This window comes from Acipenser ruthenus, chromosome 2 (genome assembly GCF_902713425.1).
Source record: "Acipenser ruthenus chromosome 2, fAciRut3.2 maternal haplotype, whole genome shotgun sequence".
Lineage (NCBI taxonomy): Eukaryota > Metazoa > Chordata > Actinopteri > Acipenseriformes > Acipenseridae > Acipenser > Acipenser ruthenus.
Genome location: NC_081190.1, coordinates 49,759,222 through 50,200,381, shown reverse-complemented (window position 1 = coordinate 50,200,381; position 441,160 = coordinate 49,759,222). Strand labels below are relative to the sequence as shown.

General features: G+C 40.4%; 1 protein-coding gene across 7 annotated transcripts; it reads left to right on the top strand.

Moving 5' to 3' along the window:
• Nucleotides 1-96,638: 96,638 nt before the first annotated feature.
• Nucleotides 96,639-439,483, top strand: LOC117408649 (bone morphogenetic protein receptor type-1B). Of its 7 annotated transcripts, XM_058996763.1 has the most exons (16): nucleotides 96,640-97,041; nucleotides 155,639-155,705; nucleotides 224,945-225,035; nucleotides 245,334-245,394; nucleotides 257,147-257,229; nucleotides 347,294-347,468; nucleotides 392,060-392,219; nucleotides 401,423-401,525; nucleotides 401,988-402,090; nucleotides 411,950-412,046; nucleotides 413,039-413,177; nucleotides 414,443-414,635; nucleotides 430,916-431,213; nucleotides 431,623-431,798; nucleotides 432,075-432,205; nucleotides 432,662-439,483. In XM_058996763.1, the coding sequence occupies exons 6-16, from the start codon at nucleotides 347,396-347,398 to the stop codon at nucleotides 432,785-432,787; spliced, it is 1,599 nt and encodes a 532-aa protein (XP_058852746.1). In that variant the 5' UTR covers nucleotides 96,640-97,041; nucleotides 155,639-155,705; nucleotides 224,945-225,035; nucleotides 245,334-245,394; nucleotides 257,147-257,229; nucleotides 347,294-347,395; the 3' UTR covers nucleotides 432,788-439,483. The 7 variants fall into 7 exon arrangements, with proteins under 7 accessions (XP_033869724.1, XP_058852746.1, XP_033869723.1 ...); XM_034013833.3 differs by lacking the exon at nucleotides 245,334-245,394 and having other exon boundaries at nucleotides 96,639-97,041; nucleotides 432,081-432,205; XM_034013832.3 differs by lacking the exon at nucleotides 245,334-245,394.
• The last annotated feature ends 1,677 nt before the right edge of the window (nucleotides 439,484-441,160 follow it).

Genomic DNA, 441,160 nt, shown 5'->3' with positions numbered 1-441,160 from the left:
TTAAAATTGAAATAAATAAATACAAAATAACATGGTTACAGCTGCTGGGCTCAACAGACTGAGGTCTCTTTAGGTAGATTGTTTCAGTCTGCCACAGTATATTACTTCCGTCTGTTTAGGCTAACGGCAGACATTCCTCAGTTGTTCCAACTGTGGGTTTGCCAGAAGCTATACTGTATACTGCTTCTTGTGGTAACGCAGGGCAAGGTTACCGCACAAGTACCGTACTGACCCAGTGCAAGTCACCGCACATGTACCATACCCAAGGTACTGTAGCACCAAGGCTGTTCAGTTTACTGTTCAATTTTCTGGGCAGTTTTCAGTACTGTATACTGCCCTGTGACATTCTGTACATCGGTGCTGCTGCTGAGCAGACTGAGGTGGCAGTTGGGTTCTTTTTCCACAGTATTGTGCATTATCGCCCTGTTACATTCTGTACAGCGGTGTTGCTACTGAACAGCCTGAGGCAGTACTTTAATAGTACATTACTGTGCAGCAGTGCTTGGGTAGACTGAGGCAACAGGTTTTCACTGCGTTGCTGTTGCATCATACCGATTTCCTGTGACATATGCAAGGTCAGTCTCCCAGTGGAGGATAAGCACGACCGGTGCTCTTCCTGCCTAGGGCCAGAGCATTCAAGACAGGCACTCGCTGACCGCAGCTTCTGCAAGTTTTGTGCAACTTTTTCTAAGTGCACGCTAGAAATGTGTGTCTCTCAGTTCTGAAGAGATGTCCATTCCTCTTGGGCAGGGCCCTTCCCCATCGCCTGCTAAAGACGTGTCTGTGTCCTCTGCAGATGGCTCCGTGCCATGCCAGATTAGGAAAACTGCCCGAGGCAAGAGCCCACATAAGAAGCTGTCCTTACAGTCTCCTTCACCTTCCTCTGCCTCCCCTTCTCCTTCTCCGCCTCGTCCTCCTCCGAAAAAGAGGTGCTTGCTGAGCTGGCGCATGAGCGCATTGCTCTGCCTGCCCCCGTTCCCTTTAAACAACATAGGGCTTTAAGTACAGACTGGCACCACGAGGATATGCTGTCCATCACCACCTCTGATGAGGTTCCCCTCTGAGGAGGTAGACAGCCCATTGCAAGTCCATGTATCCCTGTTGGCAGAGCTGTTGCAGATGGGACAAGGAAACAGTCCATCTTTGACGATGGGACTGTTATATCTACTCTGCCCCTCCCCCCCCAGTGCACCCTGATTTTCTTTTTGAAGTCCAATCGTCATGGGATGACCCTGCTATAGCTCTGGCTGTTTCCAGGTCGATGGGCTCATTATATAGCCTGCGGTGGATGAGATGCTGCAGCACTCTCACCGTGCACGGGAGTCCACTAAGGAACTGGTGCGTCTGCTTCCCCAAGCGGCCACCCCAGATGCACAAACCAGCGGCAAACTGGTGCCCAAGGCCCCAGCAGCCTCAGAGACCGGCACAGGTTTTCATAACCAGTCTGCAGCTGCGCACCATTGCAACTTTAACAAGTCCAGCCGCAGAAGCAAGACCTCAGACTAAGTCACAAGCCCGGCAGCGGCTCTAGGGCCTTGCTGCCACAAGCCCAGGGTTCCTTTTCAGGGAACCACCTGGAGTATTGGTGTCAGTTCACCATGGACACCTGGGTGCTTTCTACTGTACAGACCGGCTATTCTCTCCAATTCAAGCATGGTCACCCTCCCTTTTGGGGCGTGACTACGACTTTAGTCACAGACCCACGAGATGCTGCAGTACTGTCTTGGTAGGTGACAGCTCTGCTACAAAACTGAGCTATTTGCATGGTACAACCCCTCCACTTGATGGTTCGTTATGGCACTTCACACACAGGTTGTGAATCCGGGAGAAATTCAGGTGTGTGGAGATACATCTCTTTGCTACCCAGGAGTCCATCCATTATCCCCACTGGTATTCCCTAATGGAGAGTGGTCACCCTCAACATAAACGCACTGGCCCACAGATGGCCCAAGACTCTGCTCTATGCTTTTCCACCGTTACCACTGCTTACACTGTGCTTGGAGAAGATCAGGCAAGACTGAGATTGGGTGCTCTTAGTAGCCCCGAAGTGGCCCAGGAGGACCAGGTTCTTGTAACTGGCACAGCTCCGATACGGTCAGCAGTGGGAGTTGCCGACCCGTCGCAACCTGCTGAGTCAACAGTTCTGAAGCGCTTGGTCTTGCCCCTGAGTGGAGACATTTGAGTCACCTCGGGTTATCTGACAGCATGTCACAAAGACAGCCGGAGTGGGTGGCGTCAGACCAGATCCAGGAAATAAAACGACAGAGACTTGGGGTTTTGGTGAAGCTGAGCGCGTGATCGCGCTCAGCATTTAATAATTAATTGACAGAACAGAAAATAAAAGGTTTGAACACAAAACAGGACACGGCACTTACGCCAAAATAAACAGATAAACAAAACGAACAGACACTGACACACAGGGACGAACACTAAACAAACACGTACCACGTAGCAATTCGCTTACTTTTTACTTTATCTCCTCACTCTCTCCCGTTCCTTCGCCCTGAACACACAACCCCGAGTGAAAGAAACGTGCATCTATATATACTGTTGTGCTGGGATTCAATTACTAATTAATTATTCACTTGAATCCCAGCACGTGAATTAATTCTGTGCAACCCCGTGCTCACATACTACTTTAAATGCACGTGAAGTGATAGTGCAATCCCGTGCCTAAATATAAATATACAATTTAAAATCACACGTGAAACACAGACCCGTTTATATCCCGTGTACCAATCTCTATACACCAACATTAACACACGCAACATACACCATATAACACACACATGCACACAGGGGCGGGGCACATTGCCACACAGGGTCATTGTCACCCTTAAGAACACCAGGGCAACGTATACCCACTCCCAATATGGCTACAAATGGGTTGTCTTCCTGACGTGGTGTCAGTCGTGTGCACTGGACCCCATGACTTGCCCCATGGCAGATATATACTACAATTCTTTCAGGACCTGTTTTGTAACGACTCTCCCTTAGCACAAAACTAATCCCTACGGAGGGATTACCTCCCTGTATCAAATATACCCAGATTATTAACAAAGGGGAAGGGCGAAGCGACAAGGACGCGAGATCCTAATAAATACACTATAGAAACAAGGGATAACCTCAAACATTTATTGGCTAAAATAACTGATACTGTTAAACAAAACAAATAGAAAAGATAAGTTCCGAGCAGAAAAAAACAAAACGTAAACAAGCCAGCAAAATATCCACTGCGAGACAAAGTAACAAAATAAAACAAAAACAGAACAGTCCTGCAACAAAAACAAAAAAACAATCTCACCAAACTCCTGGGTACCCGCTTGCTTGAAGGTCCTCTCAGAAGGCGATGACAAGTAATCCACAAAAAAATGAACATGAACTTGAAAAAACAAAACCGTCAGCAACGTGGTGCATACAAGCCGGCTCCAGGCTTTAGCGATCGTAGGCAGCAGAAGCGAATGACACAGGCTAAACAGCCTGAAACTGGCTAAAACAAAACAACTTCCAACAGGAACGACAGTCGAAGTAAACAGAATCGCTGTACCGTGGCAGTCCTCCCCGGGCAAAAGAACGCTGCAGTCTTTTCAAAACACGGAATAGAGTCACTAAACAGGAACTTAAGGAGGCGGCAGGAACTCACAAGGCAAGTAAGTAGCTCCCCCCTATGGCGTAACAAAGGTACTATAGTTTTAGGCAAGTATAAATCTTTCCATTAACAGCGCTGCCGCTTCCAGCGAATAAGAACCTCGAAATGTATTTGGAACCTGGCCAGGCTTCCGTGCTGCCCAATTAAGGCACAACACATGGTAAGCTTATTGCACCATGTAGAACCGAACATTTTAATTTAGGTGGCAGTGCCACATAGTCGTCCCCCCCCCCCAGCAGAGTAACTAGGGTAATACCCCAAAATATGGCTTTAGATTTACCACATTTATAGTTTCGACCTTCTCAGGACGATCCACCCACTTCAATTTGTAATTAACTGGTCCCAGCTTTTTTATTACTGAGGCTGGTCCAGACCATTTTGGGGCTAATTTAGCTGAGAAAAAAGCAGATGCATCAGAAATTGGGTGACTCCTCACCCAAACTAAGTCTCCTTCGCTAAATATCACACATCTTCTCTGGGCATTATAATTTTTACCCTGACGGCCTAGAGCTTCCTTCACACGCTCTCTAAGCAGCTTGGCAATACCAGCCTGTCTCTCAAGCACAGGGTAACTGGACTCTCCAGGTGAAGGAGATTTGGACTAAACGATCAAGAGGACCTTTGAGAACCCTTCCTAACATTAGCTCAGCAGGAGTAAAGCCGGTGGTCTCCTGTTTTGCTGAATTTATGGCAAATCTAAATTCGGGCAACCATTGATCCCACAACTGCTGATTTTGACCCACACCCCATTAAGCTATCCTTGGCTTCAGAGTTCTGTTGACTCTCTCCGTAAGATTAGACTGAGGCTGATAACTTGTAGTAAGTTTTCGTGTAACACCCCTCTTTTTGCAAACCTCAATTAGAACACCACTGGTAAATTGAGCCCCCCTGTCAGACACCAGGTACTTTGGTGTCCTCCAGCGCGTGAAAATCTCCTGAGTTAAAAGCTGTACGATGCGATGATTCTTTCAATCACGCAGTGGGAATACCTCCACCCACTTGGTGTAATAATCCACAATCACCACCAAGCATGTATTATCTTTCTTACTGCGTGGGAAAGGCCCCATCAAGTCAATTCCTAGCATGTGACCTGGCTCTTCCACGGTCGTGGACTGTAAAAACCCTGCAGGTTTCTGATTTGATGGCTTGTATATTTGACAAGCTATACACTCCTTAACATGCTTTGTAATATCTCGCCTAATTGTAGGCCACCATGCTACCTCCAAAACACGAAGCAGAGTCTTCTACCTGGCATTCTACCCAGATGCCCACTCAATGGGTTGTCATGATAGTATTGTAGAAATATTGTAATTAATGACTCGGGAACAACCACTTGGTAGCGCTGACCCTCACCTGCCAGTAGGGTAGAGACATTCTCCTATACAATACCCCCTGTTCAACCACAAACCCTATACGGTCAGATCGCTGACCGTCCATTTTCTTCTTCAATTCTTGAAGGTTCAGATCTTGAGCCTGAGCCTCTGCGATCGCACTCATTTCAGAGGGCATATCAAGAACGGCAAACTGCTTTTTTTCCTCTGAAAAAACGGCACGTCCTGCCTTTTCTATCTGAGGAGATCGAGACAGGACATCTGGCACTATATTTAAACTTCCCTTTCGATATATAACTCGAAAAGTATACGGTTGGAGACGCACAGCCCAATGAGTTAGGCAGGATGTCACTTTGGGAGAGTTAAAAACCCAAGTTAAAGCAGCATGATCTGTCACAACGTCAAATTCCACCCCTTCCAGGTAATGCTTCCATTTCTCAATGGCCCAGATAACCGCCAAGCATTCCTTCTCGGATGTGGAATAGTTAGATTCAGGTTTTGTTAAAACATCAGATGCATAAGCAACAACCCACTCATTTTCTGAGCACCCCTGAGCCAGAACAGCTCCTAATCCCACATCACTGGCATCAGTATACACCCGGAACAGTTTCATTAAATCAGGGTGGGACAACACAGGAACTCTCTGCAAGGCTTCCTTTAATTGTTCAAAGCTGTCTTGCTCAGCTTTCGACCACACCCAGCTCACTCCTTTCTTTTTCAGCTGATTCAGTGGAGTAGCTATATCAGCAAATCGCGGAATAAACTTGTGATACCACCCGGCCAACCCCAGAAACCTTTGCAGCCCCCTGAGATTGGTCGGTGCTGGGTACTCCTTTATTGCCTCAACTTTCTCTGGATCTACGGACACCCCATTTCCTGATACTGTATGACCCAGGAACCTAAGTGAAGGTTGAAAGAAATGACATTTGGCTAAATTGAGGGTGAGATTGGCTTGATCCAGGGCCTGAAATACAGACGCCAAATCTCTCACATGCTGCTCTTTAGTGGGAGAGTACACAATTATATCATCTATGTATACAAAGCAACTGTTACCCTTCAGGTTTACCAGCACTTGTTCCATCAGACGTTGGAACGACGCTGCAGCATTCTTCAAACCGAAAGGCATCACCTTAAACTGATACAGACCGAAAGGAGTAATAAAAGCTGTTTTTGGTTTACTTTGATCATGCATAGCCACCTGCCAGTAACCAGAACGCAAATAAATCTAAGGAACTAAAAACTGAAGCTCCCTCTAACGATTCCAAGATGTCATGAACTCTGGGCATGGGATATGCATCAAGGTCAGTTTTCTTATTTACCCCCCGGTAATCAACACAGAACCTAAATGACCCATCCTTTTTTTCAGTCAAAACCACAGGTGCGGCCCAGGCTGAAGCGGACGGTTCTACAATGCCATCCTGTAGCATTTGCTCAAGATGTTGCTTTATAATAGTTTTTTTGTGTTCCGATACTCGATAAGCTCGGACACGCACTGGAATCTCATCGGTAGTAAGTATCACATGGTGGATTAAGTCTGTCTTTCCCAAATGGGAAGTACAAACTGACGGCCACTGCAGCATCAGTGGTTCCAACAACCTTTGCCCTTCAATCGTAACATTCAATTCTGATATCGGTCTCTCTCTTAACCCCAGATCTATCTCTTTCCTCACCACCTTAGTGGGAACTGCCACAAAAAGCTGTGCCATTAGCTGCCACTCTGCACCCCACACATTCTCACGAGAAAATGGAAAAAATGAATATCCCTCAGGCTTCTTTACTCCATACACCTGCTTCCCCAAGTCAAGCAATGTAGATGTTTTGACTAGGAAATCAAGCCCTAAAACTAAAGGCTGAGCTGAATGAGCATCATCCATTATGTAGGTGTCTACAGACCAAAACCATCACAAAAGATTTCTCTGTACTTGGAGATAAACGATCCTTTGATTGACAAAGCTGTAACCAAAGATTATTCTTCATTAAAGTGTAGGTACATCCAGTGTCAATGAATGCTAAACCTTCCCACCCCCGCACAGATAGCTTCAAAGCCAACAATGAAAGATGGCCATTACCAGTGGGTGCTAATTGAGGAGTGCTTGCATTGTGTATGACATACATATCAGCTGCTATTCTAACTGATCATTTCACTGGCTTCTTTGCCCCTCTCTCAGTCTTTGCATTTACTTTCCCCCAATACTCTTTCTGAGAGGACCAATCCCTTTCTACCATGGCCCCAACTCTAACCAAATCTGCCACAGACGACACCGATCCCCTAATAAAACTTGCTAGCTTCGGGTCTGCATTGCCCAAAATTCTATCTGCTATTTCAGCCTCTGTCATACCCGGACGCCACTTAAGACAAAGAGCTTGGTAATCGTATGCAAAATCTCTCAATAAAAGCAGTTTTGAAAAGTGCCCATGTTGGAATTTTATGGTGTTCTGCAATCCACCAACTCTTTGCAGAACCCTTTAACACTGTTGACAGTGTAGCTAAGATTTCTGATTCAGTCATAGTTACTACCGACAAGAAATCCTGGCAGGCATCTATACAACTCAATACATCAGTGGAACCTTCACCCTCTCCAAAGACTGGAAAACTTAGTTTAATAGGTGGTTTATATATGCACGGGGTCTAACACTTTCAGTCACCATAGGTCTCAGTGACAAAGCTTCCAAAGAGCTATTAGACACATCAGCCATATCAGGCTGATAAGAACGTGGAATAAAAGATACTTTCGGAGTGCTTGTGCTGTTCCGCATATCCCTTAATTCTGCCTGCCATTTCACCTCCCTTCGCTCAGAACACCTGACCGGGCTCCCGAGTGGCGCATCCAGTAAAGGCGCTCCGCGCAGGATGTGCCCTATAGCCTGGAGATCGCAGGTTCGAATCCAGGCTATGTCACAGCTGACCGTGACCGGGAGTTCCTAGGGGGCGGCGCACAATTGGCTGAGCGCTGCCCGGGTAGGGAGGGCTTAGGTCGGCAGGGGAATCCACGGCTCACCGCGCATCAGCGACCCCTGTGGCCGATAGGGCGCCTGTGGCTCTGCAGCGGAGCCGCCAGATCTGTGTTGTCCTCCGGAACTATAGGTCTGGTGGCATTGCTGTGTATCTGCAGTGCGAAAAATGACGGCTTGGCAGGAGCACGTTTCGGAGGACGCGTGTTCCAGCCTCCATTTCCCGAGTCGGCGTGGGGGTTGTGAGCGGTGAGCCGGGGATACAGATAATAATTGGGCATGCTAAATTGGGGTGAAAATCGGGGTAAAACAATTGGCGACGACTAAATTTAAAAAAAAAAAAAAAAAAAAAACACCTGACCACTAATCTAGCATTTTAGCCACAGAACTCTCCGTACTTTCAAATTTGTTATCAATAAATGTTCTGAACAGTTCCTCTCGATTGATACTGCTCTGAGATGCCATGGACATTTCATGTTCCAGTTTCTCTATACGTGCAGTAATTTGCTCCATCCTACTGAAAATAAAACCAAAATCGGGAACATAACTATCATCAGCTATTCCCTGAGCAGCCGCGGGGGATTCACCGATATATAACTCTTCCAACTTTGAAGTTAACTCAGCTAGCGGCTGTCTACGTGTGACACCTGGACCAGCATTAAAGTTTGCAAAATCCATACTATCCTGTACATATTCGTGATCTTCACCTTCTGCCATATTGAAAATCCATTAATTCAGCCTAAATAAATAACTAACGCTTCCTGTATGGGCCACCAAACTGTAACGACTCTCCCTTAGCACAAAACTAATCCCTACGGAGGGATTACCTCCCTGTATCAAATATACCCAAATTATTAACAAAGGGGAAGGGCGAAGCGACAAGGACGCGAGATCCCAGTAAATACACTATAGGAACAAGGGATAACCTCAAACATTTATTGGCTAAAATAATTGATACTGTTAAACAAAACAAATAGAAAAGATAAGTTCCGAGCAGAAAAAAACAAAACGTAAACAAGCCAGCAAAATATCCACTGCGAGAACAAAGTAACAAAATAAAACAAAAACAGAACAGTCCCGCAACAAAAACAAAAAAACAATCTCACCAAACTCCTGGGTACCCGCTTGCTTGAAGGTCCTCTCAGAAGGCGATGACAAGTAATCCACAAAAAAATGAACATGAACTTGAAAAAACAAAACCGTCAGCAATGTGGTGCATACAAGCCGGCTCCAGGCTTTAGCGATCGTAGGCAGCAGAGGCAAACGACACAGGCTAAACAGCCTGAAACCGGCACAAAGCACTTGCTAAAACAAAACAACTTCCAACAGGAACGACAGTCGAAGTAAACAGAATCGCTGTACCGTGGCAGTCCTCCCCGGGCAAAAGAACGCTGCAGTCTTTTCAAAACACGGAATAGAGTCACTAAACAGGAACTTAAGGAGGCGGCAGGAACTCACAAGGCAAGTAAGTAGCTCCCCCCTATGGCGTAACAAAGGTACTATAGTTTTAGGCAAGTATAAATCTTTCCATTAACAGCGCTGCCGCTTCCAGCGAATAAGAACCTCGAAATGTATTTGGAACCTGGCCAGGCTTCCGTGCTGCCCAATTAAGGCACAACACATGGTACGCTTATTGCACCATGTAGAACCGAACATTTTAATTTAGGTGGCAGTGCCACGGTTTGATGAAGGGAAATCTCCCTACCCACTTTAATTTTCAAAGGTTAGTAAATTATAACTTGTGTTAATCAAGAAATCGGTATGTAGCATTGATTTTGGCATTTTCAAGTGGTCGTTATGCCTATTTCGTTATTAAATATTTGTGCTAATGTGATTTCCGAAATTGTTGATTTACGAAATAATGTTAATATCTTAACGAGCAGTACTTCTTGCAACTATTTATTTTGTTTGTGTGGGAATTTAAAAGCAAATCAGTGTTAGTTGTCATAGTTTATCAGGAGTTAATTTGCACTTGGTAAAAGATGGTTTTAATTAACGAAAGAGTATATAACTCACCTTGAAACAGACATTTTCAACAGACCGTACCTGCAATGCCAATGATACAGAGAGAGAGTATACAGGACCAGGTTTAATTCAATATTTGTAGTTATGAAAATATTTTAGCCTTTCCTTTTTATAATGTTTTTTAAATACAGCTAATGTTAAGAGTTGGAATGAGGCCTCTAGTAGCCATTGGGAGAGATTTGGAAATGGAAAAGGTCCTCGCTCTGACTGCCACAGCTAAGACTGCCCTTGGACTTGTGGCCCTTGGACAGCTGGTGCTTAGAACCGCTGGCGTTCTAAGACACAGTTTGCCAATTTATACTGTCCTGCAGGTCTAGATCTGGTCCAGTTTCTTCCTTCTGACTGCAAACAGCACAACACAATCCAAGCAGGTTGGTCGCTAGAACAACTTATTAGCCAAAGGATAAACAACGTTAATTTGAACACTACAGCCAGCTAAGAGACACACCCAAACAGCTGACTTGATAATCGCTGACCAGTTTACACGCTACCTAAATTCACTTCAATTAACCACAGCTCTGAACACTTTAGAAAATGAATTCCTTCAACCAGCTAATGTTGTTACATCAGCAAACAAGCATTCAATTGTACTTACCTGTACTATTGTGAAGGGTTGGGGTAGTTATAGATTGTGATAGACAGGTGGCAAGATGCAAAACACCAGACACGGAGAGATTGTAATACGATTTCAACAGTACGGTGTCTGTATATTTAATTATTTTCCACAGTTTATAGCCTTCCAATAAGGCAGCAGATTATATTTCTTTTTAAATGAAAAGAAAATAAAACAAAATGAAAATAATCTTTAACTTGTTTAAGTAACCAAAAACAAACAATCCTTGGCAGTCTGGTGGTTCAGGTTCAGAAAAGGGTTGTTTTACCGAGTTCGGGTACTCATTCAGTCCAATAGTCCAATCCACTACTCGAGGTCCAATTCCGTTCCAAAGTTGTAGCCAAGTAACCCTTTTTTTGTTTGTTGGTTTCTTTGTCCTTCTTTCTCTCGCTCACTCGCTGACTGCTGTCCTCCAAGTCATTTTCTCCTCCACTGCACGCAGACAGTTTGTCGGTCAGAGCGTATTTTATACAGGTGCGTTGATCCGTGGCACCTGTCTCTTGTTGAACTCGTTAGTGCTGAATACCAAATGACAGGAAAGGGGAAGATACATAGTGGCCATCAATTATCCTACCCCGTGCCATATTACATTACCAAATCGCTATTTTCTTCCATCTAACTGCGAACAGCAAAACACAATCCAAGCAGGTCGGTCGCTAGAAACAACTGATTAGCCAAAGTTTATTAAAGTTAGGCCTATGTGTGCATGTGGCAAGATACCCGCCCCTTTTATTATTTATGTATGATTATTATTATTATTATTATTATTATTATTATTATTATTATTATTATTATTATTATTATTATGTGTTTGTATGCGGACGGACAAAAGATGTCTGTCATTGTTATTTATTGTTTTAGACCGGCGAAAAAGCCGGTTCTCAAAATATAGCTGGCGTGGATGAGGTTGAATTCCCCATCCTAAGTAGCTTGTGGGAATGTGGCTGGAGCCTTAAAGTAATTGTTTAATAGGTAATTAAGGCTCCAGCCACAGTATAAAAGACCCACTCCGGGCTCAGAGCGGCGGAGAGAGTTACGGAAAGTAAGAGCGAATGCTACTATCCAGTGAACAAGGTACTCGTTTGCATAACATAAATATAGTGTGTGTTATTTTACTTTGGCCCGTGTGCCCTTTTGTTTATTTTTGTGTTTTGTTTAAACTGTTTGTTTATTAATTGTTTAATAAAAAGCTGAGCGCTACTGCGTTCAGTTCGTACATTCTATTGTTTTGGTTTCATTTCCTGGTCTGACGGCACCACCCACACGCACCACTCAAGCCATCCTTTCACAGTGCAAAAGTATGTATACCGAGCATCAAAAGAAACTTATCACTATTATAACACATTTATTTTCGAAAAAAATAAGGTATATAAATGATGGACATTGACAAAATGTTTTTGATTTCTTTTTAATCACTCGATCATTCATCCTTGACCATGACACGCTTGAGTGACTATGACTGAAGCATCTGCACTTAATCACCTAATTAGTGAGAGGGTTGATTGGACACTGGATATGGAGCGATTTCAGCCATTGAATTGCAAACTTGAATAAAAGCAATAAAGAAAATCACAGAAAAAAAAGTAATAGGCCACATCTATCAAGAGACCAGCGCCTTCGTGCAATCAGCTGTCATGGGTGCCCACAGCCAGCAATTTCAAACCTGACGAGACGGTATAACCAGACACACTCTGTCAATGACAGGACACAAACTTCCCAAGATCGACAGATCATTTTGCAGCATCTTAGTGATGTCAATTGTTAATCAGCACAATAAAAATTCACTGCACCTGCTCTTAAACAGAGTTTGTCATTTTTCGATCACATCTAGTGAGTTTTATCCAAATATAAGTGATAAGTTTCTTTTGATGCTCAAATATGAGTCACTCAATCAATCAATCAATCTTTATTTTATATAGCGCCTTTCATAGTGGACCGCCATCACAAAGCGCTTTACAAAATAAGAACATAAGAACATAAGAAAGTTTACAAACGAGAGGAGGCCATTCAGCCCATCTTGCTCGTTTGGTTGTTAGTAGCTTATTGATCCCAGAATCTCATCAAGCAGCTTCTTGAAGGATCCCAGGGTGTCAGCTTCAACAACATTACTGGGGAGTTGGTTCCAGACCCTCACAATTCTCTGCGTAAAAAAGTGCCTCCTATTTTCTGTTTTGAATGCCCCTTTATCTAATCTCCATTTGTGACCCCTGGTCCTTGTTTCTTTTTTCAGGTCAAAGAAGTCCCCTGGGTCGACATTGTCTATACCTTTTAGGATTTTGAATGTTTGAATCAGATCGCCGCATAGTCTTCTTTGTTCAAGACTCAATAGATTCAATTCTTTTAGCCTGTCTGCATATGACATGCCTTTTAAACCAGGGATAATTCTGGTCGCTCTTCTTTGCACTCTTTCTAGAGCACCAATATCCTTTTTGTAATGAGGTGACCAGAACTGAACACAATATTCTAGGTGAGGTCTTACTAATGCATTGTAAAGTTTTAACATTACTTCCCTTGATTGAAATTCAACACTTCTCACAATATATCCGAGCATCTTGTTGGCCTTTTTATAGCTTCCCCACATTGTCTAGATGAAGACATTTCTGAGTCAACATAAACTCCTAGGTCTTTTTCATAGTTCCCTTCTACAATTTCAGTATCTCCCATATGATATTTATAATGCACATTTTTACTGCCTGTATGCAGTACTTTACACTTTTCTCTATTAAATGTCATTTGCCATGTGTCTGCCCAGTTCTGAATGCTGTCTAGATCATTTTGAATGACCTTTGCTGCTGCAACAGTGTTTGCTACTCCTCCTATTTTTGTGTCGTCTGCAAATTTAACAACTTTGCTTACTATACCAGAATCTAAATCCTTAATGTAGATTAGGAATAGCAGAGGACCTAAAACTGATCCCTGTGGTACACCACTGGTTATGTCGCTCCATTTTGAGGTTTCTCCTCTAATCAGTCCTTTTTGTTTTCTACATGTTAACCACGCCCTAATCCATGTGCATGCATTTCCTTGAATCCCTACTGCGTTCAGTTTGAGAATTAATCTTTTATGCAGGACTTTGTCAAAAGCTTTCTGGAAATCTAAATTAACCATGTTGTATGCTTCGCAATTATCCATTGTCGATGTTGCATCCTCAAAAAAACCAAGCAGGTTAGTTAGACACGATCTCCCTTTCCGAAAACCATGCTGACTGTCTCCCAGGATACTGTTACCATATAGGTTATTTTCCATTTTGGATCTTATTATAGTTTCCATAAGTTTACATATAATAGAAGTCAGGCTTATTGGTCTGTAGTTACCTGGTTCGGTTTTGTCTTCCTTTTTGTGGATCGTTATTACGTTTGCAAGTCTCCAATCTGTTGGTACAACCCATCTGAAGAGACTGTTGCATGATCTTGGTTAGCGGTTTGTAAATAACTTTAATTTCTTTGAGTACTATTGGGAGGATCTCATCCAGCCCAGGGGATTTGTTTATTTTAAAAGCTCCTAGTCCCTTTAACACTTCTGCCTCTGTTATGCTAAAGTTATTTAAAACTGAATAGGAACAGGAATAGGAACATGTGGGGCATGTTGTCTGTATCCTGCTTTGTTAAAACTTGTGAAAAGTAATCATTTATATTTGCTATTTTTTTTTCGTCGTCTATGATTTTGCCATTTGTATCTCTTAGACCTGGAACCTCCTCTTTGAATGTTCTCTTGCTGTTATAATGTTTGAAAAACATTTTGGAATTGGTTTTAGCCCCTTTAGCAATGTTCATTTCTATCTCTCTCTTGGCCTTTCTAACTTCCTTTTTGACTTGCGTTTGCAGTTCCAAGTACTCTTTCTGTGTACTTTGTTTTTGGTCCCTTTTAAATGCTCTGTAAAGTGCCTTTTTTTCACTGAATATTTTTTTTTAATTGATCTATTAAACCAGTTTGGCCATTTTCTTTTAGATATAGATGTGTCTACTTTAAGGATGTAATTGTTGTGCACCTCTAGTACTATATTTTTAAAAAAACAGCCATCCTTTTTCTGTGGATGTTTTCTCTATTTTACTCCAATCTACATCTGTAGATTGGAGTAAAATACCCCTAGAGTCTGCGAGAGCGGGGGCGGAAGATGACTCAACGTTGGACAACACGGTTAACGACTTAGGAACGGAAACGGATATGAGTATGGAGAGTACTTCACAAAAGACTAGTTCAAGATCTGCAGTTAGCAAAGACATGGAACTCCAGGTTTGTGTCTGCGGCTGGTCAGGGGTTTGAAGATTCATCAAGGGAGAATGAAATGCTTGAGGGAGAAGGGACAAGGGCAAACCACAGTTCGCAGGATATCAGCACCCCTGTCATAGACGTGAGGAGGACTTGCATGGACACAGTTAGTGATGAACCTAATGATCCTTGTGAACCCGGTCAGACAAACCAGCATAAGAGAGAAAAGAACCTCAACGGGCACAAGCCTGGAGTTAAATGGCCAAGAGCTTGTGAGAAAACTGCATGGGACACAGTAAACACAGATCTCTGCTTTGCATTGGAAAGATTAAGTGGAACAGTTGAAAAGAAGCTGGATAAATTTGGGGACATCATCTACGCATATGGAAGTGAGAGGTTTGGAGTTGAAAAAAGGAAGGAAAAAGTACAAACTATTCCTGGAAAGTCTAGACGGCAGCAGGAGATTGAACGCTTAGTTAGAGAAAGGAGACAGCTGAGGAACCAATGGAGAAGAGCAGAACAAAGTCAGAAGGAGGGACTCAATCTCTTACAAAGGGTCATAAAAGATAAGCTTGCAACATTGCGCAGAGCTGAGCGCCTACGGAAACGCTACAAAAAGAAGGAGCGTGCGAGAGCTAACTTTTATAAAGACCCATTCAAATTTGTAAAGAAGTTATTCACCAGTGAGAAGAATGGCACACTAAAAGCATCTAAGGTTGAGCTGGAGAGATATTTGGAGGAAACACATACAGATTCAAAAAGGCAGGAGCCTATGTCAATTCCGTCAGACATCCCACCTATCAATCCACCAGAATACCAAATGGAGGACTGTGCACCTAAGTGGAAAGAAATAGAGCAAGCTGTGAAAAAAGCCAGGGCTTCATCATCTCCAGGGCCTAATGGAGTTCCGTACAGAGTGTACAAGAGTGCTTCAGGAGTTCTACGAATTCTGTAGAAATTGATGAAAGTGGAAAAACAGGTTGTACCAAGAGCATGGCGCCGAGCAGGTGGAGTCTTTATACCTAAAGAAAAAGATTCTACAAGCATCAGTCAGTTTCATCCTATTTCCCTATTAAACGTAGAAGGCAAGATTTTCTTCAGCATTATTGCTCAGAGATTGTCAACTTACCTATTAAAGAACTGCTTCATTGACACTGCAATACAAAAAGCGGGCATTCCAGGTTTCCCAGGATGCTTAGAACACATCAATGTGATCTGGCAACAAATTCAATCAGCTAAAAAGGAGAGGAAGGAGCTCCATGTGACATTCCTGGATTTGGTTAATGCATATGGTTCAGTGCCACATGAACTTTGGGCAGCATTTGATTTTTTCAGTGTACCGATGACAATAACAAATTTAGTGAAAGCCTACTTTGGAGATTTGCAATTTAGTTTTTCAACTTCAGAATTCAGCACTACATGGCAATGCCTAGAGGTTGGAATAATGGCAGGATGCACCATTTCTCCACTGGCTTTTACCATGGCAATGGAAGTAATCATTAGGGCATCAAAATGGGTAGTAGGAGGAGAGCGCTTGGCTTCTAGAATGAGACTACCACCAATTCGAGCATAAATGGATGACATGACAACCATGACTACAACAGTAGCCTGCACTAATCGGTTATTGGGCAAATTAACCAATAACATTGAATGGGCACGAATGCAATTCAAGCCCACTAAATCAAGGAGCATCTCTATAATTAAAGGCAAAGTAGTAGATAAAACATTCATTAATGGTGAGGCAATACCAACAGTGTCTGAGAAGCCAGTGAAGAGTCTTGGGAGATGGTACGACGGGGAACTAAAGGACACAGTTTGTGTGGGAGAAGTTAGACAACAAGCAGTGGAAGGGTTGAAGAGTATAGACAGCTGTGCTCTACCAGGCAAACTAAAACTCTGGTGCTTTCAGTTTGGTCTACTGCCGAGGGTGCTGTGGCCACTGACTGTGTATGAGGTTTCTTTGACAACAGTAGAGAAGCTGGAAGCTTTAATCAGTTCATACATCAGGAAATGGTTGGGAGTTCCACGCTGCCTCAGCAGAGTGGGACTTTATGGTAAAGGAATACTGCAGCTACCAGTCTCCGCTCTAACCGAGGAGTTTAAGTGCGCCAAGGTCAGACTGGAAATGACATTAGTAGAGTCACGTGACAAATGCGTAAGGGAGGCAGCACCTGTGTTGAAAACTGGAAGAAAGTGGGCGGCAAAGAAAGCTGTGGAAGATGCAAAGGCTGCCCTTCGAATTAGTGATATCATGGGGCAAGTTCAGCATGGAAGAGGGGGTCTTGGTCTCAGTTCAGCTCCTCCTACATGGCACAAGGCAGCCCCAGCTCAAAGGAGGAAGCTGGTAGTCAACGAGATGCAAAAGCAGGAGGAGAGGATGAGGTGTATAAAGGCCATTTCCCAGGCCAAGCAGGGAGAATGGATGAGATGGGAGAGTGTGGAACAACGCAAGATTGGCTGGCAAGACCTATGGTCAATGGAACAGAGCAGGATCAGTTTCCTCATCAGGTCAACATATGATGTTCTCCCATCACCACAGAACCTAAACCTCTGGGTAGGAGAGGATCCCTCATGTCCTTTGTGTTCATCACCTGCAACATTAAGGCACATTTTGACAGGATGTAAGGTGGCTCTTAGCCAAGGACGGTTTACTTGGCGCCATGACCAGGTGCTGCGATGTTTGGCCTTAGCATTGGAAGACAAGCGTAACATGACCAATAAGTTGCCACCTGTTCCATCAAAACATTACACACAAAAGACAACATTCCTCCGCCCAGGAGAGCAACCACCAAGAAAAGGTGTTAAAACCAATCCTCGCCCAGGACTGCTAGAGACTGGAAAATGCTGGCAGATGTTGGTCAACGGCTTATTTTTCCACCTGAGATTGCCACCACTAACCTTCGACCAGATATTGTCTTGTGGTCTGGATCAGCACGCCTTGGTCACCTGGTAGAGTTAACAGTGCCATGGGAGTATGCTGTAGATGAGGCGTATGAGAGGAAGAAACTGTGGTATGCTCAACTAGCCACTGAAGCGGAACAGCGAGGATGGAGAGTCCGGGTTTACCCAGTGGAAGTGGGTTGTCGAGGATTTGTGGCACACTCTACAACCCGGTTTCTCAGAGGCGTCGGATTCAGTGGCCAAGAGTTGCGTCGCACAGTGAAGAACTTATCTGAAGCTGCAGAGAGGAGCAGCAACTGGCTGTGGTTGAGACGGAAAGATTCTGGCTGGGGATCTCAAGCACAATAGAAAGAAAGAAACGCTGATGTACAGGTAAGTAAGCTGGGCTGAGTTGAGTGGGGGACGGAGGGGGTGATGCTGGGACGCCAGAATCACCGTTGAGCCCTCTTGAGGTGTCGTGGGCTAGTCGACGAAACACTGAGGATGGAAGGTGCCCACTTGAAGACCCCAGAGATGTACCCTACTTAGCTCAATCCAGACGGTTGTCATGTTGATGCGCTGGGGAGGCCGCACTGTGGTTGATCCCCGGAGCCAGCATCGCAGCCGTTGTGTGTGCTGATGTGCCAGGGAGGCAAAATAAAGCTGATCCCTGGAGCCAGCATTACACTTCAGCCATTAACACCAGACAGAAGGATATCTACATCATCATATGGAAGGAAACGTAAATGGATGGAGACACATATGGATCACATTAGTTTACTGTAAAGCTACGTCTTAGTTGGTGCTTATCTTGGCGAGAGCCGAGTTCAAATCAGCATGAAGTTTTAACATCTACTCTCGTGTAATGGAAATCATGTTAGTCTCTGTTTCATACCTTCATAATTTGCTTTTCTAAAATTGTAAACCTTAGCTTTAGTCATTACTTTTGGGGTTTTAAAAATCACTTCAAATGAGACCATGTTGTGCTCTGAGTTTACCAATGGTTCTCTGACCTGTTTTAGTTATTCTGTCTTCGTTATTTGATAAGACTAAATCAAGGCATGCCTCCCCTCTAGTCGGTGCCTTGACAAATTGCGCTAGAAAGCAGTCATTTGTCATTTCCACCATTTCAATTTTGTCCGTTGTGCTCCCCACCGGGTTTTCCCATTTTATATGGGGGAAGTTGAAATCCCCCATTAGTATGGTTTCTCCTTTGCTACACACATTTCTAATGTCATTGTATCACAGATTATTTTGCTTGGCGTCTGAATTTGGCAGTCTAGAGCACGCTCCTATTATTATGCCCTTTGAATTTTTGTCCATTATTCTGACCCATATTGATTCTGCATTGTTTTCTTTGTCCTGATTTAACACCTGGACTTCAAGACTATTTCTTATGTATTACGCTACCCCTCCGCCTCTTCTGTCCTGCTTGTTTTTCCTATTCAGTGTATACCCACTAATATTATATTCGTCTCCATCACTCTCAGACAACCAAGTTTCTGTAACACCTATCACATCGTAGTTACTTGTTAGTGCAGTAGCTTCAAGTTCTAACATTTTGTTTCTGAGACTTCTAGCATTTAGATAAATACATTTAATGTCTGTCTTACCTGAGGTTTTGCCCTTGTTTTGATGTGGTCTTCCTTCTGTTTTTTTTGTTTTCTCCCCCTTCCTCTCTAGTTTAAATGCTTCTGAACCTCTTCAAGGATCCTTTCTCCGAGTAGATTGGTTCCCTTTTTGTTTAAGTGCAGTCCGTCCCACCTGTATAGATAGTCCTTGTTGTAGAATGTGCTCCAATGTTCAAGAAGGATGAAGCCTCCCTGTGTGCACCACAATTTCAGCCATGCATTTTGATTTTGCATTTCCAGCTGTTCATATGCTCCATATCTCTGTATTTTCTCTTTAGCACATCTGCCAGCATTGCAAGTCCTTCACTTACGACGGCTTGGGTACTGTATCCCATTAGGTAATGGTTACATTTCTATTTCAGGGAACCAGGGTTATGATAATTGGAAATCAAGGTGGTGTAAATATCACACTTACCCCAGGTTGACTTTGTTTAGTATCTTTTATAGGTTACTGGAGAAGACCTGAAATTAATCAAATTATAATACCCAAAATAACAATACAAATCAAACCTCAGGATCCATTTAAACAGGTGTTTAGAAAGTATATGACAGTAAACAATACTTGAAAAGGTAGATTTGTGGTTTACTATTATTTTGTGGTTAACAACTGAAAAACATCAAGATTCTGTTGAGATTCCTCTGCTTAACAGAAACATTGTGGGAAAGAGTTAGTGTCAATTATGTATAGCTGCATTGCACGCAATTGAATGTATACAAAAAATCACCCACAAAAACCCAGCTCTTAGAAACCAGCAACACGAATTACAGAAGATCCAATAATAACACTGTGTAACAATTTTTTTTTGTTGTTGTTCCTGGGTAGTAAGTGTTATTTCCTAATTGCTTATGCCTCAAAAGTATAGAAAATGGCTATTATTCCCCACAAACTTTGCTTTTGTGACCAGGACAGTGATATTTTGAAATTTACCTATTTTCCAGAACATTCCAGATAGATTCAGTGCTGAGTAAACTTGGAGTAACTTCTAGAACTTTCTAGAACTTTCCAGTAATATAAATAGTAGTATAAATACAGGGGCCTTAAGCCCACCAGTTCAGTTTAGTTCCAGCTGCCTAAGTGGATACATATCTGCATTTTTCTGAGATGGCATCAAGAGGCTGCAAGCATCCGGCAGACGCATTTTGCTATGTCTGCGGCCAATTTGGAAGCATCTGCTAAGATGTGTGAGGCCTACAAGGCATATTTCGGCATGCCTGTCGGGGATCAAGACAAACCCTGGGCACCTAATTTCACCTGCGAGCACTGCAAAAAAACTCTGGAAGGTAAGATGGACAATTGTTGCTCGGAATTTTATGTTATAAAATTTGTTAAAATTTTTAAAATTGTAAAAGTTTTTAATTTTAAAATGTTTTACAATTTTCAATGTTATTGAAAAAATATATCATATATGAAAAATGTTGCGAGAATCTCTTACACATTAGTCATGGGTGAAATAAATGTATTTTTGTAGGATGGTACAGAGGGGAAAAGAGAGCCATGAAGTTCGCTATCCCAAGAATTTGGCGGGAACCCACTGACCACTCAAGCAACTGCTACTTCTGCATGGTGGACCCTTCCAAACGTCGGACTGGCAAGAATGCACCTGCTATCACGTATCTGGACCTTCCTTCATCCATCGCCCCGGTGCCACACTGCCATGAGCTCCCCGTACCCACTCCTCCGGAGAAAGAGCAGCCGTCTTTAGAAGAGAGCAGCAAGTCAGAGAGCGAGGAAGACGTTGTAGATCCAGATGACAATTTCAGAGGTGGAGCTGAGGAGAGAAACCCATACTACCCCAACCAAAAAGACTACTCACTTCTAAATCTTTTGTAGTCATTTTTGTATTACTTTAGTATAAATACATGTTAATTTGGATTCATATGTTGTTTTTTTCTGACTTCATGTGAACGAAAAGACACAAATTCGCCCGTTTTCTCATTGGAAATAGGTAAATTTCAAAATATCACTGTCCTGGTCACAAAAGCAAAGTTTGTGGGGAATAATAGCCATTTTCTATACTTTTGAGGCATAAGCAATTAGGAAATAACACTTACTACCCAGGAACAAAAATTGTGTTACATAGTGTATAATTCTTCACCAATTTTAAGCAGTGACCAAAGGGAATAAACAGCCATGATCTGCTTAAAATAGTGAAGAATTATTCTTGGATTTTCCGTAATCCACTGTATTGGTTTGTAAGAGCAGGTGACCATTTCCTATCATTTCTTTAGTACAAACGAGTTCCTTCTGCAAGGTATTCAATATTTACTTAAAGGGGTTGTATCTAACAAAATTACATAAATCTCGCTCTGTAAATACATACAAATGTTTAGTTGAAAGAAATGTATTTTAAATCATGATAACTGAAAATATAGATGCCTGTTACTGTTTCACTTCCTAAATCGTTTTACCTCAGCAATTAGTCAGTCAATAAGGGAATCAGTTGGTTGATTAATGACAGAAAGAAGGTATTGAGGGGTGGGGACAATTTCACAATTCATGTGAAATGACTAAGGAATTGTAGCACTACCTGACTTAAACAGAGATTTTTACCGGAGGAAACCAAACTCCACTCATAAACTCCAATTACCTGATCCAACAGAGGCGCGATTCTGTTGATCACTATGAACCCGGATAACAACTTTTCACTTCCTCATATGGCTGTGCATGATCATGTGTCTAGCTTCTTCTAGGACTGTGTGAGGTAGCACTCTTTTTTGTTTGTCTTTACCTGGGGGTAGTCTGTAATGGCTGCTCTCAAAACTTTTTTCTAATATTGTCGGTTGCGAAGGGGGTCAAGACACTCCTTCCCCAGCCTTGACTAGGAAAATGAAGTATGCCTTTGGCTTATTGGAGACAGTGATAAATTGTCTGCTAGAGAAATCGTTGGAAGAAAATTATTGAAAGAATCGTTAAATATGACGCCAAGAAAAGTGTTTCCGTTTATCTATTTGCCTGGGACCAGAGAATTTGACGTTAGTTTCCGAAACACATACCAGCTCAAGTGTCTCTGGAGGACATACCAGGTAAAAACAACCCGAATGTCACACAATCAGAGTTCAGGACAATCACTGTGCAGTTTAGGAACGAGAGTGTCGATATTAATGATATTATATTCTGTAATATTATTATAGTAACTGAACTTAAAATTTGTTTGCATGTCTTGTATTTAATATTTATTTATTGTAACTTTTATTCTTTTTATATTTAAAAACTATAATACTTTATTTACTTAAAGATGCAGAAATAATTATCGAATAATTATGGTTTTATCGAATCTCTTTTTAGGTTCTTATGTGTTTTTATTGACACACAATATTGTGTTATGTGGTTGATTTTAATTGAGGCCAATGACTAAAGACTATGCCTTTAAAGAGATAGCTAATATAAAAAGATTGTTGTAGGGTTTTAAATGCATCGACTCCTGGTTTTACTTTTGAGAGGGATGGTTATTTTAGCAAGATAGATCATTTGTATATTAATAGTTCTATAGATTTTAAAGAATTTTGCTGTCCCATTTTCTGACCATTGTGCGATCAACTGTAAAATCCTATGCAACAAGCAAAAACATGGTAAAGGAATTTGTGACAATTTTAGAATATGTTTTAACGATTAGATTGGCACTAGTTTTTTTATATATATATAAGAGACCCAGGCTGAATTTAAAGAATGAAACCAATACAAATGCTCAGAAATTCAGTAGTTACAAATTGACGAGAAAATGTATGTGTACATACAACGGTTACAAGATGCTAAAGTCTCTGGTGAAAAAAATTATTAATGGAGGTATACTATAAAATACTAGACGGTATTCAAGTTTTAAACAACTAGATGCAGATTTATATAATAAAGATTAACTTGCAACTGATTCTTACAAAGACCTTTTTAAAGAAATGAAATCTGACCCAAAATAAATTAAAACATTTTTAGAATGTTTAAATATTAAACACTTGGATAAGAAAAAAAAACACAGGTTTTGACTAAGCCACATCGAACATGAGGAAGTGGTGGGTGCCATTAAAATGGCAAAGAACAATACTTTTATCAATGATTTATTGATACTGTAAGCCCACTTCTAGTTTTTAATGAGTATTTTAAACAGTGTTGTCTTTTTATGAAGCAATGATTATTCTTTTATTTAAGAAAAGCAAACAAGGAAGATATTGTCAATTGGCATCCCATTTCTTTGTTCTGCTCAACCTTTACAAAAATTCTGACAAAAAGATTGAGTTTGGTTTTAGAGTTTATTTACTGTTTTTGAATTGTGTGGTTTGCCAACAGTTTTTATCAATTGGATTCAACTTTAATACAGATGGTCTTTTAGCAAATGATGTATTAATGGTTTTACTGGAAATACTTTTTGTGTACAGTCAAGAGAGAGACAGAGACAGCTGCCCACTACATACTGTATTATACTCTTTCTATAGATCTTCTTTTGAGAGCAGTGAAGGGAACGCTAATATAGAAAGACTTAGTTTTGATGCTTTTAAAAATGGCTCCAAGCTAACTGTTTGTGCAGATAATATGACTTTGTTTTTAAAAGATGAACGCTCAATAAAGAGTTTTAAATGTTATAGTATCTTTCCATGCTGTCTCCAATTCTAAAATCAATTGGGATAAATCAGTTGCTCTCTGGATGTGGGAAGAGGAGCACAAATTTGATCTCACCATGTGGCAAAGTGGTTTGTAGTGCACAGGTGTAGAGGTGGTGCAGTGCTTAATAACAACAATTCCAATTGTGAAAACAAAGCTTTATTTGTTGCTTTAAATAATAAGACTAATTATACACAGCGATGTATAAAGCCAGTCAAAACCACGTGGTTCAGTCCCGAAATAATAATAACACACAATATACACAGACATGGTCACAAATCCCAACAGTGAGTGCTCCTTTTGTAAGTGGTGATTTATACAGTAACAGTAAAACAGTAGTGCAGTGCAGTCCAGGGTTGATGCTGGCTGATAGCGACAGCTCCCAGATTTAGTCTTCTATGAATGATAAGGATGACAATTAATAGACAGACATTGTAAGGTGGTTTTTCAATTAGGTAAGGTAGTGTGTGATTAGTACCTGGTGAGTGTGGTTAAATTAAATAGAGGAGGCCTGCGCCGAGACTATGTTGGAATAGATCCGAAACTAGCAGCGCTCTGGAAGATGCCATCTACTAGTCAGGTCTGTACCCCCCCCCCCACTGATTCCACTCCCACGGTGCCTATTTGTCTCGCCTGTCCTGCTATGACTGTCTCTCACATCCCTGTTCTGTCCTCTCGCTCTCGTCCTCTGCCCTCTCTCCGCCGCTGCTCCTCCAACCCCTCTAACCACATCCCTCTGCCTCTACCCTCCTCTCACCCTCTCCCCCCTCACACTCTCTCTGGTGCACTCTGGAACTGTCACTCTTTTGCTAACAAAGCTGATTTAATCTCTGCCTTTGCCTCCCACCTCTCTTTCGATTTCCTTGCTCTCACTGAAACCTAGCTGTCCCCTGATAACACTCTAACTCCTGCTACCCTGTCCTCTCTCTACGTCCTGTCCCATACACCGCGTCTCACTGGACTGAGAGGTGGGACTGGTCTTCTCCTCTCTTCCGCCTTACTCTTTTCTGTCCCCTCCCACCTCTCCTCTCTCTGTGTTAACACCTTTGAATTTCATGCTGTCCAACTAACCTCACCCTATCAACTCCTGCTAATTGTACTGTACCGTCCCCCTGGACCTCTCGCTCACTTTCTCGATGAACTCGACTATCTACTCTCTCCTCCCTCCCCTCTCTGTCTACCCCAACTGTCCTGTTAGGTGATTTCAATATCCATCTCTCCAACCTCAGCCACTCTGCCGGATTCCTCCCTTTCCTTCACTCCGACTTCTGTCTCTCTCCACCCCCCCATTCCCACAAAGCTGGCCGTCAACTGGACCTCACCTTCTCCAGGGCCTGCTGCCCCTCCACCCTCTCTGTCACCCCCCTGGACCTCTCTGATCACTATTTCATCTATTTTTCTGTCTCTCCCCTCTCTCCCTGCTCCTCCTACCCCCTCTGTCACCTCTCGCCGTAACCTCCGCTCTCTCTCCCCCTCTGTCCTTGCCTCCACTGCTCTCTCTCCTCTGCGCTTCACTCAGCAAGAATCATGCTGCGATCTGCTGAAAAGAAATGGAAGAGAACCAAACTACCTGCTGCCCTAGACCTCTACAACACTCTCCTCTCCTCCTTCTCCTCTACTCTGCTAAATGTACTTATTTCCAATCTGTAATCCAAGCCTCCACTAACAACCCACGTAAACTATTCTCTACCTTCTCCTCCCTCCTAAACCCTCCCCCCTCCTCCTCCCTCCTTTATCTCCTCTGATGACTTTGCCTCTTTCTTCTCTTCTAAAATCTCAGATATCCGCAAACTCTTTAACACCTCTCCCTCCCCCGCACCCCCTCCTGCTCCAATGCCTACACCCACTGCATCCCCTACTAACTCACCCTCCTTCTCCACCTTCTCGCCCCTCTCAGACTCTGACCTCTCCTCCCTGCTACAGGGTCACAACCACCACATGTGCCCTGGACCCCCTCCCCACTCATCTCTTTCAAGCTGCTGCTCCTGCTCTACTCCCCTTCATCTCCTCCCTCCTCAACACCTCTCTACTCTCTGGTCTCTTTCCCTCTGCCCTCAAACAAGCCTCTATCACCTCTCTCCTCAAAAAACCTACCCTTGACCCCATCTCCCTCCAGAGCTACCGTCCTGTCTCCCTCCTGCCCTTACTCTCCAAAACCCTCGAGCGGGCTGTACACTGGCAGCTCTCTGCTTTCCTGTCCAACCACTCTCTGCTCGACCCTCTACAATCTAGCTTCCGCTCTGCTCACTCCACTGAAACCGCCCTCCTGTCTTTCACTAACTCACTAAAGTCTGCCCGAGCCAGCCAGCTCTTGGTCCAGGCCCTGGTACTCTCCCGCCTAGACTACTGCAACTCCCTCCTGGCTGGCCTCCCTGCGTCCGCCACCCGTCCGTTCCAGCTCATCCAGAACTCCGCTGCTCGCCGGGTGTTCTCTCTGCCTCGCTTCTCCCACGCAACTCCACTGCTCCACTCACTCAACTGGCTCCCGATCACCGCTTGCATCCAGTTCAAGACTCTTGTACACGCCTACAGATGCCTTGACCAGACTGCACCCAGCTACCTCCAGACCCTCATCTCTCCCTACACCCCCACTCGACCTCTCCGCTTCTCCTGCACTAGAAGACTGGCTGTACCTCCTCTACGCTTCCCTGCCTCCAGAGCCCACTCCTCCTCCGCCCTCGCCCCGCAGTAGTGGAATGACCTTCCTACAGATGTCAGGACTGCCCAGTCCCTGACCACCTTCCGGCGCCTCCTCAAGACTCACCTCTTCAGACAGCACCTGTAGAACTCCTCTTTTCCCTCTGGACACTTTATCACTCTTCCTTAATGCGCTTTACTTGCTCTTATCTGCTCCCGATTTTACTGCATTTAATCCTGTACTTTAGAGTACTGTAATCTGTCACAAGTGTTATTTAATCTGTAGTATTTTGTATTTAATTATATCCTGATGTAACTATCTGCTGTCTGCTCCGTTATTGAATCGTGTTTTGTCATAGTTGTACTTGCTAGAACCGAAGTCATTGTATTTTATCTTGCTCTTAATTGTATTAATACTTGTACTGTGATTCTTGAAATGTATTTTTGTTTACGACTGTAAGTCGCCCTGGATAAGGGCATCTGCTAAGAAATAAATAATAATAATAATAATAATACAACACGACAAAAACTCACGGTTACTTTCGGCTTTTACTGTCCTTTTACAGGTCTTTCACAACCGTAACAAAGTAACAGATCGCTCGGTCACATTCCCTAATATACCTTCAATCACGCCCCCTTTGGTAGCGAGTGCAATCATGTCTCCTCCAATTCATGACTGACACATCACCTACCGCATTAAGGCGCTGACTTCTAGTATTGTGGCTTCGCTCCCTTTTTGGATGGCCGACTGACCCTGGAATAAGCTGCCAAACCATAACTTTTCCTGTTATACTGCGCCCTCACAGGTCAGGAGGGAGATTGTTGACTAGGATTCATTCACTCTGTCACATATCCCACCGCTCAGTGTGGAGGAAAGGAACACTCGGCTGAATCTACTTTCCCCATTACACCCCCCTCCCTTGAAAACTAATCCGCATTTTGGTGATCTTTCCCTGCACGGTTTGTCATGAAATACATGAAGGGTTGCAATGCCAGATACCACCGAGTTATCCAGGCATTGCTATCCTTCATCATGCTTAACCACTTCAGTAGGAGTGACGAGATTGAATGAATGTCCCAATAGGTAACAGCTTAAGGTCTGAGTGGCCCATTCAATGGCCAGGCATTCCTTTTCAATGACAGAGTAGTTACACTCCCGAGGGAGCATTTTTTTACTTATGTAGAGTAGACCAACATCCGAAGCATCGGTCTGGAGGATGATTTCCTTATCAAAATGTGATAAGGGTAGGGGCTTGTTTTTGCTTAATGATATCAAATGCCCGTTGACATTCTCCTGTCCTTTTAATTGAATTTGGTGCGCTCTTTTTAGTGAGGTTCACTAGAAGGTTGACCACTGTGGCATACGCGGGGATAAATTGTTGGTAATAACCGCCAACCCCAAGAGAGACCTCACCTGGGACTTGGTTTTCGGGATTCCCACGTCCGTCAAAGCTTGGACTTTGGTGGTGACGGGTTTCACCTGCCCAGGTCCCTTAATAAATCCCAAATATTGCTTCTACTTTGGCAAATGCACATTTACCCAAGTTGGCTGTCAGCCAGGCTACCCTCAGAGACTGCAGGACGGCCATGAGCCTAGCCAGATGGAGCTGTAGATAACCACATCATCAATATACGCTGCTGCATATTCACAATGTGGGCGTAAGACCTGGTCCATTAGTCTCTGAAAGGCAGCAGGCACTCCATGTAGCCCAAATGGCATGGTTGTGAAATGAAACAGACCATCAGGGGTAGAAAATGCAGTTTTCTCATGTGATCTGCGGGTTAAGGGGATCGCCAGTATCCCCTCGTCAGGTCCAAAGTCGAGATGAACCTTGCCATTCCCAGTCTATCAAGAAGCTTGTCGACCTGAGGCATGGGGTAGGCATCGAACTTGGCAGTAGCGTTTATCTTACGGAAATCAATGCAGAAGCAGTTGGTGCCCTTTTTGGTGACTATCACAATTGGTCTGCACCACTCGCTCTTGGAAGGCTCAATCACCACAAGTTCGAGCATCGCCCACACCTAACGCCACTTCATTGACTTTCCGGGATCCGGTAGGGTCTCTCTCGAACCGTGGTACCTGGGGGAGTGATAATGTCATATTCAACAAGGTTAGTCCTACTGGGTAAGTCAGAAAAAAAACATCCTTGAACTCCTCAAGTAACTTACGCAGATCACTCTGCTGATCTGGAGGTAACTATTCCCCCATCGGAATGTTCTGTGTGCTAGGGGCCTCTATTCAGGGTCCAAAATCATCCTCTAACTTTCATAATTCACTTTCCCTATAGCCCGAATCACCTCATATGGCCTTTGGACTCGCAAATTTGGACTTGCTTGTACTCCATGTGGAAGATTAGCAGCTGGGTTGTTAATGGGTCCGATTAATCTGTTAATCAGAGCAGCCTTAGTATGTATTAACATATATTTTGGTTAATATTTTGAATGTTAATACATGTTTGAATGCTTTGAATATATCTTGAATTCTTAGTCTTATGGAATATAATAATGCTTTAGTGTTTGAATATATCATATGGCAAATTTTGTAGAATTACTTAAAGGTTACAAATTTTTGAATGTTAATTAAGCACTGGTTTAAATAAGTTCTATTAAGTCAATGTGGAATATTGTTTAAAATGTTAAAATAAGTTATATATGTTACACTCATAGTAAGGATTCAGTCAATCACCAAAAAAAATAACCATTTTGCGATATGAGCATTTACAAATGTTCAAAGAACGAAATGAAAGGTTATTTCGGCCTTTGAGCAAATTATTTTGATCAAATTGCGAAATGTTAAATCCCAAACAAGCAAAGAACGAAGCACAAAAGAAGAGACAGCATCTTCGGTCTTTGAGTAAAGCGATATAAACAAGCATGGAGGTGGTAATATCCTTCTATGGGGCTGTTTTTCCTCTAATGGCACAGGAAATTTTGTTCCAATACATGGTAATACACAGGGCAGCAGTGTGGAGTAGTGGTTAGGGCTCTGGACACTTGACCGGAGGGTCGTGGGTTCAATCCCAAGTGGGGGACGCTGCTGCTGTACCCTTGAGCAAGGTACTTTACCTAGATTGCTCCAGTAAAAACTCAATTGTATAAATGAGTAATTGTATGTAAAAAAAAATGTATAAAAATAAAATAATGTAATTGTATGTAAAAATAATGTGATATCTTGTAACAATTGCAAGTTGCCCTGGATAAGGGCGCCTACTAAGAAATAAATAATAATAATAATAATCAAAGTGAGAAATGTAAAACCAAATACCAAACAAGCAAAGAACGAAGCACAAAAGAAGAGACAGTTTTTTCGATCTTCGGGCTGCTGGAGGATCTCTGGAGTGCCTTTACAGTTGGAAATGAATTTCAGTTGTTCAATAGTTCATTCCTAATCTGGATGAAGTACCCAAAGAAAACAAACGTTCACTTCATACAGCAGCAGCTGCTGATTCTGGGGTTGTGCAAGGTTTCATTTTGGTCAAACAAAGAAGTGCTTCTGTGTGTGTGAGGGCATTCAGTGCAATTCTAAATGCCACAGCAGCAAGCCTTGCAAAAACAAACACAGTATTTTGTATGTTTCTAAATCTAAACTGTGATTTTTTTAAAAAATGAGCTCTCATTATGGTTTCTTTATATGTATCTAATTTGATTGAACTACTTTAATTTTACCTGACAATCAAATGAGACTCAGTTGCCCAGTGGAGCTCTCAAAATGGTTTCTTTTGAAAATGTTATCTCAAATAAAAACCTTAAAGAAGGGTTTCTTGCTGTCAAGCAGTCTCCGTCTTTATTCCACAGGTGCAGCACCGTCTGGTGCTGTTTTCGAAAAAGTGGTAGTCCTATGATTTATGAGAATATTAAATGTTTAAGAAGCATACTTTCTTTCTTTCTCTTTTTTTCTTTTGCTTAAAAAATGTGATTAGACAAACGTGGATTGATGTTTGATTTTGCAGTTTAAATACTGTGTATACAGTATAATATGAATAAAACAATACATTGTTAATTGTGTCAGTTTTTTCCTCTAAAACTGTATTTTTTAAATAACAAGGCGAGAACATTACAAACGTTATTTCAAACTCGCTTGGAGTTTAATGTTTGAGGTCAAAGACCGAAGAAGCTGTCTCTTCTTTTGTGCTTCATTCTTTGCTTGTTTAGTATTTTACATTTCGCAATTTGATTATATTGCTTTACTCAAAGACCGAAGAAGCTGTCTCTTCTTTTGTGCTTCGTTCTTTGCTTGTTTAGTATTTTACATTTCGCAATTTGATTATATTGCTTTACTCAAAGACCGAAGAAGCTGTCTCTTCTTTTGTGTTTAGTTCTTTGCTTGGTTGATATTTTCCATTTCCCAATTTAATCAAAATAATTTGCTCAAAGATCAAAATAACATTCATTTTGTTCTTTGATCATTTGTAAATGCTCAAGTTGCGAAATGGTAATTTTTTTCGGTGATTGACTGAATCCTAATTATGAGTGTAACATATACACAAACATACAAATATATTGAAGTAATTAAAATGTTGGTATTTTAATTGAATGTATTTACATTAACTGGTAAAAGGTAGATAATATTTTCTTTTAAGATACTATAATTATAAGATACTATATTTAATGTAGATACTATAATTAATTTAGATACTAACATCTGTGTTTAACTTAATTACCCTAGATAATCAATATTATGTTATAAATGTGCCTCCCAGAAATTAAATAATGCAAACAAATATACTGCTGGTATGCCAAACGTATATCCCAAAATAGCAAGGTAATTAGTATTGGGTATTGAAAATCTGTTTGATTTGACTGTGGCTGGATTTACCAAAAGTACCGATAGCAGGTTATTTAGGTTGTAAATAACAATGTCTCATGTATATACTTTTGAGTTGAGACGGAAACAGAATCCTTAGCAGAAAGGAGCCAAAACCACCTATTAAAATGTGGTGCGGTACTCTCCGCGGTAAAACTGAAGTCAAGAGATGTGCTGTTTTGTCAAACTGCCCTACATCTTCTGCACGCTAGAGGCCGTTATCTGAAGCTTATGAGCTTACACTGAGTTAGTAATTTGTATACTGTACAATTGTGATTCTTTTGCTGAAGAAATGACTAATAATAAAAAAAAAAAAAATGTTAAAATGGGAATGCACACCAAAAGTAAGCGGAGCAAATAAATAAATAAATATCCTGCTTCTCATCTGATGTTTGTTTTTATGTGTGAATTTATGCAACCTACTGTAGTTGCAAATACATGTTCATCATTTGTTTTCACTTACGGTGCAGCTGTGTGCACGTTTAACCCTTTTGCTCTGGCCTACAATTACTGCATGGTAGTACTGTGTTCGTTCTACTGTGTTATGTTGTGAACCATAGTTTTAAAACTTAGTGACAGCAAATGCTTATCATAAAAGTTTACTGGTTCTTAAAATGAAGGGCCATATAAGAACGATAAATACTGTAACTGATTAGAAGGCCTTCTTTGTTGTTCTCCAAGTTGCTGCAGTTACATTGTAGGTGCTATAACGAGTTACTGTAAATAATACTGTTTTAGCAGATATATTTAATTAACTAAACATTTATTTAAATGTTTTTGGAATTAGAAGTATAAATGCAAAACTGTGACTTCTTTTGTGAATGTGCTGTGAAAAAAATCCCCTAAAGTCCGCCAAATTTAATACCAGCCAAAATGTCCTGTTATACGTTATATATTAACTTAAAACAAATCTTTATGCTGACACCTCCAGGCATGTCAAAGTTTGTAGATGGCGCTGTGCATCTGACTGGTGCCTATTAAGCTTGCATATTTTTGGATGAAGCCCGCTGCCATCTGGTAATGTATGTTGTTTATCAGCTTACTATGTAGTAAGCATTGGTCACAATCGGTAAACTGTAATTTGCAGTGTTAAGTTCTTATTATGATGGATCGGTAGCTGCTTTGTGCAAAACAAAAAAAAAACCAGTAGTGACATACAGAGAAGCCGCAGGCATGTTGGATTTTCTTTTAACCAGTATATGTACGTGTGTGTGTGTGTGTGTGCGCGCGTTTGAGAACCGCTGGACTAGACAATTAACACAAACTAGATCATGGTGCCACATTGACAAGTTATGATACTTACAGGAGAACAGTAAATTCTCATTAATACGAATTTCAAGGGATCAGCAACAAATTTTGCATTATACCACTAATTTGTATTATCATAAGTTGCCAAATGTATACTGTCAGTTTTTATTTAAGTTAGTCAGTGGTGCAGTGCTAAATTGTGCACAATTACAAACCACCTGCACATTAATAGAATAGGTGTTTCCTATTCGTATACAGATGCTCAGAATGAGCTGGAGGCGTTAGCGACACATGTATGCAACCTATTGCGCCCAACACGTTGGCAAAACCGGAAATGTCACAGAAATTTGTTTTCAAGGCTTATAAGTACACCCTGCTTTTAGGGAAAAATAGGTATTTGGGTGTTCACCTCAAAAATGCATTGATCACAACTGGCAATGCACGAGAAAAAGCAGACTGGGAGCTGTGCTAGCAACAGCTGCCACAGTCCCCTGAAAGAACCATTGCATTTGTTTAGTACATTTTACCCTAGACTTCCAACTCGCTTGCAACTGGTTTGTGACTATTGCGGCAGACACAACACTGTAAGGATTTTTGCCTATGAATTTCCCTGACCTTGTAGCTCTTTAGCTTAGCACGTGGCCCGACATACACCCACGTTGGAGTGACTGGCTTTTCATAACTCAACTCAGAGTGCTGCTGTGACCTCGGGACAGATAACACTTTTGTGTTCGCATAAATTGTTTCTACTTAATAAGCTGTTTTGAGCCGATATACAAACCATTATCAAACCAATTGAAACTGGTTCTAAAACCATTTACTTTTGTTAAAAGTGACATGCTAGAACTTATGAAAAAGGGACCCCCAACCCTTTTATTTTTTCTAGTGATTGAAGTATCCCTTTGTTTTAAACTGGCCGAAGCATTTCAGAGCATGGTAGATTGCTGAAAATCAGGATTATTTAAGTGAAGGTGTTAGTTTTGATAACCACGAAGGAGTAGATTGCGATTCTCCATCCCCTTTTATGCTATCAAGCATTACCCCTTGGTAAACGAGTACAGCTGTCTCTACAATCTATAACTAAAACATTGTCAATTTAAAAAAAACAAGTTAGAAAAACGCAACAGCCGTTTAAAGTGGTGATATCAAACACAAAAGCCCAAGTTAGGAGAAGCAATTGGGGCAACCTGGTCAAACATCAAGCAAATAGGCACAATTGGAAAGGCCCAACATTCACACAATTGTTGCTTCTAACTTGGCTTCTTTTTTTTTATCGCTCCACTTTACATTGAAATGCTCATTCCCTTATCAGCTGGGTTTAACCAGAATAAAGATGCTAAGACATATGTGCCAAGGAAAGTGCTCAACACAGGCTGAAGTGTTCTTGGTTATCCTTACAAGCACTACTACAGAGAGAAAGACAGGGAATGGGAGAGGCGTCATCACAGGCGCAGACAAATATGCTTTGGGAAGACACACGGACAACATGCAGGTAAGGCACAGGTAGATGAGGCCACACATGGACAGACATTTAGCCCATACATACAAGAATACGTGAAAGAGAATGAAGCAGTATATTTCCAACAATGAAGATGATGAACAAGACCAATAATGGCAACGAGTGCAAGGGATAATGAGAATGCAAGGTAAGTGTATGGGAAGTGACAGTTGATGGGGCAGGCATTGCAGATCCAGGGCTGGGGTGTTGGAGCCTTTTTTTTGGTTGTGCATTGTCAATGTTTTTTGTTGCTAATGTGACTTTTGAGTTGATAAGGGAATGGTAACAATGCCCTTGAAGTTGTACAAAGAGCATTTCAATGTAAAGTGGAGCGATCAAAAAAAGAAGCCACTAGAAGCAACAATTGTGTGAATGTTGGGCCACAGCACCTTTCCAATTGTGCCAATTTGCTTGATGCTTGACAAGGTTGCCCCAATTGCTTCTCCTAACTTGGGCTTTTGTGTTTGATATCACCACTTTAAACAGCTGTTGCGTTTTTCTAACTTGTTTTTTTAAATTGACAATGTTTTTGTCATAGATATCACTTCTTTTTTTACTTCAACAAATAATGAATAAAGCGAGGGAAAGATATTCAAGAATGTGTATGGTAAATAGACAGACAAGACAAGAGAGTAATAAGTAGAGTAATATAAGAGAAATGAGAAAAGATTTGAAAGTAAAATAATGGTAGAAGGGACTTTTGGACAGTATTGAAAGTGTAAACATTGTATTCTTTTAGTTGCAAATGTACATCAGTCCATCCATCAGTTTCCGGCCCGCACCTTTGAGCATGGTTTTATTTTTCTTAAGTATATGTTCGGCCATGAATTTTGGACAAAAGAGGTGATAAATACAGATGCAGTCACTTTACAGTATTTTCCATCATGCCTGTGCATGGTAACCACTCATTTTCCAGTTTCAAACCACAATTAGGCACTTTTATGTTTTGCAGACTTGAGAATTGCATTAAAAAAAAAAAAAAAAAAGCTTTCATTTTTCTTTTATATTCAATGTGATTGACGTGGCACTTTTATTATGGATTTTATATTATACACTGCAATAACAGTTCTGCTTGACAGAACAGGTGATTTATTTGCACTGTGCAGAACCTTATCTTCCCATTGGTGCTTGAGCCCTGGAGCGCTCACAGAATCACTGCCTGTGCACCTATTATTTATTTCTTAGCAGATGCCCTTATCCAGGGCGACTTACAATTGTTACAAGATATTACATTATTTTTTTTACATATAATTACCCATTTATACAGTTGGATTTTTACTGGAGCAATCTAGGTAAAGTGCCTACTTTCTGATGTTCAATGTCCTTTGTCTTCAAAACACAATATACACCACGTTAAATACAACTCAAATGATCATTTCTTTCCATAACGCGCTATACGCCAGGCTTCTAATTTAGAAAAATACAACATAACCACTGAGCCAATCGGAGTACAGTATCGCAGTCGTGTGACCCTATTGGCAGTGCCCAGGTGGTATAGTAGCGTATTTAATCTTGTAAATTGTGATTTTATGATTAAATGATGAATAATTAAAAAAAAATGCAACAAAGTCAATTTTCTAACGGGGTGTAGCAATGGTGAATAAGCATTCACAAATAATGCTTAGAAAACTGTCACTTGATCGGAACTGTGAAACCTCCCTTCATCTCCCTTGCAATGCCAACCCCACTTAATGGTGTTTTACATTTGTGTTCTACCTCTGTGCAGGATGCAAAGTTTATCGTTTTAATTTAATGAAACGCGTTGCATCTTTAGATAAACAAACAATTACCATAATGAACACTATCGTAGTATGTTGCCTAAAACATAATAACACAATATTCATAATAAAGTTGAGTTCTTATCCTAAACAGTAACACCTTTAAAGCTTGGGACTCGCTGTCTGTAGATTGGTGTTGTTTACATTATCGTCAGCATATTTTAAGTGATTGAAAAGCTGAAATTATTTTTTTTAAAAACGCACTTTTATTATACCAATACAGTATAACAAATGAGGAACTACAATTTATCAGAGATTTAGACAAGGAAGCTACATGCCCCTCTTGTGTACAATTCCATTCTATGGTATCTACCAAACAGGAAACTAGATATTTTCAAACAGGAAATAGAGCATTTCTAGAATCCAGCAGAACCATCAGGTTTTCAGCAAAAGCTGGTCAGTCATGTTTGAAGCTTAAAAAGGATGTCTCTTCAAGGATGTCATGTTGCAAGTTCAAACCACTGTATTTTTTTTTCTGCGATATGTGCTGTTTTAAAACATAAATCAATTGTTTAATATAAATGGTGTGGATATCAAACTGTTTGCATTCCCTGGTTTATTTTGACGTTGACCAACATGTGGAATCACATGATTGGTAGATGTCCAGTTATTTAGATTTTCTGTTTGAAAAGTTGCTACACACCCTTAAAAAGTAGACGGAAGAGGAAGAAGGAGAATAACAATGTTATTTTATTGTGTATAAGAGGTAGTTACGTTTTTTTTCACATTTGATGTAAGAAAGTTTCAGACTTTTGATACTGGTACAGATGGTAATTCTAAGTGATTTAGTTGTGCTGCTGCAACATGGTGAAAACAGCAAAACTCTTTGAGCTGTATAGAGACTCTGTAGTTTCAAACAAGTTTTTCTAACTTGTACGAGGAACTACCATTCCTCTCAATGACTAATAGGCTACCGGTATACTATAGGCTATATATATACAACATAAAACCAATGTCACCTTACAATAATTGATTTTGAGTTTCAGTGTTTTAAAATAAAATATCAAACAGAACGAAATTTCAATGTACCATTTGTAATTCAGTAATATGAGAGAATTGGTCAGGGGTCTGAATACTTTTGCAAGGCACTGTATATATATGTATATATATATATTTTTTTTTATATAAATTTAGTCGTTGCCAATTATTTTTATTATTTTCTCCCAATTTAGAATGGCCAATTATTTTTTAAGCTCAGCTCACCGCTACCACCCCTGCGCTGACTCGGGAGGGCGAAGACTAACACACACTATCCTCCAAAGCGTGTGCCGTCAGACGACCACTTTTTTTCACACTGCGGACTCACCATGCAGGCGCCCGACCAGACTACAGGGGTCGCTGGTGGGTGGTGAGCCGAGGACACCCTGGCCGACCTAACCCTCCCTCCCCCCGGGTGACGCTCGGCCAATTGAGCGCCGCCCCCTGGAAGCTCCCGTCCTCGGTCGACAAAGGAATAGCCTGGACTCGAACTCGCGACGTCCAGACTATAGAGCGCATCCTGCACTCCACGTGGAGCGCCTTTACTGGATGCGCCACTCGGGAGCCCCGGCTATATATTTTTTAATATGATTATTATTATTATTATTTTTTTTAAATACATGGGTAGGCCTATACAAATATAAATTGTTCTGGATAAAAACATCAACCAAATCAATTGATGACATGTATTTCCTGGCTTGCCATTTGTTAATTTATGTAAGTTTAAAAATTAAATACATTTCAACAGCTACCCAGAGGCGCAGTGGGTTGTAAGTTCGAACCTAAGGATTATTTTTTTTTGTGCGGTAAGTGCTGTTTCAAAACATAAATAAATAGCTTAGTGTAACTGGTATAGTGTAACTGGTATGGCTATAAAAGTGCTTGCGTTCCCTGGTACTGCTGATTTTAAGGCAGAATTTTGTGAGGCAGACTCCGACACATTCAGCTTGTTTGATGTGGAACACGAACAGCTTTTAGCACAGCGATTTGGGGATGCTGTTTGTGCATTGTGGTGATTTTGTTTAGACAAAAATTTTCAAGCAGCCCATCATAAGTAATAAACTATAATATTATGGGTCAAATATATGAAAATATCTCGCTATACAGTACAGACCATCGTAAATCGAGGCTACATTTATTGTATTTTGCCAGTATTGCATGTACAGTTGTAATTTAGAATACAGTGAATTAGCAGTAAAGGTGCACTCCACTTATAACAGACTCCAAGGAACCATGGAAATCAGTACTTTATAAACGAAGTACGTAGTAAACACAATTCGAAATGCTGTATGTAACTGCGAACTTAAGTACCTTAAATATAAACAATACAAGAAAGCTTAACTGCCAATGAACGGGAGCTTATTATTTATACAAAACACGCCCCTCTGGGCCGTACATTTTACGAATTTATATCGTTGCTTCATGTAATTAAAAATGTATACGTTATACGATTTAAACTGGGGGGGAGAAAACAAAAAGAAAGGGGGGAGAAAACAAAAAAACAGAAGGGAGACCACATCAAAACAAGGGCAACAACTCAGGTAAGAAAAGCCATTAAATGTATTTATCTAAATGCTAGAAGTCTCAGAAACAAAATGTTAGAACTTGAAGCTACTGCACTAACAAGTAACTTCTATGTGATAGGTGTTACAGAAACGTGGTTGTCTGAGAGTGATGGAGACGAATACAATATTAGTGGGTACACACTGTATAGGAAAGACAGGCAGGACAGAAGAGGCGGAGGGGTAGCGCTATACATAAGAAATAGTCTTGAAGCCCAGGTGTCAAATATGGACAAAGAAAACTCAATAGTCAATATAGGTCAGAATAATGGACAGAAATTCAAAGGGCATAATAATAGGAGCATGCTATAGAGAAAAAATAATCTGTTATACAATGACATTAGAAATGTGTGTAGCAAAGGAGAAGCCATACTAATGGGGGATTTCATCTTCCCCAATATAAAATGGGAAAACTCGTGGGGAGCTGTGGCAAAGTGCCCCGCCCCTGTGTGCATTTGTGTGTTCTATGTTGTATGTATGCGTGCGTATGTTAATGTTGGTGTATAGATTGGTACACGGGATATAAACAGGTCTGTGTTTCACGTGTGTTTAAATTGTATATTTGTATTTAGGCACGGGATTGCACATCACGCACGTGCATTTAAAATATAATATGCGAGCACGGGGTTGCACAGAATTAATTCACGTGCTGGGATTCAAGTGAATAATTAATTAGTAATTGAATCCCAGCACAACAGTATATATAGATGCACATTTTCATTCAGTCGGGGTTGGGTGTTCGGAAGAGGAGAACGGGTGAGAGAGAGAGGAGTAATTAAGATCGTAAAAGTAAAGAGAAGTGTTTTGTTTGTACTCACCGTGTTTGTTTGTCTCTCCGTGCACCGTTTGTTTAGTGTTAATCCGTTTTGTCTGTCTGTTTATTTTGGCTATAGTGCCGTGTCCTGTTTTTGTGCTGTTTGAAACCTTTTATTTTGTTAATAAACGCTGAGTGCAGCCATTGCACTCAGCTCATCACAACCACTGTCTCTGTATTCCTTCCTGCTTCTGGTCTGACGCCACCCACTCTGGCCGTCTTTGTGACACGTGGTGTCATCGTGAGATAGCCGCGCCTCCAAGCGTCAGACCAGGAGGGGTCTGGATTAAAAAAAAAAAAAAAAAAAAAGTCAATGGCAGAAGACGCCATCAAACTGCGGGGCTGGTTCCTAGAGAATGCTGGGCTGGAGGCCCAGTCTCTGCCCATAGTCGTCCGGGCCCTGTGGATGATGGACAGTGAGAGATGGGAGGCATATCAGGAGGAACACACCCCAAACACCTTGGAGGAAGGTGTGGAGTTTGTCCTCAGCTACCTGGAGGCAACCATAAACGGAACAGCAGCCCAGGTAGCAGGACCACCAGCAGGGGAGTACCTGCTGTCCCCATCTCCACCAGCAGAGGGTGAATGCCTGCTGGTTTTGCCTTCACAGCCCAAGCAGGAGGCAGAGACGGATAAAGAGGTGAAAGACAGGGAGGAGGAGTGCCGCCTAAGGGCCAGGCATCCACGGCGATGTAACAAGCCATCGCCGGGGTGCCTCCTCTGCGACCAGGATCACCTGTTCGCCCACTGTCCCTTCCGCAGTTATGGGGAGGAGCCTGAGCGTCCACAGCCCAAATGGGAGGAGCCTGAGCGTCCACAGCCCAAATGGGAGGAGCCTGAGCATCCACAGCCCAAATGGGAGGAGCCTGAGCGTCCACAGCCCAAGCGGAAGGAGCCCGAATGTCCTACGCCTGAGTGGGAGGAGCCCGAACGTCCTACGCCTGAGTGGGAGGAGCCCGAACGTCCTACGCCTGAGTGGGAGGAGCCCGAACGTCCTACGCCTGAGTGGGGGGAGCCCGAACGTCCACAGCCCAAAAGGGAGGAGTCGGGGCGTCCACAGCCCAACAGGGAGGAGTCGGGGCGTCCACAGCCCAACAGGGAGGAGTCGGGGCGTCCACAGCCCAACAGGGAGGAGTCGGGGCGTCCACAGCCCAACAGGGAGGAGTCGGGGCGTCCACAGCCCAACAGGGAGGAGTCGGGGCATCCACAGCCCAAAAGGGAGGAGTCGGTGCGTCCACAGCCCAAAGGGAGGCAAGTCGGGGCTTCCACAGCCCTGGGACCCAAGCCACCAGCAGAGGGAAAATGCCTGCTGGTTCAGCCCCAAGAGCCGGAAGGGGAGGGGTTACAGGCTCAACCCCCTGAAAAATTTTTGGGGGGAGAAGGGCAGGATGCTGGTGTCCCCCAGCAGCCTCTAGCTATGCTGCTGAAGGCAGCACGGCGCGCACATGCCCAGCCGCCACAGCAGAGGGAGCCAGCACCGCCACAGCCTCCCTCTGAGTGGCCAGCATCAGCCCCATCGCCTCTGCCTCCACCACCGCCAGGAGCAGAGGAGCCGGAGCTTCCTCTGCCTCCACCACCGCCAGGAGCAGAGGAGCCGGAGCTGCCTCTGCCTCCACCACCGCCAGGAGCAGAGGAGCCGGAGCTGCCTCTGCCTCCACCACCGCCAGGAGCAGAGGAGCCGGAGCTGCCTCTGCCTCCACCACCGCCAGGAGCAGAGGAGCCGGAGCTGCCTCTGCCTCCACCACCGCCAGGAGCAGAGGAGCCGGAGCTGCCTCTGCCTCCGCCACCGCCCGGAGCAGAGGAGCAGGAGCTGCCCGTACCTCCGCAGGGAGTACGGTGGCCGGAGCCCCAGAAAGGGGAGCTGCCGGCCACGAAGAAGGGGGAGGAGGTCTGGAGACCACTTTCCCCAGCAGCAGTTTCGCTGCAGGAGTTCTTGTGGCCGGAGCCCCACAGGAGGGAGCTGCCGGCTACGAAGAAGGGGGAGGTCGGGGGACCACCCGCCCCGCAGCTTTTTCGCTGCAGGACGGGACCAGCATGCTGTCAGCCGTGCCACTACCGGCAGGGGAGCTGACAGCATTGCCAGCCATGGGCCTACTGAAGCCTCCCTTCCCAGCCCGAGACTTTGTCCTGGACTGCTGGATTTTTAAGGGGGGAGGTGGCCGTTGAGGCCATGTGTGCTGCGCACAAGGGGGGGTATATGTGGCAAAGTGCCCCGCCCCTGTGTGCATTTGTGTGTTCTATGTTGTATGTATGCGTGCGTATGTTAATGTTGGTGTATAGATTGGTACACGGGATATAAACAGGTCTGTGTTTCACGTGTGTTTAAATTGTATATTTGTATTTAGGCACGGGATTGCACATCACGCACGTGCATTTAAAATATAATATGCGAGCACGGGGTTGCACAGAATTAATTCACGTGCTGGGATTCAAGTGAATAATTAATTAGTAATTGAATCCCAGCACAACAGTATATATAGATGCACATTTTCATTCAGTCGGGGTTGGGTGTTCGGAAGAGGAGAACGGGTGAGAGAGAGAGGAGTAATTAAGATCGTAAAAGTAAAGAGAAGTGTTTTGTTTGTACTCACCGTGTTTGTTTGTCTCTCCGTGCACCGTTTGTTTAGTGTTAATCCGTTTTGTCTGTCTGTTTATTTTGGCTATAGTGCCGTGTCCTGTTTTTGTGCTGTTTGAAACCTTTTATTTTGTTAATAAACGCTGAGTGCAGCCATTGCACTCAGCTCATCACAACCACTGTCTCTGTATTCCTTCCTGCTTCTGGTCTGACGCCACCCACTCTGGCCGTCTTTGTGACACGAGCACGACGGACGAAATTGAAATGGTGGAAATGACAAATGACTGCTTCCTAACGCAATTTGTCAAGGCACCGACTAGAGGGGAGGCATGCCTTGATTTAGTCTTTTCAAATAACGAAGACAGAATAACTAAAACAGAGGTCAGAGAGCCATTGGCAAACTCAGACGACAACGTGATCTCATTTGAAGTAATTTTTAAAACCCAAAAAGTAATGACTAAAGCTAAGGTTTACAATTTTAGAAAAGCAAACTATGAAGAGACTACTAGAAGTAGATTGGAGTAAAATAGAGTAAAATAGAGAAAACATCCACAGAAAAGGATGGCTGTTTTTTAAAAATATAGTACTAGAGGCGCAAAACAATTACATCCCAAAAGTAGACAAATCTAAATCTAAAACAAAATGGCCAAAATGGTTTAATAGATCAATTAAAAAAGATATTCAGTGAAAAAAGGCACTTTACAGAGTGTTTAAAAGGGACCAAAAACAAAGTACACAGAAAGAGTATTTGGAACTGCAAACGCAAGCCAAAATGTTTTTCCAATATTATAACAGCAAGAGAACATTCAGAGGAGGTTAAATGTCTAAGAGACACAAATGGCAAAATCATAGACGAAGAAAAAAAATAGCAAATATATCCTCCCAATAGTACTCAAAGAAATGAAAGAAGTTATTTACAAACCTCTAACCAAGATCATGCAACAGTCTCTTGACACAGGGGTTGTACCGACAGACTGGAAAATTGCAAACGTAATACCGATCCACAAAAAGGGAGACAAAACAGAACCAGGTAACTACAGACCAATAAGCCTGACTTCTATTATATGTAAACTTATGGAAACTATAATAAGATCTAAAATGGAAAATTACCTATATGGTAACAATATCCTGGAAGACCGTCAGCATGGTTTTCGGAAAGGGAGATCGTGTCTAACTAACCTGCTTGATTTTTTTGAGGATGCAATATCGACAATGGATAATTGCAAAGAATACGACATGGTTTATTTAGATTTCCAGAAAGCTTTTGACAAAATCCCACATAAAAAATTAATTTTCAAACTGAACGCAGTAGGGATTCAAGGAAATGCATGCACATGGATTAGGGAGTGGTTAACATGTAGAAAACAGAAAGTACTGATTAGAGGAGAAACCTCAAAATGGAGCGACGTAACCAGTGGTGTACCACAGGGATCAGTATTAGGTCCTCTGCTATTCCTAATCTACATTAATGATTTAGATTCTGGTATAGTAAGCAAACTTGTTAAATTTGCAGATGACACAAAAATAGGAGGAGTAGCAAACACTGTTGCAGCAGCAAAGGTCATTCAAAATAATCTAGACAGCATTCAGAACTGGGCACACACATGGCAAATTACATTTAATAGAGAAAAGTGTAAAGTACTGGACACAGGCAATAAGAATGTGCATTATAAATATCATATGGGAGATACTGAAATTGAAGAAGGAATCTATGAAAAAGACCTAGGAGTTTATGTTGACTCGGAAATGTCTTCATCTAGAGCAATGTGGGGAAGCTTATAAAAAAGGCCAACAAGATGCTCGGATATATTGTGAAAAGTGTTGAATTTAAATCAAGGGAGGTAATGTTAAAACTTAACAATGCATTAGTAAGACCTCACCTAGAATATTATGTTCAGTTCTGGTCACCTCGTTACAAAAAGGATATTGCTGCTCTAGAAAGAGTGCAAAGAAGAGCAACCAGAATTATCCTGGGTTTAAAAGGCATGTCGAATGCAGACAGGCTAAAAGAATTGAATCTATTCAGTCTTGAACAAAGAAGACTATGCGGTAATCTGATTGAAGCATTCAAAATCCTAAAAGGTATTGACAATGTCGACCCAGGGGACTTTTTTGACCTGAAAAAAGAAACAAGGACCAGGGGTCACAAATGGAGATTAGATAAAGGGGCATTCAGAACAGAAAATAGGAGGCACATTTTTACACAGAGAATTGTGAGGGTCTGGAACCAGCTCCCCAGTAATGTTGTTGAAGCTGACACCCTGGGATCCTTCAAGAAGCTGCTTGATGAAATTCTGGGATCAATAAGTTACTAATAACCAAACGAACAAGATGGGCTGAATGGTCTCCTCTCGTTTGTAAACTTTCTTATGTTCTCATAAGTACTTTTTCCAAACTGGTAGAAAAAGAGATTGAATGTGTTAATGGCCTCTCTTGGAAAGACAGGCCATTAAGGATCTACAAGAAAATAAGACGATTGTTGTTAAATCTGCTGATAAAGGTGACTCCAGTATTATTCAAAATGCAAATGATTATGTCACTGAAGTGCTTAGACAGTTAAACAATAAAGATTATTATGAGCCCCTGTCCGCAAATCCAATTCACACGTCTCAAACAGGAGAGAGATGATATTTTGGATCGAGCCAAGGCTAGTAACTTGATAACACAAAATCAATATGATTTTCTTAAGATAGAATATCCAATAACACCAGTATTCTATACATTGCCAAAAATACATAAGAACCCCTTGAAACCACCAGGAAGGTCAGTAGTTTCAGACAATGATTCAATTTCTGAACCTTTAAGTCAATTCAATTATTTCATTAAAGAAATCTCTCAGATACAAGAAACTAAATTATTAGTCCAATACACTGTTCCTGCTGAATCTTTTTTGGTAACACTTGACGTGGAAAGCCTATATTGCAATATGCCACACAAAGAGGTATTAGAGGCTCTGTCATATTTTCTCCTAAAAAACAGTGATTTACCATTTCAATTTTTGTTGGGACTAACTGCATTCGTATTAAGATCAAAGTATTTTATGTTTAACAATACGTTTTACTTACAAACTCAGGGCACAGCAATAGGGTTGTCTTTTGCACCCAAATACACAAATTTATGGGGCTACTAGGGAAACTTGTTCATTAATGATAGGGCATCTTTCTTTGCAAAACATATTGTGTTGGAAACAATATATTGATGGTATTCTTATAATATGGACTGACTCTGAAGCTGATTTCATTTTATTTAGCGAATACATTAATACTAACAATTTGTAATTTGTAAATTGTATCAGGGAGGGTGGTTTAACTTGAATAGAGTAGTTTGCATTTGGATTGGTCTCCACACAGCTCCTGTAGTTGTGTGATCCCATTAAGTGTGAAACTATTGTCTCCAGAGCAGTTAGCAGCTAGTTCCCTTGCTAAGTGAAGGGAGTTATTTAAGGGTGGGCATCTAGTAATTAGTTCAGTCTACAGGTAACCAGGGACAGAGGCAGATAGATAAGTTCCTGCTTCAAGTAATTTTAACTAACTACATTTGGTGACATTGTAAGGTGGTGTTTGAATTGGCTGAGTTAGTGTGTGATTAGTACCAGGTGAGTGACTAAATTGATTAGCAGTTGATTTTGCTATTTGATTGGTTTCCACACAGTTTAGTTGGTTCTTTTACCAAGCAGGTGTAACATTTAATCAAGCAGCTTATTTCGGCGCCAGCAAGAAGCGCCAGCAAACTGAAGAGCTTCAACAAAAGAGCCGGGAGTCTAGCTGTGGGAGTCTAGCAAGGGGAGGCCTGCACTGAGACGCTGTTCGACTAGATCTGAACCTAATGGGGCTCTAGAAGAAGCTATCTACTAGTCAGGTCTGTACCCTCCACCCCACTGCTCCTACTGTGCCTTTTGTCCTGCCTGTCCTGCTATGACTGCCTCTCACATCCCTGTTCTGTCCTCCCATCCTCGTCCTCTGCCCTCCATCCGCTGCTGCTCCTCCAACCCCTCTAACCTCATTTCTCTGCCTCTCCCCCCCTCCCGCACACTCTCTGGTGCACTCTGGAACTGTCACTCTTCTGCTAACAAGCTGATTTCATCTCTGCCTTTGCCTCCCACCTCTCGCTCGATTTCCTTGCTCTCACTGAAACCTGGCTGTCCCCTGATAACACTGTTACTCCTGCTGCCCTGTCCTCTCTCTACGTCCTGTCCCATACGTCCTGTCCCACTTTGAATTTCATGCAGTCCAACTAACCTCTCCCTGTCAACTCCTGCTCATTGTTCTGTACTGCCCCCCTGGGCCTCTCACTCACTTTCTGGATGAACTCGACTATCTACTCTCCTCCCTCCCCTCTCTGTCTACCCCGACTGTCCTGTTGGGTGACTTCAACATCCATCTCTCCAACCCCAGCCACTCTGCTGGATTCCTCCCTCTCCTTCACTCCTTCGACTTCTGTCTCTCTCCATCCCCTCCTACCCACAAAGCTGGTCGTCAACTGGACCTCACCTTCTCCAGGGCCTGCTGCCCCTCCACCCTCTCTGTCACCCCCCTGGACCTCTCTGATCACTATTTCATCTCTTTTTCTCTGTCTCTCCCCTCTCTCCCTGCTCCTCCTACCACCACTGTCACCTCTCGCCGTAACCTCCGATCTCTCTCCCCCTCTGTCCTTGCCTCCACTGCTCTCTCTCACCTCCCTCCTATCGACTCCTTTTCACAACTCTCTGTAGACTCTGCTACCTCCACCCACTTCTCCTCACTCACCTCCTCCCTCGACTCCCTCTGTCCCCTCACCTCCCGACCTGCTCGCCCCTCCCCTCCCTATCCCTGGCTCTCTTCTGCGCTCCGCTCGGCAAGAATCACACTGCGATCTGCTGAAAAGAAATGGAAGAGAACCAAACTCCCTGCTGCCCTAGACCTTTACCGCACTCTCCTCTCCTCCTTCTCCTCTACTCTCTCCTCTGCTAAATGTACTTATTTCCAATCTGTAATCCAAGCCTCCACTAACAACCCACATAAGCTATTCTCTACCTTCTCCTCCCTCCTAAACCCTCCCCCCTCCTCCTCTATCTCCCCTGATGACTTTGCCTCCTTCTTCTCTTCTAAAATCTCAGATATCCGCAAACTCTTTAACACCTCTCCCTCCCCCGCACCCCCTCCTGCTCCAACCCCTACACCCACTACATCCCGTACTAACTCGCCCTCCTTCTCCACCTTCTTGCCCCTCTCAGACTCTGACCTCTCCTCCCTGCTCCAGGGTCACAAACCCACCACGTGTGCCTTGGACCCCCTCCCCACACCTCTTTCAAGCCGCTGCTCCTGCTCTACTCCCCTTCATCTCCTCCCTCCTCAACACCTCTCTACTTTCTGGTATCTTTCCCTCTGCCTTCAAAAAAGCCTCTATCACTCCCCTCCTCAAAGAACCTACCCTCAACCCCACCTCCCTCCAGAGCTACCGTCCTGTCTCCCTCCTACCCTTCCTCTCCAAAACCCTCGAGCGGACTGTACATCGCCAGCTCTCTGCTTTCCTGTCCAACCACTCTCTGCTTGACCCTCTCCAATCTGGCTTCCGCTCTGCTCACTCCACTGAAACCGCCCTCCTGTCTGTCACCAACTCACTTAAGTGTGCCCAAGCTGCCTCTCTCTCCTCTGTCCTAATTCTCCTCGACCTCTCTGCTGCCTTTGACACTGTTGATCACTCTATTCTACTATCATCTCTTGCTGACCTGGGGATCTCTGGCACTGCTCTGGCCTGGTTCTCCTCCTACCTCTCCAACTGCACTTACCAGGTAACCTGGCGTGGAGCAACCTCCACACCTCACCCTCTCTTAACTGGAGTCCCCCAAGGGTCAGTCTTAGGTCCTCTCCTGTTCTCTCTCTACACCCGCTCCCGGGCCCCCTCATCGCATCCTATGGTTTCTCATACCATTTCTATGCTGATGATGCTCAGATTTTCCTCTCCTTCCCCACCTCTGACTCCACCATCTCCTCCCGTATCTCTACCTGTCTGTCTGCTATTTTCTCCTGAATGCACTCGCATCACCTCAAACTCAACCTCTCTAAATCTGACCTCCTTTTCTTTTCCTCCTCCTCCCCCTCCTCTGATCTCTCTATCTCTGTTCCTCTGGAATCTACCACACTCTCTTCCTCAGCTAAGAACCTCAGAGTCACCCTGGACCCCTGCCTCTCTTATTTCCAGCACATCTCCACTCTGGCACACACTTGCCGATTCTTCCTGAGCAACATCCGAAGAATCCGACCCTTCTTCACCAACTACGCTACCCAGCTCCTGGTCCAGGCCCTGGTACTCTCCCGCCTAGACTACTGCAACTCCCTCCTGGCTGGCCTCCCTGCGTCTGCCACCCGTCCGTTCCAGCTCATCCAGAACTCTGCTGCCCGCCTGGTGTTCTCTCTGCCTCGCTTCGTCCACGCTACTCCACTACTCCGCTCACTCTACTGGCTCCCGATCACCGCTCGCATCCAGTTCAAGACTCTTGTACTAGCCTACAGACTAACCAGACTGCACCCAGCTACCTCCAGACCCTCATCTCTCCCTACACCCCCACTTGACCTCTCCGCTCTGCCTGCACTAGAAGACTGGCTCTACCTCCGCTACGCTCCCCTGCCTCCACAGCCCGCTCCTTCTCCACCCTTGCTCCGCAGTGGTGGAATGACCTTCCTACAGATGTCAGGAGTGCCCAGTCCCTGACCACATTCCGGCGCCTCCTTAAGACTCACCTCTTCAAACAGCACCTGTAGAACTCCTCTGTTTGTATCCTGGGACACTATCACCCTTCATTTAAATGTGCTTTATTTTGCTCTTATCTGCCCCTATTTTACTGCATTTAATTCTGTACTTCAGAATACTGTAATCTGCCAAGTGTTTAACCTGTAGTATTTTGTATTTAATCATATCCTGATGTAACTATCACTATTTAATCATATCCTGATGTAACTATCACTATTATCTGCTGTATTATTGAATTTTGGTTTGTCACACTTGTACTTTGCTTGAACAAAAGTTATTGTATTTCTTGCTCTTATTGTATTACTTGTATTGTAACACTTGAAATGTATTTGCTTACGATTGTAAGTCGCCCTGGATAAGGGCATCTGTAAGAACTAAATAATAATAATAACTAACAATCTGAATTTAAAGTTTACAATGGAATATAGTAAATCGGAAATACATTTTTTAGATATATCTGTTTTGATTGGTAGCAATGGCACGTTGGACACTTCTATCTTTCGAAAAGCAACCGATAGAAATAGGATTCTGCATGCGAAAAGTTATCACCCTAAACATATGATTTCCAATATAACATATTGGCAATTTTTACACTTAAAATGCATTTGTAGTGATACAGTAGATTATAAAATAAAAGCTTTGGACATGCAGAACCGTTTTCTATCTAGAGGATATAACAGCATAACATTAAAAACGTCCGATAATAGAGTGGAAAAATTGAAACAATTGATCTAATAGAATCAATCAAGAATGTCCAGTCTAATGATGTTTGTCATGGAATATAATCATATTTCCAATTAGGTTAAAAAATGTTTTTGAAAAATTGGACAATATTGCAATGTGATCCTCAGCTTAGTTCACTGGTTACTATTCCACCAAGATTTGATTTTAAAAGAGGCAAAAATATTAAAGATTCAGTAGTTAGTTCTATGTATAAATCGCCTTCTAGTGGTAATTGGCTAACGACTACCACACACGGAAATGATCGTTGTGGCAAATGCATACGCTGCTCTAACACTCAAAACACGAAGAATTTTAACCATCCACAAACAGGTAAAAAATACAAAATTCAGGGATTGATTAATTGTAACACAATTCATGTCATTTATATGCTAAAATGCTCTTGTGGCTTAGCATATATTGGTCAAACAAAAAGGAATCTTAAAATTTGAATAGCGGAACATAAGGCAGCTATTCATAATAATAATATAGGTTATGCAATTGCCAGACATTACCAAAAGATTGAAGCATGGTTCAGCATCCAGTTTGAAATGTATTGGTTTGGAAAAAGTTTCTGTGCCAGAAAGAGGGGGGGCATATAGTAAGATTATAATTGAGAAGGGAGGCATTCTGGATATTTACTTTAAAAACAATGGAGCCACACAGTCTCAATGAAAACTTAGACCTCAGTTCATATTTGTAATTATTTTCATTAATATAGGAAATCTATTCAGTATTAAAGACATTTATGATCACGTTTAATATCTATAAGTATTAACGGAATTTATGATAATTTTTTGAAAAGTTCTAATAAAGGATCTCATGTGCAGCTTTATTTTATTCATTATTAATTCCAATCTGGTTAAAGTCTTGTGGAGAGATTTGAGAACGATATAATTAAGGTGGCTCTTTTATAATTAGATTAAGCTTTATTACTGGCTAGAAATTCATACCTTATGCCCTATATCATTATTTTTAAAATCTTTACTAATCATGTTGTGATGTATTGGATCTAATAGTATTGAGAGTATCCTTTTGTAATTAATAAAGTTTTACCTAATTTGTAAATTCAAGTACACTAGTAATCAATCTAAATCTCTAATTGAATTTTATTACATATGAAAATTAGGTATGTCAACAGAGTGCTCCAAATAATAATAAGGTTTGAAAGGGGTCCACACTCTGGGAGAACAATCCGGGGGAACAATGGAGGGCACCGGCACTGGATTCCCCTCTCCTTTGTGCTTCCTAGAACAAAATGTCAGAGTTGGTAATATGGTAGATATGTAGAAAGAGTGATTGTATTAAAAAGACTGCTATGGGGTCCACGCTAGGGGAAGCAGTGTGGAGTAGTGGTTAGGGCTATGGACTCTTGACCGGAGGGTCGTGGGTTCAATCCCAGGTGGCGGACACTGCTGCTGTACCCTTGAGCAAGGTACTTTACCTAGATTGCCCCAGTAAAAACCCAACTGTATAAATGAGTAATTGTATGTAAAAATAATGTCATATCTTGTAACAATTGTAAGTCGCCCTGGATAAGGGCATGTGCTAAGAAATAAATAATAATAAAATAATAAAAGTTGTAACAATCTTACAGAGTTAGTACAGAGTTGCGTACTAGCTAGTATGGTACTATCTCATCCCCAGCTGCATACTAAGTTAGTACCAATTGCAACGAAAAAACAAGCAGAACAAAGTTGGAGACTAGCTGATCCCCAGCTTTAGTACGGGTCTAAGGATCAAGCATTGTTGTTGTTACCAAACAGGAACTGAAGGGGGCTCTGAATCATTATTTTATTCATTCATTATCAGAACCACTTTATCCTTTTACAGGGAGCCAGACACGGTGCAAGGCGGGATGGCTCTGAATCAGAACATTTGAAATATTTGTAACAGTAATGTATGTATTTTACGATATTATGAGCTAATAATCATTTTTACAATGTTACAAATAGGCCGACATTTATACATATATTAATTTGTCTCTAACATATATTTATATGTGTGCACGTAATAATTATTTTTTTTTATTTAAGATATATATATGCATGGTAAAATATCAGGGCACACAGACTGCCTATAAAATATTCAACCAAATGCAATGCCATGAAATAAACTAGCAAAGCTAGTATGATTTTGAATTCTGTTTTTGATTACAACATTAGCTTTATACATGACACAGACAGTTGCAGCTCGTGCGGTGGGGCCCAGGCTGTTTTAAAGAGAGTTCCTAATATTCGCTCCCTTTAAAATGTTTTGGACGGTCGGGTGCCAAATAAAATAGTGAAGAACTGATTAGGCCTTGTAAATTGTAAGATTAGATGATCTTACTTCACCTACGTTTCCAAACTATGTGTTGTCAACGCTAATTATAGATACTGAGAAAAGCATCTTTTGATAATTAGAGAAATTGCTGGTGCTTATTTATTTGCTTTCTGTGCATTAGGCAGTTTATTCAAGTGTTGCTAACGTGGATTAAATTTACAGACAGCAAATAATGTAATCTATGAAGAAAGAAATGTCACACTTAGGTGACACTCAGGAAATCCCTTTAAAACAGCCCAGGCCCCACCGCATGAGCCATCACTCGATACAGAGACATGCGAGACACGTCAGATACTATCGTGAGGGAAGACTTTGGAAAATCGTTTAATTTGTACGACATTCATGTGTATGCTATACAAGTTAACGTTATGCACTGTCATATATAGCATTTGTTTCAATTCATCTGATGATAATTCCAAATGCATATCTTTGGATTTTTACCGTTAGAGGTAGGTTGCTAGGCCTCTACAGTTATATTGATGGCCCCCACTTTCTGACATTGTTTACTAATGGGCAAAGACATACATGACTCCTACAGTTATGTCAATGTACTTTTGTTTTGTACGTTATATATATATATATATATATATATATATATATATATATATATATATATATATATATATATATAACATAAAAAATACAAAGCAAATACTACATCAATAGCCGTCTTTATATTTTAGACTTGTGCAAAGTTGTAAGGTACTCTACAGATAGGAAGCAGTGTTAATAAATTCCTTAAATAAAAGCTCTGTCTAATGTGTATACTACTAGTAATGGTGTTTATAATAATAACAGTATTCTTACGGGAGGGAACTTTAAATGTAAATAAAATATATACTTATATGTACAACTCAAAAAAAGGTTAACTTAAGCTCTCATATCACAAATCCCTATTTATGGTAATTTCTCAACTGAAAAGTAAATGTTTCAGGAGTGATTGGAGTGTGTTCCTTCTACCTCACTCTGCATGTCTTCTGCAGCACCTATTTTAAGTACCAATATACTTTAGTAATGTTATATTTGAACTGTAGACCTAATAGGGTGGCCAAGTCGTCCTGCAGAGATGCAGTCATGCAGGTTTTCTAGGTCTCTCTAAATCATACATCACTGGACATCTTGAATCCTACTAGGGAAAGTAAGCCTAGTAATTTAGTCAAGTAATTTAGACTTGTGATAAAAGGTAAAACAGAAGACAATGTACTTCTCCAGCACCAGCCTTGGCCACCCTTGTAATATTTCATGTAATATAGAATTGCATTAAATTTTACCTTGTGTGTCCACTCCAACACTGTCACTGTCAATAGCAACCTTCCAATTCTGCGAGGAGATTTGGTACTATTGACAGTATTTGTGTGTGAATTTGGGGCAGAGTTCGTACAAGCATACCTGCTGAAAGCTGCGTGCGTTGCTGTGTGACAGCATTGCGTGCGTCTACTTTTAGTCTCTTCCATAAATTCTTTATATTGGCCAAAGTACTCGATCGTCTATCTGGGTACCTAGCGTTAAACCTGAGAAATAGCGATTCCCAGGCAGTGGTGCACCTCAGTATTGTTGTGGAGTCCTTCCTCCCATCCTCCACTGTTTCCACAACATATTTTATTCACTCTATGAAGTAGAGTTTTTGCTCCAGTGTATAATTTTGAACACGACGGGCCATGGTTACAGTCATATGGATGTACTGAGAAATGATGCTTTTAAAGGCTATACATGTAACAATGCATTATCATCAGCTGTGCACACATAATTTATATCACCTGCAATGCTTTCACACATTTAATTTTGAAGTGTGAATTGATCAATAATAACCAATAAAGGTTTTAGTTATTCTCTAACACAACATTATATTAATAAATCCAGTACAATGTAATGTTTTTCAAAACTTTATTTATAGCTTTTGAAATTACTGGTGTGAACAATACAAACCCCCCTGCCTTCTCTAAACAATGACCCAAGTAACAAAATCCGAACCCTTCCCTTCCACAGTGTTCCCAGCCATCCCACCCTTAACATAAACAAAGCAACAAAAAAGGGGAACTGAGGCAGAGAACAGTGATTTAAAACAGGTGTTCTCATTGTTTTCTTTTACAAAGGCACCACTTTAATGCACCACATTGACAGTTACTCAAAATCTGTGATGATGTTGAGCCACTACGAGAGAGTAACATATGTACGAAGAGTACAACCAGCCCAAATGATATCCAGGCATTATCGTTCCTTATGTGATCCTTTCACAGTTTACAATGAACAGGAGTTTAAAATGAGGTTCAGGCTTTCAAAAGAACAGTGTCAGAAGATTAATTGAGATCCTGGAACCTCGACTACGATCCAAGGGACGAGGGGGGCACCTCTTGCACCCCACAATCCAGGTTTTGTTAACGCTCCGTTTTTTTGCCACTGGATCTTTTTATCGTTGTGATGGCGATATCATACAAGTACATGAGAGCACCGTTTGCCGTACTGTTTATAAAGTCACTGCAATCATTGCATCCTTATACACTTCATATATAACTATGCCAAATGAAGAGGAGCAGTGGGACATCTGCACAGCCTTTTTTTTAGCAAAGCAGGAATCCTGGGAGTTGTTGGTTCCATTGACTGTACACACATCCCCATTCGCTTTCATGTGCAAAGAAAGGATCCAGTGTACATCAATAGACGTGGGTATAGTTCCATCAACTGTCAGATGGTGTGTGGCCACGACCTACGAATGTGGTAGCAAGATGGGCTGGCAGCACACATGATGTTAGATGCTAGAAACACTCGTTTGAAATCAAGTTTGGAGGAAGGCTTATATTGAGGAGTCCTCTTGCGTGACCACAGTTATCTTTTACAAAGGTAAATTCTGACTCCTGTGCACAATCCCTCAATATATAACAGGGGTAAGAGTAAGAGTGCAGTAAGAGCCAGCAGCATTATTATTATTATTATTTGTTTATTTAGCAGACGCCTTTATCCAAGGCGACTTACAGGGACTAGGGTGTGTGAACTATGCATCAGCTGTAGAGTCACTTACAACAACGTCTCACCCAAAAGACGGAGCACAAGGAGGTTAAGTGACTTGCTCAGGGTCACACAATGAGTCAGTGGCTGAGGTGGGATTTGAATCGGGGACCTCCTGGTTACAAGCCCTTTTCTTTAACCACTGGACCACACAGCCTCCTTGTGGCCTCCATTGTGGCCTGTGCAGTCCTCCACAACCTTGCTATCGACTGGGATGAACCACCTGTTCCACAATAAAATTAATTGAGTCTTGGAAAACTTGAGTAGTGTGGATCAATAAGAAAAACCGCAAGGTGTGCGACCAAGTTCTCTCTCAAGTCCTCAATCGTAAGGATAAAGGTTTGTTGGAACATTCCCGGCTGGTTGGCATAAATTGAGAGAGACAATCAAATTCTTTATAGACATTACTTTATATTGGTCAGCACCTTTGTGAAGATTTAAACATTGCAGTGCACGAAAGGTTTGATAGATAGATAGATAGATAGATAGATAGATAGATACAGACATGCTCAAATTTGTTGGTACCCCTCCACAAAAAACGAAGAATGCACAATTTTCTCTGAAATAACTTGAAACTGACAAAAGTAATTGGCATCCACCATTGTTTATTCCATATTTAATAGAAATCAGACTTTGCTTTTGATTTTTTATTCAACATAATATTGTAAATAATAAAACAAATGAAAATGGCATGAACAAAAATGATGGGACCGCTAACCTAATATTTTGTTGCACAACCTTTAAAGGCAATCACTGCAATCAAACGTTTTCTGTAGCTCTCAATGAGACTTCTGCATCTGTTAACAGGTAGTTTGGCCCACTCTTCCTGAGCAAACTGCTCCAGCTGTCTCAGGTTTGATGGGTGCCTTCTCCAGACTGCAAGTTTCAGCTCTTTCCATAGATGTTCGATAGGATTCAGATCAGGACTCATAGAAGGCCACTTCAGAATAGTCCAATGTTTTGTTCTTATCCATTCTTGGGTGCTTTTAGCTGTGTGTTTTGGGTCATTATCCTGTTGGAGGACCCATGACCTGCGACTGAGACAGAGCTTTCTGACACTGGGCAGTACGTTTCGCTCCAGAATGCCTTGATAGTCTTGAGATTTCATTGTGCCCTGCACAGATTCAAGGCACTCTGTGCCAGGCGCAGCAAAGCAGCCCCAAAACATAACCGAGCCTCCTCCATGTTTCACTGTAGGTATGGTGTTCTTTTCTTTGAAAGCTTCATTTTTTCGTCTGTGAACATACAGCTGATGTGACTTGCCAAAAAGCTCCAGTTTTGACTCATCTGTCCAAAGGACATTCTCCCAGAAGGACTGTGGCATGTCAATATGCATTTTAGCAAATTCCAGTCTGGCTTTTTTATGTTCTTCTGTCAAAAGTGGAGTCCTCCTGGGTCTTCTTCCATGGAGCCCACTTTCGCTCAAAAAGCGACGGATGGTGCGTTCAGAAACTGACGTACCTTCACCTTGGAGTTCAGCTTGTATCTCTTTGGCAGTTATCCTTGGTTCTTTTTCTGCCATTCGCACTATCCTTCTGTTCAATCCGGGGTCGATTTTCCTCTTGTGGCCGCGCCCAGGGAGGTTGGCTACAGTTCCATGGACCTTAAACTTCTTAATAATATTTGCAACTGTTGTCACAGGAACATCACACTGCTTGGAGATGGTCTTGTATCCTTTACCTTTACCATGCTTGTCTATTATTTTCTTTCTGATCTCCTCAGACAACTCTCTCCTTTGCTTTCTCTGGTCCATGTTCAGTGTGGTGCACACAATGATACCAAACAGCACAGTGACTACTTTTCTCCATTTAAATAGGCTGAATGACTGATTACAAGATTGGAGACATGTGTGATACTAATTAAAGAAACTAATTAGTTTGAAATATCACTATAATCCAATTATTTATTATCTTTTCTAAGGGGTACCAACAAATGTGTCCAGGCCATTTTAGAATATCTTTGTAGAATAAGCAATAATTCATCTCTTTTCACAGCTTCTTTGCTTTATTCTATGACATACCAAAGGCATGCAAGTATACATGATAAAATAGCTTTTAATTTCATCACTTTTCAGGAGAAATGAAGCATTATTTCAATGAGCTGTAAGGGTACCAACAAATTTGAGCACATCTGTAGATAGATAGATAGATAGATAGATAGATAGATAGATAGATAGACAGATAGATAGATATTAGGGCTATCACGCGATTATAATTTTTGATCAGTTAATTTTTGGGCATTAGTTGATTGATCGGTAGATTCATCCCTGCACATTTTTAATAAGGTAATGATCTTATAGTGTCTGTCCTACACTTTTTAGGAACATGAAACATGTAAACATCGGTTAAAACAACTCTCCTACCCATGTTCCACAATATAAACTAGTAAAAATCGGTATACATAAACAACTTGAACAGTAATGTAATATTAACAGTACTAACATCAATAAAACAAAACGTTAGGTTACTTACCGTAACCCTGGTTCCCTGAAAGAGAAGACGACCACCAAACATTATGTATGGGATATTCCTGCCCTTGAGGTAGGTAATGCTGAGCTCTCTATATCAGAGCTGCCGAAGGCCCTTTCCTGGTATGACACACTCGGTGGTTGGTGGTCGTCTTCTCTTTCAGGGAACCAGGGTTACGGCAGGTAACCTAACGTTCCCTTTCAAGTCGAAGACGACCACCAAACATTATGTATGGGATAACGTATACCAGAGCCGTCGCAAGGGAGAAGGAACGGCAGCCTATGAGGGACACACAAACACTGCCTAACCCAGAGGTTAGCAGTGTGAACTTACACCCTCAAGGACACTTGTGCCTACAGAAGGCAAGACAGGGTCTACCACATTAATACGGTAGAACCTGGAGAAGTAAGCGGCGTAGCCCAGCTAGCCACAGTACATTGTCAGACATCGAGGCACCTTTGAAAGGGCCCAAGATATAGCCAACCCTCTAGTTGAGTGTGCGGCTACCCTACCAGGTGGGGCAAGCCAGCACCATTACACACAGTCGAGACTGTGTCCACAATCCAGTGTGACAGATGCTGCTTAGAGGGGCTGTCCTAGGGTCCATGTTCCGTGACAGAGAAAGAGCTGGTCAGATTGACGCAGCGCTCTTGTCCTAAGCATGTAACATCTCAATGCCCGCACTGGGCAGAGAAAATTAAATCTCTCATCCTCCGTTGAAGCAATGGAGGTGGATGAGAAGACTCCAGTTCCACAGACTGGTTAATGTGGAAAGCTGTAATCACCTTGGGGAGGAAAGCGGGGTTGGTGCGCAGCGACACTCAGATTCTATCCTCCCACACGGGCATGCAGGAGCTGTGCACAGACAGCACCTGCAGCTCACTGATCTGCTTTACGAAGGTGTTAACTAAGAGGAAGGCTGTCTTCATAGACAGGTACTTCCGCCCAGCGGAGTGTAAGGGCTCAAACGGGCCTTCATGAGAGCCTCTAGTACAATATTAAGGCTCCATTCGGGGAGAACAGTCCTCCAAGGAGGGCGTATTCACTGTGCGCCTTTAACCACTTCAACTCCAGATGTAAAAATGAAACCCCTTCCCAGGTACCAGATTTTGAAAATAATAATAATAATGTTTTCAAACCTGTAATTGGTATAAAATGTTAACATATGATAAATAAAACACAAATAAATGACTTAAACTGTGTTTTTCATTAACCCTTTTATGCTGCTGTGTACTTGTGGCAGGCTGGCTCGCAGTGGTGAGGTGTGGTGACGTCACGGACCAGGAAGTAACTGAATCAAAACAGTGGATGGGCGGGTGAAGCTGAATGCTACTGCACTCAGCGTATTTAAGAAATAAATAAACAAAACAAAAGATTTAAACAATCAACAAAACAAAGGGCACGAGGGCCAAACGAATCAGACAGACAAACAAGTAAGTGTCGTACTGGCTAATCCAGCACGTTTTAGCAATTGTTAAATTCTGTCTTCTCTCTATCTCCCCGTACCTCCTCTCTGTACACCCAACCCCGCAGCATGGACAGCTGCCGGTTCTTATACTCTGGCCGAGGGGTTAACTGGCTGTTATTTATCTTATTACCCCTCGGCCACAGTCTGCAGTTAAATAATCATGTCAGCTAGTTAAATAATCAGTAGCTGATCAGTCATGCATCCTCACGGGGTTTTTAGATTATAAATATATAAAAAACAATAACAAAAGACGCAGCGCTTTTATCCGCGCAGCAAACAAAAATACAAATAATAATAAATAGGGGCGGGACACTCCGCCACAGTATTACATACCCATATTCAATATAGAGATAAAAACGTTTTTTTGTTTTTTTTTTTAACAATGAAAACAAAAACACTGCTAATAACGATAATAATCAGTAAACAGTAATTATCAAATAAAAATCAAACAACATCAAAACGTGTGCCAGTATTGACTTGCTCTGTGCCATTTATTGAAATGTTCAATACAACAGAACCCAGAATTGCCTTCGCAACCACTGCACATTTTTCTTGCGTGTTTTCTTTTGTTTTCATTTTCGTAGCAGATCCTGTACCTTTTTTACATTGTCTGCTTCGCTTGTGTAGGAGGGATAGTCACAAATGCGTGTACACAGCTGCTTTGGGCAGGCATTGCGATGGATCTGGCTGCCGCATTGTCTGTACCTAGTACTGTGTTTTGATAGTATTTCGTCACAGCACTGCCATTTCAAAACAAACAACTTCCCGTTTGCAGCGGGCTTACCTGTAAAGTAACTGCATGCTCTTCTGTTTGTACTGTTCTTGGCTCCACATCCTCTTCATTATAATCGCTTGAGTGATAAGTTAGCATCACTGTCGCTGGTATCGAAATCCACCGAACTAACTTCACTCCCGTTGCTCATTATAGAAAGACCACATACGTTGCCATGTTTAGCTTTCGCTAAAAACTATATAAACTATAACTAAACAAGTAAAACTAATAATAAATAAAACAATAATAATTTAAAACACTATATATATATATATATATATATATACTTGTAAAAGCTGAATGGCTTCCTGTAATATATCTCAGCCTTCTAAACGCCCACAGCTACAGACTGGAATTGCTACATGACACGCAATTGGATAAAAATGTCACCTGACCCTCCCCCAACTTTCACTGCACATTCCACAGTACTAGCACTGCTTTAGAGAATGAAACATGAAACACTAGACTGAGAAACCGATCACAGAATAGAATGGAAAACTTGACGTACGCAGGTACGGCATGGTACTGTAAGTGGGTTTTCAATTGACGTATGTGCGTACGTCATGGTGTTGAAGTGGTTAAGGAAATGCGTAGTCAAAAATGTACACCCAGAGACAAAGAATCTATGGGGGCATGGCAAGCAGAGATAGCTGCTGAATACACCTTCAAGGTGGAAGGTGATCTTCCAGCATCAAGCAGTTCTTGCAGGAACTGCAATATGACTGGCCTAGGGCAAGTGATGGGGTCATGGTTTCTAGCCAGACACCAAGATTGAAAATATTTCCACTTATAGGTATACAAAAAACCTAGTGGAGACCACCCTAGCGCTCTGCATGGTACCCACAACTGCGTCGGATAGCCCTAGGGCTAGCCAGTGGTCCCTTACAGGGGCCAGACCCATAGCTGGAACCTGCCTGACTCCAGGTGCCAAAGAGAGCCTTTCGTCTGACTGAGGAGATCCAAACGAAGTGGAATCTCCCAGGGCTGGCTATGCAACAGCTGGCACAGGGTCGAAAACCACATTCTCTTGGCCACTTTGAGAACTGACGCTTTCTCTAACCTGACTTTTCCTAGAAAAGCCGGGAGCAGCGGTATAGGCGGGAAAGAGTACAAAAAACGCTTTGGACCACTCGTGGGCTGCTCTCAGTTCCCATGCATTATGTCCAGCGATCTGACTAGGGTCCACGAACTGTTCCACCTGCCCAGACCGGGCCCCCAACCAGAGTTGGGTGCGTCTGTCATCACCGATTAACAGTTGTGTATCACTCCTATGCTTGCGCCTTCGCTCAGATGAGATGCTTGCCTCTACCAGTGTAGGGCTTCCCTGCATAGGCGAGACACAGTCAGCTGACGGTGTCTGTCGCGCTTGGGGTGCAGCCTAAGGCACTGAGCCACACTTGGATCGGGCGCTTGTGGAGTAACCCTAGTTGGGTGGGTGATGAAGCCAAGGCCATCAGACCCAATAGTTTTTAACACAACACCAATTATATTGTGAACCCTTGTTGAACAGGGCCAGACAGTTGCAAATGGCAGTCACTTTGTCGTCCGACAGATAGGCTTGCACTGTGTGGGCCACTGCTCCTTCCTGCGACTGGGCAGATCAACCAGTCGTTTAGCTAATACATCACCCTGATCACTTGCATCCATGCACTTTGAAACGTGTGGGGGGCTAAGGAGAGGTTGAACCACAGCACAGAAAACTCAGGACGCTCTCCTGTAAGGCGAAGCAGAGATACTTCCTGTGCGCTGGAAGAATATCAACGTGGAATCCGGGTTCTTTCAGTCCAGTGTGATAAACCATTCACCCGGCTGGACAGCCTGGCGAGTACGGCAGATGCCAGCGCGTAACATCCGGGGCAACCACCGGTGCAGGCGGGGTCAGCTCCAGGGCCGGCGTTATTGGCTGAGCTAGGGCCACAGCAAGGGCTTGAGCCTGCTGCCTGGCCAGGCCCAGCGCCGCGTACAGCTGAGCCGTGTACTGAAACACTCAGGCACCAAGGGTGCAGACACACCGAGGACACTCAGTGAGGTAGAATACAGTACTGGTGCACCGAAGCATCGGGGCACCGAGTGCAGGTGTTATTCACATGCTGTGGTGCTAAGCCCTGAGGCATGGAGCATCTAAACACCGAGGGTGCCGACTGAGAGGCGCCCAGCCTTAACCGCGTGAAGTCAACACAACTTGGGGTAGCGCATAGTATACACCGGGGTGGATACCCAGACTCTACTGGCTGCGGTAGGCAACCAGGAGAGCAGTACAGGGGAGCACACGGTGCTGCACCATGGTGCAGAGCGGCGATAACCTGGTTCTGGACCGCGTGCAGTCACACAACGTGGCAGCGCATAGCGTATGCCAGGGTGGAGCACAAGCTCAAGGAGCTGAGACCTGTTATTTCTTTTTAACTGCAAAGGCAGTAATAGGAACATACAGGCTTATACCCAGCCATTCGGCTGTGGGAGAAACACATTTACCATGCCAGGCGGGTGACCAAGCACAACGAGTAGGCGGGCTGAAACAACAGCAGGACACAGCACAGCTGGGTTCCCTTGGAAGAATTAGCTTATTATTTATTTCTAACTGCAGGGCAGTAAAGAAACAAATGTGCACACACACCACAGCAAGCTGTGTGGGTAAAAATATCAGTCACCACGGCAACGCGGTTAACTGATTTTGTTTTGTTTTTCCAGCCCACCGAGAATGTGTGCTGAAACAAGCCGGCGTAAGCATCTCAACAGCGGGGCTCTGCATAGCTGGGTCCCGATGGAGGAATCACGCTTGTATCGTTTTTTTTATTATTTTTAAAAACGCAAGGCAGTTAAATAAACCACACATACATGCACACAACAGCAAGTTGTGAGGGTAATAAAGCAGACACCACGGCAACACAGATGAACTGAATATTTTAAGCGCACCGAGAGGGTGGGCTGAGGCAGTCCAACAGAGTCAACTCCACAGCGGGGCACGGCAGAGCCGGGGTCTGGTGGAAGAACACGGGTCTCTTTCTTTTAAACTGCAATATTATTATTATTTTATTTCTTAGCAGATGCCCTTATCCAAGGTGACTTAATAGCAGAGGAAAACAGAAAACAGCGATCGCTGTAAGGCTTTCAGCATACTGCAATCGCAAAGCGATGTAGGCTGTTACGCAGAAAAAAGGAGTAAACGCAGCGTAGTAACTGGACAGGGGTATCTAGCCTGGACTACGTGCAGTCACACGACCGGGGCAGCGCGTAGCTTACCGCGGATTGGAGCACCTTCTACATTCAGAAGGCAACGAGGCACCCCATGCATCGAGCATCCGAGGGCGCTATGCACCCTGATGCAGGGGCGGACTGGGACCAAAAATCGGCCCGGGAAGTTCGGATCCACCGGCCTACATTTATGTAAAAATCAACATACCGAAATAATAATGAAGTCAGCGCACGCAGCACGCCGTCATGATGAAGGATCGGTAAAAAAAAAAAAAATAGATTTAATTTTTAGGGTAAAACTTCTTTCTAAATTGTAGGCTATAGTTACTACCAGGTTTTCAACCATATTAGGGGTGATTTAGGTATGGCTAAGTATAGGCTATGACAGTTGCATTGCCATGGCTTCATGATCTAGAAGTCACAAATAATATCCTATTAAAAATATCATAGATTTTTCCGTCTACGAAATATTTTTCTACTCATTATTCTTTGTCTCCGCATGTCTCTCTGTCTGCCACCGCTTTGCGGTCAGTGAATGCAACATTACATCAGAGCTAAATTCTTTCGCCAATTTGTCCAGTTTACGCACCACGGATTATTTCATTGATAGCTCTGCTCTATGCAATTACAATTTTCTGTTACAGTAATCGGTGGTCTAAAATCTAATTGCATATCAGATTAGTGATAAAGTGACTAACGTTACAAATATTGGTGTAGCCGTTTTATAAAAGCAATAAGGTAGGAGAGGCTGTGATATATTGTGTATAAAGTCACAGGCAGGGCGTTATTAGGTACGAGGCGCAGCTGAGTCTTTTAATCTATTTTAATGCAACCATAAACTCTACTGCTTGTACCTGCTGTGCTCGACCCTGCCACAGCGTCATCTTCTTCAGTGGGCTCCCTAGGCTGAGTCAGCTGATACTGGCATCCTGGCGTCCCTCGCTCTCCCTACTACCAGTCGGCCTGCGGAACATGTCCGTTATTTTTGTGCACTTTGCAGCATCTGCCACGAGAGACCGTTGTCGTTTGTCTCTTTTCTGCCCCACTTTTTCTTTTTCTCTCCATTTTCTACACTGACACTCATCCACTATCAATACAAGAGGTTCAAACAAAAGACGAAATCTGGCTGACCAATCCCATTCCAAGAAAATCCGGGCAAGTCCAATCAGGGAGTGGCCACTCCTCGCCCCCCCTTAGATATTGTGATATTGGATCTACCCAAGAGATGACTGGTGTGGTGATGTGTGCGCGCGCGAGAGCGAGACCGCCACGTAAATAACAGCGTCATTCTCAGCATGTAATGGGAAGAAAAATCAAAATAATAATTATAAATCAAACATAGACCAGCGGCCCACGCAGGTCCAAACAGACCGGCCCACCGGGGATTTTCCCGCACTTCCCGATGGCCAGTCCGCGCCTGCCCTGATGTACTAAGCACCTGCCTACCGAGCACCATACGCCCTGTGGGTATGATGCGTTGCAGGCCGTACAGGGAAGGGACACCGATATGGTGCTGACTTTGTGCATTAGCACTTAGGCACTGCTCGCACTACGTTGAACACTGGTAAGTGTTAACATAGTGTGTCCACTCACTAGCGTTACAGCAAGGTATTAACACTGCGCACTGTGTGCCAGGTACCGTGGGCACGTAGTGCACCGCATACTGTGCAGGTATGAGCACTAGTGTAGAACCAGTTTACGTATGCACCGTGCACTATGTACACTGCATGCAACATGTATGCTGAGCCCCGTGCGCACCGAGTATCCTGTTTTCACAGATACTGTACAGCACCGTGAGCTATATGCTAGGTTGAGCAGTGCATACGCAATAACTCATGCGTCCCAAGCGCACTGTGTACTGCATTCGAGATGCTAGGCAGGGAGTCCTGAGACAAGACATCTGGCTTGTGCATAGCACTAAGCACTGCTTTCACTGCGTTTGACCCACAGGTACTAACACAGTGTAAAATTCGCTAGCGCTACAGCTAAGGCTATTAACACCGCTTACCCTGCGCTGGGTACAGTGGGCACAAGCGCACCGTGTACTACGCAGCGTATGGGCACTAGTGCACAACCAACTACGCCTGCACCGTGTACTATGTACATCGCGTGCAGCGCTTGAGCTGAGCTCCGTGTGTACTGGTATTACCGTGCAGCACCACAAGCTATGCGCTAGTAGAGCAGTACTTACACAACAAGCGCTTGCCTCGAGCATTCCAAACGCCTTGCACAGTGGGTACCGTACACTGCGTGAACTGTGTACCGTGCGCACTGTGCGTAACTGCACTAGAAAGGCAGGGGTACTAGCACCTGAACACTACGTGCGCTGTGAATACCGAGCACTGCGTACACTGCGTACTGGGGCATTACGTACACCACGTACCGTGTTACGCTATCGTGTACTACGCTGGGGTGTTGGAAAATACACAGCCTGCGTTGCGCACTTGCGCACCGAGATAGAATCACGGGCTATGCGTGCGCCGCGGTACCGCAGCACTGGAGAGGCCGCTACGCAAAGTGCGTATCCTAACCACGTGGTCAACACACACACCTGGTCAGCGCGGAGCGTGTACCACGGGGGGACAGAGGCCGAAGCCACGGTGGGTGATGTTTTATTCAGACAAAAATATCACAATTTCTAATGAGAAAGAAGTAAAGGAGAGAGAGAGAGAGTACACCGAATGCACACGAACCGACTCATCGTAGCGGTCAGGTTCGGCCGGCGGCTCCACTCGACAACGGGGATACGGCAGTACCTAGCCCCAAGGAGGAGAGCGCGGCTGGGTCACTCGACAGCAGGGATACGGCCAGGCCTGGCCCCGAGGAGGATACTGTGTTACTCTCAAGAAGAAAAGACAACTCATTCGCGGATGACTGCACAGACAGTCGCTCACATACGACAGACAGGTAAAAAAGAGCGGGCTACCACCAGTCGGGGAGGCCGCTGAAAGACAGAAAGATAAAAGAACTCAGTCTTTTTTCAAGAGTCGTTGATTCCAGGAAAGCGGCAAACCAGCTTTCAGCATGAATGCTAGGGAAATACAACTGACCCGAATCGACTCCAGGGCTATTTCTTATCACTCAGCTAAACAAAGAGGTCTTACCTTACCATCTTGAGAAGGAAAAGGGAGATCTTCCTGTGAGTGATGGTTTTATACCCTCGGTGGGCAGGACCGAGTGCGTCATCCCAGGAAGGGGCCTTCGGCAGCTCTGATATAGAAAGCTCAGCATTACCTACCTCAAGGGTAGGAATATCCCATTTCTTCGACTTGAAAGGGAACGTTATAGTCACAGCTTGTGACACTAGTAAAAGACATTTACCCGCCTGAAACCATGCCAGGCCAAATGAAGGAATCGTGAAAAATAAATGCTGCACTGCACAGTGAACTCCGTTGAAATTAACTGTACATCCAACTTTAACATAGAAACATCAACACAGTTTTAAAATGAATAAAGTCTGCTTTGATTGTAGTAAAGCTGACATATTTTTCCAAGCTGGTGTAGCCAGGCAACCAGAGGGAAACATGCATGTTGTAGTTCTGTCAGAACTTCAAAAGCGCATCACGTTCTGGCTGTCCCTTAGAACTGCAGTGCTCTCTGACAATCGTGTCAGATAGCGTAACGACATGAAGCCTAAGACTGCCGTGTACTTGTGTATTTATGTTTTTGTCTTTTAAATATAACAAGTATGTGCCTCACTTTCCCTCATTAATTCCTCCCTAAGGTATTCTCCGTTATGTTTTGTCTTTAATTTAGTTCAATTCATATTTTTTTAATTATATGTATAGTTAAGGTACAGGTGGCCATCGGGTTATTAGCGGCTGCTAGATGAGTGGGTTTATATTAATTTGTGTTGAAGTAATTAGTTAAATTGTAATTTTGTGTTTGTATGATTATTATTTACACTGTATCACTATTATTTATTTTACATTCTCTCTGACATTCGTGTCAGACAGCGTAACAACATGAAGCTGACAGCACTGATGTACTAAGCCTGCCGTGTACTTGTATATTTATGTTTTTGTCTTTTAAATATAACAGGTGGAACTAAATAAAATAGAGCTGGTTTATTGGACTCGAACAACCTGGTCTGGGTTCATTAATTGAAACAAACAAACACAAAAAAGAAACACACAACGCAAACTACACAATGTGTGATGCATCCTATAACATCTGGAACATATGTGCAAATCTCCCTGACTCCTGTCATGACTTACATTCCACTGTGTTTAATCATTTCAGAAACCCAATACACCAGATGGCATATTAGTAGGTCAGTATTGTAAGACTAACTAGATAATTTTATATATTATGAAAATTTGTTAGCCATTTCTATTCATGTGGTTATGAATGAGATTTATTCACTTGTTTTGACCATTTGTAACATTACGGAACATTTGTTGTATTGCTAAAATGATACCATTATTTGCACCCAGTGTAATGTTACTACTAATCAATGCAACTGTAGCCTATCTGAACTCTGGATATGTACATTATATGACAGCTGACCTCTACTGTAGATTTTATTTGAGCTACACAAATAAAAACCTAAGATTAAATCATTAAAATAATGAAATCTTGGTATAGAAAACGGCACACTAGATATTACAGTAAAGTTTTCTTAGGTGATTGTGGATTTGCAACACGTCTTTAACACCTGTGTCTTATCCACACAAGAACGAAGAACAGGTGTACAAGGACACACAGATCTACTAGGAATGTGATCGGGCAGACCTTTGGTTTACTAAAAAGTAGGTTTAGGTGCCTCGACAGATCAAGTGTGGTTCAATGCAACCCCCAAGCCGTGGATCTTCATACCGTGTTGTATCCAGGAGGAAGACGCGCCTCATCTTGAATCATTGGAGCCTCTTCAGAATATTCCTCCCGGAGAAGCTGTCAGTGCCAGGGCTGTCAGGCAACAGATCATTGACATGGACTTTGCCTAAATGTATTTGTAATGTTGTCAGACTCCCCCCTTTATGTACAATGTACACATTCACCTTCACATGTTTGTATGCATATAAATGTTCTTATAATACTGTAAGTGTTTGGCGGCTACTTCTAATCATGTTGAGTTTATTTATCGCAGAGGCGAGCAAAGAGAACTAGACAAAATGCATGATTAGAGGAATTCACCTAACAATTCATTATAAACAATTTGTGTATTGGGTTAGGGAGTTCTAGCGTAATTTTAAAAGCTTAATAAATATATAACGAAGTGTGACATACATGGTATACACGTATAATAACTAACAACTACAAACACAAATGGCACTTCAAACATATTTATTTATAGCCTTCAATCAGCATACTAAAATACATGCAAAAGTAGACAACATAAGAAAATAAATTCCAACCAAACCTACACAGGTGGTTTTTTGGATTCGGTATTCGATTCGGTATTCGGCCAAATCCCAAAAACTTGGATTCGGTGCATCCCTAATTGCAGGTGAGATTCATTTTGTTTAGGAATAAAAAAAAACATTGACTCATATTTTAAATGATGTATTTACCATTTAATCATGTGATGTGATTTCATGGTTTGTCTTTTCATTAAAAATAAAAAAAAATGTGACTAAGGTCGTCTCAACTGCCTCTCGTTTAAGTGGGACAGCCGCTTATTCTGGATATTTTTCCTTCTCCCGAGGTATCCCGATAAAGCGGCGCTGACTGTAGTTTCCATAACAGCGGATTATGCTTCCATTCGTTTTTCTTGATCTGGTTAATATGCATTTTGATTAACAAGTTCCCCTTATTTAGTTGTTGAGACAGGAAGCGATGTACATTACCTGCAGCAATTAAACTTTTTAACGAGAAATGCGTTTATTAACAATCTCATCGACTCAATTTCAAAGCATTAACGGATTGATTTTATTAACAAATTTTGTTTGAAAATCACTTGCTACTAAAGCTGTCATTACTATACCGTGAGCTCGATACAGTAACACTGGTTTTTGAAAATCACCCCCAATATATCCTGTTATTTCTTACAGTAAAAGTTTTACTGGTTTAACATTTATTTCTTTTAAATACTGTACAAATAAATGTAACAATTGATAGATTGGAATCATTGTAGTGATTTAATTTGAGTGAATTCTATAATTCAAATTTAAGATAAACATATGACAATGTTAATATTGTTCTTATTTATGTAATTATTATTTCATCAATGTGCGTTGGTAGATAGGCCGCACAATTACTAATAACTATTGAAGCATTAGTGCAAGTGGAAATTTGCTTTAAAGTTTTAAAAATAACATGTACTGTATTTTTATACTGAATAAACTTAACCTCCAGATGCAAAAATGAATGTGCACGCCAGGTACCAGATTTTATAAATTATTTTAATTAGTACTTTTACCCCTGAAATTGGTATAAAATAATATTTGGAAAAAAGTCAATACATTTGTAACCCTTTAGTCTCCTGTGTACTATATAGTCATATTCAATAAAGAAAAACAAGCACAAACATTTTATCTTTTTTTACATTTTATTTTTGTATGAACAACAAAAAACAAACTATACAAAATGTATACACAGTAAAATAAACGTTTTATATACATCACAGAAATATTAAAGTTTTTTATGTAAAGTATGTACAAAATTACGCACACAATATATAAAAGGAAAAAAAAACCCATCATATTTGTAAACAATAAAACAGATATGTAATTTTTATTAACAAAAAAACACAGAGTTATTGTGAAATAGTTTTTGTATGGTTAGCGATTCATTGAAGTGATCGAGGCAGCAGAACCCGGGATTATCTTTTTGGATTTTTTTGTCAGGGCAGACCCTGCACCTTTTCTGTGGTCTCAGCTTACCTTGTGTTGGAGGGATTGGAACAAAGCAGTGTACAGCACTACTTGGCGCAGGCATTGCAAAGTGATCTGCTTGCCTTAGAACGTTACTTCACAGCCTCATATGTGCTGTACTTATTTTGTCACAGCACTGTAAAATATACTCCAAGTAGGGCATCTTACTCCTCCCCACACAAAGCTGGTCCAGCACTTGACTGTTCAATGTCATTCGTGAAATTAAGTGGAAGTCAGTGTTTTGAACCAGTGAGTTTTCCTGCATATGACTCTAAATGAAACTTACAGCAAAGTGAATCTGATATTTTGATTGAGTAGGTCTTGAGTTATAAATTCCCTTTCAATTCGAAGACGACCACCGACGATACTTTTGGGATATTGCCTGCCTTTGGTAGGTATTTCTGAGCATTTTATATCAAAGCTGCCGATAGACCCATCTGCGGAGTGAAAAAGTATCGTCGGTGGTCTTTCAGGGAACCAGGTTTCATCCGTAACCTAACGCTATAATACCTGGAGGTAAACCTTTGTGGCAAATCTAGAATGGCATTGTTCACATCAGAATGCTAATTATGATAAGAATAGATTCAAAGAAATAGGCAGACAGAAGGTAGGACAAATGATGTTGTTCTTGTTGTCACTACTGGGGGCTAACTTTATCCCCCGATGCCAGTTATGAAATGCTTCATTACAACGTTTCAAGAGCAAGTTTGGGTTCATGTATTAAACGGAGGACCTTTTTTGTAGATGTTGCTTCTTTGTAAGGATTTTGTACAATATGAAATGTTTGTGAATTGTCTTATTGGAGTCCATGAAGTTATATTAATGAATGCAGGGTTATAATAGAGTTTGGGTTTTTTACATTTATTGGACTTAAAACTTTAATTATGATGGTCACTACCAGTATTTGTAACACCTATGGATGTACATTCTGTGCTGGCAGTATGAAGGAGCATTTTACATTCTTGGTTTCCTGTAAGTTCTTATTGCTCGGTCTACTTCAGGCAGAATAAAGTGCTTATTGATTCTATGCAGGGTTTCCTGCCTTTGCTCTCGCTGTCTGGTGCCTTGGAGAAGCCACATTATCTTGATCTCGCTGTAATAGGATTCAAATTAACTTAAAACAGCAACCACAAAAAAATGTACAGGTGTTGGAGAGGATTTTAAAATCAATATAATGTTTTTGAAAGATAAAAGACCTTCAGTTTTCTTTTGTTATATAGCTGTTTCATTTTTACTTGTGTGAGATTGCAGCGAATACACAGTTTTTGTATGTTTTCTTGTACAGATATTTGTTTCTATATATCCTTTTCAAATAGAAAGGCTACAAAAGCGGGAAAAAATATACATTAAAAAACTAATATTCATCCACAGCTGCAATTCCACAATTAGAGTAATCAGCAACATGAACAGCTGATTGCATGACCTACTGTATATCCACCAGTTCCACTGTATTTTCATATACCAAAGACTGACAATTAGGGTGCCTCCTATACCCCTAGATTATGACACTCAATAGCCAGTGCTAAATAAGTTCCTTGGCAAGTTTCATCACAATTGGCCAAACGGCTCTCTCAATATATTAAAAACTCTAAACACAGATAGACAGTATACCCTGAGATTATGATACATTACATAACTAGTGCTAAAGAGATCCTTAGCAATTAAGTAAGGCCCCAAGATTATAATACATTGTAATACCTTACCTTGCAAGTTTGGACAATTGTTCAACTGTTTTTATCTATTCAAGAAATTGATTGTTTGATATATATTTAGCCCCAGCTTTCATTAAAAAAAAGCCTTTATTTACTGGTACTATAAATGTTTGTATTATTATTATTATTATTGTGGTATTGGTTTGACCAATTTCTTTTATAAATTCTGACAATTAGAATATCTTATACCCCTTTATGATGGCTCAGAACTGGCACTGATGTGGCATTTTGGTCTGTGTGAATTGCCTATACCATCACAGAGCTGTCGTATTTGATGGCGTCTCTGAAGCACCTTGTGAGGTAGTTCAGAGACGGCACTGAACCATCTTAACTTCTGTGTGAAAGGCTATACTGGCACTGAAGCACTATAGTGGGCGTGGATTGAAAGTCAACATCCCACGTGACTGCATGTATATCGGATGTGTTGGGTATCTTTGTCTTTGATGTTACACGCTTTCATTCTTTTCAAATACAATGGCTGATCAAGAATGAGGTAGTAATTGGAGTTTGGAATAAGTTAAGGAATTGTTAACTTTACGGGCTGACGAGGAGGTGAATCCACAAATAGAATGTGAAAGCGGATCAATGAATAAAATGAAATACAATACGTTTTCTAGTAAAACTTATATTTTTAATACCAAACATAGTTGTACTCGGGGCGCTGCCACCACAGAGGCCAAGTGGGCCATGGCTCTGTGTGATTGAGCAACCCCCCCCCCCCCCTGGTTTTTCATATGGGGGGGGGGCAGTATAGGGTTTGTGCCCCCCTACTTTTACAATTATTTACAATGATCAACAGAAACAAAAGAATCCAAAACAAAATAAAACTGACTCAGCTATTTACAACAATGGTCCCAGGAACACTGCCCTGACTAGTGGAAAGGCTGCCCCTTTTGTACACCTTAGCTCCGGCCCCTACCCGATTACCTGGGATTGGAACCAGGTGTACATCATTCCTCTCCACCTGCCTCCTAGCAAGCCAGCGCCTATGGAGTATTAACCCCGTAGTTGCCAAAGCCTGATGGATGAACAAGTTCCTCCTATTCCTCCTGCTGGTGGCAAGTGAGCTTTTCAGTGCAGGGATTTCATTAACCCTGTCACATGGCTATATTTGTAAACTTTTGTAACAATTTGTTCTTAGTATTTATATTGCAAGCAATATTATCTTTCTAACAATATTGTAACATATTGCCACCTGTCTTCATATAACCAAGACAGAACTATATGGGTTTCTTTGTGAATAAATAGTGTAGCAAAGGATGTGCCAGACCTATACAATTTTTTAAGTATACAGTCAGAAGATAAATTCATACATCTCCATGTACTAATAGGTCATACTATATGAATAAGGACACAGAACACCAGTTTTTTTTTATTATTATTTATTGTAAAAAAAAACAGAAGCCAATTGAAGTATGTTCCTAGAATGGATGAAAAACAAAACCATGTACTTAAACAAAGTATGCATGTATGCATACAGAAAGTACATTCATTTCAATGTGTCATCTTAGAAAAAGTCAATTGAGATGACTCAACATATATATATATATATATATATATATATATATATATATATATATATATATATATATATATATATATATATGTGTGTATATATATGTATATAGTATCGGTTTTCTGAAATATGTACCATTTACAGTGTACTTGGAAAATTCCACACTTGACCCCTTAATAAAGGCGATCATGTGACAAAACAGGAACACAAATTAAGCAGCATACCAGGTGATTGCTTCTATTTACATGCAGGTTTTAATCAAATACTAACAAACTTCAGCTTTAACCATGTAAACTCAAGAGTGCAAAGGTAATATAAATCAATAAAAATGCACAGACAAACACATTGTCATATCACGTCACGATACGTAACTGTAGCGCCTCCCAATTATAGGGGGACTACCAGGCCTAAATCACGGAAGAAAACGTGGTTTGTACCCTGACGTTTATTATTTTACAGGGTGTGCGTTGTCTTGCATTAACATACGTCTGTAGTTGGGTTCGAGGCACAAAGCGAAGCGGAGTGCCTTCAACTAACAAAGCCGTATGTTAATGCAACACAACGCACAAGCCCTGTCGTGTGTTATCCCACTTTTAAAACAAACAGGTGCTGTAAGGGGATACAGTGCAGGAGATGTGTTTAAGTCTGGCGCCAATGATGTTCAGGGAGCAAGTATTGTTTACCCACTGCTGTTTTCACTTTGGCAAAGAAATGCCTTTTAACACTGAGTATATTTCAGTCTCAGAAGAAGTTTTCCAGTTAATGCAAACTTTTTTTTGTGTTGCACAATTATTAAAAACCGAGGTAGCCGAAACGGTTAGCTTTTATTGTATTTAGTTCTGAGGGAGAGGTGTCTTGTACTCTCTGTTTCTGTTTTTTTTCTCTTTTTTTGTAGGTGGTCCTGGTATTGAACTGTCACTGTCTTCATCCTCCAAGAAAGCATGAATGCTGCAGTCAGCAAATAAATTGAAATTTATTTGGGGGAAGTCTGACGTTTTTTGTTGATGTGGATAAAAAAAAATGGCTACAGGTTCAATTTTAAAATTCTTGGCACAATTATATCTGTTGATAATGAGGCTTAGTTGCTGGGACTTGTTTTTACACATCATAGTACTGTAATAATGCAATGGCTTAGAACATGCAGTAACCAATCAAGACACATACATTTCTGAACCCATTTTATAAAGTGCTATATAGTTCTAATGACCCAGATACAATTTTCTTTAGATCAGTTAACAAACTTCTAGCCCCCTTGTAGCATTAAAAATGTCCATGCAACCCCTATGCCTTGTGTTATTGCAGAATAGTTAGTATTGATAAGTAAAACATGCATTGCAAGGCAATATCAACAAAACTAAGATATTGCCACTGGTAATTTTTAATTCGCAAGATTTTTTACAGTCAATAGAAAAAAAAATACATTATTAATTTAATGGGAGGGGTGATCTTGCATGGATGAACACGGAAAAGGTATGAATGCTTTTAGAGCTGTATTTTTGTTGCACAGAAATTCAAAAGTAAGCAAGAGGTTGGTGAGAAAATATGAGCTTCAATGTCTCGTCACAAGAAAGGTCCATTAATTCTTCTTCCGTTGTAAGTGGTAAATTAGCAATTGCAGTACTCTCGAAACTGAACCTGAAGGCTGTCCAGGTGGCTGATGATAACCGGTTGTAAGGCACTCTCATTCAAAAAGTTATTTAGTAAAAAAAAAAGCTATTGGAGTTTGAGAGGGGTGCTAATGATGAGAGCTATGGTGGCAGGACCAGAGCTATGTTTGTTAATGGGGTTCATGTTTTTTGTGGTCAGTGTTATTATGAATTCACATTGTTCTGAGATCTCAATGGCCACTTTATTTGGGACTAGGGATCATTCTAAGTTACCATCTACTTTGATTAATTCTGAAATAAGATGGATACATACAGCTAAGGTTATAACTATGATACATGTTTTCATTGGTAGTGCATAAACAACTTAATGGCTTCCTGATTACTAATAATATGTTTGAAAAGTTTCAGTCTGGGTTTTGTTCAAATCACAGTACAGAAACTGCCCTGGTAAGAGTAACAAATGACTTATTAATGAGTGCAGATTCAAATGCTATATCCATTCTTGTTCTTTTGGACCTTAGTGCTGCGTTTGATACTGTGGATCATTCCATCTTAATTGATCGTCTTAAGGGATGGGTGGGCCTAGATGGTAAAGTACTAAACTGGTTTAGATCCTACCTTACAAACAGACAGTTCTTTGTTTCACTGGGGGAGTCTGTGTCAGGTTTAGCAAATATTACCTGTGGTGTCCCTCAGGGTTCGATTCTTGGTCCGATATTATTCTCTTTATACATGTTACCTCTAGGCCAGATTATTCATAAACATGCTGTAAATTTCCACTGCTATGCTGATGATACACAGTTATACATCTCTGTGAAACCTGGTGACATTAGCACAACATCAGCCTTTTTTGAGTGTATCACTGACATCAAAACTTGGATGTCCTTAAACTTTCTGCAATTAAACTCTGATAAGACAGAAGTGTTGGTAGTAGGCTCTCAGCAACAAATTGATTTATCAAGAATACATTTGGGGGACTTGACTCCTAATTTGAAGTCTGAAGTGAGAAATTTGGGTGTTATTTTTTATTCTACTTTAAGTTTCGAGTCACATATTAAAATGATTACAAAAGTATGTTTTTATCTTCTAAGAAACATTGCCAAAATTAGATCATTTCTGTCTTTATCTGATGCTGAAAAAGTAATCCATGCTTTTATTTCATGTAGACTGGACTACTGTAATGCTCTTTTTTCTGGACTTACTAGCCAAGCTTTATTAAGGCTGCAGCTTGTGCAAAATGCAGCTGCAAGGGTCCTTACCAAAACCAAAAGGAGAGCACATATAACTCCCGTACTTGCTTCTCTGCACTGGCTTCCAGTGAAATATCGAATTGATTTTAAAATTCTATTGCTTACATTTAAAGCACTAAATGGAATGGCACCAGATTACCTCTCAGAGTTGTTGTCTCTTTATCAGTCTCGGCGTGCATTGAGGTCGACTAATAGTGGCCTCCTCTGTATTCCGAGGGTGAGGCTCAGGAGGAAAGGAGAGGTTGCTTTTTGTGTTCGTGCTCCTCAGCTGTGGAACTCTCTCCCCTACAGCAGCTACTTTTAAATCTAGGCTTAAGACCTATTTTTATAATTTAGCTTTTTGATTTTATATATTGTTTTAAATTGTGTCTTATCTCTTTTTGCGATATATGATGTTTTTTTTTTTTTTTTTTTTAACTGTAACTGTTTAACTTATTCATCAATTTATGCCGTTTTATTAACTTGGATTTTAATCTTTGTGTTCTGTTACCTTCTTTTTTGTTTTTTTGTGCAGCGCCTTGAATCTTGTGGTATATTATTATTATTATTATTGGTCAAATATATGGAACATGGTAATATTGAATACATTTTATTTCTGATATTTATTAATGTGTCATGATGTTCCATCCCAATTATGGGTAGTTTCATGGAATGTTAAAGGGTTTAAGAATCCTGTTAAAAGGGATAAAATATTAACTTCATTATCTAGGTACTACTGTGATATAGCCCTTATTCAAGAGTCACATCTTACAGAAAATTAGATTCTCAAACTCAAGAGGAGGTGGGTGGGTCACGCTTATCATTCATTGTATACATCTAAAGCTGGAGGAGTTCTAATAATTAATACAAGATTACATTTTGATTTATTGGATACCATTCAATATACAAAGGGAAGATTCTTGGCCATTAAAATTTAAATTGGAGGTCGAGCAGTCTGAGTAGTGCGTTAAAGTCTCAGTAGCCCCACTTTTGACAAAGCAAGAATTGTAATTATTTGTACTTAATGTTTTAAAATCATAACCACCTGAGAAAAAAATGCCAGTGCATCAAGCCGTCAAACAGCCCATGGACAGCGCCTGTGGTTACAGTCTCAAAAAAGAATGGAGAGTGGCTGTTTTGAACGAGGTCATCTGTAACATCTCTTACCCCCTGCCCCACATCTCCTTGGAGAAATGGCATCTAGCTGTCTACGTGAGCACATATAGTCTGCTTTCGTATAGTATTACTATTTTACTCTCACAGGTACACTGACAGGCTGAAAATCAGAATGGCTCAAAGAAGACACATGACCACTCAAGAAGCAATTGATATGCTTACCGCTTTGCCCGAAAATGATTCTGATGCAGGGAATGTGAGTGATGACGACAGCGATGAGGGCTCCCCATGCACAGAAGAGGTTGTGTCAGAAGCAGCAGTCCTGGGGAATCCTCTGCAGTGCCTGTATCGTCTCCTGCAGCAGCTGCAGGTGTGCCAGCCATGCCATCCGCTTCACCCGCAGCAGTACCAAGGTAAGCGACGCCAGCTGCATCGCAACACGAACAGGCATTCAGGAGACTGGGAAGGATGGCACTATTTGGGAAATTATAAATCCCTGTGTTGACGCTGTGGGAAGACAGGCTGCACAAAATGGTTTGATTGAAACCTCAGGTCCCACATCGTACGCAAAATGTAACATCAATAGCACTCAGTGCTTTTCATTTATTGATCGATATACAAATGCTAAACCACATTCAACGCTGTACTGTAGCAAAGGCACATAGGATACAAAATGATGATTGGCAAAAGAGTTGAAGAAAAAAAAAACAGCCTGGTTGGAACAGTGAACAAAGCAAGAAGAAAGCTTCAACCATCTGTGCAAAACTTGCTCCAGTACAATTTTGAAAAACAATGACTGTGCTACGCTAACTGTTTACAAGTGCAAGCTGAGAAAGAATGTAATTATTCTCAGTTCCCTTCATATGTCAGTTGCCATCGGGACTGTTGACAAGAAAAAAACAGAGACTGTGGATTTCTACAATGGCACAAAGTACGGAGCGGAAGGTTTAAACCAGATGGCACGTCAGTACTCAGTGAAAGCCGGTTCTCGCCGGTGGCCAGTTGCTGTATTTAATGTACTGGACCTGGCAGCCATCAATTCCTTCATTTTGTACAAGGAATGCACTGGGGAAAATATCAGTAGGAGAGATTTCATCTTGAAGCTAGCCACAATGCTTCGGCAGAAACATTTCAATCAGAAAACTACAAAGCAGCAGGCAAATGCAGTTCAACCTGGATTCAGTGCTGCACCCAGTGACACACCCAAGAGAAAACAATGCCAGGTAGCTAGATGCAATAAAAATACAATTTCTGATATCTGTGCCCAATGTGAAACAGCAACTATGTGGTAAATGCACAGGAAAAGTTGAGAAGCGTTTCATCTGTGTGGATTGTGCTGCTTACCGTGCCCTGAAAGCACATTCACATTACATAATGGGGATTGAGTTATTTTCTCTTTTTATATTACTTTAAAAAAAAAATCATTTTTACAGTTTTGTATCTACATATACCTGTTTACACACTAGTTTCTTTTGAAATGTGTATTTTATTATAGTTTTTCATTTTTTGAAGTAGTGCTTTATATGTGATAAGTTAGAAAATAAACCCTTTTATATTTAATTGTTTAAATACAGTGTTTCGGCTGTGCAGATGTTTGATATGATGTGCTTGAATAAAACTGTCCGATAGTTTGTCTTTCATTTTAATATTGAGGCTGTTTAAAATGTAACCGTCATAATGACCGCCTACGGTGGTTCTAGTTATGAGTATAACCGCGGCGGTTCTAGTGTTAAAATGATGCCCTTCTTGAGGTGGCACAACCAGGCTATCAATGTGATTTAACCCTTAGAATGTGGGCTAATATTCAACAAGTGGGTATGTGTGCATATTTCATGGCATAGCCTACGAATGCCTGCTTGTGCCACTCTACAATCTATTTTATTTTGATGAGAAATGCCCAAACTTTAAAATTATGCAGTAACCAGGCTATCAATGTAATTTAACCCTTACAATGTTAGTTAGTAGTTAATAAAAGTGGGGGTATATTTCATGGCATAGCCTATTGATGCCAGACTATCACTGTGATTTCACCCTTAGAATGTGAGCTAATATCCAATAAGTAACTGTGCGAATAGGTAACTAACCCTAACCCTAAATTCAGCTTCGAATCGGGAATAGGTAACTAACTTCAGCCTGTTTAACTCAGCAAGGGTGAGTAGCAATGCAGACGAAACGTGATTTTATGGCATTGCGTGCATGTGTGTTTTAAATCCACGATAACAATAAGCTAATTTGATTGTCATAAAATACGTGTAATACATATATTAACAAAAATAATTCATATGGCTTCAATATTGATATATAGACTATATTATCTTAAAAAAAGAAGAAAAGAAGATAGATAATTTCAACTCAACTGTATTGAGAAGAGGTCATACAAATTCTTGTTCAATTTTAACTAATATAACTGCACATAAAAAAAAATCGCACGATAAATGTATGATTAGTCAACATAATGTATTAATTAATTTGATTTTAATATTTGTACCATGAAAAAGAATATATAAAGTTACTGGTGTTTAAAAATGTACCTTACCACCCTTTGTAAATAGGGTGGTAAGATAAAGTTAACCACTATGATTAAATGATAATAGATAATAAAAAAGAATACAGTCTATTATAGTAATTATTTTAACGTTGTCATTAAAACGTGTTATTATTAAAACCATCTGATTTATGTCTGTACTGTACATTAGCTAAATATTTTCCATGTAAAACATAGCTTTCAATAAAGTTTTGACAACCTTTTTTAAAGTTTAAAACCGTTTGCTATATTTTACAAGTTAATGGTAAGAAATTTAAAACAAAGATGGCGATATGCAGTGTGTTCAATGATTAAAGTTCACAGATAAAAAAATGCCAACTGGCATGAACCCTCCTTTTAATTTTAGAAATGTGTGCATCCACAGTAAAGGCAATATGCACTTTTTTCAGTCTACCAATTTCCTGTGACACCAGTGTAGTGTTATAAAGTGGTACATCGTCACAATGTGATACGCGTACCAAAACTTGACCCATGTAATGTTAGAAAGTGGTACGCTGTGAGATTTTGGTACAGGTGCAATCAATTGCGATGGGATGTGTTTTCCTATTGTCAAAGAGGCACATTTACCATTAATTAGACATAATTTTTTTGAAAACTTAAACTGGAAACAGACAATCAATTTCTCTAAAAAGAAAAAACAATTCATGATGAACAAGACAAACTGAGTAGTCCACCGCAAAGTTGCAGAAGTAAAAGAATGTGCACAAATCAATGTATTGCATATGATCAATATTCACATACTATTTTCTTAATGGTGGAAAAATATGATAAATTAAATTAAAGATGAAAAATACCAAAAACAGCATGAAGTACCAGATTTGAACGGGCACTTCGATGTTTTCTAAGCGGAAGTTGTTTAGAAGTTGTTAAGGCATGTGCGAGCAAGCGCAGTGTGCTGCGTACCACTTTTTATCCGCATACCTGAAAATTGAGAGGAACGGTAGTACCTCGTACAAGTTAGAAAAACTTGTTTGAATACAGCTCAAAGAGTTTTGCTGTTTTCACCATGTTGCAGCGGCAAAACTAAATCACTTAGAATTACCATCTGTACCAGCACCAAAAGTCTGAAACTTTCTTACATCAAATGTGAAAAAAAAATGTAAAAACCTATTATACACAATGAGATATAAGTCGTCAAACTAAGGTAAAATTGTTGTTGTTGTTGTTGTTCGTCCATTTACTTTTTAAGAGTGTGTAGCGACTTTTCAAACAGAAAAGCTAAATAACTGGACATCTACCAATCATGTGATTCCACATGTTGGTCAACGTCAAGATAAACCAGGGAACGCAAGCAGTTTGATATCCACACCATTTATATTAAACTAATTATTTATGTTTTAAAACAGCACATATCGCAGGAAAAAAAAATATATGTATATATCGTGGTTTGAACTTGCAACATGACATTTGTGAAGAGCACACGACCTTAGCCTGCCGCACCACTGCACCGTTGTTGAAATGCGTTCATTTTTTAAGCTTACATCCAAGCCTGACCAGCTTTCGCTGAAAACCTGAAGGTGCTGCTGGATTCTAGAAATTTTCGATTTCCTGTATGAAAATTTCTGGTTTCTTGTTTGTTTGGTAGATACTGTAGAATGGAATTGCACACAAGAGTGGCGTGTAGCTTCCTTGTCTAAATCTCTGATCTCTGATAAATTGTAGTTCCTCGTTTAATTAAAAATAAATAAAGGAATAATTTATTTGTTAGAAATAAATAAATGATTTAAACAAATGCATAGTGGAATAAATACATTTAGAAATAAATATTTTTAAATAAATAAATGTAGAAATTAATACATGTTTATATTATAAATGTATAAATAAATTAATAAATAGCAAGCTAGAAAACTACGTCATATTAATTGATTTGGCTGATGCGTTTATCCACAGCAATTGACATTTATATATATATTTCAAATTGCCTAAAATTAATAGCGCATCAAATTGGCAACAAGGGAAAGACCTTGTGACAGCCTGGAGAGACAGCTGACAGGAGGAAAGAGACCCCATTGGGGCTGGTAAGGGTTAGCTACCCTTGTCGGCAGTATCCAGCTCTGTGTTTACAGGATGCTGGAGACACCCGCCCAAGGCTTCTAAGAAATTAAAGAGAAAAATACCCCTAGAGTCTGCGAGAGCGGGGGCGGAAGATGACTCAACGTTGGACAACACGGTTAACGACTTAGGAACGGAAACGGATATGAGTATGGAGAGTACTTCACAAAAAGACTAGTTCAAGATCTGCAGTTAACAAAGACATGGAACTCCAGGTTTGTGTCTGCGGCTGGAGCAAGGCGACAACGGTCAGGGGTTTGAAGATTCATCAAGGGAGAATGAAATGCTTGAGGGAGAAGGGACAAGGGCCTTGCATTGATCAGTACTTCTTACGAAGTCAGTCAAGTCAGTCAAATGAAATCCAGTGACAGGAAGCAAACCACAGTTCGCAGGATATCAGCACCCCTGTCATAGATGTGAGGAGGACTTGCATGGACACAGTTAGTGATGAACCTAATGATCCTTGTGAACCCGGTCAGACAAACCAGCATAAGAGAGAAAAGAACCTCAACGGGCACAAGCCTGGAGTTAAATGGCCAAGAGCTTGTGAGAAAACTGCATGGGACACAGTAAACACAGATCTCTGCGTTGCATTGGAAAGATTAAGTGGAACAGTTGAAAAGAAGCTGGATAAATTTGGGGACATCATCTACGCATATGGAAGTGAGAGGTTTGGAGTTGAAAAAAGGAAAGAAAAAGTACAAACTATTCCTGGAAAGTCTAGACGGCAGCAGGAGATTGAACGCTTAGTTAGAGAAAGGAGACAGCTGAGGAACCAATGGAGAAGAGCAGAACAAAGTCAGAAGGAGGGACTCAATCTCTTACAAAGGGTCATAAAAGATAAGCTTGCAACATTGCGCAGAGCTGAGCGCCTACGGAAACGCTACAAAAAGAAGGAGCGTGCGAGAGCTAACTTTTATAAAGACCCATTCAAATTTGTAAAGAAGTTATTCACCAGTGAGAAGAATGGCACACTAAAAGCATCTAAGGTTGAGCTAGAGAGATATTTGGAGGAAACACATACAGATTCAAAAAGGCAGGAGCCTATGTCAATTCCGTCAGACATCCCACCTATCAATCCGCCAGAATACCAAATGGAGGACTGTGCACCTAAGTGGAAAGAAATAGAGCAAGCTGTGAAAAAAGCCAGGGCTTCATCATCTCCAGGGCCTAATGGAGTTCCGTACAGAGTGTACAAGAGTGCTTCAGGAGTTCTACGAATTCTGTGGAAATTGATGAAAGTGGCATGGGAAAAACATGTTGTACCAAGAGCATGGCGCCGAGCAGGTGGAGTCTTTATACCTAAAGAAAAAGATTCTACAAGCATCAGTCAGTTTCGTCCCATTTCCCTATTAAACGTAGAAGGCAAGATTTTCTTCAGCATTATTGCTCAGAGATTGTCAGCTTACCTATTAAAGAACTGCTTCATTGACACTTCAATACAAAAAGCGGGCATTCCAGGTTTCCCAGGTTGCTTAGAACACATCAATGTGATCTGGCAACAAATTCAATCAGCTAAAAAGGAGAGGAAGGAGCTCCATGTGACATTCCTGGATTTGGCTAATGCATATGGTTCAGTGCCACATGAACTACTTTGGGCAGCATTTGATTTTTTCAGTGTACCGATGACAATAACAAATTTAGTGAAAGCCTATTTTGGAGATTTGCAATTCAGTTTTTCAACTTCAGAATTCAGCACTACATGGCAATGCCTAGAGGTTGGAATAATGGCAGGATGCACCATTTCTCCACTGGCTTTTACCATGGCAATGGAAGTAATCATTAGGGCATCAAAATGGGTAGTAGGAGGAGAGCGCTTGGCTTCTGGAATGCGACTACCACCAATTCGAGCATAAATGGATGACATGACAACCATGACTACAACAGTAGCCTGCACTAATCGGTTATTGGGCAAATTAACCAATAACATTGAATGGGCACGAATGCAATTCAAGCCCACTAAATCAAGGAGCATCTCTATAATTAAAGGCAAAGTAGTAGATAAAACATTCTTCATTAATGGTGAGGCAATACCAACAGTGTCTGAGAAGCCAGTGAAGAGTCTTGGGAGATGGTACGACGGGGATCTAAAGGACACAGTTCGTGTGGGAGAAGTTAGACAACAAGCAGTGGAAGGGTTTTTGAGCACCAGTCTAATAAAGTACTGCACATCATTTCATTTGTGTCCCCCACAGCCATACCTGTTACGCACTGTGCTACCATTGGTTTGCAAAATTTTGACTTCATAAGTGTGGGCTTGCATAATCTTGTGCTACTGGTTGAAGCAAAACAGATATTTTAAGCTTATAGTTACAGGATTGTGCTGTTTATTTAATGGTAGTAAAGTGCAACGGAAGCAGATAAGTGTGGTTGAAGCTTCAAAATGAGCAAAATCCTTCTCCAGAATATCAGAGGGAAAAAATCAGTAAAAGCACCGAACCAACTGTTAAGAAAATACTGTACTGAATCTTTCTTTTAATGGCAATGAAAATTGCCATTGGTTTATTTGCAGGACGTTCTGAACACAGCGCAGTCTCACCGAGTGGGTAAATCGATCGAGAGAGAGAGAGAGAGACTTTTTAACACTCCTTTATTAACAATTTTTTTTTTTTTTTTTTTTTTTTACAAATTTACAATATTTATTTTGCTGACTCCAGGGATCAGCCCAAGCTTCCCCAGCACATCAAAACTAAAGACAAAAATAAAAACACACAATCACAGATTTGTAATACTTTTAAAAAAACAGAATTAGCTCATTTTCTTCATTGACTTCACAAAGAGCACTATCTACACACCACAACAACTTCTCCAGATTGTTCATTATCTTAAAAAAACTGTATTCCAGTTTTATCCAAGTAACCAGCAACAAACTAAAAATACTGAGCAGACTTATATTTTCATTCCCAGCCACTTTTCTCTTCCTACTCTTTAATATTGATAGTTTAGCCTGCCCAAGAATAAAATTTGCCACCTGACACCTAAAACTCATATTTCTCCTATACTGCACTCCAATAATAAAAACCTCTTCACTAAAACACAAAGATAACCTTTGGAATAAAAAGTCAGCTGTCTAAAAAGAGGTTTCAATCAGGTGCAAGACATAAAAGCATGGAACACAGTTTCCCTCTCACCACAAAAAGGACAGCAGTCTGAAGTGTCAGGATTAATGATAGAAATGAATGAATTGACGGCAATGAAGGTGTGTATAATACCCCACTGTAAGTCTCCCGATCTCTTTGGGATCGGGGGTTTGTACAGAGCTCTCCATGCCGGCCGCACCTCCTCCCCCACCCCCAGGTGCTCTCTCCATGGTGTGTCTGGCACCCCCTGCAGGGCCGGGGCGTGCCTTACCCTCACACATGCACTGTACAGACTTTTCTTCTCTGCCACAGAGAAAGAAAAACTGCCAAGCCTAGCAGGGTCCAACAACGCTCCTGGTCTAGTCGGAGTGCCCATTTTCGGGGACACTATTATCAAGGGGAAAGGTTCCTCTATCTCACTGACACTCAGCTCCTCCTCGTCCAGCCTCTGCTCAGCCTGAGCTGGCAATGCTGATCGGAGCTGCTCCATGAACACCCCAGCCACTCTTATTGAGCGCAGCCCCAGCCTCACTGCTACCTCTTCCGGGCTGCTCCATCCCCTGGGCCCCTCAGATCTCTCAGCTTCATCACTCCTGCCCTCACCAGCCTGGAGACAAAACTCTGTGAATCCATCACCTCCAGTTTTAGTGTTGGATTACCTAACAGGGGCTCCTCTAGACACCAATGCCTACTGTCTACCTCCACAGTCCTCTCTACCTTAAACAATCCCCATGCTTTCAGCATGCTACAGTAGACCTGTGGGAGCTGGGACATATCCAGTCCTTTCTCAATATCAATTAAGAGAATGTGTTTGTCGTAGCCAAGCCCCCCCCACACTCCGCAAAAAAGCAAAGGCCCATGGCCTCCAGCTCAGTGGTTCTGGAGAAAACACAAGTTTCTGCAAAGCCTGCAGCCTAAACGCTGCCACTCTGCTGGCCATTGTATCTGCCCCCTCTTCCCGGGACAGATACAATACCCCCTGCCGAAGCCAGTGCAGCCCGTCCCAAAAGAACTTCAGTAACTCACTCTGAATTTCCTTTAACAGTAATTCTGGAGGCTCCACACAGGCCACATGGTGCCACAGCATTATCAATACTCTCCCCCTATAGGAAAGCTGAGGGAGCAGCCAGCACCACTTTTGCAGCCTTTTTTTTTAACTTTCTCCACCACCCCCTCCCAATTCTGCAGATTAGCGGCTCTGTCTTTTCCTACAAAAACACCAAGGACCTTCACTGTGCCGGGCCTCCACTGCAAGCCCCCCGGCATTACAGGAAGCACCTGTCCCTGCCAGCGGCCCAGAAGAGTGCCACTGCTCTTTTCCCAGTTTATACGGGCAGAAGATGCCCTCTGGAATGCCTTCTGACACCGGCACAGCTCCTGCACATCACACTGCCCCGTGACAAAGATGGTAATGTCATCAGCATAAGCTGTTACTCTCACTGGTTTCATGGTGCACTGAGGAACCACCACTCCAGTTAATACAGTATGCAGTCTGTGCACTAGAGGCTCCATAGCTAGAGAATACAACATCCCTGATAGGGGACACCCCTGGCGTACCCCTCTGCACACTGGAAAGGGAGAGCTCAAAACCCCATTTACCTTCAGTACACTAAAGATGTTGCTATAACAGAGCGCAATATAAGATTTAAAAACAGGATCAAATCCAAAAGCTCCTTGGGTTTTCTGGAGATATCCATGATCTACTCGATCAAAGGCTTTCTCCTGATCCAGCGATATCATCTCAGCATCAAACCCAAACAACTTGGAGGCCTTCATTATATCTCTAACAAGAAACACATTATCATGTATTGACCTATTTGGTATACAATATGTCTGGTCCTGGTGCACTATTTGCCCCATCACCTTCTTTAGTCTGTTGGCCACTACTTTTGTAGTATATAGCAATACTAACTTGCCTCCAGTTTTTTATACAACAAAGGTCCCCCTTCTTGGGCAGCAGAGTCAACACAGCTCTCTGGCATCTCAGAGGCAGCTGCCCTTCTCTGATGCTCTCCTCTAGCACCTGCCAGAGATCCTCTCCCAACTTCCCCCAAAAAGCTTTAAAAAACTCCACCGGCAACCCCTCAATACCAGGAGCCTTCTCAATATGTAGCCCCCCAAGGGCAGTAAACAGTTCCTCCAGGCTGAAAGAAGCCTCAAGATCTCTCTGGCTCTCCTGGGGGACCTGTGGCAGTCCCTGGAAAAGCTGCTGTTCCTCCCCATCCTGGTAAACAGTTTCTGCAGTGTAAAGCTGCTTGTAAAAATCACTAGCACAGCGCCCAATTGCTGCCGGCTGCTGCAGTTCTCCTCCGGAGTCTGTTTTTAAACAAATGATCTGCTTCCTCTCTGCTGCACTTTTTTCTAAACCAAAGTAGTACTGTGATGGGGCATCAGTTTCATTGATGTGCTGAAAATGAGAACGTACCAGCGCCCCCTGCACCCTCAGGTCTAGCCGCTCCTGTAACATTTTCTTTTTTAGACTGAGCTGCTCAATTAACATTGTGCTCTGCTGAGATTCCAAACTCTCAACTAACCCCATAATATCATCCTCCAGCTGCTTCTTTACCTCACTCGGCTCAAAGCAACATCCTTAGTATAATTTTAGCAAAACTGTTTTATTGGGATTTTAACCACATCCCACCATTGCCGCCACGTAGGAAAAATAGCCCTTCTCCTTTCCACTTTTCCCCCAAAAATTAAAACAACTCATAAAATGAGCATCCTTCAAAAGTCCAATATTAAAATGCCAAAAAGGACTGTGCGTTCTAGAATCAGGAAATACCATTTTAACCAACATAATGCTGTGGTCTGACAGCCCATTTGGTATTATTTTACAGTTTTCAATAAAAATTTATCTGATCTTTACACACATACACCCGGTCCAACCTGGCACCCGATACTATAGTGTCACCGGCTCTCACCCAAGTATACTGCCTATCTCGAACTTTTTTATTCCTCCACACATCCACCAAATCAAAACTATTTAAAACAGCAGAAAGCTCCCGAGCAGACTGGGGACTATGTTTATCAATCCTTGCTTTAACTTTTACCATTCTCCCCACTACCATCTCCTGATATGAGAGAACATCAGTCGCACATTTCTCTGAGAACAAAACTGCCACTCCCGCACTAAAGTTTGTACTGTGACTAAAAACACCCTCGCCTTTCCACTCTTGTTTTCACTCACACTCATTATCTAAGTCACTGTGTGTTTAATGGATAAACGACACATCTATTTTCTTTTCTTTTAGGCATTCTAACACACAGGCCCTTTTATGTGCACTCCTAGCCCCATTAACATTAGTAGTGTTAATGGGGCTAGTGTTATTTCCTAATTGCTTATGCCTCAAAAGTATAGAAAATGGCTATTATTTCCCACAAACTTTGCTTTTGTGACCAGGACAGTGATATTTTGAAATTTACCTATTTTCCAGAACATTCCAGATAGATTCAGTGCTGAGTGAACTTGGAGTAACTTCTAGAACTTTCTAGAACTTTCCAGTAATATAAATAGTAGTATAAATACAGGGGCCTTAAGCCCACCAGTTCAGTTTAGTTCCAGCTGCCTAAGTGGATACATATCTGCATTTTTCTGAGATGGCATCAAGGTCATAGGAGACTTCAAAATGGTGGCATTCCTGATGGGTCTCCAAGGCGGTTTTACCAAGTTTCCCTGCTATCTTTGCCTTTGGGACAGCAGGGACACCAAGGCGCACTACCACAGGCGGGACTGGCCACAGCGGGCCGAGTTCTCTGTGGGGAGGAACAACGTCAAGTGGGAGCCACTGGTGGACCCCCGGAAGGTGCTGATGCCACCACTGCACATCAAATTGGGCCTTATGAAACAATTTGTCAGAGCTCTAGATAAGGAGTCGGCAGCCTTCAAGTACCTTCAAGACTTCTTCCCTAAGCTCTCTGAGGCAAAGGTCAAAGCCGGTGTCTTCGTTGGACCACAGATAAAGAAGATCCTGGAGTGCAATGAATTCCCCAAGAAGCTCACTAGTAAGGAGAAAGCGGCTTGGAACCGCTTTGTCACAGTGCTTCGGGGCTTCCTGGGCAATCACAAGGCCGAAAACTATGTGGAGCTGATTGAGACTCTGGTGAAGAACTATGGCACAATGGGCTGTAGGATGTCCCTCAAAGTCCATATCCTTGATGCTCATCTTGATAAATTCAAGGAGAACATGGGAGCGTACTCGGAGGAGCAAGGCAAGCGCTTTGACCAGGATATACTGGACTTTGAACGCCGCTACCAAGGACAGTATAACAAGAACATGATGGGAGACTACATTTGGGGGCTGATTCGTGAAAGCGATTTACAGTATAATCGTAAATCTCGAAAAACTACTCGCTTCTAAATCTTTTGTAGTCATTTTTGTATTACTTTAGTATAAATACATGTTAATTTGGATTCATATGTTGTTTTTTTCTGACTTTATGTGAACAAAAAGACACAAATTCACCCGTTTTCTCACTGGAAATAGGTAAATTTCAAAATATCACTGTCCTGGTCACAAAAGCAAAGTTTGTGGGGAATAATAGCCATTTTCTATACTTTTGAGGCATAAGCAATTAGGAAATAACACTTACTACCCAGGAACAAAAATTGTGTTACATAGTGCTATCCATAAATTATAATGAAAAGAGATAGAGCCCAATACACAAGAAAAATAACCGTGACAACAAATATAAAAACAAAAAGTGTTACATCCATTTTTAAAATTTTTTTATTTCTTATTTATAAACTGTTTACGTACTTTCGTTGCAATTTTTTTAAAATCGATAACGCTGTTGTTTGTTCAACTGGCACACAGCCGTGTCATAAACTATCGACTTCACTGTGCTTACAAATAGCTCCAAGTCTGGAAAGTAGTCCCCTACTCTCACCCCTCTTTTTCCCTTTGTAGCGTCCAAATATTCTGCTGTTTTAACTGGATCATATCTACCCTGCCCTGACTGACTACTCGGCTCTGATAGATAGGAGGAATCCGAAACATGCCCCTCCCTCTCCCTCTCCTCCCCGAGCTCTCTTGATCCACTACCGCCATTATGTTTAACCGAGCCCGACGAGCTGCCCTTTCCCCTGACCCGCTCTGCACAGCCTCCTCCAACAGTCTCTTTGCTACATTTTACTTTTTTTCCTCCCCCTGCTTCACCTTCTTTTCCCTTGGAACCTTAAAATCACTCTCATTGTTCTCATTACTATTCTCCTCTAAATTAATATTTACATTACTGATTTCACTTACTTCAGCTTCTTGCGCCCAGCTCCGTTTCTCCTTCTACCTCAGTCCCCACACCTCTACCTGCACCTGCTGCAGCGCCCGGCTCCGTTTCTCCTTCTACCTCAGTCTCCACCTCCCTACCTCTGCCCGCTGCATCGCCGCCCCCTCCCCGCTCCTCTCCTCCACCAGCCGCAGCTAAACCTGCAGCCGCCTCCCGTGGTGCAAGCCCTTCATCCCCGCTGTTGTTAGTAGCAGCTTCCTCTCTCTCCTGACCCTCATTATCTCTATCAGGACACATTCTCCTCATGTGCACCACTTTACCACAAACAAAACATTTCATGTCCTCAGAAGTGACAAATACATTATAACCACTGCCATCAATATTAAATTTCAAAACAGTGTTTATCACCATATTCGGTTAATTCAATATAATTTATACTTGCCTCCAAAAAGAGATAACATGTTTTGTTTCCGGCGCTTTAAATCCAAGGTTTAAACGGTTTATCAGCGACATTAATTTGCCATATCGCAGCAACTCTTTCTCCAGAATCACATTCCTCATAAACGGAGGAACATTGGATATGGTGATCCTGCTTACAGGTGAAGCAAGCGGCAGAACGGAGATGAAGGTGTCATTAATAACAACCTCCTCTTCTACCACTCTATTCACGAGCATTTCATTTATTAAAAAAAAGAACTACTGCCCGATTCATGAGAGACGCAGACTTCACATTTTTACACCCTACTACCTTCCCCACCGCAAGGACACATTCTTCCACAGATACGTATTGCTCTGTAACTATCTTTACCCCGTGCCTACAAGACAAAGATTCAAAAGAAAATGGGGGGGGGGGGTCCCCTTCCCCCTCCCCCGTTTTGGGCCATAATGGCCCTAAAAAGGACACCAAGATAGAACAATAAACCGTTTAAAACTATTTAAATTCAGTGCAATCCGTAAATAAAACAGTCTATAAATAATAAATAAACAAATTCCCCTGTACCTCACCCGTAGCTCACTCAAAACTCCCGCACTCCCAGCATGCAACACGAGAGAGAGACAGAGACTTGACTTTTGAGATACTTTAATTAATCATTAAAAAGAAATCCATTAATCCATAATACAATACAATTCAAAACAATAAAACATTCTAAAACACCATTTTAACTATAAAAATAAAATTAGACTAAGAAATCCAATAAAACTTTTTTTCACTGGATTCATAGAAAAAATAAAATGTTGAGCTCCCCCCCTGGAGTCACTGAGCAAACAGAGTCTCCCACACCCCACTGCTCCTGGAAGCCTACCCGATTCCTGACCATTTTAAAATCAAAGTTAACCCTTTGCGGTCCATTTATTCAACGCGTCAAGTCCAATTTATTTTCACATGCGCAGTTTATTTTAGACGCGCTGTTTAAAAGTATTTTTTACACAGTAAAACAGGTTTAAAAGGCACTGCATATCAACAGGACACTCAGTACTGCATCTCCAGCCCCGCCCCTTGTTCGCTGTATTTTTCACATACCTCTTCATAGTCGTGCATACCGATAAATCAACTCCTGATCACTCGTTTTATCACCAAACTCCTCAAAAATGCCATCCAAGTCATTATTTTATTACTATAACATCTCAAAAAGCTCTGAAAATGTCTGTGATATTCTTGTTTGTTTATGTCCGTGTTATCTGTGGTGCCAGGGATATGTGTATTGCTCAGATCCGCCCCTTTTTTTCGGCTTCTCTTGGCTCCTATTGGTCTCACTCAGCCATTGAATGGTTTTCTCGGCTTTTTCAGGAGAAAAAACGACTAGAGACCTGTGTTTTACATCTTTTTGATGATGTCGGACAGGGTCCAACATTGGACTGGAAAGGGAAAATTGTATTGTCAGACCTGGTCCGACATAAGACCGCAAAGGGTTAAAATCAACCAGGACCCTACTGACCAGCAGCACCCAAAATAACCTCACCAGGTCAGTCAGCCCTGTCCCCAACAATTGATTTTTCCTTAATTTCAAAATGGTCAGTTTGGCCTGTCCAATTATAACATTAATTAAAAGGCTCCTGCTTCTTGTTCTGACACTGTAGGGCAGGGGTTCCCAAACTATGGTCTGCGGCCCAAAGGTGGGCCACAACACAGTCCCAGGTGGGCTGCGGGAGCAATGGCATTCTATGTATTTTTTTCTATTTATAGGGAAAAGCAGGTGCCAGCGGCAGCTGTAACTGTAGAAAAAATAAAGTGTAGCAAGGGAGTATTGGCTGACTGTCAATCAAAGCAGAAATTCACAAATCAGAGCTAACAGATTGCCTACCTGTAGGAGGGATGTAGAGCGAGAGCTCTGCCAATACGGCAGCGTTAAGGGCATGTGATCGCTCTACTGGCAGATGTAAAAAGTGTGTTCAGTATTGATAAAATTACAATATGTTGAATCCGCTACCAAAGAATACGTTTTGCAAAGTATAAAGAACAAAAACGTTAGCTACATGAGTTTGGATGCATTTGTATCGTGGGCTCAGTTTTGAGTTTTTTTTTTCTTTTGTAGAAATGTTTTCATACTAACTTTTGTACTTGATAACATTCATTTAAAAATTCAATTGATGCCTATGGTGAATATGTTTTTGTGACTAGTTAGCTATTAACATTTAAAATATTGAGTAATTTGATGTATGTTTCAATATTAACTAAATCAAGTTATTAATCAAACTGATAAATCTTGTTACCGGTAATTGATTTATTAAAATGTTTGGATATACTGCTATTTTACTGATTACTGGCTCGTTCACAGCCGTCTTAAAATAACGCAAGAATATGTTTTGTTGGAAAATATTAATAAAAAAAACAAAGTTTTCTGACTGATTCAAATTTCACTGCAGATGGATTTATTTTCATAAGTTTTCTTTGGTTAAGTGTGGGGGGGGGGGATGTTGCAAGCCAACTGAATGTGATTTTGCAAGTTGTAATTGGTTGTACTGTGTGCATTTGCCTTTTTTGTGCATGACAGTTCAGCGTGAGAGGTAATGCAGTGTTCAGAAATTTTGATTTAAGAGTTATGTTTCTGTGCACGTTGTACTGGTTTTACTCAAAAGTGATTCCTGTTCAGGTATTTATGAATGGGAATAATAAGAGACATGCACGTCTTTCTTTGATGACCAAGAAAAATAACTGCATTTCTAAGATTTTCAATTATACAAAGGTACCTAATTTAAAAGTTTGATAAAAACATCTGTTTAGTTTTTGCAGTGTATTTTATTTACTAAAATTACAGTGTTTCAAAAATTATTTTCACTCAGTGCATATTCTATGTGATTTCCATCTTTCACAATATTTATTCAAATGAATAAAGGATAGTTTAGATTCAGTTTATTTATATTGTTACAGGTTTAAACATATAAAATGTTTTTAATTTGACATTTTCCCAAGGAGTGCTAATAGTGGGTCACAGTGCCTAATGCAGCTGAACAGGTGGGCCTCAGGTAAAAAAAAGTTTGGGAACCCCTGCTGTAGGGGACCCCGAAACTAAACAACTCTTTCCCGAATGCCTACCCCAAAGACAGCAGGAGATCCTGCAGCAGATTGAAGAGCGGTTCCAGCCTTTCACAATCATTAATCAAGATTGTCTCCTCCTGCTCACAGAAACAGCACTCACTACTGATACTGGGGTCAACTCTGTAAAGAAACATAAGAACATAAGAAGAAAAGAAAGTTTAGAAACGAGAGGAGGCCATTCAGCCCATCTTGCTCATTTGGTTGTTAGTAGCTTATTGATCCCAGAATCTCATCAAGCAGCTTCTTGAAGGGTCCCAGGGTGTCAGCTTCAACAACATTACTGGGGAGTTGGTTCTAGACCCTCCCAATTCTCTGTGTAAAAAGTGCCTCCTATTTCTGTTCTGAATGCCCCTTTATCTAATCTCCATTTGTGACCCCTGGTCCTTGTTTCTTTTTTCAGGTCAAAAAACTCCCCTGGGTCGACATTGTCAATACCTTTTAGGATTTTGAATGCTTGAATCAGATCACCACGTAGTCTTCTTTGTTCAAGACTGAATAGATTCAATTCTTTTAGCCTGTCTGCATACAACATTCCTTTTAAACCCGGGATAATTCTGGTTGCTCTTCTTTGCACTCTTTCTAGAGCAGCAATATCATTTTTGTAACGAGGTGACCAGAACTGAACACAATATTCTAGGTGAGGTCTTACTAATGCATTGTTAAGTTTTAACATTACTTCCCTGATTTAAATTCAACACTTCTCACAATATATCCGAGCATCTTGTTGGCCTTTTTTATAGCTTCCCCATATTGTCTAGATGAAGACATTTCCGAGTCAACATAAACTCCTAGGTCTTTTTCATAGATTCCTTCTTCAATTTCAGTATCTCCCATATGATATTTATAATGCACATTTTTTGTTGCCTGCGTGCAATACTTTACACTTTTCTCTATTAAATGTAATTTGCCATGTGTCTGCCCAGTTCTGAATGCTGTCTACATCATTTTGAATGACCTTTGCTGTTTGCCACTCCTATTTTTGTGTCATCTGCAAATTTAACAAGTTTGCTTACTATACCAGAATCTAAATCATTAATGTAGATTAGGAATAGCAGAGGACCTAATACTGATCCCTGTGGTACACCACTGGTTACCTCGCTCCATTTTGAGGTTTCTCCTCTAATCAGTACTTTCTGTTTTCTACATGTTAACGACTCCCTAATCCACGTGCATGCATTTCCTTGAATCCCTACTGCGTTCAGTTTGAGGATTAATCTTTTATGCAGGACTTTGTCAAAAGCTTTCTGGAAATCTAAATAAACCATGTTGTATGCTTTGCAATTATCCATTATCGATGTTGCATCCTCAAAGAAATCAAGCAAGTTAGTTAGACACGATCTCCCTTTCTTAAAACCATGCTGACTGTCTCCCAGGATACTGTTACCATATAGGTCATTTTCCATTTTGGATCTTATCATAGTTTCATTTTAAGTTTCATCCATTTATTCAAACAGCACAGTAAAAAAGTTAAAAAAAACTTTTCTGATGACAAATGATATATGTCTTCCTATTAATAATTTAATAGGAAGACATATATAAAAATGATTTTATATAGCACCTTTCAGAAATCACAAAAGCACTTCACAAAAAAATACAATCAGCAATAAAACAGCACTACAAGAATAAAACAAGAATAAAAACAAATAAAATTGCACACAAAACTAAAACAGTTAAAAAGCTGTGTTAAATATGTTTTTTAAAAGAGATTTAGTAAATGAAAGCAGTTAATTAGCCTATTAATTTAGTTATACATTCTCCAAAATATTATTAAGTAAAACTGAGATGCATGCTTAGATAGGCTAAATATCAGTAATACAATGTTTGAGATGATTAAAGTAACACAACGGGATGATTGTTAATGATTTTGACTTTTTGTAGTCTAATAATTAATTTTACTGTTTCTTAACCTTGTTAACTTCGCCTTGAGGCGTTCTGCTGCATAAATACAATCAATTAATAATAAGAATAACAACAGCAACAACAATACTAGTAGTAATAATAACAATGCAACCTTAGTGTATATGAATATGGTGTCATAATTGCTATCTTAGATAGATACAAAAAGACCACAAAAAGTGGTCATTACGCTTCCCTTTCATTTGGCTCATGTCCAATCTGCCCTCAGTAAAACTAACAGCATTTTTTCCATTCTCCGTTTTGTTTTGTTTTTTAATATTGTCTACTCTAAAGATTATCCATTTCTTTCTTACGTCCACGGCTGTAGGCCTACCGCTTCAACACAAAAAGCATTCACTTCACTTCATTTTTTTTTTTTTTTACTCGTCAGTTAAAGTTCATGGAGGCCTTCTTGCTTACACATTTTATAATGGCTACTTGAAGGCTACCTATCATTAAAAGTCACTTGCCGAATTAATGAATAGTTTCTAATGTAAGACATTCTTTTCAGGAATGTGGAGTCAGGACTGTGAGGAGCGACAACCAACCTAACCAGCACAACCACCCTGTGTCCACCCACCCTGTGTCCACCTCTGACTCTGAGTAGCTCCAGTGAAAAGTTCCTGTCCTGAGCACCTGCAGCTCCCTGCCACAGAGATTGCGGTTGCCTTGCATTGTTATTAAATGTCATTCTTTACTGTGGTATTGATTGTTGTTTGGGAACATAATTGTTGTTTGGGAACATAACTGCACTTCATTTATCTTAACATTTTGGTTTCCTTTTTTAATTTGTTATTGTTAAAAGAAAATAAATGTATAGCAGCTAACATTAATGCTACACTACATTAATTTGAATTTGTTGTAATTATTTTCATATTCTGATAAGGTGTCCACAACTTAATTCTACAACTTAGTGGCAACATTTACAACGTAGTGGCTACATTACTCAAACAATACAAAATAACGCTGCTGCAATGTTGAATTCCAACGTTGCCATAACCATAATGCAACTTAGACACAACGTTGGTACAACGTTTTCACAAGGTTCTTACAAGGTTATTCTAAATTATTCAAGCCATACTAAAATAACGCTGCTGCAATGTTGAATTCCAACGTTGCCATAATCAAAACGCAACTTCTTCATAACGTTGCTAAAACGTAAAATTGTCAGCTGGGAAGGTAACATTTATAATTTACATGAGTACTCTCACGCTTCCCCACGGTTCAACATAAAGTCCAGAGCCCCATATTCGTCAGGCTCAACTGCCCCGCCGTTACAATACGTTGGCGGTACTATTAGCATTACACGTTAACTGCATTTTCTGAATTCTGCTGCTGTTCCAGTATTGACCGCGTTAAGTGCACATTTATACAAGTTTCATTTGTATCTTATATTAAAATGAATAATACGTTACCTAATCATGAACACATAATTGACTATTTATTATTATTATTATTATTATTATTATTATTATTATTATTATTATTATTATTATTATCTTCTTTCTGTTTTGGCACACCGTGTAAGATAAATGTTTATACGCCATACTTAGGGGGTAAGTATTACATTAATTGTAGTGATTGTGAGAGTACTTATTACAAATTGAACCATTATAACAGATTTGTGAGCTAGTTTTTCCACTAGTTTAACTCTATTTCAAATAGGTTTCTAAATACATTTGATTGTTGTTGTGGTTTATTTGGCAGTCACTAGTTGCTGTTCTGTCTTGATGTCAGTGCGCTCATTTTCAGAAAGGGAAACGGTGATGCAATTTGATTGCAGTTTTCTAATGTGTGTGGAGGTGCTGTGAAACTCAGGAAAGAACAAAAATGCAGCTCTGTGATACTATAGGCTGAAACAATTTACTGCATGTTGATGCAGAGTTTTGCGGACCGAAACATTTCTGGGAGCGCTCCTGCATCGTTTAGCGTTACTTAAATGTAAAACTTTGATACAGACGCTACTACATTCTGAAGCAACTATTTACCCACGGGATTTACAATAAAATGATCGTATGATCGTATCTAATGGCCACATAATCTAAAATGTAAAATCATTGCACCAGTGAAGTCACTAGTGGGAGCTGCAGAGTGAGAGAAGCAAGTCAGAGACGAAGAGAGAAAGCGAGAGGCAAAAGTCAGACGTGGAACTACTTCAAGCTTTTAACAGGGTTGTAGAAAGCAGCATCCAGAGGCACAAACAACTATCGCAAAAAGAAAACCCGTAAATTTACAAGGACCATAACCCTCTTTGGGGAAGGTAGGTAGCCACAAAAGTATCTTAGAAGCCTAAATGTTTTGGGGAAGAGTGTGAGCTTGTTGGTAGGAATTTGATTCAGGGGAGCTATGCTTCAGAGAGTCGAGAAGTGCTGCAGTGCTAACCAGGGCTTTTTTCTATCTCTAGACTGTAAACATGTTTATTTGTAAGATACCGTGCTATTAAATATGAAGATAATAATGTACCGATGTAGTACCGGTACATACTGTAGAAATGCACAGTACTTGATCATTCATTATGGTAAGCAATATGCATCGGGATGTATTTCCCTCTTAAACACATTTTAAAACTGGCAATAAAGGCACTAAAAGAACATACCTGTGTTGGACTGCAAAAACAAACCGCATTTAACTAAGCGAAATACAAATGTTGTTAAGGACCTTTCCCTTAGTGTCCTGTTTAAATTGAATTAGATATATGTTGTTTTTTGCGTAAGGAATTTTGAGATCCCTTAAAACAATTTAATAACAACAATAACAACAATAGTAATCACACTATTCCTAAAAATGCATCCACCGAGCTCTAACAAACTACACACATACGGATTTTGAAGCAGAAAGTTGAAAGGCTCAAGTGTGTATTTCAAAAGTAAAAACTTGCAGGGCATTTGTTAAGAGTTATTTTTCTTTGTAACGTTTTAGGTGTGCACCTTGTCGTCCACGTTTCTGAACAGTTGCTAACAATCAAAGGTGCAATTCTGTGTATTGAAGTAATGCGTTGTAACTATGTTACTCTTATGTATTGCCAAAGTCACATTAGAGGGTTATCCCAAATAGTAGGTTTTACAATAAAATCATAATACACATTTTCTTATTTATTATTATTATTTTTTTTTATTGTATTAAATAACAACAAATACATTGTAAAACCACATCTAGGTACAAAACACTACCAGTGACATTAAAGATGCAGTGTCACACAGCCATGTTCAATTTTACACTCAAATATAATTCCTTGGTATCTGTACTGCCGTTTATCAGACTGTAGACCTGGTGGATTATTTGGCTTGTTAGCATTCCCCAAAGTATATAAGTCATAGCTGTAGGGAAGCAAGCTATCTGCTCCTTGAAACCTGGTTGCCATAATCAAATCACCTTTACTTTGCTAGTAGTGTACCACAATGGCTTGGTCTCTAATACATCTTCAACGTTTGCTTTTGTTACACAGAACAACCATAAATTTTTAAACCATACAGCAATTTATCCTTTTAAAAACCATTCAGACTGATTCAGAGTGAGTCAAATAATAAGTTGTCCACTTGCTTAGTTTGGTGATTATAAAAATATGTCAGCAAGCCTTCAAATTGGTTTGTTTACGGAAGATAATGGTTATAATTGGTCCAGTATGGCTTCAACTTGAAATGGTATTAAGTAAATAAGTGTGTTTGTAGGGTATAAAGAATGTGTGACCTTTTTTATGATTTATTTATTTACTGTGAACAATGGTTGTTTCTTTAGCTAGGTATACTTTGTAGATATAGATTAAATAATTCAAAAGCCTAACCGCTGAACCTCCTGACAAACTGTATGATGAATCACACCCTTAATTCATGGCAGTTCAGTGATAATGGGGATTTCTACCCCAGTAAGGAACTTTAGGCATTGTTAAAGTTTTGCTTTTGAAATGTCAGCAAAATAAGTTGTATTGTCACTTGAAGAAACGCAAAGATATGATGTTACACAAATCACAAACTCATGTATGAATATTTTTTCATTCTTAATTACACCAGTTGTAACTACAGTAGGGTTTTCAAGTTGGATTATGCATTGGGTTTCATGTGTAATATGTTAACCAAATAATGCATACAGCCTGCCTAGAAACTAACAACATTGTGTCCTTAGGACTAGTACCTTTTGTAAACTTACTAGTCCTTATGTGAAGTTCCTGAGTGGGGATAAACAGCTGCTGTTGGGGTCCCTAAAATATTAGGCTTACATTTTATTTTCCTAAAAAATACACTTATAAATTTTAGATTTTTTTTATTGTATTAAAAAAAAAATCAGATACAATAAACATTAATGCTCATCAGGGCCGGATTAACCTATACTCAAATTCCGCTATAGCGTAGGGCCCCCAGCAGAATTGGGGCCCCCATGAGGTCGCCGTTTGGGACATTTTACAAAAACTGCATGTGGGCGGATGGGCCCACACACACAGGAAGAGAGGCACACAGAGCATGCTTTTGGTTAATTTTGTTCTTTTATGACGGCTATGCATTTCTTTCTCAGTTACAGCATAGATTGGCTGGATTTTCGATGTTGTGTTTTTAGGTAATGTTGCAAAGTGGCGAGTGGATACAGGTGAGTGTAGTGCAGGTACAAATCACACAGACATCCAGAGCCTTAAGGCAAAACACCTGTAAATAATAATGCTGGAAGTGATTACAGTGGCGTGTATCACTTCGGTTTTCTAAAAACCCACGGGTTTGACCCGCAACCAAAAAGTCCAGTTTTTAACCCACACAAAACATAAAGACACAGACACAGTTCCTACGGTGTGTGATTTAAGTGCTTGTGGTGAAAAGACAGTTCTCAGTGGAAAGTGAAGTGCTGGTGTCCGGGTTTAATGCTGGCCTGCGGCTGCAGCTCCGGATTGTGTTAGTAATCTTTTAGACAAACAAACAACGTTTACAAGACAGACTAACAGAACACTCACGGTTACTACATGCAGGGACTCCTTTTAGGTTCTTTCCTAACCATTCACAAAAGGAACAGATCATGTCCGCTATGACCCCTATTTATATCCTCGCTCATGACCCCTAGGTTAACAAGCGCATCCACTCCTCCAATCCTCAGATGCCACACCGTTTACCGTCTAGGTCATTGAGTTTGGATACCGTAGCTGCGCCCCTTTCCTGAATGACCAACTTCCACCGATTCTATGGAATAAATTGTTGTGCCATTTAGTTAAGGGTACTCTGGTATATTTAAAACCGTGCTCAGTTCTTCTCAGTGCTGTCAAAGAGCGGGCTGGAAATGTCCGCTCCGCGCTCCGCTCCAGCAACTACCGCGTGCTACTCCCCCGCTCCATATACAGCTGGCTTTTTAGCTTTAAAATCACAGAGGTGTTTATGGTGTGTAGTAATTGTTATGCTTCTGATGTGCCTTGTTTGGCAGTCTTGCCTTCATCAGTTTCACACAGTTATAATGACTACCTGATTTTTCATGTGCTATAAAAATCGACTTTATCTTAGCCCTTTGCGGTCCTATGTCAGACCTGGTCCGACATTGCAATTATTCCTATCTGGTCGAGTTTCGGACCCTGTCCGACATCAACAAAAAAACGCAAAAAACGGGTTTCTAGTCGTTTTTTCTCCGTAAAAAGCTGAGAAAACCATTCAATGGCCGAGTGGGAGTGGCAGGAGCCGAGACAAGCCGATTTAAAAAAAAAAAAAAAGGTGTATCTCATGAATGGGATGCCATTGGCATCCCATATGGGCGGTCATAAGAAAACAAGCTGGATGGTACTGTATCAGCACACAGAGACTATCACAGACATTTGCAGAGCTTTTTTGAGATGTTACAGTAATAAAATAATGACTTGGATTACATTATTGAGGAGTTTGGTGATAAAATGAGTGATCAGGAGATGATTGATCGGTATGTAAGACTATTATTATTATTATTATTATTATTATTATTATTATTATTATTTATTTCTTAGCATATGTGAAAGCGATAGCGAACGAAAGGGTGGGGCGGGGCTGGAGATGCCTAGTGAGTGCTTTGTTGATATGCAGGGCCTTTTGTGAAAATAAATTGTGAAAATAAATTGGACCTGACGCGCACTTAACTACAGGGTTAAAGCTGTAGTTTTTAATGCACATGCTTGTTAATGTTTATTTAGGTATTCTATGATTATGTTTGATTTTCTTAATACGTTTGTATTTAGTTATGATTAAAAAATGTTATTTTTCTATAACCACCTATGTAGTTGGTTCAGTCAAGAGGAGGGGTTTGCCTGCCTGCACAGATATAGGGTGCGTTCACGACACTTTTTTGCTGACTAGATTGCAGACACGAGTCTGCGTGTAACGCCACGGTCTGTGCAGATGGAGCGTGGACAGCTTTGGTAGATGAACAACAGTTCTGAGCAGAACCAAAATGGAGGTGGTGTTGAGAGAAATTCTAATCGCAGAAGTGGTGGATGCAATCGAAGTTCCCTTTGTGCTCCACCAGCTTCACAATTTACAGCATGATCAGAAAATGTATAGTAGAAACAGTCCCTGCTATAAAGAGATAATATAAACGTATGTTTTGTGATGTTTTGTCACACTTGTACTTTGCTTGAACAAAAGTTATTGTATTTCTTGCTCTTATTGTATTACTAGTATTGTAACACTTAATGTATTTGCTTACGATTGTAAGTCACCCTGGATAAGGGCGTCTGCTAAGAAATAAATAATAATAATAATAATAATAATAATAATAATAATAATATAACTGGCAGGATTCCCCCCGCCCTCTCACAAAGGGGTTGTTAGAAAGTACTGTATTTTGATCTGGGACAAAAATAGTTCAAATACTTGCACATATGGTCATATATCTCACTTCAACTACCTGTTATTAAAGCTGATTTATTCTCCTTAATTCAATGTAGGTTATTCCCTGTCCCTGATAGCCTTTCATCAATACCCAATTACACCTGCTGAAAATAACAGAGCGGTTTTAGGTTCATTTCAACCGTTTAGCTTTTTTTTTTTTTTTTTACATGTTTAAACCTTTAGAATAAATATTTGAAAAGTATAATAACTGTGTGGAAAAAGAGTCAAATCATTTATAAGATAATTATTGACATGACTCGACGGCGATTCACGCCCCCCTGACTAGGTGGCAGTAACACATGCAGTGAGGATTGTATCTGGTTGCCTACACACTTCTTTGTCAGCCAACGCTCATCTATTGTTTTGATTCGCAGCTGCTCCAGTGCAGCACCTCTTGAGAAACTGCGTGGCTGTGCAGACTTTTAAGCCCGTGGATGCGTGACCTGCTGATGTCTTTTCCGGCTGAGTTCACGCAGACGATGAATTTGGACAGGATTTCTTCAAAATCTCTGCAGAATCTGCGCAGACTTAGCAAAGTCTGCGTATCGTGAACGCAGCCATATACTGGCAGTTTGGGTCAGTCTGGGACTGCTTTCCTTTTGTTTAGACCTGGGGATAGTTTGGAGCCCAGTAATAACCCTGGTGTTAGAGCTGAGTGTAGCACCTGCTTTAGGTGAATTCTATTTGAATGTAAATTTTTTTTTTTTGTTTGCGCCTTGTTCTTTTCTAAAAAAAAAGTTTGTTTTTTGTACAGTTCTGCTTTTTCAAAAAATACATAATTTATACTGTTTTGATGTTTAAAAAGTACATTTTGTTTATACTGAAGTTCATAGTTAAACCACGGCGAGGAATAAATAATAGTGTAAGTACAGACAAAATTAAATGAAGGGCTGCTTCATTTGCATATCTCAAAATAATGCAAAATTCGGCATGACAAGGGGAGATGAAGGGAGGTTTCAGTTCTGAGTGACTGTTTTGCAAGCGTCTTGCGCCTTTCAGGAACTGAGATGCCAGAAAATGGCAACCTGGTGATAACCCGTCAATGCGTACATGGCAAGCCGATATGGCGGCTAAATACACTTTAAGTGTAGAGGGAAATTTCCCCTCATCTAGCAGCTTCTGCAGAAACTGTAATATCACTGCCATAGGGCAGGAGACCTGTGCTTCAGTGCCCTCGGTGCCTCGGCGCTCCAAAGTTTAAACGCCCTTGGTGCTCGGCACCCCGCTGTGGTTACATGACATAACAGCGAGTCCAAAACCGCGCCGATATCACCGCAAAGGACATTACAGCACCGACCATTACAGCGACTGCCCATAACAGCGCTACGACATCACCGCGCCGAACTACAATTCCCAGAAGACTCTGTGAAGTTCACAAAAGCATCACTTACCAGGAACTCGGACACACGGTTCACCACAGATTTTCTGATTGCAGAAGACTATAGTTTTTTTTTTCACTATTCCCATACAGCTCCATCAAAACTAGACTGGTAAATACGATAAGTAAAACATCCGTGCAATAAAAGCGTGTTTCCACGAGCATTTTTTATGTAGTTGGGCTGCTGTGGCAAAGTGCCCCGCCCCTGTGTGCATTTGTGTGATCTGTGTTGTATGTTGCGTGCGTGTGTGTGTTAATGTTGGTGTATAGATTGGTACACGGGATATAAACGGGTCTGTGTTTCACGTATATTTAAAGTGTAGATTTGTATTTAGGCACGAGGAGAGCACAAATCACTTCACGTGCTGGTTAAATGTAATATGTGAGCACGGGGTTGCACAGAATTAATTCACGTGCTGGGATTCAAGTGAATAATTAATTAGTAATTGAATCCCAGCACAACAGTATAAATAGGCACATTTTTAGTCACTCGTGGTTGGTGTTCGGTGAGTGGAGAACGGGAGAGAGAGGAGAAACTAAAAAGTGAAAGAAAGAAAGAACGTAAATATTGCTTTACTCACCATGTTTGTTCGTCTCTGTCTGTGCACTGTGTATTCCGTTTTTGTTTGTCTCTTTATTTTGGCGCAAGTGCCGTGTCCAGTGTTTTTGTGTTTCAAACCTTTTATTTTCTGTGCTGTTTTATTAAATGCTGAGCGAAACCATTCGCTCAGCTCCACCAAACTCCAAGTCTCTGTCTGTTTGTGTTCCTGTTTCTGGTCTGACGCCACCCACTCCGGCCGTCTTTGTGACACGTGGTGTCATCGTGGGATAACAGCGCCTCCAAGCGTCAGACCAGGAGAGGGGGTTTTGTGTTAAAAAAAAAACAAAAACAAAAAAAAAAAAAAAACACAGGACTGGTTTCAAAAAAAAAAAAGTGAAAATGGAAGGCTGGAGAGACGGCTGCCGGGACCTGGAGGACCTCCTCGGGGGCCTCGAGGACCAAGGCTGGTGCATGGCCTGTGGAGTCTACGGACACACGGTGGCGATCTGCCCCTTCCAAGGTGAGGAGGAGGAGGAACCGGCCCAGGAGAGGAAGGTGGGGAGGAGGAGTAAGAAGAGAAGGGGGAAAGGAAAGCTGCAGCAGCAACAGCAACCACAACACCAGCTGGAGGAACAGCAGCCCGGGTGTTACTGCTGTGCTGAGCCTGGGCATTCCAGCACCAACTGCCCCTGGTACCCCCTCGGACAGCTACCCCAACGATGCCCCATCTGCAGAGGTGAGCACTTCGTGGCCCACTGCCCTGTCCATCAGGAGAGGGAGGAGCAGGGGTCGCCTCAGTCTCCACGACCAGCAGGGGGGGGTAGACTGCTGCTCCCACCGCCCCAACCACAACTGCAACAGCGGCCAGAGGAGCCAGAGAACCTGTTCCCCTGGTGCACCTGGTGCGGAGAGGTGGATCACCGCTGGAGGGACTGCTCCGAGGTGCCACCGAGCTGGTGCGGGCGATGTGAGGAAGGGGGACATGACTGGTCAGGATGCCCCTATGCCAGCTCGCCAGTGCCCAAGCGGAAGGAGCCTGAACGTCCTACGCCTGAGTGGGAGGAGCCCGAACATCCTACGCCTGAGTGGGAGGAGCCCGAACGTCCTACGCCTGAGTGGGAGGAGCCCGAACGTCCTACGCCTGAGTGGGAGGAGCCCGAACGTCCTACGCCTGAGTGGGGGGAGCCCGAACGTCCACAGCCCAAGAGGGGGGAGTCGGTGCGTCCACAGCCCAAAAGGGAGGAGACGGTGCGTCCACAGCCCAAAAGGGAGGAGTCGGTGCGTCCACAGCCCAAAAGGGAGGAGTCGGTGCGTCCACAGCCCAAAAGGGAGGAGTCGGTGCGTCCACAGCCCAAAGGGAGGCAAGTCGGGGCTTCCACAGCTCTGGGACCCAAGCCACCAGCAGAGGGAAAATGCCTGCTGGTTCAGCCCCAAGAGCCGGAAGGGGAGGAGTTACAGGCCCAACCCCCTGGAAATTTTTGGGGGGGAGAGGGGCAGGAGGCTGGTGTCCCCCAGCAGCCTCTATTCATGCTGCTGAAGGCAGCACGGCGCGCACCAGCCCAGCCGCCACAGCGGAGGGAGCCAGCACCGCCAGGAGCAGAGGAGCAGGAGCTGCCTCTGCCTCCACCACTTCCAGGAGCAGAGGAGCAGGAGCTGCCTCTGCCTCCACCACCTCCAGGAGCAGAGGAGCAGGAGCTGCCTCTGCCTCCACCACCACCAGGAGCAGAGGAGCAGGAGCTGCCTCTGCCTCCGCCACCTCCACCGCTTCCTCCACTAGGAGCAGAGGAGCAGGAGCTGCCTCTGCCTCCACCACCGCCAGGAGCAGAGGAGCAGGAGCTGCCTCTGCCTCCACCACTTCCAGGAGCAGAGGAGCAGGAGCTGCCTCTGCCTCCACCACCTCCAGGAGCAGAGGAGCAGGAGCTGCCTCTGCCTCCACCACCTCCAGGAGCAGAGGAGCAGGAGCTGCCTCTGCCTCCACCACCTCCAGGAGCAGAGGAGCTGGAGCTGCCTCTGCCTCCACCACCGCCAGGAGCAGAGGAGCTGGAGCTGCCTCTGCCTCCACCACCTCCAGGAGCAGAGGAGCTGGAGCTGCCTCTGCCTCCACCACCGCCAGGAGCAGAGGAGCTGGAGCTGCCTCTGCCTCCGCCACCGCCCGGAGCAGAGGAGCAGGAGCTGCCTCTGCTGCCCGTACCTCCGCAGGGAGTACGGTGGCCGGAGCCCCAGAAAGGGGAGCTGCCGGCCACGAAGAAGGGGGACGAGGTCTGGAGACCACTTTCCCCAGCAGCAGTTTCGCTGCAGGAGTTCTTGTGGCCGGAGCCCCACAGGAGGGAGCTGCCGGCTACGAAGAAGGGGGAGGTCGGGGGACCACCTGCCCCCGCAGCTTTTTCGCTGCAGGATGGGACCAACAGGCTGTCAGCCGTGCCACTACTGGCAGGGGTGCTGACAGCATTGCCAGCCAAGGGCCCACTGAAGCCTCCCTTCCCAGCCCGAGACTTTGTTCTGGACTGCTGGGTTTTTAAGGGGGGAGGTGGCCGTTGAGGCCATGTGTGCTGCGCACAAGGGGGGGTATATGTGGCAAAGTGCCCCGCCCCTGTGTGCATTTGTGTGATCTGTGTTGTATGTTGCGTGCGTGTGTGTGTTAATGTTGGTGTATAGATTGGTACACGGGATATAAACGGGTCTGTGTTTCACGTATATTTAAAGTGTAGATTTGTATTTAGGCACGAGGAGAGCACAAATCACTTCACGTGCTGGTTAAATGTAATATGTGAGCACGGGGTTGCACAGAATTAATTCACGTGCTGGGATTCAAGTGAATAATTAATTAGTAATTGAATCCCAGCACAACAGTATAAATAGGCACATTTTTAGTCACTCGTGGTTGGTGTTCGGTGAGTGGAGAACGGGAGAGAGAGGAGAAACTAAAAAGTGAAAGAAAGAAAGAACGTAAATATTGCTTTACTCACCGTGTTTGTTCGTCTCTGTCTGTGCACTGTGTATTCCGTTTTTGTTTGTCTCTTTATTTTGGCGCAAGTGCCGTGTCCAGTGTTTTTGTGTTTCAAACCTTTTATTTTCTGTGCTGTTTTATTAAATGCTGAGCGAAACCATTCGCTCAGCTCCACCAAACTCCAAGTCTCTGTCTGTTTGTGTTCCTGTTTCTGGTCTGACGCCACCCACTCCGGCCGTCTTTGTGACAGCTGCATATCGATTTTTTTTCTGTTTACTCCTCCACAGGACATCCGGGATTGGGGACTGATACAAGGACATGACTATATTGTTGTCCTTGCTTCTCTGCCCTGTCATATCCGTACTGAACCCACTGTTTTCTTTCTAGCATGATGCTTTTATCCAGAGCGAGTTCACTTTTGTTGTTTGAAATTAAAATGTTGTAATCAGATAATTCCCCTTTATGTACTTACTTGGCACGTAGTTTTATTATTATTATTATTATTATTATTATTATTATTATTATTATTATTATTATTATTATTATTATTATAGTACTACTGCTAATCAGGGTCTGTACACTATTTCTAATAAAAGGGTCTATTAAAAAACCCTTACAAATACATCACAGAGATATTTACATCCGCTAATATTTAATTGTCAAAGGCTTGATCCAACTCTTCCAGTGACAGCATGAGACTTGCAGCTCTTCACCATTCCCCTGTATCAGAGTTCCGAGCAGAAGCTTTTTTTTATTATTATTATTATTTAATTGTGCATTCATATCTTTATTTGAGTGAGTCTTCCACCCTCAAGGTCTCAGCATATATTGCAATTGGCCAGTAACCACAGTTGTTTGTCAGAAGTATCCCAATGTATGCTTCTGTTACACACATTAAATGGTGATTTCTTGTTTCTTTGAAAATATATTTATTCAGGGATACAAGAGCACAACACAAACAAAGCAGTACATAACTGTAACAAGCTGAACTGACAGTTTTTTGTTTTGGATCTTTTTTTTTTTTATATTAGAAAACAGAAGAATAGGGCAATTTTAGAAATGTACCATCTACATATATTTACCATAAATAATAGGAGTGTTTATAGGAAAGTACTATATACATGTATTCAACATTAATTTTAGGGTGTTACACTTCCATAATTTTGGGTTTGTAAACTTTGGACGACCCTGTATACGCACACACACACTGTATCTATTCTCTATCAGCTTACAGGATTACATTTTTAGGTGCCCTGCCAAACGGGCAAACAAACATTTCTACGTATTGTGGCGGCAGCAGACAAAAGAAACACACCAAAGGCAGTTTTGGGGCCAAAATAGTGGTAACAATAACCACTGTTTATTTCTTCCTTGAGAAATGGGCGCTCTGAGAAATGGGATGGGGGGCTGCTAGTAAACATAGAGAAAACGATAGGTTGCGGATGCAACCCTGGTTCCCTGAAAGAGAAAATAACCATCAAGTATGGGACATTGCCATCAGGCAGTAGGGATCGGCTGAGCTTTATGTCAAAGCTGCCGTGTAAGCCCGCCCCCCTGGAAGCTTACTATACGCAACGCGAGGAGAGTTACTTCCTCTTTTGCCCTTCAGGCCGTGAAGGCCTCCAGAGTGACCTCGCGGCTTGATGGTTATTTTCTCTTTCAGGGAACCGGGGTTGCATCCGCAACCTATCGTTCCCTTTCAAGTCGAAAATAACCATCAAGTATGGGAACAGTGTACCCAATCTGTCGCGAGGTCGGATTCTCGGCAGTAGGACAGACTTACGTCATAACGCAACCGCGCAGGCAATGCATCATGCATATGCGGAGCTGCGCCTCAGCGTCTATGCTCGCAATGACACCTGTCCTAAGGTGGAATAGTCAGACCATATTGTCAACCACTCTATATGTCCGCAACCTGAGGCATCATAGAGTGTAACACAGATGCTCCAAATGACGGAGCAGAGGATTCCAGTACATTCAACCGGTAGAACCTCGTAAAAGTATGCGGTGTAACCCAACTGGCCGCAGCGCTAATGTCAGACACCGGCACTCCTCTAAAGAGGGCCCAGGATGTTGCCATACCCCTAGTGGAATGTGCCTTCAACTGCCCTGGTGGCGGAAGGCCCATAGAATCATATGCTAACTTAATAGCATCCACTATCCAATGGGAAAGGCGTTGCTTAGACAACGGCTGACCCAAAGTCTTAGAACCATGGCATATGAACAGCTGTTCTGTTTGCCTCACAGTCCTTGTGCGGTCAATATAACACCTCAATGCCCGCACAGGGCAGAGCATGTGTAACCGCTCTTCCTCTGGGGAAGAAAAAGGAGGAGGATGGAACGCCATCAACTCGACTGGTTGGTTCATATGAAACGGGGATATGACCTTGGGTAAAAAGGCCGGATTTGGATGCATGGAGACCTTAGAACCGTCTCCTGCAAAACGAGTACATGACAAATGCACCGAAAGTGCATGCAACTCGCCCACGCGTTTTGCTGATACCACTGATAGCAAAAATGCAGTTTTTATAGACACAAGCTTCATATCAACACTGTGGAGAGGCTCGAACGGTGCCTTGGTAAGGGCTTCTAAAACCACATCAAGGCTCCATGACGGTAAACTGGTCGTCCTTGGAGGCCGCAAGCGTCTTGCGCCTTTCAGGAACTGAGATGCCAGAAAATGGCAACCTGGTGATAACCCGTTAATGCGTACATGGCAAGCCGATATGGCGGCTAAATACACTTTAAGTGTAGAGGGAAATTTCCCCTCATCTAGCAGCTTCTGCAGAAACTGTAATATCACTGCCATAGGGCAGGAGACCTGGTCATGGCCCTCAGCCAGACACCAACTTTGAAACAATTGCCACTTATACGCATACTGCGACCTAGTAGAGGGCGTTCTCGCACTCTGAATGGTCGATATAACCGCCGTCGAAAGCCCTAAGGCTGACAGGCGCACCCGCTCAGGGGCCAAGCCCATAACTGCATGAGTTTGGGGTTTGGGTGCCATAGCCCTCCTTGGGCTTGGGACAACAGGTCCGCTTGCAGAGGGAGCTCCCTCGGGCGACCGTGCAACAACTGCACCAGACTCGGGAACCATATTCTCCGAGGCCACCGAGGAGCGATCAGAATCACTGTCGCTTGCTCTACCCTGACCTTCTCCAAGAAGGCGGGGAGCATCGGAATCGGTGGAACTGCATACAGGAGCCCTGGCGGCCATTCATGAGCCAGTGCATCGACTCCTAGGGGGCTGTCGAGGTCCTTCACCGAGAACCATAGGGGACAGTGCGTGGTCTCTCGCGAAGCGAAGAGATCGACTTGCACTGTGCCGAACCATTCCCAAATGCGCTCTACCACCCGAGGGTAAAGACGCCATTCGCCTGCAAGAGGACCTCCTCTGGACAGGAGATCCGCTGCGTAATTGACTCTGCCCGGTAAGTGAACCGCACGCAGAGAGGCTAAACGCGGTTGTGCCCAAAGCAACAGCCGTGTTACTGATGTAACTTTAAAAAGAGGATGGTGAGTAAGTAGATTCAAGAAACTGCACAGAGTCCTTTTCTTCAGTCAGTTGTTAGGTTTATTGAAATATGCAGGGAGTCTGGTCCCAGGTACAGGACACAGAATACTCGTTCTTACAATTGTTGCATGACATTAAATACCCTTCTGCATAGGTGTCTCTCTCCTCCTCTTTCTCTGACACTTAACCAATAGAAAAGGTACAACTCATTATCCTGTTAACATATATTTCATTTAGTGTGAGTGTGAGTGTGTGTGTGTGTGTGTAGTCCAGTGTGACGACCTCTGAACTCAGTGCATTCCTCAAACCCCTGGTGCCCCAAAAAGGTCCATACATCTGGTCTTTGTCATCTTCTCTCCGTTTTGCCTTAGACCCTTCAAGTCCTAGTGGTATTATCTCTTACTCTCCCTGTGAACCTCTTGGTCCAACAGCAGTCCCTGGGAGCCTTTTAGCCCCTTTATGCTTTGTATTCCTAAAAGTCTTAGAGCCTAGCCCCTCCTGGTCCACAGCACCAATATCTTGTTAGCTTGCAGTCAATGTTGGACAAGAAGCTTGTAGACACAAGGTCTCTTATCAATTGTTAGCAGTACATGCAATTTGAACCAAACAGTCTGCTATCTGCAATATTAGTTTCTTTTCAGAAAAGAACACCAGTATAGCTCTGCCAGTCCACATGCGTAGCAAACTGCTAATCAATTCTCGATCCATGTTTTCCAACAGTTACCATCTGGTGAAGGCGAGGGGACCGTAGGCCGCCCTGGCGGTTGATATACGCCACTACCGTGGTGTTGTCTAACACGTGCTTGCCTAGAAGCTCTGACAAGAAGTGCCAAAGGGTGAGGTCCACCGCTCTGAGTTCCAGAGCATTGATGTGGGCTGACCTCCAGGGTCCTGACCACACTCCACGTGCCCCTGTCCCGTTCCAGACTGCTCCCCAACCCTGGTTGGAAGCGTCAGTTGTGATGACTTCCCTTCGGAAGATGGGACCCAAGTGTACGCCCTGGCGGATGTTCGAAGGAACTTTCCACCAGCGTAGTGCTTCCCAGCAGGTTCGGGATACCTCAACCTGTGGTGCTTGTCTCTCCGCGGATGCAACGCGAAGGCATTGAACCAGGCCTGTAGTGGTCTCTGGTGTAGTAAGCCCAAGGGAAGGGCTTGTGAGGCGGCAGCCATCAACCCCAGCATGCGCTGACACAGCTCCATGCTGACTGTTTCTCTCAACCTGAATAAAGAGAGACATCATTCCAACGAGGCAACTCTTTGTGTCGACAGGGTCACTTCCATAGACACTGAGTCTAGATGCAGACCCAAGAATTCGGTCTGTTGGCTCGGCACGAGGTGGCTCTTCTCTGAATTCACCTTCAGACCTAGCCGCTGGAGATGGTCTGTAACCATTACTGTGTGCTGTGCCAACTGCTCTTTTGACTGCGCGCAGATGAGCCAGTCGTCCAGATAGTTCAGCAGTCGGATGCCTTGAGCCCACAAGGGAGCTAAAATGGCATCCATACACTTCGAAAAGGTTCGAGGAGCTAGAGACAGGCCGAATGGCAGGACACAAAACTCGTAGACCCGGCTCTGAAATGCGAATCGTAGATACTTCCTGTGACCCAGACAGATGGGAACGTTAAAGTACGCATCTGTGAGGTTCACGGTGGTAAACCAGTCGCCCTGCCGGACAGACTGGACAATGTGCCTGTGCGTAAGCATCTTGAACGACAACACCTGTAGGTATTTGTTCAGTACTCGCAGATCTAAAATAGGACGGAGCCCGCCGTCCTTTTTGGGCACTAGGAAGTACTTGGAGTAGAACCCCTGGTCGGTCAGAGCAAGGTCTACTAGTTGAATGGCACGCTTCCTGAGCAATGCCTGTATTTCCACATTCAGAGCTGAGGACTGAGCCAAGTCCTTCACTGCAGTTACCACCACTCCCCTGAAGGGGGGAGGTTTTAACCGGAACTGAAGGGTGTACCCGGTGAATATAGTTTTGTGCACCCAGATGTCGTTGGTGTATTGTTGCCAGAACAGGAACTGTGGAACAGTGTAGGGGTGGGTTAACAGCTGCCTGGGTTTCTCAGGGCTGCTTAGGCTACGCTTGCTCACGAGGGGCCTGGCCAGAGCCACGACGGCGCGGTCTGCCACCTCCTCTAGGGCGCCACCCTCCGCGCTGCGGTCTTGCAAACGCGGGTTGGCTGCGTGCTGATACGGATGAGCGCCGCCTGGTAGACCGTCAGGAGGCTGGCCACGTTAGACAGCCTAACTGCCTCTGTAGCCACAGCATACCCCTTTTTCAGGTGGGCCTTCGTAATCCTACACTGCCTGTTAGGGCAGGAGGGGTCCTTAGTCAACCCCGATAATGTTGGCGCCTTTACCAACGCGGCGAACGCAGCGCCCACAGGTGGGAAGGACGCTAACCCAGCTTCGCTCGCCCCGTGCATGGTGAAGGCCGAAGCCTTGTGAGAAGTTGCAGGGGCGGAGGCCAGGGCTCCCCAGGTGGACTGCACCTCCTTAATAAAATCGGGGAATGCCGGTAGCATCCTGGACTGAATGGGCTGGGCTGACGGCGACTCAAATAGAGAGCGTCGTTTTGGCTCTAACACAGGCCAGTCCACGCCTAAGTGACGGGCTGCCCTCTCCACCACTGACCACATAGGGTCATTAGTATCCAGCACTTCAGGGTCATCCTGCCCAGAGTGATGGGATGCCACCTCAGGCTCCGTGCCCTCTTCAAATAGGGGCTCTACGTCGGACGCGTCCCTTGAGACAGCATCGACATCCCACTCTACCTGGGGTTGGCCGTGAGGCACTGGTGGAGGAACCACCGGCTGACTAGCGATGGGCCCGGTTGTTAGGAAGGACTGCAGGAACGTTCCCGAGCACGCCTAGCTAGGGACCTCTGACCAGCTGTAAGCTGGGAGGATGGGCTCCTGGGGAGCTGCGATGTCACCGGCGGTGTCAAAACAGATGACGGCGGGGCCGAGATGGTATGGGACGACCCCGAGGATGGGGAACGACCCCCAACCGCCTTCCTTGCTCTCTGGCGAAGTGGCTCCCACTTGACGTTGTTCCTCCCCACAGAGAACGGCCCGCTGTGGCCAGTCCCGCCTGTGTTAGTGCGCCTTGGTGTCCCTGCTGTCCCAAAGGCAAAGATAGCAGGGAAACTTGGTAAAACCGCCTTGGAGACCCATCAGGAATGCCACCATTTTGAAGTCTCCTATGACCTTGATGCCATCTCAGAAAAATGCAGATATGTATCCACTTAAGCAGCTGGAACTAAACTGAACTGGTGGGCTTAAGGCCCCTGTATTTATACTACTATTTATATTACTGGAAAGTTCTAGAAAGTTCTAGAAGTTACTCCAAGTTTACTCAGCACTGAATCTATCTGGAATGTTCTGGAAAATAGGTAAATTTCAAAATATCACTGTCCTGGTCACAAAAGCAAAGTTTGTGGGGAATAATAGCCATTTTCTATACTTTTGAGGCATAAGCAATTAGGAAATAACACTTACTACCCAGGAACCAAAAAAAAAAAAAAATTGTTACACGGTGTAATAATCAACAGAGGAAAGACGGAGAGACCACAAAGAAACGCGATGCCGAAGCAAAGCGTGAAGGAAATATATAATGTAAAAACAATATATAATCCTAAAACAATAATAATAATAATAATAATAATAAATAATAATTACTCCGAAGAGTATAGCTGAAATAAACTTGGAGAAGGGGATAAACCAGCTTCTCAAGTCTAAGCTTATTGAGTACAATCAGTTAACAGCTCTAAGTCCTACCGCTACTGAGGCTGAAGGCAAAAGAGGAAGTGACTCTCCGCGCGTTGCGTATAGTAAGCTTCCAGGGGGGCGGGCTTACACGGCAGCTTGCGCGGAGGGCTATCGGCAGCTTTGACATAAAGCTCAGCCAATCCCTACTGCCTGACGGCAATGTCCCATACTTGATGGTTATTTTCGACTTGAAAGGGAACATATGCACATCCAAAGACTTTTAAGGTGCAGGGTACAAAGATTTTAAAGTTAAACAAACATAGTACCCGCACACTTATATATTATGCTCCAAAGTTTTCATATTTTTTATTATACCCAAGATCAACGTTTCGATCTGCAAGAGATCTTCATCAAACCTGGTATGCAACTGCTTTACAATTGTGCAATACGAGTCTCCCTGACACTGCTAGGTCATATTAAAACCTGCATACTGAGGGGGCGGGGGAGTTCCTGGTAAGTGACGCATTTGTGAACTGCGCAGAGTCTTCTGGGAATTGAATTGTAGTTCGGCGCGGTGATGTCGTTGCGCTGTTATGGGCAGTCACTGTAATGGTCAGCGCTGTAATGTCCGTCGCGGTGATGTCGTAGTGCTGTTATGGGCAGTCACTGTAATGGTCGGCGCTGTAATGTCCGGCGTGGTGATGTCGTAGCGCTGTTATGGGCAGTCGCTGTAATGGTCGCACGGTGATGTCGTGATATGCCTTCTGTACTTCGGCACCCTCGGGGCCTCGGTGCACTTGCGCCCTTCGGTGCCTCGATGCCTCAGAGCCTTGCTGCCTTGACACTCTGGCATTGGGCGCACTAGGTGATCGGTGCCCTTGGTGCTTTCAGTGCCCTCAGGGCCTCAGAGCCCCAGCACCCCCATTTCTGGACGCTCTCAGTGCTTGGGACTTGCCAGCTTTACCGGTGTGGCTTCTCCAGCTAGCTCGACTGAGCCGTCTGCAGTGCTGGGAGCCCCGTTCTCCCCCATCCTCCATTTATCCCAGAGTTCCTCGCAGAGCATTCCCTGTGCTCAGGCTCCAGCGCCTCATGCTTGCAGCCGCTCTAGGTCTCCTGCACGGAGTGCTAAGCGAGTGAGACAGTAAAAGTATCTCTGACTTGAAGGACCAAATGGCTCAAATCCTGGAGTATTTGGCCAGGCAGCAGGCCCAACCCCCAGTGGTCGCCCGGGACATTTTAGAGCCTCCTGGGAAGGTAACTCCTTTCCTCAGGATAAGGAGGGAGGAGATGTCGAGGAGCTAACCTTTGAGTCAGGTCCCAGTTCTGAGACAACCTAGGATGCTGGGCTTTCCCCTGTTCCAAGCTGAATCCCGGTGCTCATGGAGCGAACTATCAAGTACCTCCAAGTACCTTGGATGGCAGCGCCTGAACTGCGCCAGTCTGTCTCCAGGGCACAGGCTTCATTGCCCCACCTTCAGCCTTTCCCGACGTACGGTCCACTTGGAACCACCCAGCCTCGGTGCCGAGTGGTGAAATGGGCAACCCCACTTATTTCTTTAGTAGGCGCAGGGGAGCTGGGCTTGGCGGAATTCCCATCTGTGGACTCAACCATCGCGGCCCTGGTGCGCGCCCCTCCATTAGGGGGTTTATCTAAGGACCCAGCATGCCCTAATGGTCACTGCAGGGTAAAAGAGGCCCATTTAAAAAAGGCGGAAGCGCAAGTCACCTAGCCAACACGACAGGCCCCCTTACAGCTTACCTGGATGGCATACTGCAGTCGGCGCCCCTCCCTGAACCGGTGGCTTCGGAGCTGCACCTAGTATCAGGCACATTGCTCCAAATTTCCGGCTTCCAAGGGCAGGCCCTGGTCCGTAGCCTGGCAAGCCTCATAATAGCTCGTAGGCAGCTTTGGCTGCCCCAAGCAAGAGTCCCTGATGGACAAATCGGCCTTGCTGGACGTGCTGATATCTCCCGGCCATACCATCGGGCCAGCCGTGGAGAAGATACTACAACACTCCCACCAGGGACGTGAGGCGTCTCGGCAGGTAGCCTCGATGTTCCCTTCCCGTGCTCCGGTGTGGGATAGAACGAGACGATGGCATCCACCAGTGGCATGCACGGTAACTCGGACGGTCCCAATCCCCACTGCCCCACATGGTGACCTGAGGCATCGCCTCAGGCTTCCGCAGCATCTAACAGCTGGGCCTACCCACAAGGACTGGGGATCGCCGGACGTGGGGACCCAACACAACAGCGCTTCCGGAGGCAGTCTCACATGTTGGGAAGCCCTGCACTGGTGGAGGCAAGCCTCTCACCTGTGCAAAGGTGTAAGGATGTGGGTGATCCACATCTGTCAGGTGGTGATAACAGACGCATCCAACTTAGGTTGGGGAGCAGTTGGGCCGGCAGAGGAGTCTGCGGGTTCTGGTCGGGCAGTTGGACATCCCTGCATATAAATGCGTTGGAACTGCGAACGGTTGACCTTGCTGTCCAGCATTTTCTCCTGGACAACCACCAGGGAGGACTTCGGTCCCTGGGGTTACATCGTATAACCTTCTGACTACTGACTTGGGCACAATGGTACCTGCAATCCCTCCGGGCTGTTCATCTTCCCGGGGTTGTAAATTGGGCGGCGGACCTCCTCTCGAGGGAGGGTCCTCACCCATCAGAATGGCAGCTCCACTCTCAGGTGGTGGAAAGCATTTGGGAGCATTTTGGCAAGGCCCGATTCGATCTCCGCTATGACGGAAACAACTCACTGCACCCTATGATTCTCCCTCCACTGCGATGGCTCAGGAGAATCTGTTTTTTGACTCTCTGACAGCTATTACAAAACCAGCCCTGGGAGATCCTGCTACGCCTGGATCTCCTCAGTAAGGCAAGAGGCACCCCAATTATGGGTTTGGCCCCTGAACGGGACCGTCTGTCCACCTTAGGGCTGTCAGACACTGTCGTAGGTACACTGCAAAACACTATGGCCTCCTCCACAAGGTTGTACACCTACAAATTTAGGTATTTTCAAGATTGGTGTCTGACCCGGGGTCATGACCCTATCTCTTGCCCTATAGCAACTATTCTGCAATTCCTGCAAGAACTGCTGGAAGCGGGTATCCCCCTCTTCGCTGAAAGTGTACCTGGCAGCCATATCTACATGCCATGTCCCCATTGACTCAGTGTCCCCAAGCGCCCATTTCCTGGCGACCCGTTTTCTGAAGGGCACTCGGCGGTTACGTCCACCTAGAATGGACGTCCTCCCCAAGTGGAGTCTTGATGTTTTTCTGGAGGCTCTCACTAAGGCCCCATTTGAGCCTATACATTCCATAGAGTTGAAATACCTCTCTATGAGGGCAGCCTTTTTTGTTAGCCATCACCTCTGCAACGCGGGTCAGTGAGCTACAGGCCCTGTCTGTACACAGCTCTTGTATGTGTGTCTGGTACGACGGAAACAGGTTATCGTTACGTACCAACCCTGCATTCCTCCCGAAGGTAGTTACGGCTTTCCACTTAAATCACTCGGTGTAACTAGAGACTTTCCATCCACCTCCTTTTTCTTCAGGGGAGGATCAAAGATTAAACTCCCTCTGCCTGGTTCAGACATTGAGATGTTATGTTGACAGGATGAGAGCTCTGCATCAGTCTGACCAGCTCTTCATCTGTCATGGTGTAAGGACCCTGGTTTAGGCTCTCTCAAAGCAGCGGCTGTTATGTTGACAGGATGAGAGCTCTGCATCAGTCTGACCAGCTCTTCATCTGTCATGGTGTAAGGACTCACCTGGGCGGGTGGCCGGGCAATCAACCACTGTCCGACATATGTACTGCGGCTAGCTGGGCTACCCTGCATACTTTCACCAGATTCCACCGACTTAACGCCATCATTAGGCACAATGGTCCTTGAGGTTGCACGCTCGCATCGCTAACCATGGTTTTGCGGTCTCGAGGCATCCCTCGTCTGCTCCCTCGCAACGGCTTTGGTATACTTTTCCCAAAAGTATTGTTGGTGGTCGTCTTTGAATTGAAAGGGAATGTTAGGTAACAGATGTAACCCTGGTTCCCTGAAAGAGAAGACTACCACCAACCTGCGAAGTCACATCGGTCGCCTTCGTGGGTTCGATGCAAAAGAGGAAGTGAGCTCTGTGGAGTGACTATTTGTTCCCTCGGGAGGCGGGACCGAGGACGTCACTCCCTGGAGGGGCCTATCGGCAGCTCTGACATAAAATGCTCAGTGAATACCTGACCTGCGGCAGGTATATCCAAAAAGTATTGTTCGTGGTTGTCTTCTCTTTCAGGGAACCAGAGTTACATCGGTAACCTAATGTAACTATGCTTGTAATGTATTCTGTTTAAATGCCTTCAGATACAGTAGTGAAAAGGACAGCTATGTTTTTGAGGTGTCAGCCTATTTATATCTCTCAATACATGTATATGTATATACATATACATTTTCTGTTATTGTGTGGTACATAAAACGAATAGTAACGAGAAGCAAACACAAATTCTCTGCTCACCAGGCTGCAGTGTCTACAGATGGGGGTCCCTCCACAACCCAGCCATTGATGTCCACCGTCTTCAACGGGAGAGTTTCCCCTAATTATATATATATATATATATATATATATATATATATATATATATATATAACCCTCTAAACCCCAGCACGCCTGTCAGCACTCATCCTGTAAATCACTGGAATTTCCACAAGCGCCTGTGTTTTTTTTCAGGTGGTGCAATAATAATTGTTGCATCAGTATACTTAAATCACTGTTCCATATACTCAGAAGGGATTCACTTATGACTGGAAGTGGAAATGACGTATGTTCATATTTGAACTTTTGAAGCTATCTGTGTTTACCAAAACAAAGATGGATGCGCCTAAGAAACAAAGGTTTTTTTTCTGTGTAGACTGCCGCTGAGGTGGTTTCAGAAATTCATTCTGATGAAGAAAGCGATCCCAAATCATTCTTGTCTGCTTCAGACATGGATTTAGATGAAGTAGTAAGTATTCAAGTAAGTAAATATCTATAACAAAAACATTGTCAATGTAAAAAAACAAGTTAGAAAAATGCAACAGCCATTTAAAGTGGTGATATCAAAGCCCAAGTTAGGAGAAGCAATTGGGGCAACCTTGTCAAGCATCAAGCAAATAGGCACAATTGGAAAGGTGCTGGGGCCCAACATTCACACAATTGTTGCTTCTAACTTGGGCCGATGGTACTCTTCAACTGCAGTTTGACATGCGTAAATGCAGGTGGGGTCAAAGTTGATAAGGTGGATACCACTTAAGGAAGTAACTCTGGAAAGTGCAACGAAACTTTGTCCATAGCACAAAATTGAGTTACCAAGATCTATCATAACTGTTTTTAGTGTCATACCCTGACATTTGTGAATGGTGATTGCATGAGCACTAATGACTGGCAACTGCTCTCGAACAATGTAGACTATCCATGATTTCAAACTTTGAGCGTGAACGTTGAAAGGTATGGGTGACTCCATTGTTAAATTTGATGGTTATGGTTTTGACCATACTTGTGTTTTCCAGATAGTAGGAAACAGCTTGAAGCTTCCCTATTGCCCTATTGATGAGACCAATGGCAATGTCAATGTTCTTGCGAATTTGCTTAATACAAATGCAAATGTGATACATTTACTACCAAACTAAATACAAATGCAAATATGTGACAAATGCTAAATGGACTTCAAATACTTTCCCATACAACAAATTTATTTATTAACATGAATTTGGCAGAGGCCTTTATCCAAAGTGACATACAAGGAAAACAGTTTATATAATAACAATAACACAGTAATCACATAGTTCATAATAATTAACAGGTATGTACCAATATAGGAAGCAAGTTACATAAAACAGTGTTTCCCAATCTTGGTCCTGAGGACCCAGTGTTTGCTGATTTTTGTTCCAACTGAGCTTTAAATTACTGAATTGAACCCTCAATTGGATGAATAATTTGTCTAATCAGAGCATTTGAATTATTTGTAGCTCTTAATGGCTGGCTGCACAGGCCTCAATTAGCACTAATCTGGGACTACCTAATGTTAACTCAGGTAAGGTAGTCCAAGATTAGTGCTGATCAGGGTTTGTGAAAGCAGCCAAAAGAGTTGGATATTTCAAGTTATTAAATTATTTCTAACATTGCATTAAGTCACTAATTGTTAGTTCAACTGGGGGATCAATTTAATAATTGAGAACTCAGTTGGTACACAAACAGCAGACACAGTGGGTCCGCAGGACCAGGTTTGTGAAAAACTGACATAAATTATGAGATATATGTATATTTTTATATATATACTGTATATATGTGCATTGCACAATTATTCTTTTTACTTGTTTTGATTGTTATGTTTAATAAACATGAAGTTCTCAAAAGTGTCCTTTAGTTTGCATCTTTCAGGTTGATCAACTTTACCAGCAATACTGAAAAGTCTCTCTACTTTATTATGAGCATTATTATTGAAAAGTTTTTATATGCATTTGAAATTGAAACATTTTTTAAGCTTTCCCATGATTTTAAATTCAAATGCAAATTTTTATATTTCAGAATATACAAAGACCAAGTCAAATGCAAATAGTTCAGCAGATTGCACAGTCCGACAATGGACCGCAATGAACACATAACGTTTAACAATTATTTAGAATAGCGCACTTATATATATATATATATATATATATATATATATATATATATATATATATATATATATATATATATATATAATATATATATATTTTTTTTTTACTATGCACACATGCCATTTACATACAGATGTTTCACACGTCTGTGGTTTTAACGTGTAAATGTATGAAAAGCAGACAGAAGTAGCCATAAAACAGTCGAATTTAATGTCACTTCTGTTAATGTCACACTCTGCTTATTATCATCAAATTGAAATGTCCCGGCCTGAATATAATGCATGCTGTGATGTTTTGTGTTTTTAAAATGTATAAATGATCAATGCATTGCTGAGTTTGTTGCGCTCTTGTATCAGGTGGTGTCTGGAATAATCCAAATGCAATTAAAACAGCGGGAGGCGTGAAAGAAATATATTTATAACTTCTCTTATGCAATTATTTCAATAGCGATTAATAAAATCAGTCATAACAGTGCGTCTCATGTGCCTTATAGAAAAGTGAAAGAGCAGCACGGCGCACCGGCATGGTGTGCTGTAATGGAATCAGAGATGAAAAGTTCTGCTCGGAGAGAATAGTAGTGAGTAGCTGTGCGAGCCCAGCGACCCGGGAATCTTTTTTAAGGCGAGCATTTATTCCTCTATGTATTTGTTTAAATAATTTATTTATTTCTACCAAATAAATTATTCCTTTATTTTTAATTAAACGAGGAACTACAATTTATCAGAGATCAGAGATTTAGATAAGGAAGCTACATGCCACTCTTGTTTACAATTCCATTCTATGGTATCTACCAAAAAAACAGGAAACTGGATATTTTCAAACAGGAAATAGAGCATTTCTAGAATCAAGCAGAATCTTAAGGTTTTCAGCGAAAGCTGGTCAGGCGTGGATGTAAGCTTAAAAAATTAACATATTTCAACAGCAGCCCAGTGGCGCAGTGGGCTAAAGCCGTGTGCTCTTCAAGGAGGTCATGTTGCAAGTTCAAACAATGGTAATTTTTATGTTATTTTATTTTTTTTGTGCGATATGTGCTGTTTTAAAACATAAATACATTGTTTAATATAAATGGAGTGGATATCAAACTGCTTGCGTTCCCCGGTTTATTTTGACGTTGACCAACATGTGGAATCACATGATTGGTAGATGTCCAGTTATTTAGCTTTTCTGTTTGAAAAGTCGCTACACACTCTTAAAAAGTAAACGGAAGAAGAAGGAGGAAGAAGAACAATTTTACCTTAGTTTGACGACTTATATCTCATTGTGTATAAGAGGTTTTTACTTTTTTTTCACATTTGATGTAAGAAAGTTTCAGACTTTTAGTACTGGTACAGATGGTAATTCTAAGTGATTTAGTTTTGCCGCTGCAACATGGTGAAAACAGCAAAACTCTTTGAGCTGTATAGAGACGCTCGGTAGTTTCAAACAAGTTTTCTAACTTGTACGAGGAACTACTGTTCCTCTCAATCACTGGTATATGAAACTTATATCCCAAAAGAAAACTGAACGATGCGCTGTTTATAAGTAATTGAATCATATGGTAAAAGCATAACAAATTATATATATATATATATATATATATATATATATATATATATATATATATATATATATAGAGAGAGAGACAGAGAGAGAGAGAGAGAGAGATACAACAAAATATATGTTTTGTTGTATAGAAAAATGTTTTTATGCGTGAGCTCTGTTTTGTATGTATATTTTGGTGTAAATTCAATTTCAATAAAAAAGACATAATAAGCTGCTTTCTGTTTTACATAATAAAGAATAGTAGTTATGTTATGTCTGAGCCTTGATATTTTTTTGTGTATTCAATAGTTCTTATATTGCTGGTGATTGCAGAGTTCTGCACAGTTTCTGTGTGTTGTGCTTCACAGGATTGTCCTTTGGAGTCAGACTGTGATGCATCATATCATCCCAGTCAATCAGAAAATGAGAGGGAGAGTGAAAATGACTGGGACAGTGACAGTGAAAGTTCAGATGAGGGGCTAACATCATCACTAGGTCCTCAGGTCCGACGGAAGACTGAGGCAAAGTTGTATGTGACGACCAGTAAAAGGTAGAAAACAACATGCAGGAGAAAAAGCCCAACCATCCATCACAATGGAAAGCTGATGTTTCCAGACCCATGGTGTACCCTTATCGTGCTCAGTCAGGTCCAAAGACCAGTGTAGTCACAGAGTTGGAGCTGTTTTTAGAAATGGTTGGGGGTAGTTTTTTCATTGATCTTGCACAAAATACAAATCTGTATGCTGCATACAAAAAGCCACCACAGATACCAGATCCAACTGACCTTTTGCTACATCAGATCCTTCCTGGTGTGAGACAGGTGAATCTGAAATAAGAGCATTTATTGGCATAAATATCTTGATGGGCATTCACCGCTTACCAGCTTACACCGATTACTGGAGCTCAGACCCTGCCCTCTGGGTGCCATATGTTGCCAGTAGAATGAGCAACTATGCAAGTATATGCACTGCAATGATCCAACCACTCCTAATCATGACGATGAAACTTACAAAGTTCACCTGTTGCTCCAAGTCCTGATGAGGCAATGATTAAATTTGATGGCAGGTTACAATGGAAGCAATACATGCCAAAGAAACCTGTGGAGTGGGGGATTAATATTTGGTGCTTGTGTGACTCTCTTACAGTCTACACAGGCCGTGGGCAGCAGGAAGGTGAAAATGCAGGTCTGGGACAAGCTTACAGTGTGGTCATGCAGCTTTAAAAATATATATTTTGTCACACCATCATATCTATGCAGACAACTTTTTCTCTTCTGTCACACTTGCAAGAGATTTGCAACAGACAGCATTTTCTCAAACAAATCCAGAAAGGGAAGCTGCATCAAGGGGAAAGTATAAAGTGGACCAATGATGATGGCATCACTGTGTGCAGATAACGGGACAAGAGAGATGTGTATCTCATTGCCACCAATAGTGATGGAGCTGATGCTGAAAAACCCCGAACCAGGTTCAGACCAGATGACAGGATTTCAGTTCCCCCAATGGTCCTTGATTATAATGTAAAGATGGGTAGTGTGGATCATCTCGATCAGTTTCAAAGCTACTATAACGTAGGTTGCACTGGTCGCAAGTGGTGGAAGTATGCATTCTGGGGGATGCTGAACATAGCAATAATAATAATAGCCTACATCATCTGGGCTCTTTTGAGAAGACCTCTGCCAAGGAACCACCGTCGGTGGTCTTTGAAGGCTTTCAAACTTGCCCTGTTTCACAAGTTAACAGATGACCATTGTGGAAAGAAGCGATCGACACCTAGTGCTTCAGAAAATAAAGTGAAGGCAGGTCAGGACACAGCCTTGTCAAGTTTGCAGGTAGAAAGAAGGGCTGTGTTGCATGCATCCGGAATGGCCACAGAGCATAGATGTGTGCAGACAAGATTTGGTTGCCCTACATGCAGCATACACTTCTGCAAAATGGGACCTTGCCCCCCCCCCCCCCGAGAAAACCATTCAATGGCCAAGTGAGACCGATAGGAGCCGAGAGAAGCCGAAAAAAAGCAGTTACTTTGAAGGGTTTGTATTACAGTGAATAAAATGTCCACAGATATAGGTAGATGTGATGGGGAAGCTGGGGCTATACTTTTGATGATTCCACGCAGTGTCAGACGGACTGCCGGAATAGACAGCAAGATAGGGGAAGAAACTGCCAATAAGCAATAGTGATACTGGATCCCAATGATGTATGATTTGGACAGCAGTGTGGAGTAGTGGTTAGGGCTCTGGACTCTTGACCGGAGGGTTGTGGGTTCAATCCCCAGTGGGGGACACTGCTGTTGTACCCTTGAGCAAGGTACTTTACCTAGATTGCTCCAGTAAAAACCCAACTGTATAAATGGGTAATTGTATGTAAAATAATGTGATATCTGTATAATGTGATATCAACAATTGTAAGTCGCCCTGGATAAGGGCGTCTGCTAAGAAATAAATAATAATAATAATAATATGATTTATTGTGCCTGGAGCCAGACGGAGAGACTCCCTTGCGTGTGTGATGTGGTAGGCAGCTGCTATGATGGGATATTACTCCAGGACTGCTGTAGTCTTGAGATGCATGGATAGGTTTTGAATTTCCGGAGGTCAGCTGCTGGAGAATCACTCCATACCCATTAAACCCCCGAATCCTAGAAATGAGGCATTTGTGAAAAGGGAAATATCGTGGGGGACTGAGATGTAGTCTTCATAGAATAGTGAAAGCCCGTTCCAGTTTTGAATTAATAATTCCCAAATTTTTATGTCTTTCCTGGATTCAGCGGAAATGTTTATCTGAGCCTCCAGGCTTGATGCTGTAGAAGAGAGCGAGGAGACGTGAAATGAAGGTTCTACCCTGGAGCGTGATGTGAATTGCATAATTTGAGTGGCCCAGCAAGGACAGCAGGTCACGTTTTCTGATAGAGGTTGTGATTTGAAATTGATTGATGAGGTAAAGTGCCTTCCATAAGTATTCACCCCCACTGGACTTTTCCTCATTTTGTAGTGTTACAACCTGGAATTAAAATGGATTTAATTGGGATTTTTACCATTTGATTTACACAACATACTTAACAGGTGCAAAATATTTTTTATTGTGACACGAAAGTTAATTAAACAAAAAAAAGACATTTGTTGATTGCATAACATCCAGCTCCTTCTCCACCCTCGCTCCGCAGTGGTGGAATGACCTACCTACAGATGTCAGGACCGCCCAGTCCCTGACCACATTCCGGCGCCTCCGTAAGACTCACCTCTTCAGACAGCACCTGTAGAACTCCTCTGGGAACTCCTCTTGGACACTATCACCCTTCCTTAATTGCGCTTTATTTGTTCTTATCTGCCCCCTATTTTACTGCATTTAATCCTGTACTTCAGAGTACTGTAATCTGCCAAGTGTTTAATCTGTAGTATTTTGTAGTTAATCATATCTTGATGTAGCTATCACTGTCACTGTTATCTGCTGTAGTATTGAATTGTATTTTGTCACACTTGTACTTGCTTGAACCAAAGTCATTGTATTTATCTTGCTCTTATTGTATTACTTGTACTGTAACACTTGAAATGTATTTGCTTACGATTGTAAGTCGCCCTGGATAAGGGCGTCTGCTAAGAAATAAATAATAATAATAATAATTATTCACCCCCCGGAGTCAATACTTGGTAGAAGCACCTTTGACAGCAATTACAGCTGTGAGTTGTTTTGGGTAAGTCTCTACCAGCTTTGCACAACTGGATCCTGCAATTTTTGCCCATTCTTCTTGGCATAATTGCGCAAAGCTCTGTCAAGTTGGATGGAGACCGTTGGTGAACAGCAATTTTCACGTCTTGCCACAGATTCTCAATCGGATTTAGGTCTGGGCCATTCTAAGACATTCAGGTACTTGTTTTTAAACCACTCCAGTGTAGCTTTGGCTGTGTTTTTAGGGTCATTGTCCTGCTGGAAGGTGAACCTCCGCCCCAGTCCCAGGTCCTTTGCAGACTGAAACAGGTTTTCCTCTAGAATTTCCCTGTATTTGGCTCCATCCATCTTGCCCTCAATCCTGACCAGTTTCCCAGTCCCTGCCAATGAAAAGCATCCCCATAACATGATGCTGCCACCACAATGCTTCACCGTGGGGATGGTGTTCTCAGGGTGATGAGCAGTGTTGGCTTTGCGCCACACATAGCGTTTTGCGCTAAGGCCAAAAAGTTCAATTTTGGTCTCATCAGACCAGAGAACATTTTTCCACATGTTTGCTGTGTCTCCCACATGCCATTTGGCAAAATCCAAACGGGATTTGATATGTTTTTTTTTCAGCAATGGCTTTCTTCTCGCGACTCTTCCATAAAGCCCAGCTTTGTGGAGCGTCCAGGTTATAGTTGTCCCATGGACGGTTTCTCCCATCTCAGCTGTGGATCTCTCCAGCTCCTTCAGAGTTACCATTGGCCTCTTGGTTGCTTCTCTGACTAATGCCCTCCTTACCTGGTCACTGAGTTTTGGTGGACGGCCTTCTCTATGCAGAGTCGCGGTTGTGCCATATTCTTTCAATTTTTTAATAATGGATTTAACAGTGCTCCGGGGGATGTTCAAAGTTTGAGATTTTTTTTTATAACCCAACCCTGATTGGTGCTTCTCCAGAACTTTATCCTGGACTTGTTTTGATAGCTCCTTGGTCTTCATGATGCTTTTTGTTTAGATATGCTCTCTAACAAACTCTGGGGCCTTCCAGAAACAGTTGTATTTAATCTGAGATCATGTGACACTTTAATTGCACACAGGTGGAGTCCATTCAACTAATTATGTGACTTCTGAAGGCAGTTGGTTGCACCAGAGCTTATTTAGGGGTGTCACAGCAAAGGGGGTGAATACTTATGCAATCAAGACTTTTCAGTTTTTTATTTGTAAATAATTTTGAAAAATATGTAGATTTTTTTCCCCACTTCGACATTATGGACTATTTTGTGTAGATCAGTGACAAAAAATCCTAATTAAATCCATTTTAATTCCAGGTTGTAACTCTACAAAATGTGGAAAAGTCCAAGGGGGGTGAATACTTATGCAAGGCACTGTATCAAATATGGCCGAGTTTAGCGGGAGGGAGGCAAGCTTCGAAGTTAATTGTGTCCAGGGTGACGCCCAAGAACACCAGAGCGTGTACTGGACTGATGGCTTTCTCCTCTGAGAGGGGGACACCGAGTGTAGAGGATAGTGTTTTGAGCTTTGTGATTGCTTCTGCTGGGGGGTCCGAGGAAGGGGAGATCAGGAGAAAGTCGTCGAGTAGGTGAAGGAAAAATGGGAGTGTGGCAATGTGCCCCGCCCCTGTGTGCATTTGTGTGTTATGTGTTGTATGTTGCGTGCGTGTGTTAATGTTGGTGTATAGAGATTGGTACACGGGATATAAACGGGTCTGTGTTTCACGTATATTTAAAAAGTGTAGATTTGTATTTAGGCACGAGGAGAGCACAAATCACTTCACGTGCTGGTTAAATGTAATATGTGAGCACGGGGTTGCACAGAATTAATTCACGTGCTGGGATTCAAGTGAATAATTAATTAGTAATTGAATCCCAGCACAACAGTATATATAGAGACACGTAGCATGCAGTCGGGGTTAGGTGTTCGGTGAGTGGAGAACGGGAGAGAGAGAAGGAGAAAGTAAAAGAAAGCAAAAGCAAAAGCGTAAAGATAAGTGTTTTCACTCACCGTGTTTGTTCGTCCCTGTTTGTTAGTGTCTGTCCGTTTTGTTTGTCTTTTTATTTTGGCGTGTAGTGCCGTGTCCCGTGTTTTTGTGTTTGAAACCTTTTATTTTCTGTTTATTAAATGCTGAGCGCGATCACGCGCCCAGCTTATACCAAACCACATCTCTCTGTTTATTTATTTCCTGCATCTGGTCTGACGCCACCCACTCTGGCCGTCTTTGTGACAGGGAGTTACCAGCAAAGGGCTTTGGAAAGCGAGTTGAATATCTTAGGGCTGCTGCGGCAGCCAAAAGTGAGTTGAGTGGCGAAATAAAAGTTTCCATCCCAGCAGATTGATTGATTAATCTGATGGTATCTGCAGTCTTTATGTACTGCAAGGAAAAGTGGTTGTGAGGTGTGAGTGAATTTATGCTGCTTGTAGAGCGGGCTCACGGTGCAGAGAGATCAATAATAAGGTGCTTCTTCTCTGACATTTTCCAGGTGTCAATGCCGATGGGGTTAATCCTGAAAACAGGGAAGGTGGGCTATGAATATTCCTGCCATGAACCCTTTATGTGTCTCAGATTATTATTATTATTATTATTATTATTATTATTATTATTATTATACATTTTTATTATTATTAATAATAATTTCTTAGCAGACACTCTTATCCAGGGCGACTTACAATTGTTACAAGATATCACATTATTTTTTACATACAATTATGTATTTTAGATACAATTACCCATTTATACAGAGAGTGCTGACTGATTGAGGGTCTGAGGTTGCTGAGTGTAAGTTATTGCAAATGTGCAATGATACAGGGATTCTTGACACACCAGTAGAAAATCCATGCTGCAGACCGTTGATGAGGAAGGTTGTGAAAAGCTGGTCTGGGTGATGTTCGAGGGCTTCAATCAGAGCTAGAATGATTATTGGTGTGGAAACTGAGCAGATTTGAACATCATTTTTTAGGGACGACTAGGCAGACTGATTGAGAGTGGGCATTGCCACAGAAGTTGCATATATGAAGATTCCTGCAGAACTTGGATGAGCAGACAGAGGAGTTGAAATTGTTACAGATTGACTTGGAACTGGCAAATTTGATGTTACGACCGTATTTATCTGTGTTCTGGAAGAAGAAGGTGGCGCTGATGCATGGCCTGTATGAAGAGCTGCAAATGGAACCTCTATCCTGCCCCTGAAGCGGGGCTGAGTGGAAGGGGCTGTTCTTTGCGAGGTTGATGTTAAGGCAGTCTTAGAAAGTAGAATGCGCTGTAGAAGAGCAGACTGCGTATGCGTTTGCCCTTAACCCCCCCTGAAGACTCTACAGATTTGTATCGGAGGCAGCCCAGTTGATGATGATGTTGTCTGACGCTAATATGGAAGCTGCTTTTGCCGCAAAAGCTTTATGGTATTCATAAAACATCGTGCCTCTGTATTTGACTGTTAGATCTGTAATGTAAAATAGATAGTAATCCAGCTCCAAGTGGTGATGAGGGTAGGCAGTGCATAATATGTCCCGGTACACAGAGAAAGCCAGCACAAATTCCCCCAGGGTAAGATTTTTGAGCAGCCGCGGGTCGCTAGACACATAGCGTTTTGCGCTAAGGCCAAAAAGTTCAATTTTGGTCTCATCAGACCAGAGAACATTTTTCCACATGTTTGCTGTGTCTCCCACATGCCATTTGGCAAAATCCAAACGGGATTTGATATGTTTTTTTTTCAGCAATGGCTTTCTTCTCGCGACTCTTCCATAAAGCCCAGCTTTGTGGAGCGTCCAGGTTATAGTTGTCCCATGGACGGTTTCTCCCATCTCAGCTGTGGATCTCTCCAGCTCCTTCAGAGTTACCATTGGCCTCTTGGTTGCTTCTCTGACTAATGCCCTCCTTACCTGGCCCCTGAAGACTCTACAGATTTGTATCGGAGGCAGCCCAGTTGATGATGATGTTGTCTGACGCTAATATGGAAGCTGCTTTTGCCGCAAAAGCTTTATGGTATTCATAAAACATCGTGCCTCTGTATTTGACTGTTAGATCTGTAATGTAAAATAGATAGTAATCCAGCTCCAAGTGGTGATGAGGGTAGGCAGTGCATAATATGTCCCGGTACACAGAGAAAGCCAGCACAAATTCCCCCAGGGTAAGATTTTTGAGCAGCCGCGGGTCGCTAGACTTGAGTGTGACAGTGAGGTCCCTACAGTTGACTGTACGGTGATCTAGACATTCAGAATTAGCAATGAGAACTGAAACTAGATATGTGTCCTTGCCTTCAATGATCTGATGCCAGAGTGTGATTTCTGACAACAGGAGCTTGCTGTGAACCATTGAGGGTGACTGATACCAGGTTGTAGGTGGGGACGTCGGCTGCGGGGACCGGAGCTGGACCGGAAGAGACAGCGGCCAGGGCCGAAATGGCGAATGCTGGGCCTGGATGAATTGTGATTGTTGCAGTTGGAAGCAGTCCGTTTGTCCAGATCATTGAGACATATATTTATTGAAGCAATTGAAACCACGATTTGGGTGAATGAGGGACTTCATGTCCTCGAAAATGTTGTTATGAAGCTGAAGGATGGGATTTGTTCCGGCTGCATCTTCAGGGTTAGGGTTAGGGTTAGGGTGGGTTTGCCGAAGCGTGCCTGCGTGAAGATATGAAGGTACAGTAAATATTTTTTAAGTCGAGCAAAGAATGGGTCTGGCGTATGCAAAAAAAGCAAAACACTTGACAAGGGAGACAGGCGTGACTAGGCTTTTAATGTGAAGTAATGATTGACAGGAACCGAAAATTATAAGAGCCTTAGCTCCCGCCCCCTGAACCTCACTTAAGGTTTACATGTATTTTGAAAACCAAAAAAAAAAGGAAGACAAAAGTGCAAAAAAATTAAAAGCAGCCCAAGTGAGGAGGATGGCCAAGCCTCTCAAGCAAGGCTACGAAAAATGTTTTCAGCAGCCTGGAGGGGGAGAGTGAATACTTACAAAATAAAAAAGTTATCTTAAGGCTTTGTCTGACATGCCTGGCACTTGCAGCATCTGCAACCTCCAACACTGGGGCTTCAAGTTCATCTGCTTCAATCAAACCCTGTAATCTTTCCTCTGTATGTTCAACATCCATTACGGAGAGCTATGTTGTAAAACACAACCAGCCAGGATGATATTGCTCACCTTCTGAGGAGTTCCGCCACAGACATCCAAACATCGGAATTGCATTTTGAGGATTCCAAATGTTCGCTCAATTACAGTAAAAGGTACGTTACCTCTGTTAAGCAGAGGTCATGGGGTTAAGCAGCGGTGTCAGTAGCCACCACTTCTGTGGATACCTGTTATCCACTATCAACCAGCCTCTTAGACTGTCATCCCGCTGAAACACAGCTGACACCTGCGAATTAGCGAGGATAAACAAGTCATGAACGGAGCAATGATAGTTTGCATACACATTTGTGATGTAGTTGTTGGCATCACAGATCACACACTACTTACACGCTGACAGAATAGGTCTCCTTACGATTTATGTAGAGGTGCCTATTCTGTGTTGTTGCACGTAGCTGCACATGTGTGCAATCGATGGCTCCCAGGACACTAGGAAACCCATACTTCCCAAGAACACATAAGAACATAAGAAGAACATAAGAAAGTTTACAAACGAGAGGAGGCCATTCAGCCCATCTTGCTCGTTTGGTTGTTAGTAGCTTATTGATCCCAGAATCTCATCAAGCAGCTTCTTGAAGGATCCCAGGGTGTCAGCTTCAACAACATTACTGGGGAGTTGGTTCCAGACCCTCACAATTCTCTGTGTAAAAAAGTGCCTCCTATTTTCTGTTCTGAATGCCCCTTTATCTAATCTCCATTTGTGACCCCTGGTCCTTTTTTCTTTTTTCAGGTCAAAGAAGTCCCCTGGGTCGACATTGTCTATACCTTTTAGGATTTTTAATGTTTGAATCGTCGCGTAGTCTTCTTTGTTCAAGACTGAATAGATTCAATTCTTTTAGCCTGTCTGCATACGACATGCCTTTTAAACCCAGGATAAGTCTGGTTGCTCTTCTTTGCACTCTTTCTAGAGCAGCAATATCCTTTTTGTAACGAGGTGACCAGAACTGAACACAATATTCTAGATGAGGTCTTACTAATACATTATAAAGTTTTAACATTACTTCCCTTGATTTAAATTCAACACTTCTCGCAATATATCCAAGCATCTTGTTGGCCTTTTTTATAGCTTCCCCACATTGTCTAGATGAAGAGATTTCTGAGTCAACATAAACTCCTAGGTCTTTTTTATAGTTCCCTTCTTCAATTTCAGTATCTGAACATTTCCATTGAAAGTGCAGATTTTCTTTATTTTTGATTCGTTATACTTCTTGTAATTCTTGGTTTCTTCATTAAATTTTAAAGTAAAATATTACTGCTCATTTTTATCATGACACAACACAAATGAGCCTGCCTTTAATCACGCAGACCATTCTTCACAAGATCCTGCGACAGTATCAGATGACAGTGCTGTTTTTTCTGTTCTTTTTTTCTTAAATCATCCTTTGTTATCTGGGGAAGTGACAGGAGGTATCCATACCAGATTAACGCTACCACTTCACAGTGGCGAGAAAGACGTTTACATTATGGAATACCCAGTCACTTTTTAAATTGACTTTGCAGTTTATGGCTGGACAGTGTGGAGAACTACTGGGCCTGTGTTAAGAAACAATTTAAAACAATGCAGGGCACAGAAGAAGAGATGATAGCACCACAAATTTATGTGGGGAAAAGGCACGGCAGGAATTCTTGAGATGCTTTTATAAATTCTCTGCATCACAGATCACACAGCTGTGCAGGCGTGACAGGAGATGCAGGCGGTGCAGGAGATGCAGGTGCGACCGAAGGAGGAGTACAGACATACAGTAGACCAGGGGCAGCAGCAACAAAACATCCATTTAACCACAAAAGGCTCTTTTAAGAGCCACCCAATTTTTTTAAAAAGCTGAAGTTTAAAATATTTTTTTTTATACTATGCATTTTCAGAATGGGATAGGGAAACGCTGTAGTTCTGGCAGAGTTCAGGGAGAAGGGGCAGAGCGATCAGAATGACGAGTTTTGAATTGATTTGAATAGTTTTGCTTTTTTTTCACTACTTGAATGTCCGATTCAGACTCATTCAAAATATCACGTACAGTTCGGTCAACATTTACATAAATCTGGTTAGTTATTTTTATTGCAATAAAATGGCTGCATTTTTTTTTTCAAAATTCTAGTGGCGTATGGATATCTACCAGTGATTTGCCCCTTTTAGAAAAGTGCCGACCCACAGTAATATGCTGTAATATCAACACCCTCATGTGCTCTGTTTTGACCAATCAGGATAGAGTATTTAAAAGACCCATTTTACAAGCCGCTCCAATGAAGAATAAAGTTTTCTCACACACGAACCTTAGTTTTTATTGTGCTTTACACAATGGGAATATACCTTTTTTATATTGGTGTAAACCAGTGGTGGTCAATACACCAAACACTCTGATCCATTTTGGTGGATCTCAATGGGCTCTGCGATCCACCAGTAAGCTGTGACCAACAATTATTAGCAGGATTTAATATAATAGTGTCAAATACGTAAGATAGCAATAATAAAACAAAACAACAACAAAAACAAACAAACGCACAATCAAAGCATTTTTAATGTTAAGCATAGGTAGTTTTAAAACAGAAACCAGCATTTTTCATCTTGAAACCTGGTGTAGGCAGGGCTCTATGCTAACTTTTTTTTAGGCATGTGTGCCTAAGTTAAAAAAAGTAGACGCGCACTGATAAATTTAGGGGCACACAAAAAATAAAATACAAATTTGCTCAAATTTATTGTTGCATATCTACAAATCTTTTTTCCTTTCCTTTCTTACATAACACTTGTGCATTTCAATACTTTTGCATCAACAAAATTATAATGGACAATTTTGTTTCCAACTTAAATGATTTTTAACTGCCTGGTAGCATCTTCCTCAGAATGTGCTGCTTGCCTGTTTATGGTAGCGGGTTGGTCTGGCTGACATTTCTAGATGTATGCCTGTGGTGGGGTGCCCTGCCCCTGTGCATATTTTGTGTTTTATGTTGTATGTGGTGTGTTATTGTTGGTGTGTATATATTGGTGCACGGTGTATAAATTGGGGTATGTAGCATGAGTGATTTAAAATATCTAGTTGTATTTAGGCACAGGGATTGCACAATCACTTGCAGATAAAGTGTTATTAGGATGTGAACACGGGGAGTGTACAAATTAGTTCACGTGCTGTGATTCAAGTGAGTGATTAATTAGCAATTGAATTCCAGCACAGATGTATATATAGATGCATGGATCACTCACTCGGGGTTGGGTGTACAGTGAGGAGGTATGGGAGTAGAGAGAGGAGATAAATTATAATAACAATTGCTACTCGTGCTGGAGGACCAAATATTTTCACGTTTGAACTTCTGTTTTTTTTTTAACATTGTCAAACTTAAGCCAGGGAAAATCTTTAGCCACTGTTGGTTGAACTATATGTTATTTTGTTACTACAACTGTGAACACGCTGTAACTAACATAGCCCTTCTCAAAGTTCCCTGTTCGCTTTCATCTTCTGACATACCTTCATTGCTCATTTCTTGTAAAGACCCCAGCATATCTGAATTTTGTTCATCGTGGTTTTCTTTTGAAACCTCTCCAGTCACATGAAAATAATTTGTTATTTTCTTCATCTTGGTTTGACAAGTTTTCAAACTGTCTGGAAACGAGTAGCCATCGCATTGATAAATCAGTGAAATTGGTGGGGTATAGGATTTGTAGTTTTTGATGTGTGATTAATAGTGGGCAGTGGACACCAATAAACTACATTCCCAGAGTACATCCTCATATGCAGAAATTGTCAGGATATTTTCATCTGTAGTACTGGATGACACAGAAGGCTCTTCCCATCAGCCATAACAAAAACTGTTGTATGCTTATATGTTAGTGCTTGTTCTGATTTGTCCCGAGATCCACCAAAAATCTTTTGCGATCCACCCATGGATCATGATCCACGTATTGGTCACCACTGGTGTGTAAACAGTCCTTTTTCATTACAAATTGTACCTCCACCACTCACAAAATTCTACTGATGCTGACATATAATCCATAATAGCATGTCTCTACTCAAATCTGTACTATCAAAAAGACTTTTAGCAAACAAAAACGACAGAGAAGTTTTGGTATTTTGTTACTTATTTAATAGGTGATTCTTGCGCATATCCATATACCTTTGCTCCAAGTATCATCAGTCTCATGGTACCCCATGACCGTATTTAGTACTCCATGTCTGTATCTTCTCATGAAATCCCATGGGAACCCCAGAGTACCCCATTCCCAGACTATACTTTCCCTTGAAATCCAATGGGACATTTCCATAAGTGAACTAATACAATTCTGTTTAAACCCTTACATGTATATTTCTGATCACTTCATCACTCCAATATGGTTGTGCATGATTCTGTGTTTTGCTTAAGGTACAATTATTTTGAGACAGATATTTTTATAATGGCTATTATGCCTATGTATGAAAAGGCTTGAGTATTAGCACAATCACAGTGGTGAAAATGAGAGATAACACTACTTTAAAGTGTTTTTAAATGCTGAATTTTATTGAAGTGTGTGGAAGGGTGGTGGTCAATTCACTGGCACACAGGAGACAGAATTTTATTTGTAACGCCGGTCAGGCTCACTGTTTTATTTTATCCCGCAGAGGGTGCTGTTGTCCGTGGCCTGAATACCAACAACGGTAATCAGGTCCACGGGAATACCAACACAGGTAAACAGTTCACAAATGCGGTTGCACTCACAGGTGCTGTGAAAATAATAATAATGACAAAAGGTGAAAGAAAAAGGGAAACTAAAACACAGTAATAAAACTACAAAATAAAGGTGCTGCACTCTGCAGCTTCACCCCGACCGTCGCTACCCGCATGGCCTGTCCTACGCTCACTGGTTCCCTCAGTAACTAGGCGGATACTCTCCGGGGTTCTGCCCAAGTCTTTCCCCCGCTACTAAAAATAATCTTATTTTTTATTTTTATTTTGGTCCTCTCCGGCTGTGCAAATATCACTGATATGATTTTTTCCCACAGATTCTCACGGTTTTCAATTGTAAAAATAAACACGAACAATTCCCAGGAAATTCTGAAAAAAAAAAGAAAATGAAGAACCTACAGTAGTTATTGACAAACAGAATCTAGTAAACCTTAACGGGATCTGTTATTTAACTAAAATGTTGTTATACTCGCTCTATAAATATACATTCGTTACAGGGCCCCCAGACGATTTTCTTTTTGCCTCAGGAGCCAGCTCTTAGGCCAAAAATATTGGTTGCCAAATCGAATTGTTGAGTGCCACTTTAGGAGTACATTAGTTGTTGCCATATTCAACTGCTTGAAATAGAAGAACAACTTGTTATGACACTAAAGTGATAGTACAACAGTAGTATTTCTGCAGAATGTTCAATCGATGCAGCTGATGACTGCAATGGACTGGCTACTGGTGTCTGGGTAAGTGTACACTTACTAATTTCAAACCCAAGTGTTTCTATGCTTTCTGCTTTCACTGTTCTTCAGATCGTCAGTTTGAGAAATAAACTCCCTCTTCCCTGCAACAGCCGACCCTGCTTTAGTAGAAAACTCATGGTACATTTACTGTTTATCATTATCATCTTGAATTGTCATGCCTGTATTTGTAGCTGAAGCTCATCCTCTATGTAGGGAAGTTGCTGCGCAAAATAAATCGTTGTCAAACTCCTGACGGTAAACAATAACCAAATCTATTATATCTGGGATAGATGTGTCTGCTAAAGATGCTACAGATGAAAAAAACTTTATTTAGACACCCTACAATTTGACTGGCAAAACTGTTTTTTGCATTGCATTATAATTATTTCTTTATTTTAAGTTTGCAGAGCATTTTGTTAATGGCACGTGTGCGACACACAACCCTTAGTGCATTTTTATTTTTGTTTTGTTTTTTGTTGTTCTTGTTTTAAGTTTATTGTATGCAACTGTTCTTTCTAAGCATTTTTATATACAACAGTACTCACACACATTTTCTTACAATCACTCCTATTGCATTAAACTGGGGTTACCATATTCTGCTGTGTTGACAGCATCACTGGACTTCAGGCATTTTTATTTTATCATATTATTTTCGACCTTCTCACACTTCAGTTTGAAATAGGTGTGTGGCAGGGCAAAAGTCCTGCTTGTTTGAATAGTGTATGTGGGAATGGTGTGGACTTTCCCCAATTAGGTAACTGAGTGCTAATTGGGGAGCGGCCGTCTATATAAAAAGGAGGAGTTTGTGCTGTGATTTTGTACTGTTTTGCAACTTGACAGTGAAGGCTAATGCCCAGTCTACAAGCGTGTTGTTCTTTTGTTTGAACCTTTTATTTTGGGCCTCGTGCCGTGTTATGTTTGTTCCTGTTTTTGTTTAATAAAGTGTGCAACAGTGCTTTAAAACTGCAGCTTTCTGTCTCAGGGTCTAATTCCTGCTGGTAACCAGCCTGGGCCATGACGCTACCCTGTCACAAGGTGATACACTGGCTTTTTAAATTTACAGACCAATGTCTGTAAATTTATAGGCGGTCCGTTACTCTGCAAAAGTGCTGCAGCTTGTGTTGCTGAAATATATAGGTCAGCAATCCTGGGTTCCTGTTCCTACAGGATAATGCCTGTCTCTCCCCACACAGCCACACACCTTGCATATCCTCCAGTAGTACTCTTGAAATGTATCCGTGAAAGGGACAGCATCTTGTCACTGGCTTCTCAGACGCATGTGCATGTTTGCAGGAGCGAGTCAGACGCTTGTCTGGAACTTACTACCTGCTATGTTTGGTTGCTGAGAAAAACAGCTGGAGATTGGCCAGTGATGGATCCCTAACCAGCAGGTGTGCGTGGAATGCCAAACTATAAAAGGAACCACTGACACACCCCCAGCCTGCTGAGAGCCAGAGAAAAAAGCTTGTTCATGCTGTGAAGCAGGACAGACCTTTGTTTTGCTGTAAGCTAAATCTAAATCTAAAAACATTCTTCACGTCTTACCACTGGGTATAGAACCGGGGTCAGTGTTTAATCATTTTTCTGTAGGGACAAGGACTAGCTTCGGCATTTTTAGATCCCAACTAACGTATGGGAGTTGTGTCAGCAGGGCCTGCTTTATAGTAGGAGCAGCACATTGCTGAATTCATGACACCTTTTGTTTTTATTTTATTTTTCACCATGTTTATTTTGGCTAATACATTTGTTGGTAGCAGCCCATGGCTTTTCCTGTGTGCTGCCAGAAATAAATTATCTGTGTCTGATGTCTCAATGTTACTTCCTGTGACTTCCCATCTTTCAGCGGTTGCACCCACGCCCATATCACAGTCTCTTATTGAGCATCTGTTGGATAAACTAAGGAGACATGTGAGAGCCTTGATGAACTGGCTCCTGCACTGTAAGTGGAGTGGGCTGTTATTTCTCTTCTTCAAACCCAGAAACTCATTAGCAGCATGCAACACTGCTGTACCGCAGTAGTTGGTGTCCATTATGGCCATAGCCGGTACTGAACAATTGTGTTGCTGTAGAAGTTATAAGGGACATTTTAGTAAATTGTGAACAATGTGTGCCAATAGGGACAGTTATCAGAAGTGCTGAGTACTAGTTGATACGAGTTATATTCATTAAATAAATAATTGTCAACTCCAGGTTAGGATCATTAAAATGCCTTAATTTTTTATTTGAAGAATACTTGTTCCATACAAGGTTTGGATTCTTGAAGGTTTTTCTCCAGTACAGTGATACTGTTTCATGATTGGTTAAATCGAATTCCAAACAGATTCATATTAACTAGGCCTGACTGTTTTGTATTTGTTTGTTGATATGGGTTTTAATCTATGATTAATCACAACTGTGGGCCTTGATCGATTATACCCAATATTTTACAATGCTACCTTTACAATTCTACAATGAACTTTAACTTTAGAAAACGTGTTATCAATATTTATACATGAAATATATGGGCTCTTAAAGAAACATCAATAATTACTTATAACATGGATTATTAAGCCCAATATTTAATACTTTACATTCTTAACATTAAAATTAATTTGCCACAAGTTTTCCCAGTTATAGAGATAGTCCAAATCCCTTTTGAATTAGCTGGGCTGCGGTTTCAGAGTCCACTACTCCCCCAAGTTTGGTATCATCTGCAAATTTAACAATCTTGCAATGTGTATCTTGGCCCAACTCATTTACATAAATGAGGAACAGTAAGGGCACTTTCACGCCCAGTTTGTTTGACCCATGTGTTTGGAATGTGAAACCAAACATAATCTGGTTCTCTTGGAAACGAACCGCTCCAAACAGCGAAGCAAATTGTGGAATTGATGTACTTCAGCAAGCACCAAGGAAAGTGTCTTGCCACTGTTGCACATACACAATGCAGGGCTTGTCAAAAACACACACACACACAATATAAGAACACCATAATATTACATGTACACAACAGCACATCATGTTGGGCATGATGAAAAATGTTTTTCTAGAGAGAACTTCCACAATAGTAATCATCAAAAGAGCTGAGGCCGTTTGGAAAAGTGCAATGTGAAACCAATAGAAAAGTTTGAAGCAGCAAGTGAACCAAACACATTAGAATTTACTCTAAAAGAAACTCAAGTTCGGTTGAATCTTTCGGGTGTGAAACAAACCAAAGCAAACCTGAAAAAAATAAGTTTGTTTGCAAGTGAACCACAATTTGAATCACTTGCAACATGTAACATCCTCAAATATGTCAAGTAGGCCAGTTAAGCATGACCTCCCTCTTCTGAACCCATGCTCGCTATCCTCTATAATATTGTTGCTGTATAAATAGTCTTCAAGCTTACCTCTTAATATTGATTCCATCATTTTACATGTTACGGGTTAAACTAAAAGGTCTATAATTACCTGGGTTTGTCTTATCCCCATTTTATAAATAATGGCACAACATTTGCAATCTTCCAGTCTACTAGCCAGTGGTCTACATATTTCTACCCTTGTTTCCTAACGCACCCTTGGATAAATCTCATCTGGGCCTGGTGATTTGTTATTTTTTTTTAGCTCTGTAGCTTATATAATACCTCGACTTCACTGTGAAAACATTTAAAACATATTTGTTTAATAAATATATTAATAGATATGTTTCAGTCCTCATAAACCTAGTTATCATATTCATCCCTTAATACCATAACCTCCTCTTTCACAGTTCTTTTACTTTTATAATACTGGAAGAATTTTGTAGGATTATGTTTAGCATCACTGGCAATATTTCTTGATCTCTTTTGGCATTCCTAATATCCATTTTTACCTCTTTAAGCATACACCTATATTCTTCCCAATTTTGTGCTTTTCCATCTTTCCTGTAAGTCATATACAGACATCTTTTTTCCTACATTTAGTTTTTATTGATCTGTTTAACCATATTGGTGACTGCTTGTTAAACTTTGTCTTTTTCATTTTAGGTATATACTTGTCCTGCTCGTCTTGTATTATGCTTTAAATCTGTTCCATTGAACTTCAACTGTCATGTCCTCTAATTCCCCTGCCCAGTCTATTTTTCAGTTCCTGTCTCATCCCTTCAAAGTTAGCCTCTCTGAAATTATACACTTTAGTTTGTGCAGCTTTGCCTGGAATCCCAGGTCATTTCAAATTTAACCATGCTTTGATCACTTGATCCAAATGGTTCTACAACTTCTATATTACATAGCATGTCCTGGTTGTTTGTGAACCATCTGTTTTTGCCTTCACTTCAGCTCTTAATTTTTTATGACAAAACTCTATTAATGGGATCAATATTGCCAGTTTTCAGTTTTGGAACATATGTGCACAGATCTAAACCAACTAAGTTTTCATAACTGCCATAAATATTTACAGCTGCCCAGCAGAAACATTGCTCGCACTACTGTAGTGATCACAGAGGAAGATGCTGGGTCATGTGAAAGCACAGGGGAACACTTTCCTTATTGACTTCCATAGAGCCAGTGCAGTTTTAAATACTTCCACATGGCATGTGGAAATTGCTGCTGTTCGTGTGCAGCTCCAGAGAACCTCTATGATGTGGTTTGTTCACGCTTTAAACTTTAGAATGGGATAGCTTATTTGTTCATTGTTTTATTTCATAGGAGTGTTCCCTTTTAATACATTTGTTAGTGTAATTTGTTAACGTATTTCTAAAACGTGGATGCCAGGGTGGTGGAAACGAGCCTCAGACCACTGCCAGAACATATCTTCCTAACAGCCAATATTTTTTAAATAACTTTTAATTACTACATTGGCACTAAAAAACAGATTACTAGGATATATGGATGCACCCTGTGTGTGTGTCTCTCTGTTTCAAACTTACATTTTTACATGTACATCCCGTGAATATACTAACCAATTCAGCCTCGTAGATTTTGTGTAAATTAAGTTGTGATTTACAGTACACACTATCCTGCTGTTCTTAGCAATCCCACTGAGTCATTTACCATTGGAAGTAAATAATTACTATTTGGGGTACCACTCTTCTTAAAGAATAGATTGCTCATTAAAATATTTTGCATGGATTTCATGATTAGATGAGTATCTACTAAGGGAGGGATATCAAGATATTTAGTGAGCAAGTTATGAAATGGTTAACAAATGCCCCACCCTAGACATTTTTTTCATCTGCAATCTCCAATATTCGAGGGTGGTGTGAAATAAAAACAAAATAAATCATATTTGTGATGTAAAAATGTACTAAATATAATATATGTTTGGCTTTAACTGATTAATTCACCATTCTTTGTGTGTAACTTAGTTCTGTTTTTAAAAGATAGAATAAAAAGGTTTATATCAAACAAGAAACTATTGCTTCCCTGAGAACAAACGTACTCTTAATGTGCAATTACACCGTGTAACAATTATTTTTTTTTTTTTGGTTCCTGGGTAGTAAGTGTTATTTCCTAATTGCTTATGCCTCAAAAGTATAGAAAATGGCTATTATTCCCCACAAACTTTGCTTTTGTGACCAGGACAGTGATATTTTGAAATTTACCTATTTTCCAGAACATTCCAGATAGAATAATAGCCATTTTCTATACTTTTGAGGCATAAGCAATTAGGAAATAACACTTACTACCCAGGAACAAAAATTGTGTTACATAGTGTTATTAAAGTACCGTATTACTTTGAATTACCACCACCCTTGAATAAACGTCGCTCTCAATAATGAAATATGTACATTTTTTTCCCTACCCCAGCTCAAATAAATGCAGCACTTATTAAAGACACACATACAAAACACAGTATGGCAAAACTTACAAATAGAAACAAAATGAATTGAATAAACTTGAATAAAATGTATTTAAAAAAATACAATTACACACTGGAGTATACCGGTATCTTACTGTAAATGGAACCCAAACAAAAAAAGAATACCGTCGGTACACAGCACTATGTATTGATACTGGTGGAGGAGTAAATACTGCAGCACTAAAATAAATACATTGAGTATATATATATATATATATATATATATATATATATATATATATATATATATATATATATATATAGATAGTTAGATAGATAGATAGATATAGGAATTAACAAGAAAAATAATACATTTTAGTTGTAATGCAGGAGCTGTATGATTATTTAAGTTTCTTAAATGCATTTCTGTTTTGGTTGTATGCACGGTATTTTGGTTAATAAGAGACACTGCAGAATCCTGATCCAGACAGGATGTTCAGAGAGAGGGGTGTGTGGTGTTTCGCAGTGTCAATGGGAAGCAGAAGCTTGTGTAGCTCTTTCTGTGGCGTTGCTGTTTAGGGGATAGCCACAGGATCAACTCATCTTCCTCACTGAAGCCCTGCCTGGATCAGGAGACTGTGTGTTTAGTTGTCTTGCTGTTTGAAGAGAAAGAAACATACCGTATATTAAAGAGCTCAGCCCTGTATCTCGTAAAAACTGCTGTAAGAAAAGAAAGGGAAAATAAACCTACCTCCTCTGTGTTAAATTTCCATTTCTCACTTGTCCCTTAAATAAGCGCCGCCCTTGAATAAGCGCCATAGATGTTTTTAGCAATTTAAAATAAACACTGCGGTGTTAATTCGGTAATAATATAAAAGGCAATCATTTGCCTAGGAGAACAGCACATACTGCACTTGATGAATGTGCCTGATTTATTGAGAAATCCATTAGAGTTTGAAAATCCCACATGTTGGGATGTGGACACCATGTGTGGAATTCCGGCAACATGGAACCTGTGACAGGCAGAAAAATACACCAGGAATCCATGTGGCATAAAGTTATGAATAGTTCTTCTGTGCCTAAAGAAGTGAGATATGTCACAGACTTTTACATTTCATGATATTTTTTATACTGTTAAATTTTGATAGGATATTTAAATGCAAAATGTATCCTAATTATCAAAAAAAAAATGTAGGGCTTTCCCATGAATTTTTAGTAGTATAAAATCTGGTAGAATTTTAAGCAGTTTTCTACCTCTTGGGTGGGCGCCTTTTTCTGTTTTTTTTTTTTTTAAACTTGTAGTACTTCACCTGGAGTGCAAGGTTGTCATGAGGGTTTTTAAAGCTTTTGATATAGTATGTGCATCAAAGCACTACCTAAATCACTTCTAAACCCAAGAGACGATGTTAAAGGTCTTGAGCTCTGGGATTTCAGCAGTGTTTATGACACTTGAAAAGACCCTTGCACCAATGCTCTCATATTTAACACCTAGACTGTGTACAAGAACATAGGGAAGTGTTTTAATTTATCATTATTTTTTCAAATATCACATTACATTTACTTAATCAATCACTTCAGCTCCAGGGCGTACGCAGGTATGTCAAAAACAGAGCACCTGCTGAACCACGCCGTACCTGCGAATGTCAAGGTTTGCCGTCTATGCTATGGGGTTTCTTTCAGTCAATGTGCATACCGCATAGTTCTGGAATTTTTGTTTTGCAGTAGGGGGTGTTGGGGGTGACATTTTTATTCAATCACATTTTGCGCGAACATCCCCTTCATCTATGAGTGTATTGACAAGAGTGGAAGATTCAGCTGCAAACCATCTGCGATCTAAAGGTGTATTTATAGTATGTACTTTTATTTTGATAGTTTATTTGCAGTATTGCTTCCATTGCGTTTAGGATGTAATATTAAACAATCATCATATCTTATTGAGTCTTGTGTTTTGTTGATCCTTGGATTATCAAATTAGAAATATAAAAAATACATCAGTGATCATAACCCTCTAAAAAAAGGCTTTCCCCTTAAGAATTTGTCTGCTTTTATAGCAGTTAATAAGTGCAGGAAATGTAATTTGAAGACTACTTTTATATATATATATATATATATATATATATATATATATATATATATATATATATATATATATATATATATATAGTATACAGTGCCTTGCATAAGTATTCACCCCCCTTAGACATTTCCACATTTTGTAGTGTTACAACCTGGAATTAAAATGGATTTATTAGGATTTTTTGTCACTGATCTACACAAAATAGTCCATAATGTCGAAGTGGGGAAAAAAATCTACACATTTTTCAAAATTATTTACAAATAAAAAACTAAAAAGTCTTGATTGCATAAGTATTCACCCCCTTTGCTGTGACACCCCTAAATAAGCTCTGGTGCAACCAATTGCCTTCACAAGTCACATAATTATTTGAATGGAGTCCACCTGTGTGCAATTAAAGTGTCACATGATCTCAGATTAAATACAACTGTTTCTGGAAGGCCCCAGAGTTTGTTAGAGAGCATATCTAAACAAACAGCATCATGAAGACCAAGGAGCTATCAAAACAAGTCTGGGATAAAGTTCTGGAAAAGCACCAATCAGGGTTGGGTTATAAAAAAAAATCCCAAACTTTGAACATCCCCCGGAGCACTGTTAAATCCATTATTAAAAAATGGAAAGAATATGGCACAACCGCGACTCTGCCTAGAGAAGGCCGTCCACCAAAACTCAGTGACAGGTAAGGAGGGCATTAGTCTGAGAAGCAACCAAGAGGCCAATGGTAACTCTGAAGGAGCTGGAGAGATCCACAGCTGAGATGGGAGAAACCGTCCATGGGACAACTATAACCCGGATGCTCCACAAAGCTGGGCTTTATGGAAGAGTGGTGAGAAGAAAGCCATTGCTGAAAAAAAACATATCAAATCCCGTTTGGATTTTGCCAAAAGGCATGTTGGAGACACAGCAAACATGTGGAAAAATGTTCTCTGGTCTGATGAGACCAAAATTGAACTTTTTGGCCTTAGTGCAAAACGTTATGTGTGGCGCAAAGCCAAAACTGCTCATCACCCTGAGAACACCGTCCCCACGGTGAAGCTTGGTGGTGGCAGCATCATGTTATGGGGATGCTTTTCATCAGCAGGGACTGGGAAACTGGTCAGGATTGAGGGCAAGATGGATGGAGCCAAATACAGGGAAATCCTAGAGGAAAACCTGTTTCAGTCTGCAAGAGACCTGGGACTGGGGCGGAGGTTCACCTTCCAGCAGGACAATGACCCTAAACACACAGCCAAAGCTACACTGGAGTGGTTTAAAAACAAGAACCTGAATGTCTTAGAATGGCCCAGTCAAAGCCCAGACCTCAATCCGATTGAGAATCTGTGGCAAGACTTGAAAATTGCTGTTCACCAACGGTCCCCATCCAACTTGACAGAGCTTGAGCAATTTTGCCAAGAAGAATGGGCAAAAATTGACTAGCCCAAAAAGACTCACAGCTGTAATTGCTGCAAAAGGTGTTTCTACCAAGTATTGACTCAGGGGGGTGAATACTTATGCAACCAAAAAATGTATTTTTTTTTGTTTAATTAACTTTTGTGTCACAATAAAAAATATTTTGCACTTTCAAAGTGTTAAGTATGTTGTGTAAATCAAATGGTTAAAATCCCAATTAAATCCATTTTAATTCCAGGTTGTAACACTACAAAATGTGGAAAAGTCCAAGGGGGGTGAATACTTATGCAAGGCACTGTATGTGTATATATATATATATATATATATATATATATATATATATATATATATATATATATATATATATATATATAATATACAGACGTGCTCAAATTTGTTGGTACCCTTACAGCTCATTGAAATAATGCTTCATTCCTCCTGAAAAGTGATGAAATTAAAAGCTATTTTATCATGTATACTTGCATGCCTTTGGTATGTCATAGAATAAAGCAAAGAAGCTGTGAAAAGAGATGAATTATTGCTTATTCTACAAAGATATTCTAAAATGGCCTGGACACATTTGTTGGTACCCCTTAGAAAAGATAATAAATTATTGGATTATAGTGATATTTCAAGCTAATTAGTTTCTTTAATTAGTATCACACATGTCTCCAATCTTGTAATCAGTCATTCAGCCTATTTAAATGGAGAAAAGTAGTCACTGTGCTGTTTGGTATCATTGTGTGCACCACACTGAACATGGACCAGAGAAAGCAAAGGAGAGAGTTGTCTGAGGAGATCAGAAAGAAAATAATAGACAAGCATGGTAAAGGTAAAGGCTACAAGACCATCTCCAAGCAGCTTGATGTTCCTGTGACAACAGTTGCAAATATTATTAAGAAGTTTAAAGTCCATGGAACTGTAGCCAACCTCCCTGGGCACAGCCGCAAGAGGAAAATCGACCCCAGATTGAACAGAAGGATAGTGCGAATGGTAGAAAAAGAACCAAGGATAACTGCCAAAGAGATACAAGCTGAACTCTAAGGTGAAGGTACGTCAGTTTCTGATCGCACCATCCGTCGCTTTTTGAGCGAAAGTGGGCTCCATGGAAGAAGACCCAGGAGGACTCCACTTTTGAAAATAAAACATAAAAAAGCCAGACTTTAATTTGCTAAAATGCATATTGACAAGCCACAATCCTTCTGGGAGAATGTCCTTTGGACAGATGAGTCAAAACTGGAGCTTTTTGGCAAGTCACATCAGCTGTATGTTCACAGACAAAATAATGAAGCTTTCAAAGAAAAGAACACCATACCTACAGTGAAACATGGAGGAGGCTCAGTTATGTTTTGGGGCTGCTTTGCTGCGCCTGGCACAGGGTGCCTTGAATCTGTGCAGGGCACAATGAAATCTCAAGACTATCAAGGCATTCTGGAGCGAAACGTACTGCCCAGTGTCAGAAAGCTCTGTCTCAGTCGCAGGTCATGGGTCCTCCAACAGGATAATGACCCAAAACACACATCTAAAAGCACCCAAGAATGGATAAGAACAAAACATTGGACTATTCTGAAGTGGCCTTCTATGAGTCCTGATCTGAATCCTATCGAACATCTATGGAAAGAGCTGAAACTTGCAGTCTGGAGAAGGCACCCATCAAACCTGAGACAGCTGGAGCAGTTTGCTCAGGAAGAGTGGGCCAAACTACCTGTTAACAGGTGCAGAAGTCTCACTGAGAGCTACAGAAAACGTTTGATTGCAGTGATTGCCTCTAAAGGTTGTGCAACAAAATATTAGGTTAGCGGTCCCATCATTTTTGTCCATGCCATTTTCATTTGTTTTATTATTTACAATATTATGTTGAATAAAAAATCAAAAGCAAAGTCTGATTTCTATTAAATATGGAATAAACAATGGTGGATGCCAATTACTTTTGTCAGTTTCAAGTTATTTCAGAGAAAATTGTGTATTCTTCGTTTTTTGTGGAGGAGTACCAACAAATTTGAGCACGTCTGTATATATATACACACACTCATACACAAATACATATTGGAAAAGTAGTACTTAAGTTAACATGTAGGATTTTTGTAATGCTCTTTTTGTTAATCTTCCTGCTCACTCTTTACATCGATTACAGATGGTGCAAAATGCAGCAGCAAGGGTTCTTACCGGTACCAAGCGGACAGAACACATTACTCCCATCCTCAAGCATTTGCATTGGCTTCCAATCCAGTCCCATGTTTCCTTTAAAATATTGCTGTTGACCTACAAGGCTTTGTATGGTCAGGGTCCTATTTATATAATGGACCGTCTTAGCCCTTACATCCCTGGGAGGCAGCTTAGATCCTCTAACTCAATGCATGGTTCCAAAGCATGTTATGCTTGGAGGGTGTAGTTTTAGCTGTGTTGCTCCTTTTCTTTGGAACTCACTGCCAACCTTTATTAGGGAATCCACAACAGTAGCCAAATTTAAAAAATCCCTTAAGACACACTTATTTTCCACAGTTTTTTCTTAAACTCTTTCTTTACTGCAGTCTGCAATGATTTTTATAATATATTGTACTTTTATGATTGATTTTATTTTTATATTTACCTATTTTATTCATTTGTATATTTATAGATTTTTTTTAATAATGAATTAAAGTTGTTATTATTATTATTATTATTATTATTATTATTATTATTATTATTATTATTATTATTATTATTATTATTATTATTATCTGTATATATTTTTTTGTCTTTTAATTATTTTCAGTAATGTCTCTGATATTTTCAAAAATGATTTTGTTTGTGCAAAGAAGCTAAAGCATGCACAGGCAGTTCTGGAAATGATTCAAGAGTTTCTTGTTTTAATAGCTGTTCGCCAAGCTGTTTTTTACAACACAGAATGTGGGTTTGGCAATGACATATTTGAGAACAATTGTTTTAAAGAACTCTGTAATGGGCAACTCTTGATCCAAAAAGTGCATTTTGATAATGCTATGTGGAGAAGGCCAGCTTGTATCTAAGACACCAGAGTTTCAATGGCAGCTGGCCACAGGGTATATAAACTTTACAGAACCAAAAGAGAGAGAGAAATTAACAAAGTCTTTAACAACACATGGTCAGTTTTGTAACTTCAGTGGGTATTTTTCTCTTTTCTGAAAAAAATATACTAATTACTTTGTGAATTTCAGCTGTTGTTTATATAGCATGTCTAGGCACTAATAGATGGGAATGAGCATTCAAGTACTGCTAACAGTAGCTTTTTAAGATACATTGATAGAAAGATAATGGGGTAGCTGTACTAAGATGGGCCAGTCGCAGCACAAACATACCGCAGTTTGCATTTTCGTTAAGACAATTCGCAAAGTGCACATTTTGTTGTATGCACTAAGAAAAAATATGTTAATGAATAGAGCCTCAATATACTAATTTAAATAGAATTTGCGTCATCTTAGTGAGAGCTCTAGATAGAGTTGGGTGACATTTTTTCAAATAGTGGCAGTTGAGTTGTGGTTTGCTGCAGCAGAAGGGTGCCTGAAGGGTAACGTCTATACATACAAGGATGCAAGAATCAAAATAACATTGTTTTTGTTAAATGTAAACATCATCTGTACAATGCATTCTGTTCTGTCTTCATTTTACCTATTTTAACACAGTTATATATGTAAACAATTAAAGGCAGTTTAATTCCATCAGATTCTATAGTTGGGCCCCAACCTTCACCCCCAAAAAGCTTTTCATAATCATATAGTTGCCCCTCGCTAAACCGGACATGTTTGTCCAACATAAGGAGGTGTCAGGTTTAAAAACAATACAATAACATCGCACACACATACATTTACAGTTCTCATGTATTTAAAAATATAAATCATTGCGCTAATATAACAGTACACATTACATTATGTAAAAATATAAATATGTACATCTTTAGTACATCTCATTACAATATTTTTGATTCCTCATTTGTACTATCTCCGTTTTTGTGAATTTCTGCAGTAACGCCCAGAATTACATACTCATTTAAGGCTAAAGCGCAAATAAGAACTGCGGCTGCAAAGCATTCATTAAAATGGTGCTAACAGTGTTGCGTTTACTTAATACATTTCACGCTACGCTTCCTTCTGGTTTGTATGTGGTTTGCAACGATTGTGACAGATGCAACACTTTAGTACATCTACCCCAATGAATTGAATTTATGTAATTTTTTTTTATCAGTTAGCCTTGGCCTCTTCACGAGTAAGGTAGAAGAGGTCAGGCTAACGAGTAAAAATAAACTCAGCTGGGTCATGGGATATTTCATTTATACAACACTTCTATTGAGTTGCTGTATGTTTGATTTATTTCCTTTTTTTTCATTTTTGTGTCCTTCGACAGTCTACATCTGTAGTATAATCAGCAACGCTATCCAGTGTTATACATGTCAATATAGTCACTGCATTTTGATAGATTTTTCATTCAGCTCAGATCTCTGCCCATTTCGCTTTGTGTCAATGCTCATTGGCTGGCTCAACAAGAAAATACTTGTGCTATGGAATAATATTATTTTCTTTAGTGCTGGAAAAAAATATCTTAATATTTGATTGAACATTGCTCCATATGAATTATGTCTGTGTCATGGTTGATAAAATTAGAAATACATATCACACTGTGCCTTGCACTGATTTACCACCTTGACAGAATTTGTGTGACAGTTTCTAAAACTGCAAGTGAAAAAACAACTCTGTCTGATGCGTGTGATTAACTATACAGTATAAAAAAACAGGATCGGGGGATACAGATGTTATTCACTCAAAAATGCTTCACGCTTTTCAAACACAGGCCCAACTTGCAAGGTAAATGTTGCATATAGTCATAAACATTTTGTTGTGACCCAATTTATGTTATGAGGAAGGTAATAAACAAAAGGTAAGCTTTTTTTTTCTCTGTACAACACCCCCCCACCCCACCCCACCCGTTCCACATTTATTTTATTTAAAGGGTTTATTTAATTAGATTTGACAGTTTTCACTTGCGTGTACAGCTAAAAAAAAAAAAAAAAAAAGAAAAAAAGGCATAAGTAAACCTCAGTAATTACTACTTTATGAAAGTGTCTGTTGCCACTTTGTTTATTGTGAAGAAATGGCAGGGATTTTTTAAAAAAAACGTGATGTCTAGCTTTTGTACTGCCTGAAATACACCCCCCAAAAAAACATAACTACTGTGTGACATCCTTTGCTTTACAGTTAATTCAGTAGGGTAAAGTAAAGCCTTCACAACCTATTCTTATTTGATATTTTTTAATACAGTTTTTCAGATAATTTTATGATATAAAATAATTGCAAATTGTTATACTTGTGTTATATTTAGCTGGGAATTGTGCAGCATGTGAATGGAAACTGAAAGTAAAAAGCAGAGATGACAAGTAAACTCAATTTACATCTGCTATAAACCTGGATGGCCATGATTAGGCAAGTAAAATTGGAATGTTTCTGTAATATCATTCTAAAGTCTTACTGAGTTGTTGTAAACACCCTTTTTAATGCAATGCATGTTTAATTAATGGTATGGTTCTCTTGATGCGTGATATCCAAAATACTTATTAGCATAGGCCCTCCTTAATTACCATAAAATGACACCCACTGGTATGGCACTTGTTTGTTATAACCCATATCAAAATAAAAAGGACAGGGTCAAGTGGGTTTTTTCAGGAAGATAGCCAATGGGCCTCATTTACGAAAGGGCACTAAATTTAGAGTTGGCTCGCATGTAAAATAGTGATGTGCGCGATAAATCAAAATCTACTCCCCCATTTACTAACAGAGAATGCGTTAATTTATGTGCACAGTATTTGGCTCATTTACATGCCATAAGGCATGCTAAATTTACTGCGAGCAATAATGTGCACGATAATGTCTGAGACTACACGTGACCACAATCATATAAAGAGCCCAACAGTCCAGGCGTATCTTTTGGTCAGTAGCTTACTGTGAAAGGTGGAGGTGGCTTACATTGACCGAAAATGAGCGATCAACAGACACAGCACTCGGCAGGGGACAGGCAGAGGCAATGTAAAGTGAAACTGCACTGCTTACCTTTTAATTTTAACATGTATTCCTTGTCTGATGTAAAAAAAAGAAAAAAAAAGTAATGACATATCCTCCGTTCTCTTCCTTGTCGGCCTTGCCACCCTGCAGAGGCTCCATGGTTCGGTGTGACAGTGTTATGGGAGTACAATCAATAGCACCCATCACATTGGGGAAGCCAGCAACCTGCTAGAAGCCCACTTTCACATCCTGTGAACCTCTGTGTGGGAAATTTAATATAATTCCCTGTGAGCTCAGGAGGGCTTTTTTTTGTTGTTGTAAATTGCAGGTTATTAAATAGGTTGCAGTTAAAGCTGAATGACATAGTTTAAAGCAGGGATGTCCGGTAGTTTAAATAACTTGCTTTGACTGTATCGATTTGGAATTCTTCTTTAAAACAACCTGCCTCTTTAATGTAACATGTGTATTCAACATGTGTAATCTGCATTGTATGACTGACATTCCCATTAAGCCAATCACAGCTAACAGAGGTAGTAAAATAGCCAATCAAATGGCACACAGGATCCGTTTCCTCATGCACACGTGTAACAGGACAGCACACATAATTTTGATTCGGACAGCAAAGCGAAGGCTTGTTTAAACTATTTGTTTTACTTTGTGTAAAATTTAAAATCAGAAGCCAAAAAGTAGTTGGAGATGAAAGGCACTATACAAATACAATAAATAAATACAATAAATAAATAAATAAATGTCACAGAAACGAAAAGTGGAGGCGGAACACAGAAGATTCCAAAATTGTTAGGTTCACTGAACAATTTTGACGGCAAGGCAATATGTCTGATTTGCAGTGCAAGGGTTACAGTTATGAAAGATTATAACATACAACGCCACTATGACACGCTACACAAAGCAACGTAGTTGGAGTTTACTGGAAATGAAAGAAGCTACGGAGTCTCAACCAAAGGGTTTTCTGAAAATGAGAAGAAAAAATGAAATGGTTAAAACAGCTGATGTAGTATGAACTGAAAAAAACAGTTTGTAGCACGGTTACTGAGCGTATTACCAAAATGGTAGACAACATTAACTTTAATGTTATTGAAGAGCTTTTCAGTTTAAGCATAAACAACACAACCACAGGAAATGACTTTTTTAACTTCAATAAGCCATGGGAAGTGCAGAAATACATTGGGAGAAACTAACTGGGATTACAGCAGAGGGTACACCACATATGACTGGGCAAAAGAGTGGATTGACTAGCAGAGTGCTGGAAAACATTAAACAAAGAGATGCATAAGTACCAATTTTCTTACACTGGATTCTGCATCAACAGACATTACGCGGAAAAGTTACAGAATTAGAACATGTAATGAGCATTGTTATCAAGTGTGTGAAAAAAGAAGTGCCAAGTGTCCGGACAGAAGTCATGAAAAGGTGCATTCATAGTGGTACTGGTTACTAAATTGCATTTTCACAGCTTGCAGTATCTTTTTTTTCAGTGCTGTTAAAAACTTTACATTTTGGAATATAATTAAATATTGAGACTTAGCATTATATACTGACTTTTTTTTTTTTACTGTTTGAGATTTCCATTGAAAGTAAAGTATTATTATTATTATTATTATTATTATTATTATTATTATTATTATTAATAATAATAATAATAATAATAATAATAATAATAATAATAATATATTACATTTGTGATATTTAGATTTTTTGTCAGTGTTCTAGAAAGCTGCTTCTAGTTATATCTGCCTTTTTTGTACTATAAAATACATTATTATTATTATTTTATTTCTTAGCAGACGCTAAGAATTGCGTAATATGTTGATTTATTGATTGAAACCGTGCCTGCGTACTTATTGACTAACTTTGTTTTTGTTTTTTTTAATGGTGCAGCCCACCAGGTGAACAGTCTTAAATGGCCCTTGCTGCCAGATGAGTTTGACACCCCTGACCTTTATAATTTCTGGACTTTTTCCATTCAAACACATTTTCATAACCAAGTAATTCAGCAAGGTGTATTTATTTTGTGTTAAATGATTAATTGATTCGCAAACTGAATGAGTCAAACAAATCGAGTCAGTAAAAAGAATCTAACTGCACATCACTAGTTTTAAGCCCAGAAATAGAGGTTTAAATAGTGCTCCTATCAGTGGTTAAAGCCATACCCACTAATAAATTATCACTTTAATGCACGCACTAAAATTAACACCCTTTAGTAAATATCATGTGAATACAGCTCATCTCATTATTCTGAGCTGGATGCTCATTTAAATACATCAGCATGCATTACCATAAAAATCACATATTCATTCTGACTACCATAGTGTGAAGCACTAAATTTAGTGCACACCATAATATGCCAAGTGTCGCACGCGATAATGAATAAAATTGCAATAGTAAATACGGAAATCATTAACATGCACACTAATTGCAATTATCGTGCACCATAAAGTTTAACACCCTTTCGTAAATGAGGCCCGAAGTGTATTGATATGGTTACACAAAATATAGAATGAAGAAAAATGAAAGAAAACAGCTAAAATAATACAAAAGTATAGTTGAACTATGCAGCACTCCTCTTATTCACCTGCCCCCTCCCCCATTCATTGCCATTTCTGATGCACAAAGTAGAAATGATCAGTTTAACCCTGAGGTCTGTATTAAAGTTTGGGATCAGCTGATCCCAAACTTTGTACCCTGTATTTTTTGTTGCAATTGTTACTAAGATAGTACAGAGCTGGAGGTGATCCACAGATAGTACCAGGGATCCTAGTTTTAAATTATATTCTCTGAAAAAAAATAATCTGTGTTATTCCGCAAATAGTATTCTTATTAGTTTATCTGTGGCAGGCATTCAACCTTGACCTCTGTAAACCAGAAGTTGTTTTATTGAACAAGTATGTTTACTTAAATCAAAAGCAAAATTGCTTGTTGATGATTATATGGGGCAGCAGTGTGGAGTAGTGGTTAGGGCTCTGGACTCTTGACCGGAGGGTTGTGGGTTCAATCCCTGGTAGGGGACACTGCTGCTGTACCCTTGAGCAAGGTACTTTACCTAGATTGCTCCAGTAAAAATCCAACTGTATAAATGGGTAATTGTATGTAAAAATAATGTGATATCTTGTAACAACTGTAAGTCGCCCTGGATAAGGGCGTCTGCTAAGAAATAAATAATAATAATAATAATTATTTGGTTATCGAACAAACAAAAAAAGCCTCAAGCGTAAAACAAAACATTATCAGACAACATAGAAAATCTGTGTTTTCCCACGTTGTTCCACAGCAAACGGATGCCTAGGATCCCTAGTAATAACTAGTACTTACAGAACTAAGGTCTAAATTATATGGTTCATTGCAATTGACCCATCAACACTACGTATGTGTATCAGCTGCAAGTTGGCAGTGAAGCCAGAGGTGCTGAAGGTTAATAATGTTCTCATTTTCAATGGTGATATGAGAAGAAAAGGGCACCTTGCAACACTTTTGTGTAATTTTGTGCTCTCTGAAGATGCCATTTATCGGTTGCTGTTAATTTTCCAGGTAGTTTAACTGCTGCGGAGTTCTAGTAATTTGTTTAATGATCTTTGCTCTCCTCTTTTGTTACTATTTCAAGCTGCGATCCTTGTGTGCATTAGCCCAGAAGGTCTTTAAATCACTGAAAGATGGAGAAGCCCAATTTCCTGTTATTAGAGGAATCCTGTTCCTTTGGTCCTGAAAGTAGATCATAACAATAGTACCTTTCATCACAACAGTGGCCTCAAGAATTCTAATTTCCTCCATTAAAACAATTAAATACTAAATATAGTTTGGTTGGATAAAAGTCATCTGCTATACAAAAGGAATTAATTATATTTGAAGGCACATGGAGGTAACTTGCTCTAAAGGGAATTCTGTTCTGTCCTGTCCTGAATACAAAAAACTTCCCTAACAATACTTCACATTAATCAGACTAGGAAAGTAACAACAGTGGTGAACTAGAATTAGTAAAAGGTTGAAATGTGGTTGAAGTGATTCCTGCTGGGTTTTTTACTTACTTGTGAATGTAGTGCTCTGCAATGTGCTGGTAAGAGCCATGAGAGCTTCCATTCACAACTCTGCAAGTGAACACACAGAGCAATCCTTGCTCTGTTTCAAGCAGACATGGAGAATTGTGACATGATGTGTAGATTAATGTCTGCCCGGGCACTTAAACTATCCGATTGTACTGGGACCTGAGTATTCTCACCTCCTGAGATGAAAGACATGAGAAGCTAGTTACCATATCCCCATCTTGACATATAAATAATATTGAATCAGTTTTAAGTAAAAAAAAAAAAAAAAAAAAAGTATTCTTAAGCTGCCTATTTTTTGGTTTCAAATTACCTTCTTTTTCTGTTGTAGGAAAAGGAAGATTGATCAATTTCTAAAAGCAGAGATGAAGTCAAAATCTGCTATTTTCAACAATAAGGTAAGAATGTGTTTAAACTTTGCAGCATACATCTTTAATAATAAACCTACAGTGATGGGAAGAAAATTGTCATAATTCTACAAAAAATGAGAAGCCCAGCTGCATGGTGCAAGGTGAGTCATACAGCACAGGTTTGCAAAGTAGGCTGGTCTTTACTGGGGACTCTGAAGGGAGCGTTGGAATGGGTCTGGCGCGCCTTACACTAAATTAGTTTATTAGAAAAAAAAAAGACACGTTTGTGTTAATATGATTCGCTCACAGTTAGCAATAGACAGTTTAAACTCCCACACAATAACCTGACAATCAAAATGTCCCCTAATCACCAGTACAGCAAACAAAACAAACATGCATGTATGCAGTTAAAAATCTTTGCTCAGATCCGCCCCTTTTTTTCGGCTCCTATCGGCCATTGAATGGTTTTCTCGGCTTTTTCCAGAGAAAAAACGACTAGAGACCTGTGCTTTACATCTTTTTGATGATGTCGGACAGGGTCCAACATTGGACCGGAAAGGGAAAATTGTAATCTCTGACCTGGTCCGACATAGGACTGCAAAGGGTTAAAACCTCAGCAACAACACCTTTAACAAGAACAAGTTCCACTAAACAATGATAAGGGGAGTAGTGCAAATCCATTTTCAGTTACATTTTCACTGCTCCCCTGATCAGCTGGTGTTGAACTTTGTGAAATTAATTTTACTACCTCATTAGATTCTCCCTGGCAACAGTGATACATCAGAGACGCCTGTTGGTTTGTTTTAACTACAGTATTATTATTATTATTATTATTATTATTATTATTATTTATTTCTTAGCAGACGCCCTTATCCAGGGCGACTTACAATTTTATTATTTTATTTTTTACATACAGTTACCCATTTATACCGTTGGGTTTTTATTGGAGCAATCTAGGTAAAGTACCTTGCTCAAGGGTACAGCAGCAGTGTCCCTTACCAGGGATTGAACCCACGACCCTCCGGTCAAGAGTCCAGAGCCCTAACCACTACTCCACACTGCTGCCCAGAACATCTTGAGAATCGCTCATTCAGTTGTGATGAAAGTTGGTATGGGCATTCAATAGTAAAAGTGCTTGGGGGTATTAAAATCTTTGTCATTGTGACCTACTTTGGCCTCTGATTAGCTGGGCTAATGAAAGCTACAGAACCATTGCCCAAATTTGATTAACCTTTGCATGAACACTTGTTACAAGAAGTTGAAGAAGTTCCATATGCTCATGTCAATACTTTTTTACTCAACTGACACCGTTGGGAACTGCTTGCCCCAATTTAATTAATCTTAGATTGACTGTTATTACAACAATTTATTCCACATACTTTGAATGTAGCCCACGGTCATAAACTTTTTCCCAGTTTTGACACCTGATAGGCTGACCTATTGAAGGCTATATCTTGGAAACTGCTTGCCTGAATTTGATTAAACTTTTCTACATGGTTTGGATGCAGGTCATGGTGAGCTACTTATTAATTATACCAATACCTGCAATGTGTTATTTACATCCTTGACAGGGATACCTGGCCATTATTGCTTAGTTGAATTTTTCATTGTGTTGCTAAAGATTTCAAAACTATTTTCACTGCTTCTCTTGTCATTGTTAAAGTTGTTGTCGCTAGTGCGACACCAAAGATTTGTATCACAGTACAGTACCAATTCTGGTATCACAATACTTGATATTATCACAATATTATCCTCTAAAGGTCCCCTAGAAAAGAAATCCATGTAGTAAACAAAGAGAAGAGAGTGAAAACTGCAAACATTCTCCTGTTTATTGTACCGTTTTAACACATAAATCAAAGAGCCTGCAGTTCATCTAACACAACTGTTATAACAACAATTTAAAGTAAAAGGAAAGAGAGGGTGCAGTCTGCATCAGATTGTTATCATTACAGTTTTAAGTGGTAGACAAGCCTCTGTTCATTCTTAAATAGACAGCAGTTGGCACACGGTTAAGTGAAGTAAGCTGCAGTTTGCAGCTAGGTGATTTTATTCTGTAATAACTTTTTTTCAGAATGCCCTTGATGCATAAACACAAAAAAAAATAACAAAATTAGGTGAAACACAAGTTGATCAGGGGCGGCTTGTCGACGCAGAGTATTATATGTAATATGCAACAATAAATATATAGCTTTTACACAGAGGCAGCCGTCCGATTTAAATTCTCCACACCAACACCGATGTACACTCGGAGGAGGCTGACACGCTCTTGTCTGCTCAGTAGTTATGATTAGCACGTCTATTAGCCATTCATATTCTTCCATTTCTTCAGATGGCTTGCATTGAACACTGATAAAAATAGCCAAGGGTGGCATGCCTCCCCTCCTTTTTTGCCTGTTTTAGCCAATCACCAGATGTGTTCCTTCCCAAATTGATGACTTAGTACTTCCCAAATTGATGCTAGTACTGACGAGAGTGAAAGGAATGTAGCAAATGTCTATAGAGCAGATAGAATACATTTAATGCAGCTGAGTAATGTACCTTGCTCCAGAACTTCCTATTTATAAAATAGACATGTTTCATTTGTACAGACTGGTATATAATTATACTTGGGGGGATAATAAACAGACAAAAGACTCATTCCTGCTCCAGTCATGTGCAGCCATCTCGGTGCTGTGGGTGGGCAAGTGGTTTTCAATGGAGCAGGTGTCAGATTGGACTGGAGCTGGAAAACTTCTTTATGCTGTAGCTGTAGAGCAGCGGTTCTCAACTAATATTACAATAATTATTCAAAATAATTCTGCACATAATACATTTACTAACTTTTTTATGTTTTTATTTTTATTTTGAATAAACACACAGTACGGCATTTGGTTTGCAATTCCTGGTCTTTTGTATTTTTGTTAAAGAAAATACAAAGCCTCAACAAAGTAGCAACCACAGACTACCATAGAAGAAGCTGCTTCGTTACAATTGGTATTAGAAGTTTGAAAAGAACCATGGAGGAAATCCTAAAAACCATGTTGCAGGCTACAGCGATGCAGCAACAAACCACCGTAGCGTTGCAAGAGAATAATAGAATTATTACATAACAAGTGGCACAGGATCGGCAAGAGTGGAGAAGTGTTCCAGCTGAGCACCACTGTAAAGACTCCAAAACCAGCACCGGAGGGCGGTCAAACTTTTGGCGAGCTGGGGTCATGCCTGCAGTGAGAGCTTAACGTTATAATTCCTGGAGGTTTGTGGAAGCTTGAGGTAAATAGTGCTGCCCGGGTAGTGGAATTAATGGTGTTGGAGGGGCTTGCCTCATAACTTGAAGAAGTGGGTGGCGCAGGGTGACCCTCAAACTGCCAACAAACTTATTGGATTAGTTGAGAGGCAGTTAACGGCACTGGACACCACTTCCCCAACATCGACCCGTGAACCCGAACTCTCGGAACACCAACAAAGCCAGTAAGATTTTGGGCAAGGGGGCACTGAAGAGCAGTTTGGAACCGTGAAGGGACCTTCAGATGGGGAGAATGAGAAACATGATATTCGGGGTAACCAAAAATATTGAAATCAAGTCATACAGGGCCCTATTTAGCAAATATGCGCGCAACCGTTTCCGTTAACTCACATCAAATAGCGAGTCATGCATCCAGCCAATTAAAGCACAGTAGGGGGAGTAAGGTTACAACCAATAAGGATTCAACATTCCCTTTAAGAGCACCTGTGCATCTGCGATAGAGAACGGAAGGCATTTTGAGACAAAAGTGCAAATAAATAAAAAATATCCAGCAGCCCAAGTGAGGGGGGTGACCAAGCACCTCAAGCAAGGCTATCTTCTTCCCTCAAACCCTGAAATCTCCTCTGTAAGTTCAACATCACATCCATTGCAGAGAGCTATGTTATGTAAAACACAAGATGCCTGTATGATATTGCTAACCTTCTGAGGAATGTACTGTAGTGTTCCCCCAGAGACATCCGAACATCGGAATTGCATTTTGAGGATTCCAAATGTTCGCACATTTAAAGGTAGTTATACCTCTGTTCGGCAGGGGTCATGGGGTTCAGCAGCAGTGTCAATAGCCACCTCTTAAGTGGATACCATTGTCCCCTATCAACCAGCCTCTCAGACTATCATCCTGCTGAAACGTAGCTGCCATCTGTGAATTAGCGAGGATAAACGAGTCATGAGCGGAGCCAGGATAGTTTGCATACACATTTGTTGGCATCACACAGTACTTGCATGTTGACCGAATAGGCCCCGTTATGATTTATATAGAGGTGCCTATTCTGTGTTGGTGCATGTAGCTGCACATGTGTGCAATTGATGGCTCCAGGACACCAGGAAATCCATACCTCCCAAGAAAACACTGCTTTGTATTTTGTTGCAGCTCATGAGAGACAGGGAAATGGATGAATTATCCTGCCTGCTTTACTAAAGCTGAAGTTACATCTCGCACTGCACATGATAGCAGAGTGGAACGAGCCAGTGGCATACAATGTTAGTGCAGCGGAATCCCTTCGCATGTGCTCTCCGCATGTCTCCTTCCGGGTCACCCTGAAGCAGTTGGCAGATGTCAGTGATTGTTTGTCTGTTGAGGCGAAATTGCTGCATACATCGTGTGTCAGACAGGCTCAGAAAAGACTTCTAAATATTTGGGGACGTCTCCTCCTCCTCCTCTCTCTTTGTCTGGCCACATAGAAATCCAGTGCCACTCCATATTTCTTTTATTTCTCTTTTTTCTCTCTCTCTCTTTTCTTTGCCTGCTTCCCTGGTAGTTTCAACGTTATCTATAGTTGACCATGTAACCTGCGCACAGTTTAGACCTGGTTTTCCGTCAATTGAAACGCTGGTTTGCTAAATCGCTATATTTGTATGTAAATGAGGACACTCCCCTAAAGTTCAGCCCATGTCTCGTGCTAACGCTGACTTGTTGGGTGGGTGCTAAAACATGGTTGCTAAATCACATAGGTGGGCAAAGTCTGTTTGCCAACACATGCGCCTGATTTTGGTGCAACTGTCAGTGTTTTGCGATTGCCTAGGGCAGGGGTGGGCAAGATACGGCCCACGGGCCGGATCCGGCCCATCTAACATTTCTGTCCGGCCCGCCATGACTCCCGACAATTGAGGAAACTACTAGACTCTTCCTCCATTAAAACTAACATAATGATCGTCGTCTGTTATCGCTAATACTTAAAATGGTTATTTAAACACTGTTGAAGCAGCAGCAAGCGGAGGACTTTATGGTAATACACCTTTACTTTGTCAGCGTACACTGTACATCTAGAGCTGCGAGGGAAAATGGAATAATAGTTTTTGCACGAATTATTTTATTACCTGGCACTGGAGTGGAGGGGTAGAATTTAAAAATGAGTATATCAAAGAAGAGGAAAGTAGACGCCGAATGCTGAGTATTTAACAAAGAGTGGACCTCAAAATACTTTTTTTACTGATGTGGCAGGGAAAGCTGTGTGTTTACATTGCAAAGAATGTGTGGCAGTATTCAAAGAATACAACTTAAACCGGCATTTCGAGAGCAAACATGCTTCCAAATATAAGAACATGTCTGCCGAAGAGAAAGTTAGAAAAGCACGAGATAGTTTCTCGAATGAAAAAAGAGCAAAGTTTTTTCACGAAACTATCCGCGGCACAAGACGGAATTACAAGAACGAGCTACATGATTGCACACAAAATTGCCAAAAACAGCAAACCATTCTCTGAGGCAGAATTTATCAAGGAGTGTTTGGTTGACTGCGATATTGTGCCCAGACAAGAAAAAGCAGTTTGAAAACGTTTCATTGTCAAGGCGAACTGTGGTGAGGCGTGTAGAAGAAATCTCGGAGAACCTGGACCAACAGTTGAAAGGTAAAGGTAAATTATTTTTCATATTTCGCTCTGGCACTCGACGAAAGTTGTGACGTTAAAGACACAGCCCAGTTGTTGATTTTCATTCGAGGCATTACCACAAATTTTGAGTTCACAGAAGAACTGGCATCAATGCAATCAATGAAAAATACGACGACTGGAAAAGATATACTGGAGGCAGTAAATAACAGCGTCTCAAAATTGGGATTGGAGTGGAATAAATTGGTGAGTGTGACCACTGATGGAAGCCCTAATCTGACAGGAAAACATGTTGGATTGTTGAAAAGAATACAAGACCAAGTGACAGAAACAAATCCAGAGCAGAGAATATTTTTTCTACATTGCATTATTCACCAAGAGGTCCTCTGCAAAAGTGTTCTGAAACTAAGCAATGTCATGGATATAGTCACAAAACTGGTCAGCTTTATTAGAGCAAGATCATTAAACCACAGGCAATTTGTCTCTCTGCTGGAGGAGTCTGAGTCGAAGCTCAAGGATGTTCTGTACCACACAAATGTTAGATGGCTTAGTTTGGGGAAAGTTCTGAAAAGAGTGTAGGATTGAGAGCAGAGATTGATTTCTTTTTGAAAATGAAAGAAAAAGATGTGGATTTCCCTCAACTGAACAATGTGAACGGGCTCTCTGATTTCACATTTGCCATTGATGTTACGGGTCTCATGAATGAACTGAATTTGAAACTGCAAGGAAGGGGGCTTTTTGCTCATGACGTGTATTCCCATGTCAAGTCTTTTATGACAAAGTTGCTCCTTTTCTCCCATCAGATTGGTAACAAGCAGTTCACACACTTCACTTTGCAACGGATTACAATATCTGACCAGAACCTGCAAAGATACATGTCGTTACTGCTCGCTTTGCATGCTGAATTTTCTCGCCACTTCAAGGATTTTAGAATGATAGAAAATGACATGGCTTGATCTCCTCCCCTTTCACATATGATGTGGACAACGCTCCAAGTGATTTCCAGCTTCAGCTTATTGACTTGCAGTGTGATGCATTGCTTGCAGAGCAATTCAAATCAGCGCTACTTCCGAGGTTATCGGAAGTGGCGTTGATAAGGAAAGCGGGTTTAATGGCTGACATAAAAACATGAAAACCAAGTATTTGGGGTTCCCACTGGGCCATGGTTTAATAAAGCCACACAGCAGTAAAATTGAGACCTATGTCCTGTAGTCACCCAGTGCATAAAAAACAGGTCAGATCATTTTTAGGGTTACTGGGATATTACCACAGCAGGGGGGTATATTTATAGAGAGCCACGCAAGTTTCTGAAAACTGAATTGCAGACGTGTTTACGTCCCATCCCTATCACTTCTGATTGGCTAGCTGTGGAAGAAACTGATCTTCTATTTGGTACAAAGAAACCCAGAAATGGCTTCCTAAGAGACTCTGGCAATGCACTGACTAATCTTTTAAACTTAAGGTATTATTTATGTGTTTTGTAAATTAGCAAAGAAGTGATACTGATGCTTTCTTAATACATGAACCTGACAATTAAATGTAAATGCAGCAATCTAAAAAAATTAAAAAATAAATAAAAAATATAGTTGCTAAGGTATTACCGGATTAGAAAAAATTGTTGTGTAATTTATAACACTTAGTGGTCAAGCGTGTACTTGTTGGGATGTTTAAAAAAAAAAAAAGTGGTTTCCTGGCAAAAAAATGAATGATTGTGTTTCTTTCAATTTTAGTGTTGCTAACCTATTTTTTTTAGATTTAAACACTTTAGTTTTTTTTTTTTTTTTTACTAGATTTGAACAGAAGCGATATTAGTTATTTATTGGACATGCACAATCCATCAATTTCTGAAACAATTAAAACATGAGATTGACAAATATGTTTATAGTGATATAAATGAAATGCTTATATATGAGATTATCTGTACAATATCTCATTATTATTTTAAAATAAAATACAGACTGTAAATCTCATGACAATGTGTTTATGTATTAATTCATGTATGTATTTATTTTTCAGTAAGAGTAGTGCAGAGAATGTTGCCCTCCCAAAAAAAAGCCATCAGGGTATGAAACCAGGATCACCCTGCTGCAGCAGTGTTTCAGTTAGCTATCATAGCCTATTTCATGTTTTATGCTACTATCATGTATCATGTATTATGCAGTTTCCACTGTATTTAATGTATTATGCTTTCTTTTACTGTATAGCATGTAGGATGCATTTCACCGTATTTAAATTATGGATTTTCTTGTTGTTACTGCATCTTGTAAAGCAATTTGTGATGGTGGTCCACTATGAAATGCACTATATAAAATAAAGATTGATTGATTGATCATGGGACAAGATAAATAGCTATAAAATGTGGTACACTGAAGAATATAATAGAAAAAACTAAAGAAAAAAACATATTTTGTCTTTGCAGAATTTGATGGCGCCTACTGTAAATATTGTGTGCATTTTGGGAGAAAAACAGTATAAAATGGAAAGAAACTTGACAGGTTATTCACACGTTCTTTATAAATCTGGGGTTCAGCAGTTACAAAACTGAAAGAACGTCGAGAAAAATCAGAATTCCACAAACAGGCAGTAATAGTTGGCAATGATTTTGTATCTGCGTTGCAACAAACTAAAACACCTGTATATCAGGAGTTGGATTCAGCTTATAAAAGTGGAAAAAATAGGCAGAAGCTATTTTTATATTTTAGTTGTACCGTCAGCAGAAGCTGAAAAGGCTTTTATGGACTTAAAAATAGCAACATGTTCAGTCCCTGTACTAGTAAGTCCAGATTTTAACAAACCTTTTATTTTACAAACAGATGCCTCAGAAGTAGGTTTGGGGGCAGTTTTGTCTCAATTTCGGGAGGGGAAAGACCCAATTTTATCTTTAAGCAGGAAGCTGCTTCCCAGGGAAAGACACTATGCCACAATAGAAAAAGAGTGTCTTCCAGTGAAGTGGGGAAGAAAATGTACCCTTGTAACCCCCTTACAATGGTTGCACCAACAAAAAGATAGAAACGTGAGAATTACAAGGTGGTTTCTTGCCCTACAGCCATATTGTTTTGAGGTGAAATATAGAAAGGGCAAGGATCACATAAATGCTGATTTTCTGTCTACGTTCCCACAAATAGCGGAGAGTTTGTATGCCCGACCCCACAGGATTGTGCAAAGGAGGAGGGTATGTGATGGAGTATATGTTCTTAACCAGAATTTACAGGTTTTATGTTTTAGTTAGGAACATATACTTCATCCTAGTTAAGGTGGCTAACTTAATCAGTTTACATAATGGGTTAATTGTTTAACTGATAGGGTAATTTTTTTTTTAGGATAATTGATCGTTCTTTAAAAGCCTAACAATTACAACTGTATGGGTGGGGGCGAGAGAGGAGTACATATAGAAAAGAAACGAAGGAGAGAAAACAAATAGAAAGTGTGGTTTCGTTTGGGGAAAACATGAGCATCCTGTCTCCATTTAGTTGTATTAGTTAGGACTTTGTTTTGTTTATTTTGTTTTGTGTTAAAAAAAGCACACGCTACAACGTTTGGTTTGCAATTCCTGGTCATTTGCATTTTCGTTGAAGATGAAGTCTCAACTAAGTAGCAACCGAAGATAACCATGAGGAGGCTACTTTGTTACAATATATATAATAACTTTTTATACAAATCACATAGACCACAATCACTGCTACTGCACTGCTCTTAAAGGGGGTGCTTATGAGTTGCCTGGCCTTTTTACCCCCTTACTATTCGTGAAAACTCTCTCCAAAATCACCAAACTCCGGGGACTGCACAATAAAATGCAAAGGCATTTGTGTTAGCACTTACCATATTTCATCATCAATATTGGCCCCTGGATATTCAAGCCCTCACTATTTGGGAGAAAAATATAAATTTTTTTCCACTGCCCCTTGTCATGCTATAATATTTGTTTTTTTCTAAATAATAAAGCATTGAAAAAATTGTTTTGTTTCCGAGTAGAAAAAAGCAAGATGATTGGAACCAAATAATCTCAGTTTCCATATTAAACTGTTTAGGAAAATAATAGCTGCTGCCAGGCACTGAACAGCCAAGAATGGGATTTGAAAGATCTTCTTGATAATTAGTTTTAGTTTTAAATCAATTATACAGTTGAATTTAGTTCCCAGTTTATTAGTTGTTTCTCCATGGAAATATCCCTCTGCATCTCAGTCGGTTATCAAACTGCAGACACTGGGAATGATCAAAGACAGCCATTAACTTGTTCTTATTCCAGCTGCTTTAGAGCCACATCTAAGGCTCCTGATTTTCCATTTTTGGGAATGGCAAATTCCGTTTTCCAAAATGACCAATTCCGTTTTTACCAATTTATTAAGAATTAACAATGTCATTTGAACATAAGTATCATTTTTATATAAAAAATCTATTGAATTCATTTTTTTTAAATTTAAGTCCCTGAGATACTGTAGTTTTCAGGAACAGTCTTTCTTAAAACAGTCCACTAGTAACAATGTACTGTAGGTCAGTCAACAAATAAAGGTGTTTTGAAAAAACTGCTTATTGCTGGCATTACAATATACAGACTAGTCGAAAGCGAGGGGCTATTACAAAAATATACAATTTTCATAAAATTATAAATTAAATACAATGTTCAGGACACACTTATCTCTCCCATCTGTAGTTTCATCTGCAACAACGCAGGCTGGTTTATGCTGTACTTGCTGTAAAACTGCTTGCATGTGTTTCTTGTATACCCTGGACAGACAGAGTTGCCTGAGTTAGAGCAGGGCTCTTCAACTAGCTTTTTAAATACAAGGGGGCCAGATTGGAAAAAAGTTAGGAGTAGGCGGGCCAGAGTATTTTACTCTGCACATTTTTAAGCAATAATAAATATTATATACAGTGCCTTGCGAAAGTATTCGGCCCCCTTGAACTTTGCGACCTTTTGCCACATTTCAGGCTTCAAACATAAAGATATGAAACTGTAATTTTTTGTGAAGAATCAACAACAAGTGGGACACAATCATGAAGTGGAACGAAATTTATTGGATATTTCAAACTTTTTTAACAAATAAAAAACTGAAAAATTGGGCGTGCAAAATTATTCAGCCCCCTTAAGTTAATACTTTGTAGCGCCACCTTTTGCTGCGATTACAGCTGTAAGTCGCTTGGGGTATGTCTCTATCAGTTTTGCCCATTCCTCCTTGCAAAACAGCTCGAGCTCAGTGAGGTTGGATGGAGAGCATTTGTGAACAGCAGTTTTCAGTTCTTTCCACAGATTCTCGATTGGATTCAGGTCTGGACTTTGACTTGGCCATTCTAACACCTGGATATGTTTATTTGTGAACCATTCCATTGTAGATTTTGCTTTATGTTTTGGATCATTGTCTTGTTGGAAGACAAATCTCTGTCCCAGTCTCAGGTCTTTTGCAGTCTCCATCAGGTTTTCTTCCAGAATGGTCCTGTATTTGGCTCCATCCATCTTCCCATCAATTTTAACCATCTTCCCTGTCCCTGCTGAAGAAAAGCAGGCCCAAACCATGATGCTGCCACCACCATGTTTGACAGTGGGGATGGTGTGTTCAGGGTGATGAGCTGTGTTGCTTTTACGCCAAACATAACGTTTTGCATTGTTGCCAAAAAGTTCGATTTTGGTTTCATCTGACCAGAGCACCTTCTTCCACATGTTTGGTGTGTCTCCCAGGTGGCTTGTGGCAAACTGTAAACAACACTTTTTATGGATATCTTTAAGAAATGGCTTTCTTCTTGCCACTCTTCCATAAAGGCCAGATTTGTGCAGTATACGACTGATTGTTGTCCTATGGACAGAGTCTCCCACCTCAGCTGTAGATCTCTGCAGTTCATCCAGAGTGATCATGGGCCTCTTGGCTGCATCTCTGATCAGTCTTCTCCTTGTATGAGCTGAAAGTTTAGAGGGACGGCCAGGTCTTGGTAGATTTGCAGTGGTCTGATACTCCTTCCATTTCAATATTATCGCTTGCACAGTGCTCCTTGGGATGTTTAAAGCTTGGGAAATCTTTTTGTATCCAAATCCGGCTTTAAACTTCTCCACAACAGTATCTCGGACCTGCCTGGTGTGTTCCTTGTTCTTCATGATGCTCTCTGCGCTTTAAATGGACCTCTGAGACTATCACAGTGCAGGTGCATTTATACAGAGACTTGATTACACACAGGTGGATTCTATTTATCATCATTAGTCATTTAGGTCAACATTGGATCATTCAGAGATCCTCACTGAACTTCTGGAGAGAGTTTGCTGCACTGAAAGTAAAGGGGCTGAATAATTTTGCACGCCCAATTTTTCAGTTTTTTATTTGTTAAAAAAGTTTGAAATATCCAATAAATTTCGTTCCACTTCATGATTGTGTCCCACTTGTTGTTGATTCTTCACAAAAAATTACAGTTTCATATCTTTATGTTTGAAGCCTGAAATGTGGCAAAAGGTCGCAAAGTTCAAGGGGGCCGAATACTTTCGCAAGGCACTGTAACTCAATGTTCATATATTGAACAAGACTTACACAGTTTACCATATGAATAGTACTTTAATGATAGAACAGTGTGAGAATTTAACAGAGTATCATTACAAACAGATCAGCGCTTCTACTTTTGAGCTTCTAACTACTGTACCCTCTGGATACCTATTTCCAAAAGCTCCTTGTTTGGTTTCAAAATGCCTTTTCATATTGTATTCCTTAACTATTAACACACGTTCATTGCACAATAAACACAATGGCTTTGCATTCGGTACAGTTGGTAAAATAAATAAGTATTTATTGGGCCACTCGTTGAATCTACAGTTTTCACCATTTACTGTTCTTACTACAGTAGCTAGAGTAGAGAGAGCCATGTTATAGCAACACAAGTAAAAAAACTAAAAATCACTCTGAGTATGTATTATTATTAAGGAGTTAATGATAAAAGTTAGGACCCATGACCTGCAACTGAGACAGAGCTTTCTGACACTGGGCAGTACGTTTCGCTCCAGAATGCCTTGATAGTCTTGAGATTTCATTGTGCCCTGCACAGATTCAAGGCACCTTGTGCCAGGCGCAGCAAAGCAGCCCCAAAACATAACCGAGCCTCCTCCATGTTTCACTGTAGGTATGGTGTTCTTTTCTTTGAAAGCTTCATTTTTTCGTCTGTGAACATAGAGCTGATGTGACTTGCCAAAAAGCTCCAGTTTTGACTCATCTGTCCAAAGGACATTCTCCCAGAAGGATTGTGGCTTGTCAATATGCATTTTAGCAAATTCCAGTCTGGCTTTTTTATGTTTTATTTTCAAAAGTGGAGTCCTCCTGGGTCTTCTTCCATGGAGCCCACTTTCGCTCAAAAAGCGACGGATGGTGCGATCAGAAACTGACGTACCTTCACCTTGGAGTTCAGCTTGTATCTCTTTGGCAGTTATCCTTGGTTCTTTTTCTACCATTCGCACTATCCTTCTGTTCAATCTGGGGTCGATTTTCCTCTTGCGGCTGTGCCCAGGGAGGTTGGCTACAGTTCCATGGACTTTAAACTTCTTAATAATATTTGCAACTGTTGTCACAGGAACATCAAGCTGCTTGGAGATGGTCTTGTAGCCTTTACCTTTACCATGCTTGTCTATTATTTTCTTTCTGATCTCCTCAGACAACTCTCTCCTTTGCTTTCTCTGGTCCATGTTCAGTGTGGTGCACACAATGATACCAAACAGCACAGTGACTACTGGTTTTTTTCAGGTACTTTTCACTTTTCTGTATATACAACTCCAAAATTATTCCACAGAACAGAACTCAACGCACACAGCACACAGGCAGCACCACAGCAGGGACAGACAGTCCATCAGCGTAACGCCCACAAAACCACCTGTTTTCTCAATATCCAATGATCCAAATAAACATACACAAACGTTTTATACAAGTGTCATCGCTGGGCTTCTGGGTAGTGTAGTTTTCAAAGCAATCCATTATTTTTTATAGGAGAATAACAGCGTTTTTTTTTTTTAAATGTGCAGTTGCAAAGCAGAATTCCGTTCCCAAAATGCCAATTCTGTTCCCAATGCCTAATTCCGCGATCGTGGAAAATCAGTAGCCCTACACATCCTTACAGCTAGCATTGTATTGCTGTTTTTCTGTTTTGCTGTTTTTGTCTTAATTAAGCATGAGGCTTTGCAAACTGCAGCTAAGCTATTGGCTATAAATGTTGTAGAAAATTAAAGAATTAGTACATAAGGTATTTTACCTGGTTTGAAGTGACCAAAGACCTTTATATCTCCAGCAAAACCATCATGCCAGTTGAGCTGAAAAGCTGACTAGCAATAAGAATTAAACCATTCACCAGGAACATGTTTGTTATTTTCTTGAAAATTGGTCAAATCCTGTTCATTCCTTGAGCAGTCCGATGATGTGATCTTCTGAGAAACTATATTATTAATTATTTGCCATAAGTAAGGCATTTTTTCATGGTTATCGCAGATTTCACGATTTCTCTGAAATTACCCATTGCTGTGTAATATGTAGTTCCCTGTGAAAATTTGCATTTCTGAAACAGCAGTGTAAATATACATATTTTGTATCACTTAAAAATAAATACAGCAAACGTTTGCCTTATTGATGCATAATCTGTTACACTGCATTTAGGAACCTGGCAGCTGGTTTAGGTTGCTTTCGTTATATGATTGAACACACTGCGTAGAGCTGCATGATTTCTTCAACGAAAATGTCTTCAACGAAAAAGACACCAGATGTATCAAAGATCTGAAATATTTTTACTAAAAATCACTCTGTCCAGTATAAGAAGGGGACATTTCACATGTTGGCTGTTATTTTTACATTTATTTATGTTTTTATTTAAAAAAAAAAGTGGACATTAAAAAATAAATATTCTACAATATTTTAAGTATTTTAAACATTTAGAAACATTTCTTGTATAATAACTCTATAGAGACAATGGCATGGTTTCCATGAAGTTTACAAACTCCATATTCTCTCTCCATTGTTGTGAGACTGTGATCCAGCAGCACATAGACAAAGGCCGGGTTTCCATGCAGTTTAGAAACTCCAGATTCTCTGCATTGTTGCAAGAATGTGATGTAGCAGCACATATCACACACATTCCTCACGCTGTAGGAATTGCGCGGCTAAAGCATGGTATGGCTAAAAAGGGTGGTAAATTGTCTTCTCACGCTAAAAAGCTGCGCAAATTGACCAAAAGCTTTTTTTTGCTTGGAAACATGTCCGAAAGCCGTGAAATTTGTGAAGTAATCTTGTGCACTTTCTACTATAACTAAAGACCATATTTGTTAACATTAGAGCCATTGGAAGTAGCCCTGGCAAGCTTCTTTGACCAAGTAGGAAAAATAAGCAAACAGTACGAGGGTTTCAGGCCTCTTCATTCAGTCTTTTTTTCTTTTTATGTGACACCATTTATTCAGAGTTTTCAAATTATTGCAATTTAACTCATAAAATGATATTACTTTATAGGGGTGGGTATTGGAACTGAGGATCTGTATTGCAATATATTGCAATACTGAAGACAATATTGTGATATGTATTGTGATACATATTGGAATTCAATGCTGAATGATGCTGATGTTGACTTTATTGCTACCAAAATGAGAACTGAGCAGTTATTAATCAAATTTGTATGCATATTGAAATTCTACATGTTTCAAAAATACTGAATTAGCTGTTTAAAATTATCTAAAAACATTGATTTTAAATGTAATATTTTATTATAGTTTCTTTATTTTCATTTTATATTCATTTTTTTTCTGAACTCAACATGTATGAATAAATGCCAGAGCCATTGTAAGTTAACACTTGTTTAGCAGTCTGCAATTCAGGTTTCACTTCAGCCTTGACTTTGTTGTACATCTGTGGTATTATAACCTCAGAGAATTGTTTCCTCCTGGGTACTTGGTATTGTGGGACCAGGATGTAGACCAAGCCTCTGAAGTCTGCAGAATCAACCATTTTGTATGGCCTGATAATTTTCCCCGTGCTGAATTAGCTGGATAATTCGCCCCGTGAATGTTTCGTGTTTTATTTGTTTGATGTGCTAACTGTTTGTCATTTGTCATAAGCACTAGCCAGGAGCTGTCGCTACAAGCCATCACTAAACCCAGACTGCATTACACCACTGTTTCACGAACTGTTTGTCTTTCACCAGACCTGCACAAGAGCACTCACTATCGGGAGAAGTGATCGTGTCTGTTGTGTGTCTTATTGTTTCGGGACTGAAACCCTTGTTTTGCACGGAGTGATACACATGGCTGTGTAGAGCCCGTGCTTATTATTTAAGTGTTGTTGACACGCAACCCAGCCACATAAAGGAGCTGTTTTATTGAACTTCCACTGTCTTGTGTATGTTATTTCTGAGCACTGCACCACCTACACCTACGCATGGCAAGCCACTTTGCCACAATCTGTCATAGTGCTCTTTCCAATTCCGAAATCTTGTGCTAATTTTTCCCTGGTAACCCCCTTTTCCAGCAGTGAAAGTATCTCTATCTTTTTTTTCAATCGTAGGCACAACTCTCTTTTGAAATAGAAAAAAAAAATACTTGTAAATCTTGCAAATGCAAATACAAATACAAATGTGTGCACCTCAGTCTCATTTAAATACAAATGCAAATGAAACTGAGACTTCACAAAATCGAATTCATTTGATAGATTGTTCAGATGTATTTGTCAAAATATAAGATATAACGGGAAATTTTGGCTGGTATTAAATTTGGCAGATTTGCTAGCTTGGTAGATTTTGACGGTTTTTGAATTGGTGTTTTTCACTTAGCACATTCACAAAAAAAATGCCACAGTTTTGTATTTCTACTTTTAATTTAAAAAATATTCAAATACATGTTTACTTAATGAAATGTGTCTTCTAATACAGTATATCATTTATACTTTTTTCAGGTCCAAAAAGTCCCCTGGGTCGACATTGTCAATACCTTTTAGGATTCTGAATGCTCAAATCAGATCACCGCGTAGTCTTCTTTGTTCAAGACTGAATAGATTCAATTCTTTTAGCCTGTCTGCATACAACATTCCTTTTAAACCCGGGATAATTCTGGTTGCTCTTCTTTGCACTCTTTCTAGAGCAGCAATATCCTTTTTGTAATGAGGTGACCAGAACTGAACACAATATTCTAGGTGTAGTCTTACTAATGCATTGTAAAGTTTTAACATTACTTCCCTTGATTTAAATTCAACACTTCTCACAATATATCCGAGCATCTTGTTGGCCTTTTTTTTATAGCTTCCCCACATTGTCTAGATGAAGACATTTCTGAGTCAACATAAACTTCTAGGTCTTTTTCATAGATTCCTTCTTCAATTTCAGTATCTCCCATATGATATTTATAATGCACATTTTTGTTGCCTGCGTGCAGTATTTTACACTTTTCTCTATTAAATGTAATTTGCCATGTGCCTGCCCAGTTCTGAATGCTGTCTAGATCATTTTGAATGACTTTTGCTGCTGCAACAGTGTTTGCCACTCCTCCTATTTTTGTGTCGTCTGCAAATTTAACAAGTTTGCTTACTATACCAGAATCTAAATTATTAATGTAGATTAGGAATAGCAGAGGCTCTAATACTGATCCCTGTGGTACACCACTGGTTACCTCGCTCCATTTTGAGGTTTCTCCTCTAATCAGTACTTTCTGTTTTCTACATGTTAACCACTCCAATCCATGTGCATGCATTTCCTTGAATCCCTACTGCGTTCAGTTTGAGAATTACTCTTTTATGCGGGACTTTGTCAAAAGCTTTCTGGAAATCTAAATAAATCATGTCGTATGCTTTGCAATTATCCATTGTCGACTGTTGCATCCTCAAAAAAATCAAGCAGATTAGTTAGACACGATCTCCCTTTCCTAAAACCATGCTGACTGTCTCCCAGGATATTGTTCCCATATAGGTAATTTTCCATTTTGGATTTTATTATAGTTTACATAAGTTTACATATAATAGAAGTCAGGCTTATTGGTCTATAGTTACCTGGTTTGGTTTTGTCTCCCTTTTTGTGGATCGGTATTACGTTTGCAATTTTCCAGTCTGTCGGTACAACCCCTGTGTCAAGGGACTGTTGCATGATCTTGGTTAGCGGTTTGTAAATATCGTCTACTATTGGGAGGATCTCATCCGGCCCAGGGGATTTGTTTATTTTAAGAGCTCTAAGTCCATTTAACACCTCTGTTATGCTAAAGTTATTTAAAACTGGATAGGAACAGGTCGACATGTGGGGCATGTTGTCTGTGTCCTCCTTTGTAAAAACCTGTGAAAAGTAGTCATTTAATATGTTTGCTATTTTTTTTCTTCGTCTATGATATTGCCATTTCTGTCTCTTAAGACATTTAACCTCCTCTTTGAATGTTCTCTTGCTGTTATAATATTGGAAAAACATTTTGGAATTGGTTTTAGCCCCCATAGCAATATTGATTTCTATTGATTTCTCTCTTTTGGCCTTTCTAACTTCCTTTTTGACTTGTGTTTGCAGTTCCAAGTACTCTTTCTGTGTGCTTTGTTTTTGGTCCCTTTTAAACGCTCTGTAAAGTGTCTTTTTTCGCAGAATATTTTTTTTAATTGATCTATTAAACCATTTTGGCCATTTTGTTTTAGATTTAGATTTGTCTACTTTTGGGATGTAATTGTTTTGCGCCTCTAGTACTACATTTTTAAAAAACAGCCACCCTTTTTCTATGGATGTTTTCTCTATTTTACTCCAATCTACTTCTGTTAGTCTCTGTTTCATACCTTCATAGTTTGCTTTTCTAAAATTATAAACCTTAGCTTTATTCATTGCTTTTGGGGTTTTTAAAAACACTTCAAATGAGACCATGTTGTGGTCTGAGTTTGCCAATGGCTCTGACCTCTGTTTTAGTTATTCTGTCTTCGTTATTTGAAAAGACTAAATCAAGGCATGCCTCCCCTCTAGTCGAATTGTGTTAAGAAGCATTGTCATTTGTCATTTCCACCATTTCAATTTCGTCTGTCATGCTCCCCACTGGGTTTTCCCATTTTATATGGGGGAAGTTGAAATCCCCCATTAGTATGGCTTCTCCTTTTCTACACGCATTTTTAATGTAATTGTATAACAGATTATTTTGCTCGGCGTCTGAATTTGGCGGTCTAATAGCATGCTCCTATTATTATGCCCTTTGAAATTTTGACCATTATTCTGACCCATATTGATTTGGCGTTGTTTTCTTTGTCCAGATTTAACACCTGGGCTTCAAGACTATTTCTTATGTATAGTGCTACTCCTCCACCTCTTCTGTCCTGCCTGTCAATCAGTTGATAGATTATTCAAATGAATTTGCCAAATGTATTTGATTGTATTTGAAATTGATCAGATTTTATGTTTTTTTCCACATTTTGTATGTGATATTTAAGCAAATTGCTGTAATAGTTTTTCTATTTACGCTTATTTTTGTGCACTACAACCTGTTGCTAGTTACGTCCTACTGCGGCCTTGTGCCCCGTGTGAAGCCAGTGGCTCAAGTTGCTCCTTCCCAGCGACCCAGCAACATAAGTCAGCTGACTTTGTGCTCTCCCCCCACGCTGGAGCTCATTTTCGTTCTCTTTTTTGCTAATTAGCACCATACGAGACATTTTATATTATTTATGTAATTGTTAAATTACTCTTGTTGAGAAAAATGTGTTATTTCTGTTTTTTACAGATACAATGCACAGGCCTGTCTGCAACGTGGTGCTCAGCACACGTGCAGCAAGAGCAGCATTGCGCAGGACTGAGATACTCGCTTCAGCTTGTTGTTGCTTGCAATTACAGCCACAGTATCGCATTGCTGTTTTGGTGACCAGTAGGGCTGCTACGATTAAATCGAAAATCAATTTTTCAATCAATTCCATTCCTCATTATATACATCGATATAAATACTGGATAATCAATTAATAATTACATTTTTGAAACACACAGTTAATAACATTATTTAAGTTTATCAACGAAACTGCACCGAACGCCCTGTCTTGCTATTTACAATATTTCTGCCAAAGATAAGCAGTGGGTGTGCTCTTCTTTTCCTGCTAGTGATAACTAGCATCTGATTTGTTCCATCCTACCAGCGAATCACTTTTGAAAATGCTTTGTAAGTACGTGTCCTCTGTGTATTCATTATAAACAAAAAGCGCATCACCTTGGATCCAGAGCAGGACAACAGACTTGTATTCCTGGCAAACAACCTGTAAATAAATTGTGCACATTAAAGAAAACTACAGAGAGACGTAATGTTTTCAAACAAATTAATCGAAAGCTAAGTTTTTTTTAAACTTACATAATTCGATTGTATGTTTCATTGCAGAATTAATCGCTGAATTATTTAATACTTTAAGCATTTTTTTCCCGGAGGTTTTGAGTATGTTTTGTGAGTCCGTACGTGGCCTTGCGGTGATGTGGGCGGTACAATCATCGATATTTATTCGAACAATTATATTTTGTGTGCCCAATAATCGATTGCTATTTTGAGGCCTAACTGGCAGTCCTAGTGACCAGCTATTTTAGCATCAACATTGCGAAGGCTATTAGTTCATACTGACTGAGTGGTTTTGCCAGTGGCTTTTACAGGTGGGCATCCCTGTACGTTGCCACCCGCGATGACTGCGACCCGGTGAACCTGTACCGAGGTCACCGACCGCTACCGAACCCGTCCCGCTTGGGCCTTATATAAGCAGATTGAGGCAACAGCTGTACAACTCTATAATGTACATTGCATTGCTTGCTCCTTGCATCACGCCCGGGTTCAGGTTTAGCATCACCATTACGAAGGCTGTAAGTCATTCTAACAAGCAGACTTCCCTCAGTCTTGTGTGAATACTGACTAAGTGGTTTTGTCAGTGGCTTGTACAGTTAACTGCAAACAGATGGACCCATCCCTTACTCCTGCACAGAACTCTTCCCCATCACCCTCTATTAGAGGGATGGCTACATCCTCAGCCCATGGCTCTGTGCCAACGGAGACTGGATGATGTACCTGAGAAAGTAGCCCACGCAGTGAACCGTCTTCACGATCTTTCTCATCTTCCTCTGCTTCTCCTTCTCCCCCAAGGAAAAAGAAGAAGAGTCACTGTTTCAAGTGATCGGTGGACTCGGAGCAGATGGAAAAGCTCTGGGCAGCTGCAGTTAGGTTCTCCCTGTCAGCAGAGCTACTGATAAAAAGGGCCACTGCAATTTTGCAAATGCCCTGGCCTACAGAAGGCAAAGCAAGGCAGTCCATATTCAATGATGTGCCTACCATCTCTCCCGTGAAGTCCAGTCTTCCTGGGATCACGCTGCAACAGCTGTTTTCAGGTTGATGGATGCCCTATATAGGGTACATGATGCCGAGAAGCTAGGCCTGGCCCAATTTCTGCCATGTTCTAGGCGCCTAATTTAATGCTCCTGTCCAAGGACGCTACCTGCCCCAACAAGCAGTGCAGGGTCTCTGAGGTGATCCTCAAGCGCACCTATTTAGCCAGTGAGTTCACCGCAAGGCTGGGCAATTATAATAGCATCCTGGTAGCCTACGAGTGCTATTTGCTGAGGTGTCTTTCTGAGAACCACAGTTGGATGAGCTGCACCTTGTTAACAAGAACGCTCCATGTGTCTAAACTCATTGGGCAGGCTGTGGGTAGGAACCTGGTTGTGCTGGTAGCTGAACGTAGGCAGCTTTGGCTTTCCCAGACATGCGTGCCTGACAAGGACAAGGCACCGCTGTTAGACGCCCGATTACACTAGGGCATATGTTTGGTCCCACTTTGGACGTTTGGATGGGATGCTGCAGTGCTCTCACCGCACGTGGGAATCCACAAAGGAGCTGGTTCGCCTGCTTCCCAAGCGACCATCTCCAGGGAGTAAACCAGCGGCAAACTGATGCCCTAGGGCCCAGCAGCCGCAAAGACTGGCACAGCAGGCTGCGCACGCTACCAGCAGTGATGTTCAAAACCGACCCATGGCTGCTCGCCGTGAAGGCTTTAATGGGTTCTGCTGCCCTGCACAGAGACAGAAGCTGCAGGTCAAGCTACAGGCTAAGCAGCAGCCCTAGGGATTTGCTGCCAGAGGCCCAGGGCCCCTTCTTAGGGAGCCATCTGGACTATACACCACAGTAATCTGGGTGCTTACTACCGTTAAGACCAGCTACTCACTGTAGTTCAAGCAAGGGCCCCCTTTTGGAGCGTGACTACAACATCAGTCACTGACCCACAAGACGCCGCTGTGGTGTCTCAGGAGGTAGCAGCTCTGCTGCAAAATGGACTATTCGCATGATAGACCCCCTCCAGTTGGAGGAAAGGTTCTACTCCAGGTACTTCCTAGTGCCCAAGCGGGATGGTGGGCTCAGACCGATCCTCGACCTAAGACAGGTCAAACTATCTGAACCGAAGGAGGTTCAAAATGTTGACAATGCAACATCTGTAGCAGTCAATTAGGCCAGGCGACTGGTTCACCACAGTGGACCTCAAGGACACCTATTTCCACATGACCATAAAACCACTGCACAGGAAGTACCCATGGTTTGCCTTTCAGGGAACAGTGTACAAGTTCCGTGTCTTGCCATTTGGCCTCTCACTAGCTTCCCATGCCTTCTTGAAATGCATGGAAGCTATCCTGGTCTCATTGAGACACAAAGGCATCAGAGTGCTCAATTATCTGGACGATTTGCACCCAGCCTCCAGCACAGACAGAGGCCCACACGGAATGTGTCACTGGCAACCTTCAATGGTTGGGTTACGGTGAATTATGTGAAGAGCCAGCTGACACCTTCCCAGACAGCTTGTCTGGGAGTGTGATTGGACTTCGAGTCCATGCTGGGCACTCTGTCGGACGGCAGTGCAGAGAATAGCCGCATGCTTGGAGCTCTTTCAGCTCAACAGAGCACTAACGGTAGTGGCACACCAGAAACTTCTGGGCCTGATGGCAGCAGCTTCCCCGACCCTCCCATTGAGTCTCCTGCACATGCACCCTTTGCAGGCCTGGCTCAACAGCAGGGTCTTCCAGCCCACGTTGAACCGCGACCGCCTATTGGCAGTGTCCCACATCTGTCTAAGGACACTCTCTTTGTAGAAACAGCCGGCCCATCTATGCCTAGGCGTCACCACAAGGGAGGTTGTCATCACGGACACATCCAGCCTGGGCTGGAGCACTGTGGGGAATGGCCGGGGCGTGCAAGGTGTGTGGAACCCCCCATGGAAGGGTCTCCGCATCAATGTTTTACAGCTGCAGGCAGTTTGCCTGGCCTTGCAGAATATTTTACACAAGGTTCAAGGGAGACATGCTTATATGCACAGACAGCACATCAGTGGTGGCCTACATCAACCACCAGGGCGGCTTGCTGTGGGCGCACGAGTTCATCTGCCCGGGGTGACGAACTGGGTGGCAGACTTCCTTCACCCCGAGGTGGTAAGCCTCATCTAGGAGAGGTTCGGGAGAGCAAAGATAAACCTCTTTGCCTCCCAGGAATCAACTCACTGTCCCCTCTGGTTCTCAATAATAGATGGCTAGGAACTGCCTTGGCACACCAGTGGCTAAGACGTCTGTTATATGCCTTCCCACCGCTCGCCGTGCTCCCGCTGTGTCTGGAGAAAAGATTTAAATTTTGCACTTTCTGCAAATTCGGGTCGATTTAAGAAAGCATGATGTGCTTAGGTCCTATTTCGGGAAGTTAACAACTCATAGTTCAGGGTAGTGTTAACTACTTATTATAATGAATGTGGAGTAAATTAGACTTGCCTAAAACAACCCCTACTGCAGTGCTATAAAGTATAAAGACATTTAAATTGGGCTGATAAGTTCTTTATTATAACATTTCTAGTGATTTTCACATTTCAAACACTTTTAGTTGCATTGTCCTTCAACCATTGTTTAAGTCTATGTATGATGGTGACCTTGGAAAAGAAGGGTTGTTAATATCAGACAAATTCTAAATATATTTTTGAAAATGTAGGATTAAGCACCCAAAAAGAAACATGACTTTTGAATTAAATTTTGAACTTGCTTCCTGTCTCTGACTTTAGTTTAAAAATATGTATAATATTGAGACAAAGTAGGGGGGGGGGGGTGTGTGCAGAACAGAGGCTCTGCACATGGGTGCACATATGTGTGGGTGTGTTTGTGATGGACATTGTGATAAATTATGTGATTGTTTGAATGGAAAAGTGTGGAGAGTGGTGAGTGTTGGAGTGTGCTGAGAGAGAAAGTAAAAAGTGAGTAAGTGTAGAACACCGGGATAGCTGTGCTTTGGTGTTGTATGTGTTGTATTGTGTGCTGTTTTGTTTTGTGTGTTTTGAAGAGTTTGTAGTTTTTTGTTTAAAACTTTTAATTTGTTCCAGTGTGTTGTTTGTTTTGTGTAAATAAAAGTGTGCCAAGGCACTTAACTACAGTACTGTCTCGGGGTTAGTGCTATTTTTTCTGTTAGCCTGCCTTGATTGCCTGTCATGTTACCACAGATATGCATAACATGATTTCTTACAGTACCCTACTAGCATGTATCGTTGATTGGATAGTATGTGTATGTGTGATTCTAATGTTTAGTTACAGTATATTTGTTAGATGACTGAATAGCTTATATATTACACAGTAGTATAGGCTATTATATGCATGTAGTATATATATATATATATATATATATATATATATATAAAAAAATAGTCACCTCCAAAATTATTGGCACCCTTGATAAAGATGAGCAAAAAAGACTGTATAAAATAAATAATACCAGTAGTGAACCATATAGTAATTTTCCAACATGTGGAATATATTTGACTTTATTAATGATTCAATGGAATCAACCAAAATTACACATTCCTCAAATTAAAAATTTATTTCCAAAAAAAATGAAGTGTCGTTTTCAGTACTTTGTGCACCCTCCCCTTGCAAGGATAACGGCACTGAGTCTTTTTCTATAATGTTTAATGAGATTGGAGAACACACTGGGAGGGATCTTAGACCATTCCTCCATATAGAATCTTTCCAGACCCTTGATATCCTTCGGTCTGCGCTTATGGACTGCCCTCTTCAATTGAAAACACAGGTTTTCAATGGGGTTCAAGTCCGGAGACTGAGATGGCCATTGCAAAATGTTGATTTTGTGGTCAATTAACCATTTCTTTGTGGATTTTGATGTGTGCTCGGGGTCACTGTCTTGCTGGAAGATCCACTTACAGCCAAGTTTCAGCCTCCTGGCAGAGGCAACCAGATTTTTGGCTAAAATGTCCTGGTACTGGGTATTCATGATGCCGTTGACCTTAACAAGGGCCCCAGGACCAGTGGAAGCAAAACAGCCCAAAAACATCAAAGATCCGCCACCATATTTTACAGTAGGTATGAAGTTCTTTTCTGCACACGCATCCTTCTTTCGACACCAAACCCACCTGGTGTGCATGCCCAAAGAGCTCTATTTTCATCTTATCTGACCACAGCACCCGGTTCCAATCGAAGTGCCAATGCATTTAGCAAACTCCAGGCGCTTACGTTTGTTGGTTGCTCTCAATAAAGGCTTTTTTCTAGCAACCCTTCCAAATAGCCTATTGGCATGGAAGTGGCGTCTAATTGTAGATTTGGAGACTTGGTGACCCCAAGATGCAACCAAGTTCTGTAATTCTCCAAATGTGGCCCTTGGATTTCCCTTTGCCTCCCGAACCTTCTGCCTCACTGTGCGTTGGGGCAAGATACACTTGCGTTCTCTACCAGGCAAGTTTACCACTGTTCCAGTAGTTTTGAACTTCTTAATTATTGCCCTAATAGTGGTAAGTGGTATATTTAGTTTTTAGCTATTGTTTAGTACCCATTGCCTGATTTATGAAGGTCAACAACCATTTGTCTCTTTTCATTTGTGAGTTCTTTTCCTTTCCCCATGGTGATGGATGAGAAATGGATTTCATATGTGTGTTACCTCATTTTTATACCCTAGTGAAACAGGAAGCCATGGAAGGCCACAATACAGTTCCTTAAGACTGAGATGAACTTAAAATAGTAGAATGTTAACGCAGATTTAATTTTGTTTGATTTTATTTATAAGAATCTTTAGGGGTGCCAGTAATTCCGACACCTATCTTTTTGAGAAAACATTTTATTACTTGTTAATAAAAAACATTTTCTCTGAGCAATTGTATTAGAATAAAAGAATATGGTTTTCCCATATATTTGAGCATAAAATATAGCTCATTACCTGTGTTGTTTATTTTATACAGCCTTTTTTGCTCATCTTTATTAAGGGTGCCAATAATTCTGGAGGTGACTGTGTGTGTGTGTGTGTGTATTATTATTATTATTATTATTATTATTATTATTATTATTATTATTATTATTATTATTATTATATTGTTATTATTATTATTTTCAATGTTAGAAAACCTTAATTTTCTTTAAACTTACATTTCAGCAATGACTTACCCCAGTTCTTGTAGTAACAGCAATCAAATAGCCTACACTTACTTAAATTGGCAGTTGAAAAAATCCATATTTCATCAAACCAACTGAGATTTGGGCAAGTCTTCTTAGTCCAGTTGTCTGTCTTGTTCAGGCACAAAGCAAATAACCATCAGGTGTATAGCCCTGCTAACATTTTTATTCAAATGCAAATGTGTTGTATGTTTGGAGAATGGGTAATGTGTACCTGGTAGAGGATTTCATATGGGCCCATACTTAGCAACAAAAATAAGGGCACAGAACAAATGTTCTAAATTGAAAAAAAAAGTTTAATTGTATAGCACCAGCAATTAAAATGATTGTATTCAGTTTACTTTTGAATGTGCATTTGCCCTTGAACTTGTTGCTAAATAGATACAATAGAGTGATGTCTCCCTACAGTATAAGTGGAAGAAGTATGTTGTTGCCCATTGTCTGGTGCCTGCATTGGCTAGGTTTATTTGTTGTGCTGCAAATGTTTTGTTTTCCACAGCAACATTACAAAGTGGTTATTTTATAGCCACATGCACTGTATTATCAGTACTTTCTTGGTAAATGTTTCTGTTGAACAGTAATATATTTACATCATATTAACTTTTTTTTTTTTTTTTTTACCAGGTTCACATGTAGTCTTTAAAATGTGCATAGGGTAGTCGCAAACTTTTATTGTTTTTCCATTATCATTCCTTAAGTATGATTTCAGACCTTGTAAAAGCAGTTCTGTGGTTCACGCTTTCCCCCCTTTTCTTAGCAGACACCCTTATCTAGGGCGACTTACAATTGTTACAAAATATCACAATACAAAGTATCACATTGCAAAATATAAGATAAATGGAGCAAACTATCTGTCTGGGCTAGTGAAAACCATATTGTTTGCTGGCACTGGGCACTGACTGCCAGCATTGCTTCAACAACAGTGGTTTTCTGGATTCCTAAATGGAAAAAATACCTGCTGTGAAAATAAATAAATAAACATGTTAACTTTTCTCCTCATCTTTACCAGGTATTTGATAAAAGTTTTTAAGAAATACCATATGCAGACTGCAATTCATTGATCAAAATTCAACACAGCGCAATTTGTTGCTTTATTGAGCAGGATAATCAGGTATTTTCCCCTTGAAAGCCTTACTAATTCAGTACAGCCCAAAAAACACTTGCAAGTTCCCCTAAAATGGTTTTTGTGGTTAGTTGTGTTATTTTTTGTTGGGCCTACTGGAATGCACAGGACCATCTGCTAGTATGATAGAAAGAAAGCATTTAAAAAAAGAAAGACAGGACTGTTTTTACTCCCTGACTGTGAACATATGTGTCTGCTACTGCTCTCAAGAAATGTTTCCCATCTTCTAGCTTGCTCTCCTGAGACTGTTCCTTAAAACTTGTGGAAACCTGAGAAGTAGCCTCCCCGCCTGTGACTGAAACAGATGGTTACTGTTTTAAATGCCCCTGGTTTCTGTCCCCCACTTCTCCACTCCCCACACCCCTCTGTCCAGGTTCTAGTTAATCAGCATTTCAGAATGCATGACTGTATCTGGAAAAGGAGTGTGAAATTGATTGGAGCACTCCTGAGCAATGTTTAATCACAGGCAGATGGATTCATTTTTCCAGCCGAGAGCGAAAGGCTCTTACATTTTTGTAGGTTATCCGAACTCTGAAAGGAGCTGTTCTGTGCGATGAGTGACTGTGGTTTGCTTCGCTACTATAATGAATAGGATCTTTCCTTTGCTGCCAAACCCACAGCCACATGTGGTCAGTGATTGTTCTTAATTGTACCAGCTCTTGGCATACATCAGATAAAAAATGAAACAATTATTGCTATAGTTATGTAAACTGAGGCCTGTGGTGTAGACAATGGGGGAGTTTAAGTTTTTTTATTGCTTGTCTAATAAAACAAACAAACAAACAAAGACGTACGAGGATATACCAGATTAAACCAATAAAATGCTTACAAACAATTGAAACATTTATAATAAGCATGTTTTTATAATATTTGTTTTAACAATAGGATACTGTCCTGTAAAGCACTCATTTGTAAGTAAACAAATTCCAAATGTTTCTGGTGATAATTTAGCATTTAGTAAATACAGGCAGCACTCGCATATCCAACCATATACAATTTTGACTTCAGTGACGGTTAAACGAGTGTGACGCATCTCTGATTATTTCATCTGATTTGATGTGTATGTAGATGAGAACGTTGTAACCTGCCTCCTACCACCCAAACAACCTGTTGCCCTACACACACGCACACACACACACACACACGCACGCGCACACACACACACACACACACACATTTTGTACTGAAACAAAAAATATGACTTGGGTTTGAGGAACTGTACTGTTGCCATTTTATTTCTTATTTTTTTCTTATATCTGTCATATCACAAGAGATGGCTCATGATGATCCTAGATCATTCATGGAAGATTTGATTCCGCATGGGCAAGGATCAGTATTAGGTCCTCTGCTATTCCTAATCTACATTAATGATTTAGATTCTGGTATAGTAAGTAAACTTGTTAAATTTGCAGATGACACAAAAATAGGAGGAGTGGCAAACACTGTTGCAGCAGCAAAGGTCATTCAAAATGATCTAGACAGCATTCAGAACTGGGCAGACACATGGCAAATGACATTTAATAGAGAAAAGTGTAAAGTATTGCACGCAGGCAATAAAAATGTGCATTATAAATATCATATGGGAGATACTGAAATTGAAGAAGGAATCTATGAAAAAGACCTAGGAGTTTATGTTGACTCAGAAATGTCTTCATCTAGACAATGTGGGGAAGCTATAAAAAAAGGCCAACAAGATGCTCGGATATACAGTGAAAAGTGTTGAATTTAAATCAAGGGAAGTAATGTTAAAACTTTGCAATGCATTAGTAAGACCTCACCTAGAATATTGTGTTCAGTTCTGGTCACCTCATTACAAAAAGGATATTGCTGCTCTAGAAAGAGTGCAAAGAAGAGCAATCAGAATTATCCTGGGTTTAAAAGGCATGTCAAATGCAGACAGGCTAAAAGAATTGAATCTATTCAGTCTTGAACAAAGAAGACTATGCGGTAATCTGATTCAAACATTCAGAATCCTACCCTGGTATCCTTCAAGAAGCTGCTTGAGGAGATTCTGGGATCATAAGAACATAAGAAAGTTTAGAAACGAGAGGAGGCCATTCAGCCCATCTTGCTCGTTTGGTTGTTAGTAGCTTACTGATCCCAGAATCTCATCAAGCAGCTTCTTGAAGGATCCCAGGGTGTCAGTTTCAACAACATTACTGGGGAGTTGGTTCCAGACACTCACAATTCTCTGTGTAAAAAAGTGCCTCCTATTTTCTGTTCTGAATGCCCCTTTATCTAATCTCCATTTGTGACCCCTGGTCCTTGTTTCTTTTTTCAGGCCAAAGAAGTCCCCTGGGTCGACATTGTCTATACCTTTTAGGATTTTGAATGTTTGAATCAGATCGCCGCATAGTCTTCTTTGTTCAAGACTGAATAGATTCAATTCTTTTAGCCTGTCTGCATACAACATTCCTTTTAAACCCGGGATAATTCTGGTTGCTCTTCTTTGCACTCTTTCTAGAGCAGCAATATCCTTTTTGTAACGAGGTGACCAGAACTGAACACAATATTCTAGGTGAGGTCTTACTAATGCATTGTAAAGTTTTAACATTACTTCCCTTGATTTAAATTCAACACTTCTCACAATATATCCAAGCATGTTGTTGGCCTTTTTTTATAGCTTCCCCACATTGTCTAGATGAAGACATTTCTGAGTCAACATAAACTCCTAGGTCTTTTTCATAGTTCCCTTCTTCAATTTAAGTATCTCCCATATGATATTTATAATGCACATTTTTATTGCCTGCGTGCAATACTTTACACTTTTCTCTATTAAATTTCATTTGCCCATGTGTCTGCCCAGTTCTGAATGCTGTCTAGATCATTTTGAATGACCTTTGCTGCTGCAACAGTGTTTGCCACTCCTCCTATTTTTGTGTCGTCTGCAAATTTAACAAGTTTGATTACTATACCAGAATCTAAATCATTAATGTAGATTAGGAATAGGATCAATAAGCTACTAACAACCAAACGAGCAAGATGGGCTGAATGGCCTCCTCTTGTTTGTAAACTTTCTTATGTTCTTATGTTCTTAAATGAGGGCGTTAGCTTATGTGCCAGCAGCTGAATCTACCTTTAGGTAATGTAAACAAATTGGAAAATTAACAAGGTCTGGTTTCTTATAAAGTAGACTACATAGAATGGAAATGTATAGAATAATGTAGTGAGAAATCACCCTTAAATCGTTTTTCAGTAGCTTTAGTAGCTTTCATATTTTGTGTGGGCTTTTCAAATCATTGTTCAATTTAAGGATTACATAGTTGACAACAAATTAACCAATTATTAAATTCAAGTAAACCAGAGAATTAGTTAGACCAGAATACCAATATGTATTTTTAATGGATGATTTAATGAATAAATGTTAATAAAGACAAGGTGATAGTTGCCCTGACTACTGTAATTTACATTTACACAAAATTAGGTAAAAAGAGCTTTTTCATATTGCTGTATATTACATAATTCAAATTCATATCAGTTTTTTTTTTTACTTCTTTATTAAAATCTCCCAAGCCAAAAGATCAGGGTTGGTAGAAGCTCTGGCGCAGGCTTCATTGATCATGGATGCTGCTTCTCTTGTATTTCTATTTAAGGTGTTTTATGTTAGCCCTGCTAAGAGACCACTGGTTGTTTCTATTTATAACAATAACAATGGATAATGGTAATAGAATCCTTAATCATTTTGTTGAAGCAAGATCAGAAGACACACAAGAGAACTGTTATAGATCTCTGAAGGCAAAAAGCTTAACTCTTTAACTCATGCTCCACAGTTTATGAGTATGAAAATCTCATCATCAAAATTAAATAGAAGTGTTAAGATGCAGAAGCAGTTAAACTATTAACTATAGTTTTAAGGAAATAATTTACACAAACCCATTTAAAAAAAAAAAAAATATATATATATATATATATATATATATATATATATATATATATATATATATACCTGGCTCTTTCTAATATATATATATATATATATATATATATATATATATATATATATATATATATATATATATATATATATATAATATTGCCATTATTAATTTATTAGCAGACGCCATTATCCAATATATATTTTTAAAGCAGTAGAAAGTCTGTACGTGATTGTTAAAAGGAGACTAACTACGAACCATTGCCGCTGTAAAAACTCCTTTTAATTAGATGAAGTGAAATTTGCGTTGGGTTACCGAGAGAACATATACTGTACACATAGATGATTCTTTTCAAAAGAACTTAATGGTGTTTACCATTGAGGAAGTGTGTTTTTCAAAGGAGAGTAAGTTGTGAGGTTACATAATAGTTTTCTGTGTAAATGTATACTATGTCAGAAGTGGTTACGTAAAGTATTTTTACTTTCAAGTACATTTCTCAAATAGCTGTACTCTTTCAAGTAACTACACAATTATTTTTCAAAACTCACTGAAGACTATTAACACGTAATTGAGTCGTGCAAATCAACACCATTTCATATAAAGGTGTAAACAATTACAGAATATATAAAGGTGATTTTCAACTATTAAAAATCAGATTTCTTTGTTTCAATAAAGCATTGCTTTATTATGTGACTGCAGCGAAGAAGAAAACAAAAAGTGTTTACAACACTACCAGTTTGACACAGAAACAATTGTTTACATTTTGGAGCTTCATGATATACTGGTATCTAGTGTGATTATTATATGTACCAATAAGTGTTTAAAATACTACTAAGCTGTTCAATGATTATTTCAATATATTTAATTGTGAAAATTCATGCTCATTTTGGTATAATCCATTTTACAGATATATGACTTTTGTTTTGTTTACAAAGTCTTTGTTAAATGTTTTTTGAACCTATCCAACTAATGTGGTTTGTATATATACACTGGAAACTGGAATGCTATATACATTCTAATTGTATTTTTATGATCTATTTGCAAGCTTTTATGCATAATTAAATTATTAAAAGTATAAACTGCAGCAAAAAAATTAAATGTAATATCTCACTTTTCAGGGGTACAACAATAAGAACATGAATTACAATTAAATTACCAGCACTAACATCATGTCAGACAAATGTTGCACTAGGGGATGATGAGTCTGAACATTTTCTAATTTCACATTGTTGTATGTCTTTAAAGCATTGACAAAGTAAATATATTTATTGATTCAGATACAGCTGTGATATACCTGTACTGTAATTCACTTAAGCAATAGAACCCATAGAGGAGGCCTTTATCGTCTGGTAAGGCCAACCTCAAAAAATAAAGAAAACATTTACAGTTTTTCTTTTTTTTTGTGATTTTATGCAGCACTCATTTTTGTTGCTATTGAATACAAACGTTTTCCTCATTATTCTGTAAGTAATACAGTTTGCTCAGAATTCCATCTGAGGTCTCGTAGCTATCACTCGCCCGGGCTTTATCCCAGCAGTGAATGCTTCTTGGGTATTTCCAATTGCCAAATAATAAAAAAAACTTCTACTTACATGGAGCTGTTCTTCAGTTCAGGTACCTCGTACACAAAAACAAACATGGTTTGTGAACTGTTTGTAAAACATGTAAAGAATAAAAGTACAGCTAACTTTTTTTTTTTTGGATTTGAGTGCATGCTTGTGTATTTGTGTAAGTTTCAGTATTAAGCTACTTTTAGGTCGTAACATTTATTAGCAAAATAAAAAAAAAAAAGTTTTAGTAATTATAAATATATAGTTATCTGCAGTATGTTCAGTAACTTGTTCACAGTGTATGTTCATAAAGTCAAAGTCTCCTTCTCCTGGCTTTAAAGAAGAGATGCGACGTGTCTGTGTTGTTACAGTGATTTGCTGAAATAACGTTGCTGAAAGTAATCAGACTGCATACAGTTGTTTTATGTCAACTCGTCTTGCAAACTGGGGACTAGTTGCTATTGTGGTTACTGTATTGTCTCTGACAGCAAACACTATTCTCGATTTTTTTATTATTTTTTATTTTTTTACTTTATTTGCCATACAGTACTAAATTTAAATAGATAGATAGGACAGCGAGAAAGCAGAATAGTCTACATTGACAAGGTAAAATACATGAATACTGTATTTACATACGGTTGATTTTGAACAGTGATTAAACATAGTTTGAAAGATAACATTCAAGGTCCTTTATCAGAGATTTAAGCCCTCAGGTTTAAGGAAACAATAAAAGAAACCAAGTTAGAAGCAACAATTGTGTGAATGTTGGGCCCCAGCACCTTTCCAATTGTGCCTATTTGCTTGATGCTTGACCAGGTTGCCCCAATTGCTTCTCCTAACTTGGGCTTTTGTGTTTGATATCACCACTTTAAACGGCTGTTGCATTTTTCTAACTTGTTTTTTTTTACAATGTTTTTGTTATAGATATCACTTCTTTTTTTACTTCATCAAATAATGAATACAGCGAGGGAAAGATTCGAGAATGTGTATGGTAAATAGACAGACAGACAGACAGACATTAAAAGAGAGTAATAAGTAGAGTAATATAAGAGAAATGAGAAAAGATTTGAAAGTAAAATAATGGTAGAAGGGACTTTTGGACAGTATTGAAAGTGTAAACATTTTATTCTTTCAGTTGCAAATGTACATCCATGAGTGGTGAAAACAATATGTTTATTTTGGTAGGTATTAATATATTGATATTTACGTAGGTACAAAACTACAATGTTATGAATGGTTAAAAAGGTACATATGCATGTCAGTGCTACAGGGTAGTATACTAACACATTTCAATGCTGAAAAAAAACATTATTCTCCTTGTTATAGAGGTGTTATGAACTTAGGCCAACGTAAGGCATTTGTAAAGCATTCGATCTCTTCATAAAAGGCCATATCCATGTCCTTTGTCTTTCTTTGCCATGGTTTGACTTCAATGAGTGCATCATTTGCATGCACCCATTTTCCAGTAGCACCCACAGCAAGAAGACACACACATACACAAAGAACACACTGTCCAGTGGCCACGCCCCCCTGCTCGCGCCACAGTTCTGACTGAGGTCTCAGCTGTCAGTCTCACGCGCAGGAACACCCAGAGTGTGAGCGTAGCAGAGCGAGCCAATTGTATAGGGAGCGGGGGAGCGGAGCGTTGTAGTTCCTTAAGCGGACGTTTCGGGCCCGCACCTTTGAGCACGGTTTTATTTTTCTTAAATATATGTTCGGCCATGGATTTTGGACAAGAGTTATAGAAAAAGAGGTGACAAATACAGATGCAGTCACTTTACAGTATTTTCCATCATGCCTGTCCATGGTAACCACTCATTTTCCAGTTTCAAACCACAATTAGGCACTTTTATGTTTTGCAGACTTGAGAGTTGCATTTTTTTTTAAAAAAAAGCTTTTATTTTTCTTTTATATTCAATGTAATTCATGTGGCACTTTATTAATTATGATATATATATATATATATATATATATGCTTGATGTATCTACTATAGTTACTAATGAGAGCAAAACAAATACAAAAGAAAAACAAGGGAACCGCAGATCTTTTCAAGAAAGCTGGGAGACTTTGTATAAATGGATTTTATATTTTTAAACGTTGCAATAACAGTTCTGCTTGTGAAGCATCCACACTATAATTTGACAAAACAGGTGATTTATTTGCACTATGCAGAACCTTATTTTCCCATTGGTGCTTGAGCCCTGGAGCACCCACGGAAACACCGCCTGTGCACCTAATATCAGTGATTATTTATCTATATATATATAATATATATTCCCGATTGTGGAGCTGCATTTGTGCCATATAAAAATGTGAGAAACGTCATCCGTGTGTGTGTTTGTGTGTGTCCATCTGTCTGCGGTCATACAGTTCTATGGTCATGCACCATACAGTGCTGTGAACATAGTTTCTATTTTCTGCACACTTAAGGATAGTTCATACACTAGTACAGGGTGGTCTGTCAGCCCCGTCGACTCACTCATATGTGTTTGTGGGTTGCTTTGAGCACCCTATGAGATATTCGGATACAAATATGCCCTGTATAAAGCTAATTTGATACAGATCATATGCAAAGTTTGAAATGTACGCATTTTTTCAGTTCCAAACAATAATAATGAGAAAGTGTCTTTGAATTCAATTAGATAACTTCCTTAAACCACGGTAATTTTTTTTCCTGCGATATGTGCTGTTTTAAAACATAAATAAATTGTTTAATATAAATGTTGTGGATATCAAACTGCTTGCGTTCCCTGGTTTATCTTGACGTTGACCAACATGTGGAATCACATGATTGGTAGATGTCCAGTTATTTAGATTTTCTGTTTGAAAAGTCGCTACACACTCTTAAAAAGTTAACGCAAGAGGAAGAAGAAGGAGAATAAGAATTTTACCTTAGTTTGACGACTTATATCTTATTGCGTATAAGAGGTATTTACGTTTTTTTTTTTTTACACTTTTGATGTAAGAAAGTATAGAGACTCTTGGTAGTTACAAACAAGTTTTTCTAACTTGTACGAGGTACTACCAATTATTGTTCCTCTCAATTATTATTATTATTATTATGATGATGATTTATTTGTATATATGACGACCCCTCCACTAGAAGCCGTATGTTTTGTTATTGTTTTACAGCGTGGATGGGAAGCCCCATCCACATTAAAAAAAGCCTTGTGAAGGTGACCATCTCCCGAGATAATTAATTGTTTAATTGTTGCTAATCGGGAGATGGTCACCTGCATAAAAGCCTGCAGCTCTCTGCAATCTGTGTGGGTGTTCGGAAGTGGAGAATGAGAGCGAGAGAGGAGTGTAAGAATTAAAAATAAAAATATAGGAACAGTGAAGGCGATTGCCCAGTCTGACCTATATGGTTTTTGGTGTTCATGATTTGTTAGTTTTTTTTACTTTTTTTTATTTTGCTCTGTGAGCAGTGTTTTCTGTTAAAACCTTTTATTTTATTTGTGTTTGTTATTTAAATAAACGGTGCACGCCACATCTTTTGCCCTGTAGTACTATGTTTGTTCTTGTTCCTGCATCCGGCCTGACATAACCACTCAGCCATCCCTATCACAAGGCGACAGAGCACTGCTGCAAAAACAGGCTATTTGCACGGTACACCCTCTCCACATGAAGGAAGGGTTCTACTCCAGATACTTCCTGATGCCCAAGCAGGAATGTGGCCTCAGGCCAATCCTCGACCACAGACAGGTCAACCTATATCTCAGTCGACGGAGGTTCAAAATTGTGACCATGCTGTTGCCGTCAATCAGGCCAGATGACTGGTTCACCATGGTGGACCTCAAGGACATGTATTTTCACATCCCCATAAGACCAGGGCACAGGAAGTACCTGCGGATCGCTTTTCAAGGAACAACCTACGAGTTCCGTATCTTGCAATTTGGCCTCTCTCTAGCTCCCTGTGTCTTTTCAAAGCGCATGGAAGCTATCCTGGCCCCACTGAGACTCGGAGGCTTTGGAGTGCTCAGTTACCTGGACAACTGGCTCATTTGTGCCCCGTCTCCAGCACAGGCAGAGGCCCACACAGAGCTTGTCACTGGCCACCTTCATTAGTTGGGCCTGTCGGTGAATCGCACAAAGAGCCAGCTCACAGCTTTGCTCACTGTGGGCAGTACACCTGCCTGGGGTGATAAACTGGGCGGCGAGTTCCAAGTTCTAAAGGGGAGTTCCCAGCGCCTCAGAGTGCAGGCTTCACCCTGAGGTGGGAGAGGTTCAGGAGAGTAGGGATAGATCTCTTTGCCTCCCAGGAATCAACCTGTCCCCTTGGTTCTCCATAACAGGAGTCGGGGACCTGCTGTCAACAGATGACTTGGCACACCAGTGGCCGTGGCAACTGTTATATGCCTTCCCACTGCTCGCAATGCTACTGCTGTTTTTGGTGAAAATCAGACAGGACCGGGCTAGGGTGCTATTAGCAGTCCCTTATTTTCAGCCCCGATACAGCTCCTGAGCAGCCAACCGTGGAGACTGCCTAAGCGCCACAACCTGCTCATTCAGGCACGGGGTACCTTATGGCATCCCGACCCATCGAGCATACAGCTCTGGGTTTGTCCCCTGAACGGATGCATTTTAGCAATATGAGTCTGTCTAATAGGGTCATTGACACCCTGCAAAATGCCAGAGCAGCGTCCACGTCTTCCCAGTACGGGTACGTCTTTCAGACGTGGTGCTTCGGGGTTTCGACCCCTCGACCTGGCCCAGGGCAGTTATACTACAAGTTTTGCAGGACCTGTTTGACGAGGGGAAATGCCCCTCTATGTTAAAGGTCTATCTGGCAGCTATTTCAGCTTGCCATGGCAAGATTTACTCGGTCTCCCCAGGAGCTAATTTCCTGGTGGGACAATTTTTAAAAGGATCTTGGCGGCTTCGGCCACCTATGAAAGATATTGTTCCTCACTGGAGGCTTAACATGGTGCTTGATACATTCATGAAGCCTCCATTCGATCCCTTGCATTCAGCTGAGCTGAAATTTGTATCGCTCAAAGCGTCTTTCTTGCTTGCAATCACATCCGCTAAGCAGGTGAGTGAGATGCAGGCATTCTCAATTGCAAAAGCCTGCTTAATTTTTGCAGAAGCCAGGACAAGGCAATCCGAAAAAAATTTTGTCTGTTATGGGGCGAAGTCCCATGGTCAAGCCCTGTCTACAGAGGCTATCCAAATGGATAACTTTTTGGCAACTTCATGGGCTTTATTCCAGGGTGCATCTGTCACAGACATTTGCAATGCAGCGGTGTGGGCTACTCCCCATACCTTTACGAGGTTCTACAGACTGAATGTTGTGGATCCGCAAAACCTCGGTTTTGGAACTAGAGTATTAAGGGCAGCTCCAGAGTCGACCCTTACAACATAGACATAGAGGTCTTTCAGAGATCTGCTCCCTGTTGCCCTAGACCTTTACCGCACTCTCCTATCCTCCTTCTCCCCTACTCTCTCCTCTGGTAAATGTACTTATTTCCAATCTGTAACCCAAGCCTCCACTAACAACCCACGTAAACTATTCTCTACCTTCTCATCCCTCCTAAACCCTCCCCCCTCCTCCTCCCTTCTCTATCTCCCCTGATGACTTTGCCTCCTTCTTCTCTTCTAAAATCTCAGATATCCGCAAACTCTTTAACACCTCTTCCTCCCCCGCATCCCCTCCTGCTCCAACCCCTACACCCACTACATCCCCTACTAACTCACCCTCCTCCACCTTCTCGCCCCTCTCAGACTCTGACCTCTCCTCCCTGCTCCAGGGTCACAAACCCACCACATGTGCCCTGGACCTCCTCCCCACTCACCTCTTTCAAGCTGCTGCTCCTGCTCTACTTCCCTTCTTCTCCTCCCTTCTCAACACCGCTCTCCTTTCTGGTCTCTTTCCCTCTGCCTTCAAAAAAGCCTCTATCACTCTCCTCCTCAAAAAACCTACTCTTGATCCCACCTCCCTCCAGAGCTACCATCCTGTCTCCCTCCTACCCTTCCTCTCCAATACCCTCGAGCGGACTGTATACCGCCAGCTCTCTGCTTTCCTGTCCAACCACTCTCTGCTCGACTCTCTCCAATCTGGCTTCCGCTCTGCTCACTCCACTGAAACCGCCCTCCTGTCTGTCACCAACTCACTAAAATCTGCCCGAGCTGCCTCTCTCTCCTCTGTCCTAATTCTCCTCGACCTCTCTGCTGCCTTTGACACTGTTGATCACTCTATTCTACTATTATCTCTCACTGACCTGGGGATCTCTGGCACTGCTCTGGCCTGGTTCTCCTCCTACCTCTCCAACCACACTTACCAGGTAACCTGGCGTGGAGCAACCTCCACACCTCACCCTCTCTTAACAGGAGTCCCCCAAGGGTCAGTCTTGGGTCCTCTCCTGTTCTCTCTCTACACCCGCTCCCTGGGCCCCCTCATCGCATGGTTTCTCATACCATTTCTATGCTGATGATGCTCAGATTTTCCTCTCCTTCCCCACCTCTGACTCCACCATCCCCTTCCGTATCTCTACTTGTCTGTCTGCTATTTTCTCCTGGATGCACTCTCATAACCTCAAACTCAACCTCTCTAAATCTGACCTCCTTTTCTTTCCCTCCTCCTCCCCCTCCTCTGATCTCTCTATCTCTGTTCCTCTGGAATCTACCACACTCTCTCCCTCTTCCTCCGCTAAGAACCTCAGAGTCACCCTGGACCCCTGCCTCTCTTATTCCCAGCACATCTCCACTCTGGCACACACTTGCCGATTCTTCCTGAGCAACATCCGAAGAATCCGACCCTTCCTCACCAACTACGCCACCCAGCTCCTGGTCCAGGCCTTGGTACTCTCCCGCCTAGACTACTGCAACTCCCTCCTGGCTGGCCTCCCTGCGTCCGCCACCTGTCCGCTCCAGCTCATCCAGAACTCCGCTGACCTCCTGGTGTTCTCTCTGCCTCGCTTCTCCCATGCAACTCCACTACTCTGCTCGCTCCACTGGCTCCCGATCACCGCTCGCATTCAGTTCAAGACTCTTGTACTAGCCTACAGATGCCTTGACCAGACTGCATCCAGCTACCTCCAGACCCTCATCTCTCCCTACACCCCCACTCGACCTGGAGGCTCTACCTCCTCTACGCTCCCCTGCCTCCAGAGTCCGCTCCTTCTCCACCCTCGCTCCGCAGTGGTGGAATGACCTTCCTACAGATGTCAGGACTGCCCAGTCCCTGACCACATTCCAGCGCCTCCTTAAGACTCACCTCTTCAGACAGCACCTGTAGAACTCCTCTGTTTTTCACCTGTAACACTTATCATCCTTCCTTAAATGCGCTTTACTTGCTCTTATCTGCCCCCTATTTTACTGCATTTAATCCTGTACTTCAGAGTACTGTAATCTGCCAAGTGTTTAATCTGTAGTATTTTGTATTTAATCATATCCTGATGTAACTATCACTGACACTGTTATCTGCTGTATTATTGAATTGTATTTTGTCACACTTGTACTTGCTTGAACCAAAGTCATTGTATTTATCTTGCTCTTAATTGTATTATTACTTGTACTGTGATACTTGAAATGTATTTGCTTACGATTGTAAGTCGCCCTGGATAAGGGCGTCTGCTAAGAAATAAATAATAATAATAATAATAATAATTAGTTACAGGTAGTCTAATACATTAGGTTAAGAAGCCTGTTGACATTCTCTTATAATGTCACTCTGAAAACAAAACAGTGTGCAATCAGAAGACTTTTGCTTTAACTGTTAACACCTGCTATTAATACATTTATTTTTTGTAAAGTGTTTCCATGTTAAAATGTGAATCGCAGAGATTGGCAAACACTGTTTTGTCACACACCACAGTATTGACCATCTGAAATCATGTGTGCTGTATATTAACATTTAAAACTAATTTATTGATTATTATTAATTTATTTAAACAACTTCAGAGAGCCCCTGAAAAATAAAATAGGCTGTAAGGTTTTCAACATGGGATGAAGGGAGGGGGTCTAGACTTCTGAAAACAACCTGCCAATTATAATCCTTAAAACCTCTGTGGAAACAGAGCTGGAATGAAAACATAGTTTTGAATTTGGAAACCTGTAAGCCCTCCAGGAATAACATTCCATCACAAGCCTCCTGCCCCAGATTTAGAAAGACACCACAGTGTGTGGAGGACAGTGTGTGGACTGGGGCTTGGAGACCTGCTTCAGTGAGTGCTTTCTTTTTAACAAAATGACGATTGACGTCAGTGCACTGCACCATGGATTTTCACACTTCAGCTTTTCAAAGAATTACTGTAGGAAAATGTAACTGCGGCGGTCACAGCTATGAATTGAGTTGACTGTAACGTTTTTTTTTATAGGTTAAACTGTATTTACAGTCACAACCTTAAAGGGAGAAAGTATGTTTTCCCTTTCCCTCAGTGCAACTTTACAGACTGCCAGTCCAGTGGGAGGTCTGAGAAATGGAAATATTCTCTGTTTATGACGTGTATTCACTTACCTCGTGTCTAGAACTACAAAATAGAACACATTTAAGAATAGACACTGCATTGAAAGGCTTTTAGGCACTTTATTACCACTTCCAGTTGAACAGAATGCTTGTGAACACAATTGCTGATTGGAATGTTTCCTGCAATACGACCCCTAAGATACCACAGTATCTCTAATAACAAGGCTGGAGTAAAGTAAGACTAAATGTGAGACTTGGAAAATTGTGGGATCTTAATGGTTACTGTATGCTTCTGGATAATGGCAAGGCTTAGCTAATGCTGAGTGTCCTAAATCATGTTTTTCATCCATCAAAAATTACACTCATTTTCAGAAAGGAAAAATCGATGTCAATTGGGGTATACTGTACTATTTTATATATAATCTGCAACCTTAAATTTGAGGATTGTTTCACAGGTTGTATGTCATTAACATGGTACATAGTAATAATTTTCTGTTTTGTTTAGCAAGGAATTTTTGATAGATTAGTATATGAGAGGAAAGTGTTTTACAAGAGGCGCACATTATACAAGAGATGAAACCTGACAGCATAGTTATACTGGTCATACACAGGGTGCATATTCCAAAGATTACAGTTCACAGTCAGGGTATGAACTCTGGAGCTGCTGGTTTTACTCCACATAACCTCAGTCTGAACACATTTCCTTTGTGCTTTATAAGGGTTTTGTACTCTTCTTTAAAATACAATTATGCTATTAATGTTATTTGCCCGTAGAAGCTGTGATTGTTGTATAATGTTGGAGCCTGTCTCATAACTAGATTTGCCATTTAGGCTCTGACAGTTCATTTTTCCCTGACAGTCTGTGGGCATCACTGAAGTAATTGTCTATGTCATTGTCTACTCATAGCAGACATGTCATGTCTCAGTCATTTTAGGAACTTTTTTGGAGTCAATTTTAGCAGTCTCACTCCTGAAACAAAGGAAATGACAATGCATTTAAATGTGGTGTTCCCTAATCTCACTCGTGTTTTTCAAATCTCATTTATTTGGATGTGGGCAGCAGTTTGGAGTAGTGGTTAGGGCTCTGGACTCCTGACCGGAGGGTTGTGGGCTCAATCCCCAGTGGGGGACACTGCTGTACTTTACCTAGATTGCTCCAGTAAAAACCCAGCTGTATAAATGGGTAATTGTATGTAAAATAATGTGATATCTGTATAATGTATATAAAATAATGTGAATCTGTATAATGTGAAATAATGTAAAATGTGATATCTTGTAACAATTGTAAGTCGCCCTGGATAAGGGCGTCTGCTAAGAAATAAATAATAATAATAATAATGTTCTGACCTTGGCATCGCTGTCATAGCATCATAAGCCACACAGAGACACTTTTTACATTATTATTATTATTATTATTATTATTATTATTATTATTATTATTATTATTTGGGGTTTATTTCACAGTTTCATTTAATCACTAATGCCAGCAGCTGCACTGTAACTTTGCTTGTTTTGCATTTTCTTCTTAACTAATATAGCCAGACCCTCTGGAATAGATTAAACCTTGGATTGGTTTCAGTAGCTGGGAATAACTTTTTCGAATTGTTTTGACAGCCCATAAACAAAGAGCATGATTAGCTGTATGATAGCTTTACGTAAGCCCTGGTTTATTTACAGTATGCCTGTTGTGATGTGGGTGATCAGAGGCATCACAAGCTTGGAAAATATTTCATCATACCCAAGGGGACACAACACAAATTGTTTACTCTGTGTAGTTCTTAATTCACCTAGGCCCTTTGTATTTATAGCCATTCCCAATTTTAAATACAATAACACTATAAATAAAATAATGTACTTTGGACATGATCTCAGTCCCAGTACTGTACCTATCAGGAATGGAAAAAAAGTTGTAACCTTGATATCAGGCTTGTGGGTCAGCAGAAGGTAACTGGATTGGTTAGGCCATAATCTTTGTTTTAGGGCAGGTTGGCTGAACAGCAGAGATAATAAAGATAACATTTGTACAGAAAGCCAGAAAGACAAATTACATACTGACTAACCTGCAGGATTAAGAGAAAGCTGAAAAATAGTAAGATACAGTATAGTTCCCTTTCAAGTACAAAATGTAACCATTACCGGATGCCTGTACATTGCTACCTGTGGTGACTGCGAACTGGTGGACCCGTACCGTACTGGTACCGAGGTCACCAAACCCGCTCCGTTCACAACCCGGTATCATACCAGTACCGAAACAGGCCGAGGTTATCTCAACGGCCGGTTGCTATATATAAACAGATTAAGGCAGCACCTGTACATCTATATACTGTTCACTGTATTGCTTGCTTCTTGCGTCATGTCTGGGTTTTACCCCTGCGAGACATGCCGTCTGGGTTTTAACCCTGCGAGACATGCAAGGCCAATTTGCTAACTGAGGACAGACACGCCACATGCTCTTCCTGCCTGGGGCCAGAGAGGAGTGCCAAGGAGGTACTGGCTAACTGCAGGTTCTGTAAGTTTTGTGCACCTTTCTCTAGGGGCAAGCTTGAGAAACATCTCTCCACACAGCTCTACAGAGCGATCTGTGTCCCTTACTCCTGCACAGCGCTCTTCCCCATCACCCTCTCTTAGAAAGGTGGCTGCATCCTCAGCCCATGGCTCTGTGCCAAGGGAGAGCGGACGACGCACCTGGGAAAGTAGCTCACGCATGAAACAGTCTTCGTGGTCTTCCTCTTCTTCCTCTGCTTCTCCTTCTCCTCCCCTGAGGAAGAAGAAGAAAAGTCACTGTTCCAAGCAATCGACGGACTCCGAGCAGATGGAAAAGCTCTGGGCAGCTTTTTCCCACCAAGGAACGGTTCTCACAGAATTACTGTGTGAACATTCGGCGCCACCTACCCCGCCTGTCCCCTTGGAGACCCAGGGGGCTACGATCGCAGATTGGCCACAGGAGCACATATTGCCACCTCTGAGGAGGGGAGCGAACAGTTCCCATTGGATGATGTGTAATCTAATTGTACTTTCCCAGGCAGTTAAGCTCTCCCTGTCAGCAGAGCTTCTACCGCTGATCAAGTGGGCCACTGTAATCTTGCAAGTGCCCTTCCTACAGAAGGCGAAACAAATCAGTTGATTTTTGAGGACAAGCTTACTGCCTCTCCCATATCCCCCCCATTTCACCAGGATTTTCTTTTTGAGATCCAGTTGTCTTGGGGTCATCCAGCTACAGCTCCTGCTGTTCCCCAGTCGATGGACACCCTATATAGGGTGCATGATGTGGAGAAGCTAGGCCTGGAGATGCTGCAGCACTCTCACTAAACCGCAAGCCATGCAGCAGCCCTAGGAGTTTGCTACCACAGGCCCAGAGCCCCTTTTCAGGGGGCCATCTGGAGCATTGGTGTCAGTACACCACAAACATCTGGGTGCTTGCTACCATTCAAACTGGCTACTCTCTGCAGTTCAACCACGGCCTCCATTTGAGCCCATGCATTCAGCTCAGCTGAAATATTTATTACTTAAAGCGGCTTTCTTGCTGGCTAGCACCTCTGCAAAGGTGCATTTAATGTCAACCAATCTGTGGAATTGGAGGCTTTCCATCCACCTCCTTTCCAGTCTGACAGGGAGTGACAGCTCCATACGCCCTGCTCAGTGCGGGCTCTGGCGTACTATGTTGACAGGTTGAAAAGTTGGAGGCAGTCAGAACAATTTTGTCTGCTATGGAGATAAATCCCATGGTCAAGCTCTGTCTAAGCAGAGGCTGCCCAAATAAATATCAGACACAGTTATGACTGCCTATGAGCTGGCCAACTTGCCCTCTCCAAAAAAACTCACTGCCCATTCCACCAGAGGCATGGCAACTTTGTGGGCTTTATTCCAGTGTGCATCTGTCAAGGACATATGCAATGCTGCGTTGTTGGCTACTCCTCATACCTTTACTTGGTTATACAGACTGAATGTTGTGGATCCTCAAAACCCTGGCTTTGGAACAAGAGTGTTATTGGTGGATTCCCTGTTGACCCTTACAACACAGGCATAGAGGTTCTCCTTCAATTTTTTAGCCCTAGCTACTTGTTACCGGGGTTCCGTATGGTAATGCACAAGGCAGCCTCTCGGCTTAGCCTTGTAGCTTTCCAGTCATTCTGCAATCTTGCCCTTGCGATGGCTTTAGTACACTCACCTATACGGTAATGGTTATATTTCATACTTGAAAGGGAACGTTAGGTTTTTATCATAATCCTGGTTCCTTGAAATAGAAATGTAACTGTAACAGTGCCAGGAGCCCTGTACATGAAAAGGGGGCAGGGCAAAGCCCTGCCATAAAGGTATTTGTTTAGTTTAGTTTAGTTGTTTATTTTTAGAATGGGGTACCCCTCCACCCCAGGGTAATTTATTATTTTGTATTTGTTTTGTTATTATTATTATTATGATTTATTATTTATAAATGTGACGACGAAGAGCCGTATGTTTGGTATTGCTTTGCAGCATGGATGGGAAGCCCCATCCACAATAAAAAACCTTGTGCAGAAGGTGGCCATCTCCCTATTAATTAATTGTTTAATTTATTGCTAATTGGGAGATGATCACCTGCATAAAAGCCTGCAGCTCTCTGCACTCATGGTGGGTTGTTCGGAGGAGAGAACAGAGCGAGAGGAATTTAAAAATAAAACTAAATATAGGAACAGTGAAGGCGATTGCCCAGCCTGACCTATATGGTTTTTGTGTTCGAGATTTGTTTTATTTAAAACCTTTATTTTGCTCTATGAGCAGTGTTTTTTTGTTTGAATATTTTATTTATTTATTTTTGTTCTTTAAAAATAAACGGCACAATAAACGGCACAAAATAAATGGTCTTTTGCCCTGCAGTACTGAGTTTTTTTTTCGTTCCTGCATCTGGCCTGACGTCACCACTCAGCCATCCCTGTCACAGTAACCATTACCCTTCAAGGTGCAGGAGGCCTGTAAATAAAATGGCGCTGATCCCTATGCAACAGTCGTTGATATCTCCTGGGGGCGGAGACAGCGCCTGACGCAAGCGAAGCTCTTAAAGGAGCAGCTTTGAGCAGATCTGGGCTATTATGGCAGCAGTGTTAGGGCTCTGGACTCTTGACCGGAGGGTTGTGGGTTCAGTCCCAGATGGGGGACTTTACCTAGATTGCTCCAGTAAAAACCTAACTGTATAAATGGGTAATTGTATGTTAAAATAATGTGATATCTTGTAACAATTGTAAGTCGCCCTGGATAAGGGCATCTGCTAAGAAATAAATAATAATAAAATAATAATAATATCTCTATTCAGTAATGGTTACCTTTCTATTTCAGGGAACCAGGGTTATGATAATAACCTAACGGTTTATATAATGCAAGTACATGGGTTGCATCTTCATTTTGATTAGTTATTTAACCCTTGTGACCTGTGACACAAAATGACAGCCATATTATGACCATGTTATTTTTTTAGATTGTGGATAATAAAGACCTAAGATTTGAGATTTTGATTTATACTTGGTACAAACTGTATTCTGTGATATCATGGTTGATCGTAGGTATCATACAAGAACAATAAGCTTAACCCTTTTGGGGCAGTAACTTTACTAAGCTGCTGCCACTGCACTCCCTCTACATCTCCGAGACCATTTGAAGTATTGTTATATAAACACTATATGACAATTCATTTTTGTATTACTAACTAGTACACAGCTGTATTATGCGATTTTCTCCATTTATGCCATAGTAAAAAAAAAAAAAAAACTTTAGCTAGTTTTTGTGTTTGCTGCATCAGTGAAAATCATGTGTCACATGTGAGTATTTCCAATATGTTTTGCAGACAATATTTAAGGTACTGGGAACTAATGGTCTTCAGAACTCCGAAACAGACTCTATTATATTTGTAATATAAATTGAGGAATTCACTTTACTGTTTTACTATAGAGCTAGTCTGAGACAGGGTCTATGATCCGGGTATACATTCTTCACAGAATTTACTTTAATTAGCAGTGGAATGTGAACCAGAGGCTGACCCAATAACTAGTAATACCTTGTAATTGTTTACAGGAGGCCTGTCAGATAGATGTCTTTAGATCCTTCTTTGGGGTCCAGTTAATTGAAATGATGTTGCTTGTTGGAGCGTTTGACATGCAAGACCATGACCCCTGTATCAAAGGACCTTTTCATCCATTTCCCAAGGGACAGGCTTTTCTGTGGCACCTCAGAAAAATGGCTGGATGTCACAGACAATGGAAGCTCCTCCTTGTCCAGTTTCTTTAATTTTTGCTAATACTGTGTATTGCTATTAAAGATTAAGAAACAGACCTAAGTATTTTACAGGATTGTGTATACCTAAAAAGGCAACAAATATAACCTGTTTAACAATTTAAAAGCTGGTGAAATCATTCACTAAAAACTATGCTGGTAACAATATTTTCATAAACCAATGGAGCTAAATCAAGTCTATTTTGGTGCTATCACTTTGCTTTAACTAAAAAATAACACCCTTAAGTCAAAATTAAAACAAATCTCCTTTCTTGCACACTGTGAGAGAGACTTCCACTCAACCAGTAATATTTCTCATGCATTTTGTAATACTGCAAACATAAACTGGACTTTCCCATGTGTCTATCAAACCCCAAATCATTAGATATCTAAAGCATCCATCATTCATTATTGCAATCCAAAGAAGAGAGATTGGCAATAATCGTTTTTCTGTCGATGATCATGTTTCTAACAGCCAACCAAATCTAAAAAAATAAATAAATAATAAGCACTACTGTTACAAAGATGTTTTGTTCCTCTCTTGCCCTGTAAATAATCCAAATACACAATGAGATTCTGGAGGGTGTTAAATAAAGTTCCACATAATTTATTTTGGGTAGGGAAAAATCAGCCTTCCCTTTATTGTGGAAGAGAGATATGTGGTATAGCTTTATTTTTTAAAAGAATCGATAACTTAATTATTGATAATTTCTAGTTGGCATAACCAGACAGATTAAAGTATTGTGCAATTTTTCTTCAAACTGAAATATTTCTGTTTCCTATTCTTTGCTCTAGTTGAAAATTTAATGTACTTGTAATGCATGTATTAGAACTTAATTAATCGAGCACTCTTCCTGTTCACCTCAGTTTCACCTTTCAACAAGAGGAAATGTAAAATATTTGGTCATCTTCCATTTTGCATTTATATAAAAATAAAATTGATTAGAAGAAATGTAACTTACACCAGCATGTCTTTGGTGTCAATAAGGAGGAGGATAAAGCTAATCATAATAACTTGTTCCTTCCTGATTTCCTTTTAGCAATCTGATTGTTTCCTATTTTTAGTATGGCTCCGGGTATATAGGCATTTGTCAGCCGCAAATTCTATTTGATTTTGATTCTAACTCTCTCTGTAAAGCAGCTGCATCACATTTCCTGTCTGACTAAAATAAATCAAAGTGTAAAATAATAAATGGCATTGTTCTGAATCATACACCCCAGCAAATATGTTATGGGCCACAATACTGTGAGTCCTGTATACATTTAGTTGAATTAGCCTGATACACACTAATTCATACCTCAGAATAGAAGAGGTTGTTGATGACTTATGGATTTGAAACCAGCATCAAGAAAAAATTGAAAATATTCCAATCTGCCAATCTCTAAAGAAGGGTGTATGGTGAAGCTGTGCTGTGCCTGTTGTTTGTGTGAGATCTAACTTGTGGCTAGTGTTGAATGATGAAGGTCCATTAGAAAAGTGTTTTGATAGTCATGATGATTACATTTGTAACAGGGATTTGTTTGTTAATTAGAATAAATATTCAAAAGAATACCAATAATAGTAGATCACGTGACCTTATCACTGGCATGGCTGCTTTCCATTAGAGCTCCTGCTACTACAATTTTCATTTATAATTGAACAGTTTAAGCTCCTTATATTATTTTTTGATTATTTTATATATACAAATTGCCTACTCACCAATTTAGAATGGCTACTACACGCAAGGGACCCGTTGCTTCCCCTCAATCCACACCGGAAGGAAAGCGTATGAAGAAGTCACTGGGCACTGATGATTGGGACGTCCGCTTGGCAGAGGTTACATACACTTTCCGTGGATCAGTTCAGGAAGCGATTGACACGGCTTTGTAACCTGTGATTCAAAATGTAACCAAAACAGCTACTATCCTCAGCGCTCTTAAATAGGAGGTTGTTGATATTGCTTCCTCTATAAAACAGCTAACTGCCAGGCAGGATATTACCAGAGCTGATGTTCGCCAACAGAAAGATGAGATTAATCAATGCAATGCTTGTATTGATGCTATGCAAGATAAAATGGAGACCTCTCCTTTTATGTGGGTATTGCTGTTTGATGAGTGCTGAGTCAGTGGTCTTTCTTTATGTTGCATATCCTTGCTTTCTGAGTGCTACATCTTTTATTAGTTCAGTCTCCCTGATCTTTATTTGTATCTTTCATCATGGCTAATGTTATCATTAATTCCTGAAAATTACGGGGTCAATCATCCTGTAAAGAGAGCACAGTGCTTAGATTAACTCTTAAGAAATAAGGTTGATATCGCATGATTGCAGGAAACTCATTTGCTTTCAACTGATATTGCACGTTTTCAAAATAAACATTACAAGGTAATTAATTGTGCGTTCCTCTGTTCAGAATAATCATAGGGGTGTCATTATTCTTGCAAAGAGACAGCTAAACCTTAAAATTAATCTCCAGGGTAATGATTTGGAGGGGAGATTCTGCTATGTGACTACACTGTTGAATAACGTAGAGGTCTGTATTGCTGTTCTCTGTGCACCAAATATTTCACTATGTAACGCAATTTTTGTTCCTGGGTAGTAGGTGTTATTTCCTAATTGCTTATGCCTCAAAAGTATAGAAAATGGCTATTATTCCCCACAAACTTTGCTTTTGTGACCAGGAGTGATATTTTGAAATTTACCTATTTCCAATGAGAAAACGGGCGAATTTGTGTCTTTTTGTTCACATAAAGTCAGAAAAAAACAACATATGAATCCAAATTAACATGTATTTATACTAAAGTAATAGAAAAATGACTACAAAAGATTTAGAAGTGAGTAGTTTTTCGAGATTTACGATTATACTGTAAATCACTTTCACGAATCAGCCCCCAAATGTAGTCTCCCATCATGTTCTCGTTATACTGTCCTTCATTGACAGCTCATCCAGGAGCCTCAAAGCCGTGCTGCTCCATAATGGTAACAAGTACCCGTCTCTTCCCCTGGCTCACTCGGTGCACCTCAAAGAGGATTACAACAGCATCAAGACCTTGCTGGACGCCTTGAAGTATGATGAGTACGACTGGGACCCCCGGAAGGTGCTGATGCCACCACTGCACATCAAATTGGGCCTTATGAAACAATTTGTCAGAGCTCTAGATAAGGAGTCGGCAGCCTTCAAGTACCTTCAAGACTTCTTCCCTAAGCTGTCTGAGGCAAAGGTCAAAGCCGGTGTCTTCGTTGGACCACAGATAAAGAAGATCCTGGAGTGCAATGAATTCCCCAAGAAGCTCACTAGTAAGGAGAAAGCGGCTTGGAACAGCTTTGTCGCAGTGGTTCGGGGCTTCCTGGGCAATCACAAGGCCGAAAACTATGTGGAGCTGGTTGAGACTCTGGTGAAGAACTACGGCACAACATGATGGGAGACTACATTTGGGGGCTGATTCGTGAAAGTAATTTACAGTATAATCGTAAATCTCGAAAAACTACTCACTTCTAAATCTCTTGTAGTCATTTTTGTATTACTTTAGTATAAATACATGTTAATTTGGATTCATATGTTGTTTTTTTCTGACTTTATGTGAACGAAAAGACACAAATTCGCCCGTTTTCTCATTGGAAATAGGTAAATTTCAAAATATCACTGTCCTGGTCACAAAAGCAAAGTTTGTGGAGCCAATAGCCATTTTTTATACTTTTGAGGCATAAGCAATTAGGAAATAACACTTACTACCCAGGAACCAAAAAAAAAAAAAAATTGTTACACAGTGTTTTCGATGTACAGTTTTTAGATCACATGAAACATACATTGGCTTCATTGGGGAATATCCCTGTTATATTGGCAGGAGATTTCAATCAGCTGTTTAACCCAGTGTTAGACACATATCACTCTTCAGCCACACATTCTCCTAAAACTACTCAATTATTAAACAAATGTATTAAAGATCTGTCGATTTTGTGACCCCTGGCTGATTCATTACCCCACTACACGTAATAGGACGTATCTTTTGGGCAGATATGAAACATAGCAGAATCAATGCTATTCTAGTGTCCTGTAATATTTTGTGGTTTGTGAAGTCCACAGAGATCCAAAATATATTAATAGTGTATATTTGAAGTTGTACGATCTCATGCTTCCCATTTGAACAAATCCAGACTACAGCAGATTACTAGCCTAGAGCAGGATGTTAGACACGTTGAAGCTTAATTTTTGTAACTACAAGATGGACCTCCTACGTGCTTTGAAAGCCAGACATAAAAAGCTGTCTAGAAATAAAGCAGAATTTCTTTTGCATAAATCTAGACAGCTTTTTTATGAACATGCTGAACACCCAAGTAGATTATTGGCTTTGCGCTTAAAACAAGCAGAACAATTTACCTCTATGGATGCAGTCAAAGATACAATGGGAAGGGTGGTTACCTGCCCAGAGCAAGTAAACAAGGTCTTAAAGATATTTTACTCTCAACTTTACACGTCTGAGGCAACAGTAGACATTAATGCTATTGATGATTTTTTGAACACCCTAGAATTACACCAGCTATCTCCTCATCAAGCTTCAATGCTAGACACTGTCGTTACAGGAGCTGGAGGAGGCTGTACGTGCAATGAAGAATGGTCGTGCCCCAGGATTGCCGCCAGAACTTCTGTTATTACTATGGAAACAGATTGGCCCCCTTCTCCTAAAGTCAATTAACTATTCCTTGAAAAAGGGGAAAGATCCTTTATAATGTTGTCTGCTGTCTATCTTGAATGCAGACATAAGACATCAGACAGGGTTTATGAAAGGCTGATTTGCTTCAGATAATTTGCATAGTTTACTTCATGTTATAGATCAGGCTAAGGGATCACCCTCACCCTCTGCTGTTCTGTCATTAGATGCTGAAAAAGCTTTTGACAGAGTGGAATAGGATTATTTGTGGGCTGTATTTGCAGCATTTTGGCTTGGGTCCCCCTTTATCGATATGATTCATATGCTGTATAGTACTCCAGCTGCTTGTGTATTAACTGGATCCGTGATGTCTGCTCAGTTTCCTCTGACAAGAGGAACCAGACAGGGCTGTCCTCTCAGTCCTCTCCTGTTTGCCATCTTGTGATTTCTCGTGAATTATATCTTTATACATGATATGTTTTTAACCATCCACATAATTGTAAAATATGTGAGAAACAGTGTACCTATTGAATAACATTTCACATCAGATTAGTTTAACAGGAAAATCAGCGTTATTTCTTCTTCGTTAGAAGTGACAGTTCTGAGCCCTAACCATTGGTGCAGACTTTCCCAGACCACCTGCTCTCGCACAAAGTGACAAAACCAGAAATGCTTCAGATTGTGTCAGGGTCCACTTTGTCATTTCCACATTCAATAATCTGTGTGTGTGTTTTATTTTTGTATTCAATATTATAGTAGTGTGTTGTTAGTCTGCCTACCAAGACTCAAAAATGACTTGTGAATCACTATGTACAGTACATGCAGCGTGATTGTAATGTGATTCAAGCAGGATTCCTGAGTTACATTGCAGGAATGGTCTGTGAAAGTAGCCTGAAGCTTGAGTGAAGGACGCGTTGAGATCGAGTGTCGTCGGGCATTGAGGGGGGCGTTGCGAGCTAAATGCTTGTACAGCACTGCTCTTTACACAGTGTCACTTCAGCAGTGATTTTTCTTTCTCTTCCTCTTTTTAAAACCATTGCATACATATATGCTCCAGTTCAAAATCAATAAACTCAACCTAATTGACTTAATATTATAGAAAGAAATGTATCTTGAACGTTTAGCATAATAATGCGTGTTGCTAAATAAATAATTTTTGTTATTGTCACAGATAAAAAAAGGGTTGTTCACTGATAATTTTAAAAAAAGAAATATTTCACATAGAACACATCGCACCATAAACCCTTTAACCACGTATACTTGGCACAATAAAATCCCAGTTTGTCTGAATAAGAATCATCAATGTAGTTAATATAAGGAGGCTGTGTAGTCTCTGTAAGTCGCCTTGGATAAAGGTGTCTGCTAAATAAACAAATAATAATAATAATATGTGCAAGCTTACAGTAACACTAATAGAGGCCAATTGTATTTTGAATAACCCTACTGACATAAAAGGCTGGTATTGTAGCTGCTGTTTCATAAACACATTCAAAATACCACAGCAGCACAAACAAACACATTTTTTTTTTACCGCTGTAGTAATTGATCTGTTCATCCACTATGACAAAATTCACAGACCACTTCTTAAAAATGCATTGAAAACAATACTGTTCTGTCCTCAACCTCCTTTAATCTGGCAATGTGTAAAAGTGTCGGAGGGAAGAGAAAAGCCACACTACACCCCAGTATACACACTGAAAATGCCATGAAATGCAGAACGCAAAATAATAATGATAAAGTTGGGGCTGAATTTGCCAAATTCAAGGCCTGTGTCCTAATCTAATTTGTAAGTCACGTCCCCATTGGAACGTATTGTAGCGCTGGGTCAAATTAGACTGAGAAGTGTGTTCTGTACTGAACTGCCAGGGGGGGGTTGTGATTATCACTGTTATATTATTGCTGTCTGTGTATGAGCTGCTGTCTGTTGCTTTCTTTTGAGTGTGTCTCTGCCTGCCCTTGTTGTGTGTGTGCACCACCCCCTGCGGGCTCGCTGTGCTGTGTGAGTGGTGAAAAGTTATGCAAATCACCTACTATAGCCCGACCAATGAGCAGTGAGGATAAGCTTATATTAAGCGCAGTCTGAGCCAAAGATATATCCTGGTAGCATCTTCATTTCCACCGCTAAGAACCTACTACACGCTTGCGCTACAGTATTCTAATAGCAATAGCTCTTATATTTTCGTTGAGTGTAGATCTCACACTTCTCACAGAATGTAAATGATAAAGAATCCTAAACGTTTAAAACCACAACAGGTTATATATATAAAAGTTAATATTAAGTTCCCTTTCAATTCGAAGATGACCACCAACCAATACTTTTGGGATATGCCTGCCTTAGGTATGTATTCGCTGAGCATTTTATGTAAGAGCTGCCAATTTGCCTCTCACCTCCGATAAGGTACGCTTCTGTGTCACTAACCACAGTGTAAAGAGCTCTTCTGAGTCGACTGCAATTCCCTTGCAATTGTGCTGATAGCCGGCTTGCCGCTGTCATTGAATCAGCGGATCTTTTTCCTTCTTCGTCTTTTCTTGGCTGTCCGTTGTATGAGTGTGACTGTCTGTGCAGTATTGGTGTGTGCGTGTGTTGTCTTTCAACCTATACCTCCAGGGAGAACACAGTTCCTCCGCCAGGGCACGACTTGCCGCCCCGTCGTTGAGTGACTGACGGTTGTCGTTCGCGCAGCTTGGGCAAAAATAAATAAATAAATAAATAAATAAATAATCAGCCATATGTTGCTCCATTGGGCTGTACTTTAGCCTGCCCGCTATTGAGTAGACCTTGTTGGCTGCCTCGGCCCACCCACCTCATTACTTTGAGCCTTCAAAAAAAAAAAAAAAAGCATGTTCTCCCTTTTTGCTCTGTTCTTTTTCAAATTAACTGAGCTCTTGCCCAACGTGGCTTTGGCTTGTGTGTCTCCCCTGGTGCATGCTGCATGCTGACCAGGTGGCTGACTACACACGGTTAGGGTAGGCACCGCTGCATTAGCTGCCCCTGGTGCTTTGGTACCCCAGTGCACGCTCAGCCCTTGGTACTTCTGTGCCTCGATGCACACAAGGCGCTTTGGTGCCTCGCAGCGCATAGCACTTTGTGCGCATGGCGTTCGGTGCCTCGGTGTGCATACCGCCTCGGTGCTTGGAATACACAGTGCACTCGCTGAACGCGGTGCTCGGAGCACGCACTGTGCAGGGTACTCAGTGTACACAATAATCAGTACACAAGACATTCGGCACGCTCGGTGCGCACAGTTCTCGGTGCACTCGGCACCCATGGTGCTTGGGTATCTCGGTACAAACAGTGCTTAGGTGCTCTCGTGCTTACACTAAGTGCAAGACGGTGTGCAGTGCCAGGGTTATACCCCAGCTGGAATGTCTTGGTCCATGCTTGCACGTCCTGCAGGGCGAACATTACCCAGGAGGATGGGCATACATTATGTGTGCTGTGCTTGGGTGTCCAGCACGCCACTTCAGCTCTAGGGAATGTTCTGCGACATCTGTGCGGCTTTCTAGTCCCGGGTGCTTCTCAGAAAGCTTAACAGTGCCACGGGGACTGAAGGTTCTTCTCCTATGACTGAGCCGTCTGAGGCCCTAGGAGCCCCAGTTTCCCTCCTCCTCCAACTGTCCCAGAGCCCCTCTTCAGGCACCAAGCTCTCGCAGCGCTCTCCATCTCCACAGTTGGTGAAGCGGGTCAAACGCTCAAGACAGACGAGGGACATTATGGACGTGAAGGCACAGATGTCCCAGTACCTGTCCCTGTCTCCGCCAAGGGAGTTCAGAATGAGGTGGAATCGTCTGCACGGATGGCAGAGGAGGAGGACGCGCTCTCTATAGGCCCCCTGCCTGCCCGAACCCGCATTGCAGGGTCATGCAGACGCATTTGAAGCGGGCTTACGCAGCTGAAGCACAGGTGACTCGCCTGGCGAATACAGCGAGCATCCTGGCCATATGTTTGGATGGTAAACTACAGGAAGCCCCGCTCCCTGAGCCGGTGGCTTCTGAATTACACCTCCTTTCAGGCACGCTGCTCCAGATCTCCTCCTTTTAGGCACGCTGCTCCAGATCTCCGGCCTTCACGGGCAAGCCCTGAGCCAGAGCCTGGCAAGTCTGGTGGTGGCTCGCAGACAGCTGTGGCTGTTACAGTTGAGGGTCCCCGACGCAGATAAAATGGCGTTGTTGGATGCGCCGATATCCCCGGGGCATACTTTTGGGCAAGCAGTAGAGGAAATCCTGCAGCGCTCTCACCGAGAACGCAAGGCGTCTCGGCAAGTTGCTGTGCTGCTCCCTCCTCGTGCTCCGGTGTGGGGCAGGTTGAGCCGCTGGCAATCTCCACAGGCACGCACAATAACCCGAATGGTCCCAATTCCCACGGCTCGGCTGGGTGACCTGAAGCACCGCCTGCAGGCCACTGCAACAGCAGGCAACCGGACCCTTCTACAAGGAAGAGGGAACGCAGGGCGTGGTGCTCCCACACAGCAGCGCTCCAAAAGACGTCGCCCTAGGCAGCCACCTCAGCGTGCTCCGCCCCGGCTTCAGCAGCCCCAGCAGGGGCCCTGAAGGCTTGTGTCCTCAGGCCCACCCATTTACGCAACATCATCTGCAATACTGCCGCAATTGCACCTCGGATTCCTGGGTGCTCGCCACCATGCATACTGGTTATGCGCGGGACTTCCTCCCTTTCGAGGGATCACGGTTACATCCGTGAACGACCCTCTCCAGGCTTAGGCACTCAGGCAAGAAGTAGAATAACTGCTTCTCAAACAAGCCGTCTGTCTCGTAGAACGCATCTCTCAAGAAGAGGGGTTCTACTCAAGATACTTTCTCTCGCCTCATCCTAGACCTGAGAGACATCAACAGGCTCTTGAGGGAGAGGAGGTTCCAGATGGTCACGCATCACCACATCCTCCAATCTGTCCAGCCGGGTGATTGGTTTACAACAGTGGACTTGAAGGACGTGTATTTTCACGTTCCTGTCCGTCCAGCACACAGGAAATACCTCCGCTTCGCCTTTCAGGGGAGCGTATTCAAGTTTTCTGTGCTGCCTTTCGGCCTCTCCTTAGCCCCCCGCACCTTTTCGAAGTGCGTGGATGCAATCCTAGCTCTCTTGCAGCTGCAAGGGATCAGGGTGTTGAACTACCTGGACAACTGGTTGATCTGTTCCCAGTCGCAGAAAGGAGCAGTGGCCCACACGGCGACAGTGACAAACCATCTTGTGAGACTGGGTCTCACTCTCAACAAGGCCAAGAGTAGAAGCTATTCAAAATTGTCTGGTCCTGTTTCAACAAGGGTCCACATTGCAGCTACTGTTGTGTCAAAAACTATTGGGTCTGATGTCTGCAGCCTCATCAGCTATCCAACTGGGGTTACTGTGTATGCACCCATTTAAGCGTGGCTCAATGCCTTTCGCCTACACCCCAAGCGAGACAGGCACCGTCGGAAGCCCTACGCTGGTAGAGACCAACATCCCACCTGCGCGAAAGTGTAATGATGGGAGTGATACACAGCTGTCAAGTCGTGACGACAAATGTATCCAACCTGGGCAGGCAGAGGAGTCAGCGGCTCCTGGACAGGCTGCTGGACATCCCTGCATATAAATACTCAGGAGCTCTGAGCAGTGTACCTTGTGCTCCAGCATTTCCTTCCTGTGCTCCAAAACAGACATCTTGTGCGCACTGACAACATGTCAGTAGTGGTGTACGTGACCCACCAAGGTGGGCTTCGGTACCTGGGGTTACACCACATAGCCTTTCGGCTACTGATCTGGGTACAGGAACATTTATTGTCCCTCCGGGCTGTTTACCTTCCCGGAGTGGTGAATTGGGCGGCGGATCTCCTCTCGAGGGAGGGTCCTTACCCATCAGAATGGCGAATGCAGCGCATTTGGGTTCGCTTTGGGGAAGCCCAGGTCGATCTCTTTGCCTCGTTGTGGAGGTCCACTAGGCGTCGACACCCTAGCCAACGAGTGGCCCAAAGTGCTTGTATATGCTTTCCCCCCGATACCGCTGATCCCTGCCTTTCTGGAAAAGGTCAGGAGAGAGAAAGCGACAGTTCTCCTGGTGGCCCCCAGATGGCCTAGGAGAATCTGGTTTTCAAACCTTTGCCAGATCTCCTAAGTCAGCCGCAAGGCACCCTCTGGCTAGTCTAGACTAGACGTGGTCCTAGAGGTTCTCACTAAGGCCCTGTTTGAGCCTATACATTCCATAGAGCTGAAATATCTCTCTATGAAGACAGCCTTTTTATTGGCCATCACCTCCGCTAACCGGATCAGTGAGCTGCAGGCTTTGTCTGTGCACAGTTCCTGTATGCGCATCTGGGATAATGGAAACAGGCTATCGTTACACAGGAACGCTGCATTCCTATCCAAGGTGATTATGGCTTTCCACTTGAGCCAGTCAGTGGAATTAGAGGCTTTCCGTCCTCCTCCCTCTCTTCGTTTGCTATGGTGAAGGGACCCTAGGGCAAGCCCTCTCGAAACAGCGACTGGCCCACTGGATTGTGGACAGCATCGACTACTTATAATGAGGCCGGCCTACCCCCACCGGGGAGGGTGGTACGTGCATTCTACTAGAGGGGTGGCCATGTCATGGGCGCTCTTTCGAGGGGCATCATTGACTGACATTTGTACTGCAGCTAGTTTGGCTACTCCGCATACATTCACCAGCTTCTGCCGAATCAATGTGGTAGATCCCTCTACGCCTTCATTAGGCAGAATGGTCCTTGAGGGTGCACGCGTGCAACACCAACACTAGTTGGCGGTAGCGAGGCATCCCTTTATGCTGTCCGCTCATGCTCCCTCACGACGGCTCCGGTATACTTTCCCAAAAGTATTGGTTTGTGGTTGTCTTTGAATTGAATTGAAAGGGAACGTTAGGTTACTTACCGTAACCCTGGTTCCCTGAAAGAGAAGACAACCACCAAACCTTGCGAGGTCGCATCACTCACATTTGCAGGTTCGATCCAAAAGAGGAAGTGAAGTCCACGGAGGGGCCTATAGGCAGCTCTGACATAAAATGCTCAGCGAATACCTACCTAAGGCAGGCATATCCCAAAAGTATTGGTTGGTGATCGCCTTCTCTTTCAGGGAACCAGGGTTATGGTAAGCAACCTAACGTTTTCTTCTGTATGTTTTCTTCTGTATTTAGATTTAATGACTCATAATATGTTTCAATTAGTTACCTCTGGTCAAGTTGAGAGTGTATGTGACAGATTGGCTTGCTTTGTTCGCAGGCCTGACACAGCAAGAGTGTGCAAGAAATATGCTCAATTTGATTAGAGGCAGCCACTGAACACTAAAAACACACAGTACAGTACAGGTACAGTTTTAACATCGTACTGTAGCCTACTTCCTACTGGACCAATCCAAGCAGAAAAGCTGTAACAATATTTTAGAAAAGAGCAGAAAAAACGTAATGTTTATTTCACATGGTTAAATGTTTAAATATATTTAGTACCGTACTAAAGAAATACATCGTCAGACTACAGAGACCACATGTCGCTAGAGTAACAACTCCAGTTGTTAAACAGTAGCTTTGAACAAAACAAAGTTTTATTTAAGTTTGTAAGCTTGTATATGAGTTTGGATTTGCAAGTGGTAGTTTTGGATTTTAAAAACAACTTACAATTTTAGCAAAATATGGCTTTTTTTGCCAGTTTTTTTTTTCTAAAACAATGGTTGTATGTATTTGTAAAGTATGTTTAAAAAAAGGTTTTTGTGGCTTTGTAGACCTACCCGCGTTGTATTAAAGTCATTTTCACTCCCTTAGCTTAGTTTCATCCCTGCTGCGGTAGTTTGGTTACTACTGTTTGTTTCAAACTACTTTCATATGCAAATGTATGAACCTCATTATAATATCGAAGTTAAGCGCTTACCCTTGCTGTATTATAATTTTTTCCTGATTTACGACTTCAGTTTGTGGCTGTTATTTTACGCATGCCTCTCGCTGGCGTAGATTCAACTAGCTGTTCGTATGTGAAAAAAAACTGGCTTTTAGTTCAAATAAAGCACTTTAAAATATATAAATAAACCAAAAAGAAAATATTTATTAATAGTATATATTAAATAACAATGGCAATAAATACATTTTTTTTGGTTTCTTTTATATTTTGAGGTGCTTTATTTTAAACTTCACTATTGAGTTATCTGCGATGGACTGGCGTCCCGTCCAGGGTGTAGTCTCACCTTGCACCCTGTGTATGCCGGGTTAGGCTCCAGCTCACCGCGACCCTGTAAAGGATTAAGCGGTTAATGATAATGGATGGATGGATGGATATTGAGTTATGTAAAGCACCCATCCCAGCCCACACACCCTATGTTGCCTACAAAACTAATGACAATGAATGATGTTATTGCAGCTCAAATCAAACTCGCTAATGGTATGCTATGCTATTACTACAACCCGGCACTGGCAATCCTGACAGAGAGAATACGTCGACCAAGATTATTCAGAGCCAGAAATGTTTCTGAAGATCTGTCAGATGCTGAGTTTAAATTAAAATTCCGGTTAGATAAGCAATCAGTACACAAACTGTGTGCTTTAATACAACCTGATGTGACCAACCATACTAAACGCAGTTCAGCATTAACAACTGAGATGAAACTATTAGCGGCATTATCATTTAATGCAACCTGGTCCTTTCAAAGAACGTCTTCTGATTTAATAGGAATAAATCAGAGCACTATGTCACAGTCTTTACATTAAGTTACAGCACCTGGATTTCAACACCACAAATAATTCTGAATGCCTCAGACAAACTAGTACATTTGCAGGATCTCCAGATGTTATAGGTGCTATTGACTGTACACACGTTGCGATTAAAGCACCCCCTGGAGACAGCTTTGCTTTTATAAATAGAAAGAACTTTCAGAGTGTAAACCTTCAGGTTACATGTGATGCTCAAGGAATAATAACTAATGTGGTTGCAAAATACCCTGGATCCTGTCACAATGCCTTCATAGCAAGGCAATCTGGATTATGGCAGTATATGGAGAATGCAGATGCTGCCTCTGGATTAATTTTAGGTGTATATTTTAATATCATTCTGAGTTAAATACAGTTCTGAGTTGTTACTATTATAATATTTTTTTTGTTCTATTGTAGGTGACAAGTCCTTAAATTGCTGCAAATCTAGTCCCTTTTCTGCCTAAGAAACTGCATCCTCTCTTTGATTTACACTTTCCATCTTGCTCTCTTTCTATGCTATCCTCTAGTGTCCAATCTGCAAACCAGGCCCTTCCTGTTTGAAAACATTACATATCTCAATATTTCTATGTATTAAATGGTTACTTCATAGAATCTATTTTTTTCAAAATATTGAATTTCTTACCATTTAATATGGCATGGTATTTGTTCTGTATATTTTTTTTCTATTGCAGTTTCTGCTTGGATCATTAGTGTGCCATGATTAATAGATACTAGGATTTTTTTTTTCAGTCAGTTTCTACCATTAAACTATTACTATTAAAGGTGATGAAATGTGTTAAATATCCTCTTTTGATTGTTTGCAATAAATGAAGCCCACTAATCCGCTTTTCTGAGTTTTGTTTAGAAGCTGCCCTGATTGCAGAAACAGCAATTTCCCTCTCAGGTAGTTATTAAGTATGGTAAATAGTAATCCACTTAGGCAAAGCCTTTACGTTTCTCTGAATAGTTGTATTTCCAAATTCCCCCTTTAACATGCTTTAAGCTGACGGGCATCGTATAAAATGGAAAGGAACTTTGACAATCTAAATTAGATACATTTTACCAAGGCTAATTTCTTTGCTGATCTTGGCTGGAGATTATTTTTTTGAGTCAACAGTATAGGCTGAGACACGGATCAATGTGTAATAAGATTACATTGTATTCCTGTTCTGATCAAATCAAATGTTGTCACTTATTTACTTACGAAAGGAATACTTTAATCTTCCTTAATAAAAGCATAAGCATTAGCCTATTTAAAATGTGCAGATACGTTTTCTGATTGTCAGGAGATGCTTTCTCATTATCATTGATTGGTACTGAAAAAACGTAGCATTGGTTGATAATGAAAAACTGCATAGACAAGGCAGGAAATGTCATCATACAATTAACACATTTTTAACTGACTCCTTTCTGTTTCAAGTGATACCTTAAAGGAAATAAATCTATTTGGAGAAACTTAAAGTGATCCCCAGTAATTTCAGCCCTGATATTTGCCTCTTTTGCTGAAGGACAAACATATGTTTTTATCAATGTGTTGTTTTTTTCTATTAAACTAATAGCTGTGATAAAGTAAAATACTTATAAAATACCTTATATAGCTGTGAAACCTATGCAACAGGTAGCATTCATCTTAAATATGAGTACTCCATTGTCTCTATTTTTTTCTTAAACTGCAGGATAAAATATACTTCTTCTATAATTCATTTTACACAGAAATAAAAATAAGGGGTCACCAAATTAAAAAGAGCCGTATTCTGCCTCTAAGGCAGCTTATTTGCATATTTTTTAAAGAAAGGTAAAATGAAATGAGGACGTGGTTCTTTTTTTGTAATTGTTTTAAACTATTTGTATTTGTATCATATACAGTAGGCCTACTCAGCTATCAATGTAAATACATTTTTTTAAGAAATTAAATGGGCACCAGGAGACCTGAAACTATTGTATTTCATTATTGCTAAAAACAACATAACATGTGTACTTAAAGAAATAAAAAATGTTCTGAAACTGAAAATCTGTAAAATATTTTTACAATATGAATTTCACAAATGTGAAACTAACTAGTTCAAAAATTATTTTGTATTATTCACGAACATACGTTTCTCAGAGGGTACCTGTGGTGAACTGAAAGTGAATATAGACTTATTTCAATAGAAAATATGTTTCCAAATACTTTTGTCATGTTTTACAGCCCCTCCTATTATTGTGAAGTCTTCAAACCACGACAAGCTCCAGTGCACTGCGTTGTAAACATGGCACAGTGATGTCACATGACAGCGTTGATTTCTGCAATTGTCGCCTATAGCTACACATGCAAAGTCGTTTGCATGCAGATATACAAATATCATGGATGAAGAGAATAATTCCAACACAATACAAATGGTACCTGTATGAGCTGTTATTGTAGTCTAGACTACAGTAGTATAACCTCTTCACGCTGTGAGAGTGATGATTCAGACTAGGATAGCCACCAATTCATTTTAGTAGCAGTCAGTGGATAAACCCACCCACAATTCTCTGATTGGTTGCAAATATGAACGTTGACTGTTCAGTAATTCTCCAGATTTGAACGGCGCTGTATAGCCACTTTTAATGCTACTGGTCGTTCAACCTTCCCTTTAGTCACATCAAGTGTCATTGTACTGTAATACAATAATGGGCAGCAGTGTAGAGTAGTGATTGGGGCTCTGGACTCTTGACTGGAGGGTTGTGGGTTCAATCACTGGTGGGGGACACTGCTGCTGTACCCTTGAGCAAGGTACTTTACCTAGATTGCTCCAGTAAAAACCCAACTATATAAATGGGAAATTGTATGTAAAAATAATGTGTAAAAAAATAATGTAATTGATGTAAAAATAATGTGATATCTTGTAACAATTGTAAGTCGCCCTGGATAAGGGCATCTGCTAAGAAATAAATAATAATAATAATAATCTGTAAATGACATTTGCAATGCAGTGGTGTGGGCCCCATACTTTTACTAGGTTCTACAGACTTAGGTCGTAGATCCACCAAACCATGGTTTTGGAACTAGATTATTAAGGGTGGCTTCCGGGTCAACCCTTACAAATAGACATAGAGGTGAGTTTTTCCCTCAATTTTCTAGCCTTAGCTACTTGTACTGTGGTTCCTAATGGTAGCGTGCAAGGTGGCCTTTGGCTTAGTAAATAAAAATGTGTTGTTATAAAGAAAACAGAATATTAAAGAACGAATGGGACTGCAGGAAATACTACTGTAACAGGGGGGGAGACTATCTGGCGCATGCGTGGTACTGCAGGAAGGGGGCAGCAGCTTCGTAGATCCACCTGTCAGTCATGGCAGTGACATGGAGAGGTGGGGGAGAGGGTGTGTTGGCTTTCCCTCTCTTTCCCTCTATCTGAGTGGCTGAGAGGCGGGCCTTGGGGGATTGCTTGGCCCATAAGTACTGCGCTTGGTTATGCATTCGGGTAGCCGTGATTGGGAATACACAGAGACACTGGCTGCGAAGGCCAGTATAAACATAGACCAGGCAGGAACGCCAGTGGTTGGAGCGAGCGACCAAAATAGGCAAGCACGGCTGAGGAAGACAGCCAGCCTACAGAAAGAAAATTATATAGAAAATAAATTGTTACGTATCCGAGGGAATATGTCTGAGTAGAAGGTTAACCTTGGCCACCCCAGAGTATAGTGCATAACAGCATAGGACGGAGACCCGAGCTGACCGGCTTAGCGGCAGTGGGGGCACTGCGTAAGCATCACCTTTATTTTGTAGTTTTATTACTGTGTTTCATTTTCCCTTTTCTTTCGCCTTTTGTAATTTATTATTTCAGAGCAGCCGTGAGTGCGCCAGCTTTTAACTGTTTACAAGTATTGGTATTTCTGTGGTCCTGTTTACCGTTGCCGGTACTCAGGCAACGGACAACAGCGCCCTCTGCGGGCTAAAAGAAAGTATCTAAAATAATAAAACTGGGCACCAGTGCGGTGTTTTCGAATAAAACTTCTGTCTCCCGTGTGTGTCAGTGAATTGCCCACCACCCTTCCACAACTACCCATATATAATATTGAAAAATTGCCAAATTAAGAAAGAAAAGGAAGTAAAATATAACTGTGTTTTTTCTTCCAAGTTTGATATTGAATATAACCATTACAAAACAGTAATACTGTATATTGAAACAGAATCAGATTTAAAAAAAAAAAAACTATGGGGAAAAAAGCGAATGTATTGTGTACAGAATGAAACCAAAGTTACCTTTATTGTTAAACAACTCTCTTCCCTCTCCGCTTTACCGGACGGCCCTCTGTTCTTGTGCTCTGTGTTCATTCCACACAATTGCTGTCTATAATGCTGCAGTTCCGTCATTGACCACAATAAGAATGTCGCGTGAAGGCAGCGTGAGAGTAGGGTGAAATGTGCAGAAGAGAAGCGTGAAGACTGATTGAAAGCTGCAGGAAAACAAAGTGGTGGCGATGTGAGCTTGAGTGAATCATGTTACAATCACGCTGCATGTACTGTGTGAGCCAAGAACGACTGAATCACTTGTCAGTTCTCCACTTTCAAAAGAACCTTACCGAACAGCAACAAAATGTTTTTGCTCTTTAAGCGGTAAGTTGTCTATGCACTAATCAATAATTACTTCTATCTTTGTATAAGCACAAATGTACAATTAAGTTGACTAGTATATATGCTTTATTATGCACCCATTTTGTTTCTCCTGGCTTGCTGGCTTAATTATTTTGGTGTAGTTCAGCTGTATGTCCTGTCCATATCACATACATAATAAAAATAGGGTATGAAATGGTAGTGTTTATAACATGTTTTTTTCAAATATCCTTATAGTTTGGGAAGCGATTAAATTTATAATCCAAATTACAAAACATGACTGAAAGTCATGCTGTGTATATGCAGTCAATCATTATAATGTAATTGATGCTTATTTTCATTATTTATTGAGTTCATTCTTGCGATAATTGAGATTCATTACTGTGTACCTTATTGTATTTTGAGTTATTCTGTCTATGTTGCTACTTCAAAAATGACTCTATCTGAGTTATAGTTTATACTCTATCAGACTGTGAGTGACTTGAATCTTCTGGCTCTTTCAGAAATTAAAACTAGTTTAATGTAAACGCACAGTGTTTGTGTTCACAGCCAGCGGCCAGAGCAGCAACACAGAGCTTTCGCTTTCATGGGTCTATCCACTTTGTTGTATATTTTCCATATTCAATGGGGCTTCGTTATTTATCCTCGATACACCATTGTATAGTACAAACAATGTGCCATAGAAAAGCTATATATACACACAAAAATAAGATATTGTGCATAAGGTAGATGTTTATCCACCAGATATTGGGTTTACTGAAAATGTTACATTTTGTTGTTTAAAAACAAGGCTTTAAAAAAAAATATATATATAATATATATATATATATATATAGAGAGAGAGAGAGAGAGAGAGAGAGAGAGAATTCTGCCCCCTGACCCTTGGGCACCACCAAAAATTGTACAAACCCGGCGCTGCTGGCCCCTACAATAAAGGAGTTCTCGCCGACACAACTATAATGTTTGTTGGGATCTAAATATATCAAAGCTAGTCAGTCCTTGTCCCTACAGAAAAATTATTAAGCACTGACCGTTGTTTCACATGTGGTGGTAAATAGGTTGTTTTGCTTACCACAAATGTTTACAATGACTTTTTGGAACCAGAACTGAAATTATTTATCTACAATTGTGATGTTTAAAGCATGGTACACCAAAATGGCCATTACGATTATTTTCAGCAAATATTTTAATTCAAAACTGTTATTTAGAATGGTATTACTAGTGTAGGGATTTGCTGGATGCAACATTGATTGTCATAATACAACACCCATGGTTATCATTAATCATTCATATTTTTGTTTGAAAAGATTGAATGATATATCAATACAGTTCAGAACTGTGGTTCTGTGTAGCAGGTCCAACAATTCTGGGGTTTTAAAAGCTTGTTATATAACATTGCAACAACAAACAAACTATTTTAGTACTTAAAGTAATTGTAGCTAACATGATAATTACATAAACCTTAGCTGTTGTGCATTAGCTGCATAGGCCACACATACATTTTAATTTTAAAACATTATATCTGGTACTACTTTAGGTTAAAGTAAGCTCTCCATTTCTATGCCTTATTTTTGGGTTGTCTGTTTGTAGTTGCACGCCCTAGGTCATTTCACCTCAGCAGTGTATTCTGGGTCAAAACATGTTACTGGTTAAAAGCATGTCATTCAGTAGAGGAAGCAGCTGATTGGTTATTGACAGGAAAGAAGCCAGTGAAGGGGTGGGGACAATTTCACTCTCCAGGTGAAATGGCCCAGGAAGTACAGAGTTTCCTTTAACCAAGTGTAGTACCAAACATGACCTTTTAAAATTAACTTACAAGTTTGCTATAAGATGCTCTTTCAAATCTGCACATTGAACATGCATTTGTGCCAGAGACATTTTATGGAACTATATTAGCTACAGTTACTTTAATACAGGGCTAATGAATTATTTTATATGAAGGGCCAAAATTCTTGGTTACAACAAGGTTATTGCTTTTGAGACCCTTATTGTGAAACGTCAGTAAATTTGTATCTTGAATATGGTACCTACTGTGAACACTCTATCAAAGTCTACAACAACAAAATTAATGAATATAGTGTCTTTCATGCCATGGCACCTCAAAGTGTTGCTTGAAAGGTGCTATATAAAACGTTATAAAATGGGTGTTTTAAATACTCTATCCTGATTTTGTCAAAACAGGTCACATGGGGGTATTGATATTACAGCATATCACCATGGGTTGGCACTTTTTTTCAAAAACGGGCAAATCACTGGCAGATATCCATACGCCACTAGAATTTAAAAACAAAAACGGCAGACATATTGGAATTTATTGCAATAAACATGACCGATGAGATTTATGTAAATGTTGAACTTTTGGAAAACCGAAGCGTACATGAGATAGTGAATGAATCTGAATCGACACCAATGATTAATTAAAGTAGTGAAAAAAAGCAAAAGTAAAATAAATTCAGAACTCGCCATTCTGATCGCTCTGCTCCTTCTCCATGAACTACGGAGTTTCCCTATCCCATTTTGAAAATAAATAGTTTAAAGAATACCACTTAAACTTTCAGCTTTTCACAAAAGATTTGGGTCCCTCTTAAAAGAGACTTTGGGGTTAAAAGATGTTTTGTTGCCGTTGCTCCCGGTCTGTCTGTTCTTCAGTCTGCCTGCCTGCTGCCCTGGACCCACCCCCTGCGCAGCTGTGTGATCTGATGCTGAACATTTATAAATTCATCTCGACAATTCCTGCCATATCTTTTAAATGTGTCCAGGTACGATGGTATTATGTCTTCTGCTGTGCCCTGCATTGTTTAAATTGTTTCTTAACACTGGCCCAGTAGTTCTCCACGTTGTCAAGCTGTAAATTGCAAAGTCAGTTTGATAAGTAACTGGGTATTCTATGCAAATAATGTCTTTCTCACCACTGTGAAGCTGTAGCACAAATCTGGTATGGATGCCTCCTGTTACTACCCCAGATAACAAAGGATGATTAAAAAAAACGCACTCTCACCTGATACTATTGCAGGTCTTGTGAGGAAGGGTCTGTGATTTAAAGGCAGACTCATTTGTGCTGTGTCATGATGAAAATGGACAGTAATATTTTACTTTAAAATGTAATGAATAAACCAAGAATTACAAGAAGTGTAACGAATCAAACCTGCACTTTCAATGGGAATGTTCAATTCAACATCTGAAATTATATTTTAAATAATGCATTTTTGGTTTTATTTTTTTATGTTTGAAGGAACTATTTTTTCTAAGTTCAGGCAGAGGTGGAAGGATATTTAATAAAAATGACTTTTTTTTAATTAAAACATGTTTTTACGGTTTATTTTTGTAATGTTGTTTGATCCATTTTATAAGAGCAATAAGGCACTTCAGGGTGTGGGATATACGCTAATATCCACACGCCCCGGGCGGTTAAAGACACTCGGCTTCGCCTCGTGACTTATAACGCACATGGGGCGTGTGGATATTAGAGTATATCCCACACCTATTGTGCCTTATTGCTTATGTCTGCCATATCTGTTGTCTTGCACATGTGACTGAAAATAACTTTTGGGAGATTAAGCTTTTATAAATCACATTATATGTGTCACCGAGATCATTTACATCATAAACATTAGCCAAATATGTGGACTACATGTTGCAAGACCAATTTTTTTCCCCATCCCTTGTATCATATCTATTCATCTTCCACAACTGCATTCTAATCTAACGAAATAAAAAAAAAAATTGATGGCTGTAAATAAATCTCTGGATGATTGCCCAGTAACATGCAGGGCATTATAAAACATAGAACTGGAAAAAAAATGTGCATTGTACAAATTGGTTGTTTAATTGGTAATTGAATCATTTCTAGGTTTAGTGTGGCTTTTACTAGCACTGACAGCATGCTATGTGCAGACTGGCACACACCATAAAAGGGTGGGTTGCAGGGCGAGAATAGTTACACACAGGCTGTTAATTTTCTTGTCAAAATGTAATATGATCCCCTTATTAACTGTATTTAGATCATTTTAATTGTTTTTGCAGGAATCACCGTGAATGGAAAAGGTTATATTATAAACATAGAATAAGCAGCTCCACTACATTTGAAAATCTACGGAGAAACAGTATTGTCCAGGTAAGAACTGAGATATTGGAATATATGCAGTATAAGACTATAAGACTTTTCAGTGATTTGGGGCTTGAGACTCTAATCAAGTTGTTCAAATAGTCTTGGATCGGCTCAACTTTAAAAATTGGGTAAGATTATGTTTTTAAAAGGTGTTTGACTTTGTAAGCGAGTTTCTTGTTGCCATGGCAACCAAATCTTACCTTGTCATCCCTGGAGAATAAATAAGCATTTTGACCACATGAGAATGTCAATAGGACAATACTTTTTTTTTTTAATGTAACTATTGCTATTGTCAGAATACAGACGATTACAATTAGACAATTTGTATAGATGATTAATTAACACCAGTTAAAAAAATAAATAAACAAATACTTGTTTCCTTCAATAATGAAAAAGTAATGATTGAAATTAAATTAAATGTGATACCACATACATGTGTATAGGCGTTTAATTGCTCTGTGTTTCTATATAGCTATAGTGGTTTATTATTATTATTATTATTATTATTATTATTATTATTATTATTATTATTATATGAGTAATAGTACAGTATGTACAATCTGTAGTCTTGAAGAACACTAGAATTATTATTATGTCAGTCTGTGATCTCCCTTTTCTTATAAACCTTAAAGCAATGGATTGTATATTTTGTATGCAACTTGTTTTAAATTGGTGGTTTAATCTTAACATTTTTTATTAATCACATTTTGAAAGTAATCGTCTAAGTCTAAAATTTCAGGAAAAAATTAAACATCAAATAAATATACATTTACAAATATAGAACCTCAATTACACATATGGAGCCAGTTTGCGGTCGTCTGCTGTCACACAGAGCATTACAGTTATGTGCTGCTTCTCATTTCCAATTGTGATTACTCAACCTGTTTTTCTCCCGATTTGTGAACTGTGGTATTGCTTGTCATGTCAAAAAAATACAGGGGCCTGATCAGAATTTCTGATCTGTCCAAGCTGGTACTGTTTGTTAGAAACACTCAAATTGTAAAATCATTTTTTGAATTTCTCAGGAAGCTAATGATGCTTCTTTGAAAATGGCTGCCTGTATGTCATGGATGATATGAGATCAAGCAGTAACATTTTGTTTTGTTTTTTTTTTAAGTCAAAAACATGAGTAACAATACAGGCCAACTACCCCCCCCCCCCCCCCCCGTTACAGTGAGTTATATAAAAAAAAAACTATGCAGTCTTATTTACTAAAACAACTTCAACAGCTTCTCTAACAATACATCTCTGTTACATCCTGGGTTACAGATTTTAATTTTGCTAATACACATTTACCCCTGCTTACTCATCCATACCTCAACAGTATAGTATACATTCCTGCATTTACCCTGCATGGTTAACCACTATACACAAAATGCATACATAGGCATATATACACACATACACATACACATATACATATATACAGTGCCTTGCAAAAGTATTCAGACCCCTGACCAATTCTCTCATATTACTGAATTACAAATGGTACATTTAAATTTCATTCTGTTTGATATTTTATTTTAAAACACTGAAACTCAAAATCAATTATTGTAAGGTGACATTGGTTTTATGTTGGGAAATATTTTTAATAAAAATAAAAAACTGAAATATCTTGCTTGCATAAGTGTTCAACCCCACACATTAATATTTGGTAGAGCCACCTTTCGCTGCAATAACAGCTTTAAGTCTTTTGGGGTAAGTATGTACCAGCTTTGCACACAGTGTCAGAATGATTTTGGCCCATTCTTCTTGGCAGATTTGCTCCAGGTTGTTCAGGTTGGTTGGACGACGCTTGTGGACCGCAATTTTCAAATAGTGCCACAGATTCTCAATGGGATTGAGATCAGGACTTTGACTGGGCCACTGTAGGACATTCACCTTTTTGTTCTTGAGCAACTCCAATGTTGCTTTGGCCTTGTGCTTGTGATCATTGTCCTGTTGAAAGGTGAATTTCCTCCCAAGCTACAGTTTTTTAGCAGACTGAAGCAGGTTCTCTTACAGTATTTCCCTGTATTTTCCTCCATCCATTCTTCCTTCAATTTTAACAAGATGCCCAGTCCAGCAGTGTTAGGTTTGCGCAACACATAGCGCTTTGAGTTTTGGCCAAAAAGCTCTATCTTGGTCTCATCTGACCACAAAACCTTTTCCCACATCGCAGCTAGGTCACTCTCATGCTTTCTGGCAAACTCCAGACTTGCTTTCAGATGGTACTTTTTGAGTAACGGCTTCTTTCGTCCTTTACGTCCTTTTCCCATTTCACTTTAATCCCAGTGTGGTTATGTTTCAGATTATTATTCAAAACATTGTACATACGAGAAATTAAACCCTTAGGATATAAAGTGTTGAATATTTATTTTTCCAAGGGGGATTCAGGAGATTTTGGAAAAAAATGTTTGTTCTCACCCAGTTTCTAATTTGTAAGTATTTAAAGAAATGTGTTTTGGGTATTCCATATACCTCAGTTATCTGTGTGAAGCTTAAAAAAAATATTGTCCCTTACAGGTCTCCAAGATGTTCAATACCCTTTTTTCTCCAAATTCCATAAATCCCGTTTGCTATAGCCTTGGGAATAAAGGGGTTATCTTTAAGTGGGGTGTATTTAAATAATTTATGCTGGAGCCCAAGAAGTGTGTGGCTCTCCAGCCAGCAATTGAATGTATTCAGTATGACAGGGTTATTAGTTATTGTTGACATCATTTTTCTAGAGCCTATAAATGGGAGCGCACTCAGTGGAATGGGGTCAGCAATGTGTTGTTCTATGGATGACCAAGTTGCATTAACATTGTCTAAATTAAGCCATACCCATATGCGAGATAATATAGTTTAAAATTAGGAAGGGTCATTCCCCCCTTGATAAATGGTGCCTGAAGTGTTGAAGCCTTTACTCTAACATGAATTTAGAAACAATTTTGGAATTTTTAAGGGAATTGTTTGAAATAAATATAAGAATTTAGGCAAAACATTCATTTTTATGATATTCACCCTGCCAATTAGGGATAGGGGTAGATCAGTCCATCTTTGTAGATCATTCTTTATTTTATCTAGTAGTGGTAAGTAATTAGCCTGGTAAACTTTATCTATGGAGTTAGTTATTTGGACCCCCAAATATTTAAAACCATTTGGATTCCACCTAAAAGATCGAACCAACTGCAGAGTTTTGCTGTTAATGCTATTGTTTAGGGGCATCACTTCACTTTTATCATAGTTTAATTTATAACTAGATACTGCACTATACTCAGCAAAGGTTTGAAATACATTAGGCAATGAAGTATCCAGGTCAGACACATACAGAAGGAAATCATCTGCGTATAAAGATAGTTTGTATTTTATTGGACCATACATTATTCCCCTGATTTGTGGGTTGGATCGAATTGCAACTGCAAGAGGCTCAATAGCCAGAGCGAACAAGATTGGGGAGAGGGGGCATCCCTGCCTCATGCCCTACCTAGAAGAAAAGGTTCAGAGATGATTCCGTTTGTCAAAATTTGGGCTTTGGGGCATTTATACAGTGTTTTAATATAATTAATAAAATGTTGGCTAAAAATTAATATGATCAAGGACTTGGAATAAAAATTCCCATTCTATGCGGTCGAATGCTTTTTCTGCATCCATCGACACCCACAAGCCTAGGATCTATTGCAGTCTGTGACTGATGTATAATGTGGAATAATCTACGAAGATTGTCAGCTCCCAATATGTGTTGTAAGAACCCTGTTTGGTCTTCATGTATAACTGTGGATACAACAGATTCAAGCCTCAAGGCAATAAGTTTAGACAGGATTTTAAAATCTACATCAAGTAACAATAACGGTCTATATGAGCTGCATAGTTGTTTATCTTTAGCAGGTTTGGGGAAAAGTATAACTGTTGCTAATTCTAGAGATGGGGGTAGTTGTCCCTTATGCAGGGATTCCTCCAGCATCTCTCTCAAAGGTGTTGTCAATTTATCCATGAATGCTTTATAGAATTCAATGGGGAATCCATCAGGGCCTGGTGCCTTGCTCCCCTGCAAAATATTAGCTGCTTTAAGAACTTCGGCTTCTGAGAGTTCTGCATCCAGTGCAAGTTTGTGGTCCTCATTAATCCTAGGCAGGGGCAGTTTACTGAGAAATTCTTTACTTTTTGTATGGTCGGGGCCCATTTCAGATTTATATAACTCTTTGTAGAATTCTTTGAAACATGTATTAATCTCATCTGGTTTATGTATAACAGTACCTTTACTTGTTTTAATGGAATGTATTATTTTATTATGTTCTTTTTTTATCTGCCATGCCAATAACTTTCCTGTTTTATTACCGTTTTCGTAATAATGATAATTTGTTCTTGCCATAGCAGCCTCTGCTGTTTGCGTACAGAGATTATTATATTGCAGTCGTTTCTGAGACAGTAGATTAATTATTTACGAATTTTTAGATTTTGCGTGTTCTATTTCCAGTTTCTAATACCGAGCACAAAACATCTTTCTTTGAAATTGCAAAAAGCAAATTTTTGTTTTCATCATAACATTTAGTAAGTAGAGAAGCAAAGAAAATGTGTGTGTAGCATGGCCTGCTTTCAAAATCAACCCCTATATCCTCCCACTTAGTGCCCCATACCAGAGAACAAATAATAGTTATTAGTTCCCAACATACCCTCCCCATTTAAACTAAACAACCCTGCTTTCATTCCTACTGGGGTCAAAGTCTGCTTAAAATAATTGCATCCAATTTAAATGCTGTACTACAAAGCGACTTAGATCTGAATAATTTTAACACAGTTCAGAATAATAGTAACACTAAGAAAGAAAGAAGTGTGTAGCCTTCTTAACTATATAACCCGATGCTATTGGAGTTTACATTTAAACAATCAGCCAGTTGCAAAAGCATGTCTATTGTTTCTCACTCACTGTTTATATTCCAACTCGAGATTCACTATCAAATAATAATCTTATTATTAGGGACAATGTCTGCTTTTTTTTTTTTTTTTTTGCACATCTTAAAGTGAATTTAGCAGGATAAACCTCCTTCCACACTTAAATGTGTTACCTGCGTAGTTAGTATAGCGGCAGAGGAAGAAGTAAATACAAAATTAAAACAACAACAATAATAATAATAATAATAATAATAATAATAATAATAATAATAATAATAATAATAATAATAACACCGTGTAACAATTTTTTTTTTTTTTTTTTGTTCCTGGGTAGTAAGTGTTATTTCCTAATTGCTTATGCCTCAAAAGTATAGAAAATGGCTATCATTCCCCACAAACTTTGCTTTTGTAACCAGGACAGTGATATTTTGAAATTTACCTATTTCCAATGAGAAAACGGGCGAATTTGTGTCTTTTCGTTCACATAAAGTCAGAAAAAAACAACATATGAATCCAAATTAACATGTATTTATACTAAAGTAATACAAAAATGACTACAAAAGATTTAGAAGTGAGTAGTTTTTCGAGATTTACAATTATACTGTAAATTACTTTCACGAATCAGCCCCCAAATGTAGTCTCCCATCATGTTCTCGTTATACTGTCCTTGGTAGCGGCGTTCAAAGTCCAGTATATCCTGGTGGAAGCGCTCGCCTTGCTCCTCCGAGTACGCTCCCATGTTCTCCTTGAATTTATCAAGATGAGCATCAAGGATATGGACTTTGAGGGACATCCTACAGCCCATCGTGCCGTAGTTCTTCACCAGAGTCTCAACCAGCTCCACATAGTTTTCGGCCTTATGATTGCCCAGGAAGCCCCAAACCACTGCGACAAAGCTGTTCCAAGACGCTTTCTCCTTACTTGTGAGCTTCTTGGGGAATTCATTGCAATCCAAGATCTTCTTTATCTGTGGTCCGACGAAGACACCGGCTTTGACCTTTGCCTCAGAGAGCTTGGGGAAGAAGTCTTGAAGGTACTTGAAGGCTGCCGACTCCTTATCTAGAGCTCTGACAAATTGTTTCATAAGGCCCAATTTGATGTGCAGTGGTGGCATCAGCACCTTCCAGGGGTCCCAGCCGTACTCATCATACTTCAAGGTGTCCAGCAAGGTCTTGATGCTGTTGTAATCCTCTTTGAGGTGCACCGAGTGAGCCAGGGGAAGAGACGGGTACTTGTTACCATTATGGAGCAGCACGGCTTTGAGGCTCCTGGATGAGCTGTCAATGAAGGACAGTATAACGAGAACATGATGGGAGACTACATTTGGGGGCTGATTCGTGAAAGTGATTTACAGTATAATCGTAAATCTCGAAAAACTACTCACTTCTAAATCTTTTGTAGTCACGTTTGTATTACTTTAGTATAAATACTTGTCAATTTGGATTCATATGTTGTTTTTTTCTGACTTTATGTGAACGAAAAGACACAAATTCGCCTGTTTTCTCATTGGAAATAGGTAAATTTCAAAATATCACTGTCCTGGTCACAAAAGCAAAGTTTGTGGGGAATAATAGCCATTTTCTATACTTTTGAGGCATAAGCAATTAGGAAATAACACCTACTACCCAGGAACAAAAATTGTGTTACATATAATAATAAATATTCTAAGTATGTCCAACAATAATTATTTAAAAGTATAGTAAAACTTAGAAGAAAGAAACAGCAACGTGAGTGTCTCTTGTCTTGGGTTACTTATCTACTGATCATGGCAACATAGCTGAGTGAGTCCAACGCCAGTCCAACGCAAAGGTCTGCTATTCAGGGAGAAAATCTTCGGTTATACCCCCTCAGGTTGTCAGTTCTTTTCCATCTCCCGAACGAAGTTTTCAGCTTCATGTGGTGAAATGAAGAACCCCTTCATGCCCTTGTACCCCACCCTGAGTTTAGCCGGATACATCAATGCGTATTTCACTCCCTTTTCGTTAAGCTTCCTCTTAACTTGGTTAAATTCTTTGCGTTTATTTTGAAGTTCAGTGCTGAAATCCGGAAAGAGAAACATCCTTTTGCCGTTGTAGTAAAGCTCACTTTTCTCTCTGGCTAAGCGGAGGATTCTCTTTGTCTCTGAAATTTAAAAGTTTCATGATGATAGGGCTCGGTCTATCCGCATTACCTGGCTTGGGCGCCGAGGAGCAGTGCGCTCTCTCTATAATGAGGGGATCTTTAAAGTGGTCTTGTCCCACTAGCTGTGGTATCAGTTGGGCAACAAAACCTACTGTGTCTTGCCCCTCTGAGCCCTCTGGAAGGCCGATCAGGCGAATGTTTGATCTTCTGCTTCTGTTCTCCAGATCTTGGGTTTTGTCTTAAGAGACGACATTTCTTTCTCCAGTTGTGTAATTCGGTCCGCGGCATCTTGTAGGTTGTCTTCGTTGGTGCTTACTCTGTTTTCAGCCTCCGCTACCTGTTCTGCCAGAGTTGAAAGCGAGCCTTGTATGGTTGTTAGTTTAATTTGTATGTCAGCTGTTTTTTTGTCGATATGTTGGAATAAGTCTGATTTCATTTGTTTAATTGCTTTCCACAGCGATTTTAGAGTTATCGGATCCTGCTCTTCTATGGTACTTTTCAGTGGGGATGATGCGGCCTGTGCATGCGCTGGAGAACGAGATTTATTTTTTGTTGAGGATCTTTTACTTCTTCGCAAATTACAATGTGCCATGAAACTTTAGGCTACTCTAATGTTATATCACAGCATTTAAACAGTGGTGGAGTATAATTGTAGGATTAATTCAGATAAGGATCCCCAGCAACGGAGCTCACAGAAACGCAACCTTCTTGGGCAGCTGCATCACGTCAGGCAGTAACATTTTGGTTTATAATTTCTTGGCAGTAAGTCACATTGCTGCTTGTGTACTCGAGTAGTCATGTCTTTTGTTGCCAATTTTAATACACGCATCACTACTGTACTTGAATTTAAGACGCATGCTATTTTTGAGAAGCAAAAAATGGTTCAAAAAGTACACCTTAAATTCAAAGGACTTAAGGTATATATGCATTATACATTGTTTGTGTCTGTTATTCTGTATTTATTTCTGAGAATTTGGTACACTATGATTTTTAAGGAAACTGGAAAGCAACCTGGATGAGAATGTTTAAAGAAGTTGCTGTTGAAAAAGGAATATAAAGAGCATGGTTTATGCTAATAGATGCACTAGGAAAAGGTTGAACGTGTGGTTTACTAGCAGATTTTGATTGCATTCCAACTTTGTTCCATGATATCATTGTTGTGGCAGACTTGGTAGAAAGTCTGAACAGCTGACTAACTTTTCAGAGTCTTGTGTTACAAAACATGGCAGCTTATCAGCTTTATGAAATATGGAAGAAGGTAGCAGTCTGTGCCAGGCCATGCAGCCAAGGTTCTGTAGAATGAGGGTGGCCTGAAAAACATGAGATATAGTTACCATAAGTGACTAGCTGCAAGGTAGAAAAAAGGCCCCTATGGAATTCCCCTATTCTGTGATCATAATAATTTGGAATTTGAAACACCAAACAAGAATTAATAGAGCACTGATTATTTGCAGCTTTTGATAGGATTCTTCCAGAAAGTGTTTTAAACTGATCTTACCTTGGGATAGTATACATCTTGCATCTTTGCTGTGATGTATTTCTTGCAAACCTGCACATTTGAAGTATGTAGCTATTGGAAGTGCAAGATAGGTATGTATGTAATTGTTTTGTTAGCTACACTTGTTTAAAGAGTAAAATATAGCGTTACACTTCCCCCACGTGTTGTTACAACCATTGTTATATGTTATATAATATTGTTAAAATGTTATAATATATAATATATTGTTAAAATGTTATAACATTTTTCTTGTTATTGTTCACATCCTGACAACTTTTTACACTTATAACTTTAAAGTCTGTTTCAGAGCTTTTTTCAAAATGGCCGCTCTAGTGCACTGGGGTTTGAGATCTGTCCTCTAAATCACTGCTGGAAGCGATTTAAAAAAAAAAAAGTGCTCTGGCTTTTCTTTCTTTATATAGCGCCTTTCATAGTGGACCACCATCACAAAGCGCTTTACAAGATACGAGACTAGGGTGTGTGAACTATGCATCAGCTGCAGAGTCACTTACAACAACATCTCTCCCAAAAGACGGAGCACAAGGAGGTTAAGTGACTTGCTCAGGGTCACACAGTGAGTCAGTGGCTGAGCCGGGATTTGAACCGGGGACCTCCTGGTTACAAGCCTGTTTCTTTAACCACTGGATCACACAATGTTTGACCATGTGGCCAATAATCCTTACACTAACAGTGCACTAAAGGGACCATTTTGAAAAAAAGCACAGTTAGTGGTTTTCAAATTGAAATTACTCTGCGTGTCTGAAAGTTATGCAGTTGTCCGTTCATGACTTTTCCTAAATACATGTATTAACCCTTTAAGGGGCTTCAAAGACTGCAATCATGTATACAAGATAAAAACAGCACTTTGTTTTGATGACTTACAGGACCACCGTACTTGACATCACTGAGAGGGGCATTTTGTGTCTAAAGGTTTACAGAAGCCAGGCAGAGACAAAAGCAGAAACAAAACATCACAGGAACCTGTTTGGAGCTAATACAAAAACAATGTAAATTATGTATTTGACTTATAATTATATTATAACATTTATTCTGTCTCATGTGTTATATATATAGTGAACAAGCTGCTTCCACTCGGGTTCGTTGCCCCTTAACAGATGTTGACCCAGACACAGAAATTGCAGTTTTAGCGCGGTTGCACACTTTTATTCAAACACAAGGATGGATACCCCGTTTACTTGTAACAAACAAAACACACGCTTTACAAAACTCAACACAGCACAGTACTTACAATGTGACTGCTCTGACACAGAGTACTCCTTTCCATGTCCTTCTACTCAGCAGCCCCGCCTAGACTGACTGCTGTAGATTCGGAAAGATTAGGCAGTTAACCCCCAATCAATGTAATTCTAGCTAATGAACAGTAAGCCTAAACTTCTTTGAGTTTCTGTGGTTGACAGTGCAACTTCTCTCTAATCCTCTTCACCACTAGCAGCAGCCTGGTGATGGAAAATATCCCATTTGGTATAGTATATGGCCATCAGAAATGGCCAAACAACCTTGATTTTCCATCTGCACGTCACCACATCCTTATCTCCTTGATCTCTCGCTCAATCAACCTCAAGTTCTGCTTTAACCCTTTGCAGTCCATTTATTAAATGCGCGTCAGGCACGCCAGGTCTAATTTATTTTCACACGCGCAGTTAATTTTAGACGCGCTGTTTAAAAGTATTTTTTTCACAGTCAAACGGGTTTAAAAGGCCCAGCATATCAACAAAGCACTCACTAGGCATCTCCAGCCCCGCCCCACCCTTTTGTTCGCTATAGGTTTCACATATGCTAAGAAATAAATAATAATAATAATAATAGTCGTACATACCGATCCATCATATCCTGATCACTCGTTTTATCACCAAACTCCTAAATAATGCAATCCAAGTCATTATTTTATTACTATAACATCTCAAAAAAGCTCTGCAAATGTCCGTGATAGTATCTGTGCGCTGGTGCAGTATCAGACAGCTTGTTTCCTTATTACCGCCCTTATTGTAATGCCAGGGGCATGTATGCCTATTCATGAGATATGCCTTTTATTTATTTATTTATTTTTTTATCGGCTTGTCTCAGCTCCTGTCGCTCCCACTCGGCCATTGAATGGTTTTCTCAGCTTTTTCCGCTGAAAAAACGACTAGAAACCCGATTTTTGCGTTTTTTTGATGATGTCGGACAGGGTCCGACAATGGACCTGATAGGAATAATTGCAATGTCGGACCAGGTCCGATAATGGACCGCAAAGGGTCAAAGAGTTCTGAAAGGGGAAGATGAAAAATACATATATGGAATTGTTTTTTAAGTTCAAGGTTACCCATCAAAACTCAACTTTAAAGTCTTCTTGTGATTTGTCATGATGCGCTTGAGATATATGTTAACGACAAACCCCCATTAAACAGCTATCAAAATAAGGCTTTGTTGGTGATGTATGATTTCGTAGGTTCTCAGTAAGAGAAGAAAGGGCCAAGATGGGTGGAGATAGCAGCAAGTGTGTTAAAGCTTGATGGGTTAAAAAGCAGGTCTCATATGGCTACTGTTGTGTTGCAACGTGCTGAAACTACCAGTGCCTTGTGCTAAAAGACTGCTTTGGATACACATCACCATGACACCTGGGTTTAACGACGTTTATAGCCTGTATGCACAGAAAAAGAAACATAAGCTGCTACTTGCCTGTCCCCATCGTTATCTCACTCAGTGATTACCATAGCCCGGGCACAGCAGAGCACTGAAGACACGCCCCTTTTTTAGCCAAATCAAAAATTAAAGGTACACACCCACATTTTTACAGACATACATATTGTAGTAGGGAGGGGGAAGATGATTTGGTGAAGCTTAAGAAAATAGGCAGAACTGACTGCTACAATAACATATTTAATAGACATTAAGAACTAAACTGTAATAACCAAGTCAATGAAGTGTCAGTTATGCAAGAATTGCAATTCTAGTTTGTTGTGTTTTTAATTCATTGCTGATGAATGACTGACAACTCTGGAGACTGAAGGCCATTTTTTTTCCAAAGACCAGCTACAGTACCTTTTCTGTAGAGCACATGATCTGATTGCTGATCAGCCACTGGAGTGAGTTTGAGCATATGAAGTGATTAGGTACCAGGGAGCCTCTTTATATGGATATGTTACAAATTAACACCTGTTTGGAATTTAAATGTTTTGTGTGAACAGTGCTGTATTTCAAGTATTGCTAATTTTAAAAGTCATACAAGGTGTCATTGAGTTGTATTCCATATGTTTTAATGTTTAGGAAAAAGAAGCCTGTGTAAATATTTTGGAGATTCTGGCATTTACATTTCAAAGCCCATGCTGGGGGATGGAATGTTAGCTTAGCAACACTCCTCCCAAAACTATGTGCCAATGCCAACTCCTGATCAGCAGCTGCAGTTTGGTCAGCAATGAATGGCCTTGTGATAAAGAGAGAAAGAATCAATGTTGTAAATCTCCCTCCCAATCGGAAAGGACGCTGTGTAAGGTTGGTGGTACGCTTCTCCACAAAACGGCCGACATGACGGTGGGCGGAAACAGGAAGTTGGCCATCTTGATGGGGGCACGTAGCTGTCAGTACATGAAACGACTCAAATGTGATCAGCTAGAGGCCAAGCATCGATTGGTTACACAGGGGCGCCGAGCTATTAAATGTATTAAATTATTAAACACAGACTGTTTTTGGAGAGAAACCATTGTCTGGACAATGGATTATTGCAACCCTTGGCACATCTTGTTTACAGTTGGTGATCAGAAGTCGGACTGAGATGGACCCCACTGCAATTGCTGCGATGTTGGAGGCGCAGGAGCGGAGACATCAGGAAGGGATGGCGGCAACGATGGAACAGATGCACTCCATGTTCCTGGAGGCCAATCAGAGGAGGGAACCGACGGAAGAACCAACAGGGCCCCTACCCAAGACACGGGTAGTAAAGATGTCACTGGAGGATGACCCCAAGGCCTACCTGGTGGCTTTTGAGAGGCAGGCAACGGGAATAGTGGGCTACCCAGTTGGACCTCAATTTGATCGGGGAGGCCCAAGCAGCCTACCAGGCCTTGACTCACGGAAAAGCCTTGAATTATGATCAAGTGAAGTAGGCCATTCTCTAGCGGCTCGACATCACGGAGGAGACACACTGTCGCCGGTTCCGGGAATACCAGCGACCCTCAGGATTGCAACCCCGGGTGGTGGCGCAACAGCTTGTGGATCATGTGACCCGATGTCTCTGCCCTGGTACCAACAATGTGGAAAAAGTTGAGGAGATGGTTGCCATTTAGCAATTTGTTAAGGTGCTGGGGGTGGACACTCAGAGCTGGGTCACCCGACATCGTCCCACCACGCTGGATGTAGCAGTCCGATTGGTTGAAGGATATGAGGAGGCGCTGCCACCCACCCCACCGGTCGCTGCCCCCGCTCCTCCCTCCAACCGACCCACACTGACAGGCCCGAGAACGGGACTCCCACTGCACTTCAACCCCTTCCCCCACGGATCAACACCTCATTGGTACCCCATGGAGGGCCTGCCTACACATCAATGGAGAGCCAGGTCAACCCTCAGCGGAGTAAGAGCAGAGCACCCCTCCCCGTTTCCAAACTGGCAACGGGACATGCAGGCTCCTTGGGCGCCCTTTCAACCCTGTGTTACCAGTGCCATGATGTCGGCCACCTCGCCCGAAATTGTCCAGCGGCGATGGAGTGTATCGGGGCCTCCCACTATGTATTAACAGCACCAGGTAAGTCCAGGGGTAATGATTGGGAGGGGCCTTGCATTGTTGATGTACGGGTTGGTAATGTGAGCACCCATGCATTAGTGGACCCAGGATATGGGCAAACTTTAATTGAACAAGCTCTGTTGACGGGGTTACCTTGGTGGTCACATGGGGTTGTGATCATTTCCTGTATTCATGGGGATAACAAGGATTACCCCCTCACTAAATTAGATATGACTGTTGGATGTCATACCTGCCGCGTAATCATGGCAGTGGCTGCAAAGTTGCCATATCCAGTAATTTTAGGTCGAGACTGGCTGCATTTTTAAACAAGGATTAATAAAACAGTAAAGCCAGTCTTCAGTAAGACCATGGGAGCAGCGGAGGAATCTATTGGGAAAATCTTCCTGCTGCATGTTGATTTGTTCCATTCCTGATTTTGTCCGAAAAAAACAAAAAGAGAGCGAAGGGTTGAAAAATGGGAAGGAATGTCAATGAAACAAGGCTGGGGTTTGTTGGGGGAAGCTCCAAGGTAAGTTAAATGCAAGGGAAAGGGAAAGTGTGATCTGTTGGGGCGGGTTACTGAGGCCCCCAGTGCTGAAGCTATTTTAGCTCCATTCGATATCCCAAAATTTTGGGACTGAAATGTGGACCTAGCATTGGAACAAAAAACTGATCATTCGCTGGCACACATCTGGGGGCAGGTTGGGTCTATCGAGGGGAAGGATGTAGAGAATAACTGGCTGCCTACATATCCTCATCATATTATTATTGGGCACTTACTGTATAGAGTATCCCAAGCCACGAGCACAAGTCAGATTGTAACACAATTACTCTTCGACGTGAGATCATGCGGTTGGCTCACGATGTCCCATGTTCGGGACATTTAGGTAGCGATAAGACTCAGGAATGAATATTGGCTTGCTTTTATTGGATGGGAGTTTTTGGTGAGGTGGCACGATATGTAGCGGAGTGTCCGGAATGCCAGCAAGTAGCGCCGGGGTGGGTTCACCCGGCCCCGCTGGTCCCACTGCCCCTGATCTCAGTTCCCTTTGAACGCATTGCTATGGATATAGTGGGTCCATTTGAAAGAAGAGTGGGAGGAGCAAACAAAAACTTCCAAAAACATAGTTAAGTATGTAAACATGTTAAGAGACCGCCTAAAATTGGTTGGTCATTTGGCACAAGAGAATCTAAAACTAGCTCAGCATCGCCAGGAGCAGCAGTACAACAAACAAGCACGGATTCAGACTTTTCGGCCAGGAGATAAGGTACTGTTGCTGCTTCCTACGTTGGAGTCTAAGTGGGGCCATACGAGGTGATATGGGCAATTGGTAATGTAAATTATGAAATTAGGCAACCCGATCGCCAAAATAAGACCGAAATTTATCATATTAACTTGTTAAAACCCTGGAATGAAAGGGAGGCCCTATTTGTAGCTTGTGACAGTTTAGAAGAGGATTTTGGTCCCACTGTCAGTCCACCAGCTACAACTAAGATGTCAGTTTTCAAACAAGAGAGAGGCAAGCCTGGCTGGGGAAAACAGCCTGCCTTAAAATAATTTAAAGAGAAAAAAAATAAAAAGAAATAATGACGTACCTGAGGGGGCGTGTTTAGTTATACGGGAAACTCTAGCCATCCCAGTGTATAGGGTAACTGAGCGTAGGACGGAGACCCGTTCAGCACTTTTGTTTGTAGTTTTATTACTGTGTTTTATTTTCTCTTTTTCTTTCACCTTTGGTTTTCACTGTTATTTACAAGCACTTGAGGAACAATGTCCTTCATAGGTGGCCGAAGCCACCAAACCCCTTTCAAAAATTGCCCCACCAGGAAGCTAAGCTCCTGGGGAGACAGAGTCAATTTTGACATGGCAAGCTGAATGGCATCAAACAGGTCCTGCAAAAATTGCAGTATTTCTGCCATGGGACAAGTCATGGAGTCGAACCTGTGAGGCAGACACCACGTCTGTAAGATAAAGTTATAATATATATTTTTAAAATGGATACACTTTATTACAATCACTATTCGTAATTGTATTAACATCAATATATAGTCACTTATTCTCGTTCTTCATTCCACATTTAAATGTAAGGACATGGAGGATTTAAGGCCCATTTACTTGTTTCACAGCCAAACCTGTAAATTAAACAGATTTTATTAGTAGTAGTATTGTTATTACAGTATACCTTTTAGTTATATCACGGTCTGGTTTTACTAGTAGTAAAGTCCTTAGTGCTTAATCTACGGTCATTGAAACACATTTCAATGTGTTTATGTAGAGTAAAAGGAATACTGTATTAACAATCCTACAATAATAATAGTAAGAAAATCAGTTTAATTGACAGCGTTTTGCTGTGAAGCAACAAATGGGCTTTTAAATCCTCCAAGTCTTTACTTTCGTATTAAAAGCAGAATAAAGAACGAGAAAACGAGGGTGCAACATTTTAATAAGTCTTTATAAATGTTAATGCAATTATGAATAATAATTGTAATGTTTGTCCAGCTTAATTTTTTTATTATAACTTTATTAAAGACGTATTTAATAAAATGTTTCACCCTCATTCCCCCCCCCCCCCCATTTATAAACTGTAGGTGTATCTAAATCTAGTTTTTTGGGGGGGATTTTATTTGTGAACAAAATGTATTTGATATTAAAACCCGCAGTCGCTGCACTTTGTAGCAACTATTGTTGTGATAAGCCCCACAACTTTCAAATGAAAGAAGGCTGGGCAGTAGACTCTATGTGCTACGATAGGTCTGAAATGACACAAGCTCTGTAGACGAGGATTGGTCAGATTTAACAGGGGTCTGGTCAGATTAAACATGATCCCTGTCTAGGTAGTTGATCAGTCAGTCATCCTGGAAGCAGGCCCACCGAGTCTGCCATTTACCGCAGAGCTTTTACAATCGCCAGGAAGTCTAAAAGAAGTATTTTGCAGTCAGGTATTGGCACCCCCCCCTAATAACCCCACAGTTTGAAAACCTCTGCTATATAGGGTGTCCATAGACTGGGAAACAGCCACTGAAGCCGGGTGACCCCAGGACGACTGGTTCTCAAAGAGAAAATCTATGTACACTGAAGAGGATCGAAGATTGACTGCCTTGCCTCACCTTCTGTAGACCAGGCACCTGCAAGACTGCAGTGGCCCTCATGATTAATGGCATAAGCTCTGCCGACAGGGAGAGCTTAACCGTAGGGTTTGTGCTGTCTGACTCCACGTTCTCAGATGGGAACGCCAGCTCCTCAGAGGCGGCGATGGAGAGCGCATCATGCTGCTGCCAGTCTGCACTCGTAGCCCCCTGGGACCCCAAAGGACCATGGGGGGAGGACGCAGCCACCTCTGTAACAGAGGGAAGAGTGCTGTGCAGGAGTGAGGGACGCAGAGCACTCTGTAGAGCTGCGGGAGAGAAGTTTCTCCAGTGTACGCTTGGAGAACTGCACACAAAACTTGCAGAAACTGTGGTTTACCAGTACCTCCTTTGTGTGCTCCTGCCCCAGACAGGAAGAGCATCTGCCGTACTTGTCCTCAATAGGCAGGCTGGCCTTGCATGTGTCACAGGGATAAAACCCAGGCATTATGCAAATAGCAAGCAATGTACAGTAGCTGCCTCAGATGCTAAAGACAGCAACGGGCTGTCAACAAGACCTACTTGGTACCAGACTGGGGATGTAAACACTAATTGGTAGCGGGTTGATTTGGTGCCTGTAGCACCAGGTTGGTATGGTACGGTATAGTACGGATACGGTACCAACAGTGCGGCATCATGATGGTACCGGGACGGTACGGGTTGGTTCTGTACCGGTTCGGTGCCTGTAACATCAGGTCGGTACGGTACGGAAAGGGGTCAGTACGGTACGGTATAGTACAGATATGGTACCGACGGTACGGTACAGTACAGAACCGGGACGTTACCGGAACGGGGCGATTTGGTACCGGTTCGGTGCCTGTAGCACCGGGACGGTACAGTACGGTACGGAACGGAACAGTACGGTACGGAACGGAACTGGGACGGTACAGTACGGTACGGAACAGAACTGGGACGGTACAGTACGGAACGGAACCGGGACGGTACAGTACGGAACGGAACCGGGACGGTACAGTACGGAACGGTACAGTACGGTACGGAACAGAACCAGGACGGTACAGGTTGGTTCGGTACCGGTTCGGTGCAGTACGGTACTGTGTTGGGAATGGAGCAGGTTGGTGACCTCACTACTTGGGTTCAGGTCTACTCAGCTTGCAGTTACCGCAGGTAGCAATGTACAGGGATGCCCACCTGTGCAAGCTGCTGACAAAACCACTCAGTCAGTACCCACACGAGACTGAGGGAAGCCTGCTTGTTAGTAAATTGACAGTACTCATAATGGTGATGTGAAAGTTGTCACGAAAACGGCATCAAGATGCTGTGGGAGGGAATCCCGAAGCAGCCTCTTGGTCCTGCGCAGTGCTGCAGAGCCCACAGCTGCTCTCACTACATGTGTGCCGCAACATGCAATGCAGACAAGCCCTGCGTAGTCTTTGTGAAAACAGAAAAATATAATGAGAAAAGAAAAACATTTCTCTCATACAATAATACAGTAATACAATTACTTAATTTATACAAACTGTCTGATAATACTGGCCGAAGCCAAAACGAGAAAAAAATAACTCCAGAGAGCACAAGTCAGCCTGCTTATGTTGCTTGATCCCTGGGAAGAGGTGATTCAATCCTCCGGCTTCACGCGGGGCACAAGACGGCAGTGGGATGTAACAAACAGGCTGTAGTGCACAAATACATAATTAGTAAAACTAATACTGCGATTATTTGTAATATCACATATCATTTGTGTAACACACAATAAATGTAACAATTACTTATCTGAATAGGCTCATCCTGTCAGGTCAGTTCTTGAAAAGAAAAATGGAGATGAGATCTGTGTGTGCAGTTCATTTATGTTCTCGGGTGCAGGACATGACTGCATCACAGGCTCTGCGAGCAGCTTTGTTATATTTTATATTTTATATATGTTATATTTATTCAGGTTAAAGAGGTTAATACCCATACGGTAATGGTTACATTTCATACTTGAAAGGGAACAGTAATGTAGCGTGAGTTTTGTACTAAAGCAAGGTCAACTGTTGCAGGAAAAACAAAGTTTATTTCCCAAACTGACCACAGAACGCACAGAAAGGACTGTAATTAAGAAGTATACTGCTGAGCAAAAAACAAAAAAAGTAAGGCAATAAATTAGTACAGACACAACAAACTTGGTTGTAATGGGGTAGGTCACGGTTTACAACAGCTGTTTAAGATTGCACAGAGTTACTGGTACACCTGGTGGTCCCTGCTGGAAACACTGGTACTTGAGATGAAAAGGTTGAAAACCACTGCTTTAGGGGATCTAATATCCCCAAACGATTAATCCCAACCCCTATCTTGGATATACACACATTGTCGGTGGTTATGGCTTCCTCTTCGCAGGTAAAATAAAACCCTGCCCCCGGCTACACACAGAGAGACTGGCAGTTTTGGTTTCATGGGTTTCTCATTGTCCTTGTAGAGTGGATAGTCTCCATTCCTTTGGCCCATGACTTAAGACTTTTCAGCTGCCTCGCTTTGAATTCTCATGGCTTTGCATCAGTTTCGATCTGTAGCACAACCTCTTCTTCAATGGTTGGGTGCTCCCTGGGGCATGCCACTCCACCCAATCAGGGACTCCTGATCAGCCAAGCCCTTGCCAAGTCTCCTTGTTCCACCAACCGATCAACAGCGTGTCTTCTGCCGTGTGTCCAAACTACTCCTGCTGTGGCATGCATGCGCCAAGGAACTAGCGACTGGGCATGCCCGTCACAGGAAGTTAGCAGGTTTATGTTCCTGCGGGGCCATGAACGGGTTTAAGTTCAACACCAACCTTAAATAAAAAGTTGTTTGTTTATTAGCAGTAGTAATAATCTGAAGCAGTGGTATTTGAAAATAACAGAAGCCTGTTTTTACTTTAGTGAAGTAGGCTACAATATTTTTTTCATTAAAAACTTGGCATTGTTCATTGAAATTAATGTTCAGCTTTCATATTGTAGCTTGATGTGTACTACTCATTCAATCAAGCCAAATACATTGTAGAAATTTGCTTGTATAGCTTAAGACGTTTTTCAAATAATGTAAGTTTATTTGTGTATAAAAAAGGACAAGGTTGCAGTCCTTTTGCAGCCAGTGTCATGTTACTTTACCTGAAATCGTAAGGTAATTACAGTCTTTTTCCTTACATTACCCTCCTCGTCATTCTGCGCACTGTCAGCCCTTGTTAAATAATAAACCTGATTCAAAGCAAGTGCAACACTTGCACTATAAATATTTGAAAACTAGTTAAAAATGACATGGTTGCAGTAACAGCAGTTACATTATTGTTTTGAGTAAAGTTATTTTATTATCTGCAAACTTTGCCCTCTAATTCAATGGACCCAATTTAGAATCAAGCACAAAGGCAAAGACACAATTTCTCAGAAGAATAAAACAATTTTAATGGTATAAAACAAGAAACGACTCTTAATTGATACGTCAAGCTACGAACATTCTACCATCAGTATAGCTGTCCTTTGCTTTATCCCTCAGGACAAAACCATTACAAAGATATTGTAGTACCACTGCACTTGGTAAGGGAATTCACCCTATAACCACTAGTCCACACAAACTCCTTGTTCATCTCCTGTTCCAAGCTTATTATAAAAATGATTGTTGGAACAGCTGTGTGTTATATGTGAACTGACTCTAAACAGAATGCATTGATTTACTTAGAGGGTCTTGGGATTTTCCCAGGAAATTACATAATTAAATATGATGCATATGAACTTATTTTTGCAAAGCATCTTTCATATGCAGCTCTAGTAAGAACTGAAAACCCCAGAACTGCAGGGGTGGGCAACGATATGAAAATTGTATATCGATATCATGCACGTAAGAAAAGGTTTTAGGAAAAAATTTTCATAAAGGATCACACACATAACTAGAGGAAAAAAATATTAAACAAATAACTGTTTTACTTGTCAGAGCTGCTTATAGTTTATCTAAACAGTGCAAAATATTTGAATGGAGCAATATTACTGAACTGTCTTTGTCTCGTTTTTTTGTTGTTGAAAGATGCTGTGTCTGTGCTCCAGTCGAGCTGACAGGCTGTGATTGGCTGACTCAGTAGTTGCAGGTACAGTATTGGTTACTTTCGTCAATGCAAAGTATTGATTGGCTGGTTTTGGTGGATAATAAAATACATTTGGACCAATTGTGTCTTTGTTTAGTATTTACTGCCAATAAGTGATGTCAGGAGCAGTTTATTTGAAATGAGCGGTTTATTTGAAATCCTGTTATTTACTTCTTTTCCTTTGCTGTATTGAACAGTTTTAAACATTTTTTTTTTTTTTTTTACTTGTTGGTTTAATTTCTGAGAGAAAAAGGATGAGTGTTCAGGCACATCTATAAAAGCATTTAAATATCAGCGACGAGAAGGAAAATGTAATTATAATGACACACGAACAGTATATAATAACTGAAACAGATTAATAGAGCAATGCTGAAACTAATTACACGTTTTTAAAGATAGGTAAAAACTCCCCTTCATAGTCACAGAGGTAGCTGTAGGTGTAACCCTTAAACCCCTTCTCCAACTTGCTTGTCAGCTCTACACGATGACTTTAGAATCCTGTGTAGTCATTTATTGTTAATGGCGGTAGGTCTTGAAGTCATGTCATGTAAAATAGGCCCATTGTAATATTTTTGGATGAAACTGAACTCGCAAGGCAAAAAATAAAAGACTGAAATACCAGTGCTAGTAACAACAAACAACATAGAAATTGCATTCACTGGATATTGCTATACCGGTATAGCTTAATGCGGAAGTACGACGTGCAAGTAACGTATAGTTGTGAACTACATTTAAAAACACAGCAAGTTAAAATGAAAAAGCTAGTACTTGCACGGATTTTAAATATGATTCACAGGTGATGCAGTGATGATCCAGCAGGCATCTACTGTGTATTAATGCCTGCTATATATGGAAGCTGACTGATTGATGACACTGAATCATTTTCTAATGATATTTTAATCTGATTGTGATCTACATAATTGGAGTGTACTCTTCTAATGCGTTCTTATCTTATTGAAATGTGTAGTTTGCAAATAGGACACTGTCCTAAATTGTTAGGAGTTTTGTTTGCTCACAAAAGCCCAGCTAACATAACAATGCTTAGTAGTCTTTAATTCTGGCTTCTTTTGGCCTTTTTGGTAGTGAACAAGATAAAGAAGAATAGTAGATTCTTAGTTGTATGGTTGAGTAAGTTTACCGATTTACCAAGTAACCATACATGTTTTCAGTAATGCTTACTTTTGCAACATGGTAAGTTAACCTATGAAAGTGAATGTAGCTAACAAAATAATTATATAACTCTTTTTTGTCATGCACTTCCATTTGCTATGAAAATCTTAAATGTGGAGTTTTGAAGAAACACGTTATAGCAAACCAAATATGTGACTATGAAGGGGAGTTGTTACCTATCTTTAAAAACGTGTAATTAGTTTCAGCATTGCTCTATTAATCTGTTTCAGTTATTAACTGGATGAGCCCATTGAAAAAAATGCTCACCAGTTTATATATATATATATGTAATGATCACATGGCCATGTGATATGGGAAACACACCCTCATTAATACCAGCAACGGTGCTACCCCAGTGCGAGCTGTCAAATTGTCAAACAGCAACATATCTCCACAATTCTCTGGTGTGTACGTGATAAATAGACCCCTTCAGAGTCCTCCACGTCCAGTGAAAATCAGGTAAATCCAAGAGAAACACATGTTTCCAGCATCAAAACTACCTTGGCAACAGACTCTCTGCTTTCAGTCTTTGGCCAAACTGCATTTTCCATGAGGAAGTCACTGTAAACACACATATAAATCGGCCACCCAAAGAATGTCCCATTTATAATGCTTTATAATACACTCTGATTCCGAGTGAAGGTAAGCAACTTCCACAAAAAGGTACACAGTAATGTTAGCAAACACAAACACCTATAAAACATAAAAAATGACAAAATAGTTGTATATAAAAAATGTTAAAGCATGTCATTTTAACACTCTCTCTAACCTTTTTATCAGCATGAGGCAGCACCTGTATACTGTACACTGCATTGCTTGTTTTATGCATCATGCCTGGGTTTTATCCCTGCGAGACATGCAAGGCCAGTCTGCCTGTTGAGGACAAGCACGGCAGATGCTCTTCCTGCATGGGGCCAGAGTACACCAAGGAAGCACTGACTAACCGCAGCTTCTGTGAGTTTTGTGCGTCTTTCTCCAAGCGCACGCTGGAGAAATGACTCTCTCGTGGCTCTACATAGCGGTCTGCATCCCTTACCGCTGCACAGTGCTCTTCCCCATCACCCTATAGTAGAGAGGTGGCTGCTTGCTCACCCCATGGCTCTGTGCCAAGGGAGATCGGACGACAGACCCGGGAAAGTAGCCCATGCAGGGAACTGTCTTCATGATCTTACTCATCCTCCTCCCACAAGGAAGAAGAAGAGTCACCATTCCAAGCGATCGGTGGACTCAGAGTTACTACGTGAATGTTCATCGCTGCCTGCCCCCTCTGTCCCCTTGGGGCCCCAGGGGGCGACAGTGCAGACTGACAACAGGATGACATGCTGTCCATTGTCGCCTCAGAGGACATAGAGTCAGACAGCACATCCCCTGTGGTTAAGCTCTCCCTGTCGGCAGAGCTCCTACTGCTGATCGAGAGGGACACTGCAGTCTTGCATTTGCCCTGACCTACAGAAGGTGGGAGAAGGCAGTCCATCTTTGATGATGAGCCTACCACCCCTCCTGTGTCTTCCCCAATGCAACCGGATTTCCTTTTTGAGATCTAGTCGTTATGGGGTGACCCAGCTACAGCTCCTGCTGTTTCCCAGTCGATGGACATCCTATATAGGGTGCATGATGCAGAGAAACTGGGCCCAGTGTTCGTGCTAGGCCGCGCCATTGCGGCAACGACCCCCTGAAATAAAAAAATGTCCCGCTGAATTTCTCTTAACGCGCCCGTATGTCCCCCTTCCCAGACGAGACGCAATACCAATACACAGTATATGAATGCATTTTTTATTACCATGACATGTGTGACGACAGGCTAATCTTTTTTACCTGTTTGTTTACACTTGCGTTTTCATAATTAAACTTGTTTTTATTCTCCAGTCCAGTAGAAAGTGCTCACACCCTCCCTGGTTACAGTCAGTTTCACAGTAAAGCCTGGACGACAACGTCATCAGGCTTGTGTTAACAACACGGCCCGGCGCAAATATAACCTTGTATCCCTGTTACACCCGACCATTACTTCTGGAAGAATAAGTAATCAGCTTCGGCAGTGACTTTTGAAATGCAGGCTATTATATTTGTGCTTAAAAATACTGAAATTCATCCGCTGTTAACTTATCTATTTGCTAGACAAAATATCTCTCTGATGTTTGGAGATATGGAGTGATCTAGCAAGTGAATGGGAGAAGTTCGAACTTGTGCGTAGTGCAATAAAAAACGAAAACCGCATCGATTAAAAAAAAAAAAAAGTAGACTACGGTAACGTTATAAAATATGGGAAATGTGTCTTTTCTATGACAAAAAATGCTAAAATTATGCCCCAAAATAATTCAGTATGTGTTATGCACCATAAGCGCCATTTTGCCAGTAGGCCTAGTATAACGGCATTTATATATAAAAATGTATATATAGTGAACTTTTCATATATATCAGTGTATGTGATTTTATACAGCACTGTATGTAATACATCTTGCATTGAGATAACCCCAATGGAATCGGAATAAAGGAAATTATTATGTAATACAGTTCACGTGCAGTCACGGTTTTGGTAAGTAGCATTTTCAAAACCATATCATTATGTGCAGTATTACAATATAGCAAATACACAAAACCAACGAAATACATATTGTATATTTGGCATTTTATTTTTAGTGTTCTGTGTAACACGGGCCATCGTTTAACCTTGAAAAAAAATGCAATACAGTACGTGAAGCAGGTACGTCTTTATCATATCAACATCAACATGTGTTGTAAAAATAAAGCAACAATTGCTTTGAAAACTGTTCAAAATATTTACTTGGGGGCTAAGAATGAAAAATGTCAAAAAATGCCATTTTTGATATGGCAATTGTCAAAATAAAGGGGCAGCTGGAAGGTAAGAATTTACCAGTCAGGACAATGGCATTTAAATACGACTATTAAACTTTATCTGTTGGTAATGTGGTTTCTTCTAATGCAGCGGTTTTTAAACTGGGGTACGCGACAAAAATTCTGAAATGGCAGACAACGCATTTTACTTAGTACCACTTCACAATCTATTGCAAACTTTTATCATGTAATCAACGTTTAATCGCTAGCACCAGACTGCTGTGCTGTGACAGAGCGTTCAGTGCACACATGGCTAATTTACATATTAAATATGTACGTTATAAATAAACCCTGTTGTTTAAATGTCATATAAACAGTTGGGCGGTTACTGTAGTCTGTCTTTGGGATAAAAAAAATACATATTTAAAAAAAACTAAAAGCCTATTCTTTAACTCATTTTATTTCCTGTGTGCGTTCATGCCTGCAAGTCGATATATATTTTTTTTCAATGACCCGATAAAGTTTATTGTAACTTAAGTAATATTGGTTCATTTCAAAATACATAATGTTGGCCAATCAGAAATCGAAGTACTGCATGCGGTCTAGTTTGACAAGCCATTACGTCTGGTGTGAGTTTTTAGCTTTCAATCCAGTGAACAAATTTGCATTGTTGGCTCAATACTAGTACATTACTAGCAAAGGGCGATCAAGACGAAATACCGTCAGAGATTAAAAAACGCCAAAAATGTCTTGCGATTGAAGCTCTCTCCAATTTCCCTGCCATCATTCGTGATTTGTGCGGTAACAAGCAGGGACACCCATCACATACTAAGCGTTTTAGAATTGTTTTTTTTAATTAGTATCAGTACTGTACGTTTTAGTCGCCAAGAATTAAAAAATGCCAATGTTTTCGTAATGAGGTCAGCTATAGAGAGTGGTGGATAGTGAACTTTTCTTTGCCGCCTTTTCTGTAAAAATACATGATTGCCATTTGCTATCATGTAATAGTCCTATGTCATTTCTGAGTGACTGAGTTTAGCATGGATTGTTGTATCATGTTATTGTACAAACCTTTTTTTCTGTTTTAATTTTCTTATGGCTGTCTATTTCTATCGCTAACGGTTTGTGTGATTTTTTGTTATTGTTTTGGTTTATTTTTATTAACGTCTCTCTCTCTCTCTATATACAGTATATATATATATATATATATATATATATATATATATATATATATATATATATATACACACATATATTTACACTGCCCTACTATTGTGGGACTGTCATAAATTGCACATAGAGCAATCTACCCATTAAAAAAAAAAAACAGGATTTGTATTTCAATCCCATTGCACTGAAGCAGTTTTCTCTGTATTAAAACACTAAGCAAAGCAGATTCATTCAAAACCAAAACAGCATTTGCTCCAGTGCAAAGTTTGCACCACTTGAAATAAAACAAAGAATTAGCATACTAATACAAAATATACAAGCAAACAAGCCATATCTTCCCCAAAAGAAATAAACAGCTATAGCTATATTATAATGATGCTTAACAAGGGTATCTTTTGACTCCCATTCCAGTCTCTTCTCTTCCATCACAATTTTAATTCCCAAACGTCTCGCTTGTGGTCATGTCATTGCTGTGTCCACTTCAGCCAGGAATCTGAGAGTAGTCTTAGATTCTGGTCTTAGTTTTGAGGCTCATGTTTTTGTCAGCCTTCTTTCTACCACCTATGAAACATTGCTAGAATTCGCACACACTTTTTACAGAAGGATGCTGAGATTTTGATCCAAGCTTTTGTACCATCACATATGGATTACTGTAATGCATTGTTGATTGGGCTGCCTTCTCACCTGGTGAACCAGTTACAAGGGGTCCAAAATGCAGTTGCACAAATATTGACTGGTACAAAAAATGACTGAGCATATTACACCTGTTTTTTTGAAAATTTGCACTGGCTGCCCGTCCAGTTTTGTATTATATTTAAGATCTTACTCTTGACTTATGAGGCTGTTCGGGGGAATAGGGCCTACATATTTATCTAAATTGCTGCATCCCTATATCCCTAGACGTCAAACAGGCTCTTCAAGTTTTAAGTTGCTGGCCATTCCTTTATTTAGGTGTGTCACTCTGGGAGGCTGGTTTTTCTACTTGAAACTCCCGCTAGAATTCTGTGCCTCCAGTTGTCAGAAACTCTGACACTCTGGAGGAATTAAGTCCTAAAGACCTACTGTCTTTTCTAAGCGTATGGAAAATAGACATTTTATATTTTTGTTGTTAGTATTTTTAATTGTTGTAATGTTTGATATTATAGTTACATCTTTGGCTTGTTTTGTAAAGCGCTTTGGGATGGCTTGCCATGAAAGGCGACATATAAAAATAAATTGATTTGGTTGATTGATTTCAAGATTTCCATTACACGAGAGTAGATGTTAAAACTTCATGCTGATTTGAACTCGGCTCTCGCCAAGATAAGCACCAACTAAGACGTAGCTTTACAGTAAACTAATGTGATCCATATGCGTCTCCATCCATTTACGTTTCCTTCCATATGATGATGTAGATATCCTTCTGTCTGGTGTTAATGGCTGAAGTGTAATGCTGGCTCCAGGGATCAGCTTATTTTGCCTCCCTGGCGCATCAGCACACACAACGGCTGCGATGCTGGCTCCGGGGATCAACCAAAGTGCGGCCTCCCCAGCGCATCAGCATGACAACCGTCTGGATTGAGCTAAGTAGGGTACATCTCTGGGGTTTTCAAGTGGGCACCTTCCATCCTCAGTGTTTCGTCGACTAGCCCACGACACCTCAAGAGGGCTCGACGGTGATTCTGGCGTCCCAGCATCACCCCCCTCCGTCCCCCACTCAACTCAGCCCAGCTTACTTACCTGTCCCCAGCCAGAATCTTTCCGTCTCAACCACAGCCAGTTGCTGCTCCTTTCTGCTGCTTCAGATAAGTTCTTCACTGTGCGACGCAACTCTTGGCCACTGAATCCGACGTCTCTGAGAAACCGGGTTGTAGAGTGTGCCACAAATCCTCGACAACCCACTTCCACTGGGTAAACCCGAACTCTCCATCCTCGCTGTTCCGCTTCAGTGGCTAGTTGAGCATACCGCAGTTTCTTCCTCTCATACGCCTCATCTACAGCATCCTCCCATGGCACTGTTAACTCTACCAGGTGAACAAGGCGTGCTGATCCAGACCACAAGACAATATCTGGTCGAAGGTTAGTGGTGGCAATCTCAGGTGGAAAAATAAGCCGTTGACCAACATCTGCCAGCATTTTCCAGTCTCTAGCAGCTTCCAGTTGTCCTGGGCGAGAATTGGTTTTAACACCTTTTCTTGGTGGTTGCTCTCCTGGGCGGAGGAATGTTGTCTTTTGTGTGTAATGTTTTGATGGAACAGGTGACAACTTATTGGTCATGTTACGCTTGTCTTCCAATGCTAAGGCCAAACATCGCAGCACCTGGTCATGGCGCCAAGTAAACCGTCCTTGGCTAAGAGCCACCTTACATCCTGTCAAAATGTGCCTTAATGTTGCAGGTGATGAACACAAAGGACATGAGGGATCCTCTCCTACCCAGAGGTTTAGGTTCTGTGGTGATGGGAGAACATCATATGTTGACCTGATGAGGAAACTGATCCTGCTCTGTTCCATTGACCATAGGTCTTTCCAGCCAATCTTGCGTTGTTCCACACTCTCCCATCTCATCCATTCTCCCTGCTTGGCCTGGGAAATGGCCTTTATACACCTCATCCTCTCCTCCTGCTTTTGCACCTCGTTGACTACCAGCTTCCTCCTTTGAGCTGGGGCCGCCTTGTGCCATGTAGGAGGAGTTGAACTGAAACCAAGACCCCCTCTTCCATGCTGAACTTGCCCCATGATATCACCAATTCGAAGGGCAGCCTTTGCATCTTCCACAGCTTTCTTTGCTGCCCACTTTCTTCCAGTTTTCAACACAGGTGCTGCCTCCCTTACGCATTTATCGCGTGACTCTACTAAAGTCATTTCCAGTCTGACCTTGGCGCACTTAAACTCCTCGGTTAGAGCAGAGACTGGTAGCTGCAGTATTCCTTTACCATAAAGTCCCACTCTGCTGAGGCAGCGTGGAACTCCCAACCATTTCCTGATGTATGAACTGATTAAAGCTTCCAGCTTCTCTACTGTTGTCAAAGAAACCTCGTACACAGTCAGTGGCCACAGCAACCTCGGCAGTAGACCAAACTGAAAGCACCAGAGTTTTAGTTTACCTGGTAGAGCGCAGCTGTCTATGCTCTTCAACCCTTCCACTGCTTGTTGTCTAACTTCTCCCACACGAACTGTGTCCTTTAGATCCCCGTCGTACCATCTCCCAAGACTCTTCACTGGCTTCTCAGACACTGTTGGTATTGCCTCACCATTAATGAAGAATGTTTTATCTACTACTTTGCCTTTAATTATAGAGATGCTCCTTGATTTAGTGGGCTTGAATTGCATTCGTGCCCATTCAATGTTATTGGTTAATTTGCCCAATAATCGATTAGTGCAGGCTACTGTTGTAGTCATGGTTGTCATGTCATCCATGTATGCTCGAATTGGTGGTAGTCGCATTCCAGAAGCCAAGCGCTCTCCTCCTACTACCCATTTTGATGCCCTAATGATTACTTCCATTGCCATGGTAAAAGCCAGTGGAGAAATGGTGCATCCTGCCATTATTCCAACCTCTAGGCGTTGCCATGTAGTGCTGAATTCTGAAGTTGAAAAACTGAATTGCAAATCTCCAAAATAGGCTTTCACTAAATTTGTTATTGTCATCGGTACGCTGAAAAAATCAAATGCTGCCCAAAGTAGTTCATGTGGCACTGAACCATATGCATTAGCCAAATCCAGGAATGTCACATGGAGCTCCTTCCTCTCCTTTTTAGCTGATTGAATTTGTTGCCAGATCACATTGATGTGTTCTAAGCAACCTGGGAAACCTGGAATGCCCGCTTTTTGTATTGAAGTGTCAATGAAGCAGTTCTTTAATAGGTAAGCTGACAATCTCTGAGCAATAATGCTGAAGAAAATCTTGCCTTCTACGTTTAATAGGGAAATGGGACGAAACTGACTGATGCTTGTAGAATCTTTTTCTTTAGGTATAAAGACTCCACCTGCTCGGCGCCATGCTCTTGGTACAACCTGTTTTTCCCATGCCACTTTCATCAATTTCCACAGAATTCGTAGAACTCCTGAAGCACTCTTGTACACTCTGTACGGAACTCCATTAGGCCCTGGAGATGATGAAGCCCTTGCTTTTTTTCACAGCTTGCTCTATTTCTTTCCACTTAGGTGCACAGTCCTCCATTTGGTATTCTGGTGGATTGATAGGTGGGATGTCTGACGGAATTGACATAGGCTCCTGCCTTTTTGAATCTGTATGTGTTTCCTCCAAATATCTCTCCAGCTCAACCTTAGATGCTTTTAGTGTGCCATTCTTCTCACTGGTGAATAACTTCTTTACAAATTTGAATGGGTCTTTATAAAAGTTAGCTCTCGCACGCTCCTTCTTTTTGTAGCGTTTCCGTAGGCGCTCAGCTCTGCGCAATGTTGCAAGCTTATCTTTTATGACCCTTTGTAAGAGATTGAGTCCCTCCTTCTGACTTTGTTCTGCTCTTCTCCATTGGTTCCTCAGCTGTCTCCTTTCTCTAATTAAGCGTTCAATCTCTTGCTGCCGTCTAGACTTTCCAGGAATAGTTTGTACTTTTTCCTTCCTTTTTTCAACTCCAAACCTCTCACTTCCATATGCGTAGATGATGTCCCCAAATTTATCCAGCTTCTTTTCAACTGTTCCACTTAATCTTTCCAATGCAACGCAGAGATCTGTGTTTACTGTGTCCCATGCAGTTTTCTCACAAGCTCTTGGCCATTTAACTCCAGGCTTGTGCCCGTTGAGGTTCTTTTCTCTCTTATGCTGGTTTGTCTGACCGGGTTCACAAGGATCATTAGGTTCATCACTAACTGTGTCCATGCAAGTCCTCCTCACATCTATGATAGGGGTGCTGATATCCTGCGAACTGTGGTTTGCTTCCTGTCGCTGGATTTCATTCGACTGACTTGACTGACTTCGTAAGAAGTACTGATCAATGCGAGGCCCTTGTCCCTTCTCCCTCAAGCATTTCATTCTCCCTTGATGAATCTTCAAACCCCTGACCGTTGTCGCCTTGCTCCAGCCGCAGACACAAACCTGGAGTTCCATGTCTTTGTTAACTGCAGATCTTGAACTAGTCTTTTGTGAAGTACTCTCCATACTCATATCCGTTTCAGTTCCTAAGTCGTTAACCGTGTTGTCCAACGTTGAGTCATCTTCCGCCCCCGCTCTCGCAGACTCTAGGGGTATTTTTCTCTTTAATTTCTTAGAAGCCTTGGGCGGGTGTCTCCAGCATCCTGTAAACACAGAGCTGGATACTGCCGACAAGGGTAGCTAACCCTTACCAGCCCCAATGGGGTCTCTTTCCTCCTGTCAGCTGTCTCTCCAGGCTGTCACAAGATCTTGCATTTACATAATAATTGCATGTTTTTTTTTCCTAGGGACAAATGTTACTGTTTGGAGATTAGTATCTATTTTTGTGAAACAGGAAATTATTGTGGCCCTTCCAGAGCAATTTTTGTACTCCAACATTTGCTATTTAATTAGGGTTATTTTTTAAAAAAAAAGGTAAATGTTTTGCTGCATCGTGAAATTTAAGACTTATCATTTCTTAATCCAAATCTACCAGCATTAAAAACATAATCATTTTAAAGGTGTTGTTTAACTTGTTTGTGCTGTTAGGACACTGACTGGGATGTTTATTTAAAACTGTTGCTAGTGTCGTGATTACCTTATATGTTTGAAGGACAGGTTACTGACCAACCAACTTGAACTACCTTGTACCTACCCACCAACCAACCAATCAACATGTACTTTGTTTAGCAAAGCTATCAGTGTGGCTTTCGTACCTAATCTGTTTGATACAAACACAGCCAAGGGACAGTGCATTTAGCTGTACTTGCGGGAGGTTTTCAATCTTTTTTGGGAGGAGGAAGGGTGTTATGCAGATCAAGGAGACTCCTGGAAGTTCCGAGAGACTTGCGTTGTCTGAATATGATGCTGTGACAGAGACAGAATGATTCTTGGTGATAAATCTCCCTCCCGACCTGTGAGGACACTGTGTAAAGGGAACAGAGTGCACTGGACTGGATGGCCAGACAATTCATTCCCAGGGTTAGAAGGAAGTCGGTCATCTAGAAAGGGGGCAGAGCTACGATACACTAAATCATCGACCCGGAAGGGAAACGATGTGGCAGCCGCGGATTGGAGGAGCAGTTGCACTAGTTAACCAAGGGTACAAAAGGGGGCATAGTGAAGTGATCTGTTCCTTTGTATGGTTAAAGCTGAACTGGAAGGAGACCGTGTATTGTAATTGTCAGTGTTTTGTTTGTTTGTTTGTTTTGTCATGTCTAAGGAATCACTTTGTTGTTGTTATTAGATAGCTGAACACGATCCGGAGCTGTCGCCAAAGGCCAGCACTTACCCGGACAACACTTCACTACTGTTTCACAAATAATAACTGTATTTACACCATGAGCACTATCGCACTCACTGTGGACTTGTGTTTTGTGTTACGTGTGGGTGTTTAGGAATGGGAATGTTATTATTACGGGACCAACCCAGCTTAGTGCAGTACTAAGCAGGTGTTGGTTTGGCCAATCTTTATAGATCACCTCCAGTGAATGCGAGAGATTCCTGCCAAACTGATTTCATATTTCTGTTTTCTTCCTACCCCACCAGGTTTGAAGTTCAGTTATAGAAGACTGAATGGTGATGACAGAAGGACAACATATTTGAAAAAATAAGCCTTATCCTGTTGAAAGGTATGTGAACAGATCATTTTCTCTGTGTCTGTCACATTTATGTTCAGCCTAATTGCATTCTGTTTACTGTGTGTTGGTATTATCTAATCATCTTCAACCTCAGGTTAATTTGGCCAGAGTAAGCAGGTTGCTGAGCTACTGCTATGGCCAAAAGTGTTGCATCACCCTATAGGATTAACACCTTTTGCAGCATAAAGTTAAATGAAACCTGCTGAATAATGTTACGTTAACATATTGAATTACATGCTGCTTGTAGTTTTCCATGTACTTAACAAAAAACTGAAAAAAATTGAACATATGACATTTCAAAATCTAACATGAAATACTGTACTACTATTATGGCTTCCGGTAGACTTTTGCGATATCATTTTGTAGTTTCTTTGATTACATGATGTTAAATAAAAGATTTAAATTATGTTCATATACAGTAGTTTAAAAAAAGATGTCTCAATCCTAAAAATGTCGATATTTAAAGCTAGTTTACTTATATTGATTATCCACCAGATGGATTCCCCAGTGGCAAACCGTGGACGCAGATTATATTTGTAGGTTGCCTGCTGTGAGGCGGTTTGGTTAGGACATTCTTAAGCACAAGTTTGTGAGGGATCTAGTGAAAGCTGGCGAGAACTTTTAGTATTACAGTATATATTCAAGTTTTCCAAAATGTGATGCACTGTAAACCAGACTGAAAAGTCTCCTTCTCTGTAGTCTGGGTCTTTGGAAATAAAAACTCCCCTGGCTTTCCTTGGACTCTTATTGAGTTACATTACATATAAACCTAAAGAACCTTCAGTCAAATGCACAAACAAGGTGTCTTTCTCAGTGCCTCGATGATTCACATACTGTAATATTAAGGTTTATAGAGGGATAAGGTATTTAGCTATATTATATATATATATATATATATATATATATATATATATATATATATATATATATATATATATATATTCTAATTATATTCAAATTATTAAGGAAGTTAACAATTAGTATTCATTACAATATATCAATACTTTGTGATGTTATCCTCTGGAAATAACATAAGATTGACATGATGTAACAAAATTGAAGGCTATTAATTCCCCCTTGATTCAAGTGCCAGCCTGAGGTTATATATATATATATATATATATATATATATATATATATATATATATATATAGTCGAATCCGAGTCTTTTGCAGCCGTGACTCAAGTACGAATCCGAATCACGAAAAATGCGACTCGAGTCTGAGTCCTACAAGTCTGATATATATTTTTCGTGATTCGGATTCGTACTTGAGTCACGGCTGCAAAAGACTCGGATTCGACTCAACCTTGTGTGACTCGGACTCGAACATTCGGGATATTAACGACGAGTCCTTTTTTATTTTTTATTACACAAGTAATATTAGTTACTAGGAAACTGTGCATGATAAAAACCCACCCAACAAAACATTGTCCAATCACTGGTTAGCCCTGTTGTCTTTGCAGCCAATCATAGTAAGAATAAGAAATTGGAAGCGAGTTAAATTGTAGCTTAAACACACGCCCACACAAATCCAACTGCAACCATTGCAGACCAAGTTTTTCTTCCTCTTTTGCATTGTTTTATAAGGAATAAACAATGTCAGCATGGTAAACAAGTAAGTAATTAAAAACATAAGAAACTTTACAAACGAGAGGAGGCCATTCGGCCCATCTTGCTCGTTTGGTTGTTAGTAGCTTATTGATCCCAGAATCTCATCAAGCAGCTTCTTGAAGGATCCCAGGGTGTCAGCTTCAACAACATTACTGGGGAGGTGGTTCCAGACCCTCACAATTCTCTGTGTAAAATAGTGCCTCCTGTTTTCTGTTCTGAATGCCCCTTTATCTAATCTCCATTTGTGACCCCTGGTCCTTGTTTCTTTTTTCAGGTTAAAAAAGTCCCCTGGGTCAACATTGTCTATACCTTTTAGGATTTTGAATGTTTGAATCAGATCGCCGCGTAGTGTTCTTTGTTCAAGACTGAATAGATTCAATTCTTTGAGCCTGTCTGCATACGACATGCCTTTTATACCGGGGATAATTCTGGTTGCTCTTCTTTGCACTCTTTCTAGAGCAGCAATATCCTTTTTGTAACGAGGTGACGAGAACACAATACTCTAGGTGAGGTCTTACTAATGCATTGTAAAGTTTTAACATTACTTCCCTTGATTTAAATTCAACACTTCTCACAATATATCCGAGCATCTTGTTGGCCTTTTTTTTATAGCTTCCCCACATTGTCTAGATGAAGACATTTCTGAGTCAACATAAACTCCTAGGTCTTTTTCATAGTTCCCTTCTTCAATTTCAGTATTTCCCATATGATATTTATAATGCACATTTTTATTGCCTGCATGCAATACTTTACACTTTTCTCTATTAAATGTCATTTGCCATGTGTCTGTCCAGTTCTGAATGCTGTCTAGATCATTTTGAATGACCTTTGCTGCTGCAACAGTGTTTGCCACTCCTCCTATTTTCTGTCGTCTGCAAATTACTATACTATACCAGAATCTAAATCATTAATGTAGATTAGGAATAGCAGAGGACCTAATACTGATCCACTGGTTACCTCGCTCCATTTTGAGGTTTCTCCTCTAATCAGTACTTTCTGTTTTCTACATGTTAACCACTCCCTAATCCATGTGCATGCATTTCCTTGAATCCCTACTGCGTTTAATTTGAGAATGAATCTTTTATGCGGGACTTTGTCAAAAACTTTCTGGAAATCTAAATAAACCATGTCGTATGCTTTGCAATTATCCATTGTCAATGTTGCATCCTCAAAAAAGTCAAGCAGGTTAGTTAGACCCGATCTCCTTTTCCTAAAACCATGCTGACTATCTCCCAAGATATTGTTACCATATAGGTAATTTTCCATTTTAGATCTTATTATAGTTTCCATAAGTTTACATATAATAGAAGTCAGTCTTATTGGTCTGTTGTTACCTGGTTCGGTTTTGTCTCCCTTTTTGTGGATCGGTATTACGTTTGCTATTTTCCAGTCTGTCGGTACAACCCCTGTGTCAAGAGACTGTTGCATGATCTTGGTTAGCGGTTTGTAAATAACTTCTTTCATTTCTTTGAGTACTATTGGGAGGATCTCATCCGGCCCAGGGGATTATTTTATTTTAAGAACTCCTAGTCCCTTTAACACTTCTGCTTCTGTTATGCTAAAGTTATTTAAAACTGGATAGGAACAGGTCGACATGTGGGGCATGTTGTCCGTGTCCTCCTTTGTAAAAACCTGTGAAAAGTAATCATTTAATATATTTGCTATTTTTTTTTTCTTCGTCTATGATTTTACCATTTGTGTCTCTTAGACATTTAAGCTCCTCTTTGAATGTTCTCTTGCTGTTATAATAGTGGAAAAACATTTTGGAATTTGTTTTAGCCCCCTTAGCAATATTGATTTCTATCTCTCTCTTGGCCTTTCTAACTTACTTTTTGACTTGTGTTTGCAGTTCCAAGTACTCTTTCTGTGTATTTTGTTTTTGGTCCATTTTAAACGCTCTGAAAAGTGCCTTTTTTTCGCTGAATATTTTTTTAATTGATCTATTAAACCATTTTGGCCATTTTGTTTTAGATTTAGATTTGTCTACTTTTGGGATGTAATTGTTTTGCGCCTCTACATTTTTAAAAATGTAGATGTTTTCACTATTTTACTCCAATCTACTTTTGTTCGTCTCTGTTTCATACCTTCATAGTTTGCTTTTCTAAAATTGTAAACCTTAGCTTTAGTCATTACTTTTTTTTTTTTTTGGCTTTTAACAAGCCTTTCACTTTACTACTTTAAACTGTGTTCGAAGTTTTTTTTAAGCACTGTAGAAATACATTTCTAAAGCTGCATTCTTGAAAAATACGAAAATATTTGATTTTGCTGAGCTCCTTGAATATCTGCAATATAATGTATTTGTTTGCACTGAAAACAATAGAACAATTCTGAGTTTACTGAAAACAAAAATGAATGAAAAATATTAGTTATAATCATGCTTTTAGAGCTTCTTAATTCATATCAGAAAGTCGCTGTCTGATTAAACATTCTGTTCTTTGCTTCTAATCTCGTTTACAGCACATGCTGTCACTGCAAACAACATCAATGAATTTACGTGGTAAATTCAATGTAAAACTAGGCACTAAATTTTCAAATCGAAAATTGCTTACCGTCAAACAAGCAGATATATCTGATCTATGATATGACAGAAGGACTGACTGATAGCAAAAAAAGAATAAGTCAATACCACTTAATTTACCAAAATGAAAATAATTTATTATGGATGCAGAAAAAACACATTAAAAATACGCTGTGCAGCGTCAACCTAGAAATCTGTGTGAACATCATTTTTTTTTTATTCCATTATGAACTTACACAAAAATGAAATACATATAATATGTTTTTGTATAAAAGAGAAAAGATAAAAAAAAATACATTATCTGAAATCAAATGAACTGAAGCACAATCTCGTAAATGCATCAAACAGTAGTCTAATTCTAATTCCAAAAGAAAAGAAGATAGTGACTGTGGCAATGTGCCCCACCCCTGTGTGCATTTGTGTGTTATATGTTGTATGGTGCGTGTGTTAATGTTGGTGTATAGAGATTGGTACACGGGATATAAACGGGTCTGTGTTTCACGTGTATTTAAAAATGTAGATTTGTATTTAGGCACGAGGATGGCACAAATCACTTCACGTGCTGGTTAAAATGTAATGTGTGGTCACGGGAGTACACTTAATTAACTCACGTGCAGTTGTACCGAGATTCCAATTGAATGATTGACTAGCAATCGACTCTCGGTACAACTGCATAAAAGCAGCATGTTTTCACTCACTCGGGGTTGGGTGTTCAGTGAGTGGAGAACGAGTGTGGAAAAGGAGGTAAAAAGAATAATAAGAAGAATAATAAGAAGTGTCTCACTCACCGTGTTTCGTGTGTCTGTCCGTGCACTGTTTGTTTACTGTTTAGTACGTTTTGTTTGTCTCTTTTTTTTGGCGTGAAGTGCCGTGTCCTGTTTTTGTGTTCTGTTTAAACCTTTTATTTTGTTAATAAACGCTGAGTGCTACCATTTGCACTCAGCTACACATCACCACAGTCTGTCTGTGTGTTTCTTCCGGGTCTGACGTGTCACTCACCCAGCCTTGTGACAGTGACAGACAAGTTAAAAAAGGCAAATAGAATAATCTAGGTAGAAAAAATGAATCTAAATCATTTTTTTTGTATTGTTATTTTGTTTTATTTGTGCATTTTAACTAAGGGACGATATCAGACAACATCCGTTAAACCCCACTACGACCACTAATTGAGTTTGTTTTAATGACTCGTGACTCGGACTTGGACTCGAATTATAGTGCCTCAGATTTGGACCCTGATGACTCGGACTCGGACTCAGGGTTTGAGAACTCTACCACAAGTCTATATATAAGGTATTTATTGTGAAGTCATTTTTAACATATGAGCCAATCTTTAAAAATGACTTCACAATAAATACCATAAGTTATCAAAATTACAATAGGATCCCTTTCATTGTTTCCTAAGGACAAATCGTACAATTGTACTGGATGCAATCAGATTAACAAAATAAGTATCTTAATTATTTCTAGAACAGCTTTTAAACTAACATTTACACAGTAAGATATTTGCTATCTAATCACCTACACGCATTTCATGGCTCACCTCTTTTTTAGGTAACCATAATAAACATTAACCTTTTGTAATGCTTGCGTGAAGTTTCCGTTGTATAGTTAGCATCTTCTTAGGTAAAGCAGTATGGACTTCTTCCACCATGGAGCAGTTTCAAGGCCATAGTAAAACTAAACAGCTTAGAAGCCATTTTGAAGATGTGGTGCAATAAGAACATGCTTTGCAGCCATTTTTGAAGAAACATTTTTGTTGCTAAAAGTCTTGTTTTATGGGACTTTGGAACAAAGGAGGCGAGAGGAAGTTTGATTGGCTGGTCATATCAGAGTTGACACTTAAAGTGAAGGGTGATAATCACTGTCTCCTCTGTGTCAATATGAATTTCAGAATCATTTTATTAAAATCAGTGCTTATAGCTTTTTAAGGGAAAAAAATTGCCACATTGCTTCTAGTTTATATTTTATCTTATGTATCTGTTCCTATAAAACATACCTTTCTTTTGGTATAAAATGCATCAGTGTTCAATGCAGATGGATCAGAGCTTTAATTTAGTTATTCTTAATGTTATCTTATTTATTACTGATTTGTTTGATTTAGGATCTTTATTTCGTGTCAATGTTTTATTAATTTATGTGGACTTTCTTTCCTTATTTATTTTCTTTGAACTCTTTTAATTTCCATATATTTTCAATTTAATTATATCTAGAACCTTTGAGAGGCTAGGAAGCCTGAGTCGTTATCGGGTTTGCCAAAATGTGTTCCTTTGAGGTGTTAAGGTTTACTTCTTACACCATGTTGTTTAGATTCTGAATAAATTTCCTAGCAAATGTCCCGCATCCCAATGCATAGGAAGAAAGTTCCAATATTTACCCATAGAAAAAAAAGAATATTCTGCACAGTAGAGTTAGTGAAAACCTCACACTGTGCTCTTCGTGTGGCTGACACATCTGCTGATCACTAACTTATACAACGGTAAGAACACTTCATTATGTCTATTTTTACTGTGATGATGGTCGTGTCGTGTTGAGTTGGGGGGGGGGGGTATGTCTATTATATGATAATGAGTGTTTTTTGCGTATGACTGCTCCCATGTGTATGATGCGTATGACTGCCCCCCCCCCCCCCCCCCCCCGGAGACGAGCGTCCCGCTGAACAGTTTTCACGTGTTGGCAAGTATGTGTTTGTCTGGTGTTTGAAGTTACGGATGTATACAATATGCTGTGGCTATTGCTGTGGATGGGCAATATGTTGCTGTTCCTTTCACAGTAAGTACCGAAATCTTGTTTAAGTCACAGCCTGGACCAATGCTTAATGTTGCACAGCTGACATTCCCATTAAGAACAAATACTGAAATAGAGACAGTGCTGTTAATTTCAATGTTAAATGATGTAAATAATAATCACCCTTGGGGAGCTTTTCAGCTCTGCTATTCAAGATTTCTTTGTTATTTTTGAGTTTGAAACATAGGATTTCAGCACGCTTAGCAATTGTTATTTTTACCTCTATTTTACCTCTCTCTACTCCCTGAACACTCTCTTCGTTCAGCAAAGCTGCAGATCTTTTATATTCTGGCAAAGGGGTTAACTAGCTATTAATGACCTTATTACCCTGGGGCCATAGTCTGCACAAGTTTAATAAGGATGCGTGACTGCCAGCCAGTTAAATAATCAGTAGCTGATCAGTCACGCATCCTCACGAGGAATGTTAAAATAAACAATAACGTGGCAGACGGCACCTTGCTCTCCCTGCCACACAATAATAAAATACAAATAATACATACATTATAACAATAATAATAATAATAATAAACAAATATATACAAAGAGACGGTACACTCCGCCACACTTATACATACACTTCTCTACAGCAGGTATTGGGTATTTTTTTGTCCCTTTTCCTAATATAGTGTCATGGTATCCTTAACCATCCCCTCTTCAAATGTACATTTAAAATAAACATTGAAATCAATTGCTTCCTTGAATTTTGTACTGCGTTCCCTCCATGAAGAGTGAAACTGTAGCTGTTTGCATTGGTAGGCGTCACAACTAAGTGTCACATGAGGTCATCCTTATGGGCTGCATTGTAGTGGTGACAGAAGCAATACAGTCGTAGATAAAAGTATACTTGATATAGGATAATCAAAGAAAACATGTTAAATACAAGTATTTAGTGAACATAAGCCACTAATTAATATGACAAAGGCCAAAAAACACAATTTCTGGTAGTTTAGCAAACAATCTTTATGAAAAAACAAAAGCACGTACAGTAAGTCATTTCTAATATTTGTTCATGACAAAAGTATTGGCACATTTACATTTAAACTCTCTAAAAATGTAATAAAACTAATTATATATATATATATATATATATATATATATATATATATATATATATATATATATATATATATATATATATTAATTGATTGAAACCATTACAGAGTAATTAAGCTGCATTGTAAAGTCAATAGCCAAAAAAATAGGTAATTATCATCTGTCATCGGCAATAAACATCTGTTGAAGAAGAATGTTTTGGCAACACAGAAGATGATGGTCAAGATATTTCCGTTTAAAATATTAAAAGTACCATGAATGTTTTACTTTGGCTAAACGAGTTTTTATGTTGCAATGTATAGATTTTGGCTTTATAGTAGGAAATGTTAGAAAGAAGTTACCGTTTGTCACTCTTTATTTATCTAGAAAACATTTTAGTCCTTTGTAAAGCAGAGTGCATTGAAAACAAATAAATACAATAACAATGAGAAAAGCATTGAAAAGGTATCAACATAATTTACAGTCATCCCTGGCTAAACTGGACATGTCGGGAGACAGACAGGTTGTCCGAAATAACGTGGTGTCCGGTTAAAAAAATAAAATTGCACACACATACATTTATAATGTTACATTTAATTAAATTTATAAATCATTGTGCTGAAATAACATTAACATTATGTAAAAATATAAATCTGTTCAGTAGACTTAATTGGTAAAGCTCGTTAAATGTCGAATTCCCCAAAAATATGAGTTTGACTGAAATAAATTTTATATATGATAAATGTCGGTAAAGCCACTCGCTATTTTTTTTTTCTTACCAAAATTATAATTTAGAAATCATCTCTAGGTTGTGTAGTTTTAATACTTGCTGTCTGGCCCGTCTCTGTTCCGCTCTGAATGGCTAGCGGTCGCTGTCAGTCAACTCAGTGGCTACTATAGTTTCACCGTCAGTCATTTCATCCTGTTCTGACAGATCTCGTTGACTTAAGCAATGCTAGAATGCTCTCATTCATTTAAATTAGGGATGCACCAAATCATGACAAAAGAATACCGAATCCATCTCAAAAGATTTGACCGAATACCGAATCAAATACCGAATCGACAAAATCTGTCAAGAAAAGCGTACAATCTATAGTTTTGAGCCTTTTAGTTAATAGTATTTTTATTACCAAATGGAAATATATCCCTGAATAAGATTTCAAACGTCAAAATAAACAAAATAAAGTGAGTGTGAATTGTGCAAACTGTTGCTAAATCAATTGAATTGTTTTACTTAATTGTTACCAAAAGCACACACCTGCCTGTGAGGATAGTTTCCATCAATCAGAGCTATACAGCAGCTGATTGGCTTTCTGAGTCTCTGACTGGGCGGGACTGTGTAAAGCAATATTAAACAAATAGAAACTTTACTTGCAGTCACAAGGTTAAATGAAGGCGTGCAGGTGAGTGCAAAGTTATCTATAATAATGGTGTTGCACTATTCTGATAGATATTGTTTACTATATAAAAAAAATCAAGCAATATGATTAATTGTTTTTACGAGGCTCTCCGGATAGAATCGGCACCACAATTAAACAATTAAATACATTTACTAAACTGTTCAAGCAATTCACACTCACTTTACACGTCGAATACATTGCAGTTTAGAGAGGGGAGTTAAAAAACCTGACCTGCCTTAAAGTGTCCCGAGGTTCTGGGCCTGTTGACGACCCTATCTGAGAGCTATGAGGAAAAAAGTAGCGTGGATGAGTGACCTGAATCTCCCTGCGAAATAAAACCCACGTTGATTTAAATGCACTGTGTGTGCAACACATATCAAATAGGCTACGAAATAGTTTTTAAAATATTTTAATAAAACACAGCAGTTCCCAAATAAATCAACTTGTATTGGCACATTACAATAATGTAATTTAATTTACTAAAGTATATTGTTCAACAAAGTCTTGCACATCTGACAGTTGTAAAGTTACAAAAAATATATATTTCTGTGCACCGATTATTTTTTTTATTTTTTTTGACAGACAAAGCAACAAAGCACAAAAGTCTACAACAGTGTGATGTGAATGTGCTGTTGCATACGGGGGGATGTTTGCATTCAGCAGCTGCGTGACGTGTTTAGTGCGTGCACCTCCAGTAATTTAGGGAGTTGAGAGCTGCAACAGAGTTCATCAAACGTGTTCTTGTTATTAAATACAACAGTTACGTTCAATACTGGATTTGTGTCTTTTATTTAAGTAAGAACTAGACACATTGAAGGGATGTATTAAAATGGATGTGCGTCTTGGCAGATATAGGATTCGGAAAAAGTAGGTATTCAGGCCAAATTCCAATTCTGGATTCGGTGCATCCCTAGTTTAAATGACTGTCAATCATCAAACCTGCACCGACTGTGCACTTTCATTTGCCAGCTACAGCGCCTGTCATTCAAAGCGCCTACTTTGAAATTAGTGGGTTAAGGTGTAGGTAGGCTTTTGCTATAAGTATACGGTGACAGTTACTAGTTTGATTTGAAAATGGGGCGCCAGAGGAAAACCCTTAATGAGTATTATGCACAATACCCTGAATGACGGCTGAAGTCTCCGTGGCAGGACTAAGCGGGCCCGTCTGTCTTGCCTTCAGTGACTCCAGCTGTGCTGAAGCAGGAGAGGGGTGGAGTTCAGACTCTGGATAATAAGTGCAAGTTAGTTCTGTTCAGCTATCTAATGTTTTGTTCTGTGCATATTATTTTTACTTGTAAATCTATGCTATAAAAGTCTGTGTAATACACTTTTATATTGTGTTTTCTACATCTTATTTGAGACCATTTTTAAATTTGTGTAGGATCTTTATTTATACAAGGTGGCTCTGCTGTGACCAAACGTTATTCCAGCTAGAATGTTGGTAACCATGGTTTTGTTGCATGTTGAATATGATAAAGGGGTTTCACTAAATTAGATGTTTCTCAATGGCATAAAGGTCGATTTCACCTATTCTCTGCTTCAATTGAAAAATAAAGATCGTAAAAAAAACCTGGTAAATTCTTCCAAAAATAAACGTTGATATTAATCGTCAATTTGGCAAAAAAAAAAAAAAAATCGAATAGTAGCAAGCCTACTTATACAGTATACAGTATAGTACTAAAATCAGAGGAATACCTTGCATACTTTCATTTTACTTTAGCCTATAGGCCACTCGTAACATAAATTAAACCATGCTGCTGCATTGTACACATTACTGTACAATGGGAAAATAATAAGAGATTATTTCTAATTGAAACTAAATGATTTTACCGTAGTCTACTTTGTACACAATTAACACAAAAGAGATCATGGTGTCAAAAGTGTCAAAAGTGCTTGTGTCACCTTAAGAAACCCTCTCGATCTTTCTTCTGCCCGCCCTGTCTCTGTCTTCCCGTTCCTCTCTAACTCTCCCTGTGGTGGAACCATCTACCTGAGAACTTCAGGACGGCCCATCTCTCATGGCCTTCCACCGCCTCCTCAAGACCTATCTGTTTAGACTGCACTTGTAGATCTCTTGATCTACCCCTCCTACTATGCACTGGACTTGCCTGACCTAAGCACCATAAACATAAACAACTTTGAAAAGTGGACAGGATTTTTAGTATTTTCCCCAACTTTTTATTACTGGCTAGCTGAATCACAATCAAGCTGACTCGAATTTAAGCTTCTTAGTAGATATATCACCTAGTTATCTGCAGGAGTTACTGACCCCATATCTTCCAAACCACACTCTGAGGTCACAGGATGTGGGGCAGCTGGTTATTCCTAGGGTCAACAAAAGCAACACGGAAGGTAGGGCTTTTTCTTGTAGAGCTCCTAAATTATGGAATGCTCTGCCTTCGTTTGTCAGGGAAGCTGGGACCGTTACAGTTTTCAAGTCAAGACTAAAAACGCACTTTTATAAAATGGCTTTCTTAGCTTAGTGGGTTTTAATGTAATTTTAGAATTGCTGCTTTTGACTAGCATTATTATGTGTATACTGTTATTGAAATGGTCTGACTGTGTGATATGCTATACAAATGATTGTTCTTTTTTTCTGTTATGTACTGTACAGGCTTTGCGATACTTTTGTATAAAAAGAGCTATATAAATGCAATAAATAAGTAAAATAAATAAACTAGGATAGAGATGTCCTGTGATAAAGAGCCGCCTGTGTGAGGAGCCGTGAGATGCTGTGGGCTGAATTGTTATGTACGTGTACGGCCTCTTGTTTTTTTTTTATGTCTGACAACCCCAATAACTTCCATTGAAGTGAACAGGAATATCAAGCATTGGTGTCAGTGAGGATCCACAGAGAGAAGTCTGTTTACTCACTGGCTTGTTACAATGTATAAAATAAATTAATTGAATTACCTCCAAAAAGACTGCATAATAATTTCTTAAGGGAGGTTTGTTTGCAGCCAGGCAAGGTGGGCAGCTGCCCAGTTTTCCATTGGAATGCTCCCCAAAGGTGAAACTCCCCGCTTCAAGTGCCAATGTATAAACCAAGGTGTAAACAGAAAGGCAGCCTTACATGCTCAGGTTCAAATCAAACATATAATTTGCTAGAGCAGCGTATCTGCTCCCAATCAAAAAAAATTAAAAGCAAAATACACAGGAACAGTCTGCTGTTCATCCTGGTGAGATATTTCAGCTGACAAGCCAGGGTTGCCTGGAGCAGGGCAATGGAAATCAACAAGATCCTCTGATACTGACATGAATATTTTCACCTGTGGAGTGTCAGAGACTCAGTGTTCCATACCTCATTAAAGTATAACAGGTTTATAAAGTAGGACAGAATCTATTTTAAGGCCATTTCTCTTGAATTGCAATGGAGGGCTTGTTCAACAATCATAGTGGATGTTCATCTACAGCTGTTCCAGAAGTCAAAACCTTTTGTGTGGTTCATGAATAATCTAACTTTAATGTACCAGTATTTGGTTATTATTTTATGTTAGCTTGTGATCCAATTTCTTAAGCTACTATACTAAAATAGTTAATTCATAACATACAATCAAAATATTGTATGAGTAAAACTAAATAAACTTGTCTGGTATACCAAGCTCTTTTTCAGTGTCTTGTGTAGGAGTTAATCTTTTCATGGCATAAGTCTGTCTGCTAATCTTCCATCAGGGAACCAAATTGCCCATGAAATCTAATCAGTCATAGAGCCTGAAAATAAACAATTTCCAATAGACAGATTTTTTTATGTAATTGCATTTACTTTAAGTGGGGAACATAGACTACTAGCATATTCTACCCATATTTCTGATCATAATGTATAACAGATAAGTGAGGGCAGGATCAAGGTACAATGTAGTACTTTTTTCTATTAAGAACATTTTCATCTGCAGAACAAAACAAGGGAATTTCATTGAAGAATGTAAGGTATCTGTTACTAGCACAATGTACATGTGGCTGTTTCTGAATGTACTAGAATACAGTTTGTTTGGCCTTGGGTCTTTGATTTTTTTTATTTTTAACTAAGAAAACTAGTGGTACTGTTTTAAAACTTTGCAATTTTGAAATATAGCAAACAGGAATATATTATTTTAATTATAATTTTTTTAAACAAACATGCTATAAATTAAAGTTTATTATTGTACCAATGTCAGCTAAAGGAGTGTTACAAAAATTGACTCTGCATCTCAATGGGGTTCATAGGAAGACAGGCTGGACATGGATTGTAGCATTGCATTATTATTATTATTATTATTATTATTATTATTATTATTATTATTATTAGTAGTAGTAGTAGTCCTATTTATTGCCCAGAGGGCGGACTACACCGACTGCCCAGTGGCAGCCGGTGCACCGGCCGCCCAAAGGCGGCCGGAGAAAAAATTCAATTTAGCACCTCTATAAAGGGGTGCTAACAAGACTGGGCGATAACTAATAAACAGAAAAACCGGTAAAAGGACTGTAAATTAAATAAGCAAAACCAAAGGGGAGGTGGTACAGAGCACGCCCCCTAGAGCCCACTGGTCGACAAAGGTGGTCATGTCGCCAGCGGACTCTGCGTGGGCGTGCTCTAACTTAACCCTAGAACGGATAAGGGCCCTGAACATGGCCCCACAGTCAAAGAGACCCTCCCCGATCATCTTACGCTTCCTGGTCTTGTAGATGGCGAGTCTAGCAAGAGCCAGGAGCAGATTCACGAGGAGGTCTCTTTTCCTGGTGGAGCCACGGACAGGGTGCCCGAATATGAGGAGGGTTGGGGAAAAGTGCAGCCAGAACTGCAGCATGAGGTTCTTTAGCAGCAAAAAGAAGGGCTGCAGCCTGGCGCACAAAAAATAAATGTGACTTACCGACTCGGACAATCCGCAGAAAGGGCATGCGGCGTCCGAGTCGGTAAAGTGACGCAGGATCTCTCCTGACGCGAGCTCTCCGTGCAGGACCCTCCATCCCAAGTCCCCAGCTCCCCTAGAGACCAGCGGGGAGTACAGGGCCTCCCACTGGGGACTCTCGCCCTCCGGTGGTCGGAGGGTCTCTCGCCAAGCGGTGTCTCGGCGGGAGATGAGGGCGAGGAAGTGGAGGGTGTAGAGTGTCATCGCGTACAGGGTCCTCCTCAACGCCGATCGGAGAGGAACTGCAAGATCCTGCTCAGGATGTTCTCGAGGGGAGGCCGAGGGGGGTCTCTCACCTTGGGTTCGATCAGCAAAACCGGAGAGCTGGGGGTAGGGGGGAAGGTGGCTCCCCGGTCCTGAGGACTCCCTAGAGATACCTGACAGAGTCTGGGTGCAACGCTGCTTTGCATTCCCGGATCGCTCGGCTGGCCGTTCTGACAGTCACCTTAGCCACCCTGGCGACCAGCGACTCGGGAGTCAGCCACTCTGAGCGTTCGCGATCCAGGAGATCCCAGACTCTGGTCACCTTGGCCGAGATCAGCGCGCACCGCACCAACACCTGCGGACCTAGGTGGGGGTTGTGCAGCAGGGGCTCCAGAAGGAGTCCTTCGCCCTCGGTCGGAACGGCGTCTCGGCCGACGGAAAACATGCTCCGGGTCTTGAGCAGGTCCTGGTAAAAGACCAGCAGCTCGGGGAGACGGATTCTCCGGAGGTCAATCCAGAAGAGCTGCCGGTCGTAGCCCAGGTCGTGCAGCCGGTGCAGGATGAGGGATGCCAGCGTGCACCACTGCAGGGCCGGGTCTGCGTACAGGTATCTCTGCAGGGTCTGGAGGTGGAAGGTGTGCACCTGGCTCCTGATGCACACCAACCCTTGCCCTCCCTCGTTCAGAGGGAGGCAGAGAACCCCTACAGAGAAGTCTGTCAGCTTCCTCTGGACCCTGGCCATAAACTCAGGGGGCGGGCTCAGGACGGTGAGTCGATACCACAGCATCGACTCCACCAGCTGGTTGATGACCAGAGCCCTTCCCCTGAAGGAAAGCAGTTTCAGCAGACCCGACCACGACCTCAGTCTCGCAGCAACCTTATCCTCTAACTCCACCAGGTTGGCTGCGACCGAGGTCTCCGTGGGGCTCAGGTGGACTCCCAGGTATTTGAAACTGACCGTGTTCCACTGGAATTGCTGGTGCGCGACAGGAAGGGAGTGCACCCACCATGCACCTACTAGTAAAGCGGAGCATTTGTTCCAGTTGATCCTGACAGAGGACGCAGCAGAGTAAATGCTCTGGCAGCTCCGCATCCTCTCCAGATCAACCGGATCGGAGACCACTAGGATCCCTGGAAGGCAGCGCCAGAATAGCACCGTTCTGTATTCAGCCCAAGCTTCGACCCCCCCCAGCCTTTTCCGGTGTTGCATGTCTCAGGCCAGGGTCCCAGATGCGGACAAATCGAACCTGTTAGGTGTGCCTATCTCCCTTGTCCATAATTTTGGGCCAGCGGTAGAGGAGATCCTGCAAGGCGGGAGGCATCACGACAGGTGGCTGTGATGCTTCCTTCCCGTGCTCCGGTATGGAACAGGTTTAAGCGCTGGCATCCAGCCGTAACCATGGTTACCCGGACGATCCCTATCCCCACTGCACCGCGTGGCGACCTGAGGCATCGCCTACAGGTTTCCGCGGCAGCCAATACCCAGGGTCATCCACAAGGATGGGGAAACGCCGGATGTGGGGCCCCAGCACATCAGCGATCTGGGAAGCGGTTTCTGAGGAAAGCCTCCCAGACAGGTTCCACCGCAACCTCAGTAGCCCCAACAGGGCCACTGAAGGCTTGTGGCCTCAGACCCATCCCTTCTCCCAACACCAACTGCAATACTGGCGCAATTGCACCTCAGGCTACTGGGTGCTCGCCACCGTACAAATCGGTTACGCGTTGCACTACATCCCAAACACGACAGACACCGTTGGCTGACCATGTCTCATGTCTGTTGGGAAGCCCTACGCTGGTGGAGGCAAGCCGGATCTTGGTTGGGCCGCTGGACATCGCTGCACATAAATGCACTGGAGCTGCGAGTGGTCCACTTTGCTCTCCAGCACTTACAGTCCACTAGGCGTTGACGCCCTAGCGCACGAGTGGCCCAGGATGCTTTTATACACATTCCTGCTGATACCGTTGCTCCCGGCTTTCCTAGAGAAAGTTCTCCTGGTGGCCTCCAGATGGCCGAGGAGAATCTGGTTCGTGAACCTCTGCCAGTTACTGCAAGGCCAGCCCTGGGAGATCCCATTGCGCATGGATCTCCTCAGTCAGACAAGAGGCACTCTCTGGCACCCAGAACCGGCCAGACTCCAACTATGGGTCTGGCCCCTGAACAGGACCGTCTGTCCACCTTAGGGCTCTCAGAAACAGTAGTCACTACACTGCAGAATGCTAGTATGCATCCTCTAAGAGGGCACTGTATGCCTATAAATGGAGATATTTTCAAAATTGGTGTATGACCATAGGTCATGACCCTATTTATTGCCCTACAGCAACTATCCAACAGTTTCTGCAAGATCTGTTAGAGGAGGGCAGGTCCCCCTCTATGATGAAAGTGTACCTGGCAGCTATATCTGCATGCCATGTCCCCATTGACTCAGTTTCCCCCGATGCTCATATTCTGGCGACCTGTTTTCTAAAGGGTTGCGCTGTAGCTACGTCCTCCTAGAAAGGACACCCTCGACAAGTGCAGTCTGGATGTGGTATTGGAGGCTCTCACTAAGGTCCTGTTTGAGCCTATACATTCCATAGAGTTGAAATATCTCTTTATGAAGACAGCCTTTTTGTTAGCCATCGCCTCCTCTAAGCGGGTTACTGAGCTACAGACTCTGTCAGTGCACAGTGCCTGTATGCGTATTTGGGATGATGGAAACAGGATATTGTTGCACATGAACCTCACTTGACTTCCTAAGGTGGTTCCAATCGGTGGAACCAGAGGCTTTCCATCCCCCTCCTTTTGCTTCAGGGGAGGATCGGAGATTGAATTTCCTCTGACCGGTACGGGCATTTAGAAGCTATGTGGACAAGACGAGGGCGCTGTGTCAGTCTGACCAGCTCTTTGTCTGTCATGGTGAAAGGACCCTGGGTCAAGCCCTCTTGAAACAGCGGCTGTCCCACTGGATCGTGGACACAGTTTCGACTGCATATACTGCTGCCGACCTATCCCCACCTGGGAGGGTGGCCGCGCATTCGACTAGAGGAGTGGCTACGTCATGGGCCCTCTTTAGAGGTGCTTCATTGCAATTATCCATTGTCAATGTTGCATCCTCAAAAAAGTCAAGCAGGTTAGTTAGACACGATCTCCCTTTCCTAAAACCATGCTGACTGTCTCCCAGGATATTGTTACCATATAGGTAATTTTCCATTTTAGATCTTATTATAGTTTCCATAAGTTTACATATAATAGAAGTCCGTCTTATTGGTCTGTAGTTACCTGGTTCGGTTTTATCTCCCTTTTTGTGGATCGGTATTACGTTTGCTATTTTCCAGTCTGTCGGTACAACCCCTGTGTCAAGAGACTGTTGCATGATCTTGGTTAGCGGTTTGTAAATAACTTCTTTCATTTATTTGAGTCTATTGGGAGGCTCTCATCCGGCCCAGGGGATTTGTTTATTTTAAGAGCTCCTAGTCCCTTTAACACTTCTGCCTCTGTTATGCTAAAGTTATTTAAAATTGGATAGGAACAGGTCGACATGTGGGGCATGTTGTCCGTGTCCTCCTTTGTAAAAACCTGTGAAAAGTAATCATTTAATATATTTGCTATTTTCTTTCTTCATCTATGATTTTGCCATTTGTGTCTCTTAGACATTTAACCTCCTCTTTGAATATTCTCTTGCTGTTATAATATTGGAAAACATTTTGGAATGGGTTTTAGCCCCCTTAGCAATATTGATTTCTGTCTCTCTCTAGGCCTTTCTAACTTCCTTTTTGACTTGTTTGCAGTTCCAAGTACTCTTTCTGTGTACTTTGTTTTTTGTCCCTTTTAAACGCTCTGTAATGTGCCTTTTTTCGCTGAATATTTTTTTTTAATTGATCTATTAAACCATTTTGGCCATTTTGTTTTAGATTTAGATTTGTCTACTTTTGGGATGTAATTGTTTTGCGCCTCTAGTACTACATTGTTAAAAAAACAGCCATCCTTTTTGTGTGGATGTTTTCTCTATTTTTCTCCAATCTACTTCTGTTAGTCTCTGTTTCATACCTTCATAAAGTGTTTTGAGTCTGTGTTTCTGGTCTGACGTCACCCCTGCAAAGCCACCTGTTCACAATGTTTAATTCATAATACAGTTCTTATAATGTGTGACATCTGAAATATTAGCATAGTCCTTACCATAAAATGACTCCCACTGGCAAGGCACTTAGACGTTGTTGTAAACTCATGTGAAATTAAAAAAGGACAGGGTGAAGTGATTTTATTTCCAGCCATAATAGTGCTACTATCACAGCATGGTAACTTATCATAGAACACCTAAATGAAAGCGGCAAATTGTAATCTTTTGCTATTAAAAAAAGTTCTTTTGGAGGTGTAGGTTTTGCACTGGTTAACTAAACACATTACAGTAATAGACCACATAATTAATAATGTTAAAGTACTTTTGTTACAACAAGTGCAATTGCTTTATCACTTAAACAGTTGAGCACGTTTAATGAATTTCCTATATATGTTGGAGCAGTGACAGATATCTGTTTCACTTCTACAGCTGTAAAAACAATACTTTTACTGAAACAGACTAGACTGTGCCTCAGAGTGTAGGCTGCCAATGACACCTTTAAACCACATTATATATTCAGTGTTAAAAACATCTGTGACATATTTGGTTTTATAACCGAGGACATCTCACTGGAGCAGGCACACACAAAAAAAACTGACTTCCAATCAAGCGTAGCTGAGAACCGAGAAACTGTCATTAAACACATCAAGTGCATGAAGGACTGGCATTGAACTTGGTGTCTGGCTTACCATATGTTGTACATTTTTTATAAAAAAAAAAACACGCCCTAAATGAAATAAAACCATGTGATACAAGAAAACTGCACTGATTGAGTGTATGGCTTAAAAACTATTTCCTTTCAAGTACGAAATATAACCATTACCTAATGGGATATAATCTCTTTTAGCCTGAATTACCTGGGCACTTATATCAAAGCTGCTCCTTTAATAGCCCTGTATCCGTCAGATGTCGTCTCCGCTCCCATGAGATAAATACAAGTAACACATAAGGCTCAGCGCCATTTTCTCTTTCAGCCTTTGCCCAATTGAAGGAATGAGCTCTGACTTTAAGTCATAACTACGGCAATAACTTGATTTAATTCACTTTTTCTCTCTCTTATTTAATATTTTGAAATAATTTAGAGAAGATCAGGCAAGATCAAGCCCGGGTGCTCTTTGAAGCCCCAAAGTGGCCCAGGAGAACATGGTTCTTGACACTGGCACAGCTCCTGTTCGGTCAGTCTTGGGAGCTGCCAGTGGCGTGGGGCACTCTATGGCATCCAGATCCAACAGCTCTGCATCTTTGGGTCTGGCCCCTGATCGGAGATATTTGAGCTGTCTCGGTTTATCTGACAAAGTCATTGAGATGATTCAGAATGCAAGAGCACTCTCCCAATATGGTTATAAATGGGGTGTATTCCTGATGTGGTGTCGGTCGCGTGAACTGGACCCCACAACTTGCCCCATGGCAGATATACTGCAATTTTTGCAGGACCTTTTTTTAATTTATTATTTTTATTAATTTTTTCCCCCAATTTGGAATGTCCAACTATGTTTTTTCTCCTCATCACAGCGAGTCCCCACATAGCACAGTCCTCCAATCTGTTTTTTGCAGAGGCTAGAACTAAGGTTACTCTCCACACTAATCCTGCTTTGAACCAGTCAGTTGAATTGGAGGCCTTCCATCCACCTCGTTTCCAGTCTGACAGGAAGAGGGAGTTCCATACACTCTCTCTGGTTAAGGCACTGGCATATTATGTTGACTGCACCCAGAGTTGGTGGCAATCAGAGCAAAAGTTCCATGGACAAGCCCTGTCTAAACAGCGGCTGTCAAGGTTGATTACAGACACGGTCAGGATTGCATATGATCTAGCCAACCTGCCCCCCCGTAAAAGGTCACTGGACACTCCACAATAGGCCTAGCAACCTCCAGGACGCATCTGTCGCAGACATTTGTAAGGCCGTAGTATGCCTCATACTTTTACCAGGTTCTACCAACTGAAATGACGTAGATCGGCAGAACCCTGGTTTTGGGACCAGAGCAGACATTCTGCTCTTTAACACTAGAACCGCCGAGATTTCGGACTACATACAACCGGCGCATCCGCAAAATGTGCAGCTCCATTTTAAAACGGCTTTGATATGAAAATGAAAAACAAACAGTCGGATACAACTTAATATTTTTATTTATCAGAGCAGAAACAGCATATTTACATTGAAAATTTAACTTTTTTCTTATTTTTTTCAAAAAGAGCACATATACATAAACATGAAAAACTGTAATAAAATAAATTTTACGCAATAAACTTTTGTGTAAATAGGTGTAGAAAGCTGTATGCACATATAAAATTATAAACATAAATAACTAGTTATAAAAATAGCATAAAACTAAAATATAACATAACTTATGCAACGTGAAAGCGCTTTGAGTGAAACAGAGTTCAAAGGATGTCTATGTGTTCAGAGTTATATTACAGCTTTCTAAGTACAATCTACGCACAAAACACACTTTTCAACTGTACCAGTGCATTTGCCACAGACCTGCCTTTTCACAACGGACGCAGACATCAAAAGTTCTGTTTTTATTGCATTTAGCAACCTGGCATTGTCATTTACCCTGTGTGCCAGTGGGCACAGCGCTGGCTGAAGGTTGAGGGGCATTTGCCAGCCGGCTTTCGTGTGTCTTATCAAAATGTTTCTGCCGTAGCTCCAGGGCTAGTTGCAAAATGAAGTCCCTCCGAGTGATTGTGTTGCCGGTGCACGCCTTGTACAAAACCAAAGCGTTGATGGCTGCCAGGTCCAAAACATTATAAAAAACAGCCACAGGCCACCTGCGAGTACCACCTTTGACAGAATACAGCCGTGCCATTTGATCCAGTATATCCACACCGTACTTCGTGGCGTTGTAAAATGCAACAGTCTCTGGCTTTCGTTTAGCATCAGTCCCGATGGTCACTGATCTGTGCAGAGCTTAGAATACGCACATTTTTTTGCACTGTCACATTCAGGGTGGCACAGTCGTTCTGCCGGAGAAATGTAGTGTAAATAATAATAATATATGATGTGTAGAATGACTTTCATCAGTGTTTCAAGCACTCAACAGGATTATAATACGTTATTTCACAATGACTTTGATTTCAATATGCCGCATAAACTGCGGGTCTGGCGGTTGAAGAAGCAAGTGCTTATAACTTATTCATTTTTACGATTCTGCAGCTGAACATGGTATGGGTAATTAATTAAAATATTTAGTAACACTTAAGAACCGACATGCACGAGATATTCACATACGCGGAGATATTTAAATTTGAATTGCAAAAGCCGTTCAAAAAGCGGCTATGGCGGTGCTAGTGTTAACACATTTTTTTATTATTGTTCCACTTTAAGCTCTGGGGTAGTTAGCCACACACCTGTTGGACTTCTGGTGTTAAATGCTGAGGTTACTCAGTGTAACCTTGCAGCATATACACTGCATGAGTGTCCTCCCTCACTGTACTGTGGACCAGGGGTTCTCAACCTTTTTGCTTCTGAGGCCCCCTCCCCCGCTATAAAAATTCCACGGCCCACCATATACACACTATATATATATAGCCATTTAAGCCACCACATTCAGCAGAGCTGAAATTCCTGTCATTAAAGACAGCTTTCCTTGCTAAGCGGGTAGGTGAAATACAAGCATTCTCAATATGTGTGTATATATATATATATATATATATATATATATATATATATATATATATATATATATATATATACACACACACACACACATATCAGGGATGGAAATAAGACTCCTATTGCTATTGCATAGCAGTTTCACTGATTCCAGGTTTTACAACGAGCTCCAGTGTGAACAAGTTCAGGTTTGTCTTATTAAACATACTACTAAAACCAAGAATGGATCAGACTGCTATGCAATGGGAGTCTTATTTACATCCCTGATTTTATATATATATATATATATATATATATATATATATATATATATATATATATATATATATATATATATATATATATATATATATGATAATCATTCTGTGGGTTTTGTTTTGATGCTGATGGTCTAATTAAAACTGTATCCATATCTGGTATTTATTGTGATTGTTTCCACCGATTTTTCCCTTGCTTTGTAATCTGTTGTGCTCTTTCTGAAATAGCCCTAATACACCATACGTAACCCGCAAAAGTGTTACGTAACCTGAGAAGGCGTTAGTGACATGCTGAAGCTAATAGGTTTCAGCGTGTCATAAGCAAGCAGGGAAAATAACACATTCTCTGATTTATTTGAAACCTCCTCAAGGCCCCCTAGGGGCCCATGGACTCCCGGTTGAGAACCCCTGCTGTGGACTATATGCCATGGATCCTCATCGGTCTTCGGCCAGAAGGCTGAAAGCAGTTATCTTCCTTTTTAGCACATCTGCTGGGGCTGCAAGTCCTTCACTTATACGTCACTCGTATTTATCTCCTGGGAGAGGAGATAACATCTGATGCATACAGAACAGCTTTGATATAAGTGCTCAGGTAATTCAGGCTACAAGAGATTATATCCCACTAGGTAATGGTTACATTTCTATTTCAGAGAACCAGGGTTATGATAATAATGTAACGTTATGAACCATGAATGTGATTGCCCTGTTAAAGCAGGGATGAACAAAGGAACAAAGGCACAGTCTCCACACTCTTGAAATCTCTTGAAACAAAATTGCTCTTTTATAAAATGTGCTTAAGAGGAGATTGAAGCTCATAATATATTAGACAAAAGTGCTTCTTAAAGTGTCAAGTGTCTTTCCATGTTTGTGTCCAATCCCCACATTATTAAAATAGTATCCCCCAGCTGGCAATGCATACAGTATACGCCCTGGCAAAGAGGCTACGTGATGCTGGGAATATAAGAAGATGCCTATCTATAGGGATTTATATCACTGCAACAGGATATAATGGAGTTTAAGTGGCTCACTGGTGTGAGTCTTTGTGATGGATTAACATAGAATACAACAATTAGTCAGTTTAATAGTAATGTTTTATTAAACTTCATTGACAGCATGCAACGCGATAAAGGTAATAAATGCACATAGTTACCAATTTCAGAGATAGTCACATTCTTTTCTATTCTTCTTCATATCTTATAAATAGCTCTAATCAGCCTTTTTATTCCTAACCTGTGGTTACATCACTCTTCAGCAATTCTTTCTTTTTATAACTTTTCTCCAGTCGAGTTTGGTATCCTCCCATACCTTCTCTCTCTTGGTCACTTCTAAGTTTCTAAGATACACATACTTACAATTCATGCATTTGAAGCACACATATTGCTAATAAGATATATTGCTACAAAAGACACAGACATTGATACAAAAGTTTACCAGACTGACAATCTGCATAGATCATACCCAAATCAGTAACTTTCTACAAGCTTGGCTTTATATTGAGTTATAGAAAATACACAGACAAAGCATAGTAGCATATCAAATAGAAAAACAACACTGTATACTGTAACAAGGTGGTAGTTGTATGTGTGTGTCACAATTTTACAGTTTTACTTATATCTACTGTAGACAGATGCTTATCCAATTGTGATCAATTTGGTTAGGACATTCTTTAGTACAAATCATTGACATTCCCTTTCAAGTACGAAATGTAACCATTACAAAATGGGTGTTTACCTCCTAAAGGCCCGAATCCTGAAATTGTATACAGTATCAAAGCTGCTCACCGAGCCTCTGACATAGTCATGACTCCGCCCCCAAGGGATGAAAATGACTGCGCTCACAGATCTCAGCACCATTTTTCCTCTGACCTGATCGGAGATATGTTCAGATAAGTACTTTGTTGCTTCTATCTATATATAGTTGTAATAATTTTCTGTTACACGTATTTTGTGCACTACAGCCTGTTGCTAGTTACGTCCTGCTGCGGCCTTGTGCCCCGCATGAAGCCAGCAGCTCGAGTTTCTCCTTCCCAGGGATCCAGCAACATAAGTCGGCTGACTTTGTGCTGACCCCCAGGCTACATACCTCCGACTGGAACTTATTTTATTCCAAGGTCACCGGCCTGCTTCCGCTCCCAACCCAGTACCGTAATGGTACCGAACCGGGACTGAGGTTACCACACCGGTACCAGTACCGTCCTGGTACCAAAGTCACCGAACTGGTAACGAACCAACCCGGTGCCGTCCCGGTACTGACCAGGTGCTAAAATCACCAAACCGACCCAGTACCAACCCAGTTCCAACCCTGTACTGTACCTGTACCAACTCAGTGCTAGTCATCAAACCAGTTCTGAACCAACCCAGTACCGGCACCATACCGACCCAGTGCTAAAGTCACCAAATGTGGTACCGAACCAACCCATTACCGCCCTGGTACTGACCCAGTTCTAAAGTCACAGAACCGGTACCGACCTGGGTCCGAATGGTGCCAAAGCCACCGAACCGGCCTGGTGCTGACCAGGTTCCGAATTAGTACCAACCCGGTGTTAAATACACTGAACCGACCCGGTATTGCCCTGGTACCGATCCGGTTCCAGCCCACTACCGACCGGTGCCAAGGTTACCAGACCAGACCAGTACCGGTCCGGTACTGAACTGGTCCCGCTCGGGTCTTGACCAGCCGGTTGATATATATAAGCAGATTGAGATTCTTATTACTGTGTGACAGAGTGGTTGCCGTGCGCAGGTGTGGTGACGTCACGGACCAGGAACACACAACCAAAACAATGAATGGTGGGGCAAAACTGAAGCGCAACGGTGCTCAGCGCTTTATTAAATAATAACAAAACAAAATATTTAAACAAACACAAAACACTACAAAACAAAAGGCGCATTGGCCAAACAAACAGAAACACTAAACAAGTAGTATGCTGGTTGCAAAATCAGCATATGTAGCAATTGTTTATTTATGTTCTCCCACAGACTTACATCTCTCCTCTGAGACTCTCCCCCGAGCGCAGACAGCTGCAGGCTTTTATATTCTGGCCGAGTGGTTAACTAGCTATTAATTAATTATCCTGTTACCCCTTGGCCATAGTCTGCATAAGTTTAATAAGGATGCGTGACTGTCAGATAGTTAAATAAATCAGTAGCTGATCAGTCACGCATCCTCACAAGGTTTTTAAAATATATATATAAAACAATAACAAATAATATCGTCTTTCATGGCTATTATTTGTTATTGTCTAACCCCGAAGAACCTACAGCAAAAGCCACCCTCCGACGCGGACCTACAGGGTGGGAGCCCCAGCCGAGGAAGACAGCGAGGAGGAGACAGCCTGCCAGATCCGGACTACCGGCCCCAGACGCAATACTCGCTGCTGGCGCTGCGGGAAGCTAGGGCACCTGAAACGCAACTGCCGCCAACCGCCAGCCACCCACCTACGTGACCAGCTGGGAAACTCCGGAGGGGTGGCGTAGAAAGGGGATCGCTGTCCTGTCCACCTACTCTTCCCCTTCCTGATGAAGCCATTGCCGCTGTGGGTCGCTCGGCCAGGGCAGAAGCCTGTACCTTCCGTGCACCTTGGAGGGGGTGGCTTGCCGGGCTCTGGTTGATACGGGGTCCACCATTTCCATCTTACAACCCGGAACCTTGCCACCTGACACAGAACTCGACACGCTATGCTGGGCACCCACTAAGGTCTGCCTGCAGACGGTGACGGGCCAGCGCACACCCATGCTGGGCCACAGACAGCTCACAATCACCGTAGCTGGCCGGCGGTTCCAGCATGAGTTTTGGCTGGCCGAAGTCAGAGACTCTTGCATACTGGATGTGGACTTCCTCAGCCATGTGGGGGCAGCCCTTGACCTAAGGCTTCCGGAGTTGCGGATTGGCAAGATACGGGTCAAGCTGGTGACTGACAACGAGAGAGGGAGACAACTGACGTGGCCGCCGCACCACCAACCCAGAGAGCAGCCAGCGGAGGAGGTCCGACGGTCAAACCAGGAGGACAGAGGCCAAACTGGCCCAGTAAAAGATGACAGCACCCCACCCGGGGCAAGAGTTCCCAAGGTCCAGCCTTCAGAGTAAACCCTTCAAGCCATACAGGAGCTTCTACAGAGAAGCAGTGAGGGTCTCACTAGAGAGGAGCGGGAGCAGCTGGGGGCATTGCTGATGGAGTACAAGGACTCTTTTGCTGCGAGGAACGAGGACTGTAGCCGTTCAGACTTGGTGCAGCGAAGAGGGGGGGGCTGCTGAACAGAAGATCAAGGAGATGGCCGCTGCGGGGGTCATTGAACCCTCAGACAGTCCATGGTCCGCCCCGGCTGTCCTGGTTAAAAAGAAGGACAGTTCGTGGCGGTTCTGCATTGATTACTGGGAGCTGAACGACGTGACCCGCAAGGACTTATACCCGTTGCCACGCATTGACGACGCCCTGGATTACATCGTGGGGTCACGTTGGTTCAGCTCCTTGGACTTCCGCAGCAGCTATTGGCAAGTGGGACTTGCTCCAGAGGCCAGGCCAAAGACAGCTTTCTATCGGGCAAGGACTGTGGCAGTTCGCCGCCATGCCGTTTGGTCTCTGCAATGCACCAGCCACTTTTGAGTGCCTCATGGAGCGGGTGTTGGCTGCTGTGCCCCGTTCCAAGTGCGTGCTGTACCTGGATAACCTGCTGGTACATGCTCCCAGTTTCGACAGTGCCCTGAGGAACTTGTGCCAGGTCATGGACTGTGTTTGTAGTGCTGGGCTGAAATTGAACCCTAAAAAATGTGACCTACTGCGGCGTGAAGCCAAGTTCCTGGGCTATGTAGTGGGACCAAATGGTGTGGCCACGGACCCAAACAAGGTGGCGATTGCAGCAGTGGCCAGTACCGACCAACGTTTCGGAGCTTGGCAGTTTCCTTGGTCTCACCTCCTTGGACTACCGCCTCATTGGACTACCGTCGCTTTGTCCAAGACTTTGCCAGCATTGCCAGTCCCCTCCACCGTCTTACCGACAAGGGCAATCAGTTCGACTGGACTCCAGCCTGTGAGTCTACCTTTATCCGGTTGGAAGACAAGGAGGAGCAGCAGAGTGCAACAGAGCTGGTAAGGGTCGGGGCTGCTGCTGGGAGTGAGTGGGTTTGCTCTCTCACCAATGCAGAACTAGAACGAGCACAGGCCTCCGATCCAGTGCTGAGCCAAGTGTGGGGTTGGATAACTGCCCAGCAGCGGCCAGCCTGGGACCAGGTGTCGGCGTCCGCCCCGGAGGTAAAAGCACTCCACTCGCAATGGGGAAACTTGGTAGTACGGGCTGGGCTGCTTTACCGAGCCTGGACGGAGCCGGCTCAGGGTCTAACTCGGTGGCAGTTCTTGGTCCCAAAGGCTCTACATGCTGCAGTGCTGCGCAGCGTGCATGGAGCAGCTAGAGTGGGACACTTCAGTGTTAACAAGACACTGCGACGCCTACGGGAGAAGTTTTTACTGGGCTGGCTGCCGGCAAGATGTGGAGCTGCACTGCCACTGCTGTGACATCTGTACTGCACCCTCAAAGCGACGGCCTCATCGAGTGTTTTAACCGCACTCTGGCCATCCAGCTCGCTATCTTGACCAGCCAACACCAGCGAGACTGGGACCTACACTTACCCCTGGTCTTGATGGCATACCAGTCAGCCGTGCAGGAGTCCACCAGATGCACCCCGGCTGCCTTGATGTTAGGGAGAGAGCTGCGCACCCCAGTGGACTTGGCATTCGGCAGACCCCCGGAGCCCGGTTTCTGGAGTGCCCATGACTTCGCCCGGCAGCACCAGATAGATGCCGGATCCAGACAAAAGTGGTCATACGACACCAGGTGCCGGGGATGCAACTTCCAAGCTGTGGATGCGGTCTGGGTTTTCTGTCCCCAGTGGAAGAAAGGTATATGCCTGTGACAGAATAGCTGAGCGTGTGGTGTAAATGATCGTCAGACCAGTCCAGGTTTGTTGGTAAAAAAAAACCCGGCTTTAATTCCTCACACGGCAAAAAAACCCAACAAATACTGGGATACACAGCAATGTGTAACCCGATTAAATAATAATACTAATTATAATAATAATAATGCCGGGATACACAACAATGTGTAACCCGACCCAATCAGAGGGAAAAAGGTTGCAGTCCCAAATAAACAAACAACAACGAAAACGTCCGTCTTCCTTTTATGCTCCAGGAACGGGAAAACACGGGGGGTAATAAACCCCAGCACTTCCGGGTTGTCGCTCCTCCGGCGTAATCCCGGAGCGTCCCATTAGTGCTCTAAAACACAGAAAAGAGGAGATGGGTTAGCAGAATAAATCCCCGCACACAGACGATCCGTATTCCAATTCCCTTCCCCTGTTTCTCTGCTCGTTCTCTCTCTCTCTCTCTCTCTCTCTCTCTCTCTCTCTCTCTCTCTCTCTCGCTATCTCTCACACACACACACAGTACCTTGCCAGAAGGAACAGAACCCCGGGCCACGCCCCCTTTTGTACGCCCCGTCCCGTCCCCATTGGTCAGCGAGGGCAACCGCCGTCAGCCAATGCGTGATTGCCACCGCGCTTCCTGACCGGGTCTGTGACGCTGCGCACCGTGGCTCCGCAAGCTCCTTCTCCCCCGTGCCCTCACCGGTCGGAAGGGAGATCTAAAACAAGAGTTCACTCTCTTTTTGTCACAATGCCCCAAAGTTTCAAGGTCCTGGGAAGGGCCATGCTCTGTTTTGGAGCGACTCTCTGACGTGGTGTACCGGGTAAAGCTTCAGACCCGTAACAGGGTGGTGGTACTCCACGTCGACCGACTAGCCCCGTACAGGCCCCAAGGACCAACCACTCTGCCTGCCTCCGAGTCAACCTCTCCATTGACCCCCTCATCTGGATCAGTGCCAGCCGGGGTACTGACGTCAGTCTGCTCGCCAGCTTTGCCGGCTGCCGTTGCACCAGTATCCTTGCCAGTGTCACCACCTGCCAGTCCAGGAGGATTCTCACTGCACCACAACCCCGCGGCCACGTGAAGTCCGGACCCTGGGAGGCCTTCATTACACCGAGGGGGTCGCCTCAAGAGACTCCCGGCGTGCTTTAGAGACTGATCCGCACAGGTAGCCAATGGGACGTTCGGGTGCTAGGTGGGGGCAATGTAGAGCGCCTGCTGCTGTCGTCTGCAGGACTGACAGAGAACTGTTGCAGCGGCGTCCTAGAATGCCATGCGGTCGAGCAAACCGCACTGTCCTTGTTGTTGTTTATTAATTATGAGTTATTGAATGTGTTTATTTGGTTGCCTTTGATGCATTTATTGTCTGTTGTGTCCCTGTGTCCCCCCTACCGTGTGTTTCCCAATGTTGCCGTGGCCACCCCCAGCTGGCTGTCTCCGTTCAGGGGTGGCCTTCTCCTCTCATTTCTGTGTGTGTGTCACTGCCTGGTTCTAGCACTTATTAGTGCTATTGTGAGTGCATGTGCAGAAGTGCTGCTTGGGCAGCTTAATAAAGAGCAACTGTTGTTAAGAATCCTGTCTGTTGCCTCTGCTTGAACTATGCCAGCGCACTGGGCGCTACAATATCAAATTGCATGGTATGGTGTAGCTATATACCATTGTATTATTATGGTTGTACTGCATTATAGTACCATAATAAGTCATTGTACATTGATGGTATAGGATACATACATATATTATACAATACCATTGTATGTCCACACTGATACCATAACACCATCATACCTTGTTCCAAGTACGATGGTACATTTTTATGTAGTCAGTTTTATTTTGTATATATGATAGAATAGCTGCTAGTCTATGTAGTCAGTTTTTACAAGAGAGACTGTGGTCTTCTGAAGGAGAAGCCACTACCACTTAAAATGTTTTGACTATCAGTTGCCCAGACACTGAAATCGGTCAATAAAGCTCCAGCCAGGGTTGACTTCACCAAAGCTGGGAAATCCAGAAAAGAAGCGCCACCAGAATTCTGAATCCCACGCCAACACCTGATGTACGCTATGACAACTGCGGTCACTGGCCAGTCTTTGGTGACCAGCGCAGTCGTTGTGACTGGTGCCCAAAGGGTGTGTCCAGCTGGAGGTGCTCCAAGTGTAGTGATGGAAAGCTGCTCCTGTGTTTGAATAACAAGCAACAGTGCTTTGTGGAGTACCACCAGAAGAAATAATTGTGATCCTTCCATGTTGTAGTGTAAATAATAGCCAACTGAGCAAGGTCTTCAATACATCGCTTAAATATTTAGCTATCAGTCACAGTTGGAATTTGGTTAAAAAAAAAAAAAAAAAAATCCAATCAGAGTTCTGTTATTTAAAAAAAAAAACTGAATTACAATCAGAATTCTGTTTAAAAAATAACTGAATTCCAATCAGACTTCTGAATTCGGATTTGAATTCTGTTATTTGGAAAATAACTGAATTACAATTGTGACTGATAGCTAAATATACTATTTCAATGCTTAATCAGTTAAATTTCAATTTGAAAAAATCAAACAAACTTTTTTTAGGCACATTTGCAATGTTGTATGTATAATTGTTAACAGATGTTTTTAAAATCGTTCTTTTACCATTAACTGGCAGCTCAACCAGCTGGTTGACGTCTGTAATTCCAAAAATAAAGGTCCAGTAAAAAAATAAAAAAAAGTCAATTGTTATTTTTGAGGCCAGCAATCAGAATCTGTAGTGAAATATTTTTTTCTGATATCTAAAGGGTTAATTTAAATTGCATGATCCACAGTATCGAATGCAGAACTCAGGTCTAAAAGGACTAAAATAGAATTTGAATCTGCACACATAAGTAGATCATTTGCAAACCTAACCAGAGCAGTCTCTGTGTTATGATTTGAACGAAACCCTGACTGAAGCTTCTCCAAAATAGTATTACTATCGAGGAAACTATTCATTGTTTTTTTTCAATACTAGTTGAAGTGGCGAGTGGCAATTATATCTATCAACTAACTCTTCAATAGATGAAGAGTTATCAGAAATGAGTGGTGATAAACCTACTATTTCTTGAGAACTTTTTAACAGTTGAGGAATTAAGAACGCGTTTCTTAACAGTACGTACCACACTCTTTCTCGGCAAGGGAAAAATAGCCTCAAATAAAGTGCAAAAATGATCTACTAAGATCTATAATGGAAGAAATATGAAGATCTAGCCCTCGAGAGATGACCAAATCTAAAGCATGCTGAATAAAATCAAGGGAATCCAAAAGCTTAAAAATTCCATGGCCGTTGTATCAGATTCATTATCAATATGCAGATTGAAATTCCCAAGCAGTAAAATCCAGTCATAATTAGCAGATAATATAGACAGGAGTTCTGCAAATTCAGACAGAAAGGATTGATTAGGTTTGGGAGGGTGATAGAAAATTACAATAAGAACAGGAAGTTGACTATTTACTAATAAAATTTAAGATTCAAATGAGTACTCCTCCTCAATTTTTTGTTTACAGTTATAGTCTTTATGAAATATACTAGCAAGTATATATGTAAACTGATTTGTTTTATATCACAATAAGTACACCATGTTGACCAGACACATAAAATACAATTAGAAAGAATGTTTCTTTAAAATTTGGCTCATATGTATTAAGCATAAATTAGATTACCCACACTTTGTATAGGAATTTTAAGATTTATGTAATAAATAAATAAATAAATAAATAAATAAATAAATAAATTAAAATAAACAAACAATGGACACTGGTGGTAGACTAATGAAGTTTAATAAGAATAAAAAATACATGATCATTATTATTATTATTTCATCATTGGGCTGTCGTCTTTATCCATCATTGGGCTCTCTCTCTCTCTCTCCACTTTAGACAGAGCTCGTCCAGTTCCGTGCCTTTCTGGGTTTTCTTCACACTATCTGCAAGGACAAATATCAGAAAGAAAACAATAAATTAATAGGTTAAAACTATATATTGTGGCAAAACATTAAATCTAACTGTCCTCATTTAACACTGTAAACTTAAATAGTCTAACATTTACAAGCAGTTTCCAAGTTAAGTATACCTGTGTGTGTTAAACTCTTTGAGTATAGACACAGTTTGAGCGGCTTCTGTGCAAGACAGCTGCGTGAGATCAAACACTAACAGTTATATATATTCTGAAACAGACGCCTTAATAATAATAATTATAATAATAATAATAATAATAAAGAACAATAAGAAGTAGGCCTCCACGCTTCTGACAGCTTTGGGCTTAATTTAGTAATGGAGATTAATAGATATATAAAATATACAATATTTTGAAAATATTTAACATTTAAAATTGTCCTTATCAAAAAGAGAATTGCTGTGGAAACACCTTCCCTGGTCTAAGACTTTTAGATAAATAGTAGCAATACCCTCTTCCTCTGTCGTAGGGGGTGGGGGAATACAGCAATGAACGGTGACAAATATGTGTGCATTTATATGGACACACTTGACAAAAGATAACTGAACAGCAATTAATTGTCCTCGTTTAACACTATAAACTTAAATAAGTTATGGCTATATTTATCAATTAAATTTCCTTGAAATGTGGAAGAGTCTGTTTCTGCGTAACTCTCGTTGTTTGTCGATTTAACATTGATGTTGTAACACGGCTGTCTCTCACCAAGTCGCCGACGCCTTCGATTTCCCTCGAGCATCTTGTTGACTTATACTCTTGCTCTTGCACATATATTGTATTTTATAATTGGAAGCTTCCTTAGTTTTTTTTTTTTTTAATATATAATTTAATTTAATTCAATTTACTTCTGTATTATCAAATACATATATAATCTGTGCTGTTAAATACAACCATGGATTGATGATGATGATTATTATTATTATTATTATTATTATTATTATTATTATTATTATTATTATTATTATTATTATTTATTATTATTATTATTATTAACACAAAAAGGGTTAAAAAAAAAAACTGACCTAACAGGACATTTTCTTAACCAGCCATACCACAACCTAAAATAACCTTAAAATGACGTCTAAGACAGACGCTGCCTCGACATCGTCAAAAAGACGTTGTGCATTGATTATACTTTGGTTGCCCGACGTCACGACTCATATACAACCAATACACAACGGTCTTCCCCAGAAACTGACCTACTTATCTATGAAACACAGATTCTCTGAGGCACACCACTTTGCCGCCAACTAAGGAAAATAGTCTGCTGGAAAGTTCACACCCCCTCCTAATGACAGGTAGAGGGTCTGAAATTACGGTATTCCTACCAAGTGATTTAAAGTGTTTCTTAAGTGTCTCAGATTCTCCGAGTCTCATATCATTCATACCCACATGAACAATAACAGTGGATGTCTGTTTATGGTTCCCAGCTAAATTTTCCATCTGTGCAGAGATGTCAAGAACCCTATCCCCAGGAAAACATTCAACAGATGTGAGCACTAAAACATCATATCTGTTACTGAGAGTGAGTTTAGGAGAAACAGATGAGGAAACCCTAAGCTTGGATCCCCGTCTTATAGCTCCCCAGCATTCTCCACCCACTGAGGTAAAGAACAGACACCACGATCAGGTCCCATGCAGGCCCTCACCACAACAGCTGGATGAGCTGCGCCTGGTGAACAAAAACCTGCTCTGTGTGTCCAGACTCAATGGACAGGCTGTAGGCAGAAACCTGGCTACGCTGGTAGCCACCCGCAGGCAGCTTTGGCTTTCCCAGGCATGTGTGCCTGATGGGGATAAAGCACCGCTGTTGGACACCCCGATCACTCGAGGGCATACGTCCAGTCCTGCGGTGGACGAGATGCTGCAGCTCTCACACCGTGTGCAGGAATCTATTAAGGAGCTGGTTCACCTGCTTAACAAGCGACCACCTCTAGTACGTAACGCAAACTGGTGCCTTAGGCCCCAGCAGCATCAAAGACCAGCACAGCCGGCTGCGCCCGCTGCCAATGGTGATGTTTCCGGACAGGCCCGGGGCATCTCACCGCGGAGGCTATAATAGGTTCCGCCACCCTGGGCAGAAGCCGCAGGCCAAGCCAAGGCGATGCAACTGCCACAGGCCCAGGGCCCCTTCTCAGGGAGCCATCTGTACTATTGACGTCAGTGTACCACAGACATCTGGGTGCTTACTACCATTCAGACCGTCTATTCGCTGCAATTCAGGCACGGTCCCCATCCCTTTCAGGGCATCACAGCGACATCAGTCACAGACCCACAGGATGCCGCTGTGATGTCTCAGGAGGTAGCAGCTCTGCTACAAAAACTATTCGTGTGATAGACCCCCCCCCCCCCCCCCCCCTAATTGGATGAAGGGTTATACTCCAGGTACTTCCTATTACCAAAGCGAGATGGTGGCCTCAGAACGATCCTCGACCTCAGACAGGTCAAACTGTATCCGAGCCAAAGGCAGTTCAAAATGTTGACGATGCAACAGCTGTTGCACTCAGTCAGGCCAGGCGACTGGTTCACCACTGTGGACTTCAAAGACACCAATTTCCACATCCCTATAAAACCAACGCAAGGAAGTACCTGCGGTTCGCCTTTCAGCTTCTCTCCTAAATGTAAAGCAGAGGTAAGAAGTCTTTCTTTTGAGCCCCTCATTAGAATCACTAAAATTATTTTTTTTTCATCTAAGAAATATTGCCAAATTGAGAAGTATTCTTTCCCTACCAGATGCTGAGAGATTGATGCATGTTTTTGTATTGTCTAGGACTGTATTGTACTGTAATGCCTTTTTCTCTGGTACTCGTAGTCATGTTATATCTCGCCTGCAACTTGTACACATTGCTGCTGCTTGAGTTTTAACAGGAATTGAGACAATAACACATTACCCCTGTGCTGGCATCTTTGCATTGCAGTGGCGACGCCACAGGGAGGTGAGGGGTGGCGGGTGCCACCCCTAAAAAGTGTCCGCCTCCCCTAAAATATCCTCTAAAAACTACATCTCCCAGAATACCATGTCTTCAATTACTAGGCAATACGGCTCTTTAGTGCTTCATCACTGACACTCACTTCCTTAGAGATGGTTGCTGCCTGGTTCCAAACAACATGGCACTTTCAGCGCTCATTTTTTTTTCTATCATTCTTATTTGATGGTATACTTGGTGTCTTGAAAGCCAAAGTTAATGCCAGTATGAAGGCTAAAACTTACGATGTTTCCCGCTAAATTGACTGTCAGACTTTATCGTTTGATATAAAATGATTTAAGAAACAATTTAAACAATAATAATAATAATAATAATAATAATAGAAGTAGATAATATTAATGAAAAAGTGGAATAGCTGACACCGATTTATTATTCTGCTATACATTTTAACACAGTTTCACTTCGTTGCTCTCTGTATGAACACATTATCTCAGAATATTGTAAATGTACTAGCATGTATTTTGCTTAAATAAAAAGCAAAAGCATTTTTTTATGCAAAAGTTTAAATGTGTTTTTATTTAAAGGTGTAGTGCCCCATAAAGTGGTTACCGTTTAAGCTCATGTTGAAAATAGTCCTGGGAAACTGGGTTAGGACAGGTATTTTAGTTGCCCCTGAGTGAAAGTAATATTAATGTGTCTTGAGCGGAAAACCTGTTAAATTGATGTTATTGTTATCGTGAAGCAGATTTACAAGAGTCTATTGCGAAGAAGAAGCCTGAATAATAATAGATACATTAATTAGTAACAAGCTTAATTGTGTCTGAATGATAAAGGTCACTATAAAATATGGAGTGGCTCAAATTCCTATAAAATGGGCATCTTATTTCCATCCTTGAATTGTTAAATGTTTTACAGATATGGCTTACAGATGACAAGGGTGTTCTGACAACATTTTTCAGTTTTCTCTTTCTGAATGGTGGTCGCAGTCTGTTGCAAAACACTGCACCATGCTGTTTACTAGCTATACTTTGATTTATATTAAAATACAACGTCTTACTATACAATTTTACAGATGTTTTAAAACGCACTAATTACTTTTACTATAGACTCACCTGTTTGTTTGGAACCACCTAGCAACAATCACCACGGATGTGATGTCACACTAAAGAAGCGCATAGTACATGACAAAAACCCACCCAACAAGCATTGTCCAATCTATGGTTAGCCTTGTTACCTTTACAGCCAATTAGAATAAGAATTAAGAACATTTCAAAGCTACTCAGAGTCATTGTCAGTGCTGACGGCATTTGGTTGAAGCATGAATCCTTGCGTGAGAAACAAACGAAACTGGACCCACGACTTGTACCAACTGCAGTCAGAAATGTGTATATAATGTTAAGCTAAACTGTTTTATAACATATGGATTTTCTAATTGATGTATTTCCTTATTTTATTTCGCTGTGTTGTGAGCTTGTAAGCCAGTGGTTCTCAATCCTGGTCCTGGGGGACCACTGCCCTGCTGGTTTTTGTTCTAACCAAGCTCTCAATTACTTAATTGAACCATTAATTGAACTAATAATTAGCTTAATTTGACTTTCTAAATAGTGTAGCTTATAAACCATTGGAGAATTTAAGTGCCTTATACAATTTTATACCTAAATTGAAATCTCCATCTGTTTAAAATAATTAAAAAGCTCATATTAAGCAAATTATTAGTTCAATTAAGGGTTCAATTATTATTTTTATTTATTTCTTAGCAGACGCCCTTATCCAGGGCGACTTACAGTCGTAAACAAAAATACATTTCAAGAATCAATGTAATTATGTAATAGAGTGCTTGGTTGGAACAAAAACCAGCAGGGCAGTGGTCCCCAGGACCAGGATTGAGAACCACTGTTGTAAACTATTCCATGGTGTTGTACATTTTAACAAGTTAACTGAGATGAAGAATTTCATGTTAAATACAGGACCCAAGTATGTAATTATTTCCAGAGTCGGTGTCAAACCTCAGTGAAAAAAGATTGAGCTGACAAAGAACCTTGTGTAGGACACACACGCACACACGCACACACACACACACACACACGGTTGTAAAAAAAACAGCTGCTATATGTGGTGTTTGTATTAATGCTTATGAATGTATGCATGGAAAAGGTTCTGATAATAAAAACGCTGATGACACAGGAAGAGTTTGGTGCGTAATGTGGATTGAGTAGAATTTAGAACTCATAGGTTCCGTTCATATTTGTGTACAACAGTACTTCACATATTCCATTCAAAATCATATGCTTTCATTAAGCCAGGATGAAGGTTATTATTATTTCCATTCCAGTAAACGCGTTAAATATTATGAAATATTATGAAAAGAATATGATTTACGAATGCTATTTCAAAAATAATAAAAAACAGATCAATCTGTTTTGTTGTCTTGGAAAACTGCTGGAATGTGCCCGCAGAAGTTGAAAACTATTTGTTTAATGTCTGACAGGTTTCTAGGGAGTATTGATATTGCATTACTGGCGATAAAACGGGAACCGTTATTTAGAAATTTACATTGCATTCATATGTAACATTATCACGATAATTATTTCATATGGAATAGCTAATGTCAGTCAATGTGATTAACAAGTAAATATTGTAGTTTTTAACAAGCCTTCCCCTTTACTTCTTTTGTAAGGCACTGTAGAAACAGATTAGACTTTAGAATACACATCAAATGGCCCACTAAGTTTTGAAACAGGGGGTATGTTTAAATAGTAAAAAAAAAATTAACAACCCTTAAATACTGTATTAATAAATGTAGGCTAATTCACTTTATGATATTTAAAACAATTGTTCATATAAATAGATATAGCTTAAAAAACAGCTGTGGTTTGTCCATTCTTGAGAATGTGGAATGCCCCTTGATTGCATTTAAAAGAAAGGAATGTTCTACTTCAGACTGCTCTACATTTAGAGAAGTTCTGGTTATCTGTTATCTGTAAGGTGAAACTATTTTATAAGTTTACTTTATTGCATTGGTATTTTATGTTATTGTACACATTACAGTAAGTAAAAGAGATATGTATCATATATAAGTACTTTTTTGTCAAGTAAACATCCAGGCTAGTGTTTTCTTTCCCCAAATAATTTCCACTTGTTTCTTTCATGATATTGTGTGTGTGTGTGTGTGTGTGTGTGTGTGTGTGTCAGAGTGACAGTCTCCCTGTGTGTGTGTGTGTGTGTGTGTGTGTGTGTGTGTGTGTGAGTGAGTGAGTGACAGTCTCCCTGTGTGTGTGTGTGAGTGAGTGACAGACAGTCTCCCTGTGTGTGTGCTGGGTTAAGGTTAAAACCTCCGCCCCCCAAGCCCACCTGTCCTGCCACCCCTTTGCCTCCCCTCTTCCAGAATCCTGGAGTCGCCACTGTTGCATTGGCTTTCTGTCCAGTTTAGGATCAATTTGAAGATGTTGCTTTTAACTTGTAAGGCTTTAAATGGCCTTGCCCCATCTTATTTAAATGATCTTTTAACCCCATATATTCCTAGACGCTCACTTCAATCACAGGATGCCAGGTTACTTACTATTCCCAAAATTCATTTAAAAAAAACACAGGTGGTAGAGCATTCAACTATAAAAACCCTAAACCAGCACAAAAGTCTGAAACAGTGTTTTAAAAGTCCTGCTTGGGTTTTATAGCAGGTGAGAAAACGGCGAAATCGGCGAACGGCCGCAGATGATTGGTCAATCCCTTTCATGTGACCTAAATCGGTGGTACAGGCGCCATGTTGTCACCACTATCTGCAGTACTGTACATTCATTTACATTGACGGTTAACAAAAACAAACAAAAATAGTTATTTTTTATATATATATATATGTGCCTCACAACGCCCAGAAGCGTCCGTATATTCAACGTATACGGTCGCCCTGACGGGCCTTATTGTATCGAGATAAAACATAGCTTGGGATACCTGAAAACAGCGCATTGCAATAATCAAGCCTAGACGATACAAAAGCATGCATCAATCGCTCAGCATCCTGCAGTGAAAAAAAGCATCTTACTTTAGGTGAAAAAAAATGTCCCTTTGGTTACATTCCTAATATGTGGTTCGAATGAAAGATCTGGGTCAAAAATTACCCCCAAGTTCCTCATTTCAGCTTTCAGTGAGTAAGGGAAGCTGACCACTGGAAAAACACGTGGATTTGTATTGTTTAGTTGACGCTTTGATCCCAAAAGCATTACCTCTGTTTTATCTGAATTTAACAATAAAATGTTGTCCGACATCCACAGCTTAATATCAGCGAGGCAGGTATGTCAGTCAGAATATTTTAAGATAAAGTATCACCCGGTTTTAGAGACAAATATAGTTGAGTATCATCAGCATAACAATGAAAATTCTACGGACAATATCACCCAAGGGCAGCATGTATAGGGGAAAAAATAAAAAACTGGTCCGAGAACAGAACCCTGGGGGGCACCACGTGTAACTTCAGATAGAATCTGTATTGTGATATTCTGTAATGTGATATTCTGATATGTATTGTGATATTCTGTAATGCGATATTCTGATATGTAATGTGATATTTTGTAATGTGATACTTTGCACTGTGATATTTTGTAACAATTGCAAATAAATAAAAAATAAATAAATACATAAATAAATAAATAATAATAATAGAAAGGAATAATCTTTCTCAGTTTTAACACATTGTAGCCTATTTGAAAGATAGGATTAAAACTAAGACAGGACACTACCTGGCAATCCTATAAGACTCTTAAGACGTTCAATCAAAATAGGATGATCAATAGTGTCAAGTGCTGCAGAATAAGAACCAAGGGTGAGCCCGTATCCGATGACAAGAGCACGTCATTTACCACTCTAATAAGAGCAGTGTCAGTACTATGGCCAGGACAGAAACAATTCCGACTCGGTGCAAAGTCACCTACTGGGTTCAAACAGTGGTACCAGCACTGGTCCGGTACCAGCGTACTTGGTTCGAGTCTTGACTCGCCCTGTTATAATTTCTTTACTGTACTGTATACTGCGTCCGCCCTGTTACATTACTGTACAGTGGTGTTGCTGCTTCTGCAGACTTAGACAGCAGTCTTTTGTTACAGTACTGTATACTGCACCAGCCCTGTTACAGTACTCTATACAGATACTGCAGCATGAGCAGACAGTTGTCACACTATTATACACTGTGTTGCTGCTTGCATTATTCCCGGGGTTTTACCCATGTGACACATGCAAGGTCAGTCTCCCACTAGAGGATAAGAACAGCAGGTGCTCCTCCTGCTTGGGACCAGAGCATGCCAAGGAGGCACTCACTGACCACAGCTTCTGCGAGTTCCGTGCGAGTTTCTCAAAGCACACACGGGAGAAACCGATGTCTTGCAGCTCTGCATAGTGCTCCACGTCCATTCCACTTGGACTGGGCTCGCCACCATCACCTGTGAAAGATGTGGCTGCATCCTGTCCTGATGGCTCTGTGCCAAGGGAGAGCAGGAGAGTCACCCAGGAAAAGAGCCCATGTAGGAAGTCATCTGCACGGTCTTCCTCATCATCCTCTGCCTCCCCTTCTCCTCCTGCTCCTTCCAAGAGCTCAGCAGACTGATCAGTTGGATAAGCTCTGGGCAGCTGTTTCCCATCAGGACTGGCTGAGCTGCTGCTTGAGCGCACTGCTCCACCTGCCCCCTCTGTTCCCTTGGGGCAACAAGGAGCAGTGAGCACAGACTGGCAGCAGGAGGATGCTGTCCATCGCCGCCTCTGAAGAGGTGGACGATCCGGAGTCCCCCTCTGAGAGGGTAGACTCAGACATCGCAGTACTTGCAATTCATCTCTCCCTGTCGGCAGAGCTGCTGTCATTGATTAAGAGGGCCACTGAAATATTGCAAGTGCCATGACCTTCAGATGAGACACAAAAATAGTTCATTTTTCAGGATGAACCTGCTCCCTCTCAGGTATTCTCCCCACTGCACTTGGATTTTCTTTTTGAAGTCCACTCCTTGGGTCACCTGGCATAACACAGAGAAACTCAGCTTGGCTCAATTTCCTCCTGTAGATGCTGGTATTGCTTCTCTGGTGTAGGCACCTAAACTAGCGTTCTTTACAAAAGACGCTACCTGCCTGAACAAACACTGTTGGGTCTCAGAAGGTGATTCTCAAGTGCATGGAAGCTATTCTGGCCCCATTGAGACTCAAATGCATCAGAGTGCTCAATTACCTGGACAACTAGCTCATTTGTCTCCAGCGCAGACAGAGGCCCACACGGAACTCATCACTGGCCACCTTCATCGGTTGAGCCTGTCGGCAAATCGTGCAAAAAAAGCCAGCTCCACCTTCGCAGACAGCCTCCTATCTGGGAGTGCAATTGGACTCCAGGTCCATGCTGTCAACTATTGGATGACAGAGTGTGGAGAATAGCCATCTGTCTGAAGCTTTTTCAGCTCAACAGAGTGCTTACAGTAGAAACTTCTGGGCTTGATGGCAGCAGCTTCCCACACCCTTCCTTTGGGTCTCCTGTGCATGCACCCTCTCCAAGCCTGGTTCAACAACAGGGTTTTTCAGCCCCTGTTGAACTGGGGCTGCCTAGTGACAGTGTCTTGCCACTGTCTAAAGGCACTCCCTTGGTGGACACAATCTGCCCATCTACCCCCAGGGGTAGCACTGGGCAGCGTCAACAGAAGGGAGGTCATCCCCACGGATGCGTCCAGCCTTGGCTGGGGCGCTGTGTGGAATGGCAGGGGGGCAAGGGGGGTATGGAACCCCCCTTGGCAGGGTCTCCATGGAACACAAACACCTCCTGTCACTGCGGGCGGTACGCCTGGCCGGGGTGATAAACTGGGCGATGGACCTCTTAACCCTTTGCAGTCCATTTATTAACTGCGCGTCAGGCACGCCAGGTCTAATTAATTTTCACACGCGCAGTTAATTTTATACGCGCTGTTTAAAAGTATTTTTTTTCACAGTCAAATGGGTTTAAATGGCCCTGCATATCAACAAAGCACTCACTAGGCATCTCCAGCCCCGCCCCACCCTTTCGTTTGCTATAGCGTTCAGCAATGTAAGAAATAAATAATAATAATAATAATAGTCGTACATACCGATCGATCATCTCCGGATCACTCGTTTCATCACCAAACTCCTCAATAATGCAATCCAAGTCATTATTTTATTACTATAACATCTGAAAAAAGCTCTGCAAATGTCCATGATAGTCTCTGTGCGCTGACGCACTCAGCCAGCTTGTTTACTATGAACGCCCCGTTATCTGATACCTGATACGCCTTTTTTTTTTTTTTTTTTTCCCGAACTTGTCTCGGCTCCTGTCGCTCCCACTCGGCAATTGAATGGTTTTCTCAGCTTTTTCCGGAGAAAAAACGACTAACACCCGTTTATTGCGTTGCTATAATGATGTCGGACCCAGTCCGACAAAGGACATGTGAGGAATAATTGCAATGTCGGACCCAGTCCGACAATGGACTGCAAAGGGTTAAGGGGAGTTCCCACCGCCTCAGAATGGGGCTTCACCCCAAGGTAGAGAGTGTCATTTGGCAGAGGTTTCAGGACAGCAGCGATAGATCTCTGCTTCCCAGGAATCAACCCATTGTCCCCTTTTTTCTCCACAACAGGAGCCAGGCACCCGCTGGTGAGAGATGCCTTGGCACACCAGTGGCCAAAGCAACTGTTATATGCCTGCCCACCGCTAGCCATGCTCCCGCTGTGTCTGGAGAAAATCAGGGAGGACCGGGCCAGGGTGCTATTAGTAGCTCCTTACTGGCCCAGGAGGCTCTGGTTTTCAGCTCTGATGCAGATCCTGAGTAACCAGTCGTGGAGCCTGCCCAAACACCGCGACCTGCTCAGCCAAGTGCGGGAGATATTGTGGCATCTCAATCCATCGATCCTGCAGCTCTAGGTCTTGCCCTTGAACGGCTGCATTTGATCTGTCTGGGGCTTTCTAATAGAGTCATTGATACCCTGCAAAATGCCAGAGCAGCAACCTGTCCAATGGCATTCATACTGCAATTTTTGCAGGACCTGTTTGATGAGGGGAAAAAAAAGGTCTATCAGGCAGCTATTTCAGCTTGCCATGTCAAAGTTGATTCAGTTTCCCCAGGAGGATATTGTTACTCATTGTAGGCTTAACGTGGTGCTTGACACACTTATTTAGCCTCCATTTGAGCCTTTGCAGTCAGCTGACCTAAAATTTGTATCGCTCAAAGCGGCTTTCTTGCTTGCAATCACGTCCACTAAGCAGGTGAGTGAGATGCAGGCATTCTCAATTGCAAAAGCCTGCTTCATTTTTGCAGAAGCCAGGACAAAGATTACACTTCATATCAATCCTGCTTTTTTGCTCGGCGTTCCACATAAACCAGTCTGTGGAATTGGAGGCTTTCCATCCACCTCCTTCCCAGTCTGACAGGGAGTGACAGCTCCATACACTCTGCCCTGTGCGGGCACTAGCTTATATGTGGACATATAATATAATATATAAGACAGAGTTGGAGGCAGTCTGAACAGTTTTTTTGTCTGTTATGGGGAAAAGTCCCATGGTAAAGCCCTGTTTAAGCAGAGGCTATATAAATGGATTACAGACACAGTCAAGACTGCCTATGAGCGAGCCAGCTTACCCCCTCCAGAAAAGCTCACTGCCCATTCCACCAGGGGCATGGCAACTTCATGGACTTTGTTCCAGGGTGCATCTGTCAGAGATATATGCAAAGCAGCAGTGTGGGCTACTCCCCATACCTTCACTAGGTTCTACCGATTTAATGTTGTGGATCCTCAAAACCCTGGTTTTGGGATTAGTGTTAAGGACGGCTTCCCAGTCAACCCTTACAACACAGGCATGGAGGTGAGTTTCTCCCTGCATGTTTTCACCCTAGCTAATTACTGGGGTTCCAAATGGTATTGCACAGGGCAGCCTCATGGCTTAGCCTTGTAGCATTCCAGTCATTCGGCAATCTTGCCCTTGCGATGGCTTGGTTATACTGACCCATTCAGTAATGGTTACATTTTGTACTTGAAAAGGAACGTTAGGTTATTATCATAACCATGGTTCTCTGAAATAGATAGTTGCAGCCTTGTCACATATTCGAAATTACTGCGCTACCTCACAGAATTTAAAGTAACGGTAGCCATCTTGTTTACAGATGTACAGTAACTAGAAAACTAAGTGACCAATTACCAGCAAAAAAATCCCAAAGGTAGTAAGTAGACCTTCTGGACATTATCCATCCCTCTCCAACACTAAAATTACTAAAATCAGAGACATATATATATTTTTTTTTACTCCCGTTGTGTTGAAACAACAGCGTCTTCACCTACAGAAAAAAAAAAAAAAATTCAACTGGCAATGTAAATTTCAACACATCAGAAATAACTACAGGGTGACAAAGTAAGTTTACCACATCAACGAACCCCTGCGTTGATGTGGAAAACTTACTTTTTAATCACCCTGTATATTCACTTACTTTTGCATGTTTCAGTTAACACTAGAACCGCCGCGATTTCGGACTACATAACTGCCGCACCCGCAAAATGTGCAGCTCCATTTTAAAACGGCTTCGATATGAAAACAAAAAACAAACAATCGGATACAACTTAATATTTTTTATTTATGAACAACTGTGGCAAAGTGGTACGTGCAGGTGCAGGGGTGATGCAGTGCAGTAATGATCACAAGTGAAAACTGTAAATGTTATTTTTATTTTTAACACAAATCCTGGTCTGGCGACCAAACAATAATCCTCCGGCAATACACCCCTGGTGTAAAGCTCGGCAGAAAAATGATAATAATGATTTGTAAAACAAAACAAATAATAATGCGTTATCCGCTCCCACAATACTACTAACACAAATCACCAGTCCGGGTGCATGCAGTAGTGCTCAAGGTGGGTGATAACTAGTGACTGTGGTGGTGTTGTTCCAGGTAGTGTTGGCCCAAGCTGACAGCTCCGGAGACATGTTAGCCGTCTAGTGAACTTACAAACAAAAGACAATTACTAACAGTACAAACAAACAAACACTCACAAATACTTTTTAAATTCTTTTTGGGAACTCTCCTGGTCCTTCCAGTTCCGTGCTTCTCTGAACCCAGGCGAAGGAAAAGATTTACTATTCTACGGCCCCTTTATGCCATTCCGCATGACCCCTTGGTAAACGATTGCAGTTGTCTTTACTGTCTGCAGCTGCTACATAGTTTACCTTCCGGGTCAATACATTCCTGCAACAGAGTCTCGCCTTCTTCCAGACTTCCCGTCCCAGGATAAGAACTATCAGGCCAGCCTGTCCAAAGCCTTTCCCTTTCGCTGCTTAGCGCTCTCACAGGTCGGGAGGGAGATTTACAACCAAAACTCATTATATTTCTGTCACAACATCAAACATAACATTTTCAGAGCAGAAACACCGTATTTACGTTGAAAATTAAACTTTTTTCTTTTTTTTTCAAAAAGAGCACATATACATAAACATGAAAAACTGTAATAAAATAAACTTTACGCAATAAACTTAATGTGTAAGTAGGTGTAGAAAGCTGTATGCACATATAAAATTATAAAACATAAATAAGTAGTTATAAAAATAGCATAAAACAAAAATATAACATAACTTATTCAACGTGAAAGTGCTTTGAGTGAAACAGAGTTCAAAGGCTGTCTGTCTGTTCAGAGTTCTATTACAACTTTCTAAATACAATCTACACAGAAAACACGCTTTTCAACTGTACCAGTGCATTTGCCACAGACTTGCCTTTTCACAACGGGTGCAGACATCAAAAGTTCTGTTTTTACTGCATTTAGCAACCTGGCATTGTCTTTTATTCTGTGTGTCAGTGGGTGCAGCGCTGGCTGAAGTTTGAGGGGCATTTGCCAGCTGGCTTTCATGTCTCTTATCAAATTGTTTCTGCCGTAGCTCCAGGGCTAGCTGCAAAATGAAGTCCCTCCGAGCGATTGTGTTGCCGGTGCACTCCTACAAAACCAAAACGTTGATGGCAGCCAGATCCAAAACATTATAAAAAACAGTCACAGGCCATCTGCGAGTACCACCTTTGACAGAATACAGCCGTGCCATTTGATCCAGTATATCCACACCGTACTTCGTTGCGTTGTAAAAAACGGGTCTGGCGGTTGAAGAAGCAAGTGCTTATAACTTATTCATTTTTACGATTCTGCAGCTGAAACACAGTATGGGTATTTAAATCAAATATTTAGTAACACTTAAGAACGGACATGTACATACGCGGAGATAATTAAATTTGAATTGCAAAAGCCGTTCAAAAAGCAGCTATGGCGGTGCTAGTGTTAAATAAATTTACTCATCTTAACTTAGTGTGTAGTTCATAGTTGAAGCTATAAACAGTTTTGTGGTCCCTTTATTGGCGTAAGGACACTTAATAAAAAAACAAAAGAAATTGCCCTAAAAATTGCTTCTGCTTTGTTTTTTTGTCAAATCTACTGTTTGACCTGGATTATAAATGCAATAAGGGCCTTCAGGGTGTCCGTATATGTCAAATATAGAGACTTCGCACAATCCCCGAGACGTCTATATATATATATATATATATATATTGTGGCAGGGTTTATGTGTTGGTGGTGGTTGGCAGGGAAGGGGTTAATTCCTATCCCTGTCAAATACATGTGAAAATGTAGGTTTTGTGGCTGCTTTGCACAGCCACAATGTAATTGTTTAATTGTTGTATTGTTTTAGTGAGCCAGGATCAGAATCACCTGGCTATAATTTAATTAAGTACACCCGCCTTAATTAGCAGACAGGTATTTAAGCAGGTCAAAATGTTTGGTCTGGTGTCTGCATTAAGGCGAAGGCCTGAAAGAAGCCTGTGGGGGGTGGGGTGGGGTTGGATTAGACACATCTGAAACCGTAAAAGGTATTGAGATACTGTTAGGTTTGGAAACAGGTAAATGGCTTAGCCGTCCAGTTTATAGTTAGAAACTTGGGAAAAGTTTAGTTAAGGGTAAATATACAGGCACTGCCCTGTTTTACACTCCATTTTGTTTTGGAAATTTGATTTGTAAAGAAGACAGTGTGAAAAGATCCTGCAAGTGGCAAACTAACCCCGGTTTGTCACAAATTATATATATATATATATATATATATATATATATATATATATATATATATATATATATATATATATAAATAAATGTCATGGGCAAACTAAGCGCTGTGATTGGTTGTTTGTGATTGTTTGCAGGGATTTTTGTGCTACTGCACAGGTCAGAACCTTTTTCCCTCATCACATTCTTAAAACTTGAATTAACTGTATACAGATCAGTGCACCTGGGTCTATAGATTTTAAAACAAGTGGATTTCGCCAACATTACACATGGGGCAGCAGGTGGAGTAGTGGTTAGGGCTCTGGACTCCTGACCATAGGGTCGTGGGTTCAATCCCAGATGGGGGACACTGCTGCTGTACCCTTGAGCAAGGTACTTTACCTAGATTGCTCCCGTAAAAACCCAACTGTATAAATGGGTAATTGTATGTAAAAATAATGTGTAAAAAAATAAACGTAATTGTATGTAAAAATAATGTGATATCTTGTAACAATTGTAAGTCGCCCTGGATAAGGGCGTCTGCTAAGAAATAAATAATACTTAGGTATCCAACTATTTTCATAATAATACGTTAGTCTAACACTGAATCATATACATATAAAATATTAATCAATTTCCTTGGATGTTTTTTCTTTTTTTTTAATTTTTTCAAAATCGAAATCTGGTCAACTACAGCATGAGTACTTTGTCTTTACTAGTCAGCCAATCTTTGGTTTCTATAACCGGAGTATGTTGTTGCATTAGGCCTTAACGAAGATTGTTGTGTATAAAAAAAAAAACACAATTACAAAAAAAAAACACAATTAAACAATTATTCAGATTTTAAAGTCTGTGCAAAAAGTAATAAAGTAATACATTAATTAGAAACCAGTATTAAAATGCAGTAAACAGTTTTGTTTATGTTGAGTGACATGTAGGCACACAGTTTTAGTCTTACATGTTAATAAAATTCTTACATTTTTGTAGTTTTACATCACAGAAAAAATAAATATGGTAAATAAATGTGCATATCTACAAAAAATTGATGAACAATTAAATCAGCAGTAATACATTTTTCAACCAAATGTGCGTTCTCTATAGACAACGTATAGGGACTATATTGCACTGGTGGAAGGATACATTCCATTTTTAAATCTATTGTTTTTTGGTTTTATTTTTATAAAATGAACATAAAGGCATAAGAACATAAGAACATAAGAAAGTTTACAAACGAGAGGAGGCAATTTGGCCCATCTAGCTCGTTTGGTTGTTAGTAGCTTATTGATCCCAGAATCTCATCAAGAAGCTTCTTGAAGGATCCCAGGGTGTCAGCTTATAAGCGTAATAACACACTCCAGGGTGTGCACTGTGCAGTAGTTATAAAATTACAACACTTCCTGGGTGATGGATCGCTATGTACTTATTCACCGCCAGAGGATGTTCCAACAGAATATTGAATTCGTGTCCCAGTAAAGACATCCTCCTAAGGCGAATAAATGTATTCCACCAACAATTATTCCATATTCTGTTTATACCACAAGCATATTTTTTAAAATAAACAATAAAATGTGTATATTTTTATATGAAATCAATTAATTCAGGGATTATTTTACCCTGGCGGCACTTTATTTTCATTTTCAACAGACTATGCTTCGACGTGGATTAATTTCAAACCCTGTTCATGGCCTCTTCACAACCATCTTTTTAGATAGAACCTTGAGGCCGGTCTCTGTTGTTTCCTACTATAGCAGGATAGCGCTGTAACCCAAGGTGTTACCAATGAGAAAGTAAGACTCAGAAACAGGGAAGCTGCAGTGAAAGCCCTAGAGCATGCATTTATTAGTGAAACAAACAAAAACCAAACAAGTAGGACACCAAAATAAAGACACACCAAGGACTATATAGACAATACACATACTTACAACTGCCAGGCTACGCAAAGTCTTCACAGGCTTCACTCTTAAACACCACCAAACAAATGTTGTTTTTTTTTCTTCCTTTTATATACATGTGGCCATTCAGCAATTAGCACTCAATTACCTAATTAGGGAATGGCTACATTAGAGTTAATGATGGAGAGATTCAAAAAGGTGATTTGAGTTGCCATATATTGGCAACCAAGGGATTTAATGTTTGGGGTTGTCCTGTATACTTGGCAAGCGGTTTTAGTAATTTAAAAGGGTTCTTCCAAACCATGTTCAGTTTAGAACACACACTGAGACTTGATTGGTTTTCTGTTCTAAGTCTCATAGCTCTAAGTTATTTAAAGGCTTATTATCCTCTACTGGAAATGCAGCTGGGATCACTGATATAGGAAGGTACCCATAAGTACATTTTACAAATATCTTACCCCAGCCTATCCTTTCTAATGAAAGTTGATTGGACCATTCAGAGTATCAGAATATGGGGATATAAGGAAATGTATGCATGAATTGTTTTGCATGCTACGGTTTTTTGTGATGTACAACTTCACTGCAGGAAATTTTAAACAAATCCAGAACAAATCCACTATTGCTTTTATATATTTCTGCTCCTATATGGTTAGAAAATGATGTTGGAACCTGCACCATGTCAATACACTATTCCTGTTTTAGAAGAAACTGGACCTACAACCCCAGTCTGTAGCTCCACACATGTGCAAGATAACTCTGATGGGTATATAAATTGTACTGAGACATACCTGTTAATGTATTTGTGTTTCACACAGAGCTTAACAAAACAAATGTAATATGAATATCTTTGATCATGAAAAATCTATAATTGCTATGTGGTCCCATGTAAATGTGGAAGTCTGGGTCTATGGAAATGTATAATACAGCATCCACAGGAACACAGAAAAACTTTGTCAATATTAAAATGCAACAAATGTAACAGCCAGATTAACTATTACAGAATTAAATCTCCTTTCCAAAAATCTGTTACCAATATCTGTTGTACTACAGATAGGTATCTGTTCTTTCTAATTGGTTTATGTTGCTAAATTTGAGTTGATTGTAATGAGAGACATAATATGTAATTAGATTTGCCTTGTTTGTTTTAACATGGACATGGAGCCACAGCTCACCAGATGCAACACTGTGGTAGTGTATTTATTTTATGCATTTTGAAACTTTTAAAATGATCTAAAAAGAGCAATCCCAAAACATTCTTCTTACCTGTTTTTGTTTTACTTACTCAGGAGTTAATCTGTCAAACTGTATACTGTTTTTGGTTAAGCGTCATGAGCAAAAAAAGATTCTGGAAATAATAAAACATCTGCTAATAATACAATACTTTAGAATGTCTATTTAAAGTTATTTCAGTGGCTATCTTGTGGATGAATTGTATGGGGGACATGTTAGGTGGAACCCTAGACTCAGACATTACAAGAGAACTAAAGTAAATCTAAACCTGTAGCAGAATGCTTTAACAGTTGTTGAGGCCTCATGACTGAGTTCGCTATGAATGGTGTTTGTGTGTGTATGCTCCTTCTTTCTCTGGACTTGGTGTTAATTGGCACCTCTGTTTTTGTTCTAATTGGGCTATGGGGACAGGTGGCGCCATTCTATTTTGATAATCCTTGTTAGCACAGTCTGTGTAATCTCTTTGTTTACTCAGAATGAATGTTTAAGGGTGCATGAACTTTCAACAGTTTCGTTCTGGTAGCAGTTCACTGATCATGAAGCACATAACAATCAGTCACTCTGTGGTGTTACTGTTATTATAAGTAAACTCTGCTTTCACAGTACTGTTCTTCCTACATGACAAAGGGCTTGGAACTAGGTTACCTCCAGTCATTTAGAAAATTAAAATTAAAATGTGTCAACAATTTCCTTGACCCTTTCTTCATTTTACTCCAAATAGTGCTGAAAGATCATAATCACACGAAGCATTTTTTTTATTATTATTCTTTTATTTATTTATTGTACTACTGAGAGATGTACAATCTCTTGTACATTGTCAGGCCATTATGTGGTAGCACATGAAAAAAATCTGTCAAGTTTATCCCTTTTTTCTAGTATTTATGTATGTAACCAAAATTGTACAGTAAGGTTAGTTAGATTGATGGTGATACAGTACATTAGACTGTATAATAGTTTCGATTTCTGAAATCCCAACTATGTAACTCCTGAGTTATACTTTACTGTAATACTATTTACCATATTTCTAGATTACCTGTAATGCAATATGTTTGTCAATTTCCCAGTGTTTTACTGCATTCACAAAAGCACCCAATAGTTTTAAAGTTATCAATGGATTAGCAGGAGTCCCTTCTGACTGCTTTGAGATGGACAGACCTTCATGTGTGTAGTCAAATTATGTTGAACAGCCTATGCTCAATATTAAGATTACATATGGGATATTCTGATATTATTCCCCATAATAATATATTACTTATTTCAAGTAAACATCTAATTACAAAAATTGAACAAAAGTTATTGTACTTCTTGCTCTTATTGTATTACTTGTATTGTAACACTTGAAATGTATTTGCTTACGATTGTAAGTCGCCCTGGGTAAGGGCGTCTGCTAAGAAATAAATAATAATAATAATTAATTACAGTGCTCCCCCTTTATTGGGGAAATGAGAGCCAGGACCATACCGCCTTATAACCTGTTCCGCGTTACTGTAGTAATATTACTTTTGTCAATAATGAGGTAATTTAACACATTCGATTTTTAATGGGAGTAATAATATTAGTTACTTTCCGGAAAAAAATAAACAAGCTTGTCTCATTACCTTTTCTCTGTTATGCACCTACCTTGGTGGTCTCTTCTTTTTTTTTTTTTTAATTTAGTAGTCGCCAATTTTTTTTTTATAATTTTCTCCCAATTTAGAATAGCCAATTATTTTTAGGCTCAGCTCACCGCTACCACCCATGTGCTGACTCGGGAGCGGTGAAGACAAACACACGCTGTCCTCTGAAGCGTGTGCTGTCAGCCGACCACTTCTTTTCACACTGCAGACCCACCATGCAGCCACCTCAGAGCTACAGCATCGGAGGACAACGTAGCTCTGGGCAGCTTACAGGCAAACCCGCAGGTGCCCGGCTAGACTACAAGGGTCACTGGTGCGCAGTGAGCTAAGGACACCCTGGCCGACCTAAGCCTCCCCCCCCTCCCCCCCCGGACGACGCTCGGCCAATTGTGCGCCGACCCCTGGGAGCTCCTGTCCATGGTTGGCAATGGAATAGCCTGGACTTGAACCGGCGACGTCCAGGCTATAGGGCGCATCCTGCACTCCGCACGGACCGCCTTTACCGGATGCGGCACTCGGGAGCCCCGTCTTTTCTTTTTTTAAAGCCAAAGTACAGTCCAGTTGTAACCGCTAATGTGAACTGCTCTTTATTGTATTTTCAGTCAGCACCACATACCGACAAACCGGAAACACTAACAACTCGGCTTATGGTAGTCCCTAAAGACCTAACTGCTATTTGCCTTGAACACTTGGAAACCATGAGCACAGCTTTCATTGTGTGCATGCACACAATCAGTATTAACTGGCACAGTTAATAAAGGCATGTGACAGGGAGCCAGGTCACTGGTTCCTGCACAAGTGTGTGTGCCTGTGAGAAATCAGCTGCGACGCGCAGCCGGAGACGCGTTGCTAAGCAACCAGCTGAGTGGCAGGCTAAGATGATCGGGAGGTCTGGATTGGCTGGGGGGCATGCCTGGGGATGCTGCGCAGAGCACAAAAAGTGGCTGCGCTACAGCTTGGGGCTGCTGCAAGGCCATTGCTGTACAGATGGGTGCTGAGTGAGAGAGTTTGTGTGGTCCAGTGGTTAAAGAAAAGGGCTTGTAACCAGAGAGTACCCTTGTAACCAGCAGGTCCCCGGTTCAAATCCCGGCTCAGCCACTGACTCATTGTGTGACCCTGAGCAAGTCACTTAACCTCCTTGTGCTCCGTCTTTCAGGTGAGACGTAATTGTAAGTGACTCTGCAGCTGATGCATAGTTCACACACCCGAGTCTCTGTAAGTCGCCTTGGATAAAGGCGTCTGCTAAATAAACAACTGCAAGACGGGGCCTGTGAAGGCAATTGCCCAGCCAGGACTTCAGAAGCAACAGAACAGAAGTAGGTCAGCTTAGGGGACGTGGATCCCAAAACAGTATAGAGAGGGTTTACCGTAGAGTAGTAAGGTTCCTGGAGCGGGACGTTCCTTTTAGTGGGACTAGTGCTCGTCATTTTGTGTGGCAAACTTTTATTTTTAGCTTTTGTTTTTGTTTTTATTTCTTTATTAAATGTGACACTTAGTCTACTTTTGCTGGTACCCTAGTGTCAGCTCTGTTAAAATTAAATCTGCGCGCCTGAGCGGCGTATCAACACCAATGCTCTGTGTCTGTCAGTATTTTCCAGTGACTACCCACACATGTAACACTTCACCCTGTTACAAGGCATAACTCAGAGATCCCGACGGGTTTATAAACAGCTTCTTCTTAAGTAACCTAAGCTCCTTTTGATGCGATACAACAAGGTTTAAAATAGTTCCCTTTCTATTCGAAGATGACCAGCAACAATACTTCTGGGATATGCCTGCCACGTGTCAGGTATTCACTGAGCATTTTACATCAGAGCTGCCGATAAGCCCCTCCGGGGAGTGACGTCCTTGGTCCCGCCTTCCGAGGGAACAAATCGTCACTCCATGGAGCTCACTTCATCTTTTGCTTCTCACCGCAGTAAGGTAAGGTACTAACCCAAACCAGTTGCTGTGATTGAGTCTATATAAAGAGCTCTCACTTGAGTTTTGCTGGTGTTCCCCTGCTTTATTTTTAAAAAATATTGCTGGAAATCAGCTTGCCACTTCCCTGGAATCAGTAACAGCTTCTGAACTGAGCTATAATCGTTGCGCAACTGCTCTTTGTTGTCTTTCTCTCTTTTCACCAGTCTGCATTGCTTGCGCTACAGACTGCTTTCTAACCCACAGCTTCTGCTGTTATATGTTATTTTTTCTGCTACTTGCAGCTAAAAAAAAAAAGAAAAAGAGGCGCGGGGGCGCTGGGCTTGGCGGAATTCCAACCAGTGGACTCGACCATCGTGGCCCTGGTGCGAGCCCCTCCAGTAGGGGTATCTCCTACCTGAACCAAGGACAGGTCCCGGCCCAGAGCCTGGAAAGCCTGGAAGTAGCTCGGAGGCAGCTTTGGCTGTCCCAAGCGAGGGTCCCTGACTTGGAAAAATCAGCCTTGCTGGACACGCCGATATCTCCCGGCCATAGCTTCAGGCCAGCGTTGGAGGAGATACTACAACACTCCCACTGAGATCGTGAGGCTTCTTGGCAGGTAGCCTCGAAGCACGGGATAGAATGAGATGCTGGCGTCCACCTGTGGCACGCATGGTGACTCAGACTGTCCCGATCCTCACCAACCTGCTTCCACAGCAGCTAGCAGCAGGACCTACCCGCAAGGACAGGGAAGCGTCGGACATGAGGCTGCAACGCAACAGCACTTCCGGAGGCAGTTCCACCGCCGCCCCAGACAACCACCGCAGCACGCGCCGCCCAGCCTCAGCAGCCCAAGCAGGGCCCTTGAAGGCTTGTGACTTGAGACCCACCCTTTTATACAACACCAGCTGCAATATTGGCGTGACTGCACCTCGGACACTTGAGTGCTCACCACCATACACACCGGTTACAAGCTTCAGTTATGCACAGTACCTCCTCCCTTTCAAGGGATCACGGTTACATCCATGAGTGACCCTCTCCAGGTCTCAGCCCTCAAACAAGAAGTAGCTACATTACTTCTCAAACAAGCCACCCGCCTCGTAGAACCCACCTCCAGTAGGGGTTCTACTCAAGGTATTTTCTGGTGCCGAAGAAGGATCTTGGACCTGAGACACCTCAACGGGTTATTGAGGGAGAGGAGGTTCCAGATAGTCACACACCATCACATTCTGCAGTCTGTCCGGCCAGGCGACTGGTTTACCACTGTGGACTAAAAGGATGGATATTTTCACGTCACTATTTGTCCCGCGAACAGGAAGTATCTCCGCTTCGCTTTACAGGGACCGCTGTCCCCAGGCGCCCATTTCCTGGCGACCTGTTTTTTGAAGGGCGCTTGGCAGTTTCGTCCATCTAGAAGGGTTCTCACTAAGGCCCTGTTTGAGCCCATTCATTCCATAGAGTTGAAACACCTCTATGAAGACAGCCTTTTTATTAGCCATCACCTCCGCCAAGCGGGTCAGTGAGCTACAGGCTCTGTCGGTGCACAGCTCCTGTATGAGCGTCTGGGACGATGGAAACATGGTATCGTTATGCACGAACCCCGCTTTCCTCCTTAAGGTAGTTACGGCTTTCCACTTAAATCAGTCAGTGGAACTAGAGGCGTTCCACCCCGTCCCTTTTCTTCGGGGGAGGATCAGATACTAAACTCCCTCTGCCCGGTTCGGGCATTGAGATGTATGTTGACAGGACTAGAACTCTGCGTCAATCTGACCAGCTCTTCATCTGTTGTGGTGTAAGGACCCTGGGTCAAGCCTTCTCAAAGCAGCGGCTGTCTCACTGGATTGTGGACACAGTTTTGACTGCATATACAAGTGCTGGCCTACCCCCACCTGGGCGGGTGCACTCTACCAGAGGAGTGGCTACATTGTGGGCCCTCTTTAGAGGAGCCTCATTGTCTGATATATGTACTGTGGCTAGCTGGGCTACTCTGCATATTTTCATCAGGTTCTATCGACTTAATGTGGTAGAGCCCTCTATGCCTTCATTAGGCACAAGGATCCTTGAGGCTGCATGCTCGCACCGCTAACCAAGGTTTTGCGGTCTAGTCTGCTGTCTCTGCTCACGCTCCCTCACGACGGCTTTGGTTATCTTCAAATTAAAAGGGAACGTTAGCTAACGGATGTAACCCTGGTTCCCTGAAAGAGAAGACGACCACCAACCTGCGAGGTTGCATCGGTCACCTTCGCGGGTTCGATGCAAAAGAGGACGTGAGCTTGTGGCAATGCGCCCCGTCCCTGTGTGCATTTGTATGTTGCGTGCGTGTGTTAATGTTGGTGTATAGATTGGTACACAGGATATAAACGGGTCTGTGTTTCACGTGTGTTTAAAGTGTATAATTATATTTAGGCACGAGGATGGCACATCACTTCACGTGCAGATAAAATGTGTATAATGTGTTGCACGTAATGAATTCACGTGCTGGGATTCAAGTGAGTAAATAATTAGTAATTGAATCCCAGCACAACAGTATATATAGATGCACGTTTTAGTCACTGGTGGTTGGGTGTTCGGAAGAGGAGAACGGGTGAGAGAGAGAGGAGAACTAAATAGTGTAAAATCGAAAACGTAAAGATAAGTTTGTTTGTACTCACCGTGTCTGTCTGTCTGTCCGTGCACCGTTTGTTTAGTGTTAGTCCGTTTTGTTTGTCTGTTTATTTTGGCGCAAGTGCCGTGTCCCGTGTTTTTGTCTGTTCAAACCTTTTATTTGTTAATAAACGCTGAGTGCAGCCATTGCACTCAGCTCATCATCACCACCGTCTCTGTCTGTGTATTCCTTTTCTGGTCTGACGCCACCCACTCTGGCCGTCTTTGTGACAGAGCTCCATGGAGTGACGATTTGTTCCCTTGGAAGGCGGGACCGAGGACGTCACTCCCCGGAGGGGCCTATCAGCAGCTCTGATATAAAATGCTCAGTGAATACCTGACCTGTGGCAGGCATATCCCAAAAGTATTGTTAGTAGAATAAAGATGTGGCAAAATCCCTGACCAACTGAACCACAAAACAACCACAATTAATAAAGAACCATTAAGGGTTTATAAGGCTGTTTAATTCAGCATCTTTTGTTATATCAAGCTAATTAAAATTAACTCTGACCACTGCAGTTTTGCCACAGGTCATAGCAGGCAACATATTAATGGTAGTGGCCTGTGGGCCAAGCTGCTCTCTAGTGATGACACAGAATAACATTGCATGTCTAAGCCTGTTTCACAAATTTAAATACGGTCATGAATTTACACCTCCCTTTTGAGGTGTCTGGGAGACCACCAAGGCTAGCAGCTGTTGAAAAACACAGATAGGAGGCGCATTTTGAACATATGTTCACCAGACTGTTATTACTCAAGTCATGGTGGTTCTGTTCTTGAGCAGGTGTTTGTAAGACATTTAAAACCCACACATTGTCATGTACAGCTTAATTATCCTTGTGTATTTTCATCATACTTTGTCTATTAGGTTACAATTAGGAAATGCTGACTTTACATTTTCAGTGTTATTGAAACTTCTAGGACAAAATGTAGACATGTGACCTAATATGACTTCCGTATTGTGGCCATGTGACTTTTTGGTTTCCATATGTTAGAGACCAAATACTTTGAGATATTTGCTAATTGTAATGTGGGTATCAAAAACCAATATGTCAGTACGTTTACTGACACGCTGTCAATGCCTCATATCTCAGAGACCATTTATTTGCAGGGCTGTATAATGCTAGTTTCATTTTTCAGTAGCCTTGACAATGGCATATGATCCAATATATAAAAAGCTTTCAAAACCGACCCAATTTTCTTCTTAATATTTCATACACCTCAATTTTCTATGATTTTACTGATTTTTTTTTCTTTTTGCATATATCCATTTGAGTAAATGTCAACAAAGTAAGATAACATAAATGTTATTCCTCTTAAATTATGCCCCCAGGGATAGATGGATTTGTTCACGAGAACAGTTTCTCTTGATTTTAGATAAACATGATTTGGGCTTCATAAAATATACAGTGCAATATTGTCGTCACTATGCTCACCCGTTTTCTTTTTCTCTGTGTATTGGGAAGGGTTAACTTACAGCATATTATTAGTATGTTATCTAGAAGTTCCCTTAAACAAAACTAAAACAAATGTAGTTATTTTACATTATGAGACAAGTGAAGAAGTGTATAGAACAGCCAGCAGCATGGTTAATTGATAGTCTGTAAATTGTTGGTATAAATAAAGTTGTAAAAAATGGGTGGGGCAGGCAGGTGAAGGCAATCAGTGGGCGCGTTGAGTAAGTGAGCCGCTAAGAGCCGCTCAGTGAAAGAACCCACTAAGGGTATATTCAGTTCCGGTCTCTCTGAGCAAATCAGAACACTGCAGAGCAAATTTCATCGGTGATCTGAGTGAGCGGAAAAATTCTCACTCTGAGCTGCGCAGTTACTTAACACACCCAGTGCGTTTACATAAGAATTCCAATATTTTTTGGAATATATTGTTTTCAAAAAAGTGATTCCAATATTAAAAGTCATTTAAACACAGTTTTCCTAAACCGTACCGGAAAATTCGTAAAGTGAGTGTAACAGGGGAGTTGTGTTACGTTGTGGGTATCCGCTGAGGGAGACACAGAGGGTTGGCAGTTGAAAACGCTGCAGAGGCGTCCAGGTTTTATTTATTCACAAATGTTGCAGTGGTTGGTGACCACCACTAGGGTACCAACAATGGTATCCCTAGTGTGGAAGAACATACAGACACATGTACATAATAATAAATACAAAAACGTACATACAAAAAGTCCAAATAAAAGACAGTGGGTAAAACAACTAATTAATCAAAAGGTGGCAAAGCTTGGGCCGAGCACTGCACCCACTAAAAGGGAGGTCCCGCTCCAAGAACCTTCTCCTTGCACAAACTAAATAAACTGGTGTGGGATTAAAATCCCCTAAATGAATCCCTTTTCCCGAAGTATCAATTATCCTGGTCTACACACTGTGGTAATTTGTAGCTCACTCTGGTTCAACACGCAGTCGTGAGGATTCTTCCCAGTCACCAGACTTGCAGAAGAAAGACCAAACAAAAGAAAACATATAAACTGGATTTTCATTCTCTTTTTAAAGGCATGTAGCCAGAGTTAATTGATACTCAATTAATCACTTAACACATGGCCACCTGCTGCACATCAAGGTTCAATTAGGCAGGGAGGGAAGTCTAACCTCCCAGCCCTGTCATATCTAGCACACACTAGATTAAACACATTTTATATACGATCAAAACAAAAACATATTATTTACAGAGGCAGGCCTGCCACAGTGAGTTTTCGGAAAAAAACACCTAGAATATTCCAATAATATTCCAAAAACGAATGTAATTTATATCATGTTGTGACAGGGGCAGGTTGCTTTTCTGAGCATTCTCTGCAGAAGCCAGGGGAGCCGCGTTGTCAGTTAATTGCTTGAACAGTAGGCTCGGCCAGTATTGGCTGACCGTGAATCACAGATTGGCTGAGGGGTGGACCCTGAGGAGCGTCCAACCAAACAAAAAGATGTTGTGCTACACACCCAGGTTGCTTGAGGTAATGGCCGAAATGGTGCAGGATTACTCTGGCAGAGAGAGAAACACAAAACCGGCTTAACAGCACTCAAAGAGGCAGCCCTTTATACTCAGGAGAGCCAGCCAAAACAAGTACGAGAAAAATACCCTAATACTGCAACCCGTGGGGGGGGGGAGCTCCATGGGGCCCTCAGATAGAAATTGTTGCAGCGGGGTGTGTGCAGCCGGTACTTGCAAAAGTCCTCCACACCCCTATTGTAGCCGCCTAAGCGTCTTTACGACTCAGTTTTCCCAAACCAGGGGGTGCAGTGGTTTGCCTGGAGTACTACCGCTTTGAGGAAGCTCGATACCACCACCACTGCAGGATGCCATCCCTGATGGAACCACTGCCCCTTCGTTGCTGCCAACTACAGCAGAGTGATCTCATCCCAGATTTGCTGCTGGTACGCTTCCAGCCAGCGTAGCACTAGTGGCAAGTCAGGGTCCCTGGTGCGATAATTAATAGAATTGCAATAGTAAACTGTGGCGGCGTGTCCAGCCCATATATGTATGTGAGTTATTTTATTAAATAATAAAACAATTAAAAGATTTAAACAAACACAAAAGACACAAAACAAAAGGCGCATTTGGCCAAACGAATAAACAAATAACAAATAAGTCTCGTGCTGGTGTATAAACCAGCACGCTTAGCAATTGTTATATTTTCAGTTCTTTACCTCCTGTCTCTACTCTCGTTCTCCAACTCTGAACACCTCTCTCTGAGCGCAGACAGTTTAATAAGGATGCGTGACTGTCAGCTCGTTAAATAATCAGTAGCTGAGCAGTCACGCATCCTCACAAGGTTTTAATAATCAAAAATTCAACATAACAAATAATGGCGACGGCTTTGCATCTGCGCTGCAAACAATAAGACGATAAATAATAATAAAATAGCGCACATACATATATGGGCGGGACACTCCGCCACATACACAGAAATCATTAACATGCACAGTAATTGCAATTAATTTTAGCGCCCTTTCGTAAATGTGGCCCTTTCTCCTGCCTTAACAACTTTGTTTAAAAAATATTGTATGCAACTTAGCTCCGTGAAGTTGGCCCCCCTACAAACAGCACAAACGTTGAGTCATATATCATTCACTTGTGCTGCATTTGTGCCGGTTTGTGCCGTTGAAACAAACATTTCTGCCGCTATAGTTTTTAAGATATTAACGATTATTTTTTTAGGGGAATGACGTCACTCAGCCCCCCTACAATACTGGAATTGAACCAAACTTGTCTCATTCGTTTGTGCCGTTGAAACAAACATTTTTGCTATTATTGTTTCTGAGATATTAACAGTATTTTTTTAGGGCAGTGACGTCACTCAGCCCCCTACAATACCGGAAATGAGCCAAACTTGTCTCATTTGTTTGTGCCGTTGAAATAAACGTTTGTACTGAATAAGCAACACAAGAAATACATATATGTGTTTGTTTGTACAGATGTTGGTATACCAACGCAAAATAGGCTACTTGATGCATTTCGTAATACAGAATTATCCCAAAATGCAACAAAATGAGCTTTGTTGTGGCGAAATGTAGTCTTAAATTAATCACTAATTTAGAAACACGTCAGAATGTGATATGCAGAGTTTAAGTATTTCACTACCGCATCCCATCTAGCCTACCTCTCTTTATCTGCCTTTTAGTTTGCAGTTGTGTTAAAAAGTCAAATCAACTATTGCTTTTGCTGTGCTGCTGCTAATAACAAACTTTATGGACAAATAATTGAAAGAACGCCACTGTGATGATTTATTTAGTTGCAGGAAACCACGCAACTATACGAGCATAAAGTTTATAAAACATGAAGTCATTGGTAATGGCTGCGATTACAACAGAAAAAAAGAGTCAAACCTCTGTCTCGTTGCCAAACGTTTATTTTTTTCTTTTCACAGAATTGATATCATCATCATCATCATGGGGAAAAATATATTATTATTATTATTATTATTATTATAGAAAACATAAGTATTTCAATAATAATGTTTGGCACATAACTCTCAGCCGCAGACAATTATTTATTTTTGACAATCTAAATACTTTTCAATAAATACGATTTATTTTCTGCTATATGCATACATTCAATGAAACCTTGAAAGGGCCTAAAACATTCCTTTTTTTATTATGCACTGTTCAATAATATGCATTTTCAATTTTCATTTCATTTTTAAGGTGACATGGTTCCATTAATCGGCTGCTTTTATACTATTATAGATGCAATAAAGAAAATGGATAATTGCAAAGCATACAACATGGTTTATTTAGATTTCCAGAAAGCTTTTGACAAAGTCATGCATAAAAGATTAATTCTCAAACTGAAGGCAGTAGGGATTCAAGGAAATACATGCACATGGATTAGGGAGTGGTTAACATCTAGAAAACAGAAAGTACTGATTAGAGGAGAAACCTCAAAATGGAGCGAGGTAACCAGTGGTGTACCACAGGGATCAGTATTAGAGCCTCTGCTATTCCTAATCTACATTAATGATTTAGATTCTGGTATAGTAAGCAAACTTGGTAAATTTGCAGACGACACAAAAATAGGAGGAGTGGCAAACACTGCTGCAGCAGCAAAGGTCATTCAAAATGATCTAGACAGCATTCAGAACTGGGCAGACACATGCCAAATGAAATTTAATAGAGAAAAGTGTAAAGTATTGCATGCAGGAAATAAAAATGTGCATTATAAATATCATATGGGAGATACTGAAATTGAAGAAGGGAACTATGAAAAAGACCTAGGAGTTTATGTTGACTCAGAAATGTCTTCCTCTAGACAATGTGGGGAAGCTATAAAAAAGGCCAACAAGATGCTTGGATATATTGTGAGACGTGTTGAATTTAAATCAAGGGAAGTAATGTTAAAACTTTACAATGCATTAGTTAGACCTCACCTAGAATATTGTGTTCAGTTCTGGTCACCTCTTTACAAAAAGGATATTGCTGCTGTAGAAAGAGTGCAAAGAAGAGCAACCAGAATTATCCTGGGTTTAAAATGCATGTCGTATGCAGACAGGCTATAATAATTGAATCTATTCAGTCTTGAACAAAGAAGACTATGCAGTGATCTGATTCAAGCATTCAAAATCCTAAAAGGTATAGACAATGTCGACCCAGGGGACTTTTTTGACCTGAAAAAAGAAACAAGGACCAGGGGTCACAAATGGAGATTAGATAAAGGGGCATTCAGAACAGAAAATAGGAGGCACTTTTTTACACAGAGAATTGTGAGGGTCTGGAACCAACTCACCAGTAATGTTGTTGAAGCTGACACCCTGGGATCCTTCAAGAAGCTGCTTGATGAGATTCTGGGATCAATAAGCTACTAACAACCAAATGAGCAAGATGGGCCGAATGGCCTCCTCTCGTTTGCAAACGTTCTTTTGTTCTTACTAATAGTAAGTAGAACTTGAAAAATTTGAGAGGCACAAAAAAGCAAAAAAATCGCAACATTGTCTGTGCATCCTCAATGTACACTTGTTTCAGATTCATTACACTATGAAACAGTAAGTGAATAAGAGGACACTTTTTCTACACTTTCCTAAAAATTGTGTTAGGATCTCGCTCTGACCGGAATAAAGCTATGCTAGTGATGAAAGAAAGACTGGACTTAAGTCTCTTGCCAAGTGACATATTGTGAACAGGATGGCTGCAGTGGTGATGGCAGACCTGAAAGGAACACACACAAGGAGGTACTGGCTGAGCAAAACTGAAACGCTATGGCATTCAATTCTTTTATTTAAATAATAAACAAAAGACTTAAACAAAACACAACTACACAAAAGAAAAGGGCACGTTGGCCAAAAAAACAATAAACAATAACAAGTATCGTGCTGGTTAATAAATCAGCACGTTTAGCAATTGTTATTTCTCTATTTTTACTAATATTACCTCCTCGCCACACTCGTTCTCCACTCTGAACCCCCTTCACCGAGTGCAGCCAAATGGCAGATCTTTTAAGTGACCAAGGGACTAACTAACTATCAATTATTATATTATCCCTTGGTCACATTCTGCACGGGTCTACCAAGTCTGCGTGACTGTCAGCTAGTTAAACAATCAGTAGCTGACAGTCATGTATTTTCACGAGGTATTTAAAATAATAATAAATACAAAACAATACCGTGGCGGACGGCATCTCGCTTGTCCTTGCCAAACAATAAGTCAAAAACACGGCTTTTCGCCGTCATATATAATCTAAATCATAATATAAATACAAGGGGTGGGACACTCCGCCACGCATGCACCCCCCCCCCCCCCCCCTCTTGTGAGCAGCACACATGGCCTCAAAAGGCCACCTCCCCCCCCTTAGTCCCTAAAGTCCCAGTTTTTTTAGTCCTGTCCCAGGAACACGGGCAGCAATGGGCCAAGGGTGGCGACCACGGTGGGAAGTCCTCCTCCCACCCCAACAGCTGTAGCAGCCAAGCTGACCACAAACAGGCCAGCTCCTCCAGCCAAGGCAATCCCGGCAGCCGAACGGGTCTCCTGACCTCCCCCCCTTTCTTCGTAGCCGGCAGCTCCCTCTTCAGGGGCTCCGGCCACAGTGTCTCCGGCAGCGAAAGTGCTGCGGAGGAAGGTGGTCTCCTGACCTCTCCCCTCTTCTTCATAGCCAGCAGCTCCCCTTTGTTGGGCTCCAGCAACAGTATTTCCTGCGGCAAAGCGGAGCTGGCAGCGACCCCAGGCAAAGCGGAGCTGGCAGCGACCCCAGGCAAAGCGGAGCTGGCAGTGGACCCTCGGGAGGCGATGGCAGCAGCGGTCCCTCGGGAGGCGATGGCAGCAGCGGTCCCTCGGGAGGCGACGGCTGCAGCAGACCCTCGGGAGGCGACGGTCGCAACGGACCCTCAGGAGGCGACGCTGGGAGGGGAGCCCCCGGCCAAGAAGGAGGCAATGGGAGCTCCACTTCTCCCTCTAGCGGTGGAGGTGGGAATAGCAGGTATTCCTCCTCTTCTGGTGGAGGTGGGAACAGCAGGTATCCCCCCTCTGCTGGTGGAGGTGGGAGCGGCAGAGGCAGCTCCTGCTGCTCTGCTCCTGGTGGTGGTGGAGGCAGAGGCAGCTCCTGCTGCTCTGCTTCTGGCGGTGGATGTAGAGGCAGCTCCTGCTGCTTTGCTCCGGGCGGTGGAGACAGAGTCTGCTCCTGGCGATGGAGGTGGTACCAGCAGGCACTCTCCCTCTGCTGGTGGAGGTGGGAGCGGCAAGCAGTCCTCCCATGGCGGTGGAGGAGGGAGTGGCAGGTAATCTTTGGGCAGTGGTGGGAGCGGCAACTAGTCTCCTCCTGGCGCTGGAGATGGCAGCGATGGCTCCTCTCCCTCTGGCGCTGGAGACGGCAGCGATGGCTCCTCTCCCTCTGGCACTGGAGACGGCAGCGATGGGGCTTCTCCCGATGGAGCTGGAGATAGCGGGAGCCCTGCCATATCTGCACCCAGGTAGCGGATTACCATGTCCGCAATGTCTGGGAGGGACATTGAGCAGTGTTGCTTTTCCCCGGCCCCGCGCTACTGTTGCTGTGCCTCCTGCTTCTGCTTTCACCTGCCACTTCTTCCCTTTTATAATACTTTTTTTTTAAATAATTTTTTTCAAACAAAAAAAACACTTTTTTTCTTTCTTTTTTCACAAAAAAATATTTTAAAAAAGCCTGCAGTAGTCTCTCTGGTCTGACTCGTGGAGGCGATATATCCCACTTCTGGACACCAACTGTGAACAGGATGGCTGCAGTGGTGACGTCAGACCAGAAAGGAACACACACAAGCAGGTATTGACGGAGCAAAACTGAAACTATATAATTTTTTATAATTTTCAGGTCACATTCTGTATGGGTCTACCAAGTCTGCGTGACTGTCAGCTAGTTAAACAATCAGTAGCTGACAGTCACGCATTCTCACGCAGTATTTAAAATAATAATAGATACAAAATAATAGCATGGTGGGCGGCATCTTGCTTGTCCTTGCCAAACAATAAATCAAAAACACGGCTTTTCGCCGTCATATTTAATCTAAATCATAATATAAATATAATAATAAACAAAGGAGCGGGACACTCTGCCACACATATTCTTATCAAAGAAGTGTAAATACATATTGAAGGAAAGCAGCAGTAATGTTAATTTTGCAGCACTAACGCAGCACAAACGAATGACCCATATTTGGTTTAAACCCGTTATTATAGGGGGACTGTGACCTCACTCACCCTAAAAGAATCGTGAATAAATCTTGAAGGAAAACAGCACTAACATTCATTTTGCAGCAAAATCGTTAATTTCAACGGCACAAACTGACACAGACGTAGCACAAACGAATGAGACAAGTTTGGTTCAATTCTGGCATTGTAGGGGGCTGAGTGACGTCACTGCCCTAAAAAAAATAATCGTTAATATCTTAAAAACTATAGCGGCACAAACGTTTGTTTCAATGGCACAAACCAGCACAAACGTAGCACAAACAAATGATATATGACTCAACATTTGTGCTGTTTCTAGGGGGGCCAACTCCACGGAGCTATGCAAAGTATGTTAGTGACGTGGTCTTGAAATCTAAATGCCATATTCATGTTGTATATGTGCATTTGTAACATACACTAGCAGTGTGTAACAGTTAAGATTATTAGAATAAACTATGATGGGCTACTGTTTTCTTTTCTGTGTTGGCTAGTGGAGAAAATGCGTTTAACAGGCAAATTGGGGTAAAACCTGTTTAGACTGCACTTATAGATCTCTTGATCTACCCCTCCGACTATGCACTGGACTTGCCTGACTTACGCACCACTTTACTGGATCTTCAGCTGATGCACTATACTTATTGTAGATATAACTTGTTGTATCCTAGTTCATATTGTATTTTAGTAGTTAGTAGTTTATAGTATTATTAAACTATACTGTATTTAAAAAATGAATCTTGCATTGTAACCCTGTACAGTATGGCCCAGTAATACCTGTAAGTCACCTTGGATAAATGCATCTTCCAAATAAATAAATAAATACATAATAATAATAATAATAATAATAATAATAATAATACGTGGGTCAGAATACAGTAATAAGATTCTACTGTCTACTGTTTTGGTCACCAGCCACCACTGCAATCAACCTAGTAAGTGAAACAATAGCTTTACAGTAAGAATACAAGATCAAACAGAACACACTAAAATATGAAATAACCCTACATTATACATCATTGTGAGTCATTGTACAACATGGGTGAACACTTCTAAAGATTGTGAACTGTATTAGAAAATTGAATTTATTTTTAAAGAACTGCTAGATCATATGATGTCAACTCAGGTCACTGGTCAAGATATGTTGCAAAGTTGAGCAAAGTATTTAGATCTGACTGTTTGTTTGAATCCAAGTTTTTTGTCTGCCTTCTGTTTGTATACAGCTGGGTGGTGTTGAGACTATTCATGATGATCTTTTGTGGACTAACTGTTTACTGCTGGCATCTCCAGAATATTTGAGGCAACCAGTTAAAAAAAAAAATCCGATCCATGTAGAATGAAACAGCTGACATGCATACAAATATTTCGATCAGTGTTGATAGACTGAACCTTTAAATATGTAATAATCAAGGCTCTCATAAGTCCCTTAGACACCCACTAATCCGATAGAAGGCTTAGGTGGGGTCCTATTACCTGTAATACAGGGAGAGAACGTCTCGGGTTGTGGCACGAAAAGTTGAGAGCCAATAAAAATAACATTACAATGTATATTCTACATTGGAATGGAAAAGGTAATGAGTTTAATGATACATGTTGACTACTATGGAACCTTCCATATTGAACGTATCTATCCCAATGAAGATTTGCCTGCTAGTTGGTTATTTATTTATCTGCCTTTAAATAGGCAAAATATGTCACTGTCAACTGTAGTATGTAACAGTAAAATAAAGACATACAAGGAGAAATATTTCAATTGCACAATATCTGGTGTTCATTTTTGTACAGTGTTTAAAATGGACCAAGAGGTATATTTTTTTGTTTTCTTTAAGGTCTATGCAGTGTTTGATCCAGAAAGTGGTTGCCATGTCATTCCTTTATACCAAATATTTGAATAAAACAGATTGGAAAACTATAAATAGTAGGCCTGCTGTTTGCATGGCTCCCAAGCCATATGGTATATAAATATATGTTTGCATTACAAACACAGATGTTTTCAATTTAAAACAATTTTCTATAATAATGGAATTCTACAGGATGTATTGGGGAGGGAGGGAGGGGCATTTATCATTTATTACAGTACATGTTATCACTATGAGTGTTATTTAATCTAAATCCTATTAAGGGGTTAAGTTAATTGAGGTGATAGAAAAAAGGAAGTACTAGTTGAAAGCCCTGTTTTAGCTGCCAATAGGAATTAATTATCAGGTTATTCTCTTGCCCTACAAACCTTGTCTGACTCACATAACTGTCTACATTTATTAAAGTTGATTTCCCTCCCTGTATGTGATGTTGGATCTTCCCTCTGTGGGCTGTTTTTAGTACCCTTTTCCTTTAGTAAATGTAATGAAACTGTCTGATAAAAACTCTCATATTGAAATCAATAGATGTAACTTTAACCACTTCAGCTCCAGGATATACGCATGTAGTCAAATGAAAGAGCACATGCAGTACCATGCCATACCTGCGCATGTCAGAGTTTGCCGTCTATTCTTATTTTTTTTTCAATTTGACCTGAGGCAGTGTTAGTAATGTGACATGTTTTTTGAAGTCGGGAAGGAGGGATCGAAATCATCATGTGACTGTATTATCCAATTGCATTCCGTGCAAAAATCACTATCTATCTATGAAGACATTGAGAACAGTTGGAGATACCGCAGCAAACAATCTAAAGTATATACATAGTATTTCATTGTATTATTTTTGCAGTTTTGCTTGTTTACCTTTATTGGTATTTGAGTGCAAAAAAATATGGCAGCGTACATTGATTCTGGGAACGGGAGCGATGAAGAGTTTGTGCCGTGTTCGGAGGATTACAAAAGCAGCGATGATGATGAAGAAGATGTGGAACCAAGAGCAGCAGGGGACTGACCCATATGCACCCATGTATGATGATGTACACCCCGCCATGAAACTTGAAAGTTGGAGTTCTTCACTAGAGTGCTTTCAGGCTTTTTTTACCTGACAAGGTAATCACATGCCTATGTAAATGCACCAACAAACGGGCATGTGAGTACTTCAGAAGCAAACCAAATAAAAATGGAAAGGTGTTTGGACTGAAATGGCAAGATGTTTTACCATGTATGTTTTTTTTTGCTCTTGAGTTTTTGATGGGTGTAAACCAATTACCATGTATGGCTGCATACTCTATGAACACCCTATGTAGGGTGCATGATGCGGAGAAGCTGAGCCTGGCCCAATTTCCGCATTGGTACAGACACCTAATTTAGCACTCCTGTCCAAGGACGCTACCTGCCCCAAAAAACAGTGCCAGGTCTCAGAGGTGATCCTCAAGCGTGTCTATTCATCCAGTGCATTCGCCGCACGGCTGGGCAACTATAATAGTATTCTGGTTGCCTACCAGTCCTATTTGCAGAGGTCCCTTTCCGACAGTCACAGACCCACAGGATGCCGCAGTGGTGTCTCAGGAGGTAGCAGCTCTGCTGCAAAAACGGGCTATCCTCATGATAGACCGCCTCCAGAAGGGTTCTCCTCCAGGTACTTAGTGCCCAAGCGGGATGTTGGCCTCAGACTGATCCTCGACCTCAGACAGGTCAACCTGTATCTGAGCTGAAGGAGGTTTAAAATGTTGACAATGCAACAGCTGTTGCAGTCACTCAGGCCAGGCGACTGGTTCAAAGCCTATTTCCACATCCCCATAAAACCAACGCACAGGAGTTTCCTGTGGTTCGCCTTTCAGGGAACAGGGTATGAGTTCTGTGTCTTGTCATTTGGCCTCTCTCTAGCTCCCCGTGCCTTTTTGAAGTGTGTGGAAGCTATCCTGGCCCCATTGAGACTCAGAGGCATCAGACTAGTTAATTATTTGGACAACTTTGAATCGTGCAAAGAGCCAGCTCACACCTTCTCAGACAGCCTTCTATCTAGGAGTGTGCTTGGACTCCTGCTCCATGCTGTCCACTCTGTCAGACGGCAGAGTTCAGAGAATAGCCACCTGTTTAGAGCTTGTGACATTGCAGAAATTTCTGGGCTTGATGGCAGTAGCTTCTCAGACCATACCTTTGGGTCACCTACGCATGCGCTCTCTGCAGGCCTGGTTGAACTGTGGCTACCTATTGACAGTCGCCACTGTCTAAATGCACGCTCTTGGTGGAAACAGCCTGCCCATCTACGCCTCGGTGTAGCACTGGACTGTATCACCAGAAGGGAGGACGTCACCACGGACGCATGCAGCCTGGGCTAGGGCGCTGTGTGGAATGGCTGGGGTGTGCAAGGTGTGTGGAACCCCCCTTAGCAGGGTCTCCGCATCAGTGTTTTGGAACTACAGGCAGTTCACCTGTCCTTGCAGAACTTTTTGCAGTAGGTTAGAGAGAGTCATTTGCTTGTCTGTATGGACAATACTACAGTGGCGGCGTATATAAACCACCAGGGCGGCCTCACGTCTCCCAGTCTCCATGGCATGGCCTGCAAGCTTTTGCTCTGTCAAAGACATATGCAGTCCAGCAGTGTGGGCTACTTGCCATACCTTCACTAGGTTCTACAGACTAAATGTCGTGGATCCTCAAAATACTGGCTTTGGAACTTGAGTGTTAAGGGCGGCTTCCGAGTTGACCCTTACAACACAGGCATAGAGGTTGAGTTTCTCCCTCAATTTTTAGCCCGAGCTACTTGTTACTGGGTTTCCCTAATGGTAACACACAAGTTAGCATTCCAGTCATTCTGCAATATTGCCCTTGAAGGGAACGTTAGGTTATTATCATGAGCCTGGTTCTCTGAAAGAGAAATGTAAACATTAACTTCAAGGTCATGCGTCCATAATTTTAGCAGGCTTGAAGGAAAAAGGATGCTGAGATCTGTGCACGAGGCCCTTTATACCCTCGGGAGCGGGCATGACTGCATCAGAGGCTCGGCTGAGCAGCTTTGGTATAGAATATTCAGGTTTAGGGTCTTTAAGAGATAAACACCCACTATGTAATGATTACTGCTGCAGAGCAAGAGCCCTGCCTGTAAGTAGTGTGGGTGTTTGTTTGTGTTTTGGTGGTTGGCAAGGATGAGGTTAATTCCTGTCCATGCCAAAAACATGTGAGAATGTGGCTGTTCCTAATGGAATAATCAGTGTTAATTGGGAACAGCCACAGCCTATAAAAAGAGAGCCCAAAGCTCCATTAGAGAGACTACCAGGGATCTAGGAACAGGGAGGTTTTGCTGCTACATGGAGAGAGACAAACGCTCCTGTAATTATATTATATTATTTTCTGTTTGATTTTGTGTTCAGGACTTGTTTTGTTTTACCTTTTTATTTTGGCACTGTGAGCAGTGTTTTTTTTTGTTTGAATATTTATTTTATTTTTGTTTCAGTAAAATCCGTACACCAGCACCTTTTCACCCGTGTGTTTCTCTCAGCTGTCTTGTCTGGGGACGTCGTCACTCGGCCATCCTGTCATAGTTACATTTGTAATAACCTAACGTTACCTGGTACTCGCTGAAAGGTGTTTCCAATCAGCAGAAATGCATAGGAAAACTATAACTCCCCTAATCCACGCATGTCAACAATGCTTGCTTCTCATTTAACTTTGGTTTAATAGGAATAAACAGTTAAGAAATTTTCCACGCTATCGAGCAGTGGCACAGTTTATTTTTTGTCACTGCCCCAGATGTTTTTTCTTAAAGCATATTTGTGTTTTCTTAAAGCATATTTGTAAAGCAGTGCTTTAGCAGGAGAGGAGAAGGTTTGAGTTGCTCCTCCAATTAAAACCAGGGATCAGACTACGTCATCTGCTATTGCTATACTATACTGTGTGTGGTTATGGCACATAGGAGTTTGTAACAGAGGCTTGCTTTCTCTGATGAAAAACAGGTCTCTGGGCTCCTCCAATTAAAACCTGCGCTCAGATCACGTGATCTGCTACTGTCGGTACTGTGGTTAATAGCAGATAGGAGCTTATAACGAAGACTTGCCTCCTCTGAGGAGCCAGAACTGCTGTTAATATAGGAATGCTGAATCTAGGATTTTGGTTAAAATGTCATTTTTTCTTGGATTTTAGACAACATTTTTGTTTTTGTTATATTGAACATTATTATATTATAATGCCACACAACTATATAAATATATATATATATATTTGTTTATTTAGCAGACGCCTTTATCCAAGGCGACACTAGGGTGTGTGAACTATGCATCAGCTGCAGTCACTTACAACTACGTCTCACCCGAAAGACGGAGCACAAGGAGGTTAAGTGACTTTCTCAGGGTCACACAATGAGTCAGTGGTTGAAGTGGGATTTGAACCGGGGACCTCCTGGTTACAAGCCCGTTTCTTTAACCACTGGACCACACAGCCTCCTATAAATGCATATATATATATACTGATGAAAACGCAACAGTCTCAGTTTTGCATCAATAGCTCATTGGGCACATACATAATGTTATTTACATTTTAAATAGTGAGCAGGTAGGTTTGTTGATTGTTTGAGTAGTATTGTTCATTGGGATAACAAAATGCTCAGTGTTTGGTATTTGAGTTGAGTTAAAATTGTCAAAATGAGTTGATTAAGAATCTGTATAAACAGCCATTCGAAAATACATGATTCAGTTAACGCAAGAACAGCAAAAGATACGACCATGCCCCGCTTGAGTAATGAAGATCGCCTGATTGCTATTCGTATGATTGAAGGCGGCCTGTCTGTGAGAGAAGTTGCCCGGAGAATGAGATGTCTAGTCCAGAGAAACCAGGAAGCTGGCTGTGTGAGGGACAGGCCACGTCCTGGAAGGCAGAGGGTCACTACACCGGCCCACCACGTCATGGTGAGTGTTGTGATGATGTAGGCAAACTTACTGCTCAGCAATACATTGACGAAGCCCTTTCGGCAACAGTTTTTCTGTTCCTGCAAGCGATTCCGGAATTAGCAATTTTCCAGCAGGACAATGCAGTACTAGGATTACAATTGCACGACTTCAAGAAAACAATGTCGAGGTCTTGCCGTGGCCAGCTTTTTCTCCTGTCCAATAGAACATCTGTGGGGCCAAATCGCCAGTGCCATCCACAGGAGACAACCTGCCGCTGCACAGGAAGAGTGGCGGAACATCCTACAGCAGTCTATCCGGAGGCTGATTAGGTCTATGCATCAACGCTGCCAGGATTGTGTTAACCCTTTGCGGTCCACTTATTCAGCACCTGTCAGGTGCGTCAGGTTCAATTTATTTTCACACAAGCTGTTTATTTTACATACGCTGTTTAAAAGTAATTTTATTCACAGTAAAACAGGTTTAAAAGGCACTGCGTATCAACAGGACACTCGGTATGCATCTCCAGCCCTGCCCCACTCCTTGTTCGCTGTATTTATCACATATCTCTTTATAGTAGTGCATACTGATAAATCATCTCTTGATCACTCGTTTTATCACCAAACTCCTTAATAATGCTATCCAAGTCATTATTTTATTACTATAACATCTCAAAAAGCTTGGCAAATGTCTGCGATTTTCTTTAAGCGGATGCGGAAGCAGCGATCTTGTTTGTTTATGTCCGTGTTATGTCTAGTGAAGGGGCTAGGCGTATTGCTCAGATTTTTTTCGGCTTCTCGGCCATTGAAAGCTTTTCTCGGCTTTTTCCGGAGTAAAAACGACTAGGGACCGGTGCTTGACGCCTTTTTGATGATGTCGAACAGGGTCTGACTTCGGACCAGAAAGGAAAAATTGTAATGTCGGGCCTGGTCCGACATAGGACCACAAGGGGAGGTCATACCCGATACTAACTTTGTAATGTTTTTATTTTGACAGTGTGTCACATTTCATACTAAAAACTTACCATGATTCTTTGGTCTGTATTTTTGTTCACTTTTTCTGTTTTTTTTTTACATCTAAAAGTATTTGATTAAATCCATTAGACGTGAGTGTTGCGTTTCCTTTGTGCATCAGTATACATACATATATTTATTTATTTATTTTCATTTTGACATTTCGAGGAGGCACTGTTTCCCTTGCTTCCTCCAAGGATCGTTTGCCACTCCTATTTTTGTGTCATCTGCAAATTTAACATGTTTGCTTACTACTTGGGCAGCAGTGTGGAGTAGTGGTTAGGGCTCTGTGGGGACACTGCTGCTGTACCCTTGAGCAAGGTACTTAAGTAAAAATCCAACTGTATAAATGGGTAATTGTATGTAAAAAATCATGTGATATCTTGTAACAATTGTAAGTCGCCCTGGATAAGGGCGTCCACTAAGATATAAATAATAATAATAATAATAATAATAATAATAATACCAGCCTCTTGAGTGCCAGGTGGTGCTGGCACTACCGCTGGAGAAGTGGCTGCCTCAGGTGAAGTAGCAGCTGGACCAGGCGTAGGGGCTGGTGCAGGTGAAGCGGCTGGCATCCTTGCAGGGGCTGCCACAGAATTGCTTTTTCTCCCACGGAAACTCCTGTGCCCTCTTCGCACACTCAGTCCAGACACTTCGCTGGCATCCTCCTGCCTGTCACTGCTGCTGGAAGATTAATCTTCGGAAACCCTTTCTGCTTCAGAGCCAGATTCGTCATTGTCCATCTCTGCTGCAACAGAATCATTGTTTGGTAAACTTTGCAGTAATTCCAAACATTGCTTTGCTGTCCTGCGTCTTCCATTATCCATTTTCATTGTGTATTGGGGTAACAATGAATTTCTTAGAGAAACAAGTGACTTATATAGTAACCAGAGTGCAGACAGACAGCCGGGCACCGTGACCTGTCAAGGCTGATTGATTGACTATCAGGAGGCTCATTGAAACAATAGAAATGTCAGAAGACCACTCACAACATAAGAACATAAGAAAGTTTACAAACGAGAGGGGGCCATTCGGCCCATCTTGCTCGTTTGGTTGTTAGTAGCTTATTGATCCCAGAATCTCATCAAGCAGCTTCTTGAAGGATCCCAGGGTGTCAGCTTCAACAACATTACTGGGGAGTTGGTTCCAGACCCTCAAAATTCTCTGTGTAAAAAAGTGCCTCCTATTTTCTGTTCTGAATACCCCTTTATCTAATCTCCATTTGTGACCCCTGGTCCTTTTTTCAGGTCAAACAAGTCCCCTGGGTCGACATTGTCAATACTTTTTAGAATTTAGAATGCTTGAATCAGATCACCATGTAGTCTTCTTTGTTCAAGACTGAATAGATTCAATTCTTTTAGCCTGTCTGCATACGACATGCCTTTTAAACCCAGGATAATTCTGGTTGCTCTTCTTTGCACTCTTTCTAGAGCAGCAATATCCTTTTTGTAACAAGGTGACCAGAACTGAACACAATATTCTAGATGAGGTCATACTAATGCATTGTAAAGTTTTAACATTACTTCCCTTGATTTAAATTCAACACTTCTCACAATATATCCGAGCATCTTGTTGGTCTTTTTTTATAGCTTCCCCACATTGTCTAGATGAAGACATTTCTGAGTCAACATAAACTCCTAGGTCTTTTGCATAGATTCCTTCTTTAATTTCAGTATCTCCCATATGATATTTATAATGCATATTTGTATTGCCTGCGTGCAGTACCTTACACCATTCTCTATTCAATGTACTTTGCCATGTGTCTGCCCAGTTCTGAATGCTGTTTAGATCATTTTGAATGACCTTTGCTGCTGCAACAGTGTTTGCCACTCCTCCTATTTTTGTGTCGTCTGCAAATTTAACAAGTTTGCTTACTATACCAGAATCTAAATCATTAATGTAGATTAGGAATCGATGTTGCATCCTCAAAAAGATCAAGCATGTTAGTTAGACATGATCTCCCTTTCCGAAAACCATGCTGACTGTCTCCCAGGATACTGTTACCATATAGGTAATTTTCCATTTTGGATCTTTTTGTAGTTTCCCTAAGTTTACATATAATAGAAGTCAGGCTTATTGGTCTGTAGTTACCTGGTTCAGTTTTGTCTCCCTTTTTGTGGATCGGTATTACGTTTGCAATTCTCCAGTCTGTCGGTACAACCCCTGTGTCAAGAGACTTGCGGTTTGTAAATAACGTCTTTCATTTCTTTGAGTACTATTGGGAGGTTCTCATCCGGCCCAGGGGATTTGTTTATTTTAAGAGCTCCTAGTCCCTTCAACACTTCTGCCTCTGTTATGCTAAAGTTATTTAAAATTGGATAGGAACAGGTTGCCATGTGGGGCATGCTGTCCGTGTCCTCCTTTGTAAAAACCTGTGAAAAGTAATCATTTAATATATTTGCTATTTTTTTTTCTTTGTCTATATTTTTGCCATTTGTGTCTCTTAGACATTTAACCTCCTGTTTGAATGTTCTCTTGCTGTTATAAGATTGGAAAAACATTTTGGAATTGGTTTTAGCCCCCTTAGCAATGTTCATTTCTATCTCTCTCTTGGCCTTTCTAACCTTTTTGACCTGCATTTGCAGTTCCAAGTACTCTTTCTTTGTACTTTGTTTTTGGTCCCTTTTTAAACACTCTTTAAAGTGCTTTTTTCGCTCAGTATTTTTTTTAATTGATGTATTAAACCATTTTGGCCATTTTGTTTTAGATTTAGATTTGTCTACTTTTAGGATGTAATTGTTTTGCGCCTCTAGGACTACAAACCATCCTTTTTTCTGTGGATGTTCTCTCTATTTTACTTTTGTTAGTCTCTGTTTCATACCTTCATAGTTTGCTTTTCTAAAATTGTAAACCTTAGCTTTAGTTATTACTTTTCGGGTTTTAAAAATCACTGAGATGAGACCATGTTGTGGTCTGAGATTGCCAATGGCTCTCTGACCTCTGTTTTAGTTATTCTGTCTTCGTTATTTGAAAAGACTAAATCAAAGGTATGCCTCCCCTGTAGTCGGTGCCTTGACAAATTGTGTTAGGAAGCAGTCATTTGTCATTTCCACCATTTCAATTTCGTCCGTTGTGCTCCCCATCGAGTTTTCCCATTTTATATGGGGGAAGTTGAAATCCCCCATTAGTATGGCTTCTCGTTTTCTAAACGCATTTCTAATGTCATTGTATAACAGATTCTTTTGCTCAGCGTCTGAATTTGGCAGTCTATAGCATACTCCTATTATTATGCCCTTTGAATTTGTGTCCATTATTCTGACCCATATTGATTCTGCATTGTTTTCTTTGTCCTGATTTAACACCTGGGCTTCAAGACTATTTCTTATGTATAGCGCTACCCCTCCACCTCTTCTGTCCTGCCTGTCTTTCCTGTACAGTGTGTACCCACTAATATTACATTCGTCTCCATCATTCTCAGACAACCAAGTTTCTGTAACACCTATCACATCGTAGTTACTTATTAGTGCAGTAGCTTCAAGTTCTAACATTTTGTTTCTGAGACTTCTAGCATTTAGATAAATACATTTAATGACGGTCTTGTCCTGAGTTGTTGCCCTTGTTTTGATGTGGTCTCCCTTCTGTTTTTTTGTTTTCTCCCCTCTTCCTTTCTAGTTTAAATGCTTCTGAACCTCCTCAAGGATCCTTTCTCTGAGTAGATTGGTTCACTTTTTGTTTAAGTGCAGTCCGTTCCACCTATATAGATAGTCCTTGTTGTAGAATGTCCTCCAATGTTCAAGAAAGGTGAAGCCTTTCTGTGTGCACCACAATTTCAGCCATGCATTTTGATTATGTATTTCCAGCTGTCCATATGGTCCTTTGCAAGGTACCGGCAGTATCCCGGAAAATACCACAGTTTTGGTCTTGTCTTTTAATTTCCTTCCTAGCTCACTGAATTTGTTTTGCAGGGATCTTGGTCTGTCTCTTCCAATGTTGCTTGTACCGTGGACGACTACTGCCGGGTCGTCCCCTGTTTGTTCTAGAGCCTGTCCACGTTCTCAGTGATGTGCGTGACAGAGGCTCCTGGAAGGTAGCACACTGTTGTAGTAAGGGGGTCCAAACTGCGAACTGAACTTACTGTGTTTCTCAATATGGAGTCCCCAACAATCATGACCTCCCTTCTTTTTGCTGCGTGGCCTGGATTTTGTTCCTTTCGTTCTCTTGATTTTGGTTTTGATCATCTAAATTTTGAAGTGGCTCAAATTTATTGGATGTTTTGATTTCTGGTGGTTGTGTTTGACAAAGTTTCTTTTTTTCCTGCTTCTGCCTACCTGAACCCAGCTGTTTTGACCCTCTTCTATCTCCCTGGTGGCTTTCACGCATTTCATGGAAGTCAAGGGTGCTGACTTAAAAGTAGACGCGCTGTTTAAAAGTATTTTTTTCCACAGTCAAATGGCAAGAAAGAGACTCAGAGACAAGGAAGCTGCAGTTTAAGCACTAAAGTGCACATTATGACCAACACAAAATACAGAGCACACAGTGAAACTCACCTACACCCCCAAACAAAGCATTTTCCCTTCCTTAAATACCATGTGTCTGGAGCCTAATTAACCATTAATCATTCAATTAAGGCTCCAGCCACATTCTCGCATGTTTTCTGTCAGGGAGGATTTGAACCTCCTCCCTGCCAACCCTATATTCACAACACCCACAATTTACAGAAGCAGGGCTTCTGCCCTGCCACAGGGAGTATCCACTTGCGGTGAGACCGAACCGATTGACCTCCAAGGCTGGGAAGCAAGTGTTACTTACACCAAGGGGAACTTGGTTTGGAATGGGCAGAGAACGGGAAAACAAAAGAGAGATTTGGCCAGGGGTCCCCTCTGGCTCTTGTAGAACCTTACTGGCGGAGAATCAGGCCAGTGTGGCTGGTCCTCTAAGGTTGGTGTGAACAGGATGGCTTGGTGGTGACATCAGACCAGGAAGTAAACAGACACCAGTACTGCACGATGAAGCACTGATGCACATATTTAATCCCTAAGCGTTGCAGGCTTGGCATCCCAAGGCGTTGCAGGCTTGGCAGTCCCAGACGGTGCAGGCTTGACATCCCTAGGTGTTGCAGAACAGGGCAGTAGTGGTCCCTCAGGAGGCGATGGCAGAAGCTGTCCCTCTGGTGGTGGAGACGAGAGCTGCAAGTAGCCTCCCTCTGGCGGTGGAGGTGGGAGTAACAGGTAGTCTCCCTCTGGTGGTGGAGGCAGGAGCTGCAAGTAGTCTCCCTCTGGTGATGGAGGCGGGAGCAGCAGGTCTTCTCCCATATCTGCAGCCAAGTAGTCGAATACCATGGCAGCGATCTCTAGGAGGGACGCTGGGCAATGTCTCTGCTCCCAGGCTTCCCATTGCTCCACATCTCTGGCCCACAGCATGTCGATCGCCATTGTGATGGCCTCCTTGATGGTCACCTCAGGGTCCAGCAGCCAGTCCCAAATCTCCCTCGAGGGTGGTGGACGCTTGTGCTCCCCCCTTGTGGGCGCTGGACGCTCGGGCTCCCCCCTTTTGGGTGCTGGACGCTCAGGCTTCTTCCAGGGACGGCCACTCCTCCCCTTCTTCCTCCTCTGCACAGGCGGCAACTCCACACCACCCTGACTGTGGCAGCACACAGTATACTGCTCGGGCTCTGCGCCAATGAGGCACCAACCTTGTCCTTGAGACAGGTGAGGAAGGTGTACCGGTCCGTCTGTCCGGTCCATTCCTCCGTCGACTTCACCTCACCCCAATTGAAGGCCTTCATGAAGAGGGGGTTTTCCCAGGGGCACGCGTCCGGGAGGTGCCCATGCTCCAGACAGGCGAGGCACCACGGAGCCCCTCCGGCTTTCAGCTGCCATTGAGGGTCATGTCACTCTTCCATCTGTTCATCCAACCCCATTTAAAAAAATATATTTTTAAAAAAGTCTCAAAAAATAATTCACCCGCAGTACTTCTCCTGGCCTGCATATGTGGAGGCATTGTAATCCCACTTCTAAGACACATGGGCAGGATTTTCAAAATCCAGTGTTATTGTATCGAACTTGGTGTATAGTAACAAGAGCTTTAGTAGCAAGTGATTTTCAAACGAAATGTGTTAATTAAATCAATCCGTTAATGCTTTGAAATGGAGTCAACGCATTTCTCGTTAAAAAGCTTAATTGTCGTATGTCACGTACATCACTTCCAGTGTCAACGACTAAATAAGGGGAACTCATTAATCAAAATGCATGTTAACGAGATCAAGAAAAATGAATGGAAGCATAATTCTCTGTTATGGAAACTACTAGTGTACAGCGAGATGCCTCTCTCACCTGCGAACAGCAGCCAAATGGAAATTAAATAAAAAATAATGGGAATATCAATTTTGTAAACTTCATTTAAAATCTACTTTTGTATGTATTTTAGTATGTATGATTGTAGACAATAAATAAATACGTATGAAGTGTCATTTGTGGTTGTAGTTATTAGTTATTATACATGTATACCATGTATATAACACTTCATACATTTATTAAGCTTTTAAAACTACGATAGAAATTTGTTTATAGTTAATTGTTCAGTGAATTCCTCTAATCATGCATTTTCTCTGGTACTGTTTGCTTGCCTCCGCGATAAATAAACTCAACATGAATGGAAGTAGCCACCGAACACTTACAGTACTAAAAGATGTTATACTATGTAAAAATGTCAAATTTTTTTCGTCAGTTTTTAGTTTTAGTATATGGAAAACTACAAAGCGGTATGTAATTCAATATGTTAATGTGACATTATTCAGCAGGGTTCATTTGATTTTATGAAGCAAAATGAGTTAATTCTATAGGGCGATGCAAAACCTTTGGCCACAGCTGTAGGTCTCTTCAGTGACAACAAGGCAACCGAGAATAGCAGCTTTTACCACTCTGTAGTCTTGGGCTGCTGTGTCATTGAGTGCCCAATAAGCAGCTTGCGCCACCCTCGTCAAACAGGGAGCCAGTTTCGTCACCCATTAAGCTTCTTAATTTTAAAAAAGTCTCCAAAAATAATTCACCCGCAGTTGCCAGCCAAACGGCAGGCATAGCAACATGCTCAAAGGTCACCAAGAAGGTTCCGCTTCATCACTCAAGGTCATCTTGATAAGCTTGGGTTGTGAAGCATGGAGTGCCAGTATTCCAACTTCTGAGACATGCATGCTGGAAACCATCTGGGAAACTGATGAATAGGCGGAGGACAAGTTAACTTTGTCAATTTACTGGTATGCCTTACCAAGATGGCCGGCGAGGCTGATACAGCTGAGAGAATTGGCTTCCAGTTGCCACTCACCAAGATGGCTCAGAGCAGTTCTTTCCCTTACTTCCTGCCAGCCTTGGTGATATGCTAGGTTTACGCTGCCACAGACCCCCCTAGTGTTAGGAAGACAAACTATACCATGGTGGAGCTAATGCCAGGCTTACACTGCATGGTTTTTGCTGATCGCCGACGAGCTGAGGAGTCGGCGACTAATTTCTTAAAATCTGGGACAAAATGAGGTTGTCGGGGACAAAATGGTCGATAAGTGTGAGAGGGTCTACGATGCCCCGTTAATGGCTTCTGCAATCTCCCGACGCTCTTACAACATCCTGACAAATTTCTAACATGTCAGAAAACTTTAGTCCCCGACAAAGCAATTCGTGAAATGTATGAGGGGCTACGGGCTGATTTCTTGATGAATGCTGCCAGTAGCCAATAGGACAAGCTAGCAACAATGGCGACGAATAGAAAGGTTGTGCCCCGCAAGGTGTGGAGCCTCGAAATTGAGGAAAGGATGGTGGAGATGTGGCAGGAACACCCTTGTCTCTTTGACATAAGTGACATTTCCTATCATGATCACTCATTGAAGGTACAAAGATGGAGGGAAATTGCTTTGGAACTTCAGGTACTTGGTAAGTAAATAATTGTTATAACTTGTTAACGCCGAAGCAGATACTGTGTGTGGTAGTGTGTGCTGTCATGGCAATCAATTTCTCCAGTCACTCTTATTCGATATCCCTTTCAAACCCCTACTGTATGCTTGTATTGCTAATTTAATCAAAATACAAGGAGGGGTGCGCGTCTGTGTGTGTGTGAAATAGAGAGAATGTAGATTACGTTGTTGCATATTTAAACCTATGACAAACTTGTAGTAGCCTACTATTAAAGTTGTATTCGAGTTCAAAAGCGCAACACTCGCTTGTAGTACAAAATATTTATTTGTTTAAAAGTCTTCAAATTATTCATCAGAATTTGGTATTCTGATGAAGATCGCTTGACGGCCAATCTCCCACACCAATCTTTTAATCTAATAAATATTTTGTACTACGAGCTAGTTTTGCACTTTTTGAACAGATTAGATTTTATTATTTTGGATGCACCTCGACTCGAGTTGACATCATGTTCTTATGTTCTTATGTTCTTGTCATAAATGTTTTTTATCGCAATATTGAACATTTGTGCTGTCTATGGCCCTGAAGTATAAGTTCTCATGCTGGAATTTGCAGAGTATGAAATTAGCAATATCCATGGTCCTATTATACACACATAGTACTTACATATTCAAAATGCATGACCGTATGCTTTCAATTATATAAATATGAAGCATTATACTGTAATATGTATTTATATTTATTTTTGGTCAGTGGTAGAAGTCCAAACAAAAGCATCCTCTCTGTGGACACAATACGGAAAGCTGCTGAAACATTGTCCCCGTGGCAGTGGGACAAAAGACCTCACCTTCCAGGCAGGAATGGATTTTAAAGAATCAAGAATTCTTAAAGCCATTTCTTGTGCAACGTCATAGTGAAACCAGTTAAAAATAAATAAATGGGAATATTTTTCATATTAGAGAAAAATATTAATATCAAAAACTACATAATCCAAATTGCGCGTCCAAATGGATCTTCTCCGCGTTTTCTTCTTTTTTTCTGTGCAAAACAATGCACAGACAACAGCGATCGCCTCCTAGCTTGAGTCCATGATTCTCCCGAATGATGTCAACGATTCTGCAATGAAAATAGGCGCAGTCCGCTACAAGATATCTCGTGTAGTGTGTGTAGCTTGCAATCCCCGATCTACAGTGAGAAATCGTAGCTCAATCGGTAATTGTGAGTGGCGCTGTGTCTCCCGATTGCAAAAATCGTGCAGTGTAAGCCCGGCTTTACTTACACAGAATGTAATATATGTTATATAATTGCCTCTTATTCTCCAGCAAGGCCTTTTAAGGTTTCAAGGTTCACATACTGCAGGGCCGATTAATGCATATGCAAACTAGGCAGCTGCCTAGGGCCCAAAGTTTAAGGCCAGTCAGTAAAAAAGTGACATTTTAACACTAAAACGTAAATAAATAAAAAATGTCCTAGAATTTGGATCGAAATAAATATGTTATATTTTTGTATTGCGTTGCGGCTTACCCAATCAGCTCGAATGACATGTACCTATACCTTATGTGAAAAGTATCAAAAAAAGAATGCCAATTAAGAATACTGTGCTGAAATTTGTATATGCATTCTTCAACCAAGTAGCCAAAGCAAAACAAGCTCAGGAGACATCTTCCAGCTTGCAATGCTGGAATTTATGCAGTAACAAGTGATTCACTTGACAGATCTTAGACATGATCTGGCAGCTGATGAAAACTGGCACAAAACTGCGCTCTTGTCTACACCTAGCGGAAATCCACGTTTTCTTACATTTGCCACTGTATATTAATATGTTCGCTTTGCCACACACTACTGCAGAATTAGAACAAGATTTTTCACCGGTGAACCTTGTAAAAACAGATGTAAGAAATCAATTGTCTACAGACATTCTGAATGGAATTCTGACTATCAAGAATGCTGTTACAGTGCCTTGCGAAAGTATTCGGCCCCCTTGAACTTTGCGACCTTTTGCCACATTTCAGGCTTCAAACATAAAGATATGAAACTGTAATTTTTTGTGAAGAATCAACAACAAGTGGGACACAATCATGAAGTGGAACGAAATTTATTGGATATTTCAAACTTTTTTAACAAATAAAAAACTGAAAAATTGGGCGTGCAAAATTATTCAGCCCCTTTACTTTCAGTGCAGCAAACTCTCTCCAGAAGTTCAGTGAGGATCTCTGAATGATCCAATGTTGACCTAAATGACTAATGATGATAAATAGAATCCACCTGTGTGTAATCAAGTCTCCGTATAAATGCACCTGCACTGTGATAGTCTCAGAGGTCCGTTTAAAGCGCAGAGAGCATCATGAAGAACAAGGAACACACCAGGCAGGTCCGAGATACTGTTGTGGAGAAGTTTAAAGCCGGATTTGGATACAAAAAGATTTCCCAAGCTTTAAACATCCCAAGGAGCACTGTGCAAGCGATAATATTGAAATGGAAGGAGTATCAGACCACTGCAAATCTACCAAGACCTGGCCGTCCCTCTAAACTTTCAGCTCATACAAGGAGAAGACTGATCAGAGATGCAGCCAAGAGGCCCATGATCACTCTGGATGAACTGCAGAGATCTACAGCTGAGGTGGGAGACTCTGTCCATAGGACAACAATCAGTCGTATACTGCACAAATCTGGCCTTTATGGAAGAGTGGCAAGAAGAAAGCCATTTCTTAAAGATATCCATAAAAAGTGTCGTTTACAGTTTGCCACAAGCCACCTGGGAGACACACCAAACATGTGGAAGAAGGTGCTCTGGTCAGATGAAACCAAAATCGAACTTTTTGGCAACAATGCAAAACGTTATGTTTGGCGTAAAAGCAACACAGCTCATCACCCTGAACACACCATCCCCACTGTCAAACATGGTGGTGGCAGCATCATGGTTTGGGCCTGCTTTTCTTCAGCAGGGACAGGGAAGATGGTTAAAATTGATGGGAAGATGGATGGAGCCAAATACAGGACCATTCTGGAAGAAAACCTGATGGAGTCTGCAAAAGACCTGAGACTGGGACGGAGATTTGTCTTCCAACAAGACAATGATCCAAAACATAAAGCAAAATCTACAATGGAATGGTTCACAAATAAACATATCCAGGTGTTAGAATGGCCAAGTCAAAGTCCAGACCTGAATCCAATCGAGAATCTGTGGAAAGAACTGAAAGCTGCTGTTCACAAATGCTCTCCATCCAACCTCACTGAGCTCGAGCTGTTTTGCAAGGAGGAATGGGCAAAAATTTCAGTCTCTCGATGTGCAAAACTGATAGAGACATACCCCAAGCGACTTACAGCTGTAATCGCAGCAAAAGGTGGCGCTACAAAGTATTAACTTAAGGGGGCTGAATAATTTTGCACGCCCAATTGTTCAGTTTTTTATTTGTTAAAAAAGTTTGAAATATCCAATAAATTCCGTTCCACTTCATGATTGTGTCCCACTTGTTGTTGATTCTTCACAAAAAATTACAGTTTCATATCTTTATGTTTGAAGCCTGAAATGTGGCAAAAGGTCGCAAAGTTCAAGGGGGCCGAATACTTTCGCAAGGCACTGTATAAACAGCACCAGCTTCAGACCAACGTAGCAAATGATCCAGTCCATGTGTGACCATAAGAAGTAAATAAGACCTAAAGAAATATAAGTACACAAAACTAGCTTATTTTATAATGTATTTTATTGTTTATGTTTTTTTTATTTTAAATTATGTCAGTAAAAAATAAATACAGTGTCAGTAAAAGAAAAGGCCACTGTAAATCTGTACGTAAGTAAAAATAAATGATTTGACTACATGACAATGTACAGGTATGTTTGTTTTTTTAATATATATTTTTGTGGACTATAGGGGACCTACAGTTAGTGAACAAAAGTTTGAGCACCCTCCTATATAAAAGTATTACGTTTTTTAAACTGGATAACAATCAACATATGGTGTTGTTGTCCATATTCAAACTGTTGTATTTTTATTCAATAAATCGGGAAAGGTGATTATCAAGCTCCGATATTGGATTTGACAGGTTATTCCAAATTAATTTAGAAATGTATTTCTAAATGGATGTAAATTGATCTACCCTACCAAATCATTATGCCTAAGAGTCATTCCAAGCCAAGGGGACCAAAGAGGGCTCACATCTGCATTTGGAACGGTTATCCTGTCGCTGGTTCTTGTGTAGATGTGTGCAGCTGGGACGCGTAACAGGAGACGCATTGCTGGGCAACCAATTGAGCAGGTAGGCTCGCCCAGCACTGAGCAGATTGGGCGGTCCGGATTGGCTGGGGGGCGTGCCCGGGGAGCCAGCACGCAGCTCAAAAAACCATCACAGCTCAAGGTGACTGCAATGCCGTAGCTACACAGGCAGGCGCTGAGCAAAAGCTTGCTTGTCAACATTGAAGAGGACAGCGTCCGCTCCATGGAGAGAACTAGAGTCAGCACTCACATATCCAACCTTGTGAAATTTTGACTTCAGTGACAGTTAAACACATGTGATGTATATCTGATTATTTCATTTTGGCCCGTTCCAACCCTTGTATCTTTTTTTCTGTTCCCTGAAAAACTACCAATATCAAAAATACATATCTGAAAGGACTGCGTTTTAAAATAAGTAGGCTTCCATTTAGATGTATTGTATTGGTTTTGTTTGTACAGTACTATACTTTTAACAGAAGAAGTATTTTAATTCAGAATGATATGATTCTGAAAATATCACTTGCCAAAAGAGACGACTTGCAAATGAAAATGCACAAAAACAACTAAAGACTACAGATAAAAAATATCACAGTATCTAAAACTGTTTAATGATTAACTTTTACATTACCTTAGCTTGTCTCATTTGCTTTGTTTTGGCTGCATTTTTGTAAGGTGAAACTAGAGGAAGCACTGTGTAACTGCACAATATAAGACTGATTTGGCATTAGAGAGATTTTTTTTTTTTAAAACGCGGGCTGTGACAGATATTCAGCTCAATTGTAATGTTGAAGAGATGGGCTTTGTATCAAAAAACTGGTGACGGAGTCGGAAATTGCGTGTGATGAGTAAGTACATTAATTTGTCACGTATATAATGGGGATTGATTTTATTCTTAATCAAGGGCGGTAAAACGCAACTGACGTGTATCTGGGTAACTGATATCCGAGTGCTGACTGTACTACACGAAATCCTTCCACTCCAAGACAGTGCTCTTAAAGGCATTGCCCGGCCGAGGCCGTCTGAAGGGCCCAGAGGTAGGTCAGTTTAGGGGATTTATTCCCAAACTAAGTACAGTGAGGGTGAGTAGTGTAGTAGGTTCCTGGAACGGGACGTTCCTTTTAGTGGGATTAGCGCTCGCCATTTATTTTTTAGCTTGGTTTTGTTTTCTTTATTAAATCTGGCACTATGATTACCATTGTTGGTAGCCAAGCGTCGGGGCCTGTGTTGTTATTAAATCGATGTGCCTGTGCGGCGTGTTAACACCAACTGCTCTGTGTCTGATTCATTAATAAGTGATGACCCACGTTGGTAACATCGCCCTATTACAGCTTATATTTAACATGTTTCGAATTATATTATTTTATGTGTAGGGTGCCAATACTTTTCTCTCTCTCTCTCTCTCTCTCTCTCTCTCTCTCTCTCTCTCTCTCTCTCTCTCAATAAGGCAAAGAGGAGTACATGAGTTGTGAAATTATCTAATATTTGATTCCATTAACCTTTTAGACAAAACTAAGGACTCGACTGTGGAAAAGCAAAGGCTCAGACTTGTAAATATAGTATCATAGGGTATTTAATGGTGTAAAAGTGAAATTGGTTTAGGTTAATAGGTTAACATGCTTTTGAATACTTTTTTATCATGCAAACGGTGTTAAAAAAAGCAGTAGCCTTTTCTCTTTACTGTTACATTGTTTTTCAGCATATAACAATTGCATATGAAGTGGTTTCATGAAAACTGCTTTTATAAAAAAAAAAATGTGACAATGCCAGGGAGCAAATCAGAATGTTAACTGTTGACAAGCAAATTGTAATTACATTTCCAGATGCCTCTGTGTGTAGCCTTCAGCAACAGCTTCTAATGGCGACTGTTATGCTACTACAGAGGACTGTTATTCCAATGGGGGTTGCATTTATGTTGCTGCAGTTGCTGAAATGGACAAAACTTTCAGTTCAGTATTCCTCATACAGTATGTGCCTACCATGTCTAAAGCATATTTGCCCCATGCATGCCTAAATACTTCAACCACCAAAATACAATATAAGTATTAGGTTAACTTGTAACCCACTTTATTTTTGTAAACTAGCATTAAGTTCCACATGGTTTTTAGCTTAAATGCATATCACAGTTCTGTCATGCCATTGGAATCCTTTGAGTTCTTCCTTGTGGAAAATATACTTTTAAGAACCGTATAAAATGTTAAACATGAAACTTGTATTTAATTCTCATAGGTTCGTGCTGTAAATGTAATTGTCTATTTCTCATTTTCTGTAGTTATTCTGGGTGTCTTCTTTTATTCCAGTTGATGCAACTTCTGGGTGCTTCTAAAATAAGTACAGTAATAATTGTTCAGTTTTGATGTTAAAGGGGGACAATATTAAAACTGATGTACAGGTACTGTGTAATGCAATAGTGAGGGAAAGAGAGTGTAATTAAATATAATTTTATATTTTGAACAGTACAGTATCATACATACAGTAACACTCATCTGCTGGAGTCTTATTACTGCAAATTACTCTTTTTTTGTTGTTAATGTACTTGCTTTATGTTGGCCTCATAGTGGTGAAATACAGGTTCTTTTTTTCTGTTACCATACCATGTACCATGTATTATACGAACAAAGATGTAATTCTATCTCAGGGTTTTGGTGACATTTATAAACAATTTACCATGTCTCCAAAAATGTCCATGGCAATTTGGTCAGTTATAAATTTTTCCTTAGAGTGTACAGTAATTGTCCAAATAAAATACAAAGCTTGGGATACATAACCCATAACTGTTAGTTATAGGTTTACTTTTAAGAGTACTGTAGTTTTCAAAAACTAGAAGTTCATATAATAATAGTAGTAACAACTGATATTTCTACAGTGGATACAGAAGTAGATGGCATCTTTCTAAAATTAAAGGTGTGTATAAAATTGTTTATACACTGTATGGTATATATTTTCTAAATCATAAAGACTATAGATATAAAGATTCCTTCAGTAACGGTTGTAACTGTTGATAGTTTTTTAAAAGGAATTCCGAAAGACAATAGGCCTCTGAAAAGACCGTGACCAGCTTTAAACTTTATTAAGTCTGCCTGAGACAAAGGCCTCCCCTTCTGCCTTCCTGGGTTTAATGGAGAAAAAGTTTGGCAGCCTCCATGCTGTGAACCTGATTGATGCCCCTGAACATCTGAGGGACTTTTTGTGTCCAGCTTGCTAGCTCTTAGTGTTTAATGTGTGAATACTCAAATAAGGTCATCCCTTATCACATGTAATCCGGGACTGAATGCAAATAAAAAAGTCATACCCCATAAGTGAGAACACAAATCATCCATCCACATGCAGAGAACAAGTAATGTGATTTTCTTATTTTTTCTTCTTCTTTCTTTTTAATCTGACTGTTTGTTCTATGAAAGGGAAGCTTGTCACAGTCTTGAAAGCCACACTGAATGCCACATTGGCCAATCAGAGTAGGATTGTGGGGGTGGGGGGCTTGTTTATTTGTAACAAAGTAATAGTCTTTTTACTGGGAGGTCGAGAGTAGGTTCTTCTTTTGTCGGCTTGCATACTCTATTGTTTGTTTTTTGTTAGAACTGGGCTTCCCCGTCTTTGTTTCTCAAATAAACTCAAATAAACGTATGTAAATAATAAAAAAAGATTTAAAAATAATAAGCTGTTCCTAAATTGGCCATAAGTTTGGTTAATCCTGTGATTGACTGCAGTATTTCTCTTGAAGAAACAGCTTTGTTGTTGAAGTGTTCTGTTTAGCTTCATGCTTATGATGTGTTTTTGTTTTCTTATACATTTAATTTAATCTCAAATAAACTTAAGTAAATCTAAGATTTTTTTTTTTTCAAACAAATTCACTTTTTTGGGTCTAAACAAAAAGCTTTTATTTATTTATGTATTTATTTATTTTAATTATGTTGTGATGGATTAAATAAAGGTTTGTACTGTGTGCATAAAACTTTGTGATTGGAATTGGAGCCCATGTCCTTTAAAAAAAAAGAAAATGGGGGTTTTAATTATTATTTTTTTTAAAATACTTTCTGATGAAGCATCCAATTTGTTTCCTGGCATTTACTTTTATATATATATATGCATTCCTTTACAAAAAGAGGCATTACAAATGTATATATGCAGATGTATATATGCCGTTGTGACAATGCAAATATTTTAAGGCAAGTTTGTGTTTTCAAAAAAGAAAGAAATGTGATTGTATTTCCGTATTTAGATTTTTAACGAGAACCAAGTTTTTTAAAAGATATAGCATACATGAAGCGCCTCGTCTTTCATCATGTATGCCCATCTGGAGAAAATATGTAGACCAGCTTAGAAATGAAAAAAAACCACAAGCTGTCTTCGAATTTGTATTCAGTTTTGTTCTACTGACTGAAATGCAAAAAAAGAGGCCTTGTGAGATTTCCCTGCCTGCAGGGGTGAAGGCCCCCCTCTGAAAACAGAAGCCTTCAAGTGTGAGAAGTGAATCCATGCTCCTGTAACTGGAATCCAGTCCTGCTCAGGATCTCAGCTGCCCTTTTGTTGTCGTCCCCATGAGGTCTCCAACCGAGGTCTATCTAGTGATAGAAGCAGTTTGTAACAGTCTTGTCTTTAACATTCCCTCCTCTCAGGCTCTCACTGCTGACTGTTTGTGGAGGAGCTGACTTGGCTATCTGATCTGGGAAGGAAAAACCAGCACTAGGCATTTGGAATATCCCTGCAGCTTTAAAGTGATGGGTTGGCTTGAGGAACCAAGTTGGCAGATTCATATTTCCTTACTCATGTTGCTGTCTCTACAAACCAAGGGTAAGGAGATGAAATTTGGATCTACATAAATATATGAAGTTTGGAGATACATGTCTTGCTATGACTAAAGGATTTTGAGCACAATGGTTTGAGGCAAACTATTAACACATGGACATTTATTGTACATTTATTTATATCTGATTTTATATATATATATATATATATATATATATATATATATATATATATATATATATATATATATATATATATATATAAAACTACTAGTTTAATGCAATTAACATTGACATGATGTATGCATCAGTCTTGAATTTTTAAATGCTGATTTTGTGAGCACAGCTGGTAAAAGTTAAACATTGTACTCAGTTTACAATTTACATTTGTATGTTACTTTTTGGTGCAGATATAATGGTTTAAAACTGTGAAGTTGTTTGAGTTTAAAGTATCCCATTTATGAAGTGGTTGTGGTTTCTACCATACAGTAATTTCATTTTAATACAGTGTCTCAAAACTGATGAAGCTGCCTTTGGTTCCTACTTGCAGTCTATACAGCATGTACAGTATATTGGTGGATAAAGGCATCTGCCAAATAAATAATAAAATAATAATAGATATATGAATGTTCTGCCTTGAGCTGTTAAGGCTCGACAGACTGACAATATGGTTATTTAAAACAAACCAGTAAAGAACTACCAGGTTTTATCATACTTATAGATATTCTAAGTTTTTAAATGTAAGCTTTTTATGCATATAGATTTGTGCCAACTAATAGACTAATAGAAGTCAGCATCCTATTCCAGTACCGGATTACACATCTCTGCCATGTCACCGTGCCCTCCATACATATTGAAATATGTCAACTCTTGCATGTTATTGAATTTGAAAAACGAGTCACACCTTACAGTAAAGTTTCTGACAGTTACCCATAATCTGCAGTTTTCTCATTTGTCTGTAGAGACAAATTAAGTACAAATAAGAAAGGATTTATAATTAATTGAAAGTGGTGATGACTAGTAGTGGTAAGGAATCAGGGTAAATATGCAGACTATATTTCTTACTATCACTGGTTTTATTTTGCACTGATTATTTGTGTTGAATTAGTCAGAGAACATTAATTTTGTTTAGTTTTGTGATATTACAGTCCTTGATAAAAGTACCCAATTTAACTGTGCCTTATTAGAGTATCTTGTTAAAATTGTACGTACTAATTGTATATGTAAGTATTTATGTCATTTATTTATTTTTAAGTGATATCAGAAAACATTTCTATTGGATCTCCTGTGCTCTATTTCAAAATTACACTGATATGATACTCTACTATTAATATTAACATTTTGAATTATTTTTAGTCAGGTCCAGAAATTGCTTTTAAAGATATCAAGATAATTATTAGCTTGTCAAATAATTTTGAAAGCCCCTGTGTTAAGTCTTATAGTATAAACTGTGGGTGATCCGGCCTTCTGTTCCTATGCCCCTAGGTTGTGGAATGCCCTTCCCAAAGAAATTAGGGTGTTTTTAAATCTCGCCGTAAAACTTTTTTTTAGATTTAATGTTTGATATTTTTCTTATTGTTTATTTTTATTTTGTCTTATTATGTACAGCACTTTGTGATGACTTGTCATGAAAGGCATTTATAAAATTAAGTATTATTATTATTATTATTATTATTATAAACATATTGACACAGAATTAAGTAACAAGTAACACTGCCCTCTTAAATATATCTTGTACTGCGTGATCGATATAAAGTTGTGTGTATAAGTTAACCTTTTATACTGTAAAAAGGCTGGTGGTTATCTGTTTCTAATAGCTACCAGTAAACATATAAGAAAGAATACATTAACAAAATTTTAACTACTGTATCTGTTCAGTGCTTTTTTTGTTGTTGCTTGGATTTGAATACAGATCTCAAATACAACACTCTTCTTGGACTTTACCATTAATAACCCAAAGACTGAGATTTGGTCAATTGGCGGTATATGCATCTCTAAATTTTTCTTAACAGCTTTAATTCTGTTTGATTATTTACTCTCTATAAGTGTCACTGACTTTCCTGGTTATCATAGTCTTCAAGTTTCCCACAGAAAACTAGACAGCTGCATGTTTGTACATGTAGGCTACTGTGGTCTGTCCTAAAATACAAGATTCCATAACAGGAAACTGAAGTTCTATCACAACCATTAGAACATGTAATACAATAGTTGACAAAATCCAATTTTCACAAATATTTCACGTGTTGCTTTCTGCTCAATTTGAGCTATCAAAGCAGTGCAATGTTGGGAACATCTGGTATTATGCTTAACCAGCTGGGTTTCATTTGCTAGCAGTCTTAGCATATTTTTTTGTGGCTGCCAACAACAATATAACAGTCTTACACAAACACAAACTTGCTAGTGACACTGTCTGCATTGCCTGGGATGCTTGTTAATATGAAGTGGGTAATGCGAAATCTCTTCAGCAGATCTGGCTGCTTCGACTCTTTCCATGTGGCTTGAGGGCTTTGTGTTTTTGTTGTGAGCCTGTCAAAGGGGTTTATTAGAGGTTTCCAAATTATCAAATGAAGAGTGATCCTTTTGAAGTAGCTAGTATTTGAAAAACTTAACATTGCTATCTAGGTTGACCCTCAGGAGACGTCACTTGTGATCTACTGTACAGTGCCATCTTTTACCAATGGTTTTCCAGTTCAAATCTATCGTTTGTCACAAAAGTAATGAGATTCATGTCTCCAATGGACTGTGTTCTCTATTTGAAAACATCTGAGGATGTCCTACAGTGTTTTTTTATTTAACCTTTCACCATATTAGCTGTTTTGCCTTTTTGCCTTTGTTGTCATTTATATTAATACTAGGTATCAGTCCATGAGGTACACATTTACACAGTCTTTCAATGTTGCAGATTTTTCTGAGGGATTAATGGTTGTGTCTGGGCTCAGTGCATATAATGATAAACAACAGTGGGCACTTGTGTAACAAAATGTACACGAGTTGTCATTCAAAACTGTCAGTTCTATAGAAGAGAAGACAGTCTTCAGTACTTTTATAAGAAACTTATAGGTCACTAGAATAATCATCCATAAAGTTTATCCTTATACATGTTAATGTACATAAGAAATTTTGCGGAGTAAAGGAGAAAAGGATCATTGAAACCCACCTTTTGCCACAGGACAGGATCTAATTGTTTACTAATACTCCTCTTAGGCAAACAATTCAAAATAAGTACTACTCTGGTAAGTTATTCAATGCATTTACTACTTTGTACTTAGCTTGACATAGTAACTTTAATCATATCTGTTCCATTTAGATTCAAATTCTCTTTTTTTTAGAAAGTAGCTGTTTAAGTACATTGTCTTTTCTTTTTCAATTCAAATTAGAATTATGATTTCTTTAAAAATACAGGCAATAGCATTCCGACAAGGAGGCTGTTGTCAGACCTGCCTTTCACCCGGCTTTTAATTCTAACAAAGAAGCTTCCAAAGTACCCCTGTGACTGATTTTCAGTAGTTGGTCATGCCAATTATTATCCATTATGATAAAGGACCAGATATTAGAGTACATATATGAACACAGGTAATGGTTAAGGTACCCTAAAAATATAAAAAAATTATATATATATAAATATATATATAATATAATTTTTTATTTTGTATTTATGGGAACACCCTGATCTATCACTGGTCAATGGTAAATATATAAACATATAAACATAAACATAGCTTTGCTCTCTCTTTTTGAGATCTGGCTGACAGATTTATACCACATGTGTCTTTAGGCCTGGCATTTCACACACCAACTGAAACTTCTGAGAAATGTGTTGCTATTATCAGAAGAAAGAATTTGCAGTAGGAGCTGTCTTTAGGGAGAATAACAATAACATGATTATCTTACTAAAGCAAGAGCCACAACAATGTAAATAAGGTCATGGTGTTCTTTCCAGTCTACAGTCTGACCTTCATTTTTTTTTTTAAACTTTTTCCTGTCATTAGAAAATCAAGACTTTAGGTACAGTACAGGCTTGAGGAATACAGTAGCTAGGGTGACCTGAAACTAAACCTTTTCAGGTCCAACAGAAAACAAACATATTTTCTTGAAAATAAACACTGAAGTCTATGTGCACACTGTTTTACAATGTAACCCAGCTGTCTCAACTACACCTTTTAGTTTTTTTTTCTGGCCCCAGTGCCTCAAAGTGATATTTGAGCCTGCCTGTCGGGTGGTACATTTGCCTCCTGGGCATCTGCCGACACTACTCGAAATGTATATTGATTGATTATGGAAGTCTAAAACTCCCCTGTTATGGCAAACCATCTTTTTCAGGGAGAAGAAAACTTGACTAAAAGTTTTATTTTTGTGACAAGTGTTATCTAAACAAAGCACTTAACAGATAAAAGGTGGTGTGGTTAACAAGTACCTGTATTATCTTACTGTATTCACAGAATCTACAGTAGTTTACTATTTTAATAATAGGAAATGATTATGGATTCATGTTTTCTTGACCATGCTTTGTACCTTAAACACATAGTCTAAAAATAGATTTAGTGTATTTTTTTTGTTTTAATGAAGAACAGTGTTTATAAGTGTCTGTCTTCCAGCAACATATAGTACTGTGCAACAATCTGCATCTGTAATTGATTCAGTTGTTGCATCTTTAGTCCTGTGGTTAATCTGAATGATCATGATGGCCATTTAGGACTTACAATTTGCTAAGTTAATTACAAGGGATGGCATCGTGGTGCAGCCACATTATAGAGTGCTTGTAAGGCACAATAAACCTATTCTTCTTATTTTGTTGTATACATTAATAATGTTGTTTTATTAGTTTGTATTGTATTTACATGCATTAACATTGGTGTAGTATTTTAAAAGTCTCTTCCAATAATTTGACACATTAAGTTTACATTTTAAATTATTTTTGTATTTTGTTGATTTCACTTATATTTGCACACAACACTGCTTTAAATATTTGAATGGGTCAGATTTGGTTGGCTAGATGAGTCAAATTTAGTCTGGATTTGAAAGCGCTGTTTTTATTGTGATCAGGCTACACATGAGTCCAATCGAAAAATGTAATAGTCTTTGTAGGCTACAGGTAGAAAGGGATTTAAAATACATAGCTCTTTCCAGTGCAATTATGTGTATTTACTGTACAATATTATCTTACAAGATGAAAATAGAAGACTGCGGTTTGTTGGGTTTGAATGAGTTATGTTGGTATTTTTTTCTGATTGGAGAGTCACTGTTGTAATTAATTAGTAATTTGCCACCCTAAAATGAATGAGGTTTAATTTGCAGGCTGTTACATTAACCATCCTTGTTGACAGTGAGACGTATTACAGTGAGTCTCCTGTGAATCCAGAGACAATCCAGAAGTGTGTCAAAGATCTTTCTTTCATTTTAGAGTTTGAAATACCAAACAATCATTTTAATTGTATACATCTTTTTTTTCACAGCGCATTACCGTATAGAATGAACACATTTTGCTTCATAAAGTCTAATGAAACATACTGAATAATGTTACGTTAACATATCAAATTACATATAGCTTTGTAGTTTTCTATATACTTAACGAAAAACTGACAAAATTGGTAAAATGTGACATTTCGAAATCTAACATGAAATACTATACTACTAATATGGCTCCCGGTAGACTTTTGCAATATCTTTTTGTAATTTATTTGATTACATGATGTAAGATTTTCAGTTTTTTATTTTTATTTTTTATTATCATTACAATACATAGTAGTAATAAAAAATCTAAAACTTTTTAGGCAGCACCTAAATGTTTTAGATTGTAATTATTTGACACCCTTTTAAGTAGTATTCTGTTTTTTTCTGAAATAAATGCATCTTATAAAAGTCATACTCATAATGTGACAATGTGCAGCCTTTGTGAAAGGTGTAACACATTCCTACCTCCTTTTTAAGGCAAAAGCATTTGTGCCATGATACCAAACCACAATGTGTTAAACACCCTGGAAAGCCAAAAGTGTTGTGTCCCTGATTTCTTAAATTCCTTACTTTGATCGTTGAGAAAACAATTTGAAGTTAAGCAAAACACTGTTGCTTCCTATCAGCAATTCGGGGATGTGGATTATGTTCTCTAAACAAAACCTGGGCTGTTGTCAGACCTGCCTTTCAGGGTATTTCTAAAACTGGATCATTTAAAAAGAGTATTTTGTGCCGTGTTTCAGTGCAGAACCCGTGGCTCCTGACCCGTGGCTATTGAATTATTCCTGTAACTGACTCCACGAGATTACAACAGGCTAATCCTGCACAGATTTTGCTGAAACCAGCTGGACACTGAAGTCATGTTAATTCAGGGTATTTCAGTCGAGTCTAGTGAAAGGGCAATTGTACAATAGATTCTTGTGTTTTCAGAGTGCAGGGGTCTGTCTGTTTTTGAACACATATAGGACTACACACATGGAAGCTTTCAAGTCTGATCTGAGGTCACAGTTTTATATGTATTTATGCAATTTCATTTATTATATGCTATGTCTTTATTTTTGTTCTTGTAGGTTTGTTTATTTATGTAGCGACTTTCACACTACAGTATGTCAAAGCGCTTTACAAATCAATAAAAACAAGTTACAATAAAATTAATTAAAACAATTAAAAAAACATGAACATGAGACAGTTATAGTAAAATGAAACATTTCTAAATGAATTTGGTGCTGTTCATCAATATGGAATCTGATACTTTTAATATCATGTTGATGATAACATACATTGGCAATAGTACCCTTTATGACCTAGAGTAGTCATAGTAGTTTGAGAATCTGTTGACTTTTGTTGGTGCTGTCACCTGTCAAGAGTCATTGTTACTGTGTAATAGTTTTTGCACAACAACAGCTCAAAGTGTGAATTAACACACATACAGACATCAGTGCCATTATCTTTGTAGCAACTGTGGACCATTTAAATAAAGATACAATCTTAGAGAAAAAAAAACAACAACAACATGTCTTTCAATGATAATCCAGTCAGTCTGTGAAAAAAACTTTTCTGAACACTACTCGTATCCAGATGACATTTAACACAGACCCCCCCCCCACAAGAATTGTCTGCAGTTGGGAATCAAAAACCTTTGTTTCTGTTATATTCCACTATCACCTCAAATGTATGTCTTCTGTTTTTTTCTGCAATGAGCTGCAAACATAAAAATAGAATATTTGAATTTATAAAATGAGTATACTCAATCCTGATTGGTCAAAACAGGTCACATGGGAGTGTTGCTATTACAGCATATCACCATGGGTCGGCACTTATCAAAACGTGGCAAATCACTGGTAGATATCCATACACCAGTAGAATTTTGAAAAAAAAAAAAAAAAAAAAAAACGTAACCATTTTATCGCATTAAAAATAACAAACCACATTTATGTACTGTTGACCTTTTGGGAAACCGAAGTGTAGGTGAGATTTTGAATGAGTCGCCTGGGTAGCCTGTCCCATGAGTGGTGAAAGAGAGCTCGATTTTTTTTTTATCTTTCGATGTTTACAAAAAAAAGGGGAGGGGGCCAAAAAAAGTCCTCCTACGAAGAAGAGATGCAAGTAGCCTACTAAATCACTAAAATTAAAACATGATTAAAATAGGGCATATAAACAGTGGGTGGAGTATGAGCTTAAAAGGGTGGAAAAGGATGAGGAGTAGCAGGTGGGGTGTGTGTTTTACTTGCAGCCACGCGTACACTGTAGCATTTTCTATGTAAATTTAAAAATGATTGATTTAGTGTGTGTAGTATATGTAAGGTACTGTATTACTGTAATGTGCTAATGCGGCACCATGATCTATTTTGTGTTAATTGTGTACTAAGTAGGCTACATTAAAAAATAATATGTGCTAAAATCATTTAGTTTCAGTTTAAAATAATCTTGTATTATTTCTACATTGTACAGTAATGTGTAGAGAATGCAGCATCATGATTCATTTTGTGTTATCGGTAGGCTGTAGGCTAAAGTACAAAGAAAGTGCACTTGGTATTCATTTGATTTTACCATTGTACTGTATACTATATAGGTCTACTGTACAGATGTATATTTTTGCATAAGGTAATATGTACAAAGAACACATTAATGTTATTTCAGTGCAATGATTTGTACATTTAAAATAAACTGAGCACTACAAACGTGTGTGGTTTTTTTGACAGGACACCTCGTTATTTCGGACAACCTGTCTGTCTGCTGACATGTCCGGTCTGCGAGGGACTACTGTACCGTATTTGAAATACAATGTTTCCATTCAAATCTGGTACAATGTTGCAGTACCAAAATTAATAAACTTGTATACAAATTTGTACTGAGTATTGACAAATGCAGTACAAATGCAGAACAGAAGAACATAAGAAAGTTTACAAACGAGAGAAAGCCATTCGGCTCGTTTGGTTGTTAGTAGCTTATTGATCCCAGAATCTCATTAAGCAGCTTCTTGAAGGATCCCAAGGTGTCAGCTTCAACAACATTATGGGGAGTTTGTTCCAGACCAACACAATTCTCTGTGTAAAAAAGTGCCTCCTATTTTCTGTTCTGAATGCCCCTTTATCTAATCTCCATTTGTGACCCCTAGTCCTTGTTTCTTTTTTCAGGTCAAAAAAGTCCCCTGGGTTGACATTGTCAATACCTTTTAGGATTTTTAATGTTTGAATCAGATCACCACGTAGTCTTCTTTGTAACCACCACTTTCTAACCACCATTATTTTAATTCAGGTATACAAGTCCCAAAACCACCCCCCACTACAGCCTGCACCAGGTAAAATGATAAAGTGATTTCACCTCCCCCTCTTGATTTAAAGATAGCTGTTACAGAACGAATTGATGTTCCAGGGTCGTACGTAGGTATATTGGGCCCCAACACCAGAATGTACACAACCCCCACCCGACCATATGTGCCTTTATTCCAACGTGCAATATGTTTTGTTAAAGGAAAATAAGATTGTTCGTTTTTACAAAACCAGTAACAAAACAACTGAAAATGTGTTTGTGACCAATTTTGTAACATTAACAGTTTATGATGCATAACACACTTATATTTAGATACAACAGAATATAAAAGTAATTATAAAATAAAATATTAACATGCATCAATTTCGCTCTGATAGAAATTCAAGGACCAATTGTCAGAGGTATTCAAATTAGCTTTGTCCCCTACTTAAGATGACAATGGCATACACCGATCCATTATGGGTATGGGACATGTCTGGAGACAGGTTATCCAAAGTATCAAGATGTCAGGTTAAAAAAAAATTCAAATAAATTGTACACACACACACATATTTGTAGTGCTTGTTTTATTTTAAATGTATAAATCATTGCGCTGATATAACATAAATGCATTCTCTGTACACATTACATTATGTACAACTATAAATCTGCACATTAGGAATATACAGCTATGGCCAAAAGTTTTGCATCACCCTGTAGAATTAACATATTTTGCATGAAACCTGCTGAATAATATTATATTAACATATTGAATTACATACCGCTTTGCCGTTTTCCATATAATATGATAATGGAAACCTGACAAATTAAAAAAATTGACATTTTGAAATCTTACATGAAATCGTGTACAACTATTATGTTAACTAAAAGAAAAATAAAAAAAATTACGTTTTTTTTTTAAATTATGTCTCAATCCTAAAATTCTAGGTGATGCAAAACTTTTGGCCCTAGCTGTATAGCACAGTATAAAATCAAGTGAATAACTCAGCGCACTTTCTTTATATTTGGCCTATATAGCCTACCTACCACTTTAGTCAAACTACATACATACTTGTCAATACAGATCAGCTGTTCGGAAATACAAGGTTCTGTGGCTGAAAAAATATGGCAGGAGATAGCTGATGGGGTTAATGCAGCTGGTACTGTAAAAGGGGAGATCATGTACTGCCAGAAGCACTGTCAAGATGAACGTCAGATTGTAAACAAAACTGTGAGGTCTCACTCTTCTGGATCATGTTCCAAGATATTGCTCTGTTCTCTAAGGGCAAGTTATTCTAACATCGAGATGAGTGATGTTTTTTGATGGTAAATGGTGTTTATGCATCACCCGATGAAATACTGTCATGTTAAACACTATTACTGGCACGATAAAGGAGACGGTAAGTTTTATGAATATGGGCCTAAGGGCCTTATTTACGAAAGGGCTCTAAATGTAGCTGTAATGTGCATATTAAGAGTAGTGAGCTTAACGTGCACCATAAATGTAAATTTACTGTCCCATTTACTAACAGAGAACGCATTACTTTACGTAACCACTATTTGGTTAATTTACATACCATATGACTACAAAATTGTGGCCAAGGCCACCTCCCTGAGGCTCAAGTCTGTGCTGGCAGATGTGGTACCCTGACCAGTCCTACATGGTCCTGAACCGGACAATATTCGATAACATCTTCCTGGTTCTGAAACTGCTGCATTATAGCAGGATGGATTACGATTATCTCTTTGGAACCCTGCAAGCATTCTGATTCGGGTCATGATTCGTTGGCCTCTTCCGAATGCTGTACGTCTTTGTTGAATGCCTTTTGAAGGTTACTGGTCCCTGGTGGTGCCCCTCGCTTTCAGGAGAGGTGTATGTCAAGGATGCCCTCTGTCTGGTCAGTTATATGCGCTGTGCATCGAGCCCTTCCTCTGTCTCCTGCAAAGGAGACTCACAAGGGTGGTGCCAGGTGGACCGGACACAAGGGTAGTCCTCTCATCCTAGGCCGATGACGGGCTCCTAGTTTGTGTTGAAGAACCGCAAGTGCATCCTGCCTCTTGGCCATCAAATTTTTTATTTTTTTATTTATTTATTTTTATAAAAAAAGCTTGGAAAACAAAACAAAAACCCAGACATAGCATTACACAAATACACACACAAAAAAAAACATTTCATAAGAAAGCACTGTGTACTATCCTTGTATTATATGCTAAAAATGCATACATATATATTATAAACCTGTTATACATGTACATATATAATATATACAGGTTTTCCTGCAGAACCATAGCTTGAGCAATTCTGATCCCTATGGTAGTCTACGTAGAGAGGTGAAATACCAGCACTTCAGGTTAATGAAAAAACATCCAGTCAAAATGTTTAGTACAGTACATTTTCAAAATACTGGTAGTAAATCTACAACAGGCTACCCTACTCACCCACATCTCCCACTATATACTATTCTTAATAATAATAATAATAATAATAATAATAATAATAATAATAATAATAAATACCTGAATCTGAATTCTGCAGTGACAGGGCAAGCCTCTCACCAGTAGAATGTGGTTATATATTTTTTTGTTGCTGTCATTGGGGATCCAGTATACCTGTAGTAGTCCATACGAGTTCAACCAATTTCTCAGTAGATGCTAATCCACCAGGACTTTCTGGTACTTCGTTATGCAAGTCTTGCAGCAAGTTGATGTTAAGCCCAGTATTTGTCTTTTTGAACAAATTTGTGTAACCAAAAGTTTTTTGTTTTCGTTCTGAAACAAATCTGGCACCAATTCCCAGCTATACTAATTTAGTACATTTTAGGTACAAACGTGACTTTTTTTGTCCCATGGTAGATGCTACTTAATGCTAGTGAACAACGAATTGCATCTTATTGCTAAGGGACAGTAAAGTCTAGATTTAGAGTAATCAATTGATTTATTTATTGCAAAGGGTTGCATTTTTTAAATTTGTAGTCACATCAGTATTTTTGTATAACCTTGCTTATAAAACAACTAAACTATATATTGTATAAAGCACTATCATTTTATGAGTCAAATACAATCATTTGAAACGCTGAATAAATTGTGTCACACAAAAAAAAAATACTGAATGAAGAGGCCTCTAAACCCCTCGTACTATATGCTTATTTTTTTCCTATTTGGTCAAAGAAGCTTGCCAGGGCTACTCCTAGCAGATCTCAGATAATAAAGAATGGCTTGGTACAGCCTTTAGTTATAGTAGAAAGTTGCATGAGGTTACATCACAAACGTGATCTTCACTGCTGAAGTCTCGTGAACATAAGGTACAGCTTTCAGACATGCTCCTATGCAAAAAAAAAAAACAGTTTTTGGTCAATTTGCATGTCGTTTTAGCGTGAGAAGGCGATTTACCAACCCTTTTAAACCGACCATGGTTTGGCCATGCACTTCCTATTACGTTAGGTTTGATGTTTTGAAGAAAAAAAAAAGTGCAGTGGCATGATAAAAAACAGCTTAAGATCAATAGCATCTTGATTTTATAGAATCCACAAGCATAATGTATAATTTCAATGTTCTTTTTAATCCTTCTTTAACCCTGCTCAGGCAGAGGTAGAAGACTCTCTGTGTGACTCACAAACTATTGGCTGAGCATTTCCAGCATGAAACCTATACATTTAGTAAGAATTAGTCACAGTGGCTACAGGAGCTTTTCACCCATGTGCCTTTTACCTACAACATCTGGTTTGGATGTAGAGACCAAATGCGAAACAGACGGGCAGCCTTTGTCCACACTGATTCACAATCAGTTTTAAGCTTGTTTAAGCATACAGAGATTGTGTGTACCTGTAAAAACTCTATAGCAAGATTATTTGAACAGTTAATTCTGTTCTTTTTTGTGGCTTGAAGCTGAACCTAAAGACCCTGTAAATATTTGTTGTTATGTTCAATTTTAAATAACTTTTTAAACCGCCAAAAAGCAGACTTTGAACTTTGTGTGGCAATCAGAGATTTACTTTAATGCCTCACAACTGTGTCAGTCATCACAAAGACTTTTCACTTCTAATAACCCTTTCACATAGACGAGTTATGACGGCTCAGAACCGGAACTGATGTGGCATTTTGGTCTGTGTGAATTTCCCATACCGTCATATCTTATGCCATCTCTGAACCACCTGAACCGTCTTAACTCCTGTGTGAAATGCTATGCCGGCACTGAAGTACTATAGTGGGTGTGGATTGAAGTCAACATCCCACGTGACTGCATGTATACCGGACGTGTTGGGTATTTTGTCGTTGGTGTTACAGACTTTCATTTTTTCAAACACAATGGCTGATCAAGAACACAGAGGTGAATTCACAAATAGAAGGGACGGTGCGTGGTGCTGTGATTTATGGGCAAAAAAAACCTAAAAACTATTTTAATTCCAGGCTATAAGGCAACAAAAGGTGAACATTTTGAAAGGGGGTGTAGACTTTCTATAGGCACTGTTTATATATATCAGAGGTCGGCACAGGTAGAAAATCTGGAAATGGGTACTGCTGTGAAAAATACCTGGATCTTTTTTGGGTAATGATTACAAAAAAATATATATATCACATATATTAATGTTTTAAGTGCATAATGCATATTTAAATACTATATAGTACAGATACATTTAGTCCCTTCAGATCAGTAGACTTGTGTAGCCTTTTTAAGTTTTGGGAACATCATCATCATAATAATAATAATAATAAAAGTCTTGGTTTGAATACAGTTATTAATATTAAATGCGCTTCACGCTGTGTGATTCTTTGCGACATCTATTGGCCATATTCCGCTGTTGTTGTTGTTGTTTTAAAACATGGCATCCAGCAAAGGCCTATTGTGTGGAATTTTTTTTACCAAAGCAGGATAAAATGGAATTTGCAAACTCTGCCAAGGAAATATTTCATTCAAAGGAGAAAGCACTAGCACACTTAATATTTTTTATTTAACCCGAAACAAAATAGTAAGTGTGTGAATAATGTTGCTTTAATTTTGTACTTTGCACCTTCCGCATTTTGTATTGCATGCTTTTTCTTTGTTAATCTACTTAATTAATTAATTATTTGTTTATTTATTTTAAAATAAAGGCTACTTATTGATCTTTTTGGTAAGAAACTATATCTGTGCAATAACTGTAAACTGATAAAGCATTCTGTATTGGAAGCCACACGGTTATTATTATTAATGGATTATAGTTACCACTGACATAAACCAACAGGATGTTATGTTGTTTTCTTTCCGATTTAGTTCCTGAGAAGAATAGTCACCACAGTTAATATTATTGAAGTGTACTTGCCGCTCGCTGTGTGTTATTGTTTTCTGTAAAACATGATATTCCTGTCAGTTAAGAAAAGGCTTAATGCAAGCTTGCTTTAACGTTGTCTTTATTATGCCGGCCAGAGACCCAAGCTTACAACTGCATTGACATATTTTCTATATTTTCTTTAAATTGTCAAATTAACACTTGATAACTGGGTGGTAAAAAGAGACCCGGGTCAGGTCGGGTAATTTAAAACCTGACGCTACCCGTGCCAACCTATAATATATATACAGGGGTTCAAATAACTGGTACGCAGATATGCAAGCAGACGCAAAGGCGTACTGTCGGTCCATTTTTAACAGGAAAGCATTTTTCATAAAGGCAGCAAGGGTGCATATTATCTGGCTGTGACCCATGCCTGCCTAACCTCCTAATTTTTCCATTGAGTCTCAAGACCATAATTTCCCCATATTTCACTTATGGCCGGACTAAAAAGTCCATCCCTGCTAGCGCTATCATTGTCTGCTTCAAGGTTTTATAAAAAATAAATGGAGATCGATAGGTGGAAACTCTAGTTCGTAACATCAATTATTTTCTTTTATTGGACACTTGAAGCAATCAATAGCAGGAATCTCGATTTAGCTGTCCATTCAGAGAAGAGGGATGTAGTTACAGGGAGTGGCAGTGTGAAAACTCGCTGACGCTTCGCTTCCCAAACTGAGCGCGGGTGAGCAGAGGTGTTGATGTTTGAGAGCCATTATATTTCAATGTGAGTTTAAAAAAAAACATGTACTTAAGCATTTTACTTAAAATAATATTTTGTTTCCCTCAGTTATATCCTTTTATAAATACTGTTGTGCCATCAAGCTAACATGTTCAAAACTGAAGAAGTTTTTTGCTTTAGAATCCCCGGGACTGGAATTTGGTGGTAGGCTATTGAAATAAACAGAGAATGCGTGGTGATTTGTTCGTTGTAATAACCAGCAATCCAGACTCATACTTAAACATCCATAAACTATAGTTGTTGTTGTCTCTGACACTGTCATTAACCAAAGTTTAAGAACCGTGGTCTTGTAAACACGATATAATAAGCACTTTGTTTTTTTGACTTACTGGGCCACCATACTTTGCATTACAGCTTGGATCGAACTTCACTGCCTGATTGTTTGTTTTTTCATGTGATTCACAACAACACTCAAGAGACAGTATATATATATATATTATATAATATATATATTATTGGTTTATTTAGCAGATGCCTTTATCCAAGACGATTTACAGAGACTACGGTGTGTGAACTATGCATCAGCTGCAGAGTCACTTACAATTACGTCTCACCCGAAAGACGGAGCACAAGGAGGTTAAGTGACTTGCTTAGGGTCACACAATGAGTCATTGGCTGAGGTGGGATTTGAACCGGGGACTACAGGTATATATATATATATATATATACACACATATACAGTATATATACTGTGTGTATATATATATATATATATATATATATATATATATATATATATATTTTACAACATTTATAAATATCAAAAATCTAGTTCCAAATTTGCACCCCTGATCTTTGACATCCCAATTGTTTGAACTGTCGGAGGAGGTGGAGCTAGACAGCGACTTGGATGATGACCCCTAACTTTGGTGCATACCAAACCATTTCTGCTGGTACTCCCGTGAGAACCTAATGACATACAATTGTAGTCAAAAGTTTACATACCCCAATGGAAATTTATAATTTCTAGAAATGTCTTGAAAACAAAGAATTTTAGGAAAATTTTAGTACTGTCGAGTTACTACTATACACATTTTGACAGAAAAAAACTGAAAACACTTATTTCATACAGTATATAAAAAAGCGAAAGCCCAGAAAAACTCAAATAGCTAAAAAATAAGCACTGAAAAATGAAATTAATAAAATCCAAAAAACAGAAGCCCTAATTGTAATACAACACTGGTGTGCAATTACTGTAATGTATTTGTTTTTTAAACCATATTCGCTGTCCCTTATTTGTTTAGATCGAACGCAAATGATCTCCACCCCAATTTTAGATGCCAGTCCAGGGCTTTATAGGAATGATTGTTGTGGCCAAAGAGATTTTGCATAAGACAATTCTTACTGCTAGGTCATGTGATCTTGTTTAGTCAATCTCAGTGTTTTATTTATTCAAGCCATTTTATAATTGTACTTATTTGCATATATAATGAATGGCTTCACACTGGTGCTTGCAATCCAGTCGCACTTCTCACTGGCACTGTGCTGCTAGTGCCACTTAACAGCAATAGTAGGTATCACTGAAGACAAATTCACAACTTTTCAGTTTTTTGCTACGCTCTGCAAGTAGCGGTTAATTCCATGTTTTTTTCCGCAATCTCGAGGGACTATTAATAGCATATATTCTCTTCAGTTTAACATAAACTAAACTCAGACATCTTGTTCCTGCGTGTAACATACAAAATGCCAAGTAGCTGTGTTACATTTATGGATGAACTGAAAAAACAAAAACATATTTGTCATAAGATGGACCAATAATGACAATAAAACACTGTAATATAATGCAGAATAGTATTTCCTACTGTTTGGGTTTCGTTGTGGTAAAAATAAAGAAATTAAAATAAGGTGATAACAGCGATGAAACATATTCAAGTTAGTTACAGTAAATATTGTTTTAAACCTGAAAGAAAACCTTGTAAGTATCACTAATATTTCTAAACTACTGACCTGGAAAGTTTTGCCATTTTGCCAGTTCAAAGTACTTGCCATGTTAGAAATATTGGTCTACTATATAAAAAAAGACTTGAATCTGAAGCAAATGGAAATACTTTTTTTGTTTATATAAAACCATTTCAACAGTATATTTAAGATTATAAATGTAGCTGCAGGAAGGCCCAGTCAAGAGTTGTTTATTTTATACCAATAAAATGGCCTTATTCCGCTAAGAAATATTTGTTTCGCTTTTGTGCAGCAGTAATGTAATTGCTGCTTCTGCAACCAAGTCCTTTCTTGCTAGTTTTAAAATATTTCTATTTTTTACTTTAAATATTGGGGCAAGTTTTGCACTTGATTTGGATCGGGTACATTAGTTTCTATCTTTTTTTTTTTTTAATTTAGTCATCGCCGGTGGTTTTTTACACCGGTTTTCTCCCCAATTTGGAATCCCCAATTATTATTTGTATCGCAGTTCACCGCTGCAACCCCCTGGCGACTCGGTAAACAGAGGCTGGAACACGCGTCCTCCGAAACGTGCGCCTGCCAATCCGTCATTTTGCGCCCTGCGGATCCACAGCAAGGCCACCAGACCTATAGTGCCGGAGGACAACGCAGATCTGATGGCTCCACTGCAGAACTGCAGGCGCCCTGTCGGCCACAGGGGTCACTGGTGCGTGGAGGACCGTGGATTCCCCTGCCGACCTAAGCCCTCCCTAACCGGGTGGCACTCGGCCAATTGTGCACCGCTCCCTAGGGACCCCCGGTCACGGTCGGCACTGACATAGCCTGGATTGGAACCTGCGATCTCCAGGCTACAGGGCACATCCTGCACTCCACACAGAGCTCCTTTACTAGATGCGCCACTCGGGAGCCCCATTATTTTATCTCTTAACAAGGGCCGACAGCGTGCAGAGCAACAGTGAGAATATACGCAAAAATGTTATAATTACCCTACAATTTCAGATACGTGCCTTTTAAAATAAGATGGCACTGGCTACGAAAGAAGGAAAATGTCTTACGCAAATTCCTACTTGGTTTAATTGAATGAGTAGTACACAACAAATTTCAATATGAAACTTAAGCTGAAAATGTATGAAGTAGGCTAGAAACATTCTAGCCTACTTCACTAAAGTAAAAACGGGTTTCTGTTATTTTGAAATGCCACTGCTTCAGATTATTACTGGTGCTTAACAACAGTAACAACATTTTATTGAGTTGATGTTGAATTTAAACCTGTTTATGGCCCCGCAGCAACAGGAACCTACTAACTGTCTGGTTCTCTCTTGCCTTTTTTTCAGTGCATGTAATTTAATTATAGAGAATAAAAACAAACTAAACAAACATCTACCTAGCCCATATTTAATTAATCATTGTTTGTAGTTTTAATTAATCATTGCCCAGCATCTTCTGTTGCAGTTGCACCGCTGCTAACGTTAGCTGTTGGAAATAGTGCAGTGCAGACTATGGGTCAAACCACTGTACGTGTATAATTTTATTGTTTTTTTTTAAATCAATGTCGGACTTCTGACGTCTTCTGAATGACTTTTCATTGGTTACAGAATTCAAGTTATATATGTCCGAAAACAACCCCCCACCCCCCCAATTTTCTTTGAATTTCTACACAAATCATAGAATGGACATGAGAGAGGCCATTTTGACGGAATTCCATCTACAGTTGGAAAACTTTCACCAAGAAGTGTATGTTTTCCAAGGGCCCAGTGATGGGTTAATCCGGCCTTGCAGGTTACAATCAGCAGTGATTTGGCAAGAGTCCCCTGTTAAGTTATCTGAGACTGCCAAAAGCATTCATCTTGTAACTTGAGCTGAATTAGACCCCAGACTCCAGAGGTTAAAGGTCAGTGTGAAAATTCAATGTGCCATGTCCCCTTTGTGATATTTAAACATAAAAATGATTGTTGACAAAAGGAGCAATAATCCATCAAGAACTGAGTGAGCTTTCCAAAACACCTGGACGTATGGATGTACTAAGCAGCAAGATGTGGAACACTTTACTTGCATACTATTATTTAAATCATAAGGCTCTGTGTTATCTTCCGATCTCTATGTGATAGTATGTGTGTTAAATGCTCCATACAACTGAGAACTGAATGCAACAGTTGGAAATCAAGGAGAAATATTGTCATAAATCTAATTGACATCCATTAGGAATATTTAAAATATATTAAAACAAAACCAAAACAGGATAATGGGAGATATTATTCTGATGTAACCTAATGTTTGTATCTGGAAGGTTTATTATTATTATTGTTGTTGTTATCATCATTATTTGTATTATTATTTGATCTTAAGCAGCAGTTTCTTACAAATAACAGTTAAATCCATGTGTGAGAGCACAGTTTTTTGTAATTTGTTTTACAATTAGCCTGATAGTCATGCAGGGATAGCTCTGCAATACCCATAGGAATGTGTCAGTAGGGATCAAGTTACTGTCTAACCTTGGTAGCTCCCAGTTTTTGACACACCATGCACCTGTGTGTTCTTTTCCCTGACCTCTAAACAGTGCTTTGAAAAGAGCCTGACATTTGTATATGTGAATGGGGGCAGGTTTTGATTTGCTCTGTGACATTCTATAAAATGTTCTGGTGTGTCTCCAAAAGGATGCAGGCAGCAGTTAACAGCTTTCTCTATCTAGGTTCTGTTATGGCTCTGGGAACCAATCTGGGGCAATCTCACTATTGTGTTATTGATTTATTGTGTTTTATAAACATATAATCAGTGGTAAATTGTATCAGAAGAAATGTAAGCACATTGTAATGCCCACATAATAGTCCACCATCAGCTATTCAGAAAACAGAAAAAAATAGGTCATAATACTTTTCAAACCAACTTACAATTTTAATATACAGGGGTGGGATGAAAATTGAAAACACGTTCTATATGAAAAACACACTGTATATTACAGATACTCATTCACTAAACGGCGGTAAATGACCAGGAGTACTGCGTGGCAGGGGTAAGCCACACCGTGCTCAAAAATGAAGCCGCGGTCTCTGTATTCACTAAGCTAATTATATGCAAAAATAAAGCAAACTAAATTATTCATTTGCAAGTTGTCACATCACGTGGAATTATGCACAAGGTTTACACACACCTCATTGTAGTATATAAAGAAAAGGTAAGTACGGTACTGAGTCTGCGAGACAGTCAAAGCAGAGAAAGTAATTGTTAATGGAACATTTATGTTTAACTCTGCAAATCAAATACATGTTTGTTTGTTTGTTCAACTTGATCTCCTTTTGATTTATTTTGTAATATTAATCAAAAGTTAGCAAAGCACTCGCTCAGTCAATTAAAAGTTAACTATATACATTTCAAAAAGTGTTTGGCGAAACTTCACTTTTTTAATATTAAAGTGATGTTGTTTGATTGCTTGTATTTATGACTGCACCTCAACTCTCACTCTGTACATTAATTTATTGGACATTTACGGTTTCCATAATTTTTTTTTTGTTGGTATATTTTAAAGCTATTTTAAGTATAGCCTACTTAAATATCCCACATACATAGTTACTATATAAATATATTAACGTAGCCGAAATTGTTGCATATACACCTGCCACGTAATCTTCATATATCCCGGACTGTCTGAGGATACGAGTACATTGTAACATTGGAACTCGAGTCGCCATTGAAACAATCTTTAAAAATGTAACAAACTTTTGCTGGAAACAAGATTCGTTTAAAATGGTCTGTGTTGGCTGCAAAAAAAAGTAAAAAACAGACAAAATAGATTTAAAAAAAATAAATAACCTTGAATGACATATTCAGCAACATTTTGTCATAGAATTTAGAATGTAGTGGTGCGTAGAGAGATTTATTCAGTATGAAGCAGCTCAATAGTATGCAAGCCATGGTATACGCTATATATATATATATATATATATATATATATATATATATATATATATATATATATATACGCACGGTCATGTGGTGCTGTTTTAAACAATCAGGTTATTTTGCCAAGCCAAATCAAATTATTAGTAAATGTTATAACATCATATATGCCACTGGAGCCTATCAACCAAAACAATAATATAAAATAAATACAAAAATACGACTAAGCACAGACGTAAACGCAGACACACAGCTGAAATCAATGCTATTCTTCACAAGCGTTTTAACGATAGTCTGACCTACTACTGTTGCGTGGTTAGAGTCAAGGTGTAGTGTATCTTAAATAATATCAGTTGTAAAGCTTTGTAGGATGAAAATAAGTTGCCTTGATCAATAGTGGCCTCGTCGCATACAACACAAACAGACATTTTGCCATTTAAATATTCTTCGTGTGCTGCATACACTTTAGGGAGATACTCTCGTCGGAGTGTGTGTGACTGTTAGACACGGCTCCACAATTCGGGATTTTCTTCATTAAAAAACTTCGGAATATTTCATTGATCAGCCGTTGTATCAGTATCTTCGCTGCACTAAAGGTTTCCACTAATTCAAACGTGTTGGCATTACTTGTTATTTTTAAACAGTCCGGCGATTGTGACCTGCTTGTTCGGTAATTGTTTAGCCTGAACTTCGTTTGATTTTCTTGTTTTTGTGTACTGCGCTGTCAAGATGCTTGTCAATGGTACCTTTTCATAGATGATCCAAAGACACATTACAAGTTGAGCAAAACAGAATCCTACCATCTGCATGCAACGTCCCTTTTCGTCGCTCTGAACGTGATCTTCTGTTGAAATGAATTTAGCTTTTTTGTATTTGTCGCCTGTCTGCATTTTTAATGTTAATCATACACTGCAAGCTAATAAATCAAAATATCTAAAGAACCATTTTAAACTTTCCGCCTCTGGCATGTTACATGATTGTACAGTATGAGGAATTCACCAATCATGAAGCCGGTATTTATTTGACCCCGTTGCCGTAGTAACCAAATGCACTGCATTGACGCCAGACCATGTACGGCTACTGTATTGCTGCTTGTATTTGATAAAAAGTATGACAGATGAAGAGTAATTAAAATACTGTAAGGAAAATAAAATGCATATTTTTCATGGTAGGCAGTCAAATACACAATTTCTGTGAAATTCGTTATATCGTGAATTTTCCAGGGCCCTACATATAAGGCTAGTATGATCTGTGCTCAATTTGTATCTAGTTATTACCTCCTCACACAGCCCTAGTAACATCTGCTTGGTCCGAAATTCAGTACTCTCTCCCGGACTCTTCTCGCTCTCCTGTGCAGCTCTCCTGCTGATTCTGAGGCGCAGTTTCAATAGCTGGGGCATGCATGAAGATTATTCTGTCTGAAATAATAAAATATGTTACAAACAAGTAAAACAAAACATTGCATTCCTTGTATGTCTAATTAAAAGATCCAAAGACATTCCTGCGACAATCATTCAAAACAATAAATTGTTGGCACAATGTTGTCATGAGTGAAGTGTGGCAAATAAGAACATAAGAACATAAGAAAGTTTACAAACGAGAGGAGGCCATTCAGCCCATCTTGCTCGTTTGGTTGTTAGTAGCTTATTGATCCCAGAATCTCATCAAGCAGCTTCTTGAAGGATCCCAGGGTGTTAGCTTCAACAACATTACTGGGGAGTTGGTTCCAGACCCTCACAATTCTCTGTGTAAAAAAGTGCCTCCTATTTTCTGTTCTGAATGCCCCTTTATCTAATCTCCATTTGTGACCCCTGGTCCTTGTTTCTTTTTTCAGGTCAAAAAAGCCCCCTGGGTCAACATTGTCTATACCTTTTAGGATTTTGAATGCTTGAATCAGATCACCATGTAGTCTTCTTTGTTTAAGACTGACTAGCTTCAATTATTTTAGCCTGTCTGCATACGACATGCCTTTTAAACCCGGGATAATTCTGGTTGCTCTTCTTTGCACTCTTTCTAGAGCAGAAATATAATTTTTGTAACGAGGTGACCAGAACTGAACACAATATTCTAGGTGAGGTCTTACTAATGCATTGTAGAGTTTTAACATTACTTCCCTTGATTTAAATTCAACACTTCTCACAATATATCCGAGCATCTTGTTGGCCTTTTTTATAGCTTCCCCACATTGTCTAGATGAAGACATTTCTGAGTCAACATAAACTCCTAGGTCATTTTCATAGATTCCTTCTTCAATTTCAGGAATCTATAGCTATATTATTCAGTCACAGGAATTACAAAGCCATGACTTTAGTCTGGAAGAGCACTGAAGCTCCGCTCAGATCAGAGCCTGGATCCAGGATCAGATCCCTTTGGTACAACCGACCCCTGAGGCAGCGTTGAGCGCAGTGTGGCATAATGCAGATTTAATGAGAGGTTTGAGAATTGCCCTTGAATATATATTTCGAGAAACGTTGAGGTTTCCCCACAATTGAAATAGTTTTGCTATTAAAATGATGCTAGTACTGTATTGGTATAAGAAAAGGGTGTTTTTAAAAAGTATTTTCAGCTCCATCCACTTAAAATAAGATAATGTTCGTTTGATTTATTAGTTAAAAAATATTTAGTAAAATGTGACCAAGAGTGAGTTTTTGGAACATTGATAAATAGAGATGTGAGAGTCTGTGTGATGTATTTAAACACCAAAATAATTTAGAATCAGTAATATATCGTGATTAATTTGGTATAATAAGTATAAAAAGTTATTGGTAATGTATTTAGTTTTTATTGATGTCTATATGTATTTGCACAAAGGTCATTTTGCTGTTTTAAGTTTACTGTTTCAATTTAAAATGAAAAGTTAAACTGTAAGTAGACAGAAACCTCAGGGTGATAACATAAGTAAATAACACAAGCTATGGTGAATTACAAACTTAAACCATGTTCCTGTGTTTTGGACACAGCAGCATAGTCCATCCTCCTCTATCTTTATCCGCCTGTTTGCCATTTTTCCCCAACATTACTGTGATCTCAGGCTGTATACAAATTTGTCAGCTGGAGTCTTTAAACTAGGTGCCATGTATGTTCACTTCTCATTGGTCAGTTTCCCTAGTTAAGGTGTGTGCAGCTCCAGGATCGGATCAACATTTCGGATCAGTGGAGCCTGATTCAGATCTCATGATCCGGCTCCAGTGATCCTGGATCTGATCCCATTTTTCTTCCAATTGACTTCTATACTGACTAGTGATTATACCAATAAATTATCATGAAATAAAAGCTTTAGTACTCCTGCAACATGAAGGGGACATTTCCCCATCATTGCAAAAGTGAGGGGGGCGTCTCTCGTGTAAATTATGCCTATGCCCTGTGTATTTTACAGAATGCATGCAATCATTACCATGCATCCTGTAATATGTAAAATACATTTCTGTGCTGATGAGCAAGACAACAGATTTTAGCTGTGTATTGGTATTACACCAATTGGATCCCAGGTGGTTTATATAGAGAGGGTATATGTGATTGGTCCAAGGACTGAAACCAGAGGTGCACCTCCTTACATGTTCAACGGTGAAAATAATCCCACCAGCTCTTATTGCTTGTGTTCAGTCTTGGAGGTAGTCCTTGAACCAACCCACAGCGCTCTCACTACATTTTTACACAGAATTGTATGATCTACAGAATCAAAGGTAATAAAGCTCCAACAAATTAACAGAATCCAAAGCAAGCACTATAAGATTAATCAACTTAAAGATTGCTTGTGTACTGTTGTGTTTCAAACGAAATCCAGATGGATGATTTGCTGGAATATTATTCTGTTCTCTTCAGTTGTTAATTTACTAAACTATCAGATGCTTTGGAAATAACTGGAAGTACAGCTATAGGTCTGTTGTTTAGATTTGAATGGTGACCTCCTTTAAAAGTCGGGACAGCATATGCAGATTTCCAAATTGACGGAATTGAGCCTTACAGGTTGGAAACACATCATTGCATAGGGCGGGATTGAATTTCACTCCCTGGTGTTTTTTTTTTTCTCTTCGTGTGATGTTACTGAGACAAGGATTTCATTTTTAAAGTGCAGAGACGTGTAGAAACAAAACATCACAGGAACTTGTTTAGAGATAAGAAAAAAAAACAATAAATCTGATGCATTTGACTTATAATTATATCAGAACATGTATTATGTGTTGTGTTTTATGTATGTTATAAATATTTATAAATATCAGAAAACATATACTGTTTCAGGAACTAAATTGATATCTGTTATGTTTTCCTCCCCCTTATTATTGATAATAATGTAATGAAGAAATATTTTATTTATAAATATTTATTTTGAGAAAATAATTATTGAGAGTAGTGTCCATTATTGCTGATAAAGATCCTGAGAATAAAAGTTTATTATGACATTGCATTGTGGAATGCTAAGGAGGGTCAAAACAGAGGAGTGCAATTAACGCATGTTAAAAAAAATGATCTCCCAAAGAAATGAACGTGTTAATCGCAGAAGTTAACTGCGATTAATTGACAGCCCTAGCCAACGCTTAATAATTTCCTTTTTCACAAGATAATTATTAAGTTATAACATAATAAAAATTAAAACGTAAGCAAAACCAGTGCCACTATTTTGTCAATTCCAAATCTCCACATACTCGCTTGGGACACCCCATTCTTGATTCCACAGCTTCCATAAAATAACTACTCCATAAAATAACTACTACTTCCTGATCACTGTTAGTTGAGAATGCTTATAACCAAATGATGTATCTAGAATATCCATCAATTGCACCGTTAATGCAGATTCCATAGGGTTTCAGTTTATCATAGAATCAAGATGCCATAGAAAACCAAGGCTTGAGCTGTGGTATGTTCTGCGTCTCAGTCTGTTTCTACGTCTAAATTGAACACCTTTGGAGTATGCAACTGCATATTTAGCAACTTTCTAGTGTCATTTTTGCAGACAACAAATCCTTCTTGAATGCATTTCAAGTGCATTAATCTGTATCCATGTAAATGTCCAGTGTCTTCAATTTCTTGCATTAAATACAGCATTCCGTCTAGTAGATCAGATAGTGCTTTCGCCTAAGTGTTCTCAATTCCATCCAAATGCACTAAACATTCCAGCATTTCCTTATGGTTCAGGTCTAATCCAAAATAGAATCACATTTTGATTACTACATCAGCCATGCGTGACTCTCCTGATTTATGAATTACAAGTTATGTCTACAATTACATTAGTAGTACATTAGTCCGCGTGATGTACTGAAGCCTGATAAACGTGAAAACGGAAATATTGATTACGTTATAAAGTAATAATTATCTTGTGAAAATGGAAATCATGTTTTTTTTTTTTTTTTGCTGTACATGGCAGCTACGTAAATTCTAAACCATGTGTATTTGTTTTTTAACAAACGTCTCTAAATTCGTAAAATCACTCTTCTTGTTATTTTTCTTTCCGCCAGAGTTGCTCGAAAACTCACCAGATTCAGTAGGTTGGTAGATGCGTATGGGAAGATGGAAAATGCTAAAGAACTTATGTCGTAAGTCACATGGTTTAGCCGCCATATTGTAGTAAAAAACCCCATTTTGCCTAAATGTAAAAATTCGTCTTTTGAAAACCACTTATTGCAGAGTGCTGAAAGCTGGTATAGTTGTTGAGGGATAGTCCAAGATTAACTGGTGTTCGTAAGAAGCTGACAGGTTGTGTGGCCATGCTGCATGATGCCAAAATCGCACGGTGCAGACGTCATAATCACAAACTACAAAGATCTTCTTCTCCCAAACCGTTAGTCCGATTGAAACAAACCCAATGGCACATATGATTGTAGTGTGGTTGTCTTTAAAGGGTGTTCAAGGGAAGTCGCTACAATAAAAAAAACATGGCGGCCACGTTGGATGACATCATCAACATACAAAACTCCTTATAGAGTGAAGATAAGGCCATGGTTACCATGGAACACATATAGGAGGAGTGTACTGAAATGAGCTAGCTGCTTAAAAATAAAATTTAAAATATTGAGAAGATGGCTATTCAAATGGCCATTAAATAGCCTATATTTAAATGGTTTAATTAGACATATCAATTATTTACAATGTGTCCCTGGTTTTGAGCTTTGGATCTGGTCACCCTATGTGTAATATTCTCTAGAGTATCCTGAACCAACAAATACCATTTTGAAGTCTTTACTGCTAAAAATATATATTTTTGATTAATATCAAAGATAGAAAGGCAGTCAGCTAAAAATGTGTAAAAAATAAAATAAAATAATAAAATCACTCAGGTGAAACAATGGGCCTCATTCACTAAACAGCGGTAATGTGTTTTGCACGCAGTAAGCGTCTTTAATGCATGCTTTGTACACCTGCAAAATTGACTAACCAGCGATAGGCAACCTAGCGCATGGAAAAAGTACAGTGTTCGAGTCGAATATAATGAATAATGTTAATGATTGTAAATGTATGCAAATTATATCACACAATATTGTGAAGGAAGTATCTGATATGCAAACCATATTCACTTAAGGGTGCTGACTTTACTAGGAGCCTCAGCGTGTATTAAAAGTACCGCTTATTGAAACCAGGCAGTGTCACAGAACCAGCAGAAGAGCTGCACGTAAGAAGAGTCAGGGAGCACAGATTGAACACAGATCATACTAGCCTTATATGTAGGGCCCTGGAAAATTCATGACATCACGAATTTCACAGAAATTGTGTATTTAACTGCCTGCCATACTCTTCATCTGTCATACTTTTATCAAGTACAAGCAGCGCTACAGTAGCTGTACACATACATTTGGTCCTGGGGGAGCAACCCACTGAAATCAAACAGTCTGGTTTCAGTTAATATAGTTTAGTTACTTCAAGTTATGGTAATTGTATGTCAACAACAGTATTTCCTTCTTCTCTCTGAATAACAGGAAACAGAAACAACTGAATCAGCATTGTACCCAAATGTCTGTAAATGTACATTTTTCATTTGTATAACAGTACTGTATATGTGTCTTCCTTAAAATTGGCCAAGATTGCATACCGATTTTATATTTCCTAGAGATAAGAAAAAATAATATGCTGTACTCAGGCCTAGGCACAGGGGTAATACTTTGTGATTTTTTTTTTTAATTGTTTATATTTTTCTAAATATATTAATGTTTTTAAGATTTGAGAAAAATGGTCTAAACTATGCAACCAGTAAAAATTGAAGCCATACCAAAGAAAGCAATATTTCTGTCTTCATAAAATTCAAGAGAATGATGGGACCTACTGTAAAAGCTGTCTCTAAGTGTGTTCCATATTTTTTTCTTCTCATACCAAAGAGTTTTGTCATCTGCAGGTCATAACTTGTGAACAGCTTAATTGAAGAGCACAAAGTGTTTATTCTAAACAGCCGCTAAATGGCTTTTCAGAGCAGTGTTTATAGTCAAGAAGGTCTTGAAAAGAGAGTCAGCACTATCTCTAGACATTACCAGCCATAATTAATGACTGTTGCTTACACTCCACATCTTGTGAAGAGACACTGAAATCTAAAAAGCGAAGAACAGCTCAGAGTAATCAGAGGCTAGTTTGTACAGGATGGCGCCTACAAGATAAGGCTTTTAGTACTCACCGGAGTTAATTGGGAGCTGAAAGCTAGCCTGGACCCTACATAAGCCTCCTATCAGTTTGATATTGCCCTTGAGAATAACAATACAAGGCTAAACTCAGACAGTCTTGTTCCAAAAGAAGTACCAATCAATCCTGCTGAAGTAAATCTTGTCAAGCAAGGTTTTAATAGGAAGACAAACTGATTAGGTTATGAATATGCTTCCTACTGTAAGTATGGCAGAAGAAGACATTTAAATCTATGCTTTGTTTTAGTGAGCGGATGTCAACTCAAACTCTATATTGTTTTGGTTATTACTGCTTTCATAAAAATTTATAGCCATGCAACTGCAATATTTCACTGCATTTTTGGTATTTTAATCAATTGTATATTTTAAACAGTACAAATTAAAGCTTTCTTTAAAACAAAAGCAAACGGCAAATGTGTACATATGTAAATTTGGAGATAAATAGTGCATGTCCATGCAAATGTTGTTTTCAATATAAAACTGAAAAAAGGTGATAATCATGAATATATTTGAACAGTGTGTAATGGAACCTCCTTCAACATTAATTATGATTCAACCACTTAATGGTCAGATATATTATATGGCCAATATTAGTCACTTTAGAAAGTTATATAGATGACTTGTGCAACATTTGTCTCCCTAGTATTTTTTTTTAATTTCAGTACATGACTCCATTCCTAAATGTACATGTAATAAACTAACAATATGATTCCATACTTCATTCAATGGTCTATGAAAATACATGTTTATATAATTGATTGATTTTTTTTTTTAAAGAGAGAAACTGAAGTCTTACGATAAAGTTACAAGATTCTTTAAAAAAAAAAAAAATTACCGAAGTAGCTGCCCTGATTTTTGTCCTTTATGCTGGAAAGGAGGTGACTATTTTGCTGCTTTTAAGAACATAAGAACATAAGAAAGTTTACAAAATAGAGGAGGCCATACAGCCCATCTTGCTCATTTGGTTGTTAGTAGCTTATTGATCCCAGAATCTCATCAAGCAGCTTCTTGGGGGAGTTGGTTCCAGACCCTCACAATTCTCTGTGTAAAAAAGTGACTCCTATTTTCTGTTCTGAATGCCCCTTTATCTACTCTCCATTTGTGACCCCTGGTCCTTGTTTCTTTTTTCAGGTCAAAAAAGTTCCCTGGGTCGACATTGTCTATACCTTCTAGGATTTTAAATGTTTGAATCAGATCGCCGCGTAGTCTTCTTTGTTCAAGACTGAATAGATTCAATTCTTTTAGTCTGTCTGCATACGCCTTTTAAACCCGGGATAATTCTGGTTGCTCTTCTTTGCACTCTTTCTAGAGCAGCAATATCCTTTTTGTAACGAGGTGACCAGAACTGAACTCAATATTCTAGGTGAGGTCTTACTAATGCATTGTAAAGTTTTAACATTACTTCCCTTGATTTAAATTCAACACTTCTCACAATATATCCGAGCATCTTGTTGGCCTTTTTTTATAGCTTCCCCACATTGTCTAGATGAAGACATTTCAGAGTCAACATAAACTCCTAGGTCTTTTTCATAGTTCCCTTCTTCAATTTCAATATTTCCCATATGATATTTATAATTCACATTTGTATTGCCTGCATGTAATACTTTACACTTTTCTCTATTAAATGTCATTTGCCATGTGTCTGCCCAGTTCTGAATGCTGTCTAGATCATTTTGAATGACCTTTGCTGCTGCAACAGTGTTTGCCACTCCTCCTATTTTTGTGTCGTCTGCAAATTTAACAAGTTTGCTTACTATACCAGAATCTAAATCATTAATGTAGATTAGGAATAGCAGAGGCTCTAATACTGATCCCTGTGGTACACCACTGGTTACCTCGCTCCATTTTGAGGTTCCTCCTCCAATCAGTACTTTCTGTTTTCTACATGTTAACCACTCCCTAATCCATGTGCATGCATTTCCTTGAATCCCTACTGCGTTCAGTTTGAGAATTAATCTTTTATGCAGGACTTTGTCAAAAGCTTTCTGGAAATCTAAATAAACCATGTCGTATGCTTTGCAATTATCCATTTTCAATGTTGCATCCTCAAAAAAAGTCAAGCAGGTTAATTAGACATGATCTCCCTTTCCTAAAACCATGCTGACTGTCTCCCAGGATATTGTTACCATATAGGTAATTTTCCAGTTTAGATCTTATTATAGTTTCCATAAGTTTCCATATAATAGAAGTCAGACTTATTGGTCTGTAGTTGCCTGGTTCGGTTTTGCCTCCCTTTTTGTGGATCGGTATTACGTTTGCAATTTTCCAGTCTGTCGGTACAACCCCTGTGTCAAGAGACTGTTGCATGATCTTTGAGTACTATTGGGAGGATCTCATCCGGCCCAGGGGATTTGTTTATTTTAAGAGCTCCTAGTCCCTTTAACACTTCTGCCTCTGTTATGCTAAAGTTATTTAAAATTGGATAGTAACAGGTCGACATGTGGGGCATGTTGTCTGTGTCCTCCTTTGTAAAAACCTGTGAAAAGTAATCATTTAATATAGTTGCTATTTTTTTTTCTTCGTCTATGATTTTGCCATTTGTTCTCTTAGACATTTAACCTCCTCTTTGAATGTTCTCTTGCTGTTATAATATTGGAGAAACATTTTGGAATTGGTTTTAGCCCCCTTACAATATTGATTTCTCTCTCTCTCTTGGCCTTTCTAACTTCCTTTTTGACTTTGTGTTTGCAGTTCCAAGTACTCTCCACCCTTCTTTTCTAGTTTAAATGCTTCTGGACCTCCTCAAGGATCCTTTCTCTGAGTAGATTGGTTCCCTTTCTGTTTAAGTGCAGTCCGTCCCACCTATATAGGCCTTGTTGTAGAATGTGCTTCAATATTCAAGAAAGGTGAAGCCTTCCTGTGTGCACCATGATTTCAGCCATGCATTTTGATTTTGTATTTCCAGCTGTCCATATGGTCCTTTGCAAGGTGCCGGCAGTATCCCAGAAAATACCACAGTTTTGGTCTTGTCTTTTAATTTCCTTCCTAGCTCTCTGAATTTGTTTTGCAGGGATCTTGGCCTGTCTCTTCCAATGTTGTTTGTACCGATGTGGACGACTACTACTGGGTCGTCTCCTGTTCGTTCTAGGAGCCTGTCCACTTTCTCAGTGATGTGCTTGACAGAGGCTACTGGAAGGCAGCACACTGTTGTAGTAAGGGGGTCCAAACTGCGAACTGAAATTGCTGTGTTTCTCAATATGGAGTCCCCAACAATCATGACCTCCCTTCTTTTTGCTGCATGGCCAGCACTGTTTATAGGGTCCTGGATGTTGTTCCTTTCATTCTCTTGATGTTGGTTTTGGTCATCTAGATGTTGAAGTGGCTCAAATTTGTTGGATGTTTAGATTTCTGGTGGTTGTGTTTGACGAAGTTTCTTTTTTTCCCTGCTTCTGCCTATCTGAACCCAGCTGTTTCGACTCTCTTCCATCTCCCTGGTGGCTTTCAGACTGCTAGGGGTGCAGACTTCCATGAATTGTACGTGTGTCAGCTCCTCAAGCTCCTGTTGCTGTGTCATTTCCTCCAGCTCCATTTCTAACAGACTTACTCGTTGAAGCAAGTCCTGGATCGTGCAGCAGTTTACACAGACTTGGTTGAGCTCTGTTGGGTTTTCTCGGATTTCCCACATCATGCAGTTGTCACAGATTACCGGCTTGAAGACCATGTTTTATTTATTTATTAGCTGCCAACCTGCTTTCTTACTTCTTCTAACTGTGATGTACTTGTCCACTCGTACTTCTCCCACGCTGTCGCCTCACACGCTGTCGCAGTGAACACTGGCTCCCTTTTGTTTTTTTCTGCGTTGTGTTGCTGGCTCCGCCCCTCCCCCGTGTCTCAGAACGGCGGGGAATTTGAATCAGCTGCTCCAAGTTTCAGCTTGTTATCAGAAAAAGACATGCAGCTGTTAGACTTTAAGCTGCAGTGTTTTCTGATTAAAGCAATTCAAATACGTCACTGCTTCTAACTGTGACGTACTTCTCCCATGCTGTCGCCTCACACGCCTTTTGTACAAGTGTGTCTAACCCATCTCCCATTGGAACATAGTTGCTCATCAAAATGTATGTCTATCCATGGCAATTATGGCTGCATTGCCCTTTTTGCTACAGCAACTAGAGACATGCCAAATTAGGAGGTGTTTGGATCCAAACAATGACATGATTATGTGGTTAAGTTACAGTACATCAGTGGGGAAAAAAACAAAACAACAAACAAACAACGAACAATTGGCGTTATCCCCTTATTTTAATTTACTTTTTTACTACAATGAAACCAAGATGGTAGGAAATACTTTTCTACATTGTCTTACAATGTTTATTATCTGAAACAAAAACACATTGGAAATGTGAAAAAACAGCAAGTTATCAAAAGTGCCCAGCCATTTAAAATGGAGATATCAAAAACACAAGTCAAGTTTCAAGAAACCATTGGGGCAACCTTGCCCAGCACAAAGCAAATAGTCACAACTGTAAAACCAATGGGGGCTTGTATTTTTGATGCAAGTTTGATCCGCCTTTATTGTGCCTGAAAAACACAAGCCAAGTTAGTAGAAACAATGCCCCCCTGGTTTCTTGAAACTTGGCTTGTGTTTTTGATATATCCACTTTAAATGGCTGGGCACTTTTGATAACTTGGCATTTTTTCACATTTCCAATGTGTTTTTGTTTCAGATTATAGTAACCATGGGGGCCATGACACTCCCACTTTTCTTACTGGGGGTATATGGTTTGGCTTGCCACCTTTTACTTTGAAAAAATAAAGCTGCCTACATTTTTTTTAAATGTCCTCTTTTGGCAGTGTGGCATTTTTGTGTGTTGAGGGACTTTTACAAAAACTGTGATTAATTTAAGTTAGCAAATGTTTTCTAGTGGTCATAGACACAAACAAGTCTCAATATAACCGTTCGTTATGGGAAAGAGAAACGGAAGTTTGAATGTAACATTTTCTTAGCAGGATTTTAAACGAGGTCAGATTGAATTTACTCTACCAATCTACATGACACGAACTGAACTATACACACCATGCATTTTATCAGGTACATTTTTTGTAATAATCCTTATTGCTCTATGTGACAGGAATGGCTGAGTGGTGACGTCAGCTCAGATGCAGGAACAAAAACAAACTCAGCACTGCAGGGCAAAAGAAGTGGCATGCCCCGTTTATTTAAATAACAAACACAAATAAAATAAAAGGATTTAACAAAAAACACTGCTCACAGAGCAAAATAAATAAGATAAACAAAAACAAAGCACTAACACCAAAAACCATATAGGTCAGGCTGGGCAACCGCCTTCACTGTTCCTATATTTTTATTTTGTAATTCTTACACTCCTCTCTCACTCTCGTTCTTCACTTCCGAACACCCACCAAAGCAGGGAAAACTGCAGGCTTTTATATTCGTGACCAAGGGCTAGCTATCAATTATCTGATAATCCATCAGCCACATTCTGCACGGGCTTTCCAATTACTATTGGCAGAGGACAAGCTGCCTACCTCGCCTCTGCTAGAACACATTTAACAAAACAAAAACGCACGGCTATGCCATCATATTTAAAAATACATAAATTATAATAAAACAAAACAGATACAAAATAACGCACACTAAACACAGAGGCGGGGGGGTACCCCGTTCTAAAATAAATAAACAAAACAATAACATGGCGAACGGCACCTCGCTCGTCCTTCACATACAAACACATTTTACGGCAGGACTTTGCCCTGCCCCCTTTTCATGTACAGGGTTCCTGGCCCTGTTACACTCTGTAATTAAAATAATTGATTTCATTGTGAGAATACTCATCCATTTAGATTTAGACTGCAAGAAAAGTAACATTGTTAGGGTTTGCATGTCCACGTTTGTTTTAGCGTTAAAGAAACAAGGCTGCTGTAATCTGTAAATTCAGGGTAATAAGTGTGTGCAGTTTTGTATGAAATCTGAACCGAATTAAACCTTGCACTTTTTTCAAAAGAACCTACATTTCCCCTTTTCTTCTTTTTTTGGCTGAGCAATGTTTTTGTAAATGTTACTTTTTTCACTTAATTGCGCTAACTTATCATAAATTAATTGTATTCAAACTGTAGCTGCAAAATGCCAGCCAGATTGATCAGATTTGAAGTATTTAGTTTTAGGGCATTACAATAGTGCAGATTACTTATTCAGTGGTTGTATATTTTAACTTCATTACAAATCATTAAGGAGAGGATAGTTAGAATTCAAAAAATGATACTGTAGCTATGATGTTGTTGACTTTTTTGTTAGCAAAACTGAATCCTTGAAATCTCCAGACCTTACCACGTGTCATGATTGCTGTTTAGCCCAATTTATAGTGTAGATGTTTAAATGTGGATATCCCATTATACTATATGCAACTTCCAATGATTTGTTTGTTTCACCAAATGTGAAATTCACCCCACATATTACTACGTGGAATAAGTGGCTTCCCAGTTAGAACTCAAAGGCATTCTGGGTACTGGATACTGAGAAAACAGCTGAGTCGTATTAAAGGACTGCTGTCTGGAACTTTTTTTTTTTTTTTTTTTACAGCTGAATAACAAGTCACAGGTGCAGGATTATCCTAACAAGCAGGGCTATGTTTTGTCAATAGATCTCAGTGTAACTCTATGACAATTCACATGACTCTCATCAGAGAAGTCATGGGAGTAAGAAAAAAAAAATTGTGAACTATGAATGTGTATGTGCCATGTTTCTTTAGAAGGTAGCAATAGCAGATTAACTGCTTCCCTGCACAACCTTCTTCCTATCTCCTTTATTTAATTCAAAGCCAACAGGCCTTCCCCTATTTGATTGCACAGCCCCAAGTCACCCAAAAGAAAATACTAGTACTAAATCATATACTTTATATGTTACGGCAACAGTCAGAATATTGGCAAGATTTACTGGTAAATGTCTTCATTTATCAATCAAAACGGTAAGGGACTTTGTCTGAAATAAAAATGATGACGCTTTATTTTGGACATTTACCGATAAATCTCAAGAATAACCAAGTGCCTTTGGCTAATGACTGAATGTCTTGCTTTTGCGCATTGTAAGGCTTCAGGAGTCCTGTGTAACTCCGAGTGCCACAAGAGTCTACCATGCTGCAATAAGCAAGTACAGTGCCTTGCATAAGTATTCACCCCCCTTGCACTTTTCCACATTTTGTAGTGTTACAACCTGGAATTAAAATGGATTTAATTGGGATTTTTACCATTTGATTTACACAACATACTTAACACTTTGAAGGTGCAAAATATTTTTGATTGTGACACAAAAGTTAATTAAACAAAAAAAAAAAAAGACATTTGTTGGATGCATAAGTATTTACCCCCCTGAGTCAATACTTGGTAGAAGCACCTTTGGCAGCAATTACAGCTGTGACTCTTTTTGGGTAAGTCTCTACCAGCTTTGCACATCTGGATCCTGTAATTTTTGCCCATTCTTCTTGACGAAATTGCTCAAGTTCTATCAAGTTGGATGGGGACCGTTGGTGAACAGCAATTTTCAAGTCTTGCCACAGATTCTCAATCGGATTGAGGTCTGGGCTTTTTCTTGCCACTCTTCCATAAAGCCTAGCTTTGTGGAGCGTCCGGGTTATAGTTGTCCCATGGACAGTTTCTCCCATCTCAGCTGTGGATCTCTCCAGCTCCTTCAGAGTTACCATTGGCCTCTTGGTTGCTTCTCTGACTAATGCCCTCCTTACCTGGTCACTGAGTTTTGGTGGACAGCCTTCTCTAGGCAGAGTCGCGGTTGTGCCATATTCTTTCCATTTTTTGATAATGGATTTAACGGTGCTCCGGGGGATGTTGAAAGTTTGGGATATTTTTTTATAACCCAACCCTGATTGGTGCTTCTCCAGAACTTTATCCCGGACTTGTTTTGATAGCTCCTTGGTCTTCAAGATGCTGTTTGTTTAGATATGCTCTCTAACAAGCTCTGGGGCCTTCCAGAAACAGGTGTATTTAATCTGAGATCATGTGACACTTTAATTGCACACAAGTGGACTCCATTCAACTAATTATGTGACTTCTGAAGGCAATTGGTGTCACAGCAAAGGGTGTGAATACTTATGCAATCAAGACTTTTCAGTTTTTTATTTGTAAATAATTTTGAAAAATATGTAGATTTTTTTCCCCACTTCGACATTACGGACTATTTTGTGTAGATCAGTGACAAAAAATCCTAATTAAATCCATTTTAATTCCAGGTTGTAACACTACAAAATGTGGAAAAGTCCAAGGGGGTGAATACTTATGCAAGGCACTGTAAAGGTATCTATTCACATAACCAAAGTGTGATTTTCTGTTATTATTATTATTATTTATTTCTTAGCAGACGCCCTTATCCAGGGCGACTTACAATTGTTACAAGATATCACATTATTTTTTACATACAATTACCCATTTATACAGTTGGGTTTTTACTGGAGCAATCTAGGTAAAGTACCTTGCTCAAGGGTACAGCAGCAGTGTCCCCCACTGGGGATTGAACCCACGACCCTCCGGTCAAGAGTCCAGAGCCCTAACCACTACTCCACGCTGTTACCCTGTTGAAAAGAATGCAATGTCTTTCAACACCATTGTGAATTGTTTTATATGCAAATTTACCAGAATGTAGGTTGTTTTACATAAGTGTATCACAATATTGTTCAGTGAATTGCTCAATTGTGCATTACTTTAAGCTCATTAATGATTGTTTTGTTAATGGAAAATGTGTATGCAGAAATACATATATTGTTTGACATTAATAATTTTGTTAATTTACAATTTATATGCAGGAATAAATACATTCTTTGATATACCTGCATTTACCAATACGTGTCGGTAAATCGATACTTGGACTCATCTCTTGAACTGGGATTCGTGATTCGATGATACCTTTACATCTGCCAAAATAAAGTAAATACTGATGACTGGAAATATTGAACCTGCCTAGTTTGAGAGGATTTCACTTTTCTTGAAATTCCTGCTACACCATAATTAATTTCTAGATTAGGTGTGGTGAAAGTGTTCTTTTAAATTATGTACAAGTCTATAGATCTTGTTTTTGTGTGTAAAAATGTTTTCTGTGTCTGCAAATCTAATGTGTCAAATAGGTGTCAAATACTAGAAAGCATGCAAGTACTACATGTTTGTATTCCTTTTGTATTAAATATTTAATGCTTTTCAAAGTCTGCGAACGAGACAATGTAATTATAAACAGTGTTTGGTATAGTGTGTAACTAAGTGTGGTTAATGGAGTGAATGACTACAAATGAAACTGAAGTGTTGCACATGTGAAACAGGATGTGAACACACATTCTTGGGGAAGGCAGAAAGTGCACTTACACCTTCACATTGTAATTTCAAGTCTAGGAAGCTGACCCTTGATACAGCAGACAGCCCAGAGTTCAGAAAAGGCAGATTTGAATCTCAGCCAAGGTTGACGGCTCATACCTGGTTCTCTTGCTGGGGTAGCAGGCTGAGTGCATTTCTACCCTCATACAGCAGAGGTGTGTAGACATAGCAGTGGTTTTCAAACACAGAAATGCTTTTAAAAGTGTGTCTAACAAATGATACTCCTGCTGTCTGTGGTCAAAATTGATTATTGTCATTCTTGCAAAGGCAATTAATTCCCATGCTGCACAGAAGTTTTTGCCTGCTGTTGAAATACAATGTTTACTTACTTGTCTGTCAGTGTCTGTGTGACCTGCTCATATTTTTCTGGCCAAGGATCAAGGGCCTGTCTCTCCTTTCCTTGCTGTCCCAGTGCAGCATTCATTGATTAAGTGCAAAATTATGATTAAGCTAGTCCTCTTATTATTAGGTACAGCTTGTAAACTTGTCTTCATTCATTTACTATGGGTTTTTAAATAGATCTGTAAGTATTTTTAAAAGCTTTTTTAAATAGATTTTTATATCCTTCAAACTTGTTTTAAAGCAGTACATTAAGTATGCTGAGTGTACAATAGTTCTCTCATTGTCAATTACCACAGTTACACATTTACTCTGCATTTACTCCATAGGTAAAAATTGTTTATTGTAATCTACTTTATTTTTGTTTTTAACTATTGTTTATTTTAGCTCAGGCTGTAATGCAATAACCTGTTACGAAAGAACAGTTTAGAAAGTGGGGGTCAAAGATTACCTGTGAGAAAAAGCCAAGAAATGTCAAAACTCATTTTAATGCTGCAATAAATTCTGTAATTATTATCTTAGTACATCAGTTTATTTGTGTAATTATTTTTAAAGGTGTAAGCAAATAAGGCTCTTTGTAAAGATATGTATTTAACATGACTGACCTTGTGCAGGGAGAATAGTAGTGCATGAAGGAACACTATTACATTTATGATCTGTCAAACAGCATATTGAGATTTTTGTTGTCTAATCTATTTCATATCCTTCAAAACCTATGTAAAAGTTGAGGACTCTAGAACATTGTGCATACATATCTATTGCCTGGTTCAAAGTATTCACATTTTTTGAGTTTTAATGATTACAACAAGGTGTTTGCTATTTGATTTGTATTATTTAGAATGTCTTGCTATTCTGATTTGCATTTTTTTTTTTTTTTTTTTTTTAATATACTGTACATTGGAATTTAATTTATGATGTCCCTTGCCTTTTGCAAATCTCCATTGATACTGAGTTTCATGTGCAAGCCTAATAAATTTGTAGAACATTTTTAAAAAATGGCTTTTATTTGAGGAACATATTTAGGTTAGGACTTAAAACTTGCAAACAAATGTAATGTACTTTATTTTATATAAAGCTTGGTGTATACAAACCTGTGCATTATTTTACTTGCATAACTTGCTTTCAAAAGTAAATGTTAAGTCCTGATAGAGTAAATAGGACTATTTGTAGAATGACATGCAACCACATGCAAGTACTGTATAAGTACAGTAATCCGGTGTGTATCCACCCGTCACATATCCGCCCTAACCGTTTATCCACCATGATCAACCTCTTCAGCAACGTTAGTTTATTATTGAACAAAGAAGATTAGTTCAGAGATTGTAGATGCTACCAAAGTTTTCATATATTGTGTTGAATGTGCTCCATGCGCTGCCATTGCTGGTAGTCTCATGTGAGCTGTTCAGTGTGGTGATAAGTAAATAAATCCTGTTCGCCTGCGGGGGCGTATCAACTTCAACCTCCGTCTCAGCAGCGAATGCACGCATCCACACGTATGGAGTGCCATTTGTGCCAAAACTATGCAGCCATTAATTTGTCAATTTGTTTGTCAAATCGTTTGTCAGTTTGTGAATTGGTCAATTTGTCCAGCAATTCCTCCATCAATTCATACAGTAATTCATAAACATATTTGTTAATTAATCAAATTAATTAATTAATTTGTCAATTTATTAATACGAAAGGCTGTACGGACATGCAAATTTCCAATCAACCAGACAAACTTCCCAACAAACAGACAAACTTCCAACTGTCGATCTCGCACTGTGCCGAAAACACTGCAACCTTTCTAGCCAATGGGAGCACACACTAATATTTTAACCAATGAAATTCCAGCCTCACTCAAAACTGCTTCAGCCAATAATATTGCAGTTTATTTGATGGGTGTTTCAATAGATATTCTATTTAACAAGATACTCGACTGCGCTGATTTTCAATGGAGACTCCGTCTCACTGCGTGCAAAGCATCATGGTATATACAGAGAGATAGGCAAAAAAAAATTCCACGGAGAATCTGTGGAGGCGTAAGAAATATTGCTGGTTTTCACCATGTTAAAAAAAATGCATCAAACTTTTGAAGTAGATTTCACATTTGCCCAAGGCCTTTTGAAGAAAACGGCAACATTAGCAAATTATGACAATACGTAATTATTATGAAAAATGCTATTTTCTGAGCACTGTCCTGTTCCGCAGTGCATGCGCAGTAAATACAGTTACTGCTGATTGCACATGTCATCGATGATAATATTTATTGACAGCTTTCAGAAGCGGGTAACGGGAAATTTAAAAGCTAGATCATATCAGATATATTTTATTACTATTTTTGTGTATGTTAATTATTTGTGAAATAATTTTATAACAAATATACGGATGAACATTAACTTTTTTTTTAACTACTTTGTCTAAGTAGCTACCGGTAGTTTGTTTACCGTACTATATTGCTGTGTCTTGATAATATTTTATGTCTAAAGTAAATTTCTAAAGTAACCGGTGTTACTGGACTGTTAAATGATTTAATGAATACGCTTCTTTAGAGTGTTGTTTCTGCGCATGCGCCACCGAACGGGGCAGTGCTCAGAAAATAGCATTTTTCATAATAATTACGTATTGTCATAATTTGCTAATGTTGTCGTTTTCTTCAAAAGGCCTTATAAATATTTTGAATATGAACACATTTTCAGGTTAATTACTGAGATGTCAGTTAAGGGATACATTTATTTGTGCATATCTGCCTGTGTGTAAAAAGGAATTTATTCTAAACCAGTGAGATGCTAAATTGAGTCTTAAAAAATGACATGTATGAGGTACATATGAATATCTATAGTCCTTTCAACACTGGCACTTCTACCCAGGTTCTGGCTACCAGGGTCACAATCCTGTGTAGTGTGAAACCACGTACCTAGGTCGTACCCGGGTTAACCCGGGTCCCAGTGACCCACCTGAGGATGTGGGTTGACACTCTTTGACCTGGGTTGAGCGAGACAGAATGCATGACGGCCGACGAAATAACAAACAGCCACGCCTGCGTGAAGGTTTCACTTCCGCAAGGAACGTTTTTGTTTATTCTGTTTAGCCATATTTATGTTCCTTGAGACACACCATAAGCCAGATTGCAGCAGGGATGAAGAAACATTTACTGCAATCAACATTTGGGTTGACAGTTCAATCCAGAGAAGCTTGGATGGAAGCGTCAGTAACAAGATGCTTCCGGGGCATCGATACGTGTATTGTGCACTTGCGTCTGTCACCCAGATCAACACTGCTTTATCAAAAGCAGTGTGAAATCGCGTAGCCGACCCGCATGACACCGGGTCCTGACCTGGTGGGTTGCAACCCGGGTAGAGCATGTGCCAGTGTGAAAGGGGCTTAACTCAAATACATGTGGTAATTTTAAAAGTTGTGTGCTTTCCATTGAATTTTCTTTTATATATGCTATCTATTTTTGTGTGTTTTAGTTTACTTCTTTTAACATCTATTCTTTAAAATATTTATTTAATTACAAAGAAACAAAAGAGGACCTCATTTGGTGATACAAATACAGTGCTAGCCCGTTTTATAATGTGGTTGTTGGGGTCCATAATTAGCAGACTGCATTATTTGTGTTTTGCCGTATAACGAATATTGCTATTTTTGTTCCTGAAATGATTTACAATTCCCACAAGCCAAATTAATATTGTTGCGTACGGTGGAAAATTAATGAAGTAGACACACACAATTTTCGGGTACTCGGTTTATTGGGACAGTAATTCACTGGGCCACACCAAAAACAACAAACAATCTTGCACTCTCACAGCAGCACATTCACACAGCAGCTTGTGTCACTCAACTCTACCCGCGCTGATGTGGGCACCCCCTATATGCTTTCATGTCCCCGCATCAACGGATGTCATCCACCAATGCTGGCTGAGTCAAGCTTACCGCTTCCCTGCTAACAAACACACACACACACACACACACACCAATCTTATTTAAATTGTGAATAAGTAACACAGAATCCAAGGACGTATATACACACATGTATTGTTTCGTACTTGTTTTGTAACATTAATGGACAGTTTGTTTTTACTTTTAGAAAAAAAATTACTGTACATGCACAGGAGCTTTATAAATACTATATGTCCCTGTGGAAGGGTGGTGGGTAATTCACTGACACAGAGACAGACAGGTGTATTTGGAGTCACCGCACAGGTGCCCAGTTTTATTTTCGTTTTGAGCAGGGATTTGGTTTCTTTAGCCCTCTCACATCGCAGATGGCGCTGTGGGTCCGTGGTCTGCTTACCACCGATGGTAAACAGTGCCACGGAGAATACCAGGAGTCTGGTAAACCAGGGATCGGGCAGTAGCACTCGCAGGTGCCTCAAACAAAACAATGAAAACAAAAGACCAAAGAAAAAGAGAAAATAAAACACAGTAATAAACCTCCAAAGAAAAAGGTGCTGCCCTTGGCAACGATATCCCGGTCGCCGCTACCCGCACGACCCGGATCTCCGTCCTACTCTCCCGGCTCGCTATGCTTGCCTATTCACTACTGGGGTTCTGCCCAAAGGTACCCCGCTCTCCCTAATTCTCTCTATCCGGAGGCTCCTTTCTCTCCGCTGATCCTCGCTCCCGGTCAGCACTTTCCGCACCTCCAGCGCGTCTAAAACGGCAGACCTGAGGAAACAACAGAGCATTATCTTATAGGGCCAACAATCTCCCCAAGACCCGCCTCCCAGCCATTCAGAGAGAGGGAGAGTCCACACACACTCTCTCCCACCTCCCCGTGTCACGGCCATGACTGACAGGCGGTTGTTGGATGACTGCCGCCCCCCTCCTGCAGCCCTGTGAACACGCCAGCAGAGTCAACACAGATCTCTCCCCTATCACAGTCCCAGTTTCAACTTAAATGCATTTAAATTTGGTAATGTAAAAACAACAATAAAACAAAATCAGTGTTTTCTTTTCTTTTTTTCTTTGAGTTTCTAGTTTATCCGAGCATAATTCACGATAATATCACCAGGATCAATTAAATTATCTGAACGTTCACCCAACGTTTGCAAGTCAAATTGCATTATGGGGGAAATGAGAGCCACGGCCTTACCATGTTATAAACGATTCCGCACTATAACAGGTCGCATTATAACAGGGTATCGCTGTAATATATAACGGGGTAGCACTGTACGTGCTGCAATCCTCTGCAAAAACGTACAGTACCTGCCTGGTTTCTGACCCATAACACCCTTCTATACATACATATTGTAAAGCTAATTTTCTGTATACATTAGTCTGTGGTTCAATGGAAAATGAAGGATTCATTCTTTTTTGGAACCACTACCACAATTGGGTATTAAGTAAGCAATAAGACATGAGAAGGCATGGTTAGTACTGATACAATACATGCCTCAGGTGTGTTGTGAGCCGGCGTCAACCACCTGAGAATTAAGATTTTTGATACCAGTTACTGCTGTTTGATTGTTATTTGTATTGTCCACTGAATCTTGAAGTCATTAGTATTGTACTTAAAAGTACACTTTTAAAAGTGATTACTTCATATGAAATTACATTTAGTTAGCAGAATGTAATTTCTGCAAAAAATATAATGAAAAAAGTCACAAAAATAAGTGAAGGGAAAAGATGAAAAAATATGGAACTATTTGCATTCCATGCTAATACAGTACAACAAATAATATGTCTATCCACAAATCCATAGTAATGAATATTTAGGGACATTTTAATACTAGTACTCCTGTTCAGAATGTTACGTTTAGTTTAAGCCCAATGTTAATCCCCAAGAACATACAGTTAGGATGTATCCTTGCCAACTATCAAGAGAATAGTAAAATAATTTGCAGTCACCTTATAGTTGATTCCAGAAAACGTCACACCATATAAAAATAGTATCTAGTGTGTTCGCCTTTCCAAATTGTTTTAGTGTTATTTTGTTATATTTTACAGACCAAATGTATGGAAAATCTTTTGGTCTGGACCTTTTTAAAAGGGCAGCTCTGCATCCATAAAAAGTGTTCTCTTTCCTGCTTTCACTTGAAGAAGAGACATTTGAGGTCTTGAAAGCTTGTGATTAATTATTATTTAGTTAGTCCAATAAAATGTATCACATCTCCTTCTCTTTGTCTATCAGTGTTTGTTGAAAGAGATCTCCATTTGAAATTATTATGTTTTACTCACTCAGAAGTTAATTGGGCTGTATTTCAGAAAAAAAAAACATCCACATTTTATGTGTTTAAATGTTAAAGCAGCCAGTAGTACATGGCATATTGTTGAACAGCTCTGTTGGCAGAAAAACAGGTATATTTACTGTACTCACAAACTAATAAAACATTTCTAAATGTATTAGGACTCAGCCATTCCAATTTCTACTTGAAAAACTCAAGTGTTACATTGTCATTAAGTGGGAATGTAATAGGGAAGGTCTGTGCTGACTGTCTGGTGCATGCGTGGTACTGCAGGAAGGGGGCAGCAGCCTCTTAGATCCGCCTGTCAGTCATGGCAGTGACACAGAGAGGTGGGGAAGAGGGTGTGTTGGCTTTCCCTCTCTCTGAGAGGCTGAGAGGCTGGCCTTGGGGGATTGCTCAGCATTGTATTGTGCTTAGTTATGCATTCAGGTGGCCGGAGAGAGGATACCCTGTGATGCTAGCGGAAGATGCCAGTGTAAACAAAGACCAGGCAGGAATGCCAGCGGTTTCAAATAAAACCTTCTGTCTCCCGTGTGTGTCAGTGAATTGCCCACCACCCTTCCACAGGGAGTTGTATATTTTGTAGACCAGTAGCTTTTGTGTATGGTTTAATCCTAAAAGTATCTGTTTATTAATGTTTTTTTTGTTCTTTTTTTCAGCAAACCTCTTGGATAACATGCTGCTGCGGAGTTCAGGGAAGCTGAATTTGGACAACAGAAAGGAGGATGGCGAGAGCAACGTAGCTGCACCACCTAAGCAGCTCCTTTTGTGTTATTGCCATCATCACTGTCCTGAAGACTCGATTAACAACACATGCGGGTGAGATCAGGATCTGCTTGTTAAGTAGCAGATTGTTGATTATTGTTGTACTGAATGCTCCTGGAGCATCCACACTTTAAATAGCATATGTTGTATTGGGAATATTATTTTTAATTGTCCTGTTGGGGGACAGAATATCAATTTTGAAATCTGATAGTTGCAAAGGATTAAGTTTAAGGTTTGAGGTAATGTTGTGTTTTATGGTTAGGATTAGGGTTAAGTATAGATATCGTACAGCTTTCTTAAACTAGGTTTCCACAAAGTTTGTAGGTTGTGTTTAAACACTGTAAGTGCAAATTGCCTCATTTGGCCACCAAAACATGTTTATTAAAAAAGCACAGGGGAAAAAACTAAAATAAACTAGACACAGCATTACAGAAATAATAATAAAAAACAGCATTCCTTAAGAAAAAGCTGTGTACTATCCTTGTATTATTTGCTAAATATTTTTGACTGCATATGTATTTTATTATAAACCTATTATACACGTTATGATTATTATTATTAATTAGTCATTTAGCAGACGCTTTTATCCAAAGTGACTTACCCAGAGACTAGGGGGTGAACTATGCATCAACAACACTGCTGCTGCAGAGGGGTGCACGACAATTCGTCCCCGCCTACAATTCGTCTCTCCGACAGTTCATCCTCATGACAATTCGCCCATATTACTAGATGTACATATTTAAAGGTTAATAATGTGTGTGTATTTTTAAGACCAATAAAAAACATATATAGAAACTTTTAGGAGTTGTTTACATTACTATTTCAATGTTTTGTTCAGTAACAGTAGTTGAAATCACAAATAGCTATCAGTAGAGGCTGTGTGGTCCAGTGGTTAAAGAAAAGGGCCCCGGTTCAAATCCCACCTCAGCCACTGACTCATTGTGTGACCCTGAGCAAGTCACTTAACCTCCTTGTGCTCCGTCTTTCGGGTGAGACGTAGTTATTATTATTATTTATTATTATTATTTATTTCTTAGCAGACGCCCTTATCCAGGGCGACTTACAATCGCAAGCAAATACAAATACATTCAAGTAGTTGTAAGTGACTCTGCAGCTGATGCATAGTTCACACACCCTAGTCTCTGTAAGTCGCCTTGGATAAAGGCGTCTGCTAAATAAACAAAATAATAATAATAATAATAATAATAATAAAGTATCGATTGGAAATTATATAATTTATACTTTAGAAAATACTACATTGTTGATAAAGATACATTGTTCTATGTCATTGTATCTTTTTATTTAATTTGATTAAAATGACAATGATCTCTGTTTTCGACATATGTTTTAGTTTCCAATATAATTACACTGCAGCCTACCCCAGAATTTGTGCATAGAGCAAGCACAATTACTAATGTAACAGGAGGGTAGAAATAAAAGAAAAAGTTGAAAGAAAAAAGTAATTGAGAAACTTTTTAAAAAGACAGCAAATGAGAATGTCATAAGATGAACCCGGATAACCCAATAGAATGAGGGGGGTAAATGTCAGGTATGTCCAGGTGGGAAAGGGGCGGGAGAGAGGGGTCTTAGCGGGGCGCAATTACTGAATGGCTGGATGTTGTGAACATAAGTGTGGAATGTGATTGTGGCGGTTATCTGGGGTGATTATTGGGCTTTGTATGTGGGCGCTGCGGGTTTACGAATACCTTTGTTCATTAGTTGCCTTAGGGCCAGACCAAATCAAACCCCCGATCACTCTTGCGAAAGAGTGTTTATGCGATAATATCGCTAGTTTCCATATCGCATTTTCTTTATCACGAAACCAAAACTAGCCATTTCCAATCCACGAAATGGGCGGAGAGAAGTTTCGCAGGAGTAGGAGGGACCGCCAAAAGCAACATGAAAACAGCTGTTGACCAATACCCAGCCGGTATTTGTGACATTTTGAAGGGGCGGAAACAAGACTGTAACATGCAAAAAGGCAGACGAAGACAGCCAGGGCCGAAAAAAAAAAAGTCTGTGTTGTACTACTGTTTCGTTTGAATATCAGTGAATGAATGCTATTATATACAACTACTACTAGTAGTAATAATAATACAAAATATGTTTATTAATAATAATAACAATAATAATAATAATAATAATAATAATAATAATAATAATAATAATAATAATCTGCTTTTATTTTTATTGTGTAAAATATTGAAAAATACGGACGTGAGTTTGAAAGAAAACACACACACGCACACACACGCACACACACGCACACGCACACACACACACACACGCACACAGCACACACACACGCACACACACGCACACACACGCACACACACACGCACACACACACACGCACACACACACACACACACACACACACACACACACACTTGGCAGTTACCTTGTTTCCACGATGTCTGCAGCATCGTGCTGCATTGTTCTGTCACTGTTATGAAAGCGTGCCACATTGTTTTCATGATTTTTGTAAAAATCCATACTGTCCCCTGTCAGCACCATGCAATGCCAGCATCCTCATACCCCACTGGCACGGTGCTGCCCAGAGCCCTGTTGTGCACAAGGCTGCATAGTAACTGCACAAAATTTAAAAAAGAAAGAACTTGGGGTGAATAGAACATCCAAAAACAAACGTGACACTGTCGTCAGGATTTTTTTAAACAGGCAGAGTCAGGTAGGTATATTTTATTATTATTATTATTATTATTATTATTATTATTAATATTATTATTATTATTATTATTATTTCTTCTGTCGAAAACCCAAAGCAAATTGAAAAATGTCATCTTGATGCTTCTGAGATTACCTTTATACTGTTTCTGTGTAGGCCAACATGTTGAAGCACTTTACGAGAGTAACCAAATGTTTAAAGCTAAAAGTTAATATCTTTAAAGTGGTTAAAACATTAATATGTTCTTTATTAGTATTCTAGTTTGTTTACATTTGTTAGCCTTGAGTCTGATCAAATTTCAGTGTAATGGAGTACTGTGCCTTTAAGAAATTAACAATTTGAACAGAGGTAGGTGACATCACAGATGACGTGTGAATATGTCCATGGACTTAAAAAAAAGTATACTGTCCGTAGTTCTCCTAGCTTACTAAAAAGATAAGAAATAAAAGAAAATATATCTAAAAACCTCCAATTGAGTAGAAAAGAGTTTATTGTTCACCTTTTGACTTTCTGCTCCCAAAGCAAGATTAACCTGATCCCATTCAACCAGGACTGGATTATGGCTTTTATAGTACATGCAAAGAGAAAATACCAGCTCCTATCAATACCAGCTGTCCGTCTCCTCCTGCGCGGAATCTCTAAGAGCTCTCCAACCGCTTCTCCTTCTCCCCTGCCTATCTCTATAGATATTCCTGGCAATTTGATCTCAATCCTCCGTCAAGGCTGCTTCTCTACATTTGATGACCTAATAATGAAACTATATGTTTAACTGAATGTTTTGTTTTTTAAAGATGCTCAGAATATGCAGTTCCTTTTATTGCCAGCTTTCCTATGCTGGGTATTCGCTGCAATGATCTCATGCTCATCATAGATTCTCACTTTTTCCTCTTCCTGCACATTTCCAAAACGGATCATCTTTGGCAAAGTCAATTTATGCTTCCATGCAGTTAGTAGGGAGCCAGTCAGTAACTTTTGTTGTGTAAAAATGTTTTCTTTCTTTCTTTTTTTCTCTATGCATTGGCGATTTTTTTGTTTATATGCACTCATAGGAATCTTTAGCGGGGAACCAGGTTCCTTCCTTTGGGGGGTTAGTGATCTCACTTTCTCCAACCCTTGGTTAAGCTCTGCTTCCTTTTCTCCGTGAGGATTCTCCAAGAGTCAGAGGGGACTCCCAGCTAAACCCAACCTTTTAGCAGCTCATGATCTATCACTACCCTTGCAATCTGAGGAGCTAAGCTTATTCTTAAACCTCGCCGTAGGAACTCTTCCTTCGTAACACAAGGCTCTCTTTTCGTTTCAGGTTCTCTGGGGCTGCGTCTCCGTCCCAGCTTTGGGAGTCTATAATTCACCTCATCAAGGTCAGCTCTCCAAGCCAGAGTCCCCATTTCTTCCTTTCTTTCAGGTTCTCCAGCCTCTATTTATGTACAGGGCCCCCCAAGAGATGGGGAGCCCTCTTTCTGTATGTCAGATCCCCCAAGAGACGGGGACCCCTTTTCTATATCTATTCAATATTTACCAACTCTGTGTCCCTGAGGGTGCTGTGCACCCAGCCTTTGAAATTTCCCCACCACGACATGATCTCACCTAACTGTGGAGGTGACCTCACCACGACATGGACCTCGTCCTGCCAAGGGTTTGGTCCTAACTGTGGGCGGCTCGCCGAGAAGTCATGCAACGTCACTACAGGTAGCCTGGCTCCCGCCCCATGAACTTGTTGTTAGGATCCAGTATATTATATTATTAGTCCATATGAGTACAACAAACTTCTGAGAAGATACTGTTGTAATCCACAGGACTTTCTGGAACTTCGTTATGTAGTAAATCTTGCAGCAAGCTGATAAGACCTGTATTTGTCTTTTTGAACACATTCATGGAGACGTTTTTTTTTTTTCTTCATATTTTCATACTTTTAAAACAAATCTCACTCATTGAATTTGCTCAGGCTGGTGTTTTTTTTTTTTTCTTCTGTAGGTACCCGTGCTTCTTAACCCCTTCTGTGCTAGGGGACGTATGGCGTACACCCTAAACATTTCGTCATAAAGTCCTAAAATAAATCTTACTGTAGCGCTGGCTGTGATCATTTCAATTTTTTTTCTCCTAAGTGTGTAGAAGGGTTTAAGCTCTCAAAATATGTGAATGGTGTATCGGTCACGTCATTTAAAAAGTGCATGATTGACATGTAAACTGCCCTGTATACGATTTCTCTGTATTATTCAATGTCGGATGTGGAAGTCAAACAAGCAAACAAAAAGGTCTGTATTATATTTTTATAGTGCTTTGATTGACGCAACTTTTGATGGATACAACATTTAGGGGAGCTAAGAACCTATTTTTAGCAAACTTAATCTTACTTTCAATAGTTATTTCATAACTGAAGATCGCTATTGATTACTGTATGCTGTCTCTGTTGTACCGTGGCATAGTAGTAACTCAGTGCTTGGGCACGTTGTGTTTGACCAATCGCTTCTGACATTTTAGGATATATGTGGGAGGGTTTAGTCTCTCAAAACGTGAGGCTGTGCTGCACCATCCACAGTAATAATAATATTATAAAATATGTCAGTGCCCTAAAGGCTGCGAGTGAGTAATCGCTTACAAAATTTTAGGACATGTGTAAGGGTATTTAGTCTTTTGAAATTATATTTTGAATTTAGTTTGTATCTACATTTAAAAATATGTACAGTTTACATATTGACCCAACAATGTTGTGTTTTAAATGTTGTTTATTATTATTATTATTATTATTATTATTATTATTATTATTATTATTATTATTATTATTATTATTATTATTATCAATACAAATGTTGATGCAGCCATGACAGAAACATACTAACTCCTATTTTTTTTTCTCCATAGATATTTAACATATTAGCAATGCAAGACACATGCAATTTGTCTAATTACCGTGTTAGGAAATTACCTTTTTAGGGCTTTAAAGTGGCACACACTTTAAAAATATAACAAAATATCTTAACACGCAGTGCTTCTTGCAACTATTTATTTGGTTTTTGCGTGGGAATTTAAAAGGAAATCCGGTTAATTGTCATAATTTATCAGGACCTGCGACAATTAAGCTTTTTAACGAAAAATGCGTTCGTTAACTACCTCATCGACTCAATTTCAAAGCATTAACAGATGCTACTAAAGCTGTTGTTACTATACTGCAAGTTTGATACAATAACTCTGTTTTTTTAAAAATTCTGCCCACAACGTGTATTACAGGTACATTTAATTGTATACCTGATAATTTCATAGAATTGTGAAGTACATTTCTTACCTCCAGATTGCCCTGAGCAGAAATGTAAAACCTCTGACCTGGCAACACTGCTTATAGCATTGCTAAAGTATTTAACCTTGATTTACAGAGGTCAGGTGATTGCTGGAGCTACCCTTGGGCAGTATTATGATTGTGTGTCAGTGGCTGTAACAGTTCCCTTTCAATTACGAAATGTAACCACTACCGAATGGGTATTTCCTCCTAAAGACCCGAATCCTGAAAATTGTATACCAAAGCTGCTCACTGAGCCTGTGACGCAGTCATGACTCTGCCCCCGAGGTATCAAAACGACTGCGCTCACAGATCAGAGATAAGTTCAGATAAGTACTTTGTTGCTTCTATCTCTATATATTTCACATTATTTGTGTTTTACACAAAGTATATGTAATATTTAAACAAATTGCTGCAGTCTTGTGCCCCGCATGAAGCCAGCAGCTTGAGTCGCTTCTTCCAGGGATCCAGCAACATAAGTCGGCTGACTGTGCTCTCCCCCCCAGGCTGTATACCTCTGTCTAGAGCTTTTTAGCACTATACAAGACATTCTATATTATTTATGTAATTGTTTATTTACTGTTTTTTGTTGAGAAAGTCTTTTCTCATTGTGTTTTTACAGATACTACGCGCAGGTCTGTCTGCAACGTGGTACTCAGCACATGTGCAGCAAGAGCAGCTGTTGGGCTTATCAGCACTGCGCAGGACCGAGATACTCGGTTCGGTTTGTTGTTGCTTGCAATTATAACCACAGTATCTTGATGCCGTTTTGGTGACAGGTTTTTAGCATCACCATTGTGAAGGCTGTTAGTCCATTCTAACAAGCAGGCTTCCCTTAGTCTCGTGTTGGTACTGAGTGGTTTTGCCAGTGGCTTTTACAGATGGGCATCTTTGTACAGTGCCACCCGCGAAGACTGCGAACCGGTGGACCCGTACCAAACGATGCCAAGGTTAACAACCCGCTTTCTATCCCGACCCAGTACAGTTATCACACTAGTACCAGTACTGTTCCGGTAAGGACCTGGTGTTAAAGCCACCGAACCGGTACCGAACCAACCGCCGTCGTCCTGGTACCGTCCCTGTATCGACCCGGTGCTAAAGTCACCAAACTGGTACCGACCCTGATCCAAACAGCACCAAAGTCACCGAACCAGCCTTGTGTCGACCAAGGTTCCAAACCAGTACTCAACCAGTTCTGAACCAGTACCGACCCAGTGTTAAATACACTGAACCGATACCACTTGGGTCTTAACCCCCCCAGTCTATATATACTGTCCATCGCCACTTCTGAGGAGGTGGGAGAACAGGAGCTGGCGTTCCCTCTGAGGAGGTGGAGTCCGACAGCACGTCCCCTGCGGTTAAGCTCTCTCTGTTGACAGAGCTTATACCGCTAATCAAGACGGCCACTGCAATCTTGCCCTGGCCTACGGCAGGGGAAACAAGGCAGTCAATTTTCGACGATGAGCCTACCACCTCTCCCATATCCACCCCAGTTCACCTGTATTTTCTCTTGAGATCCAGTCTTCCTGGGACCATCAGGCAACAGCTCCTGATGTTTTCCAGTCGATGGACGCCCTATATAGGGTGCATGATGCGGAGAAGCTTGGCCTGGCCCATTTTCCGCCGGTTGAGGCTTCCATTGCTGCCTTGGTCCAGGCACCTAATTTGGCGCTGCTTTCCAAGGACGCTGCCTGCCCTAACAAGCAGTGCCGGGTTTCTGAGGTGATCCTCAAAAGCCTATTCAGCCGGGGCATTCGCCGCACGGCTAAGGAACTACAATAGAATCCTGGTAGCCAGTCGTGTTTGCTGCGGTCCCGCACTGAGAACCACAAGCCCTCACCAGAACAGCTGGATGAGCTGCGCCTGGTGAACAAAAACCTGCTTTGTGTGTCCAAACTCAACGGACAGGCTGTAGGTAAAAACCTGGTTGCACTGGTAGCCGCCCGCAGGTAGCTTTGGCTTTCCCAGTCACGTGTACCTGACAGGGATAAAGCACCACTGTTGTACACCCCGATCACTCGAGGGCATACATTCGGTCCCGCGGTGGATGAGATGCTGCAACGCGAGCGGAAATCCACTAAGGAGCTGGTTCGCCTGCTTCCCAAGCAACTATAATGGGCTATAATAAGAGGCTATAATAGGTTCCATGGCCTGTGCAGAGACAGAAGCCACAGGGCAAGCCACTGGCGAAGCAGCAGCCTAGTATTTTGCTGCCACAGGCCAAGGGCCCTTTCTCAGGGAGCCATCTGGACTATTGGCATCAGTGCACCACAGACACCTGGATGCTTACTACTGTTCAGTCCGGCTATTCGCTGCAATTCAAGCATCGTCTCCCTCCCTTTCGGGGCATGACGATGACATCAGTCACAGACCCACAAGGCACCTCTGGGTGTCTCAGGAGGTAGCGTTTGTGCTGCAAAGACGGGCTATTCACATGATAGATCCCCTCCAGTTGGAGGAAGGGTTCTACTCCAGGTACTTCCTAGTGCCCAAGCGGGATGGTGACCTCAGACCGATCCTCAACCTCAGACATGTCAACCTGTATCTGAGCCAAAGGAGGTTTAAAATGTTTACAATGCAATAGCTGTTGCAGTCAATCAGGCCAACTGGTTCACCACGGTGGACGTCAAAGACACCTATTTCCACATCCCCATAAAACCAGTGCACAGGAAGTACATGCAGTTTGCCTTTCAGAGTTCCGTGTCTTGGCATTTGGTCTCTCACTAGCTCCACATGCCTTCTCGAAGTGCATGCAACCAATCTGGATTATCTGGATGACAATTATCTGGATGACTGGCTAATTTGTGCTCAGTCTCCAGCACAGGAAGAGGCGCACACAGGACTTGTCACCGGCCACCTTCAACTGTTGGGCCTTATGGTGAATTATGCCAGATCACACCTTCCCAGACAGCCTCCTATCTCGGCGTGTGCTTGGACTCCGAGTCCATGCTGGCCACTCTGTCGGACGGCAGAGTGCAGACAATAGTGACCTGTTTGGAGATCTTTCAGCTCAACAGAGCGCTCACGGTAGAAACATTCCGGAAACTCCTGGGCCTGATGGCTGCAGCTTTCCAGACCCTTCCATTGGGTCTCCTGTGCATGAGCCCTCTGTAGGCCTGCTTTATTTTTTCTGTAGTTTGGATAAGTTTACGGCATAGTTTGATGGTGGTTTACTTCAGAAAGCCCCTTATTAGGTTTGATATTATGCTCAAGGACATCTGTTTATCGCATGCACTACTCAAAGCAACATGTGATCTATAAATGGATGTATTGCAATAACTTTGCCCCTGTCTTTGATAGGACTGACGGCTACTGTTTTACAATGATTGAAGAAGACGAATCTGGGACTCCTATGGTGACTTCAGGGTGCCTTGGATGGGAAGGCTCAGACTTCCAGTGCCGGGTAAGTACCAAGACTACACTTTAAATGTATGGTATCCAGGTTATTTTCACATTTAGTAAAGGAATCGTTTATCACCACCATTTCTTCTGGCATTTTTGCATCTCCAAGAACTGACATGATGAGTATGGGAGGTTGTATCTTTAAAGGGTAATTCCACATTTGTAATACATATTAAATTCCACCAATTGTAATACGTATTAAAAATCTCAGCAATCCTTACAGATGTCTAGACAAAATTCATGACTTGCAGCAAGGGGAAATGGAACTGAGTATATACAGCCACAGACAAAAATTAAATGTGACTGCCCAAATATACAGGATCCTAACTATTAACTATTTTGCTAATACATGGGAGGACATTATTATAGGGTAGGCTAAACATATAAACAAATTTCCCTTTAAAGCTTGTCAAAATATTAATTGTATATGTAGTATAAACAAATATCTGTATTTCATTTTTAGGACACACCAAAATTCCATCAGAGAAGAGCAATCGAATGCTGTATAGATGAAAATTACTGCAATAAAGACCTTCATCCTACCCTGCCACCTCAAAAAACTCCAAGTAAGAGAAATTGCTTAGCCTTTGGACAATACCATGGAATTTAACCCTGTGCCTGTCAAGGTTCTGGAGTTTCAAACAGGCCATTGATAGGACTGTCACAATACAGTCTGCATCATTTTGACAGCAGTGTGCATAGATGTTTTGCTGAAACACTAACCACTGTAGTTATAAAATGTATTTAACATTAGGGGTTGTTGATCCTGTATATTTCTACTGATAGTATTGAAAATAATCAATTTTCTGTAAACTAAGCTATGACAATTGATAGTTGTGGGTTTGATATGAATCGCTTTCTGACAAGGCATCTTCTCCATTGTCCATGTAACTAATGTAGTTTGACGATTTATATGTTGGATTGGAGTTTGCCAACCCCTCCCCTTGTTGATCAGTTATTAATGGTTCCTAATGCACTGATTGGCTTCCATTGTTCTAAGTGTTATATACATGAAGGGCTGTACACAGATACTGTATCTCCTTAGGTAGAATGAAATTGGATAAAGAGAGAATTGAAAGTTAGTATTGGATGCTTAAGGACATTGTGGCATTAAGTTTTTTAGCTGAAAAGCATTGGCAGAGTCAAAGGCACACCCATTTACTGTAGGAGTGTGTACCAGTTCAAACTTCAGAACCTAACATTCCCAAATTCTGGCTGTTCTGACTGGTTATGGTTCTATATTTCTGCTGTAATCTTTAGTCCCCACTAAATGTGGGCATATCTGCATATTTCATTTTTTAAAAAAATATTTTGTCTTCATCTTTTTCACCAACGAGTTTGAGCAAAAAGGAACTTGTCAGGATCATTACCAAATCCCCTGCCAAATAGCAACATCCAGTATTGCTTGGGAACATGAAAGAAACCCCCTTGAAAGAACAGACATAAGCAATAGACAACTTCCTGTTTCTGTAACATCCTGCTTTCTTGAGGCACACAGAAATGGTTTTTGACAACAGAATAAATTCAGATCCTGAGGCATCCAGTAGAGCAATTTATAAAACATGAAAATAAAGATGACCACAGAAATTTAATCAGATAAGCTTGTAGTAATATGATTTAATATGTAGATGGTGTAAGTTTCAAAATGCAAAAACGGGACACAGGCCATTTCTTATGTTGGGGTATGTTTACATATGTTTTTAAATGTTTACCCATGTTTACATATGTTACCTCCAGAAGAGTGAGAGAGCGGGGAGGGGGGGGGGGGAGGGGGGGGGAGGGGGGGGGGGGGGGGTAGTAGGCAGCGTGCTGAATCAAGATACATATGTATTTTTATTGTTTGAACTGGCGAGTCAGCGAGTGAGTGTAAGGCATTGCAAAATAATACGGCACGGGCGGTGCTATGTTGTGCTGTAAACATACTGTACTATGGTTTGACTGTGGCGCTAAACTGTAAGATTGCGCAGAGTCTAGGAATTCGAGACAAATGCCGTCCCGGAGGCATTGAGGCCAGGACCGGGAATTGGTCTTTACATTTCGGGACTGTCCCTCACAATTAGGGATGGGTGGTCACCATAGGTGTAAGAATCCCTTTAAAACAGATCTAACAATGCAATTGTACACCAAATTGGGTTCCCTTTCAACTAGGAAATGTAACGTTAGGTTATTATCATAACCCTTAGTAGCTTATTGATCCCAGAATCTCATCAAGCAGCTTCTTGGGGAGTTGGTTCCAGACCCTCACAATTCTCTGTGTAAAAAAGTTCATCCTATTTTCAGTTCTGAATGCCCTTTATCTAATCTCCATTTGTGACCCCTGGTCCTTCTTTTTTCAGGTTGAAAATGTCCCCTGGGTCGCACTGTCAATACCTTTTAGAATTTTGAATGCTTGAATCAGATCACCGCTTGTTTGTTCAAGACTAAATAGATTCAATTATTTTAGTATTCTTCTGTATACGACATGACTTTTATTCTGGTTGCTCTTCTTTGCACTCTTTCTACAGCAGCAATATCCTTTTTGTAACGAGGTGACCAGAACTGAACAGAATATTCTAGATAAGGTCTTACTAATGCATTGTAAAGTTTTAACATTACTTCCCTTGATTTAAATTCAACACTTTTCACAATATATCTGAGCATCTTGTTGGCCTTTTTTATAGCTTCCCCACATTGTATAGATGAAGACATTTCTGAGTCAACATAAACTCCTAGGTCTTTTGCATAGATTCCTTCTTCAATTTCAGTATCTCCCATATGATATTTATAATGCACATTTTTATTGCCTGCATGCATTACCGTACACTTTTCTCTATTTAATGTTATTTGCCATGTGTCTGCCCAGTTCTGAATGCTGTCTAGATCATTTTGAATGTCTTTTGCTGCTGCAACAGTGTTTGCCACTATTTTTGAGTTGTCTGCAAATTTAACAAGTTTGCTTACTATACCAGGATCTAAATCATTAATGTAGATTAGGAATAGCAGAGGACCTAATACTGATCCCTGTGGTACACCACTGGTTACCTCGCTCCATTTTGAGGTTTCTCCTCTAATCAGTACTTTCTGTTTTCTACATGTTAACCACTCCCTAATCCATGCATGCGTACATGCATTTCCTTGAATCCCTACTGCGTTGAGTTTGAGAATTAATCTTTTATGCAGGACTTTGTCAAAAGCTTTCTGGAAATCTAAATAAACCATGTCATATGCTTTGCAATTATTCATTGTCGATGTTGCATCCTCAAAAAAATCGAGCAGGTTAGTTAGACACGATCTGACTTTCCTAAAACCATGCTGGCTGTCTCCCAGGATACTGTTACCATATAGGTAATTTTCCATTTTGGATCTTATTATAGTTTCTTATTATAAGTTTACGCTTATATATATTTTTTAAATTCCTGTTTTTGAAACAGAAAATATTTTCTCATTGTTTTATTTCTGTTTTACCGATATTACAAGCAGGCCTGTCTGTAACGTGGTGCTTGACACATGTACAGTAAGAGCAGCCAGCTGCTGGGCTCAGCAGCGCTGCGCAGGACCGAGATACTAGTTTCTGCTTTTTTGTTGGTTGTATTACAACCGAAATATCTTGATGCCGCTTTGGTAAACAGTTATCAGCATCACCATTGCGAAGGCTGTTGGTTTATTTTGACCAGCAGGCTTCCCTCAGTCTTGTGTTTGTACTGACTGAGTGGTTATGCCAGTGGCTTTTACTGTACATTGCCTGTACATTGCCACCCGTGATAACTGCTACCAGGTGCACCTGTACCGGCGGAACCGAGGTCACCGACCGCATCTGCTTCCGAACCGGGACCCAGGTTACTGCACCGGCCCTGTACCGATCTGGTGCTAAAGTAACTAAACCGAACCATTACAGAACCGACCTGGTGCCGACCAGATTCCGAATCAGTACCGAACCAGTTCTGAACCAGTACCAACCCGGAGTTAAATACACTGAACCAGTACCAAACTATATATTGCATTGCTTGCTCCTTGCATCATGCCTGGGTTCCATCCCTGTGAGACATGCAAGGCCAATTTGCTTAAGAAGGAGCTAGTTAACCACAGTTTCTCCAAGTGTTGTGCCTGTCTCTCTAAGTGCATGCTGGAGATGAGGCTGTTCCACAGGAAAACTATTTCAGTGATTTGCTTTATGTCACATGAAACATTTTGTAAAACACATAAAATGCAAAATATATGCAGATATAAGCAACAATTGTACTTATCTGAACAAGGCTCTCTGTCAGGTCAGTCTTAAAAGGAAAGATTGTGTTGAGATCTGTGCGCCTATCCTTTTGATCCCTTGGGGGCAGGATCATGACCGTGTCACAGGCTCAAAGAGCAGCTTTGGAATACAATACTCAGGATCCGGGTCTTTAGGAGGTAAATACCCATTCAGTAATGGTTACATTTCTATTTCAGGGAACCAGGGTTATGATAATAACCTAATGTTTTGTATCCTTGCCATGTATTCTTTGTACCCTGCTCCTATACACATTACTGAAGTTAGCATGCTATACCATTATGACATGCAAGGGTTAGATATTTGGTGACATGGGAATAGATTAATTTACTCTACATACACCCACAGCGTCGATCAGAAAAAAAAAAGATGTATATCTTTTACACTAGAAGAGATTATAACCTCTTTGTACAGCATTGGCTACATTACTGGTGTGCAGAAATACACTAGTAAGAGTAAAAAATTATTTCAATAGACATTAGGCAGGAACTGGAATACTTCTCTGTACAGTAGGCCTTGTGAAACTGGTCTATGAAGAATCTTCATTTAAAGAAAGAGGAGAAAAAGAGTGAAAGCTAGAGCAAAAGAAGCTTGCTCTGCTGATTTTAGCGTCCTGTTAAACAGAAGGGATGGTGCCACCATGTCTGGCTCCCTGGCTGTAGACCTAGTGATGAATGAGTGGCCAGTTGATTGGGAGAAGGCTGTAGGAGGACAGGCATATCCCAGCCTCAGATTTTAACGTTCACTTTCCTTTGTGAATCCAAAAATATTCCTAAAGCTTTGGTGAGAAAAATAAATGAGTATATACTGACAGTATTCCGGAACAGATTGAAAAGGGTAGATTTCCAATTTGCTGTATGTTGTCATTGGTACAGTATGAAACTGCAGTTTATAAATTATTATTATTATTATTATTTATTTCTTAGCAGACGCCCTTATCCAGGGCGACTTACAATGGTTACAAGATATCACATTATTTTTACATACAATTACCCATTTATACAGTTGGGTTTTTTTTTTTTCACTGGAGCAATCTAGGTAAAGTACCTTGCTCAAGGGTACAGCAGCAGTGTCCCCACTGGGGATTGAACCCACGACCCTCCGGTCAAGAGTCCAGAGCCCTAACCACTACTCCACACTGCTGCCCTGATGTGATAAATAGGCTGATGTGCACCAATAATGGAGTGGTGCACCAATAGCAGATGAAATATAAAAATGTGCATAGGACTCTGTACGTGCAGTATACTGTACATTAGTGGCCATTTATTAAAGTACAGTAGAACCTCATTTATCCGCACCCCATTCATCCGCGGCTCCCTGACGAGTTTTATCTCTGAAATATAGTACATTATTGCCAATGTAGACTTACACTCACACACACATAGAGACGAATGCATCAGTCTAAAACCTGTGGAGCAGATGTCGACAGCAGTGCTACAGATGCAAGGATTCATTTCTTGGTATGAACAGCAGTAGGATGCCGATTCTGTAAAATGTGTTCTCCTGAGGCAGTTACTTAGTGAAGCCCAGCAAACATATTTTGCCTCGCTGAAGCAAAAGACTATGATGGACTTTCTCAAGGTTCAAAAGAACGACTTGCAGAAGTGAATTGTTTAAAAATGCTTTTACGAAAAAAAAACTCTGCTGTTGGTACGTATATTGTTAAAATGTAAAAAAAAAAAGTTAAAATTACACAGCAGGCTTGTTTATTAGTATTAAATTCACTGGGCGCCTACGAGAGCGTGAGAGTAAAGAAAGGTGTGAGGGGCAGCAAGCTTGAAGCATGTGAGTGCTTGAGTGACAATAGTGTTAGAACATAGGACAGGCTGGACAGATCCCTGTACTCAAAGGACCGGGTCAGGCAGCACCCTCTGGCTGCTGAGCGGCTTGAGACAAGTAAGGGCCAGGACAAGACATACAAACAAGACACTCTGAACTCTCACCGAGGAGGATGAGAGACAGAACATACGAAAGACAAAGCTCTCAAGTCTAGGCCGGGTCAGGCAGCATCCTCTGGCTGCTGGGCGACAAGGTGAATGAGAAGACAAACATGAAGGACACTCTCAAGTCCAGGTCGGGTCAGGCAACATCCTCTGGAGCGGAGAAGGAGGGAGGAGGAGGACAAAAAACAAACACAAGACAAAGACAGTAAGTAGTGCTAGGTTAATATAGGAAAAAGGGGGAGACTGACAGGCGGTGCTGCCAAACGGAATGCCCCTTGACTGACGTGGTGAGCGCTGCACGAGGCTATTTAGAGATGACTAGAAATGAGCTGCCCCCCCCCCCCCCCCACCTGGATGTGATTGAGCCGGCTGATCACTTCCCCCAGGCGGAATGTGGCTGAGGAAATAGCTTATTCCCGTCAAACAATGTCTTACGATCTTGTAGCTTTGTAGTAGTATTATTTTTATTTATTTATTTATTTATTTATTTATTTATTTATTAATTATTATTTGGTAACAGAGAAAGCTAGGCAAACAGGGTTGGAGGTGTATCGCATTTTCAAAATATTTTGCTAGGAGTATCACTGTCAAAGTAAACTAATTTTAAAACATTCTTCTGTCTTTGTAATATATTGTATTGCATACATCTTCAGTAAACGCTAATTTGGTTTACATTACTAGTTTCTGTATTTTATTCATGCATTCTCATCACACCCAATGACACCTCATTTATCTGTGGATTTCCGTGGACCTATGTGCCCCCAAGCACGCAGATAAATGGAGTTCCACTGTATTTTTAAAAATAATGACTTGACTTTTTTTTGTGTGGTGGATATAAGATTAAAACATATGGGGGTCTGTTTAATTAATATAAATAGAAGAGAATTACAATATATCAATTGTTTAAATAATTCAAATGGGACCCTGTGGTGCACCTTTTAGAACTGTGGTGCACAAAGACCCATATTGTAATCTTAAATCAGTGGCAGTATTTAGATCCACCTGTGTTTAGATCAACTGAATGGACCATAGGGTTGCTAAGAGTGTGCCTTACAAATGATTTTAAAAAAGGCTGGAACATATTGTAGAATAAGGATATTGTTGGGTTGAAATAATCAAGATCATGCTTAAACCCAAATAAATAGCCTGAGATTTTTTCTTTTTTTTTTAGTTTTAACAAATTTGCCTGTAACAATAAGTCTGAGGGAATCTAGTGTAAATGCTAATGAAGTTATGATGTGAACATACAGTACTGTGCAAAAGTTTTAGGCAGGTGTGAAAAAATGCTGTAAAGTAAGAATGCTTTCAAAAATAGACATGTTAATAGATTATATTTATCAATTAACTAAATGCAAAGTGAGTGAACAGAAGAAAAATCTACATCAAATCCATATTTGGTGTGACCACTCTTTGCCTTCAAAAGAGCATCAGTTCTTCTAGGTACACTTGCACAAAGTCAGGGATTTTGTAAGCATATAGTCAGGTGTATGATTAAACAATTATACCAAACAGGTGCTAATGATCATCAATTCAATATGTAGGTTGAAACACAATCATTAACTGTAACTGAAACAGAAACAGCTGTGTAGGAGGAATAAAACTGTGTGAGGAACAGCCAAACTCAGCTAACAAGGTGAGGTTGCTGAAGACAGTTTACTGTCAAAAGTCATACACCATGGCAAGACTGAGCACAGCAACAAAACACAAGGTAGTTATACTGCATCAGCAAGGTCTCTCCCAGGCAGAAATTTCAAGGCAGACAGGGGTTTCCAGATGTGCTGTCCAAGCTCTTTTGAAGACGCACAAAGAAACGGGCAACGTTGAGGACCGTATACGCAGTGGTCGGCCAAGGAAACTTACTGCAGCAGATGAAAGCCACATCATGCTTAGTTCCCTTCGCAATCGGAAGATGTCCAGCAGTGCCATCAGCTCAGAATTGGCAGAAAACAGTGGGACCCTGGTACACCCATCTACTGTCTGGAGAAGTCTGGTCAGAAGTGGCCTTCATGGAAGACTTGCGGCCAAAAAGCCATACCTCCGACGTGGAAACAAGGCCAAGCGACTCAACTATGCACGAAAACACAGGAACTGGGGTGCAGAAAAATGGCAGCAGGTGCTCTGTACTGATGAGTCAAAATTTGAAATATTTGGCTGTAGCAGAAGGCAGTTTGTTCGCCGAAGGGCTGGAGAGCAGTACACGAATCAGTGTCTGCAGGCAACAGTGAAGCATGGTGGAGGTTCCTTGCAAGTTTGGGGCTGCATTTCTGCAAATGGAGTTGGGGATTTGGTCAGAATTAATGGTCTCCTCAATGCTGAGAAGTACAGGCAGATACTTATCCATCATGCAATACCATCAGGGAGGCATCTGATTGGCCCCAAATTTATTCTGCAGCATGACAACGACCCCAAACATACAGCGAAAGTCATTAAGAACTATCTTCAGCGTAAAGAAGAACAAGGAGTCCTGGAAGTGATGGTATGGCCCCCACAGAGCCCTGATCTCAACATCATCGAGTCTGTCTGGGATTACATGAAGAGAGAGAAGCAACTGAGGCTGCCTAAATCCACAGAAGAACTGTGGTTAGTTCTCCAAGACGTTTGGGCCAACCTACCTGCCGAGTTCCTTCAAAAACTGTGTGCAAGTGTACCTAGAAGAATTGATGCTGTTTTGAAGGCAAAGGGTGGTCACACCAAATATTGATTTGATGTAGATTTTTCTTCTGTTCACTCTCTTTGCATTTTGTTAATTGATAAATATAATCTATTAACATGTCTATTTTTGAAAGCATTCTTACTTTACAGCATTTTTTCACACCTGCCTAAAACTTTTGCACAGTACTGTACATTTTCAAAAAGTAGCAATTACTGGTTTAAACTGCAATACCCAATATTGGGCCAAAGGAGGGTTTAGTCCTGTTAAGTAAGGTAGAGGTAACATTCACTTTAATCAGGAACCCTTCTTTTTGTAATTTCTTACTGTGAAGCAGCTTTCCCACCCTTATGCCAGGTTTGTACATTGTTTGTTCTAAGAAGCATTTATCTTCTTTCAGACTGATAGGTAATGACATTTTAAACTGTTACAAACCACAGATTTTACAATTAAATGAGTGGCTTACAGAAAATGCTAAACTGTTAATAAACCGTGAAACAGAGCCTTCAGCCAGGCTTGTTTGCCCTATCTATCATATAAAGACAGCTTCCCCCTGTGACTTCTACAGTTACAGCCCCCTGCATATACAGTGATGGCACAGATATCCATTCATCTGCCATTCACAAAACGATAGGCAGAAAACATTTTTTGTTCGACACACCACATCAATATTGACTTTTAAGACTGCTGTCACTCATTTTGGTGTTTATATTACCAATGGCTGGGGAGCATTAAAGACCGATTAAAAACTGGGCCAGTGTGACTTGTTGTATGAAGCGATACACAAAGTGCATTCAATAAATACAATTTTGTGGTGGTGTTCGTAGTGGAGTGGAGGGGGTCATCTATATTTTACAGTGAGCGCATGATAGTAAGAGAAGATTCCCTCAGAAACCTACAGCTCACTGGGTTTTCATTCGTCGTAGGTCTGAAACACAATAGCACTATTTCAGGAGGGAGATCGATACAGATAGAATTCTCACCCTATTCAGCACTAACCTTGTCGGATCAGTGCTGGTGGCAGGGATACAAAGCCCAGGAGTGTGAAAAAGAATCATGAAAAGGCAACTGGGCTTTGTGATTGCCACCATCTCTCATAGGAAGTGTTACCTTACAGCTGGCAACGCTAGTTTGCCATCTTGTTTCAAAAGCTTATTGCAGGCTTTCTGAAGATATTCATGAGCTCCTGGTTTGTACTGTTTAGAGAAAGGACCAACATGATATGTTAAATACATTGAATTTTTCCCAAATCCAACAAATCTGCATAGACAATCGGGTGCAGGCTCAGCCCTAGTTTGCAGTCTTATGGATATGTAAAGGATATATTTTACCAAGCGAGAAAGCTTCCTTATAATCTACTGTATAACACGGAAACGGACAGTACAATAATTGGATACAACACAGAAGATAGATGGATTAGACTTTATATTAATACTGTAATTATTGTGAACTCGTGATGAGGTCTATGGGTAATAGCACAGACATTCTTCAGTGCTTAAAAATATTTCCTAGCACAATGAAGCAATAGAGATTATTCCAAGGAAATCACCCCTGTCTAAGTGTTCCTAAACATATTTGTCTTTTTTTCACAGATTATGTTGATGGAAATATTCACCATATGGCCCTGCTGATCTCAGTGACTGTCTGCAGTATAATTTTGGCTCTGTTCATCATATTCTGTTACTTCAGGTCAGTATAAAGCTCCAACAGTCCTTAAAGTTAAAAACACACCTGTTTAAAGCACGGAAATATTTTTTTTTTGTATGTTTGCCACACGCTAGAAAAGCACATTCCAGTCCTAACTTAAAGGCCCTCTGTTAGAGTATTACTTATATAAGGCTACTTTGTCTTGGCTTGGCTCTCAACTATATGTAATCCTTGTAAAACCACTTTCTATACAACAGGCCCCTCACTGTTAATGACTTGAAATGCTTTACACCTGTGTGTCTTAAAAGTAATAAATAATTGGTCAACTTTTTTGTTAACCCTCAGTTAACTGAGAGACCAATAAACCAGCAGAATTTCTAACAGTTCAGAGAGCAGACAATAAAGAAGATTCATTTTTAAACAAGAATCTTATGAAATGCCTAAACCATTGTTTTACTTTGTCCTTTGAATTCTCATCTTACTGGGCATTTACCAGTATGTTTGTGCCAGTTAACTTGGACATTGATGTGTAGAGACAGTTTAGTTCTACAATGGACCACAGACTTGAAATTTAATTGCAACAACCTCTGTTACGTGTATTCACCACCTCAATTAAAAACACAACAAAAATAAAAGTGATTCCATATTGTTGTTGACATATATTGGCAATACAACTCTGTACCATCCTCGTTGTGTTTTATTATATGATCATGCAACAGCTGTTATTTTGAGAAAGCACTGTATGTGTCTAGAGATGATTAAACACTTATGGATGAATTCACAAAGCTTTTTACTGCAAATCGGTCATTAGCTTGACTTTGTCAATTCGGAAAAAGTTGTTTCTTATTAGTTTAATAATCATAAAAAAAATCTTTTCAGTTAAAAAACAATGTGCCTGTACTGATTTAGAGTAAAAAGCGCCACAATAGACATTTTTCAATAGGCTCTGATATGATTCTTTTTTATCCAATTCAGAATTGGGGTCTTCATGTCAATATACTTTTTCAATGAATGTAATGTTGTTTCTCTTTCAGGTATAAGAGGCAGGAGTCTAGGCCTCATTACAGCATTGGACTTGAGCAAGACGAGCCGTATATCCCTCCAGGGGAATCTCTGAAAGACCTCATTGAACTGTCTCAGAGCTCAGGCAGTGGATCTGGGCTCCCTCTACTGGTAAAACCTAGTTACTTTCATTCATTGTTTACCTCCATACTTGATGTGCTCTCACTATTAGGCTTAGTGTATTGTTTGACAAGTCTTTGTCATTAAAAAAAAAAAAATCAGAAATACATACATCCGTGTTTATTAAGAATGCAGACAGAGTTAGGATTTATGTGCATGCTGATTAAAATAAATAGATTTGCATATTTATTGCATGAAAGTAAAACATAATGTACACTTAATCTTATTTCTAGATTTTTCAAATGTTGAGATATGCAAGCTCTTCATATTTATAAGTATACTGTATACTAAAGGAGTATAACCTATCATATGGTAATCAGTTAGCACATGCAATTCAATACAGACAGACCATACAGTAACAGTTTACTAACGCACAGCATCAAAGTGTTCATATAATCTAGGAGAAAACACTCTTGTGCAGTGATAGCATATATATTTGGATGGAAGATCAAAAATCTATAGCAACTAGGTAGTTGATGACTGCGTTGTGTTCAGTTTCAGAAACTGTGCTGTCAAATCCTGTTCACTTACAAGAAAGATGATGTGCCAAATTTTTTTAATACGTTTGTAAGGACTATACTAGGTGTTTTCTTTTCTTAAATAGATTGCTCTGAAATAATCCTATATCTGTATTTTAACAAGATTAAAACAGGTCACCATGTGGCCACATAGAGGCAGTGTGTGTGTGTGTGTGTGTGTTTTAAGAGACCACACTTTTTTGTAGATGCCACACTGTTATATCCTTTGTTTTATGAAAACATCTCATTGCAGTAAAATGACAAGACCTTGTCAAGCACTGAAAAGGTTCTTTCCATCTTATATGAACAAAGCTGCATGTGTCTACAAAACAAACAAAAAAAATGGATTTCATAAGATATTTTTTACTATTCAGTTTTATTTTGTATGTAACCTCATATCAAATTCAGCATTCTTTAATTAAATGTGTACATTCTATTTATAAAAAGTATGGTAACCGCTATAAAACATGCAGTCCAATATTGCATCTGTGCAGTTAAACAAATTTGTGTTGAGAAAATGACTAAGCAGTATGTCACCCATTATAAAACATTATACATTAATTTCATTTGTAAATCTGATTTGTAAGCATGCCTGTCCAGTGTCAATTTAAGTACACTAGCGTTGGATTAGTTGACAGGCAAGAAATGGGTTGCAAAAATAAGTTAATGTGCCTATTTCCTGTGGCACAGTTCTCTATTCAAAACTAAAATGTACATTTAACCATTCACCCCTATTAGGTTCAAAGGACAATCGCTAAGCAGATTCAGATGGTGAAGCAGATTGGTAAAGGTCGCTATGGAGAGGTGTGGATGGGGAAGTGGAGGGGGGAGAAGGTGGCTGTCAAAGTGTTCTTCACCACCGAGGAGGCCAGCTGGTTCCGAGAGACTGAGATCTATCAGACTGTACTCATGAGGCATGAAAACATTTTAGGTGAGACCAAGAAAGGGAAAGTGACTACGTATTTCTATTACTTTCATGATGGTACTCAGCCCGCGTAATTCTTATTGTCTGAATTAACTGTTAACAAAAAGGAAAGACCCTTTGTAGGTGCTTAAGACAGATGGTTGTATATTCAAGATGTCATTAATACAGAAATAATTTTGGATTCATGTGAAAGCTTAGTTCAGAAGACTGTGAATACAGATTTTACTTTACTAGCAATCAGACAATGCAGCAGTGTGGAGTAGTGGTTAGGGCTCTGGACTCTTGACCAGAAGGTCATGGGTTCAATTCCAGGTGGGGGACACTGCAGCTGTACCCTTGAGCAAGGTACTTTACCTAGATTGCTCCAGTAAAAACCCAACTGTATAAATGGGTAACTGTATGTAAAAATAATGTAATTGAATGTAAAAAATAATGTGATATCTTGTAACAATTGTAAGTCACCCTGGATAAGGGCGTCTGCTAAGAAATAAATAATAATAATGCCACATTGCTTTAGGATATATACGGTATACAGTAGTTTATTATTATTATTATTATTATTATTATTATTATTATTATTGATTGCTAGTATTGCAAAAGTATTGCAAAAGCATAATGAGTATTTTCCCCCCACTGTCAAGTATAGTTATATTTTAGGTTTTAAATGTAGGTAAATAACACATATACAAGTCTTCCAATATATATTATAGTGGTGCGGTAGCGCCACCATAGTTAGGGTTCAGTTTGCATGTTCCATTGACTTGCAATGTTGTGAAAGCGTGGGGAGTTTCATGACGCCACCTTGTGCGGTTAACAAGATCTGGATACCTGTTTTTTTGTAAAAGTTCCCTTTTTCCCCCCTATACTTAACATGTATTGTCCAGGTTTTTACTCCAAGCTGGTTCTAATGTAGTTAATTGAAGCTGCTAAGAGGTAATTAAATAATTTAGGACCTGATTGGAATAAAGACCAGGACTGGAATGGATCTCGAGGGCCAGACTTGAGTACCACTGGGCTACACAGTACTGAATTTCTGCACCAAACCGAGTAATGCACACGTGGTCTGTGCTGAGGTAGGGGCTTTTGAAGGTTTGGTGAAAAAATATTAAAACGGTTCCTGGGTAATAATAATAAAAACAGCATCCTGAACTTTAACTATGAAATCCTCTCAACAAGGAATCCTGCTCCTGAAGGAGTGTGCTTGATACATAAGCTGGGTGCTGCATGGGTCAGTAAAGCTGTGTTTAAGTGACATCAGGCCACTGTGGGATCTGTAGTTCTGGGGGAGCCTGTAAACAATGCAATCACTTAGACCCCATTCACACTTGCGATTTAAGGTGGCCCGGGGCCGCCTCAGGGCCACCTTTTCTCATATGTGAACGCTTCAAAATAGAAAAGGCAGCCCAGGATCAACAAGTTTCGAATTTCACGTAATGTGCTGTTTTGTACTTCATGCAGCAAGGCTGTAGATTACACTTGTAGGCAGACCATTGGAATGAAAGTAAACATAAACAACAGCGAACTTGGGATTTCTGTGCTCAATGCCAGCGTCTCATGACAATCTGGCTAGAGAATGCTACAGCTCTACTTTAAATAGTCATCTGAATGATGAAGACAAACTCTGAGTTGAACTTTTTTTTTTTTTTTACAACAGGGAACTATTTGTAATATTTGAAGTTAAAAAAAAAAGTTTGTTTTATTGATTAATGGCACTGGTAAGCTTGTAACTTGCTTAGAATTTGAAAGTGTAAAAATGTGTATTTTCACTGTAATATTTCAATGCCTGTTATTGTGATTATTATTGTTAATGTTATTCTACTGGTGATAGAGCAGAAGTTTATTATGTATCGTGCATGCTGTTGAGCAAAGTGTATTTGATATATGACGGTGTATTGCTGTATATAGATTAGGGCGCTTCCCTTAATGAAGTTGCCGTAGCTGCATGTGGAACAAGGGTTTTGTATAGCCATATGTTTTCCAAGAGAAGGGGTAATGCTTATGTTCAGTCTTTACTTATAATGGTAACAGACTAGAGAATAATAATGACAATCAGTGTGTTTACATGAGCATAAGAATTCCTATATTTTTCGGAAAACTAAGTTTTCAGAAAACTAATTCCGATATCAAAAGTCATGTAAACACAGTTTTCGGAAAATGTATCGGAATATTCCGAAAGTCTGTTTTTGGAAAACAGCACCTAGAAATTTCCGATTAAATTCCAAAAACTAACAAAATGTATATCATGTAAACGCACTTTTTGGAAAACTTATTGAAATAGCATACTGCACATGTGCACACTTTGACCCTTTTCTCCTCCACGTGGTTTTAGAAAACTGAGAAAACTGAGAAAATAATAATCTGTAGTCAGTCTGCATGCATCCATTTGTCTAGTTAGGGATAAAGTAATACATTTGTTAAAGTCCTTATGTATTTGTTAATAGCCCATACTGAAGCAGCACATGTTTTCCAGTTTTAAAATGATGTGAGAATTTAAAATAATGTCTGCAAAAGAAACTGGTAATATAGAACAGGAAGAGCTGTTGGAAAGGCTGATTGCACATTGTGGGGAATCTGAATAGAGGTATAGGATAGTAATCTTTGAATTTAAGACCTGACACTTTGATAAAGCACTTGAGTTATTGGATTGGTCTCTGTTCTATTGCAGAAATGTCCGGTCTGTTCAAATCTTACTTAGGCTACTACAGTACTTAGCATGTGAAAATATCCTGCATTTTCCGAAAACTTCAATCCATGTATACAGTTGAATTCTAATTAGATTCTCTATCGTTAATCATGTAAACACAGAAAAGTGATGTTTTAAGATAATCAGTTTTCTGATACAGTTTTCGGAAAACATTAGTTTTTGGTAGTCTGTAGTTTTGGTAGTCATTAGTAGTCTGTTTTTGGAAAACACTTTGTCATGTAAACATAAAATTGCTACTGTGCTGCATTGAAAAAATAAATATTAATAAGAAACATCTGCTACAAGTCAAGGATTACTGTGTATCCTGGTAGCTCTTCCATTCTGAGTTCAAGCTATCGTTCCATTTTAAAAGGCGCCTGATGAATAAAAGACATGCTGGGGTTTCCCCTGTTGTGGGATGTGGTGTGGTACTGTACGCTAAAAAGGAATGTGGATAGTTCGTACTTCCAGTCTGGGCCAGATGCATGTGCTGTCGAATGGCTTTCAGGATGGCTGTGTTCATTCTTTTCATTTCCTTGGACAAAACGGTGTTGTACGTCTGTATTGTATCCCGTGAACTTTAACACTTTGCGGTCCTAAGTCAGACCAGGTATGACATTACAAATTTCCCTTTCTGGTCCGATGTCGGAACCTGTCCGACATCATCAAAAAGACTTAAAGCACAGGTTTCTAGTCGTTTTTTCTCCAGAAAAAGTCGAGAAAACCATTCAATGGCCGAGTAAGACCGATAGGAGCCGAGAGAAGCCGGAAAAAAATAAGGGGCGGATCTGAGCAATACACATAGCCCCGGCACCACAGAGATAACATGGCCATAAACAAACAAGATAGCTGCTTCCGCATCCAGCGCTCAGAGACTATCACGGACATTTGCAGAGCTTTTTGAGATGTTATAGTAATAAAATAATGACTTGGATCGCATTATTGAGGAGTTTGGTGATAAAACGTGTTATCGGGAGATGATTTATCAGTATGCAGGACTATGAAGAGGTGAAAAATACAGTGAACAAGGGGTGGGGCGAGGCTGGGGATGCAGTACTTAGTGTTCTGTTAATATGCTGTGCCTTTTAAACCTGTTTTACTGTGGAAAAAAATACTTTTAATCAACGTGTGTAAAATAAACTGTGCGTGTGAAAATAAATTGGACCGGACGTGCCTGAGACGCGCTGAATAAATGGACCACTAGTTAAGATATGTAATAAAGGCATCAGATGTGAACTGAGGTCCATTGTCAGTAGTAAGTAATTCAGAAAGTCCATGTGTAACAAACTTCCTTAGTATTACTACTAAACACTTAGGACATAAGTGTATACTGATTCCATAATAAACAATTAAATATTTAGGATGCAACAAGTAATAAGTTACAGTGTTATAAGGGATTTAAAGGGGACCACTGGAGTGTACTTAACCAGAAACTGTTTATTATAAATAATTCTGGAAGGAGAATAGGATATAGGAATCATATGAGCATAGACAAAACATCATTATATCAGCCTGTAGGCAAAGTGACTGAGTGGATGCAGATACAGGGGTGAAGCAGTGCGGTAATGAAACACACAGAAATTTGTAATCCTGTTTGGAAAGGACTTTATTTTCTATTTATCCAGGTCTGGTGACCAAACAATAATCCCACGGCAATACACAACAATGTGTACTGCACAGGGTAGACAATAACAGGATTACAGTTCCAAATAATAAACACAATATCCGCCCCACAATAATACTAACACGGTCACCAGTCCTGGGTGTGTGCAGTTGTGCTTGTGGTGGGTTGCACATGTTTATTTAGTGACAGTGGTGAAGTGATGTTCTGGTTTAGTGCTGGCCCTCGGCGACAGCTCCGGAAACGTGTTTAGCCGTTTAGTAATACAACAAACAAGACAATTACAAACAAACAAAACACAACACTCACAATACTGTTTCTCACAGGGTCTCTTCCAGTCCTTCTCGGTTCTATTTTAAACCAAACCAAATGCGAAGGAACAGATTGCGATTCTCCGCCCCCTTTTATGCTGTCACACATGACCCCTTGCTAAACGAGTGCAACTGCCTCTCCAATCTCCGGCCTTCCACATCATTTACCTTCCGGGTCAATGCGTTCTTGCAACGGAGTCTCGCCTTCATCCAGACTGCCTGACTTCCCGACCCTGGGAAAGAACTGTCAGACCAGCCTGTCCAAAGAACTCTGTTCTTGCTGCTTAGCGACCTCACAGGTCGGGAGGGAGATTTAAAACCAAGAATCATTGTATTTCTGTCACACAGCCAAATATCAAAACACTTGCACAGCAAAAGCACACTATGCATAAAATGTAAGAATAGTTTAACCAGCACTTGGCAATAAAGTGTAAGTATGTAAAATTATATAACATATTAGTATAGAACACTACTAAAATACTTGCACAGCAAAAGCACACTATGCATAAAGTTTAAATGTTAGCTTGCGAGGTTCGGGGGGCGTGAAGCTGGGGGGGCTGCTAATCTCTAATCTTTCAATTTTCTAATCTCCAGTTAATTAGTTCTATTTACTATTTAAGACCTGATCACCTGCACCTTTTCTGTCTAGTGTTTTGTTTTTGTAGCAAACGCTTAGACGCCGTCGTTTCGTGCTTCACCTCTAATATCTAAACTTCGTTGCCTCGCTCACGCAGGTCGTTTCTCTGCACATCGCTGCCAAGATATTATCAATCATTTTCTTACCTGCTCAGGTGATCTTTCTTTTCAGTCAGCTTCTCTTTTCGGCTCCAAGAGCTTCAACGTTACTCTTTCCTGTTCCATCCGGTCTCCACCTCGGCTTCATAGCCGTCCAAACCGCAGCTTCAATACTCAACTTGTCTGCAACTTTATCAGAAAGTCTGGTCCTCCGTTAAACTTCCAAGCTCCTTCGACATGACATCGACATTCCCGTCGTCTGCGATTGCCTTACCTTAGCTCTATTTAATTCTACCACGAAGTTTTGTCGGTTTAATCCTTCTTTACTCCTCGCTTGCAATCCGACGCCCCTCCCCCCGCTCCCACTGAGCCAGCACAATTACCGTTTCATCAGAAGATCCTGCCCTGGACCTCCATCAGCTACGTTCAACATTTTAAAGACGTATCGAGCCCATTCTAAACTCAATTTGTAACTAGTGGCGGCTCGTGACTCGACTGGTCACAACATTCTCCAACTACACTTTGTACTGTAACTTTTCCACCGGCGCCTCACAGACTATGGTTACCACGGCAACGCCCTTATTGAGTGACTGCGGGGAGTGGTAAGTTGTCATGGTGACCAGGCAGCTTCATCAGGCTCTGCGTGCTCTGCGCCTCAGCACCCGCAATCTTCCGGCTTCCTGTTGCTGCACTTTCACAACTGGCAGAGACGAATTCAACGCGCCGAACCATAACATCTAAATATTGCGTTAACTTATTTCCATTCATGACTATCTGTCCTAAACATGTCTAGAATATTTATTATACAAATCTAAAGGAATAAGCAAATGTTGTTCTACATAGACAAGGATTTTAATCGTAATAACTTCTTAGATTATACCCTGATTCACTCGGGTTAATGATGTAATTCCAATCATAACCTCTGGATGGCAGTATAATACCACAAGCTCTCTCTCTATACATTAAACCAGTTTGGTTTCGCTGCAAAGCTCGGACACTACAGCTTTTCTATCTATTCCCGCAGTTCTCACTCGGATGGATTCTCGGGAGTTCCCATCCTGCCTCATCCTCAGTCTATCTATATCAAATGACATTCTTCAATTTCAACTCTTACCCCCCTCCCCCCGCCCCTTTTGAGGCGGACTGCTCCTGACCAAATCTATAGATATTTCAACAGCCTCAGAGCAGTGGATTCTTCATCCTCTTAGGTTCTACAGCAGCCTCAGCTCTATGTATTCTCCATCTCTGGCTTCATCTAAATCAGTTTAACTCACAGTCCAATATCCACCGCATTCAGCAGATGTCTGTGCTCTACAGCAGATCACACTACCGATGGCAATCCACCATTCACTATTACAGATCCCTGCTTCAGCAGATATCGGCGTTCTGCAGCAGACCACCACGCTCTACCAATGGCAGTCCACCATTCACAATAACAGATCACTGCTTCAGCAGATCTCTCTCTACAGCAGACCACCGCTCATTATTGACAGCACTTCTTTGTTTACTTCCTCAGATCCCTGCACCATCCAGCAGATCCCATCCTCTACTGTTAATTGCTCCTCCCTGCAGCAGATCTCTGCTCCCTCTTCAGATCTACACACTGTTCTAGCATGCAAGTTGCTTTAGTTCAGTCTAAATCTGGACCTGCACTACTCCAGATCTTCCAACGCTTCCGCTTTCCTCCAATACGCAGATCGTGGAAGCATTCCGCAGTCAAGGCTAATGCTAATCCCCATCTAATCAAAAATACGAGGTGCTTGTCTTTCTCCGCAATCTATTCATATGTCCACACATCCTCTCAAATATTACAGCATTAATACATGGTGAGAGACGTGGTGAGACTGGAAATCTGTCTTGTTTATGAGTTAAGGAGTTCCACTCTAGGAGAATAACTGGAGTTGTGAAACCCAGTCTCTCAATGTGAGTTCACCTTTTCCATTTCAAGCAGACATGATAGTAGCAGACCACGGATCGATCCCGTATTCACTGACACATAGGATAGTCAACATCTCATCTCTGCTCTCCATTCCAGTAAATGGAGCACAAAGCGTGCTGAGCTTCCCCAGCAGTCGATTTACACACGTTCGTCGGTTCCAGCTGCTACCTCAACTGTCAGTTCCAGCTCCCCTTCGGCCTCCACTTTTAGTGTTCAAGTTCCGTCGACTGGTCCCGTCCGACTGGTCCCCCCCCCCCCCCCCCCGATTCACCAGCTGTCATTTGACTGAATCATCCTCTCAGTAACCTCCTTCAATCTGCTCAGCATTTCGTATCTGCAGCTCTCTCCCTCCTTCGACAGCTTCATATTGTACAGCCTGGTCAGTGTTTTAAACATTCTGTGCCAGAATCTGATTCATCCTATTCCTTCAAATCAAACCAGATCATGGCTTTCATCGTCCAGCTAGGGATTTTTTCTTCCCACCATTCTCTCCATACCAGTAGTTTGTCTGACTCTTTCCGGAATCTTCAAAGTCCCACCCCCCCCCCCCCCCCCCCCCCCCTTTCCCTGCTGCACCTTCCAGCCTGCCTATATCAACAGACATTCTCCATTCATTTATCTCTACTCTTTGGAAAGTTTGTGTCTCCTTACGAAGATCTCCTCATGGAGACCATCTGCCTAACAGCTGATTCTTAAGAGCCTTCCCTTCTGCCTCACCTTCCCGCTGTCCGCATCATTGACCATTCTCAGTTTGCTCATTCTACTCTTCTGAAACGCCGCTTCTCCCCATACAAGGATCTACCTATGGAGATCATCTGCATCTGAGCCCTCTTCGGTCTCCTTAGGAGCTCAGAATTCACAGTTCTAATTTACGCCATCATTCAGTTGTGTACCTCCAGACGGATCCATTTCAGCGCCGTCAGTTAATTCAGCTGTCAAGCAGATTCCCCTATCTGCCCCTTATTTTCAACGTCAAGGTATCTCATCTGCTTCTCGGCCGCCTTCGGCTTCCTCAGAAGCTCAGACTTCACAGTTCCCTCAGCTTCAAGCTTCCCTGCAGCGACGAAGATCTCCTAATCAGCCAACCTCTCCACCCTCCTTTCTAGAGCAGGCCTCCTTCCTCAGCTGTATTCTCCCCATTCATTTCGTATAGGTGCAGCTACCTCCGCTGCGAGAGCCAACATCAACCACAGTCTGATCAAGACCATGGGCCGCTGGTCCTCTTCCGCAGTAGATTATTACGTTCAGAACTCGCAGTTTCTTCTGCTTCTGATTTACTTCACCATTCGGTCATACCCCCAAGAGGGATCAATTTCAACGTGGTTAGTCCATTCAGCTGTCAAGTAGAGTCCCCTATCTGCCCCTTTTCATCATCAAGGTATCTCCCCAGCAAGAACCCCCCCCCCAGGACCCTCGGTTCATTGATTCCTCTCGCTCCTATCATCACTCATCACCCCTCCTTCCACCTTCCAGAGCAAGCCTCCCTCCTCTACTTCACCCCCTCATTGATTTCTCTCACTCCTAGGATCACTCGTCACTGGATTCCAACCTACCTTGCCTCCAGAGCGGGCCTCCCCCCCCCCCCCCCCAATCATTCCGTAGGCACAGCCCCCTCTGCTGCGAGGGCCAACATCACTCACAGCCTTCTTCGGCTTCCTCGGAAGCTCAGAATACACAGTTTCTTCAGCTTCAAGCTTCCCTGCAGCGACGAAAATCTCCTAATCAGCCCAGCTCTCCTCCCTCCTTTCTAGAACAGGCCTCCCTCCTCAGCTGTATTCTCCCCATTCATTTCGTATAGGTGCAGCTACCTCCGCTGCAAGAGCCAGCATCAATCACAGTCTGATCAAGACCATGGGCCGCTGGTCCTCTTCCGCAGTAGACTATTACGTCCATTCATCTCCCTTCGTTATAGCAGCAGCCCATTTTAAAATTGCTAGCATGCCCGGAGTGGGGGCTACCTGTTCGCCGGGGCCACCTGAGGTTTTCCCCTAAATTCGCTTCGAGGGGTTTTTTCCTCTCCACTGAGCGGCAGGTATACACATAGTCAAGTATACACAGTCACATCCCATTAACAAATTTACTAACCCCCCTTTGTTCGTCCTTCTGGTCTTTTGTTTGTTTGTTTATGTTATGCGTTGGCATGTTCTGTCTTGTTTGTCTCACGGTGTGGGAATTTTCGTAGGTGCCGGGGGTCCATCCTTTGGGGGGCAAGTGAGGCTCACTTCCCCGACCTCAGGGCTAGGCAGCCGCCTCCCTTACCTTCAGGGGTTCTCACCGCGTGAGTCAGAGCGGACCCCCAGCCAAACTCTGTCCTGTCGCAGCTCCTGCGCTCATCTCACTCGAGGCTCTCTTCTATTCTGCCTCTCTTCAGGACGTGGTCACTCGTGCCGAGTCCTATACTAACCTCAATGCTCTGTCCTTATTTTCAGGTCCCAGGCAGCGTGATGTCTCGGCCAATCAGGGGTTTTACGAGCGCCCCTTACATAAGCCTCAAATGCTGGGTACCTCTCTCATCTCCTCCCGAGGGGTGGCTTTTCAAGTCTAACCCTCATATGTGTTTTCAGGTTGCCGGGTCTTCCGCCCCTGGGATGTCGACAGCGTCGGCCCCAGTCGACGACCTCTTTTCTATCCCGTTTCCGGTTGCCGGGTCCTCCGCCCCTGGGATGTCGACAGCGTCGGCCCCAGTCGACGACCTCTTTTCTATCCTTTCCGGTTGCCGGGTCCTCCGCCCCTGGGATGTCGACAGCGTCGGCCCCAGTCGGTGACCACATTCTGTCCTACTAACTGCTCCTTGCTGCTTCTTCTGCCTTATCTTTCCCCCCCAGCTCACGCCCAGTGAAGATTAGTTTAACCAGCAATTGGCAATAACGTCTCAGTATGTAAAATTATTGAACATACCAATATATCACAATACACTATCACAACACTTACACAGCAAAAGCACACTATGCATAGAGTGTAAATTGGTTTTAACCAGCAATTAACACTAAAATGTAAGCGTATACAATTATTGAACATATCAAAGAACACTAATCAGTCATATGCCTACATTAATTTCTGGTTCTTCTCACATACACATACAACCTAGTAGAATTCGGTTATACATCAAAAGTTAAGCTTAGCTGCAGCAGATCTTCCAATAAGTCCCTTTCACAGAAAACAAAATAAATCCAAAAAGAAAAATTCCATGAAATAATAATCCAAAAAACACAGAACCCAATGAAAAAACAGAATGGCCATTCAAAAACTTGTATTACAATCACAGTTCCAACATAAAAAAAGGTTTGATCTCACCCAGATGTATTTTACAGTCTGCTGTGTAGATTCCTCTATGAATATTGCAGCTGCGCAGCACAGTTTAAATGTCCAGACGATCCTGTATTCCAAAAAAACGAGGTCCAAAGCAACACAAAAACAGTCCCAAAGTAACAAAGTAAACAAAATAAACCCGATACAGGAGAAATAGCAATGTTAGCTTTGCTGTGAACAAAGCACCGTCTAAATACAGCTGAACATTTTGATTTGTTTACCAAAATTAAATACTGCTGACCAAAAGGAGATACGTGCATTTTAACACATACCAGGTACGTCCTCAAAAACGCTTGGCCAGTGCTGCCTAACGTACCAGTCCTCATTTAAAATATATATATATATTTCCAATTTCATTGTTACATAGATAACATTAGGTTACTTACCGTAACCCTGGTTCCCTGAAAGAGAAGACGACCACCAACATACTTATGGGATATGCCTGCCTGAAAATAAAAACACACGATAATCTATTCTTCCTGGGCGTGGTATAATAAAATGTAAGCTACTACAACAAGTCACAATAACGTAGGACTATGATACAGCCACAGTATACCAAACCTGGGCATTCGCATTATTTTAGACTCAATGGGATGGTGCCAAAGCACTACAGCCTTAACTTTAAATATAACTTGCTATTTGTGGAAATGTCTTGCTTGCTGAAACATAGTAACATCAAGAGCCATGGGGGGAAAGTATTACCTGTTTGAATGAAAAAATAAATCTTAAAAAAAACACATGTTAATCATACAGCAGTGTGGAGTAGTGGTTAGGGCTCTGGACTTTTATCCGGAGGGTTGTGGGTTCAATCCCAGGTGGGGGACACTGCTGCTTTACCCTTGAGCAAGGTACTTTACTTAGATTGCTCCAGTAAAAATCCAACTGTATAAATGGGTAACTATGTAAATATAATGTGATATCTTGTAACAATTGTAAGTCACCCTGGATAAGGGCGTCTGCTAAGAAATAAATAATAATAAGTAGGTATTCACTGAGCATTTTAAATCAGAGCTGCCAATATTTTTTGCATCAAACCTGTGATGGCAACCAATGCGAACTCGCTGGTTGGTGGTCGTCTTCTCGTCATCTGCACAGGCAGTCGCTCTCACACGACAGACAGCGTATACAGACAGTCTGCAATACAAGCGAGGCAGGCTGTGAAAGAAAGGAGCAGAAAGAAGCTAAGAATTAGAGCCGCTGATTCCATGAAAGCAGCAAGCCAGCTCTCAGCATGAATGCAAGGGAACTGCAGTCGACTTAGAAAAGCTCTTTCACACACTCAGTGTAGTAATACAGAAGTTTACCTTACCTTAGGTGAGAGGTAAAAGAAATAATGGTCTCCACGGGTTGACTGTATAATCCCTCGGTAGGCGGGACCGAGGACGTCACCCCACGGAGGGGGCCTATCAGCAGCTCTGACATAAAATGCTCAGTGTATACCTACCTATGGCAGGCATATCCCATAAGTATGATGGTGGTCGTCATCGAATTGAAAGGGAACATTTCTTCCATGTGAGGTGACACAGTTTTTAGCCTGCTTGAATGCTAGCGCTCTGATACACCCAGTGAATTTGCGTGAAGCTTTCATTTCTGTTCAATGAGGATCGATAATAAAAAAGATTTATTTTGATTAGGAGGTTTATTACTGTCTTGCGTTTTTTAATTAAAATTCCAGATTAAAACGGCTGATTGTCTACCGTTACTTGTAAGCCTGTGATTTTCATTCTTTTTGTCAGTTAAATCCTTTACATTTGAAAATGGTCTCATATTAAGAAAAGTGTTAAGGAATAGATTTTTTTTCTGTTAGCAACACTGGTACCTCAGCTGAGTGTGTCTTTTATAACAAACAAAAAAATAGATACCATTTTTTGTGACATGTTCAACGGAAATGCAGAATCGCATTGTAGTTTAAGATTACATTTACCAGTAATAGAATCACTTTGTAACTGCAGTTTAACACCACAATGTAGTAAAATTCCCTTTGAACTGCAGTCTAACTCCCACTACAGTACAGTCCAATTGTTAACATTACATTTAATAGAATCACTAAGTTCTAACTTTAGTGAAGAATGAGCAATATGTTAAAGCCTTGCTCTCAGTTGTAAAAACAATTATTTACATTTATGTTTCATGTTCATGATTTATTTTTCTACTGTAAATGAATATTGCATTATCTTGTGAAATGAACCTTATGTCTGACCTAAAGGGCTTCTACGTTACGTTAAGTCACTTATGTTGTCTCGTGTGAACCCACCTTAAGAGACACTTCATTTCTTACCTTACAATTATGCATCATAGATTTCAAAAACTATGTAGATGAAAATGATCCACATTGTTTTACTATTTTGCTAGAATTACTGAGTTTGCACTCTTTGCATTAACATGTCTAATAAAATGTGGTAAAATGCAGCAGTCATGTATGGAACACCTTCACAGACCTGTAGTTTATAATGAAAATAAAAAGCAAGGAAAGTCTCCTAAAAAACAAGGAAATTCATTGCAAAAAAACTATGTTAATGCAGCAGTTAGGGTTGAACGTATCGCCACAAATGTAAAGGAAATGTGGCGTTAAGGTTTTTAACCCTAACTTGCCATTCCAACCCCCACACAAGCAGCGAAAACCCTAACGTCACGTTCCTTGATTTGTGGCAATGAGTTCAACCCTAACTGCTGCATTAACATAGTTAACATAGTTAACATAAAATTAGGTCTGTCAATCGTTTAAAAAATTTGATCGGTTAATTTATGGACATTAGTTGATTAATCGGTAGATTAAAAATCGGTAGATTAATCCGTGGACAATTTTAAAAAAGGTAACAATCTATAGCAGCTGTCCTGCATAGTAATACTAAAAAAATCACTAAAATCTAAAAAAATAAAAATAAACCCAATGGGAATTTGGTCTATTTAAAAGCATTTTTTTAAATCACAGAACAACCGTTCTTTCAGGCCACTGTCAGTCACATACCTGAAAAAACAGCTGAGCTACCTTTCCAACATCGGTTGTTTAATCTGCCATTATAGCTACGTACTTGGCTTCCTTCCTGTACTTCTGCATCTAGCAGAACCTGAGGCACCGAATCTTGTTAGAGGTACCAGAGTATATTGTGGCTATTGACAAGTGGTTGCTTAACATGCTGTTGTAGTGAGAAAACAGAGAAAGTAATTCCACAAAATAACCTCTGTTTGAGGAATTGGTGCCTTCATCATGCCCTCTGAATGCCAGGTCTTGCTTGCCAAGGTAAACAACAGAATCAATCAAGCGTTTAAGAACCTCTCGATTGCCGTAGCCCGTGCGGTTCCATATTGCCTTTTCTGTACTGAACAAAATACAGTTCCAGCAGTATTTTTTAATTGACAGGTACCAGTAAACCACGGATCCCTTTCATAATTTGAATTTTGGAAGTGGCCAGTATATCCCTTCCCTTCCTGTATCAGTTCAGGTATTTGTGGTGTATTTCTGAGAAAGTTCTTCTTGAAAATTGATTCGTAACCAAATCGACTACGATGTCTCTGTTGTCTGTTGATTTTTTTTTTTTTTTAGTTTGTAAAAAGCAATTTGAAGTGTTACTTCGAAGTTCTCAATAGAATTCTCAATAACGGTCTCTATAATAAGCAATATTGTGTGAAATTCAGCTATTCTTACACCCTTACCCTAGCATTTTTATGTCCCGCCTCTGCTCACTAATGATTGGACATCTGCAAAATCAGGGCATATCTTTGACTCTCCCCATTGGTTAAACCTACTAAGACCTTCAACTGTTTATGTCCCACCTCAATTCACTTATGCTTGGACTGCCGTGGAGAAAATGTAGATCTTCTATTGGTTGATTTTATTTTACACACACACATATATATATATATATATATATATATATATATATATATATATATATATATATATATATATATATATGTATAAAGATGGGCTTCAGTGAGTTACAGGGAAATAATTCCATATCGGGTTTCTATGACGTCATAAACTACGAGTCTATCAGGTAGAGTAGTTTATAAACTGTCACATATGGAATTATTCTCCTGTAACTCACTTGTGATTATCCGAGGTAGGTCATAGGGATATTTCCCTTCAGGCATTATTTGCACATGGTTATTAAAAAACGTAAATGAATGGGGAAAATTTAACTTTCAGCTAAAACTGGTGCGTTGACTCAGCAGAATCTGGTGTGTATATGTGTGTGTATATGTGTGTGTATATATATTAGCTCAAAGAGCCAGCTACCGAACGTTTCGATATGTTGTGCATATCTTTTTCAAGGGGACATGTGTTTGAATCAAAACATTAGAGGTATTTATAGGTTTATTCTTACATGATGTAATGACGTTCTATATATTGTGACATCAATTTTACTTCTATCTTTTAATTGTTCTTAATTCTAATTATCATTATTTTATATAAACTTATATTTATATTATCATGCAATGTTGGCTCTGAGGATCAGCCTTTACTTAGCCTCCCCAGCGCATCAACACAACTTCTGAATTAATTGTGTTTATTTATTTATTTAAATGTTATATATTTATTGGAGTTAATGAGTTCATGCTTTTCTGTTGAGTCCCACTGGCATAATTGTGTTCAGTCTATTTATCCATTTACTTTCTTTTATTCTTCTATATGTCGCATTGTCTAATTTCAGCTGTTCTAATACTACAAAGTGAAGTGCTGTACTATTGGTTCATTATTTTTTTATTTCTAATTAATGAAAGGTGGTTCTGAATTCTTTTATGTAAAGTTGTTCCACTCTCCAACATATTTTATTTCATCACATTTTTCACAGACTATTACATGAACAACATTGCTATTATAGTGGGTATTAGTTTTTAGTGGATGTATGTTGTTCTTATGTTTAATTATATTTTTACTTTTGTCCATGTATTTACACACTTTACATGTACTAGTGCAAGTATTTGTAGAACACACACAGTATATAAGACTTGTAGGACTCAAGTCGCATTTTTCATGGACTTAGACTCAATTCATGGCCGCGAAAGACTTGGACTTCACATTGTGTGACTTGGACTTGAACATTTGGGCTCTGTGACTCAGAAATATTAACGACGAGTCCCTTTTTTATCTCTACACAAGTAATATTACAGTTACTAGGAAATTATGCACAATCAAAACCAACCCAACAAAACATTATCCAATCACTGGTTAGTCCTGTTGTCTTTGCAGCCAATCATAATAAGAATAAGAAATTGGAAGCGAGTTAGGTTTTAGACTCGAAGTCAAGGACTCGTGACTCGGACTCGAGGTTTGAGGATATCATATAAATATATCATCATCATCATCTTCAGCCTTTTTCAATCCACTGCTGGATGAAGGCCTCCCTAAGATTCTTCCACAAAAATATATATATAATCATGAAGGCATTCATGCACAGCATAAGGCACCTTATATATTAATGTCTCTACAGTTAGAAAATAGTTAACAGCAATGTCAAATCAACCTTGCATACCTCGATGACGCTCGTAGAGATGAGGTTGACCAGCAGGAGATCAAGGACTACTTTTCTAAACAGTTCTTCAGGGGTGTTTTTTCGGTTATTATCGGTTAAAACTGAACACTTCAAGTCCTATATAAACACTATTAACAAAAAAAAAATACATTCATCTTCCAATATTTCCAATCTCTTTTTTTATTTATCTATATTTCTCTTTCTGTGTCAGGTTTCATAGCAGCCGATATAAAAGGAACAGGATCCTGGACCCAGCTTTACCTCATTACAGATTACCATGAGAGTGGCTCCTTGTATGACTACCTGAAATCCACCACACTGGACACCAAGGCAGTGCTGAAACTGGCCTACTCCTCAGTCAGTGGACTTTGCCACTTACACACCGAGATCTTCGGCACTCAGGGGAAACCAGCCATTGCTCATCGAGATTTGAAGAGCAAAAACATTCTTGTCAAGAAAAACGGAGCATGCTGTATAGCAGACTTGGGGTTGGCGGTTAAATTTATCAGGTTAGTTAAGAAGAAGGTATTGGTAGCTGAATGTAATGTTCATGGGTGATAGTTGTAGATCTTTGTGTACAGGAAAGGAATTTAAGTTAGGGTGTATCTGGGTATGGGTTGATCTCATAGAAGAAGTAAGCTTTACATAGATATCTTTTTTTGCTATTTGTTTTAAAGTGAAAAAAAATGTATAGCAATTTGAGACACACGAAAGGCATCAATCCCTAAATGTGTGTGTTTTAATTTGGATACACCAATCTTAAAGCTTTATCAAGCCTGGTTGGTTTTGAGATTTATTATGTTATTATGTAATATGTGTATTTTAGGTGGATGACGAATATGCTTGGGTGATAAATGCTGTACTGTATGTCTTCCCCTATCTATTAACAATGGTACTTAATTTTCTTTCCATCCCTAGCGATACAAATGAAGTAGACATCCCTCCAAACACCAGAGTGGGCACTAAACGTTACATGCCTCCAGAGGTGCTGGATGAGAGCCTTAATAGGAATCACTTCCAGTCCTACATCATGGCTGACATGTACAGCTTCGGGCTGATTCTCTGGGAGATAGCAAGAAGATGCGTGTCAGGGGGTGAGCACCACTTCTTCAAACTGGACTCATCTACCAAAACTCTCTTGTGTTGTCAATATTATCTTTCAGATATGTTGATCTTAAATTAATGACACACAAGCTTTTTTATTGATCTATATTGCTCTTTCCCCTGGGTAAAATTGATTTTAAAGTAATTTCAGAAATTGATTTGTGTTTGTGTATATGTTATAGATACACATGTTAATTTGTTACTTTCTGCTTCTTACCTTTGTAGTTGAAATACTGTTTGCTAATTTGCATTTTTGTTTCTTCAAGGTATAGTGGAAGAATATCAGTTACCTTATCATGACTTGGTACCCAATGATCCCTCTTATGAAGATATGAGAGAAGTGGTCTGCATCAAACGGTTAAGACCATCGTTCCCCAATAGGTGGAGCAGTGATGAGGTAAATCATTTTAACAAAATGCAATACTGGTGAAGGTATCTGGATCCACTGGGTGTGTACAGGGGTCTCATTGAATGCACCACCATTTCAGTATGACAAGTCTGCATGATTCTTAGGACATCCACCACTAATTCCTCCTGGGAAATTGATGTTTGAAATCTACAAAATAAACTGTTAGATAATTCTTTGAAAGTGATGCGTTAGTTGCAAGTCATTGATATTGGACAAATGATAAGCGCAGGGCTTTTGTTGGTGATGGTTCCTAATATGCAGGGTCAATCAAAAAGTCTCAGTCTTGAACTTTTTCTGATATTGTTGACTTTTTGATAGTATCAAAAGTAATTTGTGCAGTATTGAATGATGGAGTAATCATGTGTATGTTTGGGAATACAGTACATGTTCCAGATAATTCTGTTCTTGAAGTTAAATTTCTTAAACTGACACCTTCTTTCACAGTGCTTGAGACAAATTGGAAAACTGATGACAGAGTGCTGGGCCCACAACCCTTCTTCTCGTCTCACAGCCCTGAGAGTAAAGAAGACCCTTGCAAAGATGTCAGAGTCACAAGACATAAAGCTCTGATTTGACCAAGGAGTTTGAAAGGAAAGGCATATGTCAGAAAAGCCTCTTTAACCCACCCCCATCCCACCCCAATAATGATGGGCAAGAGGCCAGGCTGCAGAATCATTCTAAACTAACCAGAGTGCTGGTGCCATTGCCATCATGGCAGTGAACTGAGTCAACTGAGGAGTGCTGCTTAAAGAAACTAGAGAACAGGAGCCTAATTCACCCAAAATTGTTTGCTTGAGTTAGACGAGGCAGTTTCAAGCAAATGATGCTTTCTGTGAAAGCCTTTTATCAAAAATTGCTGTTGGAAAGAGACTGGTTTACATTCACAAAACTTGAAAATGATTAAGTATTGTGAATGAATAAGTAATCGTGCCTTGCGAGAGAAAAAGAGAGACTTTTACTGGCAAAAACGCTTGAAGTTAAAAGGAGGATGTGAAGAAATATATATATATATATACAGTACTGTGCAAAAGTTTTAGGCAGGTGTGAAAAAATGCTGTAAAGTAAGAATGCTTTCAAAAATAGACATGTTAATAGATTATATTTATCAATTAACTAAATGCAAAGTGAGTGAACAGAAGAAAAATCTACATCAAATCAATATTTGGTGTGACCACCCTTTGCCTTCAAAACAGCATCAATTCTTCTAGGTACACTTGCACACTTGATTTTGTAGGCATATAGTCAGGTGTATGATTAAACAATTATACCAAACAGGTGCTAGTGATCATCAATTCAATATGTAGGTTGAAACACAATCATTAACTGAAACAGAAACAGCTGTGTAGGAGGAATAAAACTGAGTGAGGAACAGCCAAACTCAGCGAACAAGGTGAGGTTGCTAAAGACAGTTTACTGTCAAAAGTCATACACCATGGCAAGACTGAGCACAGCAACAAGACACAAGGTAGTTATACTGCATCAGCAAGGTCTCTCCCAGGCAGAAATTTCAAGGCAGACAGGGGTTTCCAGATGTGCTGTCCAAGCTCTTTTGAAGAAGCACAAAGAAACGGGCAACGTTGAGGACCGTAGACGCAGTGGTCGGCCAAGGAAACTTACTGCAGCAGATGAAAGCCACATCATGCTTACTTCCCTTCGCAATCGGAAGATGTCCAGCAGTGCCATCAGCTCAGAATTGGCAGAAAACAGTGGGACCCTGGTACACCCATCTACTGTCCGGAGAAGTCTGGTCAGAAGTGGCCTTCATGGAAGACTTGCGGCCAAAAAGCCATACCTCCGACGTGGAAACAAGGCCAAGCGACTCAACTATGCACGAAAACACAGGAACTGGGGTGCAGAAAAATGGCAGCAGGTGCTCTGGACTGATGAGTCAATTACATGAAGAGAGAGAAGCAACTGAGGCTGCCTAAATCCACAGAAGAACTGTGGTTAGTTCTCCAAGATGTTTGGGCCAACCTACCTGCCGAGTTCCTTCAAAAACTGTGTGCAAGTGTACCTAGAAGAATTGATGCTGTTTTGAAGGCAAAGGGTGGTCACACCAAATATTGATTTGATGTAGATTTTTCTTCTGTTCACTCACTTTGCATTTTGTTAATTGATAAATATAAACTATTAACATGTCTATTTTTGAAAGCATTCTTACTTTACAGCATTTTTCACACCTGCCTAAAACTTTTGCACAGTACTGTATATATATAGAGTTTTGACAATTTGAAGCCATAGCACAAAAGTATTTTGTGTGTGTGTTCACATAGCCAGTGCGGGGTTTTATGCTTTTTGAAAGCTGCAGTGTGACCTTTTCCATGCTCTAAAGCTAAATATATGTATTATATATGTATATGTATTATCTTGGAGAAAATATATAATAAATAAATCTAAAGACTTCGGTAGGGGGGCATGTCAAGTAATTTAATGTATTTGGTAAAACCAGTGAAAAATGTATACTTACCAAACAATATATATATCAATTTTCACAAATATTTAATTATTGATGTTCACAGATTTGGAAAGATTGATAGTCCCAAATGGTATTTTTTAAAAAGATACAGTAGGTCACTCAACTACGGTGTTGGTTTAGACAGTAAGTTCTTCTTACTGTGATATTTTTACATCTCTGCATTTATTCATTTCATAATTTATTTGACCAGATCCCTATTTAAATGCAGTGTTCTAACTTTTGTGCTTCTACGTGCTCTTGTCTCACATACTTTGTTCTATGACCAACATGATGCATATTCAGTTATTTGACAGTATTATCATAAAGGTTTAGTAAGTATCCAGTAGTTTATTTTATATTTGAATCAATTCTGTAACTTGGCAAATAACACCCTGCTAAATAAAATATAAATCTAGTTTTTACTAAAGAGTAACTGGTATTTTATTATGAATACCAGTCCCATGTATAATTAAAAAGTAATGCAATCATAGATGCACTGAAACAGAAATGCCTAACATTCTCCTGAATTCTTCATACAATAATATAGGTGGTGCATCAAGCTAATTAACCTGCCATTCATAGCTCTCAAGACTTTGCTTTAGAGAGGCCCAGTACTGAATAGCAGAGTTTTTGTTTTAGAATGATCGTCAGGTGAAGCTATGGCACTTGGCAGTGCAATTTATTATTTTGAGTCAAAAATATAATTATTCTAACCTTCACACACAAAAAAAGAGTGTGGTAGAGGTCATAATAAAATGGTCTCTCAAAAACAACCCCCCCACTGTTCCCCACTGTAGTCAGTACCATTGATCCACATCTTTTATAACAATTAAATTCACAAGCAACTCCAATAAATGAGTTAAACATATTCTTTCTGTTTAACATTAGTCCCCCATGAAAAACGTGACTGCAGATCACGCTGCAAATTTGCAGAATCCACCTTGGGATACAGAAATATTGATGTAATGCAGAATCCTACAAAAAAATAACCTTGCCAACAAATTAAACTCTACGGAAGAACAAATAAAAGAATATTAGCATTCCGTTAGGCAAAGCTGTGAGCTTGTAAATACCTGTGCTTTGTCTCTAGCTCAACCTGCTTGCTCTGTCTGGAAAACTAACATCTGCATGCGATAACATTTCATACATGCTGTCGCTTATCAAATCCAGTGCTAAAATGAATGAATAGTAAGTTGGCTTCTGGAGGCAGAAACACAATTTTCACAGTACTGAGAAAACTTTATGTTAAGGTGCTGCTTATTAATGTTTTATAAATATGTTATAAATATACAATGTATGCTTACTAACTATGTTAAAGTGTTAATAAAGCATTGCAGATGGTTTTTAACCATGCAATAGCCATAGATGGAATTACAGTTTTATAAAGGGGACAGTTTTTAGCCACCTATTTTACTTTGGGATGTTTACATGTAATTCTGTCTATGGCTATTTGCATGGTTATAAACAATCTATAATGCTTTATTAACTCTCTATAACATAGTTGTTAAGCATCTATTATATATACTATGCATCAAAAGAAACTTATCACTATTAGAACACTTTTTTTTTTTTTTTTAAATAAGGTATATAAATGTTTTTGGTTTCTTTTTAATCACTCGATCATTCATCCTTGACCATGACACGCTTGAGTGACTATGACTGAAGCATATGCACTTAATCACCCAATTAGTGAGACAGTTGATTGGACACAGGATATTGATGATTTTAGCTGTTGAATTGCAAGCTTGAATAAAAGCAATAAAGAAAATCACAGAAAAAAAAACAATAGGCCACGTCTGTCAAGACAGCAGCACCTTTGTGCAATCGTCATGTTGGAGACTGGACTAGGGCAGCGTACTGTGGCTTGCCATCTTGGGTGCTCACAGCCAACAATTTTAAACCTGGCGAGACAGTATAACCAAACACACTCTGTCAATGACAGGCCACAAACTGGGAGACCAAGAGTCACCACACCTGCCCAAGATCGACAGATCATTTTGCAGCATCTTTGTGATGTCAATTGTTAATCGGCACAATAAAAAGTCACTGCACCTGCTCTAAAACAGAGTTTATCATTTTTCGATCACATGTAATTAATTTTATCCAAATATAAGTGATAAGTTTCTTTTGATGCTCAAATATAAGTGATATGTTTCTTTTAGTGCTCAAATATAAGTGATAAGTTTATTTTGATGCTCAGTATATTTAGAAAACATTAATAAGCAGCACCTTAATATAAAGTGTTACCCATGTTTTACATGATAGTAGCATCTAAGTTGAGCCTAGGATGATTTTTCTGGTCTGGGTCACTTTTGCCTGACCTTTGCCAGGTCACAGCTCAAAGGGGAATTAAAAACAAAAAAAAGAATAGCATTTCTTACCTCAGCAGGCCCGAAAACCCCCAAGTGAATTTTTCTAGCAAAATCTGAGATGGTCAGGCAACAAAATGCCCCTTTTCTGGTTGAGTTGGCGTAGAATGACCCCTTTTCTATGTCCCTTTTTTAAACATATTGCCGTCTGCTCACACATCATGGGTAGGCTGGGATTTTTTCATGGAAATTGTAACAATAATCACATAGCAGTCAGGGCAAATTTGTTCAAAATCACAGAGGAATGGTGTGTGAAGTCACAGGAATGGAAATTCAACTATAGCCCGAATCGCACAGAACAAAAATCAACATATAAACAGGTGGTTTGGGAATTTTTACCGACATCTGTGCGTGAGTTATTTACACCAGGTTCATTGTTTACAAATCGAATCATACTTTTCGTCTGTGTATAAAAGTAGAAGAAAAAAAAAAAAATAATAATCTATATATGTTTTTTGTCCTGGTTTTCACAATATCAATGTGAACCGAAGTGAAAAACGGATTGCTTAATTTAAGTCTTTAATCCTGTAAATCGGTAAACTTCGCTCTATATAACTACAAACATTAGCATTACAAGGCAATAAACAGAAATGTAAGTTTTACATAGTTTTAGAAAATAACATTTAAAGTTAGACTGTTTGTGTACTTCTGCTGTAGTACAGCCTGTAGTTATTTTTACTTTGTTTGTTTCACAGTTTTACGACTCTAATCTACCGGTACGTGGCAATAAACAATAAACCTCTGCTTTCATTAAATACATATTTCGGGAATTTTGCAGATTTTTAAAATATGCTTCCAATGTTACAAAGTATTCCCACATAAACAAATATCTACATTCCTATTGCAAGTAGTATTCTAAATAATTTTACAGAATATTATAGTACCTACTATCGTATATTGAGATGTACTATATTAGGTACTACAGTATTTTAAATATGTATAGACTACAATAAATACTATCGTACGCTGAATTCATTTAAATGCATTCATTTAAATGGATGTTTGAATTTTAAGTATAAATCATAAACTGTAGGTTTTTAGATCTAAAATGCATTTAAATTGAGCCTTTACGGAACCTCCTGTTGTGGTTTATATTTTATTAAACTTTTTTTTTAAAATCTTTGTTTACTAAAGTATGACCAAGTTATCCCTTATTTTTAAAGGGCTATCTTGCCCCAAAAAAGTGAATGTAGAAATTTCAACTTACCCAACACTTAAGGTCAAGAAAATACCATTTATTGAAAAAAAAAAAAAAAAAAAACTAACAGGGGGCCCTTGGGTCTGAGGAGAATATGTACTGTTGTGTACTACATTATGAATTAGTCATTTCGCAGACATTTTTATCCAAAGCAACTTAGAGACTAGGGGGTTAACTATGTATCTGCAACTGCTGCTGCAGAGTCACTTGCAATAGGACCTCATCTGAAGGACATATTCAGTGTTAGAGAAAATAAATAGGTAGATGGGGGGAACAGACTGTTAGTCTATTTTAAGAAACATTGAATACATACAATTATACAACAATTAAACACGTTAAAAAAATGAAATAGTTTTACTAATTGCTTTTTTTTCAAGCAGTGTGCTTGAATATTTAGTGGCTGGAAATAAGACTCCTATTGCTGGTCTGTTTCATCTATTCCAGGTTTCACGAACAGCTTGATCAGCCACAGTGTGTATAGGTAACAAGCTCAGGTGTGTCTTATTAAAAACTCATAGCAAAACCAGAAACAAACTGATTCGGATCAAACTGCTGTGCAATGGGAGGCTTATTTCCACCATTCCTATATAACAGTAATGGCTTTTTCTTCATTGCACAAATGTGTGAAGGCAGACCCGGGTCTCTTCTGGTCTGTCCCAGGTGTTAGAGATGTGCTGCTACCGATCTCTCTGAACAGTTTGTAACGGTCACTCTGCACAACTGAGAGGCATTTGCACTGTCCTCCCTAAGGAGATAATACTGGCCCTATTCCTATAACTAGTCAGCAAGAGTGACAGACAGCAAAAGCAGGGACGTCAGAGGTGTCAATTTCAAAAACAACCAGTTTAATGTTGTGAACAATAATGTCAACAATGAAATATAAACAAAAAACTAAAGGTGGACAAAACAGGCAAGTATAAAGATGGTACAGGTAAGCTGGTAAATGGAAACCAGAAGGCCAAAAAGTAACACAAAGGAGAAATGGGTGTAGTGTCTGGTGGGCCTCAAATAAACCCAGACACACAAACTAAACACAAACACAAAATCAATGCACAGACAAAGATAAAGGTGAATGAAATGATCACAGATGGTAACAATAATAATAAAAGTCTGGATGGCAATGGATGGTGCATGAAAGTTAGGCCTAACAAGTCCAGCAGAGCAGCAATGTAATTGAAAAAAAACAAAGTAACTAAAGAACAAAACAAAAAATACAGCAAACATAGTATCAAATTAAAGTAGAACAAATCCAAGCAAAAAAGGAATGATCTCACCAACAGATAAGGAAGTCCAGCAAAGAGTCCAGTAATGATGGTGATTGTAGAAGGTTGAAAAAATTGAGTACATTGAAAATGATGAGTTTGTCCAGTAGTGCTGAGTTGAATGGTGAACAGTTGTTTGGAAAAAATCAGGAGGATCAGGAAAAAATGGAGACTGAACACGCAAAACAGCAAACACTAAACAGACCTTGAAAAACAGCTAAATTTAAACAAATAACAGTGAAAACAAAAAGGCAAAGTGCAGGATACAATAAAAAAAAAAAAAGATTGACTGCTCTGGAATTATCTAAAGTAGCTAAAGGATTCACTGAGATTTAAGTTTGTCATGCTGTAGGTTATAATGGCTTCCTCAGAGAAAGGGAGTCCCCCTCCAAGCCTAATCAGCCAGCTTTAGTACAAGTGCTGGCTTCTAAGGCGCTCTGAGATTGGAGGAGTAGATATTTCAATGAGCCAATGGGGAGAGAGGATTAACAGAGGGTGGTTGCAGGGAACTGTGGGAAATTAAGTTTTGCCAAGCTACTGACCCTAATTAAAGGGACGGGTGAGTGAGACACCCATATTATGTAGCATGGGAATTGCTACAAGTTGCTATGTACTACATTATTAATATAGTACTACTATAAATACCATAATACAGTGTCGTGTAGTGTACTATAGTATTGTAACGATCTTCGTGTCGTTAAGTGAAGCAAGACTCAGGGAGACCAGGTGAGATTCCAAACTAACCAGTTTAATTTTTATGCCCCTATGCAAAGTGCCGCAAGAGAGAAACACCAGCCCATGTCTTCTGGGAGTGTGATGTGGCTGGCAGTGGCTCTCTGTCTCTGTCTTCCTAAACAGGTTTGCTGACATGGCCAAGATGACTGCTGATGACTCTATGGGCCTGCGGGAGGAATCGCTACCAGCACAGCTAAGTGCGTTTGGCGTGTCATCAATGTTGTCAAGCAGATCCTGTGGGAGGGCCGTAACGTCTGTGTCTATCACAAGCAGGAGCTAGACACTATCACCACGACCAGAAGGGCACAAACTCTTATCAAGGACTTTGTAATTCTGGACATCCGGACCCTCGGGAAGGACAAGGCCTGCGCGGAGTGGAGGATCGCCGGACTTCAGGACGTGAAGATGGAATGAAGGAAAAAACTGGAACCGCTAGCTCAGGAGCGGGACTACGGGGCACCGCTAAGCCTTTTATTTATTTTGTCATGCCAGCATTCCGCCCTTTTTAGTTGGCATGACCGTTTTTGAACGGTGCCCTGGTTTTATGTAGTCTTTTTGTTTCAGTTTTATGGATTTTTATTTGATTTATTTTGAATGGTTTATTTGATTTTGTTTTGTTTTGTTTATGTATCTAAAAGATTTTTAATGTTAACTATTAAAAGTTACATTTTAAGTGTTATAAAATTTTAGAATTTTAACTCTTTTATACACTGTCCCTTTTCCCTTGTCCCTGTTTTAGTTCTATAGTTTTATTGTTCTGTTTTATGTTCACTTTTTAACTTTTTTAGAGAGCACTCCCCGACCCTCACAAGCACTGTTTTTTTATAGATGGTTCTTTTTTTTCCAGTCACTTTTAAAGCAGCACAGGTTTTTTTCATGTTGATTTTAATCTGTGTCTGTTTTAACCATGTACAAAGCACGATT

Coding starts and splice junctions, on each gene's coding strand:
- LOC117408649 (XM_058996777.1), top strand. CDS start 347,396: ATGGGTTGGCTTGAGGAACCAAGTTGGCAGATTCATATTTCCTTACTC. Junction 402,091..411,949: donor GCCACCTCAAAAAACTCCAA/GTAAGAGAAATT, acceptor TTTTTTTCACAG/ATTATGTTGATGGAAATATT. Junction 412,047..413,038: donor ATCATATTCTGTTACTTCAG/GTCAGTATAAAG, acceptor TTTCTCTTTCAG/GTATAAGAGGCAGGAGTCTA.